General features: G+C 38.8%; 1 protein-coding gene and 1 long non-coding RNA gene across 4 annotated transcripts; one reads left to right on the plus strand and one right to left on the minus strand.

The window, feature by feature from the left end:
- Positions 1–9,656: 9,656 nt before the first annotated feature.
- On the minus strand, positions 9,657–472,607 carry DSCAM (DS cell adhesion molecule). 3 transcript variants are annotated; one of them, XM_062602537.1, is made up of 33 exons: positions 472,323–472,607; positions 398,240–398,557; positions 391,080–391,226; positions 183,957–184,103; positions 177,655–177,933; positions 175,283–175,558; positions 173,297–173,593; positions 172,206–172,481; positions 158,167–158,445; positions 148,549–148,668; positions 143,821–143,994; positions 113,765–113,961; positions 110,622–110,718; positions 109,025–109,153; positions 103,945–104,112; positions 100,048–100,118; positions 93,410–93,650; positions 91,771–91,917; positions 89,856–90,011; positions 82,644–82,777; positions 69,589–69,742; positions 62,518–62,635; positions 61,541–61,704; positions 58,837–58,935; positions 58,081–58,269; positions 56,993–57,283; positions 52,122–52,298; positions 46,096–46,126; positions 40,324–40,439; positions 37,679–37,828; positions 33,746–33,943; positions 30,034–30,336; positions 9,657–10,621 (listed from the first exon to the last, which is right to left on the minus strand). In XM_062602537.1, exons 1-33 carry the CDS (start codon positions 472,372–472,374, stop codon positions 10,281–10,283), a joined length of 6,036 nt encoding a protein of 2,011 aa, XP_062458521.1. In that variant the 5' UTR covers positions 472,375–472,607; the 3' UTR covers positions 9,657–10,280. The 3 variants fall into 3 exon arrangements, with proteins under 3 accessions (XP_062458521.1, XP_062458522.1, XP_062458523.1); XM_062602538.1 differs by lacking the exon at positions 472,323–472,607 and adding an exon at positions 467,765–467,878; XM_062602539.1 differs by lacking the exons at positions 391,080–391,226; positions 398,240–398,557; positions 472,323–472,607 and adding an exon at positions 191,726–191,868.
- LOC134155394 (uncharacterized) lies at positions 182,197–234,989 on the plus strand. The gene is made up of 3 exons (XR_009961538.1): positions 182,197–182,448; positions 183,435–183,607; positions 233,568–234,989. It is a non-coding gene; the product is annotated as an uncharacterized LOC134155394 (long non-coding RNA).
- Positions 472,608–576,716: the final 104,109 nt, after the last annotated feature.

Consider the following 576,716-nt stretch of genomic DNA (forward strand, 5'->3'; position numbering starts at 1 on the left):
TCAACTTCATAAACCTATATCCTCCCCCTCTCCCCCAACCCACTCCTATTTCTATGCATGGGGAATTACTCCTTATTTTCTTTTATGCTACCTGCCTTTTATTTAGAGTTCACTGTTCAGAGGCTGAACTGCACATAAACTAATTCATTGGCTCCCAGGAAATTTCACTATCCTAATTTCATGAACGCTGTCACAAGTGTCCGAGTGCCCAACAAATACTCTGTATTTGAAGTCTCTGTATGAAGTCATGGTAAGATGAAGTAGTGACTACCTGCACCCCTTAGCACAAGAAACTAAGGTATAGGGAGATGGAGAACAAACTTTCACTTGATGTTTGGGACCCCACATTATGACCATATTTAAAAAACATTTATAGCATTGTATGTATGCCAAGCTGAGGTGAAACTTTGTAGGTGGCTGCACAGTAGCTCGTGTTAAACCGAAAGCCAGAAGTTTCCCCATGACCCTCAGAAATGCGTGCAATCAGAAAACCAGGGAAAATGTGTTCTTTTCCAAACACGGAAGTATTTGCCTCCTTCCCAAGGATCAGGAGAGGAAAACTTCAGTGTTTTACTGTCAATAACAAGGAGGAAAGCAGGTCCTTATGACTGAGAAATTCCAAGTGTAATTCTGCTTCCATGGGAAATTCTGTTTTTTAAAGGGAAGAGTAATTTAGTCAAAAAAAGACCTCCAGGATTATCCCTCCCGTGCTCAAAGCGGGGTCAGAATAGTTCTGGTCACTCAGGGCTTGCTCACTCGAATTTGGAGTACCTCCAAAGATGGAAACCCCACAACTTCTTCAGGCAACTTGCCACCGAGCTTGGTTGAGCAGATTCAAGCCCTGCATGAAAACCAATGAGGGCTGAAGTCTTGTGTCTTCAGAATGACCCTGAAGAAAGTATCTGGTTCCTGCAGCCTTCCCTTTCTCATAGGTATGATGAGGGGCTGGGGGAGATACAAACTTTCAGGCTTTGGAGTTATTCAGTTACACTCCTGACATGTGTTAACCATGACATAGCCAAGAGAAGACTGTACCAGCAGCTTTCACCCTATGAGATATACAGCTCCTGAGTCTTTAGAACAAGAAATGTTGCTGTACCCTATTCAGAGGGGGGAGTCCTATCTTAGTGTGAATAAGAATGAATGAAAAGCTCAGAGACATCTGACCTTAATATTCTACTATCTTTGAGGCAATAGCATGTCACTGTCAGAGCCACAATAGCATTTGACATTGCCACTGTTACTAAATGCTGAAGTTTTCAATTTTGATTAAAACTGCAAAAGGTAGAAACGGCACTGTTAACTGTCATCTTGATGCAGACATCAGCTGTGCATAACTTTGTCTACATGGTAGATCTTGCAAATTTAAAGTTGTGGCAAATTTTCCCAAGGTCTTACCTCTTGTTCTGCTATTTTTCTTTATTACGCCATTTACTGTCTTTATTACACACTCACCTGCCTGCTTCTCTTATCCTAACCCCCTACTAAAGTCTTCGGGACTTCAGTGACCAGTAAAAATAGGAAGGATTTTGTCCTGTCAGACCTAGCTATGTATTTTACTGGGACTATGTAGACTTTGAAAATGAATTTCTGTTCTTGAACTATGTAAGAAAAAAGTCAATATATTGCCAGGTAAATGGGGAAGACTTGCTCTTTTCTCATGTAGTCCAGACTAATGTTCATTACTGAGTGCTAAAGACTGCTTCAGAGTTCACTTGTTGGAAGTTGTTTCATCCTTACACAGGTAACGTACTAATTTCCTTCAGGAGCTGTGCATTTTGTTAGTGTGTTAGGAAGTTGCTGAAGGGGCTGGGATGTACCTGAATTTCTATAGATCTTGAGCTCTCTGATAAGTTCAAACATGTCAGCACCAGCTGATTGCTCTGCTGGTTCAGTTGCCTGGTCAGTTGAGCAATCAGTAATCTACATGGCAAAGTTTCAAGCCTCTTTCAGGCCCAGCACACAGAGCTAGAGAAGTGCTGCATGGGAACCCTCACTGAGGCTAGGCAAGTTGTTTTTAACCTGGCCTCAGTATTGGCTAATTTCATCAAGCCTGCTGAGACCCAGACTTGTCCTGGCTGCTCCTTTTTTGCAGAGAGCACAGCATGGAGAAAACAAGTCAATGTGATAACCACTGGATGTGGCAAAAAATGTTTTCTGATCTTCATATAATGAGAGGGCTGGAAATGCTTTCATTTGCCTCCCAGGGCAGAGAAGAGACGTGTGTAGCTTGCCAGGATAATGGAAATTCTGAAAGTTGCCTTTCTTTATTTTAAAAGGAAAAAAACTCTAACATCTAAATGTTTCCTTCACCAGGACCCGAGCATTTTCCCTGAGAAGTCTCTGATGTGTGCTCTTGCCTTAAATGGATTAAGAAGCTCAACTTCTTGTTATAAAGAATAAAGATTAAAATATGAAGTTATAAAAAGGAGGCATCTCCTGAACAGGCAAATTTTTGCCAAAGGGTGGGCCATAAAAAGCTAAGATCTGCCTATGCACCCACACACATCTAAGACAAACGCTTGAAAGTAATACGACTGAAAGTGGCTGATCACTGTGATTTCATGGTGCTGTAGCATCTTTCCTGCTTCCATCTACCAAGTGCAATGTAGTGGTAGTGAAAGGGTGGTGATGATAACTTGCACATTGATCTTGGCATTCTCTGTGCAGGTGGCAAAGAGTGTGTGTGTGTATGGGTATGCACGTGTATCTCTGCACGCCGTAATCACAGATAAACTACTCACAGTGCGGGTGGCAGCTGGCTCTGTAATGCCAGATTGACCTGATGTAACCTGCAATCCCACCTGCTCCCAGCGCACCAAGTCCCTCTGATCTGGCAAGCCATGTTCAGCTATGCTGTACTCCTGCCCCAGGCCAGTGAAGAACAGCCTAGATCCCAAACATACCCTGTGTGTTGCAAACCACCCATGGGAGCAAATGCACAAACAGATAGACTCATCTACTTTTTCTGTAGCTCCTAAATTCCAAGTCTTCCTCAAACACAGTCTGCCCTGAAACTAGCTTTGCCCTCTCACTAGGTTTTCTCTTGGCTGTCTTAGAAATGAGGGGAAAACTGCAGAGTTATTTTTAACAGCACCTCATCAAATCTGTGTTGCCTATTGCTTTGGTTCACAGCTCCTCCACGTGAGGTGATTCTGCTTATAAATACTGTAAAGGGTTCACCTTCAAGGATGACGATTTAATTAGAAGTGCAAAGAGCTATGGCCCAACATGTCAGAGACTAATGAAGGAGCTTTTGTGGTTGCTGGAGAGCAGCTTGCCAAGGTATCCATTCATTTCTGAGCATATAAGATGAAATACAACTGAAGCTGTTGTCATTCTAAAAGAAAATTCTTATTAGAGTCCTGGCAGAGACAGCAGGATAAAATAAATGGCTTTTGGTGCTTCATCTGTTTGTATGTGGTTCAGGCTTGATTAGGTAGTCTGCTATCAACTTTAATTAAGCTTTCCCTTTGCTCCAACCTTGAGGCTTAAATATAATTTATACTATAGGAAAGACAGGTGTTACAAGCTCAGTGTTTCAAAGTTCAAACTGACTTAGGTTACATTTAATTTTAATTTCCTTATGGAAGCATATAATTTTACTATTACTGATGTTGGAGCAATTACACAGAGGTGAAGAAACTGGTACAGAGCAGAGCCTTACAGCTCTCTAATGCTTTTCTTCATGAGCAAAAGTATCCCTGCCTTGTGCTTTTAATATAATTTTATTTAAATCTAGTTCCAGTGAGCTCCCATTTTCCTGTGAGCCTCTGGCTGCCCAGATAGACAGGAGATGACAGTCAGACATCTGTCATCAGAACACTGCTGTGCAAATGCATAGATGGGCTCTAGCAAGCTTGTTTCTATCTGGGAGCAAAGATGAGATCCTTAATGCTACCAGCCTATTTATCTTCTCTGATATAATAGGAGCTCTTTCCTTGGCATGGGAGCAATGTGAGGCTCCTGGGAGGTCTGGGAGTAGCAGCTCCTGGTAAGGCAGGCACTCTGGGCACCATAGGCAGGACAGCCCCTGGACAGAGCCTTATCCATCAGAATTGAGCTTTCCATCCTGAGGATCTGAGATGTTTGGGAATGGTGTGCACTGGGACTTGCCTTGGACACAGAGGACCCCCTGATCCCAATTTTCTGGTTTTACAGAAGGAGGGTGGTGGCCACCACATGAAGGGGCATAAGCCACAGAGGTGCAAGAGCTCAGCATGGGGCAGCAGTGGTGGCTGGGGCAGTGTAGGAGCAGCAGCATGAGAGGGACTGGGAGATGCTGGTAATGCTGTCAGCAGAGAAGATGGGAAGATGTTCCTTAAGTTCCAGAGCATATGTACTGAATTTCTGCCATCTCTAAAGCCTCTGAAAATTGAGGGCAGCTAGGATGGCAGGAAAGGATGAGGCCTGCAGGGGGATGGGAGGAGAGAGGATTTTTCAAGCCCTCCATGAATGTGGTATGTTTTCTTTATGGAAAAGCTGTAGGATCACCCATAGCCAGTCTCTAGCTGCTGGAAGATCTATCACAATTTCCTTTGCTTGGTATTTCCAACCTGTGATTGCAATGCTTCCTTTTCTTCCATGCTATCAAAGGCCTCTATTGCATTACAAATAGCACTGAAACCACTGCTTTCTCTATCAAACTGTTAAATCAGGTTGATTTTGTTATCCCACTGGGACTGGAACTGTTAAAAAAAGCATGCTGGAAAAACTTTAGGTGCAAATATTATATAAGTTAACTCAACTGAATAACTTACTGCATGTTACAATTTTGATGACAAATTTCCCTTAATGATGGCATTTCTCCAGGTTTTTCATCTTTTTTTTCCCATTGTGTTGCGGATTTCTCTACGATCTCACTATTATATGATATCTTTTTATGAGACACCTCTCTTACTCTCAATTAAATATAAGAGTGTGGGGGTTTCTTTTATGCTTTCTGACAGACTCAGAGAATGGAAACTTGGCAGTTTCAGTGTAAAACCAGTAACTTCCACAATTTATCTCAAATTAGTTTTTCTTTTTTGGGTACTCTGAGAAATTGGTTTGGGCATTACTCTTCCATGGGCAAGGGTAAGGATAACTTTCTTTCATACTCAGTCCCAGATATTTTGAAATCTTTTCTGTATCTGTACTTCCCATTTAAAAAACATAAAAATCACTGTCTAGGAATTCTGTATTTTTCTAGTCCAGCAGTATCAGAAAACATACCTGCAGCAGCTTTCCTCCCAACAAGCACATTCCAGAGAGATGGGTTTTCATCTTATGCTCAAACAATTACTCCAACAGGAAGGAAATTTGTCTCCCTCACTCCCCCCAAGCCGTGGCAGTGCTCAGTCAGTTCTGTGCTCAGGGTCATCCCTGATGCTTGTCCCCTCATCTACCATAAGGCCTGAAAAAATACCAAGCACAACTTCAGCGGGTGCCTGTGGAGGGGAAAGTCATTCACCTCAGAGGACAAAGGCGCTTATAACAGAAACAGGAGGAAGTTGCTGCAGGGTGGGCAGCCAACATATTAAATGGTGAAGACCTGCTGGGAAGTTTACAGGGTCCTTGCCAACCCTGAAAATAGTTACAGATCCTTTTGCTGTTAATTCTAGCACCTTTCTGCCCTGAAATTCTGAAACAAAGGAGTGTGACATTCATTGTGAAGAAAGAAGGAATAGTACAGACAGTACAAAAATACCCAGCAAAGAGCACTGTATGACCCTCCAGCAGTGTTAGCGGTGCCTGCTGGGCTGGTGCACTTCCTACAGAGGTATATTGCTTCTGGGAAGATGGTGAGGTTCCCCTTGGGAGGAGTAGGCAAGCCCAGAGAAAATTAATGGTGAAAAGTACTCTCTTTTTCCTGCTGGAATGTCTTATAGTCGACCATGAGAGCCCATTAAGGAGGTGTAGTGACCTAAAATAACCTGACTAACGCTAAAACTATGAACAGGCCATCCAAACTGCATGTTGTTTTTTCTTTTACCTTTCCTTTCTTTTAAAAGAGAGCTCCCTTCTCTGGGAGAGCTTTACAGCCTACTCAGGAAAATGGTGTACTGGCAGAGCTTGCCTTTCCAGATACCCCCTTTATCCCACATCTTTGCTGTTCATGTCTTCAGAAAAAGAACAACCCCTCAACCCCGCCAAGCCCAACAAACCAAAAGAACCCCTCTTCATACATACCTGGCTGTGCAGGGAAATGATGTTGGGTATCAAAGTCTGAAGACATTTACCCCAAATTATTTAATGCAAGCAATCAGGTGGAAACCCAATGCCATTCACCCACCTGCAAGCCAGGGATGGATATCACTCTCCAGCTGCTAGGGAAAGTGGGAAACCTGGTTGCACAAAGTTCTGTTTGTCCCAGATTGTAGCCAGGGTTGCTTTTCTTTCATTTTCAACTATGTTATTTGATGCAGTAATACCTCATCTTCCTCATAACCCCTAACTACACTCAGCTATGGTAACACTGCTATGGAGCTCACCTGGTTAAAAAATAACTGATCAAAAGACAAACTTCAACTTTTAAACGAGCAAAATTTCTTTGGTTCTCAACAGGAAAAGCATGCTTCAAACTAAAACAAAGGAGAGGGAAAAACTGAACAGAGTTTAACATAATTGTGTTAATCAGGCAATTTATGTGAAACAGTAATGGAATAATGAAGGCTAAAAGGGTTCTTATAAAAATGAAGGAGTTACTAACTCATTTGAGACTAAAAGGGAGAGATAACTAGTGTCTGTGAATCTTTAAAGGGTTAGTTGGGGAATAGGGAAAAATATAATGTGAAAAATAACGAGTTTGAGGAGGAATGACTTTTAGTAGACAGAAGAATTCTAGTTCTTAAACTCATCTTTTGAAGTAAAGTCTCCTATCACCCTCAGGACTAAGTTGGAGTGACAGTGTTGTGCAAGATGTACTTGCACCGATACCTTGATTTTCTAGCACTTTAGGGCTTGTCTTTTGAGATCTCATGCTGATGCCAAGTGTTGTTTTCAGTTAAATGAACATTTTCCATGAAGCATATCACATATCAGGATGCAGACATATAGGATCCATGGGTTTGGATGGTTCTCTTATAGGGAAGTGTTTGAAATGGTGCTGATAGAGACATCAGAACGTTTTCTTTCAACTTGGTCCTGTGAACTAGTGCATCATGCAGGAACTTGACTGCTCCCAGCTGTATTGATGTGAGAAAAGAGATTGCTTCTACCTCCAAAGCTTGACTAGATGACAGGACAGACAATTCCTTAAAGCTTTGTTACATGTTTAACTAGCTCTACCCTTCCAGTGAGGCTTGGAAAATGAAAAGCTAATAAAACCCCCAAGCTGCGGGACTGTACCCATGTTGACACGTATGCATACTAAAGAGCTGGCTAGATCCAGGGTATGAAGCCAGGCACCCTGCAGGTCTGAGCCTCCATGTGTTAAGCAACAGCCCAGTTCCACTCTGATTTTAACCAGCAGGTGACTTGCCATGAATTTCTTTGAATATGGGGCCTCCAATGGCATCTTCATAAGGAAGATGAATGTTACCAGGCATATTGAATACAGATAAGCAAGAAGTCTTATTAAGTCAAGGACAGTTGTCACTTTCCAGACAGTCAGCCAAATGTAGATTCAGGGAGATAATGGAATATTTCCACTGTCAGCAGTCATCAGGAGTTTAAAATGTGAATATTTCCTTCCTCCATTGTATGTTTATTCTTTTCTGTCACTGAGGGAAAGTTTTGGTGGGGAATGCTGCTACAGGAGCTTTGCTTGAGGGCAGCCAAGAGCCAGGGGAACAAATGGATTAAGCCTCAAAGTTGCCCCAAAATCTTTCACCTTTTTTCAGAGGACAAGTGGCAAACTTGAATGGAATATGAAAGTAGCCTGGGACTCAGAAGTCCTGAATGCTACTAGAAAATAAACTTCTATTTGTAAATGCAGTACTAATGCCCTATCCAGCTCAAGCTGAGTGCACCGGAAAGGCTCTTGTGGAAATCAAAAAGAACTGAATTTCTTCAAGACCAGGTTGGACGAGGCCTTGGGTGATATGATTTAGTGTGAGGTGTCCTTGCCCATGGCAGGGGGGTTGGAACTAGATGATCTTAAGGTCCTTTCCAACCCTAACTATTCTATGATTCTATGATTCTATGAATTGCCCCAAAATTGCCCCTTTAATAAAATTTTAGTTTTCTGTGGAGGTTTTTTTCTTTCATGTTTAAATTAGGTTTTTATCAATAAAATATTTCTCTATGAAAAAACCCCAACTCAGCACAGCAATCCAAAACAAATGGATAAACCTTTTTTTCAAGATAGTTTTTTTTTTTCATTCTGTTTGAAAATAATTCATGGGTAATTCCTAATTTCTTACTTTTTTTATTTTTTTTTTTTAGGGTGGCAAAAATTGGTTTGAATTTGTTTGTTTGTTGTTGTTGCTGTTGGGGCTTTTTATGGTGTTTTGTTTGTTTGCTTGGGTTTTTTTGATCATTTGCTTTATCATGGGCAGGCTACATGGGAAATGGTTCTTTATCTGAGTGACATCCCAGCGTTTCTCTGTAGGTCTGTAAGAAGTACATACCTCAAGGATGCCTTCATTTTGTGTCTTCTGTAGGACTTTCCAGAACGTTACCACTTGGGCTTGACAGAGGTAAGGATACAAGCACAACTTAATTCAAGACACTTAAGTACTTTGCTAAATCAATGCCCTTATAACAGTATAATTACATTATTAATAGTAATGAAACGGTTATACATAACTGTATTTTTCTATTTTAGAATAACTTGAATTGAGCATGGTGCATAAATGTTTGAATTAGCAGTGCCTACACTGCCACCAGCCAGGGAAATTGCAGGAGGTTCTCAGCCTCCTCAAGCATGCTGAGTTTTGTTGCTTTCAGACCCCAGTTAATATTTCCAGCCAGTGCTGAACAGCTTGTTCACGTTAGCACTAATCCAGGGTGCTCTGCACCGTGTTCTCTTACTCAGGGCACAAAAAGCCAGAATACCCACATGGAGGCACTTAGCAAGGTGGCTGAAATGTTGTTGTGTTAAACGCACCAACTGTAGTATTAAATCATTTATGCCTTGTATAAAACAAGCAATATTACTTCTCATGTAGTCAAAAGATACAACAAACTAATATGAACTGACAGCTCCCCTGCAAAAAGATTTTTTCCTCTAAAGAATGCCATTTTGATCTTAGACCTGGAATAACTTTTTCCTCCCCTTTCTCCTATTACAGAAAAAGCTATTTTTTTAACTTCAGTCCTTACGTAAGTGACTAATTTCTGTGAGCACTGCTCCAAAATGGACTAAAGATGTGTTTCTATGGAGTAAGTAAAGTAACATCAACACATTTCTTCTGATCCAAAAAAATATTGAAGCTGAACAAAAGCCTCCTGGTGGCAGATGAAGCAGATGCAGGGAGTCCTGGGTGACTGATTCAGAGCACTCAGGACTTGCCCTGTTCTGGCTCTCTGCTTCATGATAGCAAAAAAGCTGTGGGTAAGTGGACCTCGGTTTTTATCCAAATGTATCACCCTATGATCTCCCACTTTTCCTTTCTGCCCAAGGTAAAAGAACACATTCAGAGATGAATACTGTCAGAGTACAGTACTGACATGGTTATTACACTTAGAAAAAATCAAGTAAAGCAGAAGGCAACAGAAGCAGACATCACAAATAAAGGCAGAAGACCCTTTTATTTCGCATAGACAAAATGCAAAGAGTGTCTCATTAAATTAATATTAAAAAAACCCAAAATCAATGCCCTCACTCCACTGACATCACTCATCCTAATTAACAACAACAAAAAAAAAAAAGAACAATCAAGGACCCATTTTCTAATTAAAAAAAAAAAAAGTGCAAACATGACAAAAGACTTTTTGTTTTTCCAAATCAATGTTCCTGTTGAATTCACAAATAGGGTGATTTTTTTGTGTGTGTGATTTTTTTTCCCTTTTAAATCTTGTCTGATGGAATTTCCAGTTAAAATGTTTTAGTTAAGTCTCCATGCACTTCGTAGAAAATCAGTAAAAACACAAACGCTTGTGAAGATCAGAAAACTGGACTCTTTTACCCAAAAATTCAGATGTCCAGTCAGATGAAGCTCGCACTCAGACAGAAAAAAAGCAAGAGAGTCTTTGCACTGTCTGTCATTCATATTATTATTAATATTTTTGTCAAATATTTTGGCAATCTTCTTCTTTAATTATAAATATTGGAATTCAATAAAAAAAAGGTAGCTTTCATTGGATTATTTTTCAGTGTAAATATTTACAGCCACTGTCCAGCCATGCTCTTTTCGTTATACCAGGGTGTAAGATTTTGCGTAGGGATTGTTTCCTTTCAAGTGGCCCCGGGAGTCCAGCAGGGATTCTTGGGAGCTGCTGATTTTTGCTGCCTGTCCTAGCTCAGCTCCTTCTCGCTGAGGTAACGTTGCCACAGCACCAGGTTGCCATGACTGTACTTCTCTTGTGGAGGATGTCTCCATGGGTATCGGCTCCAGGACGGTGGGGCGCTTCAAGGTTCGGCTTTTCTGCGGCTCCAAGCAGGCTTGCCCCAAACCCAGGTCTCTGCTCGTGCCCTGCACACCACGGTTCAATAAGAAGTCCATCCTAAGGTAGGGTGGCAGATGCATGAGATCACCTAGGGAGGCAAAAGTGAAAAACAAATCCTTAATCATGCTCATGCGCGTGCCACGCTTACCTGTTGGTTGGGGGATTTGGCCACCAAAGCAGAGTATCCATAGTCAATCCAGCTGCAGCATTTATAATTGACATATTATTTGTCAGCCATTTACTGTGGTATGATTTTACAGAATCAAGGGTCAGCAAAGTCCTTTTGGTCAGATCCATACGAATTCACTATTAATATTTGGTTTTGTAATAGAATGATTATAATGCAAAGTGCGATGTGTTTGTCTTCTTCATGCACTCACAGCATGAAGAAGAAAAAACTGAAAACTGAAGGAAGTTTTTCTTAAATCCTAAAAGAAAAGGTCTTTGTTTTAATTTGTCAAAACTTGAAAAATGTGAAGGTTCTGTAGATTTCCATTTCAAATCAAAACCTTCACAATTACAAGTAATGACCCCTAATCTAGAGTAGAATGATTAAATTACCTAAAATGGATTCATGAGTGTTAAGGCTACAGTTTTAAAGAGATTTCTGAATAAGTAGAAAAGCGTTCTTGTCCTAATATAACATTTATGTGCCATACATCATCACTGTGTTTAAATCACTAATGACTTTTTACCACTATGGCCATCAATGTGCTGCTGTTCATGGCAACAAAATGCATTGGGGCTGGCACCTCAGCTCCTGTGTCATCTTTCCCTTCTGTTCTGTATCGTCAAGGAAACCTCTTGTTATTCCCCCTGATTTCTGGGCATTTCTATGTGAGCCTGGTGCCAGCCTACTCAGTCCAGAGTATTTGCCATTGCATAATTACTGAGTTCAATCAGGTGCCTTGGACCTGTTGTCTGGAATTAAGCAGGGGTGAGTGTTACCTTCCACATATTTGTATATGTATTAGACCTACAGAAATCAGTTTGGCTTTACTGTAGCTCTGCCTGTTAGGCATTCATAAAGTTGCTTCAAGGAGAAGAGGGGAAAAGAGAGGCAATCAGGCACATAATAACATTCCCTTCTAAAAATATTTGATGATGTAATCTCATGTATATAAGAAAAAAAGCTGTTACAGGTGTATTCAAGAACAGTATTTCCCCTTCTTTACAGATCTCTGCAGGTATATAGCTTCCTTTTTATACCAAAACTCTAGTCTCATCTACAGATGGAATGCATCCTGAATGTTTAAAGTAGAAAACTGTTGGCATTACTACAGCTGTGTCTACATATTTACAGCAGTAGAAAATAAGGCTGACCTGTGCCAGTGGCATAAACAACAGACCAGGAAAGCACTTCTTTGTAATAAACCAGTGTCTAACAATTTCGTTTTTCCTAACCAAGCTAAAAGCTGTCCAATGATTTAAAATATAACGGGTCTTTTGCTTTCTGGTATAATTCAAGGCACTGCAAACCTTACCTAAAAGACTAACTCTATCCATAATTTCAGTTCACAGGCAGAGGACTGCTGAGAAGCTACATTTGGACAGAATCACTGTTTATTCCTATAGGAATCCCTCCAGCATTCTGAGACCATATGTTTTATTCTAGCTATATCTCCAACAAAGATGCATGGTACACGCTATTTAACCCCTGTAGAGTAAGATGCATGTATCTCAAGATTAAGCTGATATACCACAGCAATATTTATGTAACGTTGGAGAGGGAGCAGGGGGTTTGTGGTTATAATCATACTGATTGCCACTTGAAGACTGAGTTGTGGTAACATTAGTTGGTTTTACTCACTTTATTTTCCTACAGTACCTTCCATGCCAAACATGTTCTGCTTATGAGAACTATTTCAACTGAGACAGTAATTAATCTCCCATGGGGGTAAATATCAGGATATGGACACATGAACTGGCAGGTGCCAACTCACTCCACTTAACTACCAGCATTGAATTGAGCTGCCTGTGGGTACATCCGTGCTGCCCAACAGCTTCGCTGCCCCATTGGCACCCAGACGCTGATCCCCTGGCTACCCACACTGGAGCCCAGTTATTTTGCTTCTGGGTTCCCTTTTGGTCTGAAACGAGCCCAAAACACAGCTGTGGGGGCAGTTTGCTCCAAAGAACATTGCCTGGGGGTTCAGAGAGGAGACAGCCTGGGTCAGAAACACTTGTTCAGGAGAAATTGCTCCCTCTGGCTGTATCTTTTGCAGCATCGTGGTATCCTAAAAAAAGGAATCTTATCACTACCCACTCCTCCCCAGAGTGGGAGAGAGACAAGTGTAGGCATGAATGATGCTGCCCTCCTCCGTACCTGCCTCTGTCTGCTAATGAAGGTGGTGAGGGCCTTCATGTGGTTGCCTCAGGTGTGGGTTATGGCTGTCAGGGCCCCAGTGAAGATAAGCAGCAAAGCACACTTTTGAGATGGCAATAGTAGGCATGAAAACTTTGTAACTAACTACAACACCAAGGTAATGCTTTCCCTCTTGCCAGGGACATTTAAAGACTGCTAGGGTCAGAAAGTAGGTTTCTTTTGCACTGCCATTATTGCACCCCATGCAAAATAGGCGCCACTCAGCCCCAACAGAAGAGGACCAATTTTCTGTGCTGAAACCCCATCCTTGTTTCTTGCAACAGCAGGGCTTTTCCCAAAGATGTCTGTCACCCTAACCTGCTGCCAGTTGGCACAATCTGTGCTGCTTTATTAAGACCAGCCACGTCATTTCACATGCATTCCCTCTTACTACTGCTTTGTCTGTTTTGTGTTGACTTCTCCAAGGAGGTGGTGCAGAGCAGAAGCTGGCACGTGGATCACTGGCAGACCCCCATGGTTGCTTCAGAGAGCTGCTGTATGGTTTCTTCTTGAGAGCAATGTCTACGCATGGACTCTAAGAAGTTGAGTATTGAGCCTTATAGAGATGAAGGTTGTTTTTCAAACTGCTGTCTAGACACTTCCCATGTGTATTTAAGAGCTTCGGGATATGTAAAAAACACCTTTTTTCCCTCCCTAAATCTACATGAGAAAGCATAGTCAATAAACTGTATAAACAATATGTGGTCATTTTATTATAATTTTCTAAATGTCTGGAGGTGAAGTTCCAACAGGATTGCAGTAATGAGAAACCAAAGATTTTAACTTGTTCTCCAAAGCTAGATATACAATGCACAATCTCTGACATGGCTCACACAGGGCACTCATTATTTGATGTGATGTACAAGTTTTCCTACCATAAAAAGTTCCAGTGCTGCTTCTTATCTACAAGGAGCATCTTTCCTTGCAACTGCTTACAAAACAAAGCAGATTATTAAAATCATCAGAAAAGAAAAGTTTTGAGAATGGAATGTTTTCTTCTTTGCTAGATTGAAAACATCCTGTAAGAACTGAAACTTACAGGATGAAAAAAGTCTTTGATTTGTAACAAGTAACGTGTTTCTAACTTAAAAATGCAGTCTTTGAAATCTAACCACAGGGGCTCACTTTTGCCATTCCTACATCAACTCTGAAGGTAATTTTAAGAAGATGAAAAGCCTTTTGCCATATCTATGGAGTTACTTTGAAAGACTTTGGTTCTCATCCTTCTGGACACAACAATGTAGACAGTTTTTTTGTTTCTTGCTATTCAGCTGAATGATGATTTTTTTCAGTCAAAGCATTACAAAGTTTCAGGATGGTTCATTGCCTTTGATGCTCTAATTACCTCTTTTCAGCTGTGTGTGTGCCTTATTAGTAATGAAAGCAAACCTTTCAAGTGCATGAACACTGCCAATGAGCATGCTTAATAATTCATGCATTTTGGCTTAATTAGTTCAAAAGACATTCCAAAACTATAGTTTTCTGATGCATTTTTAAAAAGGGGAAATTTGCTGTGTTTAGAAACACTGAGTTTTTATGCAAATAATAAACATCCGGTCAAATCCGAATGTGGCAATTTAAGCCAGAGTTATCTCCGTATTTCTGAGTGCCCAACCCTCTAATGAATTATTTCGTATAGTACACTTAAGAAAATGTTAGCTTCAACGAATATTTGTAAACAAATGCTACAAGTCACTTAGTATCACATTTACCATAAACAACATGTTCTACCAAAAAGGGAGTATTTTCTGAGTTAATGCATCACTAGGCAAAAAGCATTTGCCCTTATTTCAGTACAATTAAGCTGATATAAAACATTTTTCAAGAATAATAAATATTTTTATCCCTCTTCTGAAGGTCTGCTTCAGGTAGAGGAAGGGTCAGGATGAATTTGACAGGCTACATGGAAGGGAAAATATCATTGCTCAACTTTTCGTGGATTTTATTCAACATGGCTATCTTGTTTGCAGAACTAAACCATGCTGAGATGCACTCCTTTCTCTCAAAAGACCAACCCCATACGTTTTTCAAATGCCAAAGAGCTTGCATGTGTTTTTGCTTTCCTCTGCTCTAGAAAAATCTAAGGATTTGTGCTGTATTCAATACAAGGTAATCACAGACTGCAAAAAAGATACTCTTATCAAGTTGTTACGTGATAGCTATACTCATTTTCTCATGAATCATACCGTCCACTAAAGCAAAAGCAATTTGTCTTCACAATGCTCCAACACAGATACCTTCAGTGACGATGAGTGCCTGATGCTTTTCAAGTTTTCGTTGCCATGAGAAGGAAATTCCATGCTATTTGAAAGATTACTTTAGAAAAGCTTTTGAAGTAGGACTGGGGATTATGACAGGATATTTTATTTTAACAAAGGTAAGAATAAGACTGTGTGAATAGGACATTCACACAGCTTACTTTAATAGGCAAATGAGTAAAAAAGACTCGAAGTTCTCTCTGGCGTGATCTCATGGGATCAGAGGTCATGCCAGAATTGCAACCATACAGCTCTGTTAGCATTGTGAAGGTGTCTTGCTGATGTAGTTATGTTGATTTGGGACCCTAGTATATAACTCTTCCTGACACTGTGCAGTGCTGGGAGGTGTACAAACCCTATCACTACAATGGGCATCTCTTGGCTTGTCTTGAGTTTGGAAGCAGAAGCACTGATGAGATACTGTGTTTTCCTTTGAAAGGAAGCAAGGGAGACAGACCTGCTGGCAGTTCAGGTTTGTGCTGATTGAAAACTTCAGTGGGTCTTCCAGCTCACTAGCACAGTAAATAAATCAGTGAAGACTTTGCTCACAGGCTGTTTATCAGGAAAAAGGCTGCCTATAGGAAAAGCTGTTATTAGAAATGAGGAAAGGGTGGAAGGTTTGAAAGGCCAAGGTGAGAAGTTTGGTGAAAAAAAGAGCACAGGTAATGTTCAGAGGTCTTTGTCACTTCAAAACCTGACAGACCATTAAAGCAGCAGGCAAAGGCTTCTTAGCAGCTGTTTGATCTGAAGACAGACTAATAGCAATAACATTTCTTATAATTGCTTCTGTCAGTGTTTGAAACCTGCTGGTGCTCCCTCACTGCCCATCTTCTGTCCATATATCATGCACTGAACCTGCAGAACAGTCTGCACTATGCTGCAGTTATTCCCACACCAACAGGCTAAGAATCAGACCCACAGTGCTTGCAGCACAACATCAGATATAAATATACTTGATGAGCAGTAAAGCAAGCTGTTTGGTTACCTTGATCCTGTGCCCTGCTCAGCCAAGCAGGGGGGTAAAAAGGATCAGTCCTGCACCTCCTTGCTTGGCTGACAGAAGTCTCAGCCTGATGGTGCCTTAATGAAGATTTCAGCTCCATCTCTGCCCTCCTGCCTTGTTGGCCAGGGAAGAACGGGGATCCTTTCCAGATGCAGTCATTCCTGACTTGAAGTGGGGAGGTAAGCACTTGCTCCCAGCACCCCACTGAGCGTTGTGGTGGCTCCCTTGACTCAGCACCTTGTCAAAGGGTCAGGTGGATACTTGCTGGAAACTCGGAAGATAATGAAATGAAGAGAACCAAAGCAGGCTTTAACTTATGCTTGTGTTTTCTGTTTTTATTTTGTTGTTTTGTTTTTGCATTTTTCTTCCCTGGAACTTCTGGATCTGGTCAGGGTGGACCTGCCTTCCCAGTGCTCTGTTTAATAATATTTTCTTGTAAATGTTGCAGTAAAATGCCACAAATGAACAATAAAAAAATTCTGAAAGATGCTTTGAAAAACAGGGCTCTGCTTTCTAGAGCCAGTATTGATCAGTAACAGAGGTGAAATCTCCCCATGCAAATTACTGGCCATTTGAAGAAATGGGAACCTCAGCTGACTCTTGGTCAACAGAAGCACAAAATTGGCAAGTTCGGGAGCTCACATCTGAGCCCACTTCTTCAATACAAAACCTGGATTTAGTAATTCTCAAAGATGACCCAGAACAAAAGGCAAAAGGTCCAAGTACTCCCTTAAATTACATTTTTAGCAAGCAGCTAAGTGGCAGAAGGGGAAAGGAATAAGGTGAGAGGCAGGGTACAGCTTTCTTGTTAGCAAAGTAGCTGCTTTGAGAGGTGGCACACACTCTTCCTTTCTTCAGAGTAGCTTCAACCTCTGCTTAGCTGCCCCCAAAATATGTTCAAAGTGCTCAATGTTTGGGGGACACTTAAACCAACTGAATACATAACATTGAACAAGGCCAATGAGTTGTCTGGATGCATTTCAGCTGCTAACCTGCCCTCTGTGACTTTGTGACTCATGCCACATAACATCTTTTAAGCTCCTCACAGTGTTTCAGAAGATGACATAAAATCACACCTTTTGCTGCTCATGTTTGTGGTCACACAGATAAGAAACAGCCAAAACACTTCAGAAAAATATACCAAGTTTCCCATTTCTAGACAGAAAAATCAGAATTCTCTGTCATTCCTGCAGGCCTGTACTTTATAAAAGACAAGTTTCATTTTTCTTTCTCCATGAGAACTGCACCCTCACAGATAATTTGAAGATCTGAAACACCTAATTAAATGTTACATGTTACAGTCTGCTAAAACTGGCATTTTCATAAAAGCATTAAAAAATGCCAGCTATGCCAGCATTAAAAATGCCAGCTATGTTTCACACAACAAAATAAAACCAGCAGTTGCTGTTGACAGCAATTGCTGGAGTTATTTCTTAAGAAACATCAGGGTATCAGTAAAGCTGTAGTTCAGGAGCCAAATTTGCTACTGGTATAAATCAGAGTACCTATATCAATTTCAGCAAGACTATAAATTGATTCATATCCACTGGACATTAGGTTTAAGTGACTGAAAATGAGGATTCCAGGTAATGTTCATTTTATTAAAGATGATTCATTTTGCCATTTAGATTTAAGCCTTCTAATTCCAAGAAAAAGTCCTTAATCAATGTGTCTCAAAGCAAAAGCATGACTGTGAGATCACACATCTGTACTATATAAATGTAACACACTGTGCATTTGTCTAACAGAATGCCAGAGACTTTTCACATTGTTGCCTCCTCCTGAAAGGTCTAATGAACACTAATTGAAGCTCATTTTTGATTTCTATTTCTGTAAGCAGACCTTTGGTCTCTCACACAGTGAGACCATATACCAGACCTGTCAGGTGTTTTGTACCTTTCAGAAGTAACTTTAAGAAGAACTAACATATTTTTAAGGGGCTTTCTGCAGTTGAGCTGGTGGTCTAAGGAAGCAAACTCCAGAAGGTACAGGATTTAGACCCTATGGAGATAACCATATGGATGTTCAGCCTCACAGGGTCAGTGCATCTGCAGAACAGAGTCCTTCCTTAGTTCTAAGGTCTAAGTTATAAACATCTAAGTTATAAAAACCTGTAAAAGGGACCTCACCATGTAAATCAATATGCACTCCAAAACTAAAGCCAGAAAAATTGTCAATAAATAATGAAATGATGATAGAAAAGTAAAGCATGAGACCTCTCCTTTTCTGTCTTCACCCTGTCACGCATGCTGCTTCATACATTTTTAAGCATGCTTAGAGACAGCATTTTCCTGCCCACTGGAAAAGTTGTGATGAAGCCCTTGCTCAGGTGCCTCCAGTTAGCAGTGCTGGAGTTTTAAGACTCTTTTAGTGATCCAGGCTGCAGTGAACAGAAACTGTTCAATTATACATCACTTCAGTTGAGGGTTAAATCAATCATGACTCCATGGAAACTGGCATCCTTCACGTGTTTATTACTAGGCTATCTTGAGAGCCTATATTCAGCACAGAGACTTGGAAGGTGAGGACTTTGAAATACACTTACAGTTCACTGAAATCACTGGGAGCCACTCTGCTGACCTCAATGGGCTCTGCCCCATACCCATGAATTCATGACTAAACCTGACTGTGCCAAAGTGATGGGTGAGCATAACACTCTACTAATAGTTACAGGGATGTCAGGCTGCAATGAGGAAACCAATATCATCACTGCCCTGCTGCTCTGTTGAAGATATATTCATGGATGAATTACTGTAACTAGGTCTCCACGTGTCTATCAGCTTGATTCACCTCATTGCATTTTGTTAATTAATCCGTAGGGACTAGAAGTTTAGCTCTCACATTTAAATTAAGGATGATGGCATGAAAAGGTGAACAATACTGAAACACATCCAAAAGCACATACAACTGTGCTTTAAAGGTTAGAATATAAAGAAGCTCTTAAATGGATAGGAAAGACTACCACTACAGTCAGATTAAGAATGTACTGTTAAAACAAAAGTTTGTTTGGCTAGTTATAACAGTTTCAGCTTTTTTTTTAAAAAAATAGCATGGCCTTTCTTGAAGGTAAGATTCAGTTTACATTTTCAGATGCCATAGTCTCAGTTCTCCTATAGATCTCAGATTACATTAAAGTCCTCTTGGCACAGAGGAAATTAGCAGAGCCTGCTGTGTGTGATGTCAGTTAAAGCAGTAACAGCTGTATATAACCGCAGGGACCTTAAAGCAAGGCTATATCAAGTCTTGACTGTATGGAAACAACTGCTCCTGGTTACCTTGGGCTGACTGAAAGCCCACAGAAAAATCACACACACTGTGCCTCAACACTATCAAAGTGAAATGCTTTGACATTTTCAAAATTAAAATGGCACGAGCAGACAAAATCTAGTTTTTGCAGAAGTGAGGTTTAAGATAGAGACTCTTAACAGAAATACTTTAAAAATCAATTATTTTAATTGAAGTGGACACAGCATCTTTGATTTGATTTGGAACATTAGCTAGTAGTTTCAGAAATTCAACATTGCAGTTATGACTGTAAGAACATGAAATTAGCTAAAAATTTACTGATAAATGTAATCTTTGCTTTAGGCATAAAACTCTCCACTAACTGAAGTTGAATTCTATGCCTCTGAAGTTACAGAAAACATTGCCAGTTTTTAATAGTTGCAGCTTATGAAAAGAAAAAAAAAAAAAAACCAAACAAAAATAACACCCACGAAGCAAATAATCAGCTTTAGAAAAACTAAATTAAATTAAAGTTAAAAAAAAATCTCATTTTTAATAAGAAAGATCTTATTGGTAATAAAAAGATAGGAAATGGCAGTTTCCCTTAACATGCAACTTTATCCTAGAAGAAAACAAAAACCCCAATAGTATTACAAAGCAGCACAGTTTCGGTTATTGTATTTTTCCAATGTCACAGTTAATTTTCAAATCAAAATAAGAAAAAATTAGACAGATAGCAACAGGAAAAGACAATTGTGCTGCTACATACTCCTCGTAGAGTCCTTGAGGAAATGATACCAGTTGTTTCTCTCCTCTAATAAAAAAAAATTAATAATAAAAAAATCTTCCTAACACCAGCATCACTGATTTATAGATGACAACTGTAAAAATACTTTAAATTACTTTTATCATCAATGGCTTGTATTTAGCTTCCAGATATCTTATACACTATCTAAAATAGAATTGCACAGAAACTTTGTCTTTGTAACTGAACAGCTACCCTATCTAAACTCATGATTCACACTGATACAGTTTCCCTTTATGATCTCATAATATTTTTGCTTTTGATATGAACCTTTTCAGGTTCCTTTTTATTGTACTGGTAAGGTAAAAAAACTTGCAGTATGAGCCTTCGTCTATAAATCCACCAGAAAAATAATGCAATCAAGCATGTAGTCATGTCACATTAAATGTGGAATTAAATGGTTTTCATCCATGCAGAACATTTAGCTTTTGAGAGAAGAAGGAGAAAAAGCTCCTGATAATTCACAGAAATAAAACCTGAGACAGGATAAAGGCCATTTACTCTCTTCACCAATGTGCTATTTCTATGATAAGAAGCCAATGGCACAGTCTGTCTCTTTGTGACATATTCCTAGTTTTCCACCAGAGCAATAGAAAATAAAAAGGAGGTGTTCTAGGCACAGGAGAATTTAATATGGAAACATTAGAGATGCACATCTACGGGTGCAATTTCAGAAGATGTCACATGTGTAAGAAAGTATACATACAAGTAAGTTAATATACAAGTGAAGAGTATTTGCTACAGTCAATAGCATAGCAAAAAGCTTTTTTCTCCACTTACAACTGTTTTGCCTGTCTTGCAGTTTTCCCACCAGTGTATTTTGATTTGTCTCCTTATGTAGTTTTCTCATAACTGGACACTTGTCTCCAATTGTGGAGTTACGATGGTGATTTCTTTGTTCAACAAACACACAATATATGATATGTGTATACAGATACATATTTTTATATATATATCCTATTTTATTTGAAACCAGATGGAGCAGTGTAGAACTAAAAAAAGACAACAATCTATATGTTAGCTTTCACATGCTTTGCTGTGGGATTTCTGAACAAAAAAAATGTAGATTCCCTGCATCTTCAAGAAATTCAGTTTGGGATCTGGAAATTGTAGAACTGTACAACTGTATTTTTAGCTAATGCAGAAGAATATATTAGGCATGTGGAAAGGAGGCAAAAGGTGAGCTGGAAGCCCTAAGCCAAGAGTCCCAGCCATTACTGAATCCCTAGTGGCCGAATCTGTATTGGAATCTGTTACTGCTGCAGCTTACAGAGCACTGTCAGCAACTTTTCAATAGAAAGCAAATCTCTACATAGACTCCATCACTATGTCGCACTTGCCTGCATCAAGTAGAAGAGGGAAATAATTCCTTCACCCTTGAACTCATAGATGAGTGGAAAAGAGTTCACATTTCTTTATCTCAGGTTACAGGGCTGCAATGGAAATATACTGTGCTTTCTATTACTGCCTGGTTCATATTTTTCTTATTGTGCTAAGCAGCTTATTTTTAGCTGTAGTGACTGAATACTGGAAAAGAAGATTTGTTTCTTGACTTGAGTGTTTAAAGCAGCACTTATGCATTGCAGGTTATGTCCAGACTGTATTTTAAGGGACCCTTGTAAATGGTTATTTAATAAACTACTTGCATTCTCTAGCTTAAGGCTTGTCTGCCAGCTAAGACTTTGCTGTTCAAATTGAGAGGATTAATCAAAGCAGCAAGAAACTTGTAAATTGGGTCAAGAATGCTAATTAAGGAATCTTTAAATACTGAAAAGACTTGATCATTCAGCAAAGCTGGAGAGGCTGGAAATCTTTCCTAGTAAATATGCAGTAGGCTTAGAACTGGACTCAGGCTGCCTGACTCAGGTGCCCACCTGTAAAAACCCAGCCCGAAGAAGTATCCATACTTGCTTACTGAGAGCCCCACTGAAGGCAGGTGTGCTCTGTCCTCCGGCTGCTATGAGAAGGATGTGGCTGCTGAACAGATCTCCTCCTCTGGGATGGAGAGGCTGAGCGAGATGGTTGACAGACAGCGAATGGAGCTCTGCCCTCACACAGAAAACAACAGCACAAGGGCAGCAGGAGGAATATGCCTTTGCATTTTCTCCCTATCCGCCATCCAAACTGGTTCCTTTCATCATCAGGAAAGTTTTAGAGGAGGTTCTGAGATGTAAAATCTTGTGATGTTTAAAATGGATTTAAAAATCTCCTGGTCTGATATACCTAGTGAATGATAACTCTTCTCTGGAAGTGTATCTGAAAGGCTGTTAGTCCAGAGTTTACTTATTAAAGTGATCTCCAAACAGGAAAGGAAGAGGGATTGTCAAATTGAGCTTACATTTGTTTTGTAACATCAGGTATACAAGCTTCTGTCTGGTCCAAGTCAAGCTAACACAAGGATAATGTCATATATTTCAAGAGGTCCTTTTTTGTGCTGATTAGCATCACAGAAAAATATAATCTGGTGGGTCTGAGTTTTGCAGTACTCCTGTGATAGGGAAGTTTCTGCAAATAGCAAGAGACCTGATGAAAACTTTCTGGATGTTTTCTATTCAAGCACTGGTCAGACATTATTTCTTGCAAGCATGAACTCCATTGCCGAAGGGTGCAAGTAAATGGTCTCTCCACAAAAAATAAAATAAAACAACAACACATAAAAGAAACCCCAGAGGTAAATAGCACTTGGGAAGCACAGAAATATTAAAATATTTCACAGTTAATAGCTGTTCTTTTCTCTAGAGTCACAATTTAGGAATAAAGAGAGGAAAAAAACTCAAGAGGCTTCTTCACTGAGGCTATTACAGAGATTTAAAATTATGATAACAGGAATCTATTTTTAATAAACTATTATTGCAATGTTTATTGCAGTTAAGAATAATAGTTCTGATAACTCAATTTGTGGTTAATTTGAAAAAAAAAACAAACAGAAAAGAAACACTATTACGAAACTTTTTCAACCTCTACAAATATTTTCCATTTTTTTACATTACAACTTTGATGACACAGTGGGATGTAGGAAGAGAATATATATCTTTCCAATTTCTGTCCCACCCAGTTTCTCAATGCAAGAATTGACTGACAGCTTTGGAGGATGAAGGGATGACTCATTTGTCAACCTCTGAAATAAACTTTGAGTAACAACTGTTGCATTTCTAAATATGAATATGAAAATGTGCCTCAGTTTTGATCTGGAAGGACCTAGTATACTTTTGAGATAATTTCCCAGTATACCTATTCCTTGAAGACCTGTTCTTGCTAAACAAACTTCTAGTTAGTGACAACTGTGGGGAAGGGAACAGTAATCATAATCCCAAACTTCTGGGAGTTTTGATGGCAAGAAAGATGCAGTGCTAATAATGTGTTGGCATAACTTTTACACCATGAAGAATATTAACACTGCACAGAATTTAGGAATTGAAGACCCACTTTTCTAAAGGGTGGATTTATCCCATGTGCTTAAAATACTGCTGTGCTATCTTTACTGCCTCAATATTCCCTTTAAATGTGCCTTCTGGGACACATGACTACTCTGATGGCTTACAGAGAAATGTCACCATTTGCAATGGATGAGATTCAAGGCCTGAGCAGATTAGGTCTGCCAGCTCTGTGAAGTCCACAAAATCCCATGTTCAGGTCTGCATCCATTCTTTTATTTTTTTTTTGAAAGCTATGCATTAGCTGTTGTTATGCATCAATTTCAATTTGCTTAGTGCTTTACAATGTGCTATTATAAAAGGGAAAATAATGATGGTATTTTTGATGCTAAAGCAAAACCTACGTATAATCTTATCCTTTTCCAAAAATCTGCCTATGGAGGTATAACGATCAGAATGCAAGGATACATAAGATATGCTTTCAAAACACTGAATGTAGGAATTAATGAAAAAAATATTTCTTCCTTTTTCTTTTTCATGTAGCTATGACTTTTGAAAAGTTTAAGAAGAAGGCAACTCCTAAAATAACTTTTATTGTAAACTCTTTAATAACACTGTCTCTATATACTTCAAAGTTTTGGCCTGATGTCAGGACAGTGCTGCAGAAAACATCTACAACTGCTTTTACAGTCAATTAGAAGTAGCATCAAGAAAGTTGATTGATATTCAAGAAACATCTCCAAATTCAGTGAGCAGAAGCTCAGGCAAAAGTGCCAGGATGATAGCACTTTTAATCTAGCTTGTTCATCTGCATAGATGAACAAGGAGCTCCCAGCAAAACTCAACCATAAAGAGAGGCACAAGTAATCTGCAGGGAATATAGAGACACTGTCCAAGCACGTGGAAATGTGGTTAGTTAAGTCAAAGGCCAACTGGAATTGAATCTGGCCAGGGATGTCAGAGAAAACAAGAAACACTTCTATAAACATATATGTGACAAAAGGAAGGCCAGGGAAAATGTGGTCCCACTGTTGAATGGAGCAGGGAACCAGATGACAGCATGTGGAAAAGGGTAAGGTACTGAATGCCTTATTTGCCTCAGCCTTTACCAGCAAGACCAGCCTTCAGGAACCGCAGATCCAAGAGGTCAGTGGAAAAGGCTGAAGCAAGGAAGACATACCCTTGGTGGAAAAGGATCAGGTCAGGGTCAGGTCAGGGAATACTTGACATGTAGAAACTAGACATATATAAATCTATGGGCCTTGATGGAATGAACTTAAAATTGTTGAGGCAACTGGAAGGTGTCATTGTGAGGCCACTCTCAATAATCTTTGATTGATCATGGTGGCTGGAAGAAGTGTCTGAAGACTTGAAGAAAGCAAATGTCACTCCTATCTTCAAAAAGGAGAAGAAAGAGGACACAGGAACCTATAAACCACTCAGCCTCATCGTGATCCCCGGGAAGGTGAGGGAGTAGCTAATCCTGGAAACCATTTTCAGGCACATAAATAACAAGATGGTGATCAGGAGTAGTCAGCATGGGGAAGTCATGCTTGACTGACCTGATAACCTGCTGTGATGAAATAAATGGCTTGGTAGGTTAGTGGAAGTTAGTGAACATTATCTACCTTGATCTCAGTAAGGGCTTCCACACTGTCTCCTGTAAGATCCTCATAGAGAATCTGATGAATTATGGGCTGGATTAGCAGACAGTGACGTGGATTGAAAACTGGCTGAACAGCTAATCTAGGGGATGTTCAGTGGAAAAAAGTCTAGTTGGAGGCCAGTAACTGGTGGTGTATACCAGGGGTCAATACTGAGTCCAATCCTGTTCAAGACCTTCAATAATGATTTGGATGATGGGACAGATCATACCTTCAGCAAACTTGATGACATAAAATTGGGAGGCCTGGCTGATATGCCAGAAGGTCATGTTGTTGTCCAGAGGAACCTTGCCAGGCTGGAGTAATAGGCCAACACAAACCTCATGCAGATCAAGAAGAGGAAGTGCAAAATTCCTATGGAGGAACAACCCCATGCACCAGTACACGCTGGGGGCCACCCAGCCTCAAAGCAGCTTTGCAGAAAAGGCCCTCGGATCCTGCTGGACACCAAGTTGAACATGAATGCCAGGTTGGACAGAGCCCTGGGTGACATGGTCTAGTGTGAGGTTGTAACCCATGGCAGGGGGCTGGAATTAGATGATCTTAAGGTCCTTTCTAACCCTAAATATTCTATGATTCTATGAGGCAGCAATGTGCCATTATGACAAAGAAGGACAGTTGTAACCTGGGTTACAATAGGAGTGTTGCCAGCAGGTCAAGGGAGGTGATGTTTCCCTCAGCATTGGTGAGGCCACACCTGGAGTACAGTGTCTAGCACTGTGCTCAGCAGTACATGAAAGATACAGAGTCCAGATAAGGGCCACTAAGATGATTAAGGAACTGGAGCATCTCTCATATGGGGGAAGGCTGAGAGAGCTGTGACTGTTCAGCCTGGAGAAGAAAAGGCTTGGACGGGTGTCTCATCAATGTATATGAATACCTTATGGGAGGGTGCAAAAATCATGGAGCCAGACTCTTCTCAGCGGTGTCCAGTGACAGGACAAGAGGCAACGGGCAAAACCTGAGACACGCAAGGCTCTGTCTGAACATCAGGAAACACGTATTTACTGTGAGGGTGAATGAGCACAGGTGCCCAGCAAGGTTATGGAACTTGCACCCCTGGAGATACTCAAAACCCATTTGGTCATGGTCCTGAACAAACTACCAGAGGTGACTCTGCTTGAGCAGGGTGAGTTAGACCAAATGACCTCCAGAGGTCCCTTCTAACCTCAACCAATCTGTGATCCTGTGACGCAATAACTTCAGCAGAAATGTAGAGATGTGTACTACAGCATAATGCATTTGGCAGTCTGAATTATAAAAGAATAACCACGACAAATATCCAAATCATTCAGAAGTCCCAGTGCATGTCTCAGATTCAGTATGCCAAAATTACTTGGTTTCCTTATTTACTATTCACAGTGACATTAGGTATGACTATGATTCCACAATTTTTCATTACAAAGTTATTGCTTCTGGCAAAATCCTTGTATTTTTAGCTTCTAGGTCTGAGCTGACTTCATAAAACTGATTCTTATTTCTTTAAACTAAATGTCAGGAAAAAGGTGTGTAAATCCAGAAATCAGAAGCAGTTCTGCCTGCTGATGTGCATGTGCATCTGCAGCACCAGCTGACTGGAAGGTAAAAAACTCTATTAGAAGACTTACAGTGGGCTAGAATATGGGGCAATCAACTAGTACACATAGCTAATTACAGAGTTAGAGTTGTACATAATATGTAGAAGTTTCTGAAAAGACAGTCCTAATTCATAGTTCTAGTGCTAGAAATGATCAATTACTAAGCTTGCCTCGACATCTGATGAGCCATCCAAATATAATTCAAGGTGATGGGGTAATCAAATGTTTTGATTCAATTTCTGAATTAAAATGGTATGGAAGTTGGGAATGTCACAGCATGTTGGTGTCAGCTCCCAGAGTACAAGTCATTGAATCTTGATCACTCCTTTCTCCTCCTTCAATCAAAAAGTGTTCAGGTTCCCTACTCCTAATCATTAACCATCTCAGTTTGGAGCAATCCTGAGGTCTCAAACCTGCTGGATACAGTAGATGTGTTTGATGAGCAGGAAGATGTTTTCACTATATAGCTACAAAAGAATCCTATGAGATGCTCGAAAAGCAAGACAACAATCAGTGACATGAGTTGGGATGCCCTCAGAAACTCACAGGAAGTTCTTCTAAAGCCAAGCCTCAGGCGGTCTAATATTTTACTTCCTCACATCAACACTTACGGTAGCAACAAGCTAAGAAATAGGTACTATAATAACTGAGTCAGTTAGGTCTAACAAAGTCTTCACCAGTAAACTCTACTGTTACCTTTCTTCAATAAAGTTGTAGCTTTGCCATTGGGTAGATTAGTTTTAAAATGTCCCATTTATAATTTTTTCTTACAGTCTTACTGAGATCGTCTTATAATTTTTGGGGATTGTTCTGAAAAACAAATACTACTTATTGCAGACTCTTAAACTATTGCAACAATAAAAGTTGCAATAGGTAGCATTAAAGGCAGTTTGAAAAGTGAGATCAGAAATTAGGATGGAGGAGGCATGAGTTCTTTTAACTTTCAATTAAGAGATCAAGTTAGGGTAGAAGAAAAGCAAAGCATCATGAAAACAAGTAAAAGTTGTCTTGAAAGAAAAGGAATAAAGATGTGCTAAAGAAGCACAGTCAGTGTTTCACTCAAATGTTTTCATCTACTTAATCTAAATACCTTAACTTTTAATTTCTTCTCCATATTCCCAAATGTAGAATTTGATTAATTGCATTTGAATTATTAATTACTTCTACAGATTTTCTGAAATGGTGGGTAAAAGAAGAAAGATGCCCAGTAAGTCTTTCCTTACTGATTTGAACACTAAAAATGTCTGCTGCTATTACTGAAAATTCCTTCTACCCATATGTTTTGTTTAAAGCCCTTCATAAAAGGCTTTTAATAATATATCACTCAATATTTATGATCCAACATTTAAGCTGCTCCATTGGAACACTCTATTTTTTTCAAGGTATTGAAGCTAAATATTAATTTTACAATATATTTTATTTTTTGACTGTAAAGGAAAGCTAATCAAAAAAAAAGCAGGTAATAATTCAAGCCATTTAAACTGAGCTGAAAAAAATTACCAGTATGTAATTCACTAGAAGGGCTCATACGATGCTTCAACATGGGAAGCTTTTAACACAAGCACAGACACCAAAATTTGGTGTTGTATACCCTCAAGAAAATAATTTCTATATGGAATTTATTAGAATATTTCCAAATATTAAATAAGCATAAATAATGTATTTGGAACATGAAAGAAAGAGAGTAAGCTATTAGTTAAAGAAATGATAAAAAAATGCTTGTCGACTGGAAAATGAGAGCTGCAGTTTTCTACATAGCTGAGAATACAGATGCTTCCCTTTGGCAGAGCAAGGGCAAATATTTATCTTACTTTTTTGAGTTAGAAATGAAAAGTATTTCTATCTTTATCTATTTCTACAGCTCCTGGGTTTGTGGTTCTACTCTATGACTACACAGAAATTAGTGATTTCTCTCACTATTTTATTTCCTACTTATTTTTCCTCTTATCTATCTGTATGACACACTAATTTCCTGCCTTGTGCGTTGTAATTTTCTGCCTTTGCTTGGTCTTTTTCTTTCCATGTTCCTTTAGCCTTCTCTAGCAAAATTGTTTATTATTTCTTTTCAGTGTTAGGTCCTGCTTTTGAATGACTTTCCTAACACCACTGTCCATCTTCCATTCCTCTGCCCTCCATTTATGGTGTATATTAAGCAAAAGACTATACTTCATTCACTACTCTTTTTTACATATATAAACATTACTGATTACTTTGTGTCTATGTAAATAGCTCCACCCACGCTAGTAAACTTATATATTAAAAAAAGAAAAAAAGAAGAAAAAAAGAAAGAAAAACTAACCTAAACTATAATAATATAAAAAAAATAATGTTTGGAAAAAGCACACAAATATAATTATGCCTTTTTCCCATTTGAATCTTCCTTCACAATGTCACATCATGTATTCTGTAGCAAAGACTGACAAATTTTCTGAGAAGATTTTATAACGTATTTGATCTCAGAGTACCACAGGTAATCTACCTATTCTATTCTGCACCAGGATATCACTAGAAGCAGCATTATTTGTGAAGTAACGATTTGATTGAGCGCAGTAGATAGATGTCCTTCAGGCACCTTCTGTCACTAAGAAGTTGGAGTGTGTTTAAATTTGTCTGAAGGTAGAAGGCTCCATATCCCCTGAGCTATTGCACTGTCTCAATTTTCTCTATTTTTTATTCTCCTCTCTTTAGATAATCTTAGTTTGATATTAGGAGAAGTCAAAGGAAGAGTATAACAGCTTAAGAACTGAAGGGTTATTACATCTTTGACAAGCTACAAGGCAGAAGGGATAGTACGTCTCCTACAATTTGTCTTTGTGAACTATTCCGATAATAAACCTTTGCTCTCAAGAGCAAAGTAGAGTATTGCTGTAAGACACTTTTTATTGGTGGATGGTTTGAGTTGAAGATGGGCATATGTACCCACATACATATGGTCTTATTTATCCCAGAAGGGTCTGTTGCCTAATGGCTACAGCAGTAAAAGAGTGGATTTGATGGCCTAGACAGTCCCCTTCTGTTCCTAAATTCCAAGTTCCTAATTTTTCTGTATGTGGGAAAATATATGCATATCTTATATTAGCTGGGACAAAAAGCAGTTATCTCTGCAAGTAGTTATAGGATGTATTGTACACTATCTTTCTTCCTTCCTTATACCCGCTCCTGTTAACCAGCCTAGGCATGGGGTGAAATGGTCAACCCAAGACCCAAAATGTTACCTCTAATGTCTCACCTGGTCGATGTGCCTTTGGAACTGCCATGTTCATCACTCGCCCTCCATCCTGAGGTTTGGGAGGGGATGCGGTAAACCTGCAAATCCCCGACTCTGATGGTGTGCTTGAGGTCAGGCTGTCTGTGTAGTCATTAGTCCCTGCCGTGAGCTGCTCCGATGATGTATCTGATATGAAGCATTCTGTAATAGTGAACTTGGCATGTCTCAGCTGCTCTTCCATTTTTGCGTGCTCATATGCTCTTGCTAGCTCTTCGTAGGTAGAGGAGGCACTTTCTGTGGAGACCATGCTGCTTCTTGCTCGATCTAAGCATCAGAAATATACACAATGGGAGAAAGAAAACATCTGCACAGTACTTTTTGGAAGAAAAGCTATGGAAATGATGTTTTTTCTTAATAAAATGCAGAGCCCTTGAAGTTATCAAGGTGATTTAAATGAGTCTGCTTCACTGTAAATGTCTGCACAATTTTTAGTTTAGTCAGTTACTTGATAATTACAGATAATCTAAAGTGAAGTTTAGTCTGTTAGCTGCATTATGAAGCTTAGCATTAAATTCACGGTTTAGAAGATATAACCTTTAATACACGAAAAGGGTTACTTTTTAAAAAACAAGAAATAATTTCTCAAAAAATAAAAGTTAGAAACCCACAAAACAGATTTATCAAAATAAGGAACAACTTCTTTATATGATCTTTTTAATGCGTCTCAGATACATTTCTGTGAGGTGATGTGTAGGTGAGAGAGGATGGTCTTTCTGTACGTTTTTCAGTCTTGCATCTTTTTATTTGAGAAAGCCTTAAGGACAAAGGTCAAATATAAAGGCATTGTCTCTCTAGACACCAGGTAAAATACTAACTCATTTCATTCAGACCAAAGGTCTTAAGAATGCAATACTTCGGCAGCTATCAGCCTGCAGTAATTCAGGTGCTTTTTTCAGTGCTGCTGAAGCTAATGGGGGCTTTATATTCGACACATAGGGTATTGTGACCTACAAGCTGTTCTTTTCTGCTGATGAGTTTCTGAGACTATCAATATTTCTTAAACAACACTGCTATTGAAAGTGTAAATGGCTACTGATACATTAAAAAGTCTTCTGTAAACGCAGCGCTCATTTCTGTGGGGACAAATCACTGCTCTGTTGCACCCATTGCACTTCTACTTCAGTGGGCTGGAAAAGCAGAGGACTTTCCGAAGTTCCTTGGCCAGAAGTCATGTTTCACCACAAGATCTGCACAATTTCAGACATTATTGGAGATGTTCAATAAACAGACCCAATGTAATAGCTAATTCATAAAAATGGGACTCCTATAGCAGCCAGAGGCAACTGTGTTGTTATTGCAAATCTTTATCTTTTTTATTATGTGCTATTGTTTTCACTCTGCACAAACAACACTACTCCTGCCACTTGTAAATAGGACCATACATTATTTAAAATGACAGGTACTTTTATGATCTACTGTAACTTGCTTAAGTTTTTGAGCTGGCCAATACTTAGCCTAGGCGTTTTAGTGTTGTAGGTGTCTTGTTTTTTTTTTCTTTGGATTTTGTTTGTGGTTTTCTTTTGTTTTTGTTTTTTGTTCTCCTCCTTTCCTTCCTCCCCCTGCCCTCCCCGGATGTTTCCTCCAGGAAACATCATTCTGCTTTCACAATTGAATTGTAAATGAGACAAAAATTATGTCTTTCAAAATTTCTGAATGCTTGGAAAGTCCTGGAAGGCCGCAGTTCCACAGTGCCACAGAGCAGGGTCTGTAAATATGATAATCATGCAAAAGACCTGTTTGGTCCATGAAGCTTGGTACCTTCAACTTCCCATATCTCATGCACTGGGGAAGCACTATTTCTGCAAGAATATGCTTTAACACCTACTTTAGATTTGCTGAGAGCTCATCCAAACCCAGGTTGACCTTCATGAAACCTAGATTCATCAGAAAATTTCTAATGGTTTCTAGTTAGAACATTTGAACATAGTTACAGCTATGAACTGCTGCAATACATTTCTCCTAAGCGTAAAAGCTACTGCTTTGTAAATCTGGAATTGTTTTGATAAGAAGTGATAAATTCTGCCAAATATCCACTGCGTCAACTAGATTCAGAAATTTGAACTCCTTATTGGAAAAGTGATCAAATATACACATTAGTTCAATTGATGTCTGAACATACAATTTGGCTACCTTTGTTATGAAGTTTATTTGGAAATTTTAAACTTCTGATGTACTTAGATTAAACTAACTCTATTCTTTTCCCAGAAACCAAGTGGCATAATAGAGCTACATTTTGGCCAAAGAATCATGTTCTTAAGCCTGATTTAAAGCTTGCTATCCCTTACATAAATCACTTCATTTTCAAGGGTAAACACAGAGTAGGAAAGTAGCCATGTTAAAACAGATTATACAGTCTGTTTACAAAATTGCATGTAGTTTGCTTATTAAACCACATAGCTAATTGAAATCTCTGCCCTTTGCTGTGTGCATTGGAAAATATCCTTGCGTCACAAAATGTTGGAGCACAAGAAAGTGAAATATGCAATGTCTACAAAAAGTGTATAATTTTGCTGTATAGCTGTTAGAGTTGGTTCTTAAAGCCTTATGATAATTCCACCTGAAGAAATCAGGATGAAGCGCAACAGCTGGCTAGAGGTGTCTATTGAGCGCCATTGCCCTGTGGAGACAACATAGGTTCTTAAACTTGCAAATCTGCAAGTTTAAGAACCTAAATCTGCAAGTTTAAGAGGAAGAATTGTGAAAAGACAAGAACCCTAACCTATAAATTAGTGGATGTAAGGTAAGTCAGATGCTCACTCTCATAGACAGGGTAAAAACAGTCATACTGTTTTGCATGGTGAAAGTCCAATCACATCTACTGCTTTTTAGCTCTAATGCAAAGCGTTTTCATGTATCATACACTTTCACCCTAAAATCAGGATAGAAGGCAGGTAATTCCTTCTGAGGAGGGCAGTGTAAGCCTGGATTCACTTCTATCAGGTATACGTTCAAATAGTATTTTACCTTTCTTTATATTTAACCTTTATTAGGTTTACTTTGTGACTACTCTTCTGCTTAATCATTTACTCATTTATTTGTCTTCCTACATTTGTCACTTGCTCAGCATAGGGCAGAGGAGAAATCTTTTTTATTCAGCTACAATTGAATTTATATTGTGAAGACATCAAGAAGAGATAAAGACTGCAGGCAGAATACGTATTCAGTGTCTTCCTACTTACCATATAGAGGAATAAAACCTATGCTGTTTCTCAGGAAAGTCAGAGCTAGCTGTTGCAGTATTCAGTGATATCGTCTTGGACTCTAATTCCAGATTTTTCCCTCTCCTGCTTTTTTTTTGTTGCTGTTGTTGTTGTTTTTGTTTTTTCCCCTGCTTAGAATAAATGCTGTGAACGTACTACATGAATGGGAAAAGGAAAATACTAACCTCAATGTAGCTCAAACCTTAAAACCATTCTGCCTATGACTCAGGCATGTTCTTGGTTGCTAATACTGCCCCTTTCTGGTCAGTGCCATTTCATGCAGCAAACTCTCCTACTTTTTCCTTCAGATACAGAAGTACAACATTTCAACTACAGGAAAAGATCGCCACCATTATTTTTCAAAGACCCCAGTATGCATGTGTGGCATGAGGAACCACAGGCACAATATTTACTGCCATTAGCAGCTACTGCCATCCCATTCTCACAGCGCAGCCCTGCGGAGAGCCCCGTACCTGTGTCTTGTGAGGGGCTGACGCTGTAGCTATCGCTTTCCTTGTCCACTGACCCTGTTGGTCTGGGTGTGGGCAGCCTCCAGTCTGTGGTGAGGGTGTGAGCTGATATGGTGGGGTGAGGTCTGTTGAGGGTCCACTGACTAGCGTAGCGGTTGCGAGCTGTAGGTCCAGTTTTGGCACTCCTCCTTGTGGTAGGATCTATGATGGAGAATAGAGAGAATCTTTGCCACTAGGCTCTTGAATAGATAAGGAAACAAGCCCTGCCAGAAAGGGATGGCCGCTGAAATCATGTGGGTTAAAAAACCCTCAGAACATTTTTTGGGGGGTGGAAAAATGAACACTGAAAGTGCTCTTCATTACCAAACTGCTCTTGCTTTTTTGAAATACCTGCTTTCTAATGAGACCATACATTTAAAAAAGAGTGCCACTGAAGAGCTGAGAGACCCACCAATCTCCCATTGACACATTCAGTATCCCTTTACTCCAACATAAGCAGTTTTCCAATACCAAACAGACATAAGCATGTGAAAGAGCACAAGGCAAGTAGATCTAGCTGGAGATTTCACAACACATCTCAGGAAAAGCCAAAGGTAAATTATCAGCATGGATAATGTAGAAACACCCTCAGCCAGGTATCTATTCTCAGTTTGTAAAAAAACATATCCTAAGCAATGTGGTGACATAATTTCCTATTCTGAACATTTTACTAATACTTTTACTGTATTATGGTATTAATCATCTACAGATTCCCTCTTTTTTTAACAAGTAGCCAAGACATGAAACATAACCTGTAATAGTCCCAACAAAGCCTCAATAGGAACAGGCTGATAAAGATTTGTCTGTTTAAAATAAATACATAAATTTCTTAAACTTTAAAAACCATCTGCTACTTGTTGAAGGTCATCAGTGTTTGATGTTTTATTTTTTATTATCCTGGAGATAATATGGTGACCACGAGAGTAAAAGCAAACTATGTGCCAAAATTGACCTCAATTTTGTTAATAGCTCTTCTGCAAAAGTGAGTCTTGCACTCCCTAACACAGCAAGTACAATAGAAAAATCATTATGTGGCAAACAGAAAGTGACTAAATCAGCACTGAAGTATTTATCTTCAAAGCCTCTAAAAGGATATTATTAACGATGGTAAGAAAGTGTATTAGAAATGAAAAATTCAAATCTATTCAAACATTCTTTGACATTCAAATGAAGTTGTCAGTCTTTGAGATAAGAGACTTTAGCAGAAGCAATTTAAAGAAAAAAACAATACCCAGATAATGACACTCAGCACTGCTTCTGCCTGAGCATTCCCAGTAAGCATTTTTATTCTGCTGCTACAAAGAATCAAGGTATTTATTTATAAATACCAGCTATGGTCTGATCCTTCTCCCGTTTCACATCTTCCCCCTACAGCAGTGGAAAAATATGAAGCCGGTGCCATTGATAATTGATCCTCTTGGTAGTGCAACATATAGTTGCCTCACATGGTTAATATCCAAAAACACACTTGGCATGACCTGACCTGCCTGTCAGTGTAAACCACTGCTTGTAACAGCTGTGGAAAGTTGGCACAGGGCTGTCATGTAGCCAAAAGTGAGACTCATGCCTGCTTCGAGAGAAGTCATGAAGGACAGAAGAAGAGTGCTGCTAGAAAAACTCTGCACAGTGCTGGGTCTGGCTGCTTGGTCTGCATAAGAGAAGGATTGGAGAGATTTAATCCAGGTATATAAATACCTGGAGGTGAAGTGCAAAGAGGACAGAGCCACGCTCTTTTCAGTGGTGCCTAGTGACAAGATCAGAGACAACAGCCACAAAGCAAAATGCAGGAGCTTCCCTTTGAAAATCAGGAAACACTTAACTGCGGGGGTGGCTGAGCACTGGCGCAGGTTGCCAAGAGAGGTGGTGGAGTCTCCACCTTTGGAGTTATTAAAAAGTCACCCGGGTATGGCCCTAGGCAGCTGGCTCTAGCTGACCATGCTTTAAGCAGAGGTGGTGGACTAGCCAGTGCCCAGAGGTCCCTTCCAACCTCAGCTGTCCTCTGATCCTGTGACTCAGTGGGTTTTTGTCAGGAATTTGAAGGAGGCAGGAGAGCACACAGGAGGTCATTGCTCATCCTGTTGAGCATGTGCTCAGCAGTAGCTCTGCACCAGCTGTGCTGTGCTTGCATAAAAGACCCTGTAGCACAGATGCAGCAAGCTTCAGAGCTGCCTATGTGATGGAAAACAGCGTACATCTGGTGCCCTGGTTGTTATGCCAACTCTGCTGTCATACGCTGAAACACAACTGTAGAGAGCTGAGGTGAGCAAGACAAAGGTTTAGGGAGCATACCTCTTTTATAAATAAATACAGACAAACTAGAGAACAACTTAAAAAGTTCTGCAAGGGAATATTTGTTCATAAGTGAGCGTGAGTGTGATCAGAATGGATTATCCATAACCTCTGAGGCAGCCAGCTGGTCACTTCTCCCCTCTCTACAAGAGAAAGCCGTGGGTCTAGACAAAATCTCATAGTCCAGCCTCTGTCAAAGCTATATTAGGGTCTTAAATCCAGACAAGACTACCTAAAAGTCTTTGAACCAGTCCTGTGAGGTGCTGCAATCAGATCTTTACTGCATAATAAAAGCAGTGGTGGATTTCTACTTCCAAAGTTGAGCTGGACACAGATCGTATTCTTAGACATGAGTTAAATCCAAGTGTAATTTGAAGGATGTCTCTCCCTGCCTTCAGTAAAATGAAGCAGATAACTGCACATAGGAAAGACATTAGGTATATGGAAGGTGCTAGTGCTATAAAATGCTGTGGTACGATACAGGCATGTAATTTAGGGGTGGTGCCTTTTTCCTTATTAAAAAAGGCAGTGCTGGAAAACAATGGAGAGTCTGCCATTTACTCAGTCTTGATCTGCCAACCTAGTAAAAATGATCTGATGATATTTTTGCTCTTGGAGAGCAGGCTAGCCAGCATGTACGTGAACTAAAGGAATGAGACAGGAGTGGTACCAGAAAGAAAACAAATATTGTATTTTCTAATTCAAATGCCATGACTCTCCATAGATGAAAAACAGTGGTACTAATCTAGTCCTCAAGAAATAACTACCCATATGTTAAAACTGTCAGAGTCAGAAAAGCAGCAAAGACAGGACTAGAACAGCTACCATTTATAACAACTGGGATGGAAATGGAGGTGAAATTCAGATTTTTCAAATAATCTGTATTCTAACAACTGAGCTTTCAGCATTTATGTTCACTGAACTCACCAAGTAAACAAATTCTGAAATGGTCAGTGAATAGAAAAATTCCAAGAAATTTTAGAAACTGCACCCTGCTAGTGAACTACACTATGATAATATTACTAACTCATACGTATTCCTCACTTTTATAGATATGGAACACATTTATAGGAGAAATAAGAAGACAGTTTATTAATTTATGATAGCATTTTAATCACTGTAAGAATAACTAAGCATTAATATATCTGGGAAAAGTAATTTACCATAACTAAAACTGGAAATACAACTTTTCAGAAAAGCAATAATGAGAAATTTATTTCTCGACTGATGGAGAGGTAAGGAGGGAAGATGTATTTTGAAATACAATAAAGATTAATCACTGAAAAAAAATATATTAGACATTAAAAGCCATTAAGTTAATTTACCCCATAAATTCCAGATATGAAAATCTAGCATGCATTTGGTTTAATGAAAGCCAGGTGTGAATTATTTCAAATTACACCTATATTTCCTATGCATATTCAATTTTTACCATATTGAATTACGAAATGCAATTGTATAAGAAATGTTCTCTGCTGACCTAAATAGATTTCTTTCAACTTTCAGACTGAAGAAAAAAACCCCATGAGGATGCAAATACAGCAGCACAGTACTCATTTTCTTAATAGCTTTCTCCTCTTCAGATAACATATTCTCTTATATGCTTACTTGTTCCTGGTCGGGCATCAGAAACATCCACTAGTGGTCCTGTAGCTTGTGACACAGACTGGTAATGTACCGTGTGGGTGACAGTCAGTGACTTCTGTTTAGACGTCTCTCCAAAGTCAGCATCAGTGAGCAGGACTGTTGATCTGTCATCTGTAAGTAAAAAAAATCCCATTAGATAATGAGTAATGAATTCAGGGTTTGCCTTCATAAAAGCTTCCCAGCAAGGCTCCAGATTTATTTTCATCTTGGCGCCACCACTGACAGGTCTATTTTCTCTGCAGGTCTCAAGATGGCTTTGAAGTGTGTACCACAGCTTGGGAGGCTCTGGGTTTAAACTCAAAGTTCATACAAAACTAAAGAATAAGTGTAATTTTCATGTCTGTTGTGATTTCACCTTAGAGATGTGCAACTGAGACAGACTGTTAAGCACCCTTTCAAAAAGCTACTTTGTGTGTAATTATTTTTGGCCCTAAATCCTTCTTTCCATTCTTCTGAACACTGCCCTCTTCCTTTTCATTTTCAGAAAGCTCAGCTAAACCTTTCAACAGCATATTTATTTATTTTTATTAACATGATTAGTAATGTTCTCAGTGAAATTGCCCATGTCTTCCCAAAAAGAGGTTGATAGGTTCCTAACTACCCCTCTACTAGTCAGCTTTTTCTCCAGAGACAGAATATTGTGGAAGGGATGGCCATGACCCAAGACAGTTCTTAGGGATCTGCTTATTTTCAAGTATGTGAGTACTGTAGTGAAAACCTTTACTGCTGCATGGTTCTGCTGCCTACTGCTTCCCCATGGAGTAAGATACATTCACCAGATTTCTACTCCGACCTTGATCCCTGCAGAGAGCCAGTGCTATATAGCACTACTATTTTTTTTTTTCCAGTTGTGATCTCTGCATTGTATTTCTTTCATGCCAAAGAGGAAAGTGGTCCACTTGATCATAGAAGGTTTAACAGCAATAAATCTTGAACTTTGTGCTTGCAGAACACCTATTTGGATACTATCAGACTTCCTTTTGCATTCTTTACAGTCTTTTCATCCATCCATAACAGTAATAAAAGCCACAAGAAGTTCATGTTATGCTATGCTACACTACACTATGCTATGCTACACTATGTATATATTTGCAATGTATTTCTAAGGGCAGCAGCGGGGCTTCTGTGCATTTACCAGTCAGCAGAGGTTGATCCTCCTCTTCTAAGCATTTCTTGGTTTTGTTTTTTTTTTTTTTAACTTGACAAGACACCATTAAGGCAAACAGTTCTGCACAATAACATAACTAGCATTTTTTACCCAAAGAAGGCCATAAACAGAATGAGCATTATGAAATCGAATTACTCTGTCTCTGGCAAAATATGAGCTCTTATTCAGGTTGGGAATAAAGCCTCTTGGCAGTAAACTATGTCAAAGACCGCCAAAGTGCCTCCTTAGTCTGAGTGCTGTGCAGAGAGCTTGCTATTATCAGGCACTGATCACATTAACATAGTCAAGGCACTAATGGTATTTGTACTATAACTTCCTATTTTTCAGCAACTAACTCAAAAGTAAAAACTGTCTTTAGGATGAAGCCTGGCACAAAAGACTGCATCACAGAGGCAAACTTTGTGAAGGTCAGATCAACATTAAAAAAATATCTTTATTTCAGGTGAAGCATGGGCCTTCTTTTCAAATCTGCAGCACAAACTGAAATGTTCCCTGAAGCCACCCCCATACCAGACTAACAGCAAATGTGACGGGGTACAGGGCTAAAGCAGCTTGTCTCTTCCCAGTGTGGGCATGGATGGCAGATGCAGAGATGCTGATCCCTGCTTGCAGAGTTTCCTCTTCAGCCACACCATCCCTGAGATACCGTTACATTTTCAGCCATCACAGGCTTCTTCGACACAGATTTTGATCCAAAAAAAGTTAGCAGTCTAACAAGAACAGTCATTCTGAAGGGTCTTGCCACAGCGTGTACCCACACAATCATGAGATCAGGTTATATTTTTATTCTGTTGAGATTTCAGACATGCTGTGTTTAAACTATTTGGAAAAAAACCCCACCACCAAACAATTCTGTTTTTTTTTTTATGACAGTTCAGCTATGTGCCAGACACATATGAAACCTTGTTGTTTTTTGTTGTGTGAAACAGTTTAGATTTGAATTTTACATAGATACACAAAAGTTGAAAACTGATCATAATGTTGAAATGCCACCTGCTATAGCAGGTGGATACAGTATGCAATATGAAAGTTCCAGAAGCTGGCTGTGGCAAGTCTTTAAATATCAATATTTTAGTTTCAGAATTTCATTTTCCTTATAAGTAATGCCAGTGATCCAACTGCCTAGTCAGAGCCAAGTGGGAAATCAAAATGAAAATCATAAAACTGCCAGTCTTCATTTACATTTCCTTCAAGTGGCTCTTTCCAACAGCTTCTTTTTCCTAATGTCCTGCATTATTTTAAATACTGTACTGAGATTGCTTAAAGTGCAAAATGACTCAAAGGGGAGAAAAATATCAGTTTTCTCTTTTCAGTTGGCAAATTACTTTGTAGCTCTTTTTTCTTCCTATGTGCAGTGGGGAATATGTGTGGGTAAAGGAAGTCCACCTACAAATGCCTGTTACATTAACCGTTGAAAACAATCCCAACAAGAGTTTACCAATGGTCTCCATTGTGTCCCTCTCCTCAATCAGTAGTTGTGCTCTGGGAATGTCTATGTGCATCCTCAGTGTTTGCTGCTGTTTATTAAGCGTATCCGATGTCCTGGTGTTCTTGCTAAAAACAAAAGAGAAGTAAACACATTAACATTAAGCCTAAATGATAAGATACTTGCAAATGTCCTCATTTAAAATCAGTCCAGCTCAAACAAAAAATATTACCAGTGCATGGTATTAATTCATTGCACATGACAAGCAGCTAGATGAATGCACAGTGTTGAGGGATTTAGACAATTCTTTATCAGTTAAGTATCTCCTGAATATTTCGTATCATTTGCTTCAAGAGTTGTCATAAAAAATAATTAGTAAAAACACTTCGCACGATGGACCTTTTCTTTCATTCCTCATTAATATGAATAAAGAAACACAAAGCTGCTCAAATAGGTTAGTAGGAAAATGATGCCTTGAGTAATTTCTAATTGTTTATTCTTTCTTTTAACTTTTTTTCATTCAATAGAATCCAAATACCACTAGAAGTGGTAAATGAAAAGGCAAATTAATAACTAGGGTTTCTATTAATAAATTGCATAAAATAAATAAAGGTTTTAGTCCCACTGATGTTCCAAGACTAAAATTGTAAGTCTTATCTACACTCATGGATTATTTGCTAATTGATTGATGCAATATTCTAAAAAAGAACATAAACCAATTATTCCATCATCATGCAAATTGAAACAATTTCATTTTGAAGTTTGTGTACCAGAAAATGACTTCTTAAATAAGCTGTCTACTGAAAGCAAATGAAAATGGTTAGTAAAATTGAGTGCTACAATCATTTCTAGTACAGAGCTTTCAACAAGAAACCTTCAGACTGCACTAAAATCCCAGGAACTTTCTGCCCTTTTAGATGTAATTACTCTTTGGAGGAGAAAAAACATTTGCAAATACTTCTTTATGCTGGGAGGCTGAGTAAAATTAAGATAAATCAGCCTGTAGTGTGATCCAAGTGCTCACACTTCAAAGAACTTTAAAATCCAAGTGGAGGCTCATTTTCTAATATAAAGTATCTGTAGATCACAGATGATAACCCTCTTTTGACAATGGATTATTTTTGTTAATGGAATCAGAAGAGGACTATTAACCTGCTTGATGAGCTCACTTCTTCCCTGACCATGAGCCTCTACATAGGACATTAATGCATGCATGATTAGCCCGCATCTCTAGACAATTTGCCTTAACTTTCTGTTGTATCTCCACGGGAGAAAGACATAAGTTGCAGGTTTAGAGTTTCCCCTAGAGTCCTTTTTAGTTGGAATTTCTGTGGTCTGTAATTCTGCTCCAAATCCAAGAGTGAGATCTTCAAGTCACACAGGCACACCTTTCTGGCTGATTCTGGCTTTCTGTGCTTTTGCGTTCCCCAGCATTAAGACTATATATGTATCTCAAATTTTAACATCTCTGTCTTTACCTAGGGGGTTAGGTGGTATCATTGCCATCATGTACGGCTGGATAGCTGATATGCATTCAAATAGCCTACAACTGGTGTTTCATTTAATAATTATGGAAGCAAAATATAAAGAGAGCTAACCAAAGGCTGCCAGATTTTTCTCCATATATAATCAGTGGAGACTAGTAGTCACAGTGGTTTATTAAGCACATGAATTTTCAAAGATGTTTAGGATCCTAAAATGCAGATAAATTCCACATTGACATTCTCAAAGACTCTGCAAAATCTCTGCATTGATTCAATGCCACTCTCTTATTGGTTCACATTCAAGTTGCTGAAATGTTAAGAGAATTAGAGACTAATATATTATCTTCATGCCAAATATGCTTGAATACATGTCCTTGACAAGTTGTATTACTTTGGGCTTGCTCAAGATCATAGAGCAAACCTGTGATTAAGTAGGAACCCGAATTTCTGAGGTCCACTTTCAATTCATAATCAATAATTCAATAGTTGCAGGCTACATGAATGCAATCAGACACATACAAAATTTGTGCAGTACATAACTGAGTCTAATAAATTCATCATTGCACCCCTCCTTTGCTCCAAGAAACAGGAGACAAAGGGATTAATTCCTCAGAGAATGCAGATCCCAGAATCCCAGTGAGATCTAGCAGCTTTTCTGCAGTACAAATACTATACATTCAGATACATTATGCACAGAAAGTATTGCACAAAATGTATTTTTTGGACCATGGGGAACAGGAGGACAGTTCCCCAGTTTCCAGTTATGCTGCTCACCTGTCAAGAGAGAATTCTGAATCCCACTCTTGGCTCCAGGGATAGTTTTATGCAAAATAACTTGGAAGGTCCTTCAAGCTAGAACAGGAATACAAGCCTCTCTATATCACAAAAATTCCCCACTATGCTTGAGAGCTGTTCCTTGTTTTGCGTGATCTCTGTCCCCTTCATTACTGGCCTAATTAATTCTTCTGTATGCAGCAGCATGGTGACATGGAGCGTCCAAAAACAGAACAGAAAACTGGCAGTAGCAAGAGGGTTGCTGCTGATTAGCATGCCATCTTTTCTGGCTCAAGGAATTTTGAATTATTTTCTGCAGAGGTCCATAGCTCAACCTTCAGGTTATAAAATCCTACAGTGCCAACAGCAATTAAGTGCCACTAGGACTTGGCAGTGAGGCAAAGATTTTTAGTATTGCAATTTTGAAGTTTGATGCCCAGGTATTTTCTAGGCTGGGAAAATTCAGGAATCAAAGTATTATAACAGCCTGGTGAATGAGAAGCTGTCCTGGTTTTAGCTGGAACAGTTATTTTTTTCTCCTTCTTACTAGCTGGTGCAGCACTGTGTTTTGGCTTTAGTTTGAGAACAATGCTGATAACACACTGATGTTTTAGTTGTTGCTAAGTAGCACTTACCCAGATCAAGGACTTTTCAGTCTCTCATGCTCTGCCAGTGAGGAGGGGCACAGGAAGACTGGAGAGAGCAGAGACAGGACACCTGACCCTAACTAGCCAAAGGGGTATTCCATACCACAGCATGTCATGCACAGTATATAAACTGGGGAGAATTACCCAGAAGGGATGGATCACCGCTCAGGTTGGGCTGGGTATGTGTCAATGAGTGGTGAGCAATTGTATTGTGCATCACTTGTATTTATTGATTGTTTTCCTTTTCCCTTTTAGTTTTATATTGTCTCCACTTGTTATTTCCCTTATCGTTGTTGTTATTATTAGTAGTAGTAGTTCTATATTATAATTTACTTGAGTGAAAATTACTGTATGCACAAGACAGGGTTAAACCTATCAAGCTAGTTATGCTAAGGGATTTAATATGGTTCTCTCTTAACCCAAAGTCATTCTGGGTACTTGGCAGAGTCAAACTACGTCACAATTTCCCATCATCCAAGCTGGTTGTTGTAGAAACATATGGAAAACTAAATCTTGTAAGTAATCAGCTTGACAGGAATATCTGTGGAGAAAAGATTCCTTGCCTTGTGCTCAAAATTTGAAAAGTCAGTCAATAACTATACTGATTCACAGTGAACTGTTACAAAGAAGTTGGCTGGACCCACCCAGGAGAAACATAAAAAAAGCTGTGATTGTATAACAGGAGACAATTTTATTTGTGAGTTTAAGGTATCGGCAACAAGTTGGGCAGCTGCCATTAAACTGCTAAATTCTGGGGCTTATCCAGTGTCTCTTTTTGATTTACACAGCCAAAGTCAGGGACTTTCAAAGCAAAGAATAAAGCTCAATTCTTAATCCACTTTACAAATGCTCACAAAAATCTCCTCAAAGGAAAAGCTCTGTCCATCTCTCACACCTTCCTACCGAGCAGGGAATCATCTTTTCTGCTCTTTATCCAATACTTAAACATCAAGGCACAACCCACAGCAAACCCTAATTCTTGATATTTGTATCACAGTGGATTTTTGTGAAATCAAAAAGATATAAACTATCAGGAAATTTATAATATATGATTATTGCGTTGGAGAGAACTTATTATCCTTTGATTATTAACATGCTAAATCTTCAGGAACATCTGGTGATTGTGGGTAGCTCAGGTTTCCATTGCAGGTGTTTCACAGATTTATCACATGTGAGAGAGCATTTTACCTGTAGAAAGCAGGCTCCCCAAAACAGCATCACTTTGAGAGCTCCAAATTATGACATGTCTGTAGATGCAGGCCTATATCCCCTAATTCCTCTGAAGTCTTGTTTTACTAGTCATTTGCCTTTGTTCATATTTTTAGAAAAGAAATATAAAAAATGAATATTTAATAAAAACAAGATAATTTGTTAATAAATGAGATGGGAGAAACTGACTTGATAATATTTCAATTCAGGTGAATGGAAAAGCAAAAAGAAAGGGTGGCAGAGGAGATACCTAGAAAATCAGCTCTGAACTAAAGGCTGGGAAGGGACCTGACTGCTCTCTGAATGTATTGGGTGGGAGTTGGGGGTGGGGGCACCAAAGAAGTTCTTTAATTTGAAGTTCGACATTGGCAGAGGCAAAAATGGGTCAAAGTTAGGCACCTATGTTGGCAGTCTGATGAAGCTGTCTAAGTGTCAGAGGTGTGAGACTGAAATGGCCTTGCAGAGGCAATGACAAGAATAGTGAATCTAGCCAGGGTTAAGGCATTTACCAGTTTTCCAGTTTTTCAGAAGTGTTATGTGTGGTTGTCACTGGTATTAACTATCTTAGTCCAGGAGTTTCAGGCAGCCTGTGCTGGGTTTCTTTAGGGAATAGACTTGCTGTATGCTAATCTGTGTAGCTTTCTGCTACACTGATAAATATAAAGAGCATATCTTCCTGATGTTGCTTAAAACCACAATCTGCTGCTAGCAGGCGTTTCTAACAGGCAGGTAGGAAGTGTCTGACCTGACTGGCATGACCAGTCTTGTTACCATCAGTGGGACTATTCAGATGTATTTGCAGACTGTTGGTGTAGAGCTGAGTTGACACTAAAACCAACCTTCACCATGTCTTAGGTAAGTATAGTCTTACAATAGCAGGTGAAATTACTCATGGGTGAGGAAGCTTAGAGTACAGTTCATTTGGTAAAATATCTGACAACTCAAACTTGTTGCCTTAAAATAAAACCAAAACTCATTTATACTTAAAAATAATGCTTTGGTGATCCCATTTTCAAATACATGTAGAAATTTTAAAGTTCGGACAAAACAATAAATATTGAAGATATGAGATTTCCGTCTTTGAAAGAGTTGTGGTGCCAGGATAGTTATTCTGTTGCATTTCAACAACTGAATTAGATTTCTGGATGCTGAACTGATGGAACAGAAATGAAAAATAATATAGGGATTTACGTTCTCTTCTGTACCTTTGGGTATAAACAGCTAGCAATAGTGAATTACATAAATATAACAAATGTTTAGAGGTACTCGCATCCAAGCATTTACTGACTTTAATTAGATGATTTCTGAAAAGCAATTACTTTGGTTCATATTGTGAAAATGTTCTTCTGAATAGGCTAAATATCCAAACAGACCTACACTGCTTCTACAGTTTAATCCACTAACACAAGTGCTCAGTTTTTTACCATTGTATTCCTTCACAGATACTATTCACATTGGTTTTTCTTTTCTCCCATTTCTAACCGTCAATGTGTCCTAGTTTTTAGCCAACAGCCAAATAGTGTGCTTTCAAAAAGGATCTAGGAACAGAAGGTTCTCAGAAAAACTCAAACAGAAACTTCTCTGTCTCTATAATAATGTTTAAATGTAATGCCATAGTTGACAGATATTTTTCAATTAATCAATTCAAATTTTAAGAAATCTATTCTTACCTCATAAGCATTTCAGCCAAACTCTTTGCATCTAGAAGAAAACAGAAGAAATGTCATCAGAAGAGAAGATCTGTTTTACAGATTTATTATTAGGAATTTATTTGAATCAGCTGTAAGACCACTGTTGTTTCTCAGATCAATGGCAAGAATTAAATCATCTCTAAAAGTCTCTACTTTTGATGAAGCTGCATTTATGCCCCAGATATCCCTGTTAAATTCCTCAGTAGCACCAGAAATGCTTAGAGAAGTACAAGCTACCACTAGCTTAACTAGAAAAAACTGCAGAAATGTAATAGAATAAGGAAGAGTTTAGCAAATAATGGGTATCCCTTTTCCTTTATGCCATGGTTAGTAAGTGAACAGGTGAGGTAGGAAGAAAAGGCAAGAAAAAATTTCGACATCCATCTCCAGGTAGGAGCCAAACCCAAGCTGGATCAGCAGTTGCCAACCTGCCATTTCCAAACCAAACCTGACTGCATGGAGGTCTGAACAAGGTCTCCAAGAATCCAGCTTTTTTGATTACAAGAGAGGAAATGGCACTTTCCCACATGGATCAGCCCTACAAAATGAGGTGCTGCTGTAGGAAAAATAGACCCCCTGTTCTTGTTATTGCTCCTATTATTACCATAAAATCTTTTAGGGGTATAGTTATTCTGGTACTTATCAGGTCCAAAGACACAGCTGAGGGCTGGTTTGCCCAGTGTTATTCAGGTAGATTTCTGTAAAACTTTATCAACATAATAAAATAATTTCTATAGTATTATTTAGCAAAAGCAGACAGCTATGCTTTGTTCTCCTGCAGTCTGCTGGTAAACAAACTCACTTAAAAATGCTGACTCCAGAGTCCTTAAGTTTATCACACAGCAACAAAGCAGCCTTTTGTGCAACCAAGTGAAGCAAATCCAAGAAGAAAACAATTCCAAGTTCTAAGTCTTTAAGCAAGTCTTCTACTATGTGAAACTTTAAATTTCTTTTATCTGCTGCTTCTAAATCTACCAGAACCAGCCAAGACATTTACTGGATTTGACTTTGTTTTCTCCATCTCACCTATTTTGTTCCTTAATCACCTCTTGGATATCCTTCACCTACAACAACTTACTTGCTTCTGATCCTATTAAATATCCTGCCTTTAAAATTCAGGCAGAAATAAATTACCATCTCAATGCATCGCTCTGGTTACATTTGTATTTATTTTCTATTCCAAGTCATGGTGTTTTCAGCAAACTTTATGATGTTTCTCATTATTCTAGCAGCATAAGGATCATGAACAGACTATGCACCCATTCTCCCTCTAGAATACATAATAAGAGTGATCTAACATGTAAATATTGTTTTAATTCAGCTAGCACCTTTTGTGATGCTATTGTTTCCTCCTTAAATAAAGGCCATAGATGCCAGTGCAAGTACTTCACAACTCAAGAACAGCTGAAGGGACAAAGCTGAAAGTTAACTGGTCCAATGTTGTTCAGTTTGCTTTTTAGATTTGTTTACCAGGATTAAACAACAAACAACTTCCCTCACATGTTCTCAGGTGCAGCACAGCATATGGCCGTGTTCCATGCTGCATCTGGAAAAAATATTACTTTCCCACCATTAAATGTATGTGGCACGCGTTCAAATGCTGCTTAACATATATTCATTTTTGGTCAAAGAGATGCAGACGAGATTGTGTATCTTTAATCAAAAATAATATGAGGCACCACGAAAAATCATGTTACGTGTCAAAAAGCTGAACCAGGAGGTATTGTAGAAAAAACTCCATCAGCAGGGTTTGAAAGTACTAATTATTCAAGCAGATTATTATACTAGTAAGCAGCATTACTGTAGTTAACGATGGCTCTACACAGGCCAGCTTAGTACTGGACCAAAACAAACATCCAAGAAGATAAGAGATCTTATGCAGCTGTCAGAGCAAACCCTAAACCCAACTGAATACGGTAACAGTGTGTCCAAACCATCAGCTACAAGAGGAGAAATGCCAGTTTCACAAATCAATGACTATAGATTACAGATTGCAATGTGTATTTCCCACATTACACTGTTGAGTAGCAAACTGAGAGCACTTCATAAAATGAGTCAGTATCCCTGCCAGTGTACTGTCTCCCAGCTTTCATGTGGGGAAAACAGGGCTTGGGAAGGCTATAAATGACATAGTGAAGGGGGTGATCTCCTGCTCCAGCCAAATGTCAGCCCATGACTTAGTGAAATAGACAAACTGCTCCTCACTGTGGGTTTCACACATGACTAAACTGACAGGCACGGACCCAACGACAGCCTTCACTTCTATTTGCTGAGGCAGCCGCCTTTAAAATCCTCAACACATTTGGCTTGCCACCTGGGAAATCAGGGACTCTGATACAGTATTAAATTGCATGCTGCCACTTCTGAACTATCATGCTGTGCTGCTGCTTTCTGCTTGGATTAAGGTGAGTTGGATTTAAAAACAAAGAGAAAACCATTACGGTAGTAGTGGAGCTAGGTTAATAGTAAGGGCAAAGAGTGGTAAGTCATCAGGTTTCTTTTTTATAACGTATGCTGACCTATTGAATGGCTGCATGAACTTCAGCAGTTAATTGACCTTTTTGTCAATTGTCTTGTGGAGCTATTAAATTGGGCAAAAATCAGGGCTTTGATGAAAACTATGCTTTCTTTTTAAACAGAGTATGTACTTCTGAAGAAATAAATCATACTGGGGTGAAACAGGAGGAAGACAAAGGTTTACTTGTCCCAATATGCTAAAACAAGGAGTAAAAGGGTTAAGAATGGAGAAACTGCTGTTCTTATTTTGCATTTGCTCCACGGAAACTGGAACCACAAACCCACTGTCTATAAGCATAGATACAAATGTTTGCATGCAGAATGTATAGGAAATAAATTTACAATTCCCACTCTTCTTTGTCAAGCAGGTTCAAAGAGAACACATCTCCTGGAGCCACAAAAGCAAGAATTACATCTGTAACTTGTATAAATTCTTTTAGAAGGTCCCACTGTGGAAACTATTCTTTCTGATGTACACTAGAAGAGAGTTGATGGTGAAATTGTGATTTAGGAAAAATGAGTCCTATACTTCAAAGAAGCCCCACCAGGTGATACATATCAAGTAATAATGACAGGATTTCAATTTCAAAACTAATTCAGATATAAGCTGAACACAAAAAGTACTAGAGCAAAACATTTTTCTCAGTTAAGAGATCAGAAAAACCTGCACACAGGATTTCTTTTGCAGAGCTTAGCTCTCTAGAATGGCAATACTGAGTATCAGTAAGACTTTTAGAACATGAAGTAACTTCCAGAAGAACAGAAAAGAGCTAACAAGGGATCAGTCTTCAAAAAGAATGAATTAAAAAAAAATCAGAATTACTGAAGTTCTATCAATCTGATCTTGGCAATAAGCAAAATGACTAGAAAAAAAAAAGAAAAAAAGAAAAAAAGAAGAAAGGCTTGATGAAATCAATTAAAGGAGATGGAATAATTGATGCCAATCAATACAGACTCGTGGTCAATCAGCCATGTCACACAAAGTTGATTTTTTTACAATGAGATTAAAATTCATTGGGAATTGATGACAATGAAAAAAACTCTCACTGAGATACAATTAAATAACATTAAAATACTTGTATTTCTCTAGAGCAGTTATGATACCTCAAAATACATTGATATCATAGTAGCATGATGCAAAAAAATAACATAGCAGCCATTTTACAGGGGTTTCAATATATTCGAACTACAACTTTAAAAGCAGAGAGTATTTATTTTCATCATGCACCATGGGACATCACACTTGGTATTTTTATAAGTGGTCTGGAGTAAATGAAATAATATTTGATGAAAGTTTAAAAATGGCACAAGAATTAGGTAGCCAAAATATAATGAAAATGCCAGGTCACTAAGGCATAACAACCTGAATCATAGGGTAGCTTGGCCACAAGTTGGCCATGTATTTGTATTAGTATAAGGTCATACATCAGGAATACAAGCCATAACTATAAAATGGAGAATGTTACCCTGTTGCACTGTAATCAGATAACTGTCAGATGGTCTCAATAGATAAGATGTTAAGCACAAAATTTTAAAATAATGTTGCACTCAGAAAGGTGATCCCCGCTGATACAGACAGAGACCATAAAGGGAAAGAAGAAAGGTTGTTACCTCTCTGTGGTGCTGATATATCTGTTGGTGAAATACTGTGTTAATTTCCACCATACACAGATGAGGAATGGTACCTAAAGATTACAAAGGGACCAGATAAAATCCTTGAAACTAACAAATGATGGGAAAATTACACAGAAAAATTGAAGAATATTCATCTGTTTCATTTATCAATAAAAACATTAAGAAATTATTTGGTTACTACCATGTATAAAGGAATATCCTTGGAGGTTGAAAATATGATAGAAGAAAGAACTTCAGTCCCTGTAAGCAGACAGAAGTCTAACAAGGCCAGATGGCTGGGATGTCGAGCTGCAGCTCAACAGATTTAGATAAGTGAGATGCAGCTTTTACAGAAATGTTAGTTAAATGATGATGTCTTTTACCAAAAGTACTGATGAATTCTTTGCCACTGCCTATGCTTAAGAGAAGCTCAGATATTTTTCTGAATTCCTACATTCTGAGAGAAAATAATTCAGAGAAATCTTATGTTATGCAAAAGCCATACTGCCAACAGTCATCAGCCTTCCTTAAGGTATCATAAGTAAAACATCTATGAATATTTATAAACTAATCATGAAAAACTAAATGTGTATAGCCATCTTTTCCTGGAGCCAAGGAGCTCAAAATATCCTATTCATTACTGGATGGAATTCCACAGTATTTCTGAGAAGATAAGACAACACTTTCTTCACCCTTTAGCAACCTTTTTTTAATGAAAAAACAAAAGTGCACAGAGGTAAACGACAAAAGGCTTTGAATGAAAAACCTATTATACAATACGAAGCTAAAGCGTCCATATGTCCTGATTTCTGGAGCTATGCATGAACCATAAGGCTACTTGTTGGCTTTGATCTATGAATTTGCCAATGCCTAAGAGCCTTGTATCTCTGACTTTTTTTGCAAAAACATCCAAACTATTGTTACAAAGGACAAAATGAGACCCAAAAGAGAGGTGAGTAGATGTCAAGGTGAGATCAAATTCATACAGTTGGCACTGGTTGTAATATATACCATGATCATATTTTGGTTAAAAGTAACTGAACAATTCAGTGGCTCTTGGAAATTATTAGCCTTAATTTTGCAGATGACAAATTGCTTTAATATTTATTCAGTGTGAGATTTGAAAGGTTTTTTCCCAAATACCTTCAGTGTAAGATCTGCTGTTGTCTTCTAGTAAAAATCCTACAGGGCTGAATGCAGGAAGTGGGTGACCGCAAGAGTCAAAGCCTGACTGCGGTTCAGCCACGGGTATTTATCAGATCTATAACATTCACATGGCAAACACCTGAATTTGAATAAGGATTAGAGAAAACATAGATCAGCAACAATGGAAGCTCACTGAAGAATAAAGTGTTGTAATAGCTGTGTTCTAACGCATCATAGGGAAAAAGATGTGGTAACAAATCTGAGAATGGCGGGTTGTGTTTTCTAGCCTATACTAACAAGCGGCTATATCCATTTTAAAACTCAGTAATCATGGTTGGCATTTGCTGGAAAATTGAAATCCCCTTCAAAACACCTGGTTTCATTCTTTGAAAAAATATTTTAGGTTATCAAGATCATTTGCAAGAGAAACAAACAACAGGAAAAAAAAAAAAAGGAAACCAAACACCAATACATGACAACTGATTTCCTTTCCCTCATGCAAAATAGTAACATTGGATACATGAGTCATTTCTTAGAAACTTACTGCCAAATGAAAAAGAAGGAATTTCTGTAGAAAACACAAATGCTTTGTTGCCTCATGTTGGTTACATATTGCAGGAAAATGACATCAACTGGGGACTGAACACTGGTCACGTGCAGCCCCACTTGCACTTTCATGTTGAGGGAGTATGCATATGTAGAAGTAAATGCCACAGCTCTCATCTTACCTCTCAGCCTCTTCAGTCTCTGCTCTCTCCTCCTCCTCCGCACGATGAGCAGCATCACAAAAAGCAGCAAGACCCCAACCAAGATACAGGAGATGGTCACCAGCATCTTTAGCCCTTCGTTGGTTGCCAGCCCCTCCTCACTCTGCACAACTGACTTAATGAGTGGAGGGATTGTACCTGGAAACAGGGTCATGATATTAGATGCCTATTAACGAAGACAAAAGATTGAGTTCTCAGGGAATATTTCATGTGCTTCAGTTGCATGCAGAACATTAAGAAGGATTCATTGTGTTCAGGGTGGATGCTATGTATGCATGTGTAATGGCAGCGCACACATAATCAGTCACACTGGTAACAAGGCACTGACTGCAGAGACTCATAGATTATCAGAAATCAAGACAATCATTCATTGATGAAAGAAAACCATGCCCAGTATACAGTTAAATACTATGATTAATTTGAAGTCATATTAAGTCATTACAAAGCTGCAACAGATTGCAGAATTACTACCTACGTATATCACTCTACTGTAGGAAAATAACACCGCTGCCACATATACATACTTTCTGATAGGCTTTTCTAAGGACGGACAATATTTGACAAAGTTCATTTTGTGCTTCATACATGAGATGAATCCTTTGCACAGAAACATTCTTGTATCACCTCTTAGGGGTGCAGCAGTGATATTGATCTGAAATTCAGATAGCCAGCCTGATGCTAATTTGCCAGAGTGTCTGACTCATCAGTAAAACAGCAGAGTAATACTGGATAGAAAGAATCAAATTTTGGTTGAAATGAAGGAAATGAATCTAAAAACTACTGGCATCAGCAGGCAGCTCCCTTTTTCATTTTGGGACATATCTGCATTTTGAATATACCTGGCTTCCTGGTGACATATAATACAGAACTTTTCAGTTCTTTTTTCTTTACTTCTAAAGGATGTGAGAAGAAGGTAGCACTTTCTCTGGAAGGCTGTTTAGTCATGGCAGACTTCTCACTCATTTCCTGATTACTATTAAACTGCTGAGTGCAACCACATACGAAACTATAAAATGCAAATTTGGTTGAAAAGGGATAGAAACACACAAGTATTGTGAACTGTGATGACTTTTGGCAGAAGCTATTCAATTTTAACCAGCTACTGAAATATAAAACTAGCTACTTACTTCCTAAAAAGATAGGAGAGTGAGATAAAAGAACAGGCACATCCTTTTTTGCATTGTAATTGCTGCATTGAGTGATATAGTTATATCTCATTATGTATAATACAGTATCAGAAAAGTAAAAGTGATATGATGCAGTACAATGTGAGTGCCATAACCACACTGCAAAAGTAGAATTCTAAGCCATGTTTTTTTCAGAAGAGCTATTTGAGTTGCACATGATGAGAAAAGTAGTCCCCTAAAGGGATGAAGATAAACAGAAAAGCTACAACCATGCAAAACCTGTATCAGGTACTTTAGAAAATTTATTCACTTACAATTGCATTTTGAATATTTTTCTACTGTTGTATTGCAGTTCTTCCCCATAATTTTCCCAATTTTTCTAATTTTACATTACACACAGCAGATTTTTCATCTTGTCTTAACTGAGATGTAGTTTTTGCACTATTTTAAAGGCAAAGAAAATGATCAGATGAAGGAATGACAAAAATGGAAAGAACTTCAAGCTCCTGACCGCAATACTGATAGCTGTCTCTAAATCCTCCTAAACCCTCCTGAATAAAAAAAGGCCAAATTTTGCTCCCAATTAAAGTCCCGCAGATCATTGGCTAAGGATTGTTGGGTTCAAGATTTCCTAAAATTATGTCTTGCTCTCCTTAATACTTTGATGAAAATCAAATTAAGAGTGGCATTAATTTCAGTTAAATCTTAAGCGTTTAGGTGATTATAATTTTCCATACCTTTTCCAAGTAAAGTGTAAGCCTTATAATGCTATATACAGGCAGTACAAGCTTAATTTAAAAAACATACCACAAATGTACATATCTTTCACATTATCCATTTTTGGGTATTTGATGATTTTATTAGAAATTGTGAAAAACTAAACCAGCTGTCCATTGAGTAAACACCATTTCAACATTTGTTGTCATTCTAGGTGTTGGCTAGGAGTGGAATAGTCAAAGCTTTTCTCAGGACAAAGTCCCAGACACATGGGGAGGTTTGGTTGATTTTATTATTTTTCCCATGTTAATTCACCATCCTCCTTTGTTAGCCTGCTTTACTGGTGCTTCATAGAAGTTGCAATTATAATGTCTCAGCCTCCATTTTCCCTTATATTGCAGCCCTTCCAGCATCTTGCATTGTACCTGGTGACTTTCAGGCCACCAAATGTTTTCCTGTGTCTTAACTGTTCTTCATGGTTGGTCCTTTGGTGGGCTAGAATCAATTAGGATCGCTTAGAGCAGCTAGCAAGCTAATCTGATTTAATGTCAGGGCTACTGAGTAGCTGATCTCTGAGTCAGGAAGCTCCTTTGCAGTACTACAAGCTACAGCTGCACATTGCTAAAAATATCTTCTTAAGTATTGAGTGCAAATGTTCTGAAAAACAAAGGGCAAGAAGGTCATAAAGTCTGTAAGCAGAAAGTGGTTAGCTGAAATATCTATGAACAGAAAGCAAAAAGTCTCATGTAGATCTGTCATTAACCTTCTGACCTAATTCACCATGAAGAGATTTAAGGTAAAGAATACTTAGCCGTGGTATTTCTCCAGAGCTCTATCACAGATAACAATCAGCTACTGCAGTCCAAGCAAAATGACTGAAACTCCAGTTTCACTTTCACAGTGAAATCCACATAACTCAAGGATTTCTGCAAAGTTTACAAAGGCTTTATCTTAAGGCTGCTAAAGCTCCTAAGGTTAGGAACAAGCATTTGGTATCCTCAAACTTTCATACTTTAGATTTTTTTATCTAATCTTCAAAGTACTATCCTTGTATCTGTTTCATTCTAAAGGCAGCTGTTACCCCTGGAAGCTGGAAGGGACTAATCTCACATCATAAGAAGTATCAGTGGTAGAGGTAGGGTTAGCATTCAAAAATTGAGCTGGCCAAGAAGTTTCCATTGTAATGCTCTTTGTATATGAAAGTCACTCCCTATAAAAGGAAAAATTTCTGCATGAAGTATTGATAGAAAATGTTGATTTCTAATCAGGCACCATTTTTCAACTCTGATGTGCCTTAAACCAACACAGCTAACCAAGGAAAAAATGAATGGGGAGTTGTGGCTTTTTAGGGACAACTTTTGCATTAGAAGAACTGAAATAGTTATTCTATGAAATCTTTAATGTGGGAATACACTATCTTAATTTTAAATAATAATGATGATAATAAATCATCATCATCATTTTAGTTCTGCATCATATGTAACAAATTTGGAAAATTTGAAACTTGAAATTCGCTTTTCCATCCACATATTCCTCTTTAACCTTGCGGTCAGTATCTGAAATCATGCTGTCTCTCTAAGGCACAATATAGTCCTGGCAAAGCATGCTGGACAAACAAAACCACCAATGTCATAAAGGAGAAATTTTCTATCTGACCAGAAGCAGTGGCCCAGGAAAACATGAGAGGATATGCTATTCACGAAAGAGTGAGCTGTGAGGCCATGTGTCATTTATCATCTGCAAGAACTGAAGAGTTCCTAGTGCAAAGACTGTGATAGCATTAGAGGATGTGTAAGATGCTAAGGTTTAAACCCTGCTTGATTCCAACTGATTCCACACTTCTGACTGGAACAGTCACTGTTGTTTGCTCTTCCCCAGGCCACACATTGGTATTCTCCTGGAGAGTGCTGGTTTGTGTGGGACAAAACCGTGGCAGGCAGATGTCTTACCAACACAGAGTTATGAATGATTAGCAGTTTGGTGCTGTAACTGGACAATTGTCGGTTCTTGTTTGAGCTCGCTCACTAGTTCTGTTGTTTAACTTAACAGTACTGATGTCGCCAAGTGGTTGCACAATACAGCACAATATCCTTGGCAGCAGAACAGCATTTTACACTGGATGTCTCCAGAAAAGCTCTGGCAAGCCATACTACCGCAATTCAAGAGATCGCCATCTGGAGCCATCTGCGCTGCTTTTTTGCCAGCCAGTTCTCACTATAGAGCCAGCAGAAGCACACATGTGCCACCATAATTTTCACTAAACATAACAGGATAAGAGCTGGACTGACTGACAAATTGGCACTTTTGCTCTCGCCTTCTTGTCCTGGCTTTTGCAGGGTAAGCAGTAACCCTGGCAGAAGGGCAGGATACAGCAATGCCTTCATCCCCTGTGCCCTGCTGCTGGGCATGACAGACTCATCTGTCATGGCCATTAGTTTCACTCTCCCCTGTCTGTAAATATGGATAATAGCATTGCTGTTGCTTTGCCCTTGGAGGATGTTGTTTGGAGGCTTTCCTGGAAGACAAGCTGGTTAGCTGCTCCTCTGTGTCACAAGGACACTGCATGGAATAGCAATGAGGCCAGTCACCCTTGTGAATGGCTCCAGGAACCAATTGTACAGGAGACAAATATTCACATATTTCATGGAAGAGATGCATGAAACACTATTAAAGTGCTTCTGTGATCACTGGAACTAGTGACACCCGGTGTCCAATGGTTATGTGTCTCATGGCTGATTGGTGCTGGAGCTTTTCCTCACTGAGGACAAATAAATTCCTCTTTTCTGCCTTGCAGACTGTTGCTATGAAATCAGGAGACATTTTATGCCTTTGAGGCTGTTACCCCTCTGTCAGCATGGCTAGCAGATTCAAAAGGGGTTTATGGGAGGGGGAAGAGAAACAGGAAAGAAAGAGTAGCAAAAAAACAATCACATAGGAAAACAGAGCAAAATCAGTATCCCAGACATGCAAATAAAAATACATACTTACTGCCATCATAATTGAGTGTTGCAAATTTGGCTTGTTTTTCTGCACAGCCAGCACTGTTGCACACTCTCATTTGCAGTTCATACCAGGTTGCCTCCTGGAGGTCATAAAGTATGTAGGACTTTGACAGGGATGTCCGCTGGGCGGTTGTCCACACTGTTGTCCCAAATGGCCTGTACTCCAGGGTGAAGGAGGTGATGGGACAACCACCATCATTCCAACCTATCAGGTTCAGCTTCACCCTCGTGGTGTTGATACTAGCAAAGAGCTCTTGTTCCTTCGAAAACTGTGGCTCTAGAATCAATGGTATATTTCAAATGAAATGTTTAACAAATATAGGATTCTCAAAAACATAAAGTGAAGAGAGTAATTTCTAAGGCAATCTTAACTTTATCTTACTACCTATATATTCAACTTCTCCCCCTCCAAAAAAAAAGTTTTATTCACTCTTTGTGCTAGACTCTCATAGATTTTTAAATCCATATGCCAAATCTGTTCATAATTCTGACACATATTTGCAATGCGGAGCCACCCTCAGCAACCAGGACCAAGGGACCCATTGCTGAGTTAGCTAAGAATTCCACAAATCTTAGCTGTTTCACCTTGTAGAGCTTTTATTTGGGTTTTTAATACTTGTCCTGTTCAAAGGCTGATACTTGCATGGCTCCTGCAGTATCAGCTTGGAGAAAAAATATATTCGCTCCATTTCCTTTACACAAAAATATACTCTACATCTTTTTTCAACATCCAGACAAATAAACCCCTGAATTTTTTACAAGAGAAGAAATAACTTCCTCATGGCAATAGCAGTAGCTGGAATTGCTATAGTCTATGATATTGCAGACACCCCCTTCCCAAATATCTACCAACCCATCTTATAAACAAAATGTTAAAGAAATAAAGATAGAAAAACTCTCAGTGTGTGCTTCAAGTCCTGCAGGGACATCCTTTTCTGTCACCGCATGGACACAATTGGAAATGTTTTCAAAGCCAATAATATTAAAATATCCAAGCCTGTCTTGTCATCGAACCAAGATTTACAGCAGAATGCAATAGCTTTAGGTGAGAAAAGGGGATGGACATTAACGTACCTTTTCCAAGTGTTTTGGCCTCAATGATCTCGCTGATGCGTCCTGGCCCCACTCCATTCTGAGCAGTTAAAGTAAACTTGTACCAAGTGCCACATTTCAGTGTTTCTAAACGGTAGGACCTCTCACTAGGGCTAATGGGAAAACTACCCCACTGCTCACTGTTATCTTCTGAGTACTGCAAAATATAACCTGGAGGAAAAACACAGATGACAATGGTAAGCCAGACACAGACCACAAATTCTGCAGGTAATATGACAAGTCATTTTAAAGACCTAATAAAACTAGAAAAATCACATGCACGGGGAGACATACAGCTCTTCCCTGAATAATAGATACCAGGCAATACATTTGCTTACCCTTACAACAGCTTGAATACCATTTTTATGATTGTTTCAAAGGGAAAAGAAAGGGATAGACATTTCGAAATACTCTTCAATCAGCAACAAAACCCAGATGATAAACCTGGACCCTCAAAAATGAATGGTTAAAGAATACATGTCTGGAAAATCAGAGTGAGTTACTGTCATAACAGCTGAGGGTATGCTGGAAGAAAGTGATTAAATCTGTGATTAAACTACCACAAAGAGAAATGGCAATTAACTGAAAGCTGTTATCACGATGACAGTGCACATTAAGTGCTGACAGCAATACAGATTGCTTTGTTTTTCTTTTTTTGTAGCCATTCATAATTATACACTAATCCTATCAACATACGCTAATTCAGTAAGAAGTTGCAATTAACGTGAATTATATTACCTCGGATAGAACTGCCACCATTGTCTCCAGGTATCCAGGAAAGAGTGATAGAAGAAGATGTAGTTTTAGATACAGTGAGTCTCGGCTGGTCTGGTGGAACTACATGGAAAATAGTTAAAAATAGAAAATAGAGTCAAATGATTAGACGTCAATAACTTCTAACAGCCATTTATCAAATAACTGTTTTGAGTTGCAAAAAATGCAAGTGATTTCTGTCAAAGTGTCTGTTCAGTTGACATCCTTAGTTAAGAGCAGACAAGCTTTCATTTTTTATATTTCATTTTCTACTCAATTTTTTCTTTCCGTTCTTAACCCTTGCTTTTCTCTGCATTATTTGCATCTGTCCTGTCAGATCTAAATGGCATAAGAGCTACCCAGCCATTATTAGTCATTATTTTTCATATCTGTTTTAGGGAGAAACTGAATTTTTAGTGGAGGGAAACAGATGTCCACTTGCAAGTGATGCCCCACTTATGCATGTGTTTGCAGGCTATTATGGCAAACGTAAATTAAATAGTGCATAACAGAGCTTCTGCCAGTATAACTGTGAGTGCTATCTAGGTAGGATTGTTAGTCCTGTGATCAGAGGCATATCCATGCCTCTTTCAGATCACACCATGTATTCATTGAGGCTACTGGTATAAACAAGACACAACTCTATCAGCAATGGACGAACAAATCAGGAAACACTTCAGTTCTGCTGCTCCCTATAAACATTATGGCTATGTGCCTAAACTGTGGGACACAGGATCAGTACAGAGCACAGGAATAAGACAGAGGTCTCATCTTCTACCCTGTGCCCACTGTGCACTTTCCTTTGGAGGAAAACCTAGAATGAAATGTCAGAAAAATTGCTACATCCCAATGAGTTGCCCAGGATAGGGAGAACTGGGACCAGAAATTAGGACAGGGAATTGGGATTGGAAATGGGACTGGGAACTGGAACAGTTTAGGCTCAGTCTAAGTAACCCCAAATTGCACCAGTGTCTGTGCCTAGGTTTCCAGAGTTCAGTGCTCAAGGGCAGAAAGTAGCGAAGTAGCCAGCTTTCTTTTCACCTTGACAAATCAACAATAGATGACGACAAGGCAGTCACATCTGGTCCAGCCACTGTCATTGCAAGTGTGGGAAGGGGGTGCTGGTGTTGGCAATTGCTGCTAGCAGGAGCTGCCATTTCCCTGCCATAGTTACTCCTCAAAGACACCCTCCAATAAGCAAGGCAGAAGTCAAAAATGTTCTGCTGTGTCCAGTAGTCTGCTGTCAGAGGACATTGCCTGCTTCACCTGTGTTTGAGGGGTAGCTCTACCAGCAGAATGAAACTCCAGGAAAAGCTGCTCGTTTGCAGCTCAAGTCAGAAAAATAATGAGTGCTAATATAAAATGGAGGCTGCTGGTTTAGAGCTATGAACTAGTTCAAAAGGAAGTTAATTTTACTGCCCTCAAAGGGTTAAACAGTACTGAAGAGCTGGCTTTACCCATAGGTAATTCCACGGAGAAAGGCTGCACTCACTACACTGAAAAATCTAATGTAAAACTTTTCATCACAGCGGCACCCTACCTACAAAAGATGGTGGTCCCGTATATTATATGCCAGCCTCTATCTGTCCCTTGGGAAAATAATACGGAGTTGCTTTTAGTTATTGCAGTTCAATAACAGCAAGGATATGGAATTGCAAAAGTACTTTGTAAAATATAAGGTTTTCCTACTTCCTCTTGTGGCCATGCTTCAAACATTGCAGAAGAGCATCTTTAGGCTTTGTTGGATTGTAGGTAAGTTAATACACACTATGGCATTTGGTTCAAGGTTTAGTGGAAGGGTTTAGCCAGAGAGAGTTAAAACAATCTCATTCTGTGTTCTCTATGTTTGTACTAGAAATTTAGATTGTATATCGAAGGACAGGAATGTGACTGACCACAGAATGGCCCATATTCCCAACTCATTTTTTTAATTCCTGCTGGTAGAACAATTTGCAGTCAGTTGAAGCACTCTTAGGTTCTACTTTAGTATAAGTGAGCAAAACTCTTAGAATCTACTTTAGTATAAGTGAGTAAGGAATACATGTGTTCTGCTTCATATTACCGTTACTGTATATTCCTATGTTATCATTGTTTTTATACAGAGCAACACCGTAATGGATACATTATACACACTTCAACATGCATATAAAAAGTAGATGGTAATATGTGCTGATGATCCATTTTAAATACTTCCTCATATTCACCATCAGTAAAATTCTGCTCTTACATAATGAAGTTTTTGTCCAAGGTCTCAGTAGAGAGGTTGACAGCTTTTCAAAAGCTAAAGTAAAGGACTTTATCTCTTTATGAATTTTTCAGTATTTAAATGATACATGTAATATTTGTACAGAGAAGGAAGAAGTTGTTATTTTATGTGTAAGGAACTAAAACATAACTGATTGCAAGCATTCAGTTGTCAATCCTACAAGAGCTTACACAGAGACTTAACTGCAAGTGTGAGAATCATTCCACCAAAGCCAAAACATTTGCTATATCATACAATGTTGCCGGCTGCATCAGAATGACCAGTATAATATTTTATTTCTTAATTTGGAAGAATAAAATTAGTATTAACACACAATACTACTAATATTTTATATGCATCTGCAAACAGATAAACCAGTGCACTACCAGTGCTTGGCGGTCTATAGCCATAATAACAATCATGAGACAAATCCAATAGTCTTACCTTGTACCTGCAAATTCAAAATTATTTCATCAGATCCCCAGTTGTTACTGGCCACACAACTGTAGTATCCAGAGTCTTCTGCTTTCACAGTACGGATGACAAAGCTGCCGTTGCTAAAGATGCTTCTTCGCCCATCAATCATCACTAGACTGGGTGTCCCGTTACTACCTCACAGGAAACAAAGTGCATACATTAAAGAAGTTACAATCAAAATTACTCAGAATTGGATTTTTTTTTTTTTTGAAGCAACTAAGAATGGGAAGAAAGAAAAAGGGGTGGGAGAGTGTCCTCTTTAATAAAGACAGCAAAGGAATGTTTTCTGATGGGCAAAAGTTGCCATTTGTTTAAAGAACACAGATATCTTTGCCCCAGCTTGATTGAAAATGTAAATTCACTCCTTCCTTAAGTATCTGCTATTTCATAAAAATGCCAAAATAAGAGGGAAAGTAGTTCCTGGCTACAAGGTATATCCTTATGAAATAATAGCTATTTGGATTAATGTACAAGCTGGTTTCATAGCACTGCAGTATCACTGCTTACACAATGCTTGGATGAAAATTATTGTCCATGTGTGCTTCCAAATGACTTTGTCAAACTGTGAAACTAAAGAACAAAACAGAATAATGAAAACCAAAGCATGTGCAAGACATGTACACAGCACAATTCAACACATCAGACATTTTACTTTCTCAGACTGAAACTATTTGGGGTGCCTGAAGCTAAATCAGAAAATAGTCCTAGGTTTTATTGAATGTTTACTTCTTTCTTTCTTTCTAACTTTTCTTTCATTTTGACATATTCTAATAACCACAATTAGTTTCAGTTCAAGGAATTTTTGAACTCCTTATCTACTGTCACTGTGTGCACTTCCCAAAAAACAGTCCTTCCTGACAGTCATCCAAGGCCACCTGCATTGCAACCCTCAGGAGTTTAAGTAAATGGCCTTTATTTGACCTATACGTTTAGTTGCTGGTTACCTATCCTTCATCCATTTGACTGTTGGAGCTGGGTCTCCCACGGCTTTGCAAGGGAGGACAATGTCCTTCATCCAGGGAGTTGTCACTGTGCCACTAAATGTCAAAATCCTGGCAGGAGCTGAGCAAGAGAGAGCAAAAAAGAAATGAGGTGTTCATTCATACAGCTCTTGAAAGGAAAACACAGATATCCAGGATTAAATGTGGAAAATATTTCAAACTGTGCTTTTAGGTAACTATTTCCTTTTAACTCATAATACTAGCTATTTATTCAGACACAAATATTATACTATCTGGAAAAGAAGTAACCAAAAGAGAGACAAGGCAGGGGACTTGAAGAGTTGTTGTGGAGTAAAAGAGTAAAATCAGCTACTGATCATTTTACTGAGTTTTATATATTTCATAGTAGGAATTAAGCACAAAAATTATGTCCAAGGGACTCTGCTCTCCAAAATTCCATCAGGAAGTGTCCACAATAGACAGACACCTTACGAAAGCTAAATTACTGAATCATCACTTTTAAAACGGCTGTAGTATTAAGCAAAACAATCCTTCATGTATGTACATGTGTCATGGTTTAACTGAAACCAGGATAACATCTTAGTACACTGCAGTCTATCCGAAGTCCACAAATATGAACAAACTGTTTAAGTCAGTTTAAGTTGTATCAGCTCTCATATCACCTAAATACATCAACACAAATATCACTCCTGTAGTTTCAGTTGGCAATATGCAGGAACACTAGAGTTGTGTTAGAGCTTCATTGTACATTATTACTCAGGAATTACCCTTATTAGAAATAGACTTCTTATTGAACTCTAAATACATATTTCAAAGGTACATACAGAATACAGATACAAAAAAATCTGTATTTTTAATCCTGATCTACTTCAGTCATGCACACTGAGCAGAATGTATATTTAATAATCCATTTTGCACCAATTAGAAAAACATGAAAATGAAAGCCAGCATCAAATATCACTGGAACAGTTCATGTCAGAAAAAAAAATAATCATGCATAAAAGTACAGGCCTTGAGGAGTTAAGGGAAATTACTTGAGTAGGCTGCAGTGGGACATGAAGTATTCATAAAAAAAAAAAAGATTACAAAGATTATATGATCAGTTTGGACTGTGTTGCCTGTATTCCCTTCAAGCAATTTTGAAGACTAAGCTTCTTGTGAGACTTTTCTCTGGTCAAAATTTTAACTGAACCCACAAGAAGTGGCTGTAACAGACAAAATCAGTGTTAGATAATAGGACAACATTACTTTCCTAACAACCAAGCACTGAAATGTCCCATCCTGGCTAAACAGCCACTAAGGACCCCTGGCTCCCCCATTCTGGCAGATCGGTCGGTTAGCCTTGGCAGGAGGGTGCTGTGGCATGTGCTGTTCTGAGGAGGTAGTACACCAGAATGACGCAAAGACACTGCTCAGCCAGTAAGTTTCAGGATATAGCCTTGTTTTCCACTGTGTAAGTCTTAAGGCCATATCTTCTAGGAAAGATTTACATAGGCCTATATTGCCACAAGCCATGGGATAATTAACCAAATTAATTGAAACAGAAAAATGCTCAGTCTATCCAGAGACATGGTGTGAAATGCTGACTCCAATGAAGTTAGTGTTAGAAGGCTCATTGGTCCTCAGTGGTGCTAGGTTTTTGCTGCAGGAGATGCCTAAAGATACTCATGCCATCTTTAAAAAGCAGCAGGAGATGCTGTCAGCTGCGTCTATCTACAAAGCACATCTGAAGCATCTGGACTGCTCCTAGTAGCAGTAGTGCATTCTGAGTAGTGGTGGTTAGAAACTCGAATTGCTGTTCCATGCAAAATTCTTTCTGTAACATGAGACCTGAAAACTCATTTAAAATGAGCTATTAATCTTCTTCTCCCTAGCTTTCCCACCTCTCCAATGTTTCTCAAAATATCCAGCTATTTCCAACTGCCAACAGTTACTTTAGGACAAAGTATAAGTATTGCAGGAATCCTGCTGAAGCCTTCAGTATAACAGCAGTGCTGTTAGCAAACTTTCAGTGATATCCATTTATATGTTATAGCTATTTCAAAATTAATTCTTTCATAAGCCATAGGCTGGATATCAGATCTCAAAGCACATTTATGTGTAGCTCCTGGTTTTCAATACCCTGTGTGTCCCACTTTACTGTGATGTGTGGAAGTAACACAAACCTCACAGAAGCTTCAGTCAGTGGTAAGATGAGAAACTGTAACTCAGAAGTGCCAATTACAAAAGCATAAAGCACTATTTCCATGAAAGTTCCCACAGCTTTCTATGGATTATCTATTCCTTTCATGTACTGAGTGCTTTTAAAAGAGATGGCAAAATAGCATGAAAAGTCTTTAATTCCAATTTTCTTTACAGCTTAACTTCTAATAGTGTTCAGAGACTGCTAACAGGTACACAAACGAAAAATAGAAAAAAAACCAACAAATATCTAGTGAAATTCACCTGAAAACAATAGGTTTGAAAGGCTAACAGGCACTCATGAGGTTAAAATACCTTGAATCTCACAGACTCCTCCCTTTTGAGCCAAGGGAGCTTTATGCTGCAAGTGGGCAATTCAGCTGCAGGGCTTACCTTTGCTATTGATGGTACCCACATGCCTACTGACTACCCACCAGCCTGATGTTTGGTGGTACTAGATTAGGACTCTGTCTGTTCTTAAATTTTTACAAACTACCCCGTCATTGATTGAAGATAAAGAGGAACCTTCAACAAACACTGCACTCTCATATGCTAATGAGGAGTCACAAATGTTTTTTTTTGTTCAAATTCTGAATCCTCTTACCTACACTTACTGTCATAGAATAAGAAAAGGGTAATTCTTTGTGAGAGGCCATAACACACTTTTGATTTGCTATTGTTTGTCTGGTTTTTTTTGTGTTTTTTTTTTTTTTCTTTTTTCCTCTAGAGGGCACTGTATAATCTTAGAAACAAAACGGGGAAACTGAGCAAGGACTGTGACAGTTCACTGCAGCTCATCTTAATACAAATTAACACAAGGGCCATCGGTGAATATCCTGGGTCAGGATTTTCTTCCATTTATTTTCTCAAAGAAGAATGTCCTGTGTATTCCAGGATGATGAAACAGACCAACAGGGGGTGTGTACTATCATGTGAGTCCTACATGTTGTTTAAAAACATTAAACACACAAAACCACATGGACTAGGTAGCAAATCTGTTCAACATTAATGCTCTGGTGGTCTGTGAGAAGAGGGGAAATAAAATGTTGAAGTCAGAGTTCTCCCAAGAGGTTGAGATTGCCGTGGATGTAGATCAGTTATTGCCATATTGCTGACAAATGCTCTTCTCTACCAGCTGTGGTCAGAAAATATGAAGAACAAGGTGAAACCAAGGTTTGCTGTCTTTTAGATACATTTGATGGGCTAAATTCACAACTTTCAAGTCAGAAATGAAGTGTAATTTGAGGTGTAAGGGCATAGCCTGCTTATGTGAAGAGTGAACTTTCATTGCTGTGATTATTTTGTTTGTTGGGTATTTTTTTTTTTTTTTGCTTATTTTTGTCAGTTAATTACAGAGAATGACAATCTGTTCTGAGAAATGGAGACACTAAAGAAAGAAATGTTAACTTGAATTAATCTTTCAGTTAAATTGTACTATCCCTTTCACATCAAACCCCTATCTAGACATTCTCATTGTTCTCAAAGGGGTTATTAAAGGGGTTATAATTAAGTTGACATAATTCAATTCAAAGTTAACTCTCATTAGCTGTCATGATGGCATCATTACTTGGACAGTTACTGTGAAATAAGTGGAGGAAAAAAGGAAGCAAACAGTTTCACAATAATGGCCCATAGGATGTTCTTGCACTGGGGACTTGTGGCAAAATCAGGACTTAACTGCTTCTAACTCTGCAATGTGTTATTTGCTTCAGATGTACTGGGGGTTGAGAAAGGTGTTCAAGGTTAGCTCTGCCTACTTTTCTTCATTGTGCATCTACTGCCCTTATCACCGATCATCACTTTCTCTCAGCTCTCCAAAAGGCCCAGGGATGCATTCACACAGGTAATCTTGTACATGACACAATAATTTCTAGCTTGGCTACATCCAAAGGTCATAAAATTGCTATCTATCAGTATCCCTAGTGTCCATCATGACCTTCACAAATGGATTATCACTTTTCAGTCCCAAGTGCATGTAAGAGAGGCTTGTTCTGAGCATAATCTAATGCAGACTTTATATTGGGGAACCACTACTATCTCTAACATTGCCTGGACACATTCTACTGTCCTGCAAAATAAAGTCCTGTTCACATTGACTTGTCTATATTGAAGTAATTAATTAAGAAATTTTTCCTTAAAATTGCTCCTGTTTTTTTCATACAAGCTATTATTAAGATCACTTGTCATCATGGATCATATTAAATACAGAGGGTCTGGAGGAGCAGAATTAATTCTGGTTTCTGGTAAGCTTGTTCAGCTTACCAGAAGTACATGTGGGTCAATCTCTTTCTAATTTTGGCAAGCAGAGAGCAATCATATACTACATTTCCTCATAACTAGAGGTTACGAATCTTGGTATTTACAGACTCTGCATTGCTCTGCGTTCATCTTGTCTGAGCAATTCCCTCTTTTTAAATGTGCAAGACATGAAGAAAGATAACTTCTAGTACATTATGCGCGGGGGTTCTTGCACACTCCTGGATTTGCTTATGTCCTCAATCTATTAGTATTGCAACATGCTATCTAGTTGGTTTTGCTCTTTGTCGTGGTTTAAACCCAGTCAGCCACAGAGTTTCTACTTCCCCCCCACCTTTCTTTCCTTCCCCCCCCCCCCCCCCCCACTCCCAGAGGGATGGGGAGGAGAATCAAAAGAATGTAACTCCCATGGGTTGAGATAAGGACAGTCCAGTAACTAAGGTATAACACAAATCACTACTGCTACCACCAATGATAATACTGAGAAGAGAAATATCAAGGGAAGAGAATATGATACCACCCGCTGAAATGAGCCTGACTGAGACGAGAGTGCCCTTCCAGGTAACTCCCCGTTACCTCCCCAAGCATGACGCGCTGTGGTATGGAATACCCCTTTGGCTAGTTTGGGTCAGGTGTCCTGTCCCTGCTTCCTCCCAGCCTCCCCTCCTCCCTGGCAGAGCATGAGGCTCACAAAGTCCTTGATCAGAGTAAACACTACTCTTATCAGCTCTGTTCCCAGGCTGAAAGTAACTGTACACTGCACCAGCTACTAAGAAGGACAAAAAATGACTGCTACTGCTGAACCTAGGACAGTCTTATTCAAGCATCTATTTGTATGCCTATTTTTATTTCTTTTTTTTTTTTTCATCACCAGAAATTTATTACACACATGTAGCAATTGGCCTAAAAGGAGGAGCACACTGAAACCTTTGCCCTGTTTCCCTGCGGTGTTTTTTCGCAATCTTCCTTCACAGACATCCTTTACACTCCTCATTCACCTTTTAAGATCTCGACTTTGGTCTCACTGATGCTCATGATGTAGTATGCAGTGATCCTACAAGAAATCCCACAGTGGAAAAGCTGCAGATTTTTCAGGTAATTTTCAGACATTCTTCATGTCACTCCACTAACACTGTGTAGCTACTAAGAGAAAGGATCTTCTGAAGGACTGTACAAATAATGCCAGAAAAAATCAGGAAGTGAAGGTGACTTTTCTCAGTTGACAGAAAAAAACATGCAAGCAATGGTATGGGGACGAAGCATAACCCTGCTTGTTCCAACCTGGGCCTCTTTGCCTTGCTAGACTCCCCCCACACTTACTAATGAAGATCATTGTGATCTACAGTAGTAACATAGTAGCTACTACAAGCTGCTCACAGGAAAGCTGAAATATATGTATCTCCTCTGACAAAAACTTTAGCCTAGAGAAGGGACAAAACCATGAAAGTTCCATCCACAAGCCTGAAGAGCCCTGTCTGCAACTTCCGTGTTCTGAGAAGCTCTGCCATGTGTTGAAATTGTGCCCTTCAAACACCATCAGTGCCATTCATGACAATAACTGATTTATCTACCAGTATCAAACTGGTTATCTACCACATAGAAAGGTAGGAACAGCAAGCTTTCCCATTGTAATGGTATACGTTCTTCCATGCAGAAAGTGCTTTCAGGTTGGTGACATTTATCTAAAGTTCTGCAAAGCTTTGTTTGAAAGTGTCTGTTATCATGAAACACTAGACACTATTTTACATTACTACATCATTAGCCAGAATTAGCAGGCTTGTAAAATTGCATAGTCAATCAAATGCATCTGATTTTGCAACTCTAGGGATCTGAGCAATACAATGTTCATACTGGCACATGCTGTGAGGTTACAAATTTGAGTGTAGAAAAAAAATATATTCAGCCTGAAGACCCCATGTAGAGATTGAGTACTGATGAGACTTTGCTGTCTAAAATATTTGGTCTCTAAGTCCAAGCTGAGATGCTGTAGTGTTGTAAGCATCAAATCTCACAGTATAGGTAAGGCAGAAGTAATAGGCCCAAGCAATATCTTTTAATAGAACAACTAATACAGCTGGAAAAAAAAATGCAAGGTTTGAGACACATTATCCCTTCTTCACAACTAAAATAGAAGCAGCAAACTTCAAAGCTAATGCAAGCTGAGAACAATTGTTCAGAGTTTAGCTATGTTAATCAGACAATTTTATACAGAAGCTGGTACTTGTGAAGTACACAAGAGATATTAGTAAGGAAAAGAATAATAAAGAAGTTATCTTGTATGACAAGAAAAGAAAAAAAAAAAAAGGGAGAGGGATCAGCTGAAAACCCTCTGTAACCCACAAAAGAAGATAAAAATTACTCCAAAAAGCAATTTATTTCCTTCTAAGGTAGGTGGGATGAATTACCCCCTAGAGGAGCACGTCATTCTCTGCTGACTACAGCAAAAGCTTGGGCAATTAGCTGAGAGCTGTCACCTAACTTTTGTAAAGAGCTGAAGTTACTCCCAACAAACCCCGCTTCCAGTAAGCAACGAGGCATAAAGAAGCCACGTGCTGATTATAACAGTAATTAGCATTATAAAGGTCTGGATTGCTTTAAAAAGCCCTGCCACCTTACCTTTAGCTAGAGGTTCCACAGTGATAATCTCGCTGCTGTTACCTCTTCCCGCAGCAGTCACTGCTACCACCCAGACACTGTACTGGCGATTCCGGCTCAGGTTGGGGATTCTGTAGGAAAATGAGTCGGGAGAGGCTTCAAACTCGCTGATTACCTGTGGTGGGAGAGACAAACGTTTCCAGACTAAAATGAACATCATTTGGTGAAACTCCGCTAAGCTGAGTGATACAAAGCCTGTTACTTCAGGGTACTTTGAATGAGTATCAGTTGCTCCAACACAGATGGCAGATGGCAATAAACAGACCAGACACAATAACATGTTGCAATCAATTTATATTCAGTGAATTTTGGCCTATATCTTGTTTACAAATTGTTTTTTTTTAGATCAGGAATTTTATGTGTCTTAAATTTACAGGGTTGTATAAATAATTTAAGTGAACGTTTGCCTGTTTTTTACCATAAATAGTCCTGCAAAACCAATTTTTTTTTACACAGACCTTTCCCAACAGAGGATTCAGTCCTGCGTCTGCTATGAAATCTGGAGTTTACTACTCAAGATACATATTTGGTTACCTAAAACTGTCATGCTGGTGTTCCTTACCCCTAGGTTGGGTGGCTTACTCCTTCAGTAATAATCAAGAAATAAACCTGTGTTCTGTAATAAGACTGTTCAAACTTCCCCCGAGCCTAGTTTTGTTTAATGACAAAATTACTTCCATTCAATGATTCCCAGCAGAAGGTCACCTCAGCTATTTAGCTGCATTAGTAGGGAAGGACGAGTGCTGGAAGAAATGTCAATACTGTCTATTCTTGCACTGTCATTCAAGTGCCTTGGCCACGGGCTGCAGTGAAGCTGACCAGGTGCTGCTATGCAGTACTTGCTTATCGGTAAGATGCTTTGCAGTCTGCTTGAAGTGACTTGTAAGAGGAAAGGTGCAGAGGAATATATAGATTCCTCCAGGGGACGTGGGCTATGTGCACCTCAGCACATCCTCCACAGAAAGCCTGTCTCCTTGGTGGAGGAGAAGGGAAATGTCGCCAGCCCTGAAAGGTATTACAATGCTCAATATAGCCAGTTTTATTTTTGACATGGGCTTTGTGATTCTTGTACTTAAAAATAGAGGGGTAGTGAACCATTAGAATGAATAATACCCACTTCCCTGTGTAATACTGTGTATGGTAATGGCTAACTAACACTGGGCTAAAAATACTTAGAACATTAGTGACGTAGAAAAGATTTTACTAGGAATCAGCATTAAAAATAATGCATCAGTGTAATCTAAACTTGATAAAGACTGACAGGAATTGTGCAAGGAATCTCTTTGATATACAAATATCTGCTGGTGGTAAAGGCCAATTTCATTAGCATTTCAAAAGGCAGGTTGACCTGAAAGCATTGGAATATGTAGTACTTCAAAGTAAATTACAGATAAATAAGGGATGTTTCTGAGATACCATTAAACATCTCTCCAATGTGAACTGGTAGCCAGTTTCAGCTACTGACTGGGTCACTGAATTTCGCTATTCTTAAGCTGGCATCTCCTATAACAGGAGAAAAGGGGAGTTAATCTCATTATTTAAATCTAGAGTGAAGACAGCTGCACCTAAGCCAGCCACATTGACTCCCATCAGAGACCATGCAAAAAACAGGTAACTTCTAAGGCAAGGTTCTTCTGGCCTTTTTGAGCCATATACACTGCAGTGGGATGAATCGTGGTCTCAACATAGCTGTGTTTCCCCACCAACTGTAGAAGTGTCCATATAACTAGTGCAGGTACAGTTAACTGTGCTGAAGGCATCTGAAGTGAATGTTCTTGTTAACTAAAATAATTACATCCCCGGTTTTTACACAAATGTGTGCTTCTATTTGCTTCTATGGCAATGCATTCTGTTTTCTCTGTGGAGACTAAATCACAGAATCATAGAAATGTGAATCATAGAATAGTTAGGGTTGGAAAGGACCTTAAGATCATCTAGTTCAAAACCCCCTGCCATGGGCAGGGACACCTCACACTAAACCATGTTACCCAAGGCTTCGTCCAACCCAGCCTTGAACACTGCCAGGGATGGAGCATTCACAACCTCCCTGGGTAATCCATTCCAGTGCCTCACCACCCTAACAGTAAAGAACTCCCTCCTTATATCCAATCTCAACTTCTCCTGTTTAAGTTTTAACCTATTACCCCTTGTCCTGTCACTACACTCCCTAATGAAGAGTCCCTCTCCAGCATCCCTATAGGCCCCCTTCAGATACTGGAAGGCTGCTAGGAGGTCTCCACGCAGCCTTCTCTCCTCCAGGCTGAACAGCCCCAACTTCCTCAGCCTATCTTCATACAGGAGGTGCTCCAGTCCCCTGATCATCCTCGTGGCCCTCCTCTGGACTTGTTCCAACAGTTCCATGTCCTTTTTATGTTGAGGACACCAGAACTGCACACAATACTCCAGGTGAGGTCTCACAAGAGCAGAGTAGAGGGGCAGGATCACCTCCTTCGACCTGCTGGTCACGTTCCTTTTGATGCAGCCCAGGATACAGTTGGCTTTCTGGGCTGCAAGCCCACACTGAAGCCGGCTCATGTTCATTTTCTCATCAACCAACACCCCCAAGTCCTTCTCCGCAGGGCTGCTCTGAATCTCTTCTCTGCCCAACCTGTAGCTGTTCCTGGGATTGCTCCGACCCAGGTGTAGGACCTTGCACTTGTCATGGCTAAACTTCATGGGGTTGGCATCAGCCCACCTCACAAGCGTGTCAAGGTCCCTCTGGATGGCATTCCTTCCCTCCAGCATTATCAACCGAACCACACAGCTTGGTGTCATGGGGAAACTTGCTGAGAGGACACTCAATCCCACTGTCCATGTCACCAACAAAGATGTTGAACAAGACCAGTCCCAGCACAGATCTCTGAGGAGCACCACTTGTTACTGGTCTCCAGCTGGATGTTGAGCCATTGACCACAACTCTTTGTGTGCAGCCACCCAGCCAGTTCTTTATCCACCGAGTGATCCATCCATCAAATTGATGTCTCTCCAATTTAGAGACAAGGATGTTGTGTGGGACAGTGTTGAACACTTTGCACAAGTTCAGGTAGATGACATCAACTGCTCTACCCCTTTCCATCAGATCCTTAGCCCCATCACAGAAGGCCACGAAATTGATCAGGCAGGATTTCCCCTTAGTGAAGGCATGCTGGCTGTCACCAACCACCTTGTTGTTTTTCGTGTGCCTTAGCATGCCTTCCAGGAGAATCTGCTCCAAGATTTTGCCAGGCACAGAGGTGAGACTGACTGGTCTGTAATTCCCTGGGTCATCCACTTTCCCCTTCTTGAAAATGGGGGTTATAGTTCCCTTTTTCCAGTCATTGGGAACTTCACCTGACTGCCATGATTTTTCAAATATGATGGACAGAGGCTTAGCAACTTCATTTGCCAGCTCCTTCAGGACTCATGGATGGATTTCATCAGGTCCCATGGACTTGTGTACGTTTAGGTTTTTAAGATGGTCACAAACCAGATCCTCTCCTACAGTGGGCCCAAGGTCTTCATTCTCACAGTTGCTGCATCTGCATTCCAAGACTTGGGTGGTGCAGTCAGAGCCTTTGCCAGTGAAGACCGAGGCAAAGAAGTCATTAAGAACCTCAGCCTTCTCCAAATCCTGTGTAGCCAGTTCTCCTGATCTTCTGGGGAGACTGATTTCTTCCAGCTAACAATTATCTAGGCTCAACACAAGCTTAGCTAGGGACCTTGCCATGCTTTCTAGCCAATCTCATTGCTCCTGTCAAAATGCCAAATCAGTTTGTCTCGTTTAGCAAGTGGTTGCTTGGGTTTCTACTTCTGATACGAAGAGGTCAGAGCAGGCAGATACTTCTATTATCATGTGAAATATTACAGCAGGTTTTGAGAACCATCTGTCTTGACATTTACACAAGAATATTGGACAAATGACCATAGCTTGACAGGCTGGATCTTTGTGAGGTCATACATAAAAGTTAATTTATTGATCATGGCACAAGAGGCTGAATTTTAATATTAATGAGGCAGCATTTCCTAGGGTTAATTTGAAAGTCAAACAGTCTAGGCTGTCTCTGGCATTTAGGCTCCACTCATTAATGCATTTATCTAGCACAAGCTACTTCTAAACTACCTATTAACATGGGACATGGATACAGCATTTAGGAAAAGCTGAACATTACAGATACCCTCATTGCTCAACTTTCATTCCAGCAAGCATCAGTCCTTGCTGGAATCCCCAGGTTTTCTTTTATGATGCCCATGTTTTATGAAAGGGGCATATGGCTGCCTTTGGAAGCTACTTCTGATACTGCAGACCTCCTGCTTGAAATGCCTTGCTGCTCCCTCCCCTCTGCTGTGGCAGACTGGGACAGTTGGGCAGACATACACCCCGTATACAATTGCTAAATACAGCTGAGAGATATTGGGTTTGAGATTTTATGTTTGAGATAAGGTGAGCAGCTAAGCACAAAAGGAAAACCTTAACCTTGAAGATATGGTGCTAGCACTGAGTGCTCCTGCTCTGATGAACAAAGTTAAAGACAAAACTGGAAAAAAAACCCAACCCTCCAAATTCCTCTGGTTGCAATGTGGTCAGTTAGAAGAGCAGGCAATATTGTCTCAAAACAGAAGAGTTCTCTCTCCCTGGAACTCCAAAGATGGAATTATCACAAAATTAGCTTCTCTAATGCCTTTTAAAATGCCTTGTCTTCAGTTCTTTTCTTTCACCCACAAAGAACCAGCATCATTCACACATTTGCATCTGTAGTTATTACAAATATAAATTCAATTATACATGGAATTAATTTGTTAATTGAATCTGGTAAACGTATCTTCAATATTAATAAATTAAAACCTCATTTTCTTAAAACAAACTGCTATAGCAAAAGATTTTGGTTTCTAACTGATTAGCACACATCTTTTTTTTTTTTTTCCCTCAGCTAACATTACCTTTTAAACACTTGGGAACGCTCTAATGACAAAGAACTGATTTTACTTTTAACTTTTGCATGTCATTTCAATTAGACTAACATGTCAGAGATTTTCATTACACAAGAATGAAAAAGAGAGCTTTGTCAGCAAAGAAGAGATTAAACAATTGAAATGAGAAATATTATAGAGGAATGTCACCTTGTCATACGTTGATCTTTGCATGTGCTGGTATGAAACATATACTGCTGTTCTATACCAAAAGCAGTAACATGCTTGCTCAAGGGATTCTTTTTCTTCTGTCTATCTGGGTTTTTGTTTTGTGTTGGTTCGGTTCGGTTTTTTTTATTCATCGTACAGATGATGGGTTAATTTTTTCTTCTGTCTTTATCTCACTGTCTAAGAAGCACAGACAGGGCCAAATCTCTAAAAAGCCAGCAAGAGCAGTGAAGAATAAAATGAAATTGAAGAAGTCCTATCTGAGGGTGCAGTCAATCTACTTCTCAAACAGGAGACAGCAAGAGATACTGAGGAACAGCCACTTCAGGGAGCATCATTTTCCCCTTATGCAACTTCAGCTCTATTGGTGTACATTGCTTTGTATGCTCTGAAGCAGTATGCCACCTCCTGGCGCTTCTAATTCCTTTATAAAGCAATTAGATAGGTAATGTGAATAAACTCTGACCCCTTTGGCTGCTTTTTTGCTTTCTTTGTTTGTTGTGATTTTTAAAGTAGCCTAGGAAAACTTCAAAAGGGCACCTTAGAAGAAAAAAATAAGTTTTCCAAGCAGTCAGGGAGTTTCCCAAGCAGGGAAGTAAGATTATTCAGTCAAAAGCAAGCCTGCACCTTGCCTACAACTGCATCTACAAACTTCTGATATAACATAGGTGAACTGAAGATCTTTATCTGCAAGTTGCAGGAAACTTGGGAAAGCCACATGGAGACTTTAAGGACAAGAGTGAAAAGCAAGAAACAACTCGGATTTGTGGCATGTGAAGTACAAGTGTTTACAAGTTGGCTTCCTGTCTGCTGGGTGCGTCATCTTAAAAATTAAAAATACATACATATATATACACTACCTAGAGTGGCATGTGTGTCTTCACTATGAATTTGAGTGTAGAATATGGCCACAACATCATAACAGGGCTGGAAGGACCCTGACAGCTCACTCAAGTCTATTCTTCTTTAAACCAGGTTTAACTACTGTGCAATTGTCCAACATGACTTTGAAGACTTACAATGAACAGAGATTTTGCTAATCCCTAGGCTGCAAGACCTCGTCCGCTGTTTTACTAATCTTAATATTGGAAGTCTTGAAATCTAGCTTGAGTTTTCTGCTGCCGTTTAAACCTATGGATTATTTCCCACTCTATTAGGAACATGGAGAATATATTATTACCTTCATCTTTACACCAATCTTGAATCTGCATGAAGTTTTATCATTCCTTTCCTCACCAGTACTCTTATCTTTTTACAATTTAATAACCCTGATGCTTTCAACACTTTCTAGAAATCACATCTTGTCTAACTGTTTCTTTAATTATATCTGCTGTTATCCTTCAGACTCTCTAATGGTTGTCCATAGCCTTCTCAAATACAGTTTCCAAACCTGATTTCAACAGTCCCAGGATATAGCATTTAGCTTTTCACAACAGGATGATAAAGTTAGCTAATTTTCATCTTGGGATTCCAAATAACCTCAAAATCCTCTTCTGAAGAGTCTAGCAAATTGCTATCTACCCAGTACTTTTGTAGTTGATTATTCATAGTACCCATTTTTCTGCACTTGCCCAAGTTAAATTTTATCTAACATTTTCCAAAACAATTTCCCAGTTCATCAAGATCCGTCTGAATTCTAGTTCTGTCTCCAGTGTACTTGCAATCCCTCCCAGCCTTATATCTCCTGCAAATTTAATAGGCACTCTTGCTATTTCATTTTCCAGGATGCTAATGGAACCACTGAACAAAAGTGGACTCAGGAGAGATACTTATGCTGCTCCCTTCTGCCCACAACATTGAACCACTGGTTTCATAGCCTCTCACAGAACATCAATCAAGTTTATATTTAGCCTGAGCTTCCTAAGTGAAACTGTGTTTGTCTAGCAAGGTTTCTCTCAATAAACATTCATCCTCTTGGCTTATCTCCATTGCTAAATGGGAGAGAGCCAGGGATTGTGTAGAGCACTGAACACCAATGATCCACACCACTTTTTAACTTGATCTCTAGCTCAGTTTTGCACTACTCTAGAAAGCAGTCTTCAAAACAAATCTGCTTTAGATGAGCTAGTGCTAAGCTTGTAGACAGCCATCAGTTGAAAACACATACTCTTGGGGCCACAAGCTGCTCTTTGGTCTTTGTTTAATCAACAGTGCAGATGAGGCCCACAATGAGCACTGAGTCTCATCAGTAATTAAAGCAAGCTTTTAGTTCTACAAGGTCAAAACACAAAGATCTCCATCTTTTTTCACAGAGAGCTGTCTTCCCTGCTCTACTTCAGGCCTTTGTTGCTCCTGGAAATTATCTGAAGACACAGTAATGAGCACTACAACAAGTTGTTTTTACTCGGAAACAAATTGGGTTCATATGAAATCAAAATATTACTGCATTTATAGAGAATGAACATCAGGTTCTGCATCCCTGAACAGAGTAGACAGATCACTGATGTGAACTCCCTAAAGATGTCAAACTCTGGGTGAGGTCATGGACTACTACCTTTCTCCAGAAATGCTGGCTTTTGCCTCACTTCCTTTCACAGATGGACAAGCTGCCAGAGCTGCAAATAACCACCAATCCTGCACCACAGTTTTCAGTAAGACTCTGGATACCACTTTCTGTTCAAGTCTTGCTATTTTGGCTTATGTTTTGAAACATGGCATCTCATTTCTCACTCAGCATTGTTGAAGATAACTCTTGTAAACAGAAGCTGTGCAGAACACAATGCAGTTTCCTTTTTCTTTTTTCTTTTCTTAAATGCAGAACTGAAATGCTAGAAAATACAAGATGGAAATGTTGGAAAAAACAGAGGCACTCGCCTGCCTTCCCACCTGCAGGAAAATCTTGCAAACACATTTCTGGGAATTATGCTCAGAAGACAGCCCATTGTCTGGAATTTCAGGTAGCTCACATAGTCAGAGAGCTGGCACACCACCTGCTTGCCCCTGTGCAGCAACCCACAGAAAGTCCCTTGGCCTTCTGGGGCTCATGATCAGGGAAAAAGCATGGGGTGTCACAGGCTGGTGACCAACCACGGTAAGGTCAGGAGACCACCTTCTGTCCTGCCAGAGGTTCTACTGCCTCTTTTGGTGACCCCAAGAAGCCACCAGGTTTGTTCAGAGCATTTCAGTCAACTCAGATTGTATGACATCACCTGGTCCCAAGCGCTTTGTCACCTATATGATACAGAAGGGAATGGGATGAAATTAAACCTTGTGAAACACACTGAAACTGACATAGAGGACTTATTGTTAGACTATATTGATATACTGTATATGAGCCCAGATAGTGAGACAAAATCAGATTTTATGAAAAAATCAGTATAAAATTTGTTTTAGTAGGTCTTTGCAAGGAAACCTTTTGAAAATTAAATAAAACAGCACATGAGCAGAATTATTTATACTCTGTCACATCCTTCCTGAGATCTGCTCTGTGACAAAAATAAGATAGGCAAAAAATGTAAAGTTGACAAAGCAATTAGAAGAATGAATGTACTGTGTTTGGGAGCTGGTAACAAAGTTGTGAAATGACTATGAAAAGCATAAACAGTACATGTGTTATGTTAAGACATATTTTAAATGTCATTCAAAATAAGTTTTAAAATAACGTCCAAATTATATACTAGTTCTATGCTATATAAAGAACAAAATCTAATAAACATAAATGTCTTCATGTTGGAAAAAATAGTGTATAGACATAGTGATAAATACTGCTTGTAGTACACAAATTAACGAGCATGTACTTTAAATTAAACCTTACAGATTTTGGCTCTAAAAAAGCTTCCATTCAACAGTAACTTAATAAACTTCTGCCAGCTACCTCTCCCCTCTTTAAAAGAGACTTTCAGCACCCCTTTAATCACTGAAGCCTCTACAGTGTGTGACAATGAATCACTTCTGACTTATAATTGCTCTTGCCCTATTCTCATGCCTTTTATTCAAGTCTTTAAACTGGGGTCAAAGTACAAAGCAAAGCTGTTTCACATTGAATTAGAATTTGGACAGATCCCATGAAAAATCAAGACAAAGACTTTGGTCTGCCTGAAGGAATTGTGTGGAAAATACCTGGATGCTTAGAAGTATGTCAGCTAATTCTGTTTTTTTAAAGATCTAGTTTAAGATATTTGTATATATTTTTATATTATCTAGTTTAAGGTGCATATCATCTGGTTTAAGATAACCACATATACTTTCCCTAGAATAAACAAAGAGAAGGTAATCTTTAGGAAGAAGATTCATCCAGCTGCTTCCAGACATTTAGATTCTTTTCTTTAATGAAAGGATCTCATTACATTGAAAAGAATATCCTCCACTGGAAGATTCCACATGTGTTTGCACTGGAGAATATATCTCAAACATGCAAGAAAACAAGGTATTTGGAGTGTTTTCCACAGGGACCTTTTGAAAACTCTGTAGTATAGTTGGGAGGCTGCAGTATATGCATTTGTGAAAGAGAGGAAGGAAACCTGGAGAGTCTGATTCATGTCACTTTTTGTGCAGGCCAACAAGCCCCAACAACCTAATACACCCTCACTGGGGAATCTGACTGCAGTTTTTCTCTTGGTATGATGCTCTACAGATTGACAGAAAAAGGTGCAGAGAGATGTGAGAAACAGATGAACAATCTAGTTGCTACTGCCGCTACTTCTGCTGCTGCTGGTGGTTATCCTGTCCCAAGACTAAGCAGACAGAATGTACATGGGAATGATGTCTTGTACAGACATCATATGCCTGCTGTTTAATTTGACAGCACATTAAACCATTATTTATTTATTTATTTATTTTTTTACATTTAGTAGGTTTAAACTAAAAGCAAAACCCCACAAATATAGAAGTCTAACAGGCTTAAGAGTATGTTTCTCACAATAAAATAAGTATAAAAAAGATGAGTGACCATCTGTTTGAAACAGCACCAGATGTTGGTCAGTTTTCAATATCAATTACATTTTCAAGTAAATTGATTGTGTTTTGGCCCAATATAAGATAATTTCCTTCTTCTCCATCATTACTCCACATCTCCCCCATTTTACAAACCCAAGTATTTCACAAAAACATTTCCAGGCCAAGATGAAATTTTGCTGGGCGTTCAGCTTTTGTGTCTTTCTAAATCCTTTGGAGAAGTCCAGGACTGTAGATGACAGTTCTTTCAGACACTTGTCACTGCCAGATACCTGAGGGTGACTGAATGGTTTGCACTATGAAATACCTCCTGTTACTCTGTTTTGTGGTTTGGGTTTTTTTGGTTGGTTTTTTTTTCTTTCACTGGAGAATAATTTTTATTTTTCACACATATTTGTGGTTTGAAACACCCAAGGAAATATACTGTTTGTAGGGCTCAAAATACTTAAACAGGAAATGTCTGCATTTTTCTGTACAGGGGCAGCAGAAGTTTTAAGAGCTTCTGCCATTGTGAAGCAAACTGAACTCTACAAAAGGCAGCAAATCTTCATCTTATAGTATGTCAGGGTCATATGAGGGTTGTGTTTCATAATAAGAATGTGCAGAATATTACCAACCGAGTTAATTAGTTTTTCTGTTGGTGACTTAAACACCAAAGCAGTGCTTTTGTGTAAAGAGCTGTCTCGTTAGCCTAAGTGTTCAAAGTGTGCTGTATTGATTCGTTCTCTGTAAACACATACTACTTGTAAAATGCAATCTGCAGACAATATGGCCTTCCTGTAAGTTTACCTCTACCACTGTCCTGTTCTCTTTCTTCTCACTGATACTTAAAAAGCAAGTCTGCCTCTCTGCTTAAATAGTAAACTTTTAGCAAAGTTATTTTGTGCCCAAGGCTTTGACTGAAGGAAGAAGCCTATTCAGGGAGTTTGTATGGCTATATACTTTCAACTACAGCACTTATGGTGGCAGAAGTGATGGTAAAGAAACAGGTCTTCTATTTATTTCTCTCCTCACCCTAGAAAGACCTCTTTCTTTGTCAACTACTTGTCTTTGCAAGAGTGACTCATACAAGAACTTCCTTGGGATATATAAACCCTATCTGCACAGGAGTGTCAGCATTCAAGTACCTCTGCAACAGGCTTCTTCACTGCAAAACTAGTTCTGAATAAAATAACTTTTTATTTTACTATCCTTTTAAGAGTAAAAAATAACAAAGCATTTTGTTAGACAAAATGTTGGGGGAGTGGGTTCTATGTATCTATAAATGTATCCTGACATCTTGAACTTATTGAAGTGTGTCCAACTTCGCTTGTGGAAACTGACTACTGAGTGCTATACTCCTTCACTCACCATATGGAACCGATATGGAAGACCTGCTTTATAAGCCACAACTCATGCTGATCGGCAAAACACTAGAGAGAAGTGGTAAAGGGATTGATACATATAGGACACATTGTACATATAGATAGATACACATATGTGTATTTACATATTTATATGCACACAGACACATTCACCCCTTCATGTGCAGAGGTACCAACAGGACAACTATCCATGTACACATTAACAACTAACAGAAAAGGCCTCCAAGAGGCTCTGTGTTGGGTTAAGGTATCCAGTGATACCCCCACATCATAAACACCATAAAAATACAGCCGTAAAATTCAGTACTGGCCAAGACCAGCAAAGGCATTGCCATTTTGTCATTGTCATTGTCCATCACTGAGGTACTCCAAAAGGTAACCATACAATATGCAGTATTAAAAAAAGAAAACGTACATGAGAGAACTGCACATTAAAGAAAAAACAAAATAGCTGCAGATATTTTTTTTTTCCGAGTGATGTAAACTTACAATTATTAGCAAAGCCTCAGGAGCAAACACTGCAGCTTTGTGCATGGGAAGTGACTAGCGAAAGACAGCAGCACCACCTGGTGTTCTCTCCAACCCTCCTGAGAAGTGCCTGGTGCCCGTTTGGACCAGAGCCCTGACACCAAGGTCGTGTTCTGTAAACTCCAACCTCTTTAACTCAATGTGTGCCACAGAAATGTATGAACCATGATGGTAAAGACACTGGTTATTTTACATTTAATCGGTGTGCTCAAGACAGTTTGGTTTTGCAATTTTTAATGGAGTTAGAAGACAGCAGACCCCAGACATAAATGAGGTAAAGATTTCCAGTCCTTAGCTCTGGATTTGACTTATAAATCCTGCTTATGTAGGATGTATCTGTTTAGCCATAGCCATCAATGGACTTGTGCATTTTGCCCTTTTTCCCCTTGAGTACCTCCAGAATTAGATCACTTGCTGGAAGAGTGGGTTGTGTGAGGCTGTGTCTCACTCAGACATACCCTCAGGCCATCCTCTCTCTCAACAATCTTTGAAAAGAAGCCTGAGGCACTTTTAGAAATTTCCCTGTCCAACTCCTTCTACTTCCAGAACAATATTTTCCTTGTCTGTTTAATTAAAATTGCATTTTGCAAATTGTAATGCTAACTTTGAGGGGAAGTCCTGGTTAAAAATGAAATAAAAACCTTGGATAAAAACTAAATAAGTACGTTTTTTCAATGCACATTAAAATAAATATGCATGGGTATTTACAATTGGCCCTTGTGTTTAAAGATAGCTGGATTCCTTTGCTACTCAGAGAGTGAAAAAGATCCCTCTTGCCCTCAGCTGGTTCTGTAAAAGGTAACTCAGTACATTCTAAAAAATATTTCCTTTTTTATTCTAAAATAAAAAACTTTAAAAGATACTCAACTTCAGTTGTGAGTTTTGAAATGACTTGTAAGTCACAGCTCATGGGTTTTAGACAGTGCAAAATTCTGATAGGTGAGAAAAAACCAAAATCAACTTTCAGTCATCTCCATAGCCCCAGGATCCCCCTTCACCCTTGCTTAGTGTGAAAGGAAGTGGCGAGGAGAACATCAAGCACCAGGTATCTGCAACCACACAGTTTCAGCTGTGCAAGTAAGTGCTGCCAGTCTGTGGTCACCCTGTGGGACTTACTGTGGGGTAGGGGTGTGAACAGAAGACAGTGTATTTCCGAATGATGCCGTTCAGCTTGAGGGGAGGGAGCCAAGAGACGAAGACGGTGGAGGGTGAAGCCGCAGCTGCTTTAACACCCGCAGGAGGACCTGGAACTGGAAAACCAAGATGTGTTAGAATGGCCCATGGCAGGCACTTGGTCACCTTAGTGTAAGGGAGGAGTAAAAAGGAAAAGTGGAGCGTGTCACTTTGGTAACCGTGCCTCGATGGACTGAGATGGACACTGTGTTAGGAAGCATCGTCCATGCTGCCCACACCAGTGGAAAGGGTTTGGAGGGCTGTTCCCCCATCCCTAAGAGGAGAGAGGCTGTGCTTCAGAGGTCCCCAAAGCACAAGCTGCCACCAGTGGTTAAACTTTTGTGAAGTATCACCCCCAGCCTGCATGCATGAAAATATGTTGGCTGTGGCCAGTAAAATTGCCAGACAACATATTATTACAAATTTTCAGTTTTGAGGATATAACCCATGGCAAATTATTATTCATTTTATAAATAATACATATGTGAGCAGTTTAATGGATATACACAGTAGAGATGTAAATTTAATGAAGTAAGGACTAAATGAGATGCAGCTCCATGCTGTTAGCACTGCCTGACGTGACCCAGGTCTAGCTACTGATGGAACATGTGAGCAGACAAACAGCCACACAGTACCCATATCCCCAACCTTGCCCTCAACAGCTCAGACCTCTCTCTGGCACTGCATTGTGTGACCATTATTTCTCTAGTTACAGCTGCTATCTGCATAAGCCATCAAAAATGCCAGAGAAGAAAAGAAACCCCAAAACTCTTTAAAACCATGTGCAAAAATCTTTAGTCAGGAAATCGATGAAATCCTGGTACATAATTGCAACCATCTATCTTCGCATTCTTGCATTTTGAGAAAGGCTTTAATTTCCTGATAATGTTATTTTTTCAAACTCACATTACACTGTACAATGTTCTTCAACTTTGGAAACACTGTTATACTAATATGAAAAAAAAGTGCATGCTGGAATATCACGTTGCACATAAGCTTATACTTCAACAAAATACCAAGCTCTATATTAAACATCAGAACAAACTGTTTTAAAGTTTCCTGAAAAAAAAACACCTTTTGTCATTATTTAAAAATACTTTTTTAAACAATAAAAATAAGTAATTTTAAATATATTTTAATATTGCATGTGGTGAATATTCATGTTTAATAAAATAGATATGTTGCCTCGGAAATTGCTACGTGTGGTATAAAGACAAAATGAAACATTTTGATGGACTCTGTTATCTACAGAACTTTTGGTTCATGAGGAATCTAATATTTTTGTCTAATTTCAAGCTAAACAACCAAAATGTTAGAATTTCTGATAAAATTACCACTGCAATACTTGATCAGGTTTCTTTACTTTTACAGAAAACAGTTATTGTGCAATATAGATGGAAAAACCCTTGTCCAGCAAGCTGATCTTTGTAGGTGGATCCTTAATATTTGTTCTACTTCATTTAAGCAAGTAGATATTATAGTGGCACAAAACGTTGCCTATAAAGAGAAGCCAGACAGCCTGGGGTCTAAATTTGCTTAGCTTTGTGGCTAGCCAATTCAGGTTGTAAAAAGCATATTAGAAAAACTTCAATTTTATATCTGTACAGGTACTATTGGAAGATGTAAGAAAACAGACAGACAGGCACCACTCAGTGCAACATTTCTGAATATACATTTTCTATTTATAGTGTGTTGAGAAAACTGATAAGACATCAAGTGAGAATGTCATGATTATAATTGCATGTGAACCCAGCCCCTCATTGCAAAGGGGCTAATTCAGTTAGCAGTTCTACCCAAGGCAGAGTAAATATTGATGCTTGACAGCATTCAACTTGTTATCTATACCCAGCTCATTAGAAATGCTATTTGCTCCCTCTGCTGAAGAGCGAAAGCTAGCTCTCCAGGGTAATTACCTAACCCATGGGAGGACTGCTTTACAGTTAGTAATGTTTTCTGGAAATCACTGCAAATATATGTATGAGGTTAAAGTAATTTATTGTTAAATTAGGGTGTGATTTATAGGGACAGGTTCTGATAGTAATTGGTCATGGCTGTCAACTGTTGAGGGATTAACTCAGAACTCATCTAGCATTTTCTAGTCAATGTATATATGTGGAAAACACTACTTGTCATTGCATGGATGTATTAATGTGTGGTATACAGACCAGCAGAAAGAGGGTCTAGAAAGAAAGTCAGGAAGCCACATAGTTAAATTTCTAATTCAAGAGTCCCTCACCACATTGTAGAGGAGTTGGGATCAGGCAGTGGTATCAAAATTATTCTGAATCTTCATTTATTACTCCTCATTTTGGTACAGTGTCTTTGTTTGCTATTTTGTGCATGTGGAAATGACTGCTTGGGGGAGTGTTTACATTTCCTTAGCAAGAATCCTGCTGTCATCTGATGCCTTTCAGACCACCACTGTCCTCTGTCCAGAGCATAAAGTCATTGTTCAAATTCATACCCTGGTCCTAACAAGGTTATTATGAGTTAGCTTAGCATTAGATGAAAGATTTATTACTAAACATGGGTCCCATGAGAATCTGAAGAAGTTGCGGTAGGGAATGCAGTTCCTGCCTTAGATAGGAAAGACCCCAGTCTTGCTATGCTGACTGAAGGTATTTCCTCTCACTGCTACTGTACACTACCATAGTTTCCATTTCTCCACAGTCACCAGGGGTAAAATAGTGGTAAGAAGCCAGCAAGCAATCAGGGTTGAGCGCAGAGAAGCTGAGGGGACTGCTTCTAGCCAACTTTGCAGCCTCCCAGGGAGTAGATTCGGCAAATTTAACATCAAAGATGGCCTCATTCTCCAGCTAGCAAGGCTTTGAAAGACACGGAAATAGCATGCTGCTTTCATGTGGAGGAGAACGCTTTGTATTCTTGACAGGGCAAATGAAATGCTAACGCAGAGAAGGCAATTATACTGATACGACTGGTCTGGGAAACAGCATTTAGATGTGCCAGATAATAGAGAGGAGCTCCAGGAACTTTCTCAATCCCCTTTTCATAAGCAGAGAGATTATCACAATTTTTCTTCACAGTGCTGAACAGCAGGGAGGCAGATGCAAAGAGCATCACCCATATATCAGAAAACTGAACTTTGTTCCATAACACATATTTAATTCTGCACTTCACAGGACTATCCTACTGACTGTTACATTTACAAAAACCAAAAAAAAAAATAAAACTCCTGACTGTTGCCAGTAGTGCCTTTGTTCAAACAGGTATCCCACCTACAATTTAGACCTATGCTTGCCAAAATGCATTCACATATACTGTCCACCCCTCATTTACTCAGAACTCACACCATTTCTACCAAATTCTGCCAGTTTCACAAGTGGAACAGCTACTATTTTGTTAGTCAGAAAAGATAAAATTGGAGATCTCTGACAATAGAAAAAATGCATTAAGGAGTCATTAAGGGCAATTTTCCATCATAGCACCTAGGTGATGAACTGCATACCCATTCTCATCAGCTGAATGAGCCCAAGAATAGTTTTGCTCCAAAGAGCACTGAACATGCGATTGATTGGATTTATGCTTATTCATTTTAGAATAAAGCTTTGTCAGATGGATGTATCTGCACATCCACCTCTCTCATGCCAATTGCCAGGAAGCTTGGTGTCCAGATTGATTAAAAAAAGGAGGAAAATCTTTCTGGATTCAGGCAGTATCTTACAGTGAGGCTGGCAAAGGACTTTAGCGTTATTTCACTTTCCTCCCTGCAGCTAGCTCCCTGCTGCTCCCATGCTGCAGTCTCCCCTTGCTCTGAACATCAACGTCACTGGCAGAGGAGAGCTGGAAGGACAGCACTGCTTCACTGAGTAGTTTTCTGTGATATACAATCAGCTTTCTGTGCATAAAAATGCATTTTCACAAACGAAACTGACAAGAGTAAGAAACTTGCATCCTCCTGTGTCACAGGAAACCCCAGAAGCAACCTCTGCCTGACACTCAGCAAAAAGCAGCCACACCAGATCAAATTCCCAATTGCAGGAAGCTTTCCCTAGGAAGGGGCTATGTCTTCTGCTGGCCAGTTCTGCCCAAGGTCAGAGGTGCTGCTGCCAACCGACGTGCTTCATTGTGGTCAGCCTTGTGTGGGGAGCACATTCATTGTGTCAGCTATAGGTTTCTCATATTGTATTTGCAGTGTAGAAAGAGAGGGAATTTGTCACACACCACCACCTCTCCTCGTTGCTACAAAATGGAGTAGCTTTCAAAACTGTATTTTGAACTCAGTGATGAAGAGAATTTGAAGGACTATTTAAATTTTTAATGATTTAGTAAATTAAGTCCTCAGGTGAAGAGGACAATCAGCTGTAAACTGTAAATGGAAAAAGTAGGGGACAAAACCACAATGAATTCTTAAAAAATGGATATTTCTGCTCCGCTTATTTTTCTGTCAGGAGGAACTTCAAGAAGAGGAGGTTGTTCTTTTTTTCTGAAGGCTAATGGGGGAAAAAAATGCTAGACAAAACCCATAAACATGATCACATTAAAAGCTCATTTCCTATTATTTGCTAGAGCTGTTCCCATTTCCCAAGCTGATCAGTAGCAGTGTCTGACCTCTGGTGTCTAAAATCAGTATCAAACATTACATGAAATCAAAGCATCAACTAATTTCATCCAGGCTGACTGCTTCACTCCCTGGGTCACTTTTATTTTGCCACATTGGAGATTTCAAGCCTGCTAAAGGCATTTCGGACGGATGTTTCTAGCTGCACACCAACAGAGAAGTCACAGGAAGTCACAATTTGCCTTTCCACAGCAGCAGTGGAACATGCTGCACCGCTGATTTTACAAAGAAAAGTTTCTCCTAATGCAAAAGAAATGAATGAAGAAAAAGGAACTAATGGTGTGCTATGGCATCTTGGTAATAACAGTGTAGAGGGCCTGGCACCACTTAAAAATATCTCAGATTTACAGATTCTATTAAGAAGGGTGGAATGTCTTGTGTCATAATTTTAGCCAGAGAAGGTGTGGGAGCAGATAAAAGGTTTCCAGATCTAAGCTCCAGTAAGATTGCAATTAATTTTATTTCACATGCTGAGAGAGAGTTCAAACTAAATTTAGGGCAGGATCTTTTAGGTGCATTGAAAATAGTCCTACTAAATAATTCTCTGTGGGAGACTTTCCCTCATAAAATTACAGATGAAATGTCCATTCCATGAATAAGGCACACGTTCAATGCCATATACCTTTCTCAGCCTTAAGGATGTTTAGGCCCAGGATGTTTTTATTTTTATTATCTGGCAGAATGCTCCTTATTGTCCCCTGACATTGAACTGACTGGCAGATCTGACACATAGAGCAGCAGGCTCCAATGTTTCTCAAAGGCATAGATCATCAAGCACATAAGTTGCTGTTCTCAGGAGTCTTCTGACACAAACTGTATATCTCCAAGACCAGCCTGTCCCTGACTTCCCGGGACAATGTAGGACAATCCCCTCTGGCTGCTGGTGGCTTAAGTCCTAGTCCCAAGGCCCCAAGGTGAGAACCTTTGTGTTCAGAGAGTATTCAGGGAAAAGTTGCCATACTGGGATCTATTTGGCAAAAAGTAACTTAAAAATGCAAAAGGTGATCTCACAGTTCTCTGATTTTTTAGTTTATTCTTTGAAATAAAACCACCTATATCCAAGCAATGGGTGTTCTCAAGAGCATTTGTGTCAGGTGCTCTAAAGTAGATTTTAAAGGACTTCAGGGTGGGAGCAGAATGAACTAACATTCAGCATATAAGACACGCAAGTCTATAGGTGAGCAAATTGTCCTTGACAGTTTCAGATGAAGTGCAGTACGTTGAGACATCTTTAAACAGAGCCACTATTGCAAGTTGACGCATGATCTCAGCAAGACCAGGAAGCAGACCTACGTTAACCAGCACTGCTATATGCCCATATTTCCTCATATTTCTCAGCTACAATATAGAACAAGGAAAAATAACTCATTTTGATAATGTAAGAAAAAAATTTAGAAAAAAGAGAAATCCAATTTTCATTTGTACTGCATCACCTAGACACAGTTGGGTCCATGTGACCTTACAATGTATGTAAATTTTAGAAAGAATCCCTTAATATTTTATTGGAAAAAATTAATAAAATTTATAAAGGATTTTTTTTTATTAGAAAAGAACCACCAAACATCCCTCAAGTCAGTTAAGCTACTCAACCTATTCTCCTGGCACTTTCATTACAGATGATAACAAATTTGACAAATATATTTGCACATTCATGAATGACCTGTAAACTGGATCATAAAAATCCATTGACTAGTTTTCTTGAAGAAAACATTACATAACTCACAGGAGAATTTACGAATCGAATATTATTCAGGTAACTTCATTGCTAGGACTACTTTTTTGCTTCTGCCAAAAAAATCTTGATCCAGATTTTCAAAAGTGTTTAGGGATCTCAGGATGTATTTACATATCTCATGGAGTTTTAAAGGCACTAAACAGGTTAGGGACAAAATTCCCCCTGAATTTGAAATTCTAGTCCTTGAGAAATAGATCAGTATGTGGCATCCTACTGATGCCAGTGTTTGGGAACCTGAACTGACTTTAGGAGTTAAAGTTACAAGGAAGTGATTATGAAAATTTGTGTGTGCGTGTGATTAAAACTTTAGTAAACTTTCAGCATTAGGACTCAAATTCTCCATGCTTTGGTCTATGAACAGAGACAAGAGATTTTTATTCTACAATTTGCTTTTAAGGGAACAGCTGTTTGGATGGGGGTTTTTTATATATCTATTCTGAAAAAAATCCTAGAAGTATATGTTATATAAGATCATCCCAGAATAGTCTCTTCTCCTTTCTCCATTTTCAGTCATTTTGAAAGAATTAACTCAAACCCCCTGAAAATTCTCAAATAAGATCCTAAAGTATTTGGAAAAAAAAAAAAAAAAACAACCCAAAAATACTGCTCAAACTTGCTCAGATCATCAGCACATCAGTGTTACCTGTACCGGATTCTTGGAAACAGTCAGATTGTTTTCAAAGATGTGAACCCATACTCCTTCCGCATCATACGTTCCTAACTGAGGACCTCCAGGCAGAAATCTCACTCTGCATGTTTGTACAATATTTACACTATTTTGAAAGCCTGACACATATGAATATTTTGTGAAAGTGGGAATAGAAAATGTTTTACTCCTTACCATCCTCTTTAGTGCGGGTGAAAATTTGTTCACTTCTCACTCCATCTCCAGCTCGTGTAAAAGCCAACACTTGAATGCTGTAGTTGGTGTATTTTTCAAGGCCATCAAGCTCTAGGGATGGCTGTGTAGTGGTGACGTTCTTTATCTCTCCTAGCTCTATAGAATGAAGAGGAAATCGAGTTATTGTCAAGTTCAGTCTTCTCCCAGTTATTGATACCTACTGTGGAAATCTTGAGGATTAAAGATTGTACCAGAGAAGTAATGTTTCATTATTATAAACCAGCAATGAATTATAATAAATTAAAATAAATTCCTCTGACTTCTTACCATTCAAAGCAGACTCAGTTTTCCTCTTCAACATTTTTTTTTTTGCAATTTTTTTTTTTTAATACAGGGAAGAGAATTGAAAATTTCTTCAAGTAATAAGATTTTCATAAAGAATAGATAACAGGAGATTATTGCAAAACATTCCCTAAAGCAAAAATGGGAAAGTCAGTTATCTTCATAAAGATTTTCTGGGTTTGAGAAATACCATTTCTCAGAAGGAAAACCAAGAAAAAGTCCCCTTTATTTTAAAATATGTAATAAGTGATGCCTTAAAGCACTTGATAGCAGTAATACCAGCTAAGAATAGATTTAAACACAGTAAAATCAGATTTACTTGCAGAAAAATGATGCACTTCATATGAACCTTTTTTTTTTTTTCTTTGCAGCAAGCTAAGAAGTACAACCCATATGGCAAAAAAGCTTTAAACATATTTGGGGCAGAAAGTAAAGATAAAAAGATGAAGAAAATCCAGTTTTAAGCACTGCATGAACATCATTTTTTGTCATGTTGTAGGACATCACATAGGAGCTTAGACATACACAGATTATATTCACATAGGATCTGATCCAAAGACTACAGGCATCACTGAAAAAAAAAAAAATTATGTCTGTCATGTGTACATTTCTATGTATGCTCCTCATACAATTTTTATCTTTATTTTTAAATGTACAAATGAATTGGTGTCTTATTTCCAAATATTTCTGACCCTAACAGTACCAGTGGTAACAGTGGGCCTCCGGCTTACATTTCCACTCTGAGTTCATCTTGCCACACTAACAGAGGCCAGGATTTGCAAAACAGTGGCATATTAGTGTGAGCTATGATCCTGATGGATGAAAGGAAAAAAAGTGGGCCAGCTGATTGTCCTAAGGCTGTGAAAATTCAGTAAAGCAAATAGGAATAAAGGCATGTGCATCTCAAATCTACAAATATTTAATTTACCAGGAAGTACGATAGGTATAATTATCATCACATGATAAATTGCAGATTAGTAAGGTATTTCACTCCTCCTTTGATCATTTCAGTCATTTTCTGCTTAGGAGTCCCTAGGAATTGTGCTCAGAGTACTAAAACCTAAGCATAACAGAGGAGGCTGCCATGAAAATACGAAGCCTTTTCCAAAAATGTTTCCTTCTTTTACCCCTCATCTACGAAGATGAAATGCAACCTGTCAAAAAATAAACAATAACCTATGAAGTAGGAAACTAGCTAAGGAAACAGATAACCAACTAAATTAAAATAAAATACAGGTTTGGGCAGGTGTCTTCTAGGTTCATATCATCATTTTTTATAAAAGATACCTGCTGGAATTTGTAACTGAAATGAAATTTGTTCAGGTCATTTGGGGTATTATGGTAGGTCTATGGAGCGTTGCAGACCCACAGTGGAAGTCTTCACCAGGGGAGCCACCAGGCAGCTGCTGCCCGCTGCTCTGTTAAAGTTCTAGGGAAAATGCTTTCCTTCACAAATAGATGAAGCTTTTTCTAAACCAAAGAGAAAAGGAAGTACAATGCCTTCACAAAAGAGAATAAATGATATAAAGGCCTCATATGGCTTTTAACTTAGTAACAGCTGGATTTCTCTCACCTCCATCCAAGAGATTAGCCCAGTAGATAACCCTGAATCCTTGCAGAATCCCATTCAGAGTTTCTTTCGCCAATGTTGACCAAGAAATGGAGATGGTTTCTGGTGATGTGGCAGTGGCTTGGACGTTCCCTGGAGGGCAACTGGGCACTGGAATAAGATAGTCACCATTTTTAACTCCATTAACAACCCAATGCTTACCAATGCTCCTCTTTCAATTTTCATTGCTATCCCACCACCCATTGCTTAATTGGCAGTTATACCCTCTTACCAATGCAAACCTTTATTCTTGCTACAATCTGCAAATAGCAGCCCATTTTCCTGGAATGACTTTTGATGTACTACTTTCCCACTTACTGACTATTATTTTAATAGGCTTTTTGTCGCTTCTTTTGAAAAAGAAATGTGTCCTAGTGTTGAAATAAACATAATATTCTGTATGCAATTTAAGTATGGGGTTCTTTTTAAAGTTTGCAGCCAAACTGACATCTTTCTGGACAATTTTAATATCCCTTTAAAATTGGTGGGAGGGGGAAGCAGGCAGTTCTTTAAATATACTGCAAAAAATGTTAATGAATGATGCAAATTTGAGTAATGACCAAAAAAACCCTGTTGCCAGGAAAAGTAAGCATGTAGGATTCTGAAAAGAAAAAATACTATTTCTTATAATAAAAAATATATGCATGTATGAGTGTACTGCCTTCTGAGGCCTTGCTCTTATCTGTTTAGGCCTAGAAATGTTTAGAGTAAATGAAAAACACCAGTCTTCCATGAGGCATATGCTTCAAAATCTGTAGCTCTTGAGAATGTTAGATGTGTCCTACTCTGTTCCTCCTGTGTAAAAAGTCAGATTCCTAGCTGGCACTGACTTCAGTATGCTGATGCTAATTTACAGCAGCTGAAAATCTGACCTACACTATCTTTTACGACTTATTTGCTTTTATATGCCTGTACAATACTGGGTCTCTTTTAGGATATGGAATAATTTTCTTTTTCCACTAGAGGACACCCTCTCATTGTTTAAGAAGTGCTTTTTATACAATTTGAAAAAAAAAATCCAAACCCTGTACTGTTCCTTGGATTAGACAGGTTGAATTTTGTCTGAAATCAAAATCATATTTCTCTCATTAGTTTGAATATCCTTGAAAAAAACTCACATATCTCTCTTTAGGCTGACAAGACAAGGGATTGTGCAGTACAAGATCTCTAGGTTTCACAGTGGATTCATTTGGAAATGAAAGAAAGCCAACAACATTAATAATATGACTTCACCCTTCAGAGTTTTACTTCTAAGCATCTCAAAACTAGGTTGAGATCACAAAATTTGCAAATATGTAAACACCAATGCAATAGGCTACTGAATGAAAGCTACAGTCTTAGTCAATATCATTTACAGCAGGATATATTGTTAGTAGAGTTATATTTATATACCTGTATGACCTTGCATCTCTTGCAGTGAAAACTGTACATTCTCATTGGCCAGTTTCTTCCCACCAGCTGTCTACTGTATCTAATGCCTGTAAAGTCTGGTTTTCTATTATCCCCACTATAATAATCACTATTCAAGCAATAAATGTAAGAAGGTAAAAGGAAATTAAGAAATAATAGTATGTCCCATGATAGCTGTTTGCCAAGGGCCTACCATCCTCAAGAGTAGTGGTGATGATTTCCTGAGAAGAAGGTCCTATTCCAGCCCGATTACAAGCCTGGACTACCATGCCATACTGTGTGAATTTCTTCAGGTTATTCAGCGTATAGACTTCACTGTCTCCAGTGGTATCAATACTGATGATATTGAACTGGAAATTTCCACCTGCACTGTACTCCCGATAACCTATCTGGTATCCACGAATAATTCCATTTTGCAAGTGCTTCTTTGGAGCCTAAATAGAAAATGAAAGATTACACATTAAGTATGTGTCTCCAAAGTAAAGTTGTTCCTCTTAAATTTTTTTTAATATACACAAAGTCAACATTTTTTTTTCCTACTGAACATAAGTCTATTTATGGGTAACAACTAAAAAATTTTCCCCACACATAAAGTAATGAACATGAAGTAAAAAATTTTTACCTTGATACATAAATTTCAGGTGCACTTTGTTCTAATTTGTGCATTCCTGTGCTAAAAGAAAGACCTTTAAATGGTTCATACACAGTAGAAATAGATATGGGGATATTCTTGAGTTATAATTTGAATTCATAACGTTTTGTTCTCTTATCAGGTGAATCAAACAAGGCTCAGTTGATAAGGCTGTACTTGCATTACAGGCCTACTGTTCACTATTAATTGTGGTTTTGCTACAAACCCCTACCATTTGCTCACTAAATTTTTAGTAAGTCATTTATTGATCTGTTCAAGGTAGCCACATAAGTTTATTCAGCTAGATGCTTAGGAAAATTTTACACTGTGCTTTGAAATATGCTTCTGTAATGTGGAAAGATGATTAGATAATGAGTGCTGAAGGCAATAATGAATTGAAAAGCAGGGATTTGCATACTGAATAGCTACTAAAACAAGGTGTACAATATCTGGCATTCAAGAACATGGAGAATACAGAATGCTTGGCCATAATTATGCACTGTATTTCTCAGTCACAGTGCAAGATTCCCTGTACCTGACTAGTGGAAATAATTTCTGTACTCTGCAATATAGAATATAGCCTAGAGTAAAGGATTGACAACTCAGGTAAAAGCCTGTTATTGATAGAAATACCCATTAAAAATTCCATTATAATACTACTGGACTATTTCCAACATGTGATAATGTTCCTGTCTAGTTTGCTACATATATGAGTTATGATTAGTATAAACATTTTAAGGCACAGTTTGTAATCCGTGGAGAAAAAGCTCTTTCAAATCTTCCAAACTTCTTTCAAATTCCCACCAGGTGCTCACAAGCTCATCTGTTCCACTGACCCATGAAAAAGGTCTTTGTGACGTAGTTTATTGGCAGTGAGTTAAACAAGCAGAGGCAGCAATTTCTGTTGTTACTATATCCCATTAAATCTACTGAGGAATACATTCTTAAGAAGAATACTATTTTCTGTCACAGGACCTGTCTGTTTGAGTGAGTTTATAGTCCACTCTGCCAAAGTCTCACTGAAGCCAATAAAACCAGTGTGGGATTTGCCTTCCATCCACTATCAATCAATCATTGCTCTGCAAAAGCCAGCACCCTCTCTGTATTTGAAATGTATCACTGGATGGATCTGACTGCTTGAATTTTATACTTTCAGATGCTTTCTTTGAATTTTATTTTCATATGATCCTTCCTGCCTTCAAAAACAGAAAGAAAACTTGAAGCAAGGATATAATTTCCGCTGTACTACTTCAGTTCCTCTGGTGCTAACAAGCTCTCTGCAAGCATGGGGCTGTCCTTTCAGTGGCAGATGAGCAAACCAGGAGATTCAGTCTTGAGCACCTTGTAAGGCATACTGCCAGGATTAGAACTGTGTTTTTGGAATCTAGAGGTATAATTGTTTCCTGTTCAGATATTTCTGGTTTTTTTTTCTTGTAAAAAAAAAAACAAAACACAAACAACCAAACCTCAAACAAAGAACCACTCAACTTCTTTACAAATATGTATTTTTTTAATCTTTTATTCTTTTATTATCAAAATACTTTGTTTGCAAGAGCAAGCACTATTCTGAACGGCTTTGTGATCACGCAATGATTGGAAAAGATTTTTTTTTAAGCTGGACTGTGGGGTGGAAACTAAGGGCAGATTATTTTTCGTTTGAGATTCAGATATCGTCATGAGGTGAAGCTGTTTCATTCCATTTTAGAAGAAAATAACTTTATCATATTTAAATAATTTAAATATTTCAGGGTGAATTGTTTCATTAGTTGAAGGATTTCAGATTCTGTTACAAGCCATGATATTGTGCACAGCTCATGTATTTTTATAGGCAGTGTTGATGGGAAGGGGCAAAAAAATAATTCAATATAATCTAAATATTTCAAATTGTTTAAAGGACAAAAAGTTTGGACAAAGCAGCAGACAACTCAGATGGTGTTACAGGGAGGACTGTTTTCAAACAATGTGGCAGGTCACTGTCCATTTTCTAAATATGTATGAGAGTAGAGGCACCAGTTTAATCATACCAGGACACCAGATATTTCCATCAGTGTTGGATGCTAATAGCTTGGCAAATCCTCAACAGTCTGCATGGAGATTTCTTGTCTCAAACATTAACATGCTCATGGTTGCACATCTCAAGATCTAAAGCCTCTCCTAGTTAAAGGCTGCAACTGGAACATTCCCATGAGTTACCACAGGTGGTTTTTGAGCAAAAGTTGTTGCCGCAACACACACTGCACATTGAAATCACAAGCAGCATGCTCAGAAAACATACACCACATTATGTAGTGCATTTATTGTTTTGTGAATGGTATACACTGCCTACTGCCAAATACAGCACACATCAGATCCTGTATGTACATATGCTATATACCATCAGGCATGCACTGTATACCAAGAAAAAGTGAGCACAAACCTGGTGCATAATTGATTACAGAAACATACAGAACATTTATTGGAACACATACATGATACTGTAAAACATATGGAACAGAATGCTAAAACTAAATCAAACATTTACCATGCACTGTAATGTTTTCAGAGCAGGACTATAGTCAGCATAGCCTCTTCACTGGGAATTATGCAATTATACACTTTCTCATTTTGAACTCTAATAAAATGGCAAATTTTGTATTCTTCATGAAACCTCTTTATAATTGTTTTAGGTCAAGATGTTTTTTTTTTCTTTTTTTTTTTCCCGCTTTTAAACATTATACAATATAAAACAAGCTCAAAGTAACTTCAGAACAGTAGAGTTGAAATGTTCTGCTCCACAAAGCTTCAAATATTCCTTGTTAGTACTATCTAAATGTTTCATTTTTGGATAGACTTTTTCATAAATAAATTATATTTTCTATATACGCCTTCTGGTATATATACTCATTTTTGGTAGAAAAGTCAGTAAAGCAACATTTGTCCATGACTAAAAGTTCATGGGAAAAAAAATATTGTTAACCTTGTCTGCAGTCATAGAACAGCAGTGAAAAGTAAGTTTCAGTCCCTGATCTTACTGCTTGTGTCTAAGAGTTGTAAAATAGGGTATCAGTGACTTTTGTAAAGTGTGACCTTTTATAGTTCTGTGCAAGTGTATATGCATAAAGAGGGGAAGGAATATGTCCCATGCCTAACTTTAATGGGTTCATTTACCTTGTAAAATACTACCAAAAAAAAAGTAAAATTTAATATCTTTATGCTCTTTACTAAATGAGAATTCCTGTTTAATTCATATTCTCTTTGCAGAATTTTAAACCACTAAAAAGTGCTGAGTATTATTTAAAAATCCAGTCTAAACCCCATGTTCTATGTGGATGCATAGAAATCAGATTAAATATATCACAGACCTATAAAACTTTGCTCAACTAGGATTTTCTAAAGGTGGGCTAAGAGAAAATTTAAAGGGTAGATTAATGACTGTAGCAAGATGGACAAATAAAACTTAATACAAGATGAAAGATATTTGGTGTGCTATTCTCTTTTTGCTGTTATTGACACTGTCCTTATTTAAATGAGGTTTGCCAACTTTAAATATAACTATGGTTCTTAACACAATCCCTTTTGTATAATGGCAAACACTCCACATGCCTCCAAAATAAAAATGACCATATTATTACTAAGTTAATTTTCTTCCTTTTTTTTCCCTCCATGATTGATCTCATGGCTATTTCGCTATTCTTAAATACTTGGTATTGCACAATGCAGTGAGTGTCTTCTGCACAGCAGTGCATCGTAGGGACCTACCCAGAAGCCAGGATTCAGAATGGGACTGAACTATATTGCGTCTTTGGAACTATCCTAAAGTACTTTTTTTTAAATAATGAACTAAAACTGCTCTGGCTGGGTAAAAACTGCAATAATTCAAGGGAAGCAAATGGCTCACTCCTGGTTTGGGACTTCTTAATTAGCAGGACTTCTTGATTAAGAAGCTGATTAGCTGTTGCAAACTGTGATTCAGGAAATAATTCTAGTAAAGGTAGGACTATGCAAGCAGTAACCTTTCAGGAAGGTTTTGTTTCACTTCAGCCAGCATGTAAGCCTGTGGCTAGTGACTACGTGCCTTTTGGTTTTGGAAACCATTTGATGAAAACCAACACAGATATAAAGTCAAGAATCATAGAATGGTTAGAGTTGGAAGGGACCTTAAAGATCAGCCAGTTCCAACTACCCTGCCATGGACAGGGACACCTTCCCCTAGATCAGGTTGCTCAAAGTCCCATCCAGCCTGGCCTTGAACACCACCAGAGATGGGGCAGCCACAGCTTCTCTGGGAAACCTGTGCCAGTGTGAGACACCCTCATAGTGAAAAATGTTTTCCTAATGTCTTATTTAAAGAAATCCTTCTTCAGTTTAAAACTGCTCCCCCTTGTCCTGTCACTACATGTCCTTGTAAAAAGTGCCTCTCCATACTTCTTGTAGGCCCCCTTTAGGCACTGAAATCAGGCTGCTATAAGAGAAAAGCCTTCTCTTCTCCAGACTGAACAAGCTCAACTCTCTCAGCCTGCCTTCGTAGGAGAGGTACTCCAGCACTCTTTGTGGCCCTCTGGACTTTCTCAAGCAGATCCTCGTTCCTCTTATGTTAGGGGCTGCAGTGCTGAATGCAGTACTCCAGATGGGGGGCTCACAAGAGCAGAGTAGAGGGGGAGAATCACCTCCTGTGACCTGCTGGCCACGGTCCTTTTCATGCAACCCATTGTTATAGATTTGCTTTCTGGGCTGCAGGCACACACTACTGGCTTATGTTGAGCTTCTCATCAACCAAAACCCCTACTCCTCCTCCTCAGGGCTGCTTTCAATTCAGTCTCTGCTAAGCCAGTAGATGTGCTTGGGACTGCCCTGGCCCAAGTGCAGGACCTTGCACTTGGCCTTACTGAACTTCATGAGGTCTGTGCTATTCCACCTCTCAAGCTTGTCAAGGTCTGTCTGGGTGGTATCTCTTTCTTTCAGCATGTCAACTGCACCACACAGCTTGGTGTTGTCAGCAAACTTGCTGAGGGTGCACTCAATTGATCAATAAATTGTGGACAAGATCCAAAATCAGCACTGTATCTGTGACCTGCATTGACAGGTCTGATGAAGACTACTGCTTTTGAAGCTTAAAGCTGAAATTTCCCATCAAAACAGAAATTTTAATGCACTATTTATAAAGCACCAATGAACTACTCAAAATGCTTGGCAGCTGAGATCCCTCTGTACTAGTTAGAATATCTGTAGTTATACGTCCACCTGTGCTGTACAGAGATCATTCACTGTAGAAACCTGTCTATCCAGGAACCAGCTCAAACCTAATACAAGATCATCCTGGTTATTTATTGTATAAATAACCAGCAGCCTACAGTTATTTATATGGTTAATAAGCAGCAGCTCATTGCTACTATTCTGACTTTCTGGATGGTTTGCATAATGGGGTGAAAGACACATCATCCACATTTGCAGGAGTAATTAACATCACTATTATGCCACATCCCACTCCAGCACTTAATACTACATATTTCAGAGTTTTAAATATATGGAATTATAAATACAATTTGGAAACTGCCATTCATATTGAGATTATGCTACTGTAATTAGATAGCTTTATTCTGTCTGCTAAAAAGTACAAGGAGTATATATTAAAAAACCATTTAAAGCTTGGTTTAAGTACCTCTGATATCATACAAAAGCATTTAAAACATTCTGGCATTGTCAAAACACTGGGCAAAATCCAGAAAAAATGAATTGAGTCATAAGACATGCCAGATTTTTAAATATCTGTTGCCGATATTTTTAAATTGGTTGCTCTGATTTATCAATTCTCATTTTGAGATACTTTACTGCTTTCTCTGTGCAGACATGCCTACAGTAAGGCTTTGTCCCAAAGTCCATTGCAATGGGAAAAAATTGCCATTGGCTTCAGTGTTTTGGGGAAATTTTGCCCCAGATCAAAGTGAAATTCTTTGATGCTTATTTCCAAGAAAGAAGCAGGAAATGTTCTAGTCATCAGCACAGGCAATCAGCTGCTGCTATTATTAACCAATGGAAGGTTCATGCTTTTCAGAATGCACCTTAATGGTCTTAATGGCAAATACTTTTAAGATTTGGTGGCAAAGGATCTGCAAGAACTCTCCCAAATAAAATAACTAATCCCCAGTTGTTATAATACTCCCCTCAATAAAACCTCCTTGAATGCACCAGAATACAAAATCCTTGGATGTGTGCATATTTACCTTCCAGGTGACCCTAATGCTTTGTGAAGATATAGGTTCAAGTTGGACATCCTGAGGTGGACCATCAGGAGCTAGAAAGAGAGAAAAGAGGTGCATCAAAACTGTCCCTCATAGCCACAGAATTCAGCACTTCACATAGCATGTCACCATCTCAACACAGCAGCATTACAGAGATTTGGACTGAGTCAATTTCATATGGAAAACTGCAGACACAACTTCATTGCACAAAACCAGAACATAGCATCTTCCTATTTAGGGTCATGTCTGACCACCAGTGAAATATAACACATGCGAAAATATAGCATGGTAAATAAAATAAGAATGAATGATAGTGACTTTTCATGTTTAGTGATACTCTCACAATGCTGTTTCTGTTTCATAAGTAGGCAAGACATGTTTTCAAGAGTCAGAACCCTGTGGGTGATAGAAAGACAGCAGAACCTATTTGAAAGCAAGACAGGAGCTCATTGTCCAGCCTTCATGTTGCACACTTTCCAGTGGGATCTGCTTTGTTCACTAGTGACTGAGTACATTCATCCAAATATCAAATATTTTATACACAAAAAGCAGCACACTTTACCCTCTCTCCCCATTGTAGGTATTTCAGTCTGGAAATCAGACAAAAAATAACTGCCAGATACAAAAAGCGTGCCTGAGTTAGGAAGAGTTTCATTTAGTATCAATATGCTGCCAAGGGTGTGCATGATGCTTTAAAGGCAAATGAAAAAAAGAAGACCCTGAGTCTAGGGAAACCTACTTGTCAGCTGGGCCATTACAAAGCAGATCAAGAATTGGCTGGGATTGAACAGAAAGATCTGAAGTAAATTGCTTGCTCAGTGATGTAAATCATTGTAAAAGAAAGATCTGAAGAAAGGAATGGAGTCATCTTGAGCTGCTGTAGAGGGTTCCCTTGATGCAGAATATGGCCTCAGTAAAAGGTATTAAATTAAGTTTAATAGCATGACAAAGGAAGTAAAGCAATAAAAAGGGTGAGATGGGGCTGTTAGAGGTGGAGCAGCAGCAAATGACAGCTGTGGCGAAAGGAACCAGAACATATTGCTTTAACTGATGAAAGCACAGAGACCCTGGATACAGCCTATAATATGTTTAAGTTATTAAATATGCCCTATTCTGTGCCATTCTTGACTGTCCTTCAGATGGGAAATTTCCAAAGGTTGAAAACACTTTATTTCCATTCTTCCTGCATTACTGTACAGGAAGAAGAAGAGGAAAAAATCTACTGGCAAAAATGAGATCACTCTGAATTTTTTTAACCCTGTCCTTGATTATGGCCCCCTGTTGACAAACATGAATGACATTTCTCCAGGTACATTATAATGTAGTGGAATTTGAGAAAAGCATTTGAGCTCAAAAATGGGGTTTAAAATGTGCTTCTTAAAATATTGACTTTTTCTTGAAAGACCCCAAAAGTTTTCCAGACTGGAGCAGGTAGGTGTTCCCAGCATACCATAGTGAAATGTTAAATAAGAAATAATTTAAAAAATATATTTAATGACATACAGATTTTGTGTCAAAGACATAAAGAAAGCCAAGATATCTCAGCTTCCTATTTTGATTTCAGTATTAAACAGAAGCCATGATGCTTTTGTATTCCTGATAAGCATTAGTGCAAGTGGGTGCTTACATTCCATTTTCCAACACAGGAGCTGACCATGGTTGCATAGAGTGAAAGAGGTGGTCTGTAAGCTTTGAAATCATGCTATTCTTGACTACCCTTTTGCCACAGAGACCCCTAACAGTTTTCTAATAGCTAATGCTGGCTGACTCAGGTCACTGTAATATGTCATATACAAGCTGCACCCCCTTGCTAATAGCATGGTTTGAGTTGTCCAGTTTTTATATTGTCTTTCTTGGACCTTTATTTTGTTCCCTTCTCATTACCTTCTCTCTCATTCCCTGCACCCATGCTGCTCTCCATTTTCTATTGAAAAAGCAGAGAACAGAAGTAAACAGTGATCAAAGAAATGGTGCTCCTGTACATCACATACCATCTGAAACGAAAATCCAGGAGACAAACATCATATGCTCTGCCTAAGCCTGACCTGCTCTCTTCCAATTGTTCCCTAGGTAGATCAGTGACTTTTGAATACAGTTCCACACTGTTAGTCTTTTTCTCCAAATAGACGTCTCCTTTAAAGACAGTAACAAAAAGGACCAATTATTCTGAATCTTGGTTACAAAGAACTGAATAAAATGTGGTGTTAAGGTTCCACCCTGTTCACAGGGAAGCTGTTTTTTAATTTCAAGGCCAGCGGCTGATCCTGACAACTTAATTAACAGACAGGGAAAACTCAGCAAGTAAGAAATATCCCAAGCATAGGTAAACAAGACCTATCGCTCTACTTTGATGTATATGCACAAGAAAGAATGTGCATTTTGGGGATACAGGTGATGCTGACCAGAAGAAAGGATAGTCTGTTTTCTGTAGTGATTTCACATTTTCATTGAACAAAGGACAAGAAAAATACTCACCAAATGATAAATATTTTGCAAACTATTCACCATTAATAAAGCTGTTCACTGAAGGATCTCCTTTCCCTGGGATGAAAAAACACCCGGTGAAAAAACAAATGCAGCTGATGTTTGTCTCCTACTTATTTTGCTTTTCACCATGAGCCCTTGGATCTTCTTATCCAGCAAGTCCCTTGGAGACAAAAACATGTTCTCCTGACAAGGGGTAGATTTTCACTGTAGTAAATTCACCCACAGAGAAAACGTGTGGGAATTACACAGCTGTATTCATAAGAGCTGAACTAAAAACTGGTCACTGAGTGTTCAAAGCCTAGACCAACATGAATCTTGAAAAAAGGTAGAAATTTTCACTGTTAGAAGACTGCTACCCAGATACTTGCATTACAGTTTTCCTCTTGAAATTCCTAAAGAAGGAAGCGTAATGTAACAGGAAAAATAAAATTAGCAAGATAAAAATGTGTTTTCAAAAACAAGTGAGCTAGCTCCTTTCTGGTCAAGACTTCAGAGTAATTCCATCTAGTTTTAGTGGGCTAAGGATGTTGGAGCTGCTTAGGTTACTCTCAACACCTTTCTATATTGTATGCAATTGGAATGTGTGCCTGGCAGAAGTATTCATGGCCATTCAGCGTTTTCATTCCTAATTTCTGAAATAGAGAGCTGTAGCTCTCCACTTTTCACCCACAGGTAACAAGCAGGACTTGGGACATGGTAGCATGCACAAGGCTATGCTGGCCTTATCCATCTGCCACTTCAGGTAGGTCTGAGAAATAAAAATAAGACAGAACTGGAAGGCAGCAATTTGAGTACACGAAAGAGTGGCTCCAGCCACCAAAGCAAAAATGCCCACACAGCCCTCCTGGTACCAAAACCTACAACGATGTAGAAGAATACATGGCAACAAAGAACAGGAGGATGACATTTAACTGATGACAGCCAACTGACTTATACAGCAATCAGAAAACAAAATGGCGAGTGGGTTGGGGGATGGAATAGTCAAGAAAAATTTCATTCATGTAGATCAATGTTCTCAATGGGTTAGTTTAAATTAACTACCTATACTAATATCTGAGCCTCTAAGGAAAACCACACAACCCACAGGGGAGGAACCACCACTAAAACCAAGATGATGTTGATTGAGTTGCCTAACTGTAGATACAGGTGCACTGTTTCCAGTACACCAGGCTGAAAATTTGAACACAATGTCTTCTCTGACCACTAGATGCCACTGAACAGCTTTAATTATGGGCCTGCACAATGAAGTTGCAAAAGTCACAGTGTTTTATGGGAACAATTCAGTATTTTGATGCAGCTGCAGCGACACAAGCATCATTTCAGGTAAAGATTCCTTATGTTGAAGAGCAGTAATTCCCAGCTTGATTTAAATACTGCAAAACCAGACCATACCTGCTTCATCAGTAGTGATGGTGAGCTCATTGCTGGCCTCACTCTTGCCGATGCGATTCTTGGCATACATGCGAATGTTGTAAGTTGAGGAAGGGTGGAGGTCAATGATAGTGGCTTGGTTTAGTTGAGGGGAAACATCTTTGGTTCTCTGAACAGAATCCCAAGAGTCTATTTAATAAGAGATTAAAATAAAACAGAGAAATAAAAGATGATGTTAACATCACTAACACAAGCTTGCAGTTAAACTGTCTCACAGAGCGGGATACTGGCATCACTGAATTAATCCAGAAAACACCTGCTGCTAAAAGCAAATCGACTGATCCCCTTCCTGCTCCTCCTTCCTGCACTCCCAACTGCTCCTAGCGTGGTGCTGTGAACAACGGGATCTCAGCTCTCTGGTCATCAGCATATCTGAGGAAACAAGATACTCATTTGCCTTTTTTTTCAGGGGGGTGGTGAAAGCAGCAAAGATACCCCAGGTTTGTGTGCGTACATACTGGTTTTTCGCCATTGCCACATTGGAACAACTGTGAAAAAGATGGGAGCTGCTGCCCCAAAGAGATCCTCACTCAAGGAGAAGGTCAGCTGTGCTCCAAAAAGGAGGGAAACGGAGTTAATAAACAGGAATGTAGGGCTCAGACTAGCAGGGAGATCAGGCAGAAATTTTGATCCCAAACTCCAGGATCTCACACCATAGGGAAACAGTGAGGGCAAGCTTAGAGTACTCAAACACAGAGCTCAGCACCCTCCAGGACTGGTGCTATTTCCCTGACTTGTGTTAGGATGCAGAAGCAGGGGAATACTCTGCATAATACAAGGGGAATGTCAAACCATCTTACCTGTTTGCATGTGTCTGTAAAAAGAGGAGCACATTGTTATTATTCATGCTTACTATTCATCTGCCTGTGATGTTTTTAAGAAATTCTCCAGACATATAATAGGAAAAAGGATAGAGATTGACTGAATGCAGTAACTCCTCCTTTTTATCCAAGCATTCAATTGCTGCAAACAAAATAATAGAATGTAGCTGTTTAAAGCATCTTGATGTCTTTTATGAGTTGCTATCCTTAATTTCTTTCTTACAGCAGGGGATGTTCTTCCTTTAACCTCTGCAGCATCCTATGGGGGATGTCACTGAAGACTCTACAGGAATGTTTTACAGTGTGGGTCACTGCAGGCAGGATTGGAGAAAGCTCAGGAGATAAGAGACTACTTTAAAAACAGAAAGCTCACAGATACAAAATATTTGCACATACTGTATAAATTCTTTTATATGAGCTTGCTAAATGATGCACAAGTTGTCATGATGACATCTGTAGGTTGGCTGGCTATAGGGCCTGTTTGCTTGTCTGTGTGGCTTTGTTTACCCAGTAAGCATTTAGGAAGCAGACATTAAAGTGCTAACCAGATTCACTTGAATATATTTTTCCTTGGTGACTGAGTTTGTCACAGCTTCCTCTGTAGGATACTTCCAGAAGCTCTAAAGGAGCTACCTGCAGGCAGCCCTGCAACAGCTTGGTTTCAGTTTGCTACGACTTTGCAGACTTTCTTAAACTTTAAAGAACTTTAACCAGCAGTTACACTCCATTGTGTTAAATCTTGCGCTAGCGCAGGTGGAGACCCTGTTCCAGTGTACCACACCAAAGGAAACACATTTAACAAAAGACCTGCTTTGTATGGAGAATTGTGTTGAATTTCCCTTGAGGAAGATGAGAATTTATTTAAATTTAGTCTGCATATTATCAAACTGCTTAAGTTTGCACTTGGTTGTTTTAAATACCAACCTCTGAGTGGAAGGACTCCATAGTACATACTAGCTGCTGAAATCAAATAAATTAATTTGAAAAATTCTGGTGGTTCCTAGTAGATTAAATAATGATGCACCATGGAGAAAGAGATTTATGAAAACATAGGCCTCCAGTGTTTATTTACAACTCATGCATGGACTTCAGGCGTATATTTTGATACATGTGTCCCCTTCTTGAAGGGCAAAATAAACCAACAAAAGCAATCCCTCCAAACTGAACCAGACCAGATGGAAATTAACCAATTTCTCCCCAAAACTGTTTTCAATTTTGAAAATCGTGTTTATAAGAATTAAGGAGGGGAAATAATAAAGAAGTTAATTTTGTTTTCTTCTGGCAAACCCTAAAAATATTTGGTAGTGTCCATGGGGTGAGGAATTGAGTGAGGTACTCAGACTGACTGTTGGCTCCTCTGGATTTTATTGTTGTTCCAGAGAGCTCTAAAATCCATTTACTTAGAATAAAAAAAACATAGAAGACAAGCAGCAATGGTCTTTGGAAGAAAAAAAAAAAGTAAAACAGCTAAAAGAGTGGAGATTTTAACTTATTTTTTATTCTACTCATAAATGTTATATCCAGGCACTACTCTGTGCTATATAAAATGCACACTGGCGTACTGATCTACGAAAAAAATTATGATTTTAGGAAAACCAGCAGCTTCATACCGGTTCCCAAAAGGAAGACCTGGAACTCTGAGCTTACTGTGCTGCGACCAGAAAAGCGGCTGCAGCTAGAGCAGTGCTGGTGCTGCCGCCTCGTGGCCACTTACGGTACTACACCGCACCTCCGTGGGCAGGCGTGGTAGGAGCCCCTAGTTCTGCGAAGGCGTCTCTGTTCTCTACTCACACGTGAGCACAAGAAAGAGCAAAGCACGATCCTCTCCCTTCAGGTCACCTCTTACGCGGAACTGATGTTAAGTTTTCCCCTCAGCTTTCCCTCATGATGTGAAAAATAAAAAGGGTAAGGAGAAAGGCACAAAGAAGGACACACACACCTTTTACTAATGTCAAACCTTTTTGTACACCTCCATTGGAAATGCCTGACGGCTACACACCAGTGGTTTCAGTGAGGGGTATTACAGGTACATCTCTGGACAGACAAGCATTGTACCTAAGTACTGAAACAGCCTGAAAAGCTGAGCTCCCACTGCTCATCTTGCTCCTGCATGGCAACTGGAACCTACAGCTACCACCTACCCAAATGACAGGCACCTCCCGTGCTCCTTCTAGAAGGTTTTTCACATTAAAAAGAGACAGTACTTTTTGAGAGAAAAAAAGATTGCCTTTTTTTTGTCTAATTGGACTGCAGGGGTAAATTGGATACCTGAGGGAAGCACCATATAGTGAAGTCCATGCATGACGTGTGGTCACCAGCACATCCCCTGAAACTGAGAAGTTCCGCAATTTTCCTTTTTAAGAAGCCTAGATGTTGCATCCTGCTGTAAACCCTCTTCCGAGTCCTCAGGGTAAGCAACGTAGGTGGAAAATTCTTACTAAACACAGCTGTGCAGTTTACAGCTTTACTTCGGCCTTGGCAGGATGTTCCCTCAGCTTACCATCTGGGTGTGAATGTTTTACCTAAGTTTTCTTCTGTGCCTGTAATAATCTGGAAATTGTGAGGAGCTTTCTTAATTCCCTCTTTGTTCTAGCTTCCGTTAACTACCCTGTACAAGTTCTTCAGTAACCAGGTTTGATGTTTCATTTTCTTGATTATTTAATCACTGACAAGAATCATGTGCAAGAATTCAAAAACCCGATCCTAGTTTCTCCAAAGATTCAGCCTTAGATTCTAAAAAATTATGTTTCTATTATTTGCAGTGAGAGGAAGGAAATCTGCTCTTTTTAGGACATGAACTCCAGTATTTGTCTTCATATACAAAGAAATACTTTCTGCAACACTAATTCTGCCACTCGTTATTTTTTCTTTCTTTCCATTTTTTTAACCTTTATCACTGTTTTGTCTTGATGTTTTCATTCAGTCTGATAGTGCCTCATTTGCTGTCTTGCTAGTGATTTATTGTGCCATATTAGAGAGACATAATTTTGTAATGCAAGCTCATAGTGATTACCACTTCATGTTTGCCTGCATTCTGCATTATCGCTTGAAAACATTGAACTAAATCTAACAAAGATGTTTTAGAGCTCTGTAATCTTTCAGGTACCATGCTCACCTGTACATTATCAACTTCATTTACAAAGTGAATGTAAAAATGGTAACTGATGATTTAATACTCAAAAATATTTTATCTAGTAGATAGAGCATCTCAAAATTTTTGCCTAAGTGAAGCACAAAGGAAATACACAATGTAGACAAAAGAAGAATGTAAAAGATGAGTAGTAGAATAGTTTCTGAAAAAAACTTGGCAAATATTAGAATTTTATGAACAAGTACATTTTTCCATCTCAGAACTGTAAATGGACTGTAGTTGCTTTGATAAACAGAATGCTTCACTGATAAGCACACAGAGCCCTCCTATTAGTGAACTATATCCCCTTTCAAATAGTTCAAAAATTCCAATGTGAAATAGTACAATATAATTTCTCAGTGTCTTTTTAATAATACTTGAAAGATGAAATATTGTTCCATAGCAATTTCCTTGCTTGTCCCTTCTCAAGTCATGAAAGGGAGTAGACTGAGATTAAATATTAGGAAGAAGTTCTTCACTATGAGGGTGGTGAGATACTGCCACAGACTGTCCAGAGAAGCTGTGGATGCCCCAACCCTGGAAGCCTTTCTTCATCTTAAGATTCTCTTAAATAACCTTTTCCACTGCTAACGTTCCAGGGAGGATGCCATGTACTCATATATTGATAGAAAACAGCTTTTAAAAATCAGCACTACAGGAAAAGATAACTTGTAAAGGTGGGTGGCCTTTTCTATAGGGAAAAGATAGAACTTGAAAATTAAAATAAAAAAATCCAAATGGATTAAAGATAAGAACAGGGACCAAGAATCAGCTATCAAAACCATACCAGCTATCAAGCTATCACCTAGAATGGCTTATTTTACAACACATTTTTTCCCCTTAATTGTAAGTTTTCTCTGGTAAAAAGAAAAAGTAGTGATTGCTAAACCTAATGTCCTTGCCTCAAAAAGAAAAAAAAAAGAAAAAAAAAGCAACAACAAATGAAGATAAATTTTGCTGTGGAAGATTAAATAAACTATGGTAAAAATTTCCATCAGGCAGTTTCAATTTATTAATTATCTTTTACGATACAGGCTCAGTGATGAATGACTAGTGACGGGGATTGCTTCAGAGGAAGATAATTTCTTACCTGACTTGTTCTTGCACTCAATATCGTAGCCGGTGATTGGGCTGTTCCCATCAAATCCCATGGTCCATCTGAGGGCAATACTACGTGCTCTCACTTCTCGGATTTCTATTTCAGGAGGGTCGGGGGGTTCTGAGTGAACACACACAGTTTTAGTCAGAAGGAAGCCTGTACTCTTAATGAGGTAACAGTAATGAGCGTGGCACTGGCATAGCTTGCTGGTAGTGAGCTCTCATGGCATTTTCTCTGGTCACTCATTAGTACCCTGAGCCAGTTAATCACCTGCTGAAGAATGCTCAAGAAGAGGGAAGAAAGGTCAATTTTCAACTAGTAGTCACAGATGTAATCTTGAATACTGACTTCTGTTTAACCTTCTTATATACAACTTAGAGCTGCGTTTGCCTAAAAGCACTCCAGATTGGACTACGCATGCTAGAAAAGATTTTTGCCTTGACCCCTATGTTTCACTGATACTTCCACAGTTTTTAAACAAAAAGTGATGGTAGAAATATGAATACTAACCTTAAAAGTGCTAAATTGGGTAGGGGGAGGGAGTAGAATTTTTATTTCATTGAGTATGTTTAAAAGTGTTTATTTAATAGCAGAATAATTTAATAACAGTATGAAACTACACTAAACCCTTTTTCTGCATTTAGAATTAAGGTTATAAGGAAACAGCATTTATTGCTATTCTAATGCCCCTTTAAATTGTCATGGCAGCTTAAATGAGCAGTGGTGTAACTAAGAACCTGTCCCCAAACTCCACCTGAATTTGATACATCTGCCACAGGCATTCACTGAAATCTGCTGTTTCAGTGATTTGTTGAAATCCATGGTTTCTGTTGTTTGAAATCAAGAGTGGGGAGAAAGAAATTTGCAAGTCCTAAACATCTGTTGTGTGCATGTTCAAAGGCATATAAGCACAGTGACAAGCATCGCCCAGAGAAGTAAGCAGTAGTCAGCAGCTGAGTCCTGCCCGTGCTCTGCATCTCGCATACTGTAACCTCCACCACCAGGACTTGTTGCTGTCTGCCTGAATGATACCCTGAAGGAGGAGAGCCCCAGCCGCAGGAAACATAGGTTCCTGGAGTTTGCAATGTGCAAAGTAATTGCAATTTATTTTGACTGATTAAACTTGAAATATTTTTTTTTAAAGATCCACAGTAGGTTTAACATTTCTCTAGAGATAAAGTCAGATCACTTTTGCTTTATTTCGATCTTGAGGTTTAGATACATTTGTTCCTTAACAGCAAATGCATCCCTCTCCCTGCAAAAAGTAGCCTCCTCATATCCTCTGTCCCTACTGAAGATGACAGTCCTAAGTACCTTTAGCAGATTGTCGGCTAGTGTATTTAAGAAAAAAAATCTTACCAATTTGTACATATCTAGAAGGACTGAAGCTTATCCTGTATTTTGATTTAATCTTTGATGCTGGAAAATGAAAAACTGAGCACCTTAATGCAGTTCCTCATTTCTTTGACAATGAGGAATAATTTTAATTAGGAATCAAAGCCTCCCTCCCCCAACAGATTTCTGAGATGGCATACACTTACTGTACTACAATAGCTGTGTTTTTTTCCTTATGTTGTCCTCTTCCTACCTTGCACAGTGAGCTGAATTATTCCACGATCCTCCCCATAAGAATTGATGGCATGGCAGGAAAAGAAGCCAGAATCTTCACGCACAGTTGGCAAAATCTATGGGTGATTTGAAAAGAAGTAATTGATTGAACAGCACATAGAGAAAATAAACCAACAGCTTTTTTGTAAAGTGCAAGAAAAATTGTACAAATTGCTTTACTTGACAGTAATAAATAGATACTGTGTGTTATACACATACATACATATGCATAGTAAAATATCCAGAATACCGAGAGTTATCAAAACCAGCAACACCTGGGCTGAGGAAGGAGGCTGTCTGCTCTACATGTGTAGTCAGGAGTTGGAGCACTGCCTATTCCTGTAGCTTCTCACTGGGAGTCTTGTTTCCCAAGTTTGCCATGTATTTAACAGTTCAAATTTTCCATGCAAAATGGTGCCTCCTGCAACCTCCTTTTTTCCCAGTAATTTCTAAATGTAACTCAAATGGGTGAGGTCTGCGTGGAGGAAATAAAGGTTCAAACGTTGGTGATGAACCCTGCAGTATTAAGCATTGTGCCTCATAATAAAATTTTGAATGATCTTTCTTTTCAATGTGTGATTTAATAGTGTAATAAAGTAGAAAGTTGCATACAATCTTTACGTACATGATCATAATGATATTTTTCTACAGGACCACTGCTTCATTCCACATACAATAGGGAGAGTATTTCTTTAAATGAGCAGATATTTCAAATACCATTTTCTTCCCATTGTTCAGTGTGCTGCTCCACACTTTATTTACTGCACACAGTTCAAACTGTGCCCCGAAGACAGACTTATTCATTTTCTTATAGCCTTTTTTGTGGATTCACCTATGCAATACCCATTTCAGAAACACGAGTGAATTTATTTTCATAAACCCTGACATCATGTAAAGTATTACCACCATTTTGTATGAGGAATTAAAGAACCAGACATATGGTAATATTTGTGGCTGCTTGACAATTTGCCACATATTAGCTGAGCCATAGTAACTCCACATGCTCTTTATTCCCTAGCAAAACCAAGGTAATGTGAGCACAGCTCTCATTCACCATGAGTTAAGATAAATGGATTAATTTCCCACTCGCTATGAGGATGTTGGAGGGTTAGCATCTGAGATGTGGTAACTTGTCAAGCTGTGTTAAGTCGCACATGTGGCTGAGCTTCAAGATAGGGAAACAAAACTTTTCTGAGCCCAATTTGATACATCTAGGGCCTTCTTCCCCCCCCGCTCAGAGTTCTTAGCAATAAATAGCTTTTCATGTGTTCATAACAGCTTCCATTGAGTTAAGCTGCAGCTATGAGGTCTTAGTAGTTCTGCAAATCAGACCCCAAGGGCTCAAGGCAAGTACCTAGAAAACAAAGAACACACAATTATTGTCCACCTGTGAAAAGTTTGGTTTCAATGATCAGCCTTGCATCACACAGTGTCTTACATTACTCAACCCTAATTCAATTCCAAAGAAAATCCAAGTCATGCCTCATTGAGGCAGGGGTCCTGCAGAAAAACTAAAAGCCAAATATGCAAGTAAAAATCACATCATCATGCACACATGCAAAAATACTGAGTTAAAAGCTTCAGAGACAATATTAATCCTGACATCTTCTACCTTTGGGACATTTTGTCTCTCAGAAGTCAAAGGTTTTGTATGTAACATACATATAGTTGTAGAATGCCACTACCCTACACAACTGCTTTGGAAGAGAATTCTCTAAGCAGGTCTCCAGCCTCCCAGAAAGAAATATTGTTGTGCATCAAGGCATTATCTTATTAAAGTCAGTAGGATGAATGAGGGAGAGAAGTCTAGGGATCTATCCTATAATTAAATATCATTTGTAAGACAAATACACTAATATGAACAAAATCACACATAGAACTTATTATTTCTTACAGAAATCAATGACAAAGCTCCCTCACATAGAGCAAATCCAGATTTTTACTGGTTATCATCCATCACAATTTTTTGCTACTAAAGAAAGAGATATACTTTTACAGTTACACTAGAATGTCACCAGACAATCACAAGAGAGATAGAAAATTATTTCCTTGAGCCTGGTAAAAAATGTTTTTTAAGAACATGACTGAAAAATGGAAAATCAAGAATTTTGACTGAGAATCTGTATGATTTTATTTTTTTAAGCTTTTTGATTACATAAAGGCACATTTAAAAATATAAAGGAATGGACATGCTCATGTTAGTAAATTTAAAATATGAGTGGAAAAGAGCTGTACACTGGTAAGTTGGGGGCAATGTCATAACCACACCTGTTGTAGATGACACCACAACAATGAGTTTCCTGTGCTTCTGTGGCATTTTGGGGAAACTTAAGTTCCTGAAACAGTAGGTCCATTCATGTAGCCCCTCAAACTAACCCAAGTCAGCCACTTATGAGTTAACAGAATACCATATACTGATTCATCAGGCAAGTAGAGATTCATGGTGCCCACACCACCAAACAACAACCTATCACAGAAGCAGAAGTAAAGATGCAGACTATAACAATTTGCTAGGTAGCTTGGTGACTTCTGCTGTTGTGTACAAGAAATACCGAATACTGGCAGCAGTGGGTATACTACTTACATACCTACACCTGCCTTTTCCTTCCACCTCATTTTGAATTTGATGACTAATCTGATTTTGTAAGAGTATCACAAGCTCCAAAAAGTGAAAGGAGGAAGAAAAGGCAGTTTAAAAAGACAGCATTTTTATCTCAAAACAGCTTAAGGATTTTGGCAAAGGTAAGCCTGACACACATCAGAGCTAGGCGTCAGATATGGACCCAGCGCTTATCAGCAGTGTACTCCAAACTGAGCTGTGCTGCCCAGGAAGGGCAGGCTAATGCATGAGCCACATTGCTCCTGAGACAGGATGGGGAGCTGACAGCCAGGCTCACTCTCTTCTTGCTTCTGGAGCATGGGAGGATGGAGACTTTTTCTAGGGGTTGGGATGAAGAGGCATCCTCTACCTCTTGCAGCTAGCTCTCCAGTTGTGCACCACAGGTGGAGCAAGTGGTGGGGCTTTGATTTTTTTAGGGCAGAGGTAGCTGTGCATCCCCATCAAAATAAAATCAAGCAACACTCACACATGTAGATGAGTCATGGACCACTTTGTTTTCTTACCTGCAGAGTAGAGACCACTTCATCTCCAACTTCCTTGGTGGAAACAAGGTAACGGGACATTTCAGGGTTAATGATTCGGTCTTCTTTTTCCCAGCGGACTATGATGGGTTTCTCTCCATGTGCCGTGCAGCTCATCTCCTTCTTTTGACCTTGTGTTGCCAAGGTGGTATTTGGATAGGAAGTTATCATAGCTGGAACTAAAACCAGACAAAACAAAAGATCGTTCTCCAGTGAGCTGACTAATCTGATGATGCACAGTTGGCCCTTCAGTGTGGGTCTCATTCAGCTTGCCCATATTTGACCAGATGGCCAAAAATGTGAGGAATTATTTTGCTTTCATTCCTGTGTTAGAGAATATTTTTAAGACTGAAGATGTGCCTCAATGGGAACTTAGCAGAGGGGAGCTGAGACTGGACACTGAGGCTGTAGAGATGAGAAGATGCAAATCCAACAAGAGCCTGACTCCATTTGTTTTGCTGCTCACAGGACCACTTGTAACATAATTAAAATATTCACAGTACATGAAAGCGCTGTAAGTATAAGCATTCAGATATGGGGCCAATTACAAACTGATAAAAATTTCCTATTTCTTCTGATGAGCTACTGTTTTATTTGCTGACATTTATATGCTCTACCATTTTGTATGACAGTAATGACCTATCAAAATGAGGGCTCAATTAAAACCAAGAGCTGTACAAATGTAAAAGAAAGGCTCTGCACCAAAGAGCTTAGTCCATGTATACACTAAGTACATAGTTAAAATGCACTAAATGTACTAAACAAAAAGTATAATTAAACTGACAATAAACCTAGCTAGATTTGAGTTCTATTGTATTCAGAAGGTATTTGCAAAAAAGTTCAGACATAATTGTCAACTTCATTAATCATGTAGGAATTGAAAAAAAAAATGTTGAAAAAAGTACCCTTGCTAGCAAGAATAGGCTTAAACCCAAAGTAATTTCACATTTTGGAATAATTTTGTTTCTGGAAATAGGAAGCGAAAATCCTCAGTGTTTTAATGTAAACCCCTCAAAACATGACATTTTTGAATCATGACATGTCTGTCCTTTCATTCCCATATTATCTGTCCACCAATGAATAGCATCTGGGCATTTGTGAGTATCAAAACCCATGAGCCTATCTTTCAGTTCTGGCCTGTTCCCTTCTTGGTTAACGCTGGAAACCCCTGGACAGCACACAGAACTGCTCTCTTCTGAACGAATCTGTCCACTCCTTTCAAAGCATATGAGGTGGCATAACTCCCTTCTTCACTTCAAGGCTGCCTCCCACAATAGCCCCACTCTCCTTGTTTTTATGCATGAACACTTGCCTCTTCTTATCAGAACAACTCACTCATTTCATCTGAACCTCTCTGGGTCTTTATTTTAAGATGACATTGGCGTAGGACCTTATTTGAGGCTTCCACAGTCTTTCCTTTTGCATATATGGTATCTATTGCTACCACACAGAAAAAAAGAAAAACATAATCCTTATTTGAATTAGTTACTATAATCGCTATTCTGAAATGTTAATGCTTGGTGGCATGACCTTTTCATGCCAGAGCTGCTGATGTTCAGATATGACAATATGTCAGGATGCAGTTTTTTACGTTCAAAGGCTTCCTGAACCAAAACAAACCAATTTGAAAATTAACAGGCCTGTGGTTAGTTACAAACAGGATCTAATTACAGGAAGAACTCTTAGAAAGATTGTGTGAGACATGAGGCTTTTTAGGCACTGATATGCATTACTGATGAAGCATATCTTGTTTAACTGTTTGGATAATACATATCAATTAATTTTGTCAGAGAGGAGCATTCAAAGAGAAAAAATGATGAATAATCAGAATGGAAAATTAGGACAAGTCTGATTCCATCTTCCAGAGAATGAAAGTAGCTTCAGTTTTATCTGGTGTCTGTCCAAGAACTAGTACCCACAAGGAGGTTAAATTCAGAAAGTTCGTTGTGTCCATCCACTTGTTGCTTCTAAACACAGAAGGTAGCATGCTAGACCTACACAGCTGCAAACCTATGGGCCCTATATTTACAGGTATGTGCACTTGAATATATTTGCTTTTATTTGCAATACCTGAAATAGACCAATATATCCTTTTATGCATTTTGTTCATTAATAAGAGACCAAATTCAAATGAGTAGCATGCTATTAAGGAGACCAGATTGCCATCATTAGCTTTTGCCACCACCTTTCTTCCTCCCACAGGTCTCTTTCTTCTTCATTTACTGCACCTTTACACTCCTTTCTCTTTTCTCCTCAGTGTAATATGCTCTAGTCCCCTTCACCTTTCCCTCTCTTCTTCCTGCTGAAACCTCCTTAGGTTCAAACATGCTCCCTAACCCCTACAGCAATGCTCTTCTCCTCCAACACCATTTCCCATCCCAAATTAAATCATGCTTTCTAAGTCACCTAAGTGATTTTTCTCTACAGCTTCAGTCCTCTTTCCCACCAGTATGTCCTACTTCAAGTTTCTCTGGTGACGGAGGGAGCATGTGCTTAGCCCACCCAGAGGCTGAGGGATGGTGTGTGCCTTTCCACAAAGTACCTGAGCTCCCTGGGTGCCCGTGATCCCTGGGCAGGAGGTTTGGAGCTGTTGGGCCTTGCATTGGCAGGTCTATCCTCCTCCTGCTTCACTGGTATGAGCACAAAGTGTGCACCCACAGAAAATGGGATATAGATTTAAACCCCACAGACCTCAAGGCACCTGTCTCAGAGACTCCTTCCTCACTTTCAGATCTCCTCACTAGTTGTCTACCAAGAGTACCCTGATGGGTGCCATCCAAATACCGTGACTATCTTGCTTGCTTTTTAAATAACAAAAGCTAGCTTTTGAAACGCTTTTTTTTTCCCAACAAACTTTCTTAATAAGAGCAGCATAAAAACATGTAAAGAAAGATGACTTTATTCCTCAGATACAGCTTTATCCCTGCTTATCCTTCCCTCCTTCTCACATAATCTTCCACACGGATTTTTTATTGCCATAGCAATGCGTCACAGCTAAATATTTCCCCTTCCTCCAAAGCTGATTTTATACTCTTCACAATTTATCTCCAATGATCCTAAACTATAAGCTCTTCTTTTTATCTTCTTTAATGTCAAAAGATTTCTGGTAACAAAACCACATTCCCAAGGATATTTTAGGCAACGTATTTCTTCATCCTCAAACTATCTTTAATCAAATTACTGATGCAAATAACTGAGATAAATATGCTGGCTCTTTACTGACAAAATAATCTAGAAAACTGTAAATAAGCAAACTAAATCTGTACTACATATGCATGAGATATTCTCTCAGGATGTCTTAAAAATAGAGTGAAGGCGTTTAGAAATATAACAAGATGATTCAGATGCCCTATTAAGTGTGTGTATCCTTTATAGCTCTTCAAATATACATTATATACACACATATATAATGATATGTATTTATATAAGAGAATTTTGGAAAAGAAGGGCATGTTGCTGTATATGTTCAAGGAATGCACAATATCATTTTCCAGGACTCTGTAGTCGGCTTCCTTATGGGACAAATTAATTCAATTATCTCTCCTCTGGGATTCTCCAACATCTTTCTCTGAAGCATGTGCTGGGCATTGCTAAAGGTGTATTAATCAAAAATGGCCAAAATAGAAGCTACCGTTTACAGATTATGGCAATTTCCATTTTTAAGGGATGCATATGGTTACAAGCAGCATTAATCTTGGAGATTTCTGTTTAAAGTTGGTATTCTGTTTGGAACAATAACACTAAATGTCTTTGTTACATACATAAATGATTCCAAGACTGTTAAATTCTCTGTATGTTTAAGAACTGTGGGTATTAAAATAGTATTTTTCTAGCTACCTGGCTGTGGTGAGAAGAGAGGAATACAGCACAGTCAACACCACAATAGATGGGAGATGTCGGGTGACATTGTAGGTTGTGTTCTGAGCTATATTGATAGTCAGATTGCTGATCATAGCCAAACAATGAAGATTTAAGTTGTTCTTGAGAAAGAGGATGTAAAAGATGCAGTAGATAAGCAAATCTAATGGTACAGATAATGATCTGTAGATAACTGAACATATCTAAACAGAAGATCTGTGCCCTCAAAAGCCTCTTCTTTACACTGATCACTCAGGAACTTGCAATGGTTTGCTTAGTTGCAGAGATGTGCACACTAATGCTGTAATGAGGGAAGATGAATGCCATCTGATTTTCTTGAACAGCTTCTAGAACAGAGGACTATGGTCCTTTGACTCAGTGTAAACAACCTTGGGTAAAAATAACATCATGAGGATGTGAGCTGTGATAAGAGAAAACTGCATTAAAGTTGAAATGAATATATATTGAAAAAATTAAATACATTAAAATTCCGTTTTAACATTTAAGCCAAATTTAGCATGTCCTTTCATGCTGGTCAGCCACTCTCTTCTGTGAGAAATCTCTTCTGTCCATGACAAATGAGATTTTTCTACCTCAAAACCAAATTTCCTCTTCCTCAATCCACTTCTGCTCAGGCAAAGAAAGCCCATGCAAGTACATTGCTTACATTTAAGGGAGCCTAGCTCTCACACTATAATTAGTCGGTACCTATTTGTTAGTTTATTTTTAAATTTAGTAGACTTCCAGGAGTCAGTGTGCGCATTGCTATAATTGTTCTCTTAACTTTGTTTTTCCTTTCATAAATGATGTTTTTGCTTACTTAAGTGGCATCTCCCCAGAATTCAAATGGTGCCCTGAATGTAGCAGGAAATTTAAAATCTATAGGACTGCTTAAATACTTCTATTTAAGTACGCTGTTCCTTGGTAAAACTATGTTCTCCAGTCTTCATCCTCAAGAGGTGCACAGGACTAGAAAAACACCTGCATATCTCAAAGGGTGAAAGAAATAAGTTATCACACAAATAAACACCCCATTTTTATGAACACAGCAATTTTTAAAAAATAATAGACATAGAATTAATTACAACAGTTTTCTATCAATATTCACTAATTTTGAAAATGAAATTAATCTTTGTTACCTACTCAAGTTCATCAGAAAAATATTTTGAAAATTCAATTTAAATTTTACAAGGAAGTGGATTTTGAAGGCAATATTTTACTATTTTTTTTTTTTTAGAATTTGTTGTGTAAGCAAAGGAACTTTCATAAACAATACTGGGTGAATTATGTAACTAATCAATATGGTAAGAATTTTAACTTCAAAAAGCAAATGTTTTGAAATTAATTGCTGCTGAGGTTCCAGACTAGGAAAAACTATTTCAAACGTAAACCTGAGAAATTTGAGAAGTAGAAATTTGATGAATTCATATGACAGACTGAATTATTTACTCAGCTTCAGTTTTAGGAATTTACAGTGTACATGAAATAAATTCAGAAAACGTATGGATAAAAATGTTCCCGAAAAGATTTTTAAACCAAAGCAAAGCAAATCGAATTACCTTCTACCTCTAGGCTCCCTTAAAAGGAAGGCTAGTAGCTTTTTATGTGATTCCATTTATAACCGGTAGAGGAATGGATTTCTGGACAATAGGCATGAACTTCATTAGCAGTTCTATTAGCAAAAATAATTTTCTGACAAAACAGTATGAAAAACAGTACTACCATGGAAAAAGAGACTGCAGAGCAAAAACCACATCTTTATGTTTCCATTTAGTGAAAAGTGACATCCATGAGAATTATGATATATAAATAATAGAGAGAAATTAAACAGAGACATGACCAGTCCATATCCCATCTACCTAAGGTTGCATTATAAATCCCATATCAAAATAAGAGACTCTATGCTATGAATTTTAGAATGTTAAGACATTATTAGAATGTTAAGACAATCTTACAAAGTATTCTTAGAAAAAAAAATCTAAAAATAAATCAGAGTGGGAATGTGACTCTGCACACTCTAAAATACCATTTCATCTAGCTATTCCACTGATATAAATGAAGTTACTTTGATTATAAGTATTATTCAAACATATGTTTCCAAGCTAGAACAGTCCTTGTTTGATGTTAAGCTTTAATAAGAATGACAATGATGTCTTGAGTACTTGGCAGCTTCACCAGCACCTCATGATCGGATTGAATATGTCATGGCAAAGGCTGTGAACATTTAGGGTTCATACCTTATTCACTCAGAAATGGTTTCAGATCACATTATAGGAAAAGAAGTTGATTTATTTTGCATGCCAACTAAGAATTTTAACCAAAAGACACATTAATAAAATAAAAAAGGTCTCTTCTCTCAAATCACAAAGGCAATTCTGTCCCATTCGTGAGGTCTTTTCTTGCATTAGTTCTTTATTTGTACAGCACAAACTGCTGTCTTCAAACGATACACATGAGACGAGCAGCCTTGGTTTTTCCTTTGACTTTGACATGGTTCTGAAATGAATATGACTTTCTTTTGCTTTGCTATGCAGCTTCAATATCCATTTTGTCTAACTGTACTTCCTAATAACAAGAGAAAAAAATGGGAAATGATAAGCTGATAGCTTTGTTCCCTGCAGTCAGTTATAGCAAAAGCGTGTGGAAATTTGTGACAAACTAAGATAACCCATGTCAGGCAACAGAAAATCAGTTTCATCAAAGCTTGGCTAATTGTCAAAACAAAAGTGATCAAAGACCTATAAAAAATTACATTAGCATGTATATAATTGTGATTTATGAAGACTTAGACAAAGACCCTGTTTCTACACAATGAATTAATGGACAACATTAATGTTACCATCGTCACCACTGTTGAAAATTATGGATGCCTAAAAATTAATATTAGAAGCATGTCTCCATTATGTATAAATTTCTTGGGCCACTCTCTATTCCAAATCAATTATGGTCTTTTGTCACTCTGGAGTCATCAGTCAGGCTGGAAGGAGCAGGAATGTTAAATAGTTAAAACTAGCAAAATATAATTTTAGATAACTTCTCCAATGCTTTGATCTTAAATTGAATTCAGTCTGCCATCAAGATGGCATCAAGTTTTAATGTTAAATGAGAAGGTTACTGCTATTGTAGTTGTAAAGTACAGTGCTCTAATTTTTTACTTACTGAATGCAAACCAGTAAAAATCAGAGACTGTAGAATCACATGGGAGAGCGCTCGGCTTCTTACAAGTTGTTATGCTTTAAACTTACCATTTGTGCCCTTTCATTAAAAATACCTGAACAGTTTGCAAGTTTAAAAGAAAAAAAAAAAAAGAAAGGGGGAGGGGAGGGGAGGTGCAGGAAGTCACCAGAAAACACAAGCTTTAATCAGGAAATATTTATGACCCAGCAATTCCCACAGGTCTTTTAGATTTTGGAGGCTGTGAAGTGACATGTGTAAATGTCCCTCCCAGGGGAAGAGAAGCAAGCACTAATTGAGGTATTGACAGGTTTAAATGAAGCAGAAACACACTAAGAAACTCTGGCTACAACAAAAATAAGTATTTGTGAGCAGTGCATGCTGGGACATTAATGGTTTTCATTCACTGCTCATTCATGCAAGTAAGTATACTTTTAAGCATGGTGACTTGGTTCTATAATAGCTCAGTACTGAGTTAAAAAGCCATGAAATAGTACCTACTGGTGTATAAGAAAGAGAGCTTCAGTAGAACTAGTATCAGCTAGCCTTTCAAAGCAAATTATATTTTTATTGTCCAGATAGATGCAGGTAGACCAATAGCACCTGATACTCTGATGATGGGAACAGAACTCAAATATATTAAAATCAGCAAGACACAGCTCTCTCTACATTTTTGTAGACATTGTCTACATTGGTACATATGCACAAACAATATAAATACATACATTCTGCATAGTCACACTAAGAGAAAGGTCTTATTGCATTCTATGTATACACAAAAGCATTCATTTGTGCGTGGAGGTAGAGGACAACCATAGAACCAATGGCATTCATCTCAACCTAACTTCAGGTAGGTAAAACTTAGTCATCCAAGCCTTCAGACCGTCAAATGAGGACTTCTTCCATAGCAGTCCTTGGGGAGAAACAAGAGCTTACAGAGGACCATTCATCTTGCCTTAAAGATGACAAATGGCTTCTTATTGATGATAAAAGGACCTCAGGGTGAGCTGCTTAGACTTTTACAACCCACCTTTATAAGTCCAGCTTAAAGTCAGGGAAATCCAGTGCTAAAGGTCTAATCTTAAAAGTCTACATTCTCTTAACTAAGGAGATTTAGGTCAGTAAATGGTGCTATCTCAGGAAAGACAGGAAAGATGATTCAGCTGGGGAGAATCAGATCTTAATAAAAAGCTCTGAAGACATTTTTTTTTTAATGGACATCAGTCTGGTTTCTCCAGTCAAAATGCTAATTTTGCACCTTGTCACGGAAACCATTTGGGCATGGTTTGGTAATGGTCTGACTATGGAGTATTAACCCTGCTTGTTGATGAAAAAAAGCAAACTTGATTCCTAATCTATTTGTTCTTTTATTTTCCACTGTTCCCACTGTTTTCTACTTTTGCTGCTCAGCATTCCAGCAGCTTCTACAGGGGAAACTGATCTCCTAAGCTGGTCAGTAAAAGGAGAAAATTTCCAGAAAAGTGAGGAGCCATCTTAAAGGTTATGCAGTCTAGGAAAAGCTGATAAGTAACCTGTGTGCTTAACAATATATTTTCATGCATGTCTGATGGAAAGAGAGAATTAATAATAAAGAAAAACAAAGAAGGCTTAGATAAACACAATATTTCTAAAGTAAATATATTCAGTATAATACCTTTGTGAGTTACATTTACCTGTAAATGAGCAGCAGCTCTTGCAGCAGAAAATCAGAAAGGAAAATTCTCACTTACTTTGATTAAATCTAAAATTAGTACCCCTTGGGGATATTTTTCTTTCTTTTCTGGTGTGTTTTACATTCATTGCTATCACGTCTTTGCAGTGTTTTGTCAAATCTGAAAGCTAGGCTTTTCTACTGAGAATTTTGGGAGTATTACACTGAACAATTAACAAAGCTTCCAGACAAAAGCAATGGCTGACAATTTGGCTCCAGTACTCAAATACATAAGGCCAAAGGAAGAGGACCTTAATTTGAACTAGCTATAGTTATTCTGACTTATTTAGAGCGGCCAGTATGCTCATCCAGCTGTGACCCAGAGAATAGCTGAAAAGCCAGATTTTACGCTACTGTTTCTGATTTTGACCATGTCCTGCTATATAACTGGGGTCCTCCTATATAACTGAGGTCAAGGTTTGTGTGTGTGCTTGTGTTTGCATGATCAGTGCGTATGCATGTGTGTGAGCAGGAAAGGGAAATAAAAAAGTAAATATTCTCCATGGACTCAAATAAAGAGAATTATTTCATTGCCTGGAAAAGAAGACAAAGCAACCCTCACTGCCTTCTTCCCTTGACCTTCAGCTGTCCTGTGGATTTCTCTTTTCAATATGCTTTTTAAAAAAATGCTTCTATTTATCTGGAGACCACTTTTACCCCTCAGCCAAGCAAAGGCATCATAAATACTAGTGTTTCAGGCAGGAGTAAATTATAGCCATCCATCTCATGAACAAAGCACACGGCACAAGGCTGCAGGTCACTTGCCTCCACAGTACCTTCCCACAGCATGAATGTTATAAGGAGTTCAAACGAATTGGTTTATTTTTTAACTTTAAATAGTTTTTCAAAGGAATAGGAATTCCCATTCACTCTTCCACATACAGAATGAGCAACCAAAATGTCAGTGGTGATGATGTAACAAATAGCAAATTAAGAAGAAAGTCATGCTTCTAAGCATGGTTTGACATATTGTATATGATGGATGTTGAATATGACAAATGAATCAGCTACTTTCAGGGACAATATAAAAATACTTCTTCGATTTTTTTTTTTTAAACAGATTGACAATTCTTTTCTTTTTAATCATATGCTTGAAACACGCACACACACACAAAATCTGTACTTAGATCTAAACTTAATACCTAAATTATTAAATTACCCTCATACAGAGTTTGGCTTTAGGAAATCCAGGAGTTCTGAATGCTGATTTGGTGATTCTGGATTTGGGTTCTCTTTTTATGTTTTTTTAAATTACATTCCATAACAGCAAAGGTAGGAGAAGACAAAATATGTATTATGGTTCAGAAATTGCTAAAAAATCAGACCAAGATCCTTACAAACATCTTTAAAATGCAAAGTTGACAGAAAAAAAACCCAAACAAAACCAAAAACCTAAGAAAACTCATGAAAATTCTCAAAACAAAATAAGTATTTTTTTTTCAGCCAAACAATACTAGTAAAATTGCTCAAAATCATGAAGCTAAAATCACTCTAAGGGAACACAGATTTCCTGGTGATCACCTGGGAATAGATTCCTGACTCTTTAATTCTATGAGGAACTGAAAGAATAGTTTTGCCAAGTAAAATACAATATACAAGGTTATGGTATTATTGAATCAGAGGTAAAACATCTCTTGTTTACCATGAAGTAAAGTTAACACTAATTTCTAGTCAGCTTTTGGCTTAATGAATTTTCCCATGGATGAATTCTTCCAGGTTTCTTGCTAAAAACTGTCAGCGAGATTGGTGGACAGGGCAAATTCTAGTGTTGTATACCCATGCTACTTCTCCTTTGCAAATAACTAACCAAGCTCTTTCCAGTAGCTGCTTGTAATGAAAGGTTTATCATATTACCTAAGATCCTGTAAAAAAAAATCCTGACAGTTTATTTTGAGAAGCTCTTGCACTTCTGTTCCTGTTAACTGATGGAAAATCTGGGTGTTCTTTGAAATTTGGCATGAAAAATCCTTTGCTGTTAAAGAAGTGCTACACCATTGTCCCACACTATTTCTGAGAATACACATTTGAAAGATGCTGAAAAATGACATGACTTTAACTTTCCTTACTAGTAAGATAAATTAAAGTAATAACAATAACAGCACGATGCCAAACTAATAACTGTATATGAATGTTTTAAAAAGGTGCTGCCACTGTCAAAGCAGCAGCAACTACAGCTTTAAACTGGGACAAACCCACCAGATTCCTACGTCATCTCAACTACATATGCAATGAAAAGAGTGATGAAAGCAGATTGCTTCTCCACACCAATTTATTTTATTTCTTTTCTTTCTATTAAGTGGATCACTGATCATATAGGATATCTTCAGGAGATCTTGTAGATAACAGGTTTTCTCCCTGAATTCCCAGGAAAGAAAATGGGGGACTATTCAACCAGGCTGCTTTGTCCAAGTCTCCATATCTAGCAAATGGTTCATGGAGTTTGTTCCATCTTCCATTAGCACTGAATCCTGCAACTTGAATGACAGAAGTCTCTTTTCAATACTAAGTATTCAGACTCTACTGATGGCAGATTTAAAAATATGTATGAATTAAAGTATATACAGAACTGTAGATATCCATTCTGGATTAATCCTATATGGTTTAAAAAAAAAAAAAAAAGGTAAATAAAAGCACCCAAAATTTTGACAAATAACTGAAACTTCCCAGTACTCTCCTATTTTGTTATCGTGTTTGATGAGATATTCTTTACTTACACAAACATTGTTTTCCCACAAGATAATGTCTTCAGAGTACACAGTGCTCAGGATTATGCAGTTGGTGATGATGCTGCTTCTCTTCCTGCCTTATTATTGATCATGCACTTGGTTAGAATATAATAAAGGAAATTAATCAAGAAAGAAAACTGCCTTTCTGGCGAGGCTTGGTGAATGCCACATGGGCATTTTACTCTATTTTCTGTGGCATAATTAAGGTTTCCTAGAAGGTTACTTCCCACCCTCTTTGTCAGATGTTATGTTCCTTCCCTGAATTTGAGGTGTTCAAGTTGCTTTGCAAAATTTCTGAATATCTCTGAATGCAGTTGAAGTCTTCCTAAAAATACACCCTGATTAACCAGTGAATTATTTCTACAGATAATACGTGGCATATGTTTGCTGCCTTCTGAGGTACTTACACAGTTAGAAAAGATCCAAACTCACATTTCACAAAGGTTTCCCAAGGATAACTGCAAAACTGCTTGAAGTTGTGTGGTTCCTGAAATTTTTCTGTATTTATGCCGTGTACTTGACTCAGATTTTCTGTATGAGTGACATCAGCCAAGAGATAGAGTGCCTAGAACCAGTCTTACAATGAACAGCTTTTCAAGAAGCTGAACTCTAGTGAAGTGTGAATAAAAAAATAAAAATAAATGCAATCATAACTTCAGCATTGAAGAAAGGAAAAAATATTCCCTTCCCTGTGTCAGTTAAATACATTTTTAACACTGCTGCTAAAAAATAACAATCCTTTGATTTTCTTTCCAGAAGCTTGCACAGTTGCTGGCAGCTCCAGTAACTCTTCCAGTTTCTCCTGTCAACTCTGCCAGTCTCTCATAAATCTCACTAGTCTCTTACACCTCTCCCTTCAGAGATCACCTTCCTTGCCTCGGATTTTGCTAGAATAAATCCCTGTAATGTCACACAGTTTTGCCCCCACCTAAGTCTACCCTCCTGCCTGAGCAGGCCCCTGTTGTGTTTTTTAATTAGATGGTGTCCTTTGCAGAGAATGGGACTCTGAGGCAAAGAGGTGAAGAAAGGGTCACTGGTAATTTATTGCGTGTATTAGGGCTGAGCTAGCTGGTAACAGCAAGACTGTAAACCTGAATAATTAATTCTGTAGGAAACATTGGAAGATTTGGTACTTCAATTCAGGTGAAAACAGAAAGGAATTAGAATCATTATACTAATCTCATTGAAACCTCTCCGGAAGTGTAAAAACAGGCGATCTGTCAAGAACTATTACTGGTAAGGAAAGATATAACTCAAGAGCAGCCTCTGAGAAAGTTTTCTCTTTCTGTTTTGGGATCACCTAGAGCCACCGAGTACAAAAATGTGAACCAAGATGTTGCTTTAGAGACAAGTCTTTCAACTTTAAATTTTCTAAAATATTTGCATGTCAGCGATCTTGGACGTGCTTCAGGGAGGCTGGTCAGCTCCTATGTATTTTTCATATAAAGCGGCATCAGCATCAGGAGCACACACTTTCTGAAATTCACTGGTTAAGGAAATAGAGACAAAGCCAGGGAGGACTTCGTAGTTAAGCGCTGTGGGACACCCACTGGCCCTGCTGCCTTGGATAATAGAAGCACTTCTGCTCCTGTGACAGTCAAGAGTGAAACTCACATGCCAACCATGAGCTTGAAATTGCTGCTCTATCACTAAAGGGGTGTGAGATCACTCACACTTCAGAGCTTAATAGACCACAAGGGTGAAATCCTGGTCCTGTAGAAGTCCAGAGGAGCTCTGTTACTGACTTTTACTTGACCAGTTTAGTTGTCAAAATAAGAGTTAGATGGGCAACTCTTAATATCTTATTATCTAGTCCTCATACAAGCTAACAGGGAGGTGCTAGAAAAGAATTAACTGTAGAATATTAAAAAAAAATCCTGTTTGTGTTTAATAAAAACGAGAAAAAATCTCCCAAGATCCTTAATATTGCCCATTACTATTCATATCCTCAACTCACGACTAATGCATTTTAATCCAGTCACAGGGTGTGCTTTAAACAATTCAGTTCTGCATTATGTGCTGCATTTGAGATGTTCAAGATCTTAATTGTTTGTTCTCTTCAGTATCCCTCACCCAAGAAGTTAATGAAAAATTCAGTCATGATGGTATTGTTTATGACATACATAGCTGTGACACATGATAATTTCACAATCATTTCAAGACACCATGTGGGTTTTTTTGACATTTTGTGACAGGCTGTGTTATCAAGCACAATTGTTTGCACAGGAAACAACTGTAGCACGTGGTCCTTAGGACATTATGTTATCTCCTGATAATGATGTCATTAACATGTGTATACTATAATTAATGACTACAAGAGTGATTCATTTGAGTAAGGCTTATGAATCCATTTCATCTAAAAAGGGAAAGAAAACCTATAATCATTTGCGCTCAGATCCTGAAAGCTACTTACTTGCAACCTGCTGCAGCTACACTGAGTGACCCATTAATTGAGGCATATTAACCAAGAAGCATTTATTTCTCAGTTATATTACAGAAGCTTGGATTAGAATCATTATCATAATGATTGTTCTCATAGAGATCAATGAGAGAAACAGGAACCTAGCAGTGCTCCAAAACCCTTTGTCACCCTATCTGCTACCAGCGGTAGCCAGGAAACAATTACAGTTCATCAGCCTGCATAGATAATATAATGAAGCTGAAGACATGTAGACAGCAAACCCACTGCCATTAATGCCATCTCCTCATTCTCTTGTAAGGTCTAAGACAGAAAAGCACAGTTCTTAAATCCTTGCCTGCATGTCACATAGAAAACAATCTGTCTTAAGGCAGTTCAGACACATGAAGCTTTCTTATATCAGGTTAACAATTTCTATCCCTCTTGCTATAATGGGCATCCTCTTGAGCAGTTAATATATAATTCATTTTTGCCATCGAATTTTTGCCAATATATTTGATGGTTCAGTGTCCTGATGTTAGACACACCATGGTTTTAGTATAATGTCTAAATTATACTGAAATGTCTAATTGCTGTGTTTTTGCTACAGACTCAATTCTGCTTTTTGCTGCTTATAGCTTCCTAAAATAATATACATATTTATTTAGTCACCCTAAATCTGTTTTCAAGCCTGATAATCCACTATTCTCTCTTATGACTAATAAAATGCTACAGAGAATTTTGTTTTATTCAGATTTCCAGAAGGCTTTGTTTGGGCACACAGAATATTTTTATGGTGATATTTTCATACAGAACAGCCACACCAAAATAGCTGGGAGTGAATGAAATTTCCAACCTGCCACAGATACAGTCCTCAGGAATATTGCCTACAATATGTCAAAAGAGATTAGAATGAGACTGATGCCTATGAAGATGCTTGAAAATAGACTGCTCATGGAAGTTACAACCAAGAAAGACTGCATCATGCTGAATCCTCCAGAAAGATTAAAACATGACAGGAGGGAGCTGGGGAGCTGTAAGCAGAGCTGCTTCTCCTAGAAGCACACAAAGCACAAATGTTGAATGGGGTTCAAAGGCTCATGAAGCACCAGAGAGGCTTTTCCAGAATAGAGGGGGTTGGATATGTTCCTCCAAAACAAAAATTAAAAAAAAAAAAGTTTTGTTTTGAGAGACATCAGCGCCTTCTGTTGGTTCTTTCTTTCTTCCTGTGTAACTGGAGGAGAGCGTACTGGGAGACCCAAGAATACCTCTCCTGTCCAACTGTTTCATTGCTAACTATACAATGTCAATATCTGTGACTTTACTGTTGCCTCTTACATATTGTTTCTATAGAGTAAACATAAGAATTATATGACTATATTGTATAATAATTTATATGCATCATTAATTTTGCTCTGAGGCTTGAAACATTAAATATGCATTTACATAGTATCCTTTTCTACTCTGTAACTCCAGAATAATCATCACTGTATCTACTTTGGTGTGCACTACATTTTTTGAAGTTCAAGTGAATAAAATAACAATACTTATTTTAATGATATAAACTACAAGATATTTAAGAACTCAAGAAATGCAAAATCAGAATTTCTGGAAGAGTAAATTAGAGCAGTATTTTCACCAGCTGATGTGAGAGACATAATAAAGGAGTTAACATTCAGAAATCATTCTTTCTACCTCATAAAAATGTTATATGTATATTTGTACATGTATGTTCCATCTTGTACAGTTGTCTTTCAAAAATGCTTGTGGTTATACTAAAAATAAGAATGACTGTTCCTCCTAAATAAAGCTCCTGATTCAGTACGAGGTGTGCTTTTTCTGCCACGCAAATCACAAAAATTGGAAAGTTCCCAGTCTTGACCTACAGCAATCTTATGAGTTAAAATCTACAGTTCACATACTGTCCACTTTTTAATTGCAGTATTTTTTATAATTATTGATTATAACATCCTTTATAACAGCACATTAAAAGAAAATACTGCCAAAAGGTAAATAAAATTTATACACTCATACAAAACAAGTGGAGATGTAGAAACAATCAAGGAATATATATTAAGTATTTCAATTCAAGTAGCTCGCATGCTTAATTCTGGAAAAGCAAAAAACAAATGAAAAAGACCCACAAAGTCAAAACAGGGATGCCAGAGTTCACTGTAAGTTTAGAACCCTGACTTGAACGCAATATGACAAATACGACAAATATGTCTGCTTAGGTATCCTATGGTACTTGGTGAATGCCCTCACTAGCTTTACGGGAGGAGACAAGAGAGAGCACATATTCCCCTGACTTAAACCAGTTAGATGGTCTATCGCACTTTTTAGTGTTACTGAAAAGTAATGTTACTATTAGAATGTGCTAGAATAATTAGCAAAAGCAGAAATAATCTTGTATATGGACAAGATGCAAGGAACTTACTGGGTATTGCAAAAGACAGCATGCACATGTGTTCATATATGCATATAAGCACATAAATATACTGTTTAATTGTAGCGTGCACAGAATTTCTCTGTGTCAGCAGAGTCATAGTAATTGCTCAAGTCCACATTCCTGCCCCACAGCAAATGGGAGGAAATTCAATGTCTTTAACTGTCGATTAATTCAACTGTCAACCTCTTTGGATGTCCCCTGTGCCAAGCAGACTCATGGACAGCTACCACAGCTCAGCAGAATGCCAAGCCACTTGCTTATCCATGCTCACTGGACTGTACATTTAAGCCCCGCTCTTCCAGAACAGAGACCAATTTATTCTGCTACTGTACCTTAACAGGCAAAATAACTAGACAGCAATAATTAAAAGCAGATCGCAGCCAAGGAAGAAGCCCTAGTCATCCTAGCCAAGACAACAGTGGGTAGCACCAGCCTTACATCTTCTGGGCAGGTCATTCTTTCTTAGCTTTTGAATACCTCTTTAAGTGTTTTGGGAGGCCTACCAGTTTCTTACTGAAAAGCTTAGGAGCAAAAAGGAGGAGTGTTGGCACCACTGTGCAACGAATAATTCTGTTAGAAATGCCAAACCAAAGTAGATCCATAAAGGCAAGGGTCACTATAAACAATCAAAACACAGAAGTCCTCTTTCACATCTGCCTTCTCTGTTGAGTTACCTAAAATACAGCCGCTACATGGCATCAGCAAAATTCCTGCAGGCACCCAGTATTGCTATGCACTCCTATAATGGTCTTCCTCATCATTTAGGTGCATGCCTCTTTTCCTTAAAAGCTAGGCACTTCATTTGACTATTATTTAAATCTTAGAGATGGGCATTTAGAAAATGGTAATTGGATTTTCAACAACAATATGCAACCACTTATGAAAAGTCTGTTCTTCCTTATTTCAGTTTGGCAAGTTTCTACTTGAAAGTCTGATGGCAGGAGATTTTCCTTGCTGAAAGTAGGGGTTTATAGCTCTAAGTGCATGGCAAAAAGCCAACTTGTACCAGTTGTAAATGCAACAGTTATGCTGCATTGCAAAGTAAGACAAAAATAGCAGAGCACTGCTTTCTTATGGCGCTCTTACAGTAATAGGCACTTATTTTAAAAGCCAGTTTTGAGATAAGACCACAGAAGTGAAATCCTGCTGCACTATTGTGTATGTACATGTGTGCAATTACTGAAATCAATGGCTAGTAATTAAAAGTCAGGAAAAATAACTCTCTAACAGATGCTCTTTCCACTTACTGATTTGCAGAAAAACGTGCTTATGTAATAGCTCTGCTGAGGTATTCTTTTTTTCTGTCTCATTCTCTCTCATTTTGTGGTCATAAGTTTATATAATTTATCTTTTAGAAAAGACTTTTGATCCTTTGAAAACCTTTGTGAAGAAAGAGATCGAGGTAAGAGAACAGGATTGTTTCTCACTTATCTCTCAATATGACACAACAATTAGTAGAAAGATGTTCGTGTTAGGTCACTGGCAATATGATTTAGCCGCTTATTTCTAACATTAATGCAAGAAAAGTTCAGAATAGGGAAACTAACTGACAGAACTTGTAAACATGACTGAAAGCCAGGCTATTGACATCAATTGCTACATTTCCAAAGACTTACAACATTTGCTGGAGCTTAATTACGTCGACTTTCAGAGCATGGCATACAATAAATATACAGAACCTTTTCCTTTAAAGTATAAATCAAACCTTAACACAACAACAACAAAACCCCAAACCAACTCCTAGCAATATATGACAAAATTCCTTGATAGCCATCTGCTTTGCTAAGTGTAATTTAGCATGTCACCGATTATGTGAAAGACAATTGCATGCTCACTATTTTTTATAAATCAGGGTTCTGCTTTAAGAATGAAGAAATGGCTTTAGAAATATAAAGCTTAGATGTATTTTTTTTTTTTTTTTTTTTTTTTTTTTTTAGGATGTACTTAATTAAATGTAGTGGGGAAAAAAACAAACAAAAAAAACCGGACAAGAATTGTGTTTAATGAAAGCAGGTATCCCATCATAGCTCTATTTTTTTTCCTAAAAAAAAAGGATGTGTAATTGTTTTTTGCTGAAAACATTTGAAATCTGTAACCTCCATCTGATGAACCAAAGATCAGTCATTTCCTGTGTGTCCCTGACAGCTTCATTACAGCAAAGTAAACAGCATAAGAAATACAATCAGGAAAAACTTTTATCATCTGATCAGATCTGGATGGGTTTTGTTCCTTTTTTGCATTCTTTTTTTTCAGTATGCATTAAACAACACGTTTATATGAGTGCAAACATGTTCATGCACACGGGCACAATGAGATACTGGCAACTGAGGCCATTAATTTATATAGATCAAATAAGAGAAAGAGATCTTGCTGGACTTTTACAGCGTAATGACATAACGTGATATTTTGGAAAATGAAGTACAGAAACTTACAACAGAAGTTTCAATCATAAAAGCTAGAAATTTAAATAATGTCTTTGCCAATAACTGACAAACTAGGCTGCTTTCTTGCTTGCCTGAGAACACATCAGCTTGCACGGGGAAATATGGCAGGATGGAGACTCACAGCCGTCACAGCTAAAACAATTTAAATCACATGGACCCACCTGCACCTGCACAGGGAGTTCTGTTCTAATGTTCTAATAAATGCATACAGTGGGCAACTTTCAATAAACATTTAAATTCTTCATGGATACTGTTGCGTTGCTTAGTCTTTTGAAAAACCAGCAGGAAGGTTTGCACATTTCTAAACAAGGTAAAAATATTAATGGAAAATACTGTTTCACAAGTCAAGAACTGTAGCTGGAACTACAGCATCTATTCCCTCCCTGAAGAACCTTTTCTCTTTTCTGAATTTGGTCATGTGCTCACCTTACATCCATACAGTTTCACAACACTGCTTTCCATGGGGCTACCAGGAATTTGCTAGGTGGAAGCTAAGCACTGAATAAATTATGACAGAGAAGGTAAAATTAATGTCTCAAAGACGTACATACTGCCTAGACAACCCAATTCCTTCATGATCAAGTATTCTATCTCACTATGGAAAAGAAAACAAAAAGTGAATGTAAGACTAATTATTCTGTGGCCTGATGGAGACAGTTAAAAGAAAAAAAACAAATGATTGGGTTAGATTAATCATAAGTAATTAGGCCAACAGTAAGAGCTCATTCTTTCATTATCTCCTGGTTTGACAGACTAAATCAATTCATTTCTTAACCCTGCAGGATCCTAATAAGATTTATCTAAAAATGGAGACATGCTTTAGTTATCTACACCGTGAAGACACTCCAGAATCAATTGCTGTGGCCATAAATGGACACTTTCTTTTTTTTTCCAAGAAACATAAAAGTGACAGATTAAGATATGTTCAAGCATCACATATCAAATTACTGAATGAACAATCTGAAGGGAGCTCAGACACTGATGCAGAAGATGAACTGTAATGTTTAGGAACACAGTCTAGGGGGAAGAAAACCTGTCTCCCACAGACCAAATACATCTAAATTGCTGAAAGAAAATCTGCACTTGCAAATCCTTTCTTCTGATTATCCCTGACATTCAGAGCAGGAAGAGGTATGGGAAGCAATCCCTTAAACTCTCCTGCATACAGCTTCTTCAGCTTGTAGACAGCTCTACTGTATATTATATATATATATATATATACCTTGTATATTCTGTTCCTTTCTTTCACCTCCCAGATTTGAATTTATTTTTTGTTTTTATGTTGATTATCACAGAATCTATACACAGTATTTATATTGAGTACCATCGTAGGATTTTCACAGAGGCATATGAACAAAGCTAGCATTCAATTCTTGAAAAACTATTTTGAAGAGAAAAAAAACCAACTCTTTATATTTCAAGGCAAAATTGCTTGCTTTGAAAAAGGCTTTAAATTGCACTGATGCAAGCAGTTGTAAAAGATTGTCTTTGGCTAATAGTGACATTTGATACATTTGAAAAGAAATAAACTCTTATCCAAAGCATAAAATATTTGCATATAAACTACCCTTTTTACTTTTTTGTTGTTTTTGTTTTTTGGGTTTTTTTTACTACAGAAGCTTTGCTTTTTTACTACAGGAGCATTATACAGAAAGAGGTATGTAACTGATTTGCCATCTGTGTCAACTATCTGTGTCAAATGCAGATTATATCCTGCATATTTTTTAAGATATTGTGAAATATATGTATATATATATATATCATAATTCATTGACTTTTTCCTTTTTTATGCAAAACTTAGGTTTATACATTGAATTAAAGATAAAAAATCAGCCACATTAAATAAATAAATAGATACAATATAAATTTATGAAGAATCACCATGCAGGTCCCACAACAGCATTCAATAATGAGAAACAGTGAATAACCTTTTGAAACACAGTTCCTGTGCTGAAAAAGATGTGATTGGGTCATTCAAAGTACAGAAGAACCTCTGGTATGTAAAATGAAATACTGTCATTTAAGACTGTCCACTATTTTTTCTGTTCAAACGGTATTCTGCAAATCCTAAACTCATATGAGAATAATAATGGGGAGCTCTGAAACGGATAAATAGAAGAATGAATATGGATGGAAAAGGATTTTTAAAAAAGAGGAAGTGGTCACAGAGATGTAAGGTTGCGGAATGGCAACAGCAAGGAAGAGGAAGAAGCACCAGTGTCTGTGAAGGGAAAATGATGTGAGACACAAGAATACCATCCTCTCTGAGCCTCAGGCTTTGTCCTGGTGGAATATAGGTACTGTGCAAATGAGAAGTACCTTAAAGCTAGCATGACTAGACACAGAGAAAAGAGATGAGGGGAAAGGAAAAGGGAAAGGAAAAAGGGAAGGGAAAACCATGGTACGATAACAGATAGCTTTTCTGAAGTGGAATACTCACATATACGACACACACAGCTAAATTAATTTATATCCCAATATTGTTTTACAATGCTCTCTTGATTTAAGTTTATTTAAACTTTGTTAGTGAGATGTAGGCCCAATTCTTGATGACATAGCAAAAGTAAAAATAAGCAACAATAGATCACGCGTGTACGTCCTCCACTAGAAGCAAATATTAAACCCAGCAAACACAGTGCATACAGCTCCCACCACACAAATGAAACAGATATATTCACAGCAGCATCTGTATTGTAAAATGTTACTCAGAAAAATTACTTGGCTTAATAAAACAAACACGATAACCCAGGGAATTATATACTCTATGAGCATTAAATGCTCCTTAAGGTAAATATTAAACAAAAAATGAGACTCTGTACCTACATACATGCTGCATTTGAAATCAGTTTAACTCTAGATAAACCAGCAAACATCACTACTGAATATTTGGCATGGTTAGTGTTTAGTCATTATTCCATTACCACACAGATTATAGGGAAAAAAGAAAGAACCTATCAGGACACTGTCCTAACTCTATTTATATGAAGACATACTTTTGTGTAGCTGACTTTGAGATTTAGAACCACTTCATAATTTCAAGAAAACATCAGAAAAAAAAAAAAATTGTTTTGCATGAGCGGTGTGTTCTGATGAGAATTTCTGAGTTATGTGTTCAAATTTAATTACCATGTCTATTCATTTCTCTCCCTATATTCTAGTTGATGCAGTCTCATATGATAGATGTGACCACAGCCTCTTAAAGCCATCACATCCAGCTCCGACCACTTAAGTGGTCCACAGCTGTGCTTCTGAATATGATGCTCTGAGTGTGTGCTGCAAAGCTGTTGCACCCAAAGGAGTCAGCTGAGCTACTGCAGGTCTATCAGTGACTCACACCCTCAGATGGTCTCTTCCCACTCTCAAAAAAGGCTTAGAAACAGCACAGAGCCCAGGAGGGGCACAGTGGCACAGCTAGAAGAAGGGCACTCAACTTCTTTGCAGTCAGATGTGGAAAGGAAAACAACAATGAACCATCAGAGATTTGAAGATCTTCCACCTGTCCTATCAAACTAGGAGGAGGAGTAATGTTTGCTAAACTAAACCTGGTAGATGAGTAATAGGTAACTTCAAGATGAGTAATCCTGAAAACCTGTCTGTTGAGCATCCTATGCTTACCAGCACATAAGTTTCTTAAAAGTTTATTGGGACATATTGTGTTTCAGAATTATTCATTCGCATTTCACATGAAGGCAACCCTAAACCTGAATAGTTACGTTTTAAACTCTCTTTTAAGAAAATGACCTTCTAAATTATCAGAAAGAATAATTTCTAGAATATTTCCTCCCAGATAAGAATCTTTTAAGGATTACCATTTATTGTATTCTAGCACAGTAGGGTTTGCAGTTTTTGCCAAATACAATATACAGAAATTTGTGAGCTTACTTTCTCAGTTAAGGTTATTATGAATGGATAATCTATCTAGCCTATATAAATCACTGCAACGCTACCATCTCAATTAAAGGAGAGCACAGCAGATGTTATTTTCAAGTCTTGTTTCAACAGTGTTTGGAGATATAGGAGCTGTAATCCTTGATCTGAAATTAACTCTGTTGCTTGGAGTCTACTGACCACAGCTGGCCAAAGTTGGCCACAGAGTTTATTGTAATCTGAGAGCCATATAAAACCTTCTCTGAATAAGCTAGTAATTTAACAGCACACAAGAGGTATTCAGATTGAGAAAGGAGGACAATTAAAATATCTGTGTTTTTTCTGTGTGTAATTATTACTGTGTTCAGTAAAGGGAGAAAATAAAACTAGAGTATATACCTTGCAAATCATACCCCTTAGAAGGCTTTCTAAGTAATGTGAAGATGTGAAGGCATTCAAAAGATGAAATCATCACAACTTTGTTAAACTGCTCAGTTTTTCCGTGGAAGACTCAATATTCTGCATCTACTATGAACATTTCAATAGAAAGAAAACTCTGAAAATAAATCTCATTCTTGCTTCCTTTTGAACGTTGCTATTTGGGCAGTATAAGGCTGAGATATACAGCTATTCTGAAAAAGAGCCCACAAACAGAAAAGGTACAGCAGAACCTATGTGTACTTTTTTGTTAGCTAGCTAGCTAAAGAGAAATCTGTTTCACCTTCCTGCTAGAAACATTGCTGTGAAAACAGCCTTGAAGAAAAGAAAAAGGGCTGCTATATTCTTTTTCTCCTTCCATCCAATTAGAAAAATACATTTTTTAAAAGAGAGAAGTCTTTACCTCTCCTCTTTTCCTTAAATTAGAGTATTGCAAAGATTTGCATACAAAAGCACTTAAGCATTTGTACTGCAGTACATCTGGCAATTATCTTACAAGAGAAAGCATTCATTTTAGCCAATTGCCACAGGCTTGGCATTACTGAGGAAAGTAGAAAGCATTTGAATGTACAGAGGAAAAGGGGTATTCCAGCTTCCTACCAGCTACCTTGAACATACTTCACGTTTAATTTCACCCTGTTGCCACAGGCACTGTGTTGTTATGACAGCTGATCTGCCATTGAATAGCTGTAAAGGAAAATCAACAAAGGATCGCTTCAGCGATTTTCAGTGCAATTTATTGGAGCTTGTATCTTGCGGCTGCTGCCGCCTGTTGGGGTAATGACACATGATGGGTGATTAAAGTGCAGTGCAAGTCCCTAAATCAAAGCTGTGCCAGTGGTCTGAAGAAACAGAAAACAGCATTCAGACCCTGTTCATTTCTCATAGTGGGAGGACCTCCCATGGCGGGGGGGGGGGGGGGTGTGTGGAAGGCTGTTCTACTAAAAAGAGAAAGTATTTGTGTCTAGGGAGAATTTTGTGTTTCCAAGATTTACTGTAACTTTCTTACAGCATCTTTTAGACTGTGTATTTAATGAAAATAAATAATTAAAAGAGATAGAGTGTTACAATTCACTGCCACTGGATTTTAAGCTGAGCTGCACTGTAGTTCTTTCATATACTCATATTTAACATAGTTTTTGCCTTTGTTTGCCAAGAAATAGGTGGTGAAATAGAGAGCTATCTGTCATGAGGGTAAGGGCAAAGGTAGAAAACGGCAGCTCACAAGCTTATGAGAAAGGAGACTTTTGGATACAAGAGTACTTTCACTTCACTGAAGTTATTTTTGGTTTTCTTTCCTTTTCCCTTACTCTTTAATTCTGAGGACATATGCAAGTACCCCAACTAGACATTTCTACAATTTTAGCCAAATTCATTGGTCAAAAATGTACTCTACCTGAAATAAGTGCAAAATAAGTATGAAAAAGCAAAGAAATCAAAAATACTTTTGTTTAAAAATGGCAGAATATCAGGAAGATAAAACAATAAAGCAGTGTACACAGACCAGGGCGCTTTGGTTGGTTGGTTGGTTTTAGGTTTGTTTTTGTTTGGGTTTTGGTGGTTTTTTTTGTTTTTTTTTTGGGGTGTCATTTTTTTCCCACAGAAAAAAAATATTTACAGATCATGGAACTGTAAAAATATATGGAGCAAAGACAGTGTCCTGGTTTCAGCTGGGATGGAGCTGATTTTCTTCCTAGTAGCTGGTACAGTGCTGTGGTTTTGAATTTAGTATGAGAACAATGTTGATAACATACTGACGCTTTAGCTATTGCTATGTAGTGTTTACTCTAAGTCAAGGACTTTTCAGCTTTCTGTGCTGTGCCAGTGAAGAGAGGCACAAGAAGCTGGGCAGGAGCAGACACAGGACACCTGGCCCAAATTAGCCACAGGGCTATTCCATACCATAGAACACATGGCGGGAGTTGGCTGATTGCTGATTCGGGGATGGACTGGGTATCAGTCAGCCGGTGACTAGCAATTGTATTGTGCATCACTTGTCTTCCTTGGGTTTTATTCCTCTCTTTTTGTTATCTCCCTTTTCATTATGATTTATTATTGTTATCATATTTTATTTCAATTATTAAAGGTTTTTATCTGAACCCACAGGTTTTACCTTATTTCCATTTCTCCTCCCCCTCTCCCTGGGGATGGTGAGCAAGCAGCTGCACTGTACTTAGTTGCTGGCTGGGGTTAAACCACAACAGATAGATTAATAAATATCAAAATAACTGGGTTCAGGTGAGTTTGACATAGTATGATTACTGTTCTTACTATAAGCATTTTTTGAAGGTGTCAGAGACAGTGATTTTAATCTTCCTTTACAACAAATCATGGATAATCTAGCTTAGCAAATGCAGAGCCAGTGCCACACTTACATCTTGTGGGATATATGCATTTTTAATAAGAAATTGGACATAAACAGAAGGCTAACACCTATGTATAAAGGCGATTCTTTTCACATACAAGGAAAAGTAGCAGTTGGAGAGATCTCAACATTCCTATATTCTCAACAAGGCTAAACCAAGTATCTAAAAGCACTCTGGTGAGCAGAGCACAGTGAGCTCTCCATCACACCTTGCTGGCTTTACTGCAGGTGTTGTAGCAAAGCAAACTCATCTGACTGGCCATGTAGGAAGTGTGCTTTTATCTTGCCCCTAAAAAGTTTCACAGAGGAAGCCATGCATAGACTTCTATGCATTTTAATACACAAATGCTGCAGTGCTTCAACCACACAGGGGAACAACTGTTAGCTAGCAATGGAAGGAACATCTTCACTAGATCCAGGATCTTCCTTCATAAGCATCTTTTGGGTTTATTTGTGTTTATTATTTTTTTATTTCTTTTGCTGTGGTAGCTAGTTGTGTGATTGGGGCTTTTTTATTCCATGAATTGTCTGAAGATGGAAATAAACAGATTGTGCTGGAAATAGGGTGTGGTCAACATGGACGAGAGGCCCTATAAGGGAAGCAGAGGCAGCAGACGTACAGGGTGGTAAATTACCACAACCAAGACCCAGGTAGCTGCAGAAACAGAGCACTACACTCACTTGTACACTGTGACAAGTCTTCTGCTCCCAAACAGTCTTTTATGTTATTCCAGCAGGTCTTCTCATAGATAATCTTTTAAAGTTAAAAAAAAAATGTTTAAGAAACTTAGCATTAAAATTATTAGCTGGGATTAGTATTTTACTTCTGGAAGAAGGTGTGGGTCTGTCTAACAGTTTCAGGTTTATGTATTAGACACATATAATGCAATAGTTAAGAAGCATGTTTGGGAGGCAAGTGAATGGAGCAATTCTGTTTTCTTGGCAGACAGGATTTGTTGGAAATGTTTTGGTTATCAGATTAAAACTTCTCAGGCTCCACACTGACATGAAAATAAGTGGGAGATTTGAGAAGGGGCAGGGCTAACATGACTAACTTCAACAGAGTATTTACATAGGAACATACATACCTTAATGAAATTTGCTTTTCAGCAGGGAATTTTTTTCACAATACCATTCTATTGTGTTATATATTGCCCCTAAAGTGGAATTAGGGAGTGTGACATTTATTCAGATGAAGGCAGGCAGGCAGTCCATTTTAAGCAGACATCTCTTCCCTTGTGACTTCCAGGCAATCTTTAAATAATTTTAGCTCTTCCCTTCATGCTAAAGGCTCATTATCCTCTATAGAAATTCTTTAGAACCCTTCTCATCCCAGGAGTCATTTCTCAAGACAGCACTAGAATCCTTATTCCAGATCTCTCTCATAATTTTCTAATATTGTATGTCTAAGTGAATACAGAATTTGAGAACAACTTATCATTGGTTCAGAGGAAAAAAATCACTGATCATGATTTTTATGTCCATTTCTTGAAAAGAAAAGGAGAAGGATAATAGCTGCTAAGTGAAGATGCTCTGCTTTCATGGCTATCATTCTAGCCCTATGGTTCCTGATTCAGCATTGACTCTGACAGCTCTTTCTTTCCACATTTCTATTAGCATTCCTGAAGCATCTTTCTTTTGCTCTCATCTTTTTGCTTTGCAGTCCCTCCTCATGCAATCTCCCTTCAGCATATAAATTGAACCAGCTTCTCTGACATGAAGGTGTCATATAACAAATGATGAGGCTCTATATAAACATGTATCTGGAATTACTACCATTTTCTTCTCAGCATTAAAAGTCTTGTTAATCAAGCCAAGTCAGTTTAGAGCTGTAGCTGGTTGGTCAACGCCAGAGGATCTGCCAACAGGGCTGGCCCAGCCCAGTCAGAAATTTTGCATGCTGTAGAAGGGGATAAAGTTCCTGTGGTGCACATAAAAAATTTGCTGGGGAAGACAGTCTGTGTTATTCTTGCTTCAGGTAAAGGCAAACCCATTCGTGGGATTGCTTTTGCTCAGGAACGCAGATATACTTGGTGGGTAATGTGGGAAGATGGGCTTCACTAAGAAAACGTCTGTCAATTTTAGAGGCAGCAAGTCATGGAAGTATATTATGTTGATGCTTAATCTGTCTACTCCTGAACAAACAAAACAAAAATTTGTCTATCCTTTTTTGACATCAAAGGTCAGTAGCTTTTCTGTTTAGATACAGGTGAAACTGGAAATTCTGGAAGAGTAAAGCATCCAGCCACATTTAAGAGATTTGTCACAGGATCTATCAAAGGCAAAAATTTATCCAGCTCTGTTACTAACAGAGTAGGTGAAAACTTTTATCAAACATGGAGGAGAAGAATCACCTATGCGTAAGAGGTTGGCTTTTCTTAAGTTTGTGCTGGTGCTATCAATGGTTAGCATCTGCATACCTGAGGTATCTGTGGTACAAGGGACAGTTAACATACAAAGGAAGTGGCTGTAAAGGCACTGTTGCCATGTCTTTCTTTCTGAGAGGCAGTCTAGTTTTGCAATCAGTGACTATATCTAAGCCACTTTACTTTTTAATCAGATGATTTGAGCTACTGTTCACAGACAGCCCATATGTAGACTGAAGGAGGGAGGGAAACCAATTTGTCACAAGTCCAAGGTTTTTATCTTGTAGTAGGAACCTGAGGACTAGGGTCCAGAAACAGGCTTGTGGGAGTGAGGGTAAAAGAGCCAGAACAGCCAGACAGAAAAAGATAATGGCAAATTATAAGATAGAGTATCAGAGACAATAAAGGTCCAGGCTCTCACTTTGGTGTCACTCCACCTGACATATTATGTGCTATAATCACAATGCCAGAAGAGGGGATCCAGCTATACCTGAACCCACCATGGCACACTTCCCCAGACCAGCTTCTCCTTAATGTGTGCTTGATTATAAAGCTAAAGCCAACATATGCTCTTGTGTGTACACACTAACACGCTAATGGCATTTGCTCTAACATCCATGCTGGGAGCAGTACGTGTGTTAGTGTGGATGTGGGAGGGTGTATAGACATGCTTGCCTGCTATCTCAGAGCTGGAGGGGTTTTCATTAGATTGAAACAGCAACTGACTCTCCAGGGAAGCTCCTGCTCCTATTTGATAAGGGATGCTCTTTTATCACACATGAAACTGCATGCAGTGATCAGACAGGCAGTGTGCGTGGCTGTCAACCAGAGGAAAGCTGTTTTTCTGTAGCATATTACAGCAGTGTATTGCTACTACAGTTGAAGATTGGCCCCAAAATGGCCAGTTATGGAAACTGCAGAAGCTGGAACTTCTACTGATCAACAGAAAAAGGTATGCAATTAATGCACTTGCTTGAGATAATGGGATATTGTGTTATTTTTCAGAAGACAAAGCCACTGTGGTATAACAGAGTGGAGAGGACATCTGAGGTACTGAGGCTTTCAAATCCAATAAAGTTAACACTGTTCCTTTCAAATAATTTAGTTATTCATTCGCTGACATTACAACAAACAATGACCCTAAACCTAAACTTTGATGGTCTAAAATACAGCTCACCAATATAGAATAAGTTGGATTTTACTTCTTTAAAAAAAAAAAAAAAAAAGAAAAAAACTTTTTCACTTTCAAGAGCAAACCTTTTTCAGGCTAATTGACATCTCTAAACTTCAAAGCACTCAGTCTATCTTCAAAAACCTCACAAACATGAAAGTGCATGGCTTGGTGACCTCCATCAATACTAGTCTAACAGGTCAGCCAGGAACGAAGACTGATGAGATGGTTTAGTGTGAGGTGTCCCTGCCCATGGCAGGGGGGTTGGAACTAATGATCTAAAGGTCCTTTCCAACCCTAACTATTCTATGATTCTATGTTGCAGTGTCATTAGTTGCTTCTTTAGTGAGAATTATATTATCTCTACAACTTCTTTTTTTTCATAATATTTCCTCTATATTCTTAGCTGTGTTCATGTTTGGAGGAGTTATAGCTAGCACGCACCTAAAAATCAGGTTGCTCTTGTGCCCAGGAAGTACAGATAAATTGAGGCTGTGTACGCAATACAAATTCAACAGAGCTGGATGCATTTTCTGATGTTACTTGCAGTGACTAAGTCAAAATGACTACTGTGGCTGCATCTGTAATATTTCATAGTATGTTATGGTATCTTGTGGTATCAACTGTAATTATACCTATAATATCTACCTATGGAATTGTTTAAGGGAGTTTTAAATTCATATTTTCTTCAACTTCTGAGACTTTTAATAGTTGCTGCAGGTATTTCTTCTTTGTTATTCTTTTTTTACCCTGGACCAAAGAATTTTCTTACTTCCCCTTCATTACTCAGCTGTAGCTCATAGACATCATACAAATTTTTGAAATGAGATGTTAATCCTTTCCATCTTTAGGTCCCCTTTTCTCCTCCTATTTAGCAATGTTTTTTTTTATTAACAGTACTAACTTCCAGGTGCTCCCACATGCAGCTGAATGCCAACATTAAATTAAAACCAACAAAACAAATTTGTCACTTCCTTCCCCACCTGCCGTCCCTCTAAACTGAGGATGCAGTAGACAAGCCTTTTTCACTCAATGGTAATCTGAGTCACAGAGAAGTGTTTTAGTTCTTACTTTTAACAGTGAGGTACATGGACTTGCTGACGTCTGCTCCCACATCATTGCTGACCTTGCAGAGGTAGTATCCACTGTCTTCTTCTAGCACATGTTTAATCAGCAAGGAGCCATTTGTGAGAAGCTGGATACGACCATTCAATGCAATCGGCTGGAACTGTGGAACGCCAGCACCTAAACGAGGACCCCCATGGAAATAGGTTAGTCAGCAATTAAAGTTGTTTTGTTTTTTTTTTTTTCTAAATAAAAACAAAGGCAGAAACTGTAGCATCCTATTCCTAGATACTTATTCAATAAAAATATGAATGGCTTCTGACATCATCAGAACAAACAGAATGTTTCTTTGCCAAAATTGAATTCATTAAATGGAAAGAAGACAGGCTTCTGGAATGTAACTGTAGGAGTAATTTGCCCATGTTAAAGGTAAAGAGGCAAAAGGAACACAAAGCTGGAATGTAAGAACCAGAAGTGGGGAGATGGAAAAGGAAGATTTTAAGACTGTTCATGGGTAAAAAACAACATTTGTTTCACATTTAGAGGCTGATAAATTATTGACAATTACAGCTGAACAGTCATATAAGTATGCATCCGTAATGCATACACCAAATGAATTTCTTATGACTAAGAGGGGTTTCTGTTGTAGTAAACATGGTATACTCAAGAGACCTCTAGGACCTTGTTTACAGAACTTTAGGTAACATGGAAAACTGCATGTGTTGCATGTTTCCTCCTACAGCTGGCTGACTGATGACACATAAAATCTCTATTCTGTCATATTTGTAGCCAGTATATATTTGGATTGTTGAAAAAAATACAGAAAAAGAAAGAAGAAGCTGAGACCATTAAGTACACATGAGGTGCCATGTTTGTCGGTAATGTAAAAATGAAAGTCTATAAAGAGACAAGAAACCAAAGATTTCTGTATCAACTTTGGTTTTAAGAAAAAACACACTTTTCCTTGGAAATAAAATTCTGGGTGATTTAGAAATAGGGATTAGATTGCTGCCATGTTGATATGCCATACTGTCCAGAGGCTCACCGCAAGTTCAGGTTCCTCCATCATTAGGGACTCTCTAAGTATATACTAAGGTACGGTTCTTGTAACAAAGGTTTTCACAACCTACTTTGGCAGCAGGAGACAGGATTTTTCAGGGAAATAATTAATTAGTCTTCTTCAATGGAATTCTCTTATACATCTTTCTGTACAGGAAGTTAATATCTGTCAGCATTAATTAGTGTTGGCAGTTGGCTGAGTCAGCCCAGGAGAAAATACAATGAATAAATATGGGAATGATTTAGTATAAAATAGCAAGTAATAATGACTCATGAGTAGAACATCTAGAATATTAAAAAAGACCACCCATGCATACTGAAAGTCCTTCTAGTCCTAAAAGTGTTTGCTTTAGAGACTTACAGTTACCCTGAAGGTCTGGTGGCCAATACTATGAACTAAGGAATGTTAAAGACAGAGTATTTTCATAAAAATAAATCATGACTGTTGATTTTCAACTATTTTATTCACATGCATATCACATTTCCCCTTTTATTGTTTTGTTTGTTTTCTTTTCTTTAATAAGCCATTTTCCTTGTAATTTAGTTGGAAGCCACATTTATGCTTCACAAACTCTACCTGTCTGCAAGTGATTGCCCAAGTAGATAGATGCAAGCACTCACTTCTTATATTTTTCTTCACATGAAAAATTCTAGGAAAAAGTCTGTGTTCCCAGAAATGAAAGGGCTGGTATTCCTGTGGATAGCTACAACTGGGCAAAATTTTGCGTACCAGTTTGCAAAGGCTTCTTGCTCTTCACTGTTTCTTACTCTGCACTGTTCTTACTCTGCACTGCTATTACATCCAAAGTCCCGCCTGAGCAGTGACAGCAGCTTATCAAACACAAATGCATGAGTGAATCTGCAAGAGGACTCCATGCTTATGAATCACAGAATCACAGACTGACTGAAGCTGGAAGGGACCTCTGGAGGTCATGTGGTCTAACCCTTTTTCTCCAGAAAGGCTACCAAAAAATGGTTGCCCAGGACCATGTCCAGACGGGTTTTGAATATCTCCAAGGATGAGACACCACAGCCTCTCTGGGCAACCTGTGCTGGTGCTCAGCCACCCTCACAGTAAAAATGTGTTTGTTCATACCCAGACAGAATTCTCCTGTGTTTCGCTTGTGAGGTGGGCTGATGTCAACCTCATGAAGTTTAACCATGCCAAGTGCAAGGTCCTATACCTGGGTCGGAGCAATCCCAGGCACAGCTACAGGTTGGGCAGAGAAGAGATTCAGAGCAGCCCTGCAGAGAAGGACTTAGGGGTGTGGGTCAATGAGAAAATGAACATGAGCCGGCTTCAGTGTGTGCTTGCAGCCCAGAAAGCCAACCGTATCCTGGGCTGCATCAAAAGGAATGTGACCAGCAGGTCGAAGGAGGTGATCCTGCCCCTCTACTCTGCCCTTGTGAGACCTCACCTGGAGTATTGTGTGCAGTTCTGGTGTCCTCAACATAAAAAGGACATGGAACTGTTGGAACAAGTACAGAGGAGGGCCAGGAGGATGGTCAGGGGACTGGAGCACCTCCCATATGAAGATAGGCTGAGAAAGTTGGGGCTGCTTAGCCAGGAGAAGAGAAGGCTGTGTGGAGACCTCATAGCAGCCTTCCAGTATCTGAAGGGGACCTATAGGGATGCCAGGAGGGACTCTTCATTAGGGACTGTAGTGACAGAACAAGGGGTAACGGGTTCAAACTTAAACAGGGGAAGTTTAGATTGGATATAAGGAAGAAATTCTTTACTGTGAGGGTGGTGAGGCACTGGAATGGGTTGCCCAGGGAGGCTGTGAATGCTCCATCCCTGGCAGTGTTCAAGTCCAGGTTGGACGAGGCCTTGGGTGACATGGTTTAGTGTGAGGTGTCCCTGACCATGGCAGGGGGGCTGGAACTAGATGATCTTAAGGTCCTTTCCAACCCTAACTATTCTATGATTCTATGATTCAGCCCGTGCCCATTGCCTCTTTAAATCTGAAGGTCTTAAATGAACATCTTCTTGCTGATTATGGGGTACTTCTATTGACCACTGTAATTACAGACAGTAAGTCCGTTTCCATTACCTGTCTATCCTGATGTACAAATAAATGAATTTTTTTTTTTCCATTTTTCATCGACACAAAAAGCCAGTTACACAAAGTTACCTGCAGGTGTACAGATGCCCTTTCTATTCTGTTGTGGTACTTACAAATGAACTATGGTCCAATTGCTTTACTCCAATGGCCTCACCTCAGTAATTATTTCAGAATTGGGCACAAACCTTGCTCACAAACTAGTTATATAATGTTTCTCTTTAAAGGAAGATGTAGCATATATCCCATCGACCTGTAGAGCACCTTAGACTAGGTACTGAAATTACAGTCATCTATTAGCAAAATACAGACTTTTGTAAAAATACTGATGTTTCCCCCTAGAGTTACTTTGGGCAAAATTTTGTTAGATGACTTTGCCTACATCACTTATACTAAAACTTTCTTTGACTTAAAAATTTCAGAGCTGTTAGTGGAAAACCTTTAAAATAGTCACTTGAGAGTAGAGAATTGATTTGGAGAAAACTCCAGGAACGAACTAAATCAAAATCAAACTACTATCCATTTCTCCTTTACTAAGATGGGCCACTTATCTTTCACAGTTAATTACAACCCAGCTAGCTTGGCTTGGCCTCCTCCTTCAACATGCAAACACAACAAAACAGAATTACTTCATCGTGACCTATACTCATAATTAAAACCCCTTATACCACTGAGATTAATGGAATTTGAAGCTCTGCATCCTTCTTCCCATAAACCAGAATTTACAAATAAAAGCATAGTCTTTAACATGAACATTTCTCTTCCTTCACCTTTTTTCTGAAAATATAATGATATGATAATAAATAAAATACAACATTAATATAAATGTATATCTTCAACTATAATTATATTATAGATCCCAAGGAAATAAAAAGTTACATAGAGCATTATATAAGGATTTTTTCTCAACAGCACCTATTTTTTATTTTTAAAGAGTTAACTCATTTAGACTGGATACAGTGTTCAGAGAGTTTGTTTTCTTGCTAAAATCTACCAGAAGACAATTGGCCAAAAGATGCAATCTAAAAGACAGCACATTTTAATTAAAAAGCAGTCAATTTCTTATGGTTACTGAGGGTCAAGTGGGGCCAGTTTTAATACTCTGTTACATGAGAAGAAAATGTTAAAGCATTATGTAAAGCGCATAATGAACTACTGCTTATGTTAATGCTACCTGACCTTTCTTCTTTGCTGAAAAGATATGATTGGCCATGTTATCATGAATTTTGAAGGGAAAAAAAATATCAGCCAAATGCTGCTGGCGGACCTTGTTCTGAGGGTGTTTCAATTAAAGCAGTACCTCTTTTCTCTTGGTCATCTATTTTATCACTTGCCTGCTGAGGCCATAGCTAAACCAGGCACAAATTTACAGCTCCAGGATGTCTTCAAGGCTGACCAAAAGTCTATCTAGTTCTGCCTTGTGTCTATGACAATGGCCAGCACTAAGTGCTTAGAGAAATTATATAAGAAGAGTATAAACATGATTGGTATTTCCCTTACTGCATCCAGTCAGCCTCTGCAATATGAAGATTAAGTTAGGAACTCACAGGTTGAGTAAACTGCTACTAAACCAGAATTAATCTGTTACCAGTGATCACTGGAGGAATCCTACCTTTTGAGTACTTCCAGACAATGGTAGGAACAGGATAACCCTCTGCAGAGCAGTTGAGAATGACAGCTTTTCCATAGATCCCATCCTGGTCACTGGGCTGAACCACAAACCTAGGGGGCACTGTAGGAGGAAGCAAAAGGAGCCTTGAGAATTTGCACAATTTACCAGGTACCTCAAAACGGCAGACCAGTCAAATAAGGAGGCATAAAAATTCATAGCAGAAAGCAAAAATTAAAACCAGCTTTTTGATTATCCAGTGTCATAGTAAAGTTGGTTTTACACGATTATTGACTTTCTGTGCATAATATCAATGTATTTCTTGACAAGCACAACAAAAACTGTGGTCTTTTTATGATATAAAAACAAGTTAATAAAAGTCTCTCCATAGCAGAGATTATACAATGGACCAAGAGACAAATCATACTACTAAGGTCAAAAAAGAAATGCTTTCTAACAAAGGCAGAGGTTTGACAGATGTCTAAGAACAACTGAAGCTTTCTGTGTTTGCTTTTTATAACAGTGAACTAGTAAGCTTTAGAACAAGAATTATTTAGTGTAAATAAACACAGAATCTTATAAAATGTTTTAGGTTGGAAAGTACCTTAAAGATCATCCAGTTTCAAATCCTCTGTCATATCAGGGACACCTTCCAGTAGACCAGGTTGCTCAAAGCCCCATCCAACCTGGCCTTGGACACTTCCAGGGATGAAACGTTCACAACTTCTTTGGGCAACCTGTTCCAGTGCATCACCACCATCATGATGGTTCACGTAAAGAACTTCTTCCTAATACCTAATCTAAATTTAGCCTCTTTCAAATTAAAGCCAGTTTCCCTTGCAATCTTAGAAAAAAACACACCCCATCATTTTTAATAGCAATCAATGCACTTCATATTAAAATGAGAGTGTTTGAGCCATAACTTCTGATGGGACTTTTCTTTCCAAACAGCTGTAGAAACGTTCAACAGAATTTGTTTGCATTAGGTTGAAGAGGGAGGAGAAATGTTACTGGAATAGAGGCATTTGCATTAATGTCTAAGTATTATTAGACTTTTTGTAAGGCAGCATAAAACCACTGCACTGAGTCTTCCAGACATATGTATCTATTTATACATAAATAAGAGTTGCTTATCTCAAGGAAAAGCTCTACATCTTCCAAATATAGATACACAGCAAAGAAATCAACTTAAGACAATGTAGTTTAAAACTACTGCTTACCATGAAGGCCCAATACTAAATGTCAAAGGCTCAATAAAACATGGAGATTTGACAAAAGTTTTAAAGAAAAGCTGAAAATTGTAAAGAATGTTGAAAGCCCCACAGAAGTTATTTAATATTAAAAGCACTTGATGGTTATATTGAAGTCAGTTAAGGTCAAGGTTTTCACTGACATCCTATTCAGTGGTTCACAACATGAATAAGTAAATACCTGAGAAAAAAAGTAAATTATTTGTGTCCTTATCCCACATGTTATTCTTTTTGTCTGTGCTACAGAGAAAATGTAGTAAGGGGACTGAGCCTGGGGCAGATTTTTTTCCTCTCAAGTGCAGCAAAACACTCAGGTACTCCTAATAGTTTCTTGCTTTCCTTTCCTCACAGCAGCACGGGCCCACAGATATAAATGCAACCTAATGGATTCACAGCTCCACAGGTCCAGCCAGTGCTAACTTTGTCTGAAACTTGGGAGAGACAGAACAAAGGGCCCAACCAGCCCTCCTTGCTTTGACCCAAACCTTGATCAGACCCCACCACCTGCCTCTCCAGAAGTGTCAGAAATTAAGAAAGGAACTATGAGAGAAGGCTGTAACATGAGGAAATGTAAAGCAGAACAGAAGTGGATCAAGAGTACAGTGACTGACATTGGACCAGAAACAGCTCTTAATGATCATGAATACAGTACTGATTATATATCAGAAAAACTGTTCAGCAGAAGCACCAGTGTTATAAGACATGACTTTAAAGATTTTTCAGTATAAACACTCTCATATTTTATGCAAATAACACCTTACATTAATACCAGAGAATTTTCCTTAAGGAGAAACTTGAGCTGGCAGTGTTGGTACAGACAGGACTGCTAAAAATTGGAGGTATCTAGACATACTGTCTACATATTCAGATAACCCTCCTCACAGTGGCTCAAGCCTTCCTCTCCATGCCTCCATAATCCAGACTCCAACTTTCTCTTTCCACCTTCATAGATACAACCATTTTATAAAAGATAAGAACAATCTTCTGGAGAGTATACAAGCCCTTTAACTGGACTTTTTTTCTTATTGAATCCTACAGCTGTTTATTGCCTAACTATGTACAAAGAAGCTCCACTGCTGTTTGGAATGTGGCTAGAAGCAGAAGGAATTAACAGTAGCAGAGGTAAGAGACACCTTTGTACTAGGAGATATTTACACTGCTATCAAACACTTTGGCTTTCCAAATGGCTGTCATACTGACCAACGTATATCATATGTTACATTATTCATGATAGATAAACATCAAACATGAAATCCTGGCAACAGCACCTCTGTGGAATCACCCACCCTGTTCTAATTATCTACTTAGAGAAGACAGAAGACATTTGCTTCTATAGCTCTTTTCTCCTTGTTTTGTGTCCATTTTATCACAATGAAACACAAAAGGAGTCCTAAGTACTTATTTTCAAAACAGGTGGAAAGTACAATTAGTTGCACAAATAGATTTGATTTTACACGACTCAGCACGGTGACATCAGCTTGTTTCACCTCGGTAAATGCAAGTATGCTTTTGTACATTTGTATGCACAGCTTCTGAAAGATCACTGACAAGCTACTTAACCACAAAAAGAGTAGATCAAAAAAACCCCAGCAAACCTAAATCATGGAACCATCTCAGCTGTATCAGTCTTACAGGTTAATGATTACAAATGATGCAATGGAGTGACTGATAGTTACTGGCCTCCTCTACCACTGAAAAGTGTGAAGAGAGAGTGCAATACCTTCTAAAATCTCGTACTGTTCAAAACGTATGCAACTTCTTCATTTTATTTCCCTTCTTAAAAAAACATTATATTCTTCATTTGCTATTGATGACACTAACAAGAAGTGATAATTTTTCAAGAAATAATTGATTATATTAAACGGGTAGACATATGCAGAAATTTCTGGAGAAGTTAAGAAAGGTTGCCCAGTATGGAAAAAGGCAATCAGCCTTTAAAATGCTATTTGCATTAAAGTTTCCTGTTAAAATATTTTTTGTTTTGTTTTGTTTCATTCTTTGGGGCATACATAGAGAAAAATGGATGGATTACAAGTATAAATGTTGAGCATGTCTATGAAATGCATCCTTCCACATTTTAATGAACTCATTTAGCTATTCTTGATGTGTTGTACCACTAAGGCTCACAAGCTCTGAACACAGCATTTTATCATATTGATTTCACTGTATTTTGGGTATATGTAAAACTTAAGGTTTTGCTCAAATATTCTACTCATTGCTTTCAATACAGAATGATACCAGAACGGTAACTGTGAAATTAAATTTTGCCATATAAACTACAGAGCCAGATGTATGATTAGCAGTTGTACAGTTTACTTATACTGTTCCATAAACAAAGCATGTTTCAACATTACTTGGCAAGAACTCTGCCCACATACAGTAATAGAACCAATTTCTATATTCAGTAAAGCTTTGGCTTTCCTTTAGGACTACTTATAAAAATGCCAGGTGCTGCTCTGATTTTAAAGACATGAACCCTTGACACTTAGTCTTAAGATTGCCAATAGAAATAAGAAAAGATGCTACAGTGAAACAAAATTACTCATTCAATGACCTTTCAGTTATTTCTGTATTGCTGTCTAGGTAAACCACAGGATTTTTCTTCTTATACAAAAGTTTAAAAAATAAGCAGAGGACCTTTACATTTATTTTTTCCTTACTGATAGTTTGCTTCTCAATTTTGTTTCAAATTAATAATTTGGTCAGTTCTATGTGTTACCATATTTTGGAAGACAATGCACTTACTATTTGATCTAGATTTTGATACTTATCTTTTGGTTATAAAGGTACACTTGCCTTTTTTTATCTTTTAGGAACTCATTAACCCTTAAAGAAAATTTTCTTAAAAGTTAACAAAGTTAATTTGTCTGACATGCTTAAGAGGAGATAGTGGAGAAAAGCAAGCAATTAGTTCCCCTCCTCTCTCTTTAGCTGTAAAGATGTGGGCCTCTTCTACCTCTTTAGAAGTGAAACATTCTTAAATAGCTCATGAATATGATTGAACAGTTCTACATTTATTATTACTCTTGTTTCAACAGCACAGTCCTTTGAGTCTGTAAAGGAGGGCATTTAAAATTCCTTTAACAGAGAATTTCTGCTAGGCCTTCTCATTTCATGCAGCCCACGGATCTGTGATGAGAAATGAGCTGTTGAATTGTTTAGTGTAAGAGCAATAAGGTGACAGATGCAAACTATTTAATGGCTGAACTCAAAGGACCTAAAAAGGTGTTTTCAGTCAATATTATGACTAGCAGTCCCAGGCTCTCACAAAGGAAAAACAAAGGATGATAGCAATCAGAATAGGATGTTGAAGATAACATGAATGTCACAGTGCCATTTTAGAGGAAGGAAAATGCTTTTATTAGCTCCTTGTGTGAAATAATCTGAAATAATCCTGATAAAATGATAAAATATAAGATGGTACCCTACGAAGTTACTGCTTAGAAGTGCCACTGTTGGTCTCAATGGACTTTACAAGCTTCTAACAAAAAATCTGTTTATGAGTTCATGGCTAAAATTCTCTGACTTAATTTTGCTTTATGTAAATCCAAGAATCCTTTCTGACTGTGCTTTATGCCAGGCACCAGACAACAAACTTGCACACATCTTCCTGGACTTCAAATCTATGCAAGTGCTTCTGGCTCCCAAGTAGAGAGATTAGTATATCACACCAGAGAGCAATTCTGAAGGCTCATAAGACAAGCTCCTCCGGTGGGCTACTGGAGTGAGTTAAGAAATAATCTATGACATTGGCCCAGAACACAATGTTTCATTTTTACATGGAATATTTGTACTTTACATTTAGATCATACTGTCAAAATGATGGAAGAAATTTAATCAGCCAAAGCAACCATTGATGTATTAATGAATGAGATCATTAAACACTGTACTTTAGCAAAGATGAACAGTTATTAAATTTGGTCATTGGACCTAAGGGGTCGATTTATCTGGTTTAGTGAAACCATTTGCTATGCAGTTCAAGAAAAAAGATGTACTTTTGCAAAATGAGACAGTGCCTAGTGGTTTGTGTTGACCAGGTTTGTCTAATTAGAACATAAAATAGGAAGTCACTCTTTCAAGAGTAACCTTCAAAGCCGCAGTGTAAGTGCCAGCAAAGAAAGTAAATGAGTTTTGACTCCAGCTGCAACCATAAATCTTCTCACCCTGTTTTTCTATCACAAGCTGCATTTGCTGCATCACACCAGCACTACCAAACATTAGAAAACAGACAGATATTTACTTTCTAATTGGAAGATTCAAGGCTTAGGGACTCCTCATTGGGTGCCTAACAATCTAATGATATCCAACATTTCTGGCAAGTAAAAAATGAAAACACATTTACACCTAATGCACTAAATGCATTAAGAGGTGTTATTAGGTATTTACCTCATCTCAGTTTTAACTTATGATGTGTTCACTAATAGGAATTGTAAAATCATGATTTATGCACCCACTACTATATTTGAATTCTCTATTCTGGCAGTGTCTGAAAAAAATTAAACTCATAATACATTTATGAGCTTTTTCTTTCTGGTTACCAATTAAAATATTTTTCACTGTTTTTTATTTCATGAGTACTTCATTCCCATTTTAGGAAACTCTACAGAAATGAATAACACATGATAAAGTATATATAGATTTTTATCACTCTTTAGAAGACAATACTAATGGGCAAAGCCCTAATTAATTCCACTTGGTGATATAAGTAGTTGACAGAGAAGATATTTTCCTAATTTTTAGGGATTGCTTCCTTGACAGGATCCTATTCTTTCTTTTTTCTTATCAGCATACCTAGAAAAATAAGAGTGTGACAAGAAATAAAATAATCAAAATAATGACTGGTGAGTTTCTGAGAAACCCTTCTAGCTTTCAAATTTTCAATGCATTTCCAGAGGAACTGCAGGCTGGGATATGTCAGAGAACAAGATTTTAAGAAGGAAAGCTCTGTGTTTGCTCACCTGGATTGCCTACCTCAGTTTCTTTCATAGACCCCAAAATAACAGAAACAGCAGTGAAGAGTTACTGTAAGGTGCCCACACAAAGACCGGTGCCTAATGTTTTGGGTTTTTTTCGGGGTATTTTTTTTTTTTCAACTTAATACTCCTGGCAAAATGTCAGTGCAGTTTAGGTATGGAAAATAATATTTGTAGGAAGATTATAGGAAAGCTATTTAACAAACTTAAAACTTAACAGAAACATGTGAATGCTAAAAAATAGCAGATACATGCAATCCAACAGAGAAAATATTGAGGAAAAGGTCTCAAGCTGTAAAGCTGAAAATTTATGTGGCTGCATGGATTCTGCAGAAGTTGCATACTCACTAGTACTTTAAATGTGGCAACAAGCAGCTGGCCTGTGTTTCTTCATTCATCTTAAGAATGGACTGCATTTAGATTCTACTTTTAAGTCTACCCAAGTACTGTAAATGATATGGACTCCCACTTATTTTGGAAACATGATAGCTTTCATCATGTTCAAGTCTGCTTTTAAAATTAATACAAGGACAATATAGATAAGGAAATAGGAACTTTTTTGTGAACAGTCATATCTCCCTTTACTTTCCCATTCACTTTCTACTCTCATATCAAAATGTACAAACTTCACATAAATAAGATATTCCCAGAACACATCCCCTGACATTTAGGAAAGCCAACATTTAAGTTTTAAGTACACTGCTGAGAAGCCATCACACAAGGTGCATGAGAAACAAGAGGAGTTAAAGCACTATTTTTCTCCCTTTATTTGGAAAAAACCCACTTAGCTGGTTTAGAAAAAGAATATGTTTCAGTTAAATGGCACCCATAAACAAAAAGGTGAGGAGGGTCAGAAAGCTTGGAGAAGGAACAGACAGCAGGAAAGCAAGCCTTTACTTTAATGTGTATAGGTCAGGTTGAATGCAAATGAGTAGTGACCAAAAGTAACCCTCTGATGGCTGTCTGTCTTCTGTGTGGAATGACACAGATGGAGCAGTTTCAATATAAGGAAAAGAGGTCAGTCCAGGGTTTTGGCAGAAAATATAGGTCAAACATCATATTGTATTTCCCCCTTTTCTTCTGAGGGAGAACTATTATCTCAGATGAATACACAAAACTGATTAAGACATTATCATTTAAACTGAGTGAGAGAGAAGCGAGGACAAAGGCTTAAAGGAAGCTGCTGCAGAGCACTGGCTGGGCAGAAAAGTAAGCAAGAGGGGAAAAATGAAGTAGCCCTCACAGCTTCCTAAAAAGTTGCAGGACTAGACTCTAGAAGTCTTCTGCAAGCCTCTGTGTAAAAGAGTGAAAAGCTACCCTTATTGTGCCCAGGGATTTATAAGGACACCCTTCAGTCACATAAACCCAACAGCTGCCATCCCACCACTGGGGCAGAGCCCTCACCAGGAGATGCAATGAGAGCACCAGCACATGAAGGCAAAATGGAGGTGTCAGCGGTGTGAGAGGAGTGCAAGAGCAGGCTACCCAGCACATCTCCTTCGGAGAACGAGGGAAAACTAATTGGTGCCAAAAAAGTCAGCAAAAGGCAAACATGTTCAGGGAACAGAGGTGAGGCCAGCCAGCGGCTTGCCAGAAGAGGAATTGCCCACTGACAGCAGGAGGCAGGATAACTGCAATTCAGGCAAGGCAAGGAGAAGTTAGGGGAAAGCAGGGATTGACCTGATCAGAGGGGCACAGAGCAGAAAACCCTACACATGGGCTCACTTGAGCTGTTACAGTGTCATGGATCTCAGTGCTGAAAAAAAGACAGTGTTTGCAGAGAGCCAGTTTCCGGTGGTACAATCAAGATCATCATTCCATTCCTGTTTCAATGACATGCCTATGGGAACTTGTATGGAGTTGCTACAGTGATTCATTCCAGTCATTTCAAGCACTGAGTGGAACTGCAGATCAGGTACAACCTCTGCTGTTATTAGATGCAACACTTCTTTGTAGGGCAGACATAGCCAGTGGACTGCCTCTTGTGACTGGAAGTTGTCAAATTTCCCTTCTCCAGCAAAAGATGAGGAAAATCTTTTATTATTAGAATTATTAATAGGGTTAAAAGCTAAAAGAACAGCTTGGGAAAAGAATAATTCTATGCATGTAGTTATTTAGAATACTTTATTTAAGAACTACTAGATAGATGGGGAAAGTTATAGATATCTGTACTGAACAATACTTAAGATTAAAAGCAGTAAAAATTTAAAAAAACCACATTGTTAAAATCATATTTATATCAAAATGATTGAAAAAGCAATGGACCTATTTGCCACCAAGTTTTGAGAATACTATCATAAAAACCCATGAGCAAACACATACCGTAAGTGGAAAACTAGGGAATAATCTATTTAAAGATAGTCCTAGGACAGTGAGAAGATTGACATAAAAGGAAAAATTGTTCAGAAGATTTTGCTTCAAATGAGTTTATGAAGGGCAGGAAAAAAAAAGCCTGGAAAAGACGGCAAAAGCCCCTGACTGGTTTTAAGATTTATCTTGGTAAATTTACATAAAGGAATATAAAATGTAGTGATCAGCAACAGGCAGAAATAACTAGGGTTACTTGCTGGATTATGGTATATGTCCTCTTTCTCTGAGGTGTCTAATGGCTTCGTAGCAAGAAAGTGATGGTGGGAATGAAAGAGTATAATGCTAATTTTTTAAATATTAAAATCGAAAACACTTTGAAAAACTTTCAGAAACAAAAGGAAGCAATTTACTTTTGTTGAAGTAAATTAGGAAATCTTTCACAAGGCATGATTTCTATGTAATCTGGCTAAATTGTGATTTGAAGGGAAAAAGCTATTGAAAGCAAGGTATCTCTCTGAAAGGACTTTTCCTCATAAAATGTTTCTTTACTATAACTATATTCACATCTATTTTAAAGCAAAATGTTGTGAAGTCATCAATCATGCTACTTGCATAATAAACACAACTAAGGAAAAGAACAACATGGTAACAAGAGAGAGTCTTTTCCCCATGAAATCAGCATCAATGCTTCGGCTTTCTACTGCCATAATGTTATATGAGAGACTGAGCTAAATTAAAAATGGGGGTAATCAGAGTAAAATAATAATGGAGAGGAATTCAATACCAATTTGAAGTCTTGATCCCAATGAACAGGCTTGTGCCTTAGAAAATTTCCAGGTCAGTCTTGTAGCTCACCCATCCACCTGTGGAGGGGGAAACCCACTCCAGGGTTTCTGACTAGTTTCAAGCCTTTTGGATAGAAAAGTCATACTAGTTTCTGTGTTTCATTGCTCTGTGTGCTCTCTGTGATGAAGAGAGTGATTACCATATTTTCTTCTTTTTTATACTTCCCATCAAACAGATGTCATTACAAAATACTGATGAATTCTGCTTAATTGGTGCCCTTCAAACTAATTACATCTACTTACCTCTCACGATTAATTGGCTTTGGTGCTCCACAGCTGCTGCATCATTTCTAGCTATACAGGTATAATTCCCATTGTGCATCAGTGAAAGATTAGAAATCCTTAAGGAGCTGGTGAAGTCAATGTTGTCAATCGTCACCCCAAGACTTGCTGGGATTGGCCTGCCATCCTTCTGCCAGGTGATTGTGATGGGCAAATCCCCGGAGACCACCACGCAGGGAATGAAGACCCGCTGGCCGATGGAGAACCGCGGGAACTCAAAAGGCTGAATAAAAGGCGGAACTGAAACAAAAGAGGAAAGAGAAGCTATTGCAGTTATGGTTTCATTTCTGAAAAGACTATAATGGAACAGATGCACTGTCCTGAATATGTAAAATCAACACCTTTGACAGCCATAGAGAATTGTTTAGCTAAAACAATTAAGTCTTTTACAAATACTCTTTTTTTCTGAAGTAACCAATGTATAAAGCAGAGATCACAAGCAGCAAAATCCCTGGCTTCTAGGACATCAGACATCGGCAGATTCCTGCAAGTGTACTGGGTACCTCTTCAAGAAATCATGCTGCCAGTTTGTGACTTTCTATGTCTTCCAGCAGCGACACTGCCTGGACAGTCCAGGAAGAGCTCAGCAGCTTTCCAGGTCTGGTGCAAGGGCCTTGCTTAGGGGTAGGGAATAAACCTGGAAAAGGGTCCAGCTTTGATTCTGTGATGTGATGAAAGGGAGTGTAAACTTCTCTAACTGTTCCTGCACTTATTTCTTAGTGTTTCAAGTCACAATTCTCAGTAAGACTGAATAGAGGCATGTAGTGAAACACATATACTTGTGCTATAGCAAACTAAGTTAAAAATGATTTCTAAACAGAGGGGCAGTACATAAACACTCAAGTTGGTGTTTAATTCCTGCTAATCATTTTTGCCTGTCAATTTATTTATTTTTTCACTTATTATTCTGTGGTTGAATAAAAAGATATGAAAGAAATGCTCTTATTTTCTATCATGAGGAAGAATTCTGCTTCTTAAATAACATTTATTCTTCAGATATTTTAATAAAAGCAAAGGAAACAGTGGGTTGGAGTCAATAAACAAAGCAAGAATTAATGGAGGTGCCCCACTTACTCCAGCTTGTGGTTGGAAGAATTTGCCATTACTAACAGTTTGGTAAATTGAGACTCAAATACCTACCAAGAAGAAGGAATTGAAATCTTCTCCCCTTCTCATGGGAGCACTGTAACAGCCAGGGCGTTGATCTAAGATAGGTTTCTATCAATCACTCCTGAAAAGACTATAAAACCACTTTTGCAAGCAGTACTCAAATACTCATTCATCAAAAGAGAGGGTTCCTAGAGGTCATGCACCTGAGATATAGGAGTGCATTTTCCTTTTCTTCCCTGAGAGATTACTTACATATACTCTGTAGTACATTTGAACATCTTAAACAGGAAAGATTGAAGGATACCCACAACAGAACTTTTATACTGCTCTGTATTAACTAGCTTCAGAAGAAAATGGAGTTGGTGGTTTTATCTAATTGCATTTCTTCTGTCCGTTCTCCCTTTAGCAAATCTAAGGCTGTTTTCCCCAGACCTGAAGCAGAAAAGCTCTTCAAAGTGACTGCAGTGTATGCTAGCTCATTGACTTCCCCAGCAGCATTTTTTCTTCTCTGCCAGTGTCCTATTTCTGGGACACACAGACAGGTTTTTGTGACTATTACTTTGTTAGCCAAAAGCATTTATTTTGATCTCTGCGTATGATAGCTTTTCCTCCATCAGGAGGAGCATCAGGAGTAAGAAAGTTTATCACTAAGGAAATGATACCAACCCCCTGAAGGATTAAGGCATTGTTCAAAGGCATGTTCAAATCGTGCGTACATCAAGGTGCAAGAGATGAATGACACGAATCAGACATTAACTCCACTGTTTCCAGCATAACCATGATGCCATTTGATGAGAAGCAGTTATGACCATGTGCAGCTGTCGCAGAGAGGTAACATCAGGCATAGGGTACCACAAGTCATCCTTATAGGCTTCTGTTGACTTCTGAGAGCAGCTTGCTGTCTGTGGCTGTGAGAAGTGCCACTGCAATCAATTTTTCTCACATACTGTAACACCTTTTCCTGACTGCCATCTCTCAAATCGCTAAAACCTGTTGTTTGGAAAATCTGGTAGATCAGGCATACAGAAGAAAGGAAACACTGCATAAATTAGTGTGTTTATTTGAACTTTGAGCACTGGAAATTAACTGCTTTTTCACTTGGGGACCTAGTGTTAGGAAGTGAAGCAAAATGTCTGCCTGCCTCTTCTAAGTACCTTAGCACAGCTAACGCATTCACATGAGATATTTCAGATTCTTTGTACATCCCCAGGAAGAGGCCAAATTTCTCTTAGCATTTATTGACAAGCAATTTATAAGTGGGAATATGAAATTTTTAGAATAAGACTGTCAAAAGGCTTTGACATAACCTTTTTCCTTGATGACTGTAAATATCTGCCCAATGCCAAGTGCCCCCCTTACTGTATTGGCTAGCACATTTCTGCCCAAACGCTTTTCTTAATCTCAGACATCGTTACTGAAAGATATGCTAAAATTCCCAACAGGGTGGGAAATTGCTTCTGTATTTTCTGCTGAATGTGTAATAAATTTGAACCAATCTTTCATGGTCAAATGGTATAAAAAGTCAGACAACATATATCTGAAGGATTATTATGTACATTTTCACTCTCCATCTCCCTGATGCAGAAAACAAGGAGCAAGATCGTTAGATCACGTTGAAGTATTTTTCAGCAAATATTGACTTGCAAGGCTGCATTTACCAACGCTAAAATTTAAGAAGCAGCCTGCAGAGCATTTCAGAAATTGGTTAAAATAGTTATCGAAAGCACATTTTCCTTCTAATCAGGTTTTTAAGATACAGAGGAAACCAACATTTATTTCTGCTTCAAAATATAATGCATATTCAACCTACAGCAGCTTGCAGTCCTGACAAGTAGCTTATTTTTAAAAACAGCTTGTACTTTAAAATTAGTACTTAAAAAAAGTAAATAGTCTACTGTTAACTTTGAAGTATTGAATGTTTTTCAGCCACAGTATTTACCAGTTTTGTCTGATAAAAGCAGTTACTGGTGACCTAACATAGCAGATAAATTTTCTTCCTGCCAGTGTAAAGAATGAAACAATCACAAAAAAATCACTTATTAAAAACATAAACTAAAGCATACCTGACATCAGGCAAATAATTTTTGAAATACTGATGTTGGCATAAATATATATGTCAGTCTATATATCTCTGCTGTAAAAAGTTGATATATATCCATGACAGGAAAAAAAATCAAGCTTGGTTAAGTAGCATGTGGTTTATTTTTTTTCTTTTTTTTTTTAAACTAAAGCTGTTTCATGGCCAAGCAGCGTTAAAAACATAGGGGGGCTGTATACTCCTTTAACTCAGAGAGAAAAGTTACAGTAGGACAGATGTATTTAAAAATGTGTTTAAAATACTCAAGGTGTGTTGAAGTATTTTCCTTCCCTATACGTAGCTCTACTTTGATCATACTTCAAAGCTTCTTTTTTTTTTTTTTGTTAAATTCTGCCCTTTTTTATATAAGGCGTTACATGTTAACTGTATATAGAGAGGGCTGTCTGTGTATGTATGCTTATGTACATATAAGGAATATTTCTTCCTCTACCCACAACAGGAAGAAGATTGAAAAATCTCTGCTTCATGCAGTGAAGTGCGATGTCTTGGGACTGCTTTATTGATGAGTGCTTGAATTAAGTGTCTATTTAAGAAGAGGATCATGGGCCAGCCTCATTAGTGCTAACGCAGAAAGATTTAAATTATGGTTTTGTGCCCTAGCAAGGTCTTCTGTACCACTGGGAGATTACTGTAAAGGAGGGCAAGGAGAGCTTCCACACTGCTCTCCATTAGCAGGGGAACATCCTTAATTTCTTGCCCTCCATTCCATGGGAGTTGTGCTGGAAACTGCTGAAAAGACTCACTAAAACAGTGTTTCCTGCAGATAGCCTGTCTCCTGCAGCAGCATCATAAATCTGGTATTCCTCTCCCGTGGCTCTGCATAGTAGAATGAAAGTTGTCCTCTGCTTTATCATTATAAATGGTTCCCTAATGGATTTTCTTGCAACAACACTGTTGCCCATAGTATAAAATCCCTTTGGCAATGAATACTTACCACATTGGCCAATTGGCTGATGCATAGTAATAATCGTCAAACTATGTAGCCTCTTAAGGCAGCCCTTAACCCCTTGATTTCGCACTCTTGGAGCTCAAAAGCCAAAACTATTCTGTCTCTGCACAAACCCTAGCCACACTCTAGTCATTTGTGAGTTTTTTCAAATATCAACTGTTTCACCTAAACCACCCCATCCCTTTGTGGGTGATGGTCTGAGCAATTGTACAGTCACTGAAGCACTGGATTTTTCTGCTTCTTTCTTCTATGTATTGAGCCTTATTGATAGGGCACGTCATTCAGCAAAAAGCATTTACTGAGATGAACCTCATACCCCACTCCCTTGTTTTATACTTATATATCCTGTCTTAAAAGAAGGAATACTGTCATATTATTTGGGCCTAGGTGTATGCCCTGAAAAAAACCCAAACCAAACCAAAAAGCCAAACCAAATTAATTCCTGCAATGCTCCTGCTTTGCACTACATTTCCCTCTACTTGTAGGTTCCATAGTTACCAAAATTAACCCTGTATTCAAATATTCAAGATCTTACCACAACAAACTGTGTTTTTTTTATCAGGAATGTTTCCAAATGTGGCAGAGCAAATGCTGTGGTATGAATTTCTCAGGGGAGCTTATGAGAGAGACTTCATCCTTCACATTTACCCTCCCTCCCTTTTCCTGCAATGCAACACTGTTAGTTCACAGGCTCCCTAATACCATTATGGGAGCTCCTTCAAAATAAGGGAGGATGCAAAATGTTGTATAGAAACTAAAAGTGCTTTTATGTTATACCTCATCCATCTATCAAACCACTTCCTTTCAGCCTCCATTGAGAGCGGAAAAGTGCATGCCCTTATCATATGAAACATCCTGCAAACCTAGGATGGTGGAAAGCTCAGTTCCCTGCCCAAGGGGATGCATTTCCTATCTTTTAAAGGAGGAAACCTTGATTTGATGTTAGCAGCTGCAAGAGTATATTGACACAACAAGCAATTACCTTCATTGTTAAAGTGCCACCTGCTAAAAAGCCTCATGTGTAGGCTATGTAGCCAGAAGAACTTACCAATTACTTTTATTGTGCTTTTGGAATGTGATCCTCAAGTAACACTGTGAAAAGTTTAAATCAGCTAAATCACTGCAGCTAATGACCACAATGATCTCTTTCCCTGAAAATCATTCCTGTATTTTGACTGGTTCACACTAGCTTCCCTTTTACCTTCATCCTAGGACTGTACATAAGAGGCTGATTTTATATCACACTTCCATTTCCACATGGTTGATACTTTTTTCTTTTTTATTTTTGCATGCTATGTATTATACACGTTGATTTGTAATTAGGGCAGCATACTTCAGACCTGAAGTATCATGTGCACAGATATGCACTTTGCATATATGCTTACTGTATGTACTTATACATGCAGTGCTAATAGCTCATACTAACTTGATGCAGTAAAGTGCCTAAAAATTTAAGAGCAACTGTAAAAAAATATAAGTATTCAAAATATAATTGGCAAAATATATAAAGAGCAAGAACATACCTTCTTCTAAAACTAAAGTAAATAAAGCTGCACTGTAAGAGAGGAAAGAGGACTAGCTTTTGATAAACCCAAAGATAATATACATATACTCTTGAACTACTTAGCTTAGGGTCTTATTCAAGTATTAAGGCTCATTTCACATTGCTTATGTAATTCATAAACACATTCATACACCAACTTTAATCGTGTTTGAAAGATACAAGACTATGTGCAAAGCTAGTGAGCTTTATTTTAGATTTAAGTGAAAGGTTTTATATTTGCGCATGCTAATTCCTCATCATGAAGACTAGGATAATAATGAAACAACTTTAGCATACATTTTTGGGTGAACATTTTCTGCAATGTCAGAGATGAAGTCCTTAGGAGTATGGTATATTAGAATTGCACTGCTACAAAATAAGACAATTGGCTGCAGCATCCACATGACATTTGTGAACTTTTGAAGAAAGCAAATTAGCTATTTTATTTTAAGGTTAATCTTGAGTTGTTGTATGGCAAAAGTACACACAGAGCTGTCAAGTCTTACATGTTGAATATCAGACTAGTTTAGTCTTTTCTTCAGGTACTTCTATGAGATAAATGCTAGGGGTCTCAATTTTGAGATATCACTATCAAAGTGCATGTTTTTTTAAATCAGACTGCTGCCACTGCTTGCTCCCTGCAACAAGTCCTCATGCCCATTATGTAACCTGAGAATGACTGTTAGGTGGATTTTTGCCGGATCGCTTGCACAACTGCACATTCACATCCATTCTCACCACATGGCCCTTGCGTGATTTCTGCATATGACAGCTCCAGTCACTTTGAGACATCTGAGTATTTCTTCTTGAAGAAGTTGTAACAAGCTTGGAGGAATCCAAAAAAGATATTGCAAAAGAGTGAAAGGCAAAAACGGACATAAAGAAAGAATTACCTGAAGGACATGAAGGCCATAAGCTTTTTCTGACTCAAATTATTTGAAAGGTTCAGTTAGTAGGACTGAATGTCTTAGATACATGCAAGAAACTGAATTCAAACTTGCCATAATCCATGCCATAGACTGAAGAATGAAACGATTAGCAATTTGTTTGATGATAGCATGCACCATGGGCCTAAGAGCTCTTGAAAGATTTACCCTGATGGTTTTTCCCTTTTATTTCTGCATATTTTTCATTATATAATCCAGCCCTCCATGAACTGATCTGCCATGCAAATCTGCTAATAACATTTTAGCTATTAGAAAAAGCTAGATAATTCCTAGGAAAAACAAGGAGAACCTATTCAAATAGTTGCAACATGAAATTATTTGGAAGTAGCTCCTGTTTGATTTGCCTGTTTTCTTAAAAAAAACAGGCTGGTACAATTCTTTTATGTGGTTCACAACAGGTGAAGTGTTATCACTTTGGTATAAGGCAATAAGAAGCCTTCTAAACCAAATGATACATATAAGCTTTACAAGATCAGAAACAGTCCTTTTAAACACTGCACTTTTTATTTTAATGATGCTGCACCCTTCCCTCTCAGGGGCTTCTTTTTCAATTAGTTTCTGTTGGAGAAGTGTGAATAGCAGCAGGCTGTTTACATGAGAAGTCTATCCCATGAGACTGATGAAAAGAAAATCATCACTTACTACTGATAGCTTTTACTGTAGCTGAGAAAACTATTACTATAAATTACATAATAAAACTCCCCTGAAATAATAACTCACTCCTGTTTTTAAAATGCTTTGAGATATATTAAAATGCTGTAGAAGGGATGCTGCTATTATTATTATACCATCTTGCCACTTGAAGGTTTTTTTTTCAACAGAAATCTGAAACTTACAGATGGGGAGTGTAATATAATTTTTTCTTTGTTTACCAACACTTCTCATTATAAGACTATTTTCACTTGCTTGCAGTTTGACTTCTCTTTGGACAATATTTTTCCAGGCCAGGTGCCAGCCTCAGGCTGAGTCATTTCAGCTGGAAAAATTCAGTTACAATTGTTTGGCCATATCAAGAAAAAGGGGGAAGGGTGGAAAAATAGGGATGCAGTACATATTTATCAAACAAATAAAAAAAGAAACAAAAAAGAAAAAACAAAAGGCATTGTGAGAATCTTGAGAAGTCTAACCTGCCCCATGGTTAGCAGGATGGATTTCAAGTTCAGCATTCTTGCTGTTCCTATGAAAAGTCTTCACAAGCATGCCTAAATTTTTCAGTCTAAGCAAAACCAAGTAAATAATAGCTCTCCGGAGAAGATATTTGCCAGTGACTAATAGCTAAGAGCTCCCAGGGTTCCAACAGCACTGAACACATCCTATGACTACTCTCAGCAGATGAGTCTGTTCAAGCCATGTGGGGCAGATGCAGGCTGGTGGGATGTCAGAAATCAGAGCAGACAGATTTGTCTCTCTAGTTCTCATATGACCACCTGTGCCGGGCTGAGAAAGCATGAAAAAGGTTATTTCAATGCAAAGAGAAATGTGATGTGTGGGCCAAGGGACCAGAGCAGACAACCAGCCTGCATTTCTGGGCACGTAGACTGTAGCAGCAAGTGATGGATAGCAAGCAGTGTTCAGGATAACAAGAAGGAATTATAAAACTGAATTCCCTAAAAAAAGGGAAGTCAGAAGTTGGAAACAGTCTTGTGGTGGGATTGCGGAGGTGATGGAGGTCGAAAGAGTGCAATTGGGAAACTGGCTGGAGATGCAAGACTGGGAAAAAGAAGCAGTGGGGTAAGGTACAGCACTGACAGTGAACGAAGACCCACATGAAGGAGAGACAGGCCTGGTGCAGATGGAGAAAGTGAAGACCAGCAGAGAGCACTGTAACTGGAGACTGGGAGGAGAGCTGGGACCTCTGAAGGGAAAGACTAGTTTTGAGTCATGAGAACGAGGCTCTGAGAAAATGAGGACTGATATGGGAAAGACACAGAGGACAGATTCATTCTGGAACCTAGAGCAGAAAAGCCAGGACTTGGGCAAGGATAAGCTGGAGCAGACTGAGGAAGACAGGTCATACTTAGAAAGAATGAACACAAAACCCTACATCTGCTGCAGGCTATTCTTAGGATGCGCAACTTCAATACTCCTCTGATGCTCACAGATATATATGAACCCCACTGGCAAACCAGTAGAGCTGGGTAAAATGCAGAGTAAGAAGCTAGTGCTGTTAAGAATAATTCTGTTCTTGGCAAGTACCAATGCAGTATCCTTAGCAAGGCTAATCTTGGTGATTACTTCAAGGCCAAAGCAAAAATCTTGAAAGGATATTATTGCAGTTGCAAAGGGAAATGGTCAACAGGTGTAAAATACTAGAAATTAAATATGCAAGAACAGTTGTAGCCTTCCCCCCAATAAGTATGCATTACAGGGTACGTAGTTTGCATGGCTTTCTGTAAGAACTCAGAACTGACCAATTCATTTATCCAAATATAAAAAATGATGCCAAGATGGCTTGATTTCCAAAAAGCTCCATTAGGACTCAGGCACAATTCCAACCAGCTATGTCTGCCAAGCAGAAATCTGCATATTTTCCTGCCAGCTTATCCAGTCAGCTCCCAGTAGCCAGTTTATGGGACTGCTAGTTTTCAAGATTCAGATTTTGGGACAGAGACAAAGGACAGCTATGATGGGCAGGTGGCACATTTCCGTGGGACAGTTATTTGGAGTCCACAGACCTGTGGGGTAGGTGGCAATGCAGACAAGGGCACCAGTTATTCCTAAAAAATGGGACAACTGTTTTCATGTGGTGTCTAACTGATTCTTCTGATCAGCAATGCAAAGAAGTAGCTAGCCTAAGGTTGAATAGTATGTAAGTACCCAGCTTTTGGCTTTTGGCTTCCTGGTGGCCTGCCAGGTAGGAAGCTGCACAGCAAGGCTCTATACAATCCACTCTTGGGTTCTCTGGCAGCCAGGATTTCATTTTGAAGTTATTGTTAAGAAACTTTATGCTCTTATTGGAGATCTTACAGTGATCTCCAAAGAATGTCCTTGAAGATGTTCAAAATCTTTGCTTTAATTTGGCTGTTTGTAAATCTCAAAATACTGTAGAGAATGGGCAGCCCTCTCGTATTTGATTACATGCTCATGTTGTTGCATATCTTTGTGTAGATGCTGCTTTTAGCAAGCTCTCGTTCAAGACAGAATGAGGATGCTTCATGTACTGGAGAGTTAGAAATGTAACCAGCAAACACCGCAGAGGACTGCAGACAAGAAAGACCAGTTCTATGCATAATGCAGATAAATGGTGCCCTGTTGTCATGGTCTAAAGCCAGCCAGTAACTCAGTATCATGCAGCCGTTCACTCACACCCCTCTTTTTCTCTCCCCAGGTAGGATGGGGAGGAAAATCAAAAGAATGTAAAGCTCGAGGGTTGAGATAAGAACAGTTTAATAATTGAAATAAAAATAAAATATAACAGTACTCGTCCTACTACTACTACTACTAAGGAGAATAACAGAGAGGTATAAAATTCAAGGGGAAAAGTTAAAAAACAAAACAAAAAAACAATAAACACAAGTGATGCATGGTACAATTGATCACCACCTGCTGCCTGATACCCAGCCTGACCCAAGCAGTGATCAGTCCCTTCTAAGTAACTCCTCAGTTAATATACTCTGCATGACGTGCTGTGGTATGGAATACCCCTTTGGCTACTCTGGGTCAGACATCCTGTCTCTGCTCCCTTCTGGCTTCTTGTGCCCCTCCTCACTGGCAGAGCATGAGAGACTAAAAAGTCCTTGATCAGATCAGGGTGTTACTTAGCAAGAACTAAAGCATTGGTGTGTTATCAGCATTATTCTCAAACTAAAGCCAAAACACAGGGCTGCACCAGCTACTAGGAAGTAAATTAACTCTCACCCAGACAAAGCTAGGACACCTGTAGAGCCAAATTCTGTATTCACCTTTGACACAGATCTCTCAGATAATGCTTATTACTTAAATCTGCCTGTCCTAGGGGATTTCTAAGCTGGGTGATGTGACTGATCTGAAGAAGGGAAAACAACTCTCAGAAGCAACTTTATTTCAATGAGACTTCAGCTTTTAACATGTGGATCCTATATAACAGCAGATGAACTGAATAAATCAAGCTGTAGGCTTCTGAAAGTGAATGTACAAAAATTTGTGGATACTTTTAAGTTCAGTTTGTGCTTCATTGCCATTTGCCAAAATACTCCTGAACACCCAATTGGGTTTTGGAAAGAATGCATTGTTTCTAAACCACTTTGATATCGCAGAGATTATCATCTCAAAATTTCATGAGGAAATTCATAATTATGTCTTCAGAACAGAATGTGGAGGAAACAAAATTCCAAATAACAGCTCATTAGATATTCTCTATTATGAATCACTCTTCAGATGACTGATTTGAGGTCATCCAGAAACTTGTAGCAGAAGTGAGAACAAACCAAAGGACCTATGACGTTGAAGATGGGCAATAATTCTCCCTCATTCTCTGGAGAAGAAATATGTATATCAATGGTATGAGAAGCTGAACTATAAACAAGGTTATTTGGGTCTGATATTAACTTCCCTTACAATGTTATATTACAGAGTACATTTTTTAACCTCTAGTATGCAAGCTGGGCCATATTTCATATTTCTTGGAATCAGATATAAATGTCTGAAAACGCATCGCATTAACTTCAGAATCTATAAAACAAAAGGCAATGCAAGCAATAATAATAGTTTAAACCTTCATGCCACTTTTGACTCTCCATCAATATGTTAGATAAAAATCACTATGTAGTTATGGAAGAAAACAATACATAACCATGTGAAGAAACACTATGGCAATGCTGACCTCCAGCTACAACAGCAGAACCTTGAGAATTGTTCAGGTCCGACATACAAAGCTCACCTTTGACATTTCAGACTTAGCATATGAGGATAGGCTATTAACCTTTTTTTAAATAACAGTGTCTTGTCAAGGCCAGGGCACGATGAACTAGCTGGAGCACTTTGAAGCCAACTTTGGACACTCCAGATCAACAGATAAAAGCCACACTGAGACATTTATTGTGCATGTCATGAACTGCTTTTCATACTACAACTTGCACAGCTCCAACACATCTGCCTTATGGAGCAGGATGGGGCAGCACCCCAGTTGCAGCAGCAGGTCAGCTCACTGGCCGTCTCCAAATGTGCCACATGTTTATGGAAGTTATTTAGGGCATATTCTGTCACTCTGAGATTTCTGACCAGCCAAGACCATTGTCCTGCCAGCTGAATATCCAGAAATATAAAGAATACTTTCAAGGAATCAAAATTGATAAGAGATGACAATCTACTTTCTGGGGAGGAATTGTCAAGTCTGAAATTGCAACCTAATGGAATTAAAACCAGTATTGCACCTGAGGTCTCAGCTAGCAATCTTGGTGACTAGCAATGTTTTGATCTAAATGCCTGAGCTGTAATAATAAGCTGTTTTCTGTTCTGTGTTTTGATGGGCTTTTTGTTTTGGTTTGGTTTAAGGGATTTTTTGTGGGTTTTGGTTTGGTTTTTTTTTGTGTTTGGTTGTTGGTTTTGGTTTTCTGTTGTTGCTTTTGTATGCTACATTAATTTTCAATAGTCATTTGAAGAACAGTATCATTTAAGAGACAGATTTACCATGGCAAACTGTTAGTGCAGCAACCATATAATTACTAATTTGTTATTCAGTTCCTAAACTGTATCAAGAAATCTGCAATATGGCTGTAATATCAAACATACATGAAAAAAAATGGTGACATTAGCACTTTACGTCACTGCATGTGATCAGTGACCTGGTGGTCTCAGGTGTGTGAAATATCATGTTTTTCAGAGTCCAAATTGCTAGTGGCTTAAAGCTAATCCCCTAACCTCTTGAAATAATTAGCAGTTACATCACTCCAGACTGAAAACAAGGACTAAACAGAACAGAAGAAGAAGTTAAAAGATCATATGTCTGTAGCAAAGTCATTTTACCTTACTGTTCCCTGTATCTTATCTGAGAACTAATACAGGAATCAACCTTCCTTCTCTCATCTCCTCTCCTCCCCAAAAGCCCAGGAAAAGTTTCTAAGAATTTCAGGAACACTGAAATTATACCTTAATTCTTCCTATAGGCTTACAGGAAGTACACTACTTAGTGGCCCCATTGCTCAAAACTAGGTGCTAATGCAATCAGCTTTCCTGTCTTTTATGTCCTTGTGAATAAGTCTGAACATTGTCAATAGAACACAATGCTAAAAAATTCCTATTCTCATCTATTGCTGAAATGTTCAGGGCCATCTGAACATCCTTGTTTGGGACTATTTGAATAGATTTTAAGTATCCTATTAGAATTTCAAGTCATTTTTCTTTACACTGCTAGCTTTCTAAGCATCAAGAACACTCAGAAGAGCACATTTAATAAGAAGAAAGCAAGGTTAATGTTTTTTGTTCCTGTCTCTGCTTATTGACAGAAACACAGACATTAAAATTCTCATTTTTTGAGAGCTGGAAAGTCACCTGCTAATGAAAATGTGAATTTTGTCATCCAGCAGAGAAACAGTCACCAGTCAAAATTTGGTGGCAAACCATTAATCTACTGACTTAATGTAATGGTTTAAACCCAGTCAGGTAACTCGTTCGCTCACTTCCCCCCCTTTCTTGCCCTCCCCCTGCCGAAAAGAATGCAACTCCCACGGGTTGAGATAAGAACAGTTTAGTAACTAAGGTATAACACAAATCACTACTGCTACCACCAATGATAATAATGATAAAGGAAATAACAAGGGAAGAGAATACAACATCTCACCACCAGCCAACCGATAACTCGCCCCCCCAGCCCGACCAAGCTCTGACCGATACCTCCTCCAACCCTGCAGTCTCTCAGCCCTTCCGGCTCACTCCCAGTTACATCCTGGGCATGACGTGCTGTGGTATGGAATACCTCTTTGGTCAGTTTGGGTCAGGTGTCCTGTCTCTGCTTCCTCCCGGCTTCCCCTCCTCCCTGGCAGAGCATGAGGCTCACAAAGTCCTTGGCCAAACCAAAACATCGCTTGTTATCAGCTCTGTTCCCGAGCTGAAAGTCAAAACATTGCACTGCACCAGCTACCAAGAAGGGGAAAAATGACTGCTACTGCTGAACCCAGGACACTTAATTGTTACAGTTCAAAAAAATCTTGCTTTTGTAAGACTCCTGCTGCTAGCTGAATGAAGGAGGGTAAAAGTCAAGGAAGAACAAGACATAGTGACTGATTAGCATCTATGTCATCATTAAAAATAAACACAAATCTGGATTAACATTCTGAAGTCCTCATTATCTCTCAGGAAAATCCTATGTGTGCAATTCTGTATTCTATAACAGACACAGCCATTAGCTTGGATCCAGTTTTCCCGAGTTAACCTCACCTTTTACTGTCACATGCACGCTCTGGCTGGTGGAAAGCTGGGGTTGAACGAGGACATTGCACGTGTATTCACCCTCATCTACTTCTTTCTGCACATCTGAAAGCTTCAGTGTCCCATTGTTCTCAAATGCCACTTGGCGATGGTTAAATGGTAGCAGGTTCGAGTTCTTGTACCACTTGATGGAGTAATATGGGTAGCCAATCACACGGCAGTGGATGTAGGTGTCCCGTCCAGCTATTGCTGTGATGTTCTTCATTGGTCGAATGCTCGCTGGCCCTAAAAAGGTAAAAAGAAATTCTTGAAAACAATTTAAAGGCACATTTGCTTGAGGAAACATGCATATAATTTTTCTGAATATACAAATGTTAATGACATTTACAGATGTGGCTTGCATGACACTTATTAACATTTGACAGTTTTTCTGTTTAAGAGCTACTTAAGCCATTTCCTTAATCTTTGTATGCTCTACTTTTTCTCACCCTGCAGCATACATACTAATTATGTGGGGATATATGTTTGCATTATCCAACACTTGCCTGATAAAATCTTTGCTACATTAAAAATTAAAAGGCTGAATATGATTTAATTAATGTGACATAGTAAACCTGATACAAAGCTAGAATCCTGTTACACATGAGAACACTGACAAAGTTAGCTTTTTTCTTTTGGACATATAGAAAGTATAATACCATGAGGATGGATATTATGTCATGTAGAGCTAGAAATGCAAGCTAAAGTACTGTATACATGAATAATTACAATGAATTTTGGACAAGTAAAGGAGGAAAGAAAAAACCAACAAACATGCACAGCAGGACTAAAGTAAAGATATTGTGAACTAATAGAGATGAGTATAGGAAAAATAGACTATATAACACAAGCCAAAGGGTTCTTCCAACATTTAACCATACCATACACTTTCTAGATGGGGCTGGAGAGGCAGGGTGAGAAAAGAGAGAGAGGAAGAAAAGGAGAGGAAAAACAATAAGTTGGTTTTGGCATTCCAAGACTCATTTCATCACATGCAATAGCCTTCTTCTTCACTACAATGAGTTATGTGTGTTTTTTTGAGGAGCTGATTTGACAAGCACCTCTTACGTTTATTCGAGCCTGGTACAGGACGACTCCAGCAGAGTTGTTGGCAGTACAGCGATAAACTCCACCATCTCGGACCTGAGTGTTAGAGATATTCAGGTAACTGACCACATTGCCTTCGGAGGTGATAATCTGGCTGATACGATGACTGCCATCCTTCACAATTGGATCTTCATCCAGTGTCCAAGTGATTGTAGGCAGAGGAGTCCCCTTCACGTTGCACATAAGGGAGACTGGCTCTCCTGGACTCACCACTTTCTCACTAAAGGCAGAAATGATTTTGGGAGTTCCATCTGCCAAGGGAAAGAAAGCAGAAGAATAATAGTTACATGGTATAAAGGTTGTTCCTTCTATCCTGGACCCAATCACATGAGCCAAGATATTTTTTTTATCAGTGACGCAAAGAATTGTGTTACAGGATATAATTGTAATTATTGAGAGAGGAAAATAAATTTTGGTAGTAAAGTACTTAAAGTGATCCTTTGCTTACTGCAGGTTTCTTTTTCATCCTCTGGGAAACATGGTATTGACTCTGCTGCAGGAAAGGCATTTGAATAGATGGGCCAGGACTCTGTACAGCTATATGAACTGCCTGGTTCTTGCAGAGAAGTGTTAAAGCCATACACAGTGCATCACAAAAGACATACAGCAAAATCTCCACACATTTTGAATTTTCCTTCTCCTGGTAGTTTTCAGCTCCTTGGAAAGTTAGAATGAATCCTGTTGGCAAGAGCCAGGCATAACCTGCACAGGCTAATTTCACACAGCTGTGCCAATACAGCTGACAGTTTAGTCATGACCCACAGCAATAACCCATTTAGAAAAGTATTAAATTAAGCTTTTCTGAATACAGATAGCCAGTAACAGCAGTGATGCCAATTCCTTTCTGTGGTCATTTTGCGATACAGAAAAATATTCTTCTGAAATGGTAGCATTCAAATGCTTTCTCTTGCAATCTGTGGCACAATTTACTCAGCCTCTATCAGAGCAAATGAATAGTAAGAGTGGATGGAGACAGAAACTTTAAGATTGTAAGTAGGGAGCAGGATTAAATATCCATCTATTTGGAGAGTTTCTTGGGATAATATTAAAGAGTTCTGACATTCTCTGTGTATTAGATATTGTCAGACCTCAGAAAACAAAACAGCAACAAAAATAAAAGCTTTTTGTCCTGAAAGAAATCTGACCCAGCACCAATAAATCTGTGAGCATCACACTATGTGCCTCTGCCAACCCCTCCTCCTCTTTTCTTTTTTAAATTCAAGTGACAGGCTTTTATTGGAGATGAAAGCATGCATTATTTTCCCAGTGAGACCCTAGTGTCCTTAAAATCTTTCCTGCTGTTGCTCTGTGATAGCCTGCATTCTCTCGACATCATGATAGATTATCAATATGCTCTTTAGCCTTTCTTAGTCACAGGAGATGGTTGCCGAGGTAACTCATTCCAGGAAGGTAATCTTTTATTTTTCTATAAAGACTCTAAAAATAGTGTCTATGCCATGTTTGTACTACAGCCTCATTAGTGAGATGACTCTATATAAGTTGATAACTTTCCTCATTTAATTATCATGTAGAACATTGTGTCAGGTAGTTAAGGTTATCTCTAAACCTTTAGCCTAAACACCCAACCAGAAAAGCCATGCCCAGATGATCTTTGGAGTTGTGTCCTGCTGAAAAACTAAGGTAAGAAGTCAGTATCACACTACCCACTCCCTCTGCTCCTAAAACAATAAAATATTGACTGGAAAGACTGCTTCAGAGTTTTTTTTGTTTTTTTTTGGTTTGGTTTTTTTTTTTTTAATTATTTTTTTTTCATTCTACAAGCCTTTACTCAGAGTGGGGCATAATAAATCCCACTGACAGTTCATGAGTACCCTTTTCTCTTGTTCAGTATTCATTATCCCTCACGATACAATGATGGCACCAAAGACAACACATATAGTATTATGGAGAACAGAATCACTAAACAGGTAGTGACTGACCTTCTAGTACCACCTGAACATAGTCTTGAGCAGACATCTTGTCCTTGCGCACAAAACACTGGTAAGCTCCACCATCACTCTTGGCCATGCCATCCATAATAAGGTTCTCTCGATTGATGCCAGTGATCCGGACATTGTTACCAGGGTTGATGATTTCACCATTACGATACCAGGAGAGCTCCTGGTCCTCAGTTCCCGTCACACTGCAGGACAAGGACACTTGACTGCCAACGCTGCTTTTTACTTTCCGTGGGCTGATTGTGGCTTTTAGTGGTTCTGAGGATTTAGATCAAAATAAGCAGGAAAGGGAAATAGAAAATATTAAGTATACACGTGCATTTATATGCAAGTAACAAATTAAATCAAAATTAAGAAGGGCAACAAAAATCACATCCATACCCTTCTGAAAAAAAACCCAAAGCAACCCAACCAAACAACAGATGAGACTGTGTTTGCTCTAACAAGTATTTCTGTCACCAACACTGATGATACAAAACATAGATCTATAGGAAAAGCCTACCCAACACAAGACATAATCCCATGCCTAAATGAACAGTAGGAGCAAATTTCATGAATAACACTGGTGCTGAGTGCCTAACAATGGCACTGCACATGTTTTGGGAGGGTAGGGCACTACTGCACATTATTTCAGTGTGGACCTTTGAACTGGTGCATTCCTGAAGCTCATCTGGTTTAACTTCCTGCAAAAGGAAGGAAGTTTGCATGTTCCAAAACCACTCCCTGATGTGAACAAGTGCAATAAATGCTAATGGTCTGGACATTAGCTTTTAAGGGTGGAAGATTCATGCTAAAATTTTAACACAGGTACACCCGTAGATATCTGTCAGATCTGTCCACATGGAATTTTTTTTTTGTGGAGGTCCCTTATGGAGTAAGGTTTTATATTGTAAAAAACCCAGGATGAACAATGTTGAAAAAAAGTCATAAATATAAATGCAAGAAAAGCAGTCTTTATCCTGACACCTAATAGTTATCATAGAATGTTTAGGATTGGAAAGGACCTGATGATTGTCTAGTTCCAACCCCCCTGCCCATGGGGAGGAACACCTCATACTAGACCGTGTCACTCCAGGCTCTGTCCATCCTGGCCTTGAACACTACCAGGGATGCAGCATTTACCACTTCTTCGGCCAACCTGTTCCAGTGCCTCACCACCCTCACAGTAAATGTAGAACTCACATCGTGTTCTGTATATATTGCTGAAACTTCCTTATAAAGATAAGGGACTACTATCATCACTGATAGCATCTTTGATACTAAACACATACCATCATATTTTTTTTACCAGCTTGCATACACACATACAGACATAAGTATACTCACACTTACACATAAAAATTTTCTCAGCTAACTCATATACTTTAGTGAAATTTTATAACACACAAGTTGGAATAAATCTTTAGTGGCCCACTCAGAAGAGAGGCTTGGAAAAAGACACAGGTCAGTGGCCTCAGTCATTCACAGATATGTATGTAACAGACCTTTCCTCTACAATGACCCAGAGCAAATATGGCTGTTTGACCATAAAGTCACTAGGTAAAACGTAGCACTAGGCACTGAGGACATTTTTGGTATCACTAACAATACCATTACATCATGCCTTTGGAAATTCTGACATTATATTACACCAGGCAGACTGAATTCAACTAATTTTTATGAACACTTTTACAAGCAAAGCTCCTCTGTCATAATTCATGAACTACTGATCTTTGATCTTGGTTTTATTTTGCCCAAATACATTATGTGTAAATTACTTGTGAAGACATTTTTATGGCCTGAACTGTTCACAGACTTCTCCCTTTTCAGTTTTCTAGTCATGCGGTATATGTGGAAATGTTAGTTCACAAAGCATTTTTTCTATTCTAGGAAATATTTTTTTTTAAACAATAGAAGAATAACACTTTTGCAGTGCAGTGCTTCTGAGCAATAATTATCTTTGTAGAATTTGTGAAACATTCAGAATATTCACACATGAATACTCAACTGAGGGGAGGTATGAGTATTCAATATTACTGAACAGCATGACTCATCGCAATGAGAGTTTGGCAGTTTTATTCATGAGAACATTTGCAATTTCTTTTTAAGCATCCACTTCAAGCTTCTAAATTACATATCCTCCATGTGATAAATTATATAGTTACATAAGAAATTGCATCTCTTTGCACTTCTGATCGCTCAATTGTCCAACTAACTCATCTCCACAGAGCCTACTTTCTGTCGCTCCACAACTTAAGAAAGCACTGTTTAGATAAAGTAACAAAACAGGAGATATAGCAAGGCAAGCCAACAACTTCTCTGATGCAAACCCAGACAAGAAGTGCTCTGAGGTCTTCACTCTCTCCAGGACTTACGTTTTACATACAGTCGCCCTATCATCTCAGCAGTCCCATAGTTGTTCCACACCTCGCAGACGTAGTTGCCCGAGTCTGAGGGACGTGTGTTCTCTATCAGCAGACCTGTAACTGTCTGACGAAACCTGCTGTCAGGCTCCCAGGGAACATTATCCTTCAGCCAACGATACTTTGGTGCGGGGTGCCCTGATGCTTTGCAAGGCAGCTCCACTCGCTGTCCTGCCATGGCTTTACGGTGGTCAAACCCATCTAGAATAGATGGAGCTGAATTCGCTGGATCTGAAAGAATAAACAGCAGTTTTCAATGGGAGCTTTAAAATTCTTTCACTTGCTAAGCAATATACCAGTATTTTTCTCTCCTGCATTTTTTTACTATCTAGCCTAGTGTTTTTCATATTAGTTTGCTACTATGACCCAGCAATTATTCAGTAATATCTCAGCCATAATGGCTGGGATCCAGCAGCACGTAATACTGAAGCACCTCATGACTACTTAGAAAGTTTCTTGATGGATTTTTTCCAGGTGGAAACCATTTCTCTGGTCATCCTTCATCTCCCTTATAAGAGGAATGGAAAGCCAGAAATGCGTGACCTTAACAATTATTACTGATATTCCATCACTACTTGACTAAATGAAGCCAACATGTTTTCAGTGCTTTTCCGTGGTCTAAAGGATTTGAATTAAAGGAACAATATAGTCCCTTGCCAGGAGAGAAACAGGCAAAGACACAGGAATTTCTCTCTGCAGTCTGACTGATAGATATACCTTTTCTTCCTTCCTGGAAAAAGAAATTAACATGACAAGACCAACTTACCACCTAATACTCCAAGTTTCTGTACTCAACTTACTCATAAAAACAGCTCTGAGACCAACACACTTGTGTAGCACCTGGTGTATCACAGAATCATTGAATGGTTTGGGTTGGAAAGGACCTTAAAGATCATCTGGTTCCAATCCCCCTGCCATGGGCAGGGACACCTTCCACTAGACCAGGTTGATCAAAGCTCCATCCAGCCTGGTCTTGAACACTTCCAGAGATGGAGCATCCATAACTGCTCTGGGCAACCTGTTCCACTGCCTCATTACCCTCGCAGTAAAGATCAAACAGTAAACATCCCTTGCCTCCCCTGCATCAACCGCACCACACATCTTGGTGTCACTGGCAAACTTGCTGAGGGTGCACTCAATACCACTCTCCATGTTGCTAACAAAGATGTTGAACAGTACCAGTCACAACACTGAACCCTGAGAAACACCACTTGTCACTGGTCTCCACTTCAACATAGAGATATTGAGTACAGTTCTTTGTGTATGACCATCCAGCCAATTCCTTATCCACCAAGTGGTCCATCTGTCAAAACCATGTTTCTCCAATTTAGAGATAAGGATGTGATGTGGGACAGTGTCAAATGCTTTACACAAGTCCAGGTAGATGATGTTAATTGCACTTCCCTTATCCACCAACACTGCAACCCCATTACAGAAGGCCACTAAATTTATCAGGCATAATTTGCCCTTAGTGAAGCCATACTGGATGTCTCCAGTCATGTGCTTACTGTCCATGTCTATGCCTTAGCAGAGGTGCATGTACCCCACCAGAAATGTACTCTGTGATTTCAGCTTTTCAGATTTCAAAACTTTTGGAGGAAGAAGCTGACATGGTTTACAGTTTTGTGCAGCATGATGAAAAGTATGATGAAAGCCCATTCTGGAGCTACTGCAACATAAGCACTGAACAATAAATCAACAAATATTCATCTAAATATTTTCTCATCACACCCAGTTTACTGAGACTTCTGTATCACAAAGAAATTCCACAGGCTGATCAACTCTTTTTATCTGACAAACGTATCTCTTTGGGTATACCTACATAGTTGCCTGGCTGTAGGTGTAATTGTAACTATTTTGACATTTTCAAGTGGTCTTTGACTTAGCTAGCTCACGTACTCCACACAGGGTAGTTGTAGAAGGTTCCTTTTAGAAGCTGAAGAGATTAAATTGTTGAATTCAAGCTACTCAAGCAAATGTGTGATCAGTACCTGAGCCTAGTTAGTTTAAATCTAGTTTAGCTACATCTTCATGAACTGCAGTCACACCTGGGAGGGTACACTTGAGAGCAAATAGCTAGACACACTGTGCAAGTTCTATCATCAATCCAGAAACTAAAATTGTGATGGCAAACAAATGGGCTAAATAAATTTTAAAGTGAATATCTTGATAAAACCCTAAGTGCCAAGTTCAATGAAAGATGACCACTGAGGCTTTTCTGCTCTCTAGGTGCCAGTAAAAAGTGAAGCCATTGACATCACAGCCATATTCAGTTTACAGAAACTTCCTGTTTGTCTCATTAGAAACGTGTCAGCCAGTTGTTAAACAAATGATTTTGCATGCATCAGTAGCCTCAAGTTCCATATTTGGCATCAAGATGTCATGCCGTTTATGTCTGGCTTAGTGAAAGCACAATCTGCCAGGACGCCATTGGGAAGGCCAATGTCAATTTGACTGATTAGCCAGCTCCTTTCTTGCCTTCTGGATCATTGGGCATGTATGTTTTCAGTGCATAGGCTCTTCTGTGCAGCCTGAGGAAGTAACTCTGAAAAAACATAAGCATGCAAGAAATTATAGCTCTGGCTTTCAGGAAAGCTACACTTACATGAAATCAATTTCTTCAATTGAAAGTAATTATTAAATAATAAAGAAGTAGAACTGACTTTTAGAGGTATTGTCTATGCATTCCTAGTCAAAACTCACAGCAGCTTTGTATCGTCTCCATATGCTTTTAACTTCAAAAGATTTTGTGATGGATTTATGAGCTCCCATTTGCAAACCATTAAGTACAAAAATACAAAGTACTGCATGGACTTCAAAACGGGATGGGGCCACTGGAAAGGAGTTAAAGCAATGGTAAGGAAAAGTAGTGGGCAGTAAATATCACATTATGACAGCTTCCTAGTTTGTGGCAGAGAACTGCATATGCTTCAATGCTAGGCCCAAGCAAAGTGCAAAACCACCTTGGACAACAAGCTGGTAGCAAAAGCAAATCAGCTGCTGCCCTTCTGCGCCCTTGCCTAGGCAGAAGCCCAGGAAGCCAGGCAGGCTGTGCCTTAGGAGCTGGAAGCTATGGCAAGAGATGCTGTGGAAAGCACAGATCCCTTTTTACCTGTAAAGAACAGCACACCAGTCCCTAGGTCACTTCGCTTCACTTTTTCTCCACCTCAACGTGGGTGCTCCATCTGCAGACCAGCTAAACTGAGATTTTCCTATGCCCTTGACAAGCCTTGAGCTGGCTCTTATATAGGAGGTATTTAAAATAAATTCAGGGTTACTTAAAATATGATTCCAGTGACCTGCTTTCCTGCACCCTGTACTTACACACTTAATGGGTGGTAGAAACATCTCTTTGGGATGTACCTGGAGCAGACTCCTATTTAGAGCTCCTACACTCTATATACTTCAGTTAAAGAGAAAAAAAAAAAAAAAACCAAGAAAAAAAAACAAGAAAAAAGAAACCAAAAGAAATCCCAGGGTTCATTTGCAATCGCCTTCAATGAGGCAAATAGCAGAAGTCTCATAACCCGATTCCAATACACAGTACACACTCGTTTGAATTATTATTTTATTATGCTTTAACAGCCAGCTGCAAATGACTACTAGCAAGGACAACAGCAGAAAAAAATGAGGAAAAATACTATTTTAAAATATTCTACTTTGGATCTTCTTTGAAGGACAGAGCAAGAAATGCTATCAAAATCATGATTTTCTGAAGGGTGAGGGTTTAAAGAGGTAAAATTCTTGGGAGCTGGGATTCACCAGTGGACAAAATTATTTCTGGAAAAGCACACCACAATGGGTATTAGAGGAATAGTCTGTAGCATGTTAATAACCTTAGTTTTAATTTTATTTAGGAAGGCCACATGGTTTCAAGGAGATATTCTTACTCCAAATGAAATTTGGAACTTTGCTTTGGTCATAAGCATACTAATTATTCACATGTATTTGCTATTACATCTATGTTACCTTTCTCACTCTTTAAAAAAATAACAAAGCTTAACTAATGTTAAAAATGTGGCCAAGAGACTATGATCAATACCTACCACAAACTATTTCATCTCCAAATATTTTACAAATGTAAAAGTCAAAAACGTAGGTCTCATGCAAGCAGTCCTTTCACAACTATGTTCATGGATTCTCTGATCTCAGTTCTTAAAGGACTATTTAAAAATATACAGTAAAGAAAAAAGAAAACATGTTAGAGAAATATTAAGAGACAAGCTCTAATGACAATTGCTGCATTTGTTCAGAAGACTAACAGGACTTGAAATCAGAGCCCACTATAGTTCTTATAGGGAATAACTAACCCCATTGAATTAAAAATGCCAACTATTACACATAGGTAAAATTTCCTATATTGATTTGGTCTGTGGCAGAGAATAGACAAGGAAACTCCAGACAGAGCACATCTTTTTGTCTGCTTGTCCTGAATTACAAAGGAGACAGAGCTTTCATTTTCCCCCTTTTGTTCAGTGAAATAACTAGAAATTTTCCTGTGGTAACCAAGATACAAGCCTGATTTTATTTATGTTACCACTGGCTCAGCCTTAGCATGATTTCATACGGAAGCAGACCATATTGTGGAGCCAGCTAGAAGGATAGGACCCTGCCTATCCTTATAAGACCAAAGCAGGCAGATTATTGTTCAAGAAAACTACTTCTTCATCCGGCTGGGAAAAGAAGAGACAAGAGTTTTACTCACAGGGGACAGATATCAAATGAAGAATCTCCTGGATCTACCTGGTAAGTGATTCTGACCTGAACAATCACACTGATTTTTTTATCATTAGTATGTTTAAGTATTGACTTGTGTGTTCAGAGGGCTCCAGGATCCTTCAGCAATCACCAGCTTGGAGGAGGGCAGGAAGTATGTTACTAATGCAAAACCTCGTGCCCACGTCTGCCTCCTTTAGGGCTCTCAAACAGAGGGTGGAAAGCTGAGACTTAATTACTAGATTATGGGTTTTTTTCCTGCCAAAAAAAAAAAGGGGGGGGGGGAGAAAAGGAGTCTGACTGTTGGACTGTGAAGGTCACTATACACTGACTGATCTTTAGGGTTAGGATCTTTAGGGCAATTTAACAACAGTGAAAAGGAAAAGAAGCTCAGTGAGGCTTTCAGTGGGATGCTGGGCATGTTTTCAGTAAGGCAAGGATACAGAGAAAAAGAACAGAGAGTCTGGAATATAGTCTTAGCTAACTCAATGGATGTGGGAATGTAGTTGCAGATCTACTCATACTCAAACATAGGGTGCACTTAGAGACACTCAGCATATGATGGAGAGGAACGGGAGATGGAGAAGAGCTAATCCTACACAGACACGTTTGAGAGCTAGTTCCAAACGCAGTTCTGGGATCTGTTCCTCCTTTTTACCTCTCCCACAACTGGCAGCTCCCCAAGACAAAGTCGGGAGAAGGTGCGATTGGAGCAGCACTGTATGGATGGCCCAAAGTCTTTGGAGTGTGTGCAGAGGGAACCAAACAGTCCATCACGCACACAACAATAGGGAAATAATTTACAATTACAAGTAGAAGTTAAAATACCCCATCTACCTTCCTGTTTATCTATCTGCTGCACAAAACATTTTGCCCTGGGACACTTAGCTCTGCCCATGAACAGCCACTGCCTAAACTCCTGTCTGCCTGCAGCACCTGGGTGGACTAGGATGGGTCATGCACCCCTTCTGGCAAAGATCCCTTCTGAAATCAGGGGAATATACTGTTTTCCCCAGGGAAGGAGTGTGATGATTGAAAAGGAAGGCTGAAATGCACCTCAGCTAGCCTGAGGCTCCTGCAGTGGAAATATCTACAGCTGAGCTAAATTTCCTGAACTCCTGCTATGGTTAATAGAGAAATAGGCACCATGGGGCAATTCATCTCACCCCAAAGTGGGCAGCTGAAGTAGGTAAGCTACACTGGCCCTTAAAAGTGTTCCTCAACTTTGGTGACAAAGGAAAGGTAAGATGAGTAGATACTTTCACAGCAGAAGTCTACTTTTAATGAGATGAATCCCATCCACAGTCATTTTAAAAGGACTTTAATACTAAAAAAATCACTGTACTAAATGCCAGTGTACTCTTACAGGCTCTCTGGGAATATCTAACAGGAGGTGAAAAACTGGCTGGGGGGGTGGGAAGGATTTTAAAATGGGGCACTTTATTTTGCATCCAGGAATGAGAACATTCCTGGCCAGTTTAACACACTAAAGAGAAGTGTTTACAATACTTGATTTAACATGATATAAAAAGAAGCACCTGATACAAAAAGTCTTGCACTGTTGCTTTGTCGTGTTTCTCCAGTGTATCTGTGCCTTGTAATACATCGGTAGTTGTACAGTCCATCTTCATTCTGTACGTCTAAAATATACAAGGCTCCCGTGGATGTGATGAGAAATCTAGGTCCTGAAAGACACAAGAATTTGCAGTGTTTAAAATATCTGCAAGTTGCTACTGTGTTCTGCTTGCTCACACTAATGGATGGATGACAGAGCCAGTAGGTCCTGAAGATTCTTTTTGCCAGTCTAGAAGCTGCCAACTATAAGTTTAATAAGTACTGACTGCAAATGCATATAAAGACGTTAATTCATGTGCACTTCTTCTAAAAAAAAGGTAGGTCTCTGTAAGTAATATGTGAGGAATGAAGGAAAGAAACATGTCTTAGTATATATCACAACCAATAAACAACACCCAAGAGGCATCCCAAACAAAATATAGGGTAAAGAACCAATGCAGAATTTAATCCCATTTAAGTCAATACTTTACAGTGAATATGATGGAAATTCACCATCAGAGCTGTATGTGTTAGAAAGACAGTTTGGGATGGCATGAATAATTAAACAACTTTAGCCAAAATGGCATTTGTTGTCCAAGTACACCAGGAAATTGAGGAAAAAAAAGTCACAAAATGTAAAACTGAAGGGATCAGTAAAAGAAAGAGAAACAAAAAAGGAAGGCTTTTCCCTAAAGAATATAGGACATATTTCCTGAAGGGTTCAGGCCATAAGGGCCATGTACTACACAGCCCTGCTCTACATCCTGCTTCAGTTGTGATGGGAAAATGAAGACGACAAACACAGCCTTGATGATGCTGACTACATTGTTGACCCTAGTGAAGTTATACACAGCTGCACTAGCTGCAAGATAGACAGCTCAAGTGTCAGGAAGAGTCCCACCCCATCCTGCCCATACTTCCCGTGGGTTAGTGCACTTCAGGCCTCCACAGTATGAGCTGAGCTTTCTGGAGCTCAGTACTTTCACAGCCAAGCTACTGGCAGAAGATGAATTAATACATTATCTGCTCTGTTGGGGATTCTTTTTTCTTTTTTTAATAATATTACAATCTGTGATTAGAGAAGCACAATGTAAGCAGGTTGACAGACTCCGTGTCTGAAAGAAGGGCTTAACTAAACTTCACAGGACATGTTATTTAATAGCCAAAGGTATTTTTTGTTATTTTTAAATTATACATTGAAAGGTTTATTTCAGGGAGAAAATTAAACCCAGCAAAGTGACTGCTCTGCTAAAACTGAACAAGACTGACATGTTCATGGTCAGCATTTCTCCCAATGTTCATACAAATTGAAAATAATATAGTTGAAATTTACTTCAAATGCATATTTTTTTTGTTATTAACTCTAGAATAGGTACATATGTACATGTGCAGTTTTGATTGTTTGGCAATCACAAATGCCTCTATTCTGTTGTAAATGCATGTTTTAAAGCAAGACACAAAAAACCTGACACCTACATGGTACATGTTTACTCTGAGGATTTTCCCATATTTCAGTAAATGGAAGTAACCTGGTTAGAATGCATTGCAAACTTGGGTCTCACCTGGCCACTCTTTCCATTTAAAAAATAGTGCAGTCTAAGTTATGTAATGCTTTTCTAAAACTTTTACACTGGAGAAAATGTTCATAATTCCTCTTTTTTGTGTCTCCTATTTTTTCTCTATTACTTGATATCTCTTACAATATAAAAACCTGTATCAATGTACTATAAAATACACCCAGCTCCCAAAGTAAGAAAAAAAGACACAAAGACAAAACCCATTATGACTAATATTCAGTAACACGCAGTAAGAAATATTTCCTTTTCTTCAGAGCTCTGTTTGAACAATGACTTTTTAATGATTAAGTGTAACCAGGGCTCCTGCTCACAAATACATCGGTGGGAAAGCAATCCAGCAGAGAAAAGACAGAAAAGAAATTATATCATTACAGAGGGCAATCTCCTTTAAACTCCAATCTAAAATAAATAGAAACAATAATAATTAAAAGCAAAAAAAAATACCCCCCCCAACAACTAGTCGTCGTTCCCCCCCCCCCGTTCCCCCTAATATTTAATGTCACAGGACAGGACTGACCCTTAGAGCAGAGAATACTGAACAAAGCAAAACCAGCCCACCTCTCTCATCCTTGTATGCATACTGCACTATAAAATAACCACAGTGGTGACTTGTCTTGGCTGACCCTGTTCTCCTGAAAGTCAAGGCACATGTATGGAAGCAGGTCACTACTTTGGAAGAACATAAGCCATACTGCACATGCCCTTCTGAAGTACTTTGTTCAAATAACATGGGCCATGGCTAAGAAGTATATGAACAAAATAAATCCCCTGAAAAGAGGCTACTTTCCTACTTCTGAAGAGGAAGAACCAGGAAAAGGAAGATGCAAAGGAGGAGGCAAAGCACTGGATGGCAAAGCACTCTCCTCAGCCACGAGCAACACTATATTCCAGCCTAGGGCTGGATTTACAAACTAGAGAGACTCCTTATACAGGGCCCATATTGACTTCATGTGCCTCTGAAAACTTAAGTGTTTGCATACAGAAGACTTGTGTTTCAACACAGATTTCTTACAAATGTATTCTTGAGTGTATTAGAAAAAACACCTGAAAAGGGAATATTTCAGTTTCACAACTGGGTGTCTGAAATATGACATTGAAAAAATTACAAGCAAAAAAGCAAAGCTATCTTGCTTATATTTTAATACTTCAGTTGTAATGTTTGACAGAAATTATATAGACAGTTAATAAGAATAAATTATATAGACAGTTAATAAGAATAAAGTTAATAAAGTTAATTTCTCAATTACTAATAAGTTATTTGATAGTCGCAAAATAGCTTGACTTGACCAAACATTCTAATGAGGTTTTCTACAAATACCAGGCAGCTAACAACTACCTACTAGCAACCAGAAAGCATAGCCTACAAGTATGCAGGCAATCACCTAGTGAACCTCCTTAGCAATCATAGGATTTTTTCTTTACCTGCTGTCAGTCATACAGCCCAGATCCAAACCCACAGCAAGGGAAATCCTACCACCTCCTAGGGAGGCAGGTTTTTAATGATTCACACAGAAGAAGTACTTCCTGTTGGGCAGAGAATACTTTTTCTTCCCTGAGTTGATTCTCACACTGTAACTCCTAGATATGGTAGAATGTCCTATGCTAAATATTTCTTCTTTTTTCTTTTACAGTCCCCAGTTACTGAGACATAAACACTTGTCCTGTTACATCCTATCTCCTCAATACATAGAGGTGCTCAACACCTGTACCCTTTAATAGTGTTTACTTTTACCCCTAACTCCAGGTTAGAAGGATATTTAGAATTTTGGTGTGAAAACCATGGGCTGTTTTACTTGTGTGTCTCTTGCATATTCTGCACTACTGAAATATAAAGCAAATCTATCTTTGCCAAGAAATACATTATAAGGTCTACAGGTAATTAAAGCACAGTTGTCTTCCTTTGTTTGTAGGCAACATAAAATGACAGCTGCAGGAGATAGGAATCACACTTAAGGACTTCACTTACAGTATGCAGCAAAGGCAATCTATTGCTTCTGTTTCCAGCTGTGTGACCATTAACCATCTCTACATTTCAGACAGCACAGGCGGTTCAGATGTATGCTTGCCCACAGCAGCGTTACTCACCTGGCAAACCTGCCAGGCTGTTGAACTGGCGCTGTATAAACCATGCAGACATGGCCTCTGCAGCCTGTTCAAGACGTATATCAGATTTTTCAAGGTGGGGAGTAATTCTGCTAACAAACTGTGCCAGGGTAGATGTCAGCAGAGAGGCTGCTCTGCTGCTGACACATCACAGGACTGGGAATGCATGTAAGTTCTGGTTATTTAGACCCTGCAATAAACCTGCATGTGCTGTTGCACTTGTCTCAAGTAAGTGGAACCTAAACAGCTAAGCGGCAGAAATGTGTTCATTGTACCATGACTTCATGTGGCTTTCTTTTTCTGGGATCCAGATTCACCTTTGCTATATATATGTAACTCCATTTCTACAAACAGTCACACTTTTGGAGCCTTTGGAGCTTACTAGAATGAACAAGTTTAAGATCATACAAAATGTGCCCAAAGTTTATAAAATAATTCCTTTCTACATGTTTTTTTAAACTTTCTCTGTTTTCAGAACCCCTGCACAGATATGCTGTATATAAGCCATCACTAGTAATTAAATTTGTGCCTTTTCTTAGGATAAGCACAAAACATCTGCCACAGAAATTAAGTTAGAAGACCAAATGCAGAGTTTTCCTTAAAACTGCCAAAAGCTCACTTCCTCAGTACTTCTACCTTGTACATATTATTGCGGCTAACATTTGCCCTGGAATTGAGTCTTGGTAAACCCATGGAGTGGCTATTGACAAGCTGAAGAATATATATATTTATGTGCTATTACAAATCCCATAGCACTGACTTATGTTTGCAAGTGAAGCCTTCCCTCCTCAGTCCTGGAGAAGAGTTTCCTCTGATGTGGTTATACACCTGGGTCAATGATAGTGGGTACACTTATTAAAAGCCTGCCACTTAATAAAAGAGGTTTGTGAAAACTGCACAGAGCCAAGAAATTGTTCGGTGTTATCTTGCTATATTTTTTAGAGAAGTTATGAACATACTTGAGTATCTAACACTGCTTAGATCATCTTCCTGTAGGAAATTACTCAGGCAATCGCATAATAAAACCTTCACTTAACACATTATCTAGAGTTTTTTGCCTCACCCTCTTTAAAGATAGATAACTAAAAATAAATAGTTATTGCCACCCATTAGATGTTATGCCACAGCATACTTTTCTCACCAACACACATTGTGTGTAATTGCAGGGCTAAAGCTTTTCCTTTTCCTTTTTCTTCTTAATATATTTTGCATACTTATATAATGCTTTAATAAACAGCACCTCCTTCTACTGTAAAAATGCAAGGCAGAAAAGCTGACAGGAAAATAAAAGGGGAAATGCATGTAATTTCTGTCATCTTCTAAATGGAGAGCATTTTCATTAAAACCGACAGGCTGTCAGCTGTGACAAAACCAAAGTGTTGAGTGTTCTGCCTTCTGTACTTCAAAAAGTGTTTAGAAATGCACTAGGATGGGAATCGACAAGCTCTTATTGCCCTGTTGATCTAGGGGAGTGCTTTCTTTTTGAGGCTTATTTAATTTAATTGCTCCTGCTTTGCTGTAACAAAGTTTAGTATTTTTGACTCACTTACTTAATATGCCAAATAAGGATTTTTTTAAATGGAACATTCTTTCACATAAACTGAAGCTTTTCATTTGTTTGGCTTTTAGCAGGCTTCAAGGGAGGAAGGCAGAGAAGCCTCCTTCACAACAATTAAAAAGAACATTGTCAAAATATAGCTCATCATTCCCATTTCTTATTCCTCCTCAGTAGTGTTTGTATTAACACCTTGAAAACTTGATTATAATAATTTCAGCACCAGATTTTCAGAGACATTGAAAGCTTGCATCTTTTTTGGCTGTCAACGCTTGCTGCCTTTCAAAACCCTGTCCAATATCTGTAGTATTTATTTCATTCAAAGAGTTCAAAGGCTGTTAGGAACCCTTACAACCTTCTGCCTTGGTGAGATGGGCAAACATAGTAACATATTACTATTTAAAATTTAAATGTTTCACGGAGAAGCTTACTGACATACATTGATAAATGTACATAAGTCAGTGGAAAACCATCAAATGGAACCCATGATTTTTTCTCCAACATCCCATGCCTCAACGTGAAACTGAAACCAAAATGTATAGACCGAAGGACTAGAAAGACCATTAGAGTCATTTATTCTCACCTTTCATGCTTCACCCATTAACTCCTGCACCAAATCCATATCTGGAAGTTAAGCTATAACTTTTTCAAAAAGACATTAGTCATGATTAAAGATTTATTGTAAGCAGAGAGGATGTGATACCCCTGGGTAAATTATTCCAACGGTTCATTATTCTCTCTTGAAAGCTAGTGTACTGTTTGTGGTCTATCTGGTTTTGACCCCATATATTGGATCATACTGTGCCTTCGTTAAAGATTTCCTCTGCAATCAGAAATCTTCTGCCCATTTAAGTACTTACAAAAACATGAGGAAATTACCTCTTAAATCATCTTTCTCCTTAATTAGTTATACAGATTGAAATTCCTAAATCATTTACTGTGAATTATTCATATCTTGAAATAATCTGGGTTTTGCCCAGAACCGTAACAACTTTTTAAAGTTCTTTTTAAAATTTGGAATGTGCACATAAGTTCAGTGATGTTTATGGTAATCACAGATGCAAAATGTCACCACTCTTTATACAAATTTTGCTTCCACTTATGCATCCAGCAACTAGTTGTCTTTTTATCAACGCTAACATGCTTCAGTTATTCATTGAAAATTGCGATCTCCTTTTCAAAGTCATAGATTTAGAGAATAGATTTCCCCCATTCTGCAGATGCAATCTATTGTCTGTCTGCCTTGACACAAGAATTGGCTGTATGAAAGACTGCATGTTCAAATCGGACCTCTTTATTACATGATCCGATCTCCCTGTGCAGCTCACCAAGTCATACCATCATTTGCCATTATATAAACATTTGAACAGTTTGCATACTTTATCAACGTATCTTCTCTTGACTAAATTTCACTCATTAATGGAAACTTTAAACTTATGTCTTCACCTGAAATACCAAGCCACTTGATTTGAAGATACATATTTCAAAGTAGTAAGACACTGAAGAGAACAAACAGGAAGAGGAGGAGGAAGCTGGGTCCTACCTAGGTTTGACCAATTTGAACTATGGGCCCCAAATCCCACGACATTTTAGAAACACACCCCTCATTTTAGTATCTGCTGACTAGTGCCCTAAATAACCTAGGGATTTCATTAAAGTTGAGCTGCATTAGCAAATCATGTGTTCATTTCTCTAAAGTGAGAAGAGGTCACATTAATGATTATGAAATTACGCTTACATAAGATTTTTAATGCTTTCCATTAGACTGTATAATATCAGAGATTAAAATAAAATTTTACAGGTCTGAGTAATAAGTTAAAAAGATTCTGTTTAGGTTTCCTATGTGAAATTGTTCTCATGTATAATTCATAAGAACATGTGAACACTTTCCTGTTGAATTTGTGCCTAATATTCTTGTATGAAAATAAGAATATTTTAAAACTGTAATATTAATTATTCTTTTATCATGCCCTTTTACTCCAGCATGTTGGTAGTTTTAAATAGGGGTAATGTTATCCTCAAGATCATTTAAAATATCATATTTGATTTTCACTTTGTTGGAAACACATCTAATGGTGTTATGTTATTGCAGTCTAAATTGGCTTGATAGAAATGAAGAGAACAGATGGCTGTTCTAATAGTGTACCAAATGATAATATAGAACACAAACTTTTATCAGCTCTACTTGCCCCTTCCTCTGGATAGAACTACTTCTGCTAAGCATGATTCTAGTGTGACCTGTGCATGAAAGGGAAGAAACCTTCCCACAGAGCCAAAGCAGAGAGTAACCTATAACTCAGTTTTATAACACTGCTAGAACATCATTCTCAAAGCAAAACAATCTGCTGCTCTGGGCATGGAAAATGTGCTAAGAGCAGTCATGCTTAAACTGCCCTGAAGTCACAATCCTGTGAATGCTTTTGATTCCGAACCAAAGATTAGATGAGGAAAGAAAAGCATGTAGGGAGGTGAGGATTTCATTTTTCTAAGCAGCACTCACATACTCTGTTCTACCTACCTGAGACACCTGGGGTGTTGCTCAGAGTAGGTGGTGCAGATGGTCAAAACATGATGGCACCCCTCTGAGCAGCCCAGCCTGCCCCTAGTGATGTAGCTAAACCTCACAGGCCCTGCTAGCAGACCTTAGAGAGGATGAAACTGATTTTTTTTTTTTTTTTTTTTAGTTCTTCATATTCCCTCAGCTCTGTGAATTACACTTTTGAAGAGTGTTGCTCACTACCCCCTCCCTGTTTAGGACACAACCTGAAGCTGACTTCCAGGAGAACACAAGAAGGAAAAAGTAAATCTACACCCCTGCCCTTCCTTAAGTAGGGTAATGACCTTTCTTAATCAATCACTTTCGATTACAATGAAATTAGCCCTCCCTTGTATTATCACCTCCACCATTCAGTCACACCTGCTGAAGAACCAATTACTTATTTACATTACATGCCTGGTCTTTGTCTCTCATAGATCTGGGGTTTGATAACTAGAGAGGCCACCATGATGGTGATTCAGCAGTAAAGCGTCTCAGGTGTCACACTTGTATGATGTTACTCATGAGGAATTAAGGTCTTTGATTTTCACAGTTTTTCCTGGCAGAAGGAAAGAAATAAGCATAAAAGGCATAGGAAGTGTTTGTCTGAAGCAAAAGAGGCTGCTGCCATGTTTGATTTATTGGTCCATGCTCCTTAAAGCTCACAGAGATGCATCTCCATCATAAGAGTGAGCTTGCAGATCTGAAGTGTTCTTCAGTTCCACAGGACAGAGAATTTTTCATTTTCCTTCTGGTTTTGTGGGGCAGGGGTGGGTGGATTTTTGGGAAGGTTTTTTCTTGTTTGTTATGTGACTTTGATGGGGATTTTTGTAGGTTATTTTGTGAAGGGTTGTTTTGTTTTTTTTTCCCTTTTTTGTTGGTTGGTTTGTCTTCTTGTTTTTTCCCAAAATGAAATTTAACAATTTAAAAACAAGCCAGCAACCTTACATGAGGTATCCTTTTATTCTATAGGCACGTAATCTGAGTTCAATTAATAGTAACCGAGGTTATCTCTCTGTAAAGAATTAAGGATGTTTATAAACATTTCCAATCCTATGGCCTGACATGGTTCCAGTTGTAACATAGACGGATTCTTAACTTTGCAAAATTTATATAGAACTGATAGCTCATAACTAAGATCTTTTCATACATCATCACTCTTCAGCCCTCCCGCTTAGAATCATGGACTCATAGAATAGTTAGGGTTGGAAAGGACCTTAAGATCATCTAGTTCTAACCCCCCTGTAATGGGCAAGGACAACTCATACTAAACCATGTCACCCAAGACTCCATCCAACCTGTCCTTGAACACTGCCAGGGATGGAGCATTCACAACTTCTTTAGGCAGCCTGTTCCAGTGCCTCACCACTCTCACAGTAAAGAACTTCTTCCTTATACCTAACCTAAACTTCCCGTGTTTAAGCTTGAACCCACTTCCTTTACTTAACCAGGTCCCTCCTCAAGAAACATCTACTGTGGTGGGAGCTCAGTATTAAACATGGCATTCAAGTAAATCTGTTACTGAGAAAAGGAGTGAGGTCATGAAATAGTTTCCATTTGATGTTTATAAGTAGAAAAGTTTGAAGAGGAAAACGGTTAACATAGAACTGTTATTATTTTTGGTACCTCTAGCTCTAAGGAATTTTAGGGAATAACTGTATCTTTCTGCATCTCTCCAAAGAAAATGGCTTTAGAGAAAGCTAGATCCTGTAGTGTTTACTCCTCCATTTTAAAATGACTTATTGTCATTCATAACTCGATGTTCTGTGAAAATATTATTTCTAGATTTCCCTTAATGTTTTGCATGCAATAGTACCAGCTAAAAACCCAAACCTGGCTGTTTCTTGCATACAGAACCATAACATGAATAAAATTGAGAGGAGAGAGAAACAAAGAGAAAGAAAAAAAAAAAAAAAAAGAAAAGACAAGCAAAAAAGAGAAAGAAAGGGTAAGGGAGGAGGGAGTGAAATGAAGCTCCAGTTTTGGCTTTACAAATTGAGCTGAGAGATTATCTGCTGAGTCAATTACAGCCTTACCATAGGAAAAAATTTTGTGGTACCATATTGGTTTCACATTCAGGGGAATTGAGGCCTGAAAAGAATGCTCCAAAATCAAACATGTTCTGAAAGCTGGTGGTATCTATATAACTAACCAATTTTAGTTTCGTTAAATTCAACTGTAACATGAATGTTTCTGGTTTTGCATTTCTGTAATCATAGAATAAGGAAAGACCTATGAGCATTAGTGCTATTACATGTGCAGTGCTGTCATTTCCTGAATAAGTTTGGATGCTAGGTTAATGTTAGACTCTTAGAGAAATCACACAGAACACATTTTATCACCTCCTTGATGTTTCTGAGGCTGCAAAAATGCATGCCACTTGTCCATATCAATTCCACTTACATTATGTATACAGTATTCAAGTTTTAGAAGGGAGGAATAGGCATGTTGTTTTGTTGTTTTTTTTTTTTTTAAAGGCATAAATAGATGCAGGAGCTGTGCTTATGTGTACATAGACTAGATTATATTAATTATTACTACTTTATGATTGGATAGTATAAACATGACTGATCACATAATGTTTATATTTAAATGTTCACCCTCTTAATCTTTTATGAATATATTAGATATGAGAAGCTACAGTTTTCTACCCGCTGTTGTTAACTGTCAGTCCTACAGGATATTAAATGAAACTTCCATAATCTTTAATACTGCAGTTTGGGATTATTTGAGTCCTTGCACACGTTGTAGTAGAAGCTGATTTCCTTATTTTAGCTAGAAAGAAAGCAGATAATTTTAAGTCACTAGCTAGTTTTAGGGCTCTGATTAAAGAGGATTCAGCTTTGCCCATGATATATGGAGCTGTCTAGGGGATTAAAATTTATTCTCTCAGGCTTTTGCTGTTGAACCCCAAGTAAATAAATAGCCTAGAGCTGACCAGTGGCTTAGCACAAATAAACTTATGCTTTATACTTTACAACATCCAGGAACATAACCTATCCCTCCTTCTATCTGCATGTAAATTTAAACACAAGCTTGCTAAGTAAAGGAAGAATCTACACCTCCTCTGGCTAGAACAGCAGTTGGTTTATGTCGCTATCATCAAATGTGCACCTTAATGGTTTATAGCTTCAAAGTCATTGTGTATGTAGAATAGGTGCTGTTATAGACAATATGATCAGAATAAATCACAGCCTCGCATACACAGAATTACAAGTGCCACCAGCGGCAGAATTATTTAGAGAAACTGCAAATAATCAATATTAAGCTACATTAATTAGAGCAGCTGCAGCTCTGTGGCCCCACATGTTTAACCACATTTATTATACAGGTGACTGTGAAGGTAATGAAGCATCCCAAACTGAAGGAACAGTTTTATGGGAAATTTAGAACAGTACTCACTTCCCTTCATGAAAAAAATCTATTCAAATACTCACAAGATATCTAAGCATTCAGAATTTTTATTTACGGTATAAACTGTAACTAACAGACAAAGCCTCATATGGTATGTTCTAGCGCAGTATTTTCAAAAATTACTTGAGAGTGTAAAATTTGGGAAACCTCAAAGATTAATTTGGTTTTAGGGTAATGACTTAGGAAGGAGTTATTACCTTGCTCACTCAATTTGAAGAAATAAACCTATGCTGTTTGGATAAAAAATACTCAGAATATTCACTGTGGGAAGAAGTAGCTTCACTAGGAATTAGAGCTAAACTAGCTTCCCCTGGAGACTCTTGGCCAGTTCCCTGGGGAAAGAGTCCCGTTTTCAGTGAATAATTTTAAAGAAAAGAAATGGCAATTAATGATGTGTATGTCTATCTTTTTGAATGAGAAAATAGTGTTAAGTCTATGGATTCATTTTTCAACAGCTCTTTAAATATCAAAACATTTTTAAAATTTCCCTTACCATTAGCTGCATACTGCTTTTCCTCTAGGAACTTGTCCTCTCTCATCCATGCTAATTCCCACACTGAACATACCCAGCTATGGAATACGATAGGAACCTACTTCTGTCTCTAGTTTACCCTTCCACACGACACAGGTGAGACACAGAGTTCTATTTCATGTATTTTGCAGTTTTAACTTCTTTCATTTCTGACTACCACTTGTACACTTAGTGTTTTAAGAAAAGAGTCTGACAAGGTGGTACCATCTTTTAGGACTCGATACACATTTTCCTCAGTAAAGAAATGTGTGGAACCTTCATTGGGTTTCTATACAGCAGAGCAGTAGAACAATTGATGAAGCAGTGTTTTAAACAGAAGAGACAGAACATCAGGATGATATTAGTAAGAGCAGAAGTATGTAAAGACTGTTCCATGCTGTATAATGAAACAAAAGAATTCCTGCAGACCCTGATCCAGTGAAATTACTCCATAAAGGAATATTAGAAAAATGGCACCTAAGTATTATACAAGACAAGTCACGTGTATAATCAACTGCTGGAAAAAAAGAAAATCACACGCTGATTTTAAATTGAAATAACTACAAGCAGTTCCTGACAATCTGATTGCAGAATGTATTGCATTAGCATACGGCGATTTAGTGTTTCGTGCCTGCAGACCTCATTTTTTGTGGGTTACAAAGATTTATAATTCTTAAAGCACTTCAATGATCAGAGAAACTTTGTGAGTTATAGCATAATGTTGTAAGTAAGTATGGCTATTGTGTTGTTTTCTGTGCTTTGTCAAGTCAGGATCTTTGCTGATGTCTTTGGCAAACTACCTTTAACAATAAAAAAAGAGTTTGGTAAATATAACTTTTCAGCATGGATTAAATTCACAGTGTGATTCTTGCTAAGCATCAACTCAAGATTATGGAATATTTCACTACAGCTTAATTTCAAAGACATATGTGAGATAAAGCTTGGAAGGATGTGTAGTTCCAGACCCTCTCATAAAGACTGCTTTGATTCTGTACTATTACTTTCCTTAGGCTGTCAACAGAAACACAAATATCATTGCAAGCACAACAAACATCATTCCTTAAGAAGAAATGTAAGTATTTTAGGGGTTTTTATTGCTTTCTCTGAACTGTTCAGAGAATCATGGCTTGGAAGCTTTTCCAGATATCAGGAACATTATGCAAATATGCCCAAATACATTTCTTAGGTAATTTGCCTATTTTTATTTGATTGGGAAATTGAGGCACAGTAAAGCTAATTGCATTGCCTAACCTTATCTTATGTGTTTGTGGCAGATTTGGGTTTAGAGCATTAGGTAAAAAAACCAACAAAATAAAAATGTCAGACAGACACCAGCAATACCTGGACTTTAAGCAATGTTCTGAAGCAGTTATTCTCTCTCTCTTTATCTACACAGGCTTTAAAGTACATGTCGAGTCACAGAACGACCTTGCTTGTCAGTGTCATATGACATTAGCACGGATGGTCTTGATGACACTAATAACATTTATACATGAAGATCTATATAATTGACATTTCTTGCATTCCCAGAAAATGCAAGCAGCATAAAGTTGCCTAAACAGGACTGACCTGACAGATATGCCTACACACATACAGCAAGTTCAGTCTATGCAAGAAGTGCAGAATTTGAAGTGCACACTTTGCACCAATGATTGGTGCAGAACTGTTGTGGTGCATACATGTAAGTCAGACACAACCACGATGTCTTGCACAACTGTAGACGTAGATTGACAACTGCATGCACAGAATCTGTCTTTAAAGGATTAGCACACTGGGATAAAACATACCTTTAAGTAGAGGAGCATTATGAAATCTGTGAACTGTATATGTATGTCTCTTTAAAGCTATCATAACATAGCTTCAAAGGGATTTAAAATCACATACAAGTGATCTATTGTTCTTGCTTGTGCATGATATTTGCCTGAAAAGAGATGTGACTCTCTTTACAGTGTTTTAAATGCATAAGGTCTAAAAGTACTCCTTTTTAGGATATATTCATCTAAAGAAAGGACATTCTCACAATTTGCTTCAATGTATTTATTTTTCCTGAGAAAGCACAATGCAGTTTTGAGGACTGGACATTTTATGTGAACATTTAAAAAATGCTAGTGTTAGTTAAAGAAGAACATATCTAAATAACTATCCTTATTTTTCAAAATCAGGTACCAAAAAAGCAAGGAAGAAAAAGCTCTGAACTAAAACTGTTTTTCTTGTCTTTCCTTGATATTCAACTTTAATTTAGTTGTACTTTTTTATGCAGCAAACAGCTTAGGGATGCGAAAGCCATAAAAGAATATTATAAAAAGAAAATTAATTTAGTAAAATCTGACAGCTATATGACATTTATTTTAAGCAAATTCTGCATTGGTTCTGTCTCTTGAGCAACTGTTATTTGGGTCAACATCATTGCTTTCATAGTTCAGAAGCTCCCAGAAGAAAGCCAGTTTTATTTTACTCCAATCCTCCTGGGCAAAGCTCCAAGAATTTGAATCACTGACCCTAGAATTTGCATTGTGCACCATGTCCAGTGGAGACACAGTATCTCTCTCCCTAGAGCATTTTCATTAAAAAGGTAGAACACATATGCAACTCCTGTATATTGAGCCTTTTTAACTTTACATTCTTGCTGGAGCAAAAGGAGCATTGTACAAAGCACAGCACACTGCAGAGCAAAGAACACAGAAGATAGGAAATAAAGAAATAATAAATAGTAAATAAAATAAATAAATAAAATCCAAAAGATCCTAACGTCAATATACCATGTTTCATTTATTTCTCTTTCTGACAGTAACACTGGCCCCGGAGCCTAGTAAGGAGCAGTTCAATAATAATGATCTAAGGCTGGTCTTCAATAGAGACTCAACAGCTGACAGCTCTTCTGTTCAAATTGAAAAGAGCACAAAGAAAGGCTTGAATAATTAATTGGAAATGGCTGGATGTGATTTGATTGTGTGACCAACCTGTTAGATTTATTTGCTTTGACCTAATCTTTCAAGATGAGATATTAAACCTGAAACTCTTCCATACACAGACTGTGGCATAATCTGCAGAGTATACCCATGAGACAACAGGTGCCAAAAGGGAGACCAGACTTCACGTGAGTTGTTAGCAAGCCTCCCTGGTCTCTATCTATAGTACTTATAAATTCTACTGTACAGATGCAGTCATTACAAGACACCGCCAATGGGAAAGAAAGTGACATTACCAAAGGTAACACCTATTCACTAATTGATTTCTTCCTATCTTAAAAAAAACACATTTCCTGGAATAATTTCCCATTTAAATCAAAGCTGCAAACACCGGAACATTCAGAGGCAATCTGTGTGATTAATGCCATTTCAAACATAAGCTGCACTTCCTTTTCCTAGGGACATAACGTATTAAAATAATGTTAAAATTAATTCAATATAGCATTGTCTTTTAACTCAGATGCTGCTTTTTCTGCATCAACAACCCTGACATTATGCACAATAAGCCTTTGTTTAACCACCATTTACCACAGTTGGGGAACAGAAATAGCATGTACCAGATAATTTCTGATTGCTAAAGTTCATATAGACCTTTCAATATGAAGGAAATATTGAGAAAGAAAGACTGCTATTTAGGCTGCCCAAGGTCTGTGAATATGTAGTTAAATGCTGATTTCGTCTGTTGAAGGAGTATTTACTACAGTTAATGGTTAAACACTTGATACAATGTACCTTGGGAAACTGAGTTTTTTCCAGCGATAGGTAATAAATATTTTCTCTGAGACCTGAGCTTCTCTCTCCCCTTACTCAGACAAAATTCTCACAGTGTTTTACTGTGTATGGGAAGGGTGAAAACTGAGCGTATATTTTAAAGTTTGTTTGATAGCTTGTCTTCTAAACAACAGACACCACTTAGGTGAAAGAATATGCTTGTTCAGGACAGTCCTAATCATGTCACTGTATTCTAGTCTCAGCTTAACACTGAAGCATAGCATATAGCATACAGAATTTAAATAGTCTCCAGTTAGAAAAAATAAAATAAAAATCTGTCTCTTTAAAATATGTCTTATGTTTAAGGCTAATACTAGCTTTTAAGACAATAAGTTTTGAAAAAGAAGGTATGGAAGTAGAGCACCTTTAACAAAAACTAAAATTTTAGATTACCTTAGTTCCTCCTCACATTTAAAATAATATTCTGTGAGAAGGCATCACCCGCTTCTTACCAGATGGTACCCTGTGTTACCTATTAGACTTGCTGAAAAAGGCCTTTTCCAAAACTTTTAGGAGCAATACTTTCTTAAACTATAACCTCAGTTAAATATTTATACATTAATCTTTAGTTTTATGTAAGGAAGCATCCCACATATGCATGTGTGCACATGCATGTCCTCATGAAGGTAAAAGTGAAGGTCCCTCTTTATGATAAATTATAGATGAGATGTATAATATATGAACTAAAGTCAACAACAGGAAAAATCATTCATACACAAGAAGCTGGGGACAGAATTCAGCGAAGTCCCACTACCTGCCAGAGAGAGGTGGCAAACAATTAAAATTTTAGTTCAGAAAGATAGATCTGAAGATTTCATAACTGTGCAGCTTTCTCTGCTCTGTTTGTGGAAACATTTTCTATCAAGCAACTGGAAAAAAATACGAAAAAAGTAAACCTCACATCACTGGAATAATGCTAAAATTTGGCAGGAATCAGGGAAGAGCTACAGGAACAGTTCGAGTACTGAAAGTACAGTTTTACAATGGGAGCCTTAAGAACCAAAGGCCTTTGATTATGAAAAATGAGCTTATAAAGAGACATAATAACAGCTTGACTGATGAGAGGGAAAACTTTTAAATTAGCAGGTCAAGACAAGGTAAGACTAAATTGACAGAATAGAGAGAAGATGGAAAATTTCAGCAAAGGGGTATCCACAATTCATTCAGAAATGACAAAGTGAGTATAGGAACTCTACAGTAAATTCCAGGCAGAAACATGGAAGGTCAAAACAGTTTAAAAGATTGCTTAGAACAAAGCAGAACATTTGTCCTTCCTATGAGAATTTATAGACATGTAGGAATCAGACACTGCTTTGGCAGAATTAGAGCATACTACTACTGAAACTCTGTCCCCACCATCTCCCTCTGAGCAACTGGCCACTTTACTTGTGCGCCTGGAAGGCACCTAGGAAGCACAGCATTATGGCTGGCTTTCTTCAGAGGAATTTGCTTCCTTCATGTAAAGTCAGCTAATAATTTGAAGACACTTGCTTCTGGTTTCTAATCTAAATTAATCAAAACTTCATACTGGAATTACATCTCTGCACATTGCTGGACACATCTGTCCCCTTCTGTGCTAAAAAGTCACCTAATAAACAAATTCCTAGAATGCATGAGCAACCATTTCTGTAACTTTATCATTACTTCTGGGTTTCTAACCAGATTGAGTGTATTTTATTCACACAACAATATCACAATAACATATGCTAAAATAAACAGGCAGGGTCTTGAAAGAAGCAGCACCTTTCAAGAAATGAACAGAGCAAGTATAAAAAATGCACACAATAGCAAACTTCTTCACACAGAAAAAGAATTGATCCTAACAGGTGCTGATAGCCTGATGCAAGCACAATGTGAACGAACCATCAATCAAATTTCTTCTGACTTGGATGGGTAGGGGTGAGAAAGGCATGATGATTTCTGTAAATGCTGATGTCAGTCTGGATTAAGACCTAATCTATGTTAGAAAACTAGTAAAGGTACTTACGAGTTCCTACTACGCATTCTTTCAAAATTACAAAAGTATTTATTTTCTTCTCTTTTTCAGCTTATAAGTGGTTTTCACATTAACATAAAAGCCATATTTTGCTCATTTTTTTCACATTGGTCCACTTCACATTTTTGTGGAGAAGTAATCACAGAGGTTTCTTTAAGAATGTGTGTATTTAAAGAAAAAAATATCCTTGATGTTTCCTATGAAAATTAATTCCCTGCATTGGCTCTGGATGTGAGAAAGCTTTATTTTAAAACTTATGAAATCACCCATTTATTTTTGATCCTGTTATTGTGTAATAAATCTAAGAATGAAAATATTTTGGAATACATTTTCCAGCCCAGGATCTTTCTATGCTTTCAAAGATTAAAATCAGACTGAAACTAAGAAATGAACATGTGGGTATTCAATTGCACTCTCTGGGATTGAAGTAATATCTGTTAAATTTAGGGGAGTCAGGAACAAGATTAGTTCTCATTAATGATGCAGTATGTACACCACAATCTTGTGCCAGTAATATCCACTCTATAAAAATGTCATAATCCCAAAGGGGAGGCATTAATGTGCTACTACCTTTCTCAAATTTTCTTACAGAGGGTAACAGAAGAATGCACTATATGAATCTATATTTCTCCAACTTGTCTGTGTTTCTTCTGCTAGGTTGCAAGAGCTGCATTATTTTTCTGTTCAATTCGAGGAGGACAAGAACATTATTCAGGGAAACAAAGAGAATGCTGAAAAGGGAGCAGTTGGAGCAGGTAACTAACTGTACAATGACTTTTGGGTTTTTTTCTTTCTGAAATCAGATAGAGTTCAATTAGTTGAAATGGACAGAGAAAGAAAGGAATATGGATGCACTGACGGATGATAAAAGAGGTGTGAACTACCAGTGAGATATAGCCATGAAAAAACCTAATAACATTCTAGGATTAAACAGCAAATGAGTTTTGATAGACACAGAGAAGCAGTAGTATTACTGAATAAGATGTGGGCAATAGCTCACTTAAGATATCATCTGTAATCTAAATTGATTTTGTTCACAAAGGACATTTCAAATATGAATAAAAAAAAATCAGCTCTTTAAATGCTTATGCAAAAAAAAGAAGGCATTCTTTTAGAGGAGACTTAAAAAAATTGGCTTATTTATGTTACAAAAATTAAGGTAGTAATAAAGGTGTCAATAATAAAACTACAGCAAATAAGAAAGGAAATATTTTTGGGTGTCTGTACCAGGAAAAGAGAGACAGGAATTACTTAGTTCATAGAGTATTACTGGAATGAGATTTAATGGCTTTGAATTATCCATTAATAAAACTTAGTCTAGACATTTGAAGAAGATTAGAAGAAGATTGGGAGATGATGGAGAACCTCCCAAAGAGAGTGGTAGGAAAATCTACTTGTTTCAAGATGGAGACTGAGACAGAGTTTGAGGTGACTGTGTGCATGATCCGGGAGTTCGGAAAGCCTGTGAGGTAAAGGTTTGGCCATTAAATACAAGAAAAAAAAAGAAAAGAAAAGAAAAAGAAAACCAAAAACAAGAAAGAAGGTAGTTGTCTGTTTTCCTCAGCACACATTGTATCATATTTTGTTGATCCTATGATTCAGATTTTCTGATCACTAATTTTAGGGTTTCAGGAAGATTTCTTCTCCATACTCTTCTTTGATATATCTGTTGTCTTCTAAGCATACAGCAGGTTGCCTTGGTTTTTTAGATTCTGTATACCAGAAATTCAAAAGTAATTTCAAGGAGTGCCTTCTGGTTTGTATTTTTAGGGGGAGATTAGAAATAGAAGTTCTGTGAACTCTTTGGTATTATGTATTTATGTTCATGGAACTGAACTTGATGACCCAGGTCATTCTTTTCCTAAATTCAAATGGAAGCTGCAGATATTTTTTTACTTTTATGTCCCCATTTCAACTGAGTTTCTGGCCATGGCAGGCTTCACAGCTGGGAATAAAGCAAAAGATCAGTTTTCTTCTTCTTGTAAGATTTTTTTCCCATTTCCAGTTCTGTGTAAAGAATTACCAGGACAAAATTCTTTTGGAACTTGGTGGAGGAGCTTCACTTTCTGACAGAAAAAAAAAAAAAAGAATGTCTAATTTGACATAGCTCTTGCATTTATTTGCAGTGAGTTAACAGTGATGCACCCTGAAAACAGAAAATTAAACCATCTGGTACTTCTTGCAAATAAGTACAAGATCTTCACATGGAGATTATGCTGTGAAGTGTATGCACAAGGAGGATTATAATGAACATCTCTATCCATGCACTATGTCATACTCTGCAGAACCACATGGTTTGTCAAGTCACTCAGTGAAAATCCTTGCTTTCTTTTCCAATTTACATCTTGGATACTGTGGCTATTTTTGTCACAGTGTCACTGGAAAAATCAGCCACCAGAATATTTCTGCTGAACAGGTATTGGGCTCAGTGTTCTTAGGACAGTTTTCCTGATTTCCAAATACCTTTAAGGAGCACTTAGAATAAAACATACTAATTGCAAGTTATGCATATGTAATGGAGAAGAAGGTGCAGGTCTGTCCTTTAAGAAATATAACCAATAGATAAATAAAAATAATTGCCCTTCAGAGTGTTCCAAAAATACAAATTTGGAGAGTACTATTACTATTTTTATATCTACCGATAAAAACATTAGCAAAACCATCAATAAGCTAAAGTAAATTTTCCAACTTTGAAGATCTAAGTCACATAAAATGAACATAAACTCATGTGGTGGGTTTACTGTTGCAAGGGACAATGAGGAAACAGGGAAACTGAAAGGCAACAATTGAGTAATTATTTTGTATCACAAGATAGAAGGAAATTCTGGGCAAGTAGAGAAACAGCTAGATTCAGAGGAGGCAGTAATAACATAGTGTAGGTCTTAGAGATACAACAGTGTAAGAAGAACTTAAACTACCTGAAGATCAGGGAATAGTTTGGTGAAAGGTTATTTGTACAAGTTTGGTCAGCAAGTAAACTCTAGGGCTCTTCCTTCTCTGATTTTCATTGAAGTTCTGTCAGTATAAAATATCTCACCAGAAAACAGTACCCAAACCGCTGACTGAAGTCAATGGTCAAGAACTTGTTCATGACCATAAGACACTATGCTTCAGACTATTAAGAAATAAAATTAAAGGAAAACAAAGCCGGTATTATTTTAAAACACTCAGTTTTACCACCAGAGAAAGTTAAAATGTATTTCCAGTCTATTCACAACCCTTCTATTAATATCTCTCGATTGTAATTAATGCCATTGCATCTGCTGGATATGCAGGTGAACATAAGATGAAGAAGACAATGCATCTCATCACCAACGTGCAAGTGTAAACCTCAGGAAAATATGAATACAACAGAACAGAGGCTTGTTCAAGTTTTCTTAGCACTGCAGAGACATAAAGCATGTGTAAAAGCAGACTGTAAACTATTATATTTATCTAGTCAAAGCAATAACACAAAGTGTTGGCATGGATGATTCTGAAATTACCTAAGGAATTCTTGGACAATGTTTGTTAGTTTTGTCTTGCACCTAAAAAATATTCACAATCAATTCCCTGAAAACTGAAATCTTCACTGGACCCTCCCTTTCAGCTTTTGAGAAAAAGAAATCTACTGGGGGCATTACCTCTGGAAAAAGACACTTCCACCCTCAGAATCATCAGAACAAAGATATAAACTATGCAAAATGGATGATCATAAAAACATTTAAATGCTATGAGGTGCTAGTCAAAATTAATATGTAATGTCCCAGTAGTCCATCAGCTGAATAAGTCTGGAACAGTAATGACTCACAAAGCTAGGTCATCTCCTACTGATTTTTTAAAAGGAAAATGGTCTCAACAGTTCACATGTCAGTGAGTAATCTACCTCATTCAGTGGCAAAAGTCCAATTTGCTAATCACTGCTGCACGGAAAATTCTTTACCTTCTATATGCCAGAAAGGAAAATATTACATGTTGTATATAAAGCCATAGCTCCTTTGTGACGAGAGCCTTACAGTATTATTCCCCAAAACCATTCCCTACAGGTAATAAAGAGCCCGAAAGTCTTTCTAATGTTGCTCTTGGCAACCGGGATCTTATTTAGGAAGTTAAAACTAAGACTGTGAGAGCAAAGCATGCTATGAAATAGTCATAATACGTACAGTTAAGTCAATCTTCTGTTGAGCATTCTGACTTCTAAAAATCTTGTTTTGAGTATTACAAGTCGTCTTGAAGTAGAGACATTCAGACATTAATATTTTAAATATTCTTGACCTTGGATCTTCTGGGAAAGTCACTGACCTAGTTTGGTTTGGCTTTTCAGCTACACTGATAAGTTTTGCTTAGAAAGTAACTGAATGGAAAAAGACAGAAAGCTCTTCCCAGACCTCATGAGAGGGAATGGAGAGGGAATGGATCCTACTTTTAAGGTGTGATGGTCTCGTGGTTTAAACCCTAGCCAGACAGCTTGTTCACTCACTCCTAGTGAGTGGTGCAGAGCTGAGAGCAATTGAGGCAGCCCTCCCCCCCCCCGGCGCTCTGGGGCTCTCCCCTTCCCCCCTCCCGGAGGGATGGGGAGGAGGATCAAAAGAGTGCAACTCCCATGGGTTGAGACAAGAACAGTCCAGCAACCAATGTACAACACAAATCACCACCGCTACCACCACCAACAACAATGATAAAAGAAAATAACAAGGGAAGAGAATACAATACTGCCGGCCAAGAAACGAGTCCCACCCGGAAGCCTGTGTCCTTCCGGGTAACTCCCAGTTACCCCCCACCCCGGCCATGACGTGCTGTTGTATGGAATACCTCCTTGGCTAGCCCGGGTCAGGCGCCCCATCTCTGCTTCCTCACAGCTTCCCCTCCTCCCTGGCAGAGCATGAGCCTCACAGAGTCCTTGGTCAGGGTAAACATCACTTAGCAACAACTGAAAACATCGGTATCACCAGCACTGTTCCCAGGCTGGAAGTCAAAACAGCCTGCACCAGCACTACACCAGCTACCACGAAGGGGAAACATGACTGCTACTGCTGAACCCAGGACATATGGCCATCCATAAGCTCTACCAACTTGCCACTAAAGGAAAAGAACATGAAAAATCTTGCAACATTCCATTTACAGAGAGGAAGCAGAAACTGGAGTCTGCTCGTCAACACCCTCCTGCTTTGGTTGTGTCTGTCTTAATATCAGTCATGAATTAGGATTTGGTAGGTTTTAAAACTTACTACAATGTAACTATAAACAGAAATAGATCCTAGAAGAATCCAGAAGAACTATCTGAATCTCAAGAGAAAAATACAGTTATTCCTTGTCTATACCAAGCTCATTCCTTAGATGTGTTTTTTCGTTTGTTTGTTTTTCTTCTGGATACTGTGATTATCTTGATTGAGTATGAACTGTGCTTTCAGTTGTTTTTTTTTTCTATGCTTTGAACTTATTGGGAGGGAAAAAGAATATTGGAATCTACAAAATGATTGACTGTGCAGCCTGATCATTTGCTAAGCACTATTAAAAGCTCCCTGAAATCACCCCAATGCATTGCCCTTTACAAGCCAACAGCCATCAATTCAGATTGTCAAATGTGATTACAAGGACTCTTCATGAAGCTGCTTCCAAGCCATTAGTATGATCAAAAAGCTGTGTCTCTTTTTTTCCCTATGTACATGTAAATCTACCATACCAGTGCTTCAGTGTTTATGTGGTGATTCATTACAATTCTGAATACCATTGGTGGTGTTGAATCTCCAAGACAAGTTTGAATTTGTTTAATTTTCAGAAATGATCCTTATTTTATGATTTTTTTCAAAGATATGCTCACTTGTACATTTCTCTTCTATGTACATCCATCTATTATGTGGTAATTAAATACTGCATCTATGCTCCACCCTCTTATTGCTCTTTGGAGACAAAATGGCCATTTTCAGCACAGCTTCAAAGAAGAGCACTCTATTTTTCAAAAAGCATATTTCATTTAATCATAGAATTTCTATATATTTCAGATGCACGCGTTTATCCACTTGTTAAACCTTGTATTTCTTCATCATTCTGTATCATGGTCCAGACTCAAAGATAGCTACGCCTTGACCTGTGTGCTGTTATCTAGATGAGGACACACAAATACATGACTTTGAAGAGTGGAGTATTACAATTACCATGGAAACTGTTTAAGCCCATCACTTCTAAAGCTATGGCGGTATGGATTTAGATGCCTAGCTTGGCTACCCAGGCTTGTAAATGCCACTGGATGACTCTAGCATGAACTGACAGACCCATTCACAAAGAAGGGGAAGGAGGAGTAAGGGGGAGACATACTGTTGAACAGCCCCCCGCCTGCTTAGCTTGTACTTGAAAACTAAATGTAGGAAACAGAAATTTCATGAATATTGTTACAGAAATTCTCAGCCATTCTCATACAGAAATTCTCAGTTCTCAACCATTTCTCATATTATTCAGTTGAGCTAATGACCAACTTTTCATTTATTTGTGAGGGCAATGTCTTTCATGTGTTTTTCCATTGTATAATTGGAGCATAATATGCCAAGATTACTTATCTTCACCTGGTTGAGAAACCAGAAGAAATATTCACAAAATTAAGAGGTCCTGTAGCAACAAGAGCAGAAGAAATCATTACAAATGCAAGACAGCCAGCCAAACAGGTAACTAGAAGATGCATCATTCCCAGCAAATAATTTATGATGAATCATTTATTTATTCAATTTCATTGGTTTTCCTGCTCACAATGCGTTAGCAAGATCCCACACTACTAGAATTGACTCTTTACATGAAATTATTCATGATTTTTCCTTTTCAAAGATTAAAAGCTTTCTCTTATTTCTTTTTCAAAAAGATTTTTACCAGGTTTGTAAATTATGTAGAATCATAGTTAAACCAGGCACCTTTATTTGAGCTTTACAGTGTTGAAAACTTACTTCAATCCTAATTTTGTGATATAAATATTCTTAGTAATTTTAAGATTATTTTCCAAACTATATCCTTCAGTAAATATGTAAATATTTAAGATTTATTCCACTCTGATTTTAGGAAAATCAGATATCTAAGTAGCGCATATCTCTAAGTCATGGAAAAATGTCGATAAGTGCATATCCCTTTGGCTCTCAATTTAAACTTGTCCTTTTATTCCTCTGTTCTCTAGTTGTTATTTTACATTTTGTCACAGATCACATCCCTGCACCTGTGGGCACAGTGCGTCACTTAGAAAGCAGTCTCTTTGAGTTTACTTCCAGCTGTGGTGCTTCCCTTGGGCTGGCTGAGCTCTAGATCTGGGGTACCAGAAGAACTTTCTTCCACCATGGTCAAAGGTGTATGTGAGATGCACCCTCAGCTGTTAACAACAGTTGACAAAGGTCTCACTCAAACACAAAGTCGAAAGTCAGAGACATTTTTCCCCTCTTACTAAGGCCTTTTATATCTGTTTCAACCAGAAGTGTCTCTTCTTTACTGAATTCCTTCTCTACTGAGAGTAACGATTGCTTCTGCATGTAAACTTTTCCTTGCAAAAATGAATTCTTCTGAGAAACCCAGAAGTGGGGTGTCTTCCATTCTGTTCTATAGCACAGACATTTTCCTAAAATGCAGTATTTCAAATGCGCATGAATCATTTTGGGGGATATTTGGAATGACTGTGGACATTAGCTGCAGTCCCTGCAGTTCGATGATGCCATTCTGACATCAGGACAAAGTGCCATATTTGTGCAGTGTATCATAGGTGTGTGATACTGGAGCAGGTTGCCCACTTTGTGGTTGCCCCATCCCTGGAAGTGTTCAAGGCCAGGTTGGATGTGGCTTTGAGCAGCTTGGTCTAGTCGAAGGTGTCCCTGCCCATGGCAGAGGGTTGGAATGAGATGATCTTTAAGGTCCCTTCCAACCCAAACCATTCTGTGATTCTATGATTCTTTTCAGCTGACTTCATGTAGAGCCGCATCATTTCACCACCCATGTACTGGCAACTTTCTCCAAGCTGCTTAGTGTCAGTACCTAACTTACATGTTACTAGTTACACCTCCTGAAGTATGTGTTGGTATAATGAAGTATGAATATGGAATCTGAAATGTTTGAAATCCTGAGTATTTAAGAACTCATTTAAACACAATCCTTTGTGTGAGCAGTTATCACAGCTGGATGGTGTCTAAGAACACAAAACAGGCAATGCAGAGCTTGAAACAAAAGCATCTTACACTCTGAAGATTATCCTGAGGGCTACACAGAAAACAATGACAAGGGCTGAAGACCTTTAACAAATGCTTTATCAGCAATTCTTTCGTGAAGTAGTGTTAAAAGTTGTTGCAATATTGATAATTGTAGTTCCCCAACAATAGAATACCTTTTAATTATGCCTGCATGCTACTTTTAACATTTCTACTTTTCATCAGTATTAGAATGCATATTAAATGGCATAAACCTCATTATATACTGCAATATGTATAAAGGGCACAAAACTATTCATATCAGCCATCTCATCCATTCAGACAAAAAGACGGCATTTTCAGAATGTTTTTGTGTGTGGTTTTTCTTTTTTTTTTTCAATTTATCATTAGTGCTTCCCTTTTTCTATGATATATACTAAGGTGCATATATTTTTGAAAATGCATATTTGCCAAACATAATGTCTTCCCTCAGAAATGCTGCTCATAAAAAGAACATGCATGAAGTGCATATTAAATTGACATATGATAACAAAGGCGAAGAAAAGAGGAAAAAACAGTAGGTCCTTTGAATTTTGAAATCCTCCATATTTTTTTCATTTATTAGGCACAAAGACAGTATAGGTTTATAAATAAACTAACCATCTCTACAACAATTAAAACACGCAAGGACCATGGTTTTTAGAGCTGGTACACAAAAACTATTTTTGTGTCATTAAAGGGCTGTCAACAGTTTTGAAGACCATTTCCTGAAAAGCAGAAATGTAACATAACTTGCTTTTGCCTTCTGCTACCAAATATACTATCATATTCCAAGAAAACTTACTTGCAACCACAGACTAAAAATCTCAGGAAAAAACCCCACAGTCTTACGCCTGCAAATAGTTAAGCAGGAATATACAAGATACATGATACTGTAGGAATTTCAGAAGTTTAATACTAATTAGAGTAGGCTTAATTTTTGTTACAAATATTTCTGAAGCAATTGCACTGGTAAGAAGACCAAAGAATTAACAGGGCACAGCTAGATTACCTCACTATTGAGACTAAAAATCAATGAGTTAATTGATTACATTTTGCAAAAGGATCAATCTGTTTTTTATATTGTTTTAATAGTACATGTCCATAGCAATATTGTATTTCTATCCATTAAAGAATTTATGGGGAAATGGAAGAATTTGCTATTCCAGTGCTTAAAGGCTGGAATGATCTTCCTGCGGTTTTAAAACCAAAGGCTATAGTACATAGCTTACAGTAATTCTAAACTTTAGCTTTCTACCATTTTGTTATATTGACTGATATTGCCCTCCATAGTGAGTCTTCAAGCTATTAGTATGGTTCTGAAATGTTATTAAAAAGAAATTTTCTTTCATACACAAGGATTTATATCACAGCACACCTCAAGCTATGCTAGGAATATGCAGTAGGATCATGCTATTTTGCACTTCAAGGTCCTAACTGATATTCTTTTCCAAGGAAAAACCATTGGGAGCAGGAAGAAAGTGACAATTACAGGCACTTGGGTATAACCTTGATTTGGAGTCAGTGCCACCAGGACATGCACCTGAAACACAGAAGCTCAGAAACACTTGTTATCCCATATTTTAGACATAACCTGAGAGTGTTTTCAAAAGCTAACACAATACCGATAGCTGAATTTCAGAAATAAGCTGCAATTAACAAGTCCTTATATGAGCTACACACTAAAAGAGGTACCTTATGTGTGCCTGTGCACAGCTGTGGGAAGGTCTTCATGAAATACAGATGAGACATCTACATAAAAACTCTACTAAAGCATTTAATTTTTACATAATTAGTCATTCACCTTTCTTAAGAAAAATCTTTCTTTCTAAGCTCAACTTTGGCATTACAAGGAAATGTCAGAAGAATTTGTGACGTGTGAGATGCATAAAACCTAATCCATGAATGAGTCCTATAGCAGAGCCCACTGATAAATGGAAATAGTACTGTTCAGTCCAGAGCTGCCTAAAAAACAAAGTGACTGGGAAAAAAGTTTTACAGCAGCCCAGATGAAGCAAGGGGAAAGCATCATGCTATGTATGTATATAGTCTCCTGAGGGAAAGCATGGCAACCCTGAGGATTCCCTAAGAACAAGAGCAGCATTTCTCCATAGCTGTGTGAAAGTGGCTCTGGTTGTTATATTTTAGTAGAGGCTTCAAGATGCCTTAAGTGTGAGAGCTTGGTCTTCAACTGAAGATCCTGAGAAAGTCAGGAGAAATCCAGGAACCAGACTGTTCATTGCTGTGAAATGGAAGGTAACTCTGGACATGTACACAATTAAATTTAAATGTTTAGACAGCTTTGTGAGTGAAAAATGAGGGATTTTACACAGGTAATCTAACTGCATAAGCAATCAAGGCAACTTTGCTCTACTTTCATTTTAGTCACCAAAATGTCTACAAGGAAGTCAGGACAGGAAGTTTTTTTTGGGTGAGGTTATTTTTTTAGTATTATTATTTGTCTTAGGACTTGAGAAAAACACAATTTTCTAGCTTGAAATACACACATATAAGTTGCATGTTTCATACTTAAGGGACATCAGAGGTATATTTCAGAGCTGGGCCTGAAACACCAATCAACTAAACGATTTCAGGACTAGCATTCTTGCAGTCCATCTGCTTAGACCATTGCACGTGAAAGTAAGTATTACCTGTATTCTAAGATAACTGGACTTCCTTTGAACTAGTAGCTGCATGATTTTTCTGAAGTTTTGCTGAATGCTTTTAAATCAGACTCAGCATATGCAAACACAATAAGTGGTTGGCTTGAGTACAAGAGCTCAATTACATGCTGCCCAAATTACAAAAAAAGCAAACTCTGGACTACGTGCATGGCAGTTTAGGCAAATACATATTATTGTGTGCCTATATATATATATGTAGTTCTGAATTTTTTTTCTGTTCTAGCTGAGCTCCCCCTTTTCTCCAGTGTGAGTTCTACCACAGGGAGGATTTTGGGGTTCTCTCGTTTGAAATTAAATCATTCACTGTGTTGTAAGATACCCTAAAGAGAGCTGCTTTATTAGGCCAATTATACTAATGAGTGTGTAAAACTTTGTAGCCTGATTTCTCGCACATTTTTTGCATACTTTAAGGTTAATACCACATTTCCATGATGAAAACAAGTCCTCTAAGCATGTATCAGGCTATGCAGCACTATATCTACTTAAATGTAACAATATACATGGCATTCCCTGTAATCTTATTTGTAATTCTGGCTGACATAAGTAGTGTCCCTAGGTTGATGTATTTCTGATTAATGAGGCATTAGTTCTATATCAGGTAGCAATTTCAGAATAGTCCTTTTCCAATGAGTTATGAATATGACTTGATTATTACCGTTTGACCTACTCCTGTGTTGAAATGATTTGTGGCTGCATTTTCCCAGAGGACCAACCAAATGTCATTGCCTTGAAATACCACTCTTATGTTCTGGTAATTAAATGAAGATTTAAAAAAAATCGTATGGTAGGCATGGAATCTGTGCATGGTGTTCAACATTCTGAAATACCTGCACACTTACTTACAAGAGAATTTCCCGAACACAAATGAAAATGAGCTACATAAAAATTCTGCAAGTGTTGACCTAATACAAATCACAGCTGCTTCTATCTTACAGATATTTGAAAACATCGAGTTCTATCCCTTACCCCACTTACACCAGCCTCATGGCATTTAAAGAGTAATGAAATCATGAGACACAGTCAACATGGGCGAGTCCTAGTTAACTAATTGGATATCCTTCTCTGATGAGGTCACCCACTTATGTGGGTGAAGGGCAGGTGGTGGATGTATTTTTTCTACATTTCAGTAAGGTTTTTGATATGGCCCCTCATGGCATCCTTCTGCACAAGTTTTGCAGATGTAGGGTGAGCAGGTTATATATTATATAACAACAAAATGAACATTATTATCCCTTAAGAAAATATTCAGAATTACATAGGCTTGAAAAGCACAGAAACAGAGGTCTTGCATGATTTGGTCAGTTAATGAGCTGACCAAGCAATACTAATAACAATTTTGAATTTTTTGTACAAGGCAAAGGTGATAACATTGTGAAAAATAATAATTGCACATTCATTGTCATATGACATCTGTAAATAGAAGTAATTCTCCCTTTAAAAACAATGTCAGAAATGAAGGACATCTTTACTGAAAATTCTCTTTGCTCTGAGACTTGATATGTAACTTGTCACACTTTGTTCAGACTCACCTTTTTCAAAATAGCATTAGAATTTTACTAGAAACTTGGTTGTCACTTAACTTTCCTTTCCTCCCAGTTTACTTACTCCACAATAAAAGGCTATCCTTTCCTAAAGGCTTCTTCTAATCACTGCTTTGTTTATTCTGAAGCAGAAGGGCATCAAACTAAAACCTGCCATCCCAACTTCGGGAATAATCAAAAAGTGAACCTGAAGCTAGAAACAATTTCATCAAACACTACCAGACAGAGGAAGAAAACCATAATGCCAATTTAAATTCAGAAGTCTTCAGGATCAGAGCACATCTTCAAATTTATGTGTGGCAAGGGGGTCGTGATCTCCTGATCTATGTGTAGGGCTTCTTGATACCCTGCAAATCACTATCTTCATTACATATGACTTCCCAGTTGTTTGCAGAATGGGGAGAGTTCTGTGTGGTTAGGATCTGGTGGAGGACATCCATATACATGACACTGGCTGGCAGGTCAATGGCAGAAATTAGTGTATAAAGTCTTTTGTTAAAGCTGGAATATCAGGTAGTACAATAAGAAGACAACTGCAGCATGTGCTCTCCAATAAATGCAGTTAGCTTAACCTGAAGTTAGCCTACTTTCCACAAACACATATACAAGTACTTTTTCTTTTTGCAGCAAGGACCATACAGTTTCACACTCATTTATCAGTTTTGCTTCATATGCTATGAAGGTCTGACTCTATTTTTTTTTTCATATATATTGAAACACAGAACCAGATGCAGACTCCTACCTGTCACCTGCACTGCCCGTGACCCAGGAGAAATGACATTGCTTTGGGATGGGAAGGATGCCCTGAGGGCAACCAAGCTCACCACCAAAAGTAGCTAACCAGGGGAAGTGATAAGTTTTGGCATGAGACAAGGCAATGAGTAAGGAGCCCTGTCATTTAATAAGGTCTGTTCTCAGTAATTACAGCAACACAATTTGATCAGCAAGGACTAAGTATCTTCATCTGAAAGGGATCGGATGAAATTAGTGCTGATGTAATAAGTACCATTTGTCACTATTAGGGAGAGAGGTGTTGACAGGTCCCTGGCGTTGCCATGGCAATGCGGCAGCGCTGTTTCTCCAGCAAGTTACACAAGTCTGGAAGGTAGAGAGTGCTCCTCTGTGGTAACCCAATTACCCTCTTCCCCACACTGGGTCACACAGGATCTACATTATCACTACCAAAAGTGGGATTCCTGGGGCTCAATTTGGGGTGGTGGTCCGGACTGCGATGATCAGCTCAGGTGCGACATTCTCCAGCTTCAAGCCTGCCTTGGTTTCCCTGCTATCAGCAGCCTTGAAGCTGCATCCTTAGTGATGCTCCCTCTGGACCACGCTGTCTCTGGCATCTTGCCGCCAGCCCTCCTGCAACCAGCTTCCACACATGTCCCACGGCAAGTGGGAAGCTCCTCCATTTTCTCATTGTTTTGACAGCATCCCTATGTGCCTGCTGGATTTCTCTCACACAACCTTAATGTAAGATTTAGAAGCACTGAAGGCTTTTGTGTTGGCCAAACTACATCTGAAAGGTGTCCTTTCCAGATGACAACTTTCCACCAGGCAGCCTCATGAAGGAAATTTTCATTTTAAGCAGAAGTGCATTTTTCTCTGACAGTACATGCAGTAAGGTTATTCACAGGTAGATTACATATTGTTACAATATTTTCCACTGACACATTCCATGAGGTGAAATAAAAAGGAAAGATTTGCTGCCAGCAGAATAAAATACTAAGTGTGAAATACCACATGAAAGAAAGAAAGAGATTCTCTTGATCAGATACTCATAATCCATGCACATAGCCCAAATGCGATCTTAATTTTGTCAGTGGGTGGAAGTTTCCTGAATGTTAAATTACCTGCAGCAATTACAAACTACTGAGTAACCTGTTTACAGCTTCCTAAAATTATCATCACATAATTTGGCAATCTGCCATATTTTATTTCATTAAAACCTTAATGTACCATAACATAATAGCCATAATAAAGCTGTCAAGGGCCACTGTCGTTTAAACCCAGTCAGGTAATTCGTTCGCTCACTTCCCCCCCCCCTTTTCTTGCCCTCCCCTCGCTCTCGGAGGGATGGAGAGGAGAAGCGAAAAGAATGCAACTCCCACAGGTTGAGATAAGAACAGTTTAGTAACTAAGGTATAACACAGTTCACTACTGCTACCATCAATGATGATAAAGGAAATAACAAGGGAAGAGAATACATCATCTCACCACCAGCCGACCGATAACTCGCCCCCCCCAGCCCGACCAAGCTCTGACCGATACCTCCTCCAACCCTGCAGTCCCCCAGCCCTTCCGGCTAACTCCCAGTTACATCCTGGGCATGACGTGCTGTGGTATGGAATACCTCTTTGGTCAGTTTGGGTCAGGTGTCCTGTCTCTACTTCCTCCTGGCTTCCCCTCCTCCCTGGCAGAGCATGAGGCTCACAAAGTCCTTGGCCAAACCTAAACATCACTATCAGCTCTGTTCCCAAGCTGAAAGTCAAAACACTGCACTGCACCAGCTACCAAGAAGGGGAAAAATGACTGCTACTGCTGAACCCAGGACATTATCCACCCCTTATTCCATACCATTCACGTCATGCTCAGATCCCACATTTTCAATACACCCATCACTCCACTCTTATCTAAGTGCATGGACCAGTCCCTATAAAGCTGCTGAGTCCATCTGGTCCATGATGTCAGGCTCCATCTCTTGTAACAATCTTCCAGAGCAGGAGAGACTGTGTGCAGTGTTCACACTCGTGAATAACCTGGGCAATAGTGTCCATTGCTAAGTCCACCCCTCGATCATGAGTCCATCTCTGTGTTGCATCTCTGCCCTGATGGCCTGAAGTGCCATGGGCCCACCAGGCTCAAAATAATTCACTGTCCCCTTAAGCAGTTTCTGCAGCTTGTTGCTGGGGACTCCATACAGCTGCCTTCCATCTCCGATGCTTCCAAAGCACTGGAGGGGCCCAGTGGACTAGATACTTGCCCATACTGTCCCACACACCCTGCCACTCATCACTGTCCAGCCTTGGAGAAAATCTCTTGGTCCCCCCATATCGTCGTCTAACCCCAGACAAGACCCAGACCTGACTCTGCTTAACTTTTGAGATCAGACAAAATGGTTTTGGGTAGAACACAGTCTGTGTGTGTGCCAACATGCTGATCCCCATCACAATCAGCAGGCAGGTCCCAAGGATGCCCAAAGGCCATTCAAAACCTCCAGAACTCTCAAACGATGCTGCTGTACTTGTCACTGGGGCTGGTGTAGCTGCTGTGCTTGCCGGCTCTCCCACCACCGGCTTCTCTTTTCCCGAGTCCAGCTCTTCCTCCTCTGCCTTGCTGGGAAATGCTGCGTGGTCTCCTGCATCCTCCTGGGGCTCGGCGGGCGGCTTCCGGGGAATGCTCCCGGCCGTCGCGGGGCTCGGCTCGGCCGCGGGGCTCGGCTCGGCCGCGGGGCTGGGCTCCTCCGCGGGGCTCGGCTCCTCTGCCGCCTTCTCCCGCTGCTCGGCAGCCGCCTCCTTCCTCTCCTCGACCGCCCCGACCTCCTCCACCGGCAGCCGTTCCCCCGCGGCTTCCGGCCCCGCTCCCGCCGCCGCTTGGTCCCCGGGGCCGCTCTCCCGGGCCGGTTCGGCTGCCGCCGGCTCCCGGGGCCGCTCCCCCTCAGCTCCCCGCAGCCTCACGAAGATGGAGAGTAGGGCGAGGGCCAGGACGGTGAAGAGCAGCCGGACGGCCAGATACAAGTCCACGGCCACGTCCGTCCCGCCCTGCTGCTGGAGCCCGTCCGTATTACAAGCCATTGCCATAAAGCACAGTGAGACAAGAACCTTAGCCCAGGCCCCATACTTGATAAACACTATCACAGCAAATACCGGCTCTACGTAAGTTACAACATTCTGAAGCTGTGAGATCAACAAGAACAACTCTGAGAGCCAATAAATCAGCATTGTGACGAGCTACTATTAATCCAGTCAGATCTGTCGTTATCTCAACCCCTCGTGCCCCACGTTGGGCGCCAAAAAGAACTGTCGTGGTTTAAACCCAGTCAGGTAATTCGTTCGCTCACTTCCCCCCCCCTTTTCTTGCCCTCCCCTCGCTCTCGGAGGGACGGAGAGGAGAATCGAAAAGAATGCAACTCCCACAGGTTGAGATAAGAACAGTTTAGTAACTAAGGTATAACACAGTTCACTACTGCTACCATCAATGATGATAAAGGAAATAACAAGGGAAGAGAATACATCATCTCACCACCAGCCGACCGATAACTCGCCCCCCCAGCCCGACCAAGCTCTGACCGATACCTCCTCCAACCCTGCAGTCCCCCAGCCCTTCCGGCTAACTCCCAGTTACATCCTGGGCATGACGTGCTGTGGTATGGAATACCTCTTTGGTCAGTTTGGGTCAGGTGTCCTGTCTCTACTTCCTCCTGGCTTCCCCTCCTCCCTGGCAGAGCATGAGGCTCACAAAGTCCTTGGCCAAACCTAAACATCACTATCAGCTCTGTTCCCAAGCTGAAAGTCAAAACACTGCACTGCACCAGCTACCAAGAAGGGGAAAAATGACTGCTACTGCTGAACCCAGGACAGCCACTCATTGCTATTTACTTAGATCTCATCTGTTTATTATCTCTTGAAAACAGCAACCAAATAGAAAGGAAACTGGGAGACTAACAGGTCACATGAGAAACGGGGAATATGAAGGGCTCCCTCTTTCTGCTCTACAGCCCCAAATCCATATCTATCCTATTTGTCTCACAGTCAAAATTATGCACAGAAAATGCTTAATAATCTGGTTGCTAAATAATAATAACTGCTTGCTAAAGTATGATGCATGTAGATGGGACAAAACATAACTTGTCAGAACCCAGAAATAATTACCAGTATTTTACACTATATGTAACATTAGCAACGTCAATGAATTCTATCATGTTTTACAAGCTATCGTCTGGAAGAAGTGCTTCTTCTGCCAGGTTACCTTTAAAATTATATACTGAAGCTTTTGAAGAAATTGCAGTAGTTGGAACTGACATAAAATACAAAAATTATTGACTATAAAAAATGCAAAGCTACTAGATCACTCGTTAATCCCTTCAATTAGGTCCCCACAGCAGCAGCCAAAATGGGGTGAGCTTGTAGCTGTGCTCTTAGCAGACAGTGCCTTGTCAAAAGTTTCATCATTCAGATGGAGTGTAGGTCTAGAAACAGGTGTTTAACTCATCTATAAACTCAACTGTTCTACTTACAGCATAAGTGTTGATTTTCTTCAACAGCTACCTGCTTGAGTACTGACATGCACCACGCCTGCTTAAGATTTGAAGCAGATGAAGTGCTAAGAGATGCAAGTTTTTTGGAAGAAACAATTACATATTGCCGCATACAGGTGTAGGTGGAACAACAGTACCAGCAACAACAGATCTAAATAGCAATACAACAGCACTAACAGAGCTGAGATACTAACAAAAAAGCCCATACCCTTGTGCTTAGTGGATTTAGTGCACTAATCTCGCCTGTTTTACTGGCAAATCCTGAAGTAGTTTAACATATATATATTAAAAATAGACTTACTGAGTATACATTGGTTAGCATATTTTGCCCACTTGGGTTGTTTGTTGTTTGGTTTTTTTTTCGGGGGGGGGGGGGTTAGGGAGCTTACATATAGAGAAAGTAGTTAAAATTACATTTTTGTGTATCACTAAGTTATTGAAATCCCAATGACAGCATTTTATTTGCAAAACATTCAATGACAATTTCACAAGTGGGGCAAATAAACCAAGACACAATGTTTTCAAGTAGTAAGGGATAAATTAACACTGTTTCAGTGCTCACAGACAGCTGTAAGAAGCATTAGTTGGTATTGTTTATGTAATTCACAGTTTTAATCTTCGAGCTTTCAAGTAAAGGGAGAACTGGTGGATATACTCTCTTTACAGGCAGTATTTCTCTGAGTTTTAGGTTAATGCATCAAATAGAAGACAATCAATACATATATATGTACTGAAGAAATCTGAAGGGAACCCTGTAGTAAAATAAAGCCCCCACATAAAAAAAAAAAAAAAAAAGATACACTTTTCATTAAAACAATTCTGCTGACATCATTTTACCCCTGGGTTGGACATAAACATAAGTATGATTTACAATAAGCATTTTTTCTGGTTACAAGTGCTGTATAGTTACAGTAGCACACATTTCCACGGGTTAGCAGGCAAACATTTTCCTCAGTTTCAGGCTGGGTTCTTGTGCCATGCATCTTTAACATGGAATATTAGCTAAAAATGAAAAGCAGATACTAATTTGACTTTCAAATTCATATCCAGATATATCTTCTCAGACAAAATCTGTTACAACAGCTATACCAAAATCTTCACGCTATTTCACATACATTATCAGATCCACACCAGTCATTTCTTGGAACACATGTGCAGGTACTCCCACTCTGCTTCTAGGTGTAGCTGAAAAGTGCAAAGGAAGAGGGAAGAGCAGAGGCTGTTGTTATCCTCTACTTGAAGCACCCCACAGAGAGACTACATAGCTAGCAGGGGCAAAAATGAAGACTTTTAAGACCTAAACCCAAACAAAATCTGAAAAGTGAAGCTCACATTTTATGCTGCACTAAGATGTAGGTTAAAATGAGGGCATAAGGAACATTAAATCCCAGTTCTCAGCCCAAGTCACTGGAGTTATAGGAAAAACCCCAGTGCAGTTCCATGGATATGAAATAAAAGAATTTTTCTAGTTACAATAGTGGGAACTAGGTAATGATGCTATTTTATCACAGGTGAATCTAGTTAACTAGCTTACAGTTTTGACCGAAAATGCAACATATCAAACTGGAAATTTAACTGACTTACATTAGAGGCTTGAATTATCTCATTCCTTTTATCTTATTCCCTCTTCTGCCTAAATGGACCCACTGTGATCAATCTGTTGCTGCACCTGTAAGGCCTATCTTTACTCATTCTTTACATCTGTTGAAAAAGATTTTCTGCTTACTATGGGTGTACATGTACCATTCAGTATTCTGCCATGTACCTGAACTCATCCAGACTCTGGAAAGAGTACTGAGCAAAAAAAGGATGGTAAATTAGTCTTGGCTAAGTGCCAAGTTCAGCAGGTTATAACCTTTCCAGTATTCAGACAAGCTCACTCATCCCCACACATCACAGAACTGGGCAATGTAGAGTTCCTCTTACAAGTGATATTAGCAGTATTACTAGTGGCAGATCATCATCCAGAAAGCTGCCACTGGACTCCATGTGTTCTTCCTTCATTACATGTCTCAAAGTTCTTCATGAAAAATGACTTCCTAGCTCTGTGGGAAGGCATGCAGGCCTGTAAATGCCAAGGTGCCATAAGATATGCATGGCAATTGCTGCCCTGACCTTAATTTCTCTGGTTTTTATTTGTTATGGTAATGCCATGAATAACTAAACTCCTGATAAGTTTTCAAGACACTTTTCTGAGATTTTTATTATTATTTTCAGCTAATATTAGTTTTTAACAAATGATTTGTAACCAACTTATTAAAATGCATCCTCAGAGACAGTTCAGCAATGATTACATCATTCCGTCCTTCATGCTGCTCTCATTAGAAGGGATGTGCTATCATTACTGCCTGAAATTTCTGAAAAGGCTTTAAAAAAAAAATAACTGCAAAAGCACATCACCATTTATGAACATGCTTTGGCAATAATTTCAGCTTTTACAAAGGTTTAATTTAATCTGAAACTTGTACTTAAAGGCAAAAGGCTCAAAATAGTAGCTGCTCACAGCACAGCAGATGGTCCAGACAATAAAAAAGGCAGAACTATTTGAGCAACGTGAGTTGTTCACTGATAAAGATAGAGGCAGTTAGCAACTGTGCAATGAAAATGATGTTTCACTGGAATAAACTAATTTGCAAAACAAACTTCAGAAACTTGACATGGATTAATCTTTCTTCTTATTTTTTTCTTCCTCAAAGGGGTGTTCTGAACCTGTCCAAATGGATAATTTAAAAAATAAACAGAAATTCATGTTTCAAAATGTTATTTCATTTTAAAACCTAAGATAACTGTTGTAATTTATTTAAATATTGTGGGATGACACACACACAAACTAACTCAGTGTAGATTAAGATATATATCCAACAGGTATCTTATTACAAGACGAGAGAAGAAATTTTAAATTGTAGTTTTTCCAGGATATAAAAATGATTTCTTATTTCAAATGAGTGTTTCATGTAGCCAAGGAAATGGGGAACATAATAATGGCAAAGAGAAAAATAACCTAATTTGAAAATCACAGTTAAATATTGAAGTTATCTGATTAATAACCTTGGGCTTTTTTAACATCTGGAATTATAATCAATGTCAGTAAATCCTTTAGAAAGCCAAGATGGAAACCCTTAAGTCACATCTTAAATCTGCAACAGCAGTAGAGTTTACATATTAAATAATGATATAATCTGCATGTATCAAGTTTCCAGCTCTTCCCATTTCTTTAACTAGTAATTTCTCTCTTGAATATTTACGATGTTCTCTCTTGCAGTTAAAATAGAGAAAATGAGTTATTTAACTTGAAATACCATGAGTCACCTTAAAGTACACTTTCATTCAGTTCACATGAGAGTTCTTTAAAAATTATTCAGAAGAAAGTAGAAATTGAAGGATCTTTCCTGTGTAACCCACCGCTGGCCTCTGCTTTAGAAGGCAAACACAGCATACAACCTGTTTTCATAAATCAGGGAAGCACCATACAGATCTTGTTTGTGACCACACTGCTTTCTCTTGAAAGGCTGTTTCAGAACTCTGTTTCCGCGAATGCCTGGAAGCTTTCTTCCAGTTTCCAGGCTAAATGTGTTTGGGATCAATTTAAATTGATGCTTTCCTTTAGCTTGAACAGCTTTTCACCCTCACTGACATTTTCACATTACTCTCTTTAGAGAAGGCAATGGTATTTCTTTCTTCCTTGATGTATATATTCTAATTAATTAAACCAACCACGCTCTTTTAGCAATGTTTCCTACGAATTTTTCTCCATCCCTAAGTTTTGTCAGTAGGCCTTCTCTAAATTTATTCCAATGTAAATTTATCTCTGTTGATGACCTGCCTGAAGAAAACACTTCAAATGAAATAGTATTTTGCTTCGCATAACAATACTAATGCTTCCATCTCTCTTTTGGAAATACAACTTCTACAAACTATTCTCTGTGCTATGGATGGTACTCTGCTGGATGCCTAAAAACCTAGGCTTTCTGATGTCTGGAAGTCACAGGATTTCTGGAGTTAAAAAAAGGATCTATTTTTACTGGAACATTATCCTTTATGAAGTTGAATGGCATTGTCCCATCAGAAGCCTGGAGATTGTCTTTGCATCTCCTCTCCTCTCCTGCTAGTCACTGAAAAGCACTTCTACTCATTCTGTAGGTCCACATCTGTGACACAAAAATCACTGGTTTCCATGATTTCAAAGGAAACTTCATCATTCCATGGCTCCTAAGCTTTGACTAGCAGTTAAAATACACAATATTTCTTGCTGTTAATGAGAAAGGAATCCTAGAATCCTAGAATCATAGAATCATAGAATGGTTAGGGTTGGAAAGGACCTTTAGATCATCTAGTTCCAACCCCCTGCCATGGGCAGGGACACCTCACACTATACCATCTCACCCAAGGCTTCGTCCAGCCTGGTCTTAAACTCTGCCAGAGACGGACATCTCCCATAAGGAAAAGCAGCACAGCTCTTCCTGCAGCCTTTAGCCTTCGTTACAAGCTCTGTTTCTGGGAATATTGCTCCAAGTGAGACAAAGCCTTTGGATCTTTCTTCCTGTGCCTTCACCAGCAGCAATAGACACTGTTTGATGGGAACACTTTCACTTTTGCCAGCCAGCACAGGGAAGAGTTGGGAACTAAAATGAGGGCAACCTCCATCCCTGAGTGCTGCTCTCCTCCTCTCCCACTACCTGACCGAAGGGCTTTCGCCAGCCCCACTCCGTCCCACTGGGACAAATAACTGCAGTATTTCCACATTAACAGTTACCACTATGCCCTAATCACATTTTAATTGCTAACCAGCCCCTACCAAAAAATAACAGGCTACAAAAGCAGAAAATAAAAATCATTAAGCAGAAGTTTCAGTTTCTCTCTTCTTTTGTGTTTAATTTCCATTAGTTACTATCTGACTTGCATTGTGTGAAATACATTAAGTTACAGAAGGCTCAGAGCCCTTGGATCAGGTAATACTGTGAGAAATTCATCTGAGAAATATTTAATTTTTCAGTGAGTCTAGGCCAGAACTTTGGATTTTCACACCCCCACTCAGGTTTGTGGTAGGTTCAAAAATTGTCCCCCAATTGCTTATGTCCAACCTGTGTTTTTTATCACAGCTACACTATTAAATCAATGCCATGTTATATTTCTCTGGATCTGAGCTGCTATGGTGAAGCAGAGGCTTTTTAACTCTGGCATGGTACCAGTGTGACAATTTCCAGCAGTAAGGTAGGTATCAAAAATTCACGTCTCTGTGCTTTGGAAAGCCAGTGAAACGCCCTCTTCCTGAGTAATCCTATAGAGGAAATAGGTTTTCAGAACAAAGTAAAACAAATAATAAGATACCAATCCTGTCCTTTCTACCCAGCTGCAAATTATTTCTACCCAAATGCATATTATATGTATCAGAGCACTTAAAAGCTCCTCTGGCCCACAGAAGGCCTCGGAAAGGTTTTTCATATCATGCACGTCCATCCTTTTAGCAGGCTCAGAAAGCTTCTTTCTGTTTAAGTGCTGAGCAAGAAATGGTGGAGAATGGCAATTAGTGGAGAAGTATGTTGGGAGCAAAGTCCTTTGGTCCCTCCAGGGAGGGAAAAAGCACTTCAGGACAAAGTAGCCTGGGGGAGAAGGCTCAGGGAAGCCGCAGGTAGAGGGCAGAGGTTAACCTTGTGGTAGGTACTGAGAGTATGTGGCCAGTGGGTTCCTCATTGCAGCTACCTTAAAGGGTAACAGAATAACTCAGATATTCTGCAGGCGACAGGAACAGATTGGTAACCCTTAACTTTGTAATTTGTTATATGAATCTATTATGTATTCTTCCAACAAAAGACAGATTTTCTAAGTCTCTTTGCTTTTGTCAATACTGACTGAAATACTTCACTTAGACTAACGCTGTGAATTTTTTTTTTTTATTTCAAGTTTAAAGAATTTCCAAAACGAACTGCTGCAACAGTTATTAGTGTCAAAAATCACTTTCAAAGATACTTGTCTGGGGAGAGACGATGATTGAGCTATTCACTTTTTTGCCATGTTTCTAAACGTTCTACAACCTTCCAAAATAGAGCTTACTAGAAAAACTGAAACTAACTCAAAAGCAAAAATACCAAAACCTGCAGTTAAGATATTCTGATATGAAAGCATATCCTATAAAAATACTGATGTCTTACTAATAGCTCCTACAGCCTAACCAGCAGCAGTGGTAGTTAATGGCTATGAAGCATAAATACAACACCTCTGCCTTGGAACCTTCCCCTGGCAACTGTCCTCTAATGGACACGCCACTCATTAATTAGGTTGGGTTTGAATAAGTTTTCTAACTTCTTCAAAAGAAAAAGGAATTTTGCCCTCAGCAACAATGTGCACATTATGACCAAGCAAAAAAATACAGAAAACTATTTATCACACATATGGCTAGGAGAGAAATATGTATTATCAGTTATCAGGAGTCAAGCCACAGTGTAGGAGACGATGCTTCTTTCATCTCTCATTGACAGGATGTTGTCTGCAGAAACAGCCTTACACTTGCATTTACATGTTACATTTATATGTCATTTTCAGATTCAGTTGTGCTGGAAGAAGACATAATTATTTCAGTCCTACATTAAAGAACTAACTATTTTTCTAATTTCATTTGTAATCTCTCCATCCCTCTCTCTCTGATTCTTAGTGGCATCTAGTGGTACAGTACTGCTTTTGTTAAAAATGCACATTCTTTACTGGTCAAAACAGGAATTGCCCTAAAATAAAATGCAGATTCTGGACTCTAGAGGGTTAAGAGAACTGGAGGTAAGCTTGAGTTTATAGGTCTTATGGTGTCACTAGGCAACAAGTAACTTGCTGCAGCCAGCTCTTTTCAACCTCCTTGCTTCCTAATGAAGCCTGGTCTGCAGGCTGTTTAGAGACAATAAGGGAAAGCATGTTTATTTCCACTTCTTCCCATACCCACTTCCTCACCAAAACCTAAAACAAAACCAAACCCCCAAATTAGAGAATGATGCTGCAATTGCAGTTGCACCATGTTGGGAGTGGTTAAAAAAACAGATAGCTTTTGTAAGGTGGGGACAATTGTGGAGCTCTAATGTTTTAGTCACGTTTCAAGGAAAGGACTGCAGCTGTAATTCCAAGAGAATAAGGAGGGGGAGGGGGAAGATAAAAAAAAAAAAAAAAATGAAGGAAAATGTCATTTAACTATTTGGAGCCGGTTTGAGCTTGTAATTACAAAAACTACGTTTTCAAAGACCCATTAAAATAAAATTCGAAGCACTTCACTTTTTTTTAAATTGGAAATTTAGTTATGTTTCTGTGGCTTGGCTGATTGTGTCTTGCATTCTTACCTGTTCTAAGGGATTAAAACACGAGTCCAATTTAAACAACTAAATCTTTACAGTTTTCTTATAGACATAGTATTTTCAGTAACACAGAAATATTAAAGACATTGTAATGAAGTGAGGGAAATCTCATGATAGATTGTTTTGCGAACCACTTCTTTAACTACAAAAAAACTTCCTATAAACAAGGAAAGAACAAATGACTTGTAAATTTTACAGGGATTCTGCAGATTTTGAATACTTTGCAATAAAAATAAATTAGTGCTATACAATCATCAAGGCATATTTTGTTTTCTGCATTTAAACAAAATATCCCATCTTTTATTTATGCGGTCCAAGAGATTACAGGTTCTTGCACTGAATACTTCCAATTCTTTATCATAAATCTGAATTCTGCCATCATAAATTCTGCACTCCAGCATCTATACAGCCCTAACAGTTTTGACAAGTTAAGGTATTTATTTTATATGAAGACAGGTCTTTGTAAATCTGGTAAACTTAATATCTCACAGCAAGTACAAAAATATGGGCATATTGTATTACATTGTCAGAACAGCAGCTCTGTATATTTATGAATACACACGAGATGACCTGTGCCCTACTAGCTTGCAATTGCAGCACATTTTGCCCAGAGGTAAAATTCAGACACACTAAAACTAATTTCTTACTTCATGTAAAACTAGTCACTGTGTTGTCCTGGCTAAGAGACAGCATGATTCTTTTTTGGTTGTTGTTGTTTTTTTGTTTTTTTGTTTGTTTGTTGGGGGGGGGGGGGGGCATGCTTTTTGTTTGTGGACTTGGGTGGTATGGTTTTTTTTTGTTTTGTCTTTTACAAAGCATGCTATATATTTAATTTATATGGCCTCTCTTAGAATACAGATTGAAAGGTATTTCTAAGGTATTAATTCTGCACCCTGAACAGAGTTTCCTGCAGGTTCTGCATTTCAGAGTAAGCTCAGAACTGGTGGGTCTTTACTGCAAATAAGGTCTCATTTTTGCAGACAATAAGCCTTGTTTACTCCTCTGAAAACACTTTTTAGTTGGTCTACTTTCATGCACATTGTATTTCAGGTTTAAAGCCCTCCCTCCTTAGGCTGCATAAGCAACAAGTTCTTTATCTTCAGCAGCTCCAAGCAACAATAGGTGTCAACAGCTCACTACAGCCTGCAAAAGCCATAACAAAGGAGTAAGGAAATAGCTGTCATGTTCAAGTAAGACTATGTTCTGTGTTTGTGGAGCTGACATTAATTTCAGCCACAGAGGAACATGAATTCCCAGACTGGTGATCTCTCTTTACAGCCAGAAAACAAGAAATCAGGTTCACAGAGAATGAATAATTACGCTGATTTAGTAATGAAGGTGTTACACACAGCTCTAATCTCTTTATAAGATCAAGGGGAACAGCAAGTCAAATTAGTAGGTTCTAGATCAGTCATCCACCTAAGAGTCTTGGATAATTCCTTGAGCACCATCTAGAAAATCTAAGCTTTCCTTGGAGGTGCAGTCTGTAGTCAAGGCAGTTTGCCCCATGCAAGAGGCAGGCCACTGATTTTCAGAGCAACAGAAAGCCTCTCAGTGGCCAAGAATAAATTTATGCCTAAAGGCAGTGTACATAAACAATAAAATACAGTTACAGTATCATAAACTGGAGGTGCTAAAGCTGTGCTTTGCCAAGGAGTGGCAACAATATCACACAGGCTCATGCTGGATGAAAGGTACTTGCTCTAGCAAGGAGTACTTCAAAGACCATGGAGACCCATTGTTTCAGACTCAGCTGGTTCACCCAGCCTTGGACCTCCAGTTCAGATATAAATTAAGAAACCATATAGCTAGCCTCAGAGTAAGTAATTTACAGCCAAAACACCATCACCATGTCAACAGCTAAGCTCTCAGTTTTTCATCATGACAATCACTTACCTCATAAGAAGGAGAGATGAAACCCCTCACACCTCATATACCAACTGTACACAGCATACAAAAGCTGTCCTGGTATGAGGAAGAAACTAACCCTCTCAGACAGACAGTTCATACCATATGTGTAATCTCTTATTGAACACTGGTGCTTGCATAGCAAACATTGCAGAGGAGGTTGATAGCATTTTTTAACCACCTGCAATATATCTGTGGCTGATCTTATGTATTATCACTAGGCTGACAACTTACCGTGTGCATCTCTCTCCATGCAAAGGAAGGAAGAAGGATGGTTCAGAAGGAGCATGATACAGGCTCATTTTCCTCCCCAGCTCAATTAGGAAACAACTGTCTTCTCTTCTCAGCATGCTCCTTTTATCTAGTCTTAGTTCCGCGCTATTTAGCCTCTATACCCCTTCCCTTTCCCACTTCAGCAGTGGCTCTGAACGCTGATGAGACACTGTGTGTCACCCCAGGTAGTTACTTACGTACTTCATATATGAAGATTACCTGACCCACAGACATTTGGGGACCAGTCAAACCTGTTATCTGAAACAGCCCCAGGTGCTATGTTGGTGCTGCCTGGATCACAACAAAAAATCTACACACATGCACGCAAACAAATACAACCCTTGTGCAGACAGTGGGGAGGAACAAAATCAAACCCACAGTTTTTAATAGAACAAAGACTAGGGAAAGATACTTGCTTTTGAAATGCAACATCTCTTGCTCGCTTCTCATAAACCTACAGTAATTAAGGATAAATAGCGACTTAAATGTATTCTATTTTATTTGCAACATAGAAAGCTTCAATTTTCTTTCATCGAGGGGGAAAAATGTTCCAGCAGGAAGAAAATTGTTCTGTGATTATAATGACATCATGCTCCCTCTCATAGATTATTGCAAGTCTAAAAGCTTGAGAAAGTGGAAGGGCACAAGAAGTACAGTACAGCCTTTCAGCTATTTACGCAAAAATTCCTATACATATGTATGTACAGAAAGTAAGAAGTAAAAGAACTTTTTTGTCTTTGACTCTGAACTCTCTTTTCCTTAGCCAGAATGTATATAAAAATTGGGACTGGAAGAAATGGATGTGATTCTTAGTTTGATTTTCTTCTGTAAAGTAGCAATAAGCCAAAATAAGAACTCAAATACCTTTGGAGGAAAATGACAATTACAATAACATTCAAAATTTATAGTGTAATTTCATTGCCATAATTTTCCACTTTTTATACTAAAATATATTTGCTTACAGAGCAAGTTTTCTTATAATAAGAGCTGTTTGCCTGTCCCTTGTAGAATTAAAAAACTGACAAAACAAGAATTTGTTTCCAACAATTTAAGTCTGCCTGAAAATTAGAATTATTACATTCAACTATGCTTCATTATTGAACAGCAGTATTAGTAAAGTCTGTTTACATTTTAGGGTCTTTGAGACCAAGACTATAATCTTCATATATTTTGGGTCCTCTTTAGACTTAATGCAAAGACGTGGCTATTCATAATGTATGCTAAAGTATACCTGCTGAATGCTCCCAACCATCATATTGGGGTGTACAGGGAGACCACTTGCAAGGAAACCTCAGCAGTGTCCTGGTCCTCCTTGTTCTTGCCTCCTTCCCTGCTGCAGAGAAGTCTGTTTCAGCACCCTGTGAGGTCATATGCCCCTTCCTTATGCCACTACTCACTTTTTGTGATTCAGGTCCTTCATCTTTAGGCCAGCATTATTCAATTCTGCTTGCTTTACTGACATGCCTAAAACTTCCTCCAAGCTACCCCAATACACAAAGGAGTGACTGCTCTGAGCCCTTTTTTCCTGGGAGTCTAGCAGTCTTGTTGTCATTCTCAAACTTGGAGCACAAAGTTCCCTTACAAAATACTGAAGCAAAGCATCAAAGCAAAGAATTGTATCATTACTCAACACAACACCGCAGAAATCAGTGCATTGCTTCTTTGCACATCACTGTTATTTGGGAAATACTTTTATTACAGAAAAATGGAACAGTGCATATGTATTTCATGAGACTCTACTCACATAATACCAAGAAGGTTACTTTCATGTCTGGAGTTTTAACATTTGTAAGAAAAAGAGTGTGTCAGGTAGCAGCCGAAGTACTAGCCTAACACTTGTGGCTAAAGGAAAATAGATTCCCCACACAGATTTCCCAGAGCATGGTAAGGTTCTTTTTGGCCAAAAAGTGATTTCACAGAATTTATAATCCTGATTTCTATCAGAAGTTTTACAACTGTACAGATTGTCCTAGTAGAAATCCCGGACATGCTGTAAGATACTATCTGAGCTCACCTTCTTTTTCTACCACCTCCTTGTTCAAAATCAGAAATTTGCAAAGGAAAATCTGAACGTTATAGGTTGTGATGCCAATATACAGGTCCAATGTTCAAACAACAAGGGAAGCTGACAAGTAGTCACTGATAACATCCTATCAGCAGTTTGCACCTCTTTATATTCAAGAGTCTAGCATGCTTCACTGAATCACAACTGAGCTTTTATCACTGGGAGAGAGCAGTAACTCCTCAAATCACCGAAAAATTAATGCTTCAGCTGTGGCACATGCAAAGCTGTGTAATCAAGAAATAGACTGGGACTGACACAGAACCTGGAAAAACCGGCATTGCATTTTCCCCACCTGATAAATCACTAAACAAGCAGGAAGCTCACCTCTGGCAGCTATTTGTGATACTGAGTCTCTCTCAAGCAAAGTACAATATCTGAGTCCTGAGGTAGCTGAGATTTAGATAAACACAAAAAAGCTGAATTAGGAGGGAAAGTTGGACCTTTCTCACTGGGCACAGGAGTGAGGTCACTGGTCAGGGCTGCATCTGCAACTGGTTCTTATAAGAGCAGCCCAGGCTATAATCAAACCATGCTGTTGTGCTTCCGCACAGAAGGTTATAAATACATTTTCAATACTGCTTCTTTCTGTCACAGCTGTTGGGGTTGTCTGACTTAGTGTTTAGTTTGCTCATCTTTTAAAGGCAAGTTTTCACTGAATTAGTGAATATATAAGTACACTAGTATAAATACAGGTATTTCTGCAATCTGTACTACAGATGTCCATATTCAAAGCATGGCCATCTGCAAAGGGTGTGATAAAATAGCTACCACCAGTCGCTTCCCATATTCACTAAAGGGCAAGTCATGCCTGATAAATTTGGTGGCCTTCTACGATGAAGGTACAGTGTTAGTGGATAAGGGAAGAATGACTGACATCATCTACCTGGACTTGTGCAAAACATTTGACACTGTCCAGCATGATACCCTTGGAGATATAGGTTTGACAGATGGGCCACTCGATGGATAAGGAATTGGCTGGATGGCTGCAGTTAGAGAGTTGTGGTCAATGGCTCAATGTCCAAATAGAGACCAGTGGTAAGTGGCATTCCTCAGAGGTCAGTATTGTGACCAGCACTGATCAACAGTCAGACAGTACAACACCTTATAGCAGCCTTCCAGTACCGAGAGGGGCCTACAAGAGTGATGGAGAGGGACTTTTTATAACGTTATGTAGTGACAGGACAAGGGGAATGGCTTTAAGATGAAAGAGGGTAGATTTAGATTAGACATAAGCAAGAAATTCTTTACTGTGAGGATGGCGAGATATTGGAACAGGTTGCCTAGAGAAGTTATGGATGCCTCATCCCTGGAAGTCTTCAAGGCAGGTTGGATGGGACTTTGATCGACTTGATCTAATGCAAGATGTCCCTGCCCATGGAAGGGGCGATGGAACTAGATGATCTGTAAGGTCCCTCCCAACGTTAACCATTCTATGATTGTATGATTCTGTGATCTGCAGCTCAGACTGTAGCATCCAATGGACTGAGGTCAGTCAGTTCACTGAGATCTGCTCTCAGGATTCCAGAATATCTGTTCCTGAAATCAACATTTTAAAAGCATATCCAGCCTTCTGTGACTTCTTGCTGAGCCATTGCCAAATAATTTCAGGTTTTATGCAATTTTTTAAAAACATGATGGCTTTTTTGTTTCCCTAGAGTTTATCATTGAATTCAAAATAAAACAGAATCTGTACTGAAATGCAGATACTAAAGGGAAAACACAGAAAAACAAAGTACATGTTTTAAAAACTGTATTTTGCCAATCCTAGTTCAAATAAAGCAAATTACCCAACTCATAAAACTACCCAAATTCTTTATATTTCTAAGTTTTTCATTATAAACTACAGCTTAAAAGTTTCAATTCCAACCAAGATCATAAAGCCTGCTCTTTTTAAAGCCTAGAAATTATTTGCTACACATGCAAAATGTTCTTTTTGTTGTTTTTTGTTGTTTTTTTTAAGATCCTATAGTCAGCTTACTATAATTACAGGACGAATAAGAATAAACATGTAGGAAGGCACCCCTCCTTGCAAATCAGCTGAAAGCCAGTTGTTAAGATTTAAAAACATTTCCATGCTTCTGCTCTGACAATGTTTAAGCATTTGTAAACATCCCAAAACTCTATGTGGGAAGGGAAGTGATAGCAGACACAGGAAACAGAGAACGACAATTTCAATCAAAGAACCAGTGAAAAGAACCAATGAAAAGAAAGTGGGGGTTGGACTAGATGACTTACAGATTCCTTCCAACCCAAACCATTCTAAGATTTTATGAAAATGGCATGACTACACTTAGGATGGATCCTTGGAAATTTGTTATCATTTTCACTCCCAGATGTGGCTATAACTCATCATCATAATTTGGCAAATTAAAAACTGAATGACTTCTTCTCTTTCAAATAAAATTTGAGGGTTTTTTAACAAAAATAACAGTAAAACTCCCTATGAATATTGTGAATATAAACCAATGTTATACAATATACAACTAAGGTATTGAGCTAATACTGAAAAAGAATTCTATTAACAATTGTACTAACAATTGCTGTGTACCAATTTCCTCCTTTAGCATCCAAGATCATATGAGCGTGACTTCCACAAGCTTTAATTATGACATGTATCAGAGGGTTTTCCAAACAAAAAACTCACAGGACAAGTAGAATCAGAGGACAGATACATTACATGCTAGCTGTACTTTAGTTTTTGTTGGTTTTTTATCTGCACCATTGAACAGACCCGTTGAGGTACAGAGACCATGTCCAGCTCCTCTAACACTCTGGTTAACAAGCAGTTAACATTCAGATATTCTCTGCTCTCTGGGTTCCTCCTCAGCAGCCCTGATCAGCCCATGACTCTGGAAAGTGACGCACAGCTCTCCCTGCCTCATTGTGTGATACTCAGTCGGGATGAGACTCTTCTTGCTTTTTATTCATGCCCACAGGAATGAAATTCTGCTCTGCCTCTGCCCTCAAAGAAAATAATACCCTGTCTGAGGGAAGTGTTCCTACAACTACATAATCCTTTAAGGCATTTAAGGAACATGGACTTGGACTTGAACTTGAACCCTTCCAGAGGAAAGATCAAGATCTAGATTTTCAACAAGAAGTTCCTGCTGGTAATCTGTATTATCTGAGGGTCTGGGCTTTCTGACTTTAGTGGTGGAAAAACAGAAAAATATGTTATACAAGAAGGAAAATATAGCCAGTATCAGAGTTGACAATTTGTTACATGAGCAGCAGAACTAATGAAAGCAGTTTTCTTACTTGTTACTTTTTTTCTCTGGTGAGTAACAGAGCATCAGGAATGACTGAAGTTCTTCCCACCATTGCGATATTCACAGCAACCATCTGCCATTCAGATCCTTGTGAGTCTAACTAAGAGTTTAACACAGTATATGCCTCTCCTCAACATAACACTGGGTATGGCTTCTGCCCTGCTTGTATTTCCTCAAAACTTGTAGGGATGTATAGCATTTCTGGGTCATTTGTATTTGTCAAATGTAGCAGACCCTGTCAATCAGAAGGTTCAAAACCCGCTGGGCCTGGGAGAGAGACCTAGGAGGACATGCGTATGGGTGGAAATATCAGCAGCAAAATCAGATAGCTCTTGTTTTCTTTGGAAACTAATCTTTAAAAGTATTCCTTTGTTTTGTATGTGGACTGGGCTGAGTTTTCTCCTCGGTGAGAAAAAATATTTTAATAGCACAAGTCAAGTTTAGAAAAAAGTAGGAAATTCTATTAAGTATGCTATCTCTGCTGTACCTATTTACATCCAAACATTTGACAATGCAAATATAATATGCATCTGTGTGTGAATTATGAACTAATTTTACACTAACTGAAGAAACAGTTATAATGTGGTATAGAAATCACGGTTAAAAATGACCATCTGCCTGTTACATTTAGAAGAGGAAAAACCTATCATAACATTATTCATTTAAAGTGTGTTCTGCTGCACATTTGAATTGAAGTGAATAACATGAAAATTAAGTACCGAATCAAGGATCTTCTTTGTGTCATAGTTTCAGTGCTACTGTTTAAACACAACAAAAAGATCTGAAAGATCTTCAATGGAAATTCTTATAATCTGTGTATCTCTAATCTCTTCAGTGTCAACAGTAGGACATATGAAAGCTGATTTCCGCATTTTGTTATAAAGTTAACCATACTCTGTGTCTTTGAAAATGAACCTGTTATTTGCACAGTCCATGTCTTTCTCTATTCTCACAGTCACCAAATGCAAACTGGAGCTGGATTTTTCATTTAGTTTGCATCTGTTAGATACACTGTGATAACTGCATAACACATCTGAGTGACATTCCAAACCAGCTCTGACATTTCAAGTTTGTTCTTGTCACCTAATGTTAAAGCACTTTTTTCAATTTTATGGTGTTCTTTCTAAAAAAACATAAATCCGATGCACAAGCTGTTTTGCTGTGTGACATTTGTCTTTAGAGTGGTCACTGAATCATCAAGCAATGAATATACCATACTTTCATCTTCTTGTTTAGGATGCAAGCATTTTTGAGAAGGTGAAAGGGAAACATTAGAAAAGCTTGGCTCTGCCCTGTCATGTTATCTTAGTGTGACATGAAATTCTGTGACGTGTGACATTAAAAAAAGGTCGCTTTGACAATCTGACTACTAGAATGTGAGGATATTTTTCCCTATTCCTGGCAAATGAATGGCAAATTACAAAATGTCTGCAACTAACAATAAAAATATTTTCTTCCTTTTTTTGCCTTCTATGAAGTTTTATGACCTCATGGAGCTTTAAAACATTACAGAGCTTCTCCAGCTTCTCTCCAATTTTCTCTTTTCTTCCCTGTAGAATTTTATTAGTTGAAATGAAGCTTGTTTTCTTTATTTTAAGGGGTTTAATTAATGTGTTAAAGCTTCCCTATTCTTTCTTACTACATTGGATAGAAAAAGAAACAAAACTGTTTTAGTACTATGCTTCACATTTAAAAGAGGAAGATTTCAAGAAAGAGACATAACACAGGCCAAATCTTACCTTTGAAGAATGATCAGCATTTTTATATATATATATATATATATATATATATAGGCTGGGAACCTCCAGGTTCATTCTGATATGACAGAGCCTGTAATTGATACCTCAGTAGTCAAATCCCTTGAATTTAAGTTTTAGCAATTAAAAAAGGGATATTCTTAAAGACTGAAGTCAAGTTCTTAACCTCCACCTAAAACAATGCTGGAAGTGGAACAGGGGGTAAACTAGATGAAGCTTTATCAAAGACCAAAAGTGCCATCTATATTTCTTTAATATTTTTTTCATAATTTCAGTAGATTAGTAATAAATGTAAAAATAAATAAATAGATAAATAAATAAAAAAGAGCACTGCAGCTCATATTTATACTCTGTTTTTCCTTGTACTTATGGCACCTACCCGGGTCATTGCAGTATGTGCTCTGTCAGCTTTTTATATTTTAAGCATTGTTCTCATGAGTGTATTATTTGTCTACTCTATTATACTTCACACAGTTCAGTTGCTGGCATTTTGAAATGCCTTTTCAGTCTGCCAAGTGCCTGTTTAAAATAGAAAGGCAAAAAAATATGAGTTTTGAATGTGGGTTTTGAACGTTGTTTTTCTTTTACAAACAAAAAGACTGAATTTGATAAAATAAGAGATAACAATTTAATGAAATGAGATAGGGATTGGCCTCTACCAATGCTGTGGAAATAAAAAAAGCAAGCTTTTTTATTAGTAGTATTTTCCCCTGGGGTTTGGGCCTAAATAATGTAATATCTCTCAGGCATTGTATAAATATGGTGGACCAGTAATAAGCTCTTTAGTCAAAGACTACCAATCTGAAGCACTGATATACAGATGGTTTGTTTACTGAGTTAGCTATTGATATGAGTTTCCAGATGGTGATTTATCAGGACTTTTCTTAAGAGCATAGGTAGGTCTGGCATAAATTTGTCTGTTTAAATTGTTGCGATTTCTTGGAAGACACTGTTCTTTACAACAGTTAAAACTCACTATTTTAGAGCATTGGGCAAGGGTTTTTTACATCCATAGAAAAGGTTTTAACTTTTAAGAGGCTATAATCATAGAATCATAGAATAGTTAGGGTTGGAAAGGACCTTAAGATCATCAAGTTCCAACCCCCTTGCCATGGGCAGGGACACCTCACACTAAACCATGTCACCCAAGGCTCTGTCCTACCCAGCCTTGAGCACTGCCCGGCATGGAGCATTCGCAGCTTCCTTGGGCAACCCATTCCAGTGCCTCATCACCCTCACAGTAAAGAACTTCCTCCTTATATCCAACCTAAACTTCCCCTAAGTTTTAACCTGTTATCCCTTGTCCTGTCACTACAGTCCCTAATGATAAGTCCATCCCCAGCATCCCTATAGGCCCCCTTCAGATACTGGAAGGCTGCTAGGAGGTCTCCACGCAGCCTTCTCTTCTCCAGGCTGAGCAGCCCCAACTCCCTCAGCCTGTCTTCATACGGGAGGTGCTCCAGTCCCCTGATCATCCTCGTGGCCCTTCTGTAGACTTGTTCCAACAGTTCCATGTCCTTTTTATGTTGAGGACACCAGAACTGCACACAATTCTCCAAGTGAGATCTCACAAGAGCAGAGTAGAGGGGCAGGATCACCTCCTTGAACCTGCTGGTCATGCTCTTTTTGATGCAGCCCAGGATACAGTTGGCTTTCTGGGCTGTGAGCGCACACTGAAGCCGGCTCATGTTCATTTTTTCATCGAGCAACACCCCCAAGTCCTTCTCCGCAGGGCTGCTCTGAATCTCTTCTCTGCCCAACCTGTAGCTGTGCCTGGGATTGCACCGAACCAGGAGTAGAACCTTGCACGTGTCATGGTTAAACTTCCTAAGGTTGGCATCAGCCCACCTCACAAGTGTGTCAAGGTCCCTCTGGATGGCATTCCTTCCCTCCAGTGTATCAACAGAACCACACAGCTTGGTGTCATCAGCAAACTTGCTGAGGGCGCACTCAACCCCACTGTCAATGTCACCGACAAAGATGTTGAACAAGACCGGTCCCAACACAGATTCCTGAGGGACTGTCCTGGGTTCAGCAGTAGCAGTCATTTTTTCTCCTTCTTAGTAGCTGGTGCAGTGCTGTGTTTTTGACTTTTGGCCTGGGAACAGCGCTGATAACACCGATGTTTTTAGTTACTGCTCAAATATTTAGTCTGACCAAGGACTTTCTGAGTCTCATGCTCTGCCAGGGAGGAGGGGAAGCCGGTAGGAAGCAGAGACAGGACACCTGACCCAAACTAGCCAAAGAGATATTCCATACCACAGCACGTCATGCCAGGGATGTAACTGAGAGTTACCCAGAAGGGCTGGTTCACTGCTTGGTCAGGCTGGGTATGGACAGGTGGTATTGTATTCTCTTTCCCTTATTATTACTGGTGGTAGCAGCAGTGGTTTGTGTTACACCTTAGTTACTGAACTGTTCTTATCTCAATCTGTGGGAGTTACATTCTTCCGATTCTTCTCCCCATCCCTCCAGGAGCAGGGGGTGGGGTGAAGGGGGGTGGGGGGAGGGGGGGAAGAAAGGGGTGGAGTGGCTGACTTACAGCCTCGCCTTTAACCACAAGAGGGACACCACTCACTACTGGTCTCCAGCTGGACACTGAGCCATTGACCACTCTTTGTGTGCGGCCATCCAGCCAGTTCTTTATCCACTGAGTAGTCTGTCCTTCAAATTGATGTCTCTCCAATTTAGAGACAAGGATGTTGTTTGGGACAGCGTCGAACGCTTTGCACAAGTCCAGGTAGATGACATCAACTGCTCTGCCCCTGTCCGTCAGTTCTGTAGCCCCATCATAGAAGGCCACCAAATTGGTCAGGCAGGATTTCCCCTTAGTGAAGCCATGCTGGCTGCCACCAACCACCCTGTTGTTTTTCATGTGCCTTAGCATGTCTTCTAGAGAATCTGCTCCAAAATTTTGCCAGGCACAGAGGTGAGACTGACTGGTATTGAGTTGTTTAACATCTCTTGATTTAAAACTCTTCAGATGAAGGTTTTTGCTAAAAAAAGTAAATCTTTTTTTTTTTTGTCAAAGAGCAGGCACGAGCTTTGTTTATTTTCTTTAATACTTGTATGGAACTAGACTTTGCATTTCTTTCATTTGCTTCTTGATTCCACTAAATTTGCATTATATACAAAACAGGTATTTCATAACCACAGTCGTTAACTCATGTAAGTATACATTAAAGTTTTGTAAAAAACTAAATTCTGGAAGAAACTGTTCTCTTTTTCTAATGCCATTAAAAGAGCTTCTACAGATCTACACTCCCAACTTGATCTTGAAAGATGGACAATAGCTGATAATGAATTCCCTTAGCAAGTGGCAGGAAGTTTGTGTCTTACCATTAAATTCCCATGTGGGGGATAACCTATATGTGGGTCCTACACCCCACAGATATATCTGCTGATGTGACCAAGGAGGACGCCAAGGAACTGCTAATTAACAGGACAGCAGCAAACTGGCTGGGATGAGACCAGTGCATAGCTCTATGCCTACCAGTAGTGGATCTTGGGGTAAAAAAGGACAGTATGAAGTGGGCAGTGGGAACAATCCAATTACAACTTTGTGGACAACTTACATTTTTAAGCTAACTAGTGACACAGAACAGCAACATGTTTAAGCCTTGATCTGACTTCTTAAATTCCAAGATAAAGAAACAACAAAATCAGGTCTATATCCTCATCCTTCTTGTCCTTGACCTCACAGCTCTGGCAAAACCAGTCAATCTTCTTCCTCTTCCTGTAGCACTGCTGTTCTCCAATTCCATGCCTCCAGGCTTTTCTTCCCTTCCTAGCTTTCCAATTTCATTTTCATAAACCTTCTCTTCACCCAAATTCCAGGTTCCCATCATTTCATATAGTAATTATTACAGTTGCTTTTCTTTGTCCTTGGCAAACATAACTTTGCCTTTCTCATATCTAATCAGAGTGCTACTGACAGAAATCTTTTCTTTGTCTGCTGCTTTAGCTGTGTCACTTCGCCTTTCTCAGTCATAACAGAAGTTCCTTGTCATTCCATCCAGGCACTTAATTTCCCATCCACATGTTCCCCAATCACCTCTCACTGCAACTTATAAGAGTAATTTTAGTATCCATTTGCCCTGTAGTGCCAACTCTCTGCACCTCTTGCAAACTCATACTTGGGAGGATTTCCTCAGCCATCTCCAAACAACAGTCTCCTTCAGCCTTTTTCCTAAGGCTCCCTTCTGCTCTGACACCCACTGAAACTTAGCAGAAGTTAGCTTCTGTTGCATGCAGCACCTGCCAGGTTGACCAGTACTGGCTCCTTGCTTCATTGTTCCCCCAGTTTATCTGCCTTGTCTTATGTGGCCATCATACTACTCCACGTTTGTACAAAGCCTCAGAGAAGCAAAGATTTTAAGAAGAGTCATTGTTAGATCAACTGAAATACATGGAAGAAACAGACAAGTTTTGGGGTATAAAGGAAGTGAATATCCCCTTAAGTTGCAAATTCCATATAGAAAAAAAAAAAGTTTTCATATCTAAAAAAAAAAAAATAATGAAGTTTGCCTCTGAGGAACAAATAGAGGTTGGAGTAAGGTGGTAACTAGTGGCTATTTTTTCCATGTTTATTTAAAAAAAACCACCTATTATGCCTGAGGTCACCTCCAGTTTCTACACAGAGTTAGCATCATTAGGCAGGATGAGCTTGGACCCTGCAATAGGACACAACAGTAACAGCTTATCCACAAAGATAGGTCAGGACAATTTCAACAGTTCTGGTATTCAAACCTTAGGCTTCATGATGCTGCAGATTGCATTAATGATTTGAGCATGGGACAGGGCTCACTACTGCAGGGAAATTCCCTTCAAAGTTATGGAGTTACCACCAATATAGTTTTGCAGCCAAGAATGAGTTTACTATGACATACAGGATGTACTATCTTAGAAGATTAATGAATTACCAAAGTGTTGACAAAGAGACTGAAAGTTTAGATGACATTAGTAGCACTGAAATTGATACTGTAGCCATTGTTCACTACTTGCTTTTTGGGACTGAAAGTCAGTTTAAATATGCAATTGCTGAACAGTTACTACACAAAATGAAAAATACCTGTAACATTTTTGTTAGTCATAATGACAATCGTTTCTCAGTCTCCTACTAGAGTCTCTGCCAAACTGCTTATTTACTAGCTACAAGATATGTTGCTTGAGAGTTACATAATCTAACAACTTAATTATTACTTTAATTGTACTATTGCAATTTTTCCATCAGAAAAAAAAAAACCAACAACATAAAATTGCTACTTAACTATACCAATAGACAGCTTGTAAGAAAGATAAACACAAAGAATTTCTTCCTGCAAAACAGGGAATAATATCTACAGATTTTCAAGTGGGAAAACAGTTATCAGCACTGTAGCACTCTACTTAGCAGGTTCTGGATTGCTATTTTATTCAATTTTTTGAAGACAGTTAGTGCCAATAAAATAAGAGCACAACTGCACAATTGCACCTCTCCTATGAAGAAAGGCTTAGAGAGTTGGTTTTGTTGAACCTGGAGAAGTCTCTGGAGAGACCTTATTGTGACCTTTCAATATACAAAGGAGGCTTGGGACAGGACAAGTGGCAATAGTTTTAAAATTAGATTGAGCATAAGGAAGAAATTATCCATGATAAGGATGGTGAGACACTGGAACATGCTGCTCAGAGAAGTTGTGGATGTCCCATTGTTGGAAGTGCTCAAGGCCAGGCTGGCTGGGTTTTGAGCAACCTGGTCTAGTGGAAGATGTCACTGTCCATGGCAGAAGAGCTGGAATATATAATTGTTGAAGGCACCTTCCAAACCAAACTATTCCATGATTCTACAATTCTCTAACTGTCATTGTACTTTTTACTGGACGATCATAAACCCCAAAGGACATAGGGTAAGGCTAAACAATAACTCTGATCATTTTTCACACCACAAATGTATCTTAAAATTCTACACAAGCTGATTATCAGACACAAAGACAAATCAAGGACTGCCTAATATTTGACGTACAGTTAACTGATTTTCCAGAGATATAAAACTGAGAAAACCACTGATGCTCAGCTACCTTTCTGGGTAATGAATGTAACAACTTCACTGCACTCCTTGTGTTCAGAAAGCAAACTGAGTGAAGAGTTTGTATTGAGATGTCTCCTGGGAGGGACATTTCTGACAGAATTAAGTAAAATGGCAATGCAAGCCCCAATATGAAAAAGTGTACCGAATTCCAGAATCTGTTCTTTATGTTTATATTCAGTTCAATGCACCAGAGCATTTTTTTCTATTTGTTAGACTTTCACCAAGACAATTCATAATTGTTAACATAATTGCCTAAAGCCTTTTAGGTGTAAATCAGTAAGCAATGAAGTGAGGTGGAAAAGTAGCTTCCCTGTGACAGATGTATGCTTGAAAATGAGGTGATAATAGGTAAAATGGTATTAAGTAGACTAATGACATTCAATAACAAGCCTGTCTAATTGTGAAGATTTAATTAAAACAGAGCTGCTGTGATGCTGTTGCAATTATTAAGAGAATAGCTGGCTTTCTGTTTCAGATCAAGATGCTGTTTCAAAATAACATAATCTAGACCTTTAAAAAGGTCTAGATCTTAGCATGTCATATAAATATTTTAATCTACTTAATTACTTTGGATTGAGAGTATATCAATAGTGTTAAGAAAAAAAATGGCATATCTGAGATGCTTCATAGGCACATCATATGTTAACTCCTTCCCATTCAGCAAGACACTCAGTGCCTGAAATTTTTGTAAACAAGATTTCATTAATGACAAAAAAGCTGAATTAATGAAAAACTCAAAAAAGTACACCAACACTTTATTATAAGGTTAGGTGGCTTGTGACAACTCTAAAGCTGCTCCCAGCTCTTTCACGCTGAATTATATTTGCAACTCTAACCAGGTTCATATGCTATTTGGCATTAGCTGATAGCTATTACACACTAGAACCTGACTTCCAGGAGACTAATGTATAGAGCAGAAATATTCTTAGGCTCCTTGCACCATCAGTGAAAAGCTACATACCTCCCTTCAGTTAATAATTTAGAGCAGGGACCAATCTTATCTTAAGAAACCTGATCTAGAAACTAAAGTAGATGGTAAGAATTCCTGGTAAGTTCCTCCTTTCAGTCTATTCCCAATATCCAGTCTTCCCTGGTGGAACTCAAATATAGGACATATTGGAAGGACACATATATGGCTGGCCTCAAACTCCAGAAATTTTTGCTTGAAAACTGCTAGCTAATTCAAATGAAGCATTTTTCTTGTATCTGATGTCACCTCAAAACCTACGGACCTGCATGACAACATCAGCACTTGCCCTTTCTCCTTTTTATTCCCTTTTCAATATCCATTTACTGCCTTGGTGTCCAGTTTGTGGCAACCTTAGTATCTGCTATGCTCAAGGAATTTCATCAGCATTTCACTTCAAAAAACATTAAAACATACAAGATCCACTTGCTGTAGTGTGACTCAGAAGTCCTAACGTGACCCTTTCCTTTCTCTCCACTGATTTCCTTATTCATAAAGAACAAATCTTTTGCACTGTATCTAACCTCATCAATACCTTTATGCCATGGGGTATTTTGACTGTCAATTAAATCCAGGTTTAGGTTTGTTCTGTCACCTGTTGTGCATGAATGACACAGATAGACAGTTCTGCATGTTTCTGCGATGGAAGAGCCCAAGTGTACTTGTTATCTTACCATACATCCAAAAATCTCACATCATCTGGACATAGAATCATAGAATTGTTAGGGTTGGAAAGGACCTTAAGATCATCTAGTTCCAAACCCCCTGCCGTGGGCAGGGACTCCTCACGCTAAATCATATCACCCAAGGCCTCGTCCAACCTGGTCTTGAACACTGCCAGGGATGGAGCATTCACAACCTCCCTGGGCAACCCATTCCAGTGCCTCACCACCCTCACAGGAAAGAATTTCCTTCTTATACCCAACCTAAACTTCCCCTGTTTAAGTTTTAACCCGTTATCCCTTGTCCTATCACTACAGTCCCTAATGAAGAGTCCCTCCCCAGCATCCCTATAGCCCCCCTTCAGGTACTGGAAGGCTGCTATGAGGTCTCCATGCAGCCTTCTCTTCTCCAGGCTAAACAGCCCCAACTTCCTCAGCCTGTCTTCATACGGGAGGTGCTCCAGTCCCCTGATCATCCTCGTGGCCCTTCTGTAGACTTGTTCCAACAGTTCCATGTCCTTTTTATGTTGAGGACACCAGAACTGCACACAATTCTCCAAGTGAGATCTCACAAGAGCAGAGTAGAGGGTCAGGATCACCTCCTTCGACCTGCTGGTCACGCTCCTTTTGATGCAGTCCATATCAGTAGCAGAAAAGCAAACATACTACGGAGTAGCTACCACATAATTTTCTGTTTAATACTATTAAAAACTATATGCTCACCTTGAGGTTGCGCTACTGATGGACTAGCAGACAACAGTATGGAAAGAAAGCAGTATCATGGAGAAAAACACGTCTGTACCCACACTCAACCTTGTAAGGCAGGGGTATCTTTGTCTTGCTTTGCAGTATTGCCGCTGAGGGGCCCAAAATCTTTAAGGACATAATAGGGCTTAATAAAAGCATCTCAGATAGACTGATTTAAAGTATGCCAAATGCAGCTACTTAAGAGATAATATAAATTCCATCACTGTCCAATTAAAATTAAGCAAAATTCACCAGTGGAGCAAAAGTTTCTTTTCCCTTTTTCTGAACAAAGCAATAACAAAAATTAACAGCAGATGGTATATGAACTATTAGTCGTTTGGATAGTTATTCAAAGTCTATTAATCATTTCACATGTGATATTCATTCCTTTTCCTCCCAATCACAGTTAGATCTTTCCTAGTTATTTCAGCATTTCTAATTCTAGCTAATAACCAGAAATGAAAATATAGCAGTGGTCCTGAATTTTACAGAAGGTTTGGCTCAGTTTTGGTGCTGCGAATAATATTTATAGCCAAGGAGGGAAAGGGACAAAACCAACATTTTACATAGGCCACAGAAATATGTTAGAAGTCTTTTCCTATCTTTACAGTTATAGGCTTGAGATGGTAGCCTACAGGCAATGGAATTCATTACTCCTAATCACTAGATTGTCCAGTGATTCCACTTCAAGAAACTGATAGCTTTTGTTTACTCTGTGTTTTGGATTAATTGATTCAGCACATTAGAAAGAGCATCCCCCTAAGGTTTTCTCCATTTTCAGCTTGTCAAACACTGTTCTGCCTTCACACAGTCTTTCAGACATACTCTCCTCACCCCTTCAACACTTTACACAGGACCTGTAAAACCCAATTTAATCTAAGACTGTTAAGACATCTTGTTTTCAGCATCTGTAATGATAACTCCAAGGAGAGCATGATTTAAAGACTGCTCTTGAGCATAAAAAGATTGCACAAGTTTCATAGTTTAAGAAAGTATGACAGTAAGAAAAGTAAGTAAGACAGTAGAAAGTCTTCTTTATTACTTACAGAATTATTTTTCATCAGCTGAATTCAATAAGAAATACAAAAATTGAGTCTTTAGTTGTTCATGTTTTACAGAAATATTATATTTGCACTACTTAGTGTCTAATAAACATGTACACTCTAAAGTTGATGAAATCTCAATGGATTCAACCCCAAAATATCTTTTTGCACCTTTCTTACCTCCTTCATTTGTTGTTTCTGCAAACAGGTCTGAGAGGGTTTGTTCTCAGCAGATCAATTTTTTAAAAAAAAGAAACCCAGCCTCATTCCAGTTCTTCCTAGCTTGTTAAAGTCATGCAAAAAAATCTGTGGTAGCCTTTGAGCTCTGGTGATGGCCATATTTTTTCCACTCATACTGTGCCACGTTAAATGCCACCACAACTGACTGTGCATGCCTGCTTGTGGAACCACCAGAAGATTAGGAACTAACATTGACAAAAATCTGTCTTAAGAAACTGGCATGATATGTCCTAGTTCAGGTAGGAATGAAAATTATTGCCAGAATCAGTGTTTTGAAACCTTTGAAAGGCTAGTCAACATGGGCTGAGGGCAATTCCTGTTTCCTTGCTGTTCTGCCAGTGACAGGAAATGGGATACCTAAGACTTGTTCTGACAGTGCCCTTGATGCTTGACATGTAGTACTTGGGTTGGGGAGAAGGAGAAATAGCTGTTTGCTCTACTGTGGTCCATAGGTGAGCTAATGAAAAAATACACTTTGTAGTTTAATCTAAATACTGATTTCTTCTCCTCTGAGTACTTCTCTGCTGATCAAAGATAGAATCCATATTCTTTCCAAATAAAAAGTATAGCTAGAAATATCAGAAGTTATCAAGTTTCCCACAAGACACCACTGGTAAACTGTGAAGCCACAACAGGCTTTTGGATTCACAAAAACTTTACAACTCATCTAACAACAGCAGGCATCACATACTCCAGGACATCTGTAATGGAAGACAATTTTTTTCTCCCTTAAGTGCTGAGAAGGAGAGTTAGTTATGACTTGTTTAAGCAAAAGGAAAAGGGGAAACTCTTAGAAAAATTCTGGGTTTACTTCTCTTGTATTTGCAAAAGGAAGATGTCTTTTAAAAGTATTTCTCCTTCTAGGTAAAACCACAGTGAGATTTAAAATTTCATAATGAAATCAGAATGAAAAAATACCTTTCTATTTCAGAAAACTGAAAAAAAAAAGATTCCTGTCTCTTCTGCTTTCCGAATGTGTTTCAAGGAAAAGAATCATTTTTGTACAGTCTGCAAATACCTTTAACTCAGAAGCCATTAAAGAAAGCAGAACAGCTATACAGTTGATGAAACAACTCTTAGGATCAGTTGCAACTTAAATAGTTTTTCTATGTAAATCTAGACATCCTATTTATCTCAGGCAACACTTCCACAGGGAAAACAGAAAGACAGAATTAGGGAGAGGGAAGTAAATCTGGACACAGAGAAGGAGAGCTGCAAAATAAGCTAATGGAGAAATTGCAGTTGTTTGTTGTTTTTTTTTTATTATGTGAAGCAAGCCTCTTTATGAGAGGATAACTTGCCCAAACACAGCTTTTATATTATGTGTGATACGAAATTTGTTTCACTGTTTTCTTCGTCTGTAAAACAAGTGGCATAAACAGGATATGTTTGTACTGGCAAAATTACTTCTATTTTCAAGGTAAAAATATGGCCCCACTGAAATGAATGACAAAACTCCCAATAAATTTAAAAGGACAAGTCTCCATCCAAGCTTTACTGTTTCTAAATATTCAGATGTAGTTAAACTAATAGCTTGATCCTTCAAATTTTTATATGGGTGAGTATGTATATTCACTGCAAGATCTCTCACAGCTATGTAAGAGTCCCATCTGTAGTGTTAGGAAACAGGTAGGCAAATGGCAGCTTGGGGCAGCACTACTACCATCCTATTCCTTGATATGTCTGCAATCTTAGTGTACTGGCTGATATCTGACCTGGAAGAATGCTCTGATCCAAAGGGCAACCCCAGAGGGATCTTGCCTAAAAACATTGTTATTGTGTTCACAACATGCAACAGAGGAGAGAAACGTTTGCATACATTCACAGCTTTTGATTATGTCTCCAGGACTGAGAATCAGTTGGGATCTTTGGCAAGTGGCCAATCAAAGGCAAAATTCATATATAGATTCCTGTGAAACTTACAGATCGTCCACACCCTGACAAATGCTGGATACTGTTTAACTGGGCCATGTTAGACATAGCTCATTAAATTATTGCTATCTACAGTGCACCAGCCTTTTACCTCTATGTAACAAAAATATATTGGACTTGTTTTCCTTCTTCCAGCCCTATGGTAAATCATCTTTTTTGTTCACAAGACACGACTAAGGTAAAATTTATGACTCTCATAGTTTATTAATAAACTTTACACAAGTATTTACACCATAATTCCAGGGATGTATTACTCATTTCTGTACATTTTAAAAAAACTAGAGTCATAAGTATTGTGTGCAGTTCTGGTGTCCTCAACATAAAAAGGACATGGAACTGTTGGAACAAGTCCACAGAAGGGCCACAAGAATGATCAGGGGACTGGAGCACCTCCCGTATGAAGATAGGCTGAGAAAGTTGGGGCCGTTCATCCTGGAGAAGAGATGGCTGCGTGGAGACCTCATAGCAGCCTTCCAGTATCTGAAGGGGGGCTATAGGGATGCTGGGGAGGGACTCTTCATTAGGGACTGTAGGGATAGGACAAGGGGTAACGGGATCAAACTTAAACAGGGGAAGTTTAGGTTGGATATAAGGAGGAAGCTCTTTACTGTGAGGGTGGTGAGGCACTAGAATGGGCTGCCCAGGGAGGTTGTGAATGCTCCATCCCTGGCAGTGTTCAAGGCCGGGCTGGACGAAGCCTTGGGTGACATGGTTTAGTGTGAGGAGTCCCTGCCCATGGCAGGGGGTTTGGAACTAGATGGTCTTAAGGTCCTTTCCAACCCTAACTATTCTATGATTCGACTATTCTATTCCCTAACAGAGAGTCCAAATGTAAAAAAACCCATACTTATAAATATAGCAGATGCAGTAAAGAAGGAGTTTATATAAAGTCTAGTTTTCTTCCAGAGTTGTTTTAAGTACTGGCGACTATATCATGTTACTGAATTAAATGCAGAAAATAATTTATTGCTAATTATAAATCATTCTTAGAATTCAAGAAATTCAAACTTTCTCTTCCAGCGGTGAAGTTTTTACATTAAAGAGCCCTAGATTCCTGATCATCCTGGTTGCCTTCCACTGGAGAATTTTCAGCTTTTCCACATAGACCTCCATAGCTGTATTCCGCTGTGACCTCACCACCACCAGCCAGAGAGGGATAGTAAGTTCCCTTACACTAATGGCCATGATCCTCCTAACATAAGTCAACATTTTATTTTCTTTATTCACAGTGGAACTTCAATTTGGAGTTCAAGATGATTTTGTTAGGAAAGAACATTTCATTATGTCTGCCTTAGTAAATACTCCATGGTTAAAAAGCTATGTAGCGTAAAACCTTTTTCATACTTCCTTTCATTAATTTACTTTTTTTTTTTTTCAGTACTGAAGATGATTTAGAAGTGTAATTATTGCTAATGTAGTGCCACTCTGGTACAGACCCATTGTTGTGTACTGTAACTCTGCTTTAACAGACCCTGTGGAAACATAGAACTTTTTATGGACACTTTTAGTGTCCATAAAAGACTTTGCTCAAACTTCAGGATTGTGCTTCATAGTACTAACCTTTCAGTATAAGCTACTCAGGATCTCTAGTAGGATTATTCTGCTATGGGTTTGGGACAGCTAACATGAAACCATGAAAAACTGCAGTAATTTGTACATCTGGAAGAATAACTCAGCCGTATAGTCACTTGACAGTCTCTACTGTATACAACACAGATGTATTTGTAGCTCCCTGTCATTAATTTTCTTTTTTGTCCTAATACCCCACCTGAATCTCCTGAGGTGCAACTTTCCGTCTGTCCTTATTTAATTTCACAAGGTTCCTGCGGATCCATCACTGTACCTTGTCTGTGTCCCTTTGTATGGCAGTCCTGTCCTGGAGTGTATTGATTCCAGATTGGTGTCACCTACAGACAGTATCAGAGTGCACTCCATTACCACTTGCAGGTCACTGATATAAATGGCAAACTGGACAGGTCCCAGCAGTGACTTCTGCGGTATTCCGTTTTTCACTAGCCTTCAATTAGAGTACAAAGCATTAATTAGCTATGGCTGCCTGAGCCCAGCCAGCCAACCTGTTGCAATGATTTCTGCTGCACATATGTCCAGATCATGATGTCCTGACTTGGACATGGGAACATTTCCTCAAATACTGCTGAAAACCCTGATAAAACTGAAGGAAAACAATGTTTGACACTTTCCCCATCCACGAATCTAGGCATTTTATCATAGCAGTCAATCAGGTTGACCACGAAAGAATGGACTGACAAGGTGTCAGTCCATGCTGGTCATTCCTACCTTATTCTGTACCCGGATATGTGTTCTAAGAGGATTCTCTGATTTTCTGTAATTTAATGGACTTAGACCCTATGAAGTTCGTTTTAGCATAAGCTCTTTCCTTTTAAAGGCAAAGTTTATAGTGTTAATTCATTTGTATCACTAGGAGTTAGAAGTATATTGAATCAGTGATGATTTATGGGAAAAAAAAGAAAAGAAAAAAAAAAACAAAAACAAACAGTAGAGTAATGCAACATTGGACCAAGCTGTCCAAGAGGTTCTGTTTACAGATTTATTCTTTTGGAAAAGTGTCCTTAAGTTTCTTTGTTGTAAGCGCCATAAATATAATTTCTGTTTTCTTATGTCTGTAAAATTCCCTTTTATGGCACAGAAAATCTCAGTGTTCAAGAATCATTTCATAGAAAAGTAATTCGCAATTATAATTTATCCCCATATTGCCATACAAGATTGCACTTAGGAAGACAAATAGAACAGAATGAACCATAAATTTCTCTCCTCATTATGAATGATCAGGATCCTGCAAAGGCATTATGCATGATATAAATATGTGAAATAGGATCATTCACTAGTGAATTTAATAAGTTTGGTTTAATAAAAAGAGAGCTGAAAAACTCTTTGTCATCATGGAAGGTCTAAAGTCTTGCTGTAAGAGAGAAAATGGCCAAGATAGAAAAAAAAAGGGAGCCACGGAACCTTATAAGAAGTACTGCTGACCACCTTGAGTCCTGAATGGACCAGAAGCAAGCCATTCAGGGACAAATATACTTCACACTTGTTTATGTTTTTCTCTTCTTCTTTTCACTTCCCCAAATGAAGGGAAATAAAACAAACTACAAGAGCATTTACATTAACAAAAATTAATTATAGCCTCTAAAACATTTTTAGATTGAGGTAATTGCTCTCTATGACCTGCTGCTGTGATTCTGCTCATGTTTTGCAATTTTTTACCTCAAATATTTTATAACTCCACTGGGGGGTTTTGATTCAACAAACAAAAATTTGAAGTCGTGTTATTGTATAAAGATTACAGCTGGTAGCCTGATAAAGTTAATGTAACATCTTTTACTCCTGAATTTTAATTTTTTTTTCTGTACTCTATCCTTTCTCAATTTAGTGTTCCATCCCTGGCTTCATCGCACTGTTTTGGAAGCTCTGTTCACCTAAAAAGGAATGAAAACTTCTTTTCTGTAATTTAACGGACTTAGACACTGTACTTTAACATAAATTTTTGGTTTTAGATACTGAAGCCAACATTTGCGGTGCAAGTTCTCTAATCATTTGTACTGCTACAACTTCACTGACTGCAGGAAAGTCATTCCTGATTTACAGGAGTGCAAATATAGGAATAACACTACACACTAGAGTGTTAATCTATTGACTGAATCACTAAGGTTTCTTGTGCAACAGGACAATCCAGAGTACAACATTGCATAACTCAGAAGAAATGTGATGTGAACATAAAGTGTACTCTGTGTTTTGAAATTTATGGCTTCAGTTCTCAAGACGAGACTTTTCTATAGCTGCTTTGCCAATCAATCACTGGACTGGATTATTATTAAATTAATACAAATAAAAATACGTATCATATTACTAAGGTTGTGCAATGGACCTAGACCATGTGTACAACACCTTGCTTATTCAGTGTTATAAAATGATTAATACCACAGCTTATCTCACCATTGTTATTATTCCCTTCTACTGTTACTGAAATAAGAACAATTAAATGCTTTATCCCATTTTTATATGAAAATTGAAGTTGAGCGATCCCCATTCCCTTCCTTTGTAAAAGGATATTCTGGCAATGTTCCTTTCAAGGAGGACTCTCTAGCGTTCATGTATATCAATTTAACAAGAGCTTCTCTTCGGATAAACAAATGGTTTCAAAAGCTGAGTCTTCTTTTTTTATAACCTCTTTTTTTTTTTACAAGTGCTCTAGTCAAAACAAATGGGATTTTTGGACATATTCTAGATAAAATAAATAGGACTTTTTTTTAAATATAGTTATAAGAAAAAGGACAATAACCATTTTCATACATACATGGCACAGTTTTCTCACTGACAAAACGCGTTTTAATTTTCCTCTCTCTTCCAAATATCCCATCTGCAGACTGAGCTTATGTACAGTTCTCACTGGACTGAAATTTATGCAAGGGAGGTTTGCTACCTATGTCAAAGTAGCTATGATTTTGCCACTGCACAATTAAAAAATAAGAATAAATTGTGAAATGAAGAAGAATTAAAAGAATAAAAAAGGATAGAGAACCTTATGTATCATGTACCTTATGCTACATAGGGTGCTAGGAAGCTTTATGACTTCAAGGCTTTCACACACCTACAGATGAATCAAGTCATGCAAAAGCACATGCCATGATCTTTAATTTTGCCATGTGTCATTTTTTCTCTTTCCCTGCCTTAGACATCATTAACCCTGGGCCTCAAGAAAACGATTAGCTTTCTCCTTGTCTTCCCTGTGTCCAGTACAATTGCACTGTAGCAGCTTTTTTTTCTTTCTTCGGGGGGGGGGGTGTGTGTTAGAAAAAAAGTCAGCCCACACTTATTTTTGTAAATGCTAAAAATGCAAGAAAACGGAAAACTAGTATTTATAAGAGGGTAGCTCCTAGGCATTGCAGTAGATAAGGAGGACACCACTGTCATCCACATTGTATAAATACATACACAGTCTGTCACAGAATCTTCTTCAGAGAGTTTAAATGGACAATTTAAATTGACAGGACAGTGACGGAAATAGATAGAAAACTGAATTACACAGAAGACAACCTGTCCAAGGTCACACCACTGTCTAAAGTCACTTTGTTGACACAGTGGAGCCACTACTGGCAGCACTACTATTTTTTGAGCTTTAGTATACAGGTCTGTCTGTGGCAACATGCTGCTAATAAGCTATACATTGAAAATAGCAACACTGGGTTGGTTAGCCATTGGAAGAGAAGAGAGGAGTCTCCTGCAATTTAAGTATCATTACTCCAGTCTGACAAGTTCCGAAACAGCAAGGAGAAGCAGCAAGTAGCTAGATGTTAAAATGTTAAGGAATAGTATTAGTATTATTAGTATTCAGATTTATAAATTCATTTATTTCAAGCAATAGGAAGAATCTCCTGGAGTTGTGTCAACATTAACAAAGTCTCATTAATGGCCTTTTTATTTCTCATTACCTCTCCATTAACAAGAGTTCTGAAGAAAGGTTCAAAAAAAAGTGTAAGAATAAAGAAAATTAGTATAAGTATTTTGATTTCCAATACTTAATGGTCAAAACAGTGAAAGGTGTGAAACATCTCAATATGATGCAAAAAAAGCTGAGGGCAATTGCAACATGAAAACAAGCTGCAGAAATGTGTAAAACTGTTTATTGTTCTATTTTTATAATCAAATGAGAGATTCAGAGCCCTGAACAAACCAATTTTAAATGGAATATGATTTCTAGCAAAATACTGTTGCAAAAACTTGTTGAAATAGCCACAATAATATGATATCAAATTGAGGACAATTAAACAGGAAAGGAATAGAAATTCTTTGCTGAAACAATAAAAATGTTACTTCAAAATAATTGCTTGCCACATATTATATTATTTATCTAAAGATGGAATTGCACACTATAAAACACAGTTTGAAGGACACTCTTACAAAACCTACGACCTGGGGACTTTGCTATCACCATCCTAGCTAGCTAGGCAGTGGCAGTTAAACCTCAGGTGTAAAGGGTGGGACCAGTTCTGCGCAAGCTGTGCCTCAGCTAAAAAATCCACTGCGCAGGACGGAAGGGGTCACTCACTTGTCTGTATGGACAGGCAAGGGTCAAAACGGCAGGTGACAAGGTGCATGGGAAGCTGCAGATCCAACTGTGCATGAGGGCAGACCAGCGCATGGGTAGCTCGTGACCGCTCAGGAGTTGACAGTCCTGGTCAGACACTTCCTGATTGCCTAAGCATCCTTTTTCTTTCCAGCCAGATTTGCATATCCCACATGCCCTTGGTCATCGTGCTTGTAGTAAGCGTGGTTAAAGCCCTTCCCAAATCTTCGCTCGCGAAGCCAAGCCATCAAACAATAAAAGTAAGCGGAAAAAAAATATTAGTCCCATTATTTTAGATAACACCATGGAATACACTCATGGGAAGGATTAATATATTGAGAAAAGGAAAAAAAAGAAAAATCCACTGTCTAGAAAAATTACTCCAAACAAAAATTCACATATATAACAGCAAGTGCATCTTAAAGAATAAGATTTTATATTACAAATCAACAGAATGACCAGGGATGGAAGACCTTTCATTTTATGGAAGGTGGTAGATAAGGTTCCTGTATGTGTGCTGGTTTAAGATGAAGAATCCAAACTCCTTATTGAAAGCAGTGTCCTGACTGATAAAATTAATTTCTAATAAATGTTGCATATGCTTTGCAATTCTCAAATCATGAATATTATCACTCCAGTTTCTGAAAAAACTTCAATGATCCCATCTCCTCATCTGACTTGAAATCCACTGTGTTTCTTTTCTGCATAATATAACATGAAATGCAACTTCACGTGAGAACAGAAAGTGGTATGTAAGAAAGTGAATTTACACTAATAACTATTTGCATTTCTCTAGGCTACAAAACTTGCAGTTTAAGCCAATTTCTGTATCTGATTTTCAGAATGAATTAGAACTCAAAAATGTCCTTTCACATAAAAAGTTATAATTGCAAATCATAGATAATCCAGAAGCTGAGGTCAACAGAAGTTGTTTTCTAAAGAAACATCCCTTTTCCTTGGGGAACAGCAGACCTGAATGAAGAAAACCAAGGACCCTGAGAATGCAGTACAAATGTAGAGGTAACCATTTCAACAACATATTAAAGTATTCAAAAATTACTAGTGAAAAGTTCATTTCAAACATATGAATGGGGATAAAAGTCAAGGCCAGCAATTATTAATAATTATTAATACTGTAACATATCATGCTATTTTGATACCTACTATTCCACCATAACCCAGGAAATGAGGCATTTTGGATTTTAGGTGGCTGTTTCCTCTTTGGAACTGTGGACTAGTACTAGGTTCCTGAATTCGTTGCCCTTTATATGGCTAGTCATTATTTTCTTGCTGATACTCCTAAAATCTATTTGATACAGGAGCCATGGACCCCAAAGTTCCTACTGTGTGCTTATAGTTCCCACCACTGTGTGTGCCAGCCACATGCCTTTGTTTCTTTTCCTTCATTTTCCCTTCCCCACCAAAGTTTACTTTCTTCCTCCCTCTCAGAAGAAACGACTTTTCAGATGCGTATGGATAGATCTAAGCCCATATGTCCATGTTTTATCAGGCTGGAGCAGAAACAGTTGCAGACTTTAAAGATGAAGTTGTGTCAAAGTAGCATTTTGAAAACAAGATCTCTCCAGTTGGCAAACGGCACAGTGCTGAAACCTAGGCTAATACAAATTACAGAGCTTCTTGACAGCTCAAGAATTTACAACAGCAGAGAATCTGGTCCATCTAGGGGTATGTAAATACTAGGAATTGTCATAACACTACTCTTAATTTATATTTCTTTGAATGTGAAGAAATTTGTTACCTATCTGTGAAAAACAAGGTACTTCAACAACAACCATGATTCTGAATCTCAAAATGTTCAATTAAAACCACACAGAATAAATTTATCTACAGTAACTTGTGTATCGCATAATATTATTTGTGCTACTCTGTTCCATTAGTCATTCCAAGACCATATCATTCCTACCATCTACAGAACAATGCCACATAAAAAATACTACATTATGTCCAAAAATTTCTTATGTTATTATATGTCATCTTCTCAGTAATGAATACTTAGTTCTCTATTAAGATAAGATCTTAAGCATCACTTATAAGGAAATACTGATTTTGCTTCTTAATCCTATGACCATATGTAAAAGCCAGATCTTTCAAACAGAAATTAGATCACCTGTTTTTACTTTATCCTCTTTCTACAACAGCTTAATGACTTGTTTGCATTTTTCCCTACTGCTGTGCATTGTCTTGATTATTTCAATAACAATAATCAACATTTCTTTCCTCATCAGTGTACCAGGATGTTGTGTTTTTTTTTCCCCAGACTAATTATTTCACATATTTCTATACTACACTGTATTTACCATCTGTTGACCCAATTACCTAAATGATCCAAATCCTCTTCAGTCTGGTTGGAGTTTCTCATTATTTGCTTCAACTTCCATTTCAGTAACATCCATAAGCCATGAGGGCTTATTTTACATTCTACATCTATGTATCAGTAGATCTTAAGACTGCAGTCTAGGTGGTCAGATCGCACTGAATATTCTGAATCTGATACACTGGACAATTATTTCTTCAAATGGTATAAAAGATGATACTAGCCAAAATATATATGAAACTTCTTTTTCAGGCTTAGATCAAAATGCTCATTCAACTTCTCAGACTATTCCTCACTTTTAAGGATTACAAGATATTTTTGAAGTATGTAGCTATCACTGGAGACATCAATCATTTGCTTCTCAGCTTTGCCAGATTTGTCTAACACTAACTAACTACTAACTATCAAAAAGAAGGCCAACACACGACTGGCTCTTCATGTCCTTATGTGCTCTTAACATGAGTTACTTTACTGATACCTTGCAAGGATTAAACATTGCACTTTATACAGGTGAAAGTGGGTTTTTGAAGTATATCATGCATTTCATATGAGAATGGCTGTGATAACAACTCAAGATGCTACAAAAAAAAATTCAGTAAATGGTAGTGGCTTTGAATTTTGCAAGAGAAGATATTAATACAGTTTCTTTCTGAGAAGGAGCAGAATGGAAGAGGGTTTCTAAAAGATGATAAAAAGCCTTTTCTCAATGGTTTTTAAGTAAGTGTGAGAAATCAGAAGGGAATGGTATATGCACACAGAGAGTTAAAAGGCTGGAGGGTTTTTAGGCTGAAGGGATTTGCAGTTTGTTCTAATTGCGTACTTATTCCTTCATTATGGTTGAAGAGTTCTGGTAATTCACCATTATTAAATATTCAAGGACTGGTCCAGAGGAAGCATTCTTCAGGGATTGCTCTCATCACTCCACTGCCAGTTGAAAATCCTGCTTTGTGCCTGCTCATGTGTGCAAACAAAGCTCTGCTTTTCCCTTTTTATTGACTTCCTCTACTAAAAAGGCTTCAAGCATTGTGGTAATGTGAGATTATTTAGGAAATTAACATGTGCATCTTTCATAAAACTTTCCCCATATCAAGAACAGTGTGTTTATCTTTTGGAAGCAGTGAGTAAAAAAATGTTCCTGCCCCTGAGAAGAACCTTTATATGTCCACACTCTCTCCACTCCCATCTTGCTAATACTCCCCCCCCACCTGCATTTTCTTTATCTACAGACCGCATAGCATGAAATTCTCTTACTTCCCTGTCAAGGTGAATCAGTATAAAAGATAAAATTATAAGTTATACAGTAGTTTAAATCACTTGAAGAGTAAATCATCAGTTATGCTGGGGAAACACTGCATTACTGGAAAGGCTCCATCAGTACCAAGGCTCTGTTATAATAAGGAGTATTTTTACACATACAGTAATTGAGAATCCTTTCTTCAAGTCTTCAAAACAAAGAAGTACAAAATATCTTTTTCAATAAGTATAGACAAACAGCACCTACAAAACCCAAGAAGGGTACATGGCCATTACATAATAAACTAGCATATAATTTAGTCTCATTTCCAGGTAAGATTTTCACTGATGCCTGAGTTCTGCATTAAGAATAACAGCAAAAGTCCTTCAAACAGTGCAGAGGGATCACAACTGTTATACTGTAGAAAATGGTTCTCATCAATTGGTAGCTCTCAACCCCTTCTAAGAGGGGTTGAGAGCTACCCTCAGAGTTGCCACAACATGATGCTTGCACTTCAATGTCCAGCTCTGCACGTAAGTGTTCACTTTAGTCTAGCAGTTTCTAACAGGCATATGAAATAATTCCAAAGTCAACTATCATGGGTTGCTACACAGAAAATTATTAGGAAATGATATCTCCTTTCTCAGTAGATCCTTATATATGATTCCACATCAAACTTAATTTGGTAGGGAATAACCCTGGATTGTTCTGGATTTTGTTCTGGCTAACCTTGGACAGTCAAAACAGCCACGATTAATGTCCCGGGTTATGCTGAGATTTGTACATCAAAAAGTGCATTTGTCTTTCACCTGAAGCCAAATTCTGCTTTCATTTATATTTTGATAACCTAAGGCAGAACCTGAAATAAATGAAGCTTCAAAACTTTGCAGTGTTCATGCACAAGCAAGTAAAAACCCCTTAATAACTTGATGACAAATTTCAAACCATGAAATCAGTATTACAAGTCCTAACACACAATTCTGAGGACTACTCACTTCCCTTGTTTATATCTTTGAAAATTTTAGATGCTACAGAAATTTTCTGTGTTGTTACTACAATTTTATCAGTTTGCCAGAACTTTGTTTTGGAATTCTTCATAGAAAACTTAGGGGAAAGCTTAGGTTTGCTCTCCAGTCCTAATAAAATAAATTTGATTCTTTCATCCTGGAACCACTGAATAAAAAAATTCCAAATAGATATAAGCAAGGATTTTCTGAAAATGGTTTATCCACCATAACAAAAACAAAAACAAAAAAATAAAGAAAAAAAAAACATTTAGTCAGACTCAAGCTGGTTGCAAATTTAGCAGAAATTCACCAAAGGTTCTCAACTATATGGAAAAAAGTGCTAAAGGCAGATTTTCACAAAACTATAATTTAGTGGCTTGAGCACATCTCGATACACAGATGATCAATTTCTTCCCTAACTGAAGAAGCTCAACACACAAATCTTCCCCTTCTTGGAGAGGATCCTGACTAACAGCTTGTTAGCATATTTGATTTTTTTCTCCACTTTGCATAACTGATTAAATGAAGGTGATAATTCTTTCACATCTGCAATAAGCATCCTATCCATTCTTGCTGTTGGTTTTTATTGTTGGTTGGTTGTGGTTTTTTTTTTAAGGTGGCTCTTTCTTTCTAGTCTTGAACTATTAAAGTAGTAACTGAAGAGAGGAGGAGAGGGAGGGAGTAATTCTCTGGTCTGGTAGTTTTAAAAATAATTTAGGAAGATTTAATTGTTCCAGAATTTGTGCTACTGCACATTAACTTATTTACATAACATGAAAGTGTCAAGAGCAGAGACTGAGAATGCACTTTGCTTTCCTCTGAACCTAAAAAACTTATAGCTGTGTGACTATAGTGTTCCTCCTGAATAGGTAGACAATATGGGTTTGATATTCTGACAGGGAATGATCTGGACCTATGTCTCCTACATGATTTATATCTGATCTACTGCATAAAGGGGTGACATTTTCATCAGTATTGGGAAAACAAAAAAAAAATCATAATAAAAGCCAGAATTTTCATTAAATAAAAAAGGGTGTGTGTGTGTAATAAAGAACGTAAGAAAGCAGCAAGCATATACTGATATTTCAGCAGAATATTTTCCCATTTCCTAGCACCTCCTGAGCTTCCAATGGCATCTTTGTGTTTAATGGTCCCTGATGGCATGTTTCTTGCCATGAATTTGTCCAACCACTTCTTAAATCCATGTAAATTTGTATTATCTATGACATCCTGTGAAGTAAGTTTCTCAATTATGTGAGTTATGAGGGCATACATCCTATTGCTTATTCAAATCTACCACCAAATAATGCAATGTGATAGCTTGCTCTTATGGAGAGAGAAGAGAGGAGAAAGAGATTGAACATTCTCTACCACATCTTCCATGGCATCTGGGATTTTGCAGTCTTCTGTCATGTGCCTGCCTCAGGTGTCTTATTCCCAGACTGAAGTCTTACATTAAGTCTTACACTAAGTCTTACACTAATAATAATTCTGTATTCACAAGCTGATCCATACCAACCAACTCTGTCAGCTTTTTCTGAGTTTGGCCTGAATCCACTGCCTCATTCCTGAGGTGGAATGAACCAAACTGCACACAGCATTTAGGTACAGCGTGGACCTGCAGACACGCCGCAGATTTATGGAACAGCATAGTAACCGATGCTTTGGAGCCTAGCTCTTTCTCAGGTACTAAAATTTAGTTAATTTTTGACCTGAAAAAATGCTGACCTGAAAGCTACCATAACCTCAGGTCTGACAATTGAATGACACCAATTAGCTCATGGCTTGCTACACTGCACATACATACACTGCTTTGCATTTATACCACTGAGTTTTGCCTGGGTTTTTTTGTCGCACAGTTACTTAACTTTTCACAGCCAGCCTTCACCCACATTACTCAGAAATACTGCATACAGTCGTCACCTCTGTCATCTCATACTTCACACCCTTTCACACTCTTGCCAGTGACATCCCAAAGAAGTCTCTTAAAACTGTGACCTGCTTTTTAGACAAGTTTTCATATGGGTAAGGAACTATCCTTTTCTTTCTCAACAGTTTTGGTTTTCCCTTGGTGCTTTTTTTGGCACTTCTTACGTTATCTTGTTTGGGGATTTTTAGGTGTAAGTGCTTGTGAGTGTCTGGTGCTAGCAATTTGCTAACATTCATTTTGTCTATTTGTTCCACAGACCTTCTCTTTGGCAACTGATCCATTTTTGTTCTTTTGCTGCAGTCTTATCTTCTCTTAGCAGTCCTTTCACACATTCCCAGTCTATTGGACCTCTTCATACACTGGGAGAATGCCTGTTTCTGTTGTGTCTGTAAGTGGATGCATTATTTTCTCAATACCTTTTCAAGTTGCTGCTAAAAATCTTTGTAGCCTGACATGTTATGTTTCTACACAATAAAAACTGCCAGAGGTTAAATTATTTCCTATTTCAGGCATAACATCAAATTTCTGAAGGATGCCTTCCTTTTATCTTCCCTTTCCACCTTGTTTGACCACGTCTGCTTTTGATAGTCTTTCCATAGGCTTTTTCACAGATGACATTGTCTCCAACATGTGGCCTTTCAGCAGACACCATGTTACCTGCAAAGATTTTGGACTTTCAGCTGCCCCTTTTAGTTTCCTTTTTTAAGGTGATCCCTCATTTTTCTTGGAGCTCCCTTTATGCTCACACACAGAGCTCAGACAGTAGCTCTGGCTACTGTCACTCCTACAAGGACAGATAGAAATCTGTCCTTGCAAGGAGCACCTCTGTGTCAGCAGCACTTTGAACAGTGCTTGTGCAGCTTCAGGCCCAAGGGAAGGCTGACGTTTCCAATCCTGGGTTTCCATCCATGAATTAGTTGTTTGTGGCAGTGCAGGCAGCAAGGAAGCCTTGCTTTGCCTTCTAGGTCTGGGATTTCAATCTCTGTTGCCTGTTGTGTCACTTACTTTAATGATGTGAATTAACACCAAGCTTTCTTTAACACTCGTACCAACATGACCTATTTTGTAATACCATGCTTCAAAGAGTTCAGGAAAAGCACTGTCTCACTTTACTCTGTCTGGTACTCCATTATGTGCCCAACAGATTATTTCCTGAGTTTGATTTCAATGGAAGATTGTGGGAGATTAAAAAAAAAAAAAAAGAAAAAAGAAAAATCAGGACTAAGTTTTTTCCCCTCTTCCATTTTAAAACCTTCAGCCAAGCAAATAGACAACTATACCTTAGCCCTAATTTCAGCAGTTTTCACAGAAGAAACACTAGAAATTTGCCTTGTTTCAGTGTTTTTCCAATTAACGGTTATTTAGCACTGTAAGTTAGATTTCAGTATATTTGCATATCTGCATTTAACAGTTTAGAAAATGTAAATTAAAAGTAATTACACAGAAATATAAGGGGAAACAGAATTGTTATCTCAACATCAATAGTGTCAAGGATATTTCAATACTTGGGTTAAACTGTGTAGCCATCAAGATCTTTATCAAGTTATATGGTTTATGCTATTCATAAGGGCAAATCAGATTATCACTTACTCCTTCTGCCTTTACTATTTCTGAAAATATATAGTCCTCTGACATATAATATCTAATATGTTTTTTCTTTTTTATCTTTCACTGTCTTTTTTTGGCCCTGAAGGCTTACATCAGAACATCAGTAACTTATAACTGAGTTATTTTGACTTGATCTACCTTTGCTTTACTGCAGACACAGCAGCCTTGGCTGGGTCTATAACTTTGACAGGCAAATTCTAGTTACTTTAGTCGTCAACCATTCTGAATTACCAAAGGAAAACTATTAGCACATTTCTGACATGAAAATACTGCCTCTTGTCACTGTCATGCAATAACTAGAATAAGCAAGCATGCGCTTATTTTCTCACAGAGTTGACATATGTCTTTAGTTTTACCCAGCTAAGCTTTGTTACTTAATGTGTCACATACCTCCAAGGATTATGAAATTTTAAATGGAAAACTTTTCCAAAGAAAGTTCAAGTTCAGTTTAAAACCCTATGATGTTCTATGCTTGTAGAAATGTTGTTTGAAACTTGCAGACATCTAGTAAGTGAAAACTGCAGGACAAAGAATCTTTTTTGGTTGAACCTTCTGCTCCCTTACTTACAGGTCTAAACCCTGAAGCAAATGAGAGCTTGAGACATTGCAAAGTTTGAGACAGCACAATTCAAATAAAACCAATGTCAACAGAAGAGCTCTCCCAGTGACTTTTGCAGATACAATGACTATGTATTTGCCTAAGCTGTAAGATGTAAAGTATCATGGATGTCTGCTTTAAAACAATGAATTCTTCTTCATCCAAATTCAAGAATTTTGTCTCACTTTGGGTGAATATCAAAATTAGTGAAGGGAAAGGAAGGCAGATGTTTATTTTTAATATGAGGATAGTCTATTTTTCACTTTTTCAAATCAACTCATTCCTGTTTTCCAAAACGTGTCTCATTCATACAGCTACAAACTGAAAGTGTTTTCATATTACAGCAGAACTTCTTCTCTGTCATGCCCATGATTAATATGATAGCAACAAGTTATATATGTATGCACAGGGGTTCCCCAAATACTGCTACTATTGATAGAGCTGATATGGTGATAGCCCTGGCTGGATATTTTTTACATCATCTGTCAACTCTAGGAAGACATCTGGAAAGAGACCAGAGTTTTCCCATTTTTGTTATTTTGAAAATATACTTTTAGAGTGATACATGTTGATGCTAAGTGCGGATTTAAATACATCACACCAGTGACTGAAACATTCAGCGTTCTTTCTGAAATTATTTTCTTTCCAAAAGAAGAAAAATCACATAATCCTTAAGCAAAAAAAATATTGTTTCACTGATATTGTATTTCTTTAATCTTAAAGACTAGGTAGAGGGCTTTGGGTGGAATCAGCAAGTCAAATCCCTTAGAAACTTTCAAAAATGTTGGAACTTAAATTAAAGTTTCTATGGTGCATTGTGGAGATTTTGCCTCTTTAATTTTTAGAAGTTGGTTATTGTTACAATACTTTGCATAAGTCCCTTGGCCTGAGAGAAGTGGCAGCTGTTTCCCAAATCTGTTAATGAATTTCACACTAAATACTTTATAGTCTTTAGAGACAAGGAACTTAGCCTAAGTTGCTTTTCCATCATGTTAAAGTATGGCAGTCTTACTGAAGGTAACATCTACTTTTATACTAGTATACTGTCTATAACAACATTATCCTGGTTGAGTTTCCATCATTTCATACCTCCTTATAATAATCACGGAAGCCTATGCTGATAGGCTAATGTACAGATGGTGCTCAGAGAGTAACTTTCAGTTTCGAATACTCCAATTAAACTGTTCCCCTGAGACTTCCGCTAGCAAAACAAGGTCACTTGGGGTCTACCTAGCAACAGTGACAAACAGCGCTTCTAATTAAGGAAACCCAAACCACTGTGCTATTTGCATTTTCTCAAGGACCAGTAAGAAAAATATTTTAACCTCGCACATTGCTAATCATTATGAAATAAACATATATTTATAATTAATGAGGATAAGCACCAATAAACATTTGGCCTTAATTTCATTCACATGCATGGTTACATAAGTTCATATAAATTAGGAGTACCAATGATAGTCTCTCACAGTAAATAGAAACAACCACACTTGGTGGACTTGCCTTGCCACAGAGCATCTTTACAGGTTGATACAGAAACATTCATTACAATTCATCACACTCACATTTTGTTAATACATACCAATGTATTGAATTGCTCCGTTAATCTTGAAGATGAGCAACTACTGTCAGGGCTTTGTTGAAGACTTATCTACACCATCAGCATTTGTGCTCTGAGACAATAATAGCAACACTGCATTTGGGGAAGAAGAATGAATATTCCAGGTAATTAAAGATACTCAATTTTGACAGCTGATTATTTTCCAGGAGCTGGTACCATGTGTTCCACTAATGAGTCATTGGAAGTACCAAATACTACTGCTAACCAAGAGATTTTTACCCTGTGAGAAAAGCAATTAAAGATAGTACGGGATTGTGGACTTTTAACCAGTTTCCTTAGCTTCTTCCTTTCATCAAGAAACAAATTTACAGAAACTGTAAGAAGTAAAAAGGTCAAAGGTTGAGAAATATTCAGCTGTATGAGCACATTGCTCTGCAGAGAACTTGGTTTAATGGCAATGTTCATATGCTTAGGCTGTTTTGGGTTTCTGTTTGTTTTTTCTTAATCCTAGCTCAATTCCTGGTCAGATCAGATTAATGTGCACCAAAAATGATGGCTTTGCAAAATAGGAAAAAAGAAAAGGAAAGTTTTGCAGACTGCATTTGGACTCTTGTGGTCATCTTTCATCACACTTACACTTGTCTGTTTTATTCTTCATGAGTGATGTGTCAAAGTTCAGGAAGGGCTGGTTAAACACCAAGTAGATGGGTTACAGTCAACTACGTAGAAAGTAAATTCACATAGATCCCCAAGCTATCTCTGTTAATACACTGGGACTGCAGGGAACTGAAAGTTCTTGGGAACAGGTTTTGCAGTTTACAAGTCCAGCCTTGTTTTGTAGTGAGCAAAAGTTATCAAGCTCTCATAAATTTTTATCTAAGAGCACAGATTTTCATGTGGCATATGTGTCCACATCACATGAATGGGCTTACCATCTTGTTAACTAAGCACTCAGAAGATTTGTGGAATTAGGTCCAAGAAAGGCAGACAGCATTGTTTTAGTAAGTTGCAAATTACCAACATACATGTTTTATAAAATAAAGTGACCTTTTCACTTTTCCTCCAGTCAGAAAGAGCAGAAGAATAGATTACAAAGAAAAATAATTTCATTTTTGTTACGGAAATAAAGTCTATATTGGAGAGTATATTGACAGAAACATAATATTAAATAAGTAACAAAACTTGGTTTATTCCTATAAAGCCAATATATTACTTCAATTACTTTTTCAGTGCTTCCAAAAACATCTGCTTTCTGTTAACAGTGCATACTGTAGTACAATATGTTCTACTTCTTCTTTCCTATGACCACTCTTTCTACGTTTAAATTAAACCGTGCTCTTAATTGTTTGGGGGAATGTGTATCATTATCGTGATTTGCTATGATTATTTTATTGGACCCAAGGGAGAAATGTGGGATGTAAGAAGTTTAGAAGCAACTAGTTTATCCCTGGAAGAAAAAAAAACAACTTTGGAAGAAATAGCAGTTAAAATTATGTTTTCCAAGGGGAAATGAGACGGTCAGTGGAGAATAGACTATAGAACACCAAGTACTTGAGGATCGTAAGATCAGCATAATTTGATTTGATATCAGGGTTTATTAAGACAAATATATTTAAATTTTCTTTTTTGGTTTATTTTTTATGTTAATGACACCTTTGCTGAGGCAGTTGTTCTTCATGGTACAAGCTCCTGTTTTTACATCCATCTATTCTATCTGTCTTGCATCTAACTTTGCATTACCTGTCATAAGATTATATTTTTATTTCTTGCTAAATGCACCTCACTGCCCATCACTTAAGCCACATTTCTAATCCATGAGTTCCATTAAAACAATTTGCAGGTCTAAAAGTGTACTGATTTAAGATATTTATTTTCTTGCTTGTATTTGGCAGTGGCAGAGAAACAAGGAGAGAAAAATGGTTTTGAAAAGTTGTGAGCTAAAGATTAGAGAAATTTAGACAGACATTCTGCCTCAAAAAGGATGGGATCTGCAGCCTAGGGAGGGACGACGAGGTTACAGCTTTTAAGCCATGCTATGCAGGAAGATCCACGAGAAAATCTAGGTCAGTCTCTCACTAAAGACTGCGAACTGCTTGGTAGTAGAGGCAATTTCTATGTAGTACTTGTGTTTGGGAGAGGCAAGAGAAGAACCTCACTTGACCCCACGCACAGTACCAGATAAGGTGGTGGGAGAACATGTGCAGGTATAGTTCTAAATTGCTATTAGGAACCCTACTTCCAATTATTCCAGATGTCAACTTCTTTCTACTGGCTCATTTATTTTCTATTACTGTGGACGACAGAGAATTCTCTTTTTTTGTCCTTTTTTTTTTTTTTTTTCCCCAATGTATTTTAATATCTGCAGTTGACTAACTTGTTTGAATTGGTTAAACATTTATAAGGGAAATTAACCATTTCCAGCATGGTCTACAGATCACCTCTTCTTCTCAAAGCACTGGAAGGCTAAATACAGTACTTAATACAGAAAATACAGTAAGGTCCCTCAAATACTATTGGTAAATAAGATAAAAACCAGGAAAGAGTTATGTTAGAAAAATATAAAGATTATGGTTTTGCAGAAACTCGAAAGGGAGGCTGTAATCTTTCTGAATAACCATATGTAATGTATTCTCAGAATGTAAACTCAGAATGACCAGAAATGCATCACAATGTATTACATAATGAAAATTAGGTGAATGAATGGCCCTGCTTTTTTCACTGTTATTCCTCTTTCTGTGTTTTAACGGTGCATTACTAAAATGTGAATTGCCTTCTCTGACTTTCTCCTGTACTTACAGATACCATTAAAAGCAGCCAGGTTGCAATGATACGTGTTCTAATGGCCAATGGTAGCATCTAATGATGTGAACAGGATGGGAAATACCTGATGTTCCTTTAAATGAGAGAAGAGTGCTGCATTACAGGTCATGGACAGACCGCCATCAGTAAGGATCCCCTGGAAATGTTTATGCCTTCTTTGCATATTATTCTCTTATGCCATGTTTGTGGATTTTTTAAAAGTTAATCATCCTTGCCTAATGTAAAGAGTATTCCAGGACTATCGGCATGGATTGCCCACTAGATGTCATACTAGAAGGCTTGTGTTGAATGCACCTCATATTCAGATAAAGGATGTATCATACACCCTCTGCAATACAGCCACAGATAAAAGAAAAAAAAAAAAAAGAAATTAAAATATGGTCACTGTATACTCAGCTCTTAAAATAAGCACACTAGTATTCCTGGATACAATCCCAAGGCATATGAGAAGAATTTCAAAAGCAGTGTTCCCAAAGAAACACATTAACTGAAAGATATTCCAGTACAGAAGATTCCTCAGATAATCTGATTTTGTTTACGTGGCAATATTTGCACATTTCACATTGCATCTTTAAAGCAAAGTGAGGTTCCTACTATTGGCTGTTATAGGTAAAATTTAAAATAGAAATAAATTAGTCAAAAATTAAAAAAATATATTAATCATTATTACATATAAAAATTACATTATCAAAACTATCAAATATTATGAAAATTAGTGAGCAACTCAACAGTTAAGGCAAGAAACCCACAGTGAATACATTACTGTTCTAAATGTCACTTGTAGTAGTTTATATACACTGTATAATAGGGTAATATCATCCACCGGCAGTGATGAATACATAAAAAAAAACAACATGGGGCTACATATTTTTATGATTTTTTTCTGCAGCTGTGGAAAATGTCAGTGTTTGAATGTAGCCTTTTAACTACCTGAGCATGCTCATGGTGGGCATGCTTAAAGTTTACAATGCCAGCTCAGAATGATGAATAATCTGCTAACACAGTCAGAGAGGTTTTAAAATCCTAATTCCAACATAATCTAAATCAGCCTGCTTTGTAGGCCTAAATCTAACTTATACCCAGATCTAACTCATCTGTCAGGTCGGCTACCTCCCGAAGCAGTAACCCACCAGTAAACTCAATAGGCTGGCAGGTCTGCAAAGCTTTGGAGATAAATGAAGGCAAAATCTCTCAAGAAAATACTACCATTAATTTAAATTTCTTGCTTTACAAGTTTAAATTTCAAAGACTGTAACCACTTTCCTTCAGGAATCCTTTTATTTCTGCCAAGGTTTAAAAGGTAAGATGCCCACTTTTCCTTCAGCAGGAGCTGATTTTCAGGATACTGCAGTCACTTTCCCAAAACTACAATTAAAAAACACATCACACCAACTCTTTCTTGATGATGGCTTATTTGCACAGGTTTCTAAAATATCAACTCAGGATTGTCTGTCCCAGTTTTAATTAAGTTAATCAGATTTAATTACAGGTCTAAACACTGCCTATGCACTTGCCAAAAAAAGCCTCACATTTTTTTTCTTACTGCCTCATACTGAATACTCCTATGGAGTTTATACAACACCTGTTTCACATTAAGATCAGCTCAAGACAGGTAGCAGTGATACCAATTTTAGTATCATGTGGTAATATCTAATTACTGGCAGAACTTCAGCATAAAATGGTTATGGAAGTAATAATTTTATGCTTCCCTCAGAAAATACCACAAGAAAGTCCAAGTCTGACTAACATAAACTGATTTATTTCCATTAGAAGTCATTTCAAGTCACTGCCTAGTTTTGTCACTGTAACTTCAAAAAAATGCTAATTATTTCTAAAGCAGAATGTATGTAATTATAATAGATTTATGCTGGAAAACAAATTACCTAGTGCCCTCGGGGTGAATGAGACAGAAGATATTTCATATTCCTTTCAACAGCATAAATATTTTACCTTTTAGACCATAAAAATAACATGCCAACCATAAACATCCCTTTTTTTCCCTCTCAAATATTTAGAGAGACTGTTTTCTCCCTCTTAACATGAAGATACTAAACAAGTTGACAGTCTGCTTGCCAGTCAGTTTAATCGCACTCTCTCTGTGGGTTTGTGGGAAAACTGTAGCATGCCAAGTTATTTTTGGCCAAATGTTACAGCATAAAGAGCCTTCAGGAGCTTTCATTTAGTGAGTGGACTAACTGGCAGCTGATGTACCTGCAGAATGCGAATTGATGTTGCCAAGGAAATAGAATAACCTTTTTTTTTTTTTTTTTCTCAACTTTGAATATTTGGATTTGCCCCGGTACATAACTCAATTTGGGAAGAATCTTTAAGAACTGAATGAAAGACAAGGAGGCCCCTTGGAGAGAGATCAAAAGTAATTTGCATCTATTTCAGCTAATGGTCATTTATAAAGCAAACAAACAAGACAACAAAAACAACAAACACTTGAGTTTCTCTTCCTAAGTGGGAAATAGGTGAAAAATAAAAATCCACATTTCATCCTTGTCTGCTGTTGACTGCCATATATTTTCCCTTGCAGTTTACATACTGACCAAACTTCACAAAATGTGCCTTTCCAAAAGGCAGTGGGGATAGTTCTGTTTGTTTTCTTTAACACAATCTGTATTGTAAAAAAAGTTATCTAATAACTACAGATAAGGCTTACAAATTTGTAGTAAAAGAATTTATACTTCTGCGTATGATCCTGAGATAGAGAGCTTTGCAAAAGACACTCTCCATCTACATGATAGCAGTAGCCCTACAAATGAAATTTATGTGCCTTGAGATGACACAGTTCCAAGACAGACCTCCTCACCCCAGCCTGTCTCCATTTTTAAGAGAAAGCCAAGGAGATGTTTCCATCCAGTCATAAAATCATCACTGTTTTATCAGACAGTATGCTAACCTTGGACTCTTCAAATTGTCGAACTATGAAGTCACTGGAAGTGCTGCAAATCAAATTTTCAGAGGAAGGGTTTTAGAAAAGGGAAGCAGTATTGACACAGTCAGTAATGTTTAGTTTGTGTACTAGTTTAGTGGCTCCAGGAAAAAAGCAAAGGACCTATAAACCTTAGAATTTACTTCAGTAAAGAGGCCAAGAACACGTCGGCAGAGTGCGACATTGCAGACACACAAACCACAATAAGAAGTTTAAAATGCATGGTTTAAGTACAAGTAGTTCTCATATAACTTCTACACTAAGAGGAATACAACACATACATGTTTTTTTCTGGAGGCAGAGATGCTGATGAGAAACAAATCCACAACATATTGGGATTTCCATCTAAACAGATTAGAAACACAAGCCTTACTAGAAGCCAGTAGGGTTTGTGCCCTTCGTATAAGAACTTAAAAACTGATAAGCACTTTTGGCACAGTATGGGGGGGGGGGGGGAAGGTTCTTGGTCTGTTTGTTTCTTTTTTTAACTGTAGTCTAGATCCCACTGTCTTCACCATTGTGGTAATTTTATCTCCCATTCACATCTGAGGGGAGAGGCAACATCTTCCTATATACTGGCTGTCAGCATTTTAAAAGCTACAGACTGATCAAGGAAGGAAAATAAAGCTTTTTCTTGTTGCTGAATTATTCTTTAGATTTAGAAAAATCTAAGCACTGTTGCCCTTCCAGGTCTTCACATTTTTTTTTTACTTTTCCTCCTTTAGTTCCACATCTACTTTAATAAATATTTAACTACGTGCACCAGCACTTCCCATTTACTTTCTCTTTAGCTTAATGTAGATGTCTAAGGAAACAGCTTTAAAACATGGAAAAATCCTTCTGTTCATGCATGCATTTAGACACAACTACATTTATCAAATGGACTTAATGGGGTAGAAGATTTCACAACTGCGTGTTAGCCTAAGAGTCAGAAAATACTGAGAGAGAGATGAGGAAAGCAGATTTCTCTGACTCATTTATGATGTTGATTGAAATCACACTGGAATCAACAGGAAAACAGCCAAGGTCTTCAGCAGGACAAGAATTTTGTTCCTTTTTTGGTTATTGCTTTTTTTTCCCCTGTAAATAAGCATACCGACTTCCATAATTTTCTTTTATGGAAACTAGTGAAAAGATTGAAACCACAGTCCAATATACAAATGAGGCCTAAATTTTCTAACAGCCTCATGAAGGACAAAGAAAGCACCGTACACACACTGACTCTAAAGCATGACTGCAGCATGGCTAAGCATCACTGGTTCGGCTGTAACCTGTCTAGTTGGAGCACCCATGAAACCTTAGAAGAATCCACAAACTTATCGGAGGCCTGCAATACTTAAGAATGAAGCTGTACTTTTAGTTCTTGAGTAACTGAAGTCCGTTCAGGTGTACCCCTAATTCAATACAAATTCAACTTATTTATTGAACTGCTGGTGCGTCTGACTGGAAGTTATACACTGGTACATACAAGCGCCATCACTATTCAGTTTAGGTTTCAAATCTATGTAAGTTATCTGCACATTTTACTAGCTAAAACCAGTATTTTGAAGTCAAATGCAAATTTGGGGTTTTGCTTTCTGCAAAGGCTAGGGGGCATATTTGTAACTCAACCCAATCAGACCTTCCAGGATCCTGGGCCATTTCAGCCCATTGTGTCTAACAAGAAATTGCATTTATCACAGCTATGTAATATTCAGATTTTTTCAGGCTTTGACAGGAGCCATATTATCTCAAACTTATTTACCGACAAGGTCACTCTTTCCCCAGATCAGCATAAGTGTTTGCTTTGGTTCTAAAATTGTGACCTGTAAACTCAAGCTGACATTTATCAACAACTCTTGTGCTTAGGCTGATTGAGGGCCAAAGTAATACTGTGGTAAATTCATCAGCTTTAGTTGACTTCCATGGTGGTGATCCAGTCTCCTGCATTTAATATGGTTTTAACATGAAGGATTAGTGAATAGCAAGAAATCTAGAAGAGTAAACTGTATTTAAATTTTCTACTTGCATTTAATGAGTTCTAGCACTGCATTTTTAAATGACACTGTATTTAGGCTGTTTTATTGCATCCATAAATATAATGTAGTGCCAATAAATATTTCTTTGTTGACGTGCAATGCAGAACTCTCATCGCAACCATACACCACACTTTTTGTCAATCTATCAGTCTGTTGGACTACAAGCTAATACGTCCGCCTCTGCTTGCATTTTTAACCTTAGAAAAGTCTGACTTCGGCTCTGCTTATTCTGCAGAAAATCTCTGGAACTTTATGAAAATTTTCACAAATACAATTTTCTCTAGAGTATCTATTCCTATACACAAATTGAAAATAAACAGTAATTCAAAATATGCCTTTTTCTTTCTTTTTTTCTGAGTTTAACAAATCCCTATCTCCATCTCCCACACCATTTTGTTGTTAGAGCTCCTGCAGCTATCAACCACGCTACACCAAATGCTTCAACTCCTTTTGTGAAAAGGATGAAAACTATCTTGGATTAGAGCAAACCAAGTTTCAAACCTTCCTCATATATCACAAAGGAAACCATGGGTACGTGTCTGCACCTGCACATTCTGGTAATTCACTGCGGGCGTGTCTCTATCGTCAGAAAAGCACAAAGACACAGCAACACAGTAAATGACCTTGTAATTTCAAAAGCCCTCTCCAAATTTCTCTGATTTTCATACCCTTCATCTAACAATTAATATCAAATAATTCTTCACCCACTCTGATGAGGATAATTCCCCAATACCCTATAGTCTCACTAATGTTTGATGCAGTTCCCTTAATAAGTTTGGCAAAATAAACAATAATTGTGAATCATATATCCTTGAAAATGATTTCTTTTAAATAAAAAAAAAAGAAAAATTCCCCAAAAATTCAGAAAAATATGTAAATGTCAATATTTTGGACTAATTTCTTGACTGATGTTCTTCCAAAAGCATCTCTTCCTTCAGGGAAGGTATGTCATATAATCACAGTCACAGTATGTTTGAGGCTGGAAGTGACCACTGGTGATCATTTAGTCCAACCTCCTTTCTTAGGCAGGGTAACCTAGATCATATTGCTCAGCATTGTGTCCAGACAGCTCTTGAATATCTCCAGGGAAGGGGATGCCACAGTCTCTGGGCAACCTATTCCAGTGCTCAGTCACACAGTAAAGACATTCTTCCTCATGTTTAGGTGGAACTTCCTATGTTTTAGTTTATGGGCACTACCTCTTGTCCCATCACCTGTGACGGTCATCCAGACTGACCCCTGATCAAAACGGGGCCCTCACTGATCAGGTTGCTCAGAGCCTTGCTCAGTCAAGCATTGAAAATCTCTAAAGATTCTGGGAGTGTTCTAGCCAAACTGTTTCAAGTGCTTGTGGGGTTTTCTAATGTCCAATGAGAACATCCATTATTATAACTTGTGTCTTTTGCACCTCATCCATTCTACCAGCAAGTGTTTTAGTTTTAGCTTCCCATAGTTACCAAAGAAATCTGGCCTGAGTCAAAACACTCATGTTGCACACAGGGCTTGTATTATGGATGAAACTGGTGTGCTGTAGAGGGCTTTGTGTGGACAGAGCCAGGGCACAGCGTGAGGTAAAGCATGCCCTCAGATGTTTGCTGTAAGGAGGACACAGACCATGGCTACCCAGTAAAGACTGAATTAGAAAGAGTTCTGCTTCATAAAGAATCTCAGGACTACATTATTAGCTTGCTTCCTAAGGCAGAATTAAAAATAGCATTTTGAAATATAGAATCACAGAATCATAGAATAATTAGGGCTGGAAAGGACCCCAAGATCATCTAGTTCCAACCCCCCTAAATGCTTAAAGGGAATTCCTTTTTTTAACTTAGAAAGGCTGCTTCCCAAACTTCCTTGATGCAATTTTTCAGCTACCTTTTCCACCTAGTAAAGAATACCTAACACCATTCCACAGGCCTGACTCAAGGCCAGTGAAGTCACTACACAGCCACTGTTTCTAATGACTGGAGGGCCCTCTCTTTTGCAAGTCAGAGTACTTTATTGTACAAGAAGATGCCCAGATAAGGAGAATCAAAAAGCAGTCATCTCCTGCTGAGACTAGACCAGATTCCAAACTGAAGTCTTTTGAGTTTTAATGTAGCTGTGTATAGGCTTTGTAGGTGAAATGCCAAAAGCAGAGAATCTGACTGCTGTGACCTCATTATGGCTATAAAGATCCTTCAGTGGACAGTAAATATGATGAGCTGCTAAATAATTGATTATTTCAAGAACTTAATGCTGAGTGCTTTTCATGCATCAGTACAACATGCTATTTTACAGGTGTTAGTGTGTCAGCAAAACTCTGAACTACTACTCACCTACAGTTCTCGCTGAGTATAAAAAAAGGGAAAGAAGTGGGAGTCAGAGGCAGGCCCCTTGGGGGATTAAAAATATGGTTTGACATCAGCTTCTTTAAACTGCAGTAAAGTTTTGATTAGGCCCTTTGAACTTAAATGCACAATTCTAATATCAGTATTGCTGAGGAGGAGATGTTATCTGTTTATGGCAATAAACGAGCAAATTCTCATGTGCTTGGAAGCTTTTAATGGAAATTTTCAGCAGGTAGAGAGATATCTTTACTCCACCCACACACAGCACGTTGCTGTGCAGCAACAGCTATTGCTCCCAGCTATAGGCAATATATAATGCATCCTATCTTAAGTTACTTCTTCTGAGATGACCTTGTAGTTTGTCAGATAGATAAAGTTCAAGAGAGGTGCCCAAAGTACCAGAATGATACTGATATACTAGAGTGAGCCTGGTGGAGGTCAAGGAGCTAGAGAACATGGTACATGAGGAAAGGCTGAAAGAAGTGGGCCCATTCAGCTTGGAGAGGAGCAGGTGAAAGGGAGATTTTGTTGCTGCCTAGACCTCTCTGAACAGAATACACAGACAATGGAGCTGCATATTTTTGGAGGTGTGCAATGACAATGTTTTTTGGTTTTTTTTTCCATGAGGACGGTTAATTACTGGAACAAAGAAGTTGTGAGACCTCTGTCCTTGGAGGTGTTCAAGATTTGACTAGTTATGGTCCTGAGAAACCTGATCTAATTAGACCTTTCCTGAAGAGGGTGTTGAACTGGACTAGCTTCTAGAGGACCCCTTCAACATAATTTATGATTCTGTGAGACATAAAAAGGAGGGAAAGATCTGGCATTTCTAATGTAATTTCCAAACTAATACAAAATATTACCCATTTAAAAATATATGTGCTGTGTAACTAGGAAAAAGCCTTGGCTCAAAGTTAAAAGCTGTTATGAACATTAGGATTTTACATACAAACCCAGCTTGAAGAGTTAAACCAAATGAACAGAAATTCAAACCGAATCTGCACAGGAAAATATGGAATAAATAAGTAATTGATTTACTTGTTGGGATTTTTTTCCCCTATGCTTGTCTATATTTACTGGAACAAGATCTAAGAAAATGTTTCCCTCCTCTGGAATAAGCTTATTTTCCTAAAATGCCATCATATCTGGAAGGTGTCTAGGAACGAGCTTGACATTCTAAAACTATATGCATTCACAAGTGAAAGAGAAACAAATAATAGTGACAACCAAGCTGTGAATAGCTATTAACATCTTTGGAGATTGTGATCTATTTACAGGGGAGTCAGAAGGAGAATGTTTTGTGTTTCACTTATTTAGTTGTTCTCAATTTTTCACAATTCTTGCAATTTTCACACAAGTGATATCACTTGACTGAATAAAAAGTTTGTAATTTGTACCTATATCAAAATGCATTGTTTTGGGCTCCCATTAAAGCATAACATTTGAAATTAAAATTAGACCTAAACTGGATGCATGAGGATATCCATTTAGACTCTAATAAAAGTGACTGAGAGATCCAGGTGCAAAACTCAACCATGGTGCAAATTAATTATCAAAGTTTACATGACAGATTTACTGATATGAACCACCAACCTTTTTAATGCTTCCTCCTGTCTAGTTTCTTTGACTTTCCTTCATTTGACATCCTTATTTATTTAATATGCTGGATAGCCCAAAATGATAGTTATTCTTACAACCAAAGAAAATTAGAACAGCATTACATCAGCAACAAGAACAGAATGCAGAAACAATGAGACTAAAATAGAAGTACGAAAGATTTGGCCCAACTGACTTTCTCTAATAATAATACATGCCTCTTATATAGTCTTCATAAATTTTGAAGTAGAAAATAACCCCAAGAAGCCTGAACATTTGCGTATATGCAACAAGAAAGCAAGAAAATATTCTGCAATCTTTCTTTTCTTTTTAATCTTTCTGTGTGCTGTGTACATGTTCTTACCAATACGCAAACAAGTATGCATCAAAAGTGTGCATCAAAAAGTATGCATCAAGGGCTGTATCAAAAGGAGCATGACCAGCAGGTCGAAGGAGGTGATCCTGCCCCTCTACTCTGCTCTCGTGAGACCTCACTTGGAGTATTGTGTGCAGTTCTGGTATTCTCAACATAAAAAGGACATGGAACTGCTGGAACAAATCCAGAGGAGGGCCACAAGGATGATCAGGGGACTGGAGCACCTCCCGTATGAAGACAGGCTGAGAAAGTTGGGGCTGTTCAGCCTGGAGAAGAGAAGGCTGTGTGGAGACCTCATAGCAGCCTTCCAGTATCTGAAGGGGGGCTATAAGGATGCTGGGGAGGGACTTTTCATCAGGGACTGTAGTGACAGGACAAGGTGTAATGGGTTAAAACTTAAACAGGGGAAGTTTAGATTGGATACAAGGAAGAAATTCTTTACTGTAAGGGTGATGAGGCACTGGAATGGATTGCCCAGGGAAGTTGTAAATGTTCCATCCCTTGCGGTGTTCAAGGCCAAGTTGGACAGAGCCTTGGGTGACATGATTTAGCGTGAGGTGTCCCTGACCATGGCAGGGGGATTGGAACTAAGTGATCTTAAGGTCCTTTCCAACCCTAACTATTCTATGATTCTATGATTCTATGTACGAGTGGTGCTACAAGGAAACAAAATGATGGTCTTAGGATGTTGAAACACAATAGCTTCTCTGCAAATAGGCAAATTCGCTATTTCACTATGCAACAAAAAATATTTTGCAGTACAGTTACTTCTGTATTGCTATTTACAATTATCGTTTTGTCACTGAAAATAAATGTTTGCTATTCTGTACTTATACCAAAATAGACATACCAATGGTCAATAGAAGCTGGTAGCAAAAGTCTCTAGTACTCAGTCTGTACTGAGTTCTGTAATCTGGGGACAAACAGAGCAATTCCTATGACAGCTCCCCCATGGGAGCAATATGCTAGCAGGTTAGGTAGAGACCCTATCATTTCTGTAGCTGATATTCCTCTCTGCTTCTATCCCAGAGATGTGGAAATAAGGGGAAAAACAGTTGACCTGGATACAGAGATCTGAAGAACAGAAAGATTCATAGCAGGTGGATCACCTAAAGGGCACGAGCAAAAAGAAAAAGGACAAAATGTAGCGAAACCAGAAAAGAAACAGAAATGGATGGTGCAGAAAGGTCTTTCTCTGAATTTGAATGTATCTTATGTTTTCTTTCTGAAATAATCGGTACACAGGATTTTCATAATGCCTAACTATCTGTTGAAATCCTATAAAGAAGAATACCCTTTTGCTTCTACCTTTTCCCAAATAAGTAATTCAAGGACAATGTCATTGTGCAGCTAGATGTCCTAAGCCCAAGTGATAACTCAAATGAGACCTAAAGTGGTGTATACGATAAAGATACTATTTTTCTTTTCTGTATAGGAAAATGCACTTCAAAATTTATACTGACATTTTAGTTGGGTTAAAAAAGCAAACAGGCAACCAGAAGTTGGACAACACCAGAGATGAAATGGCTGGTGTGATCTTGTTCTTTTCCTTTTTCTCATGTCCTCAAGTTCTTCATCACCATTAAATGCCATTACACTTAGATTCTGCCTTCACTTTAAGCAATCTTCTTTTGATTCCATAGCAGAAATGGCACCAGCAGCTCTAGGCGAGATTGAAAACAGGTATGACTGGATCTAGAAAGGATTAGCTGGAAAGCAATAGGGTATGTATTATTTCTTGGAAGGATGGTTACCAAAGTTGTAGGAAGGCCAGACATAATCAAAAAGTAAAAGCTGGGGACAATTTACAGCAAACTTGGGGCAATGCCTTATTGTGACCATATGAGTAGTTTTCTCTGACACCTCTAAAAAGTTGCAAGGAAACACCTGAGACCATTGGCTGTAGGGTGTGTCATTGCAAAGGCTTAGTGTGGCTGAGGCACATTCAGTGCAAAACAGAAGGTTTTCATTTTCTCTTAACAAGGATCTAACGAGCTCTGTGGAGTATAAAACTTACTACAGATAGTAAGTTTTACAGGTTACAGTTTAGTCAGTTTTGAGCAGCCTTTCATTAAGAAGGCTCCTCTGTGATTTCAGGATTATCTCCTTGCCCTGCTACAAATAAGAAGATATCTTTAACAGTCAAAACACATTTAGATCTTTGTATACATGACAAAAGTTATGTCACCTTGCAACCCACTGGTGTTTTCCCAGTGACATTATAACAGGTAACTGAACTGCATGCTTGGTGGGATTTATGGAAAATCACTGGGCATTACATTTCATGGAGCAATAAAAGCTCTTCAGTACTCTGTAATATTCATGTACGTCCCTCTAGCGGCTCCTATTTTCTGTAGCTGTTCATGGCATCGCACACTTGGAAGAAGTTGGTCTGTGCCTTCTAGGAATGTGTGTCTCATTTAAATATAAAAAAGAACATGTTTTATGCTTTGTTTCTTTCATGTTAATTGTACTGATTGATATGACAGTGATCTTCATGCTTTGTACTTTCTTTTATTACCTCCTATGAGCAGTGGAAGTTCTTTTGAAAAAGCTCTGAGAAAAGACCATGGTAACACTGAAAAGAACATAAAAAAATATTTTTGTTCTTTTATTTCAGTGCAACTACAGGTTCAGTCTAGATCAGTTATTGCTGATAGTAATGATTATTTGCTATATTCTATCTCTTATCAAGGTGAAACATAAAGTAGGTTGACTCATTTTTATGCAAAAATTCTGGGTATTAGATAAAGGAAACAACTTCATTACCATTAAGAATAATACTAGGTATTATCAGTAAGAGTAAATAACAAAATTTAAAAAATAAGATTTTTTTTTCCAGAAACATACTTAATTACCTTCTTATTTTATAGATGAACTTATGTATATGCATAATATATAAGGCTAGAACTCTTTTATTTGACGAATTCACTGCAAAGTCAGGTGATATCTGCCAAAGATCTGGAAAATCAGGAATTCATATACATACTTATCTGAGATTTTATACAACATATTGCTATTGCAAAATGTTCTCTTCCTATACTCTTTATTATTTAAATTGGTTCCTTAAATCTTCTACATTCTTAGCATTTAATTTTATCTTATCATGAGGTGATCCCAAGAGATCTTTCAATTCTAATTTCAACTCTTTTAAATAATCAATGTGTACAATTAAGTCAATCTTTTAGAAGACCAATAGGCATCTATGTTTTCCAGTTGATTGTATAGGCAAGTGCTCTGAATGTCAAATACTTTACTCATTTGAATGAGGCAAAACAACACTTCCAGAAAAGAAGCTACAAAAACTTAACCAGAAAATTCCTTATCCCTCTCAAAAGATAGCTGAAAACTAACCAGATTACTGCCATGCTCCAAATGCCCTTTGTAATACTGAAGACCTTTTTGCCCACGAACGTCTACTCTATGTTTCTGCTACAGGTACTGACATTCTGCTACTATGCAATGCGTGAAAATGTCAGGAACCAAATTGTATCTAACCCTGCAACAGTTTAGGGACAAGGTCAAAGATCAATCTCAAGCTTAGGTGGCCTATCAGGCTTCTGTGATTAAGGTGTTACAATCTTTGCAGTCAAACTAACATAAAGAGAAACCTTTTCAAACAAGGCTTAAAAAAAGCATGAAATAAATGGTAATGTTGTTAGCAGATATGTAAATGCTAGAAATTCAAAAAGATAAAATTCCACCAAACCACAAAGAAAGTTAGGAAAAAAAAAATAAATGCATTTATAGTCTCATTCCTTCAATATCCTCCTAAGACCAAATGGCTTTATGGGTTTACTCTAGCAGGATTTAAAAAAAGACAGGAAGTTAAAAGTGCTGGAAAAAAAATATTTGATGTATACAAAAAAAAACAAAACAAAACCCACAAAAAACACAAAACCCCACAAGCAAACAAAAAAAAAACTCAAAAAAAAGCAAAACCCAAAAAAGTCCCAACAAAAAAAAACAAGAAAAAAACCACAGCCCCCCCCCCCAAAAAAAAAAACAACACACCAAAACCAAATAACAACAAACAAAAGAGCAAAGCAGAAACCACAAATATAAATGCTAATGGCTGATATTTAGAAGCAGAAGAGATATCTTTACTTCCTAAAGTTACAAGGTCTCTCCCTTTAATGCCTCACCATCCAGAAGGAACATTTGGCTTTGAAGAGCAGAACACAGAACTGAAAAGATATTCAAATACTTGACTTCTTGTTCCTTCAGCTTTTTCTGACTGGATGTCATAATGCTGACTGCAAAGAATAACCCTAAAAGACAATTTTTTGATTTATATATAAATCATTACAAGTCAAAGAGTGATGGCTCTTAGAAACAAGTTCTCAAATGCAGGCAGCTACACTGGGTATATGAAATGTTTCTGTGTCCTGATTTGATAGGAATATTCTAGACACCTGTTTGAAAATATGGTCCTGACTAAAAGCTAGATGAAAGCTGGCTCTGTGATCTGGAAGCAGAGAATATATTAGTTATCACACCCCTGAGAAGCTCCAGTGCAGGACTGCTGCTCTGAAAGTTAATGGCCCAAAGCCTATTCAACTCAATGGGAGACTTTTCAGTAACTCCATTAAATTATTGGGTTGGGCTCAAAAAGCTTAATTTAAAGGTCTTTCATGACAGAATTTCACTGTAGTGACAGCATTATCCCAAATTCTGCTGCTCCCAAAAGCAACATCCCAATATTCATTTAAGCCTCTGAGTTGATGTTAACTGCCACAGATTTCAACTTCAGAATATAGGAATTGTCCCAGCTGGCAAATGCTGATTATTATATTATTCTCATTTGCAAAGTTCTATATATAGAAAGGCAAAACAATTATTTTCACACTGATTATTGAGTCACAGTAATCACATTTCATATGGGAAGTAATTTATACCTAATTCAGTATGTGGACAATTATGTACAACTTACCAGTTATTAGTTAACATGTGCATCAGTTAGCATGTGCCTCTGATGTGTCACACAGTTAATACAGGCATATGTAAAATGAAAAAAATAAAATCTAACAAAAAGTAGCCCTCTTCTGACAGTAAGAAAGATTCTGAATTCCCAGCTCAACAGAAATTACCATATTTCAGCATCTGTTAATGCTGTATATGGGTTAAAAGCTGATGCATCGATGTTCTTTACTGAACAGGTATTAATGGAAAAAAAAGCTCCAGATTCTGAAAGACATCACTTTGAGATTCAAATCAAAATGAAATATTTCAGTAGTCCCAATTTTTTTTTTTTTTAATTAGACTGAACTCTTGTTTTCTGTCAGTTCAAGAAAAGGAATAGGTCTTATGGAAGCTGAAGTTTGCATCATTCTCAATTGCAAATCAATTCCTTGAAGATTTGCGCTTCCCAGAGGTAATGTAACTACTATTCCAGCAGGGTCCACATGTTGCCCTGTGGAAACTGAAAACTGAGAACTGAATGGCGTTATTGTTTCTTGTGCAGAGCCTTTTAATCTAGCTGTATGTGCTGTAATCCAAACATCTGTTTTAAAAAAAAAAAAAATGAAAATCTCTGCTGTCTTCTGAGAAATATGGTCAAACAAGCCTGGCCCATGGAGATGCATTCAAGCTGTAACTCCAATAAGTCAGTGCAGAGCTAAGGAACGGTGTTTTGCTTAACTGCTTTGAAACAAAGTATTTCTAGGAAAATATCATAATTTAACTGAAAATTATTTCAGAGGAACCAGTCTCAAAAGTTGAATCTGCACACAGAAAATTCGGTGGGGAGAATCCTGAGATTTGCTGACATTCCATATCTGTGATTTAGTCCAACAGTTAAGGCCTTAATCATACCTCTAGGCTGTGGCAGAGCATTCTGTATAGCTGAGAAATGAAAAAAATGAGAGAAAGCTCATCTCTATATTTCCTCTCCTTGGGCCAGTTTGCCAGTGTAAGTTAGATCATTCTCTGATGACAGATGGCTATAACCCCTGGAGGGCCAAGAACCCTAAGAAAAGTTCACAAAGTGCACATGAAGTTTTGCACTACTTTTGGTTTGGACTGCTAAACACTAGAGAGACACAGAAGGCAAAAGAGTTTGAAAGTAGCTTGATAGAGTTACAAGTTGCAGAATTGACATCTCAAGTGGAGATGGAAAGCACTTCCCCTGCCTCCCAAAATCCTGCCATAACATAAGCTCTAGAAATCTAGAAGAATTACAGGAAACAATGAAAGAGGAAGGTGGCCAAAGGAGAAAGCAATTATTTCTACAGTCTACTGGCTGCCACCCTGCAACCAAGTCTGCAACTGAATCTGATATATGTCTAAGTCAGGTATATTTCCAGAAGCAGCTTTTCCTGCATTCTGCATCCCATTCAGAGGAATTATAGCAGTTTACAATATAAATGATTAAAAGTAGGAAAATTTAATGGCTTGTAGCAGAAGTAGATTGCCAAGATTTGGGACACACCTAAGATGAAACAAAACCAGACATCTGAGAGTAGGATTCATGTTAAATACCTAGTCAGTTCATTATTTCTGAAGGCTATAGTAATGTTATTGCTACTATTTCTAGAAATTTATATCCAATGGCAGTACTGCATATATATTATAACGTAACACTGTCACAGTTACACCTGGCAATGCTGCCTGACCAAAATTAACATCTACACAGAAATACCCTTTAAAAAAACCCCAAACCGTCACAGTGATGGATGCAAAAATACCATCACAGATAGGCAAGTAGGAATACTTACAGCAATCATTTGGATCAACTTATTTCTCATGAGTTTCCTGCAACTGTATATCAGCTAAACTATGCGAGCCAATGACTAGATGATGCTGAGAAGAAAATACATCACTTCATGATTTTAAAAGATCTGTATATCAAAATCAGTAGCTCAACAGAATATGTAGTGTAAACCTAATAATAGGAAATCTACTGATGTTGAAAACTCAGTGCAACACTGATATAATTCTCATTTGCTTTTTACTCATGTAAATGAGTAAATGTTCTCATCCATGTATAGAAGTATGTTGAAAATAAAAGTCTGATTTCTTAATAAATTAGAAGAATAAGGAACTCCTTTAGGAAAAAAAAAATCAACAGAAAAAAAGACCTTGCAGTCACTCTTAGATGTCAAATACCATTAAATACAACTTTGCCTGTTGCTAGAGAAGATAAAAGCTGTATTTAAAAGCCTTGCCAAAAATGTCCTTTTCACTACTAATTAACATCAATGGTCAAAGCCGCCAAAGAAGCAAAAGAAGAACAGAGAGAGAGAGAACAAGAGAAATAAGTACCATCACTGACACTAACAGGATTTTTTTAAGCTATGTCTCATGATACATTAAAGGATATTTTCCTTTTAATAAAATGTCCTAGGCTTACAAGTACTATGAGCAGATGTCCTTCTCAATCTTCCCCAAAATCAAGTCTAATAGAACACAAAAACAAAAGCCACAGCAGATATTGCCTCTTCCTAGATTTTTTCCCAGACAATAAATTAGCAATTCTATAGCATAAATGAAGTAGAAATATCCTTGTCATGTTTGAGAGCACTTTTGGTTCCTACACTTCAGGACTGTTCAGCCCATGCCCCAGGATCACTGAGAAAAGATTACATTTAAAGAGCCTTGCAAAGAGAATGAGGCCTCAGGACTGTGTGGGCTTTGTCTTCACGCTTACTCCAGCCACACGAGTTTTCTATATTCACAAAACAGGGAATCTTACTGTGGCAGCAATCCCATTCATTGGGAATTGCAATGGATGAATTTTTGTTTGCTTACTTTTTCCAGCGTTGACTGTGCCAAACAGACCCTTATTAATAAGGGAAATCATTAGTAGAGGTCAAGAAATGCAAGTGTTTTCTTATGTTTCAGAGTGCAAAGCAGATTATCAGGTCTGTTCTACCATGTTGCCAAAAATAACTTGATCTCATGTTTTGGAAGTGCTGGTGGCCAGCCTGTGCACTTGTCTTTCTTTTCCGTGCTACCTCCAATGTGCATCGCACTGCTTAAAAAATAAAAGAACCAAACCGAAAAAGAGAAAACAACAAAAAAAACCCAAACAACCAAAAAACAACCAAATGAAAGGAAACCACCCCCAAAAAACCACCACAAACAAAACCACCCCAAAACCTTTTCACTCACATCATCGCCTGTATGTCATTTTCATTCTTTTCTACAGTTTAATTTCCTTCAAAAATACAGTGCCTTCTAACTTCCCATTTATACAGAGTTAAGTCTGGAGCAACTGTGGAAGTGGTGCAGTTCTATGGATGTAATAAAACATGAGAATTCCTACAATTCATAATTACTGCTAACTCAAAATGTGGGTCAGAGCCTAAAAACTGATTAGCCCCTTGAGCTTTTCATGTCTCTTCTTGTCATGAGTGGCATGACAGGGGAAGAAGAATAAACAAGCCTTCCCCCTCACACTCAGCATACAGGCAGCCTAGGGCACTGAAACTCACTATGCATGGGCTAGAAAAAGCACTGGCATGCTAGCTACACCAGCTTTCCAAATCTAACCTGTCATTATGTTTCAGTCCTTTTTATGAGGGGATCCTCTTTCACATTCCGTCCAGATTGACTTCATGCCCTGGATTCTCTGAATTGGCACTAAGTGCTTGAACCAAGCTTCCAAAAGATGAAAACCTTGTTTTTCTTCAGCATACTACTAGTATTTTTGATATATTACTGGAGCAATCAACAAAAGTACAAGACGTAGCAGATCTGAGATACAGACATTGTCAGTATGGACAGGATCTCTATGTGATCATTTTAGACAGTTCCCCTGGTACTGAACAGAAAGAAATGGTTTTATTCACCAGCTGAAGGAGCTGGAGCAAAATCTTGGAGCAGATTCTCCTGTAAGGCACATGAAAAACAACAAGGTGGTTGTTGACAGCCAGCATGCCTTCACTAAAGGGAAATCCTGCCTGATCAATTTCGTGGCCTTCTATGATGGGGCTACGGAACTGGTGGGCAAGCGTAGAGCAGTTGGTGTCATCTACCTGGACTTGTGCAAAGCGTTCGACATTGTCCCGCACCACATCCTTGTCTCTAAATTGGAGAGACATCAATTTGATGGATGGACCACTCGGTGGATAAAGAACTGGCTGGCTGGCCACACACAAAGAGTTGGGGTCAATGGCTCAATGTCCGGCTGGAGACCAGTAATGAGTGGTGTCCCTCAGGGATTGGTGTTGGGACCGGTCTTGTTCAACATCTTTGTCGCTGACATGGACAGTGGGATTGAGTGCGCTATCAGCAAACTTGCTGATGACACCAAGCTGTGTGGTTCTGTTGATATGCTGGAGGGAAGGAATGCCATCCAGAGGGACCTTGACACGCTTCTGAGGTGGGCTGATGCCAACCTCATGAAGTTTAACCATGACAAGTGCAAGGTCCTACACCTGGGTTGGAGCAATCCCAGGCACAGCTACAGGTTGGGCAGAGAAGAGATTCAGAGCAGCCCTGCAGAGAAGGACTTGGGGGTGTTGGTCAATGAGAAAATGAACATGAGCCGGCTTCAGTGTGCGCTCACAGCCCAGAAAGCCAACTGTATCCTGGGCTGCATCAAAAGGAGCGTGACCAGCAGGGCGAAGGAGGTGATCCTGCCCCTCTACTCTGCTCTCGTGAGACCTCACCTGGCATACTGTGTGCATTTCTGGTGTCCTCAGCAGAAAAAGGACATGGAACTGCTGGAACAAATCCAGAGGAGGGCCAGGAGGATGATCAGGGGACTGGAGCACCTCCCGTATGAAGACAGGCTGAGGAAGTTGGGGCTGTTCAGCCTGGAGAAGAGAAGGCTACGTGGAGACCTCATAGCAGCCTTCCAGTATCTGAAAGGGGGCTTATAATGATGCAGGGGAGGGACTCTTCATTAGGGACTGCGGTGATAGGGCAAGGGGTAATGGGTTAAAACTTAAACAGGGGAAGTTTAGGTTGGATATAAGGAAGAAATTCTTTCCTGTTAGGGTGGTGTGGCACTGGAAGGGGCTGCCCACAGAAGTTGTGAATGCTCCATCCCTGGCGGTGCTCAAGGCCTGGTTGTATAGAGCCTTGTGTGACACAGTTTACTGTGAGGTGTCCCTACCCATGGCAGTGAGGGTTGGAACCAGATGATCTTAAGATCCTTTCAACCCTAACTATTCTATGATTCTATTCCATATCAGTCTTCTATGAGAATCAGTGAGTTAATTGTCAATGTGCTGGCATCATTGTTGAACTACTGAGTCATGCTGTGTTTGGTATTTCAACTGTATGGATGGTCACTTGAATAAAAAAGGGATTTTCCTTGTATTCTGAAACAGTGTTCCAAAGGACCAAGGGACTGTTTTAGGAAATTACCTTCCCTGTATGCAGTACAATAAAGCCAGCCTCTTTCCATGTACCAAAAGCTAGAAGTGACCAACTTTAACATTTCCACAGCAGACAAGCACAGCGAGGCACAGTCTGTTAGGATGCATCCAAAATAACTTGGGTCTACACTGAGTCAACTAGCAAAAGCCACTGTTTGGACAGCTCAAGTCTATATTAAAATCTGTACACTAGCTGACAGATAGGATGCATTTTACAATAATGGCAACAATCCTGAATAAATAATTCCATGGCTTCACAGGCTAATTTCTAATATAACCACCAAGATACCTTTTGTGAGGAGAAGATTTAAGAGACCCTTGCATTTTACCACATCTGTACATTCATTCAAACAAAACCAAAATAACCTGAAAATGAAAACACTTCTGCATTTTTTTCAGTTCTGAACTACAGATAGAACGCTAATCTAGGATATTGAAATTTATATTAAAATGTGTTTGTGAAAAGTTTTGTGTGCACTTACATGCACATACTATACATACTCACTAAATCTTCTACTCAATACCAGATATGGAAATCAAAATGCTGAGGAAGAAAATTAGGGTTTTTTTGTTATGACAGAAAAAGTGATCTTTACCTCAAAACAAAAGATTACCACTTGAACAAAAGTTTATGGTATTCTTTATGTCATTTAAGTAATTGAGCTCTGCAACTGGTATGTCAGGAGATTATATTATTGCTTGATATTCATTTTCTCTTAATATCATTCCAGTGGGCACCCCTTCCTTGTCCCAGGAGGTGTAGCTACAAGGAATTCAAACTGCTGTTAAGCAAAGTGAGTGCCCCATCCACATCTCCATGGAAATCAAGCTGGCTCATCCCTTGCTATGGGAACCGTAGCCTCAAAGCACTGAAGGTTAGTTTGAATAAGCAAGTTCAACCCACATGGGATGAGGAGATGAAGGTCAGCAAAGATATCCAGTTCTTTCTTTGTAAATGTGTTTTGCTTCACATCTACAGTTATGACTAGGAAGGGCTTGATGCAACACATGAGGAAGAGATAGGAAAGGAACACAAGATTTTTCTTTCCAGCATGTTTCATGCAGTCTCCGAAATGCTTTTTGACAGCTCCTCATGTGTTGAAGAGGAATTCTTCAATGTGCAATCAGCAAGGGGGTCTCTGTAGATGCAGGTTGGCATATGGTATCTCAAATTTCTCAGTGACAAGTGGCATGTTAGCAGAGCAACAGAGTAGCAGAGAAAAAGACGTTTTGCTAATCACTCCCTGTTGCCCACACCCTCAGGCAGAATCATATTGCTTTATGCAGATGAGCTCATAACAGTTTCTTCAATTTAGCTTTTATATAAAAATGTGCCAGCTCCTAACACTATGTCAACAGGCACCCGAGGGCCTTCCACTTTACATTGCAAGTGTATTACTATTTAAAGATGAGCTTTTAGCTTAACATCATTGCTTGCCTTCAGAGTTTAATTACCGCCCTCCCCATGAGGCCCAATGAGCCATCCACTCCTCCCACGGGAGTTCTGCCTGGCAGTGATCTTTAACTAAATAAGTGAATGCCAAATAAGCACTTCTTAAAGATGCAGTGTCTTGTTTTTTGCCCGGCTTTGGAGCCTCAAGAATCCAGGCTTTGATTTGCATCTTATGGCAGCAAGCCATGTTGAATTTAGAGATCTCAGTTATAAATTTTATCTCTGATATAAAGCAGAAAGGAGATATAAAAATTTAAAAACTTTTTTCCTTTGCTGTTTCTTGTGCTCAATTAACCTACATCATTACCTGTAGGCAGACATATAGCACTATAACAAGAGCTGCTTCTACCCAGTTACACCATCCGCCTTACACAGCTACAGCACTCTGTACAGCCTGCATTTGCTGCAATACTCCTCCAAATTATCTTTCCATATTTTTTATTATAGACCTCTGTCTATAATAGAATAGTAGTTTTATAAAACAATTAATTCCCTTTAATTAAATGTCCAAGACTTAGAACAGGTCAACAAACGCTTTTAATTCTGTACCAAGTCAAGCTACTGGGCAAGACACAGAGGATAACAGACTTCTTAACAGTGTGCATAGAAACAGGAATTTAAACATACTTTTCTTTTAAAGGAGGAAATAACAAAAAAATGGCACAACCAGATATGATTTTGGAGAGATGGCAGTATTTCAAAGCAGCCACAAACAGGAAAGTTTACCCTAGTTCTTAGAACCCTCTAGCTAAATAAACAGTGGCAGCAAGAGCACAAAAAAAAAAGCCAGTGAGAGAGGAGTGAACAATAATTTATGATACAGCAGATATCTCCAAATGCCAGTCACATAGGAAACCAAGAAACAGGGAGGAAATACAGCACTACAAAATAACAGAGAGCTGTTGCAAACTGTGAAGACATGATGTATACACTTCTTGCACCATCTACACTTCAAATCAGCATACACAGCTGTTACTGAGCTGGAAAGGAACAGACCAGGTGATCTGTTTCACCTTACTTCTTTGCTAACAGAAAAATAACCCACTTTTGGCACATGCTGCCAGAGTAATAATCATGGCACTTCATTATTTCAAAAGGCTTAGGCACTGGCTGTGGTTTATATGGTACTGTTCAGCACATGTTGCAAATGATATTGGGAATGCGTCTCTGGGATTTGTGCCTGGCTTCAGAAACAAAATTCAGGCTCTACTGCCACAGTGGTTTTGAAGAAGCTTAGATCTGAACTTAAAATGAAACTGTTCAGTATATAATTATATAAACATTATGAAGTTTCTTGTAACTGTTACAAGACAGCACATTCTTTCACTGTGTTACAGAATATAAAATCTCTAATCATAATATTCTGGGCTAAATAAAAGTACTTCTATTTAAAACAGAGAACAGAAAACACTCTCTTTCAAGCGATGGAGTTCACCACAGATTCACCATCTTCAGAAGAAAGAAGAAAGCTAGTTTATCGCAGGCTCCCTATGAATTATGGATGTGTGGTTATTATGGTAGCAGGCCTCCGGCAACATTTTGCTACAATGTTAATTTTCTTCATTTTTATTTTCTGTTATTTGTATTTATAAGGAAAGTTATCATGCATCAAACACCTGGAATGCCCTTAAAATAGTTACTGGCTTTCTGAAGGTGTGAACTGTAGCTGAATGAAACCAGTTCTTACTCATCTTTAAGCTTTTATTTTTATATTGTGTTTCTCACCAGAGTACTTCAGAGTTTTACAAACATGACCATTTCTTCAGTTTAAAACTAAAATGAAAACTAAGCACACATTTCTTTACCTATCAACTCCCTCACGTGTTGCAGGGCTTGTTTAGTTACTGTGAGAAAGCAAAGCCAGGGAAGTGATTTGTTGGTTTTTTTTTTCTTTTTCCTTAGACAAAATCATGCATGATAATTTCAGTGGAAGGACATGGGTACCTCTTTCTGCATGCAGTTTTAATTCTGATTCACCGTTTGGAAATTACATAAATGCACAGGAATTACATCCAAACACAGTCTCTGCCTATTCCTTTCAGAAGATTTTTCACTGACTTGACCAGATTCGGAGAATGGCATCACAGTGGGTACTCTGTTGTCAGTACACATCTGTGAACAAGACCGCTAATAGTGGGAAAGATATTCAGGCACCAGATCCGTGACACAGATCAGCCATTGCTTCTCTCCTCTATGGCATGTAGCTTTTGAATACCGAATAAAAGTAATAATGAAAATAAAAGGTTCATCCTAAGCTGGGTGTCATTTAGGGCTTCTATTTGATAGTATTTCCAAAGGGACTGATTTGTGCAGGGGTTACTCTCTTGGCCTGTCCATGGCTAAATAATGTGGCACCTTTTCTTTAAGCCTGTACTGTCACCACTGTAAGGGAGAAGTGTGAGAGTGAAAAGCTGGAAAAAATGCTAGACTCATGGCAAAGGTAATATTTGAAACTTGTCAGGAGTTCCCATCCTGTTTTGAAACAGTTAAAAGTATTACACAGACTAAGACTTATACATTTGCTCATGTTTGTGTTTTCAGAAGAGAAAGATCTTCCTAAAAAGATGTTGGCAAGTGAATAATTCTGGGAGTCTTCAGCTATTTTTTCCACATTAAATAATTACATGTAAGAGTTTCCCACATTACTCAATTTCTTCACAGTGGTATTCCAACTGTAAAATCAAACCTCCCCTGTTTCGGAAGACCCTTCCTGCATGGTTAAACAAAGTACCGAGTTATGCCACAAGTAGTACAAATTGAAGAGCTGGATGCTGTTATACAGCCTTCTTACAGATTTACTACTTCACTAAATATGATAATGGTATTATTTTATATACATACTGTAATCACTGAAATATGTCAGCTATCTGCAAACGAGCATTAAAGATTAGATAAAACCAGATTTCTTATGTTTCAGACATGGATTATTGTTAAAATCCAACCCGGAAATTGAAGTGATCCTAAGCACCTTTTTTTATTTTTTTTTTATTTTTTTTTTTATTTTTTTTTATCAGCATTACAGCTCCAAACCATCTGTACTTAATTGTAAGACAACAAATTGTCTAAAAACCAGAGAGGATTAAGAGGACAAAGCTTCTTATGGACAGTTTGTATTAGAGAAATTTAAAGACTGCTAAGATCACGGCGCTTCTTCTGTACTTGTCTTATTTCAGAGAAGACCTTATGTTTATCTTCTTCAAAAATGGAAATACATACAGCATGTTGATCATTGCCACAGCTTCAGTAAGAGGTTTACAAGGGTCTTAAACTTTGATGAGAAATCCACTCCTAGCTTAAGAGCTTGCTGACATTTACTACTAAGGTTCATGCCAGGCAAGAAGACCTACTGCTGAGCTCCAGTGCTCCACTGACTCCCAGAACTGGAGAAACTGGGCCAGTAGAGTAGGATGGATGGCATTTTGTATACCACGCTTCATGTACAGAAAATAAAATATTTTTATTTACACAGAATGAGGAACAGAAATTTATTTACAATGGGATGGATGAGGAGAAATGGAGACATTGGTCACTAAATGGGTCGCCCAAGCACAGATTTTCTGGTGTGAATGGCATCATGTCAATCGCCTGCTGATGAATACCTCAATATACTGAGCAGCTCCAAAAATCTTTCAAGTCTCATGACTATTCTTCTATGCCTGCATTCTTTTTCATCTATTCTCTTTTCTAGGCATGATTTATTTCAATAACTGGATAGAAAGTAATATTATGAAATTAAATAACAATCCATAAGATGAATAACAACTACTAGTCAAAGTCACTAGTTTGCCTACCTGCCAGCTACACTACGCTTCATTAAAACATCACTTGGTATATCTTCCAAAGAAATCTATACCTGCAGAACAGAAAAACCTGTCTATCTGCCAAAACCAATTTCCTTTTGGGTCTCTTTTTTCACGTCTTTAAGGTCTTTTTTAAATTATTTTCTTCTCTTATGTCTCTATTTTTATACCTTTACAAGCCATACCCTTTCATTTACCAGATCTAGCTATCCCAACTGACCACAGTACTTATCACCCTTTGCTGCTGCTGCTTATGTTCTCCTCATCCATTCTCTAATATTCTATGTAATCATTTTCAAAAAAATGAAATGCTGTAAAACTGATAAACAGAGCAGGAAATGTGCTGCAACAGTCAAGACCTTTACAGAATCTTCCAAAGTTATTTCAAAGAGAACTTTTTTTTTTTTGAGGGAGAGAATAAAATCCTTAGGCAAAGAACACCATGACCTCTGAATAAGCTTTAAATGGCATGCCCCCTGGGACCTCTTAGGAAGTAAATGAAATTAGTTTGCTTTAAAAATAACTGGTAAAATATTTAAAGATGAGCAAGATGTTACAACTATATAATCTACTACTTAAAATAAACATACACATTTTTTATATAGTAGTAAATAGTTCTGGGCCTGGCATACAGACTACTTTAAGCAGTTTTCCAATCTTACAAGAGCTGCATATTATTGTCTGAGTCCAGATTGCAAGTTTGTCTTCAAAACATTTTCTTTAAGTGTTAATTTTTTACTTAAAAAAAAAAAAGTTCAAATATCATCTAGGACAGATAACAAGCAACACAATCTCTAAATTTTCTCAGTTAAGAGTTATATTTAAGATTGCTTTATTTGAGTTTTATTCAAATGCTAGATAACAACTTTTTTTTTTTTCAATCATTTTAACAAAAAAAATTTTTTCCACTACTCAAAGACTTTCATTACCAGCTGCTGCTAACATCTCTATTTTCAGTTTAGTTACATACCTTTCAATAAATTAGCAATGGTTCTAAAAATAGAGAACAATTTTTAATATATTTTTGTTTAAGCAAAGGTAGCTTTTTTTTTTTTTTTCTTCTAATTTGAACAGATGACAAAACAAAGAGTTCAAGTGATCCAGTTTCAGGTATAGTAGTTTACTATATACTATCTGTGTACTAAGATGAAGATTATTTCAGAATTAATGCTGAGATTCAGTGCTCTGCTTCAGCCCACTGCCTTACTGGCTTGCCCAACTCAAAAGTCCAATTCAGATTTCAGACTGCATTTTAAAGGCTAAAGACTCAATGTGCAAACCCACAAAGCAGGACATCCTCCAGGGCAAATGTCTGCAGACTCATAACCTCTTTGCTTCAGAGTTGTTTAATTTTAATTTTTAAGCTTTTTTATAGCTATACACATGTAAAACTGTTCTGTTAAGTATTTTTTGGCAATTTTGTATGGATATTCTAAAAAGGTGCATTATGTCCATACCTTCTGGGCAAGACAGAGTTTCCTGAGCAGACAGTTCAGAATAATTTTTAAAATTACCACAATCCTGAATTTGCTTTGCTTGGGGTGTATTTGAGCTGCACTGACACAGTTCAGGGTTTTGCATGCCTCTTATTTCCTTTCCAAAGCAGGACCTGCAGTCCTTGATACATCTAATAGGATAAACCATGCTGGCTCATGTCAATGTCTTATCCTCCTGCCTTATAAAAGATGACACTCAGAGAGGAAAGATGGTCCACAAAGACAAGCATAATACTGTGAAAGAGTTACTTATTATAAAGTTTGACAGAATAGGTTAAGTATTGTTATACTCTTATAATCTTTACAATTACTAAGTATACCAGCTGGATCCTATTCTCTTTTCTGCTATAAAAAGATGCACAGGCATTCAAGGTCATAAAATGACTGATCTTGTGATCCCAATAAGATGAAAACACTATTTATGCATAGAAAAGGTTACAGAACAGAAGTAGTAAAATTTTATAAAGCTATGAAGTGTGAGACAAATAGCCCAAATATATTTGTTATGAGGGTTAAAATATTACATAACAATGAAGGTTTTGCAAATACAGCTGAATATAATTACATGAATATTTACTTAATAATTAACTTGCCTATATTGTATGCTTTCTAACCCTCCCTCCCTCCTAGGTTCTGGAATTCAATGCAATGGAGCCATGAAGTTGATCTTTATAAAAATTAAACAATGAGAGGTCTCTTTTTATGGCTAAAAGATATTTTTATCTTTTAGCCATAAAATAATACCCACAACCCCATTCCTCACTACTACCACCACCCCCCTCCCCCCCCAAAAAAAAGCACAAACTGCAAATCTTTTCAACAGCTGTAAAGAACAACAGTTCCAACTACCTGGTTATACTACCATACCAATGTAAACATCACCCTCAGCAGCTGTGATTACTCCTAATCTGAGTTTACAATCCCTAAATACTAGCTCAGATTTTTTCACTAGTTCCTGACACCAACTGCCCTCAGACAAGAAAAAAAAAAAAAAGTAAAAAAAAAAAAGTGTCACATTTATAAAAGTCATCATTATCTCCTGACTGGCTTAGAACAACACAATCAACCTAGGCATAAAGGTATCAGCCCGGAGGAAGCTGGAGCCTAGACATAATGCACCTGCCCCCTGCTCTCTAAATTGGCTCCCTACTGCCTATAATGTCAAGTATAAGAGTTCAGTCAACTTCAAGCTGCTTAATGATCAGCAGCTGAAATCTCTAAAAGACTGCCAAAAGCTTGAGGACTGACTTTGCCTTCTTTAGCATCTTGGCACTAAGGAGAATCAGAGATATCCACACCAGTAGTCTTGTCTATGAAAGTTTTAACAGCAATTTCTCAAGACACTAAAATGCTCATTTCGTCTTTCCATTTAGTATGTGTTTTCTTGAGCCTTCCTGCCTTTTTGGGGGAAATTCTTTATCCTTTGATTAGTTTCTTCTTGATTTAGGAACTGGTATCATTACCCATCCACTCTCATTTTCCCAAAGGTGTTTCTCCTACTTAAAACTGTTCCTTTCCTCAGTAGCTCATTCTGGTTGGTCTTACCTGTTCTCTTGCTTTTCTTTTTTTTTTTTCCAAATCATTAATCATTTTTTCCTGTTGCTTTTGCACTCATTTACTACCACCCCTTCCCCTGCTCCCCATATTCCTGCATTTTTTTCCAAGGCAGTTTTGGTCAGATCACTGCCAGTTTTTCTGCCAGTTTTGGTCAGATCACTGGAGAAGGTGGACCCTTTCCACAACAGACAGTGTGCCACTTCCTGCTTTGAGACCCTACCCCAGTATAGCAAGCAGTCCAATCTTCCAATGTTCCCAAATAAAGCAGAAGATGGCTACCTAAGATGGAAAAATATATTGCAGAAAGCATTAAAAGAACTTTATATGTTGCTTGGCTGTAATAAAACCAGGCAATGACAATGAGGACTTTCTAAGCTCAATTTAAACTGTGCAAGATCCTATAAGACAATGAACTTCTAAGGAAAGTCAGCCCTATCTGGCCACATTTTAACTACATCCTTAAAAAACATTATGTTCTGAGTCAGAGCAATACAGTTTTATGGAATCTGAGTTGACACATTACTTAGAAAACTGATTTATCAGCCGTCATAACTTCTCCAGGAAAGTAGTTTCTGTGCTGCAATAAACCAGGTTTATTGAGTAGTTGTCTAGTAATCAGTCTGCAATATGATGATTATTATTTACTATCACCTGACTTCACTCTTCATTTAGTAATGGTTGAGAGGTGAACAAAATCACCAAGAGATTTTAATCCGTCTTTCAAGTGAAAATATGCTCTAAAATATTTTGAGAAGCATTGTGTTTTCATGCACACACACATTTATTTGTATACAAATGCACACACACACAATTTTATATTTTATTACAGAAGCCATCACAGCAGAGTAAATACTTAGATGCTAAGTCTGCTTTGGTTTAACTGTTGAAGACAGCCCTTCTCTGTTAATTCTGATGCCTATAGTTGTTTTTTACATAATTCACCATGTGGATTATGATGAATTACATAATTCACCAGGTGAATGCCTGCTGGAAGTGATCTTAATACCTGATTGCTCTTGGCTCCAAGTAAAGGAATGATCTTCATCAGGGACAACAAGATGGGGATGGTGAGAATTTATGAGCCAACGGCTAGATGTGACTACTGAGTAGAAATCACTTTTATTATGTGCATAAAATGGTGTTTGGATTAAAGGACAGCTACATTTCTCAAGACGATAACCAATCCAACACCTTAGACAAGAGCATAAGGCCTGCAGTTTGGTGCTTGGTTTTAGTGACTTTTATGTAGATATTTCACGTTGACTTACTTTAGAATGTAAAGGATAACAAAAACAAAACGGTTATTAATTTTTTGTTTCATAAAAAGACAAATTTGACAAAAATATTTTCTGTGAAATAAATCTTGAAACCTACTTTGATACTGAAGATTTTTAAATAGAAAAGTCAGAAGTTTTCATGATGATTTCCCTTCAATCACATTTTTAGATTAATCAAGGTGGTCTCAAATGTGTCATTATTACAGTTTTTAATAAAGATACCTGATATTTTCTATCAAAGTGTGTGCTTGTAGCAGTTAATACACCTTGCTCATAAATATGGTTTGAGACATCAGAACCTGACGACTCTATCCTAAAAATGCTTTTTTTAACGATTGTAATTCTTGTATGTGTTGCCATATGAACAGAGTCACAAAGGTTTTTCTGTAATTATTTACAATAGTATTGTGAAGAATAGAGAGGAAAATAACAGTGAAGACTCACAAAATAATGTTTGCGAAGAAAAGGAATTTGGGGAGATTTTAAGGAAAAAGACAAACTTGCCTAGCAATAAGGGAGAAACAAGGGAAGACCTGGAAGCTTAAAATGTTGATATCACCTCCTTTCTACATGTAACAAATGCCATTTTTACATTATAGCTCTTCTGTCACTAGATCCCTATCAGATGGTTTTACTCCCTTCCTGCCATGTCCATAATGGGTTCTACTCACTATCATGTCCAAAACCAAACTAATACCAAAATACGCCTTTTTTATTGTTACTTAAAAAGGAAATTTCATATTAAGAGTCTCATCATGCAAAACTGATCATACAACAGAGCTGGTCATATTCCTGTGTAAAGTGAAAAAAGTGATCAGCTGAGAGAAGAAACCTAACCTGGGAGTTCAGCTGTAGATATTTTAAGAAATAATTTTACTCTTCAGATCTTAGCACTCACATAAGAGAAACAGAAGTGGTGAGTAATCTCTGGAGGTGACAAGGAACAAGTCACTTGGGGAGAGCGGGAAGAAGGTTTAATGGGAAACTCGTCTGGTCTACTTAAAGGATTAGTAACTAGATGGAAAAATTGAATAAAGACTATGATGAGCAAAGATGGCTTACTTTGAAAGGCAGGACTAGTTCCTCCCTTGGTACCAAACTCTTGGACAGTCAATCCCACTGCAGCATGCTTTCATGGTAGCCTGCTACTATGCACAGCCTCATGCACTGAGCTAAAGCAGCTGAGACAACCCTGAAGTGAGACAGGAAACTAAGAGAGACCCAAATAGATAACTGAGCTAGAAATACCTATCTGGCCAACTACAGTCCTCAACTACACTGCCCTGAGTGGGTGAGTGCAGCTGTACTGCAAAATGGCACTCCAATAACAAGCAGTCATTTGTTTAGTGGGTATGATGGCAGGATTAACATTTGATGACTTGTGGTGATCTGGAGCTTCTTTGCTCTTGCTTTACTACTAGTTTTGGTTGAGCAGTCTTCCACCACATAGCAAATAACCTCCTTTTCCTTAAGTACCTAGTTATTCAGAGGAAATTATTTGTGTCAGGTGGAATCTGACTCAGCCAGTTTGAAGCATAGCCTGAACCTAAATATTTACTGAGAGCAAGAACAATAAAGTGGAGATGTACTCGGAGAAGATTAGATTTGCTGCAGTTGTTTCATAGTCCTACCAGTGACTCCTTTCCTTTCACATATAGCTCTGTTTTTCACTATTCTCTGAAAAGCTGAAGGACCATACAAAAGGAAACTTGCTTGGGTTTTTTTTTCAGTCTGCTCAAAGTGTTCACCCGAAAACTAAGTCTGTGTTTAGAAACAACTGGGAACAGGGGGAAGCAGAACAGAGTGTCATAGTTGTAAAGGTATTGAGATAGGAAAGATGCGGATAAGTAAGATAGTAAAGTATTTCTGAAAATACCATTAAGCTCAAGGCACCTATACACCCACACAAATCTTTCTTACAGTCTCAGCAGTGCTAAGATTTCACTTGAGAATATTGCCTATATGAGAGTTGCACAATCCTCCTGCCACAAGGGTATGTAATTTGTGTTTTAGGCAGAAAAGTTGTAATATGACTAAGCAGTATCTGCTGGTATTTTTAAGTTTATAAACGTCCTTCACTTTTCATTATTGCTGTTTGCAAATAGCTTCAAATAAAAAAATAAAAATTAGTCTAGTGTAAAAAGAAATGTGCAGGGAGAACAAAATCATGCCACCTGGTCTTTGCCTTATGTTCTGCTATTAGACCTGAAGGTTTTGAACACAAAAATTCATACCATAATTATTCAGCTGTGGTCTTGGAACAGGTTTTGTGCTGATTCTATTTAGACACAGTCAAGAAAACATTCCTTGACTTCATTTTAGTTTAGTAAGATTCCTCATCATAGGTAATAGGCCACCTTCTGCTCCAGTAGAGGTAATATACTTTCTTCCACTTGCTACTGATGTTTCACTCTTAGACTTTATTTCCCAGGAAATTAGATATCATTTAACTGCTGGTCTCTTAACTCAGTACTGCTATTTCTGTCTAATTAAATGAGACTGTAATTGAACGTTAATATTATTATACATTTTCCTCCTTCCTCCAGTTAATAATCCTCACAGGGTAAGTGCTTCAGACAGGAAACTTTCAGTAGATTTCAAGGAAAACTTTCCTTGAAAGTTCCAAAGATGCCATTTGGTTTTCTCCCTTCAGCAGATATTTTTTGCAGAAGAGAAGAACATGGAAAGGTGAAACATGATGAGGACATATATATAACATTGGATTTACATTCCTTGCTGATTCTCAACCAGCAACACAAAGAAAACTGATAAAATGTGACCAGGTGGCTGACACTGTATGAGAACTCATCAGAGGTTCCAAACATCAGTTAAGTTTCTAATGGATTTGCTACTCAAGATGGAAAATAATCCAGGCAGTAACTGTAAGGATTTATTGTTTTAAAGTCAGCATAAACTAGGTTGCACAGAACATTTAAATGGAAGCTTTGTTTTAGCTCCTGCATAGTAGCAAAGGTATAAAACTAAGTCAGTCAGACAGAACTGTGTGTTAGACAAAAAGGCTAAAAACATCACTCAAGTCCACTCATTTTACAGAAAAGGATGGTCTGTCTCCCTCTCTCTCTTATTACCAGAAAATTTGTTGTAACATACAATGCCATTTCAATGACCACCCAAAAAAATACATTAAGATTTACTTAAGATTTCAACCACTAACTTTGTAATTCCTCCTAAAATTTCTTACTGATATAAAACAGCCTGTTATCAATATGCCTTTCCTGTTTATTGTTCAAATTAATTATGCCAGGGCTCTGACTACCTGGAACATTTCTTTGAAAGTTTTTTAACAAAAATCCAACTTAGGGTTATATAGTATAGCTTCCTCTGCCACAAACATAGAACCAGAAGCCTTAACAGGAATAATATCCTGAAATTATTTCTCAAGAATAATAACCATATGCTGAAGTACTTGTCTGTCACCCGCATTCATTTAAATAAAAGAAAAATTGCATGAGAGTAACTAAACTATTGTACTTATTCTTCTTCCAACTTCAAATCATGCCAAACTGCATCTCATCAGTATTTTTGAAAATGAAACATCATAAAAATTCAAAAGAAAACACACCATTTAAAAAGAAAGGAGTCTAGGGGAACATATGTAGAATGATATCAGCTATTAAATTCTTATTTAAATCCCCTAAGATTAATTTGCTCAGTAAGTGTATCAAAGGTATTAATAAAACAGGAGTTCTGTGAAGCAAATATCTTTTAGTTTTACTTTTACAGCTCCATCCATTGGTAAGCAGCTCTCAGGATTTCTACCATTTTATAAGCTATGCCCAATATACCTCTCCTTAGAAGAGTCTGCAATAATCCTGGTGGGTTTTTTGGTGTTTTGTTGGGTTTTGTTTGTTTTTTATATTGAGCATATAAACGCAAAGAAAAGCTCTATGTATCTTAAAGTTACAATCCACCCAGTAGTAATAATACGGCAAGCATGAATTTTTCTCCCTGCTTATTGGACCAGTGTGGCAGTTTTAATTCTCTGGCTTTATAGTGTAATAGTAATGCTGTAGATTTTTGGAAAATAATGAGAAACTTGGGAATGTGTTCCTGCAAAGACATTGGGTTACCTAACCATACCTAACAAGTAGGGAAGAGAATAGCAATGTGTAAAACCCACAGAACAGACACAGACTTTTTCAGTTTTGCATAACCTTAGACCAAAACACTAGATACAGTTAATTCATTCTTGTTTGCATTCAGTATTACTCCATATGAAGATACTTCTTTAAGTACTCAATTAGCTTAAATATCTGAAATCATAAGCATTTTACCTCTTTCATTTATTAAAGAAAATACTTTCAATTTAATCTTTATTTTTTTTCTGGCATGCTTGCTTATATGTTGCAATTTATTTCTATTCTGTAGGATATGCTTCTGTATTTATAGATTTCTGTAATATATGGTAATTTTTCTTTGATCTTTTATTTTTCTTTTGATCTTTCTTTTCCTACCAGTAAAAGCTGTTCTTCTATATACTATCTTTCCCACAGAAGACTTTAAAACCCATCCCTTTAGTCACTTTTCTTTATTTCTTGCCTGCTTTATCTTTTGATTTCACAACAGCACTTGCAGTTACTTTATTACTCATTGGGTGTTTTTTTTTAATTTTTCTTTTGTAGAAACACCAATAACTAAATCAGAGAGTGCTTTAGGTTTCTTTCCACTACACCACACATGCTTCCTATACTCATTCATTTCTGCCTATTCAAATTCTCAAAAGCTTATACTGTGCTACTGTGGTACAGTAATCAGTCTCAGTGCACTGCATTTAATGAACTTAGGGGTACTGACATTAAAATTTTGCATTTCTAACAAAACGTTCTATTAACAATTTGCAGGTCCAAGATGGTTCCTACCTCTGCTTGAAATCTCTGTTGTTTGATGGTCATGATATAATCCTTCTCTAAGCCTAACACAAGGTCTGATTTCCCACATTAAAGTCATCCAACGAATGACCATACATTGTAAATCCCATTTATAAGATCCTCTGTGGTTCTCATCTAACTTTGGATGACTTGATCCATAACCCAGGGGCAGGGAGAGGAAGATGGGTTCACACAGATAGTAATCAGGAAGCACAGCTCCTACTTCTCAGAGATAGCAGAATTATAGGGATACTACGCATACAGATGAAGCAGGGAATCTGGAGTTTGCCCCCTTCAAACACATCTACTCTCTTATTATAGGTCTCAATAAAAATAATTTTAAAATTAAATAAACAAAAAAGCAGGTTTTTATTCTGAGTTTGCACTTTCTATTCTGAAATTAAAAAATAAAAAAAAAAATTAATAATAGGGACAGAAGAGAGCCCTGAATGTGGCATCTTTAGGATTTGCCATTGAGCTCCAGTCTCACGCTGAGTCAAACTGAAGCTCACTAATCATGGTGTTTTCCAGCCAAGAATTGCACTGTTATCAGCCACATGCAGGCTTTGACCTCCAACGGCTGCCTATTGTGCGGCAGGCCAGCGGCATCTTGGGCCTCCAGCAAGGACAATAGATTGACCTGCTCAGCCTTTGCAAATTGAAGCTGCCTGAAAAAAACAAAAAAAAGCCAAACCAAAAAACCAAACCATGTTTAATAGCACTACCTAGCTGAGAAGGAAAAATAAACAACACAAAAGATCAGGAATCTTCAACTGTCACTGGCAGAAGCAGATACCTGCAATGAATCTGATCTAGAGAGCAGTGTTTCAATACAGAACAATTGAATGCATTTAGCCAATTAAGAATGCTGAGGGTTTAGATCATGTTTTATTTTCCTATAAATGGAAAGATGAGACAAAAAACCACAGCAACCTTGGAAAGTAACGGAGGTACTGCAGTGAATATGCAGCAAAATGCAAAAAAAAAAAGAGAAAATTTTAATCACAATAGAAGAAGTAGAAAAATATTTTAATTTTTTTAAGTTAGCAGTGGGAAAAAAAAAAAAAGGAGGAAAAAAGCCAAAAGCATTGATCACAAGCAGATTCACTTCGCACAAAGCATTTTCCTTGCAGAGATAGTATGGTTTTATGGAATGTTCAAATTGCTAAATAGGTTAAAAGATTAGTGACACTAAGAAAGCAAATTTTCAACACTGAAGCTAAATTTTTTCACCTGGTCTATGAACTATTTCCATGTTGGATTTGCAATAAGGTGCCTGTTTATACCTTTCTAACACAAAACAAAAAAAAAAAACACTAATGGCACTTATACACAGAGAGCAGACTATACAACAGGCATAAGGTAAGAGCACTAATTTAATTTCTACCTAGCCAGAATTTCAAAGGCACATATCTCTTCCATTTTTCATATCTAATGTACATTACATTATACTGACAAACTGGTATTTGAGCCTTACTAAAATAATTAGTAAATTAAAAAAAAAGAAAGAAAACCCAACGTTCCTGTATAGAGGTGAATTCATCCCAGCACAAGAAAAACTACAGCCAGCTTCATTGCTCACTTGTCCAGTGCCTCCTGAATACACCGAATGCAAGTTTCTGCACCTTTTAGGCTTTGAAGACAGGCAAACACAACTGAAAGGTCTTAGCAGAAAAATGCATATTTAGAGGACTAGTCCATGAAATGCAAACGTAGGGACATTAATCATTAGCAACGCTTGGGAAATTACAGCAAATACTATTTAGTTTTAAATTATTAATCATTGTATTTAAAATGGCCTGACACAGAATTGTAGTTGGAGAGGAACCTTGCTGGCCTGTGACATATATATATCATTTCTTCACCATTTTCCTTACACTAACCACAGCGAATTATCTCGACTAATTAGAGCAAGATTCTCAAAGCAAATGTTTATTTTCTCAAATTAAAACAGCACATTCCACAGTCCTCAAGGTAATAGAAAGAAATATGCTCAAGAAATACCACAATCTAGAACATTTATTTCAGGTAAAAATTAATGCTGGTCAAAATACACAACCATTTCCAGACTCCTTTGTATCATAGAGTTACTGACTTTGGAAAAATGGTGAGTCATGTCATATCTAAAATGCAGCCAAACCTATGACTTTGCATTCAGTGTCCTTTTTAAACCTGATGTGAAGCATTTGCAGTTAACAGGAAAAAAATCTCAATGTAAGAACCATATTCCTGATATTGCAAAATCAACTTTAAAAGCAGCTGCTTCTATCAGTTTGCGGCCATGCCAGTATGCTAGTTTAACGCAAACTATACCATTAATCCATAACATAAATATCGTTTGAGGACTGAACTAACATTTGATTGAATGAAGTCAGCCATTTTGCTATACAGAATAAACAAAGTACTTAGAGTTATCAGACAACCACTAATTTAAATAAGAGCAAGGACAAGAGTACAAAAGCTGAAATAAGGTGGGTAGCTGGAAGGAAAGGGTTTATCTTCAGTTCAGGTTAAATTTCCCTGTTTAGACTAAAAAGCCACACACGGTAGATGGTAACAGAGAGAAGATGTAGTGGTGCATGGCTGCACAGAGCATGGTCCCCACTGGCAGCACAGACATGCCCTGAAAGGGAAGCAAAGGCAAAGGGCTGGCTGAAATGGTGAAGCAACGCTAGGTTTGCAAACCTACCTACCTACCATGTTCAAGGGAAAGGTGTTTCTTCCCTACCTCCCAGTACAGCACCCTAGCCTTCCTGCGCTCCCTTCGATCTGCCACCCTACCAAACTCTTCATACTGCTAATTAGCAAGATGTCTAGATTATTACCTTGGCCCCCAATTTTTAAGTTTAAAGTAGTGTATGGCACAATCTGGGATATTGATATATGAGGTTTCAACATATATTTCACAAACATACTGCCTCTGGTGTAAAATCTGACAGGCTGACTCCTATTTTGTGCAGGGACCTCCGTACTAGCATTTGAATCCTGACACTGGTGTAACACCTGTGAGAACTAAATATTCTAATTAAACAGATAGAAAAAAAGGTGGTAAAGGAGGAACCTTAAAAATAAGAGCCAACAATTTTGTTTCATGACTGAGGCATAACAAGAGTTTGCTCACCAAAGACAGGCTTGCAGAAGTCATTTCTGAATGCAGATCTGCTAGAGTTAAACATCACAAACCTGTAGTTGCAATGGCAGAGGCCTACTTTATGTCAGTCATCTCAAGAAGAAAACCCCCTTTAGCTATAGAGATTTGGGGGGGTGGGGGATGTGTAGGTAAACCAGCAAAAGAGCTTTTTTTTCTGGCTGGACCTGCATCTCTTTGGTAGGAAGTACATGAGGAGTCACTAGATCCACACAAAGATTTTTCCTGCCTCTGAAGGTCCGTTGGCTCAAACCACAAATAAAGACAAATATACCCTGGCAGATATGATCAAAAGTGCCTCTTGGGAAGGCACACAAGCCTAGAATATGTTTACTGTGGTGAGATCAAGAAGTTGGTCCATATGCAATGTGAGTTGAACGTCCCCCGCTGCAGCCACTTCTCTGGGAGACATGCAGCGAGCACCACTGAGCAGCTGCAGACCTCAGGCTTGCTCAGAGTTCAGTTCAGCTGGGAAAGACCTCTTCTAGACAGCTGAATCTTCAAACAACCCAGGGCAAAAGTTTGACTGAAACCCCCATATGTCAGTAAATGCCTTAAATAAAGGCAAGCTTTCAGTCTGCTACACAAGTTTCTAGCACCTGTGCTGGTAACACACTGATGTTTCAGAGTAAGGCCCCAACTGAAAAACAGTACATATTCACCTTCAGTAATGTTTCAACACTTCCCTAAGGCAGCTGAAATTTAGTAATCAGATTTGGTCTAGATCCCTCAAACCTGTAGTTTTGGATTGCATTTGGTTTTAATCCAAGCTGAATCACCTAACCTAAAACCTAGGGATTTATGTTTTGAAGAAGGGGAATATGCAATGATTTGGTCAGAACTGGATATAGACTGACATGATCTGTTGTCTGCATCAGGTACATTTGGATCTACCTGTAATCTGTGCTCTTTCTTCTCTAGCAGGGAATACAAGATCGGAGGCCATTCGTATCTCAATGACATTCTCCGAAAAAAAATTAACTGGCTCTGGCATTTTATTTTCCACTAGGTGCTACAGCAAATTTGAGATGAGCATGGGGCAGAAGTGGCACCTTAGTGGAAATATATTTGCATCATTAAGTGCTATTACACATGTGGTTTGGATAATATATAGGTATGTCAGAGTTATACCAAGCGCAGTTCAGACATATGAGACTATAGAATTTTGTCAACCTTGCTGACAAACCAGAAAGATGAACTTCTCTGAATGTAGACATGGATATAGAAAGCCATCTTTCTTTCTTATATCTACAGATGTTTGCTTACACTTGGAGTTGGTTTTGTGAAACATACAAGGAAATTTAACTACACTGATTCATGCAACATCCTTGGCCTGAGCCTAACAGCAAATGTGTGCAGCCAGTGTTCTAGCAACTCAGCAAGAAGTGAATCTAATCAGAAAATGTGAGGGAGGGAGGAGAGAAACAAAAAAAATCCAGCCTCAGTAATATGAAAAGCATGTACAGATATACAAGGTTCAATATTCACTTGCTACCGCTTAAACAAGGCATCGATGAGCACAACTTAAATGTAAAAATAAATAAGACTTGTTCCTTCCATGGCTCCAAAGGATTCATCAACAAAAAGTATGCTAAATGTTCAATACCACTAAAGTCAGAATTCCTCCAAAATTTCAAATATCAGTGTTTATATATTAATGTAAAAACAAAACAAACAAAAAAACAGAACAAAACAAACAAACAAAAAAAAACAACCAGGAAAAGAAAGATTGTTTAGTAGCCTGCATTGTAGAGGGAAACAATGAAAACTATGTGCTTTACTAGGTTAAAATGCTCCTACAGCATACAGGATTAATAGCAACAGCCCTCATAGAGGAAAGCAGAACTTTCATCCAGAAAAGATTATTTGTGTAATTTTTGTGAAGGTTTCATTGTTCTTTATATGTATGCAGTATATGACCACCTGCTCTGAGCACTAGCAGTTTTTCAGAGCGGTATATTCTTTTAGGCTGTTTGCAAAGCTGACTGTCCAATCCCAAAAGCAAAAGCATCACTTTAGACAGACTCTCTTCTGTGGATACATTATAGAAGTCTTCAAGTCTCAGTATATTTTAAAATTCTCCATTCATCCCCCTGATTCGGTGGTTAAGGGGTCTCTTATATAGAGTCTACTGTATGTTTCATTTAAATTCTACTGCTGTCATCTAGGCCAAGGATCTCAGCTTTGGGATTCATTGCCCATCACCTTCAATATGCGTTACTATGGGTACTGGAAAGCCTATTACTGTACACAGAGAAGAGCCACAAGAAAGGAAAGGCACATAGATTTGTAGCACTAACAAAAAAGAAAAAAAAAAAGCAAGGTGGAAGAGAATTCACAGCCATTAGTAAGATATAATTTTGCACAATATCTTTCTCTTAGAAAAGCTGAAAACCTCCACGTAGTTAGAACCAAAGAAAAATTGAAGGCAAGATCATTTCCTACCCCGTAGTGTCACTCAGAATATATATTACATACTGTGTCTTTCCTATACTTCTCACCTCTGTTGGAATACTGTGGGAAATAAATATCATTCACATAAGAACAGCACTGTCAACAAATCTTTTTTACCGCTGAAATAATCAATGAAGAAACAGCAATCTGCCCTGCAGCCTTCTGCACTCTCTAATGTCTACAATAAGATTTCTACATGTTGGCAGTCAATACAGTTCAATTAATGTTTAATTCATGTTTTCCTCCTGAAGCAAGATGAAAAGACAGAACATTTATCAATAGGAGAACTACAGCAAAAACAAACACTTTTTGTTCCAGCAGTACGATCTTTTTGAGATGCAAGGCACTAAATCCAAGAAAAGCCAAAATGTCATCTGCCATTTATTTATCCAAAATGGATTAAGTTCTTCAGATGATTAAATAAAATATTAGTGTAAAAATATAATGTGAAAGGAATTTTTCAGCCAACGCAGCAGCCAAACTCAAGCAGAACGTATCCATTTTTGTTATTTTCCGTGAAGACATTTTGGAAACTATACACAAACCCATCATATTTACGTGCATGTCGGCTGAAAACTCAGTCTCACTAAAAATTTCTTCTGTCCTGCTTATTTCTGGTTATCAGCTAGATTGCTGGTCATTGAATAGAAAGCTGACTGCTCCTGAGAGGCTGGCAAGGAACTCCCTGCTGAACTGCCATGATCCCTCTCTTGACAGCAAGCATCTGTCTTGCTGAAGATACCGTGTTTTATCTCCATTGCAGGTTCGACTCAAACATTCAAGGCTCTAAAAATAAAAGTTTAAAATCTAATTCATGTCTATGGCCCGCCTAATCACCCAGCAGGCATCAGTGAATGTTTTTTCTTGTTTCCTCTTTAGCTTCTTCGGATTAACCAGCAGATGCAGTTATGCACAGTGCAGTTACACATTAACCTCTTAGACCCCAAAATGAATCCAAGTCATTCACCAGGAAAGATCGGGGAGGAGAGAGCATGAGCCAAGCAGGCCTATCTTATATAATGAACACTTTCAATATTTTGATCAGCTGTGATAGTTTCGTAGCTCTGTCCATGATCTTGAAACTTCTCGCATCAAAATGTTGGAAATTTCAAAGTAGCAGAATTAAAAATGGTTTCTATTGGGTGTTGGACCAGTGGAAATGGTGGAAGAAAGGCAGACAACATTCTTACATACTTCTCAGAGTACAAAACAAAGTATTTTACACAGAAGTCATAATTCTGTATTGAAGACACAGTCTATAGCACATGCCACTGACCAAAGGCTGATTAGAGCAACAGATACCACATGAAGTTTTGTGTGGTTATTAACACCTTGAAAAGAAAATGGCTTTATAACAGCATAGCAGCAGCAGCTCTGTGCTGAGAGACACAACAAGCACAAACAACAGCATTCAGAAACTTGCCTGCAAGGATATGGAAATTGTACCAGAGACAACTGCAGACATTATTCTTTTTCATCTCTTCCTGAACACATATCTAAAATTGGACATGTAGAGTAAAAATTTATTAGCAAAATGCTGAGAGTACTGACCTGGATCAACAAGTAACTAATATACCAAGCAGGATATGATATTCTGGATGAGACTAATGAAAACATCAGAAGATCTAGAAAATAGAACACAGAAAGAGAGGCTGAAGCAGTGGATGTTGTTTAATCTAAATAAGGAAATATTTTGAAAGACAAAATAAGCAGTCTCTAAGCACATTAAATGTGTGAAAGGCAGGTAGAAAGCAGAAAAGATAAAAGTTTTGTTTCATCCAGCATAGGCTTGACAGGCTGGATTTAGGCTCAGTTTGAGAGAACAGTTCAGTTGGGAATAAGACACATGGTGGAGAAACAAGTGACCTGAAGGCATCTCTTTAACAAGTTGTCCCAGCATCTCTCAGAAATGGCACGAATGTCAGGTGATCCTATTTTCAGGCAGGTGGATGTACCAGGTGATCTGTCAAGATCCTTTCCAAAGTACTCTAATTGTAGGATTGCATATACAATTAGCAAGAATGGATGACACTGAGTGTAGGCATCCATCCATAGATGATACCTATAGTGTACATCCTACTCAGTGGAGATCCCTCAATAGTGTAACACTTGGTGTAGGCAGAAGAGCACAAGGTTCAGTATGTTGTCTGGATAATTAAAACAAATCTACTGATAGAAGGGAAAAAATGAGGGAATTAACTGTATGTGTAAAGACCGTGATTGTATATAACTGATTTACTAGGTGCCAGGCACATGCCAAATGAACACGTTCTGTATGGAATGGGGTAGATGACCATGAATCAACCTTTCACATGCAAAAGAATGAAGCTGGCATGCCAGGGCACATTTTAATACTACTTGCCTTACCCTCATGGTTCTTAGGTCCTTAGCCCATCAGATAGTTTGGGAAATAAGATGAGCAGGGTCACAGCCAAGTGTGTTTATGTGTTTTAAAAAGAATCCAATTCCAAGTAAGATGCTTGACAGGATTGGGGTTTTTTAATTTTTTTAATTTTTTTTTTAAACAGTCCACGTGCATAAAGGTAGCAATGCCTTGAAGACCACTATCCCCACAACAAACTGTGAGACACCTTTCATCTGGAGGGAAAAGACCAGTCAGACACAAGTTAAAAACTCCTAAGGAAATGCTTGTCTAGGCAGCTGCAAAACTGAGAGCTCAATAAGGCAGTAAAGGATACTTCTCCACATCAGGTGATGGATTTTGATTCTTTCACTTTTATCAGATTACGCTGAGTACATGAGAAAATAAAAGCAGAAAGGATGTTTCTTGTCTCATAAGCACAGTTCAGATAAGGATAAGAAGGAAAGTTGTGCTTCCCTTTCAAAAGGCAATGGACTGAGGAGCTATTGTTATTCAGCTGCCAAGAGCTTTCTCCCTTATGTGCAGAGATCAGTGTTTTCTCTGAAATATTGTCTGATATCTTAATTGGAGGCTACCATATGCCCATAGAGAACTGAGGCACTGATTCACTTTCTTGCAGGAAGAAATACTGCCATAGGACCTAGCAGAGCTGATATTGTCTGGAAGGAGGTGTCACGACATTAATGCACACAGCCTCACATGGTGATGGGCTGTGCTTCATAGAGTTTCCTTTATACTAATCTGGATTGTTATGGTGTGAAACTTAGCCTCTGTTCCAAGGGAAACTGCATTCCAGTGCAATTTCCATCTGTTGGGATTTCCTAGATAAGAAGGACGTGAACAACCTGGAGAAGTCAAACTTGCTGAAGTGATGAGAGAATAAAACAAACCAAAAAAGAGCCCCGCTGGACTGTGAGCAGGCAAGTATGTCTAACTCCCCAGAAAACCATCACTCAGAAAAATAAATAAGAGGAGTCGTGTACTCATCTGTTGTTATAATTTTTTATGTTACATCTACAATCTTAGAATTATCCAGCTCTTTTCATGGCAAAATGAAAAGATTTCATCTACCTCTGTCCGGGTCCATCAGATGAAATTAATCAAACATTTGGTTTAAAGAATCGCTGTGAGATCCCACTTCAGAGGAAAACCCCTGTCATGAACCTCACTTCCACCCTGTTAGGCAGTTATACAAGCAAGTGTGCATTTGAACCAATAGTGTTAGAATGAGATTCAGTTGATAAAATAAAATTCTGATAAATATTCAAACGTTTTATCAATAGTTCTGTAGTAGTAGTAAGGTAAACTGACCAGTATCCAACTTTTTTATATATCACTTCTATTTAACTTAATTACCAAGTTTAGAGTAGTTATTCTTGCGTCTCAGTCTCTCTGCTTTTTTCCCTGACGGGTGTAAAATGACATTTGTAATTGCTACAGATGGAGAATGAGATTTTTATAAGGGGGAAAATTGCTACAGAAAAGATGATCAACAAAAAAATGTGCTGGTTTCTTCCATTTTTAATGAAACAAAATAATCTTATTTTTCTTCAGTCTTGACCAACCAAATGCTGTTAAACACCTGCTAAGTGAGATGCTTTTTTCCTTCATAAGGATTCCAACACTTAGCTCACCAATTCAGCTAATGTTTAATTCATTTCCTTGTCTGCTAGCTAGATTAAAAGAAAGAACATTAGTCAACAGGAGGGAGGCAGCAAAAATCCAGCTTTGCACTCTAATTCCAATTTACAAGAGTACCAAGTTCAAATTTCTAGATAAAAGATGTCTTAGGAGAGAGGCCGAAGTTGAGATTGCAAACCATAAAGCAATGACTGGGACACAGACATCACTGATGATAAATACTTTAGGCAAAGTCAAATTTATGATCTAGTTAAAATGGAATATCTTGGCATCTAATGTCATCCCAGAGCTAATGGGATATATCTGTTGCAACAAACTGCCTTCTCTGGTAAAATACATTATTTTCTTTATTTCCTTTTTCTCAGCTTGCCTCTAGTTTTATGTTAGGCAGGGAGCACTAGCAGAGCATACTGCAGGTGAGGTTTTTTCCCCAGGTGCTTTGCAGTGCTTGTGCATTCAACTACCACCGTAAAATAGCATCAGTAATAAGTAACAGAAAACACAGTACTGACAAAAAATGAAGGCTTACATGTTCTGCAAAGACCTAGAGAATGGGGAAGTGTAAGGGAAAACACCTTTTATTTTTCAGACATTTGTATTTCTTTCTGAGACATAAGAAAAACAGTGATTAATCACAGCCAGGCGTCATGGAACAAGACACATAGTGCGGTATGTATGTGAACAGCAGGCATTATCAGTGGAAATACAAATCCTACCCTTCCTAATTGGAAATGTCCTTTAAACAACATGGAGAGTATATTGAATATGCTCATTTTAAGATCCATGATTTCTATTGTAATAATTCAGAGTTCTGACCGCACTATGAGAAGCCAAGAATTCCCAGATTCTGGTTTATTCCTCGTATGTCTACCCTTTCCAAAAATGCATTGATTTTTATACATAGGACAAGCTGGTTTAAGTCATCTCTATGTGAAGCAATCTTTCATATCTATACATGAATACTAGAAGATATTTTGAGCACACCAGAAAGGGTAACAAATGCAAACTGCTCTAGGCTCACATATCTGGCAGGATGACATCTAGAAAACTGTAGAACTGCTGCAATTTCTACAATGTAATGACACTGCATCAGATAATATACTACCTGATGGAAACTGTTAAAAAAAAATCTAAGGAAAGTATAAGGAGAGAGAGGGGGAGAAATATGTTTGCGGGAATAGATACAACTACTGACCTTCCATTTGTTTTCCCCTACTTCCCCCACCCCAGCTGCTTTGATTTTAGTGTAGTGTAGTCTTTGTTGATATTGCAGCATGAAAATGAAGGGGGGATAAAGGGATGGGGTAGGAAATTAACCCTGAGAGGAAAGATTTACAGATTTCATTTATTCCTAGTTCTTCGAACTAATCCATTTGCAAGTCAATCTTGTCAAAAAGGAGAGAGGCTCCTTACTGCAATGTTCCAAGGGAAAAAAAAAACCTTAACCAGCTCACATTGAGCGGTCCCTATAGCTAGAGGAATTCAAATGCAGAGCTTTTTCTCTCTGCATCTCCCACAGCAGTTACTGGTTGCAGCCTGCGCACCATGCGTTTCCAAAAGAACCTATTGATTCAACTAAACACTAAACACTTGAGCATTAAAGAAAAAAGAAGCTTGTGCATCTACCTAGGTTCAACCCTTAACAGAAGTATGGAAAACAAATAAAGGAGCTCTTTTTAGTCTCTCAACTATGCATCTCTTCCTATACCTCTATGCTTCCTAAAAATTAAGCATAAACTCAAAAATATTGCATGCTCTGACCCCACGCTTGCATAATTTGCTGCTGAATCTTTCCCCTACAGCAGTATCGCCTCTAAAGCTAAAGCTTCATTATTAAATTATTTGCTAGCATGTGAATACAGCCTGGAAAATGAAATGTGACTGTAAACTCAGGCAGTGTCATTTCTGAGACTATAGCAGAATTTAGAAACAAGGCTGCAATATTGTCGGTAATGCAAAAAATAATAATGAAATTGTAAAATCTGTTTGCTAACTAATCTCGGTCCTCTCCACTATGTATTGCATTAGTATGAATGGCCATATGACTATTTAGTCACTTCATTTTGGTGCTAAATCTAAACAGGAAAAATGATAGTGAAATGTGAGCTTTGTTAGAGCATCACTGATAAACTGTTTCCAAGAAAGCAGAGCTAACATGCGAATTCAGGTCTTCTTCGTTATTGAAAGCCCTAACTTCCCTATCTCTAGATTTCTCTTGTGGTTTTATAGGAGTCAGCTTTGCATTCTCAACAGACAAAAATCGTTAGAGTGTAGAGACTTGAAATTATGAAATCGTAATACCAAGACTGGAACTGAACACACAGGGTACCTCATGGGACTGCACGCAAGATGTTGCTGATCACTTTCTTATACAATTCCCCTCCACCCTCCATTTTATTTCAAGTAAAATAAACTGCTGGCAAAATTCCACAGCTGAAAATCACACAGTACAGTAATTTTTATGCAGATTTTAGGTCCAGCTCACCCTACACCAGAGAAACCACTTTCTCTCCTTCCTTGTCAGTATGCAATGGCATTAAAGAGAATGGTTAATGGGGTTGATATACTTCTGCCACTCAAACAGGTCTTAATTGCAGCAAGGGCAGGGACTGCCAGCTTTTCAAAATTAAGGCTTCTTCTGCTAACTTCATTAAGATTATTTTTACAGTGCATTATTCTCCTGTTTGTCATCAGCTCCTCCTGTAATGAAATGCCCACCTAAATATTGGCTCAACGAAGAACATTAAGGGTATCCATAAGTTGAATTTCATGGTATCGCTGATTATTCTGAAAAGTTATAAATAACAGGAGGTGCTCATGATCACCCAAAAAAAATGCTTTTCTGTTGGGTTTAATTTTAGCTCTTTTTTTTTCATTTGGGAGATAGTGATGGTTATTTTTTCAAAATGTATTAATAAATAATCTTCAAACAGAAAAGCTGAGCATCCAACTGATTTACTAGTGCCTATCCATGCTGTGAAATGGTAGTAAACTGTGGGTAACTTTCCCTCTAAGCTCAGGAATTTTCTTGTGTTTTGTAAACAACAACCTTGCACCATTTTGAATGATGGATCTTTTTGTCTCTTTTTCCCTCCAATCTAATACCTGTCACAGCCATCAGGAGACCGAGAGCCTTCTTATAGGCTTTAGTTCACCCAGTGATCCATAGAAAAGTAGAATCTGAAGCCTGGAGAAGTGTTTGCTTACTGAAACCTATATTTGCTTATAGCTTGCCTATAAAAACCTATGTTTGTGTGTGTTTTGAATCCTTTACTTGCTTTACCTTTTGATGAAGTAGCAAAGTACAAGCTCAGCTGAGGTAGTTGGTTAACAACATCTAAATGTTAACAGTGTTGAGTGATAAAATATCCCTGGAGACTTGAGAGGGTGGGAGGGAGGACTGAAAAGCGTATCAAATTAAACATCGCAGAGTCCTCAGGGGCAGAGTCAGAGGGGGAAGGGAAAAGCTGTCATCTCATTTCTCCAGTTAGCACTGCCTGCAGATGCAGGTTAAGAAGCATGCCTTCTAAGGAGAACAGGGATCCATTTGTTGAAATGCTTTTTCCTCCATATTCATCTCCCCTCTCTTTCTGAGTGCTTTTCACCAGCATTTCTTCCATTTTTGTAATAAGACTGATATTTTGTGGGTTGATTTTGCTTGTTTTTTTTTAAAAATATAATCCTATGAAATATTTATTCAGATGCTTCAGTAAAAAACCCAAATAACACACTTAATTAAAAAACCCCTCTTTTTATCTCTCTTTTTCTTTCCAAATCGACAACTGCATTCCACCAAAAATTTTTTAAACATAAATTTTAAAAATAAAAGCAATAGAGGCATCAGAATCTATAAATAATTAATTAAGGAATTAAATTGATCAGCTACAGGTAGCACATGTGACAACACAGGCATCTTCTGCTAGCAATTTGTCACACTCTGATGCCTCACACCATGTGTTGGAAGGTCTGAAGGTCAAAGCGTATGGGTTCTGCTCCCAGTTGTGTGTCTGCAGGAAAGCTACAGGCTATAGGTCGGCTGGTTGTTAATTAAGTGGCAAAGCGCAATTTCTGCCTTTTCACACCTTTGTACTGGATGACCATTATTTTCCTCCATCTTTGGAAAGTAAAATTAATTCCCCTGGCAAGTAACATTATTCACCTCCTCTAGGTTCTCATCAACTTGATATAGTGTTTTCTGTTACAGTATGTTCACCATCCATAACTTTCACTAGAGAAATAATCACACAACTGGTTTAATCCTTTTTTTTTAAGACACAGAATACAATAAAGTTTTCAGATTTTTTTAGCTGCTGTAAGCCACATTATTCTCTGCATCAATGCTAGTAACACATCTACCAAGCCACAATGTCCCTGTCTGTAACCCTTCCTGTACAAAATGCACCACTTCAACAATCTTGTGAGTACCCAATAGGCTTACAGCTAACACATCAAGAATGATGGTATTCCTAGAGAGCCCAGCCTTGTAGAGAGAAGCAAAAAGTATAACTAGGGGAAAAGAAAAAGGCAGATAAAATTAACATCCATTAATGGCTGCTCTGTTGCACGGTCTCCAGCAAGCCCCCGGCAGCTTGCTACTGCAGTCAAGGGACTGGTATTCAGACACATTGGGAACAGCGGTTGTGGTAGCAGCAGTGAGTAGAAGAGACAGAGGGAGAAGGGGGATGGCGAGAGCTGAAGGAGTTTTTGGTAGTCCTCAGAGGGAAGCTTCAGAGGTTGGATTTCTGATTTTTTTCCATTGTGATTTTGGCCCAGTGCCGGGCAATGAGTCAGTGTTTGTCACTAACAGGGTTCTGTAATGGGGAAATCTACAGCGGTGTGACAGCCTGTCACCACAAGCAAAGTAAGATGGCACTCCAGAGTTAATGAGCCAGGGAGACCGTAAACTCAAAGAAACCAGAAATAAAAAGAGTAAGGAAAAATATAAAGTGATAAACAACAAAATATGCAGGGTTCAATGCACAAAAATAGCAGTTCTGCACACGGAACTGGCTTTGGGTTTATTTGTTTACAAACTTTACAACCATAGGAAAGTAGCTTTAAAATGCTCTCAGCCACCAAAAAAAAACCTGAATATAACCACAATCACAAACCAATGGCATGATGCACTCACTCCTGCCTATTGCAGCACTCAGAATTACAAAGTAGTTTCTGCAGCCTGCTAACATGCTGGCTTGCTCCTGACCAGGGATGAAGAGTCTTCTGCACAGACAACAACACCCTTGCAGTGTGCCTGTAGCCCATCTGGAGAGGGCAGAGATATCTTTTTGGTTCCCATCACACATGAGAAGGGCACTCTTGGCTGGCTGTTAGGTGAGCTGGCCAAAGTGTGAACAGGCAAACAAAACCTGCCCCAAAGCAGAAATTCCCAGTAGAAGGCTGTCTCTCGCCTCTTGATAAGTAAACTGTTCAGTTATGGGTAACATGAGAGAAGACAGATCACATGAAGGTCAATAGGGCAGGACCTTGCCATAAGAATATTACTGCAAAAGGGAAATGAGGATGCAGACTTTGGTAAGAGTTTGAAACTGAGACCTGTTCTCATAACCTGGATTTTCTTTTTTGATTGACCTGGGCATCCCTGATGTACATCACTGACAGAAAGTGCCATTAACCACATCATATGCTGCCAATACTCAATACTAATCCCAACTCAGAGGCCAGGCTGCACATGTGGTCATGTGCACATGTGCACATGTAAAAGGGCCTTCAGAGCCTTCCTTAGGTCTCTTCCTTAGTGCAGTGAATACCATGTTATGTTCCTGGGTTTTATAATAGCAAAGTCTGTCACGTTCTTGGCAGGACATCACAATTTCATTATTGGTTTGCTTATTGCACGGAAGTACAATAATGTAAGAAATGGTGGAACATGGCAAATACTGAATAGAATTGTCTGAAATTTCAAACATTTTTTTCCAGTATTCTGTGTCTATTTAAAGGTTCAAAGATGAGTAAAAAGCCTCTATTTAATGAGTAAATCAGAATCCATCATTTGGCCCTTAGCAAAACAGAGCTTGTGCTCACTCCTGCTCTGTTTCCTACTGACTCTTCTGCAACTAAATGCACACACAGACTGCGTATCTTCCCTCCCTACTTTCCTCAAACTTGGCTTTTAACCCAGTAATCTCTTTTCTACCTACTTTGGCTGCCTCCACAGCTGGATCCTTTTTAATTTTGGGCAAACCCAACCTCTAGGGATGTCCAGGAAAAAATAGCCAATTAAGTCATCCAAAGCCCTGAGCGTAGTTAACGTTCATTTACAGCATGAAAAGAGCAAAACACCTTCCTGGTGCTTGCCAGTTATGCAATATTTCAGCCAAATATATTCAATCATGCCAGAATGAAAATTCCATAGCGTGCATTATGTTCATTTCTAAACCCTGTTAACTTAATTAAATCTGTTATATGTGCACTGATCTTAGACCTAAAGCATGTTTGATGAGGTATTTTTCATTAGGCAGAAAAAAAGAATTTGAAATGTGCATACCATTTGCAACAAGAGAGAAGTCTCCCTTCCTGAAGTTGTATACAACACACCCCCAATTCACAGTCAGTGAAGGTCTATATTCTGTTTGTACTTTGTTATGCTCTTGGCTTGGAAACATCATTGGTGCAATGCTATCCTTCAAACAAGGAAGATAATATTCTGAATTGTCAGTACCTTTTAAAATGCAAGTCCAAGTAATATGAGAAATTATTAAATCATCCAGTAACAGTTGTATTTAATCTGTGTTGCCACTCCTAAATTTACACAGTGAGTGGATGCTTGGTGAAGTTATTAGAGTCATGTAACCAGTGGGCATACAGCCATTTCTAAAACATAAAGAAAAGCAGGGAAAGGGCTTATCTTTCCTAGCAGTGTTGTAGCATTTTTTAATGAACACAGATCCACACTAGAAATAACTAGAACACTTCACTTGCTGGCAATAACTTTTTTGCTTGCAAATCAATCATTTTCTTAGACTGCTTTGTTGTATAAAAATAAAAAATAAAAAAATAAAAAAAAATCTCATGCCTGGATGTGACACACACTAGGCAAAGGTTACAGTTACCAATAGAAAGTAACCTGGCTATCTCCCAAAGCAGGTGCCATAAAAACAAATCATTATTACCAGAAGAGACAGGCATGCCTAGCTGTCAGAACAGGCAGTTAAATGGGGTAACAACTCTACTCTGACCTAAAACTGAAGCTGCAGAAAGTTTGCTCCCCACAGCACCCTGTGCATTGTAAGAGGCAGCTTCTAAAAATCATAGCTGAGTGAGTCTGTCCTTCCTTGTCTGCACAAAGGGAGTTCTGAAGTATATTCTAGGACAGCTGAACAAACAAAACACAGTATTAAACTGGTGTCACTCATGCTGTGCATCCCTCCCCTACTGCTTTAAAATAAAACACAACTGAATAGCACTCTCATATAGGCACAGAGAGTCATATGGGGCACAGAGAATGTTATATTGACATAGAATCATAGAATATTAGGGCTGGAAAGGACCTTAAGATCATCTAGTTCCAACCCCCCTGAGATGGGAAGGGACAACACACACTAGACCATGTTATGCAAGACTCCATCCAACCTGGCCTTGACCACTGCCAGGGATGGAGCATTTGTTACTTTGAGCAATCTGTTCCAGCTCCTCACCACCCTCACAGTAAAGAACTTCTTCTTTATATGTATTCTGAACTTCCCCTTTTCAGTTTAAATCCATTATCCCTTGTCCCATCACTACACTCCCTGATGAAGAGTCCCTCTCTTTCAGATGCTGGAAGGCTGCTATGATGTCTCCATGCATCCTCTCTTGACACACTCGAAACATATGCATACAGAATAATCTGTAGCCATCTTTCTGTCATTAGGTATGTTAAAGCACAAGAATAGGCAAATACCATTGCAGGTCCAGAAATAACTTTACTGAGTTAAACAGTTATGATGTGTGACTGTGGGCTATATTGCATGTGGCCAGCCAGTTGCCAACATTCGTGAATGCTAAACTGAGAGTAAATACTTCCCTGCCACTCTCAGAATGGAAATATTCAGACTCCAAAAGGCTATACAATCTCTTTCTTTTAGCATCTGCAAGGCCAGAAAAGCTACAAAGAATATTTTGATTTCTGTTTCTTCTTTGGAGTTTAAGAGGTGGGCAGAATCATGCATAAGCTCCTGTGTTTATTTCTGCCACAGCTTCATTCAATAACACGATTTGCTCCATCCCATCCCTGACTTCATCTCTGCATTCCTCACTCATAAAGCCCCTGTACACTTAGGATTTCCCATGTGCTTGAATGACCACAGCATGTTTATGCAGTAGATTCCGAATACATAGCTACCTTTTCCACACAAGCTGAAGTGCTACTTCTGCTGCATATCCCAATTCTGCTCCTTTTGCTAGCACTTTAGCTATCAACATTCCCAGTCTATTTACTCTGTAGATATATTAGAATATTTTAATAAGCATTTAGTTATCTTCCCAAAATTACTCTTATTTGCTTCTTCATAAAATATACCGACATATCCTACCTTCCCTGCAACTTGGCACAGGCAGATATTTGCGCTTTATTCATCCATTATAATTTCCATTCATATAATACACAGTACTTCAAAGTAACCTTTTGAACCTGAACAGGACTACAACCCTCATACACACAGCTTAATTTTGCATACTAGAAGCTACTTGGTTTAGCATTAACTCAATTTGTACATTGATAGATCTCTTCCCCTTCCAGTAACTATATAGAAAGTTAACACATTGCTATAATAATTCAGTGTATATCAAATCTTATTTCTTGTGATGCATTTAGCCACCTACTGTCACTTTAACACATTTTCCTGGCACATGCAAGCAGACAATTTCATGTGAAAACATTTATGTTGGTACTGAATTTAATTAATTTTTTCCTCAAAGTTGAAAACTTCAAACAGAGGTGTATTTACCTCTTCAAAAGAATCAACATTTGCAAGTTAGGGAAAGAGAGAAAAAAGAGCTATTCCATTTCTCCAGCGTTTGAGTCAGCAGCAGTTTTTCACTGATTCTGCAAAGTTAATCAGTAATTTCTTTATTTATTTTGTATTAGCATCTACTCGGCATAGGAAAAAGCACGCAGCTCTTCAAAATTTACCATAGTAAGAAGTGAAAAGGTGTGAAGCTATTTGCCAGAGCAAGGTAACACTGCTCATTCACTCCTAATCAGAAAAAATGAGAGTACAGTATCAGTAAAAAAAGTGGCACTGAGGGGAAAAAAATTGTACACGAGTGCATAATGTTTATATGCTGCATTTTTCAGTCTCAAAGTAAACCTGCCACAATCCCTATTCTCTTTAGAAAGTTAGAAAGGAAATTTATATGCATCAGAACACCTATTTGACTCTTTACAAAGGTGTGTTTTCATTTTTCTGGCACTGAACAGGTTAATTTGCCAACATAATTTTCTTTTTCCTCACAAAGTGCATGGTGAGTTTGCTGGTTATTAAGTGCTGTAGTTACAGTACTGTCATACAGACTGTGTTTACAATCTGGCATCTAAATACTTGCAGCTCCTCAATATCCCTGGTACTATCTGACGACTTCTTGGCATGAGCCATGCTTTGATATACAGGTGCATGAAATTGCACTACTACACACATAAAGGCTCTTTGTAACAGGTATCTCTTCAAAAAGATGCCACATGTATGATGGAGGAGACTTCCTACTTTGCAACCTCTCTGTGCATGTATGTGCTGTATACATACATGTATAATATGCTTTTGTGAGTCACTTGCAAGGGAAATAAACCCCATAAAACTGAGGAAAAGAGGAAAGGAACAAGATGTTGAGGATGCTGCCATTTAATTTCACTGACCTCTCAAGGTATTAAGCACAGAGGCTATTTCCTGCCTTTTGCAAAGTTTCTGAGACAGTACAGACACATAGATTAGAGATGAGAATTGTATTTACCCAGATATGTTCCCAGTGATTGCAGAACACGGTAGAAGAGCGAGCAAAGATATGACATACCCTTTCTAATTTTGCCTTCCTACTGATGTTATCATTAAGGCTGAACCTGTAAGCAGAGAATGTCACCCATGCTAACAGTGCTCAGAGGTCTGTCAGATTTGCTGCCACCGACTCACTGATTGATTTTGTTTCTCCCGTTTCTGGGTCAGTGAATTCTTACATGTGGCTATTTTCCAGGCAAGTACCAACTGTAACAGAGCACTGACTATTAATCCAGTGTACTTCAGCTTGGAAAATGAAATAAAAAAAGAAAAAATAAAAAAAAAAGGTACAGAGTCTTTGTTGTTAACATATATGTCTGCACATGCACATCGACTCAACTTTCAAAATTTCACCTTGGATGAGAAAATATTCCCTTGGAGACAGAAAGAGTTAGGAAATACAAAACATTTCCTCATTATAACACTGACAGTTTTCTGGCCTTGAGCTCTATTCTTTATTTCTAGTGTGTCCTATGAATTTGAATGGCAGAATTAAAAAGTGTGTAATACATTTGTGTGCGAAAAGAAAATGCAAAAATGGAGTTAAAAAACTACATTGTCCCAGGATTAAACATATTCATTAATAAAACATCTTCCCCAACAGAAAAAGTCTCTATGGGATAATGAATTGTATCAGATTCTCTGAGTCGCTGTTTTATTTTATTTTTTGTGGGATTTTTGGTGGGGGTCTTTAACATTTTAAATTAGGTGTTTCAGCTCCACCACTTGTCAAAAAACATGAATTTAGACAAGACTTCATATGCCTTAAAAGAGTAATCAGACGTATAATTGCCGTCTTTTCTTCAGTACTTTTGTGGCTGAAAAAGGGGCAGCAACTCCACTGCTCAGTGTGCCGTTGGTTGCTCTATTCTGTTGTTTACAAAATGAGATATTTTGCCTTTTTGATTTAGTGCTTATTTCTATAAGACCAACTTTAGATGGAGAGAAAGGCTAAATGGAGGGAAAAATATTCATATTGCTATAAGACATATTAACTGCATTTTGCAACCAGAGAACATGCTAAACTGACTGTAGGTAACTCCTTTGAGTCTTAAGGTTGTTCTCCCTGAAGACATAGTTGTCTAGACTTCCATCCTTTCTCTAGTTCTTATCTGGCAAGGAATGACTCCATGAGGAAATAGAGCAGGAACAATGCCGAACAAATACAAATATGCTATTTGCCTGTCTGCCTCTGTGAAGTGGTAGAGGCATCTCTATCAAAATGACAGCAGGTAAGCAGAGTCTGTAAATTTTACAGTGCCAGTCTGATACACTTACAGATCTGCACCACTGCAGTACTTCAGGTAAGTAGAATAACAGCCCTTTTTCAGGTAGCATGTGCAGCTGATCACACTATGCTCCTGCACGATGGAAACACTGGCCTTGTACTATAGCCTTGTTACATTCTATAAGGACAGGTAGGGTCCAGTTGCATGAAGGAAAGCTGCCCGTATGAAATCTCACCTGTCATCAGGAACATCAGCTGCCAGTGCACAACTCTCCCAGTAACAGTCAAAGGGATATTTCAAGAATCACTTTATGAAGGGCCAAACTGAGCCAAGAATCATCAAATAAGCCAAAATATACAAGCACCTCTCTACTGCAGCTCCAGCTATTGTCAAGACGGTTAGAAAACACAGAATTTTGATCATGGAATCACATACAATTACAGAACATGAAAACCAGCATTGAAATACAAATAGAGGAAAAGCCTGCCTCCCTTCAAGCCTCTGGACAGGTCCACTATTAGAATCTCAGCACTGCTGGTATATTTATATTCAGGCAAAAGGACATGGGCTGCTAAAGCACTGCTGCTGTGCTGCCCACCAGCAGTGCTCCACCTGCCCTGTGGCCATACCTAACATTTTTCCATAATCCATTTTACTATTTTGGTAATAAATGACAAACAGGATTTAGTGAAACAAATGTAAAATGGGATTTCTCATGTACTTTCTGAGTATTATCAGAGGTCTACCAATCCCAATGCCATCTACATACAGGTGACGACAGGATCAGATGGCAGGACCCATTCCTGGTGCAGTCTTGTCCATTCTACTTTCTTGGGAAGTACATGATCTCCTCTGAGCACTGCAGGCCATCTGGCTGGCACTGACCAAAATCATGCCCAAGAACCTGCTAACAACCAGGCAATGTTTGCTCAATCAGCACTGGGTGGTCTGGCACTGAGCTCACTCCCTTGATAGGGTTGTATTTATCAGTAGAGATGTGGCCACTGAGCCCTATCTAACAGCCATTAAGTTGGCTGCAATCATTCTGTTCACTCTGCTGAAGCTTTGGTTACTTTAAGCAAACTTGAAAAAAGCCAGGTGGACTAAGAAACATTCTCACCTGTGTTTTAAGAAAGAGGATTACTCTACATAAGAATATTTCATAGGAACATTATCAACATCTAACCTCATCCACGCTATCACAGGGCACAGAAATTTTGCCTTAATGATTTCAGCATTGTCTTCACTACCTCTTAGCTGTCCCAGACTTAAATTTTAGAAGGCTACCCAAGGAGTGAAAGACACCAGAGTAGGGAAATGACCACAACACTTCACAATGTGTTCCAATAGTTATACCACCAAGGCTACCTTTGAGCTAGGAGACATTCTAAAATTTAACAAATGTAAACACTTTAATATTAAAGTCAGCAGTTTCCAGATTTTGTTGCACTTTCGTGGCATTAGCAGTTTCTCCCTGAGTATATACTCATGGTAAAATCATTCTTGATATATAAACATCGTCTTTGATAAACAAAACAGATCCTGCTCTTTAACTCGTTCACAGTAAGGTACATGTTAAGGATGTCAGATTATTTGGGAGCCTTGTTTAGAACTTTTACCTGAGCTCTAATTGCAACATCCTTTTCAGCACAAAGACTGTGATGCAGTTTCAGCCATGATCTCACCCATGTGGCTTGCAGGGTACTGCTTTTTGCTATACCTAGGAGTCATTCAAGGAAAATAATAGTTCCTTCTGTCACTGGTGTGCAATGGAAATGCACACTTAACACAGATGAAAAAAAAAAGCTTTCAACTGCTGAAGAAATCAGTAGGGAGACTTACAGATTCTCCTCAGGGAGGTGATTCTGCCCCTCTATTCCACTCTATTCCAGTAAGACCCCACCCGAAGTACTGCATCCAGCTCTGGAGTCCTCAGTATGGACCTGTTGGAGCAGGTCCAGAGGAGGGCCACAAAAATTATCAGATATAAAGAACAATTTTAAGAAGAATGTGGTGAAAAACAGGCACAGGTTGCTCAGAGAGGGATGGTAGATGCCTCAACCCTGGAGACATTCAAGGTTGGGTTGGATGGGGTCTAAACAACCTGATCTAGTTGAAGATGTCCTCCTCATTGAAAAGGAGTTAGACTAGACGACCTTTGAAGGTTCCTTCTAACCCAGACTTCTCTATGATACTATGATTTAGACTCTGAAAAAGACAGCAGTCCCCAGTTAAATCACCACCATGCACTCAGTGCCATTTGATTCTTCATTCCTCCTGAGCACTCAGAACTTTGCAGCCCTTGAGATCCACGCATTTTGAGGCTGCAGGCTCATAGCTGATCATGCCAGCTTCCAATTCTTAGCAGTCCTCACATGTCAGTCAAAGCAGTTAACTTTCCTTGCACTTTTCCCCCACTCCCTCCCTCTCTGTCAGTTAACACATCCACCTGAAACTCTATTTAGCATTTACATTGTATTTTCAAGCCACAGCACACATTCATAAACATTCCTTGATGTTTGTAACCTGATCAGACACATCACAATTGTCATTGTCAGAACAAAAAAAACAGCAGTTTTAACAAAAATAAGATAACATGACCTTACCCCCTCTCTAATTGCAATGGGAAATGCACAGCATTTCCTGCATAGCTAAAACAGTGAAGAGAATAAACAAGATGATGGAGTAGCAGTAGTACAAAATCTAAGAAGAAATAATAATAAAGAGCCAGATCATGAGTACCATTGGGCCTTGGAATGCGGTGGTCCATTCATTATATATTGGATGAGTTGATTTCCAAAGCTAATGAAACCTCTGCTTTGAAGTATTGGTTCAAAAACTTCTTCCCAGTGTGGGTATTACCCAGTGCATGCAAGAGAGAGAAATTGTCTCTTGGGTCATTAATCCCAGGATCAAATACTTCCCCTTACACTCATGACACACGTGTCACAAAAAAAGCAACTGGTTATATGGAAAAGTAAGACTAAGAACAGTACATGTATTTAAAAATATACTCATATATTTTTACATGCTTAATGAGGCATACCAATAGACAGCAAAGCTTGCAACATGAGGCAGAAGCTCTGTGCAGACCACTACGCATTCAAAAGACTCAATGGTCCAAAAAGAAATGCAGAGAAATGAGACTGACAGCTGATCAAAGTCTAAAAATATTAATTCTAAAAGTGATGTTTCAGTCTTTGAAGGGTGAAAGAGTACAAACAGATCTATTGCTCAAAACATGGTAGGTATATGATATGTTTTTTAAAAGTACACCCATCAGATGAATAACTTTCTCATAAATTATGCTGGTTTACTACAAATATTCAGGAAAGTAGTTATTAAAATTGAGTATTAGATTTGAGGTTTTTTGTTTGCTTTTTTTTGCTTTGTTTTTAGTTTTGGTTTTTTTTTAATGTGAGAGTTAACTTAGAAATTACTTTGATTGCAAGATAATGAGTAAAACATTGGACCCACTTAGACAGCTGGATCCACAGTGTAAAAGAATAGGCAGCATTTTCAGCATAAGTGTTTGAGAGACATTGAGACACATTTCAGTGTCTGCCAAGGGCTAAACAGAAACCAAAAAGCATAGCTTTATCTTAAAATTTTAAGGAAAATATTAAGGAATAAACAATTATTAAATACTTATCTCAAGATACATACCGATTTGCTAGAACTGAATTACTACTGAGCATATGTATGGTTAGTTTGAGTGATTTCTATCTTGTATTTGACGCCTTCGCATTTCCTTCTCACATACTGACAAATACACGGCAGCTGTCTAAAGCACTTACCACTGCTTGCACACAAAACTCATATCCACTTTGTCTCCTTTACATATCTCTTATCAAGCTAATCACATGAATAGTTGTCTTCAATGGAAAGAGAGAAAGACAAATCATCAGTACAGGCTTTCAGTACATCAGCAAAAGTACAGGCTATACACACCACACATGACTGAGTCTGTCCATTTGTTGAATAATTGCCTTCTCCATGTACTGGGGAAGTCATTTTATGCTAATCATTGGCCAAAGCAGTCAAATAAACAACTTCAAGACTCAAATTTGCATTCCATCCAAGAAGGGAATTTTGTCATCTGCAGAGATCTGGAGTCAGATAACAACATGCCTTTCTGTGCTGTCCTCACACCAGCAAAAGGATAAACTTTAAAGACTGACTGGCAAAAAGCCATACACTAGCCCAAAAGGCTAATCTTAATTTTTTGTAAATGCTTTAAGATACAACTCCTGTGATCAAGGAGAAATTATATGCTGTCAAACAAAGAAGAAAATCTACCTCTTAAAATCTGCCAGAAGTCCAGAAATAAACACATTCAGAAACAACAGGGGTTTTCTTGATTCTGTATATGCATCTGAATCTAGGTAAGTGAAGGCGCATCCCTGAAGAAAACAGATCTTAATTATTTTTAGAAGAAAGGAATAAACAACAAGACAGAAACTCGTGGTATTTTCAAGTGAAATGCATTAATCTTCCAGTGACAAATACTGATTTTTCTGGCATCAAAATGCTCTGAGATCGCATTCATCAGTCTAGACTTTCCTCAAATTAATGAGTAAATAAACAAACAATTTTAACATTGTAAAAAATTAAAGAAGTTATTATTAATCTAAAAATTTTAATATTAAAGATTTTTTAAATTAAAAAATATCAAACTTTGCTCACCATACCTTTTCCAGAATAGAAAGCAATGTTTTATTTTCTAACTGGTTTCATTTCAATTTTGCCAACGAAATAAAATAAAAAATCACTTGTTTAATGAGCTTTCCAGAGTGACCCTCCATCTTTTCCAAGGTCAGATACCTACTATTCATATAATTAAATTGAGAAATGGAAGATTTGTCTGCCCTGCTTTGAGCAAGGAGTTGGACCAGTAGAACTCTAAGGTTCTTTACACCCTTAATGATTCTGGGAGTCTATGAATAAAACTCTTGCCTCTTCAGAAATTGTTCCCAGCTATCTTAGTTGGGCATATGGTATCAATTACCATAATACTCCAGTTCTTTGCAATCTTAGTATGTTTATTTTTACAATCCTTTTGAGAAGCAAGAAAGTCTATTATCCTTATTTTATAGCTAGAGGACTCAGGTACTGAAATTTAAATGTTTCTTATTAAATATTTCTATTCTATTCCTTGCGCTCATAGTTCCTTGGATGCTGCATATATGTAGACATTTATGCACAAAATACTGAAAATATCCTCAAGTCCTTCTGGGTAATTTCATTTTCATAATTTCATACCTGGTAACTTGAAAAAATTCACAATACTAGAAAGCTTCAGTTGTTTGGGCATTTTTTAATTTAACCACCTGAAAAATCTTAAAACTCCTGTCAAGACAGCATTTTCACTTGATAGCCTACCCAGTACGCAGCCAAAGCTAAGCACTTAAACAAGTAGGATGATCATTTGAATGGCCTGCTATACACATAGTCAAGTTGTAGATTATATTTCATAGACAGAGGTGTAAAAACTTGCCACTAACAAAAGCATGATACTGACATGAAATACAGGTTAGCAACTTTGCTCAGAGAGAGAAAAGGAAATATAAGAGTCAAAAGCCTAATTACAACAGAGCAGTTAAAACTCCTCAGGTTTGTGATCACAAAACGGTATTAGCAGGTTAAGAAACCAAACCAAATAATAAGAAAGAAGGAGAGGGAGAAAGTATCTTTAAACTTAATCACACAGAAATGTTGATCCACAATTCAATAACTTACTTCTAAAACTGTGATTCAAGAGGTATCCAAGACCAACTGAGCCCATGACATTTTAGTTTAACTACAGATATTCTGCATAGTTCTAGCAATATATACATAGAAGCATATGTTTCACTTTAACATTTAAACATCTCAAACTTTTACTGCTAATACATCATAAAAACAACAAAGTGGAAATAGTAACTATGTATAGGTTATCAGGAAAGAACATCTTCATTGAGCCTACATAAGCTCAGTAATATTTTCTCATCTGGAGTTACTGAAATCTTAATCACAACCCTCACCATGTTTATATCCCCAGGAGCAATATTCTTTTGCTTTAGTGTGTGTTGTTCTCTTTGTGGCAGATTGTTTTAAAAATATTTTAAAGGAGACACTCAGCATGCTGCTAAGACTCTTTCTATCAAAGGTTGAACAACAGAGTTCTCCATAGAAAGGGTTCACTCCATTTCGTGTTCAATCTCCTGAGTAGTGTGAATTTATTAACCACTTTGAAGTGGTAAAAATGTGATGCATGTGTGTGTGTATAGATGATCCAAACAGTATAAAAACCAGCCAGGAAATCAATAAAGCAGCTTTTTAACAAATGCATTTCCAACTGATCAAAAGAATAGCCTAACGGCTACATACGGATGATCTAACACTCATTACATTATCATTTCAAGGAAACATCTTTTGCAACTGAAAGGTGAAGTCTTTCTGTAATGAGCTCCTTCTGAGTCAGCAACAAGACCCTTTTTTATAGTGCTGAGACAAAATAAATATGTGCCAAACACCGGGGAGGAATTATTCTCTGCAAACAAATGTTGGTTTGCATGTAAGGACTCTTTCTTTGAATTGGTTTGTTTCTTAAAAGAAAGGAAATGTGGAGAGAAGGAGGTCTTTAATGTAGGACCTTTCCATTAAAATAGGAAAAATGTAACTCATCAGTGGTTGCCTCTGAGGGATGAGTAAGAGGGGGGAAATTTATTCTGTCTGGCATTAGCAGATTCAAATATATGCTGAATGCAGAATGGGATTTCAGCTGGCCCTGGAGAGGTTCTCTGATGTTTTCCACAGGTCTCACACTTGGAGGAATGCTTCCCTCACTAGCAGTATAAAAGATGAATACATTTTTCAAATTAAGGAGATGTTAAATCTGAAACAAGAGGCTTTGTTTAAATTTTAAGAGACTATAAAAGGTGCAGGTCACATCCTCAGACAGCATAAATTATCAAAGGCCTGACAAGCCACACATTATAGAAATCGATGAATTGTCCCTAACTATACTACTGTATCTTTTTGTTTGTGCGCTGTTTTGTTTAGAGTAACAGAAAGCAAGAAGCAAAAGTGGTTCTTTTCTGTAGTAGGTGTTTTGCTGGTTGACCAGAAATATCTGGCAGCTATGACAGATTATGATGAAGGACATCCTTTTTCTTCCATCCTTTACTCAGAAGATTCTCTTACAAATAAAACTACATCCTAAAAATTACTGCTAAGGAAACAAGAAACCACTATGGATAACCATGATGCATTACAACTTTTCTGGGAATTTGACTTTTTATTTTTTTCCTTTTGAAGTAATGATAATGGCTTAGGGCCACCACATTGCCTCATAATTTATTCTAAAGTAGCAAGGCAACTCAGTATCCTTAAGATGTGTTTGGGTTACACAATCAAATTATGTTTTCAAAGGCCTTCTGCATCTCTAAGCAATAGTGCAGTATGGGAAATAAAACATTTTCCCACTGCATTCATTCAGGGACTACTGATAAAGCAAGTTACTGATGTAAAACCAGGCAAGGCCGACTCCTCTCTTTTCCACAGTGCCTTTTTTTTCTGGAGTAATGTAGTTTGCCATATAAATCTTATTTGCATAAGTGCACATAAGGGCTCCCACAGGGACTGGAATCAGAAAATCTTGTCCTTTTGTTTTTCCTCACAGTGCTTCAGAGAGAGAGTGAGGAGATCCCTTCTTTATGTGCTAACCATGACCCATCAAAACTGAAAGCAAAAATAGGATTCAGCTCTTCTAATATTATACATCTTCACTGTTAATATCTATGTCTGAAATTCTTCAATCCAGGCTTGCTTGAAAGCAAATGGATAAAATCAGGTGCATTTACGGCATGATTTCTCTAACCAAACAAAAATGTCTTACTCTTGAAAGGATAAATCACATCCTAGAAATTTCTGCTTCTCTTGTCTTTTAATGAGATGACTAGCTCAGAGATAGGTATTTACTCTGTAGATGTTTATATGTGATAAATGAAATCAGTCTAGGCATCCTGCTTTGCAGATTGCTGTATTTTGGTAACATGATATATGTGCACCAGCTCCTGCAATTCACTGTAGAATCTAACAGCTTCAAAAGGAAGAGAAAAAAAAATATAAAAAAAGCACAGTTCTCATGGAATTCATAAACCAGGAGGGAAAAATATGTCTCTTTAAATCTGTTCTTTTTTGCTTTTCTTCCCTTGTCTCTGAAAATTGATGGTTTTGGTTTATATGGTACATCTCCGGGTTTGTGCGCATGCACACTTCTCTGCACAAAATTCCCTAGCTTCCAGTGGAAAATGGATACCATTTTCTACTCTAGTAGTATCAACCTTCATGCTTTCATTGACATGTTGACATGGCAGGCCAGTTTATGGGTTTATTTCTTTTTCTTGTCATCACTTTTAAAACTTTCTTAGACACTCCTCTTTCTTTTTTCTATTGCTTCCTTTTTACCACCAGCCTTCAGTTGCCTTAAAGGATTTCAGAGGATGCTGGAGGAAGAAAACAGTAGAAAAAATGTGGAGTGAGGTAAAGGGAGGAGAAAAAAGTGACAATTTTATATTGTTTCTGTCCCTAAGGCACAAGTCTGTCCTTTTACCTTTCCCTAAAGATGTGGAGCATTTCTGTTTCTTTAACCAGCCGTATACTTCAAAAATAAACAAACCAAGTGAGTAGTTGAAAATTTCCTCCCATTCATACTAGAAAATTAATGCTGGGGGACAAACTGTGCATGAAGTTTGCTGTGGATCACAAGGAACAGAGATTCTTTGGCCAACAGATTTTTACTTTTTTTTTTGTGAAATAAAATTATTCCTTCTGTGGTCATAAGGCAAAAAGTTTTCATGTCTAATATTAACAAGAAGAACAATCACTAAGGTGAATCAGGTCCTGCCCTTTTCTTTCATCCTTTATTTCTTTTTTTTTAGGTTTTTTGGTAGAGGAATACATCCCCCTTCCAAAGCCCCATTTCAGATTATTCTAAATGAGGTTACACATCAGTACTGAAAAGTGCTACAACCTGTGTAGCTGGTAACTTTTTCCATAAAGTGGGTGACATTTCTACTATTACCCTTGCTTGCAATAAGAGCTGCTGAAATAGACTTTTTTTTTCATTTTCACGTTATTTTCTTAATTGCTGCATTCATATTTACTTTTGTCTTGTTACAAAGAAGATTGTACCTTTTAATATTTTGTCATTTATAGCACGGTCTTGCAATGGCTAAATATATATTAGATATTTATTCTTGACCTGTCACTGAAGCATTTGAATATGCCTCAACAGGAGTATTTACACTCTCATTTTCTGCTGTGGATGGTACTTAATGTTAAAATGTTAGCAACCGAGTGAAATAATCAAAACCTTTACAATTTGACCTTCCAACTCCACCTTTCCCAAAAGCACAGCTAATTTATATGATAATTAAAAGGAAACTGGAAAATTTTGAGTTTCCCTGAACGAATCCCTGAGGTGAAGATACCGGTTAATACAAATTTTGCAAGGATTAGAACCATGATAAATCTCTTTTAATATACTTAGTTTAGGTTGCAGTAGTGCTTTCTGTGCTTTTAGTAACTTAAAATATATGTGTTGAAATATTCAAGGTACAGGAATAACTCTTATAATAGTAAAGAAATTCTCAATATACAGATTAAGCTGCATGATTGGAAGGATAAGACAAGCCAGTGGTAAACATTAATGGACTTCTAAGTAAAAACATAAGAGCAGTATGAAGGAAATAGACCATCAGTGTGTTCTCAGCCTGGATTTTCTCCTATTATGCTGCTTTTGGCAAGGTGGACTTTTTTTTTTCATTCAATGCTATAAATCAATAGTCACACAATAAGTCTCACATCTTCCCTTCCAGTCAAGTTTCCAAGACTGAAACTTCCTGAGCACATCTGCTGTTGACAAGCACTAGGGAAAGTAAAGCAAACACAACTGAAAGGTCCTAGCTGCTGTTCCTGCTACTGCTGCTGCTGCTGCTAAGAGTGTTTGCTTTTCCCTCACTGGTCACCTGCCATCTTACTTTATGCAGATGGCATCCCAGCTGCTATGTGACCATACAAAAACGGTCAGTTTACATACAGCCCAACATTTAACATTACTACAGTAGAAAATGCAGCTTCTCCTCCTGCTCTAAAATAAAGGTCTTTAAACTGGCTCAATACGAACAGCATGATGAAAAATTTTGATAAAACCCTTTGTGTAACTCAGTATAAATTTGCCAGGCCATCAAGTTTTCTATGCTTCCCTGCATTTTGATCCTATAATGATTTCCGATTTACTACCTTAATAAAGTACTTAAACTGCAAGTTAAAACTATTTATTCGTATGTGGCTCATATGCACCCTCCACTTGATTTCTATATTATTATCTCACATGAAGCTGGCACTGGCAGTTGGAGTTGCTTAATGATGCAATATAGTGATCGAAGGATGATCAAAATCACTCAAAGGGAACAGAGGAGAGCAGAGAAGGAGCAGAACACTGTCATACTTTCCTTCTGTGTTTGCAGGGGACACTCCCAAGCACATTTCAGTCTTTCCAATGCATGGAGGTCCTGGACAACAGAGAGAGCAGTAACACATGCCCTCCTCAAAGCAGAGCATCGGAGGCATGCAAATACAGTCTGGTTGTGGGGGGTGTGCTTGACTTTGACTCCTTGACAGTGAAATTCAGGAACAACCCTGTACCCCTGGGAGCTGGGGGAGTGTGGGTCAGTGGCTCCTCTGAGGGCACCAAGCTCCCAGATGGCTCTCACATCAGACAGGGAAGGTAAGCCACCCTTTCCAGGAATGCTCACCTGGCAAGCCAGGCAGATAAGCCCTCCTGGCCTAGCATGATTTATTTAATAACACTGTAGTGCATATTTATTATTTCCTTTCTTTTTGAGGGTCACAAGCACTGGCACCAGGTGAAACTACTTCAGGGAGATCATAGGACACTGCCTGAGTTTTGCAGGTATTGTAAATTGAAGAAAACCTTGCTTCACTACTGGCTGCACTCGGGGTAACTAAATTAAACCAACGGATATTTTGCAGTGTTGGCAGAATCTCAGACCAGCTGTAAAATGGATACAGACTTTGAAAGTTAAGAGAAAAAACATCTTTCATATGTTCTGCAATAAGACTGCAATTTAGAAAGACAAAGGCACTTCCATCTTCATAAAATCCCTTCCTAATCTTAGCTTTTTTTCCATTAAAATAAGTAAAATTTGGCTGTGATGTTAAAACCTGGTACTTCAAAATACTGTTTTGTCTTATCAAATTTGCTCCTTACTATTTTACATAGCAACAATGGGAAAATAGTTTCTGAAGGTGTTTCTAGATAGAATCACTTGAAGTTAATCAGAATAAATAATGTATATGTATTTTTCAACAATAACAGATGCCTAGAGATTTAAACACAAGAAAAGTTGCAAAGTACAGATATTGTAAAGAATTTGCTAGAAGATAATATTTTTTTCTCCATTTATTTCCTAGTTTAAACAGTTAATAAAGGTTAATGTTTATGTACTGTATATTTCACAATTTGTTGCATTACTTTGAAAAAAAAAAGAAAAAAACCCCTCTGTTTTAAACCATGAAAAAAAAAAAAGGAAAAGGGTTTCATCTTTTTCCAAGGCAATTTCAGAGTTTAAAAGTGTGACAGATAGAAGACAAACTATAAAAAATACATTCTTGGAATCAAACCTATTTCATCTTATTTTCATATAGGACTGTAAAAAGTAAATACCATCAAAATATGAACCTCAAAATGATTTCAGGTTGTTCCAAGCCAAGCTGTCATTTGTGCATGTGTGGTGGTGTGAGCGGTGGTGTTCCCACCAACACCTGTTCATCCCTCTTTCCCATGTTAAGCTCCAAGCATATGAATTACCAAAGGTAAATATTCAGTCTGCACTATTTCTAAATGACTTTTGTGCAAGTAAACTCTGTCTCTAGTACACATAGGTATAAGTGCTTGATAAATAGACACACAGGTATCAGTAGCTGCTAACTCTGGGTATACAAAGAGACCATTCTTTCAATATTCAACATTCACCTTAGCAACCAACATAACACACCTCTGAAGCAGACAATGCCTAAAGCTGCAGTCCTCATTGTGATTTTGAATGATATACCACGTGAAGTTCATTTAACAGTACGCATTCCCCTCAGACTTGCAGCTGCCAAAGCAAGACACTTGTAATGAAGTAAGGTAAATCATATGAAATGTCAGCTGTATCTTCACTGTCTTCTGCCATTACCTGGGGGCTTTAGACTTACATACTGCGGGTTTATGGCACTAAGATGGGACGAATTTGGACATTGAGAGTTATGTCCTATAATTTCTTAGTAACTATGCTGCCATCAGCCTGTATACACATAAGTCATCTTTTTGGTGGGAGGTGGGAGTATCAGTGATGTTTTGAACAGTGGTTCCATCATTCAGGAGAAATTTTGGGCAGAATTATTTGTTGTCCCATTATGTATGGCAAGAGGTGGAACACTTCGTGATGACAATGGGGAGGAGGAAGGGGGCTACATCCTCTGCCTATGTCATAATAACACCTGCACAAGGTACACAAATAAAGCACTGTTTCAGGTGATTCTCACCACCATTTGGGCTGGAACAGTAGCCACCAAGAACATTTTATTGCCAGTAGAATGGTTCACCTCTGGCATACAAAGATATCTTTTTTCTCAGCTCTGCTTCAATGACCTATATATGGCCATTTATCCCAATACAAGGAATGATGCTCAATGGGGGAAGAAAAAGTAAAGAACCTCCTTTATGTCCAAAACACTTACTTAATATGAAAGAATTTATTTCCTTAAATTAAAAGAAAACAAAAATAAACCTAAGTACTCATCTTCACTTTCCTCTCTCCATCTTGCTTATCAAACTATGGTCAAGTAGGAATTACTGATTTTGTCACGCTGTTTCTGATCAGTATGCAAGAAAGCCCAACAGGCAGACATGCAAAAGGATTAGCTCTGCATATACAGTCCATTCTGTTCCGCAATCAAAGACTGGTTAAAGTGGTATGCACAGAAGACTGTATGAAGATGTCTACTGCAACTGTTTTAAAACCTGTGACACAACTGTACACCATAATGGCCTGGCACTATTTAATTCTTTTGCTCTGGGTCACTACTGAGGCTACATTCATTTTACTGGAAGCTAATCCTTACTTCATATCCCCTATATAGCATATGCAACAGCTACTTATCAGCAGCAATCCAGCTCAGAGTTTTTCTGGATTTTATGACAGCATTACTTCAGATTAACTGTGCCCTATTTTTCTATGAGCCAGTTAATCACCGTACTGCTTGTTCTATTACTGGGTAATCAAAAAATTAACAGTAATCATCCTATAATGGCAATTCTGTGCCATTACATTAGTCAACTTCCTCTGTCCCAAGCTGCTCTTACACAAATTACTCTTTTTTTAATAATTTAATCTATTTTTATACTCTGAAGTACCTCTCATATTTTGATCCTCACCTATAATGATTAGATCAAGTAAATTATTTTCATAGCTATTCACATAAAAGGAAAAAATCTTCTTATATCTGAATTGTTTTTTTCTACTTAAACAATTTGATTCTCATTAAAATTTTGGTTTGGGCACCCAGGTGCTTTTTTTGGTAATTTATTTTGGTAATTAAGCATATTTACTTTACTCAAAATAGTCTCAAACACTGTAAAAACAGTGTTATGGAGGTTACCATTATAAAGCTTCTTCTGCACATGATTAACTCAGCATTGACAAACTACCCATAGCAGACAAAGGCTTTACATCAGTATTTCTAAAAAGTTGCAGCTAATTATATGGTAGGGCCCAATTAGAGCAATATGATGACCTTCTGTATATGGCAAGTAGATGTTAACAAATCTACAACTTAATTCAAACAAAAGTTAAAGTAGCCTACTGACACAATAATTTTTTCCCAATATGATACAGGCACACTCCACTTCCCTTGGGATGCCTCAGAAAATTCTGGTATGACGTATTGCTGACATCCTTCCTTACATCTTTGTCCATGTCACCAGCTGAAGTCGTATGTTATGCCAATAAGAGAGTCACAGAATTTTTTTGTAGACACCACCCAATAGAGCAGGTCCTTCACTGGTGGCTCCATACTCTCCCACAGCACACATGAACAAAAAAGTCATGGTTTGTTTTCCCACCATCAGGCAAACCACCAAAATCCAGTATTCTAACAGCTGATTTGGTGCTGCTGAAGCACTATAAAGGCCCCTGTATCAGATTAATGTGAGTACTTATGGGTCTCTTCTACTGACATAAATGATCAGAGAGAGCAGGGCAACTTCTGTTGAAAAAATGCTGTTTAGAGGGATTTCCAGACCGTAATAGAAACACAGAGAACTAAAACTCTTCTTGCAACAACACAAGAGAGCCAGAAATTTTGGACACCAGAAAGGATGAGCACAAGGACTTGATAGATAGAAATCCATTCTGGTTTTGAAACTCCACACTCTGCAAATGATCAGCTCAGCACCAAGCCAGAGGAACCTTGGATGACTGGTTAGCAGCACCATGCATAGGAAAAGCTTCAGATCCCTACAGTAATCAAAGGTTATCCCACTGACAGGACTCGGCTTGTGCAAGCAATGGTCTCCATACTCCAGGAGCACCACCAGCACCACACTGGGGGTAGCAGGCTTTGCAGTGAAAAAACACACACACAAAAGCTTTGCCCCATAGGCAGCACTGAATCTCCCTGTGCTGCCAGCAAGCATGGTTCAAAATTCTTCTGCTGTCTTGAAGCTTTCTCTGTGAGGTAAGACAGTAGCAATCAGTACTTAACAAATACGCAGAATAAGCACTCATCAGACCAGCTGGATATGGCCAGTGAGCTTCCACAGGGTACAGGAAATACGGAATTTCATGTCCTTCACCAGACACTAGAAAACAATCTAATATTTTAAAGTAAACACACGTCTGATCATCCTATTATTTATACTCCTTCCATTGTAAAAGGAAAGAATGAGCCTATTGCTCATCAGTGAGCAGATCAAATTCACCTATGACAGTAAGATGTACCTCAAATGAAAGGAAGTGTTTCAGTTTAGTGCAGTATGCACTAAAATCACTCATCAAGGGTCCATCTAAACACTCAAAATCTCTGCTAATCAGACTTCTAAAAATGCAAATCAACACTACCACTACAGAAAAGCAGTAGAAAAAGTAGTAGAAAGGTACTGTTTCATCTTGTTTAGAAAGGTGTAGAGTGTGTTTGTGGTTCAAAAAATTCATTGTGTCATGGTACACATTTTATCTTTTTCACTACGTTGCAAATTAAGTAATTGAAGTATCCAGTCAACATGAAGTATGTTCATGTATCTGTTAGCAGGAACAGAGAACAGTTGTTTAGCATGCTATAGTACTGCAACTGTGTATTTTAAGACACACATGTCTTGGAAACTTGGAAAAAAGAAGGGACTTCAAGAAAAATGATTCTACATTGCTGATTTTCACCATGATTAACATTAAACCACCATAAACTGGAACAAATATGCTTTAATTCTTGACAAAAGCCCTTGCTTTACAACTACTACTTTGCTATTAAGGCTACAGAGTAAAGATGCAGATATGAAAGTATTTACAATTGTTCATAAAAGTGAAGCTGGATTAAAGAATGGAGGCTTCAGTGCAGAAAGGCATTTAAGCATGTATTTAATGGCCTGCAGTGGCTAGGGCTTCTTCCCTTAATCTGATTCTATGTCTTGAATAGCAGCATTGGTTTTTACTCTACTCAAAGCATGAGTATTCAGTGTAGACAGAGAAAACACAGATCCTGCTGTATATGTGACAGCTATTTCCAAATTGCATTTAATGATATGACAAGTGGTGTATAATATCTGTGAGAATGATTTTAAGGGTTTGCTTAGTACTTCCATTATCTTGATTAAGATTCTGTGATAAGCACCTTTCTAAAATCTTATTCGGTTTGGGTTTTTCCTTTGTAGTTTCACTGTTCTCACTTATTCTGAATTGAATTATATACCTTATCTTTCTGCCACAGCCTCCTATTTTATTCTGGTAATTTTGAATGTTATTGTCCCCTTGCCATTCCCAGATATATACTTTGAGATTCCACTGCTTTGTTGGATATGCTTTCCCCTAGGTCATGTTTGCATAAGGGCAGGTTCACTGCAGACATAAAAGGGACACATTCTAGGCCTTCCAGTGTTAAAAAAAAAAAAATAATAATTTTTTTTTTTTTAAAAAAGAGGAGTTTGTCGATGATCAAGTGCAAAAATAAAATTCAATTAAGAGATTGAATACCTTTTAAGGATAGGTTTGATCCTTCCTACTTAAATGCCCTTGGTAAGGAGTAGTCCCTACTGCTGTAACCAGGCAATGCTACATATCATACATATCATTGTGTACAATATTTCTGAGAAATCACACAGGACCTTGAGAGCTTACAAGCCTGTCTCTGACAGATCCTGACAGGAGCAGGTATATGTAGATTGCAGTACTCATATTTGCAGAAAAATCAGAGTTTTGGCACAGAAGTTATTTTGGCATATGGTCAGCAGCACCTCCATAAGAGCCCTGTGACCTGGAAAGGGATGTGACAACCTTCCTGCCTAGTGCACCAGGGATGGGATAAATGTCTTACAATTGGACAGGCACACATCTGTGAGCACAACTGCCCCCTACTCATGGAACTTTTCCCATTCTAAGGAAAGGGGCGGGGGGGGGGATTGGAAGGGGGAAAGACACACTTTTTCCAAATTACTGGCAAAATTTCCCATTTCTCAACCCTATTTCATGATTAGAAACATATTCCTGTTCTTGAATTTTGTCTGTGTCCTGGGTATATTAGCTCCAGAAAGCAGGACCCATTTTAAGGATTGCCCCCGGTGAGCTGCTGTAGTGATAGCCACCAGGGTGGGGAGCAGGGTGAGAACAAAAATGTCAACTTGCATGAACTGGTGGATTGCACCATGGGACTTTGAAAGACAGCAAATAGAGCAAACAAGCATTCAGAGTTCTTCTGAGGACATATGCTGGTGGATAGGCACAGGACTATGAAGTATGAATGGCAGTCCTTAGGAGAAGAAATAACAAGAAAAAGAAGGGGAGGTGGGGGAGGCAGAGGGGAGAAATCACCGCAGGGAACAGTCAAAGAAACTCTCAGGCTGACACACATCTGTGGTTATTTAAGATGTCACAGATGAGGTAAACCTGCATCACACACAGAAAGCAAACCCTTGACAACTTCTTAACTACCTGAATGGCTAGAGCTGTATGATTTCATCTTAGTTACCAAGACATTAAAATGTGGAGAAGATACACGGAAATGCCCACACAACTCTTCAGGAGTAATTAGTTACACCATGGATTTAGTCACTGTATAACGTAGACAAGGCTTTCTCCTGCTGAGAGCAGTGAACACCAACACTTTGGAAAAATCATGATCTGTTACTTGGGGCTCTCCTCAGTGCCAACCTCTTCTGGGAAATCTAATTCATAGGATTTAGTTTTCAGGGGAGAACAACTACATACTTCATAATATGAATTATTTTTTGAAATTGAGTTTACTGAAAGTGGAAAGATTGAAAAAAAAAAGAAAAAGGCAAAATTAAAAGTCACCTACAGATACCAAAGCAGTATGCCCTAAAAACCCTACTCTTACTGATGCAGAGCTACCACCACACAGCCTCAGAGAGCTTAGAAAGATGATGTTTCTAAGTTACATACAACTTCCCAAGAGTGGCTTACATTACAACCGAGTCAGCAGCAGAGATGAGGATGACCTTTTGACTATATGCATTGCTCCCCTCACAAGTAATTTCTCCAGAGCTATATTTCTCTGCTTTATCTTAGCAGATGATACTATTGCTGCTGCCAATGCTATTCTAAAATTCCTTTTATCTATTTTTGAGCTGTTATGTGCCTAATAATTATAATGTAAATGTGCTGTCATAGCTACTGGGCAATTCTTGTTTTTCCTCTCTTCATAATAAATTACTCATATTAAGTTACAAACAGCAGCCTGAGGCTATAGATTTGATACCCAGAGGCTATTAAAAACTTTCAACCTCGTGTGACAAATGGGGAGTTAAACAAACATCCTCACATATGTTACAGTCACAATAAAAGTGATACTATCTTTGTATTAATAAGGATGTTAATTATCCTGCAAATCTATTTTCTTAAAATTTTATGAAGAAACAAATCTACATTTTATAGCTTTTATTACTGTTTTCAGTACTGTATGGTTTCTACACCACCGCACAAGCCTGAAATTACTTAATTAAGTTTTGGGTTTGTTTGTTTTTTTGCACTGGCATAGAAATATTGATCACCTCTAAATTCCTCACTCCTCCTCAGTCTCCAATAGTGCTGAGAGTACTGCTGTAGCTGTTTTCAAGGCTTGTTTCTTGTGGATGATATCATCATAGAACTCTAACTTTTACTTACATTATTTCATATTCGTTTTATTTAAACTACAAGAAATGTGAGGTTTATAAGTTTAAATCAGATTTATTTTGTTTTTATTCAAAGTGATGAAGGGTCACTTCAAGTTAGAATAAAAATAAACACATTTTAAATGGTCTTAAACATCAGAAAAGCCAAATAATATTAAAACGTTTGATGTTAAGATAAATACATCTTTCTTGGGCAAACACAACTGTAGCCTATGAATTAGGCTATAGATTAACCCTGGCAAATCAAGCAGGCACAAGAAAGCTGTACAGCCTATGATGCGGCTGCTAACAACAATAAAAGCCTATTCCAATGGAGATAAAGACAATTGCTTTATCCTTCCAAGAACTTTCTTTGCAATGCATAACCTGCTCCCTGGTGCCTTTTGCGCCAGCTCCGGCTTTCCATTTAGATGTACATGGCTGAAAAGCCATGAGATATGAAAAGCACTTAATTTGTGAAAGTAGGGTGATTTGAAAGTAGATCTATTTTGGTGGCAAATGATACTTTATGAATGGTCTAATCAGCTTTAGCCATTTGGATAAGTCTTTTTAAAGCAATGAATTTAACATATATTAAAGAGCTCTTTGATTTTGAACATATAGAGATGAATTAAAAGGAACCTGCCAACCCTTTTGATTCTTATTTTCATGGGAATATACAAATATAATGCAATAACATAATGTTCAAATGCACCACAGTTTAAAGGTGCTCTGTGGAAAGCCATACAAAATATTTTGTCTTTAACTATAACGCAGTCTTATCAATGCACCAGAAAATTGCTTGAATTCCTTTTCATTAAAAAACATTTGTGAGCAACACCTATTTTGAATTTGCATTGGATATTTACAGCGTTGTACTGGACACTAACACTGTAAATATTGTATATTTACACTGCAAGCATAAAAACAGACCCTAAATATTAGAAAATGTGTAGTGGTTTGTCACTTGGTGGTTTGCTTTTTATTTCCTTTTCTGAAAGAACAGCTGTTCTCTGTAGCTCTGACCCAAAAGTACACAGGGATCTAAATATCTCAGAGAAAAATATCTCTCCTCTGTGACTTCATTTTCATCTCAATTGCTGGGAGGAAAGAGGGAAAGAAGGAAAAAAAAAAAAGACAAATGACATGGAACAAAACGATGTTTGAGATAGACAACAAAAATAAAGATCTTTGTACAAACAGTCCTTATTGTATGAAAGTAGACTAGCTAAATATAGAGGAGATTACATGTCTACATTATGTTCACAGAGCCCTGTCTTCCTTCCTGAGATTTGGCGGAGGCATGGGCATTCTCTTCTAGGTAAAATATCTCCGACAGTTCAACGAAGAACAAAAGGTCATATATACCAAGTGGAAAAAAAACAATATTTGGAAGCACAATAACTATGGCTAAAGAAGTTGCTGTGAGCTCATTTGGCAAAAAGACGTAATCTTTCCCTGTTGTTCTGCAGGAGGAGAATGAACCTACAGTATTTGAAATAGGAGCTATTCTTGTGAAATAAAATGTTCTTAAAATGAGTATAAAGCAGTTTAAATCTGTTAGACTAAGAGAGAAAAAACAAAATGCACATGGTCAGAAAGAAAAGGGGTTATTTTTTCCCCTCAATATTTCTCTAATAGATATTCTAAACACGTTAAGCTGCTTTCAAAAAAACTAGGTGACTCTAGAAAGATTATGCAAATAATTATTTCATTTCTGCTCTTTTTTGGGGTATCGCCACCATTTTTAATGTAGTGAAGTCCCAGCAGCCCCTATCTCTACCACACAGCTGGCAAGCATATCTAAAGGATTATGCATAATATGCATGTGAGCCCATGGAGCAAAAGCATTTATTCAGAACTGAAAAGAAGTAGGAAAGCTTCAGCTCTCCAGCCACAGAGCAAAAACGTTTAACTAAATTTGTATTTTATTTCCATCCATTTCCTCAAACCTCTTGCTACCAGCACCCCCATTCTTATGGGAAGGCTAAAGCATCATCAAAACCACATTGCTTCCTGAGAAAACAATATATACTTGAAAAAGAGTAGGAAAAAGAGTAGGGGGAGGAGGTGTATTTTCTGGATACTTTTTTTTCTTAAAACTAGATGTATGAACAGATCTTTACTTCCCTCCTCCTTAGGTTAGCATTTGTTACTGGCTCTTGTGAGAGTTACAGACGCCCATCAAGACAAGGCTGCTGTGCATTCACATCTGCCAGTATTCAAGAGAATAATTCATTTTCCTCAAACTTATTCCCAGACAAGAAAATGTGCAAACCCAGAAACTATAGCTACAGAGAAAAAAAAAAAAAAAAAGCTGCTGACCTTTCTATAACTGTTTATCCCAAGCAATTAATATTTTGCATCATTAATCACTGTTTTAAAAATAGTATTACCACAGCCAATACAGTCCCTTAGATATAGTGCCCAAACTCCAACTTTTATGATGTGTAGTGTTGCTTAAGTATTTCACTCCATTGACAGAAGTCCTCAATGAATGTGAATGGGGGTGGGTGTATCCCGCCTTACAACACTCTTTGGAAACAGATGGCTTGTTTTTAAAGGTCATGACTGAAAACTCTGCAAGGAATCCTGTATTAAGGCATGGAAGCTGGTTGGATTTTGGTCATGTTTGATACTGGTCGGATTTCTCAGATTTTATCTCACACCAGCAATAGCATTACCTAGAGAAAAATGAGGGTTTTTTTTACAATCAAATTCAAACAGGAGACTTCAGATTGAGTGGTTTGTGTGTTGATAGCAATCAGATCAAGACAGCATGAAGCCTACACACCCTCTCAGCTTCAAAAAGGGGTTTTGCCATTTGCACTGAAGTCCATGCTACCACAGATAGGACATCAACAGTGTTTAAGCGGTCTAAAGGCATCCTAATTACTCTGCAGCTATAGGCATTCCACCAGTCCTGTTGCTGGCATGACTCAGGGCTGAGCTTCTGAAGTGGGAGATGTCCTCACCTAAACCATATCAGCTCAGAGCTCACACAGAGAAAGTAATGTTACTTGTTAACACTTCTGCATCGGATTTTCTACTCTTTAATTTCATAATTTAGACCTGTGGCTTCATCCTACTTCCCAATACCAATACCCTCAAAATACAGTAAGCAGTTAAAAGGGTTGCAACATGAACTTATCACACCAGTTTTTAATCTTTGCCTATTTGTGAGCCCCTAAATATCACCCATTAAAAGCGCAGATCCCATGCTGTGAATTTCAGTCAACCGGCTAGTAAGTCTGCCTTGCTTTGCTCTCCTGCTAAGAACCCTGTAAGATGTCATCCCAGACATGGCTAGGTTGACGATTCTGTTGCTAGGATTTCTGAATCTTCCTCAGTCTTCTTGTTCTTCTCATTCTGTATTTTCTACCATTATTTTTAAGAATCAAAATCATGCGCAATAAGAATATCTTCAGGCTTTTGAAAATTGACAAACTGTGTCTACTCTTAGAATCATAGAATCATAGAATAGTTAGGGATGGAAAGGACCTTAAGATCATCTAGTTCCAACCCCCCTGCCGTGTGCAGGGACACCTTACACTAAATCATATCACCCAAGGTTTCATCCAACCTGGTCTTGAACACTGCCAGGGATGGAGCATTCACAACCTCCCTGGGCAACCCATTCCAGTGCCTCACCACCCTAACAGGAAAGAATTTCCTTCTTATATCCAATCTAAACTTCCCCTGTTTAAGTTTTAACCCGTTACCCCTTGTTCTATCACTACAGTCCCTAATAAAGAGTGCCTCCCCAGCATCCCTATAGCCCCCCTTCAGATACTGTAAGGCTGCTATGAGGTCTCCACGCAGCCTTCTCTTCTCCAGGCTGAACAGCCCCAGCTTCCTCAGCCTGTCTTCATACGGGAGGTGCTCCAGTCCCCTGATCATCCTCGTGGCCCTTCTGTGCACTTGTTCCAACAGTTCCATGTCCTTTTTATGTTGAGGACACCAGAACTGCACTCTTCATCCCTCACTTCTCATACTGAGCTGCCTGCAGACAAGGTAAGTCAACCATCATGGACTTCAAAGTCCCTGTAGTGGGATGGATTCTGCTACCTGACAGAGGCTGAGGTAGCACATGATTGTGTGGCTATCACTCTGTCAATGCAGGCACAGCCTACCTCTAACAGAGTTAGCCTAGGGAGAGCTGATAGCGGTGGCTCAGCTATCTCAGTGCTAAAAAGCAGACTGAAGAACAGAGATGCCCTCACATATGACCCACTTTGAGATAATCAGATAAAGAAAAAGAAGCACAAGGTGAAGAAAGTATTACTAACTCATAGCTCTCATAACATTTGTTTTCTCATTGTAATTACTTCCTTTGACCTACCATCCATTTCAGAGTATACTTTAGTCTTCTCTAAAATAGAAAATTAAAAGGTAGGCTTGAAAAAAGAAGAAAACAAGAGAGTGACAATACCACTGAGAGATAAATCCTCAGCTGATATAACTAGATCTTGATTTCTGACAGCCAAGGATCTGACCTGTGAGGCTGAAACTGAAAAGATGCTCTTACTAGAGGGGTTAATTCAGACAACTCTTTTAAAATGCAAATTTTCTGCTTTTTACTTTTTCTGATTTCAAGCACAGCAAAGCAGGGGATGTAATTAGAGAATGGGTAGTCGGCACTGTTCACCAGTTGTGCGTAAGCTTTAAACTAATAACTCAGCAATTAGAAGAAAAATGAGCAGTAATTACACACATTTTACTCACTGCTAGACAGATGGAACATTTTCTGCTCGTTATTGGCAAACTGTCACTGCGTTTATTTCATTTTTAGTGTTTACTGTTTGTTGTAGTTTGATTAGGAATAATTACAGGCTAGGAAAAATATGAAAGAAATGAACAGCCTTTTCATTTTACGTCTTTAAAGCAATACAACCATTTCTTCCCCCAGTTTCTCCAAGATGAACATACCCTCTTTTTAAACCTTTATCAAAATCAGGCTGCACCTCACAAAGCTTGGCAAAAAAGCAAGGTAAGACAGTGCAGAAAGGCCACCTTCTCCAGTGGCTGGCTCAAACACTGATGGGGTCACAGTCAGCTACATAGGCACCGCTCCATATTGCTAAGCTATTGCACAAATTGGTTTATATTTATCGCAGATACTAGACTTTAGTCAAAAGCGGCATCTGAGCTGAATCACAGCCAACAGGGTGGGAACTGCAAAGAACCATCAGTGCCATTACACCAGTTAAGAAGTTACGGAAAACACAAGGAGCTGGAGGCAAGACCTTCTTTAAGTCAAGTTGTTGGAACTTGCTTCCCTGCCCCTCCTACCTAATTCTGGACTTCTGAGTCTTTATGTTGCACAAATCATGCCTTACTCCTGATCTGTGGGGATAGTGTAAGGTAAATGAATGTGTGGGTGCCATCTGTGGGTAGACTGAGCTATAGAACAAAGTATCCAGAATGGAAACCAGGATAATCTCTTAGAGAGATTTCAAAGTATTGTTATCCCTGGCACAAAGCATCAACTTCCTATTCTAATTCTGTTCATGAGAAGATTTTCTAAAACCTTAACTGAAACACATACAGAAAAACACACTGAAGTGTTCAGGTCACAGCTCACTTGCTTTATCACACATCACTGAGGTGCATGCACAGCCCTTGCCTGCCCTGACCCGGACTCCCAGATCTCACTAATAAGGATGTTTTTTTATAGAGTAGTGGATAGGAAAAAGGGAATACAAATGCTTATATGAATATATCCTGCTGACATCATAGACTTAACACATCCTGTAATAAAGTGCTAGGGAGTATGAGGTAGATAAAGCTTGATTTGCCTCAAAAATGCATTCAGTGATTTAATAGATCTAAAGGCCAAGGTCCAATCAACCACTTAATGTGAAGACATCCTATGTTTCCCTTCAGATATTTCCAGCACAATTTTCTTCATTGGCCCATCAAAATCCACATATAACTCTACACCAGCTGAAAGAATTATGATGCTAAGGAAATCCTACAAAAATCTGAACTAGTCCCATTAAAAAATACGGACAACCTTATAGTTGAGAAGGCTTTCCTTTGTCTGGTACAAAGCTGCTGAGCATTGTATCTACCTCTCCCTTTCATTACTCAGAGCCAGTGGTTTTCTCAGAGCTGAGAAAGTAAATGGATTCTCTATCATGCCATAAAACTAAAAGAACAGAAACTCTCCAGTATGTGGCATCACATGAAGCAGCATTTGCAAGGCCTGAAACATACAGCAATCCTGAGACAGATTTTCCCAAAGAAAGTAAGATTAGATTTGAATGTATATGATTTTTAAGTCTTTTCTGAGTAGCCATTAGTTAGATCTTCAGGAGTTTCTCCAGAGTAATGAGCACTTTACTTCTTCTATACTGCCAGCTGAATGACCAGAGACTCTAAAAGCCCTAAAGGCAGAGATTATAAGGGAAAATGAAAGACAGCACTACAAGATTTGTAGAAAAAAGCAACAAAATAGTAATGGTGGGGAAATGGAAACCATGAAAAATGCCTGAAAAAGCAAAGCCTGTGCAGTAACAGAGGTCATCAAGTGGTGTAGCAAGATCATAACTGGGACTTTCATGTATTAGGCAAGTGTTACACATGCAGCTGTTGCAGAAGGAAGAAAAAAAAAAGACAAAAAAAATAACAAGGGTGTAGCATAGATTTATATTTATTCAGTCTTACAATGGAAAGCTATTTTAACCAGATAGGAAACTGGAAGCTAACTAACTGTCCATTATTTCTGCAGTTGGAACCAATGTGATCCAACAGACCTGAGACACTACATCAAGTCAAGCTTCTGTCCAACAAACAGCAACTGGTAATTGTTTTTGCAATATTATTCACTATCTGAACACTTGGGAGCACACTTCTGTCAGCCATTAGGTACAATACCAAGGTATCACTGTATTTTTATATACTACATTCATAACAACTGTAGGTTATATTTTACTTTAGCTGTCCTCTAGAGGAATAAAATAAACTAAGACTTTCATTTTTCTCATTTTCAATAAAATATAGAAAAAAGCATTTTCCTCATTGTAACAGAAGAGAAAGAATTTCTGTCTAGTTGTAAAGCTTTGCTCTTAATGATATTTAATTACACACGCTTAATTACACCTGGCACTCTCCACCTTTGGCTTCTAAGGATTTTCCTACTCAGGTGATTAATGTGCACATAAATGTAGAAAACTTTGAAGCTAGGGCTTTGAGAGTTGCTTAACCTTGGTACTAATGTATAGATAACTCAACCATCTGTACATCTATACAAATCTATGTCTGTATCTATATAAATTCTATGATTCTATACCTGTGCTTCATTTCTTTACTGTACTCTCTCATCACAAAGGTATGCTGATAACATATATACATTACACAGAATAGTAAAGAGAGCTCTAAGTACTTTGTGTCCTGTGACATTTGCTTCAAGTTTTTATTTTTCCCCCTAATTAAGATTTTGTACCAGGAAAGGCTGTAGCACAGATTTCAGACACTGCTCATTGGATCTACATAGGGATAGTTTAATAAAAATAACAATAGTTATAAACATACTATAATAATTTAGTGCTATAAATAACATTCAATAAACCTCAATAAGACTCAGAGAAGTATGACAAACTTCTTGTTAGCTGGTAGACCCCAAAGGCACTTCTCTTACCTATGTTTTCATATTATAACCCTCTACTTTATATTCTGCTCCAATATGGAGTAGTTATGTAAATGGAGATGCTTAAAGCATCAAAACTGTGTTTCATCGGGACGTCCACAGGAGCCGGCATTACTAATTACATGCTATATAACATTTCACTGATATTCCTGAATGTTTCAGAGCAATTTTTTGAATATGCCACTTATGTCCTGGAAGACAAACTTGAATATTAGAAGTCCATTAGAAGTGACCAGTTTTAACCACAGGATTTTTCTTCTAAAGGTAGTACTAGCAGTATGGAAAACTTGAGAGTGAGACAAGGCAAACTCAACAATGAGAGAGTCTTAGTAAAGATTTTGCAGCAACAGCACTGGGACACGTAACAGGAAGTTGAAATTTTATTCTAGAGAAAGAATTTTGTTTGAGATTTGTGGTGCTCAGTTCTTGTATCTTGGTTGCATAGGATAAAATGGAATTTACATTCTCGTGTTGCACCTAGCCAAATAACACACTACGTTTTTATAAAGATTTTATGTGTGTTTTGAAATGAAAAGGTACCTAAAACTACTTTGTTCTTCTTCCATCCCATCTACAACTGTAACAGCAGTCACAGCATCCCCCTGTCTTGGAAAATAAATAAATAAATAAAAAGATAAAAAGAACAAACCCAGCTAACATAATCTGTTTGATAAATAAACCATCTGGGAAATAAGCAGACACCGTCTGGTTCCTTCACAAGAATTTCAACAATGCACAATGTATTTCAGCTTACAAAAGTGAAAAACTCCTCACTTTCGCTTTCATTACAAAAGCTATAGAGACACAGTTTATACCCACATCACTATAAACAGAATTACAAGTCAAACAACCTTTGAGAAACCAAATTATTCCTTGGCAAATAGATTTCAAATCCTGGCACAGAAATTGAAACTTTATGTTATTGGGCCAAGCAAGATTTTTACAAGCAAAAAAAAATGTAAAAACAAAGCTAATGCATGGATAAACTATGAATGAAAATGTACAGTTAAAAACTTGGATTACAATAAAACAGAATCCTTTCCTAGATGTTTAATGGAAGCTTACTAGAGAGCATTTTAGAGATAGTTTAGTTCACCTTTTCTGATTGAAACATTTATGCAGATACAGCATTTATAAAGCGTAAATCGGGCCAACCTAACCCAAACAATCAAAATATGACTGCCTATCTCAATTTCAAATATGTGGAAAAGTGCTTTAAATAACATGAAAACTTGAATGAATAGCAGTTTGTTAGGGAAAATAGTAGGACCAGAGAAAACAGGAGGTCATCAACCCAATAACATTCACAAATAAGGTTAACTTCAGCAGAAGCACGAAACAGTTATTTTCCTTTCCTCTTCTAAGCAAACCCACATGGGCTCAGCGCAACTATTTATGAACCAGTTATTGCTGAGTGTGCTGGAACACCAACTTCTTTGCTGAGTAAACTAAACAAATGATTGCTCCAATATTAAAGCATATATTCCCTTTCCCTGCTCTGTCTCAGCTTTGAGTGAAATAAATTCTCCAATGATTAAAGAGATAGATGAACAACATAATATCACTGCCAACTTTTCTCCTTTCAAAGACTGATCCAAGGTAACACCATTAACGGTTTGTTTTATTAATGTGCTTTGTCAACTTTAATTATTAACTCTTATCCATGAAGACTGTGTCTTAAGGGTATTCAAATTAAAGGGTATTCAAGATTTCTTCTTAAAATTAAAATAAAGTGAATGAGAGGAAAAGCATCCATCAGTAAACAAAGGTGGTTATTAAAAACTTCTGGTACATCCAGTAAATTCAAGCTCAACTCGTTATGGCTAGTTTTAACTTTCAAATTCCATTGACCACCTCAGATAAAAGCCCTAGCCCTAAGCATTTTAACACAGTTTAGAAGGTGTTGAAAGGGTTTCAACAGCTTTAAGCTTAGACTCTGCTATGCATGTGGCTGCAACAATTCTTGCACTAATATATCTAAATACGTGTTGTATTTTAAAAGAGTGGTTAATGTCAGCAACATAGGTTGTTGGAAGCTGAAGTGAAAAGACAGTTGATTAAATCCTGTTTGCCACTCCAGATGGATTTTTGGATTTATTTTTTTTTTCTTTCTTTTCCTGTCAAGGAAGCCAACTCATTTCAGTTGAAGTGTGTATATGGATGAAAGACACTATTAGTACAGAGAGTTTCCAGGGTTCAAGTGTTGTGACCTCCTTGTGAATCAACAGCATTGTTTAACCAACAAAAAAAGGATGGAATTATGTCCCCACTAAAGTCAAAGGACATTTACAACCCAATTCCATCTCTACACTCAGAAAGAAAAGGCACTCACCTCCACTACTAAGCTGACATAAATTTTTCCCCCTTACCTCCTCATATAATTTTTTTCTCCTACAATACATAAAGAAACACTAGGGTTTGACGATGCCCATGGTCTCTTCCCTTGAGTACTGACCATTGCAGACCTTCACCCCAGGTAAAGAAAGAGCATGAGAGGACACTTCTAACAACTCCTTACACCCACTTGCTGTCTGACTAGTCATATTGAGTCCAGGTAAACTACTGCAGACACCCTCATCAGTGGACTTGGACAGGCTCAAGAAGTGGGAACATGTGAACCTCATGAGGTTCAACATAGCCAAATGCAGAGTATTGATACTGGCAATCCCACTATAGATATAGGCTGGAGAACAAAGGGATTGAGAGTACTCCAGAGAAAAAGGACTTGGGGGTATTGATGGATGAAAGACTGGATATAAGCTGGCAATGTGCACTTGCAGCCCAGAAGACCAGTTGTTTTTTCAATTGCATCCAAAGGTTAGCAGCCAGCAGGTCAAGAGGGGTGGTTCCGCCCCTCTCCTCTGCTCTGGTGAGATCCCAGCTGGAGTATTGAGACCAGCTCTGGAGTCCTCAGTACAGGAAAGATATGGACCTGTTGGAGAGGGTCAGAGAAGAGCCAGAAAAATGATTAGAGGGCTGGAGCACCTCTCCTATAAGGAACAGCTGAGAAAGTAGGGGTTGTTCAGACTGAAGAAGAGAAGACTTCGGGGAGACCTTGTTGCACCCTTTCAGTTCTTAAAAGGGGCCTATGAGAAAGATAGGGAAAGACATTTTTGCAGGGCCTGTTACAACAGGACAAGGGGTAATGGCTTTAAACTAAAAAAAGAGGAGACTCAGGCGAGACGTAAGGAAAAAATTATTTACAATGAGGGTGGTAAAATACATGAAGAAGTTGCCCAGAGAGGTGGTGGAGAAATTCAAGGCCAGGCTGGATGTGGTTCTGAGCAACCTGATCTAGTTGAAGATGTCCCTGCTCACTGCAGGGAGATTGGACTAGATGACCTTTGAAGGTGCCTTCCAAACCAAACTCTTCTATTGGTCTATGATTCTATTCTAAATTTTGAAACAGGTGTAGGTAATACTAATAGATGTCACATAAAAAGAATGGGCAGCAGGAAACATTACTTAAAAAAAAAATAATAATTTTACTAGCAAGACAACTGGTTAAAGGTGAATGTTGAAATGAACAGATACTGAAAGGGCAGATACTGCCAACTGACTCTTGTAATAGCTGCTCTACACAGATGCCACTAACAGATAATATAAAGTTATTGATGTTACTAATTGTACTGTGTCACATATTGTACCATTGTTCTGTCAGGTTCCTGAAGAAATTTCTGACAAATTCAGTACTTGCACTTTTCAGCCAGCTAGTAGCATTTTAACATGACATTCTCTGGAAAAATTGTCAAAATCTACGTTATTTTGAAAAACTTGCTTCATTAGGAACTAGTCCACTCTCACACATAAGAGCATTTTATTTCCTTGTCTGATATGAGAAAAGAAAAAGAAATAATTAGACATAGGAAAAAATGTAGAACAGAGGCATTTTTCATTCCACTTATTAGTAGCTAGCATATGCACGACAAGAACAGACAAAAATCCCAAAGAGAAATCAATCACGTGGTGGTGGGGCTAACACTTCCAGAAACATTATCCTATCTTGCACCTAGAGATACTAGCTCACAACTACCAAGGCTTTCAAAACAGCTGGAGGGCAGTTAGGCATTTGTGTCCCATTTATTTAACTGCCTACCTAAAGGTCATAGATAAAACCTGTGGAAAAGTCTGGAACGGAGCTCAGATCTTCTGAGTTGTTTTGAACCAGATGATGACTCTTTGTACATTTTCCCTGCAATCAGCATTTTGTACTATTCACTGCTATGAAATATAGCTGAGTATTAAAGGTCATTTTATTTTTTTGGTGGGATTATAAGCAGAAGTGTTCTTAGATAAAGAAAAACAGCTAGCTACTTTTGCCCTGGAGTACAAAAAGCAACTTGAGAGATTTCCAGCATGATTAAATAAAATAAGGTCCTTTATCAAAGGCATAGCATCTATTCTAGGAAGAGCTGAAGAAGGTTTCTGCTGATTCACTTGCTGCCTATCAAAACTGAACTATAAGCCCTGTCTCAGAAAAGAAAAAGACATTATCATCAGTTGGGTTTTTTTAATGGAGATTTTTCATGGAGATATATATGACTTGGCTCATTTGCTCTTCAAGGTTAAAACAGAATTATTGTGGATGAACTTTCCCTGCCAAGCACAAACAGAATTTTAATCACACTTCCTGTGCAAAAGAGTTAGAAGGCAAAGTCATAGTTACGCTCAGATTAAGATTTAATGTCTGATTCCATAGTGTCCTCCTCTAAATTGGAGTACATTAGAAATGTTCACAACCACAGCTTTTGATGGCTGGCTTCACAGCTTTGCTGCCAAAACTCATCCATACAAGCACCTTATCACTGATCAACTGTCACAGGAGAGCTTGTCTGGGGGGTAATGAGGAAAACATGGAAGGTCCTTCTACATTGATTATGATGCTTGAAATTGATTTGGTAAGGTTGCAGTGAAAAAAAGAATAAAAATTATGGCAACAACATTTGGTAGCACAGACCAGATCTAAACCAGATAAAGATGTTGGATATCACAACATTTCTAGAACTTAACAGAAATACAAAAGCAAGGTATTATTCTTGAGTCAGCAAAGCCACACAATGTCTATCTGGTATTTCTGAATGAATCACAGCATTCTCTCTCCAGCGTTGGAAAATTCATATGCTAATGCCTTACCTGGTAAATATGGCATGTCTGGGCATAAACTGGTGTCATATTAGTTAGTAATGGCTAAATACAAATATGTGCCTGAAGAAACACAAAGATAGTCAAGCTAAATAGTCTATTTTAAAAGGTAAAATGTATTCCATATTTTACGCAGGGCTGTGGGTAACAGAGAGGTTGATATTAGATAAAGACGCAAAACTGGGGAAGGCTTCTTAGCTTCAAAGGTAATGGAATCCTGGGAAATTGAAGACACAGACTGGATTATATAGCTGAGGACTCAGCTGTTCAGTCCACAGAATTAGAAAATTGTCTTTCTTTTGATTATTGATGTACGTGGCTGATTTAATAAAAAAAATCTAGATGATGCATAGAATTGGAGTCTCCATGTACTCCTTTCCCAGTACAGAATAAATCAGCTCTCAAACATACTTCATAAGGAAAGAACTGAGTAAGATGACAAGGTTAAGCGAGGGAAAAAAAAAGGCTGACTATCAGGTAAATAATGTGCACTGACTGAACTGATGGTAGAAAATAAGTGTGTTGTGGATTTATAGGTGAATTTATGTAAGTATTTGTCAATGAAAGTGAATCTGGTTGACTTCCCAGAAATACCAAAGTACAAATAGGGTATCTGTTAAACTAGTCTGCTAACATTAATATCCCATCAGGAACAACTATTTGTGATACCATTATCCTAGGCACAGAAAAAGGAAAAATAGAAAGGATCTAGTACCACATATATATAGGGATGGCAAAACCATGATCTCTACAAGGCTCTCCAAAATTTTACGTGAGTCAACCCTCTCTGCACTGTCCTGACATCCCTTCTGCAGATTTCCAAACCACTCTTCACCCAGTGCACGTTACCCCCTTACAACTGCACACTAACATTGCATCACTCCAAAGCAGTCCCAGGACCCTCCCTCCCACCTACCCATTATACCTCCTGGCACCAAGGACCCCTGTCCTCCAGTCCTTGATATCCTTCACCCTTTGCCATTTTAAGATCACTGCAGTACAGTCCCCTGACAGCAGCAAAAGGGAGCCACATGGTATCCACTATCCCACATTTCAGTGGCCTGTGAGCCATTGGCCCCACCACTGCACAGCCCAGGGTGTTTGACATAATACAATTCTCCCTCCACCAATGAAAAGTTCATTGTCTTGTATGGTAAAGAACCAGCCTTATGAAGCTCTATTAGCATCAACAACTCGACATACATCAGTTATCTCTAAAAGGGTGCAAGCATTTATTCCCTGTAAGAAAGTCAGAGGAAAGCAAAGTATACCTGAAGCAACTATAAATACTGGAAAAATTTTCACTTTCCTGTAGCAGATGCTACATGTTTATTTTGTTTAGGGAGTTGCTTTTAGCCAAGCTTATTCAAGACAGTCAGACCTTTTCAATCAACATCCTATCTTACGAAGAACATCATAAGACATGAGATGTAGCTATGTTTCCAGCGGTGGCTGTCTGAAGAACAGGTGAAGTTCTCATTTAAGCTAACCAATTAAATGCGACTGAACCCCCACCAGTACACATGAACTTCTGGCTTAGATTTTATACATATATTAAAACAATGATATGAGTACATTTGCAGGCAACTCAGGGACAAAAGTTTAAATACAGCCCTATAAACAAATCTAAAGCTCATATCACTTCAGTGACCCTCATGCATTTAATTGCTAATGCAATGACAAAAATCCTTGGCATAGTGTGCACAAATTGTCATTTCCAGCAAAGAATGAGGACCCATTTTGTTTAGAGACTGCGCAGCTGTTGTAGATTTTTAGGGAGTAATTATGCATTCCTAACACTGAGCAGCTCAAAATGTTCTTTAATGCACTTCAGAGATTTGTTAGGGTTGTAACCAGATCATAGGAGTTATTCAATTTCAAGCACTATGGCAATGTGTTGAGAACATGTCAGTGGAAGTATGGTTAAAAATGAACTGAAAACTGCTTTTTGCTGCCTGACACTGCAGAACAGAGGTACTGCAAAATGTCTGTAAAAGCGCTCTAGTCCTGTGCACATAGATTTCAAACACGCTGGAAAATTCCACAAAAATAAGATCTCCTTTTGGTCTTTGAGGTATTCCCATACAGCCCAAGTCTTATTTTTAGAAAAGTTAAGCTGTCTTCATGATATATCAAGCCTGCTCATCCAACTCTTCCATTTTGATGGATGTATTTAGGTCTATGTGACTAAATTTCGCCCCTTTCCATCCAACGAAGAAGGAAAATAACATCATTTACGTACCCGAGGTGACACAAACTGTCACATTCTCATATCAAGTCTTGTAATAGTACTCAGTGCACATTTGCATAACGAGTTTAATAAATAGTGTGAAACCTGGAAAGTTCTGTACTTAAACTATCTTGCTGGCCTAAATCATTAGCCTGAACAACAAAATCCCTTGAAATAATTTTATCAAAAAATTATTACTGCAATTTGTGATAATTATTTTAAAATTTAGATTCTTTTCAGGTTAAAATGTCTGCTTTCTTTAGAAACTCACCCAAAAATCCCCATGTCGGCAACATATGGAAAATATCCTTATTAAGCTGTAGGCTTGTATGTTCAGCAGCTGTGAAGTCAGCCTATTTATTCATTAGTTTTACTGCTATTTGAAACTTCATCCACAGCTACTGACTGTCTAAATCAGTTAGATCAAACTCAGGCCACTACATCATGTTCTCATGCTGTTGGTCATTTACAGCCAAAAAAAAAACTATGGTATTTTTTGTTTTAATTACTTTTGGTTTCATTGCTTCACAAGCTTAATTCTATTTGCCCTATTTATGTCCCATTAACACCACCAGTCCCTTCAGCTCCCCAACTCACTTGATACTACTGCATTTCTGTCTATTTCCACAAAGTTTCTAGACACTCCCTGGTGTGCATTGAGCAAAAAAGCTATTGTCACTTATTCTATCAGTCACTGGGCTGTCAAACAAGCTGAAGGTGCATTATTTTTTTAATACCTCCTCAAGCTGACAAGATTAAACTAAACTGCATTATTATGTACTTCAGTGCAAAAAGATGGCCTGAACAATTCCTGCAGTTTCCTACATGGAGAACAGGGCAGTTTATTTTTACAATATCACTACCATCAATTGCCTGTATCTTTCTTCCAGCATGATTGCTTCAGGAAAGCTAATTGTGATATTAAATATGGTCTTTCTGCCTGTCTGTCCTCGGGGTAAAGAAAAGTTGGGAATGAAACATGGTATTACAATCAAGCCTGACACATGTATAGAGCATGACCTTCTCTGTGCTCTCAGACATTGTGACTTCCCAAGCCAAAAAGAGACAGCAAAGTTAAAAGGCAAATATAAGCAGTATGAAATATATTTGAAGTATGATCACAAATCAGCAAAAGAACATTTTCTTACAATTTTTTCTGAAAAGAACATAATTACTAGTTTCACAAGAAGATGAGGCACATTAGGTGCAGGACTTCAGACTGCTTATCTTCTGTGACAATCTGCGTTCCAACTTGCATAGAGAAATTACTGTCTGAAAAGGATCTTTTCAGAAGTGGGCAGTACTTTTGCAATTCAGTTTAGAATTTACTTTCAGAGGAGCAGAATGAGTGGAAAAGTCTCAGCTCCACCCCTCCAGGACACCAGTGCGCATCACAAAAAAAAAAAGCAAAAACCAACCTATTTTTAATATAGCATTACAGATTGGGCAATCTCTTCTCTACAAACCTTTCTTTACAGCTGACATGGATAATACATCAAAATCAGCCTTTAAGAAGTTGTTTGCTCTAGGACAGAAATAAGGCTATTACTTTGATGACTTTTTTTTTTTTTTTTTTGCACAATTTATGCATCTTTCCATGTTTGGCCTATGAATAGTCATATGATTACACAGAAGCAAACATCCTAAACCATGAAGGAAGACAGTAAGATAGGGGAGTGGGGAAGGATGATGGGTGTCTCACAGTAGACAAAACATTCATAGAAACCAATATACTAACCAATGGGAGGGTAAAATAACTATCACCACTTCCTTTTTCATTGTGTACTTCTATATTAAACTGACGTCGTATTTTTAGGTTTTGAACATTTTCCCATTGGAGGGCAAAAGCAACTCTCGTGTTCAGTACCTGGGACAGCGCATGCATAACAGGGTTTCTCATTTTGCCCTAAAGAGAGACCCATTGTTTTGAAAAACAGAAATAATAATCTGTGTCAGCACAACTCATAGCTACACACCACTGATTCAAGTTCATCATCTGTGGTGGTACTACAGCAGATCTTTCTGCAAGTCATTCTAACCTTGAGATAAATGTTAATTGTTAAAGAGTTGCTTTCATTGTGAAAACATTGCATTTATTCCTACAGTCATAACTAATTTCAGCTTTTGCATTTTTATCTTCACAGCTCTTCTAGCCATTGGCTATACTCACCAGCTGTGAAGAAATAATTTCTGTCTAGATAAACAGTAAGAAGCTGAAGAGTAAGCTCCTGCAGTCTCTTACCTGGGGATAGGTTTTCCAGACCATTTTCTAAGCTCCCTGAGACACTTCATCATTTAGAATGCAGAACTCAGCTCCATGTTTCACCAAAGCTAAAAGCAAAAATACTATCATCTCCTCAATTCAATTTAATATTCACTTAATCCCAGAGCGCCTTAATTGTTTCACCACACCAGTGCAAGGCAGGTTGTATGAACACCACCCTAGTTCACCTTCCAAGTGAGACCTCATTCCTGTCTATAATCTTGTCACACATCTTTTGTTCCTAGTAGCATGATCCTGTGTTCAGTTTTGTTAAAGCAGCAAAAGCATTCAAAGAAGCTTATTGTATTGAGATGAACACAGATGCTCTGCATAATTTGAATCATCATTGATATTCTTCCTTCCAAACATGGTCAGCTCGATGGCTGGTAGCTTGCAAATCCTCACTAGCTTCCATTCATCGGGCTATCACTATGGAGCAGGTAGCTGACATCTAAATTCTGACCCTCCCTACCTGACTCTTAAGGTTGTCCTCACAGATGGATGAGTATGGAAATACCTGTTAACACTCATTTGGAGCTTGTGCTTGCTTTCTTCTAGGGTAATGCTTGTGTATAAGATGTCTGATGTTATCAAATGCCACCCTGTCAGGACAATACTTTCCTTCTTCAATGCTTAGCATTCAGGCCCTCAGGCTGCCTGAACAATTTGCCAAGAACCATTTCATGTTTTTTTTTTCCTAGGTGACAGATAAAAATATGGTCAAGCACTAAGCTTAGACCCACAGAACACATTACTTTTGAGGTACGTCAGGTGGCCTGGTTTGTGTTTTTTTGTAAACTATTTAACAAAGTTCTGTGTAGGGATTGAATGCTGATAAATGCTTTTAATTACTCTCATGACAGTAAGTCAATTACTTAATGTTGCAGTCCATTATCGCAGTACTCCTTTTCTAGCATACTTTTTAATCTTAAAAAAAAAAAAAGAAAAGAAAAAGAAAGAGCAAGATCAGCTTGTCTGACAAGACCTAGTTTCCATAAAACTGAAAATAATGTTGCTATCTTTCAGGGTTTGGGTTTTTTTAATTATGTTTTTAATCCCAGATCAGCCTTTTTTGTGATTCGGAATAGAATCGGCACTTGCCTAATACATTTTGAAGTAGCATGAAATTAATGTTCTGTACTATGTTTTAAGGGAATAAGTAAATCTGATGATTAGTATGAGGCCTCCCTATCGTACACTGCAATTGCACTTTGCTGAAAGTTACAACTATATCTGGAATATAAACTAGCTGAAACTTACGAAAGTGATCAGCTTTTACGTGATACAATATTTTGACAGTATTTCTCAACCTCTTTCTTCTTTTCATTGAAAGTTTTTTAGAGAGAAAACATCTTTTCTCAGCAGGTATTTGCTTGGGGTCTGCTTCATTCCTTTTCAGAGGATAAATTTCTGCTTAACATAATCAGAAATTTCTCTGGACCTGAATGAAGGAATCTCACTCTCAGTAAAAAAAAATAAAACTGACCTTTTGGTCACTCAAGTAATTTGCTTTACAAAAGTTTAAATGCCATTCTAATACATGGCCCAGGTTTCAGTCAACTTTAATGTAAGGATCATTTTCCAAAGAACCAAGTATTACAGAGCATTCATTTTCAAGGGAGAGCTTACAGTAATCGCTAAAATATTACAAGAATAATAAATTGCAAAGCAAACAGTTATACAGGCAAAAGAATAGAGCAAAAACCAGTGATAATCCTATATTTTTTCATCAACAAGAGTCCAGCAAGACTTCAGTTGGAACTCAAAGGTCTTCAGTCAACCTGAAGCAGTGTCCTATTTGCTTAGATTTCTACTTATTCTTCTGCTGCAAGCAATGAAATAACAACCATTCCACCATATAGAAAACATAAAATCACTTTTACAAACTTAATTCTAATTTTTTTCTGTTATAATCAGTATATGCATGATATTGCTGCCTAAAAGACAGCTCAGATTGGTGTCCTTTGTACTGCATATTGTACACACAAGTAATGAAAGGTGGTACCTGCTCTCAAAATCTTATATACTCTTCAAAAAAAAAAAAAAAAAGAGCAAAAAGATAGAGAAAGAGAGCGAGGTGGAACTAAGGCCACAGGCGAAGAGATGTAAAGATCTCTCCCTAAAATAAACACACAGAAAGTCAAAGGTAGTCCTAAAAAAGTCTCAAAAATTTCAGTCAATAGCTTTGTTTAGCCAACTACACTATCTACCATTACAGGTTTTATTAAATTCCAAACTTGCAATAAATTTACTAATAAAATTACTTTGAAGATTTTATCAACACTTTTCCTCCCTCTCTCCCCCAACAAACTTCTATCCTAACTCTTCAGCAAACAGTCACTGCAGTCCCTCTACCTAAGCTTAAAAATAAAAAAATATAAAATTAGCCAGTACATACTCTGCATTTCTTAAGAATTAATATGGTGTTACAATTTAGCAAAAGTGACATGATGATGGGTTACAGTGAGATGAAATAAAATCCTACTGCTAAACCTAACTGTAGGACACCATGGGAATACTACATGAATCTTCATATTCATGAAGCTTAATTATAGCAAAATAGCCAATCTGTAAAATACAGCTACATTCAAGTACTGATTTCAAGACTAAAACATGAACAAAGAGAAAATGTTTCCCAGGAGATGCCTCTACAAGATGTGCAGAGGCACAAACATAAACAAAAATCAAAAAAGGCAGATGAACAAATACTATACATGGAAGAACCAGAGCAGCAGCCAAGAAGAGAATTAACATACATCTGGAAATTAAGAGAGTTTAAAATATAGTATAACCATATCGAATACAAAGTCTACAGAAGCTGCATTGCATGTTACCTGGCTATCACAAAAACCATCAAGTAAAGCATAAACCAGAAAGATTGCAAAGTGCTAGGGGCCAAAGAACATGTGTTTCTTTGCCAGTAGCAGTAGCAAGCGGGCACATGCTTCTCATAAGTAAAATTTTCTGAAACAGTGGTCAAACAGGACATATTATGTCATTCCTGGTGATTCATCAGTTTTTGCCACTGCTTCAGATACTGCCAATTTTAGCCAGGATGTAGAAATTAATATGCAAAGAGTCAATATGAAACTCCCAGCCCAAGTTCATAATTTCAGACTGAAGACAGAACAATTAAACCAGGTGTGCAAATACATTGCCAGTATACATTATGGGAAGGTGGGAGCAGAGAGTCCATCACACTCGTTTGCCACTGAAGACCTTGTAAAGGCAGCAAAGCGTAGGTCAGAAGCTTCCAAGAAGACAGCTTTGATGTGAATCTGGGATTGCAAAGGGCAGAAAGCTCAGCCCAGGATCCAGGCACTGGATACAAAGTAAAGAACACAGTGAAACAGAAAGTTGAGATATAAATGGTGACATGAGAAATAAGTGTGACCAAAGGTGGCCAAACTTTGGTGGTATTGAAGAGTACATGTTTACCTACGTTTAACCTATGAAAACTTCAGTGGATAAATACAGAAAATAACCAGATATCCTGAAAACTAGTTGCAGGACGAAGGCAGAGAAAAGAGGGAAGAGGAAGGAATGAGTAGATTCACAAGACTTCTTCCTTTGACCCACTACTGGATGATGATCAAGAAGGACACCAAGAAAGAATGTTCACCTGGCAGCACCCTCTCTGTTTCAGGTGGAACAGAAAAACTCCATCACTATGGAAGTGATTTCAAGGAAAAGCCGCTTGGTGAGAATGGTTATCTGCAAGGGTTGGCAACTGGCCCATTGTCCAAAAGGTTTAAGATTAATTTCTCTGCAGTAACCAGTAAAAATGCTATATCCAGTCCTAACTCCACGACTCACACCTCACACTTCTCTGGATCTCTGGACAGCAAATGCTTTTAAGTAGTAAATACTTAAATCTCTTTGAGGCACGCCAGGTCCTGGAAAGGAACACTGACTATACGATTTCAATCCGCATTTCATTAACCTGTGGTTAACCAACTGAAATTGTTGTTCCCCTAAGGGACTATTTCCTCCTTACTTGTTTCGAAACATGCTATTCTTTACTCACCTTCCCAAGCAAATCCTTCAGGCAGATTACCATAAAAAATGATAGAAATTGCAAAGACTGAGAAGAATTTAGAGGTACTTTTTTATTCCCATAATATCACTCAAATCTTCTCATTTAGAATGTAACTAACAAACTGTTCCTTACATTATTATAGATAAGGAAATTTCAGAAAATAATTACATAGCAGATCACACCTTTGAATGAATAAAAAATCCCAACAAATGCCTACACATCAGAGAGACGACCTGCAAGAACTAACCATAAAACCCATAATTCCCGAAGGGACAAGCTCACCTTTTAAAATTATAGTTACATTACCTGTAGCCCCTTCACACCATTTATCATTTCAGTAAAATCCACAATCTAGCGCTCTCTCCATCTGGAGACCTTCTAATCCAAAAGCTGTCCAAATGCATCATTTACAGTCATGGCTGGAGTTTCCCTCTTCCTGTCCTCACCCCAGATATTCTCCCTGCCACTTTCTCACCATACGTCCAACTGCACTTGCTCTGACCAGTGTCCAGCAACACCCTCATCCAAAGCTCAAAACTAATTTTCCTGCTTCAGCTTTCTTTTCTTACCAGATACCTTCAAGTCAAACACCATGATCATCTTTGCAAGACTCTTGTCCTCACTTGGCCTTAGCAATCCTTTTTGCCCTAATCTCTGCTTCTGTCCGTCCTTCAGAGACTCTTCCTTAGCCTGAACGCAGATGTTCACACAAAAGTCTGCTTTGGAGATTATTTGCTTTTCTGCTGAAATCTAAACTGCTACTGAAACACTTCAAGTGACTTACGTAAGGCAGGAGATGGCATCAGGTATGCACTTACACAGTGCTAAAACTCATCCATGGTTTGAGGAAAGGCCTTCCTTCCTACCAAACATCTGTCACAATCCAGTTCTCCGAGTGCTCTCCTCAGTCATAGGAAACCAGAACTACTACAGCATACAAAGCACATATACCCATACAACTGGGAGACTTGTGAGGTTCAGAGACATTTTTTGGGTCCTGGAGGTTCCAGGTTTACTTCCATTAATGAAACAAAATTCTGAGTTGTCACTGTTGTGATTAGTTGTGTGTTTGCAACAACATAACAGTACTACTTAAAACACCTCAGCTTTTCTGTATGTGTTCTTAGCACACTAGATGCTGCTGGTTTTGAGTTTATAGAAGAGTAGCTAGGTATTAGTAGCTTGCAAATGACTTTTGATTAAATAAGTAATACAAGTCAGAAAAACATTTGCCCTTGGAAAGTAAATAATTTTAATTTACTCAGAAGCACTCAAATTTCTAATGTCCAACCCAATTACTTTCTTAGACTGACCTAGAGTTTGCAGGTTTCTAGGTGGAATTTTGCTTGTAAGTCATGTAAGTTTGTCCATGATATATATATTGGGGCTAAATTCTATTTACATTTATATGACCTCTCCAATGGTGTTTCTTCATATTTGTTTTTTTTTGCCAGCTGGGGGGGGGGTGGGGTGTATCTTCACTTATGTATAAATGCATTATTTTTTTTTTAAATTTCTCCTCCAAAACCACCTACCAACAACCCCACACACACCTATATTCCACTATTGAATTCAGCATTGCTTTTATACTTTAGTAACGTGAGCAATGCAAAAGATACACTTTCAGCAGCTTAAACCTGAGAGTGAAAAACCGTGAACTACATACGTTTTGAAATGCAGCATATTGTAAAAACCATCCTCCTTTCACAAAATCTGAGTCACAAAGCCTATGAGTTCATTACACACACAGAGCAGTAATGGTTTTGGGTGCTTCTAATACTGATTTTCTAACCTTCAAGGTTTTCAGTTCTGTAACTTCAGATATTGGGAAAAAAGAAAACCTCAGCTTCCCAAGCAGCAACACCTGTTATTGAAATGCTAATTTTCATTTAAATATAAAAGAAATAACAACATTTGCATTTAAACTGCAGCGATTAAGCTCTAAAAGACAGAAATTAAATTACTTATCTTTTGGGGGGGATTTTATAAATCACTGACTCAAGTAGCAAGTGCTGAATAGAAACAAAACAGGCTAGCTTTGGTCTTTGTTATAATTTTTACATCTGCAAAACAGAAGACCATAATATTTATGTTTAAAAACCCATTCCCACAGCAGACAGTGCTAGGTGCTCACTACAATACAAATGAACCCACATACATCTGCCTAAGTAACTTGCTACCTAGTAGAGAGAAACCAGACTAGATGTATGGTTCAAATAGGATTATGTTTCAAACTGGGTCTGAGGCAAAAGAACTAGTCCAATACTGAAAAGCATAATATACAGTAATACATTTTGTGTCTCAGATACCAAGATCAATCAGCTGTGTTCAAATTTAATCCTTTGTAGTTTATTGCTTTAGCTAAAAATACGCTTATATGGCAAACAAAGGTTTTCCTTCAGTGTGATAAATGCTTCGAATACTTTGTGAAGCTCACAGGAAGAATGCTGTTTTCTGTCCCCAAGTCAAGGGAAAAATTGGGAAAAATATATATCTTTATTTGGCTTTGTAGCCAAGCTGAGCAAAAATTAAGTTATTCATGCAGCTGCAATAGAAGCCCTAGTTACAGACATTTTTACCGGTTCCTAAAGAACCAAATCAGTCATTGCCATAGCCGGTTCTATTAAATGGCCAAGTATAAACTTCTATTTAACCTTTCTACCAAGATACAGACAAAAACCAAATCTCAGCTGTAAAAAAATAAATAAATAAATAAATAAAAGTTACCTTTAAACGATAAGATCTCAAAAATTTTCACTTATAATTGCAGACTTACTTTTATAACTAACACATTTGAGAATAAAACCTCTCTTATAACCAATGACACCCATTTCTGATGCAACTTTCCACAAAACTGAACACAATAGATTTTCCACACTGACAGCCCCTTGACCTGATAGGAACTGCCCAAAGAGAACTTATATGTAAGTCACTTGCTCACATCACAAACTTGAAGCTATCATTAATTGCGCATCATGACATCCTTGTTTCTAAACTGGAGAGGCATAGATTTGATGGATGGACCACTCAGTGAAAGAGGAACTCACTGGATGGTCACACTCAAAAAGTTGCAGTCAACAGCTTGATGTCTAAGACCAGTGACAAACAGTGCCCCTCAGGGGTCGGTGTTGTGACCAGCACTGCTTGACATCTTTGTCAGCAACATGGACAGTAGGATTGAGTGTGCCCTCAGCAAGTCTGCCAATAACACTAAGCTGTGAGGTACAGTAGGCATGCTGGAGGGAAGGGATGCCATCCAGAGGGACCTTGAGAAGTAGGCCTGTACGAACCTCATGAAGTTTAACAAAGCCAGCTACAAAGCCTTGCACCTGGGTCAGAGCAATCCCAAGAACAACTACAGGCTGGGCAGAGACTGGTTTGAGATCAGTCCTATGAAGAAAGACTTTCAGTCGTTGTTTGATGAGTATCAAAACATGACCAGGCAATGTGCACTCACAGTCCAGAAAGCCAGCCATATCCTGGCCTGCATCAAAAAGAGCGTGGCCAACAAACCGAAAGAGTTGATTCTCCCCCTCTGCTCACTCTCCTGGGACCCTACCTAGAGTACTGCGTCCAGCTTTGGGGCCCCCAAAATACAAAGGATGTGGACCTGTTGGAGCAAGTCCACAGAAGGGCCACAAAGATGACTCAAGGGCTGAAGCATCTCTCCTATGAAGATAGGTTGAGATGGGATTGTTCAGCCTAGGGAAGAGAAGGCTCAGGGGAGACCTTCCAGCAGCCTCCCAGTACATGAAGAAATCTGGAGAGGGACTTTTTACAAGGGCATGTTGTGACAAAATGAGTGGTAATGGTTTTAAACTGAAAGAGATTAGACTTTAGGAAGAAACTGTTTACTATGAGGGTGGTGAGACACTGGAACAGGTTGCCCAGAAAAGTTGTGGATGCTCCATCTCTGGAAATATTCAAGGACAGGCTGGATAGCTCTTTAAGCAACCTGATCTCATGGAAGGTGTCCCTGCCAGTGTCAATACATTTGAACTGGATGACCTTTAAGGTCCTTTCCAACCCAAATCATTCTATGATTCTATGATCATCATACAGGAAAGGTTTTTTCTTTATTTCTATTGTTTATTTTTATGCCAATCAGCATGTCCAGAAGAACTATTTCTGATACTCCCCTGCCTATACAGCACAGGCACCCTGGACAATAACATGGAAAGCAGACTACTTTTCCAGAGCATCAGTATTGCAAATTGCTTGGTTCTCAGTGTGACATATGCCTTTTTTAACAATGCCTAGTGAATACACATAATGAAACATGTTTCACATATTTGTACTTTTTCTTTCAATTCACAAAGGTTGCAAGAGCTGGACCAGTGGCAATATTCTGAATGGACAGACCTTTCACTTTCCCTCTCCATAAAGATTGCTGGATGAGTGAGTCTGGTTTGTATCTGCTGATGGAGCAACTGACACCATGGCTGCACAGCTGCTGCACTGGAGCCACAGCTCTCCAAGAGGTAGAATTTCATATTCTCTGGTGGCTCCGCAAATGAAGTGGTGGCTGTTTCTCCCTCTCTTCTGCCCTTGAGATGGCTGGTGGCTAGTCTTTTTGGGTCATGACCCTCACAAGTGTTAGGGTTATAGATCTTGGTCTTAACAATTGAGAATAACTGTTCTAATCTGCAACAGGCAGGATTTCCAATCACAGAACCATTTTAGGTTTATTAATAATTCATTTCATCTTCAAAGCAAGGCAAAGGAAAAAAAACCACTTCCCACTTTCTTCTCTTGAAGCATCAATTTCTTTCTGCTATTCATCTTCATAAAAATAACTTCTCACATATTTTCCCTCTCTCAAATCTTTAATCCCAACTGTAAATCTACTTTAACTTTCCTGAAAGACTTATTTCAGATTTCATACATAGAAATCAAACTTAATGCTTCAAGTTTAATAATTGAAAAATATAAAATTTGGAATCACAGAATGAAAAACTCTACTACTATATCCATTATGTATCAGAGAAGTAGACTTTTAGAAATTACAACAAAGCTACCTCTTTATTTATCCAAATTCCAGTTACTTGTAACACAATGATTTGAACCAACATCACCAGAGAGACTGTATAGACAAGTACAAGTCTATAATCAAAAAAAGAATCAAAGGAAGTTATCAGCTGTTCTTCATATCCTAAACACATTTTCTTCCTAGGTCTCTTTCAAACAAGGTAGACAACATAGCCTGTAGTAAGCAACTCCACCAAATAAATCAGGAGCATTCAAAGAGATTTAGATATAAAATCAGAAAGCTTAGTTGAAAGATATTCATCTCTTGAAGAGAAAAAAAAAAAAAAAAGAAAAAGAAAAAGAAACAACAACACAACCCAGGCAACAAACAACTTTTTTGGTGTCAAAAAACAATTCAATATTAATATTCTGCTTTCAAAAATTTAGAAATCTGTGTGAACTGATTGCATGGCAATATCAGAAAGCTAGAAAGCAATTTATTTTAGTAATGCACAATACTATTTCAGAACTGTAAATTATTTTTTATTCCCAATGATTCTCATTTTCATTAGGATTAGCAACACAATATGAATATTGTGAATTAATCAATAATATAGCAGCAACCATTAATCACAGGCAATCCAGACTGTAATTCAGACCCATGCTCAAATCCAGGAGAGCACTGTCAATATCTTCAAGTTTAAATAAAGGCATTTAAGCTTTTAGGATATTTTTTGCATATTAATGAGAAGAAAATTCTCATTAGAGAACCTTCAATAACTTAAAGCTAGAATAATATTAAAAAAAAAATTCAAATGTTCTTAATGTTCAAATTATTTTAATTCAGTATTCTCTTCTGGGAAGTTTTACCTGATTAGTTTTGTTGGTAGCATCTACAAACAGTGAACACAGTACATGCAGTTAAAATTTTTTTTGGGGTGGAAAACAAAACACCACCAAAACAAAACAAAACAACAACTTCAGCTCCTGCATTTTGATAAAATAGCCAGCTATTTCTCCTCTCCTCCCCCCTCCCAAAACAGACATGTCAAACTTGAATATCTCTTGCTCTAGGCGATAGACTGATGGATGGTATAACCAGATGTCCTTTACTTATCATTAGATGAGACACACATTTTCCTGACCTCCACACTGAAATATGGTTCAAATTTTGCTTGCTTTGTTTAAAAGCAAAATTCAAATATAACTGTTATATGAAGCCAGCATCTACCTTTGATATGTTCTGTCCGTATAAAACCAGCCAGTATCTCTTTTTTTAAATACGGATATGTAAGGGAGAGTTTTTCCATTTTTAGACAATTGCTTGGAAGGCAGAACCTTTTGCTTACAAGCAGAACATTCTAGTGACAGTAAACCACAGCCAGAAGGCAATTATCCATTTACAAAGGGCAACATAAAGACCATATTGTACCCATTCATATTCTAGTGCAGTCACCTATTGCTGAAACATCTCTACAAGTAGACTTTACTAGTCAAGGAGGAACAGGAGGAATTAGTGTTTCTATACACTTTCCTATTCATCGTTCTCTCCTCTGCCTTTCCTTTATCTGTATTTTTACCCACACACATGTATGCATAGGTCACAGTCCCATGGTACTTAATCTTTAGTAAGGAGTGCTAGGTAATTTTTCTCAAGGTCTGCTCAGTAAAGAGCAATACAACAGCTTCCTTCCCAAAGATCAGGCTGAGCTGAGAAACATAAAAGCATGCTGTGTTTGCTCCTTAGAGGTAGGACAAAGAAATACAGGAATTGCAGAGAGGCTGCAGTAGATAACATGCCTCAGACCTTGGTGGTGTCCAGAAACATTTCTTTTATGGTCCACATCCAGACTATCCTGTCATGCAGGAACACATCAAGTGATCACTGTTACATTACGTAATAAAAAGCAAATGTGTGCACTGCAGATCTTTGGTGCTAGATGTGATTGTGGAATGCAATCCCTCCCAAGACTCACCTGTGCTGAGGGAAAACAGGGAGTACAGCCAAGGACATTTAGGCCCTTCTAGCTGTCCCTGCCGTAGGCAGTTGCCTCATTTGCTGAAGCCGACAGACTAACTTATCAGGATAGTGAGGTGAATAATAATACATGCCCCCATTCTTACTACAGGAAGAAAATCCTGCTGTAATTACTTTCATTGCACAACAAAATTATTGAGAAGCTTTTCAAAATGAGGTCACTCTATTCATTTTTTGTCTGATTAATAACTATATTTTTAACACAAATATTAAGTACCTGAGGAGGTTTTATACATCTTTTCAGATTACATTGAACAAACCAAAAATAAATCACTTTTACACAGGAAAAAATGTTTGACACTTTCAATAAGGAGGCTTTATGGGGCACATCATCAAAGATATATATTTGCATGACGCTGCACCCAGGCAAGTCAGGTACTCAAATGTTCAGTATACATAATCCTATTGTTCTTTTCTGACTTCCTCTTCCCTCTTCTATACAGCTAATGGGAATTTTGCTATCATTGTGAAGTCAGGTTCTGCACAAACTAAAATACAGGGCACACAGTAAAAATGGAGAAATTCATGCATTCCTGAAAGAGGAAGTGGTAGTAGCAGTGTTAAATATGGATGATTCAGTCTTTCCAACACAAAACGATTATGGAGGTCAAGTGTATCCTTTCCTTTTAAGATAGAAATTATCCATCCTTTGAGGCAAAAGAAAAGAACTGTGCTTTTGCATAAAATAGGACCTCTACAATAACTGCTTTTGTTCACAATAAGAAAGTCAGCTAGCATATTGTGTAACAGCTACAATGTTTTTCCAAACTTTCATCGTTTCAATTTTTTTAAACTATCATTCTGCAGAACAAGGCATGTTTTTGGAAATACATAAGAATTGAACAGATAATAGAGCAGTCAGTGGTGACAGACCAATGAAAAGAGAATTCCATTAAAGAGCAATTCACTTTTCAAAACATCTATAGATAGGAGAATATCGAGCTGCTTTACATCAGTAGCCTTGAATACACTTTTTCAGTGACCTTTGACACATACTGGGCTACTTACTTTCCTTTGCTTTCAGTCTTAATCAGCTCTGTCAAAAGGTATTATATTACAGTGTTTTTTATAATCCTGTCCAGTCACAGTATTTTCAGAAATTAGGTGTGAAAACAAGACAACTAAATCTTTCAGATTAGGAGCACTACAGATAAAAATGTCAGATCCCTTAACTGACATCAGCAGTTTCTCTAAAAGCTTTACCAAAAAATGGTAATATAAAACCTAGTTAAGCAAACATAGTGCAACTTATGACTTTACATGTGTGTGAACTGGCAGTATTACCTGAAGAATAAGCTGTGTACTGCCCAGTTGAGGCCTGCTTTTTTGAATGAGTCGTTCCCTCTTCCTTATTCCACATCTTTATTTTTGTAAGGAAACAACATTCTTTCCCCAGACAGCAGACCCCTTTTTCTGGAAATATCATCCGGACAGTCAGCTTAGAGCAAGATATATAAAGAGAAAACCCAACATAACTGGATAATTTTCTTCACCATGGCTTCCTGATCTAGGTGCTTTCCACTTGAAAGAGATGAGACAGGTTTCAGAATTTCACTTCAGAAAAGTAAGCTTCATCTGTCATCACCAGAATTTCTGAGGAAGAGACTTGGATTTGTCCCCAGAAATGCATTTTGACTTCAGTTACACAAGTATCCTCCAAAGGCTCCTTATTCTTCAATGAAGGAGCATGCTGCTTTTCCTGATAGGCAGAGAATAAAAGGAGCCATATGCCACAAAATTGGGTGGCTGTGTCATTCATTTAAAATGGGAGGCCCAATGCCAAACAGCTATAGCAGTAATTGCCATTTACTGATCTATTCATTGTTAGATCTTCAACCTATAGCCAGGATCGCTCCCTATAGAATGTAACAGGTGGAAAGCTAACTAAATACCTGATATGTTATCTTTATTTACAGGCTGAGGCTTTTCCAAAAGCATAGGCATCTAATAGTTGTATCTAAACTCAATGCTTAAGCTATTCATGTCACCTACAATGTCAAGAAATATGTTACAGTAGTTACAAAAACAAAGGAAAAGCCATCAATATTGAATGTTTACCCATTTGCAAAAAGTTTAAATCATGGCTTTCTGTTTATGCTGGAACTCTTTCAAACAGTAATATAAAGTGATTGTTTTTATAAATGTAAGTCATTTAAGTCTCTTAAATCATGGGTGTCCATGGTCTTTCAAAGGTCCTCCTTCTCTAAATCACAGACAACCAATTGAAAAGGTCAGTGCTGATTAAAGAAAAACCCAACCTATATACAGGGAGATCTGTTACATTGCAAGTTACTCTTTTATTATTTTGTAAAATAATACCCCTCTCGTTTATTTTAGGTACTATGAGTTTGGTTTATTTTTTTACTTTTTTTTAATGCAAGCGTGTAAGGAAGAGCTTCCTGCCAAAAATCCAAACCCAAATATCTTAAATGGTTTCAAGTTTGTCTTTGTCAATCTACTGTTTTCTAAACCAGGTTTTAGGCTACAGCTAAGCAAAGTTACCAGGAGCAAGCGTTTATTCATCTTTAGATAGTACAGTGCTGACAAAACATAAAAGTTACCCTTTGCTAAAAGAGCTGAGGATTTTTCTACAGTGTGCTCACAAAACCTTGAAATGTGTATTTGTTTGACACTGTCCTGGGTTCAGCAGTAGCAGTCATATTTCTCCTCCTTGGTAGCTGGTGTAGTGCAGTGTTTTGACTTTCAGCTCGGGAACAGAGCTGATAACAAGCGATGTTTTGGTTTGGCCAAGGACTTTGTGAGCCTGATGCTCTGCCAGGGAGGAGGGGAGCCAGGAGGAAGCAGAGACAGGACACCTGACCCAAACTGACCAAAGAGGTATTCCATACCACAGCACGTCATGCCCAGGATGTAACTGGGAGTTAGCCGGAAGGGCTGGGAGACTGCAGGGTTGGAGGAGGTATCGGTCAGAGCTTGGTCGGGCTGGGGGGGCAAGTTATTGGTCGGCTGGTGGTGAGATGATGTATTCTCTTCCCTTGTTATTTCCTTTATCATTATTATCATTGGTGGTAGCAGTAGTGATTTGTATTATACCTTAGTTACTAAACTGTTCTTATCTCAACCCGTGGGAGTTGCATTCTTTTCGATTCTCCTCTCCGTCCCTCCGAGAGCAGGGGGAGGGCAAGAAAAGGGGGGGAAGTGAGCAAACGAAATTACCTGACTGGGTTTAAACCACGACAGTTCTTTTTGGCGCCCAACGTGGGGCACGAAGGGTTGAGATAACGACAAATTTGACTGGATTAATAGTCACTCGTCACAATGCTGATTTATTGGCTCTCAGAGTTGTTTTGCTTGATCTCGCAGCTTCAGAATGTTGTAACTTACGTAGAGCCGGTATTTGCTGTGATAGTGTTTATCAAGTATTGGGCTTGGGCTAAGGTTCTTGTCTCACTGTGCTTTATGGCAATGGCTTGTAATACGGGCGGGCTCCAGCAGCAGGGCGGGACGGACGTGGCCGTGGACTTGTACCTGGCCGTCCGGCTGCTCTTCACCGCCCTGGCCCTCACCCTACTCTCCATCCTCGTGAGGCTGCGGGGAACTGAGGGGGAGCGGCCCCGGGAGCCGGCGGCTGCCGAACCGGCCCGGGAGAGCGGCCCCGGGGACCAAGCGGCGGCGGGAGCGGGGCCGGAGGCCGCGAGGGGACGGCTGCCGGTGGAGGAGGTCGGGGCGGTCGAGGAGCAGAAGGAAGGGGCTGCCGAGCAGCGGGAAAAGGCGGCGGAGGAGCCGAGCCCCGCGGAGGAGCCGAGCCCCGCGGCCGAGCCGAGCCCCGCGGAGGAGCCAAGCCCCGCGGAAGAGCCGAGCCCCGCGGCCGAGCCCAGCCCCGCGACGGCCGAGAGCATTTCCTGGAAGCCGCCCGCCGAGCCCCAGGAGGATGCAGGAGACCAGGCAGCATTTCCCAGCAAGGCAGAGGAGGAAGAGCTGGACTCAGGAAAAGAGAAGCTGGCGGTGGGAGAGCCGGCAAGCACAGCAGCTACACCAGCCCCAGTGACAAGTACAGCGGCATCAACTGAGAGTTCTGAAGGTTTTGAATGGCCTTTGGGTGTCCTTGGGACCTGCCTGCTGATTGTGGTGGGGATCAGCATGTTGGCGCACACACACACTGTGTGCTACCCACAACCATTTTGTCTGATCTCAAAAGTTAAGCAGAGTCAGGTTTGGGTCTTGTCTGGGGTTAGACAAGGATATAGGGGGACCAAAAGGTTTTCTCCAAGGCTGGACAGTGATGAGTGGCAGGGTGTGTGGGACACTATGGGCAAGTATCTAGTCCACTGGGCCCTTCCAGTGCTTTGGAAGCATCGGAGATGGAAGGCAGCTGTATGGAGTCCCCAGCAACAAGATGCAGAAACTGCTTAAGGGGACAGTGAATTATTTTAAGCCTGGTGGGCCCATGGCACTTCAGGCCATCAGAGCAGAGATGCAACACAGAGATGGACTCATGATCAAGGGGTGGACCTAGCAATGGACACTATTGCCCAGGTTATTCACGAGTGTGAACACTGCACACAGTCTCTCCTGCTCTGGAAGACTGTTACAAGAGATGGAGCCTGACATGGACCAGATGGACGCAGCAGCTTTATAGGGACTGGTCCATGCACTAAGTTAAGAGTGCACCAAGATAAGAGTGATGATATATTGAAAATGTGGGATCTGAGCATGACGTGAATGGTATGGAATAAGGGGTGGATAATGTCCTGGGTTCAGCAGTAGCAGTCATATTTCTCCTCCTTGGTAGCTGGTGTAGTGCAGTGTTTTGACTTTCAGCTTGGGAACAGAGCTGATAACAATGATGTTTTGGTTTGGCCAAGGACTTTGTGAGCCTGATGCTCTGCCAGGGAGGAGGGGAGCCAGGAGGAAGCAGAGACAGGACACCTGACCCAAACTGATCAAAGAGGTATTCCATACCACAGCACGTCATGCCCAGGATGTAACTGGGAGTTAGCCGGAAGGGCTGGGAGACTGCAGGGTTGGAGGAGGTATCGGTCAGAGCTTGGTCGGGCTGGGGGGGGCAAGTTATCGGTCGGCTGGTGGTGAGATGATGTATTCTCTTCCCTTGTTATTTCCTTTATCATTATTACATTGGTGGTAGCAGTAGTGATTTGTGTTATACCTTAGTTACTAAACTGTTCTTATCTCAACCCGTGGGAGTTGCATTCTTTTCGATTCTCCTCTCCGTCCCTCCGAGAGCAGGGGGAGGGCAAGAAAAGGGGGGGAAGTGAGCGAACGAAATTACCTGACTGGGTTTAAACCACGACAGACACTTTTCAAGTCAATTAGGAAATACAAAAATAGTAGTATAATTCTTTTTTTTTTCCTTAATTTACTCACTTCCCTTCAGTTAAGCTTCTGTTTCATAATTCCTTGCTTTGCTTATAATTTTGCAGTGTTTAGGTAGATTGATAAATAGTCAGAATTTACAGGTGGCAGCAAATGACATAAAATAGGTCGTTTCTTACTTTTTCATGACTTACAATATTCAAAGTAAAACCCCAAAAAAGCCAAAAATCAAGAGAGCTCTATAAAATCAAGCAAAAATCACAGACTTAGTGAAAGAATCATTATGAACATGTGGCCTAAATTTCGTGCAGTGGGGACCTAGATGCTGCCTACATACAGAACTTTAGGTCTAGCAAAAACTGAAGCAGTTTTGATGTTTTCCCCCTGCTCATGCAGAGTTTCAGTTTCTGTATGTGCAAAATGGAGATAGCAGTTACTGAATTACTATGTACTGCAAAGGAAGAGATTTATATAGGAAAAGTGTATAGCCTTATGTGAGAGATAAATATAATTAATTGCTCACCTCAGTACAGCAATATTCCGATTTTCCTAATTCCTAGATGTAATTATCTGTTTTCTCCATAGTTTGCAAAGTGTATCCTCAAAGCCAGGAATAAAGAATGAGAATGCTGATTTGCTTCACTGTGACATTTTAATATGCTTTGAGACACCAAAAGATGCTTGTGATTTATCAAAATATTTGCATGTTTCTGCAAATTCAACATTTTATACATCCAAGGAGTTGGTGTCCACTGGTGTCCAAGTGGGAGGAGGAAGGGGACTGACTACTTTTAATCCTTAAATGTTCTAAGATAACTTTACAGCCATCCTTTTAATTACAACAGATCAAATGCAAAAGTCTGTTTATTTTTACAAAAACTGAATCATGTTCACTGTTGTTACATGGGGGCCCAAGAGTGGAGGTGTCTGACACAGCTCACAACATGAACACAGGAAAGCTGGTGGATCCATAGCTATTCTAGATCTTGACAAGAGCCCAAGAAAACCAGGAATGGGAGCTCAAGTTTTATCCAATGCCATTTTGAAGGCAATGTTAAATGTTGCTTAACTGAGCTACAGCTAGTCCGTCGAAGGGCTTTTCAGCCAATTTTGCCTACTATCATTAGCACTGGTAAACCTCTTCATTGAAATTTAGTCCATTGCTTTGCTCTCCATGTTATAGAAGCATATTATAGAGACATTTCCCGAAGTTTAGCCAGATGCTCAGAGATGCAGGCTTCAACTGAAAGCATCATAAAGCAGTCAATGAAAAAGATCCCATAAAAAAAGAAAAAAAAAAGAAAAGGTATTTTTAGACGAACTCCACTTAATACCAGGGTGAAAAAGTTATTGGGCAGGATAGTGGGAAGCAAGTAGCTAGCTGCAACAGATGGCAAAACACATCCAGCCCCACTCACCTTTTCCACCCACGTCTGTGGTTGTTAGAGGAGTTCTGGAGTGTCTGTGTCACAGGTAAATACTCCTCCAAGGATGGCATACCATTCCCAAGGCTGCAGAACAAATGTCATGTTGCTATCCATAAATTACTCCCATATTCCTCACATAGCCATCATCCTACATGGCAAAACATAGTGCAAGCCCTATATTTATCACATTAGGCCCATAAGGACAACAGGCCATAAACTTTTTGAGGGTGAACTCTTTGCAGCCACTTCAGTTCCCTGCCTGCATGAGCCAGAGCTGAAAAAAAAAAAACATAAATCAGAACACAGATCAAACACAGATCAGGCATCCCACTGCAGATCTATGGCCTGAGTCCTACAAACTCCTTGTGACTCCTTGTGGTGTCTTCTCTGGAGTCCTGGGCTAACCATTTCCCAAGGGCCAAACCTCCAGCTGCCAGGGGGCAGCTGAAGAAACCTTTTGCAGAACAAGCGGCGACACTCCTCTGTCCTTTCTGAAGGGTTTGGCAGTACATGCGCTTGAAGAAGTACACAGTGCAGCAATAGTTGGAACCTGCTTTTATCTCACTGCTGGTTCTTGGTTTACAGTGCTCAACAGGGAGAGCTTCACATGAGTATCTAGTACCTTTCTTACACTTAGCAATGTTAAACACCTTTTCCTCCTAAATACTAATGATTTCCAATCTGGCTAACTAGAGCCCTACACATAACAGTAACAGTGTTAGCAACTTTTCCCAAATGATAGGTGTCATAATGATTAGAGAAAGAGTAAACTGATATACTTCATCAGTTTGAGCCCTACTGATGAAATATGTTCATTCATCAAGAGAGCAGCAGGTTAAAAAGCTGATTCAAAGCTTTGTTGAGTGCTTTAACACAGCTCATAACTCAATCACTTGAGCCTATGCTGTTTAAGCAATGTAATATTTTGAGGGGGTGCACTAGTTTCAGCATATTTTATCTGAATTTTATTATTTTAGTAATTTTTAAACACATGTCGGTCACTTTGTGTGAAAAATTGACAAAAAAAATGGGACAGTCTCATGTTTAGATCCTTTTCTCTCCCAAAGTGCCGAGGTGATTGGGAATCGCATACTAATCTCTTTGCCTAGGAATTCTAACATAGTGTAGAAGCCAAAGATTTCCCAAATAATTAACCCCAGAAAGCACAAACTGACACCACCAAGCAAAAACAAAGTTCAGTAAATGAAAAAAATCACAGAAAGGTCTCCTCAGCATTGTTCCTCACTCTCTCTCTCCCAGCTACAAGACACACATAAAAGGGGAGATAATTTGGATATCCCAGTGATTTCATCCCAACTTTCCGCTCCAGCTTTCAGTTACTGTCTGCTATGGAATGTGTGTGTAGTTTCTTCTTCCTATCCCTTCTCTTTCACAACTTCTCTTTTCCCATTTGCAGACATGTTATTTTTAAAAATATCCTTAATTAGAGGCATAGGGTGGGGTGGTGTTACAACAGTAACTTTGCTTAAATTCAGACTTCTAGCTAACAAAAAGCTAATATGACACTGTGGGAGAGGAGAGAAAGGAAGTGAGGAATATTTTTAAAGTGAGAAAATGTGAAATGTTAAACCTGAAAGTTTTCGATGAAAATGTTTTAACTGAAAAACAAATGTATTTGAATCCCCTACTCTTCTGAACCCCCAACACTTGTAGTTTGACCTCACCCCAGATGTTTTGGACGTAGAGAGAAACATTCTCTTTTCTTTTGTGAACACATGGACACACTTGGACTGTGTCAGATGCAGCTGGTTATGCTGAGACCTGGACTAATGTCTTTCTAATGTTTCTGAGGTGGCAGAAAACTAATGGGATACTTATTGCAGTGTGAGAAGCACAAAGTTGCCTTATTTTTGCTAGCGGGATATTGGCTTGTGTCTCTTCGCATTTTGATACTGTTCCATTCTGAACTTGATCGCTCTATTCCTTGTTCTAAAAAGCTGCTTCCCAAATCAGAATAAATCTAAACCACTACTTCTTTCTCTGATCTTCAAGTTTCTCTCTCTGTTCTGTTCACATGGTATTCAGTCATACATCCAGATTTGTCTAGACTGCTTTGTTGTTTGCATCTGTATTGACTTTAAAGCAAGTAGACCTTCAATGGCCTAACAGATTGTTCATCATTCAAATTAAAGAAATTTGGAGCCAAGTTTCAACACTGATTTTTTTTTTCTTTTTTAATGGGCATCTAAGAACTCCAAAAGGCAAGAATTCTTAACAGAAGCATTAAAAGATGCTCCATAATAACTGTCAAGTAGTCAGAGAGATACTAGGTGGAGTATAAAAGAGGGAAGTACTTAAACTATCCCCTAGATTAGAACCTCAATGTGACACATTGCACCAACAAAGTACTTCCAAATCCAATAACCAAGCCACCCAGACACGGGATCATGTATTTTCATGCTCCTCATTAATACGCTGGATTGAATCCAGTACTGATTTGCGCCTGCAATGTGTCTGAGGTTAAAAATGCCTGTGTACTTAGCTTAATAGGTTCCCATTAGGGAAATGCAAAAATAGCATTGATTTTACTTAAGAAGAGCATCTCAGATAAATGATGCAGTTAAATAGCTGTACACAATTTTTTTTTCCTGAACTTTGGCAATTTTGTTTCACAGAAAGTATCCTATGTGGTTGTTATGGAGGAGTTTGCTAGTATCCATATGTTAATTAACTCAAAATATTCACTACTCCTTTTCCCAAAATAGGAATTTGTAGAGGAAAATGAAAAATAAGAAGCACATCAAAAAACACTGCAAAGATTGATTATGGAACCAAATGATCAACCAAAAACCATGCAATGTATTTATTCTAATATTATTTTGTTTTCCTATATAAATACATGGGCAGTTTTCAAACAGTCTTCACTTCAAAATGAAACAGCAAAATGTTTCATTTTGAAAATACTGAAGAGTAAAAGTTCTGGCTTTTCTGCATCCCTTTCAGACTTCCATTTATTTCTTTTGGCTGAAACACGACTTTTTCAAGAGGAAATAGGAAAACATCATTTTCAGCCAAAGCAAGTACACATTTTTCCTAACAAAGTAATTGACAGAAAAAAAAAATGCCCAGCTGATTCAAATACACAAGTCTCCTACAAATAACATCAATCATGAGAGGAATAAAGAGTATCTTGAGACAGGAAGGAGGAAGAGATTTCTGATTTTAAACACAATTTTTGTTGAGTAAAACCACACAAAGTTGGTGGGGGCTCTCCCCCACCTCACCCTTCCTTTCTTTTTCTTTTTTTTTTAAAAAAAATAAGGCATTCATTTTATGGTCTTATGTTTCTGTGGTTTCCTTCCAACAATTTGTTACTTGGTATCAGATGTAATAAGAAAATAAATCTAAATGAAAGTGACACAGCAAAGGCAAAACATTTCATCTTCTTATAGGTGACTACAATTATAAGTAATGCTTTCCAAACACGCCTCTCCCACTGAGTTTCACCTTCCATGTCCTCACACAGAGAGCTGCAGTCCAAGGCAATAAGCACTCCATAAACAGAAATCTGAGCTACTGAGTACATACAGTATTGGGTTTATTAATGAGGACATAAAACACTTCCACCAAATTAACAAGGGCTTCTAAACCTCCTTCACACTTGATCTATGCCTTTTCCTATTCTAGTACTTGGAAGAAACAGATTTCTTCCAAGCAAAAAGCTTGGATGCAAGCAAAGGACTATGTTATAGGAGATCCTCCCTGAGTGCTTGCAGCAGCCTTAATGAGAAACAGCAAATCCTGAAACGTCTTTGTTTTTCAGTTTCCCTCTTTGTAAAATGAGGGTAATAATTCTAATTAACTGAAAGAGGCTTAAGGTTTGTCATAAAGGGAAAGAGATGGCAAAATAGGCAGGAATAAGGGTTTCCCAGATTTTCTACAGAGTTCATGATACCTAACTCAAAAAAAGGGGGAAAAAAAAAATCAGCTCTAGACAGTGCTGTGAACAACTATTGATAAGGTGGCAAAGAATTACAATCAAATAGAACTCATGCAAGGAAGGAGAAGACATGAAAGAAAAGGAAAGCAAGATCCAGTGAATAACTTCTTTTTCTTAAATACTTTTTGAAAATGTACACAGCATCTCACAAAATCTTGTTAGGCCACTGACATTTAGAGGGGTTCTCTTCTTCTCATTCATTCTATAAAAGTACTGAATGAATGTTGCGACACAGTATGCGTTTTCCTATCACTTCTTATTTATGGGTGCGCTTTTGTTTCCCAGCCCTCAAATTGCTTTTCAGCAAATCACAAATGTCCACTTTGAAAAGAAAATCAGGTTTGTTTCTCTTGTTCTAACTGAACTTTTTGCAAGAAAACCCATGTCTTATTTGCTTTCAGCAAAAAAAAAGATTTTAAGATGCCCAGTAGATTTATTAATTCAAAAAACATTTTAGCAGAACAAAAAGTAGTACGCATATGATTAATCTCTGTATTTCTCTGGATTCTTTCCTAAGACTTCCACATAGAAACACAATACAATGTTAGCATTTGGGTTTTCCTGTTGGTTTTCTTTCCCCACTATATTCTTTTTCATAACATCTCCCCTCACAATAGCAGCTGCTACCATATTTTATTATAATTTAGAATGAATTGCAAAAGATTTCTGATAAATACTTCATAATCTCAAAAGATTTTAAATTATGTTGCTCATACATGTAAAAATTGTTATGCTTGTTGAGACTCTTGCACTCTTGAAATTTCATATCAACAATTTATTTTACAGAAATGTTTTGTTTACATAACTCACTGACTATAATAAGAATTTCTTTGCACAGAATACGTCTATATAGTTTTATTATTTTTTTTAATCTGCATACTATTTTCTATATTTAAGGGATTAGTTTTACTTTCAGTATAGTTGTTTATTTCCATATAGGTATTTTTTACCATTTCAGTTGATGCCCTTTGTTCCTTTTTGTCCTTCTACAAATGTGTTTTTTTGTCAGTGTTGTGTGAAAAACAGGAAGGGAAAATGGAGCATAGGGAATGATTCCCAGTCCTCAGTACAGACAAAACACTTCTACCGGCACAAAACAAATGTTAGAAACAGAGCAAAATATTTTTTTTTCCATCATTGTCACTCAAGTATTGCTTAGAGGATCAGTTGCAAGAAAAGTATCAGGAGAATAAAAGGTGTTCCTTCTTTATGGATTACGAGTCTTTAAAGAATAAAACATGGGTTTACTAAAAAATGGTATTTATCTAAATGGAGTTGAGCAGGATGTTTTACAAAGGGAGGGCAGTAAAAAAAAATCTCTGCCTCTAGAAACTTATATTCTATTTATCTCTTCATTAGATCAAAATTTTAAAAATCAGCTCCCCAGCAGAACCCAAATGTATTTTCTGAGTGTGTCAGGAATTTAATTCTCTGTTTTAATGGAGAAAGGGGAAAAACATGAAGAAAAAAAAAAATTCCCTAAGCATGCAATTGAAAAACAAGAGTGCTGTGTGTCAGCTCTGTTTTCCCTGCTGGAATACATAATCCCTGAACAGAGCTTGCCCTGACCTTCCACAAGTAGCAGGGTAATTGTTCTCGGGGATTTTATGAATATCACTATCTATTTGCAAAGAAAGCCCTGGATAAAAGAGGAAAATGAATTTGAATTTGCAGTGAAAGTGAGCATCCAGTCCTGGGCTGCTGCCTAACTGGAAGAGAGCCAGACTTGATCCCTGGGCAGAGAGCCAAGGAAATATAATTTCCATGGTGCACGACCAAGTTCTGCAGCTGCAGAGTTAAGATGGGCACAGAGAAGGGACCTCTGCATCGTCTTCAGAGCAGAATAAAATCTAAAGACTCTGAAGCATTGATTTTACCACCCTTCCTCACTACCAGACCCAGAAGCAGAGAAGCAGTAAACCACTCAAGTTTTGCAAGGGGAAGCTATAGAGAACAATCCCTTCAGGGTGCTGCAATGAAGGATAAATCCTTCTAAGGAGGAGGAGAGAACAAAACAAAAGCATAGAACTGAAACCACAGAGAGATACACAGAATACATCTCTTCATTTGTAATTTCACACAGTCCTCTCAAGCATGTCTCTAGTGTCCCTCTTGAGCTGCCCTTTTAGTTCTCCATGGTTGCATCCGATTGCTGTCCAACTTTGGGTGTGAAGCACTCCCTCTTGGTAGTGAAGTTTACTGACCACATCTGCCTGTGAGGCAGAGGTAGGAGTCAGCCGTGGGGAGGAGGGTCTGGCCCAGTTTGTATGGTTTAGCCTTGTCCAGATCTGGGCTCATCCCTCAGCTGTGCTGCTGCAGAAGGGCTCAGCAAGGACGGCTTCTCACCTGAGATGTCAGCAGCACTGCCATGAATTTTTAACTCCTCTGTTCACTGAAGCAGCAGTTGATTTCAGTCCAATTCACTGCACAAGATGTGCAATCTTACTTTTATGGGGAGGTGAAATTCCTGTATTAATTCATATTGAGTGCGCACAACAGGCAGTGAGAAAAGTGAGGGAGAGACAAAAGTAAGAGTGATTTCTGTGATCTGTATTGAATTAGCTACCTTAAAAATGAATGCTGAGTATCCCATGAAAGTATCCAAGTAAATACACTGTTCAGATAGCAGTAGGGGAAAGAAAACTTATGGGAGAAGAAAAAGACACAACGAGGTAGAGGAGAATAAGTTGCCATAGATATATACCTACATCCTTCATTTCACGCAGCCATAATTCGGTCTGGCAGCTGCATGATTAATTCAAAGATTTCTTGATTATTTTTTTTTCCTGCTCAATCCTGCTGACCTGCTTTTTTTGACAGGTCTGTGTGGATCACAATCCTCTGCCCACTGAAAGCACGGAATCATGTTGGTCTCCATGGCCTGCAGTGAATATTCCTACTCATTCACCACCAACTGAGAGTGCAGAGCTTATTTCAAACCAAACAAACATGAAATAACAAACTGGTAAGCTATTTTTACTGTGAAAAATATCTGTAATCGCAATTATAATGTGATTTTGATGGTGGGAGAGAACAACTAAATCATTCAATCATTCTTCTCCTATACTCTCACTTTTATAAGAAATTCACAAGCTAAAAGTTTTCTAGCAAAACCAAAGAGATTTTGCTACAGTAACTCCCTATAACATAAAATGTTTAGCTTTTGCATCTATCACCTTCTTGCAGCGGGACAGAGTATCCACCCCTGTGCAGTTACACAGCTCTAGCTCACACACCAGATCACCGGCTTTAAATAAATCACTGGATTATAACTAAAAAGATCACCTGGCCTTCATTCTAACCTTCCTCCAAAGAGAAAATGGACATGCAATGAGAATATGCTGATACAATTTAGCAACCCAGGCAAAGCAATGGAGATACAGCACTGATGTCACTGCAAATGAAACAAAGCTCTACCAGATAGGTACTTCCAATTCTTTCTAATGAGCAATTCTCCTAATGAGGCTTCAATTAAAAATGGACTCTCAACAGGGAAGTTAAATCAAGTGAGCATCTGTATGGCCATCTACAGACCTAAAAAATGGGTTTATCTACTTAATAGCACTATACTCCACAATAATGTTTCAGTTGAAATCAGTTAACTAGTACAACACACAACACTGGAAAATACTGTTTCTGTTTGTTCTGATTGCTACCTGTATCTCCTTGATGAATTAAAAATAACCAAAAATCACAGCTGGTGGCAGTTTTGACATTCTACCTCTCTCAAGTGCAACTAAACCACATACACAGGCAAAACCTGTAGGGTATAAAACATTCTGGGTAAAAGGCACACACTCATTAAAATGTATCTCATGCATCAATTTTGTCTGTCAGGCAAAACTGTCAGAGCTCATTGGCTGTTTGCTCAGGTTAGACCGAGTTTTGATGGGAAGCCTCAAGAATACAGCGCTTAATATGGTCATCTACTTATTCACTGCCATTCAGGAAGGTGACAAGCCACTAACAGCAGTTTTGCAAGGATAGAAATGATGCTACAATTACTGCTTCAAAAAGTAAAAATTTAAATAAATAACAAACTTAGACCTAAAACCAGCACACTAATTCACCTAAGTATGTTTGTGCCCCTAGCCCTTTTTCATATCAAATCTGATAGCATTGTGCTTTGCTGACGACAAATCAGACTCCCAAAAATCATGCATAACAAAACAAAGGCAGAAAAATTTTGCAAAGAACTATTCAATTCAAGAAAATATATTTGAACCAAAAACTGCCTGAAGAAATGTAAACAAAGAGCAAAGACAAAACGGAAAAATGTTGAGTGAACACCTGTGAAGGTTAACAGTCAGTCTGCCCTTATTTCATCTTTAATAAAGATCTGGTAAACATCAACCTAATTAAAATGCAGGCTATATTTATTTGATGGCTTTACAAAACCAGGAGTGAATTAATATTACAGGAACTGAGTGGGCTAGAAATAACTGGCCAGATGATACAAAGGGATTCACCCCAGGAAAATGGAAGAAATTTCAGGTACATCTTGAAAGAAAAGAATGTGAGACAGATACTTTTGGTGAGAGACTTAACTCTGCCACTGAAGTCAACCATGCTGAAAGAAAACTTTTCATGAATGGCAACATCAGTAACAAGGTGGTAAAATAGCACAGTTAGGGCATCAGATTGGATAATGTTATGCATGGTCCTACAGACCCTCAGGCCCGTATGGAGATGTGATAAATGCTCATATGTATGTATATGTGTGTGTATCTGTATGCACACACTCATGAATATAGAAAGGGAGAGAAAAGCATATATTAAAAAAAAAATCAAAATATCTGAAGCCTTAATGCTGGAAGCAGAGTTACAATGTCCTTCTCCTCTCGTTCATTAATTCACAAGACTGCAAGCAGCAATTCTGAAGAGGGCCTGAATCTAACAAATTTTTTCATGTGCTTTAACTGTGTAAGTAGAGAGAAAAAAAAAAAGTGGGGAGAAAGGTTAAAAAAAAATAAAAAATAAAAAGGCCTGTGGGGTTGTTGTGAGTTTTTTTGTTTGGTTTTAATGTGAGTATAAGGAAAGGATGCCACCAATGGATGGAAATGGAGGACTGTCCAAAACAGAGCAGCAACAGAGGGGAAAAATAGTATGATACACTTGTCTCCTAGACACACTTCATTACTGAAATGCCAAAACCACTGCTACTATTTGTGAATCCTATTAGTATTAAACCTGTTGGATGAAGTGATTCGGTTTCATGCACTTTAAACAAAAAGGCACCCCATTCAAATACATTTTTCTCCTCCATTTCTCACAGCCACCGATGTTCTACATCCTCAGAGCAGCCAAAATATCCAGTCATGCTGAGGAAAATCTGTAAGATTTCTACAGGAAAATGACAGTCTCTCTGATATTAACATCTCTATTTCATATGCATGCTTCCCTGTGCTCATTTAATGATCAGAAACCACTCTTTTGCCTGCAATCACATTGCTCACTTTTCTCTGTGCTATCAAAATTTGATTCTTTGACATGAGGATCAGATGCTTTCTATCTTCATCCCTTCAAGTCACTGCCTTGGACAATGAACACCTCCCTCTCAAAAGCTGCTGAAATCATTGCATCTAATACTACCAATCCCACCGCCATTATTTTAGAATGATTCACCTGATTAAAATACTCCAGTGTAATGGAATAGGAAGCAAACATGGAGCACAGGCTGCAGAGAGGCCAGAGGAAAGGTCCTCCAATGAGCAGGTTTAAGTCCGTTGCCTTACTCAGTTACAGTTTTAGTTTACAGTGAGTCAAAAGAAAGTGTCAAAAATGCTTGCACAAGCAGGGTCTGCTAAGTTTTTACCATCTCCACTTTCTAGGATTATAAGACACCCTCTTCTCTTAAAAGAACAGTGCTCTAAGGAAAAATGCAGATGCTAGACATTTCCTAAATAATGTAGTATTACTTTTTCCTATCTCCCTTGGGAAAATAACCCTGTTGAAAGCGAAAGTGAGGAAGCAATATACTGTCTTTGGAGATGCCCTTTCCGTGCCTTCAAGAAGCTTCGAAAACACATTACTGTAACAGCAAGCCTACAGCCTGACCTGAGCGCTGATGAACACTACTCGCATTTGCTTTCCAGAGAGTCAAGGAAGCTCAGCAGATCTAAGGGTCTGACTGCTTTACTTTCTGTGTGCTGTCACAACTCTAAATAGCAGAATTAAATGTCTCTGGTGTCTTTCTGTTAGAAGGTAGTTTACATTCAGAATGTTTGTATTTTATATATATTGCTAATATTTAAACATAAAAGATACTTCATCCCACTCTACATGGAATCAGAAAAAATCTGTCATCTAAACCATTTAGTGGCCTAGGTTAAGTGTCTGCTGAATGCCTGCTGATTGGCAACCATGATTAACCCCTGACATCAAACCAAAACAAGAAAGATCATAGCTTATCTCTACTAGACACAGACTCTATCAAATGGCTGGACTTAATCCCCATGATCATCAGCAATAATCTCATTCTGAACATGGAACTCTACACACAGGACCACTTTCCATAAAAAGAGAGATGGTTTTTTTTTTCTACTATGTACAAACCTCATGGTTGAAAAAACAGTGATCATTCTCTGTGTAAACTGAAAGGCTGCTGTAATCTCCAAGCCCCAGAACAAACAAAAAATGCAGTGCTATATATTAGATCCCACCACGTGATAACTACTGGCAAACACTGACTGCTTACCATCAAGAACAGCAGTTCAGGAAAACCCTTTGTACAGAAAGAGATCCAAAAGCCCCAGAGCATTTTAAAGGCAAGACTTGAGGAACTGTGTGTGAATAAATAATGTCATTCATTACATCAAATGTAGGTCATTGTACATCAGTGACACTTCTCAAGCCATGGTCCAGTGTGCTTAATTTCTGGCTGAAAGTATGTTGGCTTGAAGGCTCATCAGCTGCCATCTGCACATCCGTCACAGTCTTTCAGGGAATCGTCTTCTGTTCATGCTTACACACCTTTCCCTCAAAGCTGCTATTGTTTCAGTGCAGATTTAAATATGCCATTATGCACAGTCATTATTATCCATCTATCTCCTTTTCTACCTTTTTTTAAGCAGTCACATATATAAATCAAATTTTTGCATGGTATGCCATTAGGCAGGAAAATGGAAATTCAGAAAGGTCAGGGCATGAACCTATTCATGATCCTGCTCTCAGCACTAAGCTTTCCATTCAGATATATGGAAAAACTCAAAATCCCTTGTAGTTACCAGCATCAAGATAAAAGGCGTTCATAACAGAAGTACAGTGTGTAGTGACAGACCACATTTTATCCTTCAGCTTTAATTTTGTTTCCATCTGCACTTTATTCTCTTCTTTTCTGTGTCTTTGCTGATCCTTTACACTGATCTCTATTTTTAATAATCCCTTCCTGTCCTTCTTCCCCTATAACCACACTGACTCTTTGCTCTCTCATGGGCTAATTAACACACAAACAGATTCTGGTCTTTGCTTTCACCTATGCAGAGTAGAATCAGCAGTTACATTGCCTTTACCTTCCCTTCCAGTCCAGTTTCACTGTTCTGCATGTGAAGAAGAAATACTACAAGCCAAGCAATAGCCTCCCATCTACCTCAACACGAGGAAAAGCACCATTTGCACTGTAGTGCTTTTCTATACTATTTTTTCTTGGTTTTATGGCTGTTGTTATAACAGTATACTCGCTGCACTCCTTGGTCCTGCAGGGCCTAGAAAAATAGGTTGCAAGGTCAGCTCAAAACTTATTCAAAAAGTCTCTTTCTTTGGGAATGGCTTGTAAGGGAAACCAGTAAGGAGGAAAGACAACTTGACCTTTGAGTAAGCCATATACAGCTATCAGTCACACAACACTCTAGGAGTATTTAAACTTTTATGTTCAGTGTCATCTAATGAAAATGTGTTAAAAGCTGGTTACTGATACAAAAGAAAACTGCATGTCATTACAGTGCACATCATTCAGTTGCTCATCATTCCGTTACTTTTTACAATTCAAATGAATTTCAGACTCATTTTCAATTCAACTGACAATAAACATTTCAGCAAAGAAGGATCTTTAGAAAAGAGATCTTGAAGTTACAGATGCAGAGGTCCATACAGCAGTAGCCTGTACTTTGTGAGCCCTTTAAAACTTCTCACAGTTACCATTGGTCCTTCTATTTTGCCAGCCTCTCAGAGATCATTAGGCAAGACACACACCGCTGGAAAGCTTGGTTGCTTTTACTAGATGACACAGGTACACAAATAAGATTATCCGCCACAAATGCATAAAATGCGGCAACTGCAGAGGTCTGCTGCTGTCCTTGTCTATCACTAGACTGTAACACAGCTGTATCTAGTGGGGATGGCTACAGTCTTCATCTATCAATTATTATTCAGAATATTTCTCTCCAGTATGAAAAGATTTATGCATATTTATTGTTGGAAGTGGAGGTTTTCTACTTTTCCCTGGAATAGATTAACCCAAATAATCAGTTTTGCCTTGCTTTAGAAATCTTTTTTCAGCTACCTTGGCCCCTACAGGACACCCTAGAAAGGGTTTTTGGTCTCAGATATCACACTGAAAGATATAATGTAAGAGCACAACCCTAATTATTAAGCTGTCCCCGTAACAGAGAAGCACATGCACACCTTTTCAATCCACAGCTCTCCTTGCACACAGAAACTTCATAGAGTTCAGTATTTCTGGCTCCAAACACAGGCCCCCTTCCATTTATTGAACAGGGAGTCTGACCTACCTGGACACTCCTTGGAAACGTTCTAGCAATATGTCTTAATATGTTTCAACTCCCAATTACTTTACAAGAACCTGGAGGCATGACATAAAATTGCAGCCAGGAAACAGAAGATACTTTTGCCCAGCCATATTTATTGCACACTTTGATTACTATGGACATCACTGTGTTCCCTGAGAACTAAGCATACAGACAAAGCACTTTTGTCCAGGACAGTATACTACAAGAGCAGAAAATTCTGTCTTAATCAAGGAATACACCTCTTAAACACTCTAAAAAGGTAGATATTTTCTTTACATTAGAAAAGTAAAAGCACTTTGCCCTTTTAATTAAAATGTTGAATTTACATAAAAAAAAGAACTGATGCCTACATCAGTAACTAGCAGCTGACATAAAGGATTCTGGTTCATCCACAAATCGCTCTATCCTAGTAATCAAAATTAGTGTTAGAATCCTGTAATCAGAGACTACAGATGGACAGGTATATGAAATATTTACTAAAAAAAAAAAAAAAAGAAAAGAAAAGAAAGCTTCACTTGCATATACACCTTCTCCAGTAAAAAGCTGCCCTGCTTCCTGTCATAGGGGTTCTCCCATTCCTTCCTGCAAGGGGTAAGCTTCCTAGGATATTTGTGTCTTCTATTTGTAACAGATAAATCAATTCAGCAAAAAGTTGTTCTCGCCTTTTTCCTTTCTCTTCCTTCCTTCTCTTTTCTTTTTCTTCCTTTTCAAGCAAACACTACCAGTTTCCAACAAAATGCCTTATCCACCTCAAACCATGATAATCATAACTCCAAGTACATATCTTTTTTGTATTCTTGCTCTTTTACAGTGAGGTTTTCCCTCAAGATGGCTCTCATTTTTGTTGATGCTAATGAGTAACCAATAAATTAATTATATTAAGAAACAAGAAAAAAAAAAAAACAAACCAAATCAGAACTTTATGTTTTCCAATATTAAATGGTGAGATAACAAACATACCAAAGAAGCTGATCTAGCACACAGTAAAAGAAACCACCATCAACAAAGCTACCCACACCCACACTAGCAGTCGGATATATAAGCAAGCATACTCATTTCCTCAGAATGTTGACCATTAGTGGAAAACAGCTCCATATTTGTGTTATGTCTTGCATCCTATTCATCAGCACTGGCATTCTAAGACAGGTTTATCAATATCTACCATCTGAGCTTATGGCCAGATTATTGCAAAATTGATTATGGGTAAAACTCATTGCAATCGTATTATGAAACGTGAGTGGGTTCTGTTTTTTAAATGCTCTCGCCATTAAGCAGCAGCTAAAACATATAAGTGGCAAACAAACAAATCTTGTAATTATTGTGGTTAAACTGGAGCAATGTTTTCCTGCCTCCCTTTTGCCCTTGCATGACAGATAGCAGTGACCTGTAATCTAACCCGTGATTTCACCTCTGAAACTAGATATTTTCTGTGATGTGATCCAGTATGATAAACTGATATTTTTAGTAGCACCAGTTTTAATGAACTGTTTTATTTCCATTTAGATTTCTAACTGTTGAATTAAGAGATTGCGAGATGATTAAAAACTGGGGTTTAAGTATTGAAATTTGCAATAGATTTTTTAATGATTGTAATTTAATCAACCACAGTCAGGGTTTAAAATCAGTTTGGGGTTAAAATCAATACAGACTAACCAGAATTAAATAATCTTAAAATAATAGCCATGATAATCTGTAAAAATGCCACAATTTGTTCCCTAAAGAAGGGTTACAGAGACCTGTGTCCTATACTACTTAATCCAGGGTGAAGGGCAGGAATGAGCCACTCAAAGGTATCACATAGGTGGTAGGTACTAAAGCTCAAGTTTAAAAACAAACAGATTGAGAGGATGCAATCTATGTTTACAAGAGAAAAGATGCATGTTTTCTTATAATACAGAATGAATAAACTTTTAAAAAATATTAAGATAATAACCCTGCAGGCATACACATTCTTTTCCAGTCGTACAGATATGCATCATGCAATAGCCTATTTTAAGATAAAGCAAACACACCCATCCACTATTGCAGTACATAATCTTAACCGTACTTTAGATCATCTTAAGCATAGTTGTGTATCATTATATACAGAATAACGGAAAGCTTATTTGCATATTTAATTACAGCTCTGGCCTGACTATACTGCCTGAAGTGTTGGTGAGTCCTAAAATTCAGGTATTAAAGACTTCTCAATGAAAACACACTTGGTTTCAGTTGCTCAATGAAAAAAAAATAATATGCCATATTAAATTCCAAAAGCATAACAAGGAAGTGAATTTGCCAAGCTAAACCATGCACCAGTAGTGCAGGACAACTGATCATCAATTATATGGTGCTTAAATATCTACCAAATCCTTAGAAAGTTATTTGATATATATATATATGGATGTATATATTTATATTTCAACAAAACAAGCTTATGCAAGGAATCAATAAAACACAAAGAGAAACAAAATCGATAAATGAGTTATATAGAAACACAGCCATTTTCATCAATGCCACATCTGTCAGAAAGGTTATTAATATACTGATAAGCATAAACACATTTCCAAACATTGTAAGATCATAAACACAAACACATTTTTAAATATACTCTGCAGCAATATTTAACTCAAACTATTTTTTTTTCCATTCTGCATTACCCTGGAACAATATATTTCAAATTTCTGCATACATAGATCATTTGTATGTGTAACAACAGCTGCACTGTGTGTAATATATAATTTAGATATCTACTGCACTGAAAATATTTTTCCCACATATACTTTCTCCCATGAATTTCTTACAATGTTTGTACTTTAAAATGTTGGATATTCTTTGCCTGAATTCCCTGTACTTCTTCAACAGTGCCTCACATTTTCTCACTTTGTCAGTAAATAGATTAATGCATATAACTGCTTTAGAAGAGATTGTTTCACTTCAATATTTTCAGTTTACAACAGTTTGCTGTGTGCTTAAGCTTCCAGTGTTATGTATGAAGACATTTATCTATGAAGATATTTCAGCTTTAAGTGTCATGAAAGTATAAATATTGACTACATACCCCATTAAAACATAACCAATCAAATTTAAATTCAGGATTTCTTCTTATCCATGAGTAACATATTACTACTGAAAAACAATTACAACCCAACACATGCTTTATGACACTCAAAATTTCTTTGGCATGTGGGCATTCCTTATTAAAGTTAAAATGTGAACCCATTGCCACAGCACCAGGAAGCTGGTTTTTATCTGGTATAAAACAAAAAACCATGTTATTTTCCCCTCAAGCATGCTAGAAAAAGCAGGGCTGTCTGAAACCTTCATGTCACACACAGGCATAGGGATGCAGCAATGCTAATGTGCAATACATTACTGGAAGAATGACATACCATGAAGCTATAATTAACTCAAAATAAACTTCAGGCATTTGTGGGGGGGAAACAGGAACCATAGCTGCCATTGACAATTGGAAAAGTAAGCCATAACAACCTACCTGAGACAAGCGAGACTGTGTCTTTCTCCCATGAGACAACAGTGATGTATGCCTCCACAGAGGAGGGGATAATGCACTTGAACACTGCTACATTGCCTCTCATGGCTTTCTGGTCCTCCACACGGACTGTATAGGGTTCCCGTAAAACTGAAGGTAGAAGAAGAGGTTTTGTTAAAACACATCCCATTCACACATCCCATCCCAATCACACATCCCATTCACTTCCTTAGTTAGCCTTGCAAAGTTTCTCAGGTCGTGAATTCTTTTCGCTCAGTAAATAATACAGTTTTGCAAGGCTAATTGCAAAATCATATGAAAGCAAGTCCTTTTGTTTCCTCAAAATCTGCATTTTACCATATTTCTGTATCATTCTCCTGCCTAATTCTAAAGGAACAGGAGAAAGACTTTTGTAAGAACTGCATATTTATATGGGTAAGTGGTGTTCTGTTACTTGTCTAGCTTCTCATGCTATGTTTCTCATCACAAATAGTTTTCTCCTCTGTCAAAGAGTACAAAGTACATGTAAGTACTCTGTGTGAATTAGACATCCAGAGGGTAGAAAAGAAGGTCAGTGTCAGATTTTGAAGAAGTGAGAACTGAAGGAGAAAAATCGATGGAGGTGACAGCCAGAAAGTGAGGTGTCTCAGAAACACAGAGAAATGATAGCAGGTAAAGGAAAGAGCTACATACAATTGACAAACATTGAAAGAAATAGGTTAGTGGTAAGAAAACAGAAACTATGATTCAGAGTTGTGTTAAGAAAATGTCACAGGGACACTTATGTCCAGGATATGATTTTTATTTTTTTTTTAGCATCTGAAACAATTAATTTAATGGACAGTGATAAAGGAACAACTGGAGAAATCCTTCACACCGAACTAATACTGCTTGGGTGAGACAGAGTTGCATTGGTAGGAAAATGGAAAGAAGGAAAATCCTAGCACCAAAAAATTTCAGTGAATAATGAGTGGTAAAAAATCTTCTGAGCAACAGTTAATGGAGAATGTGGTAGAGCAGAGAAGAAACAGATGCTGTCTACTATGAAAAGTATATGGGTAAGAAAGGACAAGCAGCAACATAGACTCTCCGCAGGACCATAAGGTCAAGGTGCAAAACAAGAAATCACCACAGCCAACAGAGTTATAAATCTTCAGGTGGTGAACAAAGTTATGTGTCTTGACACCAAGCTGTGTGGTTCTGTTGATACCCTGGAGGGAAGGAATGCCATCCAGAGGGACCTCGACACACTTGTGAGATGGGCTGATGCCAGCCTCATGAAGTTTAACCATGACAAGTGCAAGGTCCTACACCTGGGTCGGAGCAATGCCAGGCACAGCTACAGGTTGGGCAGAGAAGAGATTCAGAGCAGCCCTGTGCAGAAGGACTTGGGGGTGGTGGTTGATGAGAAAATGAACATGAGCCGGCAGTGTGCGTGTGTGCAGCCCAGAAAGCCAACTGTATCCTGGGCTGCATCAAAAGGAGCGTGACCAGCAGGTCGAAGGAGGTGATCCTGCCCCTCTGCTCTGCTCTTGTGACACCTCACCTGGAGTATTGTGTGCAGTTCTGGTGTCCTCAACATAAAAAGGACATGGAACTGTTGGAACAAGTCCACAGAAGGGCCATGAGGATGATCAGGGGACTGGAGCACCTCCTGTATGAAGACAAGTTGGGGCTGTTCAGCCTGGAGAAGAGAAGGCTGCATGGAGACCTCATAGCAGCCTTCCAGTATCTGAAGGGAGCCTATAGGGATGCTGGAGAGGGACTCTTCATTAGTGACTGTAGTGACAGGACTAGGGGTAACAGGTTCAAACTTAAACAGGGGAAGTTTAGATTGGATATAAGGAGGAAATTCTTTCCTGTCAGGGTGGTGAGGCACTGGAATGGGTTGCCCAGGGAGGTTGTGAATGCTCCATCCCTGGCAGTGTTCAAGACCAGGTTGGATGAGGCCCTGGGTGATGATTTAGCATAAGGTGTCCCTGCCCATGGCAGGGAGGTTGGAACTAGATGATCTTAAGGTCCTTTCCACCCCTAACTATTCTATGATTCTATGATTCTATGATTCTAAGTGACAGTTTCAATGAAAATAAGGATGAATATATTGGAAAATGACGTGTGTCTGAGACATGTATATGCCTGAGGGTAAAAGTAATTGGGAAGAAGACCACCACTGCAGCAGTGTAAGCAAGTAAGTCATGCTGAACCGCCACATTAATGACACTTTTTGCCTACATATCCTGCGCACAAACATATACCAGACTCTACCAACTATGTTTAAGCACATTGATTCTAGACTGAAGAGTCAATAAAACCTCTGCAGAGTTTATGAAAGTATTTCTATGCACCAGCAGCACTGGAATTTCTAAATGTCAGCCTCACTTACAATGTATTTCAAGAAAAAAAGGTAGAGTACTGAAACATAACTTTAGTTTTCACAAACAGCATCGAGTTTTCAGATCCAGTGCTACCACTGCAAAAAAGGAAGACTGAAGTTCTCCATCCCAAACAAGAATGTAGCAAAATAACAGGAGCTCTAACCAAAAGTAAACAAACACAATTTTATCACGCATATCTTTAAAATAAAATAAAAAAATAATCAATTTCTATGATATGATAAACATCTTTAGGTTTTTTAAAAGTCAATAATTTCTTTTTAATTAATGGTTAAGTTTCTTAATCCTGAGTGATGAACTGATGTCACAAGCATCTTTAATGTAGTGACTTTAAAACACTGCCTGTGATAAAATGCTGCCCTATGATGAAGCAGCCCCCTAATCTTGTTCTACACTGGCAGGAATGGAACATAGATCATCTTAAGGAGGCTCATGATCCAATCACAGTTTACAGAAAGGGCTTCTTTAGCAGAAATATTCTAACACACTGCTAAGGGGTTTTGTATTTTTTCAGAACAGTTAGCCATTTTGAAAATCTGCCTGGTTGATCATTTCAGTAAAAGCAAATAGAGAAACCATATGTGGGGCACAAAAACTGGAAAGAGGTTACTTTATTTCTTTGCTTAAAACCTTTACATTACTCTGATTTCAGAGGCCCCTTGGTTATTTTGAGATCATTGTTTTGTCAGTTCCCATGAATGACTTGCTGATTCATCTTTTTTTTTTATTTTAAATCCCACATTTCCGAGTCATGAATTTTCATGAGAATTTCAGCTTTTATTAAAAAAGTATATTCTTCCCTGCCATGACTGCACAGAGGATAGCTTGAAGATGAAATGGAGATATGCACCTTTAATTACATGTGTGACTGGCCTGGAAGAAGACTGGGTTGGGTGTCTAGGTGCAGGGTTATGTTTTTTGGGGGGGTGGCAATGCGTGTTACATTATACGCAAAATTATATGCAAAGCCACAATTACAAGCACTGTGAGCAAGAACCCTTACATCTTCTACTCATATTTTTGGGGAAGCCCATAAATGAGCTTCAGACTTCCTCAAGCTGACTGAAAATAGGCAAAGCTGTATTAGTTTTTGTATGACTCTTCTATGATTGGATCCTCCACTGATTACTTTTGTATTTCTAGGAAAACTTGCTGTTGGTGGGCACAGGAAGAAGGAGGAGATGGAGAAGAAAACAGATTTGAAAAGGCTGGCCCTAATTAGCATTATTTTTGGGAAATCTGAAACTCAGTACAGATTTCACATGACCAGAAATCTAATTGGAAGTAACACACAAACAAATGAAGTTTATCACTTCAAATTTGAGCAACACAGAATTTCTTATCTGAACATAAAAATACATTTTCTGTTGTATCACAGTATCACAGTATCACAGTATGCTGGAGATTGGAAGGGACCTCAAAAGATCATCTAGTCCAATCCCCCTGCCGGAGCAGGAACACCTAGATAATGTTACACAGGAATGTGTCCAGGCGGGCTTTGAATGTCTCCAGGGAAGGAGACTCCACAACCTCCCTGGGCAAGTGTTCCGTCACCCTCACTGAGAAGAAGTTCCTTCTCAAGTTTAAGTGGAACCTCTTGTGTTCCAGTTTGTACCCATTACCCCTTGTCCTATCATTGTTTGCCACTGAGTAGAGCCTGGCTCCATCCTCGTGACACTCCCCCTTTATATATTTATAGACACTTATAAGGTCACCCCTCAGTCTCCTCTTCTCTAAACTATAAAGACCCAGCTTCCTCAGTCTTTCCTCATAAGGGAGATGCTCCACTCCCTTAATCATCTTGGTTGCCCTGCGCTGGAGACTCGCCAGCAGCTTCGTTGTCTTTCTTGAACTGAGGGGCCCAGAACTGGACACAATATTCCAGATGGGGTCTCACCAGGGCAGAGTCTCTCGACCTACTAACCACCGCCCTTCTAATACATCCCAGGATGCCATTGGCCTTCTTAGCCACAAGGGCACAGTGTTGGCTCATGGTCATCCTGTCGTCCACTAGGACCCCCAGGTCCCTCTCCCCTACACTGCTCTCTAGCAGGTCGTTCCCCAACCTATACTGGAACCTGGGGTTGTTCCTGCCCAGATGCAGGACTCTACACTTTCCCTTGTTATATTTCATCCCGTTATTCCCTGCCCAACTCTCCAGCCTGTCCAGGTCTCGCTGGATGGCAGCACAGCCTTCTGGCGTGTCAGCCACTCCTCCCAGCTTAGTGTCATCAGCAAACTTGCTGATAGTACACTCAATTCCCTCATCTAAATCGTTGATGAATATATTAAATAATACCGGTCCCAGTACTGACCCTTGAGGCACTCCACTGGTTACAGGCCTCCAACTAGACTCAGCCCCATAGACTACAACTCTCTGGCTTCTCTCCTTCAGCCAGTTCGCAGTCCACCTCACTACCTGGTCATCCAGTCCACACTTCCTCAATTTAGCCGTGAGGATGCTGTGGGAGACTGTGTCAAAGGCTTTGCTGAAGTCAAGGTAGACCACATCCACCGCTCTGCCATCATCCATCCACCGTGTTATTTCCTCATAAAAGGCTAAGAGATTGGTCAAACATGATTTCCCCCTGGTGAAGCCATGTTGACTGCCCCTCATAACCCTCTTATCCTTGATATGCCTTAAGATGGCACCAAGGATAAGGTGTTCCATCACTTTCCCAGGGATGGAGGTGAGGCTGACCGGTCTATAGTTACCCGGGTCCTCCTTCTTGCCCTTTTTGAAGACTGGAGTGACATTTGCCTTCCTCCAGTCCTCAGGCACCTCTCCCGTTTCCCAGGACTTGGTAAAGATGATGGAGAGTGGTCTAGCAATGACTTCCGCCAGTTCCCTCAGCACCCGCGGGTGCATCCCATCTGGATGTGTTCAGAAGAATTGTATTTTCCTAATATTAGGGAATTACACAAGCCTTTGGAAAAGATACTCACTAATAGCTATTGTCTGCCATCAGGAACAATGACAGCTCTGACATACAGTGTCAGTTTATATGAAGGAAGCGGACTTGTTTAACTTGTTATCTAAACCTCGAATTAACTGAGAAATTGAAACATATGGAGAAATAATGAATCAGAGGTAAAAGGCTAAAAATGGAAGGAAAAGGAGTAAAAAAGGCATTTCTGGCTTGGCCAAAAAGAGTTGCTAGTTTATGAGTCAAGCAGCTACAGACACCTACTGCAAAGCCTTTTTTTTCAGGCCCTTCTTCCATTTGTGAGGTTTATCTCTCAAAGAAAGAAGACTTCTTTTGGGGTTCCATTGGACCAGTGCTGAGCAACAAACATAGCTGTATCCTGTCAACCATATCGTATGCTTTCACAAGTAAATGAACACTGGTTCAGAGCTGTAGCTAGCAACATTGGAAATATTAGCCTCCTTTACATCACCCCATTATTTTGTCTAAGAAATACTAAAAATCGAAACTAATACTAGTAAAAATGCTACGAAAGGGACATTCAAACTTGAGATACATTAGCAAATCCACAAAGGATAAGAAAATATTATGTTTTCTTTGAATATAATTCTGCCAATAACTGGCAGAAGTGAGCAACTTGTCCACAAATCCATTGAAGTAAAATCAAAAGCACAAAAACCAGAACCAAGTTCCAAACATATTTGTACCGCATTCTTACAAATCTTTGGGATTTGGATTTTTTTGATCTGTGGACAGCTAAGCATTTTCAAAAGGAGCATGGATCATTATAGAAACTTCAAACATACATAACGTTCACTTGCTTCTACTAGTCACTCGAAAACCCATTTTTCTAGACTAAAATTTTAATAAGACATGAATTTATGAAACCTATTTTTTACTCTTGCCTTCTAATTGTCTACAAACTACAGACCTCTAAATATTAATTTATTGTTGAGAAGAAGAAAATACATTCTCTTAGTTCAAGAGTCACAGACAAATCTACTTGCTTAACTGTTCAGTTTTCTCTATGTAACTCCTGTGAAGGCCTGTCTCTGAAGGAAAGATACTTCTCTAAAAAAAAAAACCCAAACCTCAAAAAACCTTAGCATAGCTCCATCAACAAAAGAGGTTATGAGGATTTGCATTAGGTAGGGTCAGCTCCCAGACTTGCTTTCATTTGTTTAAATATTTTAATTAACTGAAATGCATAGACAAAACTTTAAAAAGAAATATTCAATCGTGTGTTTTATATGCTGCAACAAAAGACCTGATTTTGATCACACTCTGATTCTCCGCTGGCTGACCCAGTCTGCACACAGTCAGTATAGAAAACAGAGGCAAAACCATTATGCTTATTTGCATCTTTTAGTTTAACCAGAAAGGACTGACTATAGGAACAATAATCAGTTGCTGAATCATCACACAGGACACAGGTTTTTCTCTCAAAACAAAGCACAAATACGAGCAAATGAGAAGGGATGTGACTGGGTAAGAACTCTTTTCTTCCAGCCCCTTACAAAATCCAAAGACTGCTTCTTTTTCTCTCACAGTCTTTTAATGAGTAAGCATGGTCTGATTACTCATTATGAGTTTGTTTTTCCTTATACTTGTGCAGAAGCCCAACTAATTACAATCTGTGGAAAACTAACTTTTCACCCCCAAAACAAATCAAATCAGGGAGGAGTAGGAAGAAACCATTGTTTTACTTAATATTGTAAAGAGTGCAGAGGTTACAGTTCTGGCCTGTCTTCTTTGATTCACAGCTGCTGCTACTCTTTATCTGAAACACCCATATTTTCTCCCTCCTCGAGCCTATTTGAACCCAATAAAAGATTATACTTACCAGCCTTAATGTGAACATCCTGACTTCTGATTTTCCCTGAAGGATTTTCAGCTGTGCAATAGTAAGTGTTATCATGGATTAAGTTATTAAAGCTTGAAGGAGGGAAGGGGAAAATTTGGAGAGTGCCATTGGGGTGGACGTGGCGGATCCCTGGGACATCGTAAATCTCCTCGCCCGTCGCTAGGTACCATCTGAGCGTCACAGGGGGGATCCCTGCTGCTGGACAGGGTACCAATGTCCCTGTGGTGCTAGCAAACACTACCTCTTGCAGAGATGCATTGACAAAATATAGACTGGCATGTAGATCTTCACTGAAAACTGCAAGACAAAAAAAGAGAAAGAACAAACCTTGAAAACCTAAGAAATTTCAGCTTCACATAAAACAATTTGACTGTTATTTGCCACAAAATCAATCACAATGCCTAAGGAAGGTAATCAAAACATCTGGATCGTAATGCAAGCTCTAATAAAATGTTCCTCATTTTTTAAGAAAATGCCACTGGATTATGCAGATTAAATGGTTTGCATCCAAAAATAAAAAGGAAAATCCCTTTCTATATAGAGTAAACTGAAACAGATCTGAACACTTTAACATTTGCAGTGCTCTTTGTAAGGACACCAAAAATCCATCAGTCATCTACTTTCATGAAATTTCTAGCATCTAAATTTCTGCCTGAAACACAGGTAGTTTCTGTTAGCATTTTAAACTTGTTTTTTTACAGACTTTCCATGGCAAAATAAAGTAATAAAAAGAACTGAGCAAACAATGACAAAATATCCATAATTCCTTAATGATAATACATATCTATAATTAATACAGACACAATTTAATAAATGCATTATGTAATTTGGTTGGGTCTTTCTAACAAAGACCTAAAGACTTAGGTACAAAGCATGCTTATTATAATCTTGGTTCTGCCATCCATGTGATTATAGTTCCCCACCCAACCTTAAACTGCAGATTCCGTAACACCGCAAAAACTCTGTATTGGCCAGAGCAGAAGGTTAGCCCTCTTTCTTCTGAACACTTCTGCCATGGGCTATGCAGCTATTATCTGGAGGGCTGGAAGGTTCCCAAACATTTCATTCAAAACCCTTTCCTAGCCTTCTCTGACTGAGAGCATGTCAGGGTAAGGCACAATTTCTGGTTTTCACTAAATGGCAGGAGATATTACCAATACCACCATTCTGCTGTACATATGCAGGAGTAAGGTTTTGAAAAAGTGATCATAATGCATCAGACCCAAGTGAGCATCAATGAGACGCATTTCAAGGTTAGCCTTCATTTTCACAATAACTTGCAATCCTAATACTAAGTCATGAAGTGCCTTGTATAAAAGCTTGAAGTACAAAATTATTTTTTCCTTCTCTCTTTTGACATCTTGAGGAGATAGAAAATGGGAAGATACCATCTTCTAAATATCATTTTGGAATTGGCCATCAGGAGAAACCACCTCAAAAGACAGCATAACTGGCACTGTGAATTCCTAGAAACAAAAATGTAAGAGAGCCACTCCTAAAGCTAGGGAAGGATGTCTGGCATGCAAGAGGCAGCCAGGTAAATGGACAGCATAGGGCAGGATGAAAGGCACTTGGAGATTCGGAAAGAATTAATTTCAAGCACTGGAGCTGACAAGTCCCTGCATATAGATGAGACAGGTGCTAGTAGAGAATAAAGTCCCTTGCAGGAAACAAATTCTTCCTAGTTAGTGCAGCCCTAGAGGAAACTTGGTTATCTATAAAGTAAAAATAGGCATAATAGAACTAAGTGCAGGAAGAAGCAGGGCTGAATAAGATGGTGCCACTTTTGCATAATCACACTTCTAATTATAGTCATACTTTGAAGCAGAGAACTGTATTGTTGGTAACATAATAGAGAACTAAAAAAAAAATAAAATTTGGCATTGTTCATCTGCTGTACAAGCTATTCTCTACAAACACAAGTGAAACAATCAACAGAGCATTATAATTTCCATTGGCCAACAAGACATTCACATAGAAGTAATAAATACAGTTCACATTTGCCAACTTTTATTATACTATACTGCTTCTTAGTAGACATTCATGTAAAAAGGGTAGATTTGCTGGCCAAGAATAAAGAGGTGAATACAAAATTGCAAATACCATAAAAATAGAGAATATCAGGAACTATATTTGACACTTCCATAGAATCTAGCTTTCTAATCAAAATGCAGCACAGCTGAACTAGAGACTCATACTAGCAGCACATAACAATGAATTTTTCCAGCTGCTTTGTATCCCCTGTAGGAGCTTTCACTACTTTTGACAAACTTTCCATCCATCAGCCTATGCAATAGCGGTTCATTTTAAACCAGCATCTGGTACACATTCATCTTAATGGCAGACAGAAACACACTAACATCCCTAGAAAATAATTGTAGTGCTATAATACACACACATATACACAATGCTCACAATCCAGACGCATTTTGTGCTGGAAAACAATGTCTGAGCTACTTGGATACATTCAACAACAAAAATGGGATTTCAGAATCTTTTATTAAAAAGATATTTCTTTATAACATAGGAAGAAAGTGATTAGCTGAATAACAGAACCAGTGATCTATCAAAAGCTAATTGAAACTTAGACAAGTCAAAGACGATATGTAATTATATGTTACTTAATGGTAAAATATGATCCAACTAAGCACCATATTTTGTAGTAAGCAGAAGCAAGCTCAGACTAAAAGTTGCAAAGGGAGAGCAACAGGGAAAGTTGCTGAAAGTTACATATATATATTAAAAAGTGAAGAGAAACACCTAAGGGGAATACAAGGAAACAAAACAAGTAAACAAACAAAAAAAGAGTAAAAATAGAAGGGGGGGGGGGGAGGAGAATCAGACAGGTTCTACCAACTGCCTAAAGGATATTCTGAAAACAAGATTTTTGAAGTCTTTTGTCTCTAGACCAATGGCTTAAATTCTAAGGGCCCAGGCAAACAGGCACAGGCATGGCCCTCTCCACCCCACTCTCCCCACAACCTGCTCTGCAGGAATGGACCTCTACAACACCCCTAAGACAGAAACGAAATGGCCACATTTGGCCTGAACAGAGATGACAGCAGTATGTTCAAAGATATGACATCAGCTAGCAGTCCAAGGGAAGGAAAGTCAAAGATTCCTCCTTAATAAGGTTTATTTATTACTGAAACAAATAATACGTAAAGGAAACAGGAGGAAGCCTTTACCTCATCGGCATTCAGTGGATGCCCGAACTAAAATGCCAAGGTGACAAAGTGGAAGGTCGAATACATTTTGTGCAAGGTTAGTCAAAATTCCTTAGATCCAACTACTTGAAGCTATAAGGGGAACTGACAAAGTATAATAGCCAAGAAATTTTCTCCCGCTTTTCAGGAGAGAATAGTGCTGCTGCACTGTGCCTAGCAAAGTGCTGAATATGTCACCCTGATAAAAAATTTCTTTCAGCACTTGAGAAATCTCCTGTCAAGTAAAGTGGCTTATCTCAAGACAAGCTGGTCGGTGAGGCTGCAGGTCGATCACACTCAGAAAGTGAGACTGAGCAATATACAGCCAGTCTGGATAGATATAACCAGACTGGACAGAGACAGGTACTAAGATCTAGGCTGGGATTTGCATTTACTGTACCTATTGGCATAGCGAAGATTGGACTTGCTTTTTTGGTTTTTATAGAGGTAACCTTTATTGTCTTCTGGCATGTCACTCCTTTCTCCAGGTCTCCAGGGGTCTGCAGCCCCTATATATATATACGCTGTGTACTTAAAGGTCTTCTACAAGGTCCTAGCAAATAATGCTTGAGATAATTCTGCCTGTAAGGGTGTCATTTAGCAAGACTTCATTGTATATTATACAAGACAAAATAGGCTGAAGCTGGGGCTTTACAATCCTTTTTAATGGGCAGAAGGAGATGTCACTAAAACATAAGAGAGAAGATCCTACATTTAAACTACCTACTGGATCAAGCTTGGGCTTGGTCTGTGTAGGATCTTGTGCCCTGGAGGGATCAGCATCAGCTGCAATGAAGATATGAAAGAAGACATGCAAAAGCAAACTGGAAATATCTGTCCATGGGAAATCCTCCTCTACCCTTTCTCCACTTCTATGTCCCCCTTCAGACTGCTCCACTTTTAAGAATCTTTACTATAATGATGCCAAAAGTGAATACTTTCACAGAATTTGCATGTAAACATAAGAAAGATTTATGTCTGTTCAACTTAATGTCAGAATGCAATGCTGGTGCTGTACACTTCATCATGTTTTAGTAAGTTTAAATAACATGTTTGTGATTTTTGAAGCTAGCTTTTTATGCCTCACAATATTCCAAATCCCTCACTCCATAATCTGCAAGTGACCATTTAAAGCTCTAGTTTCCTCTTCAGTTCCTGAAAGAAAATGAAATAATTTTGGGCAACACAAAATTCAACATATTCAAAACTGTCTCTGGACAATTAATTGATACTTATTTATATTTCAATTGCTTCCCTGTCCTTTTCAAAGGCTAAATTCTATCCCTGCAATGCTTATGCAAGGTGGAAGTTTGGTCCTAAATGAATAACAATTTCAAAACAATGGGAAAATTATTTCTCATTCATTTGATAAATCATGCATGAAATATTTATGTAGATTAAAAAAAAAAGATATGAATCAAAGTGAGTCTAGAGCCAAGAGAGTACTGAGGTTATTTAGATAAAATAAAAATCAAAGTAGAAAAGATAAATTATGTAATTAAGCAGTTGACTGCTCTCTTGCACTACAACAGGTTTATAGCAACAGCCTTAACTGTCTTACAGTAGAATATCATGTTTGCCACAGCCCCGGACATTAATATTTCCTCTACTTTTCCCCTCAGTGATGTTGTGATTGATGAATTGGGCAACGATCAAGTATATTCTTTAGATTTAATAGCTTGCAAAAGGTGTCACCTTAAAATTTAAGAATTTCTCACTGTTAAATACCAGCAATGTAGAGGAAACCTAGAAGCAAACCCAAGGAGTACAATGGAAAACATTAATAATAATAATAATAATAATGATAATTATTATTATAATAATAAAAAGCCAGTATAGAACAAAGTCTAAATAAACATTGCCTCTTTTGGAAATCAGTGACCCAAGAACACTCATTTTTCATAAAACTCTTTCCTGGTAATGACTCTTACAGCCTGCTCTTGGAATGGAAGATGCCTGGGACCACTTTGTACATTGACAGGACAACACACTCCAGCAAAAGCTAACAGTTGGGAAAATCATGCTTAGGTTAGGAGAGCAGGTTTTCTGAGCCTCTTGCATGGGTAATTTAAGACCACAAACACAGCCTAAAATGCAGTTTAGACCCCATTTTGGTGGGGCAAATCACTCACTTCGCTTGGTCCTTCATCGTCAGGCAAGAAAATATCATACTGATCATAACCCTTAAAAGCATACAGCTATTAGGTAAAATTTATCATTCGAACAATTTTGCATCTCATTTTATTTATTTATTTAAAGCTAAAAAAATATGCACATCTAGAGCAGAATATGCTACTTGGCATTACTAAAATATGCATTTATTTTGTAGAGGTGCAACTACTCTGTGAAATTTTGGGACCCAAATATAACAAAATATTTGAGACATTTAAAGAGCAGAATTTAAGTCCCATTTTCCATATGGCCAGTGGAAAAAACCTGAAATCCTCATTACCAGAGGAAAATGAAATATTGATCATTCCTTTCAAGGCAAAAGAAAGATATTGTAAAACAATTTAATGGAATTAATGTAAAAAGCAATCAATAAAACCCTGAAACATTTGTAATAAAATGGCTGAAGACATCTAAACAATAAATTATGTTTAAGGAAACTGAATTAACAGGATCATACTGCAGGTTAATTACGCTGTCGACATCCAAACAATTTTGTTTGCTAGGATAATCTTTCTTGCATAAACACACATAGAGAACTGATAAATGAAACATTTCAGAGTGCCTTGCCTTTAAAACCAGTAGAAGAAGCATTACAAATGCAACCGCAAGTATATAGATTACTCGGTGCAGAACAAAGCCAGAGAAAGGCAGTCTGGGTGGGCGGTAGGGTGCAATGCTACCAAACTATGTGATGGTTTAGGATGATTTTTATTTATTTTTTTTTAAAACCTAGATAGGCCTTTTCTCCTTTCCTTCAATACATCTTCCCTTAATAAATTAAAAGCCTTTAAAAGGAAGTAAAAAAATTATTAGACACCTACAAACAGTAACATTGTTATCATTCCACAATTATCAAGTAACAGGCTATGCAAAGTGACCTAGAGAAATTACTTCAGCTATTGTGAAAAGATCAGAGTGATGAGGCATTATAATAATCCATCTGTGATCATGTCTCCCTCTAGGGGTTTTATCTAATGACTAACATACAAGGTTGATAAATATCATGAATTTTATTAGAGTAAATGTAAAACAAATGTCCTTTTACAACTTTGGCTTTGATTCTGACTCCAGACTGAAATTTCATTAGTCCCCTCTAAATCTGTAAGGACTGAATATTCCTCACCATTTGAGGGGAGGAAGAGTACAACACAACTCACAGAAGGAATAAGTTTCAGGTGGAGGCAGGATAGGTATTTTTAAGAACAACACTGGATAGAGATGCTCTGGCCAGACTCCAAAGTCTGAAAGAACTAACAGAACAAAGAAAACAACACCAAAGAAAAATAATGAGAGCATGTTAAAATCAACACAAAACAGCTTTAAAATTAAATCAATTGCACAAAATGATTTAAGTTTACAAATATAATTAACAAAAGATGATTATATTAAACTACTACACTAGTAAAAATAAACACAAAAGGACAAATTAAACACCACCACGTACAATAGTTTCAAGTCAAGTCAACAATGAAATCAAAGGAAAAACATTTGTTTTCTACCAGCCAGTTTGATCTTCTTGTTAAGTGGTACTTTCTTGGAAACTGCTGAGAAAGGCAGAAAAAAAAAAAAAAGCCCAACTTTTAGTCTGCAGTCATCTCCTGCAAAAAGGAAGGCAGCTCTGCACTCGTCATATCACAGGTGTTCATGAGAACAATAGGCAGAAAAACATCTTTGTGTTTCTCCCAGAAATATGTATCTTCCAGCAGCAAATGCTGAAGTATCCATTGTTCTGATAACAGAGTTTTTTCTGATAATTCTTACACAGGCCTCATAAAAGTGTGAAGAATGTTTTTCACCAATTTTTCGATTACAAAACACTCACTTGTGCAAATGTGAGCTTTGCATGGGTAAGATGCTTGCTGAGTCCTTGGCAGGCTCAGATGCTGGGCTTGAAGTGAGCACCAGCACCTGCAGAGGCCTCAGTCAGCACAGGGAAGCAGGGAGACCCAGTGCACTTCTGAGTGCCAATTTGAAACCTCAAATCTCTGAATTTGACTAAAATGCTTCTTGACTTTTCTTTGTGGTGGCTACCAGGGACCATCGTGAAGCCAGATGACAGAGTGAATGCCAGCTGCTGCCTGCCAGACTTGACATCCAGGTGTAGTGGCAGAGGAGTGCACGGGACAGAGGTAATGGGGAAGATGGAATCCAGGAATAAGGAGATAAGGGACAGTCGCAGGCAGAAGCCTTTCCTCTGACCCTGGACCTCCTCCTCCTCCCACCTTCTGAGGGAAGAGCGTAATGCAGCAAGAAAGGGTTGGTAATATCGTAGGGATGGAGACCCTTGAGAAAGACAAGGACAGGTCTATTAGTTATTTACATCTTCATTGTATAACGAAAAGCTCTGAGAGAATCAGGAGAGTGTTAATTTGCAAAATGTAACATTCCAGAATTGTTCTGTACAAAGAAATTGAATTATTCACTAGTTTCACTCTAGCAGGTGCCTACTTTGAGTGGTAATCCCAGAGATTCGGCTTAATATGTGGTAAAATAAAAATCTGCAGTAAAAAACGTTTCTTGGATGTTTGACTTTTAATGCTGAAACGGTCTTGTAAATTGTTACAATTGCTACTGCAGTACAAAGCAATGGGAAAAAAGTCAAAGGAAGAATATAGTCTACAGCAAGCATGGATGAGCTGGTTAGTTTTTGTACTGTTCTGATGTATATAATTGCATAATTGGTATCATTCAGAAAGCCAAAATTATTTCCACAGTACATAATTTCCCAGTGTCGAATTGCTTCCTATGTAGTGTGTTGTGTAATGGTAGCCAGCATTTTAAGGCTAAATAGTATAAAATTACAATGTGTCCACCAAAAGGAACAAAAAAAATAAATTATGCTTTTTCAAATTGCTACTCTGATTCAGTGTGCCAGTGCTCAACCTTTTATTCCAATGGGGTATTCATTTGAATCAGTTTCAAAATCAGAACCACTAATGAGGATAATTAAGTATGCAATTGTTTTTGCCTACAAAAAATGATCTCTACAGAAAAAAGCACATAGTATTACATTATCATTCTCACAGCACAGAAACTTCCATTAAATCAAAACAGACACCCAGAATTAAAAGAAAAGGTCCTCAGGTGAAACCACAAAAAGAAGCAGAACTCACAAATGAGTTGGACCTCTGGAAAGGAGAGAAGTGTGGGTTTTGGTGGAGTGCACTGTGGAGACATGAGTGCACACAGAAGTGCTGAGTGGCAATATATGTGAGTGATGGGAGCCTTAAATCAGCTAAAAAGGTATAATCACTTTGTGATTTAAATGCTTACTTTTCATTCTGTGCTCAATAATGGATTGAATGAAATAGCAGATATTTATGTGGGATAGGTATTGCAGTTTGGGCTAAAACTACCAGAGTGAGATGTGCAGGTAAGGTTTTTCCCCTTATTTAAGTGCATCGGAACAAACTGAAAAACAAAATAAATAAATAATTTTCAACTTGGGGGTAAAAAATATGTGTCTTTGCTCCTCAGCAAGAGCCAATGCATTACCTCAACTCCAACTCCAACTTGTTCCTATCGTAAAGAACACATTGCAAGAACAGCAAAAGCAACCAGACAGAAATAAGAGCCTTCGATTTATTTTTTCTCACAAAAATATTTGATGAGCAAGAGAAATAAAGATGATTAACTGTGTCACAGGGTTCTGAATGAATGAATGAATATTTGTAGATCTGCTTTTTTTGACTGATTTACAAAATCATCGCTTTTTCCATAAACACAGTCATTACTTCCAAAGTTTCACTGGTTGAGATCTAGCAGCTTTCAGTCTGGGGCTTGCCTACAAATGCTGCAGCTGACCTAATACTTTCTCATAGTGCCCCGCTGCCCACCTACATCACGAAAACAGCCAGGACACCCTTCTGTCTTTTTTTCCTGTGGGTGACCCTCCACTTGCGGTGAGAGAGTGAGCCCTATTGCCAGAATTAGCCTCCTACCAAACCAAGCAAACCTTTCAACCACTAAGCTAAAAGAAACTAGAGGAGTTGAAAACCCAAAAATGTCAAGAGACTTGCAAACCCCAACCTCTCAGTTGCAATTACTACTGAGTATCCTCTAAAGTGGCCCGCAAATGTTAAATCAGCTAATTCCTCTCATGAGCTCAAGAAGCCTGCCATCAGCAGCAACAATTACATGTTCAGTGGGCTCCTGCGTTTACAACCTGGAAGCAATCTTTGTTTCACAGCTGAAAGTTGACTCTGGTAAAAGTTTCTGTAAATCCAAAACAGGGTTGAATATGTACCACAGAAAGATCTATTCCAAAACTATGACAAGAGAGAAAAGAAGGAAAACAGAGGGAAAGATCTGAATAATGCCCAGCTGTATCTCACTCGCCCTCCATGCTCAGTCTCTTGTGGGGAAACATGCTTTCTCCTTGAATGGACTCAGGGCTGGGAGAAAGAAACAAAATTATCCTGAAAGAAAGATACAAATGGAGGCCTGGGATTCGGCTGAAGGTGGGCAACTTCTACCTAGATACCATCAGCGAGCTAATCCAGTAAGTACAAGCATGAGAGTTTGAAATGCATGCTGACAGGCATCAGCATATAAAGCATGAAGTTTTACTGTAAGAAGTCACACAGAAACACTGCTAAATACCTTGGCGTTAGAAAAAAATGCAGAAAGAAGTAGGTCAAAGCTTTGGTGGTATGCTGTTTCCAACACTGACACCATTCTGCTCACTCGCTTGTCTCTACTAAAGGAAAACACAAAATCTGCCCACCAGGGCCATGGATGTAAACAGAGCATCAGTACAAATAGAGCAACCTCTGCAGCACTGCCTGAAAAACAGCATTCTTCCAGAAACTACTAAAGAGACTAGTAGTACTTTACTGTACTTCCTGACTAGGAAAACATTGAACAAAACTTGTAGTCTTAATGGTCCCAAGTCACCACCATCACCACTAGCACATCAAGGGCAAAAATGTAGTATTAACATGGTGTATCATTTGCATCATATGTCATATAATATTGTGGTATAAGAGCATTTCCATTCAGGAAGCTTAAGTTTACTTCCCCCCTCCCCCAGATTGTTTCCCTTTCATCTCAATCTTAACTGCAAATGATTTAACCAAGAGTCCTTATTCCACAAGTCTGCAAAAGCAGAACAAGTTAGGGTACGTGAAAAATACACAAATGTAAAAAATTCCTGAGCTCTAGAAATGTCTCTGTGGAGCAAGCTCTTGCCTGGATTAGAAACCCCTTCTATAGCATGGCCACTTGATATTTGGATTTCCTGGTCTGCTGTACATTTTCAAACCTCTGTAGAACATGCGGCACGTCTTAAGCATTTTGCTTCACTAATGCTACTTCACAACTGTGCTAGATTTTTCCACCCATGGGGACAAGTTCTTAATTTGACTGTATTCTTTCTGACAGTTTGCCTGTCATATTAGACAATGCTGGCTGGGGCTGAGACACAGCTACAGCCTAACTGAAGAACAAGAGCAGCCCTTCCTCGTGCACCATACAAAACACTACCAGAGGAACATGGAGTGGAGAGGGCATAGCTGCCTGTCTTGCTCAAGGACAAGATCTCAAGTGATGCAGAGTTAAAAAAAAAAAAAAAAAGGGGGGGGGAGAGGAAGGAAAAAGAGGGGGAGGGGAACACAAAACCCACAAAACAATTACTTCTGGTCAGCACGAACAGCCAGATCCAACAGATGTAAAGTCTTACTTTCACAAAGCAAACAAAACTTGTATGTCATACTGACTATTTTAATAATGAAATTGCTGAAAGATTCCTCAAGTGATTTACCACTAGTAAGCATCAAAACAAAACCAGTACTTATGCAGGCACTAAGTAGCTCAAATACTACAATACAACAAGGCATAACGAAGAAAAGAATCATCATTAGTATTTGGTTATTGCTTGCATTTTTCCTAAACTGCTTCTGAGATCACCATGATGTACTAATTTTCATTTAGTGAGATCTGAAAAAAAAAAAAAAGCAAAATGTACTGGCATTCATGACTATTGCTATAGAAGATCAGAACTATGACAAATCTGAAACAAGTTTTCAGGATTTAATTTTGTTTCTTAACAAAACCAAACAAATTGTAACTTATGGAATAACTTCAGTACTTGAGCAACTGCAGTCTAGTACTCTCTTTTGTCATGAGTTTACTATATAATTCCTACAATGTAGCATGCACAGAAAATATTAGAATTTCAAAGTAAACACAATCTATTACATTTCTTTTACTCCACGAGAAACAAAATCTCATCGAAGATGGGTTTTGCTGGAGGATGGAAAGTTTAGGAAGAGATTAAATATATCTAAAATAAATTAAAATGACAACATCTCTCTTATTTTTTTACAGCATCTAAAATGAACACAAGATACTACCAACATAAAAATAAGAGTATTTTAACATTCTGAATAATCCCCAGATAACATTCAGAGTTTGGAAATGGCAAGTTCAGCATGCTAATCAGTTGAGGAACAGAAATACATATGGAAATATTACGAAGATGGTTACAGAATGAGCATAGAACAGACATTTACATTTTAGATACTTTGACAAAATGCCAGGCTAGTTTGCAATGAAAGCCTCTTTGTCTACTTGAAAAATAAGCACATGAAATGCTGAGCTGTGACTCGGAAATTCCTGGGTTCTCTTTTAGTTCCCCCATCAGGCTTTCAGCACCACATCAAAGCAATGATGAGCCTCAAAGCCCAACATTAGCAAAACCCAGATTTCTTTGAGCTTCAGTGAAATTTGAACACCTAAATATCAGTGACAATTTGTGCTTGGGCCTTTCCTGTTTTTTCCAGTGATTTAAAATACAAATAATGACATACCACTTCTTCACTCAGGTGCGGTGAGAAAAAAAGTCCTTGCACCTTCTTTGCAGCAAAATCTCTTAAGTTTTATAACATCATTAGATAAAGTAGTATGCACCATAGCTGATCTTGTAAATGTCTACCAGTCCACCGTGTAATGCTATCAACTTTACCTTGCAGACCCAGCCTTCATAGGAAAGACATATTTTGTATGAAAAGCATATCTCTGTTCTCCAATTATACACATTAAAATACCTGGTCTACAGAAGGTTTTTGATAAATTAATCCAAAGACATAGCAAGTAGCATCAATGACCTACAGTGAGGGACTGACACAAGTGAAATGCTGTTCAATAACTTACACCACTAAAGTAACAGCAATATGTATCTCTCACTACATCGTTGTAAACTCAGTCTAAACAAATCTGTTCCCTTCCAGCTTCCCTAGCCGAAAGCCGAATACTTCAGAAAGACCATGCCTTAAGAACAGCTGCACTCATTTATTTTGTTATCACTTTTGGCAGTAGGATGACAATGTTCTACATAAATCTTAGTGAAAGGAAAAACAATCCTTAAGCTTTCAGTTTCTTTAAAAACAAACAAAAATCAATACCATATTTTGCATAACAGTAGAACAGAATGTTTTGCCAAATGTCCATATATCCATTATTTTTGCTCCTAAAGCGGCTGATAAAAGATGTTCTTCAGGGAAGAATGTCACAATCCTTTCCTAGTGGGGGCAGCTAATTTCAAGGCCAATATTACACAATTAACTAGAATTACCTTTTTTGTTTGCAGTCTTCTGCACTTGTTTTCTTCCCAACATGCCATTTTAGTCCTCATTATTGCATGATCTTTATAAATCTTTCTCACTCTCTTTATGTGCAAGTTGGGCTTTCTTCAATACTATTCCATCAGAATACTTTAATATTTATAACCTTCTTCAGTTAATTTATGCATATGTTGAACAACCCATAAACAAGCACAGATCCCTGACAGTGTTTTCTCTTCAGCATGAAAATCAGTTATATGTTTCCTATTTCTTTTCTAGCCTATCATTAATCTACACAAGGACCTCTCTTACCCCATGGCATCTTTCTTTCATACTATTTGATATGACACTTTGATGAACTCCTTTTAAAGATCTAGTTACATTATACTGACTACATTTTCCTTGCCACCTGCTTTGATTGCCTCAAAAAAGCATAGCCTTCTTTTGCTAAGGTTGTGTCAGACTTCTTTTCCCAGTGCATTGCATTTATGTATGTGTTCTAAAAAGTCTCCTCTTAAAAAGACCTGCTAGCCTATAGTTCTCTACCTTAGTCTCTTAAAACAACAAAACACTCTGAGATTAAGTAACCAAAGAAAAACAGCAATTCTAAGTCAATAAAAGCAAAAGGTTACAGCACAGTCAGCATTTCTCCAAGTAATTATACAGCTGTTTTTATTTGTAACTCTAGAAGGAATCTCATCCATGGCTGGTGATTCATTTGCATTCAGTGGATTAGTTCCTTCTAGAATTTCTTTCACTTGCAATGTAGTATTGGATCATTCTTCAGAACTGCCTTCCTAAGAGAATGACAACATGAGAAGGTTGGCTCACTTCCCCCTTGAGACACAAGGAACACAAAGAATTCTTGTGGCTTTTCTGCAACACCTTTACCTCCCTAAATATTTCCTTTACTCCTTTATCACTTTCACCTGATCTTTTATGAATAAGGTGAGCTAACTCTCACAGTCTGTTTTGGTCTGCTTCATTGTGAACAGGGATTTCATTTGGTAAGGCTTAATTTTTTTCTTGCAGGCTGGGATACAACACACATTGTGAAAGATGCTTTTAATACCTCTGTGTACTCAACCACATTCAAGTAGGATGTGCAGGAAAGAATACATCTAATGTCTTCTAATATTTAGAAGATCTAAATGTTATTTTAAATTAATTTTCTAGCACTAGTTCTCTAGGGATTAAGTTGCTTTGTTCCAGATGCCATTTTCAAATACTTAGGTTATTTAGGAATTCTCTAGGTTCACTAATTCTCACGTTCACTGTATCACCATTAGTCCAGGATTGAGAATTGAACATGGATGGTCTTCAAAATTTCAGTCCTGGAAGGCAAATTCTTACCAATTATGCATTCTTCCATACTTCAACTACTGCATCTTTAAATTTCAAATCATCTGTTTCCTTGTCCTGTTTTGGTTTGCATCACCCCCCCCACCCCCCACCCTCCCCACCTCCCCCCCCCCAGCAAATCTTACTCCTTCCTTTCAAAAAAAATTTTTTTTTTTTCTGAGCAGATGATACAGGAGCCTACAAGAAAAGACTAAGCAGAGAGCTCCTACTGTTCAGCCCTTTATTAAAGCAACCTACTTCAAGTAAGCATTTCCCTATTGTTTCCTGTTTTGCTGCTAGTACATACAATGTTACAGCTGCAGCTCCTATGTCTTTTGTCATACCAGGGCAAAAGCAGTGAGGAGGCATATTCTGTGGAAGCTCCCAACCGTGGCATATACCTTTCAGTTATCTGCTTCATGGACAGCATTCAGATTGGTTTGACCATGCTAACCTTAACCTGCTGTAAATTCACTTTTTTCATTTAGCAGTCACATTAAATCATAATATTTAAGGCTTAATAAAATGACTGCATGTGGCAAAATAGCTTCTCCCACACACATTCCTTCTCCTAATCAACGCTAATTAAGTATCTGCATCATATAAATTGACAGTAATGTAGATTCTGAGGCAGAGTTTAAAATGTAAATAATAATGAGATAAAAGAGATCTTTTGAGCAAAATCAAAGTATCAAGTAGTCATTATGTGTAATCACTATCACAATTTAATGACATTTTGTGCTGGAACAGAAATATGAACAGGAATTAAAGTGTCTGATACATTACTTTTTTTTTTTTTTTTAACCATATGTTTGTCCCAGTTGGTTAACAAAACATCAGTCTTCTTTTATCGTTACCGGGTCAGCCTGGTGCAAACAGAGTATCCAAGCCAACCTCAGTGGCAATGGACAGGAGATATGAGGAGGTCATTTTATGGCAGATTCCAATATTCTTTTAAACTTCCTGAATCTGTAAGTTAAGACTGGAAAGCTACAATAGGAATCCTTTATCCTATCATGCAAACAGACCCCACCTAATATATATGGGTAGCCACTAAGTAGATGTGACAAAGTAATACACAAACCCTGTTTAAAAAGGGGAGGCAGGTGAAAGAAGAGTAAGACTCCTTTACTCCAACAGACCTAATAAGAACAAGTCATGACAGAACAGAGGAAAGCAAGGAGAAATTCTATCTGCTTTTAAATTCCCTGTATATTTGTAAATGCTTTTATTTTATGACCAGTTCAAAAGATAACTAATGGATTAATGCATTCTGTCCATCATCACAGCCTTAGCAGGCTCCAGGTTTGCAACTATCAGTAAGGTCATTGACTTGAATGGGTTTCTTGACAGCAAGTATTTCTATGACTAGCGTTTCCCAGAAGATCAAGTCCTGAAAGTGGTATTACCAGTATTCCAATACAGCACTGAAAAAGTAGCATGAGAAAAACAAAATAAAACTCTGGAAAAAAAATCAGTGATGAAAAATATTAACTTCCATGCTGTCATTTCACACAAAACTTTACATGAAAGGAACAGAAGACAAAGTACACGTTAATCAGAAAACACCACATGTAATCTTTACAAATATCAGACTGTACGGCAGCATCAGTGTAGTTCAGAGCATAGTCACCTCGAGTTTGAGGGCCAATCCAGAGAATTTTTTTCATCTCTTCCTTTGTCCCCTTTCGTCATCCAGATTTTTCAGAAATTTCCCCTTTCCCCCATATCTCAAAATGGGGATGGCAGAACTGGAATAACTTTTTGTCCCCCCAAAAGCCATACCCCAAAAGACAGATAAAATCTAAACCCCCTCATTCTGGGAATGGTAATGTGGTTGGTGGGAAGGTATCTGATTACTGGGTATGATCACCCTAAGCAATTTCTTTGCATGAACTGAAAATACAGATAAGATGAGCTAATTGATAAATTAAGAAAGTAAGAAATAATAATATTATCCATTAGTGAAAGACTTGTTGAGGAAAGAGTTAAAAAAAAAAACAAACCCAAAACAATACAAAGCACAAATACTTTAATTTCCTCATCAAAAGGTCTGGAATTTTTCACTTTGATGTATCACCTGCAAAGGTGTACACTCGAAACACCTGTTACATTAAAAAAAGCAAGTTAATAGTTGAATATACAATGCTTGGTAACATGAGGATTATTTTTCTAGATGAAACTAATGGCCCATCTGTGGTGCTGCATGGCTGGAGATGACAGTGCAAGACACAACATGCATACAGGTGCAGAATTATCACACCCCCACAAAGCCCATGGCTATATTTTCTTCTCTGTAGTTAAGCCACAGGAGAATTTTAAGTTTATATTGCCTCCATAATTTGGTTGCATTATCTACAACAACTTGGGATATTTTGGCTACCAGTAGAGAATTCCACTCCCTTTTCAATTTTTGAAGTTTCACAGCTTTATAATCAAAAATAAAATGCCACATAACCAAACCACCCCATCCTACATCCAGATTTGTCAAATTAAAAATCTCAAACATTCCCACTAAGTTTTCAGGCACTATAGCATATAAACAGCTAATTTAATAACGTTTTCAGCAAAATTCTGAACATTTGGGTTTGCTTTATTATTCCATAGTGAAACTGAACACATGGCTTAAGCCCCTATGTATTTTTAATGACCTGTTTTTACTCTCCCATTGATCTGTTGTCATGTTTAATCAAGATGACAAAAAAAGAGTAGCAAGTAAGGTAAGCTTCAAGTACTGCACACTTAATTACATGAAGGACTCTGTGGGGAGGAAGGGGATAAATTGACCTTTGTATCACTTTTCATGAGCTTAGGTATCCTTTTTAGCCTCCCAGAATTTTAACCCTCTAAAGAGGGGAAATAAAGGGACTGTGTGTTTGAATGAATCAAACTGTTCCCCAAGACTGGGGAACAGTCTTACTTTTTTGCATATGCACTTTGCAAGCGCAAGGTCCTACAGCTGGGTCAGAGCAATCCCAGGCACATCTACAAATTGGGCAGAGAAGAGATTCAGAGCAGCCCTGTGGAGAAGGACTTGGGGGTGGTGGTCGATGAGAAAATGAACATGAGCCGGCTTCATTGTGCGCTCGCAGCTCAGAAAGCCAACTGTATCCTGGGCTGCATCAAAAGGAACGTGACCAGCAGGTCCAAGGAGGTGATCCTGTCCCTCTACTCTGCTCTTGTGAGACCTCACCTGGAGTATTGTGTGCAGTTCTGGTGTCCTCAACATAAAAAGGACATGGAACTCTTGGAACAAGTCCAGAGAAGGGCCACAAGGATGATCAGGGGACTGGAGCACCTCCCGTATGAAGACAGGCTGAGAAAGTTGGGGCTGTTCAGCCTGGAGAAGAGAAGGCTGCGTGGAGACCTCCTAGCAGCCTTCCAGTATCTGAAGGGGGCCTATAGGGATGTTGGGGAGGGACTCTTCATTAGGGACTGTGGTGATAGGACAAGGGGTAATGGGTTAAAACTTAAACAGGGGAAGTTTAGACTGGATATAAGGAAGACATTCTTTATTGTAAGGGTGATGAGGCACTGGAATGGGTTGCCCAAGGAAGTTATGAATGCTTCATCCCTGGCGGTGTTCAAGGCTGGCGGTGTTCAGGGGGGTGGAACTTGATAACCTTAAGGTCCTTTCCAACCCTAACTATTCTATGATTCTATGATTTTATTTGGAATATTATTATCCTATAAAAAATAGAATACAAATTTGCAAATACAGGTGACTACAGAAGGGTAGAACAATGTCAGCAGGTATTTTTAGGTTTTTCTAGTCAATGATTCATGAGCACAACACCTCCTCATACTGAACAAGATGCACATGCACACACATAAAAGTACTATTTTTTGCATTATTTAAAACAGTAACACCACAACAGTAGGATATATCATACTGTGCAGCTGTACTGTATATAGAAACCTAATGTTTTCTTTGTTCAGTGGATATGACACTTTCAACAGGGATTTTAAAAGGGTCTTAAATTCCCACAGAATCCCAAGGGTTGGAAGGGACCTCAAAAGATCATCTAGTCCAACCCTCCTGCAAGAGCAGGGTAACCTAGAGTACATCACACAGGAACTTGTCCAGGTGGGCCTTGAATATCTCCAACACAGGAGACTCCACAACCCCCCTGGGCAACCCGTTCCAGTGCTCTGTCACTCTCACAATAAATAAATTTTTCCTGATGTTCACATGGAACCTCCTATGCTCCAGTTTACACCCATTGCCCCTTGTCCCACCACTGGACATCATTGAAAAAAACCTAGCTCCATCATCCTGACACTCACCCTTTACATATCTGCAAACACTGATGAGGTCACCCCTCAGTCTCCTCCAAGCTAAAGAGACCCAGCTCCCTCAGCCTCTCCTCATAAGGGACATGTTCCACTCCCTTAATCATCTTTGTGGCTCTGTGCTGGACTCTTTCAAGCAATTCCCTGTCCTTCTTGAACTGAGGGGCCCAGAACTGGACACAATATTCCAGATGCAGCCTCATCAAGGCAGAGCAGAGGGGGAGGAGAACCTCTCTTGACCTACTAACCACACCCTTTCTAATGCACCCTAGGATGCCATTGGCCTTCCTGGCCACAAGGGCACATTGCTGGCCCATGGTCATCCTCCTGTCCACCAGGACCCCCAGGTCCCTTTCCCCTTCACTACTGTCCAGCAGGTCAACCCCCAACCTGTACTGGTACATGGGGTTGTTCTTCCCCAGATGCAGGACTCTACACTTGCCCTTGTTGAATTTCATCAAGTTCCTCTCCGCCCAACTCTCCAGCCTGTCCAGGTCTCGCTGAATGGCAACAGAGCCATCTGGTGTGTCAGCCACTCCTCCCAGTTCAGTATCATCAGTAAACTTGCTGAGGGTACACTCAGTTCCCCCATCCAGGTCGTTGATGAAAATATTAAACAGCACTGGTCCCGGCACCGACCCCTGAGGGACTCCACCAGTCACAGACCTCCAGTTAGATTCTGCCCCATTAACCACAACTCTCTGCCTTCTTCCTTTCAACCAGTTCTTGATCCACCTCACTACCTGATCATCAAGCCCACACTTCCTTAGCTTATCTATGAGGATGATGTGGGAGAGGAGTATCAAATGCCTTACTGAAATCAAGAAAAACCACATCTACCGCTCTACCATCATCCATCCACCTAGTTACTTCCTCATAGAAGGCTATGAGGTTGGTCAAACATGACTTCCCCTTGGTAAAACCATGTTGGTTGCTCTTAATGACCCCCTCATCCTTGATATGTCTAGAGATGGTGTCAAGAATAAGTTGTTCCATCACCTTTCCAGGGATAGAGGTAAGGCTGACCGGTCTATAATTACCCGGGTCTTCTTATACCCTTAAGAAGCCTATAAATAACTAGTCTTCCAGATTCCAGTCCTTGAGATCTGTATTCTGCGCATATAACTCACTAATAAACAAATGTGATTGATCTGATGGGGAAAAGGCAAGCAAATCATGTTACACATGTCACAAGCACTATACCAAACTGAGTATTTTAACTGAATACTGCTGTTAGAGTCATAATTAGTTTCTCTCTTTTCAAAATACACACACAAAAAATCATCAGATAACTACTAGAACTACTTTGGGGACAGTATGAGAGCCCCATTTTATATTTCCCAGCAACCTATCCTCAGATGACATCATGCGCCTCTTCATCTGAAATGTTAAACTTGGAGAACAGATCTTAGATTTAAGGAAGTAAAAACAGTCAGAAAGAAGTAAGCCCAAATTTCCCAGCACAACCTGTGCAAGCAGGAAAATCTAAGTTACTTATACTTTGTTGCATGTACAATTTTACAGTATGCATTAGTGATCATTGGTATTGTTTATACGGCTGAAATTTGGTTTTATCCTCACAGCAAGCACACATAACAGTCATAACAGAAAGCAAATGAATACCTAAACAGCTTGTGTGGATTTCAGAATATTAATAAAACAGCAGATTTAGCAACTACATTCTGCCAACTCTCTGCAAATGCTAGAATTTTATACAGACTTTCTGCAAAACATATGTGTGTTAACTTTCAATAGAATGGTAGGATGATTCACTAACCACATAAAGGACAAAAAAATATTTTATATTTAAACTGGGGACAAAATAAGAGAGACAAATATATGAAAAAGTCTTAACCTCAGTTTTTTGTTACAGACTTCATTATTAAAGAAAACATATCTTTACAGAACAGTATTACAATTGCAACTGTATGTTTTAATCGCATAAGAAGAGGGCTTCCCTGTGGAGGATGCAACCTATTTGGACATCACAGCTTTCTGCAGCAGATACCACAAAGTTCTTTCAAAAGAAGCAACCTGAAAGTAACCATCTAAATGGGATAAAATAAGCTCAGAAGCAGCACTGTTTTCAGGTCTACATAAAGACTCCAGAATTGGTGTAAAGGAGTAGAACAGGCAGATAAGCAAAAACTGTATGAATTGTGTGAGGATTTACTGTAAGGACTATGGTAGTGCACTGTGGGCACTGACCAGTCTGACACAGGAAATGCAGCTCCCTTTTCCCGAAGATCAGGGCAGCATCAGCCTTCACAAAGCATAGTAATAGCACAGCTTTGTACCTACACTGCAGTCACAGCTGCAGCTTTGCACAGGCCTATGCAAAACTCATTAGAAGCCATCTCGCATAGCAGCAGGAGTTTTGCTGCAGTACAACTATGTGTTCAGCATGCTTTGATGCTCAAGCAGGTTTAGCTCTTGGAGCTCACCTATGCCCTGGCTACTCTGCAACCACGGAGCCATTCTGCTACCAAGTAAACCATTTAAAAGTTTACTTTGCAATGTCTGCACTTAATTATTTCCTAACTTCAGGTGTACCTTTGCTACAGGAATCTCAGCCACTGGTGGCAACCCTTTCACTATCTAGCTACTGGTGCCACCCTTCTGGTGGCAAATCATAAAAGATCTGTCTTGCTGAGCAAGAGGTGAACTAAGACCCTTATTTTCATTCTGCACTAATAAAAACTCCACATTTCGCTTCAGTACATAACTGAGGTCCTGAAGGTGAAGTATTTCAAGAAATTCTCACAAAATGTAATTGCTAAATGTATTTTATTTATTGTCACAGTCACCTCAGGCACCATCTACACAATCTTCAATCTTAAAAGCTAGGTTAAGATTTTAACTATACAGTACTTATACCTTTGCACAAAGAATATTATACAAACGCTATCACAAGTAACAGTGAAGGATGAAGTACAGGGAAGGCTCAGTAAGGGGGAAGAAAGAAAAATAAAAGCAAAGCAAGCATAACAAGAGAGGAACAAAACAAACATCCTGGAGCGTGAAAGTGACAGAAAGTCAGTCAGCTAGCATCCTCACAAACATTAGCCAAGAATTTTAGGCAGGAGGATTCTTTAGAGACCACTTTGTAATCTGAATTTGAGGCATTTACACAGGTGCAGGTAAATGGAGTGCTAGAGCTAAGAAAAAGTTCCAAATAACTTCATTCCTCAGTGGGAAAGCATGAATTTTGATCACTCACTGAAACAGTGCTCAGAACTATGTTTCCCTATACATCCTGCAGGCATCACCTTGGACCAGTGTCAGGACCCCACAAATACACAGGAAGGGCTCCTCAGAAGAACAGGGACAGTGAATGCACAGTGTTAACTAGGCAAAAGAGACACGCTCTGTTTTGCAGCAGGACTCCTTGCTTGACTAGCAGTGGTTTACCCAACAGTGCCAGCTTGCCTGCCCTCCTCCCACAGACCCCGTGGGGCTCACAACATGGGGAGGTGAGCCTCTATCCATTGCATACCTGCCTCTACTTGATCATCACAACTCCATCCCATCTGTGTTAACCAGGCAGATGGCTGTGGAGCAAAACAGAGAAAGAGCACAGAGCATCAGAGGTGCCCATGGAAGGATGAGGAGGTCACCCAGGCACCCTAAGACACTTAAAGGTGTCTGAGAGATGATGTGATGCAAAACTGAATTTTGCTGCTTGAAGTAGGAGGACTTACCACAAAAGTTTTGCCCACAGTACTGAGGAATCGATGCTCCTCTGTGGATCATGCTGAGAAGTTGTAACACAAACATCAGTAGCTGAGAACTAACAAAAGCACTCCATACATGAGACCTGGCAGTCCATATACAAAGAGCTGGTAGGTAAAAAGGGGGTCTTTAAGCACATTTTGAGGTTTTGGCTTTTGAAGGCCCAGTAAATATCAGCCTAATGCAAATGAAGAATTACTTTTTTGATACTTTCATGACTCAAGCTTCAAGCTTCAATTTCTTTGTAATTTTACAATGTAGTCAACATAAACTAACATTTTTCACACAAAAGCATGGTTACTTTGAAAAAATACTTAATGCTTTTAAGAAAGACACACTTGTTTAAAAAAAAAAATACTAATTTTTACAAATCATTCTTAAAGGATGTATACTGTCCACATTTTAATTTATGCAGAACAGACACTTGAATGTTTTGTTACTGTTGACTTCCCTTTCTGAGTATACACATAGTTTTTCCTGGTCTTAATATCTCACTGAAAAATACTTCCTGAGTCCTATTTGGCATAATGAGAAAATGCTTTAAAATCAAATGAGGGGAACTAAATAATAAGGATACACACATTATGCTTTTAGTAACTTCAGTGGCGGTTAGGCAAAGAAATGATCTGCCTAGGGAGGGAACTGAAGGACTGTCATTAGATGTGTTAAGAGTATGATCGATGCAATACTTGAGGGACCAACACAAGATGGGGTGAGTGGGACTGAAAAAGGACAAAAAGAGTAAACCAGATGAAACCCCGTACTTACTGCTCCAATTAAAGGACAGACCAAATGACCTGGAGGTGGAGAACAGAATCTAGGCCTAGAACCTAAAAAAAGTAAAGTAACCTATCTAGCTGTAGGAAAGAAACAAATACAAAACCAAGAAACAGTAACTCTTCTTTCAGAACACTGAAGCTCACCTGGTGTAAGAGGCAGAAAGCAGTAGCTATTTTTGTGTTTCGAAAAACCCTAATGCATCTTCTACTGGTTATCTTCTAACAGTATGCTTTTCATGCACTGTACTTCAGGGGACTCCACTTAAATAATATGGTCTTTGAACCGACCTTGTAAAAGTTTTCCCTTAGAAATAGCACAGATAGAAATGAACTTTAAAGGTCAGTCTTATATAGGAGGGAAAAAAAAAAATCTGTTTTTCAGGCTGCAATTTATACATACAGGTAAAGGGTGACTGGGTTGCCTACAAACAAGAGATATAAAATGGAAGCAGACTGATTTTCATTTTAGTTAAGGAAATCTATACTAAAAATCCTAATAGACTCCTTATCCCTTTGCCACAAACAGACTTTCCTAGATAAATAACCCACTGGACGTGCACTTTCCAGCCAAATCAATCATTTCAGATTCAGGTACAGAGCCACTGTAGGCTTAATGAGAGGACAGCAAAATGCACCTTTCCTCTTAAGACCTGCATCACGTCCTACACAGCATCACTGCAATGAACTATGCCCACCTTTTCCATGGTCAAAAGGGATCATTTCCACATCCAGTGCTAGCGATACACAACACAAAAAGTGGTTTGATGAGCAAATACACATCTTTTCTTCTGCTGGCCACAGACTGAACAAGGGAGAGGTACAGGTGCATTCCTTGCCCCATAGCACAGCTGCCAGTGGGATCAACATTGGCACAGAAGGTGCCAGCGCAGTGGCTCAGGAGATGGGGGACTTCTGTGGCCTCTCCACAACTTCCCCATGCAGGGCTACATCCGTCCTCCTCTCAAATGTCATTGGCCCAATTGAGGAGAAAAATAATTAGTTTCACTCTACTTCCTGCTAATTACAGAGTGTATAATCTGCCAAACGATGTACACACTCATGTTGGCTGTGGCCTGCTGCCTCTCCCTGCTATCACAGGCATACTCACTCTGAGACAGGCAGCGAATGGCTTACCAGTGACAGCTGGCAAACCAGCCTCTGGGAATAAAACATTTTATCACTTCATAAATTTCTAACAAGGTTTCAAATTGCTTCAGTTTCCCTCCTCTCAGCTCTGTCTGCCTGGCAAAGGAGTTTGGAGGGGGGGGTGAACACTAATTAAATCTGCAGCAGAAAAGTACAACTAGAAAGAGAGTTCATTATTTTTAATAAGTAACAATTAGACCACAACTCCAAGGAAAGTTGGATTCTTTCTGTGATTCACTAGCAGCATGGGAAAACCAAAATCTATTATTCCACCCGAAAATTTTAACATAGGAACAAGTTAAGCACTTTAAAGTGCAGTTGCATGACATGTTTAAACTTAATGGAAGGTGACACAAAAAGCACTAAAATCTTGACAGGAACATGCAGCATAGCTGGCGTTAAGATTTCATATCACTATTCAGATAACAAATGGTTTCCAAATTCCTTCATGAAGCTGCCATCAGGATAAAAAGCTGTATTATCATTATTATTATTGATTAGACAACATGCTACATTACACTGAATATGACAACCTGTCCATAGGAATATAGCCAGAATAAAACTAATAGGATGCAAACGACTATTGATCATATTTATAGCACACTGCCTCACAGGTGTAAATGAGCAACTCTCCTTTCAGCATGAATTGAAAAAAAAAAGAATGACCGATTTAGAATCCAAATGCCCCAGAAAAAAACAAGTATTTCTGCATGTGGCCATACAGAAAAGTTGCAAGAGGTAGAGATTTCACATGGAAAATAGGATAATGGGAAAGAGGTAAATAGAAATAGGTACTAGGAGAAAATAGAATAAATGTGTTTAACAGAAAATAAACACCACATTAGACTGAGAGTGCCACATTGTCAGAGCAACACTTCTTCGGCCAAAATAGACACTTAGTACAAACGTCCTCATTTTACTAGTAGTGGAAACAAAAACCAGGATCTGTGAACAGGTTGACTCATTTTCATTATATTTAGCTCTGCAAAGTCAGAGCAGTGCTGCTTTCAATTTGAGAGAGAAAAGAGCAGAAGAGGAAGAAGGGTATTAAATCTGGGCTGTGTCACACATAAGTCTTCTAGTACCATGCAAAATCCTGCAGGAGGGAACATACAACAAAAAAATACCCAAACCCAAAATGAATGCACAACAGCACAGATGCTTTTATTTTGCAAAAAAAGAATTTGTCATCAGGACCACCACTTGCTGCATCCTCTTCTCAGCAGAATCTCTAAACACAAATCTCTCTTCTAGAAAAATATATTTGCCTGAAAATACATTTACTTTTAAGGAAAAGTTGAATTTTTACAAAGGCATGCTGTCAAATGAGTGTGCACCTTCATTAGAAAAAGCTGAGGCACTAAATCCCTTCTTTGCCTCTGTTTTTACTAGTAAGACCTGCCTTTAGGAATCCCAACCCCTAAAGACCAAGAGGAAAGTCTGCAGCAAGGAACACACCCCCTTGATCTAAGAGAATCCACCAGGGAATAGTTAAGCAAACCAGACATACATAAATCCATAGGACCTGATGGGGTGTACCAATGAGTGTTAAGGTGACTGGCTGGCCTCACTTGATAACATTTGACAGGTCACAGAAATTGGGAAACAACAACAGACTAAGGAAAGAAAATGTGACTCTCATCATTGAGAACTGCAAGGAGGAGGATGCAGGGAACTACAGGCAACTTAGCTTTATCTCCACCCTTGGTAAGGTGAAGCTAATAGTGGAAGCCATTTCCAGACAGGGAGGACTAGAAGGTGATCAGGAATAGTTAGCATGGATTTACCAAGGAGAAGTCATGCTTGACCAGACCAATAACCTTTCACAGTGAAATGACTGGCCTGGTAGACAAGAGGACAACAGGGGATATTGTCTGTTTAGGCTTAAGAAAGGCTTTCAACACTCTTCCCCATCAGATACTCATACAGAAGCTGATCAAGTATGGTAGTGAGGCGAGTTGATGACTGGCTGAACGTCTTCACGCAGAGTGGCAATCAGTGGCACAAAGTCTAGTTGGAGGCCAGTAACTAGTGGTGTATTGCAGGCATCAACACTGGGTCCAGTCCTGTGCTAGACCTTCAACAATGACCTGGATGGTGAGGCAGAGCATAATTTCTGCAGATGAGACAAAACTGGGACAAGGAGGTCATGCTGCCATCCAGAGAGACATCAACGAGCTTGAGAAATGGGCTAACAGGAACCTTATACAGTTCAACAAGGGGAAGTGCAAAGTTTTGCACCTGGGAAGGAACAACCTCATACATGAGCACATAAGTGCTGAGATCTGCCCAGCTGGAAAGCAGCTTTGTCTGAGCTGTAAAGTGCCTTTACCACACAACAGTGCCAGGAAGGCCCCCCTTCTGGGGAAGCAGACAGCTGTAAAGGGATTGAAATAGCTTAAATTGAGTATTTCAAAGGGGTTTGACTGAAGAAGAAACTATCCCCACCCCACACCCCCCATAAATCCAAGCTGCGTGGCCCCAAGTTTCAGACAATTTTCAAATTAAATTTATCATGTTTCATCTGTAAATTAATTTCACCTCCTTTTTCTTTGAATAAAAGATTGTCTAGATTTTGTAGATGAACTTACTCATTTCTAACATTTGATTTAATATAAAGAGCTCACAACTCATCCAATTTTATTCTATTGCTGCTTCATCAGGAAGGGTATTACCAAGCAAAGAAGAAACAAGGAAGAAGGTGAAAGACAAGACTAAAAGGGAGAAAAAAAAATAAGAGGATGGGAAAAGTAGCAAAAGGAAGTTAAAATGAAAAAGGGGCAACAGAGTAGTTGCTGTGAAAATGCATATAACATTTCTATCTGATTTTAATTCTAAAAGAGACCAGAATTCCAGACTTAGGCCAACTGAATTAAATCAAAACCTTTACTTCACTGCCATTTCTCATGCCTGGACCTAGGAGTCCTCAAAAGACGCCTGAAAAACAAAACCACCACCAAGCCTGACCTCAACACTTTTGATGTGAAAATGAATGGCAAATATATTTTAATCTCACTATTGCTCTTAGTCTTCTTACCCAAGAAGCTCCTCAAGCAAGAAATATGGAGACATTCAATATTAATTTGAGATGGAGACCTGGCTGCTGCACCATACGTTTTGTACTATAGGATTTCAAGCTAAGGAGCCACAGTACTGAAAGCGTATGTCAGCAAAAATCAAGCAAGAAATAAGATACATTTAAAACAACAACAACAAAAAAAAAACAAAAAAAAAACCAACCAAACAAAAAAGCCACAAAAAAAAACAAGAATCATTAGCCATTAGGACAGTGCACCAAACCGGTTACCAAACTCCTAATCCCTTGGAGTCTTTAAGTCAAGACTGGCTGCCTATGTAATTTGGGCCACTAATAAACATGTATTAGCTGAATGGTGAGAAAGAAAAAGAATATTAGAAAAAAAAAGTATTAAAAAAATATTCAGGTGCTCAGGAAATAAATCTTCTGTGTTATTAAATAATGGAAGAGTCAATAACAATTTTAAAAGCAAACCCTTATTGTCCCCAAATGAGGGTGTAAGGGAAAAAATCTATCCTGCTCACAAGGAGAAAAAAAATCATAAGGAACATTTTAATTCTGAACTAAAAGAATAATAAAGTTTAGTATTAAAGATGGCACAATGGAACCTGCTAACTTTTCTCTGAAAGCGTACGTAAGATTTCCTCTGTGCTTGTTTCTTCTATTGTTTTTATTTTAAAAATGATATGAAACAAAATGCAACTTTACTGAATATGTTGTTTAATTAGGACTATGTTATCAAGGTGGAAAACTATTTTGACAAAGTTTTCACAGTTGCACCTTGAACAAGCCTCAGTAACAACGACAATTAAGCAAATAAAGTGGCAGCATGTTAGCAAGAGTCAGAGAAAGGACACGTTGGCATTTGTTACAGGATTTTCTTTTCCCTCAATTTTTGCAGCTCCTAAAATTAAAAAAAAAAAATAAAAACACACACACACACACAAAAAAAAAGCCAACAAACAAAAAACCAAAAAGCACCACACAAAACCAAAACTGTATAAAACAACAACTACCAAACCCAAAACTACTACCACAAACCACCTCATATCATGCAAGTGACCACACTAAGGTAGTTCCTGCAAGGCTCATTACTGAGTTTTAAAGAGGCAAGTCCAGACTGTCTGCTTGAATATCACAAGCTGTGGGAAAGGCAATCTGAGCATCAGCACTAGCAGTAAATTCCATGCATGTGAAGGGGTAGAGGGAGTTCTCATCCTTTCTCCTCACGACAAAAGTTCATGCCCTTATCCCTTCAGAAGGGACACCTAAACCAACTGTGTCACAGGAACCCAACTCACAGCCCAGCCCAGCCCACCAAGATTTCTCCACATATATGTGTATGCCTACTTCACTGCTGCAGTTTAGGATCCCAACTCTAGGCACATCCCACATCATCACCAGCCTCATGGGGCATGGATGCCCAGGCACCTCTCCTCATCTGCACTGCTGGTGTGCTCTTGGTCAGTGATGTGGATTCCAGCTTAGCAGATCCCATGGAGAGGCTGAAGCATCCTTGTGTGCAGCATCACATTGAGCTCTCCACATTGCCAGCTCACTGGGTGCTCTTACCTATGCGTTGCAGAGCAAGGACCCATCACCCCTGTGCACTCCAGTGGGGCACATGCCCCACTTTGGGCATCTTTAACCTAATCCAATGATGCTATGTGCATTACTACAACTTGTGTTGACTCCTCCATGTTACAATGAACAGGTATACAAATTGGTAACATGTCTGTTTCAGCATATAGTTTTGTCCATTTTAGAAACAAGATATTCTGCCTTAGAGAGTTTGTCCTCTTACTGATTAGAGCAAGGTCTCTTTTTGCAAGTAAGAAGTCAGTAGAGGCATTACAGGTTAACACCAGCAAAAGGTCACCTTTATCTAAATTCTTCTATTGCTGGATAAGGTCACAATAAATTATTTTTGGGTCAGTCTAAAGCTTTTTATTTATCCTGGAACACATGCTGCTTTTAATCCTTGGTCTCATTATAGCCAACAACTCATACATAGGCTTAAGTAACCTGCATTACATAACTGGAGAGTAACAGTCCTAAGAATTTCCTGCAGAAGCACCAAGGAAACATGCCCATTAAGAATGAGCAACACACATCATCTCATCATCAGACCAAATTAAATGGCAGGACAAATGTGTAATTGGCAATATTTGTGTAGCACAGCCAGAACAAAAATACAATTGTCACTCTTGCCTAATCTTCTCAGGACAAGCCGCAATCTTCTCTAGGGCAAGTCTTGTATGCACAACGATGACCCGAGTCTGGCAGTACTCCCACAGCAAGTTTGACTTTTATCTTTGACAGGCAGCAAGGCTGAACAGATTAATGGATCTGTCTACAGGCTGCCTGGTTGCTGGTGCTGCCTGCATGTGAATGCTCGCTCACAGGGGTGCCTACCCATGTTGCACCCCCTCTTCCCTCCACCCCTTCACCCTCCTCTCCCACAGTGGTGTAGAGCTGAGCATCATGGCCAGCACCAGCATGATGTTCAGACTAGGCAGATCTTACAGCTCAGCCCTGCCACATCTCACTCAGCTGCCAATGCCTCTAGACACACACATACAGCACAACTGCGCCACTCAGTCCCATACCCCACACAAAGGTTACAGGAGGCAAGAGGGTAGGTTAAAGGCAGCTAGCCTAGACATCTGGCAAGTGAGCTTACAGACAAGCATGGTCAGGGTGCTATGCCACAGTGCTGCATGGGTTGGTAACTCAACTTTGGTTTTATGCACATGAATTGAATTCCTCACCAGGATTGGCAAATATTAGTGGAGGCAAGCAGTATGGCTGAGGCCAGCACATAACAGTAGCATGCACTACAGGTGTCCATCTGAGATCAGTTATTAGTCCTTCATGACAGAAACAGAGACTGAAGGTATCGCATGCTTGTTTCATATGGAAACCAGTTGTTTACTGCCACTGGCTTTTTAATGCCAAAACCTACATTCATTGTTTCCCTTGTCCTTTCCCTTTTCTATGCACTGCCCTGACAGAAATTCCTCTTCAGTGCATAATGTTGTATTCCATATGGGTTTTATTGCCTATAATAATATTTTAATTCCTTGACCTTTCTTTAGCCCAAATTTTCCAGATCCCAAATCTAATTTCTTACAAATTATTAGCTTAGAAAATCAGAGTGCATTCCTATCAAAAATACTAACAGATGTTACCACTAGCTGTTAAAAACACAACAAACCCTTCTTCAGCACACAGATTCAGATAATAAGTTAAAAACTGCAGAGATTCTTACAAATTTTTTGCCAGACATATTGTTTACTAAACAAAATGTAAAGGCTTTCTTCTCACACCAGTGTCACCTAAGCTAAGGTCACCTAAGCACACCACCTAAGTATGCAATGGGGTATATTTTCATTGAGTTGAGTTCACTTAAGGGCAGCCACTTTCTATGAGGCACATGTGCTTCATCAGACCTGCCTTTACACCTACCAAGCTTTGGCTAAAGGGTAGGGGACAAGAATGTTTATGCCCAGATGAAACATGCGTGTGTTCCATAAATCTACATAACAAGTGTTTTCACCATGCCATCAAATATTAACAAACACTTTTAAGTTATTCCAAGTGCAGAGACAATGATTTCTAAGTATAAACCTACTAGAAGCTGTTAGTTTAAGAAGCTGTTGACATCTGTTATTCCACAAGAATTCTTGCCTCTGGGAGGGACTCAGGTTTGAAATACTACATACTTATCTAAAACAGAAAACTGAGTAACCTTAAGAATATGGAGTTTATTAGAGCCTTCAAACTCCATGGGCAATCCCAGCAAAGTACAGGCTCATGGATGAACATGGCAGATGTACAGTGACAGAAATCTGATTACCAGAGAGAAGGACTTGTATATAGGTCAACCAGAATCTCACATACCATAAGAAATATTCATATAGACAAGAGAAGCATCTACTCAATATTCAGTTTACATATAGAGGTTAGAAGGGATGCTAGATACCTTACCCTGATTTGAAAACATTATTATTCTGTTAATGCTGTTGCATTATGAAGGTAAGTGTTACATTATGATATAATGAGTATATGTTATACCTAACACCTTAATAGAGTGTTTTAAACATGCCCATTACTTTGAATACTCAAGTTTCACTAATCTCTGAATACTAGAATTAACAGCAAAATTTATCAAAAATATAGCTTAGGTTTCATGCAAGATGTAGACAAAAATTGCTGGAGCTACAGAGCACAAGAATATCCACCAGTGAGTTGTCTTAAAAGAATATTACAACCTTTAATATACATTTAAGAAGAACTTGTGCATTTTTTCCTGATGCTAGTGCTCAGTGCTAGCAGTGTTTTAGGGTTTTGTACTTTCCCCTGATGAACACAAACATTAAGGATTGATTTTAAGGGAGATATTAACATTTACAGCTATTTTAAAACTGCAATTGAGACACAGGAGAATGGAGAAGAATGGGGGCATGTTTCCAAGATGTAAAATGATCTTAGTAGGACAGCTTTTGAGTGATAATTTCATAACATAACTTTAAGACATAATTTTTTGTCTTTGTGAACACTTCCACAGACTCATGCAGCATCTGTGCCCTTTAAAGGATGCAAGATGAAGGCAAAGAGAGGCTGTTGCAGGTTCTTCCAGTGTAAAACAAGTGATCATGTCAAGGGCAGTGCAAGTACTAAAGAGTAGGGGACCGATAAGGGAATGAACACAGATGTAAAACTGGGAATATTTTAAGATAAAAATCAACCACTACTTTAACATGCACTGATGAACTGCTTATGTGATTACAATGTCAGACAATACAGTGGTATAGGCAAATTTTCCACCCTATTTCCTGAGGTTATATATTCATCCCTGCACTAAAAAGGTGAGCCCCAATGCCAGAATAACTGTTGAAATAATTGTAAGTGCAGTGACACATACCTTTCTAAATCGAAACAGTATATTTACATACTACTAAATGAAATAAGTGTCTGCGCTTGCATTTTGAAACAGCTGTTTATAAAGGGACATTAAGTGTTATAAACACGAACAAAAGAGTTGATTTTTTTAAAAGGTGCAATAGAAAGATAGCAGAGAACAGTGTTCTAGCAAAGAATTTTCATATATATTTCAATGTCATATTTAACAAAATTAAATGTCAAAAGGTACCAGGCAAATCCCACACAGAACTAAAATAAAATGCTCAATTATTCATTTTTTTACTCTGTGATACTCTCTGGAAGGAAATTAATCTAATTTTGATCAATTATGTTTGTACCTGATCTCTAATGCTTAGAAGTCAGTGGAGTCATAAAATACTGTCCTCCTCCAAGAATGATTGCATCAGACAGGTGCGCGCTGAAGAAGTAGGAGACATATTTAAGTTGAAGCATAATACTGGTAGGAGAAAAAAGCTGGCTGTGAAAATATTTGAAGTGGAAATTACAAGACTGGTTTAAAGCCTTTAATAAAGCAAGTTCTCCATGCAACTAAAAGGGACAAACAACCTAACCAGTAAGTTCAAGATGAAGATTAAATGATGTTACTACAATTGCCTGTTGTCACAAAGGGCTGGAGCTGAAGAAACACGAATTATTTCAGGTTTTATGTTCTCACAGATATCACACAAAAATATGACAATAGAGTCGCAAGTGAAACAACCACACAAAAGTAACATCTACATTTAATTCAAACTGAACAACCTTTTTAAACTTCAGCAAGCACAAGGAGGAAGCATTTTGAGGTTAGCGACATACTCCATAATACTCTGTGTACCAAACAATCTAGATTCAGACAAACATTTCACCACCAGAACTAAACCATGAGTACATGGAAATACTTCCCTGAAAGCAAATGAACAAACAAAAGGAAGCGGGCAACGAATGCATTTAATCTCCAGTATCCTGAAAGGTTAATGGGGTCTGGCCTACACTGAACTTATTTCTAAATACGCAATAGCATGCAATCAATATACAATGATGTCCTAAACCGCAGCTAGAACCTGGACTACTACAGGCTGGAAATCTGCCTGACATGCAGCAGCCTCACATCAAAGCTGTGAATAAAATTACTCAAGAGGCATTAGGAGCTCTCTTCACTGCCTATGAAAGAGCCTCAAGACAGAACAAGAAAAACAACTTCTCCAAGCATTAATGCTGCTGCAGGGCCTGAGGTCAAGCAGGGAAGGACTAACATACCAACCTTAGCATTTATCAGATAAGCATCTATTTTTCAATGAAGCATGGAGCAGAAATCTTGAATATAATTTAGAGTTTTTCTTGCATGCAGTAATACTGCTTGCCTTCCTATTAGCAGTCATCTTTGCCACTTTATCCAAGCAGGTCTGTAGCAGTTGCATCCACTGGAGAATATTCTCCTTCACCCACTTGGAAAAAAGTCCAATTCAATACATTTTACCATATTACTCAGAGGTCATCTTACCTTTCCATAAAGAGAGCATGTGTTTAAGGAAAAACAAAACACATAAACAATAAAGAAACAAACCAAAAAAAAAAAAACAAACCAAAAGCCAAAATAAAAAAAACCTGATGGGGATGGAAATTATAGCAGTGATTAGAAGCTGGTGTATATAACAAAGGCTTCCAATATCTCCAGGCATTCAAGACTTTCTTTATACAATGTTTAAAGTACACTAAACAGATAAGGTGACAAAATAAAAAGGTAAACTGTTCCTTATTAAAATGTTAGTATTTTTTTCTGAACTTCAGAATTCTTCACATCATCCTATTTATTTCTACTATACTACAATAGTTGGGAAGCTATATCTCCAGCTTCCCAAGTGCTTTGATTTAATTTCATGAAATCTTTATCCATTCTTATTTTATCCATCCATGTTTGTTATAGAAAAGATTTCAGCCTAGACCACTCAGTTTGTACACTCCCATAAAAAAAATTTTTGTGTTTTCTTTTTCCATGCTCGCTTTGAAGTTGCTGGTTCAAGTCCAGTAGGGAGAAGAAAAAAATTCCACAGGAGATTTTTCTGTTCTGTCTTGTTCCGTCAATGTCTCCCAGTGTAACCAGCACTGCTGTTCTCTTCCAGTGTGCGGGAAGATTCTTCTGTGAAATTTAGCAATTCAGTGTTTCTTATTAATAGCAAGATTTCAACATACAAAATCTCTGGTTACACCACATTTTGAAAATATTCCACTTGGAGACTCACCATGTTAGGACTTCTAGACTGGATTTGCAAGAGTGATGAGCATTAGTTTGGGTAAACTATCAGCTGAAGTTCATTTCCAGAGTTATTCAGAAATTGTAGTTGGGCTGTTCGCTGAGGTTGCAACCAAATTCATAACAAACAGCTCAGCTACATGATTTTGTATATTGTGTACATTATTCTTCAATAAAGGCTTTTCTCCTTTATTTTTCCTCAAAGCAAAAAAAAAAACCAACCAAGCAAACAAACAAAACATAAAAAACCCACACCAAAACAAACAAAAAAATCCACAAAAAAATAAACAAAAAACCAAACAAACTAACTAACTGCCAAAACAGCAACCAATCAACCCTTGCACCATGCAATTGGAAGAATATGAGGGGAAAACTATTCTCCAGCCAGTTTACCACAGAATAAAACCAGCACTGCAGAGCAGCCTGTTGGCATATGGGCCCTTGAACAGATGACCTGAAGTGGTACTATCTCTCAAGAGAGGTTTTTGCAGCTTTTCATGCGCTAGCTAGTAATAGCAGCTAATATGATTGTCAGAGGACATTAAAGCAGCTGTTGAACTAGATAAATGTACAGGGTAACTTACCGTAAGTGACATTTGTTTTATTAGCCACAAAACAAAATATTTGTATCATTAACAAGCCATCCATGAGTTTATAATGCTGCCATGGGAAAACGCTAAAATCTCAGACCTCCAAGTAATAAAATAAGCCCTTGGTATTAAAAGCCTTAACAGATAAAAGCGGAAGGAAGCTTAATAGCAAAGAGCTTGTTTCATCAGTACTTCTCCAGTACACCTTTAGACTCAATTTAATTCTAAAGCCTTAGTTCCCCACACACACCCTCCTCTTTCCATTCCTTGTCAGACTCTTTTATAAGCTGAAAATTAGGCTTTCCAGATCTGCACAAAAATGTACTTTGGGGGGGGGGGAATCACAATGCTTTTCCATCAAATGCTTCATCAGAAATGCACACTCACAAGCTCTTCTCAGGAAATTCAGAACAGAAGGTGGAAAAGGCTTGTTAAATCATTAAACATAGATGTGCACATCTAGTCTGTTGGGCATCAGGACTTCCATGCATTGAAGAGACAGCACAAGACTTAACTCAAATGGAAACTGGAATATTAGGAATTTTTGCATTAAGTCTTTTGTTTCAAAAAGTTACAGCAAAATGATAAAATAATCTTAAGAGTATAGAAATTCCTCAATACACAAACAGATCTCAGTGTTTTGCATGATCATAAAGGACAGAACCAATGGTTGAGGTATTCACTCTTGCTGCTAAACTACCATTCTCAAAAAGCGGTTACTAACTGATCTGTTAAAACACCTGCAGTACCACTGAATGTGAAATTAAAATATTTATTTGGAATATCAGTGACTAGTTAGTGTAGGGTCTCTGGAGACCACAGAAAAATTTTGCAACCTCAGATGGATTCCAGCACCTGAGAGCAGGCTGGGAACAACCCAGGTCTTTCTTGGGTGATCTGGCACCAAAAAGACTCATTAAAAGCTGTATTATTCTTTGGAGGTTTCAACTCAATTTTGGACAAAGACACCAAAATCCAAGACTCTAAATCACATCACAGCTTATTAACTAACTTTCCAGTGTATGTATGGAGAGATGTAGCTGACCTCTTCAAGCTGAGGGGAGGAGAGAAGGGGAAAGAACTCAGCTGCTTAAAGATAATAATCTAGTGCTCTATAAGACACCCATATAAAGCTGGCAGATAACTACAGGAACTGCAGGAGGACCTAAACCTTCCAAGAACAGCTGCCCATGGCAAGGTGGGATATGTCACAGAACTCAAAGGAATACTAACCACTAGATTTAGGCAACTGAGTCCCCAGCCAAAGGTCTACCTCAGGATGGGCTGAGTAGCTCTCTGGTCCCCACTGGCTATAATGGCTGGCTTCCACAGAGTAGTCAGAGCTCATCACCTGTCTAACTAGCAAGTGGACAGTAACATATTGACAGGTACCTAAATGTCTTTTATCTAAGATCAACTATCACTCCTTCCTTACCTTAGACTGCATTAAATCAAACCACCCTATCACCAACGGTCTACAGAACCTGTGATCTTAAGATGTGATCTTAAATAAAAAGATATATATGAACATAGTCAAACATCTCCCTGCCAGTCACCCTGTAGAAAACATTAGAAAAGAGATGTCCACCCCTCTGGTAAACAGTAGCAAAAATTTCACCTGAAATACATGTCTGTATGCTAAATGCTCTATGCCCTTAAGACAGTTGTATAAATAGCTTCATCTTACTTCCTAAGTATCATAGTTATGCACTCTTTCCTGTTCAGTAATGGTCACCAGATGCTGCTGCTCTGATCCTATCTCTGCTAATTTTGATCTCCTCTTGGCATAATTCCAATTGAGTTCTAATAAAATCTTTGTTTCACACCACATTCAATATAACTTACTTGCAATCGTCCAGATGTAAGCACATATGTGTTTTGCATATACTACAGTGATTGCATAGCAAAAACTGGAAAACAAAACTGGAGAATATTTGCTAAAAGGGAAAGCAGTAATTTTAATCAATCAGGCCATATTTTGTGCTTAAGAGATTCATCGGCATACAGATGCTACATATCCCTCTTTAAACTTAATGAAAATAAATAGAAAGGCATAAAGACACAGGCCTATATTTATTTCTCCATAGATCTAACTCCAGCACCACTGAAATTCTTAAAAGCAAGACATGGGGGGGGAAGGGGGGGGGGGAGTGTGTAAAAAAATCAGCATCAGGCATACCATGAATCATATAAAAATAATCATCAATTATTTCTATAGTTATAGACAACAAGCATGTTTTTCAGTGTTCAAGATCTTCCAGTAGAGCCAAGTGAACTCAAGTATGTTTGGATATTAAGAGCAGCATGCAAGGTGGCATCACCAAGTAGAAGGGATACAAGCCTACCAGTTCTATGTTCTTACCCTTAATCTATCCGGTTCCCACTGCATTCATCATGACTGAGTCCAACATAAATAGTTTCACAAGGTCAAAAATAAATGGAAAAATCCCTCATCAGTTATACCAAGGATCCAGTTAGGGCCACAGGAGAGAAATGAATCATTTTTCATTACTCTTGAGAAAATAGGATATTATAATTAATGGGGAAAACTCCATCTATTTCATGCATGTAACATGAATGCTAAGGGAACTAAGACATTTTTGACAAATTGGACATCGCATACAACATACTTATTAATTCATAAATTAAAAATACATTCTGTTACGTTATCAAAGGAACTTTGCTTCTGTCTTTTTTTCTTTTTTTGTCAATCACCCAACTTGCAAAAAAAAAAGAAAAAGAAAAAATAAGCTCATATTTTTTGAAGGAAAATCATAAAGGACTTCACATCTATCTTGAACCATCATGGCTCTCTATGTTTCAGATTGAGTTGAAATTTCCAATTGAAATGATTTTTTCATGAGTTAAACTATAAAGGAGAAATAAGTGATACATTTAAATTATTTATTCATCTTATTTATAATTAATTAGGTTTTTCTCTGTGCACAGTCAGGCTATACTAGAGTGTTTGATTTTTTAAAACTTCTCTATCATCAGGCAACAATAGATGACTGCTTTTCTCATGTCACTCTTGTTTTAGTTTGCTCTAGAGATTCAGACAACTCCCATTCACATCTTGGTCAGCTTTAATGCATTAACCCTCTCAAGTCTCAAAAAACAGTTAGAACCTTTCCATTAATAAGAGGTGTTAAACAGAGCTGCGTGCCAGACTGCACACATACAAGCTGCTCTAAATAAAGAGGGCAAGGTTGGGATAAATCCCAGGTAAACAGAAGTTTTTCCTCTTCCTCTCCACTGAGGGAAAAGGGAAGAAAGTTGTATCTGGATGAACAGACTCGACGACATTTCTGGTTTTGACCAAGGTGAGCAATTTCTTTTCTTCATCTAAAGAGCAAGAATAAAGGAGATAGGGCGAACTGCTTAAAAAAAAGCATGAGAGGCAAGAACTTTTGAAGGAAAATAAAAACAAGGTCTTCCAGGTAGTTCCTCTCCCAAGACAGAGCTCCAGAGATGGTTCCATCCCGTGCTGTATGCAATGGGAATAAGAGTAGAACTGTTCCACATGGCACGGACGGGCCCGGGCAGGTGGCAGTGGGAGCTGCTCCTCACAGCTGCCTGCACCAAAATGTCAGCCCAGCCGAGCACTAGATACCATGCTTGCTGTACTACTGTGTTTGTCATAGCTGGAAGGAAATAGTGAGAGGGGTTTTTTTCACACACTGATATTGAGAGAATAATTGATCAGAGTGGGAATTTAACGCCGGGAATTTCATCTGGGGGGACAAAAAGAATAATACATATATACACACTTAAAATCAAGAGATCATCTTCTTAAGATTTGTTCCCTGGTCTCAAGGGTCATCCCTCTTTTTAAACAAAAACTGATGTGTATGTAATCACAGCACTTCTCACATAGGTGGACCTTTTCAAGGAAAAGTATTATGCTGTGCAGTAAAATCCAAGGCAACTTTAAAAGGGGTTTTTGAAGATACAAATAAAAGATGTTTCACTTATGGATCAAGATAAACATTTGGAGAAGGGAGAACACTACAAAAAAAAAAGCAAGGAATGGAAAATTTTCATAAATGTGTTATTTTTAAAGAAGGGTTCAGAAACTGTTAAGCTTCATTTTCTCCCAAGGTGTCTAGTAACAGTGCAACAAAAGCTGTATTTCTCCTGTATAAGCCACTGAACTCAGAATCTGAGGTTTCAAGAAAGAGGCAAATATTGCAAGGCTGGTAAGATCTCAGCATGCAGTAACACTCTAGTTTTCATATAGAGATATTTTAAGATTTTTTAGCACTTACAATACCGTGCCTAAATTTACAATTCACTTAAATCCAGTAAGATTTTTGTTAGAAAATAATAATGAAATGTGTATTAAAATATTCACCATTGAAGGGGGGAGGGAGAAAACAAGATTTTTTAGTAACCATTACAAAAGAATAATAAAGATAGCCACATCTTGTAGAAGCTAGAGATGAGTCAAGAAATAAGAAGTTGTCAAAAGAGCAAGAGGAGCTCCAGCTATGGCTAAGAAAGGAGCATGAAGGGGTAGCAAAGCTGCATAGCTCCAATACTCACTGGGCTGGCACCTCCTATTTCCCTCTGCACCAGGAGGTGACCCATGCACACTACTGCTCTAAGGAAATAAACACACCAGACGTGTGGAATTGAATCAAAATTAATGCATGGGGTATGATGGAAGATGCAATACCTTCTGCTGCAAGCACACAGTTAGGGTGTAAGCTCCCTGGCCAGCAAACATGACTGTGGTGAGCAAACGGATAGTTGTTCTCCTGCAAAGGAGAGGAGAATTGAGCTTCTTGATCCTAAATCAGCTGAGCCAAGGGGAAAGCAGCAGCAGTCTGGTACACTTACAACTCAAGGCAGGCTGTGGGCAGAGATCCCAACATAGCTGGAAGGTGGCCTTTGCAGACCCAGACAGCACATTGAGCTCTGGAGGACAGACGAGTGAAAAACAGGGTTTACTTCGGGGGGGACTCAGCTTCATATTCACCCAGCTGGCAGCAAGCCCAGAGGGACCCTGGCAGTACAAATCCAGCAGACAGCAACAATAACCTGAGCACTCCCTATGCCATCCCTCTGATCCCCTCAAATTACTCTCTGTCCTGTGAGAAATTAGCTCCTTTTTCATCTGCTGGATTCAAACATTAGCTATCCACAGACACCACTTCTGTATTAGCTCCACAAGACCACACATCCCCAGTCCTCACCCCTGCCACATCTGACATCATTCATGCAAGACGGCCCCAGGACCTGAGCTAATAAGAAGCATTTTACAGCAAACCTCCTGCAGCTTCCTCTTGCAATGCCTGCCTTCCTCCTCACCATAGCTCACCAGCACATCAGAGCTCATACGGGTGCTCCCCATGGGAGCTGGCAACTCCCTAGCACCAAGGATCACTGGGTCTTCACGAGGTTTGAAACCCCTACATTTGCTGCCTATAAAGGCTCACTGCACCATTACCTCGCACACAGGAAAAAAAGAAAAAAATTACAAACCTCACTCCTCCTCAAAACACAGAGAGAAAGAAAGCTTAGCTGTATTCCTGCCATTATCATCTTTTTAATATAGCTTCCAAACACATCCTGTCAATACAGTGAATCCATCGAGTGTCAGGATGGTAAAAGGTCAGCAGCCAAACCAAATAAAAACTAAAGAACAATGGAAATGGATCACTTCAGATTTGGAGACCCATCTTTCCTCTGCAGTGTTTGTTTTACTGGCACAGCTGGCTTGGAATTTTTAGCAACTATGAAAACGTGAGGAGGACAGCTCTGTGGGACATCACTAAATCTGAACCCAAGGCAAGCAATACATGATACTGCCATACCTGAAATGCTAGAGCAATTTAATTCTTCTAAAAAATAAATCTGATTTTCAGCCCTTCTATGCAAAGCTGCACTGTTTATTTTTAATATGAAAGATGTATAGAATTGCATGTGGCTCTTCCTCCCCTTAGAGGGGGTCTATTTCACCTTTTGATGTAATCTTGTTTGATGTTTCCCTCACCATATTAGAAATGTTTTCAAAGCAGACAATCTCCTATACAATCTCCCTCCTAAAATAAAGCATCAACCATAATAAGCTTTTATGTAGGTCAAGAATAGTTTCACAGATCCTCATGCAAATAAGTCTTGAAGCAAACAATCCATAGGGATCCCTATGCCCTCAGGTACTACAATGTTTTAATTCGGTTGGTTACACAAACCCTACCTTTCCAGAAACAATTTTTGTTTCTCTTTGTTAGAAGCACAAACTTTCTTGTTCCATGGCCTAAGGGCTTCTTTTGTTTGTTTGTTTAGTTAAAAAGCTATGGCTTTGGCAGTCTGCCTGGTGATGGTGTACAGCACTGGAAGGATTTCAAGTGCTCTCCTACCATTTGCAGGTATTTTTGTTGGCACAGAGTTAGTGCTTGATTCTGACCCTCACATTCTACCACAGCAGCTGCATGAGCCACCCTCAAGTACTGAAGAGCACCCCTTGTCAGGGAAGAAGACTTATGCTGCCCTCCCTCACAGTGACTCCCTGGCAAGTAGCCCTATCTAGTGGATTAAGGTTTTATATTGATTTGTATGTGATAAGCGTAATCCTGTTGGTTACAAGGGGACAGCTCAAGGTGATCAGCCACTCATGTTTGGCCTTGCATTAAAAAAAAAAAGGGGGGTAAAGAAGAAAAAAATATGTAGGGCAGGATGGAAAAGAAATAATTGTCTTGTGATATTGGTACCAGACTTCAACTGCTACTACATTACACTTCTCAGCCTTTTAAAAGACACTTTCAAACAAAAATAGACTGAAATAGCACTGTGCAACTGTGCACTCAAAAAAACTTGGTGATACCTGTACAGCTCACTTCAGTGTCCAAACAGGTGGAAGCATCTTTGAAATTCAGAAAGCACCTTATCGAAGAGTGCATTAACTGCTGGGGCAAAACAAAATAGTGTTCAACACTAACACTAGCTCAGTGGATCGCTGTTGCAATCCTGCTTCCCCATGTCTGGACACTTTCACTAGAGAGGTTTAGAAGAAAAAGCCTTTTTGCTTGATTGTCAGTTTGTTTGTTTTAATTAGATCATACAGTTGACCTGCAGTCCAAATAGATACAGATGGGACCACAACTGGCAGGTTTTAAGTCTTCTCACAGATTTTTAAGTGCTGAAAAAAAGAAGATCCTTCATGCTGGCTCAAACTCTATGGCTATAAGGAAAAAAAAAGAGAGGAAAGCATCTGGGGAAGACGGGAAGGAAATCCACTCCCCAGCAAAAGTCAGTATCTCTTCAGATCCTCCCCACCCTTTTGCACCCAAGTATGTTCAAAGTATCAAAACACCCCAATCAGTTATTTTCCTTGCTGCTACTTAAGAGCTCAAATCACCATTGTTTTAAATTCCAACAACATTTAAAGCAAATCAGTAAAGTTTCCATTGGAGAAATGATGTATTTGCAAGCACCTAGGATGCAGGCATCCTAGTGACAACTTTGGCTTTCTCAAATGCCCAAACTGGTCAAGAGTTAGATTGCCTGGTGAAAAAGGGCATTTTTTTAATCACCAGTGGCAACTTTCCAGTTGTCCTGCTGTTTAGGATGCACCCACAAAGACTCACAACCTACAGGCTGGGTGAAGGCTACAAATAAGGATGCAGAGCAGTGACTTCCCATCATAGAGGAACAACTTCATGTTACTAAGAGTCACTCTGATAAGGAATTATTTGGTAGTATATTACAGGCTCCAGAAGAATCATCCATCCTTCATCCACTCTGTAATTTTGACATGATACTGCCTCTACAGATCATAAAATATACATTTGAAACATAAAACTACTTAGATGTACAAAACAGTCAATTCTTCCACTGATAAATACATTTAATTTGTCAAAATTAACCAAGGCACATTATTACAAAACATATATAATTTGGATAGCTAATAGAAGAGCTACTGTGTATCAAAACTGCAGTTTAGTTTTAACCCATCTTCCTCTTCTCTCTTCAGCTATATACATATAGCTTTTTGCCACATTTTGAGACTGGGAAGCTGCAAAGAATTTTTATTGATATAAACTTTTTTTAAAAAGCAAAATACACTAAAGTATAAAAACATCATCAATTTAGAAAGATAGGATTTTGTTAAAAGGATATAAATACTTCAAGTCATTTTTTCCAAGTTTACCAAAATACATGTCAAACAAGTGTCACATACAGGAACATGTCACCAGAGATAGTGCACGCTTTTGAAGTGTTCCCATTTAAACAGAAGTGTATTAAAAATTATGATCATAGAGTCATTTAGATGTGGCCATGTTAATACCAGACAGGTGAAAAGGTGGAAGAAGACATTGCATACAAGCAATAACAGAGTCTTGCAGGTGGTAGGCACAGCTGCCATGTCCTATCTGTCTGGCAACAGTCCCACTGTGGTTTGCATCTCAGAATAGCAAGAAGAGGCCTGCCAGTAGAGCCCACTTCCTTCCTTGTGGTGGCACCAGCCTATGTGCTGGGGCTGATCATCACTAACCCGGAAACCCCAACCAGATTAGTCAGCTGACTGGCAGGCATCAGAATAACTGCTTGTATGATTCCCACTCCCGAGGACTGGTAAAGCATATCAGTTCTACGCTTGCTGCTCAGGTGACAAGAACATGAGTCTAAGTTATATTAGGTTTGTATGTAAAAACATGATGACAGAATCATACAGCTGTAGTTGCAGAGGAGAAGCAAGTTAAGGGCCAAAACCAACAGTACTCTCTGGATCTATGCCTGTTAACACTGATGAACCTTTCGCTCTCTAGACACCGAGAAGTATCACAGCTTCAAGTTCATAATGGAGCCTTTCTAATTCTAAAGACTACTTTTGCCCTTTCTATCGGTACATGAACAAAGTTTTTATCTGTCTTAGTTTTTAGCTCATTCAGTAACCTTCAATTCCACATGAGTGTCCCCTAACTTCATCTTCAAAGGCCTTTTTCTCCAAGCAGGAAGGGAGAGGTCAAAAGAAAGGGACTACAGGGAAATTAGAAAAGAAAAACAGTTATTTTGATAAAGAACAGAACTTATGAAAACTATATTTTAAAGAATAAAATGTAGTTTTACTGGAAATGTATATGTCCTGCAACTAAAACTTTAAGTATAATAACTTCAGTTCAATTATAATTGTTTAGAACATCTGACAATCAAGCAAAATTCATCAGTAATACATAAAATTTCCCAGCCCTTGCATACATTGCAGAGCACCTCAAGACTTCCATGCAAATAAATAATTAAGATTAGCCTTTTTTTTCCAGAAAGAAGTAAATTCGGAATTACATTCAAACCACCAGTATTTCCTCTTCTTTGTTTGCTTAAGTAGTGCATCCAGATATTTTATATTCTGAAAAACAGCTTTCCTCCTTTATTTCCCCATGTTAAAAGTGCTTTGCTTAACTTAGCAAACCGAACAATATCAGATATGTTTGCAAAGGTACTTATTTTGCATCTCCCAAAGCCTTCTACTTTTTCAATTAAATAAACTATGGAGCTAAGTTAAGATGTATTAGAGACTACAGAGCACATAAACTGCTGCTACTGAATTAATGTTTAAAGTTATTAAACACACATACACATAAATTGCACAGGTGATAAGTCATAAAATGGATAAATCTTAGTACCAGTGTTTCTGTGCAAAGCGATATCTAGATTCTGTAAAGAGTTTATAAACATCAGTAAATGGCACTGGCTTCAGACTTGACAGACCACCAAGCACAAGTCAACCATGAATTCTCTGATTGTCAAATTTAATAGATTCTTAGCAATGGGAGAATCCTCATTCTGTGATACAAACATTCAAAGTCACAGGCTGCTGCTCATTTCTTAATTATGTAAAAACCTATTTAACACTTATGCTCCATCTGCCATTTTCATCTGAATCAAACTTTAGGAATTATTCTTAAAATGGAGGGTAATAGTTCTTAGGAATTAATAACAACTGGAGGGTTTATTTTGCACATGACAAAGAAAAAGTTTCTAATTTTCCAAATTAGTTGCCCCCCCCCCCCCCTTTTTTTTTTTTTGGCAAGTTTTGTGGATTTTTTGGTTTAATCAAAAAGAATTGGATAGAACCTTTCTTCAGGCCTCACTTCTAGTCACACACTCCCATGTTGTGCTCAATATAGACAGATTCTGAAACAAAGATATTTGTTACAAAGTAATCAAGGAACACGAATTCAATAGAACTTCATTTTTCCCTAGATGGTTAAAACAATAACAAAAAGAAAAAAAACACAAGAGGTCTTACTCAATTTTTACAATGGAAAAGGTTAGTTCACCAAGTTGAGAAAGTTGCAAGGGTCAAGAAAGGATTCCGAGTCTTGGTATGCCATTTAGTCTTTGGCTACTACTCGCAGATCTTTCCATTTCCAGCCCAAATATCACACACAATAGCTTAACATCCCATGTTAGCATTCAATTCTAAATACTGCGGAAGGGACTTTTTTTTTCCTAGTATATCTATCTACTAAATCTAACAACACAGGTTACCCAGCACCAGAAACTTGCTGTGCCTCATTATGCATTTTAACTCTCCCTTCTTCTTTTCTCTTTTGATGCACAAAGAAAAAAATATCTTGTGTAGGTTTATTCTTATTTAGATGTACTGCACAAAACTACAGCATTTTTACAGAGCTATGATGCCATAAAATATTTATAAGGACAAACAAAAACAGCATAGCTCTTTGAAAAATCATTTACCACCATCAGCTTTATCCAACTCCCACAGAAGCTGACTGAAAGAATCCTGTGAGTTCAATAGGACCGAGACCAAACTAACAAAAACAATGTGCTGAACATGCTCAGGTTTGAATAAGCAGCATAACAACACAACCTCAACATACTTTCTTTTCAAATCTCCTTACAGTCTAAAAGATATATCTAAACAGCAGGGGCACAATGAAGAGGGAACAATCTAGCAAAAGTTTTTCCGTTGTATTGGCATTTCCTTTGGCTCAGCTTGTAGTGCCCAGGAACAGCAACAATTTAAGATTTGTACAGGACACACGCAGAAACCTGGGGTTAAGCAAAGTATGTCAGAATTGAGCAACCTTGCGTGGAAGTTGCTAAAAGGTAACAAACACCACTCCTGTTAAAAAGAAGGGTGGAAGAAAATGTAACACTGTGACAGCAGCCATTTTAGACTACAGTATGATCCAGAATCTTCCCATCAATGAATATTTTGCGCATTTGCATTCAAAGACAGGGTTTGAGCTGAGTGTACAGATATGTCAGAAAACCTGGCTATTTATAAAGCTCAATATAAAGTGTCACTGCTTTTAAATGTGCCTTTTTTTTTTTTTAAGAAGGGGGACAACAAGAACAAACCAAACAAAAACGAGATCCATTTTTCAGAATAAGAGGATGCAGAGAGGAGGAGTAAGGAGAATAAATCTCTTCAGCAATTCCTACAAGGAAGAGAAAAACAGAGAAAGCCCATGTTTCTGTCTTTCCTTAGGTCAAGCTAGTACCATTTAATCGCCAGCAACTAAGTACCACACAGCTGCTCACTCACATCCTTCCCACCATCGGTGGGGTGAGGAGAATTGAAAAGAACAAAAGATAAAACTCATGGGTTGAGATAAAAACAGTTTAATAATTGGAATAAAATATAATAATAAATTATTATTACTACTACTATTATAATAATAGTAATAATAAAAAAGGAAATAACTAAAAGAGAGGAATAAAACCCAAGACAAGTGATGAACAGTACAACTGATCACCACCATCATGACCAGTGCCCAGACTGTTCCACAACAGCAATTAGTCTCTCCTGGCCAACACCCTCTAGTTTATATACTAAGCATGTTGTTCTATCATACAGAATATCCCTTTGGCTATTTCAGGTCAGCTGTCCTGGCCATGCTCCCTCACAGCTTCCTGTGCCCCTTCTCACTAGCAGAGCATGAGGGACTGAAAAGCCCTTGACTTACAGTAAGCACTGTTTAGTAACAACTACAGCATCAGTGTGTTATTAATATTATAGCCATACTAAGTCCAAAACACAGCACTGTACCAGACACTAGGAGAAGAATTAACTTTATCCCAAATTAAACCAGGACAGTGTGTTAGGAAACTTCAGTAGAACAGCCAAGGAGAGATTGTATATGGGGAATGTGGGGAAATTAGATGAATGAAGGTTTCAAAGGCTTTTATTTGGAAAAACAGAAATGAAAACAAAGCATCATCATTCATGACCCAGTAGCAAGGTAGAAGTCGACACGAGTTCAACACATAAGCTGACATGACAAAGGCACTTCCATATACCCTAGATACAGAACAGAGCTCTTACTGATATAAAATACATGGGGGGGGGGGAATGCTGGGAGAAGGACATGAGGTCTATAAGCAACTGATAATAGGATCCTAGAGTTGAATTTTTTGCTAGCCCAACATAGGCGAGACCAGGTGCAAATGCGTGCTGTCCTGCTTCCATGGGCTTCCATGCACTGCCCTGACCATAAACCAAAGGGACTGGACAAGCATTTCCTCCTACATTTTTACAGAAGGTTAACTGGGCTCCCTGCAAAGAGGAAAACAGTAAGATTTTATATCCAAATCTACTACAGAGCAACAACACTAAAACATAAGACCAAAGACATTATTACCATTACATTAAAATTGGGCAGCATGAGGTAGGGGAGAAGAGACAATTACCATTCTGTAACAACAAAGTTGTTTTAAAAAAAAAATAAAAAGAAAAAAACAACCTGGGAATAGTGAATACAGGGAGGAAAAAAACAAACAAACAAACAAACCAAAACCAACAATCCAAACTGACTGGAGTGTCTCTTTGCAATACCCCCACACCATACACCCTGGCTTCAGCCTGGGGGTAGATTCCTGCTGCTGGCTGCAAAGCATGAAGCACCACCACCTTAGGGTGAGCTAGAGTCTTCCTTAAATATAGGTACTCAGCTTCACAGCTGAAGCTTGGTCAGTGAAGATGACACCAACCTCCCACTAACTTAATGCAGCAGCAGCTGACATGGTACCAAAGCAGCATTTAAAACAGCATGTATAGAGGAAAGAGGGAACAGGGTTTTCTTTTTTCCTCCTCTAAAAAGGAAGCAAGGTGCAACTACCAGCAAACTAATTCTGATTGTATGGATGGCAGGGCAGGACAGATTTGAGACTTTCCTGATAAGCATCTTGGGAAACAAATGCAGTTGCCAGTTATCTGTGGGTCACCAAAAAGTATCATCTTTAGTGTCCACAATGACACTGAAATTTCATTTCCCCAGCCCTCAAATATCAAATATTGTATTCTACTTGCCTTCTGGTGAAGCACAGCAATTTGTTTTTCTTCTCTCTCAATCCACTGCCTGCTGTGACTCCTTAAATATCTATTCATCCTCTCTCTCCCTTAATTTTTACAGGATGCAGCCTAGGCAGTCTCCATGACTATTAAAAAATAGTCTTTATTAAAGAAATGAATGCACAATTCTCCCCTTCACTCCTCTTCTACCTGCGCTATACCTAAATATCAAGTTGATTTCAAAGGAAAAGCAAATGTTTACTTGGGGGGAGAGGGAAGAAGAAAAAGCAGCTCTAGCACTCAAACAGTTGTATCCCCCTAGCTCTTTAATCTGTCCCACTACCAATGTATTTTTCAGTAATGTGCATACCTGGGTGGAAAAAACATGGTAAAGAAAGCAAATTTTGAGCATCAGCAATTTGCAGCTGGTTTCAAAGGAGACGGGTTCAAATATTTCCTAGTTTAAGACAGCAACATCCCACATTCTATCACTTAATTTTTAACCTGAGTTTGCTATCCAGTTTACTAGGAGGGCACTTTTGAAGAAAGGTGAGACTTTCCCTTGATGAGTACCTGTCAGCTAATTATTAGTGTGCTTCCAAGTGCCTTTTTAAATTCACTTATCAACTCATTTCCAAGCGAGGCAGTACTAAAATTTCCTAGAAACTGAATATGACATCATAAGAAGGTTTTGCAGAAGCTCTCCCTGTATGTCCATTTATATTAGTCTCATCATCCATACAAGTGTTTAAAAAGCAGAAAAGCAACCATGATGCATAATGCATTGTGTCATGATGCATAATAATTAAAACCCCTCCCCCGGCTCCTGAGGTTTAAAAATCCTTCTAACTAAGCATTTCAGTGTAAAGGCTTTGACAAAAACACCATTTAGGGACTTTCAAGTTTACAGCTATGCAATTTGTCATCATTTATATTAACAAGAATGTTTAAAATAAAAACAACAGTGAAAGGAAGATAATACAATGCAATTCTGCACTTGATGAATCTCCTGTTGACTAAAAACCCCTATGCCTGGCAGTCAGGAAAGTTATTAACCTGCCAAATTACAGATGGAATTGGTGTATTTTTCTCCCAGAATTCTTTAAGCAGAAGAATGTAGAGTGTCCCATGTTCAAGTATTAGCAAAGGTTACTTGCCTTTGGAATATTGATTAGCACAACCCTTGTGGGAATTATTTCACTTTTCCAAAGCAAATTAAAGATCTGAAAAGCAATTCTCAACTTAACTTCAAATGCAGTTATTTAAAAATGGATGATTAACGCAATTACTGCCTGGCGCAGAGAGCACAGCTTTCCAGAGGCAGCCAGCAGAATTCACAGTTAACGCTGAAATCAGATTACCTTGAAAGAATTCCCTTGATCTAGAGAAGAAAAAAATAAAATGGATACCTGGGAGCATATTTCTCACCTGAATAGCACATATATCCTTCTAAACCGTGAATTGTATTGCACATGCTCTCAGGTTTTCTAGGTTTTCCAGACTAAACTACACAGAAGCAGTGTATTTACTTGCATCCCTATGATTTGTTCTTCATTCACCACCAAGGTTTCCAAACTGCCTGTTTGAACAATGCTAATACTATATAAATAAGCATTTCTGTAGGCTGTTTTTGTTAGCAATGGTTCACTCAATAGTAAAATACTTGTTTTTTTCTTTTAGCCTTCCATATAACAACCAGCAGCATGGAATATACATGTTCCTGAGCAAAATTATACTAATATTTTTTGAGGAAGAACATCCTCTTTATAAAATGGTGAGGGACCAGCACTCATACAAACCAAGCAAATTTCCCTGAAATCACATCCGAAAACACCTGGCAAAGCAGGGATTTGAGCTTAGCTCTTTTAAGCTCTAATACCTAGCCTCCTAAACGTTGTTCTGCCTAGTTACAGAGCCATTAAGATCAAATAAAGTTTCAAAATCAATGCCGAAATATTTCCACTGAAACTTTATGTCATCTGCTGCTCAGTTTTAAAACACCAATGCATACTTCAGCTAAAATAAGGATTTGGTAATGGTAGTAATACACATTTCAGAGGCAATTATTTTAGTCACATTTTTTCCTATTACAGGCTCTAAAATTGTACTACCTTTAAGTCTTTACCAGAGAGCATAAGTGATAACAAGCTGTAAATCCACAGAACTAAAATGTTGCTGGGAGCACTACTTATGACTTGTCAATCAGTATGTCTAAAAGTATATCTGTAAAGTGGTGGGGTATTTTCTTCAGTTACAGAAATTAGACCACAGAATATGAACGCAAAGTTGCAAAAGCCTATGTGCCTTCTTTTTTAATAGTTCTATGAAATGGTCAGAAAATACATTTTTTATTTATTGATCAAATGTGATTACTCAATGAGCACTTCTTCCTTTTCTAAATGAAGAGGAGGGCAGGATAGCAAATGTGATGTTTCATACACCAATCTTTTTTACAAAACAGTTGTTATTCCTGAATGGCTACAAGAGAGGAGGACAAGCCTAACAGATTCTTTAGGAACGATGGGGTTTAGGTCAAATTATGCAGGGTTTAAGGACTAATGCAGCCCCTTTTAATCAGATATAATAAACTGGCTAGGGTCTCATAAATGAGAGGATTAAAATGGTTTGGGTACATTGACAAGTTAAAAATAACTCAAGTAAGATGTAGATAGACTCACAGAATAGAATCATAGAATAGTTAGGGCTGGAAAGGACCTTAAGATCATCTAGCTCCAACCCCCCTGCCATGGGCAGGGACACCTCACACTAAACCATGTTACCCAAGGCTTCATCCAACCTGGTCTTGAACACTGCCAGGGATGGAGCATTCACAACCTCCCTGGGCAACCCATTCCAGTGCCTCACCACCCTGACAGGAAAGAATTTCCTTCTTATATCCAATCTAAACTTCCCCTGTTTAAGTTTTAACCCGTTACCCCTTGTCCTGTCACTACAGTCCTTAATGAAGAGTCCATCCCCAGCATCCTTATAGGCCCCCCCCTTCAGATACTGGAAGGCTGCTATGAGGTCTCCACACAGCCTTCTCTTCTCCAGGCTGAACAGCCCCAACTTTCTCAGCCTGTCTTCATACGGGAGGTGCTCCAGTCCCCTGGTCATCCTCGTGGCCCTTCTCTGGACTTGTACATCTTCACCATTTTGCTAATGCATGGCTGCTGACCTGACTTGTCCTTTAAGAACTTCAGTTGTGAAACAACATGTTTTCTCAAACATTTGCACATTACAATCATGTACCACAGCACAACTAATTAAACACCACTTGGCTAGGACCTTCACATTTGTCATAGCCTGTCATGATCAAAAGTTATTTGTGTTAACGGGCTTACAGAAGGACATAACGTTCATTTTGAAAATGCATGCCAGACTTTAGTTTTGAGGTTTTACAAAGTTATTTTCCTGTGATATTTTCTCAAAGATGTTTATTTGCTAGACTTGCCAGTAAAACATAACTGGTCCCAGATGTAAGATTTCTGGTTGATAAAATTAAATCGCTTCAATTCCCTTTTCTGTGGAAATTTCATTGATCTGATCTCTGATCTCTTTCTTTGCCAGAAAGCTTTTTTCTGAATATTCTTTCTAACCATTCTCCCACATACCCACCCCAAGCTGATGAAAGCAGAGGCAGAACTTGAAAGAAATATCGACTTTGTAGAAGCACATTTATTTTCATTAAGTCCATTTTTCCAATAGGGAATAAAAGTCAGTCACACCAGGTATTTGAATCCAAGCTTCTTTCTGGCAAAGCTAAAGTAAAATTTCGTATTCAGTTTTAGTCACCTCTGAGGATGGAACATCCCTGAATAGTTCTGGTATGATTAGGGAAGGACAGAAAGGGGAAGAGTAGGAGAAAAATAAGGTGAAACACAGATAAATAACTGTCCTAACTTTCAAACAAATTTGTTGAGACTGACAAGTGCTATGAGATGGCACCAGAGACAGCCCTAGGCAGGAGAGGGAAGGACAGCAGCAGGAAGCAGGCTTTCCTCCTGAAGGGAGAGCTAGTATTGCACTAGCTATTAGCACAAGACAAAAAGGCAAGAAACAGGAAAATTTTAATTTCTGTGCCCTCAAGCCAAGAAAATCTTCAACACATGGGTGGTCCAGAGTTTAAGTAGCTAAATAGCTTTGACTCACTAATTCCAGTTTGAAAATATAGCATATGGGTCATCCAGTAGATTTTGTTATTTTTCCCCTCTCCCCAGACAATCTTATTTCTGCTCTGTTTAGTTGCTGTTTCTAGGCATTACTTATTGTCATCCATAGTAAATGTAATCAATTGCTCATGGACCAAATCTAGGATGCTCCTTTTTTAAAATAAAATATCCAGGCTTGTGCCATAGGACAATTTTTTCATTCTAATACTCTCCTGACCCTCTCTCTCAAAACATACATAGAATAATAATTGCAAGCAGCAGAGAACTGAGACACTTGCAAGATACAGGAGGCTTCAGACGGTGAGACTGGACAGGACTTTTACTACTTCTTCCAGCTTATACGTTCACGTGAGTTGAGGGCAGCCTGAAGCTGCACCTGATACAATCCATACTCGCAAGCACAATTAGGATGGGGAAGGGGTTACTAATGTTTCCCTGAGCATGGCACGTGCCTCACTGTCAAACACACATGCAGCAATTTCAGGGGCAGGGGGTTTAGTAGTCAGTGTGCAAGCTAGATACACAGGCAGGCTGGAGAGTGGAATAAGAGTACCAAGAAGACACCTGGGGGTGATGATCTCCCCAGTGTTGGCACAAGGCTTCAATTCTTATGAAAGGTAAAAGGCTGTCCAGCTTGAGGACCTGTTCTTTCCCTTCTCATCCCTATCAGGTGCAATTATGTGCAGCCCTGACCATCTTAACACAATTCCAGCAACTACTAAGAACCACCTGATCTGAAGCAACCTGGCTGATAGTAACTTTAAATCAGCACACCCAGCTATAATCAAACCAACCAGCTAACCCCAAATACATTGGGAAAGTATGAAGGTCAGGGAGGGAATCACAGAAAGAGAAAATTTACATCCATTAAAACCAGTCAAGGAAGCATGACTGCTTTCCAGAAAGGACAATACGTGTGTCAGGCAGAACACCAATGGTTTGACAAATCTGCTAGTACTAAGGGTTGTTTTGGCGTATGCCTGCAACAAAGAATATGGAAAACTTCAGTGCTAAGTTTAAAAAGGAAGAGAAAGTTCAAGCTTCTGCGCAAGACTTGGGAGACTACAACTGAAGTCAGAGCTACTGAGGTCCTGCATATGCCCCTCCCTCCCACCTGAAGACAAACCCTCTTCAGAATCCTTCTTTATGTGTTTGTAGCTACATGAAGAAGATAGGAAATCAAACTACAGGGCAGACACATTTGAAGCAGAATTCAATGTACTTAGGAAGTCGTTACATGCCTAAAACCATGACAGCTTGTCTTGTGGACCTGGAAGGTATCATCCTATCTATCCACTGAGATCAGTTTCTATATGAACACATCACAGGAAAACATGACTTAAGCATGTGATGCCAATAGAAAGAAGGGTGCTGTATCTTTGTATACATAGGTTTGGAGAGGTTGCCCTTTCCTTCTCATCTTAGGTTTGCTTCTCTAACGCAAATCAGTACTGACCTCTACTGCTAGATTAACAGCATGTGTACTTACTAGGGAAAGAGCAAGGACTACACAATAACACAAAGAAGGCATTTTCAAAAGGGTATTTATGCTGCAGAATATGAACTCCTCTACATCTAGAGGTTCAAAGCTCTAAGGATGTTTATATGAATCCAAAAGAGCACTTCCTAGGTGGACATAGAAAGTGTGCCCATTACACAGACAGGGAAGTGAGTTAAAGACTTGAAAGGGAATAGTTTGGAGTATCTCATCCTCCACAGCTATTTGGCTAGTTTTCTACCTGAATATCCCTCCTCTACTTCAAGATCATCTTTACAAAGCTGACCTCTGTCTATTATGGAAGACCACACAGAGGACATTTGCCATAGAGAGCAGGCATACAATTAGTACACACAAAATATCTAATGCACTTCCCACCCACATTTTAGCTTATTTTGCAGTAACATCCTCAGGTCACAAGCTTAAGTAGCTTACCCAAGGCTAGGCAAGGTCTGAGGGCCAGTCCACATGGGGATACTCAGGAAATGAATCTGAAATTAAACTTTAAAAAAAGAATGTGCTAAGCAGCATCCTAAGCTAGCACTTTAATTTAGAATTAGAGCCTTAATTCAGCTTAGCCTAATTCTTTCAGTTCTAAAATGGGGATGTTGACACAAGCCTGCTTCCAGATCTATTTATCTGAATCAGATGAAGGCATTACTACCTCCAGCTAGACATCACTGCTTTCCAGATGGATATTTCTACCCTACTCAACTATGATATCAGAGTGATTTATGTGAGCAGTCCTCCTTACAGACAACCAGATCAGCTACAGTTTAAAACAGGAGGTTTGCATTCATCTGGCCTCTTACTGAAAGTGATCAGGGATCACTCACACAAACCACTACTCTTGGGGTAACCTGTAGGGACAATAAACCCTCCCAGACATGCAGCAGTAGACAGACTTAGGTTGTAACTTCTTAAATCTGAACAGATGTTTAGAGACAAACATTTCCACACAATCTGGTTGGAGGGAATAAGCAAGTGGGACGACTGCATGGGATACTCACTCAGTTAACCGAAGCAAAAGTGTGAACTGATGAGCCAAGGGTGATAGCAAGTCTCACAGGGTTGGGTCCCTGGCAAAGGATGAGGCTGAAGTCATTGAAATAGCATATATTTTCTTAAACCATAAGCTTAGAGAGATCCTAATATTCAATTGCTGCTACACAACTGCACTTTAAAGACCAATAACATGAAGGTGCTTTTGGCCTCTATGACTTGAATTACGAAGACTAGTCTATCCCATGTCATTTTATAGCTGGTAACAGATTGTAGTATGCAAGTCACCTCACATGTAAAATTGTTTCCCAGACCATCTGAAAGGAATGAAATAAGATGTTACACAAGCTCTATGAATCCCTGACAGCTTTTAAGGTAAACAAAGGGGAGGAAAGGGAAGAGAAAACATCCTTTACATCCCTATTCCCTTGCTCTACCTTCCCACACCTGGGGTACAGAAAGGCAAAATCCCCCTAGACAGGCTCTTGGCAACCCCATTTTCAATCTGTCTCACACTTCCCCTGAGATAAATTCAGGAGGGGAGAGGGAGGTTGCTCCATGATGAGGTCTTTTGCAATGTAGAATGGAGACAAATCAAATGATTTAAATTTGGAATCCTCTCTCTGAACTCAGGCCACTTGTTACGATTGAATAATCTCTGACAAAGGAAGACACTGGTGTACACCTCCACAAAAATGGAAAGCCAGTTAACACATCTAGTTGCATGACACCAGTTTATATTTAATATTCAAAGCCATAGTACCTAACCTTAAAAGGTTTTTTGTTATTTTTGCCTTTCTTTTTCTCCATTATGTAGAACCTAGACACATGAAGTTAGGTAACCTAAAAATGCAGGGCCCCGAATACAAAGAAAGCAATGCTGCAGTTAAACATTAATCTCCTAGCAGCATCAAGGTTATAAATTCAGTATGTTCTTCATTTTACATCATAGCTGGAGATTATCTCCTACAGATGACATGCAAAAATAAACCTGGATGAAAAGGGAGGGGAAAGCAGGTAGCAGGAGGAAAAACAACCTTCTCTCTCTCTCTCCCTCTCACACACACACACAGAAAACAGTTTGTTCTGCAAAGTCTTCTGGACAAAAATACATTTCAGCTTTTAAAAAGGGGGAATTATCTGAGGAAAATACCACTCAGAATGGAAACAGATAGGGGATTTAGCTGTGCCACAGGTTTTAGCCTTGGTAAATCTGGAATAGGATGTGAGGTGTGTGTATATTAACAGAAAAAAAAAACAAACCACCTTGGACTCCTTTTTCACTTTTTTTTTTTCTAATCACTAGGAGCATTCAGATCATCTAGAGGGAACCTATTTCTAGTTCTCTTCAGTAGAGTAGGAAAACAAAAAGCCCTCTCCTCTGTCTCCCAACATCAAAAGGAACCATAGTGTTTTTAACATAGAAAATCTATTAGGCACGGGAAAAGGCAAGAGCCTCGTATCAAGCTGAAAATAGGAATGCTTAAGCACAAGGCATTCAGGCGATAGAAATGCATTCAGAGCGTTTAGCACATAGGATTAATCGAATTATAATTTAATCATCTGATCAAATACTAATTAGCATAATCACTTGAGGGGAAAAGCTGCTAGAGGAACAGACGAAGAAACACCTTGGGCACCCAGCACATTTTAATGACGAGAAATCATGCACAGATGTTATTTTTTCTTGCTTTAAAAAACACAACAGACATTAAGGCTCGTAGTGCCGAAGAAACAGTTTAAATACTCCACTCCTAGATCAAATGCAATTCTCCAGCATAGACAATGTTGAAGCTGGGTCACCAATCTACGGTTTATTCAGATTTACGAAAGGGCTGTAAAACTATGGGAACACTATGCTACCCTGGTTGCCACATGAACACTAGAGCATGAGCACACATTTTAGCCCACAGCGTTTCCATTATAATCATCCCTAACTGTTTCCCCCAGAGTCTCCCACATGAATGTTTAACTATAGATCGCTTAGATGACCTTCAGGGATACAGCAAAGTATTAGCATCCTTTTACAAACTGCATTTGAAGTAATTAGTCTAAATCAGCTGGGTTTTTTGGCTCAGGGCGGGGGAGAATGGGAAAGCAAGAGATATTAAGGGAGCTTTTCTGTATAATATACTGTCTATCTCTCCTGGTAAAATCATGCCATTTTTAAAAAACAAACCTAGAGGAACCAGAAAAATCACCCTGGATGTTTATCCATACAATAAAATGACATTTCTGTCTAAGAATGGACAGGAAGAGACAGATAGAAAGAAGGCAGAAGACTGCATGGAAAGGAGGAAGGGGAGAAACAGGGCTTTGGGTGAGGAGAGGATCTTAAGAGGTGTCTTTTGTTTGAATTTTTACACAAAATAATGTAATTGAATAAGTGTTTAGATTTTCAAATGAATAATTCTTCTGGACACTAAAAGCAATTAAATGTTATTAACCACAACATTTAAAGATAAGATTGGACTTGGAAAAAGTTTCCTACAATGTTATGTAAGGAAGCAAAATGATGAGCTGCTTACCTATATTTTAAAGACATGAGATCATACAGGCTCAGCTGTGAGCTAATTTAAATTGATTATATCCCTCTTACAGAGCTATTACTAATAATCCTTTCATCTTCTCAGAATGTCTGCACACTAATAAAATAAGGTAACAAGTTACAATGTAGGGCCACTTTACCCCAGGATTTCTCCATACTGGGCACCTTGCTATGTGCAATCAATCTGAGCAGTCTGGAAATTCTCATGAGGGCAATATGCAACTCTCCACTGCAGGTTACTATTCCAGAAAACATTCCAACAGCAACAAAGAGATGAATATCACTTTAAAGCATTATCACACTTTTAATAAGAAAAGTCACTGATAGATGAACTAGTAAAAGTCAATAAATTAGTTTCTCACTGGCATAAAGGTAGAACCATCATACAGCATGCATAGCTCAGAGAGACAAACCATATAGCAGCATATGTAAAGTCCACTTAATTAAAAAGTAATTTCATATAAAAGTTCAAAATTCATGTTGAAAATATTTAGCTTCACATTCTTGTTTGTTTCTTTCCAAGCAAAAACCTGAGAGGAAAGCCAGGAGATCTTGCATCCGACCTCACAAAAAAGGGGCTATGTCAAAGTGAGAGAGGAGCAACATAACACTGGTAACACTACCTGGGACGACACCATTGTCAGAGACAGGCTGGAACATAAGACAAATAACCACCATCTTGCCAAACCCATCCCTACATCTCTTTTCTGTTTCCAGCCTCTGACAGGGCAGCAGTCCTGAGCCAAATGGCAGCATCTCCTGCTGGCATCGGAGGTGCGACTCCCTATATCTTCCACTTTCTAACTTTGTAAGAGTACCAGCACTGTGCCATGTCAAAATGCCTTCATTTTGCACTTGCAAGCTACTTAATGTGTGCTATTTATTTAAAATAAAATTCTCCAAGACCAAATGCACATGTCTTAGGAAACACCAGAGCTAAGGTGCTCAACCAGCCTTATCCCCCTATACCAATTATTCCAATGTGCATCCACACCAGTTATGAAAACAGCAGAGAGGATGTGGGGAAGAGTAACTGCATTGCACAGTGGTCAAACAAGGCTGTTATTTTGAATATGACCAAGACAGAAACACAGTGTACTGATCCAAAAAGTTCTCAAAAATTCTCTGACTTCAAAACAGTCAGACTACTATTATTTGCCTGTGGAAAATGTTAAAAAATAGATAAAATAAAAAATTAAAATAAAATAAAATAAAATAAATTTTTGCTCCTTTTGTAATTATTAAAAATCAGCATTCTTTCCTTCTATAGAAATGCATTTTGAGATGTGGTAGAAATACTGTAATTGCTTTTATCCACTAGGGGACAAACTTTTGAACATAAATATACACTGAACTGCTACAGGTGTAGTGTCTTCAGACAGGCATTTCTTTTCCTCTCCATTGCCTTCACATGTGCCACTGGCTAAGACATTCAAAAAGCCCTCTATCACTCTCATTAGGGGAGCAAACACAGCTTGAGCACACATAGCACTTTTAACTGGACAGCCACATCTCTCTGAGGTTGACCTGTTCCTTCTCAAGCATGAATTCACTAGCTAAAGGCAAAAAGTGTGAAACAAAGGAGTCTGGATAGGATTTTTGTACCAAACCAGGATAGCAAAGCTCAAACCTAAACCTTCCTTTCTTGCCCAGGAACAGGAAAAGAAGTCCACATTGCCTGTTCCAGGGTGTGTTCCCACCACATCAGTACAGCTTTCCTCAGGACTTGCTAAGCAAGCAGCTTTCCGATTTGTGGCAGAGTTGCTCTCTGATGGGGTAGCAACCTGGTGTGTTGGAGACATCCTCCTCCATCCAACAGTGCTCTCAGGAGGCAGCATCCAGAGACGTCCCCAGGAGCAAAGCTATGTGTTCAGGCACATGCGCTGAGCAGACGCTATTGCACCAAACCTGCCGGTCCCAGCTCCCAACAGCTGAACAGCAAATCACAACTGCCACTGCTTCCCTGGAAGCCTGACAGCTCAGCCTCTTTTTCTGAGGATTAATTATCTCCCTCCTGCCCAATAAAGGAGCTCAGCTCCTTCCTTCGGCGCTCAAACAAGGGACTTGTGCATCCTACCCTACAGCTACACTGACATTCATAGGGTTGCTTTCCGTCCTTGATCCCCCTTACTTCCCCAAATCCATTTGTTGCCACAGGAGAAAAGCTTTTAAGGACAGGATAAATACTTTTGCTACCAAAATAAATACAAATAACTGTAAGGATAAGGTGGAGAGAAGAGGGGTTGTAGGCCTGCACAATTACGCTTATATTACAGATGAAATTGCATGAGCAGACACAAATTAAGGAAACATCTGAATACAGGCAAGTCAAGGACAAAGGCAGTTGGGAGTCTGCATTCCTCCTCCCTAGCCACACAGCAGGATCCATGCAGAGCATAATCTTCCTCCCTGGCACAAACCAGCACCAAGAAGGAGTTACAGGGACCAGCATTTGGAAGCCCCAAAGCCACATGTTGATTTGTTCCCCATCCACAGCTCCTGCTCACAGGGGAACAGGCTCAACTTTGCCTTTCCCACTGCAAACTACAGACTTCAGAGCCTCCTGTCATAAGCTGTCGAGCTCAGACTTAGCCTTTGAGATTGCTCTCCTGCTGTCCCACAAGGATTCATGCACTTTGAGTGCCCTTCCTTTTCTTATCAGACCTTGCAGTGCTGTCTGAATTCCCATGCAGTTTTAAGCTCACCCTTTTCCCTTCCTTACTCTAAGAAACCATTTTTTATTTTTTAAAAATATATATTTATAAAAAATTGAGAACAAAAAGCTGTGGCCACAATTAACACAACAAAATCACGGCAAGTGTCACCTATGACTCAAATCCCATAAAGAGATGAACCTTACTCTCTGTATTTCTCTTTTCCCTTGCAATGACAAAAATCTAGAACCGCTACACAGTGGGGCTGTGGATAAGGTTCTCATAGTGGAAGAGGTCACCAAACTTTTAAACCGCCCCACAGAAAAGCCACCTATTAGGATGAAAAGGCTTAGCTGAAGAACGTGCAGTGCGTGGAGGACCTTCTGGATGGTAAACTGCAAGGGGCCTTTTCTGTTCCAGCTGAGGTTCACCTAAAGCCTGTTTTGCTTGAGTTACATCTTTTCCATCAAGACCCCACCCCAGGGACATCAGAATCTGCTTTTTGTAATAAAAAGGACTTTGTCAAGGACTTCCACTGTCCTTAGCTCAAGCGAAAAGTAGTCTAACAGCATGCCACATGCTCATTTCTTAGTTTTCAAGTGACTTCATGCATTCACAGTATTTTCCCGAGTCACGGCCAAAATTCCAAATGACAACATTCCCACAGAAAACCCCAAAGACTTCAGAAGGTAATACTATAAAACAAAACCAACCAACCAACCTCACACAGTGACTTCTGATGGAAAAAAACAGTCACACAAGAGAATGTAGTAAAAGCCAGAGCTTACATTTTATTCATCACCTTTCCAGAGTCTGGGAAAAAGCAGCCAACTAGCATTTTGGTGCACTCAAATCCTACCATGCAATTTCTCCAGTCCAGTAACAACAACATATGGGATCTACCAAGCCTGCATATTTTGTTATCCCAGCTAGCCTTCTCTGTCAGCTTAAACAAGAGCCACATGTCAAAGACTTACATTTGGCATTTGAACTCCATACTAACTACTAAACCTCTAGGAAATTCTACTGAACAACAACATTTTATTGCAGAGATGCTTCTAAAGAACAGAACTGAAAACAAACACATCCATCAAGTTCCTTAATTCTGTAGCACCTATAAACTGGGGCCATGGAGGGCTGCTACTCTCAAATACTGAGAGACAAACACCCTTATAGTATGCAGGCTTAGCACAAGCCATTCATTTGCAAAACCACATGGGAGGATTTCACACCAACAGATATTTATATAGACAAGAGCAACCCTACAATCTCATCTATAAAATCACTGCGAGCAGATTATGTAGACAGGCAACAATTCGCAACTACAGTACAATACAATTATATTCTAGCTGTATTGGAAGACCCCCGGTCCTTCCAAGAAACATTTTCTGATATACTTAAGACATTGGAGGGCTCCTAAAAATTTATTAAAAAAAATACTATAGATGACACAATAGTCATCTAAAGATGACTAAGAATAATTTTTAGTCTAGTACAAACATGAATTTTAAACTGTAAATCTTCTGCAGGGGATCACTGTGTAATTAATTTGAAGAAAACAGTATCAGTATACTTGGACAGCAAAGCAAATGCCAGATTTTCCGTACACAGAAACTTTTAAGCAATTACAAGCTATACAGATTTTTTTATATACATGTGTGTGTATAAATATAAATATATTTTAAAATCCCAGAGAGAACGCTATCCCTGACATACTAGATTAAGAACCACATGAGCAGGATGGTTGATCTCCAACTCACACATTGACATGCATGTAGAAGTTTTAAATGCTAACCAGGCAAAAAATTTCCCAGGTGGTCCTTGTATGTGCCTTTGTCTCTGCCACATCGACATGTAGCAGGATGCTATTTTCAGACATGCTCCCAGGCTGCCCCATAGCCCATGCTCCTGCTGCTGTGCAGGGACTGTCCGTCTGGAAGCTTCCGCAGAGGCACATCAGTGATTCAGCTTGGGTCACTGGGCTGCTCTCTCCCTCAATTACTAGGGAGCTCCAGGGAGGCTGGTGCTTAGGATGGAGGTGACTCTCAAAGCCTTTGCATTTAAAAATGGTTTTCTATAAATAGGATTGCTGGCTCACTCTTAAATCTCACTCCCTGCCTTCTAAGTAAAAATAGCTTAAATAGGGATTCTGGGAAGATCTGTTCATCTCTGCCATCCTGTTTGTCCATCCATTTGCCTGCCTTTGTTTCCTCGGTTTGTATCATAACTTTTGTTGCCCACTCCACTATGAAAGCTATATATGATGTACCCTAGTTTCTCTTTTCCTGATGACTAATTCAATGTCCTAATAAAAAAAAAAAAAGAAAGAAGAAAAAAAGTTTATGCGATAACAAGAAATTATTTTGTGAATGACAGTATAAAAAGAAAGCAATGGCAAGAAAAGCTCATGGTGCTAACAAGTACTTGAGGAATCTGTGGTGTGCTCTTAAACAGGTTCCTTTCAGTGCTCTAGAATATTGTGCTGTGAAAGGCTCTTATGAAATGCTTCTCATTTTAGGTTGTGGGTTTTTTGTTTTGTTTTTTTTTTTTAAAAAAAATCCCAGTGTTTGATGAAATGCTTTTGAGAGACAGCAAAGACTGAGAAGATAAGATTTCAAATTATGTTGCTCTTCAAAAGAAACCCTAATTTCATTGATTTCATAGCAGGTTAAAGGAAAAGAAAGTGTTGATTAAAAAGGATTGTAAAATATCTCAAACTATAGTGTGAAACAAGTAATTTAACCGCATACACCTACACATTCACCTTCAAATAATTAAGTATTCTGATCTACAGACCTGTATTGGCTAAATGTATTTTTTTTTAGTCCTTTCAGAGTTTCAACAACTCCAAAGAAATAACATTTTAAAGAAAGAAAAAAATTATAGCTCAGAATAATTAAATTGATTATAATATTTTTTCAGCCTTCTCCAGCTTTTAAAGTGAAAGCTGAAGTTAGTGTCTTTCCCACTGCAAAAGTGAAAAAGTTCTAGAGATTGACAAGTGGTGTGTTCCAATTAAAATCAAAGGCTAAGTGAGTGGTATGTTCAAACAGGCCATAATCCTATGCACATCTTAATTTGTTAATGTAAACTTTAAGGGGAAAACTTTCAGAAGAATTTAAACTTTAAGGGGAGTAAACTTTAAGGCTAAAGTAAGGAGTTCTATCTAGTTTGCTCCTCAATTCACTACCCTGGCCACCTCCACCTACTGGATGTTTAGTTTCATTGCTTTTTGCTTTTTTTGTCACTTCAACGTTTATTAAGTAAGTAAAAGAGATTATTTCCCCAGCCCAAACAAGCCCTGCACCTGAGAGAGCAGCATGTGTGTTAAGACAATTATACAGGCAAAACCACAAAAAATTTACGTCCAATCTGAGCCCATCTGCTCCTGTAACCAAAGCCTTGCACACTTTATAAGCTAGAACAACTTTCTGGATGAGCTACTCATCAAAGCCTGCAAGATTTCCCTAAATAACTCAATTTATCAGTATACTAAATGAAAAAAAGTTTACACAAGAACAAACAAAATTAAAATCAACTTTAAACTTTTATGGATGCAGCAGCACTGAAGAGATGTCACTGAAAAACACCTTGAATACTGTTACCAGTATTTTTCGCCCCTCACTACAAGAAAGACATTGAGGTGCTGGAGCCTGTCCAAAGAAGGGCAACAAAGCTGGTGAAGGTTCTAGAGCACAGATCTTATGAGAAGCAACTAAGGGAACTGGGTTGTTTAGTCTGGAGAAAAGGAGGCTCAGGGGGGACCTCATCACACTCTGAAAGGAGGAGGTAGTAAGGTGGGGGTCAGTCTCTTCTGCCAAGTAACAAGTGATAGGACAAGAGGAAATGGCCTCAAGTTGCACCACAGGAGCTTTAGACTGGATATTAGGCAAAATGTCTTCACTAAAAGGGTTGTCAAGCATTGGAACAGGCTGCCCAGGGAAATGGTGGAGTCACTGTCCCTGGAGATATTTAAAAGATATAGAATCATAGAATAGTTAGGGTTGGAAAGGACCTTAAGATCATCAAGTTCCAACCTCCCTGCCATGTGCAGGGACACCTCACACTAAACCATATCACCCAAGGCTCTGTCCAACCTGGACTCGAACACTGCCAGGGATGGAGCATTCACAACCTCCCTGGGCAACCCATTCCAGTGCCTCACCACCCTGACAGGAAAGAATTTCCTCCTTATATCCAATCTAAACTTCCCCTGTTTAAGTTTGAACCCGTTACCCCTTGTCGTATGACTACAGTCCTTAATGAAGAGTCCATCCCCAGCATCCCTATAGGCTCCCTTCAGATACTGGAAGGCTGCTAGGAGGTCTTCAGGCAACCTTCTCTTCTCCAGGCTAAATAGCTCCAACTTTCTCAGCCTACCTTCATACAGGAGGTGCTCCAGTCCCCTGATCATCCTCACGGCCCTCCTCTGGACTTGTTCCAACAGTTCCATGTCCTTTTTATGTTGAGGATGCCAGAACTGCACACAATACTCCAGGTGAGGTCTCACAAGAGCAGAGTAGAGGGGCAGAATCACCTCCTTCAACCTGCTGGTCACGTTCCTTTTGATGCAGCCCAGGATACGGTTCAAACAAGCTGGTCCCAGTCTTTGCTGAAGACCTCAAACTATTTCAGAAAGACTGATTACTTCAAACCCACACACCCATGGGAAGTTAATTAAGCACACTTTGCAGACTGGGGAAGAGAAACCGCAGACCCAGTTTGTGAAGTAATGGATTACTACCACAGCAGGGCCATCATCTGAGCACCACTGCATTGGTCCCCTTCCCTCAGGGAGGCAGAGGCAGCTTTTGCAGAGATTTAAACCTCAGACGAGCTGAATTGCCTTCTGAAGGCACTCATCTCATGTAGATGTGCAACTTAGGCAAGTGGCTTAGTGGCTGGACTTGGTGATCTGAAAGGTCTCTTCTAACCTAAACAATCCTATGATTATATGAAATCACAGTGCAGATCTGTTAGCTGTTGAACAGGGTTTGGAAGTTTATCATTTGCAGAAACCAGCTTCACTTTAAACCATTACCAAAAATACCTTAATTTTCACACACTTCTAGTACTGCGGGCTAGGGAAAGGAGACGCAGCATCCACCAGTTAAAAAGTTTAGTGACCGTGGATAGAAAACCGCAGCTCAAACGCCTTCATCGCGTACTGCCTCTTCCCACCACGGCTCCCCGAAGCGCAGCCAGACTCGTGTGGTTTGCTGCCCACTAGTGTCGCATGGCTCCAGCTCTCCCCTCCACAGTGATAAAACTACAGCCCGCCAGCCTGAAGCCTGGGGAAGGTTCACCCTGAGCAGAGGAGAAACACGTCTTTTTAAATGGAAATAGATCTTTCTGTTTGGGGTGTGCTCCGGGTGTCTAGCTATAACTATTCTTTATTTGGCATTTGGTATTAATTAATAGCCATTCATAGCTTGAGTAACACCAGATTAAAAACACCATCAGCTGTACTGTGCCATCCACAAGCACATACCAAGCTAAATGATTTCTGCACATGCATTAAACTTTCTAAACTGAGGATTTGGTTACACAATTCCACATAAGCTATGCATGTATTACAGTAAGTTTCTACAAAGAGAGCTGTTTGCTCTTTTCCTTAAGAGTTTCATCCCTTGCACTGAGAGTCACCATTTTCTTTGGAGAGTGTCATTAGTACCACTGTCACTTTCACTACTCATCCTCCAGCCTAACCCCTGCTCTCAGTTCAGTGTGATCCTTCTCAGACTTCTAATATGCTGCTAAAACCCATAGATAGATATAGTGCAGGGAAAGGATTCAAACAGGAAATAATTTTAATGGAAATTTATTTTTAGTTTCATCTGTACTGTATTGGATGCCTCCTGGTGCTCCATTGATTTCAGCAGAACATCTGTGAACAACAGGCATACAAGAAACCTAGCCAGAAAGAAGCTTGCAAATGGGATCAGCATACCTACAGCAGAGACTAAATGATACCAGAAGATAGTCGTTTCTGAAAATAGCATCCTAATTCTGACCTAACTTTATCACATTTATCTTTATTTCAATAAAAAGCAAGGCTTTTGAAGGAGGCCATTCTCCCTCCACAGCCTCCCCTCCCTTCCCCCTCCTTCTTTCCCTGTAATAAGTGAAATGGCACCTTACTCATTACAAACAGGCTACACTAACTTTCACTGTTAATTTTACACACTTGCTTCTGGACTACTTAGATATAGTAACGTGGAAGGTAGTAAAGATATAGTAACCGTGAAGTAACTCAAAAGTATTGCTCAGGATTGTAACTGCATGACTCAGGCTTTCAAAGTGGTGAATTTAGCTGCATAGCTCCCACTGATGTCTGTATCATCCCACGCGCTTACTAAGGCTGCAATGTATTTATGGTTAATAGATACCTGTATTTTTAAGAAACTCACAACAATGAGAGTTTAAAGCCCTTACAAAATCTAAATGTTCAATCAGGTATTTGGAAAGGTTTTCTTTCAGGCTTCAGAAATACTAATTGGCTGTAACAGCATGTCAGTATTTTATTGTCCCCAGAAGGAAGTTATTTCACAAACATAAAGCCTACCCAGTGACACTGCTCATATCTAATTTGAAAAAATGTATTTGTGTTGACAGACTGTAGAGCAATATGGGGGCCAACCTTGCTATTGTTATTCAGATGGTTTCCATTATCTTCAATGGAAATATAGCCCAAGATGACAACTATAGGATTAAACCCATAACGTGGATTTTTTTTTTTTTAAGCTATTTGCTCCCTTAAAAAGAAGGAAAAAAAAAAAAAAAAGCCAAAACCAACAACAGGAATATAAACATGAAGAATCTTACACATATTAAAGTTAAAATCAGAATGAAATGTAACACATAATTAAAAAACAATCATACACATGCTTGTGTTGTAAGTAAATGTTATATAGTTCCATAAGGGGTTCAGAAAAGGCAATGGCAGAAGCCAAGCAAACAACCTTCAAAAGCCTGCCCCCTTGCCTCTCCAGATATAGTCCTAAACAAATACTGCCTCCACACAATGGAGCTCAGATATAGATGGAATAATTAAAATAAATGTGTATGTGACATACCTATTTAGTTATGCAGTCATTTTCTTCAAAGCTATATATATATCTGATATGAGATTGCATTAAAATCTGAATTCCTTTAGAATATTATTCTCTGATTCTTGACTGTGATATGATAGTCCAGGTAAGGGTTACTAGCAAACAAAATGGAGTTATTCAGTCTTAACATGAAGGTAGGCGCCACTTAAAAATAATTCCTTTAAAAAGATCCTAAATACATATGCATTTTGACATCAGGTATAATGTCAAAACACACTTCTTCAGTTGAAAAGAATCATTGACCCATCCATTAGATATTTCTACAATGCCTTCATCTTTAAATATCACCAAACACAAAAACATTTTATTTGAGCAATGTAGATTCACAAATGTACAGGTGATGCCGTGTGTCAGTACAGAACCTGTGCAGATGCATCTATCATTTACACGATATACTAAAAAACCCTAGAAAAATCTTTGTGACACAAATTCATGTTTGAATGTGATCCAAAAAAAAACATGAATACAGAAAGTGAAATTGCTACTGACTTTATAGATCAAGGAATAAATGAAAGTGATTTTCACAGTATTTCAGCCTCATAAAGCTGAAATTACTCTGTTTTTCAAAAACCCCTGGAAGAGGGACTAACTAGCTTCAAACATAAAATTTAAAGCATCAGTACAGTAGACCAAAATATATGCCTCTTCCTTTTTAAAAAGCCATAAGATTTTTGGACAGAAACAGGGTCCTTCCCTGTACAAATCTAGTTTTAGATGGATAGCACCGGTAAGAGCGCATACTTTCAGGCTGATTCTGTCAGTCTTATTAACAGCAAATCTCTCCCTCCAAGGTATCTGGCTGAAGAAGATAAAAAGGCACAGTGCTGCCTGCCAATAAATAAATAAATAAATAAGATAATTTCTTAATGTTAGAACTTGTTGCAATTGTCATACTGCTAGGAGAAATGCACAATTTTGAAGTTAGAGTTTGAGGGTTTCAATCATTTTGCAATCTGTGGCACTCAGAAAGTGCAAACGTTTTAAGGCAGCCCTAAATACACACCAAGATTCACCTCCTAGTTTACTATCTATCCGGCTATTCGCACTGGACTGGCCATGCCTGTCAACCTATTTTCTCATCCAGTGTATACTTAGAAGATGTGAAGGCACCCTTACCCAGCATTCATACCTCACCCTCTGCTAGAGGTTCAATTATTTCTATCATCCAAGAAAATCTTACACTTTGCCCTGTGCTTCTCTCGCATTGATGCAATACAAGAAGCGTTTCCCTATTCTACCTGCTTTGCCTATTTTGAGAATTGCATGTCTGATCTTTCCGATTTAACTGTCAGGACGTGATGCATTACAGGCAAATGTTACATTCTCAGATCTGAGAAGGAGGCAACGTAATAGAATTGCTAGAACCTCAGACTACAGCATAATTTGTTTTTTTTTGGCCTTAAAACTGCAATGCTAATATGCATTTTAATAGAAGTTGTGCAATTTAAAACTATTTTCACATATGCCATGTTTTTCAATCACATATGACTAAATGCTCCAGAATATCCCCATCCACTATTAAGGACACAGAGAAACAGCAATAAATGTTTGTCAGTCCAAGAGTTTGCAGAATGAAGAGGTGGAAAAAAAAATTAGAACAGGTTTACCCTTCCTAACTTTATAATTGACTGAAAGTCTTCAACATTTTCAGATGATGTAATGCTTATCCTTGCATATTTTTACATAAATGGGGAGGGGGGGGAGAACAGAGGACAGGTACTTTTACGGTGAAAGGGAAATAAATTTAAAATAGCAAATACAAAATACATAAATTAAAAAAAAAAAAAAGTCAGGTGAAAGCAGAAGGGGATGAAAAAAAAAAAAAACCAAAACGTAAAAGGAAGCAGTATCTCAGTGCAACCGCTCAGGGTGAAATCCCTCCAAATTATCCCCATGTACTCAGACGGATTTATACGGTACTTAACAAATTTCTGCACTTTCCCAGCTCAGAAAGGAAGAAAAAGCACTACTACCCCTGTCTCTCTAAGCACCGTCTTATTCCGAACGAGGCAGACGTACAGCAACGTGGCTGGGCTACGAGCTGTCACTTTGCTAGGTAAGCGAGTTGAAGCGATTACAGAGCAATTTCGCCCGTCTCCCCGCGGCTGCCCGCAGCCAGCGCGACGCTTCGCACACAAAAGGCACAACCGCGACCGGCTCCCTTGCCCGAGGGGTAAAAGGGAAGGAGCCCCGCGGCGGGGGGCGGCAGCGCTCACCATGCGAGATGCTGTGGAGCAAGGCGACGGCCAACATCCACATGCCCCCGCCGCTCCCCCGCTCCCCGCTCCGGGCTCGGGCTGGGGCTCCGGCTCGGGCTCGCCCTCGCCCGCCGCGCCCACGACCGCGACCGCGGCCACGGCCGGGCCGGAGCTGCCGGGCAGCGCGCACCGGGTCCGGCCGCCGCCTCCCTCGGCCGGCGGGTGGCCGGTGCCTGCGCGGAGCCTGCGGGGCCGCTCGTCCGCCCAGCGAGCGCTCAGCCCCGCCTGCAGCCCCGCGGCTCCGCCGACACTCGCCGCCCGGCTCTCGGGCGGGAGAAGAGGCAGGCGGCGGCGGCGGGCGGCGGGGGCGCGGCGCCCAGGTGTGTCCTCGGCTCGGGGAGGCGCCCGCGGCGCGGCGGGGGCAGGGCCACAGGTGACGGGAGCCTCCGGCGCAGGCACAGGAGCATCCCCGGCGGCGGCCGGCCCCGAGCCGCGGCGAGCCGGCTCCTCACACACCGCCCTCCGGCCCGGCGGCAGGCAGGCGGGCGGGCGGGCGCATCTTCCTTCCCTCCCTCCTTCTCCGGCGGCTCTGGACGCGATGAGCCCTCTGACAACCCCCTCCTGCCTCCCAGCGCAGCGGAGGGGAGCGTTAGCCCCAGCCCTCCGCAGTCTTAAAGCACCACAAAGTCTCCACAGTGGAAAAAAACAAGACCAATAGAAGGCGGCAGCGGAATGCCCTGCCTCTCAATAGTTGGCTGAACTGCGTCCGTTCAGCATCAGCTGAGTTGTATATGACTAATGTGTTGACAAGTCGTGTAGGGGGACTGGAGGAGGGGGCCCTTCTAGAAGGTCACAGCCCAGACAGCGGAGAACATCAAATAATTGACTGGCATTCTGTGTGAAACTGAAAGAAAAAAAAAAAAAATACATCTACATCTCCCTGTGCTTCCACAGTTCCAGATCTGTTTGGCCTTTCATGTGTTTCTTTTCCTGTGGTAACAAAATTTTCCCCCTGTAGTGTAAATTTCAGCCTCTCTAACTAAAAGCAATTTCTGTGCTTATTCTTTCTTCATGTCTATGATGTGAAGGTTGGTCTAAAAAGGCAAAGAAAAAAAAAAGAAAAAAAAGAAAAAATTAAATGCGGACAGAAAAGAAAAAAATCAATATTGGGATATATGTAACAGCATTCAGGCAACTGACTTTAATCTGTAAGATGAAAAGCAAACAACAAAGCAATAAGGAATCTCAACCTGCAGAATCCCCAATGTGTTACCAAACATGATCACATTCACATTTGGGGGTCTTCATAGGACTTTTTTTTTTCCTCTAACTGCTTTATAGCACCAGAGATTGCCATGCTGCCAATACACAGTTTTGTTCACTGTAATAAAACCCGAGAAAGGATGTCCCTCAAAAAGAAATTGGGATGAACACATGCAGAAAGCTCAGCCACACAGCTGGACAGGGAAGAATACCTGCCTTGAGATGTTTCTAAAGCCAAGCCATACAGAATGGAACAAAGCACTGTATAAGGCCCTTCATTTTCATTATTGACACAACCAAAGTGGCACCGTCGTGGCACCTGAAGCATAGTGAAAGCCATCCTGCAAGTGCTTAGTTCCCTGCATCCCATTGTGGCTGGGACATCAGCCAGGAGAAACTAAAGCCCTAAAGTGGAAGTAGGAGAGATGAGGCCAATATTGGGCAAAGACTAGCTGTTTGTGGTTGCCCCTAAGAAAAATACATGGGTAACCAGAGAAGCTGTTCAGTGGAAAGTCTGATGCCATTAAAGAAAAATTAGAGAGAAGTACAAATGTCTTGGGGGGGAAGGGGAATGAAGTTTGCTTTTATTGGAATTGAAGTTATGTTAAAAATGACAATACTTTAATCTCCTTGTTTAGAAGAGAGCTAGTGACTAGCAGAAATGCATAAATATTGATTTGAGAACAATTTTAAGAAGTTCATGACAGATTTGTTCAGGCAGTTCTTTCAGAATTGCTTTGTTTCCGGTTTTGAAGCTGAAAACATGTTTGGGTCTTAACAGACACAACGCTGTACCACATGGAATGAATATACTGTCTTCTCATTCATTTCTGCTTCCTTACCTACATAACTCTGTAGCCCTTGACAAATTTTAGTTTCATTTAAAGCAGTCTCAAGTTTCTGTACTTTTCAGTTTATTCAAAACAACAACAGCAGCTGCAGGCTAAAACAGTAGGTTTTCAATTTGTCCTTCTGCGGCACCAAAAGGCAAGGGACCAACTTTCAGTGGGTACATAACCTTTTTTTAGCAACAGCCGGTTAACTAGGCATCATAATCATAGTCCTGAGCTAGGCTTAAGGAAGGGACGGGAAGACAGGACACAATTTTGCATAAAAGCAGGGTTCACTAGTTCTATTGCTCAGGAAATAACTTGACTGAAACCTAAATTAAACAGTCTGTCAATGTGGAGACATTTGATAACTTCCACACAGAATACGTGAAATCAGTCAGGATGCTAGTTTTCAAGTCTGAAAAATGAAGCATGACCAGCTGCAATCAAAGCTAGCTGAAGTCTAGTTAAAGAGAATTCTCTTTTCTGTTTTGATTACAATAGAATATTCTAGATTAAGTGGCTGGAAATTATCAAAGTCTTCCTAAAACAAATTCAATCATTTTCCAGTAAGATCTCTCAATTGGAGTTTGCACCTAATTCTATCTTCGTCAGGAAAAAAAAAAAGAAAGAAAAGAAAAAAAAAAAAAGAGAAAAGAAAAAAAAAGAGAAAAGAGAAGAGAAAAGGAAAAAAAAAAAGAGACGAGAAAAGGAAAAAAGAAAAAAGAAAAGAGAGAAGAGAGAAGAGAGAAGAGAGAAGAGAGAAGAGAGAAGAGAGAAGAGAGAAGAGAGAAGAGAGAAGAGAGAAGAGAGAAGAGAGAAGAGAGAAGAGAGAAGAGAGAAGAGAGAAGAGAGAAGAGAGAGAGAGAGAAGAGAGAAGAGAGAAGAGAGAGAGAGAGAAGAGAGAGAGAGAGAGAAGAGAGAAGAGAGAAAGGAAAGGAAAGGAAGGGAAGGGAAGGGAAGGGAAGGGAAGGGAAGGGAAGGGAAGGGAAGGGAAGGGAAGGAAAGGGAAGGGAAGGGAAGGGAAGGGAAGGGAAGGGAAGGGAAGGAAGAAGGAAAGGGAAAGGGAAAGGAAAGGAAAGGAAAGGAAAGGAAAGGAAAGGAAAGGAAAGGAAAGGAAAGGAAAGGAAAGGAAAGGAAAGGAAAGGAAAGGAAGGGAAAGGAAAGGAAAGGAAAGGAAAGGAAAGGAAAGGAAAGGAAAGGAAAGGAAAGGAAAGGAAAGGAAAGGAAAGGAAAGGAAAGGAAAGGAAAGGAAAGGAAAGGAAAGGAAAGGAAAGGAAAGGAAAGGAAAGGAAAGGAAAGGAAAGGAAAGGAAAGGAAAGGAAAGGAAAGGAAAGGAAAGGAAAGGAAAGGAAAGGAAAGGAAAGGAAAGGAAAGGAAAGGAAAGGAAAGGAAAGGAAAGGAAAGGAAAGGAAAGGAAAGGAAAGGAAAGGAAAGATCCTATGCAACTGTTACTGTAACTGTGATTAAGAGTCAAAAATCTTAAAACAGGCTTAAATTCTTAAAATGGGCTTAGATCTTATATTGGTTGACTGTATCAGGTTGATCATTTTTGCTTTCTGCAGCTAGCACACAAACTCTATGAAGATCTCTTGAAGTTAACAGGGAAATGGCAACAGTACACATCAGCTGATGATCACCCTAAATGTGCCTCAGACACTTAGCATTTCAGATTACATTATATTGCAGGAAGCACAAGGAGAAGAGTTCTGTATTAGGATCTCACTGAAACACCAATGTCCTTGAACCATGCAATGGAGTACCTAGAACCTCAATAGACTTGTTGACAGTTCAGACCACACAAGCTCAAGCTGTCCCTTGAGCCACCAGCACAAAGTAGATACAGAAATACCAATAGCATGATCAATTTGACAACAATCCCCTCAGTTGAGCGCATACAGAAAGGCTTAAATGGCAAGGTCTCCAAACCCAGGACAATCTGCAAAGCAATTTTACAGTGCATGTGCACCATATTCTCATACTAAGTGAGCAGATACACAAGGAATGACCACAGCAGACCAATACACCAAATAAAAGATAGATGCAAAGTGCCTTTGTGAAAATTAAGTAGGCTATAATGATCCAACTGGCTGAATGTTCCACATTTCCATATTGGAAGATGATGCATCTGGTCTATAACTTCTGCAATCAGTCTTGCAGTAAAATTCTTTTTTCAAAGAAAAAAAAAAGATTAAATGGCCTGTCTACAATAAGTCTGCACTGATTTGGACTTAAAAAAAAAAAAAAAAACAAACAAACAAAAAACAAACAAAGGAATCTTCCAAGGAGAAACTGGGCTGGGAGTAGCAGCAGTAATTGGTTCTATTCAGATCATGGATGGTTTCATAGGCTTTGGGCTTTAGGGAACTCAGTCAAATATCTGCCACTGAAGCATTCAACTATTCAAACAGAGCCCTTCATTGTCATTCAGGACGCAAAAATCTCATTTGCAATTTCAGCTTTGAAAATGGTTTTAAAAGTACCTGAGGGAAGAAAGAATGGGAGGGAAGCAGAGAGGAAGTGAAGAGAAAGCATAGCGAGAGAGGAAGTCCTCAACAGTCAGAAGACCTGGAGAAAAAATAAATAAATATATAAAAAATGAAGGTGTGTGAAACCAAAATCTAAATGACTGATCAGCCCAGTTTCTGGAAGAGGTGATACCTTGGCTCAGTCATCCCTCAGTTTCTAAATCATCCTGTGCCTCCTTATTATTGACCTCTTTCCTCAAGTGAAGTCTTCTTGACCATGTTCTTTCAGATTAGTTACTTGAAAGAAAAGTATTAGTTACTAGCTTGCAGACTAGGTAAAGATAACTGCTAGGGGCTATCAACTAAGTAAACTAGTTTCAGTCATAGATTTATCTATGATTTTCATTTTATAGTAGGATTTAACAATGGGTTTATTCTAGTGTGAAAGGACTTGTAGTCCCAGTTAGCTTAAAAGCGAAATCAAAACAGAAGTACACCACCCTACGATAATAACGGGAAAGAAATAAAACTTGGAACATTTCAGTAAGCAACTATTTATTCCTTTCTTTTAGTGAAAACACATGAAGAGGCATCATGAAAAGGATTTGTGACTATTTTGCTGAAATAAATACCACTCCTAAGCATTCAGACCTCAACTTTCTGAATCAAGTATTTACAGTCTTCTTTCTGATTCAAATCTATTTTAAAGCTGAAGATGACAAGTTCTATAACTCTTCACCAAATTTTCAGGTGAACTAAAGCTTTGTCACTGAACCCATAATGAAAATAAACTCAGAGAGTGATAGAGGTACCAGGGGTTAAGGAGGAAAGAGGAGCAGAAGAGCCAAAGCTTTTCAGTAGTTTCCATCGGTCTGGAAACAGGAGAATCAAAAGCCTTGTGAGAACAGGTTTTCCTCACAAGACTTCATGCCCGATTTGATACTGGAAAGATTCAGATAAACGTTGAATGCTTGTCAAAACCAATCGCTAAACCTTCTGATATTCACTGGCTACCAAGCTTAATGCTTATATCTATAAGCTCACAGTCAGCCATTTTTATCAGAGCAAGCTGTAAAAATTAAATATTTTCCATGAGATGCTCAGAATTTAAAAGCAATTTCTAGTTCTCTAAGTACCATTATGAAGACATTAGTTGAAATGCTCTGGTTTTTATTATGCAGCTATAGTATAGAATAATAGTATTCAGTAATATGGAATATTCAAGATGGACAAATAAAATCTAAATGTCTGTTTAGATTTTGTTTTGCAGTTACCTGCAAAAGCATCTATACTATTGATAACTACCTAATCCACCCCCAAAATACAAGAGAATAAGTACAATTTGCTTCCCATACTTCATCTGAAGCCATTGACTACTCCAAGCTGATAATGTGCAAGAACATTTTTACCTGGCAAAAAAATGTGCTCTCTCGCATGACCTGCCCTTACATTATACACACAATTAACCATTCAGTCTTGTCATGCTCATGAGTTAAAGCAGCAGCATTCAACACAGTGTATAGATGGCTTAATACATAGCAAGCTTGAAAGAATAAAATTGAAATTATTTTTTTTTTCCCCTGCCTGCAGTTACTCTTTTCTTCTGCAGCTCATTCCTGGGGTTCCAGTAGCATCTGGAAGACATTAACAAGCAAAATTACTCCACTGGGTCATTCTGTGAGCACAGAATCAGTGGAAAGAAGAATTTCCTCTGGATTTCTGGTCAGAAGACTGAAGACCTAAGTGGATTCTTAGATGTCTCTTACTTTTACCAGTGGGATTAGTCTCTCTCTTCTCTGCCCAGGTGAATGTTTATACACTTATACACACATAAAAGCAATGACTGAACAATACTCTACTTACACCCACATAACAAACTGACAGAAACTGGACAGCAGGTTCAAAAGGTATTAGAGAAAAAGAGGAGAGGAGCTGACAAAGCCATTTCTTAGAAAACCATGTTAGAATAAGGCATGGAAAAATCCAGTCTGTGGGAAGGATTTTGAACCCCTGTGTGTGATTCATGTTTTCTGGAGAGAATATCAGATTTTTCTATTTAAAACAACATCATCAAAACATGGGGCAGTGATTCTTTTTATTTTATTTTTTCTTTTGTGCTGCAGACTTCTTTTTGCATTGCACCTTGCAAACAAACAGAAAAGATAAGATTCTTGGCTGTTGAAAGAACTGACAGTCAAGTAAAGGTAAAATACTCCTTTTCAGAGGGGAGAAGCCAGGAGAAATCATTTTTTAATTTTCACATCTTTATACAGACAAGTTTGTTCCTACCCTGGAAAAGAGGAGAGGTGTGTAAAACAGCTAAAGATGAAGGCCAGGAACATGGGACACAACATATCAGACAACTGTCTTGGGCAAAAATCTGGGTTCACACACGGCAGAAAGGCTTCCCTTGGTGCTAACTGGTTCTCATCAGAGAAAGTAGCATAGCATGACAAACAAGCACTATGGCACTGAAGATACACATTTAAAAGTCTCCAAATAAAGGTGAGCTAAACTGCTTTGTGTGTCTGGTGTATATATAAAGATAAGAAATTAAAGACCACAGCATTAAATTATTTTAATGCCAAGATATACCAAAATCATAGACATAGCTATGTCGCACAGTACATATCTTAATGTCTTAGCATGAAAAGGCTGATTCAAGAGTACTATTTCATTTCTAAATCTGATTTTCCATTATTTAGATTAGGAGTGAGGGCTTTTAACAAGAGATCTAGGACTACTCTGGGTTTGGACATTGTCATGTATATATAGCTATATACATAGCTACTTCTTATTAAAATGAAGTGATGGGAAAAAAGGAAATTTGAAGGAATATCACAGCTTCAATAAGGCTTTTTTTTTTTTTTTAATGAATGACGGTTTCCAAGCTCTGAAGACCTCTCTTTAATAATTGTTACAGTGCAACCCACTAAGTACTGCAATTATGGGGGAAGAAGGTTATCCCTGGTTGTGAGCCAAATTCTGCTATTACCTGCCCAGGATGCAAGCGGCTTATGCAGAATAGCAGCCACATAAACAAGAATCAAGCTACTGAGAGCCAATACCCCTCTGACCTGAGTCAACACACAGAAGGCACCAGGAAGACCAGAGCTTGCCAAGCCTCAAACACCGAACAGTGTCCCCCGTATTCTCACATTCCTCGTGTGGCTCCCACCTGCTTCCAAGCATGAATGAAGAGGCAATAGGTCTGCTTGCAGATTACTGCAAGCACATGCGAGCATGGCTCTTCCCAACCCTAGTGCAAAGGAGGGGACCAGGAGGCGCAGCAGAACCACAGAGCATCGGTGGAGCAAAGAGGCAGGGTTGCCAAGCAACAGCCTACCACGTGGGGGGCGTTAAAACGGGGAAAGGAAACAGATATAAATTGCATTTGCTCATGTGGAGCAATGGTAGCCCTTCCATCTGCTTTCTTTCTGCTACCACACAGTTACGGGTGTGAATTTCATGGCAGGATTCAGCCACAAATATTTCCTGCATCATGAGCTCCAGTCAGTTCTTCAAGAAGGTTTCAATGGGAGAACCGTAAGGAATACTTTCTTTGCCAATTTGTTGTCATGGATAATACAGAAAGAACAGTAGCGGGTTGTCATAGGTTCATCAGACAACTTGCCCCAAGACTCGGGAATAAAAAAATAGAACTAGACCTTCCCCATTCACACATCTGCATCAGTGATTTTCCTTCTGGTACACCACCATTTGCCTTAGAGAGAAACATGCACTATGTATGGGAGATCTTTTTGTTCATACTATACAGAACTTCTATGTCACAAGTGAGCCTCTATTATTTTCATATAAAGTTATTCTTTATATTCTGTGAAGCCATAAACATTTGTTGTCATCACATGGCATCAGAGGAGGAGACCTTCACAAAAGCTTTAGGCAAGAAGTATTCTGATGAAGAGGGACCAATTAGGAGAGGGCATGGGAAACACAAAAATAAAAACTCCTGACAGCTCACGGGGCATGAGCACATATAACAAAAAGACTTTCACACAGGCTGACCTCAGGGATCCTAAACCCCTCTCTTCAAGGACGATCTACCACTAAGCCAGCTCCTCAAGGCCATGCACCGCATTACACCTCTCTCCACATCTGGCAACCAGTTCCAGTTGTAAAGCTTTGCAGTACTCTGCTTCTTCCCTGGACAACTGGATGCTTACAGGTATAGTCGCAAAAAAAAAAAATTGTGTTCCTCCTCTTTTGTTAACCCTTTCTTGCCCCATCCACACTTGATACACATAATCACAGATCACCAAGAAACAATGTTTACCCAACATTGTACAAATACTTTTGATTCCATAATGCACTTTCTATAGACTATCATTTTTCACATTTACATACAAATGAAACAGAAAACCATGAAAGAAACTGCATTTGCATTTCCTTTTGAGTACATAACATAAATTTTACAAATGCAAATTGTTAACAGATAAGATAGATCTATTCTTTATGCCTTCAAGTCATGAGGTCATCCAGAGAAACACATAAGATAGGTAAAGCAGACACTTTTCTTTCTCTCTCAGCCAAGTATCTAGGTCCCCTTTAATAGCCAAAATGGAGGAGTAAACACATTTATGAGGTTATTTCTCGTGTCTTAAAGTGGCTGTCCAAAGTAGAACAGAAATTGCACCCTTGAAGCACTTGCTCCTCTGTTTCCATTTATTATGTGGAGAAGCTACAGTGACTTGCACCATAAACACTTTAAATTAAGCGAGATGAGCAATGTCCATAGCAGCCAACTGTTGTGAATTTTTAAATAGCAGCAAGCCCACAGGCAGGATTTGAAGGCAGCTAATGGAGAATTTGTCTTTTGGTGAAGAAATTCTTCTACGGAACAGCAGAAAAGTACTTGGCTGTAAGTCTGGCTAACAAGTAGAAACTGATATACTGGCTGGAGGTGGAAAATTGCTCCAGGTACCTCATGGGAGAAGTTTGGTAGGGCAGCGTTATGAAGGACATTAGCAGTAGAGGAGAACAACCTGTGACAGAGAAGAATGGGTTATCCTCTCCAGTGAAGGGTTTCAGTAAAATGAAAGGCTGAGTAAACATGAGTGACAACATGAGTATGTTGGACTAGTATCGAAGGAGAAAAGTCATAACTGCCATGTCATCACTGGTGACAACACATCTGTAGTCCTCTGTACCAGTTCTGGGTTCCTCAGTCCAAGAAAGACACAGACATACTGGAGCAATTCTAGTGAAAGCACATGAAGTTGGTTAAGGGATTGAAGACTGATACATGAGGAAAGGGTGAGAGAGCTGGGACTATTTAGCACAGAAAAGACAATGCTCAGAGGGATCTTAATAATGTGTAAAAATAACTGGTGGGATTGTGTAAAGAAGATGTAGCCTTACTCTTCTCAGTGGTATCCAGTGACCAGACAAAAGGCAATAAATACAAACAGAAAACATAAAATTCCATTGAAACAGAAGATTATGTGCATATAGGTACATACAAATAAAAATTATTTATATATTAATGAGGGTAGTCTGACACTGGGAGAGGTTTCCCACAGAGTTTGTGGAGTCTCCATCCTTGGAGGTATTCAAAACCTGACAGGACACAGTCCTGAGCAACCTGCTGTAGTAGTTAACTCTGCTTTGAGCAGCAGGGTTTGTCAAATATCCCAAGGTAACCTCCTGGATTCTGTGTCAAAACCACTGACTTCATTCTCCACAGAGAAGATGATCTAGGTCCAATGCAGACTGGTGCTGTGGTAATTCGCATTCATTTTCCTTGGTTGATTTGGGGGTTTTGTTGGTTTGTTTTTTTTTTTTAAGTACAGCAGCCTTTCAAAAGTAGTCTCTTCACCACCAACATTTATTTTTAGATAATGGTGGCTCATTTTAAAAGCTTACATTTACCAGCAGTTTACAAAGAGTTGGGTTTTGTCTGAGTTTAAGTGCTTATAAAGTGACTGCTACCAAGTAAACAACATTAATATCTTCGCAAGATATAAAATGGGCAAAATGAGCTTTCCTGCCTTACCTGAAAAGTTTAGTGGAGTGGAAAGTAGGTGGAAAACGCATTTTTGCCACTACTCTGAAATAGTTCTTCCAAAGCTACAGACAAAAAAAAAAATCCCCACATGTCACCCCACACCTCAGGATACAGAGGTGATGGGCAGGCCACTGTCATATGAAGGGGAGGACCTTGATATCTGACACGTCACAGAATACCAACATTTGTCTCCAGAGCAAATAAACAGGGATGCCTGTTTTGTACAGTTATCACATCCTTGCTGATTCATCTCTTCTTTAAGCACACTATTTCCTCTCTCCCCACCTTATACTCCTCTCACACAGAATTCCTTCCTGTTTCTGTCACTTCTGCTGTATATATAGATGGATCCTGACTGTTTCTGCTATCTCCTTCCTTGAAATGATACAACCAGAACACAATGGGCTTTAAGCATATTTAGCTGAAAGTTTAACTAGAAATCTTCAAAAGATACATCTGTCTTGCATAACATCTCCTGTCTTTCTTACACAACAATGTTGAAAGAATAACTTCTTACTATTTTGGTCTCCCTGCTTTTGCCCAAGACATGGATATAAAAAAGAAAGTTATGCTGAATTGGTTATAAGTCAATAAACAGATTGAGATCTTCTACAAAAATAGGGGTGGTTTTTTTTTTTAAAAAAAAAAGCCAAAGAAAATGCTAGATGCTGAGGTAAGAAAATACTCCTCAAGGGCAACACATGCATATGTTCATAGGATATGATATAAACCTAGTATGATATAAAACTAGTGTTTGATTTCACTTGACTGAATACTGTATTGTTTTCCTAATTGGCTACTCCTCATTTCAGTTACTGCTGCAAAGGTATTTCAAAGCTGTTTCACTGACTTTCACTAGCTTTAGGTAGAAGTTTAAGGCTGATCAAAAAGTTATTTAACATGATACCTCCTTATTGGAAAAAGCTAAATTCAGTATATTTGAAGCATTCTGCTTCAAAAGTTCATAATTTCAATGGTTTCTTGATTAGCATCTCGAAATTACAATAACAAATGAGATTAAGAAAACCTATCTGATTTTTTTTTCCTTTTTCCAGATGAAGTTTGGGTTTACTGTCAGTTTAGAACTCAACAAAATTATAGCATGTTAGGATTTGTCATTAAATTACATTTCTGGTTTTCAAATAGTTCTAATTCACATGCCAAAATCTTCATCTAGCACTGTAATAACAGGCTTTTAAAGTTTTCTTTTCTGTATTTAGATTTTCTTCCTGATACATACAAAAAGAAGGCTGGTGATCTCACTTTGAACATATGATTGTCATAGACCATGGCACACACAAATCTCTGCACTTGAGTTTTTAAGAGGGATCAGCAGCTGTTTCAGGTCATGACTGATGGGAGCTGGCAAAGCTTTGTGGGAAAATGGCAAAATGCCTACATGCATATGTCCACCTGAAGCGTTACAGACTTTTGACATAAATAATAATCAGATTCCTCCCAACAAGCTTTACAAGACAGGAAAGGGGGGGGGGGGTGTTAAGGGAGATCTCATTTGTCTTCAATAGTTAATATTAAGAGGTGCATTCTCAAAAAGTCAATACTAATAATGAAACAGAATTTTCCTCCATGCCTTGGAAGTCTGCCCTAATCGTTTCTTGTACCCAGTATCTTCCACGAGTGCAATAAATAATTTTCAAACATAATTCTAAATTCAGTTTCTTGGAAGATGTATGTATGGAAGCATTAATAGGAAACTGTTAGGTAGAACACATCAGAAATAACACACATAGCTACCACATACAACCTTTTAAACACATAGGAGAGCAGAAACTAAGACCTTCCACATATCATATAATGTAAATACTAGTTTTCTTCCTCATGATGGGTGACGAATGCCATAGAGTTACCTATGTCTTCTGTTTCAGAACAGTGTGTTCTTTTGCTAAATGGAGACGGGGTGGACGAGAACACGATGAAGGGGACAGGGACGGGACACACGACGGCGACAGCGAAAGAAAATGTCGTTAGCGCCTTCTGCCCCCCACCCCGCCTCCCGCGAAGGTTGTTCGGTGGTTGTACAAATACTGGTAAGTTATGGGCTGTCACTTTGCTAGGTAAGCGAGTTGAAGCGATTACAGAGCAATTTCGCCCGTCTCCCCGCGGCTGCCCGCAGCCAGCGCGACGCTTCGCACACAAAAGGCACAACCGCGACCGGCTCCCTTGCCCGAGGGGGAAAAGGGAAGGAGCCCCGCGGCGGGGGGCGGCAGCGCTCACCATGCGAGATGCTGTGGAGCAAGGCGACGGCCAACATCCACATGCCCCCGCCGCTCCCCCGCTCCCCGCTCCGGGCTCGGGCTGGGGCTCCGGCTCGGGCTCGCCCTCGCCCGCCGCGCCCACGACCGCGACCGCAACCGCGGCCACGGCCGGGCCGGAGCTGCCGGGCAGCGCGCACCGGGTCCGGCCGCCGCCTCCCTCGGCCGGCGGGTGGCCGGTGCCTGCGCGGAGCCTGCGGGGCCGCTCGTCCGCCCAGCGAGCGCTCAGCCCCGCCTGCAGCCCCGCGGCTCCGCCGACACTCGCCGCCCGGCTCTCGGGCGGGAGAAGAGGCAGGCGGCGGCGGCGGGCGGCGGGGGCGCGGCGCCCAGGTGTGTCCTCGGCTCGGGGAGGCGCCCGCGGCGCGGCGGGGGCAGGGCCACAGGTGACGGGAGCCTCCGGCGCAGGCACAGGAGCATCCCCGGCGGCGGCCGGCCCCGAGCCGCGGCGAGCCGGCTCCTCACACACCGCCCTCCGGCCCGGCGGCAGGCAGGCGGGCGGGCGGGCGCATCTTCCTTCCCTCCCTCCTTCTCCGGCGGCTCTGGACGCGATGAGCCCTCTGACAACCCCCTCCTGCCTCCCAGCGCAGCGGAGGGGAGCGTTAGCCCCAGCCCTCCGCAATCTTAAAGCACCACAAAGTCTCCAGAGGGGGAGAGAAAGCAAGACCAGAAGGAAAAAACCTGCAACCTGGTTTACTGTAAGATAACGGCATTAGTAGTGCCAACTGCATGTGCACAGAGAGTGCGTGCTTCGTTATGAGCAACACATTCTAGAAGGCACTCCAGAGGGCCAAGCGGGAAACAGCATTAGGTTGGATTGTATGTAGGACAGCATTTATCTGTTCTTGAGGACTTTTGATCAGTGACAGAAAATTTTATCTATATGGAGGTATTCTATTCACCTATCTTACTTGCAAAATCCTTGCTGAGTTGACAATCTTTCAGTGAATGGAATAGGTTGATTTTCCACTTATACATGACTCAATAAAGGTGTGTTAGCGCTCACCAGATTGCAATCTTCTCTTCTAGACAGGAAACAGCTCTAATTTGGCTTGTGATCCAGACCACAGAGCCTAGACCTCGATCCTGTAGACATTTAGCTCATTCTGTTAATGGGAAAAGTGAAGTGTCTTCTCTTTACATGCTCACACAGCTGGGCAGCAGGTTGAAGCAAAGGGATACTAAAAATTACTTTCCCTAGAAGGGAACTACAGTCACACTGGCAGCAAAGCAGAAACAGGCCTTTAAAGTAGACTCAGAGGTAAAATGGGGATGGGTCTTAGGAACACCACAATGCGCAGAAAAGCCTGTATGAAAGAAAACTTGAAGTGCTTATATATAGACTGAACAAGAGACTGTGATAAAGGAATAAAACCCTGCAATAAAGCAACAGTAACAAAAAAAAAAAACTAGAAGCAATGAATGATGCAAAGTAGTAGCTGCAAAGTTCCCAAAGCTTTTAAATTATGAAATTAGTTACTGTTTTAACTTTCAGACTGGCAAGGAAAATTATCTTCTGGGATATATTTTGCAGGGAACAGGTCAGTATGTGTATTCTTGGATGGAGAGTAGGGTGTTGCAGTGATGGAAATAATCTGTAGTGGAGAACAGGACATATGATGTGGTTAATGGGAGGGAAAAATGCTTATGCTGAGTAAAAGGCAGCAAGTTTCTAGGTATGAGAGATGTGAGAGAGAGTTGTCAAAAGCAAATTCCAAAGAATGGCTTGAAGTAGCTGTAACGATGAAAATGTTGGCAGTGACAGTGAAAAAGGAGGAAAATTAGACAACTGAAAAGATGGATGTGGTCTTGGTGTCGATATGATTAGCTTCTCAACAAGATATTTAGAGATGTAGCTAAATGATTTATGTATCCGCACTATACATGTCACAAGCACATCTGGCAGGTTTTGGGTAGCGGGAGGCTTCATGGTGCCCTGTATGGGAGGAAGGCAAGAAGTGCCCCATGCTGGTGACAGCTGGGTCCAGCCACTTGGAAATGGGCAGCACTAACCTATCACACAAAAATGGAGATTCAGGACACAGGAAAGGAGACAAAAGACAAGTCATGCATCTTAGGAGTCTGTGGCCAGTGGATACATCACATCAGGGTAGGAGCTCCCCCAGGGTGACTGCAGCCCAGGGAGAAGTTCATGCTAGAGCAGAAATGAGCAAGAAGGTGAGAGCCATGACAGAAAGGAATAAGAAACAAGGAGTTGCAAAAAAGAACCACTACACACTGACCCCGTCTTCCTGTGCTGTCCATCCCATAACTGAAGGGACTGAGTGTAACCTGCAGCAAAACAAGGGGAGGGGAGAAGAGGAAAAGGTAGGAGATGTGTCTGGACTGAATCTCAGCTTTGGCAAGGGACGGAAAGGTGTTTCCCCCAAGTGTTTGTTTAATTGATTGCCTTCTTTGTTTCTCAATATCCAAATCAGTAACTCAAAGTTTATTTTCACTTGCAATAAATTAAGTGGAATTCCCTGAGTTGGGTCTGACAATATATGAGTGGCCCTGCAAGCAAATGTAGTGCCTCACAATACCTGCTAAAAAAAATGTCTGTCAGAAGAAGAAAAGGAAAAATCATCAATTTTCAAGTTAAGGCAAACTGCAAAAACACTGAATTAATTATTTGTAATACTCTAAACATGGACTTGGCTTCCTCTTGCTTCTTACATATTTGAATAAACTAATATATTTGCAAACCTTCAGTAAAACTATACCTTTTTTTTATTATAGGATGGAGAGCAGAAATCTTGTACACAGAAATATTTTCTTTGATATATTACATATACTTTGCTCAAAAAGAAATAATGATCAGTCGTGAGACAATTATTCCCCCCTTGTTTTGAAATTATCAGAATGTCTTGTTAAACAAGCAAAGGGAAAAAAAACCCCTTGTTAGGTGGTTTCATTGTTGGTTCTTGTACTAAATACTTTTGCTGTTGATTTCCTAGTTATGTGTCTTGGAAGTTGTACTGCAAATGCATTCATGCAGACAAGAAACAAATGTCTAGGAATGTATCGTAATGCCAGACTTGAGGTTTCTGCAGAGTTGTTTTTTTTTTTAATGAGAGGAGGATCCTTCCAAGTTCTCACTGTCTTCATGCTCCCCATTTCTCTTGAAAGAGACTTCCCAGTAGTCCTTGCTGATGCACAGTCTAAGCCTGTAATAAGCATTCTTGAAAAGACTGAGTAACATCTGAATATGTGGAATCCAGTTGCAGAGGGAGTGCTTTGGACTTCCTCAGGATGGATGGACAGTTGTACCTCTGTTATGAAGAGATGTGATTCAGACTCTTTCTCATTACTTACTTACCTTAGCTACTTCTATTGCCTTCTCAGAGCTATGTCTCAACTGTTGACAACCTTTTGTGCATTTATCTACCACAGCATCCCCGTGAGTTTGGAGGGTGTTGTTACTCCTATATGAAAGAAAAACTGAAGCACAGGGAAGCCAAGGGCTAATCGTCTAAGGGATTCAGGTATTGAAATAGTTAATATTGCAAAAGCCAAATTTTAAGTGGGCTCATATGTACTGGAGCTCACAACCCTGTGTAGTACCCAGTATTCTGGTACTTCATATAGAAAAGTTAGGTACTGCAGAATGAGATTCAAGAAAAATAAGTGGAGAGACATGTCGACCCATGGGAAGCACCTAAAAGAGAGGTGCCCTCACATTCTCTGGGAAGTGGCCCAGAGGAGTTTATTGGCTGAGTGCTGACACCACATCAGTCCTCTCTCAGGAGCAGGAGACAATTGACTTCTGCCCTTGTTCTACACCCAGCAAAGAGAGAGGTGGGTTCAAAGTATTCTCTGACGAATATCAAAGAAAAGGTCAACCCTCATTGGGTAGTTCATTGGGTACCCTATCTTCATGGCAGTTCACTTGTCTAGAAGACTTAAACCCTGCTCCTATTTTTTTCCAGAGTAGTACTTTTCCACATTTTCTTCACATAGCAAGACCAAGATCAACCTACAAGATGTCACATAATATCATAGTAACCTCATCATCTCTGACAGAAAAGAGTTGGAGTCCTTCTCCAAAGCAAGCAGGGATGCAATGGAACATGGCAGTCCTGGGGTAATGGTTGGACTTGATGATCATAAAGATCTTTTCCAACCTGGTTGACTCTACAATTCTATGATTCTATGGATCTCCCACTCGCAAAGCTAGCACTCTCTATAGTTGAGTATGGGGTCACAAAGGGGGCAAGAAGGACTTTTGCTGCTCCTCTGCTCCATTTCCATTCTTCTGTTGGCACAGAAGACTAGCATGTGGTAGAGAGCAAGCCAGGGTTTTCATGTCTCCAGCACCTGAGACATGATCATCTTCATGCATGCTCTAGCTCAAGAATGACTGGAGGTGGCTGTAGGCATATCTAGTTCTAGAATGATACTCTGCTGCTGAATTATTTATTTAATATTTTTTGCACTGAAACATAGAGCAAGGTACATAATAACACAAGAATTCAGACTCCCACTCCCTGTGATTTCCCAAACATAAATTTCAATTTCTAATTCATGAAAACCTTCTCATAGTTTGGTCTCAAGTCCTTCTGTCATCTGCCCAGCAATTTCTTTTTTTCTGAAAGTAACTAAGTCATTACAAATGCAAGTACAACTATACATTTGTACCTCTAATACTGTATATACTGTTACGCAGATAGTTCTAAGAGATAACATTATGAACGATCTTATGAAAAATCTTATCTTCATGTGAAAGCTATTTTAATACCTTACCAAAGGTAACAGGGGATCAGTTTTGCCCTCTAATTCCCTAAAATAACCTCAACCTTCTCTTCAGGCTGGATGAGCAACATGCACTACTGCTAACTCAGGTATACTTGGCTCTAAATCTACACGTTAAAGGAATGACATGTGAGCAGCAGAGAGGAGGGGAAGAAAGAGAACAGTAGAGAAAGAAGGATAGTCCATACCAGCTAAGTCCTCCCAGTGTCTGTATGTATTACAACACGTTTTAGTAGTCTGCTTACAGTTATTCCCCAGGATTCTTTCTTGCAGAAATTTATGCTATAATTCCTGGATTCAAATACTTTTCAGAGGGATAGTAACATCTAAAACTTGGAGCCAGCTGGAAAAAAAGCTAATTCAAGTAGGTGACCAAGGCCCCTTACCATCCCCAAATGAGCATATTTTCAGCAACCATGCTCATGTTCAAGGCTGTCATCTTTCCCCTCTACCTAGAGTATTTGGGTCTAATTAAATATGTCTGAGCAAGCAACAGGTTATGCTGAGGTGTCTCCTCACATGCAGGCTAGCCAAAGTTCCAAAGAGTATCATGTTGAGGCCTGATGGCCCAAATTCGGAAAAAAAAAAGTGGCTTCATAGATGATAAAACACAATATTGTCAGCAGCTTCTAACTAAATGTGCAAAAGGAGCAGGTGTAATTTTAGAAAGACCCGGGTTACAGACCTGAACAGCAAGTGGCAGATGCACACTCTCACTCAAGGATGCTGATACAATTTCTGCCAAACCTTCTAGTTGTTTTCCTCAGTCTTCAACAGACGAAGGATTGGCAAGCTGGCATTTACACAAGCCCCAGCCTCCCTTAGGCTTCAACCAAATTGTTCATACTAAGTATCAGAGCTGGATTAAATGATCATCAAAGCTGTAAGTAAGCTGAAGATAGCACAGCCTATGCATTTGTTTTAACTCACCACCTTACCTACCTGCTGTAGCTGCACATTAAAAATACAGGGTGGGGGGATCACTTCAGACCTGTGAATTCTCATCAGAGACTCAGGACAAGTGAGGAACTGCATAGTATCATTCCCTGTGATGACACGCAACAGCATGCGACCTTTGCTAGCGCTTCCTAAATAAACAAACAAATAAACAAACAAACAAACAAATAAAGGCTGCATCAGCAATATCAAGCTGGGCCAAGAAGCCTAAAGAAACCCCAAAGCAGAACAAAAATCCCTCACTGTCATTTCTACCTGACTACTGCTGATATACACAGCTCATATTCAGGCTTTACTCAAGTCTGAAACAGAATGACCAGTGTCTTTCATAGTGCTATCAGTGACATGGGAAGGTTATCTCAGACCAGGCAGTATTAGGTGTTTTGTCACAAAAAACTGCTCCTAAAGTGCTACTACTGCTATGAAGTGCAGAATTGACTTTCTGTGTATGCCTCGGCTCTGCTTCCCTTTATCGTCCCAGTGAACTCCTCAAGTTATATGTCTTACCACAGTTGATTCGTGGAAAGGAGAAGGAGAGACCCAAAACCAGGGTGAAACGTTTTGGACAGAAGACAGCTTCTTGAGCAGATGTTTAAAAGAATTTTTCCTAAAAAAGTCTAACCTCATTCTCCTGAAATAAAACACTGTCCAGATCAACAAAGAGCAGATCCAGAGTGTTTAATAGCGATTCTCTGTAGCTGGAAACAGTAGGTGTTACCAATAAGGAAACAGCATGATCGAACTTCTAATTTCCTTAGCCATGGCAATAACCCCAAATAAGTCTGCTTTCTCTTCAAAAAGGCAAAGCTCAAGACAGTACTGCTTTTGGGAAACCTTCATTTGGGTCAGTTGTTTCATATTCTGGTTTCATATTGAAAAAAATCAGCATGCAAAGGCTCACTCAGACAAGACTAATAGCTCAGTAATAAATTGTTGGTGGATCAGTAATTGATTCATGAATGAGGTCTGCATTTATTAACATTATCTTTTTACAGTGATGCTGTTAGTGTAGAAAGTTTTTCAGGGGAATACAAAGGATTTTAGGTTACTCAGGAGAACATGTTTCTCCATGGACAAATTGCTTTTGGGCTTCTGTTTCAGCTCCATCTGCCCTTGCCGTCATGGTGGCACCTTATAGCTCAGAGGTCTGTGAGCAGACCAGCTCACCTTCTCTTGGTCAGGTGGCTTCAGAAGAGGTCCACTGCTCAGTAAACAGGCATCTCAAACTGATTAGCAAATAGTCAAGGTGTTCAAAACAGAAATGCACACTTACACACACAAACCACAAAGGAAAACAATGCCATGGGTCAACACCAAATCAATGCTCTCTTTAGTTAACTGGCCAAAATGTCGTTGGCAGGATGCCAGTCAGAATGATAGCTAGCTTATAATGGCTATTACCTGACGACTTTGTAATGTTTTATTGTGCCTGAACATGCCCAGGCTGGAAAGTACCTACTGGCATGTCTTTACCATCTGTTGCACCGTGATGGATGTGCACCTTGCCTCTTATTTGGTTCCAGTGGTATAACTGATACTGTAATTTCAGCTGCTGTGTACCCCACAGAGAAATGTTTGAGCACCTGAACCTTACCACGATGCTATTTACTATGAAGGGAAAGAGATCTAACTACCAAATTTGGTCCTGAGGGACCAAAACCCTAGGAGAGGTTAGAACTAGTAGCCCACACCCACACGTTTCGAGTCTCTGTACCTCAGTGACTCCGCTTGCAGAACTGCAGGAGAAAAATACTTCATTCATTGTAAAGCAGAGGAGCTCTCCTGATAGAAAGGCCATGAGGATCTGGGACACAGTGTTGGCTGACCAACTCAAGAGAAGAATGAGGGAATGACATCTCCTGAGATCAGGTGACTGTTCAGGCAGGTGAGCCTTGTTAATAAACTTGCCAAGAATGTGCTTGTCTTTCAGTTTTCCATGTTCTCAATAAAAGTTTTCTCAGGGAAATTTACATGCTTTGGTTCTGAGAAGCAATGAGGCTGAAGTCCATGATCAATAACTGAAGTTTTGTTCAACAACATTGAACATAATGTGCAAAATACAGCCATTTCATAAAGGTTCACCCCAGAACATGGAACCTGCTCCTCAAGGAATACCAACATAGACTTTGCGACCTTCCATTCTAAGTGCAGGGTGCATTTCTTTGACTTTACCTTATCAGATGTGAAAACAAACCAACAAGCAAATATATGCATGACACAAATCTGTCATACGCATAGAGAATTAACAGCACATAACAGATACTAATCATGCCAAAACAGCACTGACTCCAACAACAGGTATGTCCACAAGGATGCACACTTAGAATCTCTCTACTATAGAATTTCAAGTTTTGGCCTGTGAAACATGCACAAAAAGTAATTACATTAAAGAAGTGGGTTTAGTTATCTCAGCTGATGAAGCTTCGTGGCTGCAAGAGAGCCATGCCTTTTTAATATTATTTGTTTTACTGGCCTCCTCAGTAAAGAACTGATGGAAGGTCCTTTTCCCTGGCCTAATTAGGCAAAACTAGGTCTTCATATCTGTTGCTTTTGCATGGCTTGGATTTCTAGGTGTCCTGTTAAGACCCACAGTAGGAACATTGTTTTAAAGCATCGTCCAAGACTGAAATTTATGTCAGCAAAAACATCCATGGGGAGGGACACCTATCTCTTTTTTCTGTTGCCTGATTGGAGCAAAACAGATTATGGAAATACAGATTTACCAAAACTGCCACTGCAGTGTGCATTCATTGCTCCAGATAGAAAGTAATACATTAAAAATGTATTGGTTAATAAATCCACATCAGATTTTAATATTAATCACCCCTTTGAAAATGATTCTTACCAAATATCACAGTTAGTGGCTTCTTTGCTAACATGTTAATGGGTCATTAACTAAAACCAGTCATTAACTGCAGCTGTTAGTTTCTATAAGGATTTATTAAGGCAACTTCATGTATTATTAAAAAGAAAGTTCATGGTTCTAATGTTTTGAAACTTTGTCTCCCTCAGGTTTCCACTGATATTGCTTCAAAGGCAGAAACATTTGCCAAACACTTAATTGTGTCACTCAGTTCAGTTCCATTCTTTAAAATAATATTTCTTGCTCTTAAAATTCCCTTTTGGCATGTTCTCCCTTCTCAAGGAGAAAGCAGTTATGTATAAAAGACATTGAACATGTGAAAGTATTCTGCTTCTTAAAACAATATTTTTTTTTTTATTTTTCATAACTACTAAAGAAAAAAGAGGTAGGCCTGGTATCTCAAAAAAAAAAAAAAAAGAAAAAAGGAAGAAAACATAGGAAGTTGAGCGTTACTGTGATTAAAACCGCTAAGAGGGATTTCTTCCTCACACAACATGTGACTAAACCACGAAACTCATTGCCACTACAAGTCACTAGGGCCAAGATGCTAGTGTTCACCATACAGTTCAAACTTTATACAGATCTCAGGAATCCTAAGCTTCATACTCCCATAATTAGAGATAGTCTTGAACTCTAGAACGTAAGCTTAGAATTGCCTTAATGTCTTCCTGTGGTAATTAATTCCACAGTCTAAATAAACTCTGTAATTATTAGAAGTCATAGTGACATACTTGGGGTGAAATTTCTATATTTGCACGTTATATGGTTCTTCCAGTGCACCATGGATGAAACTAGGATCAATCTAGTATGAGAAGGCTTACACTCCCTTACACTCCTGTATTTTCCTGACTTCATCTCTGTCTCTCTCCCTCCCTCTTTTTCTTCCCACTGGAGAAATATCAGAAAACAAGAGTTTCACACATCTCATCACATTCCTAATGTTCTACCAAGGAGAAAAATATGCCACACTGACAGTTTCCATGTGGTGACATGAGGAGAAAAACATTTTCCCTCTAGCCTGTAAAATCTTACTCAGGCCCACAATCAGCTCTGTGCTACCCTTTTCCATGTCCTTGAGCACAATTGCTTTGATTTAACCAGGATCTTGCTAAAATGTGCTAAGTTGTGGGAAAGAAAGGGAGAAACAAGAGCCTTTGCCTCACCTAAATGCGTTGCAAGAGCCAAGCTTTTGAGACTACAGGTAACTTTTCAAAGTTTTTCACTAGTTGCTGCATGTTGGACATGAGTACAAGCTGGTGGCATCAAGAAATACTGAACATTCAGATTCCTTCAATAATATACTTTTCAAAATCATGTCACAAAAATTGGGAGATTTTACACAGTGAGGTTATATGAACCCAAACAAATCAAGCCACAGTAATTAACACTGTTGAAAAAAAAAACCAACTCACCCCTCTAATTTACAGGCTGCCAAAGATTTGTAACCTGGTACTAAATGGCTCAAATTGCATTCAGTATCGTTATCTGTGGGTTAGCTGATATTATTTATGAATGCTGAGTTTTCTCCAAATCATTTGGATTTATTTCATGTCTTCAAGGAAATGCTGTAGAGATTCATCTACAAATATTGCAGTAGTAATGTCTTAATTTATATCTCTGGGGGAAAAACAGATAAACAACAGGCTTCTGAATGATATCTGATGGTAAAACTCCATTTCTTCCCATTTTTGAGAAATCATCTGTGAAATGTTCTTGTATATTGCAAAAACCAAACAAAAAACTTCAGTAATATCCCTAAAGCACCTTTTCCTATTAGAGGTCTCTATAGCTAAATACTGATTTATGGAAAGCCTGATTTTGTGCCTGATTAATTAAAACATCTATAGCAAGAGTTGCACTGCTTTGTTTTATTAGTAACTGCTAGTTAACTAAATAACTGTCTGCTTTCAAAGTGTCCTATATCTTTGTAAAACAAAAAATCATCTATAACAAGAAATCGAAAGTGTGGTGTATACAATTGCTAAACTTACACGCAACAGCTTTTACATAAGCTAATGTGTTTCTAGTGATAAAAATAAGTCTTCCAGATCCATATGAATCCTTTAAATTGGGAAGACTTATGTTTCATCACCAGAAATACATTCTAGCCTCACAAGGTACATAGATTTCTTTCTCAACAGAGGTGTTTTAGGTCTAAAGGCTTGAAAAAAATCTGAAAACAGGAACTTAAGATCAAGTTTAACAAAAATTAAATTTACCATCCAATATATTATGGAAATAAAATAATTGACTATATGAAATAAAGTTTGCCAAAGAATGCAGAAAAATATGTCCATTTTCACAACATAAAATAGTCTTCAAGTGAACATTTTAGTACCATGCTTCATCGAAGGTCGATCACAGAAGCCTACTTTATTTATATACATTCATAACTCTCTAGTGTAAAAAAAACCCACCCCAAACAAAATAAAAACTCCTTTCTGTTTCCAGTAAGAACTCTGAATATGAAGCCATTTTCTCACTTCCAGTCAGTAGAACATCAGCTGCTATTTTCCATGCTCCCCAAGTCTTGTTCATCCACATATGGTATCATATGCCTGTATTCTTATTCTCATGCTCTCTTTCCTATTGAAGGAAAAATAACCTGCAAGGTTTATGAAAACCATCCTCTGTTCAATCTGTTCTTAGGTCCTTCTTCACAATACCTTGCTGATAATATGATGGTGTGCTTTATTAATTTGGAACAAGATAACCTGTAACTTTTGCTGGATTCTTTTCTAAACATTCCCTTACCTTTCCAAAACACCCTAATTTAATTTATTGTGCTTATAGAATCATAGAATAGTTAGGGTTGGAAAGGACCTTAAGATCATCTAGTTCCAAACCCCTGCCATGGGCAGGGACACCTCACACTAAACCATGTTACCCAAGGCTCTGTTTAGCCTGGTCTTGAACACTGCCAGGGATGGAGCATTCACAGCTTCCTTGGCCAACCCATTCCAATGCCTCGCCACCCTAACAGGAAAGAATTTCCTCTTTATATCCAATCTAAACTTCCCCTGTTTAAGTTTTAACCTGTTACCCTTGTCCTATCACTACAGTCCCTCATGAAAAGTCCATCCCCAGCATCCCTATAGGCTCCCTTCAGATACTGGAAGGCTGCTATGAGGTCTCCATGCAGTCTTCTCTTCTCCAGGCTGAACAGCCCCAACTTTCTCAGCCTACCTTCATACGGGAGGTGCTCCAGTCCCCTGATCGTCCTTGTGGCCCTCCTCTGGACTTATTCCAACAGTTCCATGTCCTTTTTATGTTGAGGACACCAGAACTGCACACAATACTCCAAGTGAGGCCTCAAGAGAGCAGAGTAGAGGGGCAGGATTACCTCCTTCGACCTGCTGGTCACGCTCCTCTTGATGCAGCCCAGGATACAGTTGGCTTTCTGGGCTGTGAGCGCACACTGAAGCCGGCTCATGTTCATTTTCTCATTCACCAATACCCCCAAGTCCTTCTCTGCAGGGCTGCTCTGAATCTCTTCTCTGCCCAACCTGTAGCTGTGCCGGGGATTGCCCTGACCCAGGTGTAGGACCTTGCACTTGGCATGGTTAAACTTCCTAAAATTGCTTACCTAACCATTTCTGCTGAAGCACTTTGTGTGCTCTCTGCAACTGAGAATATATTCAGAAGAGTTTTTGGTTGTAGGGCAAACACAGCCTTGGGCTGCATTAGGAAGTTTCTTGTCAGCAGTTTGATGGAGGTGATCCTTCCCCTCTCCTGAGGACACACCTGAGACACACCTGTCCAGATGTGGACTCTCCAGTGCAAGAGACGTGGACACACGGGAGAGAGTCCAGCAAAGTGCCACAGAGAAAGTTAATGGACTGAAGAATATGAAGGAAGGCTGAGAGAGCTGGGGCTGTTTAATCTGTAGAAGAGAAAGTTCAAGGTAATACCTCATCAATGTGTAAAAACACCTGACAGGAGGCGTAAAGAAGTCAAAGGCACTCTTCTTGGTGCTGCCCAGTGAAAGGCCAAGAGGAAATAAGCATAGGCTGAAATACATTAGATTCCATTTAAAAGCAATAATTTTTCTTTTGTCATAAATGTGATCAAATGATGGAAACAAGTTTCACAGACAGTGTTGAGTCTTCACCTTTGGAGGTACCATAAACCTGACTGGACATGGTCCTAAGAAATCTGCTGTAGTCAATCCTGTTTTGAACAGAGGAACTGGACTGAAAAATTTTAAGAGATCCTTTCTAACCTCAGTTATTTTCTAATTCCATAAATCTGGGTTGGGTTGTTTTTTTTCCCCCAAAATAAAAAGAATTTTTGTAAGAATTTTAGTCACTAGAGAAAAATAGTCAACACCAAAAGGAAATTCATTCTATGCCGAGACAGAAATGGGGCTGATATCGTGAGGTGCACCTTTTCTCCCCAGTGCAAAGAAAGCTCAGCCAGCTCTCACTTCAACATCCATAATTAGATAAGATGAATTCCAGCCTTCTTCACCAAATCATAATCAGCACCCAAGTTGCTGACGGGTGAAACATACAGGAATTAAAGACGTGCTATGTGGTACAATATAGTGCCATATATCCAGAGCTAACTAATTGGAGGAACACAATCCTAACAAGGTAACCTTGCTTCTGACAGCCAAGCTAACTCAGGTCTGTCTCTGTGGCAGTGCCATTTGCTGTGTGGCTTTATTCTGAGTGGTCTGGTCTGCTCTGGTCTGTCACAAGGCAGGAGCAGATTTTCATTCTTAGCGTTACCAGAACAGAAGCTAAACCAGAAGACTGGTAGTCCTTCCTGTATACAGCAAAACCTAATGCCAGATCTACAGCTCAGCCTGGCTTTAAGGACCTGATGTTCTGAAAAGTTGGGATCAGATCACTGGAGAGCTCACTTTGCAAGACTCTTCACAAGAAAATCCTAGCTTGACTGTTAGTGGAAAATAGATGATCACGTTATCCACCAGCGTGAGGAATCACACAGGGCAAAACCTGTGGCAGTTAGAATGCAGCTATACAGCTACTCATGCTTGCATAATCATATTAAACATTTTCATTCATTTCTGCTTGTTAAAGTAATATGATGACTTCCTTTAGTTTCAAACATGGCAATGAAAGGAAGCTTTACTTTCCTCGGCCTGCTGTGCAGCTTCAGTGCCAAAGGCAACAGCTTTCTAATCCAAAGCAAGAGTTACAAGATGAAATACATTTACCAGCACGGGGGTGGGGGGAAAGAAATGAAAAATGGAAATGGGCCCTTCTCACCTGCCCATGTATAACCGTGTGAGCTAAATTAAAAACATACATTGCCAGCTGGAAACTCATTTGCATGAAGAACGGTTGGCAGGTTTTGACAGTGTACAGGTAGAGCGGGGTTACAGAGCTGCGTATCTTTGCCTTCCTCCCGGCTGCTCCATAACACAGAAGTGAGAGCTGGGCAGCAATTTTACTGCAAGGCCAAGGCAGCTTTTATGAATGTTAAGTCACAGGATTCAAAGGACAGTGAGTAAAGGAGAGAGCCTGCTTTGGAGTCCATTTATAACACAGAGCAGGACAGAACTAGGCTTGGAACAGAAGCCTGCTGCTCTCCCTCAGGGACTTGCTGCACAATGAAGGAGATGCTAATTTTGAAACACAAAGATTGAAATGTATCAGTCATGAAAGTGCAGGCACCTTCTCCTCCAGTCTGCTCAATCCTCTGTTATTTCAATAGACAGAAAAGAGTAACAGCAGTTCCTTCCCTACTGCTGCCAGCTTTACATGGAGTGTGCAGCTATGGGTTGGGAGTGTTAAAGAATTAAAAGTGAATTGACAATGATCAATGTACCTTAGTTTGGTACCACCAAAATTAAAGGGATTTTTACCCAGTGACTTCATTGGAAGCAGAACTACTGCCTGAATAATTGTACTTTAGTTGTTATTCCTTTACTATAAACAATATTTTTAAAGGCTTGAGTGATAATTAAAGTTTTTAATTCACCTGGCCAGCTCAGTCTCACTGGTGACACAATAATTTCAGCCTGTCTCTCCTCACCACTGCGGCAGCACCTGCATCTGCCTGTTATGCAAGTCTCTTGAGCAAGCAGAACTTGCATAACTGTCTTCAGAGGTAGTGAAAGGCATTTTGGTCCTTCTCCCACAGGCTGCCTCTACTTATTAGTACTTAGTCAAATGGGTAGCCTTCATATTTGTGGGATTAAACTACTGTAATAAGAAAGGGTTGTTTCTCATTTTGTAAAGACTACATTTTCTGGTGCCTTCTGTGGCATCTCTTAAAGTGTCTCAGTTTCTTACAGATGTCCATTAATGCTCCGGATAGGTTACTCATCATCTCTCTCATGACTGTTCTTCCTTCAACTTCATAAGCTTTTTCTTTCTCAATTCCCACCCTCCCCCCCCCCCTTTTTTTTTGTTTTGTTTGTTTTTATTTTTGTTTTTGGTTTTTGCTCTTTTTTTCCCAAAATAAAGAAATCAGAACATATATTAGATGCTTACTTTCCCGGAAGCATTTTTAGACATAATCTGAAATAAGATTAACTCAATTTTTCTGTATTTCAATTAATTACTCCCCCCTTGCATGTGCTGTTCAGACTGTCAATTTGAATTGTGTCTTGCTCTCTATTTGCAAGTCATTATCAGGCCAATAAGGCAAGCAGAACAAACTCATAGTGTCGGGTATACTTAGCGAATAGGTAGTAATGCCCAGATTTATTGAGGAACATTTGAGGCGGTGATTTTTTCCCAGTAATTTTTTTCTTTGTTTTCTTTCCCTAAAAATGTCAGCCTTTTTCTCAAAAGCTATATTGAGCTACTCCCTGGGATGAAGTGCTAGCTCTTGTAGTTCTCCTCAGCTATTTAGTTTAAGTGAAGATTTGATTAGAAGCTATGATTTCTTTGTGTAAAGACGGAGAAAAGAATTGTGGTCACACTCGTAACGACTGATGAAAATAGAACAACTGCCATTAGGGACCTGAATTAAGCATTTAGGTTGCTTTTTAGAAGTGGATTCTTTCAATTTGTTTAGGAGTAGATGCTAGTATTATAGGGAACGGGAATATACAATCTTTCAGGTCTTTATGCTGTCTCAGAGATTGCAAATAAAATTTGCACTGTTAATTTTAATATATTTTTAATATGATGTAATATAGATTTACCATATCCACATACTGAAAAGACATGCAACAACGTTCTTACCTCAAAAACAATATTCCATTTACATTTTACTCAAGAAATTGAGAACCTCCATTTGATTTGCAAAGTGTGTTTGGAGAGCTATACATGAAGTGTTGTGTAAGAGACAGTATTACACAGTACTATTGCCAGTAATTCTATTTAAGAGTTGTTTGTACAATAGAGGAAGCAAATATACTAAGAATATAGTCATGGGAATCACAAAAAAAAAAATTTAAAAAAGTTTTTTTGTTTGTTTAGGAACTGGCACAATTACATATTTCTACTACATATTTTACTACAAATCACATCATCATACATAGTGGAGTACACCAAGATCAAAGCTGATAACTGAAAGACGTTCTTCTTTTCATAACAATCTGCTGAACAACTGAAAAATAACAGCAGATTGCCACGTAAAGAACAGAAGCATATCCCTACATTTCCCCTCTTCCACATTGTTCCTTCCCCTATCATTTATCCCAGTTTCCTTACAGCACAAGGTGCTTATAGAAATCACCAACATTAATTTGGATGGGATGGAGGATATTATTCTCAGACATTCAAAATATGTTGGTGGCATTCAGAACAGTTAAGTATAGCACTATTATTAGTCAGAAAAGGCTAAGTTGTGTCTTGCAGCTGCAACTGTTAGTTGACTGCTTGTGCAATTAATTCCTTTCCAGAAAATTCAAGTCACTATTTGTGACAGGAATATTTATTGGTAATCACTCAGTAAGAACGTAGTCATCCACTGACAGTCATTGACTGACACGCAAACCTACAGCCTCCAAAATGCCTGAATGTTTTGACTTCACACTTTTTTTTGTGATTTGGCGTGTCAGAAGGCAAAGATGAACAAGCTAAACCCAAGACCATACACTCTTGCAACCAGATAAGGCAAAACTGCGCCTGTATCTCCGTGGAGTAACACTCCTATCCATTTTTTTTTTAAATATTAAAATCAATACACCAGTAACTGCTGAACTACTTAGCTACTTTTAACTCTGCCTTTTCACTGCTAATGCCTAGGTTCTTCTCCACGTCTCTGTGCTTAACTCAGATAAGTAAGATTAAACAGATACGCAAAGATTTAAAGGATCTGGGCCATCAAATTTCACCCTGTGGCATAATTTTTGCACTGCTGTTCCAGCCTAGAGATATCAGACCATGGCTTGACTTCAGAGGGGTTACAGCAGCCAAGAGGAGGCAGCAGTGGGCTTTTACAGTTAGTCTAAAAAGTTGATTCAAACTCATATGGTTTGCCTGTACAGTACAAACTAAACACAAAGATGCCTTGTGGTTTTGTGGTCTCTTCTAGCCACAAGTGAAAATCTTACACAAATAGCTGGAATGTGTCATCCATTCAAGGGCCATCACCTGTATCAAGTTCAAGAACTAATACAGAACACTCAAAACCTAAAAGCAGCAGTATTTGCACCTTCAGCTGATGGACAGGCCCTCAAATGAAGATTTGTGATAGATCCATGTTTTCTCTAACTGCATGACACATCGCACACTGATCAGTGTTTGCATGTTTCAACTAGACAAAAAGCTGAAATATGAGATATACTGCTATCAAATTCAAGAAGATTCCCTATATACATCACAGTTCTTATTTAGATTCACCCGTGGCTGGAAAATCAGTACACGTCTCTGTCAGAGGAGATACACAAGATTCACCTACACTGGTATTTGGAGTTAACCTTGTAGCCACCCTCAGCCAGCTTGAGTAAAATGAGTTACCCTTTCTTCATCAGATCTGAGATGGAATGTGGAACTAAGGTGTGAGATTAAGGTTCATCTTACCTATCAAAGCAGGCATTGACAAACACAGTTCTTCCTTTTCAATATATGTTAAGTCTCCCTCCTGAGACCGTAGTGAATCTGAGGAGCCTGTGAATAGAAGCTAAAATGTGTTTGCCCTAGCATGTGTAGCTTTGTGTTCTTCCAAGGAGTCCAAACAAGCCCAGTATTTCAAAGACTGAATGAGGGGCATCATACTAAACATTAATGAAATGCTCCAGACAAATGTAAGGTCGGATTCACAGGTTCTGAGGTCAGGCACAAAGGAAGGATTGTAGCACTCACTGACCTGTGAACTACAAAAACATGTTTCTAAAACCGACAGAGGTATTAGCTATGTTATAATCTCTGCCTGCACTTGGAACATCACTCCTTTTAGAGGGTCCAAAGGAAGCAGTGAAGCCTAAATCTGAGTCTCTTTTGGAGAACATGACAGAAATGTTTCATCTGCTGAAGAGGAAATCTTAGTTATTATAAATGTCTTGTACTGCATTCCTCATATCCAACCTGTACTGCATTCCTCATATCCAACCAAATTAGGTGGGATATTTTCTTTTTGGTCAACCTTCACGAGTGTAAGTCAATGGCAGACGGGAAGATCTTCATGGAAGGCTGTAGTGAAATTACCAGTGGCACAAGAAGCTCATGATCAAGGCTTAAACTTAGAAAGGCTGTACATGAGCATTGTACATTGGCATCGCTTTACTTATTGTGTGTATTTAAAAAAGCCAGTACACAGACAATAGTCACATGATTGTAGTAGAGGAAACAGTAGAAATAAATGCAAGTCAAAAAGTCTTGCCCGAGTCTCCAGGCCTGTTCAGATTTGGGGTTAAAATTTTGAGTCCCCCAAGCCGTAGAACTGTGATTTAACTGTGTGTTCTAAACAAAAGTTTTCTATTTTTTCTTGCTTAATAATTAGATTCTCAAGAAGGAATAACTACTTTACTTCAAAACATTACAAAATGGAAACTTCCAAAAGTTCTAGTATGTTGAACATTTTTTTAGTTGAACCAGTACAGGTTAGTTCATCTAGGAACTGTTCTGTTGTTTATGATTTCTTCTAAACTGGCCTCTTTTTATAGTTCCACTTTTTTTTTTTTCTTTTTAACAATGGGTTTGCATGAACTAACACACTGCACTAAGTTTCTTTCAAGGCACTATGTGAAAGTAGGTGTTTCATTGCTAATCTAGGAAAAATAAAAAAAACAACAAAGAAACCCTGATGATGCAAAGATTTGCAAAACGTTTAAGCAACAAACACCGAAACACCCATAGAATTCAAAAATTAGCTCACAGTTACCTACTAATTTATACTTCCATCTTGATTACATCTAACAAACTGGTTTTTTGGGTTTGTTTTTTTTTAGCATAGGCATGAAAATAATTGAAATTTTCTTTTTTTGACAAAGTTTCCACTTAAGTTCAAGAGTCTGTTTGGATTAGAAATCTGTAAAGTGATGTCAAGGAGCATATGTATGAGCTTCAAAACCAATATTGCTTATTGCAATGGTCTGTTCAGTAACTGCTTCGCAATATTTTAGCCTTTTATTTGTTCTTTATTTTTGAATTTTATAGGAAAATACTTAAAAACATTTTCATCAAAAGGATATGATTTCACTGAAATACGCCGTACAAAAGAAAGTACTAACACAAGATGTGTACCTTTACAAAATAAAAGCAAAGCTACGTTTTCCTGAAAACAAAAAGTATAATTCTTCAAGAAATGACAAGGAAAAAAGTTAACAGACAGCATTATATATTTATACTGAATATACCAAAGAAGAATATTTAACAATACGGATGGAAATAATCAGTCTCTCCTCTGTTGCCTGATTTACAAGTCCATTCTTGATACCTTGAATGCTTACACATACACACATGCAAACACATCTGTACATATGCTTACTAGAGAGAAAGGAAATAAAAGAAATGCCAGAAGTGCATCTTATGACAGCAATCAAACATGACAAAGGAGGAAAGAGATAAAGTTCAGAGGTTAACTAATTTTATAATCACATTTTTGTAAAAAAAGAGGTTTTTCTATGGTTAAAAACAAACACTGAAACATCTTTTGAAATTTAGCAAACACACAAACCAAAACTGTCACAGGTCAAGTAGTCTGCAGTCTTCACCATGGTAAGACTTCCATCAAAATTCCCCAGGCAGTCTACAGATTTTACTTTAAATTTCCCTAAATCCAGATGATTCCATGAGGAACTAAGCAAATGGAATCAGGCTTTCATAAACCTCCAGTAATTCAAAGGAAGCTCAGACCTAAGAGATGAAAGTTTATGTGTGAAAAACTCTGGGTAATGGGCTGCATCATTCACATGGCAATATAAAAAACCTCCAAAACATAACTAATGTAAAATATTTGTATGAAAGCTCACCAATCTACCAGTGAGATACTCTTTTGTTGTTGTTGTTGTTGATAAGCTTCTTTTTAATTTCAAAATCATTATTTTATATGCAGGTCTGATTTCTGAAATAACAGTATGCTTATTATTTTGACAGTACTCAGCAAAGCCCAGCAATTACAGGCTTGACTAAATAACACTCGAATAATCAAAGCCAGGTATGGAAATGATGGGAGAAGTAAAGGAAAAATATTTGAGAGTAAATAGGCAAATTTCCTCAATAACTTCATACAGTTGTGAAAAAATGATTATAGAATTACAATAGAATGTTGATGCCCTTTTTTCCTGAAAAACAGACATTGTTTTATCTGGCTGCTGCACAGTGTGAAATATATGAAGAATTTATAAACCTATTAACAAACCAGTACAGAAATGTATCTCATCTTTATCTTGAGACACTGTATGCTTTATTTAAGGATCATTTGTTTCTATCATAGGGTCCTTAATTTCCTTAAATCAAATTTTACAGTGGTAGTAAACATTGAAATTTCACTACATTGAACGAAATAACTATCCTTAGAGATTTGAACTCTCAATAATTTTACTATAGGTTCTGGGAAATTATCTCTTATGGAACTTAGAACATACATTAGTAGCAGGTCAGCAATATAATTTACCTTAAATAAATATGACAGGATTATGTAATCATTTTTTACCTTGAACCATGGAAAATTACTTTCTCAACTACCATGCTTTATATTCCAATTAGCTGATTTGTCATTGCCAAGACAACCCTAATAGTAGCAACACCCAAAGCATGGAATTTACCATCTTGGTTGTTTTGTCCTGAAACATTCTCTAAGAGCACTCAGGGTCAAGTTGTGTCAAAACAACATCTAAGGAAGGAAGCTCTTGCACATCACAGCTCCATCTAAATGCTCAAGAGATTCCTGAAGGTCAGCTGCAAAGCTTTGACAATCAAGCACTCCTGAGATACCAGGACAGTGAGGAGGCTGCATAAGTTGCCTTAAAACAGTACATTAATATATCTTCAGTGTTTTTGAAATCTTGCAGCCCTACATCTCATGAGACAGAAACTCTAAGTAGATAATGACAGGCAGCATGAACTGCTCCACATCTTTACACCAATGTCCTGCAAAGAACCCTAAGTAGACCCAATGATATTTGTATTTTGGCCAAGAATATCAATATATGAAAAGTATAAGTTTTCCTGAGTTTCTCTCAGGACCATGAAATTAGAATTCTTGCTGAAAACTTAGGACTGCAAAGTAGTGAATTAAACTCTGCTTCCAATGAGGTTATAGGGAAAACTCTCATTTCCTTCAAGGACAACAAAGTTTGGCCAAATCTGAGTGACTGAAAGCAGCACCCTATGGTTTGCATCAAGCCTTTCTATTAGAGTCTATTAGACTTTCTATTAGAGCAGATACATCTTATGCTAAAGTGGTTGAAAAATTAGTATACTTTACAGTTTTCTGACCTCACCTAATTTAAGAAGTTTCATCTTTCTTCTTAGAGCTGATCACTAACTTCAAACTCAACCTTTCAAGCAGCTGAGGAAATACTGAAAGCCAGCAAGAATTCTTAGTTTCAGGGAAGAGAAATAAGAGTTGACCTTGAAAATGCAGTTTTAAGCAACATTTTACTCTACACGTCTCTGTTTGATGACCAAAAATTTTGAAATGTCTCTTGGAAATCCACATTTTTAAGAAAATCTTACTTCATAGACCTGCACACAAATCCCATGAAAAAACAAAACAAAACAAAACAAAACAAAACAAAACAACACACCCCCCTCAAAAAAAAAAAACAACAAAACCCCATACAATCAAACAAAAAAAACCCAAACAAACAACCAACAAACCAAAACCCATCAAACAAGCAATAACCAACAAAAAAAAGCCAAAACCAAAGATAGATCAAGCCTGATTATCTTCTAGCACCATTTTCTGAGCAATAACAAGATGTAGGAAGAAAGGATTCTGTTTCTGGCCACAGAGCTGAAAGGGCAGCTGGCTTCAACAGTTGTTATAAGTCCTCTAAAGATCCCTGTGACAGTGTTCAGTAACCATAAAATATCAGAGCTTATGAGCTGGGCACACGCTTTCTCACGTTTTCCACTTAACTGTTACCCAGTTTTATGGGTGATTGCTTAGTCACCTCATACCACCCAATGTCATAGAGAGGGCTAAGAGAACAATTGTCCCAGTATTTTTCTCCTCCTTCCTTCTCTGAGGTTTGGCTGCTCTTGCTTTCATGGCATTGACACCAGAGAAAATGGGATATTCCCCTGATCAATTTCCACATTGTAATAAGACAAAATGCATTTGCATTGTGAAAATTCAAACCAGATTGTTCACCTAGCCCCAAAGATTTTTTTCTTTTTTTTTTTTCTGCAGGAGACTGAGGTTGCTGGGTCCAACATAATGATGAATTGCAAGCTGGTCTACAAGCAGAGCTTTTCTGATTAATATATTGTGAGCAAAAATACACAGTGAGTAAGTCACCTTGGGTCTGCCTTCATTGGGGTTATTAACTATGCCAGAATACGTTAGCTGAGATGATCATAATTTCTCCTACCAATCAGACACAGCTGCATGTTCTGATATGATTGAGTACAGATTTAAAATTTGCCTGCTTAAGGCCTCAAAAAGCAAAGGAATTAATTTTTAAGGTGTACAGTAAATTTATGCTTCCTCCTTAGCATGTTGAGATTCAGAGACTTCTTCATTAGTTTTCTCCCTGTGGTAAGCAACAGCTAACTGCTCCAAAGGGAATTCCATACAAAGACTGTCCCCAGAAATTACCTTGCATATGTGCACTTTGTCCCCTGATCGTTGAACAACAAAAAAAGTCCTTGATTTAAGCTGACACTTCTACACCATCATACCTTTCTTCACTATAAGTAGCTTTCAGGGAAATATGACGTTCAGGAAAAATAAGTTGGATTTTCCTCCTTCTCAGCATGGGCTAAATAAAAGGGAATTAAAATAACTTATTAAAAGAAAGAAGTTTTTTTTTATAAGGCATGCCATAACTTCATCTTCATTTTTGTCCACTCCAAAAATAAATGGGGTGGGGGAAGATAAAAATTGCCTTGCAGAGCAAGATTAGAAAATATATTGAGGTTGATCCATGTGTAGTAAAGATAAGACACTAGTATGATAAACAACATTAAAGGTGAAAGTTTTTTCTATCCTGACCTCTTCTGGAAAGATCAGTAAGACATGCTTCGGACAAATGGTCATAGCACTAGCAAAGGAACCTGCTTAGTTTTTACTGCGGAAATATAATTTATTTTATTAATTTCTACAAAACTCTTTGTTTTCAATGAAAAAAAAAACGAACCCAAAAGAACATCTCTCATCACCCTTGTATTATGAGTTTGCTGCCACTTCTAAGTTATATTGACTTTCCAGGGTCTCAAGCTTTTACATCAACACATCTGACATCCAAACCCCACTGATAACCTAAACTATGTAATGTGCTTGTTCCACAGCAAAATGTTTGACATGATTTACAGACTGTTATGACACAGACCTTCCCATTAGTTCTATATAACATTTTTCTGCTCTTATCTGATCTTACCACAGAAAACAATTAAAAGAGCATATTAGAGTACAGGGAATCATACAAAGTCTGTTGCATATGGATTTATCTATCCCAGTTAAAAGGGCTACAACTATTATAGATACTGGATATGAATAAGATATATCAGTTCAGTACAAGTTATTTTTTTGTTATAGTAACAACTAAAATAAAAAATCTGATAATGAAAAATTGTGTATTAATAAAACACAGGCCTCCTTTTACTATTTTTGCAAAATTTCAGAATGGCCACAGCACAGTCTGTGTCATCCTTTATTTTTTACATTACAGGAAGGTCTACTTAATAAGACCAGGTCCCTGAACTGAACCAAAAGTCCTGTCTAGGAAAGTGATCTGCAGCAGATGCAGTGAGCAAGCCATGCATAAAGCCAGGACTCCCTGAACACCACAGCTTACTCCTGACAATCCGTTGCTGGAAGACTTCCTGTACTGCAAATCTCCTCTGGACATTTCCATTACACCAAAAATGGCAATTCAGTAAACACCCACTGAATGACAAAAAAATGCATTCTGAAAGAGAATGTCTCCTATGAGATTTTTGAGATTTGGATTCCAGAAAGATGTGTTTTAGTTTGCTTCTACTGCAACCCCCATGTTGCACTTGTTCAGTGCAGGGCCATATCCCAATGCCCTAGCACAACTGGACTGCTCTCCTTGACCAAATACTTTCTAGCTGAAATATTACAAGTCATATTACTCTTAAATCCCTTTTATCAAAGGATTTTAGAAAAGCTTCCTACTTAATCAATTAATTCCCCAAATTTGTGACAAGGTTTTCTTTCGTTCTGCACTAGCCTCAGATTTTCTCTTCTCTGCTGATTTAATGGCTCAGAACATCTCCATTCATAATGGATCAGGTCTCTCCTGGTCTCTTTTTTCCACAAGATTTAATAAGGAGCTATAGTGTTGCATTTGAAGCAGTCATACAGACACAGTTACAAAATTTATTCACAATATTCAGAAGGTCAGGATTACATTGAAGAACATGAAAGAGGTATATAATAACAAAATCACTAAAATCAGCATATAAGAACTGCTTGTCTTCAGTAGAAAAAAAGAGAGTTGCTAAATATTTCTTCTGCAATATAGCCAAAGGAATGCAGAAATGTAGACTTCTAGCGTTTTTCAAGTCCATCTCTGATTATTTTCTCAAGAACTAACAGATTCACAAGCTAGTGTGCATTAGTGGCAAAGGGTGATCCAATAGCCACTATTCTCTGGGTCTGCTGCTTACCTTTCTGATACAGCATCTCCAGCAACACATCCTTTCTTCATAGAACTGAGGTTTGTCCTCTATTTGTGTCATTTTCACATAACCATTCTTTCCTCTCAATTCACAACTTAAATGGATCAATGGTCTAAAGGTGAAAGGACAAATTTTGTTTTCATTGAGACACATGTGATTCCTTGGGGAACTCTGTCCATTTTATAGGTGTAAATATCATGCTCACCTTGAGAAATTTGGTGCATCTGTATAGACAGAAGGAACTTGGACATTAAGAAACATCACAAGAATTATTGTATATATAAAATGGGGAAACAGCAGAGAGTAGTTTGTTCTAGAGTATGAAACAACAGTTGCGACAAAGGGGATTTTTCATTTGGGTTCAGTTATCAGAAGGGTTTTAAAGGGTTGCTTTAAAAGCAACTTAAACTGAACAAATGAATTAAGGCAGGGAAAAAAGTTGAAAACCTGCCATGGCACTAAAGAAACATATTCTGAAGGAGTGTTTAGCTGGCAGCCTGGCTATTGCAGAAGCCTGGACTGTTATTGGAAAGTGCAAAGAACTTTGCATTGCCAGAGGAGAGGCACCACCAGAAAGAAACTGGGTAATGAAGATGCAAGTGAGGGCTTGGTCATGCACTGAGGAGAACTGTTACCTGAATAAGCTAATGAATAAAGTGATTGAGATTTCAATTTTCCAAATCATAATCTTAGTCTCTTAAGTAAATTCTTTGCTTAGATAAAATTAATTTGTCTCATTTTAAAGCCAGATTAGGCTTAGAACTTGAACTCAAAATCAGGAGTGCCAAAATATTGCAAAACCAATTTTCATAGAACTGCAGTTTTCTGAAGTCAAACAGGTAATACCAAAACTTTGGGCTTCTGTTCACAACAGGGATTTCAGGATACCTCAATTTCTTTGATCTGCAGAGTTCTAAACTGAGTTTCTCCCTCAATTTCCTGTGAAGAGCCCATTAGAGAAAATGTCCTTTCATTCAGGGGAAAAGCTGTTCTTCATGAATTTTCTTTCTTGGCAGATTTAGTATATTTTGATATGATCAATTCTCATAGCATTAAAAAAATAAAAGGTATTACAAGGAAATACTTACTTAGGTCCATTGATGAAAAAGTCCATTTATAAAACATATTTTATAAAGTTCAATATTTAGATGTATTACTCAAGAGTATCACCAGATGTATCAAGTTGATGATGGTTTTTGGGGCTTCACTGAGCACAAGAGGTTTACTGTCTTAAATCAGGTCACTCTACAGAATATCACTGGATTAAATTCCAGTTTATTTTGAGACATATTTTCCTGTTTCCTCTTCATTGTAACAAAGTGAATTTCATAAGCATTTGTAGATAATGACCTATATCTCTCTGTTGATCCTCTGTCTTGGGTCAGGTAAGCTGCTCAAGGGCTATTTATGATATTCTGTGTTGTTATTTTATGGCCTTTTGCATTTTATTGTTGCATGTGGCAGCATGATTGTACATAATTGATAGATAGCTTCATATTGTGCAAAAAGAGCTCAATAAGTGACACATAACCCAAACAGTTTTTGGATTTTTTTTTTGCGGTGTATCTTTAAGTCATCTCAACCAGATACTATTTTGAAAGACTTACTATATTTTTCTCAATGCATATGGCTTGTTAAATGTACACTTTAATTGATTTATTATGGAAATAGTTTTTCAACAAAGCATATATCATGCATGGCAAAGCAGATTAATTTGCTTAGTTACTATTTTCTACTGTAGCTTGAAGGAACAAGGCACAAGATATCAATCTTCATATATATCCCTATATGTTGAAACACTATGACCTCAGGGCCCAGAAGTTGCTGCAGAAAAGACTTTGACTGCACAAGGCACCCATTTCTTCATGAACTTTGATAAAAATGCTGGGATCAAACGACAGACATGTAAATTAGAGTTTTCCTGCCTTTGATGGGGATCCCAAGCCCAGTTCCTGACATACTGCTGAACAATTCTTAATCAAAAAATACATTTAAAGGAGGAAATCAAGGTACTGAAGGCAAACCAAAGACCTCCCCCTGTGACTACTGATTTGCTGTGTGAATATTCTTCACTGTTTCCATGTCAGGTGATTTGGAGCAGGTAGTCTCTGCTTAGGTAAACCAAAATTTTCAGCCTGCTTTCATCCCATTTCAACTTCAGGCACCTACCTGAGGTGTCTTAAGTCAGGAGAATATTTGCCCTAGGCTCCTGCTAAAGTCAATGACAAGATACATGATAAATTGCCAGCTGGAAGTACCTATCTGTCTTTGACAGTCCTTGACAATCAAGTATATCTAAACTCCTAACTCTACATCTTCTACACAGTTAAGTGTCTTATGCTATCTGAGAGGAATCCAGACCTTCAGTCACAAGGAAAAAGTGAAAAAAAAGAAATGTCAGTTTCTGATTCATCCAACTTCTCCCCACTGTGCAGATCAATCCTTAATTATACTATCTGCTTGAGAACAATTTCAAGTCCGCCTCAGGGCAACTTTCCTGAAAATAAAAATGTAATTCTTTGAGAGAAATAACAAAAAAAAACAAACAACCAGTCATGATCCTATATAATTCATAGATGGTTAGCAGTTATGATCAATACAATTTGAAAATACAAACATAGCTGGTAATGTCTCTGCTATTTTCAAAAATGTTTAATTATTTTTAATCAAAAACATGACTTCCACATATTTTTATACACTTTGCTAATTTCTTTGTATTCAGAGACTTATGAAAAAAAACACATTTAGTTTTTCTCTTCAGTCTTCCCCATTATAAGAAAGTGCATGTTCTTTTAAGCCTCAGAAACAAATAACGTTTTGCAGCATTTAAACATGTAGAGTAGAACAGTCTTACTATTGAAAAGAGGATTCATTTGGGTTAGTCAGCAACTTTTCAATCTTTGGAGAAACCTAGGGCTCCTCTAACATATCTCATTCTGAAGCAATTAACAGTGTGCTGAGCTGTTGAGTTCTGTGCTCAGTGCTGCTGAGCCTGAATCTAACACTGTCCTTCATATGATGAGCAAAAGAAACCAAGAGTACTGCAGAGTTCACAGTAGGGAAAATTGGCTGGATCCTGATCTCGGTGCTGAGTGATTCCACTTAAACCAACACATCAAAAAAAGAAAGGGATCATAGACAGAGAAAATATGTTTACTCACAGATTGAAAAGAAAGTCAGCCAAATGCAGGTCATCATGGAGATAGGGGAGAAAGAATTATCTTCCATGGTGCTACTGAGTATGGGAATAAATTCTATAGATACAGTTGCATTGTATACAGCAATGACTATCAAATAACCATGCTTGTGAGTTATCCTACACATTATTTCTTTCTGAGAGTCCTTTAAATTTAAGGTATATCTGTGATTCTGATGGGGAGTAAGGTCATATTTGCTCAGTCCCAGGTTCTCAAAGTGTAATAATAACATATTTTATAATTATAAATTATTAGCCACCCAGCCACAGTTGTATACTAATAAAACAATTTGATTTGCTGGGATGTTTATGCCTTTTTCTCCTTCACTTTGAATTAGTTTGCATTAAAACATATAACAGCTATATTTGTCAGAGACAGGGAATGCAAGTGAACCTGTTAGCCAAGGTCCTTCACAGTTCCTGGACAATAGCCAGGGGACACTTCAGTAAAACCTTCTGCAGTTGGTGGGATAACTGTCTCCTTGCCTCAGGAAACCTCAGTATTAAAGTTATTAAATAAAACAGCCAGCCTGGCAGTTGGCTATGAGAAGCAATTTATACCATTGTAAATGGATTAGCAAAATGTAATTTCTTTTAGCGTTTCTGTTTCAATTATTTCAAATAGATGTGCAGTTATAAATGTTATGGAATTGTTTAAATGTTTCTCACAATGGAAAAAAGTAAATATAGGTTAGATCTTCGGAATCCCAGGTGAACTTTCTGTTTTCTGTTTTCTTCATGTTAAGCCTCTTCATGTACTGCTGTAAAATTTGCACATTTGGAGACTAGGGGAAAAAATATTTGTGCTTCTGATGAAACAGGGTATTATACTAATCAGGAAAGTATAGATTTGAAATGTCTTGAGGACCAGAGGAAAGCCTACGGCTGTTCTTATCCTACATTCTCAGCTGGTATATTTTGACATCAAGTGCCTGAAGCAGTGCATGAGATACCAAGAGAGAGACTATACCACATATCTGTTTGTGTGAGAAGCAGGGGAATCTCTCTTGAAAGTATGCCTCTGTGGATTTTCTCTGAGAAGGGTTAATTAATATACATAGCTAGCAGCTCAGAAACTATCATAAGCTCTTACGATGATTTCAGCAATATCTCACCTCATCTCTATTCTTTTCCTTTTTCCTTTTTTTTTCTTTTTTTTTTTTTTGGTATGATGCTGCAATTAAGCAATAAGCTATAACAAGAAATATGACTACTGGCATGGGATAATCACGTCCTTGGGGTATATCAAGCACCAAGAATAAACAAGTGCTTTTAATCCCCCATGGGTGCGATTACCTCATGATAGCCATATCCATCGAGAAACAACATTGCTACCATGAATTGTTTACTTTTATATTTAAATGTATTATCCAGGCAAGTGACTGTGCTCATCTCAAGCTGCCATTTTGTGTCAGACCACATTGAAAGGGTGCAGGCTGGTTGCAGCCAGCCCCCTTGATACCCTGCCAATGCCGCACACCAGAGCAAGGAAATTTCCACCAGAGATTCAGCTGTGTGCATAAACCTCCTGCCTTTCACAAAAGCTTTCCACAGCAGCCATGCTTGCAAGCTGAATTAAAGTTGCTGCAGACTTTAAAAGAGGGGGTGGTGAGGGGCAAAAGTAGGGCAGCAGGAAATAATGGATGAGGCTAGCTCAGTTGAAAGCAGCCGTGGAGAAGCCTGAGGGCTAAGATGGCAGTCATCATCGATTCAAGGGAAGGGAGATGTCAAGGACAAGGAATGTCAAGCAGGAACAACAATAAGGCATCAGAAGGGTGCTTAGCAGTGCAAAGTCTCCCAAAACCAGCACAAACAAAGCTACTGGACAGTTGTGATTGGTCTATTTGCTGCTTGATATCACAAGAAAAATGTAAAAAAAAAATGATACATTTACAATGTACATCTGTCCTCTCCCTCCTGCCTACACAAGACTAATTAAAAATATTCTCTCTCTTTCTTCCTTTCACGCCCCACCCCCACTGGCATCATCTTGAAATAGTCTTTGCAAACTAAGTTGGTTACAAATAAATGCTCTACATGTAACCAATCGTGTCAATATATAGATAAGCAGCAGCAACACACTGGCCCTGAACAAATAATGAAATGCTAATGAAAGAGCTACAGGAACACAAACATGTTCCAGGTTTCTACAGGCTGCAACACTATCTGTGGTTTGCATGTATTCCGGAAGCATTAACACATGCCTTCGCAGGTGATAGAATTTCATGGCACAAAATGTATTTATCCAGTAGGTTTTTACACATACTTTACTTAGCTTCCCACATAGGTGACAGAATGCATTATGTTTCTGATGATGCTCACACACCAAATATGATGATAATTTCACATGAGTGTACACGCACATGCTTACAGACACACACAAACACAGAGCAGCTTGAAGGCACATTGAAAACCAGCTCACCACAGTATCTGTTAGATTGCTGCTGAATAAATGATAGCACCATGGGAAAACAGCAAACAAGATTTTTAGGAAGTTGAATGGATAGTAAGTATTTTCAATGATTTCAAATTTGATTTTATTTCAAGTTGAAATTTTTTTTTAATTATCTCTAAGAGAGAAATAAGCCTCAGCACTTAGGTCATTGACCTGTACTAGAATCATATAAGCCCTAAAAATCCTTGACCACAGAGGAAGTCATGGATCTGGGACTCAAAAAAATGCTGATCTTCCAGGCATGATTATAAAGGGAGGCCAAAAGTCCCCTAAATGCATATAGCACAACTTCAAAATCTACTACATTGTCTCTGAAACCTAATTACCTTTGTTTGACTGCAACTCCAGTGAAGAAGTCTTCCAATAGATTACTTCCAACTCAACCAAGGAACTCTTCTCTTCTTGCCACCCAAGGGGTATATAGCATGTTCTTGACATATAGAATGTTCTTTGGCAGAAATGATATAATTAAGTTATATATTCCTCATGTACCTGTCTTTTTTTCTTCTTTTCAACTTTCAGTGTGTCAAAATGTATGATACTTGCAAGGGAAGAAAATAATATTCTGTTGTAGAAGAGCTCATTTTCAGTCTTTCTAAGACAGCGATTCTGTTTCACAATAAATATGGCATGATATTCACCCAAAATTTGCACTTCACTGAGACCTCCATGACATTACTCATTACTGTGATGTTACTTCTGGCAGAGCAGTGAATTTCACTGAAATAAACTGAAATCAAGGAAAACCCTCCTTTTCCACTTACCGCTCCACCTTGCATTTGATTTTCTGTATCTATAGAAAAAGGCACATAGATACTTCTGTCTGAATTAATTAGTTTTCTTAGTAAGGTGTTTTCCACTTACACAAAGAAATATTATGCATATTGCCCACAGTCTTCAAGTTCAAAGGAGGAAAGAGAATGGAAAAGTGGAACACAAGAGAACATTTGATCATGTTGTTTCTTTCAAGCAGTGACCCTTTATGTAGCTATGGCTAGAAATTAGTTTGAGTATCCATTGGCTGTAATTGGACAGGCTTAATAAACAAGACAGTCATATTCCTCAAAGGCTTTTGGCCTCCTGTGCCAGAGCTAGAGTCTGTTGATCAAACTCCCACAATAGAGTTGAGGTTAAAACTTTGTCAGCCCCCACTCAGGGCAGCCAACAGAAAGGAGAAAGGTTCATGGTGTACCCTTTTCCTTAGAAATGGCAAAGAAAGAGAAGACTGCTGTGGCATGAGCTGTAGACGGTTTGAGGAATGGCATTATCAATGAAGATAAAGTCATGAAGAAGCTGCAGTTAGTTCACCTTCTGGTGAGTACTGTGGAAGAAGTTTGTGCCTGAAGCATATCATCATACAAGTAAGGAGAGATACAGAGGCAAGTGGCACAGCTGGACACCACAGAGGTGGTCAGGTAAGCAGCAGCAGTTACTAAGGAAGAGGGCAGAGGAATTTCAGGTCACAGTTTCCAAATTTTAAGCACCAGTTGGATGAGACTAGAACTGTGTAACCACTTGAACTTTATTACCATGAGGTAAAGAGAGGCTGAGTGTCAGAAGCAGCACAGGCCAGGACTGTGGGTTCTCATGGGCAGCAGGGCTGGGCCTGGCAGCCAGGCATTGGCCAAGCCTGTGGTGATGAGTGAGGGGCTGGTTCTGACTCCAGTTTTCTCCTGATCCTGATCCTACCCAAGGGACACATCCCATTGCATCCACAGAGAGGTGCCCAATGCCCATCCATGCCTGCGACTGTCCCCTGCAATCTTCAGGCTGCCTTTGTTCCTGGCTGGGGCAGTGGGACAGCCCTGACCTACCACCCACCACAGGGAGCACCCAATGCTTCTGGACCCCGGGGATTCATCAGCCATCACAGCACCCTCACAGGGGCAGCCCTCAGCTGCACTGTGTGTAAGCTGGCCCTGCATCTCAGCAACCAAACCTTGAATAAGATGGGATGCCCACGAAGACTTTACGTTGCGTCCAGTCAGTGTAAGTGAAATAAAGATGAGGATGAGGCTTAGGGTAATTCTGTTGTCTATCCACACCAGGAAAAATTCAACTAGACTATTCCAGGGCCAAAACATCTTCTGGGGTGCAAACACACAGTTCTCTACAGAAGCAAAATTTCTTCTGTAGCATATGTCTCAGGCATTTTGTGACAGAGCAGGTTTTCCCTTCTGTTTTCTTTCCATGCATTATTTCTATAGCTACTTGCACAACCCTCTCGCTTTGTTCCAGCCTGTGACACTGCCAAGATGGGGCTTTGATGGATCTTGTTCTCCATGACCTGTTTCAGCAGAGTGTTGTGCATCCTTATGTCTCCCCTACTACACAGAGAGTTGAAGAGACTTCGCTTCTGGCAACTTCAGGACCCTGATTCCCGGTAGGTTCTATTAATGTCTCATCCTAGCTCTCTTTTTCCATCTGCTTAGATATTCATATATCTTGCTAAAGCTAAGCAAGTAGAAAGCTCTATGGGGCTGGCTTGTCTGGAGGCTGTTTGTCTTTTCTGTACAGCTGCAGGCAAGCATCTGTAAAGTTTCAGTATTTGCTCTAAATGAAATGTCTCTTAGCTAGAACTCCATTTCATGTATATTGCTGGTGCAGACAAGATGTACCCTGTAAATAGAAAAAGAAAGCCCCTTGGCATACTGGTGCTACTACTAACAAAGGTGATAATTGCTCTTCCTTAGCCTAATTTTATATTACCTATGTTTCATCTTTGTTATTATCAACATATATTCTTACCTTATGCTTTAAACTGCCACCACAATCTTAGTGACACATCAGTTCTCAACATCCTTTTCAACTGTTGTGTGGATATTAGGGATTAAGAAAACATGGCTGTGAACAGAGATGACCTTGAATCGTAGGAAAACACAAATTTAAAGTAACACAAAAGGTAATCCAGTGGATTGATTGTCACTATTCCAAAATGGGGTCACAGTTAATGCCTTGTGACTACTAATAGATGGTAATTTAATTTGTTCTTACAAACCTTTAAAGACAGGCATGCTTTTGCAGCCATTTCATTCTATGCATCGTCAGAATATTGCTATCATATCATGTTCGCCAGCACAGATATTTCTTGTGAAAATGTTAACTTGCTGTTTCTTACCTTCTCCAATGTGGATATCCACCATGTACCATTTCAGTACTTTACCTGCTTAGACCTGGTTCACATTCACTCTCCTTTTTAGCCTAAAACACCTCTAGTGTCACTTTCTAAGGCACAGAGAAGGGATAGCCCAAACCTCAGCAAATACCGTTGAAGAATCTGGATACTTCCTGGAAGGGTGATATCTAAGAGAGATTTCTATTTTTATGTTCGAGTTCAACTTTGAAAGTCCATGAGTTGTACAATCAAATCAACAGGAAACCTTAACCTCTTTGCACTCCAACCAGCAGAAAAAGCTTGTATTCTGCACAAAAACATGCAGAAAATTACAGAAACTGCTGTACAGCTAAACAGAAAGGGTAACAACCTTCTACCCTAAAACCAGGCATGATCTGACATAGCTATCCAGAGGTGACAATCTCCTTTCCACTAACGAATCCCTGAGCAAAATATATTTAATCTCATATTAACTAAAAGTAACTTAAACTTGTTACAAAGGCTGGGTTTCCAAAGCCTCTTTTCTAATGTGGCATTTTAGAGTATTAGATTGGGAAGAAGAATTTTTGTTAATTACATGATTAAATTATTTTCAGGTTTTTATACACATCATAATACCTACATTTACCATTCTATTGTCATTAGTGCTTGAAGACATCTTTCATTTAGCTACTTAGACATGTTTACATAGAACTTCCATAGATAGAAGTCATCATCTTGCTGAGTTTGAGTTTCCTTTTCCAGCATCTCATTCTTCAATCTCAAAGGTCTGACATTTTTAAACTCTTGGCATTCTCATCTGTAACAAGGTTGAAATTTGAATATGCTGCATCAATTTGGCTTCAGTGTGATGTCGCACTGAGGCACAGCCTGGCAGAGAAGAGAGAAAAAATGAATATGAATGCCAACCAGCTATTGGGATAACTAAGTAAAAAATCGGCAGGTCTCAGGCTGTAACTGAGAAGGAGCACTACCCCGTTAAGTGAGAACGAATTTATTTTGCATGAAGTGATAGAAATGTAAGTTGCCAGTGATATAACAAAGTTATATAAATTTAGCAACATCAGTTCAAGAGGAATTTAGACTAATCTGGTGACAACGCAGTTACTGTACTTTTAAGGACACAGAATGGTTTCATGAACTGATTCAGTAGTTAAACATTCAATCCTGAGAGGAAAAGAAAACTATATAAACCTAAGGTTAATGGAGACTGGTCCCCATAGATGTCTTTTATCCCTTGATGCTGTCTCTTAAGCTTCAAATACTCTTGTGTTTCTATGCAAATGAACTGCTTACAAAATCCAACTCTTTCAAGTGTGTTCTAAGTGTTACTGTCTATGTCATTTTACAGTAAACACATTTTTGTTGCATAGCAATATGTTTCTTTTAGAAGATGGGTAAATATGCAAAATGTTTCTGTAACTATTTGTCAGATAGTCAAACAGATTTTTAATCTATCCTCAGGCCCCTTTTATGTTCACTCTCTGTGAACATATGTGACAAGAGCTCTCCCAACACAAACACTTAAAGGAATCAAACCACAAGCTCTTTTTCTATCAACATTTGCACAAAAAATATGAGGAGAAGAGTATGTTTTATCATGTAATGGAGTAGAAACACACTGTGAATTGCACTCAGTTCTTAGTTCTTGATTTCATGGGAACCTGTAAAGTTTTGTTGATCCTCCTTGCTGGTACTATTCGACAATACAACGATCTCAGGAAGGTAAGTGAGAAATGGAAGCCAAAGTCCTTGCTAATGTGTTAGCCACCAGATGTCAATAAGACTACCTCCCAGTTTCCTTGGAGTCACTCCAGTTGCAATATGTGAAAAAACAACTGCTCAAATCATAGCACAAGCAAAGCTAATATGCAGCAAAGAGAAGACAGACATGCCACAGGTCTTGCCTCTCCTGCAGTGTGCACTGTTATTGAGGGCATTTGTTCAGGGACCAGTTGATTTGCAACTTCAAAGACTCTTTGCACTTACTGCACTGATAGAAGTCAAGTTCCCTAGTTTCTTGAGCCAGTGATGAGCCACAGCCTGTAGCGGTCACACATCTCAATAATCAGCTTACCAGGCTTATTTCAATCACAAACACCGTGGGGAAAGATGGTATTTTATTGCAAGTCTGTGATGGAATCTGACCTGGAGGAAACCTTGTCTGAAGCCCACGAGGTCAGTTTGCCTGCATCATGTTACATCATGCCTTATTCATGTGATACCTCTGTGTGCAGTGGTTTCAGTCTACCCAATGCCCAGGATGCAGAATGGATATGGACTATGAAGTCACTGGAACAGCGCATCTCAAGAGCTGCAAAACTGTCATGAAATGAGCTCCTGGTACAAAAGCTTTTGACGAATATGAAATTTTGCAATTCTCTACTTACTATAAAATGAACTAGCTATATTAGTGGACAATTGGACCTAAATCATGTATGCCTCTCTACCAAACTGTATCTCATACACAGCTGTCCTTTCCACTTAAAGGTTACTGTTACATTTATTGTTAGTTTGGATTTTTTGTAACCTAAGCTAAAGCTTAGACCTCTGTAAATCTTCTTTTCTAGGAGAAAAAGACATTGTTGTTGATCAAAAATAGTCTCTTTAAAATATTCCAGAAGACAGAAAAGAAAGGACAGTCTTTCACTCTTCCACTTTTCTTTCCATGCCTAAATTTCAGCTCTCACTGTTTAGGTGGTTGTGTTGCTTCATTAATACTTTGATAATATATAATGGCCCAAAGATTCAAAGATAATTATTCTTAGAGCTCAACTTCAACAGCATCTTTTCAAGAGTTCTATAAAGAATGCTTTGATTCAATCTTCTGTGTACCAAAATGAATGAGACCTTTTGTGATGAGTGTTTACAAGTGCACCCAGGAAGCTGAGAATGATGTGACTGGCTACAGGCATGCCTCCAAGCTGCTAGGAACTGCTAAAACAAATAGTCATTCTACTTTATCTGATAGAAAGTTTTTCTCTTTATGGCCTAATCAGCCAGCCTGCCACTCTCCCTTTGATTCAAAACACGTGCAAGGAAGTGCTAGATCCACAGAAGTTCCCAAATTTTTAGATTACTGTGGTAAACACTCAAGTGTTTTTTTGTTGTACAGTCACACAACTCTAGAAGCACAAATGTTTTTTTTGTATTAAGAGAGCAGCCAGCATTCCCAAATTCTTATACCATGAGAACTATACATTCATGCAAAGCTCCATGATGTAATATTGCAAGAGGTTCTGCAAGCTATATGCCAATTTTATAATAATGCTTACATGATTAAACAGAGGATGCAAATTTAGAGAATGCAGATATCTTGCTATGGACAGTCTCCTTTTTATATCAAGTTCCTCTGTCAGTCCTGCCATAAGTAGATACCTGTCATTCTGGATGAGGAGTTAAGAGCACTAGTTATGAGAACAGTAATATCACTCCCTTGTGTGCCTTTGGCTGTAGAAACATGTATGTTTCTACTGCCTCAGCAAGACGGGCTCATCAGACTGCAGCAAACGGGTCCTTCTAGGTGAAGTGATGAATATGGATTTCGGTACAAATTGTTTAGTACTAACTACAGGAACGTTTATGAAGATGAGGAGTAAAAACTGAGAATTTGAGTTAGGAGATATTATTAGCAACATAAATAAGAACATTGTTGCAGGCATTTTCCAAGTTACTTAGGATACTGCCAAGAGCATTTTGTAATGCTAAGTGTTTCCAGTGGAAGTGGAATGATGGGGGCAATGGTTCATCTAGGTTTGAGGAATCACTGAGGTTAAGTTGGCCTGTGCCTTGTGACAAAATTGATTCCATAAAGAAAAAAAGACACGTCACTGTCGTAGAATCCTCTCTCCTGAGGGGAATAGTAGGCCCAATATGCAGACCAGATCCACTTCTTAGGGAATTCTGCTGCCTTTCTGGTACCAGGGTTAAAGACATGAAGAGAAAACTCCCTAACCCGGTACAGAATTCAGAGCATTATCCATTATTGATTTTTCAGGTAGGAAGTGATGAAGTTGCAACAGGAAGACCAAAAGCAAGCAAGAGAGAGTTCAGGGACTTAGGACAACTGGTTAAGAGATCAGGAGCACAAGAATTGTACTTCTCTAGCCTTCCAATTGCAGGGAACGATGAGGGAAGAAACAGAAAGAGCCAACAGATCAGCACCCAGCTGTGAGCCTGCTATCTATCACCCAGAATTCTGGCTTCTTTGATCATGGCTTGCTAAGGGATGGAGACCCACCTAGCAACAAAGACACAAGGATTATTGATATGGTAGAAACTATGGAAGCACCTGAGAAGAGTCTCAGGTGAATTAGGGCTTCTACCCTAAAAGAAGGTGGCAGGATCAAGTTTTTTCCTTGAGATCAGAATTAGTTCATGGAATTAAACCCTTCTACTTCTAATTTAAAGAGCAGGGTGCTGCACCAAGTGAAAGGTAGATATAAACTTAGAAAACTGCTAGAATTTCAAGCAGTTATTCTTATGTAATATCAGAGCCAAATTTTCCCACAGAAAAATAATTTTCTCATGCTATTTCAATCCTCAAATAATTTAATTAACAGTATTAAAATAGATTTAAAAGCATTACAGGAAAAGAAGAGTAATGCATAAAATTTTAACTGTTCTGAAAGTTATATGGCACTTAATTGATTTAGGTAATATGCAGAGCCACCTACCCTGACTAAATGGTGGACACACTATCCAGTATCAAACTGAGTTCACTGCTAAACTGATAAAAAATTAAAACTACCAATACAGAAAGGCTGAAGGAAGAGCTATGCTTTGATACCACTGGGTTGAATTCTGATCAATTTAAAAAGTGATTCAAGAATAGATGGATATTCCCAATTTCACTATTTAAATATCAAAAGACACTGAGGTCAGAATTGTTCTGATTTGACAATGTCTTCAAATTGCTACCAAATACAAATAAGAAGTGTTTAGTCCCTTGACACTCTTCTCTAAGGAAGGGACACCTTCTTCAAAACCTATTTAGGACTTTGTCTAGCAGAGTTAGTGACTTTGGTGCTTTTCTGACAATCAAAGGTACCAACATAAACTGGCAACCATATGATAAATGCAAGGTCAAACAAGCGAGGGACTATTGCAATTAACTCTGAAGGACAGGGAGTAGGTGAATCAACATTTATTATTAAAAGATTTGGGAATTTCTGCACTTCAAAGGAAGTCAAAAATTGTCCTTGAAGAGTGAAAAAAAAACATTCTTCTGGAACAGCCACCTGACTGGAATCCAAATCCTTTCCAAAATTCAGATTCCTGCTAGACTCTGATTTCAATCACCTTTAGCATGCCTCAACAGATTTCTGTGCAGAATTCTCATTTCATAGCCTGAGAAGGCTATGTCAGGCTGTGTGCTTAAGAGGCAAAAGAAGGACTGCATACTCATAATTTCTAGTTCTGCTTAAACCTTCATGCTTGTGTTGAAGAAAGAGTAAAATATATTGTAATATAATTTTCAATGTGTTCTGTGTTTCTATTTATAGAAGCCATTCAACCTATGCAAATACCACATTCTTTTGAATTCTGCTATATTTCCATTCTAGTTCACCAACTAAACCAGACAGTGATTACCCTAACTAAATACCAAGAGCTCAGAGTTTTGGCTTGTGGTTTTGGTTTTATTTTTTTTCTTTTCTGTACCTTAAATTGGTCAGAATTTACTCCTTTTTGTAATATGGGCTTTGCATTTGACAACATTTTGGAAAAGCATCTCTAATCTCCAGAATAACTGAAAGAATTTGATCAATCTTCACATTAATTATATCATCTTTGTCTTTATATGGTACTTAACAGGACTGATTGTTTAGCTTTCATTATTTTTAACATTAAATCTTATATTCATACAATACAGAGTTATTGTAACCTAACTTTCTTGAAAATTATTCTGCCTTCTCTGGAATATGCACATAAAAATACTGTATGACCTTAAGCAGCAACTGGGAAATGACCTTCAATGTTCATTCTAAACCCTATATTTTGATTTAATAAGGATATTTCTTAGAAGAAAATATTTACTAATGTAACCATATTGTACTATCCAATTTACTTACTTTTGTTTCTTTATTTTTAAGGCTCCTTGATATTAAGACAACTATATTTTGTGAGACAGGGTTTCTTTACTAAATAAACGTATAATTGAATTATCCCTTTAAGTCTGATTACTAAAGTATGTTAATAATAATCTACTCTTGTCTTACAACTGTGGAATAAAGATATTGTTTGAAGTTTTCTGTGTTCTTAGTAATAACCTAAATAATGCCACAATGGAATCCTTCTTATTGAAGACATCGGCCTCTACATTCCTCATAATTTCTTTTACTGATCCATTACTAATTACTGCAGTACTCAAGAGATCTAATCATAGACCAGAATGTTCTGCATTATATGAATATTGAACAAATAATAGTTTATCCTTTCAGACAAAAATGGAAATAATGTTAAAATTAGTGACAGTCATATTTCAATAACACATATGCATACACTCATTTACACTTCATTTCATGAAGTGTTATTCATCTATACAGTTTTAGAAGTTGCTGGATTTAATTATTTTTTATTTTAAATTACTTTATTAAACCTTGTAGTAGCTCTGTTTTTCTACTTCAGCAACATCATTTAGTACCCAAAATAGGATAGGAACAGAGTATGAATCACATGAATGCCATTTGTCAATAATTCCATGTGTTACATTTGTTTACGACTTAGGTTGGTAAGACACAATCAGTTAATTCCATCCTATTACTGATCTTGATAATATTACTTTTTTGTTTTCTTTCTGGTACAATTAATGTGAAAATTAACCATGAATTGCCCTTCGATGAATTACTTTCCTCTCTGTGATTTTCAATTTGTAGACATGACATCAGATCACAGATGTCTGTAAGGTTACCCCACCAATGTGTCTACCTTGATAGCTGCTAGGCTTTCCCTTTCCTTAGGCTCCAAAACCCTACCCTAAGGAGCACGAACCTGAGAAGAGTCTCCAGTGCCCAGTCATCATCACTTTAAAATCTAAATGCAAAATTGCTAGATTTTGTGTACGTTTTCCTCTCCCACACTGTAGTTACAGATGAAGAAAAGTGAAAACAGGGAGGTCACAGAATAAAAAGCCTGGGAGACTATCAAGATGATGTTCTTTGTCCTCTGGTCCCAAGCCATCATATTTACATGACTTCTGGCAATCACCTGAAGGAGATATATCTTTATTTCTAATTCTCAGAGCCAGGGGAAAGAAAAAAAACATTCAGACAGCACCAAGCCATTTTACACTACATATGACTAGTTTACAGGGAAAGAGCAGTTGTGACAAACAGCTTTAAAAAAAAAAAATTAATTCTATGAAACAATGCAATTAACTAGACAAAGGCAAGTGCTTTTAATGAAAAAAAGGTAATCAAGTAGGTTAAAAGACTAATGGATCCAAGAAAATCCATATTTTTATGCTGGCCCCTGCAAAGGCAGAAGAGAACATTCTAATACATTTTTGGCTGTTTAATATTTCTTCTGCTTTAATTGATCCTGTGGTGTTTTGCATTTCACAGACACATGCTATTGCTCCTTCGACATAGCAAGTTGTTGACCATATGCTTAACAGAATGGGGTACAACTCACAAGAAATCTTGCCTACTGATAAAACTATTGTTGACAGATTTAAACTGGGGATTTTTTTCTCTAGAGAGATATTGTGTACAAGTAACTGCAGTGAGAATTGCGTGTTTATTGTCTTGCAGTTGCATTTAGATCCAGCCCACTCGGTTTAGAGAGAGATTTGTTCTGACTGTCACCAGCTGGATTGTATGAGCCGAGTTTGCAGATTCTGGCATGGGCATCACATCAATAAATCTGGCAACTAAAATTTGTTATAAGGAAGACCAGCTGAGGTGTAAAAGTATATTTGGCCATTATTTGTAGTGGAGGCTCTTCAGATAACAGAAAAGTGCTTGATCTCTGCTATTTCCCAGCATTATTCCCTCCACAGCATTAGCAGACATGGAAAGTAATTCAAAAAATATTGTCAGAAAATTTAGTTGATCATGCTCAGTAGTGAAAGCAGAGATGGGAAGTGGGGGAGATGATTATGAATCACAGGTGAATAATAATGCTTCTTCCAAGTGAAGAGAAAAGCAGTTATGTAATAGAGAGAAAAATGAAAACAATCAAACCTGTACCGAATATTCATGTGCAATGTTTTTATTTATCTTTTTACTTAAGGATTTGGGAACTGAGAAAAGTAACTAAGAAACTGTAGAAGTGTACATATCAAAATTTTATAAGAAACATTTTCTTATGGAGTACTTGGTTTGATCAAAAGCCCAGAGAAGTTCACTCCCAAGGAAGCTGATGCCTAATAAATTGCAGATTCTCAAAAAGCTTTGGGGAGTCCATCCAGGGCTCTGAACTGGTATATGCATGTCCTGAACACAGGATATTTACCCATTAATACAAGGCAGTGGTATGCTGCAAACAGAGAGAAAGTTGCCTTTTCCCCAGTTTATTTCGCTTTACTTATTAAAGAGATTTGCTACTATCATTGCCTTATGAAGCTCCATGGTTTATGAATAAGCTCCATGGCTTATTCATAACCCATGAATGGAAGCAGGCCCAACACAGTCAAATAAGGTAGAGAGAGAGGGCTGCTCTTCATGCACAGATGCTACGCAAAGAGTATTTTGACCACACAGGCTGGCCCAAAACAGGGGAATGTGAACCCACTACAGACAAGCCATGCTCTTTCCACATCTGACCAAGAAGTATGCATAGGCAGAGCTCATGTACATCGTGGGCCAGAATATTATGAAGGGCACAGATCTGGCCTGCAGAGGAGAGCAGCCAGGTAACCTGATGGTGGTTTAGTGCTTTGGGTAGATTCTAGCATGCAAGTCTTTCAGGACTTCACCCACTGAACAGGTGTAGGACTATGCTTTAAAAGAAAACTCCTCTTTCAGCATTGTATTCAGTGAAGCTCAGTTCCATATCTGATTCCTTTCTTGTGTTTGCTGCAACTCTTAGATAACATGTAAGAAACAAAAGGCATGTTGTTGTACCAGGATTTTTAAGAAGTTATTCATTGCTACACTTTAGTTGAGATCTGTGAAGAAACACATGCGGCATATTTTGAGAATGTGCTATGCCAGGTTACCCTAAGTCACAGTGTGTTTAAACAACCATTTTATTCTACCATCTGGTACATGATAGGTTTCTGATAAATATGTGCTTGTGCTTTGACTGTGGGATGCACACAAGTATGGAGGCTGGATTTTCCCAAGATGTTTGTCTAAGTCTCAGACAAACAACTTTGACAATGTGCAGAAGCTTTCTGTGGGTGCAGCAGTAATCCTTCCCCTTAATTTCCCTTTCTGAAGCCAACCACCCACCCCCAGAAAAGTTCCAGGACAGGGTAAGTTGAACTAGACTACTGCTTTAAGCCAAAAGGGGTGACTGTAGCTCAAATAAATGTAGCCAAGTACAAGACTGGATTTATATATAAAGTCAGCATTTGCCTAAGGTAGCTGACAGAGACCTACTCCAGGGTCTCTGCTTTGGAGAAACGGGGGAGAGACAAGGTCTGGTGTTAGAGCAACGCATTATGCTAACCCTCTGAGTTCAACCTCCTAAGTCCTCTGCCACTGCTCTCCTGTCTGGCTTCTTCTCACTCGTTTGCCCTTTCTGTGCAAGGCCTTCCCTCTTTCAGAAGAAGGCCTTGCCCCTGCTCTGTCTCCTTCCCTCCCTCTCACACAGCAGCAACAACTCAGGTGAGCAAAAGCTCCCAAGACCTGGTCAGGAACAGGACGCTAGTACAGACATGAGAGGAGACTTTTGGCAGGGATGCACAGGTAACATGGTCACCTGGGGCAGGAAGAAGAGGACCTAGTACCAGACAGGAAGCAGTCACAGGTAAATAGGTATGACATTTTCTTCCAGAAAATGACAGGCTGAGGGATAAGAGAGAGAGAAATAGTCCCATGAGCACTGACAGCCTTCCAAAGTCTGTACAACCCCCCATGAACCCCATAGGTCACTCATAGGCACATAGAAACCCTGGGATCCCCTCCAATTCTCCCTCTTTTACCTGTAAGTCTGAAGTTGTGGACCTTTTCCAGCCTTCATCATCCAGTTCTCCTCAGTGGTTCATCTTCCTCCACTCTCCACTGCCATCAGAATTGATCATCTTCTCCCTGAGGGTGTCCTCATTCAGCTTTGACAACACTGCTGAGAAACCTTGAGCTGGCTCCAAGCTTATTTTGCTTTCTATAGATTGCGGCAATGTCGCTGCAGTAACAAGTTGTTCAGTGCAGTCTGCAAATCCTGTCCACAAACCTGGTAAATGCTCAGATTTTTAATCTGTGAAAAGATTGAGCTGTGAGGTCAGCTGTGCAGTACCAAACCCAAGCTCACCTGTTTGTGGACAGCAGTCCTGGTATATTTATGTTGAGTAACTAACGGCCTTTTTCACCAGTGACAGTATCATTCGATAACACTCTAGAGAATATTTTATTGAGAATAACTCCATATGATGCAGAATGGATCAGACAGCTGGAGTCAGATCCCAACAATTATGTTGTTCTTTTTACTTAAACTTCAGATCCTAAGAATTCACCTTCTAAGCCTTTCTCTATATTTCAGTCTCAGTTCAGGATGTGAAGCTTAATAGAACTACAACCTCTTCATACTTCACCAAGTTTCTGGTTGACAAGTGTATTACATAGCAACATATAGGAACAATCCAACCCCACTGCTCTCTAGTTTTTGGGAAAATTCTCGTATTGGATCAGGCCAATGTTGCACACTGTCTGACACACCACCAGCCTTGGCTTATGTCTCAGGTAACACACCACCAGCGCTGGCCAAAGTCTCACTTACAAGGCTTTAGACAGAGCTACAAAATGCAAGCAATTAATACCCTTCTGACTAAAATGAAAGCTAATTTGTGTTCTCACTTAATTAGTTCTTGATTTATATCCTGATGTGCAAGGATTGAGCTCTTATAGAACTGTGTCCTTTGGAAAATAAGCGCTTCCATTCTTCATACTCTACTGCAGTTCTTTTGACTGCTATCAGGACATTGTTTTAATAATATCTTGTAAGTTTCATCAGGTTTTTTGTGCTCCATAGTATAACAAAAAAGAACCTGGTAGAAATTTGTAAGTTGTTATTTACATAGTACTCCAGTTAGCCAGTGCATTAGTGTATAATAACAAATTAAACTAAAGAGTTCAGTCCATTGCCTCTGTCAGACTTTCCCTTATAGACCAGTCTCTTACAGACCTATCATGCCTTCTCTTATACATTCAAGGAATGAACTCCTGTTACCTTGTTTAATCTCCTCTTTCAAGAAACCCTTAGCATACTGCTAATTATTTTCATTGTTACTTCTGGTTCTTTCCTACTTCCTCCTCCTTGCTGAGGTGAAACAAGTAAAACTGAGCAGTAGTTGAGGCTAGCGTATTGTACCCTTCATTATTATTCACCAAACACTGCTATCTGACTTTGGGAGAGTGCTATGTTGTTCAGGTTTGTACTTCTGTCATTTCCTTAAGTAGTCACAGTTATTTGTGAACACTAAACCACGGAGTTGTTCTCCCCAGCACACACTGCCTCGCTTTGCTGAAGGGAACATCTTGAACTCTTCACATACGTTGACTCATTATGACGGATGAAGTAGGATGTGACATCCCACTTACAGTTCCCCAGCATAAACAGTTGAAACATAACAAGAGCTCCCATCTGCCTCTCTCCTTTGCTCCCCCAAACTGAATGCAAAATGAAGATCCAAAGTCATTCACATCTTCATTCAGAGAACAATTATATCAGGAAGCAAGAACATCCACATCTTTAAGCAGATATCACTACTGAAGTTACACTGCCATTATTCTAAACAACACTAAAATCCTTATTAGCTTTGCAGAAAAATATTCAAGAAGGGGACTTGTTCCTAGTATAATTTTATGTCTTCCTGGAGAATTTTTGTCTACAGGTTGGCTTAGGTTAGAGTCTTCCACACCACATACCAGTATCTGACACTGCAAACTGAAATTCATCCAAAGTGAAAAGATGGGTATGCTATTTCTTAGCACAACATGGCTATAAGAGGAATATAATAATCTTTGGGGCTGGAATCCATTTCTTGACCTGATTTTCTTCTGTAATTAATGAACAGCATAACAGTTCACTGAAGTCTCAATAGGACTGCAGCATATATGAATATTTTCATAGGTACCCCACTGTAAAAGAATAAACTGTATTTTTTCTATTTCCTGTAACTACTTCCAGACAGTGAATGCCACCCAGGACTTTAGTTCCAGGAATGGAAAAGTAATTCATGCCCAAAGCAACAGGGGAAAAAAGTCTATAAAAATGAACTTGAAAAAATACCATTTTATGGTGATACATTTTAGGAAAAAAGCTTCCCAAACCCAACTGAGATTTAAGCCATGTAAGTCCAAAGTACTTTGAGAGCTTTGATGGAAAAGATGTGAAGCATTATTTAAAATCAAATTCAACCTCTGTATAGTTATACAGGAATTTGACCTATTCTATTTCATTTTATTACCACTACTTGATAGGTCAGGGACATTTCTATGTTATGAGAACCAGAAACCTTATGTGCTCTCAAATAAAATTATTGAAATAATTTATTTTTTAAAGTTCATGGCTAAATGAAATGCTAAAATTCATTATTTTTTTTTTTTTATTGGGAAACTTATCTTCAAAGAACAATTAGATCTGTATTTTGGAAACTGGCTATGTCTAAAGAAGGCCACCAGCATAAAAATTGAGGCTAGCTCTGTAGAAATGGAGGATTAGAGCTGAGTTAGTGGAGCACTTTCCCCAGTCTATTTAACATTGTTGAGAAAAGCACATTTGCCTATACAGGGCAAAACACTATCTCCATCTCATCACATCAGAGGGTATACTAGAATAGCTGTATGGGACCAGATCACAGGGTCATGCAGCATGAAAGGTCTTTGACTAAAGTGGTGGGTGCTCTGGGAGATGCTCCTCTCCTGGACTGTCTCACCAAACCAAGCAGGACCTCAGCCACATTTGAACTCCTTTTTTTTTTTGTTTCCTTGTTTGTTTGTTTGTGAAAGGCACAGCCTTATCATCTTGTTGGGTATCTCTTAGTTTTGTTATTATAAGAAAGATCAAACTTGTTCCCTACTCACATTGGTCACAGCATTTGTGTTCTGTTACCCTGGTTAGTGCCTATTTCTTTTCCAAAATAAAACATAGTGTTCTTTGACTATTCACACTCAATAGGCAAATTATTCTACATCCTTGGACATCTTTCTTTTTCTTTTCCTTCTCTTTTTTGTTCTCGGGGGTTCTTTCTGAGCTACTACAGTTGTAAAGTGCTCAGGATATACATATACCAAGGAGTTTAGTACAGACACAAGGTTCTTCTTTCCAGTTGTTTGGGATTTTTTTAATCTTTTTTTTTCTGATCCAGCTTTCTTCTTTGAACAGATGACGCTTTCAGAGGATTATTCACAATAAATTCCTTGAGGACTTTTTTCTACCAGGTAATTTAGAGTCTATAATTATGTTTCGACACTTCAAATTATTAGATTTGTTGGGTACAATCCTACCCACTCTACCACTTAGAGTAGTAGGCTACCATTCTAACTAGTTTTATCACTATTCTTCCATTTACTATCTACTGGATTACTGGACAGCAAGATACAGCAGTATCTTGGGACAGCACTTTTAGCAATGTCAGGCAGCATCTATGGCCCATATATCCAGTGACTACATTTCATACACAGTAAATTCAGTTAACTAGCACATCTTGATATGCATATAATTTTCTTTTACAGTCTCAATTCTGTCCCTGGTAGATGTTTCAGCTTAGATTCAGCTAAATTATTGTTCAATAACAGGATATCCAGAACAGATTATATCATGTCTCCCCAGATATTTTCTGTCTAGATATGCTTTTCCATCCACCTCAGACCCACTTATGTGTTCACTAGCTGCACCACATATGTAAGTTTATCATTAAAGTCTGAACTTGTGATTCTTCATGAAAAGCTATAAAACGGTACACACGTAATACATATGAGACTAATACTTATTTTAATAAACAGATGCATTACTTTGTGTCAAATAGAAATCTCTTGTATAAATAGCCTGTTGTGACAGACTGCTGCATAATTCATTCAAAACATATTAATTTATGCATTTAGATATTTATGGAAATTTTTTTTTAATTAATCCTTTCAATACATTCAGCAAACCCTATAAATGGTTCTTTTACCCACTGGGGTCATATTGAGAAGAGAGATTTACAACTGCTGAATGTATCTATATCACAAGGGCAATAAATCAAGAAGTTTTTAGGAAGATGCATGAGGGGCAACCAGTAGCAATTTTTTTGCAAATCCCACTATAAATTTTTATATGGCTTGCCTGGGAAAAAACTCTGTCCTGGGAATAGGAAGTGGCTTTGAAGTTGCAGGTCTACCTTTGATGAAGTGAGGCTGAAAAGCATCAGGATCGGATAAAGTCTAAATCCAAAGAGGAGATTTTGGGGAAGGGGAAGGCGGTTGTTTCTATTTGATCTTTCTAATAAATATTGAAAGGCATATTTTTTTCAAGAGATAAGTGCTCCATAAGCCAAACTCATAAGTAAGTCACTTCAGAAAACAAAAACTCTTGGCTTATTAAAAGAAGACAGATGCAAACACTGAAGGAACCAGAGTATTATGTCTACCATACTGCATCACTGCCTACAAATGCTGACAGATACCTATGGTTTTGACTGAACTATTCAGGAGCAGCTTGCTTCAGACACCTTGCATGGAAAATTGTGCCAGTATGGAACATAAAACCAGTTGTCAGCCTGGCAGCTCCACTTGCAGTGTCCAGAGACACCTTAACAGAAAAGTACACCAGCTTTTCATGGGCATGCTGGGAAAACATTTTTAAGGGAGAGCTTCTGAGGTGGGTGAAACCTTGCTGATCGGAGGCTGACAGGGGTAAGCCCTGACTGAAGGAAGGCAGGATGGTCAAGAGACACCGTTGCTATGGCAACGCTGCCTGGGAAAGACAAAAGAGGGAACCTGCGATTAAAAAGGAACAGCTGAAATGGGGGGGGGGGGGAACGGGGCTACCAATGCAATTCCAACCCAGTGTTGGTGTGTGCTGTGACAGGCTGACACGCACTCATCACCTCAAATGACTAAAGCTGCCAGTCACTGTCATGTGATGATTTCACTTGGCTGTCTGGCCAAATGCTGGGTGCTCCAAGGTGGCCACAAACTGAAAATGAGTTTGGGGTGTTGGAATAAAATCTTTTGATCATTTTGTGAAGGTATGGTGCCCCACATAGCAAGAATGTTTAAAGAGTCTCAAATAGGTCCCAGAAGCCTTTTGCCAGCCCCCTCACCAATGTAACTTCCAGTGAAAAAAACAAAAAAAGAAATTAAAAAAAAAAAACAAAAAATATCCATTGCACCTATATGAGTCAAACCTGAAAAGTCACCAACTTGTGCGCAACGTTTCTTACGTGCTTACAGTAAAAGTAGTTGCAGGTTGAGTATCCCTGATTTAACAACTCCATGGCACAACAGCAATTGCCAGGATTATTTTTGTGAATGGATCTAGGCAAAAGAACAGCCTTAAAATCACTCACTTGACTTAACAGAAACCTAGAAGATGCAGGACACTGCAAATTACTTTGGCAAAGCTGAATCATCTGTACAGAAACTCAAAACTAAAATTAATCTGTTGCCCAGACCAGCCAGTAAAAACAGAATTTATGATAGAAACTGACCTAAATTACAATTTGCAGACCAATATTCCCCTGTCAAATGACCATGTAAAATTACAAGCCACTCAGCCTTTGTACTTTCTAGGGGAGTTTTCGCTATCTATATACTGCTTCTAGCCAGAAAAGAAACCCAATTTCCTTACACAGAAAAAAACGCCAATGCAATTAGTTCTCCAGACACTCCAGAGTAGTCCAGGCATATACATCATTATTTTCTACTAAAATCACAAACAAGGGCATCTAAAACAGAAAAAGGGGAGAATGATGATTTACATATCTATATAATTACATATACCTTCCACGGCTGTTTACCTTCTAAAATTTTTATGATAAATTTTCACATTTTTTAAAAGAATGGGAAATAACAGCCAGGTTTTATAGTATGGAATTGATGCACAGTAAAATTAAATGAATTACTGAAGATCACTCATGAAATCTGCATTTCTCATGTTCTTGTTCTGCACCTGAGGAAAAGATTGGTGCCCCCTTAGACACAGGTACTCTGCAGCATTGCAATATACATTGGGAAATAAGGCTGCAGCAAATACTGAATGTTGCACAAAGAATGGGTTGGTATTTTTTGTTGGCTTTGTTTTATGTTTGTCCCAGTGCTCTTTCGGAAAGTAAAATAAGTTATTCAGGCCCTGCTTTTTTATAATCTCAAGGGTACTTGTTGTACGGAAAAGCCATCGATTTTTGTTCTCAGTCTGTTACAGTCACATATATGCAGTAAAAGTAATTTCCTCGGGACTAATATCATTTGTTCTCCAGGGTTTTTCCTTATGAAAACTGAATTTTGAAAAATCCTTATGTAACCTTTGCTATTAAGGTTACAAGGGATTGAGATTCATTTATGAGATGAGCAAGGCATACAATTCTGCTTCTGCAAACTTTTCTGACAAACTTTCTAATGTAAGAGAAAGGATGAAGCTTCTTCTATGGGATATAATTTCCAATTGGAAGTAAAAAGCCCTGTAAAATTACTTTCCCTTCCTTGTTTGTGTACCTACTGCTCTAAACCCTCTCTTCAATCTAATTTTTACTTTCACTCTAAAGATATGAATATTCCAGTTTTAGGAAAATATTATTTCCCCCTTCTTAGAGCAGTACAAAATGTTTCATTGCTATAATTATTCTAAATCAGAAATAAAAATGCTCTTAAATGTAAATAAAGAGCTTGATAAAGGAGTAGGGGGAACACGGGTAAGCCTTAGCTTAAGAAAACTAGAATGAAACTTCAATCATTTAAAAAAATACATAATTGGAATATAAGCATTTGTCCACTTTAACTAAAGTAATATTCAATTAGAAGCACTCTTTGGGGGTAACTTCTCCCAACAGACTACTCCAACCCAAACAAACAGCATCATATTGATTGCATTTGTGAGGAAGAGCTGATGGGGACAGATAGCTGTTCTCAGACCCTGAACAATAAGAAAGTAGTCTTCCTTCCCTCCCACCCCCAAAGTCTGTAATGTTTTAATATATCAGGAAGGAAAGTCTTGTGTAGGGCATCTGACCTCACTAGATATTGATCTTTTAGTTGCCCACAACTCATTTTCAGTGGCTAGAGGTTTAAGGTGCCATGGTCATTACAGTGTGCAACACCACTGTGATGTGACTACAAGGCATAAAAATCAGACACCTGCCAACTGCTAAGAGGCAGATCTTTCTTTGCAGCTGGGCAGCTGCAGTACATCCGTGTTGCTGTCATCAGCTGAACAGAACTGAACAGCAAGGCCTGGGGAGTAATATAAGGAAGGAAAGGACAGGTGGGTAGGAGCTGGTAGAAGTACTTCTGCACAGCCATAGAATGGTGAGATTCCTTATTCATAGGTGGCTAAAAGCAAGGGGTTTTAAAAATTTTCTTTCGTGTTCCTGTTGAAAAACAGAACAGTACCTGGAACTTCCATTTATTTGTATTGTACATGTTTCTCTCTTGGAAATGATATTTAGGAGCAATTAAAGCTAGCATAATCAGAAATAAACATATTATTATAGTCTGAAGGGTGACAAAAACCAAACCAAGAACCCCTCTTTACTTCTAGAAGCATGAAAATATGTCTGAGAACCCCCATCTACCCTCATCATTTCATTGACGATCTCATTACACCTGGAAGGACAGCTCTGAAAGTGGTGTCATGGCACTCAGAGTCAATCACCCTGCTGCAGTTTATGACCAAAAGTGGGATCAGTAGTCAGGTAGTGGGTCTTGTCCCTGAATCAGATGTCCCCAGGGGCCAGGTTGACCTCTGCAAGGTTCATATTCAGTTCAGCACATCCCATATTCCCTTACATCACCCCATGATACTGACACGTCTCCTCATCTCCTAGGCACTTCCAAAACAAGCCCTATGGAAAGGTTTCTTATGCCAGTTTTTGCCTGTGAAGGCTTTAGTGCAGAGACAGTTTAAGTACCCTGCTCTACGCAAAATTTCAACCCCAAACTTGCTAGCAAGCTCCCCTTCACCTGCATGATTCCTGGTATTATGGGAAACAAGAGACATGGAAGATGGCAGACATTGCTATAGCTATTTGTGGGTTCCAGTGTGGGAGAAACAAGATCAGTGTGCAGCCAGGAGACATCCACTGAATAATTTTTATCTACTTTTTAGGAGAATGAATGTCCTATCCAAACTGCTTGCATCCAGCAGGACCAAGAACATCAGAAGAGAAAGTACAGTACATCGTGAAACAGTTCTTTTTCCATAGGGAGCAAAGCACATTCCCAAGCTATATTGGTAACAATAAACCTCTGAAATAATACAGTACATCTCTCTCCAGTGAACGGCATCATTCTGTATTCTTCAGAGCTGAGTGAAATAAAACTGCACAGAACAAAGGTTTCAAGTTTCCCTTTTTTATGCTTTCAGACCTGAGCAAAAATAATTAATTTCTCCACCTCCACAAAGGATTTTGGCAGTTTTGCCATCAGTGGAACACAGTAATTGTCAGTAAAAAGAACCAATGTCCACAGAGAAACTAATAAGCTAGAAACCAAGCAGCACACAAGAGAACACCTCTTCTACATTTCAGATCAATGTGAGAAGAGGAAACTGCTATTTTTTACTTTTTAAAGTAAAGTGGGACACAAATCTTAAATCTTCTCTTGTCATGGAAAAGGCTATCTGAGGATGTGAATACACTCCTGCTACACACAGTATGAATTACAAGTCAACTCCCATTGTTTTACAGCTGTAAAACAGGGCTTCAGGGCTTCCTAGTAATGGCATTGCTTCTTTTTTGGCACACAAGATGTGATGACGATGACGAATGCACTTCCATGGCTGCAATGGTTTGTTTCTGACAATGTATAAGTAACCTAAGCCCTACATTTATCAGGAGTAGATATGCTTAAAGCCTTCCCTCTCCCTCCAGTGCTGGTCATGGTTTGAACAGCTGTGCATTACCATCCTGGATGCAGGATGGTAATGCAGTATTAGAGGTAATGAAGATTTCCCAGCACTTTCCATTCTAAGCTGTCCATTTTTAGCAACTTTTGATGTTAGTAAGCTGTGATGACCAGGCTACAGCCTTCACAGACTATCAAGAGGTTTCAGCTAAAGCATTTTGAACATTTCTCAGCCGAATACAACTGACCATTTGAAAAAACCAAAAACCTCATAAACATGTAACCATTTACTTTAGAAGTTCTAAGTATTCTTGTATTAAAACCCAGGAACCTGAAATATGATGGTGAGGCAAAGGAAGGTAGACCTGCTCTAGCCTCAGTGATGTGTTGTGGAGTTGAGTTTGGCTAAGAAAAAAATGAAAATTTCAAAAGAAAAATGAAAATTTCAATGCAAAATTACATGATCCATGTTACATTTGGACAATTACCACATGTGGGCTAAGCCTGCTGCATCTCTTTGCAGGCTCCTGATGCCAAGTGGAATAAATGCTTGCACTGACACTGAACAAATGTCACTATATGGATGGAGGTTATGAATGGGATTTCCTCGTAAAATTACTAGCCCTCCTACTGAGGTACTGAGATACCAGAAATGGCAACAGAAGACAGGGGTAGCATCTCTATTCTGTTCTCAAAACTTCAGTTGACTGGGGTTTCAAAGCCTTGAGAAAAGGGAAAAATGCCAAATCGTATGACAGGGCTTGAAGCTTCTCAGAGATGGGGGGTGGGAATAAAGAAATAGGCAGAAATAGGAAAAGAAGGGAGCTGCGAGGCAGGCAAAACAGAAGAAGGGAAGAAGGGTGGAGAGATGCTGTTTACAAGCCCAGAAGATGATGGCTTCTATGACAGAGACCCAGAAGTCTCTGCTTCTCTTCCTTGCCCACTCAATACCTGTGGCAAGGTGGTGCCTCCAGGCTATCCTTGCACCAGCTATGCGTACCTGCTTGTAGCCCTCCACTAAAAGAGGGTCGAATCGTTGATTTATATCTCAACCCTACAGCTGACTTTTTGTGTATGGGAAGTGCAAAGGGAGGCTGAGTAAGGGAAATATTTTGTAAGGTAATTTTGGTTTTCAAATGTTAACTATTGTTCAGCAATGCAGCTAGAAATCCCCACCAAAATCAGCCAAATCGAAAAGAATTTCACCTCGATCCAAGGACTCTGCTTCTTACATGTGCTGAAGGGCAAAGCCTGCCCATGGAAAAATTAGGATGCAGTTATGTAATTAAAGATTATATCATTCCACATACAGAGGGGAACCTTATTTAAAATATGTACCACTAGATCTTAATTCTGGCATCCTGTAAGGTCTGTGGGCTTGACTTCAGGGCCTTTTAATTTTTCTAACATTCTGGGGATGTGGTTTTCTTTTAAATATATATGTATGTGTGTATAAACATATTTTTTCTGATATATACATATAAGCATACATTTATATATATATACACATATATATATGCGGGCCACAGCCATCAGAGAAATAAAAACTGTAAGAAGCAGTTCTGCTCCTTAGCTTCTGCGACAATTGTGTTTCCATCAGTGGTTAAACTCTTTGCAAGGGAATCTCTGTCTGTCCTGGATTTGCCGTCAGATATTAGGATTCTCTGTGGAATGCATCTCATGCTCACTCAGCAAATCCCTTTATTTTTTTCTCTGGGAAGCTGCTCATAGGTACTCCATCACTCTGACATTTTTCAGCCAGGATAATGATGGAGCAAACAAGAACGGTAGCTGACTCAGGAGGAAGGTGTAAGACTGCAAAGTGGCTGAGCACAGAATTACTGTTTATTTATTTATTTGTTTATTAAATCCACACAATAGAACTATATTTTTTATATTATAAGCAGCCACTTCTTTCAAGGTTAGAAATTACCTCAACACTGACCAAAGGATAGCATCTAAACCAACAAAGCGATACAGTAGTCACTGAAATTATAGCAGCAAAGATGGCAGCAAATAAGTATTTTAAAGGTAGGTAGGATGGCTAGGAGCTAGCAGTACGCAAGGGAGCAGACAAGCAGACAAGGAAGAAAGGGTGGTATGAAAATTTAGAGACTTCTCTACATGTTTGTCTGTATGCAGGAAACTTTCTGGGACAGTAAACAGATAAATATAAAAGGAAAAGATCTAAATACATCTTTTCTTTTTTATAACTATTTTTATACCATAGGTAAAATTGTTAATATATTCCATATTGCAAAGTGACACAGCTTTATGTATGTTTTTAGCTTCTTACTATGATGTATAATATCTGTCATAACTTGAATACAAGCTTGCAGTCCTATTTTAGGAATGGAAGTAAAGTAATAGTGTTCACCAAGTCATCATAGTTCAAATTTTCCCCAGGGTCATATTCTCCCCCCTCTATCTCAGAGAGCTTGCCAACTTCCCCCAAAAACTCATTACTTGGCAACTGATATTTCTTTCATCACATTGATAGTTTTACTTTCTTTTGAACAAAGAGACTGGTGTGATGTATGACTGCAAATAGTAAATTAGCATCTTATTAAGATCTAGCATGGTTTATGGCATTTTGGTGTAGTTTGTTTATATGTCCCTTAATTTTGATCACTTTCTTGTAGCTACCATACTATTTCTTAGTCACTATCTAAGAAATATAACAAAAATACCTTTGGATAACCTCAATTACACCATTGCAACTTTAGCAGCTTGGTGTTACAGAAACGCAGTTCTAGTGCTACTGCTAATGTAATGCTACAGGGCAAAATTTTCAGAAGCACTTTTACACTTTCATTCAAATTAATTTTTGTATAAAGTTTTAAGTGGTCCCCAAAGAGAGAAAATACTAATTAGTTAAATCCACATCTTGTCAGATAGATCTCTCACTTTGGATATGTAACAGCAACCCAAGCTGTTTCTCCAGCAAGCTTAATCACATCTATTATGGACCAAAGCAAACTGTGACTCTAAATGTCCTAAAACAACAGAAAATTTTATATTTATTTCTGACATTAAACTGGAATCTGATCAGTTCTCTGTGTCAGCAGACATTACAGCTTTGTGCATAACTCCCCAGAGACAAAGGGTAATGAAAGTGGGAAGGGAGGTACCTGGTCCAGCTTCATTCCTCCAAGGCAGGTCCAACATCAATATCAGATCAGGTTGCTCAGGATCTGGTCCAGCTGAGTGCCAAATCATATAAATGTTACACTGCAGGTAGTCAGGAGTGTGCAAAATAATATATTACTCCACTGCCCTGAAGTCTACTGCCTCTGGTGCCAACTTTCAGCATAAGCATTACAGTAGGAAAGCTCCTTTTTGGCACCGAATTAAACAACTTGTACTGGATTTGAAGTCTGGGCTGCAGTATTGGCCTTCATTTACTAAAGTGTCACATCAGAAAAGCTTTTTCCAAGGCCTGCACCAGAGAGGAGTTCCTCTCACTGAGGAACTTAGAGTTCCTTACACTGCTGATTAAAACATCAGCGAACCTAAGCTCAGCTAAGGTCAAAAACAAAGCTCCTGTTAACTGCGATTAATCACCAGAAGACCTTTCATCCCAGTTCTACTCTTACTGACATAAAAGGCAAAATTCTTGCTGTCTTTCATGACCCAGGATCAGATCTCTCAAAAGCAGTTTGGGTGGGGTAGTTCTCTTCCTTAACACCTGTATTTGTATTTCTAATTTTACATTGGAGCAACTTTTTATAAACAAAATATAAATCCCTGAAAAATAAGGTTTTTAATGGAATTGCTGACAGACTGTTAAGTAGAGTGCCACAAACAGCACTGCTGTTAACGATTAGTTGAACAGGCTGATTACACTGGGCTTGTGTGCTCTCAGCAGTGGCAAAAACTCATTTGATTTTCAATACGGCAGCCCTCTTGAATCAATATTTTGTATTATGTATTCCATTTGAAGTACTTGTATAAAGAGTACAGTATTATTTTAACTTAATATTTTATTTTTATAGCTCATGTGGCATAATTAGGCACATTTTATGTAGGTTTGACATGCAGTTTAACAATAGCTAGAACTTACCTGCTTGCTTTACAGTTAAATCAGCAGTCAGAACTATGTATGTGTAGGTAAGCACATGTGAAAATGCATATCTCTATAATTGCAGTTATCTTGCGTATATGACCTATGATTTTGTGTGCCTTCTCATTCTGGATACCTACCCAGAGAGACCTTAAAGAGGAGTCATTTTCACGATGTATTTAGCATTGTCCATAGATGCATGCAGCCACACAGATATTCAAACTCAGTATCATTTTTTAAAGGTTAAGGCATATTATAGTTCTCTTTCCATATCTCTTTCATTGTCCACTTCTCTGTGCATGGTAACTAGTCTGCATGGAAGACAGGCATACAAAGCTGAAATGTGCCTGATCTCTTCAAAGATGCTTCTTTTAATCAGCATCACGATAACCCTAGCTGTATAATGTCATCCAGGCAGCACAAAAATAGCCACCATGGCAGTGGAGGTTCCTGGGAGTTCTTTTAAGCACAAAGTAACTCTACTTCCTTCTTAAATAACTTAATTATTCCAGTCCATGTAAACTAGCCAAATATATGAACATTTGCCTCCAAAAGGATCCTTACCAGAAAGGACAATCGCCATCGCACTCTGTCACCTGAGCTTTCCACTGCCACGGAACAAGTCATGTCCTGTCAGGCTCTCATATGGGTTGGGTTTTTTTTGATTTTCCTTTTCAAAGCAGTGATGGTGTTACTGGCACTGTGTAAAGGAGTCAGGGCAGCTGAGTTCGCTGCCATCTTAAGAGGTTTGGTGAGAGCATCAAGTTCCAGGACAGAGAATCGATTTTCAAGGAGAAGCATGTCAGTCAGAGCCGCATAGAGACTCACTAATATATAGGAATTTTTATTTTGAGGAAACAGAATTGAATTTATGAATATCACCCCAGAGTGCAGTATCTAAATACCTTATTTGCAAGAAACTCTTTGGCTGAATAAAATCCTGAACTCAGCGGGAGTTTTACCACTGACTTCAACAGGGGAGGATTTTACTGGTTTTACCTCCTGGAAAGGAGAAAAAAGGAAATATAAGCCATCTAAAAAGTGATTACCTAAAAACATTATGTAAAAAAAAAAAAGGAAAAAAACAACAGGAAAAAAAAAAAACCTTGGCAAAAATCAGAAAAAAATTCTGCATTACCAAAGGGACTGAAAACTACTGAAGCAAATTCTCATGCCCGCTCATTTATACCAGGATCAGCTTCTAGTTTTCTCCAGGCAGTGATTAAACTAACTGCAGTTTTCCTCCATTCTCCTTGGCTGCTGATAAACAAATGATAGCATAAGTGAGCATAGAAAAATGCAAAGCAGTGAAAACTATAACAAAGAACACCTCTTACCAGCAAAGGTAAGATTTAGAATCACCCTGAAGCAGATGCATAGAAAAGTTCTTACTTCCATGGCCTGTCATCACATGCTTTAAACACATGCTGAAGTAAGATTCCTGGATAGAAAAGTATTCCTAAATCAGGACCAAAAGCAGTTTGAAAAAATCCCTTTCAATAACAACAACTGGCTTGAGGATTCTCACAGCTGTATGTAAAAACAAACTCAGTTTGGGGGTTTCATGGAAGCCTTTTCATTGCCTTGAGACATGAAAGGAAGGTAAGTCGGGGGTTGGAACTAGACGATCTTAAGGTCCTTTCCAACCCTAACGATTCTATGATTCTATGATTCTACATCTTAAGCATTACTGAGTGACAACCTGAAAGTGCTAAAGGACCACTGAAATCTCTGATCTGCTACAAAATATGAAGTTTTAAGGCAAGCTGGAGATGTGTGAATAGGCTTATAGTCACTGTCCTGATTAAGTCCCAAGCTCAGAAGGGAGTTGTTGTAGGTGCACCTTTGTTTGACCCACAAAACCACTCTTCATCCTCTTTATGATATATATCTCAGCTAAATTCATTCATTTACAAAGACTGAGCTCCTAGGGAAAACTTCACCTCTCTCTACAATTAATAGTACGACCATTACTTGTGTGGCTATACTCACATTGACCACTCCTAAATTACAGTTCCTAGCCTGTGAGCAGGAGCAAAAAATTGAACACAGCAGCAAGGCTTGGGCTGGAACAATCATGAGAAAACAGAGAGATAAGGTGATAAACTGGTCAGTCATGTATAAACTGGTTGCTGATCAGTACACTCTCCTGCCATACGCTGCACCTAATCAGTGCAATCTGTTCTGTCTTCTTATTAAACTCCTTTTCTGACTCTTTTCCTGAGTGGAAGACTGTCTATTGTATGTTTTTAATGTACATGGGGTTCTATGTGCCAGCAAGTGGAGTCAGACCATGGTCACAGAGGCCCACATGTCTGAAGTGCCCACACCTAGGGAACCAAAGTGTGTGGATATAGCATGAGATTGTATGTAGCTGCATGTAATCAGTAGCAAACACCAACCCATACAAATGACATTAGAGTCCACAGTTCTGTCCACATTACTAGGTTGTTTCCCACTGGCATAATCCCCCCAAAGAACTTCCTGCATTGCCCAGCTACTACTACAACTACATAAATACAGGAAACAGAAAGACTTTGGGATGATATGGATGTCTTGCAAGGGACATTTGGGCTCCCAGGCTTCAGGGGCTGAACTCCACTTCCCATTCTCCATGCAGGACTTGTAGACCACCGTGATGAAGCTCAATAGAAAATCACTGATCCTGCCACTGTTTGGTGTAAATAGTCTGCAAAGAAAATTCAGTGAATGAGTTTTCCTTGATTTCAATGCATTTGTTATTTTCAGGTCACTTCTAAATATTATCCAAGAGCGACATGAGAATATATGGATGGACACATTGGGTCGGACTGAAGGCTTGTCTAGAGCAGCAACCTGGTTTCAGCAGACACCAACACTGAAGCCTACACTACCTAAAAAAAAGGCAAAGCATATGCAATGAAATTATACAGTGAGCCTTTTCTAGTGCAGCTTCTGTTCTTCAACAGGCTGTGGTTTGGGAAGTAACCCTGTCTTTTCCCTATTGATAAAACCTGCTTAAAAATCATGAATGCAGAAAAAAAACCACATTTGTATTCAATTTATATTCTGATTGTTGTTGCCTTTGATGGGTTCAGTGTCATAGACCTATATGCACTGGTAGTCCTTAATGTCCCTGACCAGCTTCTCTTAGGAATCCCACCACCTCTCATGCACCCAGGTTCAGCTCAGCCCAAGGCCGTGATTTTGTGCCCCAGCAACACCATAGCAGGTCCCCATCCCTCCCTCTGACCTTGCTTCCTGCATGGATCTCAGCCCTATGCTGAGATAACTCACACCGTGGATGGACCCCTCAGACACACACTGTAGCCTGTGCTCTGTCTTTGGCTCTCTCTAGGGCCATAACTGGCTCCATGTCATGGCCTTATCTTCAGCACCATCTCCTTTAGCTCCTGGATCTGGATGGTTCCTGGCCCTGGTTCACCCCATTGGCCTGTCAGAGGCTGCTCTGACATCACCTCCTGGGTCTGCCTACTATGCTCAGAGCTTTTAGGATAGTGCCTGCTGGTGAGGGTACATCCAGTGCCATGGTTACCTCCATGCCCACCTCCCTGGTTCTTACACCTTCACTGCTCGCTGATGTGCACATCTGTTAACTTTTCTCCACACTTCTTGTAACAGGAAACTTTCTTGCTACAGAAAGCAAGCTAAGATTCTTATGTGACTTTGACAAAAAAATACCCATTCTCAAGGCTTTATATAAAACCTTAAGAGATAGCAGCAACCCTGCAATGAAATAATTCTGTTCTATAGATTATGCAGCGGGTAATTCTCAGAAATGTTAGACAGTAAATCAATAGTAAACTCCAAGAGATATATTCTCAACTCATTATGTCCTGCTTTAGTTCTTAAATTTGTATTGAATTGAAGGACAGCTACCTAGGTCTAGCCCCAGACAGTGAGTTGAAGAGAAGTTGACTAATGTGCATTTTCCTCCTAGTTACAAACAAATATTCAAAAGCCCTTATAGATGTTCTAAATGAATACATAAGAGCAAAAGCTTTTGTAATCTCTCCAGTTCTGTTCTCTCATGACTGTCAGACTTGAAACAGGAAAATAAGATTAAATGATGTAAATTTGAAAATATGGCACTGGTGATCAGAAAGCTGACGTGCCCTCCTTTCCACATCCCCAGAAAAAAGGTACAGCAGTGCATAAACAAATTGCCTTGCCTCTGGGAATTGTGATCAAAAAGGTGACCCTAGAGAAAACGCATTGCAGGTTGCCTTGTGGTTGCACACTATGTTCCAGGCCATGCTTCTTTCTGCCTCATTCACAGAGGTTAAAGACACCAGTCCCAGTTCTGTGTCCAGCTACTGAGTGGTAAGAAACTGATGATGGAAAAACTGTATCTCTTCTCCTCCTGTGCACTGGCACTGCTCTGTTCCTGAAAAGTCTAGGCCCAAATTTTGCATGATTTACATCAGAGAAAACACTGTTTATAAAAAGAAAGAAAAAAGCAGAATATATGGTAAACCTCTGTCTCCTCCTAAATACCACCCACCACTCTTAGCGAAATAAAAAAAGTGAATCCAAGAAGAAAGGGAAACCATAACACAATGAAGCACCTCAGGGATACTCTGAACACTACCAGAAGAGATATCCGAGTAGCTTAAATGCAAAGTTGCATGCTGAGACCCAGACTGCATAGGTTCAGACTACTCATTGCATTGTTATGCACCAAATTTGTCACAGCTTAGGCAAAGGCTGCCTTGCTTGGGGCACATCACTACACAGTTAAGCAAATAGAGGGGTTTAAGCTTAAACAACTTTCCACACTCTCTTTTGATGTGAGTGATGTGCCCCCAACAAGTCAGCTTTCCCATCGAGTAGCATCCAAAGGGCCAGTGCACTTACCTCACCCAGCCTTACCTCCTGCTCAGTCTCTGCAAGGAAACACCGTCTCACTCACCAGCCCAAACAAACAAACAAACAGCCAGCAGAAAGCCCCATGTGCTTCTAACTTACCCAGTTAACAAGCTTCTAAAGTTACCTTGCTTTGGCACAGCTCCTTTGCATGAAAGGAATCTATAAAACCTCACAGTGGAGTACAGCTTCAGCGTGGTGCTGGAGTAAAGGATATTTGCTCACAAAATCACATTAACATCCATGGAACCAGAGCACTTAATTCCCCATAGATTGCTTTGAAAAGGCAGCCTTAAAGCAGCCTTCGGTGAAGGATGGGGGTAGGGAAGGAAAAGGCTTAGCCTGAGGAACAGCTTAAATTAAACTTCTCCTAAAGCTTCCTAACCCTAACATGAATGCAGGCCTTCCCTATCTCCTACTGCTCACAGCAACCCAAATTATCACATGTACAATGTTGTCATCCTTAAAACAGGGAGAATTCATTCTCTTGCCACACCGGGAGGAAACAGAGAAGGTTACTGGAGGGATGAACTGATGTGTGTTTACCCAGAGGGGTTAGCAGCCTTGGCCTGCAGAAAAGTTTGCAGTCTTTCTTTATGCATTTTTAATCAATTCTAAGCTACTTACAAATATGTGCAATTACTTTCTGCACTTCGCTTTGTAATAAGATTTAATGAGTGTTCTGTAATCCTCTTGGTGAGCACTGATAATCAAACACTATGATTTAAATTTTAGATTTAACAGAGCAGTTTTCTATGAAATGAGGAGGAGTGTATTTTTAATCTTTTCTCTTATTCTGGAAGCTGGGAATTTTTTAGCTTTCTTATACACAGTCATAAAATAAAAGACAGGACTGGGTTTTTTAATATCTTTTTCTAATGGATGGCAGAACACTCCAGGCATCTCTTATTTTGTTGGAATTTTCTTTTTCTATGAAAATGTTTTATCTCTTATAAATTTATGGTCCTATTTTCAGCATTCTTGGGCACCTCTTAAAGTTGATGAGTTATAAAATTATGTATACTTTCCATACAGAGAAATCCCAGATGTGAAATAACAGTTTCTGTATATTGGTGCACCTATGAAAGGATTGGCTTTTCTCATAAAATTTGTTGGCTCTTTTTAAAGTAAATTTAGTGTTCTTGGAAAGTACAGATGAACATAATGGCAGCGATTCACGCTGTGATTCCACCAAGGCAACAGAACTTTCTTTTCTCATTAGAAAATGCAGGACTCCTAAAAAAAGACTAAAAAGCCCAAAAGTCACAGACTGAGCAGTGACCAGGCTGTGGGGTCAGAAGGGAAGGAGACGTTACTGAAAACAACCATCAAAGCCCTGGTTAATGACAGCAAACAGCCAGGGGTACTGCCTGGAAGCCATACAAAAGCTAAGGGCAGCCTTTGGGGTGATTTTGAACAATCAGCTCCTAGGTCTGGCCCCCAAGAACTCCTCCATTTTCACTCCACCAAACTAACAATGCAGGATCGACAGCAGCAAAGAATTACTCATCTCTTGCCCTACACAGCTCTGTCCCAGGTAACAGGTAAAGTTGCTCCTCTGCAACACCTACCAAACGATCTTTCCTCCATCAGCTGGCACACTTCCCAAGGCCACCCTCAGTGGGTGCTGCTGGGGCTGCAGGAGGACATACATACAGCCAGGCAGGTATTGTGTCTTGCAGAGTTCCAGCAGGATCAGCCTCACTGTGACAGGGCTTGGGAAGGTCAGCTCAGGTCTCTGCTCCCAACTTCTCTGTCCCTTCTGCACGGCTCAGCTTGGCTTATCATGCTGAGGTAAGAAACAGAGCCTTATCTTCAGAAACCTGTTACAAAGTGAGTTGTTTTTCTTCTGTAAAATATACCCTTTTGGGGTAGAGAAAATATATTCTTGACATGAGAAGGCAACACCAACAGCTCTCTAAACTATTTTTTCTCCTGCTTTCTATGCAATAAAAGAATGCTCTTTGTGTGCAACAGAAACATTGTAAGTTTACAACAACCTTGTGAACCACCACCAAAGCACCAGAGCTGACTTCACTTTTACCCAGTAGCAGCAGCAGCAAATTTTCTAGGTTTACATGTAGGAACACCAGCTCCCTCTGCTCTAGCACTGCAAACACTTGCCATTACCCCAACCTAGAAAGGCAAGTTATTGACTTGTGGCAGCGATCAGGAGTCACTGACTGAGTGACTCCTGATCTGAGCCAGGACAGAAGTGATGGAGATACCTTCCTAAGTAGCGCAGGCAAGGGATCCAAAGCAATGGAAGATCTTCAGTGGAAACTTTATGAATAGTGAATTTTTAGGAGAAAACTCAAGCTCATTTAATATTTAGCTTTTTGAGTGATGAGTGAAACTTCAGAAAATGTGGTAGATGTGCACCATTCAGACATTTGTATGTACACCAGTGAAAGTTTTGTGGGAGGTTTTTAAGAATAAAATGGTCAGAGTAACCTATTTTTGTGTGTGCTGTGAGTCTGCCAGAAGAATCAATGCAGAGGATGGTTAAACTGAACTTTGCAACCTAATACATGTAGAGAAAGCAAATGTCTCAAACCTCCCAGTGACAGAGGTTACTGCCACTTCAGTTTTGACACACTATGTCACAGAGAGACCTTGCTATGTTTGTCAAAAAGCTGACAGAGTCAGCCTAGGTTTTCTGCCAAATCAGGAACAAAGACTGTCTTAACCCAAATCTGTAGGTGAAAAATAGAATAAATGCAACAAATCTCCTGTGTTCACTCAATGGCTTTTTTTAAGCTTGTGGACCTGAAATCACTCTTGTGCTCCTAGCAGCAAAGTTCACCAGCTGTACAGCCACCTGGGATTGAAGGAAGGACTTCACCATACCCTGGCCTCTCCCACTTCCTCCCACATCTCCATTTCCACACTCCAACGAGTTCTCTAATCTAGAGAGCTAGAGGTATAAACCTCAAAAAAAAAAAGAAAGAGGCATAAGAGGCATAAAAACAAAAAACCCCACAAAACAAACAAACAAACAAAACAGCCACACAAAATATTCACAAAAAAAAACCCTAAACAAAAATCCCCACATTATAAAGAGGGCCTAAAGGGAGTGAAAAATTAATTTCATCTGCTTCCTCAAGTCAATGCTGGATCAACTTAATCTGTATAATTCTGACTGGCATCAGTTTGACCTTGTATATCTTGGTGCTCCTTCCCTGCAAAGGTGATGATTGCCCCTTTCCTCGACTTTTCATTACTTTGCATATAACGTCTCAGAGTAAGAGATGGTCTCCCACTGCATGTTCACGTAGTAAGCAGTACCCCAGAAAACTACTGATTTAAACCTCTGGGTGCTATACTAATAATAACAAGGAATATTTTAGCTAGAGCAGTTTGCACAATTTCAGTAACGCAGAACGGTTATAAAATCAGCAAATGCCACTATCAGCAAATGACAAGACTTTTGCTCCTCATTGTGAAAGGATTTTACCTCTCCTCGTAGTAGGTCTGAATTTTGATTTCCATGCCCATAAACACAGAGTGGGGGTCCCAGATGAGGCCATTTGAGGCTATTCAGGCCTTTTAGTGCCCTCAGGACCCTGATGTCTACGCTTGAAGGAAGCAACCAACTTATAGAGCAGAAGAATCTGGTCAATATCGAACAGTTATACCCCACCTTCTCAGACGTGTTCTAACACAAGGGCTTTTAAACCAGTTATACTCACATTTTATCTACATTATTTCTGGCATAAGACAAAAATACCATAAAGCAATATAAACTAGGAAAATGTGAATGTGAACATGCATTGTCCTTCAGATGGGATATGCTCATTATCAAGTGAAACACATTGTAGGGATATCTGATTTCAATTTTTGCAGCGAGTAGAGCTGTTGAGAAAGCTACTTTATCTGTAATTTGAGAAAAAGAACAGGCAAAGCAGGCTTCCAGTATTTGAGTTCACTTTGAAATACCTTGTTCAGTGTACCTCTTTAATTTAAAGGTAAACGCAAGTGAAGGGAAGATTAAGAAATGGAAAAATAAAACTACAAAATTTAAGAGATACTTTGATTAGTTCTGTTGTTTCAATTTTGCAGAGATTCAAGCAGAGGAAACTGAGGCCTTAGACATTTGCCTGTTTCTTCAGAAAAAGCATAAAGATTGGATATTTGTTCCATTGGAATATATGGGATGCTTACTAGGACTGTATTTGGTTAGTACTGAAGTGTATTTGATTAGTACACAAATTGAAGTTACAAGAATAAGAAAACATGGACATCTTGGTACAGTAATAATTGCTGATAGTCATTTGCAAAAAAAAATAAATCAGTATACTCTATAATGATTGTACTCTAGTGTATTAACCAATGTGATTAAAAGTGGCTTAAGATAGGAATAGTGAACTGGGTATAATAAGGTATCAGCAAAGCTCCTTCAAATTGGCTCCTTGAGTCTTTCAGCTGGGTGACATTTATCCTGTAACCCTGCCAGACCAAGCTCAAGTCTTTTCTATAATATATGCAATATTGATATTTGCCATCATGAAGATATGGAACAAACCAACTGATTTTGTCCATTTCAGTCATGTTGACAAGACTCCATTGTGTAATGGTTGCAGAGAAAGATCCAATGGAGAGGTCAATGGGAAAGAGGGGATTTGGATGATAGGAGAGAAACAAGGTGAAACGGAGGTGTTCGGGGGTACTATCAAGGTTTCCAACGGCTGTGCTTGTCATTTTCTGTCTTCCATCTGTCACTAAATTTCTCTGCCTCCCTAAAAGCACCTCAGAAGCACTTCAGCCAGCAAGTGCCCAGCCAGCTTTCCCTGTTGCCCCCCCTGCAGTGGCTGTGCCCTGGAGAGAGGTGTCCAAGAATAAGGAGTGAAGTGGTCCAGACCTAGGTAGACAATGCCTTCCTCTCCATTTTCCCTTCCCATGCTCTCACCATTGGCATGATAAAGCAACTAGGAGAAATGGGAGGACTGAATAGGGGAGCCAGGCACTCACTTCTCTAAGAAACCATCTACTTTGATAATTTGTCAGCAACTAGACCCATCTTCTCTCTCTGGCTTCTGCCCAACCATGGGAAGATAAAAACACAACAGCTTTGATTTTAGGAATATCATCTCTGCCCCCCTGCTTACATAAAGCTGTTACTTTCTGTAATAATTCTGGTGTGACAACTTAGAAACAAGCACAGGTGGCAAATGCTGATGGAGCCCTATCTCAGGCCCATATGGTGGCCACTGCCTTTGACCTTGACTTTGCTCCTGTCACTGACGAACATTTAGGTTTGTTTCTGAATGAACAGGGCTGAGGTAAAATTACTTTTCTCCCTTCCCCACTCCTCCCTGCCATTTTTAAACAGGTGGTTTTAAACTGAAAGAGGCTGGGTTTAGATTGCAGACATAGATTTAGACTTAGATATAAGGAAGACATTTTTTACAATGGGGGTGGTGAAACACTGGAACAGGTTGCCCAAAGAGGTGGTAGATGCCAGCATCACTGGAAATGTTCAAGGTCAGCTGGGACAAGGTTCTCAGCAACCAGGTCTAATTGAAGATGTCCCTGCTCACTGGAGTGGGGGGTTGGACTAGATGACCATAAAAAGTCCCTTCCAGCCCAAAATATTCTATGATTCCATGATTTTATATCTGTGTGTGTGTGCATGTGTGTGTTTACACAGTCATATATATTATTCTCTTAAAAAAAGAAAACACAGAAGTGATTGATAAAGTGGGATAAAGATTATAAGAATTTGATTTATTGTTGGCGTCCCAATTTGCTGAATTCCTATATCCCTCTAAAACATATTTAATGTTCTTTGTATATACTCAGGTAAATGCTTTAAAATCTTTTCATTTAGTAAATGAAAGTTATAAAAAATTCAAAGGGTATTACTGACAATATTGAGATCCTTTTTGCATCTCCTGAGAAAGTTAAGAAAAGAATCAAAACAAAGCCTGAGATGCATGAATGGGGAAAAGAATGATGGGGTCTTTTTGTGTTTGCAGAAGTAAACAGTAAATAAAATCCATAGCCACCAGATACATAACAGGAAAATGGAAATGGAATTGTGAACTATTAGGGGAACCAGAAATTTCTGGTGGGTAGTCACAGCATCTCAAAATGAAGTTCTTTATAAAAACAATTACCAGCCTGAATTTTCAGTGTTCAATACACAAGAGTAGCTGTTTTGCAGTCTACTGTGCAAAAAGTGAAAGCTGATGATCCGTACCATCACTGAATTGCAAACAGAAGAGATGTTAGAAAGACAGAAAATGCTGTCCCTTAAAATAATATCTACAGCCTAAGTTGCTTTTTTTTTTTCCCCCAAACAAAATTGTAAGGAATTCAAAAGTATCCCCCAGAGGGACTGGGTAATGGGACAGAAATGTTGACCAAAAAAAAAAAAAAAACCAACAGAAAATGATTGGTTTTATTAGCATTTCAAACTTTTGTATTTCACAGTAATCCTGAAAATACCAGGCAGTATCATCCAGTTAAATATGCTTAAACTTGAAAGTGATGGGAGGAGTTCTAGCAGTTGAATACTGAAAAGTCAAGTATTTCAAAGGAAAATATAAACGATGTCAAAAATTGTCAAATTTTGTAAAAGTTGTCAAGAACAGGGCAAAACACATAATCAGGAGTTAATTAGAAAGAACTTGTCTCCATCCATACGAAAAAAGTCAGAAAACTCTTTCCTTTAGATTTTTCATGATCCCATGTACTACTGACTTGAAGGACAGAATACGGATGGTGTGACGATAAAGCAAAGAAAACGGCATCTTCACTGTCAGTCAAATGCAGTCATGATGCTAATTAAGGCTCTTGAACACTTTCACAAACATCACCATCTTAAAGATACTCTGATTGTAGGAAAAAGAATTAATGTACCAGCTTCTCTATGATCCTTAGTGGCAATCCCAGGAAAACTGTTGATATCTACATCTTAATATGAAAAGTATTTTGAAATTTGCAGTCAGTTTCTTAGACACAACTAAATGACTCCATTAATCTTTTTTTTAAGCACTTTCAGATTGATCTGACTGAAATTTCAGCCTAGACAATCTATTGAAATGCAAAGGGCAGATGCAAAAGAATGAGAGTCCTAATGGGAGTTAGCAAGCTGATTTTTGTGTTATACTTCCAAATCAAATTTGAAACAAAATATGCCATTTTATATTTTATGTATGAATGTCCTATAAAGTAAATCATCTAGACACTGTTCTAAGTCTCACTGAAGAAACCTTCACAGGTATCTTCACTTTTACAGACTTTATTCTTCTAGAAATAAGATTTTAAGAAATCACACCAGGCATGTTATCTACAGAGTCTTCATGGTACCTCCTAAATCAGATCTGTTTTACTGTGGACCAGATCACCTAGTTCCTACCAGTGAATGAATTCTTTGGTTTCACCAGCAGTTACTCCTAAATAGAAATTACAGGATTAAGGCCCAGTGCAGCAGCAGTTGTGAAAGAGCAAACTCTGCTGCCAGATGACTTTATCAGCTTGCACTTCTTCCTACGGCAGCATGAGGCCACTTCTTAAATGGGGCATGAGAATGTCTTCCCAGAGTGAAGGTATAACAACTTGAAAGGCACAACACAAATGCAGTGTTTCGAAATAGACACCTATGTCTATTCCTGCTTCAGAATAGACACCAGCAGGGTTTTGCCAGGTTGTTCATCAATCCATGGATTTGCAGCCCTCTTGGATCTCCTGACATTATCAGAAATGGATCATGAGGCAGTGCTGTCAAAAAAAAAATTCCCTGTTTTCTTCTGTGTTGAACCACGACATCGCTGCCTGGCATTTCAGGTTCTCTATGTAGAATTGCATACAAAAGAGAGAAACACATATATTACTCTACATTCACCTATTCTTTTAACAATATCTTAAGTACTGTAGCTACATACCCATCATCTTTGACATTCATTCTTTCATTTAGATTCAACCAGAAGGCTGAGCCATGGGAAAATTACATTTCTGTATCCTAAGGCTGCTTTTTATAAAAGTTTTGTACAGGTCTTGTAGAGAGACCACTGTGCAGGATTTGTAACTGAGAGTACAGTTTTGTAGACATATATGACTTTAACTCCACAAAACACAAAGTCAGACTGAAATGTTCACATGAGAACTGTGTTCCAGGAAATGAAGATCCAGAGAAAGAGCTGAGGACGGGAAAGAAGATTGCCAGTAGCAGAAGAAGACAAAGGAGTGGAAGGGATCACTCACCCAGACTGACTAAAGAAAAGGAGGGACCAAGAGCAGGAAAATGCAGAGTACAGTATCAGGAAAAGTTACATAGCCTGCAGTAAGTGAGCCCCTTAAATCTTTAATAAAAGTGACCTGACTGATCTGTTTATTTATATAGCGCACTTTCTATAGTTTCAGTATTCTCACAGGAATCAGCAGTAATATGGAAACCAGCAGAAATGACAGACCCAGAAAAAACCAATATATATATATATTCAGTTTTATTATACAACATGCTGCATTCAAAACAAAGGCTTCATTAAAAATGCTGCTCATGCTCTTTTCATGGAATCACAAAAAGACACACACACCAAAAATGTTTGAAAGAGCTGCTACAGACTGTGTTCAGCCATGAAAAGTGCTTCAGATTTTCTGACTGCAGAGGGCATTTCAGTCCAATGCAGGAGGGACTACAGACATCAAGCACCCCGCTTTCAGACATGTCACTAGGCATTCTACCAATGTTTTAGTGAAGAAATCTAATCAATAAAGTGTATTACTCACAGAACAATGCAGAAGCCACACTTCGCTTGCTGTCAGCTTAATTTCCCAGGAACTATTGATAGTACTAACATCTCTGCTGATGCAGACAGAGGACATAGTCAGTTATGCCATCTGCTCCCTCAGCCCATACATATCAGGGATAACACATCACAGCATCACAGAATCATTAGGGTTGGAAGGGACCCCTGGAGATCATCTGGTCCAGCCTTTTTTGGGAAAGGGAGCCTAGGTGAGGTTACCTAGCACCAGATGTCCAATTGCATCTGGAAAATCGCCAGTGAGCGGGAGGAACTCTTCCATGTCATAGACTCATAGAAGAATTTCCCCTGGAAGGGACCTTCAAAGGTCATCTAGTCCACCCCTCCCTCCAATGAGCAGGGGCATCTTCAACTAGGTCAGGTTGCTGAGAACCACATCCAGCCTGGCCTTGAATGCCTCCAGGGATGGCACATCTACCATGTCCCTGGAGAGGTAGTTCCAGTGGGTGACTGTTCTTACTGTAAATATTATCCTAAATAATGTTCTGCTTTAGAAGGGGAAACTATAACCACTGGAAGCGCTTTGTCTAGGCCGGGCAATGGAGAGGTTTCTAAAAGCTAATCTTCCCAAAGCACTCCTTTCTGAAATGATCTTGACTTTCCGTGCAACCATTGCTATGGTACCTCATCGTCTCTTGGTGTGATTTTATTGTTACTGCTGTTATTAACATCCCTGTGAGAACACAACTGTATCTTGGATGTGCTGCAACATGAAAAACTTGAAAACACTGTTTTGTTTGATTTTTGTTTCAAACAAATTTTGATTGAAGATGTTGGAAATTGATGCCTTTTTGGACAGAGATTACGTTGGATGAGCAGTGACTGCCAGCTGCTCTCCCAGCTAAGCCTTTCTTCAGATGAATACCAAAGTTATACTGATGCCATTTCAAACATTGGCACCAGACAGAGCCGATGAGAGGGGGGGCTGCAGCGCGGAGCTCGGGGTGCAGAGAGCGCCTGCACCGGAGTCGTGAGGAGAGGGTGCGCCATGGGCAGGGCTGCACTCGGTGCCCTGGTGGAGGCCCTCCTGCGGCAGGGGCTGAGCTGCGGGACGCTGGCGGTAGCTGAAAGGTGTCAGGGAAGCTGAGAGAGCTGGGCTGCTTGCTCCAGGCCTGAGCTGTACAGGGGCCACAGGCGTCCACCACAGCGCATACAGAAAAGGAGGAGGGCGGTAATCAAGGGACCTGGGAGCTAGTAACAAAAAAAGGAGGAAGAGGTGATCATCTGCTGTAATCAGTGCTGGTGCCGGCTCACCTTGAGTACTGGGTGCAGTTCTAGGTCCCACCGATTAAGGATATGAAAGTCCTTGAATGCAACCAGGAGGGCAACAAAGCTGGTGACAGGGCTGGAAGGCGTGTCCTGTGGGGAGCGGTTGAGGACACTGGGATTGCCTGGTCTGGAGAAAAGGAGGCTGAGGGGGGACCTCGTTGCTCTCTACAGCTCTTCCCAAGGAGGGGAAATGGAGAGGGAGGTGCTGATCTGCTTGGGATCCACTGATAGGATGTGTGGGAATGGTTCAGAGCTGTGCCCAGGGTGATTTAGAGTAGACATTAGGAAGTCAAGGGGTTTTCAACACTTTCAAAGACACAAATAGAGGTTACAGGTGGAAAGTGTATTTTATTTATTTATAAATAAAGTTATTTATCTTAGTTTAGTTAGTCTAGTTTAGTTTAGATTATATTTTCTTTTTCTAAATCCCTCAGAGCTGGTGCTCACAAGCGTTAACACGATGCACATGCGTAGCCAGCAGCAGGCTGATGCATCCTTCAGGTTAGCAGGAAAAGAACATCCCTTGCAGCCTGACAAAGGAAAGCGGGGGCAGGAGCGGTGCCGTGGTGGTGCGAGAGGAGCGCAAGAACCTGGCCAGAAAGGGCCAGGGAAGACCTGAGCAGGGGTGGTGCTCAGTGCTACAGAGGACAGCAGCAAGTCCCGGGGCCCTGCTGGGGCCACCCTGGGAGTGCTGAACGCTGCCTCCCCCCGGATGGGGGGCACGAGGGTCACCTGCGTGGAGCACGAGCAGCTGCCTTTGGGACACAATATCCCAAAGGAGCCCCATGAAGGGGCTGTGCTCTGCTGCGGAGGAGGCAAAAAACCCCGGGGACCCTTGCTAGTCCACCCTGGGGGCAAAAAAGCCTTCCCCCTCCCCAGCTGCAGGACACGAGGGGCCGTGGTGCATGAGCACCAGGCGATAACCCAGAGCACCAGGACCAGAGGAGCCCTGACAAGTGGTCATGCTCAGTGCTCAGAGGAAGGCAAAAAACCCCCGGGGACCGGTGCCAGTCTGCCCCGGGGGAAAATTCCTTCCTGACCCCAGCACTGGCGATCGGCTACTCCCTGAGCATGTGAGCAAGGCCGGCTCCTGGTCCACGGGCTGGTTATGCCTCTAAGGGGACACTGCCTCTGCCTTTTCTGCCTCCGCCTGGAGCCATCTGAGGGGCTCCCAAGAGCAGCAAAATGCCGCTGGCCTGATCAGCCCTGGGGCAAGAATCCTTCCTGTGCCTGGCAGTTGGAGCTCCAAAGCACTGGGGGAGGGCACTGGGCCATCTGTGGATCCTATTTCTTATGGCTACTGCCACTACCTCCCCAGAAGATGAGGGCAGCGAGCTCCCCAAAGACTGAAGCAGGATTTCCATTCATCAGATGAGCTGTGAGCCTGGCCCCTCCAGGAGCTGGAAGTGCAGCAGAGAACCTCCCGCAGCTTCGGGCAGTCTTCCCCCCTCTGCCCCTCCAAGTAATTCCACCAGTGCCTCAAGGACTTCCTCTTGGGTGCCTTCAGGCTGCCAGCTCTGTCCTGGTGGCAAAGCCAGGCACTCTGGCAGTGGGACATGGGAGGACACTGCCTTATACTGCCCCAGAGCATTGTGATGCTGTGTTGGTGGGTAGTGGCACTATGACACAGTGGTGATGGGACCCCCACAGCCCTGCCCACCGCAGCCCTGCTACTGCTGCCCTATTGCCCAGCATCCCTTGGAGAAAGGCCTTTGGGGAGCTGACCTGAGGGAGTGCCTGACCCCCAGGAGGCCCAGGGGGATGTCCCTGCGACCATGGCGACCAAACACTGGGCACCACTGCCGGGTGTCCGTGTACATTAATCTCTATGTTCAGATGTGTCAATAAAAGCTTTTATACCATGCACAGTTGTTTGACTGTGGCGATCCCATAGGTGAAAGAAAGGGGTTTTGGTTCCCTCTACATGAACTTTGCAGAAAAGTGGAGAGCATACAGGATTTCCTCACCATGCCTTACCAAAACACCAAGTGGCATTTGCTACTGTGTTGCTTATGGTAAGGTCTTCTTCATGGAAAGAAGAAAAACTGAAGAAATCCCTTCTGCATTTGTTACACAGGATGTTTAGATATTTGCTTATGTTTATTAATATTCATGTGTTTAGTTTGGGGGTTTACCTCTTGTATTACTACTTGAATGCAACGTTTCACTGACTAATTTAGTGTTCTTGATAGCTCAGTAAAGTGTTTTGATCCCAATTTGGTTTAAACCATGTGGACTGAGCAGCTTTTCCCTTCAACGCTCAGGAAAAACAAGTAACTGACCCAGTTGTATAGAACAGTTTTGAAACCCTCAGCTAAGTATCACGTAAGAGTACTGTATAGAGGGGAGAGATTTAGAGATTGGCAACAAATCCCCCTAGCGCATTTGTTAGAATCCCTGAAATGCAGAATGACTGCTGTCTCTCTCCCGCAGGCTTATTTCTTGAGTGGTCTATCGGGGGGAAAAGGGAAAGTCACCAAGTTTGTTATCGGAGGTGCTGGTGTAGGCTGCAGAAGACAGCCCCAGCTGAGTTCCTGTCTGAAATGAGGAAACTTCTGTGTATGTCTGAGCAAACTGTTCTTTTAGGCAATACACCCATGTTTTTCACATACAGTAGTAGAAAATGCTACTGCCTTGCCCAGTTCTGGTAGTAAGTGAGCTTAATCACCTCTTGGAAACACACCAGACACCCAGACAGAACCAGTGAGAGGGGAGGCTGCAGCACAGACCTTGGAGTGTAGAAAGTGCCTCCACTTGTGTCTTGAGGCAAGGGAGCAGAATGGGAAAGGCTGCACTTGGTGTGCCCTCCGAGTGGAGGTCCTCCTGCAGCAGGTGACTGAGCTGCAGGACACTGTCAGTAAGCTAAAATATTCTAAGGCCCAGTTAGAGTTAAATCTGGCAAGGGATGTGAAAGATAACAGCAAGGGCTTCTATAGGTATATAGCAAACGAAAGATATGCAGGCCCTTTCCGGAAGCTAACGGGAGAACTGGCTACCCTGGATTTCGAGGAGGCTGAGGTTCTCAATGACTGCTTTGCCTCAGTGTTCACCGGCAAATGCTCTGACCACAATGTCCAAGAACTGGAAGGCAGATGCAGGGACTGTGAGAAGGAAGACCCTAGGCCCACTGCAAGAGAGGATCAGGTTCGAGATCATCTTCCAAAACTGAATGAGCACAAGTCTGTGGCATCTGATGAAATCCATCCATGAGTCCTGAAGGAGCTGGCAAATGAAGTTGCTAAGACTCTGTCCATCATTTGAAAAACCATGGCAGTGAGATGAAGTTCCTGACAACTGGAAAAAGGGAAATATAACCCCCATTTTCAAGAAAGGGAAAATGGAAGACAAAGGGAACTACAGACCAGTCAGTCTCACCTCTGTGCCTGGCAAAATCTTGGAGCAGATTCTCCTGGAAACCATGTTAAGGCACGTGAAAACAACGAGGTGTTTGGTGACAGCCAGCATGGCTTCACTAAGGGGAAATCCTGCCTGACCAGTGATAGGGCCACAGAACTGATGAATGGGACAAAGCAGTTGATGTCATCTACCTGGACTTGTGCAAAGCGTTCGACACTGTCCTGCACAACATAGAATCATAGAATAGTTAGGACCTTAAGATCATCTAGTTCTAACCCCCCTGCCATGGGCAGAGACAGCTTACACTAAACCATGTTACCCAAGGATTCATACAACTTGGCCTTGAACACTGCCAGGGATGGAGCATTCACAACTTCCTTGGGTAACCCATTTCAGTGCCTCACCACCCTAACAGGAAAGAACTCCTTACATCCAATCTAAACTTCCCCTGTTTAACCCGTTACCCCTTGTCCTGTCACTACAGTCCCTAATGAACAGTCCATCCCCAGCATCCCTGTAGCCCCCCTTCAGATACTGGAAGGCTGCTAGGAGGTCTCCACGCAGCCTTCTCTTCTCCAGGCTGAACAGCCCCAACTTCCTCAGCCTCTCTTCATATGGGAGGTGCTCCAGTCCCCTGATCATCCTCGTGGCCCTTCTCTGGACTTGTTGCAAGAGTTCCATGTCCTTTTTATGTTGAGGACACCACAACTGCACACAATACTCCAGGTGAGGTCTCACAAGAGCAGAGTAGAGGGGCAGGATCACCGCCTTCAACCAGGTGGTCGCACTCCTTTTGATGCAGCCCAGGATACGATTGGCTTTCTCGGCTGCGAGCGCACACTGAAGCCGGCTCATGTTCATTTTCTCATTCACCAATACAGCCAAGTCCTTCTCTGCAGGGCTGCTCTGAATCTCTTCTCTGCCCAACCTGTAGCTGTGCCTGGGATTGCACCGAACCAGGTGTAGAACCTTGCACTTGGCATAGTTAAAGTTCATGAGGTTGGCATCAGCCCACCTCAGAAGCGTGTCAGGGTCCCTCTGGATGGCATTCCTTCCCTCCAGCATATCAACTGAAACCACACAGCTTGGTGTCATCAGCAAACTTGCTGAGGGCGCACTCAATCCCACTGTCCATGTCAGCGACAAAGATGTTCAACAAGACCGGTCCCAACACTGATCCCTGAGGGACACCACTCATTACTTGTTTCCAGCCAGACACTGAGCCATTGACCACAACTCTTTGCGAGCAGCCATCCAGCCAAGTCTTTATCCAGTGCGTGGTCCACCTATCAAATTGATGTCTCTCCAATTTAGAGACAAGGATGTCATGTGGGACAGTGTCGAACACTTTACAGAAGTTCAGGTAGATGACATCAACTGCTCTACCCCAGTCCATCAGTTCTGTAGCCCCATCATAGAAGGCCACCAAATTGGTCAGGCAGGATTTCCCCTTAGTGAAGCCATGCTGGCTGTCACCAAGCACCTTGTTGATTTTCACGTGCCTTAGCATGCCTTCCAGAACAATCTGCTCCAAGATTTTGCCAGGCACGGAAGTGAGACTGACATCCTTGTCTCTAAATTGGAGAGATACCAATTTGATAGATGGACCCCTCAGTGGATAAAGAACTGGCTGGGTGACAGCACACAGAGTTATGGTCAACGACTCAGTGTCCAGTTGGAGACCAGTAAGGAGTGGTGTCCCTCAGGGATCAGTGTTGGGACTGATCCTGTTCAACGTCTTTGTGAGAGACATGGACAGTTGGATTGACTGTGCCCTCAGCAATTTTGCCGCTGACACTAAGATGTGTGGTTCAGTTGATACGCTGGAGAGAAGGAATGCCATCGAGATGGACCTGGACATGCTTGAAAGGTGGGCCAGTGCCAACCTCATGAAGTTAAACCAGGCCAAGTGCAAGGTCCTACACCTGAGTCAGGGCAATCCCAGGTTGGGCAGAGAAGAGATTCAGAACAGCCCTGCGGAGAAGGACTTGGAGGTGTTGGTCAATGAGAAAATGAACATGAGCAGGCTTCAGTGTGTGCTCACAGCCGAGAAAGCCAACTGTATCGTGGGCTGCATCAAAAGAAGTGCGACCACCTGGTTGAAGGGGGTGATCCTGCCCCTCTACTCTGCTCTCATGAGACCTCACCTGGAGTATTGTGGGCAGTTGTGGTGTCCTCAACATAAAAAGGACATGGAACTGTTGGAACAAGTCCAGAGGAGGGCCACGAGGATGATCAGGGGACTGGAGCACCTCCTGTATGAAGACAGGCTGAGAAAGTTGGGGCTGTTCAGCCTGGAGAAGAGAAGGCTGCGTGGAGACGCAAGCAGCCTTCCAGTATCTTAAGAGGGCCTATAAGGGTAGTGAGGAGGTTGCCCAAGGAAGTTGTGAGTGCTCCATCCCTGGCAGCGTTCAAGGCCAGGTTGGATGGAGTCTTGGGTAAGACAGTTTAGTGTGTGGTGTCCCTGCCCATGGCAGGGGTTTGGGACTAGATGATATTAAGGTCCTTTGCAACCATAACTGTTCTACAATTCCATGATTCTAAGAAAATGCACATGCATCATGATGTATATTCACAGGCACAACATTCTCTTCTGAGCCAGTCTGTTCAAAATTACCTCATGGGTCTGCAGAAAAAAAAAAAAAGGAAAAGGGCAGTAGTGGATTCTATACTCATTTGCTAGGTTTTGAGTCTAAAACTGCAGAGAATAACATATCCCATAAAATAGAGTAAGAGGGAAAGGACTGGCAGATTTAGAGACCGTCATTCTGTCAAGATGTTCTGGTGATGAACAAGGACAGTGAAATGTACATTGTTTGAGTAGTCACTCAAACCTCAGGGAAAAAATACAAGCCTTGTCTTTCAGTAGTCACAAAACGTAGCAGCTGTTCAAATCTGTGCTATGGGGACATGTTTTCCCATGCTTAAATCAGTGGCTTTTCTCTAATTCCTAGTACTCTCACCTTCTTGGTCCTTCATCTTCTGCTGACACCCTATCAGGCTAACCTGTTTTGTAGACAATTGTACTCATCTGTTTCTCCTTTTCTGGTAACACTCCAGCAGTGCCTGTTCATTCGGGTTCTCTTTTTTACTTCCTAGACAAAGACCCATAGATCTGGGTCTGTTGGCATCTGTAGAGACCGCAGCAGCACACTTTTCCTTAGTACTGCAATCCAAAGCATGCTCTGACACAGTTTATCTTCCAAGAACAAACATTCTCAGACGAAGCATATTGTATATGTACTTTGCAGAGATTTCTAGCACAAGTGCCCTTTACCACAGATAACAAGACAAACCAGATAAACACTGCAATACCTTCCCTGCCTTCAGTTTGCACATCAATCTTGAGGACAACTTGAAGTATAGTTAAGTGTCATCTAGGACTGTTCCTCCTTTGTCTGACCTGTCTAGATCAGAGAGTCACTACATCCTGCAGCCACCTTTTTCTAACTTTGGGCAGTGTTTCTGCTATGGAAAGTCACCTTGTTGGTCTCCTCTTACTCTTCATGGTTTCAAACATTAGCACCACCCTGGTTTCCCACTTCTCACTGAGGAAGTCTCACCAAGAGAAGTGGTTTCATATTGGAAGGAGACTTACATGTGAAATGGAGCAGCATTACCCTGGAGTGTACAGATAAATGCAGCATTTATCTTTCCAGTCACAATTTTTTCAAACTTTCAAAATTTGAGTAGGTAGAGTGGATATTATCACCTCTGTCTGGCTTTTCACATTAATTCTTATATTTTAACCTTAAAAAGGAATTGGATTTGACTCACATTTGAGGAAGGAGAAAAGTGTTGAGAAATTGGAGGATCTGTTTGATCTGACCATTTCATCCAGGACTAATTACAGGCCCTCACAGAAAGCACTCAGGGGGTTGATCTTGCCATGCTAACCTGCAGAAACTTAACTGAAATAACACAGCTTGAAGAAATGTTTTGTCAGCTTATGCTCCTTATTGCAGCACAGTGTTTTGTGTGATAGATGAATGTAATAACTACCACTATTTCATTTTACATCTATGTCATTAATGTAGTTCTTCTTCCTGTTGATAAAATATGCACTAAACTTTACAATGTAATTCTTCATCATAATAAAGGACTTTTCCATATGAGTTGGCACTATAGGAACCTATAAGTTGGGATGGAAAAAGAAGCTGCAGGACACCACCACACCAAAAAGAGTACGTACTGAGAATATAATAAGTGAAAGTTTCCCATGAACTGAAAAGCCGTGGAGACAGTGGTCCTCTTGAATCTGCAAGAGCTGATAAATCCAGGACCAATGCATTTGTTCAAGGTCACTTTGCACACATGAACATTAAAGTGGGTTACGTAAGTCACACCATGTCCAAGAGTGTGGCAGCTGCTATATGCAAAGACTACAACATTATTGTATGCATGTTGAAAGAAAGAACCTTCTGAGTGACTTATCCCACCCCAACCCCCCCCCCAAAAAAAAAAAGAAATTACCTGGAAGCCACCAGGACATCAGTACATCAGTACATCCCTCTGCTTCTGAGTAAATGGCCTCAAAGCTGCTGCTCCAACTGGGAGCTGTGCGATAAGTGGTCGTGCAAGTTAACTGTTAGAGTGAATATACTGTTTGAATAATTCTTTGCTATTAATAATAACAGCTTGTTTTTCTCACTAATAACAGCCTAATTGAATAAAAAGTATTCTAAGCAATATTGGCTGTGATTGATGTTTTCCCCAACTCACTTCCCTATCAGGGAAAAGTAATTTTACAGCGTGAGAATGGTGGACATTTCATTTTGGTTGCTGAATAACTTCACATAAAAAATAACAACATGCTTTTTTTTTGTTGTGCTGAAATCTGCTGATGGAATCAGGGACAGTATGATAGTTGGAAGTCATTTGAAGAGTAAGGGAGTGGAAATGGAAGGGGAAGAAGTGGGAAGACTGCATTTCTTAAATAAAGACAAATGGTGCCTGCGGTTTCTATAGTAGGTGTCTTCTTGTTTCCTTGGGTGCATTTGGAATTGCACGCAGTTTGGTCACTGTCTGACATGTTTATAAAAAAACTGCATATTGGATTGGTGAACCAACTGTTTTCTGTTGGTATTCTTAAAAACTTCAGAACTACTGGGTAATAAAAGAAATTGAAGAAACAGAGTCCAGATCAACAGTATGGCTTACTTCTGCACTGTAACTTTCTGAGTCTTAGTGAAGAAATACATCTTCTCCAACCTCACAAACCCACTCTGTTGTCTCTTATATAGCACTGTGTTGTGTTCCCCTTTAAAGCTCAATATGTTCTTTCATTCCATGCAGGAAAGCCCAGAACATGGGCACCTGGCACCACAACTTACCCCATCTGTAGCAGAAGGAAAAACACAAGAGAAGTGAGCATTAGCAAGTAACTACACACAACTATTGTTATTTACTGAAAGACAAGACGCATTAGGATGTTTTTTACGGCAGCAAATGATCAAAACCACATGACAGCTTCTGCTTACAGGTATTCTTCATCATGTCACCCTTCTCTTTGTACAAAGTACCTTCATTCTCCAGAAATAGTCATTTCTGATAAAGAGTAAAAGAGAGGATTTAATTCTCAAAGTGTGTGTGCGTACCATCCTGTCCTGTTCCTCTCTGATCATCCAAAAAGAAAACTCCCAGGCCACAATTTTTTCAACACTTGCTTCATTCTACATTGTGTTCTTTAGCCCTTAATTTCCTATGATTTTAGTCCATCTCTGTAATATGGGAGGCCAGTATACGTGTTTATCCCCTTTAACATTCCAGTTTTGATTTGTAAGCTATTTTGTCAGGCTGAAAGGAAAGTGATCTAAATTCCTTCAAAACAAACATCCAGCAAATTAATTTGCTCTCTTTCTCTACCCATGCCTGCATAACACTGAAAAAGCATATGGGAGATAACATATCCATACATGTTTATAGCTCTCCTCATACCCCAAAGGAATGGCAAAAGTTCCTAGGACCATAGCTAAACAAATCCTGTGTAACTAACAATGGTTCCAAAAGTCCTTATGTTCATATTCACTTCTGAGCTATGAGTCTCTGCCTTTCTGACAGCTCATGTATCTGCTCTGGAATCAGTGAAAACCAGGACATGATCAGTTCAGTATTACAGGATTTACCTGGTCAGTGGGTACAGTCATCCCATAATGGATGGACAGCTTGGTCCACAATAGCTTATTCTTAATGCAACTTCTGCTACAGAGCTTCAGAGCAAGAGAAGGTCTGGAGGTCATACCCATATTACTTGCATCTGTCCATTAGTTGGGGTAGTCCCACTCACCCAGGGCTTCAGATAAGTGAATCCTTACTTTTTCATGTATGTAGAAAAATACTAGAGAAATACTCATATTCTCCCAGCTGCCCCTCCACATCTAGATGACTGACTCAGGTAACGCATCAAATCATTGACTCTCAGGTAGAGTTCCCTGTATTTATGAATTTCTCCCCACTTCTGTCCTCAAATATATTTACTTCATTTATAAGACTATATCAAGGCTCTTATGTAATTGCATACGCCCAGCAAAACAGCCAGATATCTGAAGACTGCAAAATATCACCTAGAGAAGAATCATATCATCTGAGTGGAGGGATCTTTCAGGATTAAACATGAAAAGAAATAGAGATGCAGTACCCACTGCACTACCTACACTGCATTAAATTAAATATATTTTAATCCGCTTTATGTCATCAGAGGTCTGCATGCTGCAGTTGTGTTCTGAAAATGCAGAACTGCATATTCAAAGTTGAAAGTGAAGGGGAATAAAACAGAGCTTTTAGCATCAGAGTACAGTATACTGGAGGCCCTTGGTGAAGTTCAGGGAAATTATTTAGTATTAAGACATAACTGCATTAAATGGATATTTTTTCTAAATTGATTAACAGTGAAATTAGCTACATTAGCTTTTCTCAAATTTAGGTTTCAAATTGACCCAAAAGATTCATTTGAGCAATTCATACATCTCAGAGCTATTGCTACTGCTGCTGTCTGATGACTGCCTACAGGAGCTGTCAACACACCAGTCAGCCATTGTTCATGGTATTTTTTTTATTTTATAAAAGCTCTCTGTACAGCTACAGGGGCTTGAAGTACTGGGCTTGATTCAGCCATGCAGACCTAGACAAAGTAGATGGTAAAAATCGCCTCTTGATTTCTTGGGAGTGGCTGTTTCTGGCAGTGGGGGGAATATTTCAGAACTGCATGGAAGGCAATCACCCCCGACAGCTGTGATTTCCTGCCCTGCCACACATTTCGGTAGTGACTCACTGTGGATTGTGTGCTGCTGAATGCAGCCCCTGAATGATGAACTAACTCTTTTTACCTCTCCCAGAAAGGACCATTGTCCAGTATAAAATGTACCCAGCTGCATAGCCAGCAATGGAGCCAATGCTAACATTTTAAATTGCACGTGCTCTTCATCAACACAGTGCTGCCCACCCATTTGAAGCTCATATCTTCCAGGCAGTTCATTCTAAGGTTATTATTGCTGATTAAACAGTAATAGCTATTTTTATTTATGATATTAACGTACATGTTCACAAAACTGGCCACCATTAGAGGTTTGCTCACTGAATGTAGCAAGTAAAATGCATGAACTGACATGGAATGATACGAGATTATCATATCAAACACTCACAGAAAGACACAAAGCCTCGTGCATGCTCATCATACATAGGCAGGAGAGAGTTGCCTTCCTTTCCAGAGACCTTTAGTGGTCTGCTAGTGAGAAACTGAATAAATCCTTGGAGCTCCCTTGGGCTAACATCCACTGAGAGCTGATGAATCTGGACACTAAACTGGAAGTGTAAAGGCACAGGCAGAGCCAGCTCATCGCTCGAGGTGGGAATCAAGCATTACCTGACTCGGCGTGAAGGCTCCATCCTCCACTGTTAATATCTGCAGCCACAGTAGTTAGTGCACACAGACAAGGAATTGGTAGAACTTATCTCAGAGCTCATGAGATGCCACTATGAATGATAAGGTTGGGAGGTCCCCATGAGAATTCCCTAGTGATCTTCACTTCTGACTTCAGAACAGCAATAGCAACTAACTTTAAATAACAACTTGCTGTACCTGTTTTGCACAGCACCTTTTGCTGTGGCTGATGAATGCAAACATGTCCTCTATGTTCTTTTGCTTTTAACAGGATACATAAATAACACCAGTATTTATGGGAGAAATGCTGCAGTTTCCTTTCTGTGACTCTGTTCTCCAGTGAAAACACCCATGCCATAACCTGTGACAACCAGAAATGTGAGTTTTTCCTGCCTCTCCAGATCATAATGCTAGCACTGTTCCTGTCTTATGAAATGCTCACTACAAAATAATCATTGTCTTTTGAAGAAAGAGAATGAACAAGTGAGAATGAAGACCTTGGCCCCACTGTAGGAGAGGATCTGGTTCGACACCATCTTAAAAAAATAAACATACACAAGTCCATGGGACCTGATGAAATCCATCTGCAGGTCCTGAAGGAGCTGGCAAATGAAGTTCCGAAGCCACTGGCCATCATATTTGGAAAATCATGGCAGTCAGGTGAAGTTCCCGACGACTGGAAAAAGGGAAATATAACCCCCGTTTTCAAGAAGGGGAAAATGGATGACCCAGGGAATTACAGACCAGTCAGTCTCACCTCTGTGCCTGGCAAAATCTTGGAGCAGATTCTCCTGGAAGGCATGCTAAGGCACGTGAAAATCAACAAGGTGCTTGGTGACAGCCAGCATGGCCTCACTAAGGGGAAATCCTGCCTGACCCATTTGGTGGCCTATGATGGGGCTACAGAACTGATGGACAGGGGTAGAGCAGTTGATGTCATCTACCTGGACTTGTGTAAAGTGTTCGACACTGTCCCACATGACATCCTTGTCTCTAAATTGGAGAGACATCAATTTGATAGGTGGACCACGCACTGGATAAAGACTTGGCTGGATGGCTGCTCGCAAAGAGTTGTGGTCAATGGCTCAGTGTCCGGCTGGAAACCAGTAATGAGTGGTGTCCCTCAGGGATCAGTGTTGGGACCGGTCTTGCTCAACATCTTTGTTGCTGACATGGACAGTGGGATTGAGTGCACCCTCAGCAAGTTTGCTGATGACACCAAGCTGTGTGGTTCAGTTGATATGCTGGAGGGAAGGAATGCCATCCAGAGGGACCCTGACACGCTTCTGAGGTGGGCTGATGCCAACCTCATGAAGTTTAACCATGCCAAGTGCAAGGTTCTACACCTGGTCCGGTGCAATCCCAGGCACAGCTACAGGTTGGGTGGAGAAGAGATTCAGAGCAGCCCTGCAGAGAAGGACTTGGCTGTATTGGTGAATGAGAAAATGAACATGAGCCGGCTTCAGTGTGCGCCCGCAGCCAAGAAAGCCAATTGTATCCTGGGCTGCATCAAAAGGAGTGTGACCAGCAGGGCGAAGGAGGTGATCCTGCCCCTCTACTCTGCTCTCATGAGACCTCACCTGGAGTATTGTGGGCAGTTGTGGTGTCTTCAACATAAAAAGGATATGGAACTCTTGGAACAAGTCCAGAGAAGGACCACTAGGACGATCAGGGGACTGGAGCACCTCCTGTATGAAGACAGGCTGAGGAAGTTGGGGCTGTTCAGCCTGGAGAAGAGAAGGCTGCGTGGAGACCTCCTAGCAGCCTTCCAGTATCTGAAGGGGGGCTACAGGGATGCTGGGGATGGACTGTTCATTAGGGACTGTAGTGACAGGACAAGGGGTAGCGGGTTAAAACTTAAACAGGGGAAGTTTAGATTGGATATAAGGAGGAAATTCTTTCCTGTTAGGGTGGTGAGGCACTGGAATGGGTTGCCCAAGGAAGTTGTGAATGCTCCATCCCTGGCAGTGTTCAAGGCCAAGTTGTATGAATCCTTGGGTAACATGGTTTAGTGTGAGGTGTCCCTGCCCATGGCAGGGGGGTTGGAGCTAGATGATCTTAAGGTCCTTTCCAACCCTAACTATTCTATGATTCTATGACACTGTTGTCTTTTTTTGAGAAAGAAAACTCAAATAACTCCTCTGCCCAGGTATTACCTACAGCAGCACTTTGCTCACACTGCTAAATCAAAGAGTATTCTAATGAAAAACAGCTGTGTTGCATATTAGCTTCACAAGAAACATCACATGAGCTTGGAGCGCACGTCAGCAATCATGCAGTTTGGATATAAAATGTATTTTACAGTATTGTTCCAATATAATAAACACCTCAAGCAAGTTTTTCACATCTGTCAACTAACTAAAAAATGATGTCCAATCAGAGGCAACTGAAAATGTTACACCTGTCGTCATTGCACCTTAGAAACAATAATTGTTTCTCAAATTCAGAACTGCAGGAAATGCAGTAACAAGACATATCTGTATTCATCAGTACTCCCCACATACAGGGTTACATCATCTATTCCCCTCCCATCTTGACAATTTTAGTTATGATATCCAGGAAATTCTGGGAAATAGAAAGTAATCCTTATGTCTCGCACAGGACACAGTACAAAAAAACTCTGGTTGGTAGCAACAGAGCAAAAATATTAGTAAAGCTCTATTAAAAGGAAAATTGTGGCAAAATCTTAGGTGTGCCACTGCTACTTCTGTTTTACGTAGATACATGTCCAGGTCAGCTGGAGTAATCTTAAATAGATATTGGAATGCATTGCAGCTGTAGAAAATAATTCATTAAAATTGTAGAAGATCAAAAGGTGGTGGTCACATGAAGTTCAGGCTGAGGCAGCCATGTGTCTCCATCTACTCTATGATCACGCATCAGCACAGCTCCTTTCAGTGTTGCCCAGCACCTGCAGCAGTTTGATTCTCCATGTCAGGCTGAATTGTCTGGATGGCTGTCACTAGGGATGGCGGTGCTACTTGTTGGCCACTTTTGAAGTGGTGAATGGAGGAAGTCACCAATAACTGCCACATGAATTATCAGTCTTGTCCCTAAATTGCTCATCTTAGCTCTCTTGCAAGCACACTGTCTGCAGTGGCACAGATAGGGAAGAAGACTATAATCTGTTATTATGAATTTTAATGTAATGCTTTATATTTATATCCAAGCTATATTCCATAAAACTGAAATGAATTTCTAACGCTGTATGTATTATTTGCTATTTTCCATTCTGGCTGCCATTTCATTCAGATTTTCTTTAATAATGTATTTTTATAGGCCTGTACCTCTGCAGCTCTCCTCTGCCAGCTCAACTCTTCTGCTAACAGTAGCAATGCTTCACAAAGCCCTCTGATTTGAAGTGACCTTGGGACTAACCTTTTCCCTGCTCTCCCCAGCCAGGTAAAAATCATAGCATTAGCTGAAAGTAGCCCTGATTTTCCTGGCTTATCTTATCTAGGATTCTCCTGACATGCATTTTTGACTTTTAATTTCTTGTACTTGGCCACCTCTTTAAACTAAAAGGGGAGCAAAGCACCTCTTCCCAAATAACAGTCAGGAACATCAACAGCCACCTGCACACCAACAAAAGAATCTTACCACTGAACTTGCCAATCAGTGTAACTGTCACCTCATCAGCAGGGTTGTCACGTACCTCCAATCTCTGCAACGGTGCGATGTGTAGATGAGGCTGCTAAAGGTTGCAAAGAGAGGCAAGTTTCTTGAAATCACCGTGCTGCTGACTCCCTGCCTCATGACTGGCATGCTGATGATACCACATGTCAAGTGTCATTTCCTTGCCTTCCTCCCCAGGTAGGTACCCTTCTAGTTTATGGAATAGAGGCTTTTGCCAGTTAAGAACAACAAGCCCTCCATGCCATCATCTCCCTGTCTTCCTGGGACTTCAGTTAAGCCCTGGAATTGTTTTTTCTGTTATTGCCTGGCATCCTTCCCTCCTTGGCCATGTTCTTCCCTCATCCTCCCCTTCCCCACCTTCTCCTTCTTTGCTTTACAGCAGTAGAACTACATGCTAATGAGGCAAAACTGCCAGCCACAGATGCCTCACCCTCAAGACATCCCCAGGTATGAGGCCATGATCACCTTGTACACTTGAAAGGAGCAGAAAACACTTTTGGCCAGGTGGGCCTTGCAGCTGCTTTGCCGTATCAGCTCGTACTGTTTAACATATCCCCTTTGTAGTCAGATGCTGCGTTAACTTTTCCAAGTAGCAGATGCATAAACGCTTGTTCAGGTTTGTATCACATACCCAGGATAGCCAACCTCTTCCCTTCAAGAGAAATACACCTAATTTAACCTGCTGTATCAATGGGGTCTATTCATTTACCAAAGGACTAGAGAAGAAGACACCAAAATAAATTGCTGAAACATATCTTGACATAGTATAAACTAAGGAAGGCCCCTGTCTGTTTAATGATGCCTCAGCAAGGAACCCCACCTCTCTGGCTTGACCTCACACAATACTGAGCTCATACAAGCAGTTTTAATCTAAACAAACACTAAACAAGCATACAGAGAACATTATGAAACATTTCTAAAGCTGGTCTCAGGGCTTTGAAAATATCTGTTTCAAGGCATAATTTACTGTCCACTACTACAACAAAACAAATACCACAGATAAGTTTAAAGCAAAATATGTTTGTGAATCTACAAAATATGGAAATAATGCACATGGAAAATGGAAATCTTCCTAGCCATTCAGAACCTAAGTATTTGCCATCAACATCAGATCCAGTAGCACTGTAGCTAATTTGTATTTTGGCACTGATTTCAATGAAGCCAGGCATCACAGACAGCCACAAATCTGGAAATGCAAGCACGATGCTGGATAAAGGGAAGAATTCACTTACAGGAATTGTGAGGTTAGGGGTGCACAGCTGGTTGGGTGATTTTATTTCTTTGCATGCTAGATAGTAGGAGAGGGTAGGGAAAAAAAACCAAAAAACAACCAACCAACCAAATATTTTTTTCCTTGGTGTTCCTCCGTAATTACTTTGGTTAGTCCTAAAACTCCTACCAGAAAATTGTACGTTATGTAAAATATATACCTACGAGAGCCAGATCAGGAGTTGAAAGGTTGGAACTTACCACGTAAAATATATTCTTTGCATTCAAAAATCAGCATTTCATGCAAAACACATAATAAAATCTTTTCATTATGCACCATACAGGCAGTACAAGCAGGTGCATTGTTCCCTTATGCTGCTCTGCCAGTGGGATGATCTGCCCTTAACAAAGATTGTGAGTGTTACTAGAGTATCAATGTAGGCTCAAATCTCAGAGCCTGCAAGAGTTCTGCTGGGAGGCAGGTGGCTTTTCTCCAGCGTTCCTCCAAAGTCACCCAGAGTTTCTAAAAACATCTCAAAAGTTCCCTCCTTCTCATTCCCTTAAGTACTAGACCAGTAGTTGTGCTAATGCTACATGGATGGTAACTGGGGGTTCTGATTAGTATGGGGAAAGCAGCTGAAAAATCTAAAATCGCTCATACCTGCACTTTGTAAGCAAGTTTCTTACCAGTTGGGAAAGTAGTAGCATGGAATCTGGGTATGTTCTCAGGACAATCTATTTTTGACACTCACTGCAGGATTCAGCAGCAAGAGACAGTAGAGATCATTTAGTCACTATCCCCCAAGCTGACTCACCAGAAAGGTGCATGCTGCTTCTAAGGCTTGTATCAGATCAAACAGCTCTTGGCTAGTGTTTTGTATACCCTAGAGAGTCTCAAATGGCATTACCTGCCTGTGGTTAGGTGACACCATCTCTGATTCACTCCTTGACCAGAGATGGTCACAAGGAGTGCAGGAAGACCCTTTTTCTTCCCCCTTTTGCAACTTCTCAACCAAAAAGAAATCTACATTACAAAATGACAGGCACAGAATTACTTTGAAGACTGTATAGTGGCCAGACATCAAAACATCCCACAACAATAAATACTACTTTAGATTAGTTTCCATTCTTAAATCATTTCATTAAAAGCAGCCTAAGATTTTACAATGAAGGAATGTTATCATGAGAGGAGACAGTTGAGTACTGTGCATCACACAGTCTTTTCAATATGTATCATAAGTGGTAGATGTGCAGCAAAAAATGCCCTGCAGCATGGAGAGGACAGTCCCACAGCAGGTTGCACGTGTGCTTCCAGGCACATTTCTGTGGTTGAGCTCAATAGCCAGAGAGACTAAAAAGGTATGGGAGAAGAGCCTGTGGGAGGGAGTCAAATACAGAGGGGAGAAACATGAGGCATGCTGAAAGGAGGGATGCAAGCGCGTGCAGTGAGCGTGAAGGTGATAGAGAAAGACACCATATCCATGCCGCCTCTCTGCAAGCAGCTGCAGGCAGGCAGAGCCGGTGCTCCTGTAAGGTGCTGCTGCAGTCCATAAGCTCCACACAAATCCTAGGGTCCTCCCACCTGCTGCAAAGAAGCCTGCAGTGCTCAGGCGATGAGAAGGGCTTCCTCTGCCATTCCTCTCCCTAGGGACCTAGGGAGGGGTTAGGAAATGAAAGGAAAAGAGATAGAGACAGGTGGGGTTTCACCAGGAGAAGGTGTTTGAAATGGGCACGGCAGGTAGAAAAACATTGCTGGCAGGAATCCCAAAGTAGAGAAATGCAGTCTACATTTAGGGAGGAGAGAGAGACAATTTTGCATTGCATTGCACTGACTCGGAGGGAAAGAAAGACGGAGGAAGCTGTATCTTGCAAGGGAGAATCAAAACATTGGGTAAGCAGCTAAGCCATACAGAAAGAGAGGAAGGGTTAAATATTAGATGTGGGGGTGAGGAGAGAGGAACAGCATGAATTCTTGTAAAGAGCTGTAATAATCTAAACATTGGCAGGGCCTTAACTAGGCAGCCCTGCTGGGTGCCCAGATAATACAGCTGATTTTAATTGCTGATGTGTGCATTTTATGTCATTTGCCTGATTCACAGCCCTTTCTTTTATGACCGTTGCATTTGACCACAAATCAACAGTCAGTCATAAAGTGTCACAAAAATTGCCTTCTCCCTAAACAGTCTGTGTTATTGGTATTCAATATTTAGATTTTAATGGAGATAGATGGATAGGCATAAGGATAGGAGCAAGATGGGGCACAGAGAAACTGATATGAAATAAACAGGTTGACAAAACGTAAAGGCAGGAGGGAAGAGACAGATGAGTAGTCAGGGAGGTGCCTGCCACCAAGGTGGGCAGATATCATCTGGAGGCAGACTGCTTGGAAAAGGCTGAGACTGACAAAACTGTCATGCAATAGAGAAATATGAATGTGAAATGGGAAAGAAGGACCACAGAGACTGAAAAGAAAAATAATTTTCTACACAAATCACATTATTCCACCTTCCCCCTTCCTCTACCCCACCACTCTGCTCCTTCCCACCTCTCCCTGTTTCCAAGTAGTGGGATATAAAAGGTTTGATTTCTATACTAGCATGCTGCATATTTTCAGATGTAGTATTGTTAGCTGAAGGTCTACCAGAGGATGCATATTGCTTCTCTCCCACCTGCTGTTCATTTCATAAACTGCAATCAGTACACAGTCAGCCAACACCTCTCTTGTTTATTATGTGGTACAGCAGGAGATTTTGTTAGACCTTTAAAGCACTGGACCAAATGCCACACATCCCACATCATGACAGTGGGTGAGACAGGAGTCTGCAGCACCTGCACCTCCTTTGTCCACAGATCTCACAGACTGGTTTCCTTCTCATGTGCATACCTTTGAACTGCATTACTTTAAATCATTTCACATTGCCTTGAATTTATTTTTCTGTGCTTGCTGTTGATTGCCTTGTTAGTGTATGCTCACTCAAGAAGCTATTATAGAAAACAAAACTAGCATTTATTTCTGTAGAACAGGAACAAATGACTGTTGCAGTCAGATATTTATCGTATCTATCACATGACACAGGAAGTAGGTATTTGCTCTTGTTAAGGGGGAGGAATCTCACACTCAGACTTGATTGCTTTGGGTACAGTGCCAAAGCTGAGGGGCTGCTTACCACTGCTACCAGCTAATGCTTCCAACCTAGCCTAGAAACAGCCATATCTTCATTTGCATGTGCATGGCTAAGTTCCTCAGACTTTTACTCTTAAAAGCCTGACAAACATCAGTTTTGTGGATCACATGCATTTACTTCACAGATCTTTGTATATAGTCAATGCAAACACGGAGGTCTGACAGGAAATAGACTACCTATCTCTGCCAGACTGGGATATCCTAGGTAGACACAGTGTATGTGCATGTCTAAGGTTTTGTCATGCACTCAGCCTCCTGGAAAATCTCAGAGTTATGCACATGCCTAGAGTGAGCAAAAGACAAGGCAAGAGCCTCCAAAATTCCCAATGAAGCATATAGGTTACACAGTTGCATCTGGCTTGCAAACCTGCCCGGATGTGTGGTAGCTTCTGATGAATGGTTCGACATGCCATGTGAGTGTACAGGACATGTGCATATATATTGGTCCCTCTTTGAAGACGAAAGTACAACTGACTAGAAATTCCAGACAAACACAGGAATTCCTTGTTACTTGCCTGATTTCCAAAGGACAAAACTGTGTCTCAAACCTCATTCTTTGTAAGAGGAGTAGGCCTGTTAGAATCTTTTGCGCATTTTAAAGATGGGACCATTTGCCAGTTGTATATTTCACTCCCTGCAGCTGTGAAAGTATGACTTCAGGTGTAAAGTGGCAGGTCTCCATCAATGACTCATACTGTCTTTGTCTTTGCACATGAATGTAAAAAGTTTCTGTGCTTGTCAGTGACATCTCTTAAGTGACCACTCTCCCCAAAGTCAGAAATAAAATCTGAGAAATATCCTTCAAACATTCGTAGCTGGCAGATGGTATATGACACCCTAGCAATGCCTGTCTTCCAGTCTTTTCTTATGGATAATAGAAGAAAAGGCAGTTACTGCTCCCTGACATTCATGGGGCTCATGTGGATGAGATCTGAAAAGGGAATCTAAATGAATATGGGTACAAAGGATTCAGTAGGGCTTCATGTGACTTGATTTCTATCTTCCAGGGCTTTTTTAAAAGAATTACATTCAAAAATTTGCATTGTTGAATCAAACAAAAAAATAGAACAAAAAGGACCAATGAAACTATAAATCTGCCTAGCGCTTTATTCATGTGTAGATGTTATTATGCAATCACATACTCTGATCTATAAGCTTTCTCTGTACAGGATGAGAAAGCAGGTAGCAAAAGCTGCCTTTAGTCAGTCTTTTCCAGACTTGGTACTCTTTTGATATAAGATGACGTGATTGTGGGCAGGTTTGGGGTTTGCTGACAAAGACCATGCCTGACCCTGTTCCCACAGTATCCTGCATTCTCTTATCCATTGCAAAGCATGGCACTGAACTAACGTCCCCTGTTGTGGGGAAGACAAGAATTAGTTTAAACATATCTTGTGTGAGTGGCATGAAATGGTTCATCAGGAGCTGGATCAAACTACCCAATTAATGCCTTAGCAAAGATGACACAATATTGCTGATTTCAGCTTTGCATGACAGGTAGTCAGATAGTGTGAAACAGAGATACCACACGTAAGGGTGGACATGAACTGATACAAACATGGAAAGACGGAAGAATGGAGATAAGGAGAAAAATGCCATTTGCATTTTTTCACATGAGAAAGTTGTTAATTCAGGCAGGATGGTGGACATTATCAGGATGTTCATCCGATGTCATGGGTCTTCATTCTCTTTCCCACTGAGGTGAAAAACTGTGAGGAGGGAGCAGGAAAATCTATGTACCAGATAAAGAGGGACCTAGAGACAGACCTAAATCAGCAGAGCCAGCCATTACTGGTATAAACCATGAACAGTCTGTAATAGACCATACCCCTTCCTTCAGGAAAAAGACCTGCTACAGAACTGCTTTCCTATGAGATGTTCTCAGTTTCCACCAAGTTTAAGCATTTACAGGTCATTGAGACCCTGAAAAAGAAATGCGTGGTTTTGGCCTCATTCTCATTTGCGAGTAAATAGGACAGTAAGATGTATAAAATCTGTAAAAGGAGATGCAGAAAGTGAACCTGTTTACACTGAAAATCATACTTTCACAGCCAGCCTCTTGTTTACAGGGACTTCCAGAAGACAGGGACAAGGTTATTTAGAGGATCCTGCTTTCTGACGACAAAGCATTCCAGTAGAACCTCAGATATGGAGATAACAGCTAAGTAAAACACCTGACCAGTCTGTCTGAAGTGCTAAAAACTAATTTGTAGCACCCAGGAGTATGCAACCTGGTCGCTCTGTGACAGCTTGCACTCTCTGAGAGCTTGTGCACAAAGTGGCCTCCCCAGGCCTAAGCCTGCATTGAAGGTCACCTCTGTGGAACAGCAAGCTGTTACCCATGAAGGTATGGAGCAGCTCTTCTCAGAAAAAATAATATAGTGGAAAAAGTGCAACCTGCTCTACCCGCAGGGCCAGCTGCTCTGCTTCCCAGGTGAGCTTGGAAACTGTGTATGAGGAACTGACCTGCAAGGCTTGATATCTGGCCTGCAGCAAATGCCCTGCAAATCCATTTCACTGACAGGGATGTTCAGCCCATGTAGGAAATACACATGGATGACTGGTAAGGATCTGAAATGAGATGTAAAACCTTCTCCATGACAGTGAGAAAAAATCAAGCCAAAGTCAAAAAGCTGGTTCCTTAACTCTTTTCATGTAGAGTTTTTCAGAAAATAAAGGAAAAGCCAAACAGAGCCACATCTGCCTGGGTAGGGGAAGATCAGAAGGGAAAGGAAAAGCTCCTCAATTTGAGATTTGTTCCTCCGTTTTATCTCTGTTCCAGGGACTGGACGCTAAAGACCCAGCCTCTTGCAAAAACTGACGATAATTTGGGCATGGAGATTTCATAGAAAAATGGTCTTCAAGACAAAAATCTTTCTGCCCATGTTCATTCATCCTGGCTCAAGAGACAGTTTTCATTTTTAAAGACAAAAATGTTTCTGCAAGATAGTGTCAGATTTTAAAGCTTTTAAAGACCAGTCTTTCTTTCATCACTGTAGTACCTATATTCCCACCAGAAATGGACACCTGGGGTGATCAAAATCAAAAGAAGCATGAGTTCACGTTAAAGCTACCCTTCCCAGAGGAATGGACCAGACAACTCCACAAAGCCTCCCAGAGGCCAGCACTGTGTTCAACACACATCTCAGCACTGCAGAGCCATCCTGCCCCAATGAGGCTCCAACAACCAGCTCCAGGGACTACCTCAGATCTGCACACTTGAGCAGCTGTGAGGACCACAGCCAGTCCGCTGCTGTCTCAGCCTCTCCGAACAAGTGTCCAAACTCCCCTGCCCAAAAGCACATCTCCAGGAGTGGGTCTATGCAAGCCAGGCACAGAAGTTACTCATGTGAGCTGTGCCCTCAAGAGTTAGGACCAGAGACAGGATGATCTGTAGCAGGACCCAGCCTAAAGTTTGAACAATTTCTAAGACAAACAGATGAAGATCAAGCAGCAACTTGGCTGTATCACTGCCACACTTCAAGCTAGATAACAAGGCCATTTCTTGCTGTGAAATGGTACTGGCTATATTCAGGAGGAAGGTCTGACAGTGAAGACGGAGGTGTCATCTACAGCTTCCTTGTTTTTCAATATTACATGTATATAGCTGGAACCAGTATGTCTTCCACTGACACTAGCCCCAAGATGCAGACAGCTCTGAGGAGCAGACAGCACACTGAACAAGGAGCCTGGTATATGCTGCCATTACCTTTAGGAGTGAGTTACTACTGTGGTTCATTATTTACATAACAAACAAGTGCCAGAAGCCACAGCGGGCACCCACTTTTGACTTTACTAACTAATCTATGCCTGTAATACTGCATGGCATTTATGAATATAATGAAATACATTTAAAAAAAAAAAGTGAAATACAGTTGCACTCTACAACAGTTTTGAAGCTGTTTTTCTTCACTAGCAGCACACTCACAAGGGTTGCTATTCAGCTGAGGTCCTCTGCAGCAATCATTTTTGCAAACTCACAGTGCCTTCCAGGAAAAATCTCAGAGCAATTTTCTCTTTTTGAGAGCTAAAGAAGAAGTCTGCGGAGGGTGAGATGCTGAGAGCTGCTAGTCCAAAATCCAGAAGTGCCATCAATAGAAAGCACAGGAGACTGGAACTTGTAAATGACAGATACTTTAGTATCATCCTCTACAGGCAGCTCTAGATTTCCCCCTTAACACAGAAAAAATGGGGTCTCCAAGTCAGGGTAGCTGAAGGTCCTCAAGTTAAGTGACAGAGCTACAAAGCTTCCCAGATGGGTTTCTGCTGAAAAGGAGATGTGGGGCTGGCATGCTTCTCTTTGAAAATAGTGTGAAGACATAGTGAACCCCTGTTCCCCCCCAAAAAAATGTAGTGTTTAACTCTGCAGAAAATCAGATGAAGAAAATCAAGGAGTGGGCTAGAAGTTAGGTTTCGCCACCCTCTTTACTCCATAAGGAGACTTTTTCAAACTTTCAGAAGGTGGACATGTGTTATTATATCAGGGATATGAAAGAGATCTCAGTTTTCCTCATTTTTAGTCCCTGGCAAGGTTTGCATACAGACCTAGCTAATTTGCCAAGTGCTCTGGGAGCTCATGGTTCCCTGGTTTGTGAGACATTTCAGAATGAAGGAACTTGCACCTTTCCAAATAATGCACTTCTTGTTTCCCTCACATGCACCAGAAAAATGAACTTCTCCCTAGACATCACTTCCTCTGGCATGTTTCTATGATGATGGGTGCCAAAGTAGTTTGTTGTACATAAGTGGTGCACAGGTACAACTCTCCAGTTAAGACCTGGTTGCAGCACTGCTCATTTCAGTGTGAAGCATAAGTAACCTACATTGGAACGTCCAGGGACATAACTTGAGGGTGATTTAAGTTCAAATTAAAATCTTTCAAAGACCTCATTAAGGCTGGAATAACAGTAAAGAAAATTCATGGCAGATGGTTAACGTTCTGCTATGGAGTATAATGCTAACCATTGAAAAAAGTAAATCAGAACTAAACATATATTGAATTTATTCCTTGCAGCGTGCTTAGAGAAAGAGAGAAAGTAGTGGTTTAGACTTACAAAGTCTTTACATGTGCACAGTTTTGGAGAGAACACATGGATACACATATGGATATGTGTGTCCTTTGGGTTGGGGAGAAGAATGAGCAGTGAAAACTGCATTCTTGATCTTCTCTTCATTTGCAACAGAAAACCCTTATTTTCTGGTCTGTATCTTCA

This window comes from Pezoporus occidentalis, unplaced genomic scaffold (genome assembly GCF_034315485.1).
Source record: "Pezoporus occidentalis ecotype Australia unplaced genomic scaffold, CSIRO_AGI_Poc_V1 ctg77, whole genome shotgun sequence".
Taxonomy (NCBI): domain Eukaryota; kingdom Metazoa; phylum Chordata; class Aves; order Psittaciformes; family Psittacidae; genus Pezoporus; species Pezoporus occidentalis.

Excerpts from the sequence above, each read along its gene's own strand:
- DSCAM (XM_062602537.1), bottom strand. The coding sequence starts at position 472,374 with ATGCTTTCTCTTCACTTCCTCTCTGCTTCCCTCCCATTCTTTCTTCCC. Across the intron at positions 93,651-100,047 it reads GCATTAGGGTCACCTGGAAG|GCTCCAAAGAAGCACTTGCA; the intron begins GTAAATATGCAC and ends TTTTCTATTTAG. Across the intron at positions 46,127-52,121 it reads GAGACTGAAGAGGCTGAGAG|ATGCAAAGAGTTTGGCTGAA; the intron begins GTAAGATGAGAG and ends GTTTTCTTCTAG.